Source organism: Dama dama, chromosome 22 (assembly GCF_033118175.1).
Source record: "Dama dama isolate Ldn47 chromosome 22, ASM3311817v1, whole genome shotgun sequence".
In the NCBI taxonomy this organism is placed as follows: domain Eukaryota; kingdom Metazoa; phylum Chordata; class Mammalia; order Artiodactyla; family Cervidae; genus Dama; species Dama dama.
The window spans coordinates 16,770,603-17,320,587 of record NC_083702.1 but is presented as its reverse complement, the minus strand read 5'-3'; the positions used below and the strand labels follow the sequence as shown (position 1 = coordinate 17,320,587).

At 42.6% G+C, this 549,985-nt stretch overlaps 4 protein-coding genes, 1 long non-coding RNA gene and 2 pseudogenes across 9 annotated transcripts; 1 reads left to right on the top strand and 6 right to left on the bottom strand.

Moving 5' to 3' along the window:
* Nucleotides 1–6,790: 6,790 nt before the first annotated feature.
* LOC133043049 (uncharacterized) lies at nt 6,791–133,054 on the bottom strand. The gene is given in 44 exon segments (XM_061123939.1): nt 6,791–7,021; nt 7,647–7,790; nt 8,304–8,351; nt 8,619–8,711; nt 9,101–9,238; nt 9,801–9,833; nt 10,081–10,395; nt 10,482–10,523; nt 16,788–17,102; nt 18,191–18,505; nt 18,581–18,673; nt 27,550–27,858; nt 27,952–28,260; nt 34,910–35,267; nt 44,537–44,871; nt 46,093–46,407; nt 46,484–46,576; nt 49,754–50,071; nt 50,152–50,460; nt 57,862–58,182; nt 63,701–63,774; nt 65,518–65,649; nt 76,741–76,879; nt 77,505–77,648; nt 78,162–78,209; nt 78,477–78,569; nt 78,959–79,096; nt 79,659–79,691; nt 79,939–80,253; nt 80,340–80,381; nt 86,645–86,959; nt 88,048–88,362; nt 88,438–88,530; nt 97,423–97,731; nt 97,825–98,133; nt 104,783–105,097; nt 105,175–105,196; nt 114,298–114,632; nt 115,854–116,168; nt 116,245–116,337; nt 119,660–119,977; nt 120,058–120,366; nt 127,558–127,878; nt 132,982–133,054. Coding segments are annotated over 44 exon segments (8,949 nt in total). The 3' UTR covers nt 6,791–6,875.
* A 13,989-nt stretch (nt 133,055–147,043) lies between these two features.
* On the bottom strand, nt 147,044–275,317 carry LOC133043048 (uncharacterized). The gene is given in 46 exon segments (XM_061123937.1): nt 147,044–147,267; nt 147,893–148,036; nt 148,526–148,597; nt 148,865–148,957; nt 149,347–149,484; nt 150,047–150,079; nt 150,327–150,641; nt 150,728–150,769; nt 156,970–157,284; nt 158,377–158,691; nt 158,767–158,859; nt 167,209–167,517; nt 167,611–167,919; nt 171,860–172,217; nt 181,427–181,761; nt 182,983–183,297; nt 183,374–183,466; nt 186,941–187,258; nt 187,339–187,647; nt 199,294–199,614; nt 208,665–208,751; nt 212,728–212,868; nt 218,813–218,844; nt 220,424–220,562; nt 222,688–222,828; nt 223,344–223,391; nt 223,655–223,710; nt 223,712–223,739; nt 225,084–225,221; nt 225,784–225,816; nt 226,068–226,382; nt 226,469–226,510; nt 226,860–227,174; nt 228,381–228,695; nt 228,768–228,860; nt 235,566–235,883; nt 235,977–236,285; nt 240,132–240,446; nt 248,370–248,684; nt 251,064–251,381; nt 251,457–251,549; nt 255,969–256,286; nt 256,375–256,689; nt 270,361–270,632; nt 270,634–270,679; nt 275,245–275,317. Coding segments are annotated over 46 exon segments (8,988 nt in total). The 3' UTR covers nt 147,044–147,121.
* A 12,983-nt stretch (nt 275,318–288,300) lies between these two features.
* On the bottom strand, nt 288,301–409,486 carry LOC133043047 (uncharacterized). The gene is given in 44 exon segments (XM_061123936.1): nt 288,301–288,505; nt 289,926–290,069; nt 290,548–290,595; nt 290,866–290,958; nt 291,403–291,540; nt 292,103–292,135; nt 292,390–292,704; nt 292,791–292,832; nt 293,179–293,493; nt 294,701–295,015; nt 295,089–295,181; nt 298,446–298,763; nt 298,853–299,161; nt 303,381–303,695; nt 310,043–310,357; nt 312,730–313,044; nt 313,117–313,209; nt 317,013–317,321; nt 317,420–317,728; nt 330,295–330,615; nt 340,708–340,794; nt 340,909–341,039; nt 353,189–353,344; nt 354,594–354,732; nt 355,357–355,497; nt 356,011–356,058; nt 356,311–356,403; nt 356,794–356,931; nt 357,481–357,513; nt 357,769–358,083; nt 358,170–358,211; nt 366,481–366,795; nt 367,890–368,204; nt 368,281–368,373; nt 377,413–377,721; nt 377,815–378,123; nt 382,063–382,380; nt 389,342–389,656; nt 390,883–391,197; nt 391,274–391,366; nt 394,653–394,970; nt 395,051–395,359; nt 403,880–404,200; nt 409,414–409,486. Coding segments are annotated over 44 exon segments (9,012 nt in total). The 3' UTR covers nt 288,301–288,359.
* Nucleotides 409,487–414,803: 5,317 nt separating this feature from the next.
* Nucleotides 414,804–418,243, top strand: LOC133043712 (uncharacterized). Its single transcript, XR_009689754.1, has 3 exons — nt 414,804–414,865; nt 414,978–415,057; nt 417,934–418,243. It is a non-coding gene; the product is annotated as an uncharacterized LOC133043712 (long non-coding RNA).
* A 12,320-nt stretch (nt 418,244–430,563) lies between these two features.
* LOC133043710 (antigen WC1.1-like) lies at nt 430,564–484,474 on the bottom strand (annotated as a pseudogene).
* A 15,866-nt stretch (nt 484,475–500,340) lies between these two features.
* On the bottom strand, nt 500,341–511,589 carry LOC133043046 (transmembrane emp24 domain-containing protein 7-like; annotated as a pseudogene).
* A 2,149-nt stretch (nt 511,590–513,738) lies between these two features.
* Nucleotides 513,739–530,048, bottom strand: PEX5 (peroxisomal biogenesis factor 5). 5 transcript variants are annotated; one of them, XM_061124853.1, is made up of 16 exons: nt 529,910–530,048; nt 529,126–529,288; nt 528,773–528,808; nt 528,305–528,437; nt 527,739–527,870; nt 521,939–522,044; nt 521,300–521,390; nt 520,800–520,910; nt 520,472–520,564; nt 519,847–519,966; nt 517,165–517,308; nt 516,895–516,965; nt 516,310–516,522; nt 515,906–516,071; nt 515,421–515,578; nt 513,739–515,123 (listed from the first exon to the last, which is right to left on the bottom strand). In XM_061124853.1, exons 2-16 carry the CDS (start codon nt 529,270–529,272, stop codon nt 514,922–514,924), a joined length of 1,923 nt encoding a protein of 640 aa, XP_060980836.1. In that variant the 5' UTR covers nt 529,273–529,288; nt 529,910–530,048; the 3' UTR covers nt 513,739–514,921. The 5 variants fall into 5 exon arrangements, with proteins under 5 accessions (XP_060980836.1, XP_060980838.1, XP_060980837.1 ...); XM_061124855.1 differs by having other exon boundaries at nt 519,847–519,942; XM_061124854.1 differs by lacking the exon at nt 529,910–530,048 and adding an exon at nt 529,486–529,692.
* Between the last annotated feature and the right edge of the window lie 19,937 nt (nt 530,049–549,985).

Sequence of the window (549,985 nt, the reverse complement as noted above, 5' to 3'; positions counted from 1 at the left end):
TTATTCATCCCAAGCTGCTCCCTCGGGTCTCACCTTGTTTCCTCTGTTGGATTTGGGTGTTTCTCAGTCACCATTTCTGACTGACCAACAACTAGATCTAAATCCCGTTTAACAACACCCGCCCTGGTGCATCTCCTGTTCCCTTTACATCACTCTGTGCTGACAGTCAGGCTCAGTTTCCCGAATTTGTCTCTTAGCATCTTGGCCTTCATCCTTAAACAGCTCTTCTTTTCTCTGAGTTAGCCAGTCCATCATCTCTGATCCTATTTTACCTTTCACCAATCCTGTACTAATGAAAAGGCAGCAAGTATTTTCTAAGCCCCCTCAGTTTTCTCTTGATTTCCTGAACAAATCTGATTCCTGGATTTAGTGTTCCATGGTCAAGAAATAAATTGGTTAAGAAATGATTTTGCTGAATATTTTTTTCCTCATCTCAAGAAAATGGCTGTTTCAAAACCTATATCCTTGTGAGCACAGCCCTGGGGCTCTCCTCACAGGACTTGGAAGGGCTGGTGTAAGGAGAGGATGTGAGGTTGAAGCTTCATTAGCTTCATGAGTAATCCACCTCTGTTCAGAGTTGATGTAATGACCAACTCCAGAACTACTGAGTTCTTGTAGGTGGTCATTCTTAAACCTCTTAAACCCAAGATTAATGTCACTGGGATGGCCCTCGTAGTTCAAAGACTGAGTGGTTGCTCAGACTTGAACTCTATGAACTGATGCTTTATTGCACATGGAGCTTTGGTGCAGCTGAGTCCAGCCTACAGACCAGCCTAAGAACTCTGGAAACAAGGGGAAATGCGTTCCTGTTTAACATCTAAAATTCTGTGAACAGATTCTCTTTTCGTTATCATCAAATCTTTCCACATCTGGGTATGCTACCCAAGGCTCTTGCAGGCTGCAAGTATCTGCTAAGGCCCTTCCAGGGCCCAGGATTGGAGGGAGACTAAACCTGTGTGTGTATTTCCACTCTCCATAATTTAATAGATGTTCAGCTAATATTCACTGAATGACTGAATGGTACTATGCTAGACATTTAAGAGAAATTATCTTAAATATAAAGAACTATTGTTGAGGACATCATTTAGCTAATTGATATTTTTGGTTTAAAGGCAAATGTTTTCAGCAATTTACAGGGCAGAATTTGATTTTCAAAAAGAAGGCGCACATCACCACCAGATATATCACAACAAACTCTGCAAATCTCTATCTCTAAGGCTACACAAGACAAACCACAACACATTCACATGTGGCTTCTTATTAAGTTTTAATCAGACCCAACAGAAGATACAGGGTATTGGGATGATTAATCATTTGGCAATTTTTCCATTAAAACCACATAGGAATATCACCAGAAGAAAATTTGCAATTAAAAAAGTACAGCTGCACCATCTGTATGATATAAGGAAGGAGATGAGGTACAGAAAGTGTTCTTTGGCTTGTCATAACAAACAGACTAATTAGTCTTTTATTTTGTGAAAGGAGAGTCCTCTGGGGCTGATCTTGAAGGATGCTGTAGAGACCAGGACAATTCGACTGTTGTGTCCAACAGTTAGAACTGTGAACTGATGATTTTGGATAATGATGTGCTTTGATTTTTTTCTCTTTACTCTTTGTGAATCTACTGTAGTTTTTCACATTTTTGTTACCACAATGGCTCACATAAAACATCTTACAGACACAAGAGTCTATATTACACTGATAACAAATTAATTACAATCACACACAAAAGCTCTACCTTTTGATCTCCTTGTACTTTCTGTTTCTGATGTCAGAATTTGCCTCGCTTTATACTGTATATCACTAACAAAATATTTTTCTCTATAGTTATTTTAATACTTCCCCTAGACTAGAGCTAACTGGTTGTTAGCACACTACCATATTCAGTATTAGAGAATTCTGTATTAGATTACATACTTACATTTATAAGTCTGTTGTCTGTTTTCACTTCTTTCATATAATAATTACCATCCTTCACTTAGCTTGAAGAACTCCCCTCAGCAATCTTGTAAGGCAAACCTGTGTTGGTGACCTCCCTCAACTGTTGTTTGTTTGGGAAAGTCTTTATCTCATCTTCATTTCTGAAAGACAACCTTCCTGAGAAAAGTATTCTTGGCTGGCAGGTTTACTTTCATCAGTTTGAATATATCATCCCTTTCTCTCCTGGCTTGCCAGTTTTTTTTTGAGAAGTCCACCGATATTCTTAAGGGAATTCCTTTTTTGTGAGCATTTGCTTTTCTCTTGATGCTTCTAAAATTCTCTCTTTGTCTTGATTATAAACAATGTGTCTTGGAGACGATCATTTTGAATGAACTCTGAGGGGCGACAAATCAGCAGTGTTAGGTAGTTAGAATAGGAAAAAGCAGTCCAGAATGGCGGTGGCTAAAAGACAAGGAAGGGAAAAGCCCACAAAAATAGAACAAAGGAAGATCCGAGGACCAAAGTGAGCACCTCAGGTAGAACAAACAGCCCAGGGGAGGGAAAAAAAAACATATAAAAAGAGGAGCCAAGGGGCCGGGGGTTTTTCTCTCACTCTCTCTCTTGCTGTCTCTTCTCGCTTGCTGCCCACCCCCCCGCCACTCTTTCTCCTCTTCATGTCTTTTGGGTCGTCATGCCCTCACGTCTTGAGGATGTATTTTCCTTTATTTTTTTTAAAATTTTTTTTCCTTTATTTTTATTAGTTGGAGGCTAATTACTCCACAACATTGCAGTGGGTTTTGTCATACATTGATATGAATCAGCCATGGAGTTACATGTATTCCCCATCCCGATCCCCCCTCCCACCTCCCTCTCCACCCGATTCCTCTGGGTCTTCCCAGTGCACCAGGCCCGAGCACTTGTCTCATGCATCCCACCTGGGCTGGTAATCTGTTTCACTATAGATAATATACATGCTGTTCTTTCGAAACATCCCACCCTCGCCTTCTCCCACAGAGTCCAAAAGTCTGTTCTGTACTTCTGTGTCTCTTTTTCTGTTTTGCATATAGGGTTATCATTACCATCTTTCTAAATTCCATATATATGTGTTAGTATGCTGTAATGTTCTTTATCTTTCTGGCTTACTTCACTCTGTATAATGGGCTCCAGTTTCATCCATCTCATTAGAACTGATTCAAATGAATTCTTTTTAACGGCTGAGTAATAGTCCATGGTGTATATGTACCACAGCTTCCTTATCCATTCGTCTGCTGATGGGCATCTAGGTTGCTTCCATGTCCTGGCTATTATGAACAGTGCTGTGATGAACATTGGGGTGCACGTGTCTCTTTCAGATCTGGTTTCCTCAGTGTGTATGCCCAGAAGTGGTATTGCTGGATCATATGGCAGTTCTATTTCCAGTTTTTTGTATTTTTCTTTATTTTATAAATAAAACTGAGCTGCAACACAGAGCTGTGACACGGTCTGTCTGAGAGCTGTGACACCGATCTGTCTGAGAGCTGTGACACTGATCAATCTGAGAGTTGTGACACTGATCTGTCTGAGAGCTGTGACACGGATCTGTCTGAGAGCTGTGACACTGATCAGTCTGAGAGTTGTGACACTGATCTGTCTGAGAGCTGTGACACGTATCTGTCTGAGAGCTGTGACACTGATCAGTCTGAGAGTTGTGACACTGATCTGTCTGAGAGCTGCGACACGGTCTGTCTGAGAGCTGTGACATGGTCTGTCTGAGAGCTGTGACACCGATCTGTCTGAGAGCTGTGACATGGATCTGTCTGACAGCTGTGACACCGATCTGTCTGAGAACTGTGACACTGACGTGTCTGAGAGCTGTGACACCGATCTGTCTGAGAGCTGTGACACAGTCTGAGAGCTGTGACACCGATCTGTCTGAGAGTTGTGACACGGTCTGTCTGAGAGTTGTGACACTGATCTGTCTGAGAGCTGTGACACAGTCTGTCTGAGAGCTGTGACACTGTCTGTCTGAGAGCTGTTACACCGATCTGTCTGAGAGCTGTGACACCAATCTGTCTGAGAGCTGTGACACGGTCTGTCCAAGGGCTTTAACACTGGCCCGCCACTTCAAATTTTTGTTGTGACAAAACAGAACCGAGGAAATTACACACTCCCCTGACAGCTACATGAATTTGGATGTCTAAATGTCATCAGATTTGAAACTTTTCTGGTATTATTTCTTTAAGTACAATCTCTGTCCTCCCTCTCTTTTCCTTTGGGACTTCAGTAATGTGCAGGTTGTTTCTGTGAATGTTATCCCATATTTCACACAGGTTCTTTCACACCTTTTCATTCTTTTTTTCTCTTCTTTGTCCCCTGGCTAGGTAATTTCAATTGTCTTGTCTTCTGCCTCAAAGATTCTTCTGCTGTTGCTGATGCTGTCTGTAGCATTTTTTATTTTGTTGAATTTCATTCACTGTAATCTTAAGCAACAGAATTTCTGTTTGGTTCCTACTCTTTTTCTGCCTATTGAACAGCTTGAGGGATCTCAGTTCCCTGATCAGAATAGAATTCATGCACAGCAGTGAAAGCATCGAATCCTAATCACTAAACCATCAGTAAATTCCCTGTTTGCTTCCTTTTTTATGATTTTGGTCTCTGTACAAAAAAACAAAACAAAACAAAAAAAAACTGAATTTATTCTGCAGAGCAATGCAAGAGTCTGTGCCCAACAATTACTGAGTCCATGCTCTAGGTCCCACAAACTGTAAACAGGAGCAGGTACGCTGCAACTACTGAAGTCTCTGTGCTTAGAGCCTGTGCTCTGCAACAAGAGAAGCCCCTGCATAGAGAAGCCTGCTGTCCACAAAGAGAAGGAGTGCCTGCTTGCCACAACTAAAGAAAGCCCACATGCATCAACAAAAAAACAGTGAAACCAAAAATTAAAAACATAATGATAATGATAATAACTTTTTAATATTATTTTGTTCACATATTCTTTTCCTAAATTCCATTATCTGCATTTTTTTTTTTTTTTTTGAGTTCCCTGAGCTTCTTGGTGGGTATTCTTTATTTCTTTCATCATGTGCCATTTATTTCATCACTCCCAATGGTGAATAGCCATGTAAGCTGCCCTGGGAGAAGTCCTGGGCATCTTCCCATCCCCAAGCACAGCCTAGAACTATGAAGACTGCAAGCGTGACTGTAGGTCAGAGCCCTGGACACCATGCGGAGCCATCAGCCAGGAACTGGGTGGGTTCAACTCACAACCAGGCCATCACTCTAAGGTCTTATATTAGTTCAGCAACCTCTCCACAAGTCCACAATGAAATTGGGGGCGGGGGGGGGGGTTGGTGTTGTGAAATGTAATCTTTACTTGGCCGCTCCTACATGACAGCTCTCTCTACCCTGAAGAATCACAGAAGGATCACGTTTACATTTTCAGTAGTAACCAGATTAAAGCAATCTTGAAACAGTACATCTTCAGAGGAGCCCATTGGTCTGAAATTCTTCCTTTAAGAATTCAATCATATCAGACCCCTCCATCCACATCTTTGAAACGTAAATAGACAAACATACCTGATTTTCCCATCTATCCCTTCTGAATCCCCTCTGCCTAGGTCTCCACTTTCTTGCCCTTTTGTCCCACGTGGATGCAGGGTGTGGGTGAGCACCAATTTGCCATCCATCAACTCAGAGACAGATATGAGCTGATATAATTTTCTCAGAAGGCTAGATAATTGAACAGACAAGAAATGGCAACGTTCTGAAGAAATAGTAGGCAGGGATGGAAAGAATGGATTCATAAGGATTTGATAACAACTAGATATGGGAAAAGAGCAAGGAGGAATCTATATCTGCCTGAGGAATAAACAGATAAAGTAACCTAGGGAATGAGAGATGAAAAGGCAGAGGTAGTTACCTAGAGTTAGAGTTTTAATTGACCCACGACCTCTTAAGCAGGATAAGGAAAACTGTATCCATTCTCTCCCACCAGCAAACTCCTACTTTGAAACTCTCATCCAAGTCTGGTGCCCAAGAATAGGTTAAAAACAGGGGATGTGACATCTCAGGGAAGAACATACAGGAATGTTCAGGATTGGGTTTTTACCATGAGTTTGTGAAATGAAAATATCTCCTGCCATATCAATAAACAAGAAATGTAACAACCATCAGCGATTTCGGGCCTCCAAATATGAATGAGGGATCCCAAGACTATAATCCAGGGGATGCTCCCATTCCCCAAGGTGATTGCTGAGGAGCTGGGGAAATGCAAGAAGCAGCCATCTGCCACTCCTTAAGGTGAACAAGGAAACAGGATTGGCCCCTGATAGCTAAGCTGCATATGAAAGGAATGAATTCAGTGAGACCAGAGGCTTGCATCTTCCCATACACAGCATGCTAAATTCCTTAACTTGATACCTGATCTTTGATGTTCAGACTTCCTGCTCCCTTTGTTGCAAACTTGTATACAGCCTGACTTCCCTTCCTGCCTCCTTGGAGCAGTTTTCTCAGAGCTCCTGAGATGCTGTCTCCAGGGCTTAGAGTCCTAAGCATTCCCACCAAATAAAACAACTCTACCAGGTTCTGACTATATTTTCTGGTTGACAATTTATCTTGCTAGGAAGGAGAGTGTGAATGTGGACCAAGTTTAGGTGCTTTTTATTAGTAAGAGTGACCTGGAGCATCTGTGTTCCTGGGCAAAGTCATGCCCTCATTAGCCTTTGAAGGAGGTGAGAAAACAGGGCAGTGCACTCATCTTGTATTTCCTTTGAGGAAAATGGTGTTTGAGAGCCAATCCTCTAAAAACATTTGACATGGAACTTCGTAATAATTAATAAAGCAAAAAAAATTTTTTACTTTATTCAGAATATTTCATTTTGAGCAATTTCCATATAACACAATCACAGATCAGCACTATTCTATTGAGATACAGGCAATTCGAATATCTGTTGCATAATCTTATATTTAATACAACATCATGGAAAAGTCACTGTGGATTTTCCCAGGGCACTTAGTTCAGCATCATCGTACCCGGGGTCCCCAGACTCCCCCTGGAGCAGCCAGGGGCTCTCTTCTCCTTCCCCAGGATCAGCTTCTCCTCTAGAGGCATTTAGAGAAGAGCCTGAAAGAGGAAAGAGAGGTATGATTTAGAACAGAGACAAGGGGGCCAGACAGTGAGGAGGAAGCAAGTTAAGCAAGTGGTGATGACAAAGCATCCCTGGGACCCAGGGGTGGGCAGGGAGGCTCAGACTATTTCATATCAGTTACAGTGAGGATGGATCCCAGCTGTCCTCTCAGATCCAGTCCATGTGGTCTCTGGGGCCTCAGCTCATGTGGAAACCCTGCATCACAGGAGACCTGTACTCATACAGGGGCTCTGAGAAGACCTGCCTCCAGGCAGTGAAGGGCTAGTTATTCAGCTGTGTCTGACTCTTAGCAACCCTATGAACTGTAGCCCACCAGGCTCCTCTATCCATGGGATTCTCCAAGCAAGAATACTGGAGAGGGTAGCCATTCCCTTCTCCAGGGGATCTTCCTAATCCAGGGATCAAATCCAGGTCTCCTGCATTGCAGGCAGATTCTTTACCATCGGAACCACCAGGGAAAGCCCATCAAATGCATGAGATTACCCATGCATGAGATTCTCAAATGCATGAGAAACTGTACAGAGGCTGGACATTGAGTTCAAATTCACCCTTTCCAGGACAGAGACCAAAGATTACAGGGGATCAGCTAACTCCACTCACCTGTCTGAGACGTCATCCCATCTTCCTTCTTTGGGAGCACTTCCTCCTCACTCCCCTGAGAGGCAGGAGGAGCCCCAGGTACCGGTACCTCTTCAGCATCATCATAATCCTCACCAAGGGCATAGGTCTTCTGATCTGGGGCTCCTGAGAGCAGAGCAGGGGTCAGATGAAACCACACTAAGTGGGTTGGTCTGGGAAATACCTAAGATCCCTTCTGACCCAGCATTTCTCAGCTGCTAAATAGAGGCACCTGTCACTCCTTGTTTTAAAAGATTTTTTTCTCTAAGACCATGTTTCATTTTGATGTGTCCATAAACCAAAACATGACCTTACATATCTTAATATTTCCTGATTGAAAACATATATCTCCAAGCAACTCTCCCACCATTGAGCATTACTAAAGTATTTTGACAAACTGTGCTTTACAGATGTTATTTTTAAAGCCAGTGTGTGTCTCTTGTGATTCTGAACACAGAGAGTCCAGCCCCAAATGTGAGACATCACAGAACAGCCAGAGAAAGAGAAGGACAGACCCTATCTAGACACAAGGGATCCCTCTGGTCCATCAGAGGAAGACTGTTCCCCTTACATCTCCTCTCTATAAGGAGGGAAACTCTCCTCCGCAACACTCAGCTGAAGCAGGTGCACCTCTATTACCTGGATTGGATCTGGAGTCATGGCTGTCCTCACCATCTGACAGGAAGCCTAAAGTGGAGAAAAACATCACACAACAGATAGAATGACCCTCCCACACCCATAGGACCAGTGTTAAAGCTGAGAAGGGATGGGTCTGGCTCTTGCAGTGTAGACAGAGGCTGGGGGCTCACGGGGCTGTGAGAGGCCATCCTGCCACTTTGGAGAGCCGCCTCTGTGAACCTGGGGAATGTGTCAGGTCTGCAGATGCTGAGAAAATGTGCACACCCAGTGGGTGTGACAACCAGAGGTCCCAGGAGGGCAGACAGAGACACCCACCTGGGCTGCCCAGAAGACCCTCCTTCTGAGTCACAAGGTAATCGAGCTCCTCATACACAGCTTCAGCAAGAGCATCTTCATAGCTGGATAAGGCTGAGAGATCCCCCAGCAGGTCAGAGGTGCCACCCCAGACACCACAGTCCAACTGGTCCACTTTCATCTCCCCGATGCTCACACGGAGGCTGCCTGGACCTCGGCATCATCTCCCACCCCGTGCACCGTGTCAGCACCTTCTCCCCTCATCTGACCTGAATTCACAGGTCAGCCCCGACTCTGTCTGGTCTCATAGGAGAGGCTATGACTTATTAGAGTTCACGCCCCAGTCCTAAGAACCTCTGTCTACTCAGGCCTTAGAGCTCAGCACAGAGCACATGGAGTCTGAAACTCAGAACAGAGACCTGGCCCAGGCTCCCCTCCTCACACTTGCCCCGTCTCCTGCCTGCACACACACTCCCTGGTTCCCAGTTCCCCCTGCAGCCCACCTCTGCGCGCTGCTCTCCATCTGAGCACCTGAATCACCAGGATGATGAGGACCAGGAAGAGAAGGGCCCCCAGGATGAGGCAGAGGACCCCAGCCAGGGAGAAGAAGCCAGGGAGAGGACTTGAAACTGGTCTGGACCCTAAAGAGAACAAGGCAACAGGGTGTGGAGAAGGTCCTGGGCACAGAGAAACCCCCGGGCCAGCATTCCCAGGGGCTCCAGACGATGGCATCCCAGCCTCAGACACAAGTGCACTGACAGTGACCTGGCTCCCCCAGGTCTCATCTTGAGATGAGTCAACTCCACTCGGCCAGTGTGGCCCCGAGTCAGAGCCGGGGATTGTCAGGGAGCTGCCCTGCCGAGACAGCCTCTGAGGACCCGGCTCATCTCTTCTCCTTGGGCTTCAGGAGACAGAGCGTCAAACAGTCCTGGGACCCTCACCTCACTGATGAGGAGCAACACTCAGGGGCAGGTGGGAGAACCTTAGATTCTGCAACACAGGAACCCATCTCCCTAGTATCCCAGTTATGAGAAAAATGTGGCCCCAGGAACCAAGGCCGTGGAGTTCCCCAACATATCGCCCTGGGCTCCTCCCCACCAGCCAGGGCTCCTCAGGCTCTTTCCTCTCCTGAGCTGTCAGAGGGCCCACAGAACAGGCCCCCAGACCTGAGGATTCTCTCCTGCCCATGGGTGTTCACAGTACCTGCTGCAGTCGGGGGCACTGTTTTCCTTACACCTAAAGAGAAAAACAGCAGTGTGAGGAAAGGGAATTGGCCAGAAAGCAGGGCAAATCCATTTTTCTCTCCTGAGCCTGAAATCACCCCCCAGTCTCCACAACACCAGTGTCCAGTCCTCCCAGCTCCCCTGTCCTAGATCAGAGCCCCAGCACCATGATGGGATGCGAACTCCCGACCACACCCAGCTCACCCTGCTACCCCAGTGCTGCCCCAGCTCACCCAGGACGGACCGAGCCCCTCACTCACCAGAGCACCTCACACCAGCATCCTCCTCGTGCTTGCAGTCGCTCTGCCCCCAGGGCTCCGCAGCACAGTCCCACAGGGAGGACTCCCGGCCCCCGCACCGCACCTCGTCCAGCCAGATGCTCCCGCTTCCAGGGCCAAACGCCGCGGCCCGCACGGCTTCCAGGGCCGGGCCACAGCCCAGCTGCTGACACACCACCTCGGCCTCTGCCAGGCTCCAGGAGTCATCGCACACGGTGCCCCAGGAGCCGCTGTGCCAGACCTCCACCCGCCCTGAGCACTCGCGGTCTCCTCCCCTGAGCCGGAGCTTCTCTCTGTCTGAAAAGGCAGCAGCCCCTCCTGTGACTCCCCTGGTGGGAGGAAGGAGCCCCTGGGGCCCTGGGGAGGGGGCGGGGCTGACGTACCTGTGCAGGGGGCAGCAGCTGGACAGCTCTTGGGTCTTCTTCCTGCAAACAACAGGGAAACAGTGGATCAGGGACAGCTGGGCGTGGTCTTGCCCCCAAAACGATTATCTAAGGTCTGACTCAATGCAAAGGACACATGAAAACACAGGCTTATTATCTCCTGGGCTGAAACTCACTGCATCTGATCACCAGCTGAAATTACCTTAAATATTTACTTGTTTCTCAGTCTTCACATTCCCACAGCAAATATAAACACAGACATCTTCAAATGTACACCCACACCCCTCTGAATGGAAGTTCCATTAGAAGAAGGACCTTGTGTATCTTATATATGCCATGTTTCTGCTGTCAGGACAGTGCCTGCACATTGTAGGCACTCATTCAACAAATATCTATGGAAAACCTTTGCTAAATACCTAGATAGGGGCTTGATAAATATTTATTGAATGAATGAATACATGAATAAAATTCAGTAAAATAAAACTTTAAATTCACACTAATCAGTGAAATAGTAAACCAAATATAAATGAATGGAAATAGTCTATGATAATAGCTCATATTAAAATAATCAGCCCAGAAGAACAGTTAATTTATATTCAAAATCTCACATACATAATTTTAATGGAAAGTTATTAGATAGATTATAAGCTACTCTTACCTACACAGTGTAACAAGTGGGCAAGTGAAGACTACTGTTGTAAAAGGAAACTCTTTTTTTAAATTTATTTTTAATTGGAAGATAATTGATCTACAATGCAGTGTTGGTTGTGTGTGTGTGTGTTAGTTGCTCAGCCATGTCTGACTGTTTGTTAATTATGGAATGCAGCCCACCAGGCTACACTGTCCATAGGATTTTCCAGGCAAGAATACTGGGAGTAGATTGCTATTCCTTTCTCTGATGGATCTTCCCTACCCAGGAATCGAACCCAGGTCTCCTGCACTGCAGGCAGTCTCTTTGCTGTCTGAGCCACCAGAAAAGCCCATAGTGTTGGTTAGGAATCTCTTAAAAAGGAAAGATACAGGAAAGAATTAGTAGAATTCTAAGAAGATATATGTACACACATATGTACACAGAGTAAGGCAAAAATTTTTGCAATAGAGTAAAAAAAAAAACCTACTGAGAAAAATTTGTATTGATAAGATGCAGAAATAATAAACAAAAGACTGAAAAGTATATATAAAAGAATTGAAGCTGAGAGAAATAAATACAAATTCAAAGCAACACAAAAAACCAGAAGGGTAAATAGTACCTGTCATAAAGTATCAAAATTTGTATCTTCTTTCCAGATCATCCTATCAAACCTCCTACCCACTCTATGCAGATAACCTCTGAGAAAATGATGGTGGGACCTTTGTGAGGTCAAAGGTCATTTTCATGGTCAAAGACTTTACCACCTCTCAATTCTCAGTGTTTAATTGTAGGAAAAATATCATCAATAAAAGGTCTAATAGTTTAATGCCTCTTTGGCTTTCAAATGGAAAAGACAAAGAGATGAAAAAAGAGAGGCAAGGAAGGGAGTGAGCCTCTGCTTTTGAAGTATCTGTCCCCACATTCTCTTAGCTATAGGTTTCAGGCAACATCCAGCATACCTTTCAAGGTGTACCTGAGTAGGGTGTGTGTGTTTGTGTATATGGAGGGGGAGGGAAGGAGAGAGAGAAACAGAAATGTTGAAGGAAGTAAGGTTCTATGGTTTGACTGTTGCCCTCCTCAACACTTATTTATTTCATTCAACATTTATTTTCAAAATCCCAGTTCCCAATGTAACAGTATTTAGTGGTGGAGCCTTCTCAAACCCTTCCAAAAACAGAAGAAAGAAACACTTCCAAATTCATTTTATGAGGCCAACATTATTCTGATACCAAAACCAGATAAGGACACCACAAGAAAAGAAAATTATGGGCTAATACTCTGATAAATATAGGTGCAAGAATCCTCAACAAAACATTAGAAAACTGAATTTGACAATACACTAAAAGAATCATACACCATAATCAAGTGATGTTTGTTCCAAGGATACAAGGATAGTTCAACATTCACAACCTAATCAATGTGATACACCAAATAAGCAAAATGAAGGTAAAAATCATATCTCAAATGATGCAGAAAAAAGGTTTGACAAATTCAAAATCCATTTATGATAAAAACTCTTTTACAAAGTAGTTATAGAAGGATTGTATCTCAATATAATTAAGGCCATATGAGAAGTTCACAACTAACATCATATTTGACTGTACAAAACCAAAAGCTTTTCCTCTGAAATCAAACACATGACAAAATTATCTACTCTCACCACTTTCATTCAGCTTAGTTTTGGTAGTCCCATCCAGATCCATCAGGCAATAAAAGAAAATCAGACATCCAAATCTGAAAGGAAGAGGCAAAACTGACACTATTTGCACACTGAAAAGTGAAAGTGTTAGTCGCTCAGTCGTGTCTGACTCTTTGCTACCCCGAGGACTGCAGCCTGCCAGGCTTCTCTGCCCATTAGTATTCTCCAGGCAGCAATACTGGAGTGGGTTGCCATTCCCTCTTCCAGGGGATCTTCCCAACCCAGGGATCAAACCCGGGTCTCTTGCATTGCAGATGGATTCTTTACCATCAGACTCATGAGGAAGGAGACTCCCTTACATGATAGTATATATAGAAAACCCTAAAGACTTCACCAAAAATATGAGAACTAATACACTCAGTAAAGTTGTAGAATGAAAAATCTATATACAAAAATCAGTTGCCTTTCTATGCACTAACAACAAACTGCCATAAGGAGAAACTGAGAAAACAATTCTATTTGCATTTGCATGAAAATGAATAAAATATTGAGGAATAAATTTAACCAAGGAAGCAAAAGACCTGTACACTGAACACTATAAGACATTGATGAAAGATACTGAAGAAGACTCAAATAAATGGAAAGATATTCTGTGCTCATAGATTGGAAGATCTAATATTATTAACATGCCCATACTACCCAAAGCAATCGACATAGTCACTGCAATCCTTACCAAAATTTCAATGGATATTTTCACAGATACAGACAAACAATCCTAAAATTTTCATGGAACCACAAACGACACTGAATACCAAAGCAATCTTGAGAAAGAGTAACAAAGCTGGAAGTGTCATGCTTCCTGTTTTCAAACTATATTACAAAGCTATATTAATCAAAACAGTATGTTGTTGGCATAAAAATGAACACAAAGATCAATGGAACAGAATAGAGAGCCCAGAAATAAACCCACATTTGTACAACCAATTAATTTTTGACAAAGAAGTCAAGAATATACAATGAGGAAGGGACAGTTTTTTCACTAAATGGCATTGGGAAAACTGGACAGCCACATGCAAAAGAATGAAACGGAAAGGACAGTTTTTACAGTAAATGGCATTGGGAAAACTGGACAGCCACATGCAAAAGAATGAAACGGAACCACTATCTTACATCACTCACAAAAATTAACTCAAAATAGATTAAAGACTTGATCACAAGTTCTGAAGCCATAAAATTTCTACAGGCAAAAAGAGAAAATAAAATCGTTGACATCAGTCTTTGTGAGGATTTTTTTGGATTTGACACCAAAATCAAAGAGAACAAGAGTGAAAAGAAGCAGTTGGGACCACATAAGGCTACAAAGCTTCTGCCCAATTAAGGAAACCATCAACAAAATGAAAACGCAACCTATGGAATTAGAGAAGATATTTACATATTATATTTCTGATAAAAATTATTATCCAAAATATACAAGGAACTCACACAACTCAGTAGCAAAAATCAAACAATATGACTTTCAAAAAATGGGCAGACAACCTGATAAATATTTTTTTTTAAAGAATACATACAACTTGCCGATAGGTACATGAAAACATGCTCAACACTAATAATCATCAGAAAATACAGATCAAAGCCACAATGAGATATGACCTCATATCCTCTAGAAAGGTTTTTATCAAAAAGAAGAAATAACAGGAGTTGACGAGAATGTGAAGAGACAGAAAAGCTTTTGCCCAGTTAGAGGGAATGTAAGTTGATGCAACCCCTATGGAAACACTATTGAGGTGCATCAAAAATTAAAAATAGAATTGCCATACGATTCGGCAATTTCACTTTGGGGTATTCATCTGACAGAAACGTTAACTTGAAAAACCAATGTTCACTGCAGCAATATTTGTTCAGTTGCTAGGATGTGTCTGACTCTTTGCAACCCCATGGACTGCAGCACGCCAGGTTCCTCTGTCCTTCACTATCTCCCAAAATTTGCTCAAATTCATCTCGACTGAATTGGTGATGCTATCCAACTATCTCATCCTCTGTGCCCCCCTTCTCCTTTTGCCTTCAGTCTTTCTCAGCATCAGGGTATTTTCCAACAAGTCAGCTCTTCTCATCAGGTAGCCAAAGTATTGGAGCTTCAGCTTCAGCATCAGTCCTTCCAATGAATATTCAGAGTTGACTTCCTTTAGGATAGACTGGTTGGATCTCCATGCTGCTCAAAAAACTCTCAATTCAATTGTGGCATCCAAGCACCACAATTCAAAAGCATTAACTCTTGGGCACTCAGCTTCTTTATAATCCAACTCTCACATCCATGACTAGTGAAATAAACATCACTTTGACTATACGGGCCTTTGTCTGCAAAGTGATGTCTCTGCTTCTGAATACTCTGTCTAGGTGTGTCATAGCTGTCCTTCCAAGGAGCAAGCCTCTTTTAATCTCATGGCTGCAGTCACCATCGGCAGTGACTTTGGAGCCCAAGAAAAGAAAATCTGTTTCCACTTTCTCCCTTTTTATTTGCCATGAAGTGATGGGGCCAGATGCCATGATCTTAATTTTTAGAATGTTGAATGTTGAGCTTTAAGCCAGCTTTTTCACTCTCCTCTTTCACCCTCAACAAGAAGCTCTTTAGTTCCTCTTCTCTTTCTGCCAATAGAGTGGTATCATCTGCGTATCTGAGGTTGTTGAAATCTCCCACAGCAATCTTGATTTCAGCTTGTGATTCATTCAGCCTGGCAGTTCCCATTGATGTACTCTACATATAAGTTAAATAAACAGGGTGACAATATACAGCCTTGACGAATTCCTTTCCCAATTTTGAACCAGTCGGTTGTTTATGTCCAGTTCCAACTGTTGCTTCTTGACCTGTATTCAGGTTTCTCAGGAGGCAGGTAAGGTGCTCTGGTATTCTCCTCTCTTTAAGAAATTTCAACAGTTCGTTGTGATCCACATAGTCCAAGGTTTTAGTCTAGTCAATGAAGCAGACGTTTTCCTGGAATTCTCTGGCTTACTCTATGATTCAACAAATGTTGGCAATTTGATCTCTGGTTCCTCTGCCTTTTCTAAACCCAGCTTGTATATCTTGGAATTTCTCGATTCACTTATGCCTAGCTGAAGCCTAGCTTGAAAGACTTTGAGCATAACCTTGCTAGCATGTGAAATGAGCACAACTGTGCAGTAGTTTGAACATTCTTTGGCATTGCCCTTCTTCTGGATTGGAATGAAAATTGACCTTCTCCAGTCGTGTGGCCACTGAAGAATTTTCCAAATTTGCTGATATATTGACTGCAGCACTTGAACAGCATTACTTTTTAGTATTTGATAGCAATGTATACAAGAGCCAAACAAGGTAAGTCTTCACTGATGGATGAATGGATACAGAAAATGCAATATAGGCATATATCCACCCATAAAAAAGAAGAAAATTTTGCCAGTTTCAACAAGGATGGACCTTGAGGGCATTATGCTAAGTGAAACAAATCAGACAGAGAAAGAAAAATACCATAAAATCTCATTGATATGTGTAATCTTAAAGCAAAAAGCAAGCTCAGAGATACTGAGTAGTTGGTGGCTGCCAGAGATGGGGATTTGGTGTGGGCAAATGTAGTCAAAAGGTATAAACTTGAGTTATAAAATTAATAGGCGAAGATATATAACATACAGCATGGTGACTATAGTGAATACGATACTGTCTATTTGAAAGATGATGAGAAAATACACCTTAAACATCCTCATCATATAAGAAAAATATTTAACTGTATATATGGTTATGGATATAACTAGACTTACTGTAGTGATCATTTATCAATATACACAAATATATAAGCATTATGTTGTACACAGCAAGCAATATAATGTTATGTCAATTAGATCAATAAAAATTTTTAATAAAGCAAGTTTGGAACATGTGGATTAAATTAGCTCCATCCAAACTTCATTTTATAAACTCAACTTACATGCATCACTTAGATTTTAAAAGACCAAATCTCACTAAACACCCTACAGGGTTGGGACAGACACAGAAACAGACATGAGTCACCTGCACATGAGATGTAGGCTTCCTCCTTTGGAGAGCATGAACTGTATTTCCAAGGATCAGAAGGACACTGCCAGAGAGAGGTGTCAGTTTTCCGACACTGGATTCCATCTACCCAGCGGGGTCTAGAACCTTCCCTGAGACCAACAGAAGTGTTGAGACTTCCACTGTCCCCACAGCCAAGCTGACTGCAGATGATGGAAACGGTGACATCATCCATGGGGCTGCGGCAGACACTGCCCCAGGTCCCGTTGTAGAAAACTTCCAGCCACCCAGCACACTGCTGGTCCTCGCTCACCATCCTGAGGGCCAGGAACTCTAAGATGGAAATGGAAAAGACAGGACACAGTGAGCCCTGCACTCAGTGCTCCAGGTTTTCCTCTCTCCCCAAAATTGTGAACATTCATCTGTGACCCAGCTGAGGAAGCAAATCCATTAGATAACCGGAGTGAAACCTGTCTCCTTTTTATCTGACTCTGTCCATCTGTGTCTGTCTTTCTAAATATTTCTACCACCATGATGTAGTGTACATGAACTGGGAGGAAGACCAGCGTGGACACCTGCAGGGACAGGGAGCTGACTCCTGCTTCCTGACAAAACATCTAAAAGAGTGTATGAAAGGGATGTGATGTGGACAATGTGGAGGCAGATAGAAAATGGACCTGTGTCTGTTTCCTTATCTGGCAAAGGGGACTTTACAGATGTGATTAAGGTAAGGACATTGAGATTAACCTGAAATATGGTGGATTAACCAGATGAGCACAGTCTAACCACATTCTTAGACTCACTATCCTTTACAGTGGAATACTTTTCCTCGTTTTGCTAGAGGGAGATGTGAATATGTATAACGGTTAGAGAGGTGGAGCACTGCTGGTCTGATGATGAACAGAAGGGGGTTATGAACAAAGGCAGGCAGGCAGTTTTTAGAAGCTTGAAAAGACAAGAAACAGATTCTTTCCCAGAGGCTCAGAATTGATGTGACCCTACTGAAACCTTGAACCCATCCAGTGAGATTCCTGCTGGACATCCAAGCTACAGAAGTGTAAGGAAAGAAATGTGTTGTTTTAAACCATTAACTATGTGGTCATTTGTTACAAAACAAAACAAAAAAAACTAGCACCTTGGCTTTAAGACTTCTCTACCATATGTACCAGAAGAGTGAGCCCTGATTTCAAGGAAAACTGAGAAAACCTTCTGCCAGGAAACACTACTGAGAAGAAAGGACCAGAATCTCAGCTGCTGCAGGAGGAAGTGAAAGCACCTCGTCTTCACGTCTGCTGGAAACACAGGCTCCGTGGGGGGAAGCCTCCTTCCCAGGTCCCTTCAGCATCTCTCCCCCAGGGTTCAGACGCCCGTCCTCCAGGCCCCACCCCTCCCCCAGCCTGTGGACAGTGCGCAGCGCAGACCTGAGCAGATGACCCCCGCGTCCTCCTTGTGTCTGCAGGCGTGCCGCCCCCAGCCTCGGGAAGGGCACCTCCACACGTGGGACTCCTTTCCTGTGCAGTTCAGGTCGTCCAGCCAGATGGGCCCTGATCCTGCCCCGAAGTGAGCAGACCCCGTGGCATTGAGGGCTTCTCCACAGCCCAGCTGCCTGCACACCACGCGGGCATCGTCCAGGTCCCAGCCGTCATCACAGATGGTGCCCCAGGAGCCCTGGTCAAGGATCTCCACTCTCCCGGCGCAGGGACCGCCCCCGTCCACCAGGCGGAGCTGTCTGCTGTCTGAGGAGAGAGAAATGGGACAGTGGGGCGGTGACGGGGGAATGAGAAGGGTCTTCTGTCCTGTGGGACCCTCACCTGAGCAGTAGGGGGCGCTCTCCTCTGAGGCTGCCGACCCTGCTGGTTCAGACACGGAGTCATTGCACTGGGGCAGCACCTGGGTGTGGTTTCCTGAAGAAAGAGCGATGATTAGAGGATTGAGAGGGTTGAAGGTCAAAAAACTCAGTTGAGCTAAATAATTTTTAGGAGAGGAGTGGAGTTTAGGGGGAAATGGATACATGGATATATATGGCTGAGTCCCTGGCTATTCACCTGAAACTATAACAACATTTTTAGTCGGCTAAACCCAATACAAAGTAAAAAGTTCAAAATAAAAAAAAAATAATAATAATGACCTAGTGATGGAGTTGAGATGAAAGCTGTAACATACCAGTAAAGTTACCATAATCTTAGTGTTCCCTTTCTCTATGAACAGTCCTGGTCCTGACAATACCATGATTCCTGTTTTAAGCCAAGCTTTGCCCTAAGAATGAGTTAAATAAGTTGCTCTATCATTAATCTACCCCTAAATAGAAGAAGCAAAGCAAAATCCTTTCTGAAGGATTTGTACAATTTTTTATCTACAATGTTTGTGATTTTAAAAACACTTATATAAAAGAGATCTCATGGAAAACAAGAGGGAAAAGAAATATTAAAAAAATTTCCCAGGGTATTTGGCTCTTAGAGTTACCTGACAGAGAATTTATTTTATTTATTTTTATTTATTTTTATTTGAGCATAATTGCTTTACAATCTTGTGGTAGCTTCTACTGTACAGCAAATTTAAGAAGTTATATATACATGTATGGGTTTCCTAGGTGACTCAGTGGTAAAAAATCTGCCTGCCAAATAGGAGACTGGGGTTCCATGCCTGGTTGGGAAGACCCTCTGGGGAAAGAAATGGCAACCCACTCCAGTATTCTCACCTGGGAAATCCTATGGACAAAGGAGTGTGGCAGGCTACAGTCTATGGGGTCACAAAAGAGTGAGAAGCAACTCAGCGACCAAACAACAACAACAACAACACACACACACACACACACACACACATATATATATATATATATCCCCTCTTTCTTGGATTTACTTCCTATTTAGGTCACCACAGAGCACTGAGTAGAGTTCCCTGTGCTATACAATAGGTTATTATTTATCTATTTTATGTGTTCAGTTCAGTCGCTCAGTCCTGTCCAACTCTTTGCGACCACATGAACTGCAGCAGGCCAGGCCTCCCTGTCCATCACCAACTCCTGGAGTCCACCCAAACCCATGCCCATCGAGTAGATGATGCCATCCAACCATCTCATCCTCTGTCATCCCCTTCTCCTCCTGCCTTCAATCTTTCCCAGCATCAGGGTCTTTTCCAATGAGTCACCTCTTCACATCAGGTGGCCAAAGTATTGGAGCTTCAGCTTCAACATCAATCTTTCCAATGAACACCCAGGACTGATCTCCTTTAGGATGGGCTGTTTGGATCTCATTGCAGTCCAAGGGACTCTCAAGAGTCTTCTCCAACCCCCACAGTTCAAAAGCATCAATTCTCCTGTGCTCAGCTTTCCTTATAGTCCAACTCTCACATCCATACATGACCACTGGAAAAACCATAGCCTTGACTAGAAGGACATTTGTTGGCAAAGTTTATGTGTGCATGTATGCTAAGTCACTTCAGTCGTGTCTGACTCTGTGACACTATGGATTGTAGCCCATCAGGCTCCATGTCTACGGGATTCTCCAGGCAATATCTATTTTATACTTAGTATCAATACTGTAGGGCTTCTGAGTCTGGTGGCTCAGGCAGTAATGAATCCGCCTGCAATGCAAGAGACCTGGATTTGATCCTTGGGTTGGGAAGATCCCCTGGAGGAGGGTATGGCAACCCACTCCACAATTCTTTCCTGGAGAATCCCCATGGACAGAGGAGCCTGGCAGGCTACAGCCCATGGGGTTGCAGAGTCAGATATGATTCAGTGACTAAGTGCACAGCACAGCACATCAGTAGTGTATATATGTCAATCTCATGTCCCAGTTCATCCCATTCTTCATTTCCCCTCTTAGTATCCATATGATGTTCTCTATATTGGTGTCTCTATTTCTGCTTTGCAGTAAGTTCATCTCTACCATTTTTCTAGATTCCACCTGTAAGTGATGTTATACAGTATTTGTTTTTCTCTTTCTGATTTACTTCATTCTACATAACAATCTTATTTCAAATCCTAAAAGATGAGGCTGTGAAAGTGCTGCACTAAATATGCCAGCAAATTTGGAAAACTCAGCAGTGGCCACAGGACTGGAAAAGGTCAGTTTTCATTCCAATCCCAAAGAAAGACAATGCCAAAGAATGTTCAAACTACCACACAACTTCACTCATCTCACACACTAGCAAAGTAATGCTCAAAATTCTCCAAGCCAGGCTTCAACAACACATGAACCGTGAATTTCCAGATGTTCAAGCTGGTTTTAGAAAAGGCAGAGGAACCAGAGATCAAATTGCCAACATCCACTGGATCATCAAAAAAGCAAGAGAGTTCCAGAAAAAAAATCTATTTCTGCTTTACTGGCTGTGCCAAAGCCTTTGACTGTGTGCATTACAATAAACTGTGTGAAATTCTTCAAGAGATGAGAATACCAGACCACCTGACCTGTCTCTTGAGAAATCTGTATGCAGGCCAGGAAGCAACAGTTAGAACAGGACATGGAACAACAGACTGGTTCCAAACAGGAAAAGGAGTATGTCAAGGCTGTATATTGTCACCCTGCTTATTTAACTTATATGCATGAGAAACGCTGGGCTAGATGAAGCACAAGCTGGAATCAAGATTGCCGGGAGAAATATCAATAACCTCAGATATGCAGATGACACCACCCTTATGGCAGAAAGTGAAGAAGAACTAAAGAGCCTCTTGATGAGAGTGAAAGAAGAGAGTGAAAAAGTTGGCTTAAAGCTCAACATTCAGAAAACTAAGATCATGACACCCGGTCCCATCACTTCATGGCAAATGATGGGGAAACAGTGGAAACACTGGCTGACTTAATTTTTGGGGCTCCAAAATCACTGCAGATGGTGACTGCAGCCATGAAATTAAAAGATGCTTGCTCCTTGGAAGGAAAGTTATGACCGACCTAGACAGCATATTAAAAAGCAGAGACATTACTTTGCCAACAAAGGTCTATCTAGTCAAGGCTATGGTTTTTCCAGTGGCCATGTATGGATATGAAGTTTGACTATAAAGAAAGCTGAGCACCAAAGAATTGATGCTTTTGAACTATGTTGTTGGAGAAGACTCTTGAGAGTCCCTTGGACTGCAAGGAGATCCAACCAGTCCATCCTAAAGGAGATCAGTCCTGAGTGTTCATTGGAAGGACTGATGTTGAAGCTGAAACTCCAATATTTTGGCCACCTGATATGAAAACTGACTCATTTGAAAAGACCCTGATGCTGGGAAAGATTGAGGGCAGGAGGAGAAGGGGACAACAAAGGATGAGATGGTTGGATGGCATCACCAACTCAGTGGACATGAGTTTGAGTAATCTCCGGGAGTTGGTGATGGACAGGGAGGCCTCTCGTGCTGCAGTCAATGAGGTTGCAGAGAGTCGGACATGACTGAGTGACTGAACTGAACTGAACCGAGCATAACAATCTCTAGTTCTATCCATGTCTCTGCAAATCACACAACTTTATTCTTTTATGGCTGAGTAATATTCCATTTTACATATGTACAACACTTTCACTATCCATTCCTCCTGCGAGGGACATTTAGGTTGCTTCCGTGTCCTGACTGATGTAAATAGTGCTGCAGTGAACATCAGGATGAATGTATCTTTTTGAATGATGATTTTCTCCAGGTACCTGCCCAGGAGTGGGATTGTTGAGTCATACGATAGCTCTATTTTTAGTATTTTGAGGAACCTCCATACTGTTCTCCATAGTAGTTGTGCCAGTTTACATACCCATATGTAGGAGGAGTCCCTTTCCTGCACATTCTCTCCAGCATTTATTGTTTGTAGATTTTTTAATGATAGACATTCTGAATGGTGTGAAATAATACCTGACTGCAGTTTTGCATCTCTCTAATAATTAGTGATGTTGAACATCTTTTCATGTATTTGTTAGCCATCTGTATGTCTGGAGAAATGTCTATTTAGGTCTTTTTCCCATTTTTTAATTGGGTTGTTGGTTTGTTGATACTGAGTTGTTTGTGCATTTTCAAGATTAGTCACTTGTTAGTTGCTTCATTTTAGTTGCAAATATTTTCTCCCATTCTGACAGTTGTCTTTTTGTTCTGTTTATGGTTTCCTTTGCTATGCCAAAGCTCTTAAGTTTAACTGGGTCCTATTTGTTTATTTTTGTTTTTATTTTCTTTACTCTAGAAAGGTGGTCAAAAAAGATCTTGTTGCAACTTATGTCAAAGAATCTTCTGATATGTTTTCCTCTAAGAGCTTTATAGTCTGACAGAGAATTTAAATAGCCATGATTAAAGTGCTCCGAGAATTAATTAACAAGATGTGTGTCTTGGCAGAGAAATGATAACAAAAGCAAATGAAAATTCTACAGCTGAAAAAGTCAACAGCTGTAATTAAGAACTAGGGAATGAATCTATCAGCACATTAGATCAATATAAAGTAGAAATAGTAAAATGGAAGATGAGAGGATAAGTGTTCCTCTATATAGAAAAGCTGATCACATGGTAAGTGCCTGGTTAACAATACTGTATAAAAATGTTTCCCCCCAAACTTAGCAGTTAAAGGATATTTTTTTTTTTTTTCATTTTGATCATGATTTTCTGGTCAGTAATTTGGGAAAGACTCAACTTGGAAGTTCTATCTTTGGGGTTTCTCATGTGGTTGCACTTAGATGTTATCTGGGGCTGATATCTCTAAAGGTTTGATTGAACTGTGATTATGTAAGGAAATTCCCTGAAGTATTTTTTTTGTTGGGGAGGGAGAGGGATAAAGGAGCATCCTGTCTGCAACTTAATCCAGAAAGATTTTACATACTCAGGGGGGAAATAGGCAGGAGAGAAACAAAGGAGGAGAGAGAGGGAAAGCTAGAGCAAGACAGAGAAAGAGAGAGAAAACTAGAGTGAGAGAGAGAGAGGGAGAGAAAAGAAAGAAAGAAAGAAGGATTAAAGCAAAATACTAACCTAACATTTGGGGAATCCAGATAAAGTTCAGAGAGAATTCATTCCTAGAAAACCTTCACTAAAGGAAATAATAGTAACATCAAACCCCTAAAATGCCTAGGAGAAAACCTAGGTAAAGATGTGCAAAACATCTGAGAGAAATTCAAGACCTAACTGAATGAAAGGATATATTTCGCCAGTGAATTGGGAAACTCAATGTTGTCAAAATAAATCATTCTCAAATTTATATACAGATTAAAGCTAACCTCAATAAAATTCCCTGATGCTTTTGTGTGTGTGAAACATGACAAGATGATTCAAAATTTATGTTGTTCTTCAGTCACTCAGTCATGTCTGACTCTTTGCAACCCCACGGACTGCAGCAAGCCAGGCTTCCCTGTCCATCACCAACTCCCAGAGGTTACCCAACCTTGTGTCCATTGAGTCAGTGATGCCATCCAACATCTCATCTTCTGTTGTCCCCTTCTCCTCCTGCCTTCAGTCTTTCCCAGCATCAGGGTCTTTTCTAATGAGTCAGCTCTTCACATCAGGTGGCAAAGTATTGGAGCTTCAGCTCAAAAATGTATACAAAATACAAAAACCAAGAATGACCAAGGCAGTTAGCAAGAACGACAACAACATAACTTCTTTAAATTAAAGTTACCCAGACTTACTATGTGTGTTTAGTCACTCAGTCATTTCTGATTCTTTGTGACCCAAGACTATAGCCCGCCAGGCTCCTCTCTCCATAGGGACTCTCCAGGCAAGAATACTGGAGTGGGTTGCCATGCCCTTCTCCAGGGGATCTTCCCAACCCAGGGATCAAACCCAGGTCTCCCGCCTTGCAGACAGATTCTTTACCATCTGAGCCACCAGGGAAGGTTCAAGATTTACTATAAAGTTACAATAATTAAGAAAACGTGGGGCAGGTGCTGGACAGGGAGGCCTGGCGTGCTGCGATTCATGGGGTCGCAGAGAGTCGGACACGACTGAACGACTGAACTGACTGACTGACTGGGACAGGTGCAAGGATAGACAAATGACACAGTGGAACAGAATAGAGAGTCTAAAAGTAGTACGCAGACATATATGCCCTTTCGTTCATCACAAAGGTGACACTGCAGTAGGGAATAGTCTTTCCAGAAAAAGATTTTGAGTCAATTGGATGCCCATATGAAAGCATGACACTTGACCCTTATCCTACACAGTTATCAATCCTAGAAGCAGTGTATAATTATATGCAAAAGAAAAGTAATTACACTTCTGTGAGATACTCTCAGTGAACATTTTTGTGATTTTGGAGTAGACAAAGTTCTTTCTAGAAGGATATAAGGAGCTCTGTGGACTGGAACAATGGACTGGCTCAAAACTGAGACAGAAGTATGTTAAGGCTGTATATTGTCACTCTGCTTATTTAACTTCTATGCAGAGTACGTCATGTGAAATGCCGGGATGGATGCAACACAAGCTGCTGTAAAGATTGCTGGGAGAGATATCAATAACCTCAGATATGCAGATGACACCACCCTTATGGCAGAAAGAAAAGAGGAATTAAGGAGCCTCTTGATGAAAGTGAAAGAGGTGAGTGAAAATGTTGGCTTAAAACTCAACATTCAGAAAATGAAGATCATGGCATCTGGTCCCATCACTTCATGGCAAATACATGGGGAAACAATGAAAACAGTGACAGACTTTTTTTCTTGCACTCCAAAATACTGCAAATGGTGACTGCAGCCATGAAATTAAAACATACTTGCTCCTTGGAAGAACACCTATGACAAACCTAGATAGCGTATTAAAAAGCAGATATGTTATTTTGCCAACAAAGGTCCGACAAAGCTATAGTTTTTCCAGTGGTTATGTATGGATGTGAGAGTTGGACCATAAAGAAAGCTGAGCGCTGAAGAATTGATGCTTGTGAACTGTGGTGTTGGAGAAGACTCTTCAGAGTCTCTTGGACTTCAAGGATATTAAACCAGTCAATCCTAAAGGAAATCAGTCCTGAATATTTACTGGAAGGACTGATGCTGAAATTGAAGCTCTAATACATTGGCCACATGATGGGAAGAACTGACTCATTGGAAAAGACACTGATGCTGAAAAATATTGAAGGCAGGAGGAGAAGGAGATGACAGAAGATGAGATGATTCGGTGGTATCCCCAACTCAATGGATATGAGCTTGGGCAAGCTGCAGGAGATGATGAAGGACAGGGAAGCTTGGCATGCTGCAGTCCATGGGGTCACAAAGAGTCAGACATGACTCAGCAACTGAACTGAACTGACTGACTGAAGGAGCACTACATGTACACAGAAAAATTCGATAAGTCAAACCTAAGATACATAACTTGGCTCATTGAAGTACAGCATACCATTAAGAAAATAAAAATATAAGACAGAATTAAACACACAAAAAACATAATAAATATTTGTTCCAAAAGTCATCATCATGGTAATTTGCACTATTGTATTAGTAATAGTCAAAACCTGGTGACAAATTCAAATCTCTGCCATTAGTTGAATGGATCAATGCATGGTCATGCGATCATTCAAAGGAATACACTATCATAATAAAAATGAATACAATGTTGCCATAAACAACATCATGAGTGAATTTCAAACACAGTTTGAAATCAAAGAAATTAGACACGAAAGAAAACATTCTGTATGGTTATACATAAAGTTCAAAAACTGACAAATTATTCTATGGCAGTATAAGTTTTAGGTAGGCAGTCTTCCCTGGAGAGGAGGAGGAGAAAGTTTTTGGGAGGCAATAGTGATTCTGTGAGGCTGTGAATGTTCTCTTTGTAGATCTGGGTTGGGGAACATGACCTAGGCATACACTTACTGTTTGTACTTTGTTCTCTATTATTATCCTTAAATAATAATGTTTCATAAAAATATTATTCATCTGAGTATTTCTTTCCCTGACATAGCACTTCTTAGCATTTCTTAGCACTTCTTTCCCTTGAAAAAATGAGTGAACAATGAGAAGGTTATGGAGCAGGACCTTAACGGAACCTTCTCAGGACAGACCACCCTCATGTCCTCCACTTGCTTCTGTCTGTAGAAAATCCTTAGCCAAAGAATCAATGAAAAAATATCGGAAACAAAGGAAAACCGTTAAATAGGATAAAAGAATAATAGTTTAACCCTAAACAAAGTCAAGGATATTTAGTTCCTCCTCATGGGCTATAGCTATCATTCTGAGCCATACCCTTTGAGCTGTTGTGCAGATACTGAAATCCCAACCAGGTGGTAGAAGTAAATTACATGATGACCAGATTAGTGGGGTGCCATTTCCTTCTCCAGGGGATCTTCCCAACCCAGGGATCAAACCTGAGTCTCTTGCATTGCAAGCAGATTCTTTACCATCTGAGTCAACAGGGAAGCCCATAATCTTCTTCATCTTGCACAATTCCAAGAATCGGCCTCAAGGAAATGGGAACAGACCGACACTAGAACTGATTATTGACTGTATTCCAAACAATAAAGGTGACACTGATCAGACCTATTTCAAGATGACTGCCGGAGCTAGCTGTGCTTTTCTGCAGGTAACCTGTCCCCTGCCTCCACCTGTGCACTCCTGAAATTCCCATTTAAAAACTCTCGCCTCTGATCAGCAAGGGGGAGCTGGTTCTTTATCACATTAGTCCCCTGTCTCTCAGAACTGCTGGTTTCCTCAACAAAGCTGTCTTTAATTTTACCCCATGTTTCTCTCTCAGTGTTAGATTCTTGAGTAATGAGCAGCTGAGACCTGAGTTCAGTAACAAGATTAAACATTTCACTACAGAATATCTTTCTTTTTAAGCCTGTTTTCCTTTACTCTCTGCTCTGGGGAGATTTCACTCCAGGAGCATCCTAAGTACAGTAGCCCTTCCCTGTCTTACCTGAGCAGATCACAGAGGCCGTGTTGCCATGGGAACAGCCAGGAACACCCAGGGCAGTCACAGGGCATTGCCACAGGAAGGACTCAGCCCCTGAGCAGTGAAATCGGGCTTTCCAGAGTTGGTCACTTCCTTCTGCTCCGTTTGGGGTGGAGATGGCAACGCCACAGCCGAGCTGATGACAGACAACATTGGCATTGGCCAGACTCCAGTGGGAGGCACAGAGAGCTCTCCATTGTCCAGAAATATTCATCTCCACCCGCCCCTCACACTGAGAGGTGCCATGTTTCATAAGCCGGACATCTGTGTACACTGATAGAAAAAGACAGGATTTCAGCAAAATCTGATTTCTTTTTTAGCTTGAACTGAGTGTACATAGAGGCTAAGTCCTGACATGCATCTCACCTGAACAGACAACCTGAGCAACTCCACTGTGCTGACACCTGCCCCCTGGACAGGGCGCTCTGGGGCAGACCCGGAGCTCAGGCTCCTCCCCTTCACATCTGAACTCTTCAGCCTGGACCCAGTCATCGGACTCTCCGAAGAGCTCATGTCCCAGGACAGATACAGCCTTGCCACACCCCAGCTCTGCACAGATGACCTGGGCAGTGGGGAGTGTGAAGTTCTCATCAGACACTGGGGTCCAGGCTTCTCCAGAATACACTTCTACATGCCCTGAGCAGGGTCCATCCCCTCCAGCCAGACGCACAAATCCTAAGAGAAACAGAGAACAACAAACCCAGTGAGTGTTCATGAACCTGGCTTGACAGTTCGAAACAACATCTCACAGGCAATGGTGTGAAAGCTTTTTTTCCAACTGTGGAATAAGAGGGGATAAGAAGAGAGAATTTGCCTGTCATTGTCAAACTGCATTTTCATGAGCAAGTTTCTGAAGAGATATCCAGAAGGACTGCAGGGTCAGTTAGGAATGGCTGAATCCCAAGAATATATATTTTGGTTAGGAATGTTAATTCCTGTCTGGGAGCCTGGAAACTACAGTGCCCAAAGAAACTGCACAGTGGTAGATATTCAAACTTGGGTACAGAGCTGAACTGAGAGTTAAAAAGGTCCATGGGAATCAAGAGGCCTAAGAGCCAGCGAGGTTTAGAAGTTTAGAGGACCATCCTGAGATTTCTGAGGCTAAAATTCTAGCCAGTTTTCTCTCAGAGCCAATATTCAAGCCACTGAGGACAGGGAAAATCACACGGGCTGGATCTGAGTGCAGGTATTATAATCTAATTGTGAAAGAAGTTGTCCACAGGTAAGTTTAGAAATGACAAATGCTCAGAGTCATAGGAAAGGGAGGGAATGGTCAAAGCCATCTTTCTTAAAAACCTAGGATTTATCAAGACACCTGGGAGAAAGTGAGGTCTCAGTGGGATTATGCAAGACAATTGAGTTAGTTGATTACTTCATACTAGACATGAGATTCTCAGCAAATATGAAAGAGTAATAATAATTTAATGTATTCTAAACTTATCTATATGCTAACTGCATATGCTTTTCCTATTTGGATTTCTGAGATAAGAAGCCAGCAAGCTATAAATAAGGGGAGGGAGAGGAAGAGAGCAGACAGAAAACAAGCCATATATACTTTAGAGATTTCTAAATTGCAAAAGCCTCAATAGGAATGAAACAGAGAAAGATTTGGGGGAAAAAAGACTTGTTCAACAAGATTTTAACACTTATTATCCCCTGTGCTCCTCCCATTTGCCACATAACCCTGCTACCCTTTCCCATTTCTCCCAATGCAGAAAAGAAAAACCAAGCTTAAGAGCTACAAATAGATGGAAAGGAAACTCCAAAAGGAAAGAACTTCTGTAGGGAGTGAGGTGGAGTGAGTGGTAGGTTAAACACGGAGTGGATGGAGTATGAGAGAGAGACCAAAGAAAAGACTGATGAAAATGTTTCATCCTTCAGAGACCATATTTTGGATGGAGAAAAGGTAATCCAATAGGAAAACATCTGCACATCATAAAGAACAACTTTTAAAATAATTTTCCTGGTTTCTGAGTGTGCTCATGATTATTCATGTACATGGTGGAATTTGTTCTGGTGAAGGACTCTGATTGCATAAGCTTGTGAACTTTGAAGTCTCAAAAAGAATGATGTAACAGAATAAAAATCTACTATAGAAAGCAGGCGGAGAAGGCAATAGCAACCCACTCCAGTGTTCTTGCCTGGAAAATCCCAGGGACAGGGGAGCCTGGTGGGCTTCCGTCTAAGGGGTCGCACAGAGTCGGACACGATGGAAGTGACTCAGCAGCAGCAGCATAGAAAGCAGGAGAGAACAGAAAAGGCACTGCAGAAATTAAAGAATTGAAGGATTAGCTTGACCACTCATACAAGAATGAATGATGAGAGAGAGGATGATCTGCTTGCCTTTTATCATTTATCCATTTCCATCTCCCCAGAGAGGCTCAGGTTAGGACCCCTAATCTATTCTGGCTGAGAGTTTGGTCACAGGTGCTACACATCCTAGATAATGAGTTTTTATTTAACTGGTTCTTGTTATGGCAGAAAGTGAAGTCATGTCCGACTCTTTGCTACCCCAAGGATTGCAGAACGACAGGCTTCCCTGTCCTTCACTATCTCTCTAAGTTTGCTCAAACTCATGTCCATCAAGTCGGTGATGCCAACTAACCATCCCATCTTCTGTCGCCCCCTTCTCCACCAGCCTCCTATCTTTCCCAGCATCAGGGTCTTTTCCAATGAATCAGTTCTTCATATCAGGTGGCCAAAGTATTGGAGCTTCAGCTTCAGCATCAGTACTTTCAGTGAATATTCAGGGTTGATTTCCTTTAGGATTGACTGGTTTGATCTCCTTGCCGACCAGGGGGCTCTCAAGAGTCTTCTCCAACACCACAGTTCAAAAGCATCAGTTTTTCCGTGTTCAGCCTTCTTTATGGTCTAACTCTCACGTCCATACATGACTATTGAAATAACCATAGCTTTGACTAGATGGACTTTTGTCTCAAAGTAATGTCTCGTTTTTTAATATACTGTCTAGGTTTGTCATAGCTTTTCTTCCAAGGAACAAGCATCTTTTAATTTCATGACTGCAGTCACTGTCCAGAGTAATTTTGGAGCCCAAGAAAATAAAGTCTGTCACAGTTTTCATTTTTTCCCCATCTTTTTGCCATGAAGTGATGGGACAGGATGCCATGATCTTCGTTTTTTGAATGTTGAGTTTCAAGTCAGCTTTTTCACTCTCCTCTTTCACTTTCATCAAGAAGCTATTTAGTTCCTCTTCACTTTCTGCCATTTAGGGTGATGTCATCTGCATATCCGAGGTTGTTGATATTGTTATATTAATTCCACCAGATTAAAAATTTAGAAAGACAAAGAGAGAAGTGTTTCTTGTATTCTGTTTTATATACCCTGATAAAAGTTAAATATTCAGACATGTGCTGGATAATCAATAAAGTCTTAGGATATATTAGGATAGAGACTTCTGAGACACATTATTTCTTTTTTACTTTCCACTTGATTTTAAAATTTACATGGAAGAATAAGTGTGTGAAAATTCCAAGAAAATTATTAAATAGAAGGCTGATGTGATGAGTAAAGATATTAAATATAATAAAGATATATCTTTGTCTGGTCTCTTGCTGTGTAGACGTCTTGTGTCCTTAGGCACACACAGCATCTTCCACACCACATCTGGACCCTCAGTGCTGCTCAGAGAACCTCACAGTTGCCTTTGTCAGCTCCCATTGCCATTCCCCTTCCTCCCAGCTACTGTAAAACCTGCTCCACCTTCTTCAAAAACTGCGCTTGTCCTCTTGCTCCAAATAAGCCCCCAAACACAAGTCTCTTATATCTTTGAAATCATCAAATATAAACTACATAATCTCTTATCATAAAACACAGAAATTCATGTTTTATTCCCTCCACCTTTGACTTGCCAGTGCATGGCTAAGTGGTCCTCTAAAGTTTGCATTTATACAGATATCTTAAAGGAAAAATTGGGGAGAGAGAGACTTTTCTAGTAACAGTGAAAGAATATATGACTCAGAGCATTTCATTCACAGCTCTCTATTTCTACCATCAAAGAACTATGAACATTTATATCTAAATATGCAAAGGAAGCATCTTTTAATTTCATGGCTGCAGTCACCATCTGCAGTGATATTGGAGCCCCCAAAAATAAAGTCTGACACTGTTTTCACTGTCTTCCCATCTATTTCCCATGAGGTGATGGGACCAGATGCCATGATCTTAGTTTTCTGAATGTTGAGCTTTAAGTCAACTTTTTCACTCTCCTCTTTCACTTTCATCAAGAGGCTTTTTAGTTCCTCTTCACTTTCTGCCATAAGGGTGGTGTCATCTGCATATCTGAGGTTATTGATATTTCTCTCGGCAATCTTGATTCCAGTTTGTGCTTCTTCCAGCCCAGCGTTTCTCATGAGGTACTCTGCATATAAGTTAGGTAAGCAGGGTGACAATATACAGCCTTGACGTATTCCTTTTCCTATTTGGAACCAGTCTGTTGTTCCATGTCCAGTTCTAACTGTTGCTTCCTGACAGGTTTCTCAAGAGGCAGGTCAGGTGGTCTGGTATGCCCATCTCTTTCAGAATTCTCCACAGTTTATTGTGATCCACACAGTCGAAGGCTTTGGCGTCGTCAATGAAGCAGAAATAGATGTTTTTCTGGAACTCCCTTGCTCTTTCGATGAGCCAGTGGATGTTGGCAATTTGATATCTGGTTCCTCTGCCTTTTCTAAAACCAGCTTGAACATCTGGATGTTCTCGGTTCACATGTTGTTGAAGCCTGGCTTGGAGAATTTTGAGCATTATTTTACTAGCATGTGAGATGAGTGCAATTGTGTGGTAGTTTGAGCATTCTTTGGCATTGCCTTTCTTAGGGATTGGAATGAAAACTGACCTTTTCCAGTCCTGTGGCCACTGCTGAGTTTTCCCAATTTGCTGGCATATTGAGTGCAGCATTTTCACAGCATCATCTTTCAGGATTTGAAATAGCTCAACTGGAATTCCATCACCTCCACTAGCTTTGTTTGTAGTGATGCTTTGTAAGGCCCACTTGACTTCACATTCCAGGATGTCTGGCTCTAGGTGAGTGATCACACCATTGTGATTATCTGGGTCGTGAAGATCTTTTTTGTATAGTTCTTCTGTGTATTCTTGCCACCTCTTCTTAACATCTTCTGCTTCTGTTAGGTCCATACCTTTTCTGTCCTGTATTGAGCCCATCTTTTTGTAAAATGTTCCTTTGGTATCTCTGATTTTCTTGAAGAGATCTCTAGTCTTCCCCTTCTGTTGTTTTCCTCTATTTCTTTGCACTGATTGCTGAGGAAGGTTTTCTTATCTCTCCCTGCTATTCTTTGTAACTCTGAATTCAAATGGGAATATCTTTCCTTTTCCCCTTTGCTTTTTGCTTCTCTTTGTTTCACAGATATTTGTAATGTCTCTTCAGACAGCCATTTTGCTTTTTTGCATTTCTTTTCCATGGGGATGGTCTTGATCCCTGTCTCCTGTACAATGTCATGAACCTCCGTCCATAGTTCATCAGGCCCTCTGTCTATCAGATCTAGTCCCTTAAATCTATTTCTCACTTCCACTGTATAGTCATAAGGGATTTGATTTAGGTCATAGCTGAATGGTCTAGTGGTTATCCCAACTCTCTTCAGTTTAAGTCTGAATTTGGCAATAAGGAGTTCATGATCTGAGCCACAGTCAGCTCCTGGTCTTGTTTTTGCTGACTGTATAGAGCTTCTCCATCTTTGGCTGCAAAGAATATAATCAATCTGATTTCAGTGTTGGCCATCTGGTGATGTCCATGTGTAGAGTCTTCACTTGTGTTGTTGGAAGAGGGTGTTTGCTATGACCGGTGCGTTCTCTTGGCAAAACTCTATTACCCTGTGCCCTGCTTCATTCCATACTCCAAGGCCAAATTTGCCTGTTACTCCAGGTGTTTCTTGACTTTCTACTTTTGTGTTCCAGTCCCCTATAATGAAAAGGACATCTTTTTTGGGTGTTAGTTCTAAAAGGTCTTGTAGGTCTTCATAGAACCGTTCAACTTCAGCTTCTTAAGCATTACTGGTTGGGGCATAGGCTTGTCCCGTGGTCATGTATGGATGTGAGAGTTGGACTGTGAAGAAAGCTGAGTGCCGAAAAATTGATGCTTTTGAACTGTGGTGTTGGAGAAGACTCTTGAGAGTCCCTTGGACTGCAAGGAGATCCAACCAGTCCATCCTGAAGGAGATGAGTTCTGGGTGTTCATTGGAAGGACTGATGCTGAAGCTGAAACTCCAATACTTTGGCCACCTCATGCAAAGAGTTGACTCATTGGAAAAGACCCTGATGCTGGGAGGGATTGGGGGCAGGAGGAGAAGGGGACGACAGAGGATAAGACGGCTGGATGGCATCACCAACTCAATGGGCATGAGTTTGAGTAAACTCCGGGAGTTGGTGATGGACAGGGAGGCCTAGCATGCTGCAATTCATGGGGTCGCAAAGAGTCGGACACGACTGAGCGACTCTACTGAACTGAACTGATGCAAAGGAAACTTGAAATCTGGCACAAATCCATAAGAATCTTGATTTGTTAAATGATATCCCTTTAGGGATCACCTCTATATATGTAAATGATATCCTCCTATAGTAAGAGTAGACTCCACTCCTACTGCTGCTGCTGCTGTGAAGTCTTTTCAGTTGTGTCTGACTCTGTGTGACCCCATAGGTGGCAACCCATCAGGCTCCCCCATCCCTGGGATTCTCCAGGCAAGAACAGTGGAGTGGGTTGCCATTTCCTTCTCCAATGCATGAAAGTGAAAAGTGAAAGTGAAGTCGTTCACTGTGTCCAACTCTTAGCGACCCCATGGAGGACAGCCTACCAGGCTACTCCGTCCATGGGATTTTCCAGGCAAGAGCACTGGAGTGGGATGCCATTGCCTTCTCCCCACTCCTGCTAGCCTAGTGCAAAATAATGTCTCACATTGTTTGTACAGAAACAACTCCACCCAGGAAAGTACATCCTCATTTTTGTCCCTCCTTCTCATAGCCTCCCTGTGCAAAGAGAATGTGTATGTGGCAGTTAGCATATGTTTCACTCTTAGAAAAAGTGAATTATGAAAAAAAATTATGAGGATTTATTTTAATTGGGAGAATAAATAAAGCTATTTTAGCATCAGGTAAGTCCACTGGAGAAGAAAAGAATAGCAGAGATTTATAAGAGGAAAGTAAATGAAGCTCATCACTCACAGCCACAGTGCACTCAGGGAGGATGGGGAGGTGCCTCAGTCCCACCTAGCCCACCTATCTCCTACTGCCCTGCTGACTAGACACCAGCTCTCTTGGAACTTTCCATTTTCTCAGCCGGTGGACAAAGAACTGGCCATACCTGAGCAGATGACTCCTGCATCTTCTTGATGATTGCAGTTGTGTTGCTGCCATCCCCAGGAAGGGCACCTCCACACTTGGGACTCCTCTCCTCTGCAGTTCACTTCATCCAGCCAGATGGGCCCTGATCCCGTCCCGAAGTAAGAAGAGATAGGGGCATCCAGGGCTTCTCCACAGCTCAGCTGCCTGCACACCACGCGGGCGTCGTCCAGGTCCCAGTAGTCATCACAGATGGTGCCCCAGGAGCCCTGGTCAAGGATCTCCACTCTCCCGGCGCAGGGACCGCCTCCGTCCACCAGGCGGAGCTGTCTGCTGTCTGAGCAGAGAGAAATGGAACGATGGGGTGATGACACCAGGGGCTGAGAAGGGTCTTCTGTCCTGTAGGACCCCCACCTGAGCAGTAGGGGGCGCTCTCCTCTGAGGCTGCCGACCCTGCTGCTTCAGACACGGAGTCGTTGCACTGGGGCAGCAGCTGGGTCTGGTTTTTTATACCAGTGGCAAGAGAATAATAAGGTTGAAAAATAGGAAGAAAATAAAACAGGAAATATTAAGTTGAAAACACTCTAGTGAGTAGTCTGAGACAGAAGGTGGTACAAGGTCCTATCAGAGTTAACATTCTGATCTGTAGTTCTGCACAGCATCAGAGAAAGATTTACAGAAAATGTTAGTGTCTCTATCGGGAGCAGTTAAATGAGTTCAGAGTCACTGGAATGAGCTGGAAGCTGGATGGATTCCTTTCAAAGCACACACATTTTCATGCCGTTGACCTAAGAGTTAAAAGGGTTGATTAAAGGGAGCAGAGTCAGGAACTGGCCTCAGATGCCTCGGATAGCAATCATGAATCCTCTACCATTAGAATCCTTCTCCCTGGTACAGTCATTCAGAACTGAAAAACAAATGGATTCTGTGATATCTTGGTTTACCCCCAGAATATTTCATTTGCAGTTCTAAGCTTCAGACTTCAGATCTGGATACTTACTTTCAAACAATGTGATCTCTTTGAGTAGACTGAACAACTTTGCATGAGAGATGATTTCAGGTAACATTGACACTGGCCAGATTCCACTGGGAATCATAGAATGCTGCTTCTTCTCCCCCCCCAAAATATAATCCCTCCTTGGACTTTGTGTCAAGAATCTCTGTTATTCAAATTTGGGAGTTATGTGATCTTTAGGGGGAAATAGTGTATATGTTTGCGTAGTCACTTCAGTCATGTATGACTCTTTAAGACCCTATGAACTGTATCCCACCAGGCTCCTCTGCCCATGGGATTCTCCAGGCAAGAATACTGAAGTGGGTTCCCATGCCCTCCTCCAGGGGATCTTCCTGGCCAAGCGATCTAACCAGTGTCTCCTGCTTTGCAGGTGGATTCTTTACAGCTGAGCCACCAGCGAAGTCCTTCTAGTTCTATCACCGAGCAGAAATAGCTTACATTCCTGCAAGCCCTTGAACAAATAACATTAACAAGCTCACTGTATTCTCCTCTCCTTTCATACATAAAAATGATGTAAAGAAACGTTAAAGAAAGTCTATCAGTGTTGCACTTTAAGTAAATGATGAAATAGAGAATTAAACCTAAAATTTTCCACTTCCACGGAGAATGGAGGAGTTCACAGCAGGCCAATGAGTTTTGCTGGGTCTTGCTGGATACAACTTTAAAAGCTGGAAAATGTTTTTTAAGAGACAGTAAATGCATTCAACATTTGTTGACACAACATGGACTAAATATGCTAAAATTCTAAAGAGTGGAGACTATTTCAATGTTAGCCAAGGATCTATAGCTTCTTTTTCTCTGAGAATTTGCTGATTCATTGCATAATTTAATGATTCAGAATCTGGGCTTGGGCAAGCAGAGGACTATTGTTGTGACAGGAAGCCAGCATAATTTGGGAGTTACCTGGTGCTCAAGTGACAAAATTAGAGTCTTGAGAGCCTCTCTCACATAGCAGGTTTTCTCCTCAAAGATCTGCCCAGTAGATAAGCTGTGAAGGACAGGACGCTAAAGAACTATATAAAAAGACTTGGAAAGTAGAGTCTTTCTCATTCTCTTGGGTACTGAGCTACCAGAGAATCCAGGCTCTGAATTGAAATCTCTGAAAGCCCCTGTCATAGGGACAGAGAAATCAGAGGTGGACTGAGTGTTACCAGAACTGCAACCCACACTTGTTACAGCTCAGTTTTAGGTTATATTCAGATGTTTGAGTGATACACACCCCTTCCCCCATCTGCCTAGCAAAACAAAGGGTAAATCCTTTTAGGTGTTAGAAAAATGTATCAGAAGTATCTTACTTTTTCACATATAATTTATAGTATTCAATTAAAAAATGACATGACATTTGACAAGTTAGGATAACATGACAAATGACCAAAGTGAAAAAAAGAGATAAGAGAATGCAGAGACACACATGATAGAAATGCATAAGGATTTTAACTATGATCAATGTATTTAGGGGGAAAGAGAGAAGGAGAGAATATACAGGTAAAAAGATGAAAAAATAATAAATAATCATAAAAAAATAAAAATAGCAATGGAACCATTGCCAACCTAAAATAAAATATCTAGGATTAAAAAGTGAATGAATTAAGTTCAACAATTTTAGATAGAACTTAGAATATAGTGATTTAGAGGAGTCCTAAAGATGAGAGATGAGAAGGAAAAGAAAGAGTAGGAGAGAGAGAAGAGATACAGAGACAGAGAGACAGAACTACAGAAGTCATATTTGAAGATATAATGATAGAGAATTTTTTTAAAACTATAAATGGAAGAGTATGAAAACCCCCACTCCTAGTAAAGCTGCTGAAAATCAAAAGGAAAAAGGGAAGTCTGGAATAATAACACATTTATTAATACTAAAGGAAGAAAAAAAGGGGGGGAGGAAAAGGAACATAAAGCATGTGGATCAATTAAAAGCAAATGGCAGATACCAACACATCAATATTAGTAATTGCATTTACAGTAAATGGATTAAGATAAAACAAAACTGACACAAATGTTACTTGCAAAATGATCACTTTATGTTATGAAAACAAAGAAAGTTTGAAAGTAAAATGATGGGAAAATCTACTAGCTGTAATAAAACTGGAGTAGCTTTATCAGTGTCCCAGAAAGCAGACTGTAGAAAAGATACAAGACTTGAGAATAGTGCTGAGCGAGGGCGTCGGGGCAGATGGACCGAAACCACAACCACAGACAACCAGCCGATCTGATCACAGGTCCGCATCCTGTCTAATGCAGTGAAACTAGGCCATGCCGTGTGGGGCCACCCAAGACGGATGGGCCATGGTGGAGAGGCTGGACAGAATGTGGTCCACGGGAGAAGGGAATGGCGAACCACTGCAGTACTCTTGCCTTGAGAACACCATGAGCAGAATGAAAAGGCAAAATGATAGAACACTGAACGATGAACTCCCCAGGTCAGTAGGTGCCCAATGTGCTACTGGAGATCAGTGGAGAAATAACTCCAGAAAGAATGAAGGTATAAAACCAAGGCAAAAACAACACCCACTTCTGGATGTGACTGGTGATAGAAGCAAGGTCCAATGGTGTAAAGAGCAATATTGCATAGGAACCTGGAACGTTAGGTCCATGAATGAAGGGAAATTGGAAGTGGTCAAACAGGAGATGGCAAGAGTGAACATCACCATTCTAGGAATCGGTGAACTAAAAAATCGGTGAACTGGAATGGGTGAATTTAACTCAGATGGCCATTATATCTACTACTATGGGCAAGAAATCCTTAGAAGAAATGGAGTAGCCCTCATAGTCAACAAAAGAGTCCAAAATGCAGTACTTGGATGCAATCTCAAAAACAACAGATGATCTCTGTTCATTTCCAAGGCAAACCATTTAATATCACAGTAACCCAAGTCTATGCCCCAACCAATAATGCTGAAGAAGCTGAAGTTGAATGGTTCTATGAAGACCTACATGACCTTTTAGAACTAACACCCAAAAGAGATGTCCTTTTCATTATAGGGGACTGGAATGCAAAAGTACAAAGTCAAGAAACACCTGGAGTAACAGGCAAATTTGACCTTGGAGTACAGAATGAAGTGGGGCAAATGCTAATAGAGTTTTTCCAAGAGAAAAACACTGATCATAGCAAACACCCTCTTCCAACAGCACAAGAGAAGTCTCTACACATGGACATCACCAGATGGCCAACACCGATATCAGATAGATTATATTCTTTGCAGCCAAAGATGGAGAGCTCTATACAGTCAGCAAAAACAAGACTGGAAGCTGACTGTGGCTCAGATCATGAACTCCTTATCACCAAATTCAGACCTAAATTGAAGAAAGTCAGGGAAACCACTAGACCATTCAGGTATGACCTAAATCAAATCCCTTATAACTATACAGTGGAAGTGAGAAATAGATTTAAGGGACTAGATCTGATAGAGTACCTGATGCACTATGGACGGAGGTTTGTGACATTATACAGGAGACAGGAATCAAGACCATCCCCATGGAAAAGAAATGCAAAAAAGCAAAATGGCTGTCTGAAGAGACATTACAAATATCTGTGAAACAAAGAGAAGCAAAAAAGCAAAGGAGAAAAGGAAAGATATTCCCATTTGAATTCAGAGTTACAAAGAATAGCAGGGAGAGATAAGAAAACCTTCCTCAGCAATCAGTGCAAAGAAATAGAGGAAAACAACAGAAGGGGAAGACTAGAGATCTCTTCAAGAAAATCAGAGATACCAAAGGAACATTTTACAAAAAGATGGGCTCAATACAGGACAGAAAAGGTATGGACCTAACAGAAGCAGAAGATGTTAAGAAGAGGTGGCAAGAATACACAGAAGAACTATACAAAAAAGATCTTCACGACCCAGATAATCACAATGGTGTGATCACTCACCTAGAGCCAGACATCCTGGAATGTGAAGTCAAGTGGGCCTTACAAAGCATCACTACAAACAAAGCTAGTGGAGGTGATGGAATTCCAGTTGAGCTATTTCAAATCCTGAAAGATGATGCTGTGAAAATGCTGCACTCAATATGCCAGCAAATTGGGAAAACTCAGCAGTGGCCACAGGACTGGAAAAGGTCAGTTTTCATTCCAATCCCTAAGAAAGGCAATGCCAAAGAATGCTCAAACTACCACACAATTGCACTCATCTCACATGCTAGTAAAATAATGCTCAAAATTCTCCAAGCCAGGCTTCAACAACATGTGAACCGAGAACATCCAGATGTTCAAGCTGGTTTTAGAAAAGGCAGAGGAACCAGATATCAAATTGCCAACATCCACTGGCTCATCGAAAGAGCAAGGGAGTTCCAGAAAAACATCTATTTCTGCTTCATTGACGACGCCAAAGCCTTCGACTGTGTGGATCACAATAAACTGTGGAGAATTCTGAAAGAGATGGGCATACCAGACCACCTGACCTGCCTCTTGAGAAACCTGTATGCAGGTCAGGAAGCAACAGTTAGAACTGGACATGGAACAACAGACTGGTTCCAAATAAGAAAAGGAGTTCCAAATAAGAAAAGGTTCCAAATAAGAAAAGTATATTGTCACCCTGCTTACCTAACTTATATGCAGAGTACCTCATGAGCAACGCTGGGCTTTATGAAGCACAAACTGGAATCAAGATTGCCGGGAGAAATATCAATAACCTCAGATATGCAGATGACACCACCCTTATGGCAGAAAGTGAAAAAGAACTAAAGAGACTCTTGATGAAAGTGAAAGAGGAGAGTGAAAAAGTTGACTTAAAGCTCAACATTCAGAAAATGAAGATCATGGCATCCAGTCCCATCACTTCATGGCAAATGATGGGGAAACAGTGGAAACATTGGCTGACTTTATTTTGGGGGGCTCCAAAATCACTGCAGATGGTGACTGCAGCCATGAAATTAAAAGATGCTTGCTCCTTGGAAGGAAAGTTATGACCGACCTAGACAGCATATTAAAAAGCAGAGACATTACTTTGCCAACAAAGGTCCATCTAGTCAAGGCTATGGTTTTTCCAGTAGTCATGTATGGATGTGAGAGTTTGACTGTAAAGAAAGCTGAGCACTGAAGAATTGATGCTTTTGAACTGTGGTGTTGGAGAAAACTCTTGGGAGTCCCTTGGACTGCAAGGAGATCCAACCAGTCCATCCTAAAGGAGATCAGTCCTGCGTGTTCACTGGAAGGACTGATGTTAAAGCTGAAACTCCAATACTTTGGCCACCTGATTTGAAGAGCTGACTCATTTGAAAAGACCCCGATGCTGGGAAAGATTGGTGGCAGGAGGAGAAGGGGCCGACAGAGGATGAGATTGCTGGATGACATCACCAACTCAATGGACATGAATTTGGGTAAACTCTGGGAGTTGGTGATGGACAGGGTGGCCTGGGATGCTGCAGTCCATATCATCGCAAAGAGTCGGACACGACTGAGCAACTGAACTGACTGAACACTAATTGAATTAAAGAGGGAATTTTCATGATTATAATGAGATGCACCCTTAATAAAGATATAGACATCAAAATTCAAGAAAGGTTAACAGAACATAGCTTTGAAATATGCTTGACAGAATGAAAAGAAGAAATAGGCAAAATTACAATAAAAATGGGGATTATTACTGTATCTTTTTCAATAGCATGCAGACCAAACATACAAAAAACAAAGAATACAGTAGATGTACAACAACATGATCAGCACATTTAACTAAGTAACACATAGAGCAATGCACCCAACAATGCAAGAGTTCACATTACTGTAAATGCACTAGGAACATTTATCAAAAATGACCACATAATAGGACAAAATATTTCACTCTTTGAATTCATACAGAGTATTTACTCTGACCACAGTGGAATAAAATTAAGAATTAATAAGAAAAATTGTTAGCCATCCCTATTTTGGGAAATTCAGCAACACCCTTTCAAAAAACACCTGAGTCTGGGAATAAATTTAAAATTTACAAAATATCATGAAATAATTATAATAAAGATAGGATAATAATGATAATAAACACAAAATAATGATATGATCATAAATTCTTATGATGAAACTCAAGTAGTGCCTAAGGGAAATTTATACCCTAGATTTAGAGAAGAGGAAAGACTGAAAGTGAAAAAAGTAAGCTTCCAATTAAGAAACTAGATGAGAAAGTCTAAAGGATGTAGAATGTTGGGGTTAATTTTAAAAGGAACAAAATTGAATGGAAAAGAAGGTAAGCATAAGATAGAAAACCCTTTAAGCGTGGCTCCTTGAAAACTGATGAACACTGATCAATACTAATGAAGAGCAGAGAGTAAATGAAGTTAACAATACCAAGAATGAAAAGGGACATCACTGTAAATCATACAGATTTTTTGGTCATCGTTTTTGTGTTGTTGTTTGTTTGTTTTTTGGCTGTGCTGTGGCTCGTGGGATCTTAGTTCCCAGGTCAGGGATTGAACTTGGACCCATGACAGTGAAAGTCCAGAGATTTAACCCCTGGATTGCATAGCTTTATTAATATAATTTATACATTTAATGTGGATAAATACACAGAAAGTGTCAATTTCTCCACAGCCTTGCCAACACTTACATGTCTTTAAAAAAAAAAAAAAGTCATTCTGACATGAGTGAGATGATATCTCTTTGTGGTTTCGATTTACATTTCCTGATGATTGACAATGTCAAGCATTTTTCATATACCCATTGGCCATTTTATGTCTTCTTTATAGACATCAAATGTCTTCTTGAATAGACATTTCTATTCAAGCCCTTGGCCAATTTTTCAAATGAGTTATTAGGTTTTGGATTTTTTTTCTTGAGTAGCAGGAGTTCCTTGTTTGTTTGGAAAATAATACCTTACATAATTAGTGCTAGCTTGTTTTTTCACTCAGTTGATGTTTCCTTTGGCTTGAAGAAGCTTTTTAAGTTTGATATATTCCCACTTGTCTATTTTTGCTTTGTTACCTGTACTTTTGACATCATACCCAGGAAATCATGAAGCAATGTGTTTTTATTTTGTGATGAAGCTATCACATATCTAAAATATAATTGTTATCTGCTGATGATGTTACACAATTACACATAGTAAAATAAATTCAGATAAATAAATGAATTCAAAATTAGGTTTAAAAAATTAGGTTTTGAATATTATTTAGTGGAACTGTAAAATTATTTGCAGAAAATAAAACTTGATTCAATGTTATTTTGGGATTAAGAATGGCATATGAAACATTTCATTAAAGGCAGAAGTCAAAAAAGTAAACCATTATAGATTTGATAACATAACCCCCCATTCACATATATAACCTTTAAAATACATGCAAAAAACGGGGGAAATATTTACAAAAATATTTAAGAAAGAATAAGTGATGTTTCTTTATAAGACTATAAAGAAAGCTGAGTGCCAAAGAACTGATGCTTTTGAACTGTGGTGTTGGAGAAGACTCTTGAGAGTCCCTTGGACTGCAGGGAGATCCAACCAGTCCATTTTAAAGGAGATCAGTCCTGGGTGTTCATTGGAAGGACTGATGTTGAAGCTGACACAACTGAGCGACTGAACTGAAGTGATGTTTGTTTATAGAGTTCCTACAAATAAATAAAAAATGTTAAAGCATTCTAGAGAAAAAAATATTGTCATGAAATATCATAAAACTGTAATATAGAAAAGAAGATAATATTTTTGTATATAGTGTTTGTGAAAGTCGCTCTGCTGCTGCTAAGTCACTTCAGTCGTGTCCGACTCTGTGCGACCCCATAGATGGCAACCCACCAGGCTCCCCCATCCCTGGGATTCTCCAGGCAAGAACACTGGAGTGGGTAGCCTTTCCCTTCTCCAGGGGTCTTCCCAAGCCAGGGATTGCACCTAGGTCTCCCACATTGCAGGCAGATTCTTTACAGGCTGAGTCATCAGGGAAGCCCAAGAATATTGGGGTGAGTAGCCTATCCCTTCTCCAGTGGATCTTCCCAATCCAGGAATCAAACCAGGGTCTCCTGCACTGTAGGCGGATTCTTTACCAGCTTAGCTACCAGGGAAGCCCTAATGTGAATTTAAAAAAAAAAAAACAAAAAACCATGATGCATGTTCTTATGTCAAGACTATGAAGAGAATAATACTCTCTTTTCAAATTAATTATTTATTTGGTTGTGCTGGGTCTTAGTTGCAGCATGCAAATTCTTACTTGTGGGATCATAAGAAAAAAAATGTAACTACATGTGGTGATGGATATTACTGTATATGTGGTGATGATTTACCAATATGTACAAAAACATAAACACTGTGTTTTACACTTAGAACTAACATAATGTTACAAGAATTACATCTCAATTAAAAATTTTAACAAACAGGATTGGAATATGTGGATAAAATCAGTTCCATCCTTACCTCATTTAGGCTTCTCTGGTGGCTCAGACAGTAAAGAATCTGACTGCAGTGCGGGAGACTCAATTGCAATACCTAGGTTGGGATGATCCCCTGGAGAAGGGAATGGAAACCCATTCCAGTATTCTTGCCTGGAGAATCCCGTGGACAGAGGAGCCTGGCAGGCTATAGTCCATGCAGGCACAAGAGTCGGACATGATTGAGCAACTAACAATTTCACTTAATGTCATTTTGTGGACCCAAATTAAACTCACCACTTAGATTTTAAAATATCAAATCTCACTGCATCCTACAGGTTAGGACAGACACACAGAAACAGTAAGTCACCTGCACACGAGATGTAGGCTTCCTCCTCTGGAGAACATGAAGTGTAATTCCAAGGGTCAGAAGGACACTGCCAGAGAGAGGTGTCAGTTTTCTGACACCGGATTCCATCCACCCACCGGGGTCTAGAACCTTCTCTAAGAGCAAGAGAAGAGTTGAGGGTTCCACTGTCCCCACAGCCAAGCTGTCTGCAGATGATGGACACGGTGACATCATCCATGGGGTTGCGGCAGACACTGCCCCAGGTCCCGTTGTAGAAAACTTCCAGCCACCCAGCACACTGCTGGTCCTCACTCACCATCCTGAGGGCCAGGAACTCTAAGATTGAAAGGGGAGGAGACAGGACACAATGAAAACTTTGCTGGATGTTTTAGGTTTTCCTTTCTTCTAGAAATGGTGAACATTCATCTCTGACCTTGTTTAAGAGGTACCCACTAGATGGCAAGACTGACATTGCCTCCCTTTTAACTGACTTTGTCCATTTGTGTCTGTCCTTCTATTTCTACCACAATGGTGTAGTGGATATGAACTGAGAGGAAGACCAATCTGTGTGGGCGCTAGTCAGGGAGGGGCAGCTGAATTCAGCTTCCTGACCAAATCTTTGAAGAGTGTGTCAAGGGATGTGATGTGGATATTAGGGAGATAGGCAGAATAATTAACCCCAAAATGTCCACATCCCAATCTCTGCAACCTGTGAATATGTTACCATAGCTGACAAAAGGGATTTACAGATGTGATTAAGAAGAGGACCTTGGGACGGTGAGATTAAGCTAGAATATTAATTATATTAACAATGTGAGCCCAGTCTAAGCACATCCTTAGACCCACTATCCTTATATGGAATACATTTCTTAACTCTGCCTAGAGAGAGAGATGTGACTCTCGATAATATTTGGAGGCCTGCAGCATTGCTGGTCTGATAATGGATGAAGGGAGCTGTGAACCAAGGGATGTAGGCGGTTTCTAACAGCTGAGAATTCCATGGACAGAGGGGCAGGGCAGGATACAGTCCATGGGATCACAGAGTCAGACACGACTGTGTGAATAACTTTCCTTTTTTTTATCTAGAAGATTGAAAAGACAAGAAATAGATGCTCCCCCAGAGCCACAGAAGTGATGCAGCCCTGCTGAAGCCTTGATCCCAGCCCAGTGAGATCCTTGCTGGACATCTAAGCTACAGAATAGTAAGGAAATAAATATATGCTGTTTTAAATCACTAATTGGTAAATTGTTAGGGAAGCAAACGGAAACTAGTACCGTGGGTTTAAAATTTTTGTATGTAACTGGAGAGAGAGCCTTGCTTTCAAGAAAAACTGTAAAAAACGGCTCTGCCAGGAAACACTGGGGAGAAGAAAGGACCAGATCCTCAGCTGCTGCAGGGGGTAGTGAAAGCACCTCGTCTTCACGTCTGCTGGAAACACAGGCTCCGTGGGGGGAAGCCTCCTTCTCTGGTCCTTTCAGCATCTCTCCCTCAGAGCTCAGACCCCGTCCTCCAGGGCCCACCCCTCCCCCAGCCTGTGGACAGTGCGCAGCGCTGACCTGAGCAGATGACCCCCGCGTCCTGCTTGTGTCTGCAGTCGTGACTCCCCCAGCCCTGGGAAGGGCACTTCCACACGTGGGACTCCTTTCCAGTGCAGTTCAGGTCGTCCAGCCAGATGGGCCCTGATCCCACCCCGTAGTGGGCAGACCCCGTGGCATTGAGAGCTTCTCCACAGCCCAGCTGCCTGCACACCACCTGGGCATCGTCCAGGTCCCAGCCGTCATCACAGATGGTGCCCTAGGAGCCTTGGTCAAAGATCTCCACTCTCCCGGCGCAGGGACCGCCCCCGTCCACCAGGCGGAGCTGTCTGCTGTCTGAGGAGAGAGAAAAGGGACAATGGGGCATTGACCTGGGGAATGAGAAGGGTCTTCTGTCCTGTGGGACCCTCACCTGAGCAGTAGGGGGCGCTCTCCTCTGAGGCCGCAGACCCTGCTGGTTCAGATAGGGTGTTGTTGCACTGGGGCAGCACCTGGGTCTGGTTTCCTGAAGAAACAACAATGATCAGAAGTCTGGAAGGGCTGAAGAACAGGAAACTGAATTAAGGGAAATAATGACCTAGTGATAGAGCCTAAGATGAAAGCTCTGTTCAGTTACTTCAGTTCAGTCGCTCAAAAGTGTCCTACTGTTTGCGAACCCATGAACCGCAGCACGCAAAGTCTCCCTGTCCATCACCAACTCCCGGAGTCCACCCAAACCCATGCCCATCGAGTCAGTGATACCATCCAACCATCTCATCCTCTATCGGCCCCTTCTCCTCCTGCCCCCAATCTTTCCCAGCATCAGGGTCTTTTCAAATGAGTCAGCGCTTCACATCAGGTGGCCAAAGGATTGGAGTTTCAGCTTCATCAGTCCCTCCAATGAACACCCAAGACTGATCTCCTTTAGGGTGGACTGGTTGGCTCTCCTTGCAGTCCAAAGGACTCTCAAGAGTCTTCTCCAACACCACAGTTCAAAATCATCAATTCTTCGGTGCTCAGCTTTCTTTGCAGTCCAACTCACATCCATACATGACTACTGGAAAAACCATAGCCTTCACTAGACAGACCTTTGTTGGCAAAGTAATGTCTCTGCTTTTTAATATGCTGTCTAGGTTGGGTCATAACTTTCCTTCCAAGGAGTAAGTGTCTTTTAATTTCTTGGTCTGCAGTCACCATCTGCAGTGATTTTGGAGCCCAAAAAAAATGAAGTCAGCCACTGTTTCCACTGTTACCCCATCTATTTGCCATGAAGTGATGGGACTGGATGCCTTGATCTTAGTTTTTTGATTGTTGAGTTTTAAGCCAGCTTTTTCACTCTCCTCTTTCACTTTCATCAAGAGGCTCTTCAGCTCCTCTTTGCTTTCTGCCATAAAGGTGGTGTCATCAGCATATCTGAGTTTCTTGATATTTCTGCATACAGGAGGCAGGTAAGCTGGTCTGGTATTCCCATCTCTTTAAGAATTTTCCACAGTTTGTTATGATCCACACACTCAAAGTTTTGGCATAGTCAATAAAGCAGAAGATGTTTTTCCAGAACTCTCTTGCTTTTTATGTGATTCAACGATGTTAGCCATTTGATCAATATGAAAAGGCAAAACTTTTAGCTGAAGAAAAAGAATATATACTTCATTTTGCTTATGATTTTGAGTCATTGATCAGGAAAAAAAAACTCAGTTTGGCAGTCTTTCAGTGGGGTCTTTCAGTGCTACAATTAGATGTCACCTGGAGCTGAAGTCATTTAAAGACTTGACTGAACTCTGGTTCTGTAAAAAAAAAAAACTCCTAGAAGTGTTCTAAGGGTAAAGGAACATCATTTCTTCAACTTAATTCAGAAAGATTTTACATATTCAGGAAGAAATGGGGCAGAAGGGGATTCGAGAAGGAAAGGCACTCACACACAGAGAAAGATTAAAGCAAAATATTGATACTAACATTTAGAAACCCAGGTAAAGGTCATAAGGGAATTTTTATATTACTTTCCCAACATTTTAATGTCTCAAATGACATCAAAATTTAAAAAATTAAAAGATGAAAACAACTCAAAGAGAATTCTTTGCCAGGACACTTTCACAAAAATACTCATAACATCAAAAATAAAATACCTAGGAGAAATCCTAGTAGAAGATGGGCAAAATCTCGGAGAGAAATTCAAGATCTAACTGAATAGAGGGATGTATTATGTCAATGATTTGGAAAACTCAACACTGTCACTGTCAATCATCCTCAAATTTCTTTGTCTACTCTCAAATTTTTAAATCTATTCTCAATGAAAATAGCCTTCAGCTTTTCTTTTGGTGAAATGACAAGCTGATTTCTAAATTCATACAAAATACAAACAACCAAGAATGACCATCACAGTTGGTAAGAAAAGCAACAAAGTTAGAGGAGTTAATATAAAGTAACTCTTGTAAATTAAAATTATTAAGACTTACTACAAAGTTTGAAACTCTGGGAGATAGTGAAGGACATGCAAGCCTGGTGAGCTGTAGTTCATGGGGTCACAAAGAGTCAGACATGACTTAGTGATTGAACAACAACGACGACAAAGTTATGATAATTAAGAAAATGCAGTATTGGTGTGAGGATAGACAAATGATAACATGGAACAGAACAGAGAGTCTTAAAAAGGACAGACATACTTGCCTTTCTGCTTATGACGGAGGCATCTCTGAAGTGGGGAAAAGAGTCTTTTCAGAAAAAGATTGAGTCAATTGGATGTCCATATGAAACCTGACCCTTATCTTACACAGATATCAATCCCAGAAGGAATGCACAATTATATGCAAGAGAAAAATTATAAAATTTCGATAACAAACTCTTGGAGAGTGTTTTTATGAACTTGGAGTAGGCAAAAATTCTTTTTAAAGGGTATAAGAAACATTAAATGTACAGGAAAAAGTTGGCAAGTTATGTTTCCATAAGATTAAGAAATGAGTTCATCAAAGGACACCATTTAATCAAACGAAATAAATCAACTAAATCAAAAGAAAAGAAAAGAAAAGACCAAAGGTTAAACATGGAAAGTAACACATATTTGCATCCAAAGACATTGTCATGGTAAGTTGTAGTATCATATTTCTCATAGTCAAGAACTGGAAACAACTCAGATTTATACCGTCAGTAGAATTGATCAGTACATGACCATGTGATCATTCAAAGTCATACACTACAGTAATAAAAAAAAAAAATAAAGTGCTACAATATACAACATCATGAGTGAATTCCAAACATAATTTTGAGTCTAAAAAATTAGATACAAAAGATGCAACATACTGCATCATTTTATATAAAGTTCAAAAATTGATAAAACACTATGTTGGTAGAAGTTAGGTAAGCGGTTTTCCCTGTAAAGGAGGGAGGACACAGTTACTGGCGGCAACAGTGACTGTGGTGCTGGGGACATTCTCTTTGTTGCTCTGGATTGGGGTTCATACTGAGATCTATACTTACTGCTTCTACACTGTCTTCTATGATTATATGTAAACAACAGTGTTGCTTAAAAATATATTATTCCCCTTCATAATCCTTGCCCTGGCCTGAAAAATGAAGGAACAATGAGAAGATCCATATTTCACCACGAAATATCTGACTTTGAAGTCCATTTTCCCTCACTCTCTGTTCTTGGGGACATTTCACTCCAGGAGCATCCTGAGTACCAGTAGCCCTTGTCCCTCTCTCTTACCTGAGCAGATCACAGAGGCCGTGTTGCCATGGGAACAGTCAGGCCCACCCAGGACAGTCACAGGACAACTCCACAGGAAGAACTCAGCCCCAGAGCAGTGAAATCGGACTGTTGAGATCTGATCACCTTCTTCCACCAAGTGTGGTCCTCTGGGAGTGGAGATGGCAACTCCACAGCCAAGCTGACGACAGACAACATTGGCATTGGCCAGACTCCAGTGGGAGGCACAGAGCGCTCTCCATCGTCCAGAAAATTTCATCTCCACCTGCCCCTCACACTGAGAGGAGCCGTTTGTCATGAGCCGGACTTCTGAGTATGCTGGTAGAAGAAGACAGAGTTTCAGCAAAATCACATGAACAGGGTGTTCACAGAGATGAAAGGCCTGACCTGCATCTCACCTGAACAGACAACCTGAGCAGCTCCACTGTGGTGACACCTGCCCCCTGGACAGGGCACTCTGGGGCAGACCCGGAGCTCAGGCTCCTGCCCCTCGCACCTGAACTCTTCAGCCCACACCCGGCCATCGGACTCTCTGAAGGGCACGTGTCCCAGGACAGACACAGCCTTGCCGCACCCCAGCTCTGCACAGATGACCTGGGCAGTGGGGAGTGTGAACTTCCCATCAGACACTGGGGTCCAGGCTTCTCCAGAATGCACTTCTACTTGCCCTGAGCAGGGTCCATCCCCTCCAGCCAGACGCACAAATCCTAAGAGGAAACAACAACAAAACCAGTGAGTGTTCGTGGTACTGACTTGAAACTGCTCATTACAGGCCACGGTGTGAAAGTTTTTCTTTTTAGAAGTGGAGCATGTAGAGAGTCTTTGACAGTTAGCGTCATAATTGAATTTTCTTGAGCAGGTTTCTAAAGAGCAATCCATGAGGATTACAAGGTCAGTTTGGAATGGCTGAATCCCAAGAACATATACTTTGAGACTGGTTAGAAATCTGAATTCCTTGGTCTCGGAGCCAAGAAACTACAGAGCTCAGTTCAGATCATTGGAATGGCTGAATACTGGAAACACATCTTTTAGCATTGGTTGAAGAAGTGAATTTCTCATTTAGCAGCCTAGGACCTACAGATCCAAGGATAACGTATAATATGCAGGCACTTGAAAGTAGAGATATGCAGAACAGAACCCACCCAGAGGGACGTGGGCTGTGAGATTAGAGACCTAGCATCCAGACAAGCTTAGAAAGCTTTCGTGGGACTTGTGGGGCTAATATTCTGATCAATTTTCTCTCCCAGGAGCTAGTCCTCAAGTGACTTGGATGAGGGAAAGTCTTGAGGCTGGATCCATGAGGGGATGACAACCTGTAGACGGGTGACAGCTCCAGAGAAGAAATATAGATGCTATCACTAATTCATGTTTATGTCATCACATCTTGTCTTCTCAATAGCAAAAATTCCATTGATTTCTTCAGTGACCTCAGTGGGAAAGAAGAGGAATTAAGAAAACAGAGTCATAGAGACAGAGTCCCAGCCATCTCTCTTGAAATCCTAGGATTTGTCAAAGAACCTGGTAGAGTGTGTGTTCTCAGGGGGAGCTTACCAGACAGCTGAGGTTCCAGATCATCTCCTATTAAAGGTTTTTCTTCTGAAACAGGACTCATAGAAAATGCTAATTGATTTTAATACTATCATTGTACTAATTCTAACCACAGAAAAATATGCATTCTTCTCAAGTACAAATGGAATATTCTCCAGGCTAGGTTACAAATAACTCTTAACAAATTCAAAAATATTAAAATAATTCCAAGTATCTCTCATGACCATAATGGAATGGAACTAAAACTCAATAGTGATAAGGAAACAGGAAATTCATGAATATACAAAAATTAAACCACACACTGCTATTTTAAGATTGTTTTCTCTATTTCTATTAAGAATGTCATTGGGATTTAGATAGGAATTGCATTAAATCTGTAGATCACTTTGACTAGTACAGGCATTTTAACAATGTTAATTCTTCCAGGCCAGAAGCACAGAATGACTTTCCATTGATCATATTGTCTTTAATTTCTTTCATAGGTGTTTTACAATTCCGAAAGAAGATGGCATGTTGAAAGTTTGCAATTCTAAAAGGAGGAGGAAGATGGAGAAGGAGGAGGAAGTGAGCAAACAAGGCATAATTTGCAGAGTTCCAAGTTGAAAAAGCCTCAATATGAACAAAATATGTAAGTATTTGTGGGAAACACTTGCTGAATAGGTTGTTAGCATATTACATCACCCTCTGCTCCTCCCATCTGCCACTTAAGCTGCTATCCTTTTTCATGTCTCCTACTTCAGACAAGCAAACACCATTTTAAAAGATACAGATGAATGGTAAAGAAAATCAGAAAGGATAGCTACTGCTGAGGAAGTAGGGTGTAGGTGGGGCATATGGCAGGCAAGGTGCGATCAGGGAAGTTTTAAAACTAAAGGAGACAAGCCAAAATAAAAGTTCATCATTTGGTCATCAAAGGAACACATTTTGAACAGAATGAAGATAACCCAATGAAAAAACTTTATTTGATTCATCAAGTACAATTCCCTGATTTTTAGATGTGTTCTGATTATTTATTTCTAAAGTTCTTACTGGTAAAGGACTGCTTAGTGATGCCCAACATCCAACCAAAAAAATTACTAGAATTTCCAAAGGGGAAAAATGTAACCCATAACACATTTTAAAAAAATAATTATTTAAATCAGCTTCAAAAATTATAGAAATGATTGAATTGGCCAAAGAGATCTTTAAACCACTAATATCAATATGTATAATGAAGAATAAAAATAAGCAGGGAGGAAAACTAGGAAAAATAAACAAATGAGACTTCTAAAACTGAAAAAATATAGTGTTGGAATGGACAATTATTTGGATTAATTACACAAGAGACTAGACATTGCAGAATGAAAGAATTGGGAAGTAAAACACTGCAATAGAGACTATCTAAACTGAACCAAAGTGAGCAAAAAGGCAGAAAAATATGAATGAAAACACAGTGGCATGTAGTGGATAACATAAAAATATATAAAATATGTGTATTTGGAGATTCAAAATAAGGGCTGTGTGGAAAAATACTAAGAAAAGATAAATGAAGTTTTTCCAAATTTTTTGAAAACTGTAAATCCAATGATTCGAAAAGCTAAACAAACCCCAAACAAGGTAATGAAATCATTCTCAGAAAACATGACAATGTAAATGCTGAAATTCAGTAGTAATCAAAGAAACAAAAATATCTTAAGAGCAGCCAGGGAAATTTGACACATAATGTACAGGGAACAAAAAGATAAGTATCATTTACTGACATTTTGTTGGAGGCAATGAAAGTCACATAACAATGTAAAAGCATATTTAAAATATTGGGGTTGGGCATTTGTTACCTTAGAATTGAATCAGCTATGAAAATACTTTTCAAAACTGAATGAAAATTAAAATGATTTCAGGTCAATGAAGGATGATAGAATTGGAGGCCACCAGACACATACTACACAAAACTGCCTCAGAAAGTTCTTCAAGCTAAAGGGAGATGACAGCAGATGAAAACAGGGATCCTCTCAAAGCTGTAGAGACTGTGCTAAATGCTGATTCTCTTTGAGAAGATTTAAGGCAAAATATTAGCAACAAACTATAAGATCCATAATAAATCTTTAAGTAGAATGTATGACAATGATAGCACCAAAGACAAGAACAGGGAAGTGGTAGAAAACTATAGTGACTGACATTGCTTGTTGTGACATAATATCATTTCAAGGTAGAATGTAATTAAACATTAATAATTCAACATGGGCTTCCCCAATGGTTCAGTGGTGAGCAATCCATCTGCCAATGCAGGAGACGCAGTTTCAATCCCAGGTCTAGGAAAATCCCACATACCACGGAGCAACTAAGCTGATGCACCACAACTAGTGAGCCTGTGCTCTAGAGCCCAGGGGCCACGACTACTGAAGCTTGTGCACCCTAGAGCCTGTGCTCCAAAACAGGAGAGGCCACCACAGTGAGAACCTCGTGCACTGCAACTAGACAGTAGCCTCTGTTCTCCGCAGCTAGAGAAAAACCCATGCATCAGGGAAGACCCAGCACAGGCAAAAATAAATTAAAATTATTTTAAAATTAAAAAAAATAATTCAACATTATTATCACCTAAAAATCTGATATGATTAATAAGCCAATAGAGTTTTAAGATAAAATAATAAAATATACTCAAAGATTAAAATAGGAACAAAGATATAACAAATAACAGGCAAGTACACTTAAACTCAATTATATCAATAATTACATTAAATGTAAATAATTTAAGTACTCCAAATAAACAACAAGATGATCAGACCAGAAAAAATAAGACAAAACAATATACTGTCTATAAACATATGTGTGTTTAAATATAAACACAGAAACATATTAAAAATGTAAAAAATTGTATACTATGCAAACACAAATCAAAGAAAGCTGTATACAGCATCTATATTAATATCATACAAAGTCAGACTATAAGACAAAGAATACATTCAGAGAAAAAGAAATATTTTATGGTAATAAAATACAAAAGAAATTATATACTATCAAAACTGGTGGCTTAAAAATAAAGTGATGCTTAGAAGAAAATTTAGAACCTTGATGCTTCCTAGATGCCTACATTAGAATAAAAATAGAAACAGAAGAAAATGATCCAAGACCCAAGAATCTGCAAAAGCAACAACAGTCATAACTGAAAAGTGAAAGTCACTCAGTCGTGTCTGACTCTTTGTGACCCCATGGTCTATACAGTCCATGGAATTCTCCAGGCCAGAATACTGGAGTGGGTAGCCTTCCCTTCTCCAGGGGATCTTCCCAACCCAAAGATCAAACCCAGGAGCCCCGCATTGCAGGCAGATTCTTTACCAGCTGAGCCACAAGGGAAGCCCAGGAATACTGGAATGGGTAGCCTATCCCTTCTCCAGGGGATCTTCCCAATCCAGGAATCAAACAGGGGTCTCCTGCACTGCAGGCAGACTCTTTACCAACTGAGCTATCAGGGAAGATCATAACTGAAAAAGAGGAGTGAGAACTGAGTACAGAAATCAAATAAGTAGAAAGCAAATACAAATCAAAAAAATCAATAGGGTCCATTAGCGATTCTCTTAAAAACATTAACACCGATCATCTTCTAGCAAAACCAATTAAGAAAAAAGAGGGAACACAAATTAACAACACCAGTAACAAAAGGAGGAATATCATTATAGATCTTCCCAACATCTAAAGATAAGAGATATGAACTAGCGTTATTCTAATTTGAAATTTTTTTGTAAAGTGGGCCTAGTCCTTGAAAACACATTACTTGTGAAACACAACTCACTGAAATCAGATACAAAAAAAGAGAGAAAAATATGAATAAACTTATATTTGTTAAATGAACAGAATCTCTATTATAAAAACTTTCCTCTAAGAAAACTGCAACCTCCTAGCACTTCCACAGACCTCAGAAATGACTCCCACAACAGGATAAAGGAAGAGAGGGAGGGAAGGGATGAGGGCAGGAAGGAAGTGTAACACAGAGGCTGTGGTGAATGTAGGAGTTGACCTGCATCTTTCCAACCCTCCCCTCCTGCAATCAATCCTTGCATCTTCATCCCCTCACCAGTTTGCACTTCAGTACTGTAGTTCCTGGTGGCTCAGAAGATAATCAAGACTCTGCCTGCAATGCAGGAGACCCAGGTTTGATCCCTGGGTGAAGAAGATCCCCTGGAGAAGGAAATGGCAACCCACTCCAGTATTCTTGCCTGGAGAATCCCACGGACAGAGGAGCTTGGTGGGCTACGGTCCATGGTGTCACAAAGAGTAGGACAGGACTGAAGCAACTTAGCACACTTGCACCACAGTCCTGCTCAATTTGTTTAGCCCCTCATTGAAGTCTCCTCGTTATTTCAAACAAGCTTCTCTACCTTCTTCTCTGGTCATTGTTTCCACTCTAGATTTCTCCTAAACACAGTACTCCACTTTCAACAATCCACTACTGAGGCTGAAATTTCTCTTCCATACCTGACTCCTAAGATTAACCAGAAGAAACTCCAAGAGTTCAATTTCGATTAAGAAAATGAAAAAGATAAGCTATTCTAAACTTACATCACCACCACTTTAACTTATCTTTGCATCATTAAAACATGTCTGAAAATACAGAAAAGACAGACCAGGGGAGGAAACTAATGACAAAAAGAGAAATAGAAGGAACCTGGAACCATTCATAAAAATGTGAGAGCCTAAGTTAGAGCAATGGTAGTCAGGGAGTACAAACCACAATCAGGGTTTAAATATCAGAACACTCTCCAATTCTTTACTTTTAAGTGTAACATAACTGGAATTAATATCAAGACATCAATCTTCTTAGGATGATGACATTGGGAGTTCTAATTTCACAGAAAATTCAAACATCACACACTCCATTTTCATTCAGATGCTGACTTATCAAAATATGGTAGAGACACCTGTAGTGTTTCCACAAATTTATCTGCAGTTAGAACCATGATTAGGACATTGTGACAATGAGGAAGGTTACTTGAGATGCCAGAAAACAGGTTTGCTTAAAACAAAAGTTTCTAAATAAAATTTAAAAGCTCCTTGAAAATAATTATTTTTAATAAGAATAATAAAGAGAATGGAAGAAAACTTTTTGAAGAGATGGATAGATTTATGACATAAGTGCTGTAATGGTTTCACAAATGCATACTTATCAAGCAGTTTTGTATGTCAGTCATACCTCAATAAAGTACCTTTTGAAAAGGGAAAGAATTGTTTTTCTTAAGGGCTTCAACTGGGATCATCAAAGATCTGCTGAAGTTGAGATTAGAAAAGATCACTTTTCCAATGATCTTCCTCAACATAAACACCCAAGAGCTGACTGGCTGTGGCTGCTAAGGACCTACTGCAGGTGTCCTCAGGGCTCCCCTGTCCCATGATCACTTCAGGTGGGGTGATTCTTTCCTAAGACCAGCTCCCTATGTGAGCTAATTCACTGTGATAACTGACAATATCTTCCTCCAGTCCAGCTTCTCTGATGGGATTAATATCCTGGACATCCCCACGTTGGATGCATAAGACAAGTGCTTGGGGCTGGTGCACTGGGATGACCCAGAGGGATGGGGTGGGAAGGGAGGTGGGAGGGCGGTTCAGGATGGGGAATACATGTAAATCCATGGCTGACTCATGTCAATGTATGGCAAAAACCACTACAATATTGTAAAGTACTTAGCCTCCAACTAATAAAAATAATTGGGAAAAAAATATCCTGGACATCCAATCCATAATAATGATAACAACTAGAAGCATCTCTGTCAAATACTGTGATCACCCACTCACACCCTAGGTTCACTGTTGTATTTACTGCATCCACCTTGGCACAGGTCAAACACATAGACAGCACTGAGCACTTCATAGGAGTCACTTCAGGTCCTCTTAGCTTCACTGCCTCTTACACGCGATGCATTTCAGCTACTGTGTTGTAAACTTCAAGACTTCATTTTCCTGGTCCCTCAACATCCCTGCAAATGTCATGTGAGCTCCCCACTCAGTTGATCAGGTGCACCAGTGTGATGAGACTGTTTTCTGCCACAAGTTCCACTTCTGGCTTCCTCTGACTGTGACCTAGGGACATTTAAATGCACCAGTGAAATCCCCTCACACCTTTTCCTTGTGTAACTGCACCCTGACCCCCTGTAAGGGCACATGCCCATAGGTCTTAACATGCCCTTTTGGGTCACCATTGCTTGGTTGAGCCTATTCTATTGGCACATCCCCCACATACTGACCTGATGGAGTGTGGTGACTCTGAGTTTTAAGACCTATGAGTATGATACACCTTGTTGCCTACAACTCTCCTGTGACCACCACCCTGCACCATGTAGCCACACCCTACTGACCATTATGTCAAAGAATACAGAACAATTACCATGATAAGACTATGTCACAGAGGTCAAACACAGCAGCTATATCTGTATGAAACTTTTGACCTGCCTTCTCTACCTTCTGTGACACATCACACAGACCCTTCACCCAAGCATATTCTAAAGGCTATAATCCATAATCTCAAGTCATTCTGGTGATAAGACAGATGCTTTTCCTGCTAGAGATTCCTTGCCAGATCAGACAGGACTTACCTGAGCAGACTACTCCAGCATCCTGATCATGGGAATAGCTATTATTACGATAGTCTTTAATATCAGAATGCCTACAGTCACTGACAGTTGACTCTGTCCCTTCACATGAAGTATGCACAAGCCAAATGGGGCCAAGTCCTGGCCCAAAATAAGCCCTTCCAGGAAAACCAATGGTAGCTCCACACACCAGCTGTCTGCACACTACAGATGCATCTTTCATGCTCCAGTATCTATCATCTACTGTGCCCCATTCTCCGTGGTGCTTCACTTCCACTCTCCCCTCACAGCGGTGGGCTCCATCCTTCAGCCTCAGCTCCAGATCTGCAAGAAAGACACAGGACACAGGAGAGATTTTAGGAGACTTGCAGTCTCTGAAGTATTTAAAACATTAGCTCTCTGAAGAGCAAAAAAGTGCATGGGATATAGTATTTCTTGACCTCTGTGGTATAAACATTCCCACTGTGGCCAACTCGAAGCTCTCTGAAGTATTTAAAACATTAGCTCTCTGAAGAGCAAAACAGTGCATGGGATATAGTATTTCTTGACCTCTGTGGTATAAACATTCCCACTGTGGCCAACTCGAAGCTCCCAAAGTGCCATCACTGAACCTGGAGCAGGAAGGGACACACCAGGTATTTCTCACAAGCCTGTAGAACCAGCTCCAGGGACACCACCGAGGATAGGCCTTCACAGACTCTGGATGCTGCCCTCCCTGTAGATGTACCCAAGGCTACTAGGGCCCAGCTTCCCCGTCTCAGTAACTGCTCCCGGCCCGGTATCCAGGAAGGTATCCTCCCTCTACTTCTCTGTCCATAAGGAGCATCTCATCCAGCTTAGGAACAGAGGGCTGGGGTAACAGGCTCTAGAGTGTCCTGGTTATTCCTGTCGCCTGGTGTTCATGTCCTTCTGTAATCCACACTCCAATGTACCTAGTAACATGCATCTAACAAATGGAATTTGACAAAAGTGATCAGGTGTCACTTTAGCGATTAAGTTTTAAGACAACTGTGGTTTCTGCATTAAAAAGGAGTTCATTACAGGAACATGATAGATGGAGACATCACTAGTGTTCAGCAACATTTAAAATTCTCTATTTATGAGCATGTGGAAATAGTAATATTTCCTTGCCTATTTGAAGTTAAGCATAACCATGTGATCTGGCTCATTCAACAAACTGGCAGAACAAATGATGTCACTTCCACATAGAGACACTTAAGAGCCAATATATTTTTCTACCACAGCAAATCCTGCAGCCTTGTATTGCAGTGGGAGCATAATATAATGGTGGAGAATTCAACATCCTGAGTGCTAGAAGAATTATGATAGCAAAAGTCCTGCCAAAGTGAACAGAACATGTTATATAAGGATACATTTTATTTTTTTACTACACCATACCTAGCTTACTTTTACTAAAATGGGAAATAACAGCAGAAAATTGACAGAAAAATACTAAGATAAAGACTAGGTGTATAAAATTGAGAAACATCTATACGAACATCTAAAACCCCAAGAACAAAAAGAGATGTCAGGGTAGAGTACACTGAAGCCTTAGATTTAGTGAAAGAAAAAAAAAATGCCAATCTAAACTTTTACACCCAAAACCATTCTCTCAAAGAATAAAGACCTCAAATGTGTCATTACCAAAATGCTGATTTAGGAGACAGTAGCCTCCATCCTCTTAAAAAAGACCAAACTTAGACAGCAATCAGTAACAAAAACAGCTCCAGAAAGATCTGGAGTACCCTAAGAACTTTGACCACGCCAAGATACTGTCATTTTGGAGGCATCATTACATCCTCCAAACCAGAATCACTCAGTGTCAAGGGTGCCAGGAGAGTTCCTCTCACCAGGAGAGTAAGAGCAGGCTGAGTAACCAGTGTCCCTAGCCTTTGGGGGCACCATATGAAAGTCCTGCTTCAGGTTCACTTCCCGCAGACCTGCAAAGCTGAGCCAGTCTTATACAGACGGCTAGGCATAAGAAAGAAGAGCAAAGGACCAATAGCAACCACATGGCAGGAGCAGTCACAGTTCACAGTGACCTGCTCTGCAGACAGATGCAGCAGATTTTACACCTAAAAGAATTAATCACAAGCACAGATGATGGTTTTCTGGTAGTCATGTCTGGATGTGAGAGTTGGACCATAAAGAAGGCTGAGCCCTGAAGAATTGATGCTTTGGAACTGTGGTGCTTGAGAAGACTCTTGACAGTTCTTTGGACAGCAAGGAGATCAAACCAGTCAATCCTAAAGGAAATCAACCCTGAATATTTATTGAAAGGACTGATGCTGGAGCTGAAGCTCCAGTACTTTGGCCACCTGATGCAAAGAGCTGACTCGTTGAGAAAGACCCTGAGGCTGGGAAACAATGAAGGAAAAGGAGAAGGGCAGCACAGGATGAGATGGTTAGATAGCATCATCAGCTCAATGGACATGAGTTTGAGCAATGAGCCATTGTTGGTCTTGGCCTTTGCTGCCTTCCTAGGCTTTCCCACATCATGAGCATCTGCAACCATCATCTCCCCCACAGAGGCACCTGCAACAGGCCCCCAAAGCCAAGTGTGTGCACACCATTGGCTCTGGCCACCACCACTGCTGGTCATGATCCCTAGGCTTTGGAACCAGAGGCACTGCTGAGGACACCAACTACCACTCCAGTGACAGCAGACCCCCTGCAACACTTGTCAAACACCACACAATGTCAATGCTGTGGACGTCAGCAGCCTGAGCCAAACAGCCTCATGTTCTCCCAGACCCAGTGCCACCTTATGCCTCTGCACTTGGCACCCTGCAGTATTCCAGTGTGCCCCTACCCAGAGGTGAAAGGCTTTCTCCACTGAAATCAGGACTTAGTGTCTGGCAGAGGTGACAGCTTTTCTGAATGTGCAGACATCTACAAGAGAATAAGACACCAACGAGAATCAGGGAAACAAAATCCCACCAAAGGAATACAGTAAACCTCCTGTAACCAGTTCAAATTAATGGAGATCCAAGAATTGCCTGACAAATAATTCAAAATAATACTTCAAAAGATGCTCAGAGAGTTACAAGAGAATTCAAATATTTACTGACACTAGGAAAATAATACAAATAAAATAAGAGCAATAAAGACATACAAAATTAAAAAAAAAAAAAAAAAAACTAACCAGATATTTTGAAGCTGAATAATAAATGAAGGGGCTTCCCGGGTGGTGCTAGTGGTAAAGAACCCATCTGCCAGTGCAGGAGATCTAAGAGACTCGGGTTCGATCCCTGGGTCTGGAAGATCCCCTGGAGGAGCACATAGCAATCCACTCCAGTATTCTTGCCTGGTGAATCCCATGGACAGAGGACCCTGGTGGGATACAGTCCATGGGGTCACAAAGATTCACACATGATGGAGGCAATTTAGCATGAACACAATACAATGAATAAACTGAAGAATTCAGTACAGAGATTCAACAACAAACTTGACCAAGGAAAAGAAAAAAAAAAAAAAGAATAAGTTAGAAGAAAGATCAGTTGAAAGTATCCAATTAGAGGAACAAAAAGAGAATGAAAGGAATGTAGAAAGCAGTGGGAACTGTGTACACCATAAAGAGAAACAATGTATTGAATGGAGTCACAGGAGAAGTGAAGGAGAAAAGAAATAATGGCTGAGGACTTCCCTGGTGGTGAAGTGGATAAGAATACGCCTGCCAATGCAGGGGACATGAGTTCAATCCCTGGTCCAGGAAGATTCCACATGCCTCAGAGCAACTAAGCCGGTGTCTCACAACTACTGAAACCTGTGTACCTGGAGCCTGTGCTCTGCACCAAGAGAAGCCACCACAGTGAGAAGTCTGTGCACCTCAGCGAGGAGTAGCCCCTGCTTACTGCAACTAGAGAAAACCCGCATGCAGCAAGGGGACCTAGCAAAGAAAGAAAGACAGGCTGAGAATTTCCCAAACCTGGGGGGAATTCTGGACATCTAAGTTCTAAGCTAATAAGTAACCCCAAAATTTCAATCCAAAACAACCTGCTCCAAGACGCACAGAGTAAACTGTCCAAATGCAGAGACAAAGAGAGAATTCTAAAAGTCTAAGGAGAAGAAAAAAATTCTGTCACCCAAGAAGACTCCCCTAAGCAGATCAGTGGATTTGGCCAAAGAAACCTTGCAGACCACGACAGAAGGATTGATGACATACTCCTCTCTCACTCAGGGGGAAGCAGCTCCCAGGGAGGGGCAGGAGAGGGCACGAGAGAAAGATCTCCCTACGGAGTCGCAGCAGCTCCTGGAGGGGAAAGGACCGTCCCGGGCCCCCAGCACGACAGGAAACACGTCACAGGGACCAGGGCAGGGACTTAGGAACTTATACACCTGAGGCTATGCATCAACTGATCTCTACAGACAAGAGGTCCTCTCTCCTGGATGCGGACTTCTCTGCTCCATAATGGACACCTGGTGGGAACAGGCGAGGGCAGCAGGCGGAGCCTCTCACAGAGCCCAGTGCTGGGCAGACATGGCAACAAGCAGAGGGGAGCCGGGGCGATGGGCGAGAGGAGCCAGAGAGAGGCAGGCAGGTGCACGATTGTCTCTGATCCAGTTACAAGGAGCGGCCATGACACCCAGTGCTGTGAGACCCTGTGTGCTTCACAGACCAATGGACTCAGTCCCTGCTCAGCGGCCCCGTTCATCTCACAGAGACAGGATCCATCCCCCTTACACACACATACACACACACACACAGAGCCTCACACACTCCCACACACACACATACATATTCTCACACAAATACACACACCCTCACACGCTACTCAAACACTCCTCACACACCCTCACTCACCCTCACATACTCCTCACACACCCTCATACACCACTCAGGCACTCCTCACATACTACACACACACACACACATATTCTCACACAAATACACACACCCTCACACGCTACTCAAACACTCCTCACACACCCTCACTCACCCTCACATACTCCTCACACACCCTCATACACCACTCAGGCACTCCTCACATACTACACACACACACACACATATTCTCACACAAATACACACACCCTCACACGCCACTCAAACACTCCTCACACACCCTCACTCACCCTCACATACTCCTCACACACCCTCTTACACCACTCAGGCACTCCTCACATACTACACACACACACACACACACATATTCTCACACAAATACACACACCATCACACGCCACTCAAACACTCCTCACACACCCTCACTCACCCTCACATACTCCTCACACACCCTCTTACACCACTCAGGCACTCCTCACATACTACACACACACACACACTCTTCACATGCTCACACACACAAATACATAAACTCCTCACACACACATACACCCTCACACACTCCTCACACACATACACTCCTCATACCCTCACACACATACACCCTCACACACTCCTCACCTGCACACATACACACACACACACAAGCACAGAGCCTACAGGAGCACAGACACAGGAAACACGGGGATCTAAAGGCAGTGCTCACACACCAGGCATGTGGAGCGTGTGGGAACAGCCCAGAGTCCAAGCTGAGGTCAGTCACTGGAATTTGCACACACAGGGTGTCACCGGGACCCCTAGAAGCTCCCTGAGAACAAGGGAGACAGGGAGGGGAGTCAGGTTGACCCCGCTCGGTACAGATCAAACCTCACTGCTCTGTAAAATCTGCCTCTATGACCAATGGACTCCCCACAGGAGAGGAACCAGTATTCACAATCGGAGTGCTTTGTTTTTGGACAAAAACACTAAGACTGCGGCTCCACAGCTCCATACCCTTTCCCTTTATCAAGGTGTCCACAACCTGGTGTGGACCCAGGACAGAGGGGCAGCTCTTACCTTGACCACCCACCGCCATGCCGAGGAGGAGGACACAGAATCCCTGGAGGGAGAGGTGTTGGCTCAGAGCCATCCTGAATTCACGTCCTCAAGGTCACAGTCCCAGCTGCAGGATCAGCCTGTGAGGAGGTGTCAGGGTGCCAACCGGGGTCTATATAGGCCGTCCCCTACATCCTCCCTCCTGAGAGCCAATAGCGACACCTTTCACCATTTCAGGCACTATCGGAGGCTGCATCTGCCACTTTCTGAAGCTCAAACACCAATGAGCTTCTGGATCTTCAACATCTCCTTATATGAGCAACACAGTCCTTTGACCTCCTGCTCCCGTGGTCCTGAACGCCAGGCCCCATGACCGGGGCTGGTGTAGAAAACTATGAGTACCTTTTTTTCCTCTGATTACCCTGGCTGATCCCCAAGAACTGTGAGATCTCGCAGGGTCAAGTTGTGGAATCGATTGGCCTGTGGAGAATAACTTTAGTGGAATCAAATATTGATCTCCCCAGTACTGACCTCAGGCCGGAAGCAGAGTACTACAAGAAGCCTTGAAATACAAGAATATTTATTGGGCCAGCAGAAAATGAGGACAAGGGTTGCAGGAATTCACACTAGGACCAGGGTTGCAGGAATTCACAGGTGACCACAGAGAGGGTGAGGTGGAAACCATTAAGTTGAGGGGGTGAGACTGCAGGTCTTTCTTCTCTTCTCAGAATGATCTGGACACTGGGTCCTGGAGAAGGTGTATTTATGCTCAGTTATGTCCTAGTCTTTGTGACCCCTGAGCTGTAACCCGCCAGGCTTCTCTGTCCATCAGCTTTCCCAAGCAAGAATACTAAGGTGAGTTGCCATTTCCTTCTAAGGGGTTCTTCTCGACCCAGGGATCAAACCCACATCTTCTGGGTCTCCTGCATTGACCGGCAGGTTCTTTATTGCTGAACCACCTGGGAAGCCCTATAAGGGATTTTCAGGCATGCTAAATCCCTTTCCGTTTATTGCATTTCATTTTCTGTGAAATGCCCCTTTCAGCTAGTCAACAAATGATGCTTCAGGAGAGAAAGAGATTGCTGTTACAGGAAACAAAGAGAAAATAGTAGTCATTATTCAACCCTAGCCCTCCAAAATAGGAGTGGGGATCTCTAGAAGACAATATGTAGCTTAGAAAGACTGACATTTTCTAAACTTCACATTTTCCCCCTTTGCATATAGAAAGTTTTGTTTGATACGATTCAGAACCCACCTGCTTTATAAGCCATAACTAAAGATGCAAAATATTATTTAAGGGAACTGCCCCCAGACAGAAGGACAAATAGAAAGTATTCCACTGTGCAATGGCTGCAGGCAAGGGGCAAAAAAGAGGCAAATGAAGCAGAAAAGAGGGTTCATTCATTCTAAGTTTAAGAGGAAAGTTAGTGGCAAGAATGGAAGCCAGGTAGATTGAGGGCACAGAGCCGAGCAGAAGGGTGATGTCCAGTGTGGCCATTGCTGCCTTGCTGTGTTCCACTGATCAGAGAAGCTCCCAGATGCTCTCCAGAAAGTAGACGAGGGATGAGTATAGAGACTGAGAAGGGCAATAATGGTGCAAGACAGAGCTCCCCCATCGAAATTCAATGTCACTAACATACTGCCCTCATTCCTCATACTCCCTCAGACTAAAGATTCCCATGATGCACCTTTCTGGTCCACAAAAACCCACCCTGAAGCCCACTCACCCTGACTCTCATCTTTTCATCACAAACGGGGGAAGGATCCATCTGTGACACACACGCCTCAGAGTCCCCACCAGAGCTCAGAGATGGCTTCACACCCTCCCCCACCCACACCTGAAGGTCTCGGTGAAGCCAACACGGAGGGCAGCTGTGGACCAGTCTACAGCCCTGTCACATTCCCCACTGGAAGGACGCCTCATCCCAGTCAGCAGACACAGCTTCTCTGTCCTGCCATGCCCGTCCTTCCTACTTGAGACTCAGGCAAATGAAAAGGGAGAAAAGTCAATTGAACACATGCTTTTCTTCCTCTAAACATGTTAATATTAACCTGTTATTTCATAACACTTACTTGTCCTGTGTCCCTCTGACTTCCAAGCCCCCATCTGTACATGAACCCCCATCTCCTTCTGGATGCTTAACACGATAGTGATAATAACTGATTATAAATGTCAGAATCAGAATATAAACACAGGCACTGGAGTAGGAACAGGATCTGCTCAGTCACTAGAGTCAATACTCTACTCCCTCTGGGTGGAGAGTCACCATTCTTTTCCCATTTATGGACTCCACTCCACAACATCACCAGAATCCACCAGACAAACACCTAGAATACAGGATGTGCTTCCTGGAGTCCAGTCATTCCTCCTACAGGATGACACAGGGATGCATTTAGTGAACCAGGTACACATGGTCTCACCTCAGGATTGAGATCCTGCAGGTAACACACTGTTAGGGACTCCATACCCTGCTATAAGGATGGAGTGGGCAGGAAGGAGGGGCTAACCCAGAGCTGGCAGGCTGTGCCCAGGCAGCATCCTCTACCCCAGAGCTGGGGATGCATGGTCAGCATGGACCAACGCACCCTCTAATGAAGGTTCGTCTTCTCTGACACATAAGGAAATCTCAGTGTCCAATCTCATCCAATTTGAAGGAGGAAAGCTTTAGGGAGGACACTAACCCAGCTATGTCAACAATGAACTTCAGGGATCAGGAGGACAGGCTCAGGAGCCAGTCTGCCCTGGCCTGACTGAGAGCTCAGCCACATACCATGTGTGTGCCCTTGAATAGGATCCTTATGCTCTCTGTGCAGTGGCTTTGTCTGTAAACAAAGGGTTATATTTGTGTATAAATGACAGAGTTTTGGTTAGAATTAAAGGAGTTGATCTTAGTAAGAGAAATAACCACTAGTTAATAGTAGTACATCATAGTGGCAGAGAAGCAATATTAGGGCCCCTCTCTCCAACCCATCCAAGGAAGCCCAGGACTCTAGAACGGGAATTCAATTCTGTTACCTGGAGCCTTGACTGGAAATGTCAAAACTCTCCCAGAACCACATGCTGTGATGGGGACTGGGGTCAGACTTGTGTCTTCCACACATCACCCCTTCTCTCTGTGCCCCAGAGGGAGGTTCTCCTGCTCATGAACCTTGACCTTACCAACTGTGAACCTCATGAATTAAGTTGTTTACTTGCTAATTTTCTTTATAAATGGACTTGGTAAAGGTTCTGTGTCTAATTCACCCCCTTATCCCCAGTGCCTGCTAATTAAAAATCCTAAATGATGTCTATTGTATACCTGAATGAATGAATGTCAGCCAGGTATTTTACACAAATCATTTCAATCAAAAGAAATCTTTTGAGATATAATTTAACTTGATGTGAGGACTTAACAGCACAATGCAAGTTGTGTCACTTCTTGTAATGATATTTCAATATGATTAAATGGTATAAGCTATGTATGGTTCATTTCTACACTTCTCTGCAATGAATGCAATCAATTGAAACAAGTCTAGCCCCATTCCAAGAGCAGTGCTGAGAGAGCCAGATCTAAACATGTATAAATGCTGCATCTTTGTATATCCAAAGATAAAGAAGACAGAGCTCAGCACACTGACAGGTGAACACCATGAAGCCTCCTCTTCTGGTCCTCATCAGATATGGCCAAGTGGTCCGGATGTTTATATACTTATCATTTGGCATATTTTCAACTCAAACCACAAACTGTAAGAGGAAGAAATTTTGTTATAAAAAAATTTAGTTTAACAGCTTCTGTATTGAATCAGAAATACAGAAGTAAAGACCAGGAAGAATCCTTTCCTTTAATTTAGACTGTTTATTTCATCTTATGGATTGTAAAGCAACACAATATGTAGCATTATTATTCCCAAATCACCATGAAAATATGGAGGTTTCAGAGGTTAAGTAATCTCTTTGCTAGAAAAGTAAATATTTAATTATTTACTTTTCTTGGTAGACAGACATATTCAGGACCAATCAGAGTGACTAATATACAAAATCGGTTCAGTTCAATCACTCAGTCATGTCCAACTCTTTGCGACCCCATGAACCATGCAGCACACCAGGCCTCCCTGTCCATCACCAACTCCCGGAGTCCACCCAAACCCATGTCCATTGAGTCAATGATACCATCCAACCATCTCATCTTCTGTCGTCCTCTTCTCCTCCTGCCCCCAATCTTTCCCAGCATCAGGGTCTTTTCCAATGAGTCAGCTCTTCGTATCAGATGGCCAAAGTATTGGAGTTTCAGCCTCACCATTAGTCCTTCCAATGAACACCCAGGACTGATCTCCTTTAGGATGGACTGGTTGGATTTCCTTGCAGTCCAAGGGACTCTCAAGAGTCTTCTCCAACACCACAGTTCAAAAGCATCAATTATTAGGTGCTCAGCTTTCTTTATAGTCCAACTCTCACATGAATACATGACCACTAGATATATGTGTATATACAAAAAATATACAAAATATTTTTGAATTAAAAAATAAGTATACAACTTTAAAAGGAAACAAGTGACTTGTTATACCAGAGTGTTAGAGACCCACCTCACCATCTGTGTTCCTTGTATGGATGAGACCACGTTGGTAAAGGCTTCTTTACCAAAGACCACTTCATCACAAGGACATGTGATGAGCTTGGTCATGAGCTGGTCATGAGCTGCCTGAGGTCCAGCCCATCATCTCTCTTCAGCCCTTTACAGTCTAAAACCAGCAACATCTAACAGAGAGTGTGGCACTGAATTGGCCCCATTCATTCCTCCATAGTTCAGCATCAGATACCCAGAGACCAGAGAAATCAAAGCTACTAAATCAAAGATAAGCAGATTCTAAGTGGAGAGCATGCAGACCAAGGACCCTTTCCCACTGCTCTTGGAAAGTAAGAAACCTTCTCACCCCAGACACCATCTGTAGGAGGAGAGACAAGAAGATACCTCCTTGAATAGATGAAAACCAGCCTCAGCAGGGAGCTTCAACTAGACAAGATAATTATTACCATAAACCCAAGCTAACATGGGGGACAAATTTTAAATGGGAGACTCTGTGATTTTGAATTGGAGACTTTGTGTTAACTTTGTGGAACTTTCCATCCATGCAAACTCCCCTTGCTACTGCACAAGATGAAATCAGTTATAAAAATAGCAAATATTACATTTATGCATATTTGGATTCTAGAGGACACATTTTTAAGCCCACTACAGAAAGAAAATATCTATATCTTTCTTTGTATTTAAAAGCACAGAGTTGTCATCTCTGTGAACTCTTTCTAATTCCTCCAGCTCAAAACTACTGCTGTGTGCCTTCAATCTGTAAAAATGAAAACTTTCTTATTGTCTCTAAAGAAGGGGCTTCTTGAGAGCAAGTATTGTGTCTTATTCTTCAATGCTTCTATAAGCTCAAGTAAAGACACATAGAGAGAGCTTAACAAACATTGGATAAGAAATGAACACATGAACAAATGCTGAAAAATCACCCTGCAGTTAGTGATACTGAGTGGGGAAGGGAGGTGGAGGCAGGGGAGACACATACCTGACTAATCCCTCTTGGCACAGACTGAGGTGGAGTAAGGAGTCAGAGACACACCAGCCAAAGGAGCCAAATACAACATGCCTTCAAATGCCCCTCTGGGAGGGTCAGATCACGTTCAATCTCTGCACAGAGCTGTACCTCAGAAGCTTCTCCAAGGTGAGAAAAAACTGACAGCACTGCTCTCAAGAGTTCTACTGAAGGACGTGAATAGACAGTAATACTCGTCAAATAGCTGTATTTCCAGTCCTCAGGGACTCATTCTGGGCAATGAAATGTGGCTGGTGTCATCTATATCACTTCTGAGTGGAGGCAGGAAAAGCCCCAGTGTGACTCTGTAGTCTCTCTCTTTTTCCTGTCACAGAAGCTGCATGTTCCAGAAGCACGTGCAAGAGCCTCACTGACCACAGACATCTGTAGGTGTGATGAGTGTGTGTGTGTCTGTATATGGATGTATGTGTATGTATGCATTTCTGTGTGTGTGTTTGTGTGTGTGACTGAGATTTGCGGGTCACTTTTTCCAGCAGCAGAACAGTCTCTTCTGATGGATACAAAGGAGAAAGAAGACTTGAAAAGAAGACAGAATCTATCACATGAAGCAGAAACTTTCCTGGATCTCCCCATCCTTCTGTTTCTCATCCCAAGCTGCTCCCTCGGGTCTCACCTTGTTTCCTCTGTTGGATTTGGGTGTTTCTCAGTCACCATTTCTGACTGACCAACAACTAGATCTAAATCCCGTTTAACAACACCCGCCCTGGTGCATCTCCTGTTCCCTTTACATCACTCTGTGCTGACAGTCAGGCTCAGTTTCCCGAATTTGTCTCTCAGCATCTTGACCTTCATCCTTAAACAGCTCTTCTTTCCTCTGAGTTAGCCAGTCCATCATCTTTGATCCTATTTTACCTTTCACCAATCCTGTACTAATGAAAAGGCAGCATGTATTTTCTAAGCCCCCTCAGTTTTCTCTTGATTTCCTGAACAAATCTGATTCCTGGATTTAGTGTTCCATGGTCAAGAAATAAATTGGTTAAGAAATGATTTTGCTGAATATTTTTTTCCTCATCTCAAGAAAATGGCTTTTTCAAAACCTATATCCTTGTGAGCACAGCCCTGGGGCTCTCCTCACAGGACTTGGAAGGGCTGGTGTAAGGAGAGGATGTGAGGTTGAAGCTTCATTAGCTTCATGATTAATCCACCTCTGTTCAGAGTTGATGTAATGACCAACTCCAGAACTATTGAGTTCTTGTAGGTGGTCATTCTTAAACCTCTTAAACCCAAGATTAATGTCACTGGGATGGCCCTCGTAGTTCAAAGACTGAGTGGTTGCTCAGACTTGAACTCTATGAACTGATGCTTTATTGTACATGGAGCTTTGGTGCAGCTGAGTCCAGCCTGCAGACCAGCCTAAGAACTCTGGAAACAAGGGGAAATGTGTTCCTCTTTAACATCTAAATTCTGTGAACAGTTTCTCTTTTCATTATCATCAAATCTTTCCACATCTGGGTATGCTACCCAAGGCTCTTGCAGGCTGCAAGTATCTGCTAAGGCCCTTCCAGGGCCCAGGGTTGGAGTGAGACTAAACCTGTGTGTAAGTTCTGTATTTCCACTCTCCATAATTTAATAGATGTTCAGCTAATGTTCACTGAATGACTGAATGGTACTATGCTAGACATTTAAGAGAAATTATCTTAAATATAAAGAACTATTGTTGAGGACATCATTTAGCTAATTGATATTTTTGGTTTAAAGGCAAATGTTTTCAGCAATTTACAGGGCAGAATTTGATTTTCAAAAAGAAGGCGCACATCACCACCAGATATATCACAACGAACTCTGCAAATCTCTATCTCTAAGGCTACACAAGACAAACCACAACACATTCACATGTGGCTTCTTATTAAGTTTTAATCAGACCCAACAGAAGATACAGGGTATTGGGATGATTTATCATTTGGCAATTTTTCAATTAAAGCCACATAGGAATATCACCAGAAGAAAATTTGCAATTAAAAAAGTACAGCTGCACCATCTGTATGACATAAGGAAGGAGATGAGGTGCAGAAAGTGTTCCTTGGCTTGTCATAACAAACAGACTAATTAGTCTTTTATTTTGTGAAAGGAGAGTCCTCTGGGGCTGATCTTGAAGGATGCTGTAGAGACCAGGACAATTCGACTGTTGTGTCCAACAGTTAGAACTGTGAACTGATGATTTTGGATAATGATGTGCTTTGATTTTTTTCTCTTTACTCTTTGTGAATCTACTGTAGTTTTTCACATTTTTGTTACCACAATGGCTCACATAAAACATCTTACAGACACAAGAGTCTATATTACACTGATAACATATTAATTACAATCACATACAAAAGCTCTACCTTTTGATCTCCTCCTGTAATTTCTGTTTCTGATGTCAGAATTTGCCTCTCTTTATACTGTATATCACTAACAAAATATTTTTCTCTATAGTTATTTTAATACTTCCCGTAGACTAGAGCTAACTTGTTGTTAGCACACTACCATATTCAGTATTAGAGAATTCTGTATTAGATTACATACTTACATTTACAAGTCTGTTGTCTGTTTTCACTTCTTTCATATAATAATTACCATCCTTCACTTAGCTTGAAGAACTCCCCTCAGCAATCTTGTAAGACAAACCTGTGTTGGTGAACTCCCTCAACTGTTGTTTGTTTGGGAAAGTCTTTATCTCATCTTCATTTCTGAAAGACAACCTTCCTGAGAAAAGTATTCTTGGCTGGCAGGTTTACTTTCATCAGTTTGAATATATCATCCCTTTCTCTCCTGGCTTGCCAGTTTATTTTGAGAAGTCCACCGATATTCTTAAGGGAATTCCTTTTTTGTGAGCATTTGCTTTTCTCTTGATGCTTCTAAAATTCTCTCTTTGTCTTGATTATAAACAATGTGTCTTGGAGACGATCATTTTGAATGAACTCTGAAGGGCGACAAATCAGCAGTGTTAGGTAGTTAGAATAGGAAAAAGCAGTCCAGAATGGCGGTGGCTAAAAGACAAGGAAGGGAAAAGCCCACAAAAATAGAACAAAGGAAGATCCGAGGACCAAAGTGAGCACCTCAGGTAGAACAAACAGCCCAGGGGAGGGAAAAAAAAACATATAAAAAGAGGAGCCAAGGGGCCGGGGGTCTTTCTCTCACTCTCTCTCTTTCTCTCTCTTCTCGCTTGCTGCCCGCCCCCCGACTCTCTCTCCTCTTCATGTCTTTTGGGTCGTCATGCCCTCACGTCTTGAGGATGTATTTTCCTTTATTTTTTTTTAATTTTTTTCCCTTTATTTTTATTAGTTGGAGGCTAATTACTTCACAACATTGCAGTGGGTTTTGTCATACATTGACATGAATCAGCCATGGAGTTACATGTATTCCCCATCCCGATCCCCCCTCCCACCTCCCTCTCCACCCGATTCCTCTGGGTCTCACCAGTGCACCAGGCCCGAGCACTTGTCTCATGCATCCCACCTGGGCTGGTAATCTGTTTCACTATAGATAATATACATGCTGTTCTTTCGAAACATCCCACCCTCGCCTTCTCCCACAGAGTCCAAAAGTCTGTTCTGTACTTCTGTGTCTCTTTTTCTGTTTTGCATATAGGGTTATCATTACCATCTTTCTAAATTCCATATATATGTGTTAGTATGCTGTAATGTTCTTTATCTTTCTGGCTTACTTCACTCTGTATAATGGGCTCCAGTTTCATCCATCTCATTAGAACTGATTCAAATGAATTCTTTTTAACGGCTGAGTAATAGTCCATGGTGTATATGTACCACAGCTTCCTTATCCATTCGTCTGCTGATGGGCATCTAGGTTGCTTCCATGTCCTGGCTATTATAAACAGTGCTGTGATGAACATTGGGGTGCACGTGTCTCTTTCAGATCTGGTTTCCTCAGTGTGTATGCCCAGAAGTGGTATTGCTGGATCATATGGCAGTTCTATTTCCAGTTTTTTGTATTTTTCTTTATTTTATAAATAAAACTGAGCTGCAACACAGAGCTGTGACACGGTCTGTCTGAGAGCTGTGACACCGATCTGTCTGAGAGCTGTGACACTGATCAATCTGAGAGTTGTGACACTGATCTGTCTGAGAGCTGTGACACGGATCTGTCTGAGAGCTGTGACACTGATCAGTCTGAGAGTTGTGACACTGATCTGTCTGAGAGCTGTGACACGGATCTGTCTGAGAGCTGTGACACTGATCAGTCTGAGAGTTGTGACACTGATCTGTCTGAGAGCTGCGACACGGTCTGTCTGAGAGCTGTGACATGGTCTGTCTGAGAGCTGTGACACCGATCTGTCTGAGAGCTGTGACATGGATCTGTCTGACAGCTGTGACACCGATCTGTCTGAGAACTGTGACACTGACGTGTCTGAGAGCTGTGACACCGATCTGTCTGAGAGCTGTGACACAGTCTGAGAGCTGTGACACCGATCTGTCTGAGAGTTGTGACACGGTCTGTCTGAGAGTTGTGACACTGATCTGTCTGAGAGCTGTGACACAGTCTGTCTGAGAGCTGTGACACTGTCTGTCTGAGAGCTGTTACACCGATCTGTCTGAGAGCTGTGACACCAATCTGTCTGAGAGCTGTGACACGGTCTGTCCAAGGGCTTTAACACTGGCCCGCCACTTCAAATTTTTGTTGTGACAAAACAGAACCGAGGAAATTACACACTCCCCTGACAGCTACATGAATTTGGATGTCTAAATGTCATCAGATTTGAAACTTTTCTGGTATTATTTCTTTAAGTACAATCTCTGTCCTCCCTCTCTTTTCCTTTGGGACTTCAGTAATGTGCAGGTTGTTTCTGTGAATGTTATCCCATATTTCACACAGGTTCTTTCACACCTTTTCATTCTTTTTTTCTCTTCTTTGTCCCCTGGCTAGGTAATTTCAATTGTCTTGTCTTCTGCCTCAAAGATTCTTCTGCTGTTGCTGATGCTGTCTGTAGCATTTTTTATTTTGTTGAATTTCATTCACTGTAATCTTAAGCAACAGAATTTCTGTTTGGTTCCTACTCTTTTTCTGCCTATTGAACAGCTTGAGGGATCTCAGTTCCCTGATCAGAATAGAATTCATGCACAGCAGTGAAAGCATCGAATCCTAATCACTAAACCATCAGTAAATTCCCTGTTTGCTTCCTTTTTTATGATTTTGGTCTCTGTACAAAAAAACAAAACAAAACAAAAAAAAACTGAATTTATTCTGCAGAGCAATGCAAGAGTCTGTGCCCAACAATTACTGAGTCCATGCTCTAGGTCCCACAAACTGTAAACAGGAGCAGGTACGCTGCAACTACTGAAGTCTCTGTGCTTAGAGCCTGTGCTCTGCAACAAGAGAAGCCCCTGCATAGAGAAGCCTGCTGTCCACAAAGAGAAGGAGTGCCTGCTTGCCACAACTAAAGAAAGCCCACATGCATCAACAAAAAAACAGTGAAACCAAAAATTAAAAACATAATGATAATGATAATAACTTTTTAATATTATTTTGTTCACATATTCTTTTCCTAAATTCCATTATCTGCATTTTTTTTTTTTTTTTTTTGAGTTCCCTGAGCTTCTTGGTGGGTATTCTTTATTTCTTTCATCATGTGCCATTTATTTCATCACTCCCAATGGTGAATAGCCATGTAAGCTGCCCTGGGAGAAGTCCTGGGCATCTTCCCATCCCCAAGCACAGCCTAGAACTATGAAGACTGCAAGCGTGACTGTAGGTCAGAGCCCTGGACACCATGCGGAGCCATCAGCCAGGAACTGGGTGGGTTCAACTCACAACCAGGCCATCACTCTAAGGTCTTATATTAGTTCAGCAACCTCTCCACAAGTCCACAATGAAATTGGGGGCGGGGGGGGGGGGGTTGGTGTTGTGAAATGTAATCTTTACTTGGCCGCTCCTACATGACAGCTCTCTCTACCCTGAAGAATCACAGAAGGATCACGTTTACATTTTCAGTAGTAACCAGATTAAAGCAATCTTGAAACAGTACATCTTCAGAGGAGCCCATTGGTCTGAAATTCTTCCTTTAAGAATTCAATCATATCAGACCCCTCCATCCACATCTTTGAAACGTAAATAGACAAACATACCTGATTTTCCCATCTATCCCTTCTGAATCCCCTCTGCCTAGGTCTCCACTTTCTTGCCCTTTTGTCCCACGTGGATGCAGGGTGTGGGTGAGCACCAATTTGCCATCCATCAACTCAGAGACAGATATGAGCTGATATAATTTTCTCAGAAGGCTAGATAATTGAACAGACAAGAAATGGCAACGTTCTGAAGAAATAGTAGGCAGGGATGGAAAGAATGGATTCATAAGGATTTGATAACAACTAGATATGGGAAAAGAGCAAGGAGGAATCTATATCTGCCTGAGGAATAAACAGATAAAGTAACCTAGGGAATGAGAGATGAAAAGGCAGAGGTAGTTACCTAGAGTTAGAGTTTTAATTGACCCACGACCTCTTAAGCAGGATAAGGAAAACTGTATCCATTCTCTCCCACCAGCAAACTCCTACTTTGAAACTCTCATCCAAGTCTGGTGCCCAAGAATAGGTTAAAAACAGGGGATGTGACATCTCAGGGAAGAGCATACAGGAATGTTCAGGATTGGGTTTTTACCATGAGTTTGTGAAATGAAAATATCTCCTGCCATATCAATAAACAAGAAATGTAACAACCATCAGCGATTTCGGGCCTCCAAATATGAATGAGGGATCCCAAGACTATAATCCAGGGGATGCTCCCATTCCCCAAGGTGATTGCTGAGGAGCTGGGGAAATGCAAGAAGCAGCCATCTGCCACTCCTTAAGGTGAACAAGGAAACAGGATTGGCCCCTGATAGCTAAGCTGCATATGAAAGGAATGAATTCAGTGAGACCAGAGGCTTGCATCTTCCCATACACAGCATGCTAAATTCCTTAACTTGATACCTGATCTTTGATGTTCAGACTTCCTGCTCCCTTTGTTGCAAACTTGTATACAGCCTGACTTCCCTTCCTGCCTCCTTGGAGCAGTTTTCTCAGAGCTCCTGAGATGCTGTCTCCAGGGCTTAGAGTCCTAAGCATTCCCACCAAATAAAACAACTCTACCAGGTTCTGACTATATTTTCTGGTTGACAATTTATCTTGCTAGGAAGGAGAGTGTGAATGTGGACCAAGTTTAGGTGCTTTTTATTAGTAAGAGTGACCTGGAGCATCTGTGTTCCTGGGCAAAGTCATGCCCTCATTAGCCTTTGAAGGAGGTGAGAAAACAGGGCAGTGCACTCATCTTGTATTTCCTTTGAGGAAAATGGTGTTTGAGAGCCAATCCTCTAAAAACATTTGACATGGAACTTCGTAATAATTAATAAAGCAAAAAAAATTTTTTACTTTATTCAGAATATTTCATTTTGAGCAATTTCCATATAACACAATCACAGATCAGCACTATTCTATTGAGATACAGGCAATTCGAATATCTGTTGCATAATCTTATATTTAATACAACATCATGGAAAAGTCACTGTGGATTTTCCCAGGGCACTTAGTTCAGCATCATCGTACCCGGGGTCCCCAGACTCCCCCTGGAGCAGCCAGGGGCTCTCTTCTCCTTCCCCAGGATCAGCTTCTCCTCTAGAGGCATTTAGAGAAGAGCCTGAAAGAGGAAAGAGAGGTATGATTTAGAACAGAGACAAGGGGGCCAGACAGTGAGGAGGAAGCAAGTTAAGCAAGTGGTGATGACAAAGCATCCCTGGGACCCAGGGGTGGGCAGGGAGGCTCAGACTATTTCATATCAGTTACAGTGAGGATGGATCCCAGCTGTCCTCTCAGATCCAGTCCATGTGGTCTCTGGGGCCTCAGCTCATGTGGAAACCCTGCATCACAGGAGACCTGTACTCATACAGGGGCTCTGAGAAGACCTGCCTCCAGGCAGTGAAGGGCTAGTTATTCAGCTGTGTCTGACTCTTAGCAACCCTATGAACTGTAGCCCACCAGGCTCCTCTATCCATGGGATTCTCCAAGCAAGAATACTGGAGAGGGTAGCCATTCCCTTCTCCAGGGGATCTTCCTAATCCAGGGATCAAATCCAGGTCTCCTGCATTGCAGGCAGATTCTTTACCATCGGAACCACCAGGGAAAGCCCATCAAATGCATGAGATTACCCATGCATGAGATTCTCAAATGCATGAGAAACTGTACAGAGGCTGGACATTGAGTTCAAATTCACCCTTTCCAGGACAGAGACCAAAGATTACAGGGGATCAGCTAACTCCACTCACCTGTCTGAGACGTCATCCCATCTTCCTTCTTTGGGAGCACTTCCTCCTCACTCCCCTGAGAGGCAGGAGGAGCCCCAGGTACCGGTACCTCTTCAGCATCATCATAATCCTCACCAAGGGCATAGGTCTTCTGATCTGGGGCTCCTGAGAGCAGAGCAGGGGTCAGATGAAACCACACTAAGTGGGTTGGTCTGGGAAATACCTAAGATCCCTTCTGACCCAGCATTTCTCAGCTGCTAAATAGAGGCACCTGTCACTCCTTGTTTTAAAAGATTTTTTTCTCTAAGACCATGTTTCATTTTGATGTGTCCATAAACCAAAACATGACCTTACATATCTTAATATTTCCTGATTGAAAACATATATCTCCAAGCAACTCTCCCACCATTGAGCATTACTAAAGTATTTTGACAAACTGTGCTTTACAGATGTTATTTTTAAAGCCAGTGTGTGTCTCTTGTGATTCTGAACACAGAGAGTCCAGCCCCAAATGTGAGACATCACAGAACAGCCAGAGAAAGAGAAGGACAGACCCTATCTAGACACAAGGGATCCCTCTGGTCCATCAGAGGAAGACTGTTCCCCTTACATCTCCTCTCTATAAGGAGGGAAACTCTCCTCCGCAACACTCAGCTGAAGCAGGTGCACCTCTATTACCTGGATTGGATCTGGAGTCATGGCTGTCCTCACCATCTGACAGGAAGCCTAAAGTGGAGAAAAACATCACACAACAGATAGAATGACCCTCCCACACCCATAGGACCAGTGTTAAAGCTGAGAAGGGATGGGTCTGGCTCTTGCAGTGTAGACAGAGGCTGGGGGCTCACGGGGCTGTGAGAGGCCATCCTGCCACTTTGGAGAGCCGCCTCTGTGAACCTGGGGAATGTGTCAGGTCTGCAGATGCTGAGAAAATGTGCACACCCAGTGGGTGTGACAACCAGAGGTCCCAGGAGGGCAGACAGAGACACCCACCTGGGCTGCCCAGAAGACCCTCCTTCTGAGTCACAAGGTAATCGAGCTCCTCATACACAGCTTCAGCAAGAGCATCTTCATAGCTGGATAAGGCTGAGAGATCCCCCAGCAGGTCAGAGGTGCCACCCCAGACACCACAGTCCAACTGGTCCACTTTCATCTCCCCGATGCTCACACGGAGGCTGCCTGGACCTCGGCATCATCTCCCACCCCGTGCACCGTGTCAGCACCTTCTCCCCTCATCTGACCTGAATTCACAGGTCAGCCCCGACTCTGTCTGGTCTCATAGGAGAGGCTATGACTTATTAGAGTTCACGCCCCAGTCCTAAGAACCTCTGTCTACTCAGGCCTTAGAGCTCAGCACAGAGCACATGGAGTCTGAAACTCAGAACAGAGACCTGGCCCAGGCTCCCCTCCTCACACTTGCCCCGTCTCCTGCCTGCACACACACTCCCTGGTTCCCAGTTCCCCCTGCAGCCCACCTCTGCGCGCTGCTCTCCATCTGAGCACCTGAATCACCAGGATGATGAGGACCAGGAAGAGAAGGGCCCCCAGGATGAGGCAGAGGACCCCAGCCAGGGAGAAGAAGCCAGGGAGAGGACTTGAAACTGGTCTGGACCCTAAAGAGAACAAGGCAACAGGGTGTGGAGAAGGTCCTGGGCACAGAGAAACCCCCGGGCCAGCATTCCCAGGGGCTCCAGACGATGGCATCCCAGCCTCAGACACAAGTGCACTGACAGTGACCTGGCTCCCCCAGGTCTCATCTTGAGATGAGTCAACTCCACTCGGCCAGTGTGGCCCCGAGTCAGAGCCGGGGATTGTCAGGGAGCTGCCCTGCCGAGACAGCCTCTGAGGACCCGGCTCATCTCTTCTCCTTGGGCTTCAGGAGACAGAGCGTCAAACAGTCCTGGGACCCTCACCTCACTGATGAGGAGCAACACTCAGGGGCAGGTGGGAGAACCTTAGATTCTGCAACACAGGAACCCATCTCCCTAGTATCCCAGTTATGAGAAAAATGTGGCCCCAGGAACCAAGGCCGTGGAGTTCCCCAACATATCGCCCTGGGCTCCTCCCCACCAGCCAGGGCTCCTCAGGCTCTTTCCTCTCCTGAGCTGTCAGAGGGCCCACAGAACAGGCCCCCAGACCTGAGGATTCTCTCCTGCCCATGGGTGTTCACAGTACCTGCTGCAGTCGGGGGCACTGTTTTCCTTACACCTAAAGAGAAAAACAGCAGTGTGAGGAAAGGGAATTGGCCAGAAAGCAGGGCAAATCCATTTTTCTCTCCTGAGCCTGAAATCACCCCCCAGTCTCCACAACACCAGTGTCCAGTCCTCCCAGCTCCCCTGTCCTAGATCAGAGCCCCAGCACCAGGATGGGATGCGAACTCCCGACCACACCCAGCTCACCCTGCTACCCCAGTGCTGCCCCAGCTCACCCAGGACGGACCGAGCCCCTCACTCACCAGAGCACCTCACACCAGCATCCTCCTCGTGCTTGCAGTCGCTCTGCCCCCAGGGCTCCGCAGCACAGTCCCACAGGGAGGACTCCCGGCCCCCGCACCGCACCTCGTCCAGCCAGATGCTCCCGCTTCCAGGGCCAAACGCCGCGGCCCGCACGGCTTCCAGGGCCGGGCCACAGCCCAGCTGCTGACACACCACCTCGGCCTCTGCCAGGCTCCAGGAGTCATCGCACACGGTGCCCCAGGAGCCGCTGTGCCAGACCTCCACCCGCCCTGAGCACTCGCGGTCTCCTCCCCTGAGCCGGAGCTTCTCTCTGTCTGAAAAGGCAGCAGCCCCTCCTGTGACTCCCCTGGTGGGAGGAAGGAGCCCCTGGGGCCCTGGGGAGGGGGCGGGGCTGACGTACCTGTGCAGGGGGCAGCAGCTGGACAGCTCTTGGGTCTTCTTCCTGCAAACAACAGGGAAACAGTGGATCAGGGACAGCTGGGCGTGGTCTTGCCCCCAAAACGATTATCTAAGGTCTGACTCAATGCAAAGGACACATGAAAACACAGGCTTATTATCTCCTGGGCTGAAACTCACTGCATCTGATCACCAGCTGAAATTACCTTAAATATTTACTTGTTTCTCAGTCTTCACATTCCCACAGCAAATATAAACACAGACATCTTCAAATGTACACCCACACCCCTCTGAATGGAAGTTCCATTAGAAGAAGGACCTTGTGTATCTTATATATGCCATGTTTCTGCTGTCAGGACAGTGCCTGCACATTGTAGGCACTCATTCAACAAATATCTATGGAAAACCTTTGCTAAATACCTAGATAGGGGCTTGATAAATATTTATTGAATGAATGAATACATGAATAAAATTCAGTAAAATAAAACTTTAAATTCACACTAATCAGTGAAATAGTAAACCAAATATAAATGAATGGAAATAGTCTATGATAATAGCTCATATTAAAATAATCAGCCCAGAAGAACAGTTAATTTATATTCAAAATCTCACATACATAATTTTAATGGAAAGTTATTAGATAGATTATAAGCTACTCTTACCTACACAGTGTAACAAGTGGGCAAGTGAAGACTACTGTTGTAAAAGGAAACTCTTTTTTTAAATTTATTTTTAATTGGAAGATAATTGATCTACAATGCAGTGTTGGTTGTGTGTGTGTGTGTTAGTTGCTCAGCCATGTCTGACTGTTTGTTAATTATGGAATGCAGCCCACCAGGCTACACTGTCCATAGGATTTTCCAGGCAAGAATACTGGGAGTAGATTGCTATTCCTTTCTCTGATGGATCTTCCCTACCCAGGAATCGAACCCAGGTCTCCTGCACTGCAGGCAGTCTCTTTGCTGTCTGAGCCACCAGAAAAGCCCATAGTGTTGGTTAGGAATCTCTTAAAAAGGAAAGATACAGGAAAGAATTAGTAGAATTCTAAGAAGATATATGTACACACATATGTACACAGAGTAAGGCAAAAATTTTTGCAATAGAGTAAAAAAAAAACCTACTGAGAAAAATTTGTATTGATAAGATGCAGAAATAATAAACAAAAGACTGAAAAGTATATATAAAAGAATTGAAGCTGAGAGAAATAAATACAAATTCAAAGCAACACAAAAAACCAGAAGGGTAAATAGTACCTGTCATAAAGTATCAAAATTTGTATCTTCTTTCCAGATCATCCTATCAAACCTCCTACCCACTCTATGCAGATAACCTCTGAGAAAATGATGGTGGGACCTTTGTGAGGTCAAAGGTCATTTTCATGGTCAAAGACTTTACCACCTCTCAATTCTCAGTGTTTAATTGTAGGAAAAATATCATCAATAAAAGGTCTAATAGTTTAATGCCTCTTTGGCTTTCAAATGGAAAAGACAAAGAGATGAAAAAAGAGAGGCAAGGAAGGGAGTGAGCCTCTGCTTTTGAAGTATCTGTCCCCACATTCTCTTAGCTATAGGTTTCAGGCAACATCCAGCATACCTTTCAAGGTGTACCTGAGTAGGGTGTGTGTGTTTGTGTATATGGAGGGGGAGGGAAGGAGAGAGAGAAACAGAAATGTTGAAGGAAGTAAGGTTCTATGGTTTGACTGTTGCCCTCCTCAACACTTATTTATTTCATTCAACATTTATTTTCAAAATCCCAGTTCCCAATGTAACAGTATTTAGTGGTGGAGCCTTCTCAAACCCTTCCAAAAACAGAAGAAAGAAACACTTCCAAATTCATTTTATGAGGCCAACATTATTCTGATACCAAAACCAGATAAGGACACCACAAGAAAAGAAAATTATGGGCTAATACTCTGATAAATATAGGTGCAAGAATCCTCAACAAAACATTAGAAAACTGAATTTGACAATACACTAAAAGAATCATACACCATAATCAAGTGATGTTTGTTCCAAGGATACAAGGATAGTTCAACATTCACAACCTAATCAATGTGATACACCAAATAAGCAAAATGAAGGTAAAAATCATATCTCAAATGATGCAGAAAAAATGTTTGACAAATTCAAAATCCATTTATGATAAAAACTCTTTTACAAAGTAGTTATAGAAGGATTGTATCTCAATATAATTAAGGCCATATGAGAAGTTCACAGCTAACATCATATTTGACTGTACAAAACCAAAAGCTTTTCCTCTGAAATCAAACACATGACAAAATTATCTACTCTCACCACTTTCATTCAGCTTAGTTTTGGTAGTCCCATCCAGATCCATCAGGCAATAAAAGAAAATCAGACATCCAAATCTGAAAGGAAGAGGCAAAACTGACACTATTTGCACACTGAAAAGTGAAAGTGTTAGTCGCTCAGTCGTGTCTGACTCTTTGCTACCCCGAGGACTGCAGCCTGCCAGGCTTCTCTGCCCATTAGTATTCTCCAGGCAGCAATACTGGAGTGGGTTGCCATTCCCTCTTCCAGGGGATCTTCCCAACCCAGGGATCAAACCCGGGTCTCTTGCATTGCAGATGGATTCTTTACCATCAGACTCATGAGGAAGGAGACTCCCTTACATGATAGTATATATAGAAAACCCTAAAGACTTCACCAAAAATATGAGAACTAATACACTCAGTAAAGTTGTAGAATGAAAAATCTATATACAAAAATCAGTTGCCTTTCTATGCACTAACAACAAACTGCCATAAGGAGAAACTGAGAAAACAATTCTATTTGCATTTGCATGAAAATGAATAAAATATTGAGGAATAAATTTAACCAAGGAAGCAAAAGACCTGTACACTGAACACTATAAGACATTGATGAAAGATACTGAAGAAGACTCAAATAAATGGAAAGATATTCTGTGCTCATAGATTGGAAGATCTAATATTATTAACATGCCCATACTACCCAAAGCAATCGACATAGTCACTGCAATCCTTACCAAAATTTCAATGGATATTTTCACAGATACAGACAAACAATCCTAAAATTTTCATGGAACCACAAACGACACTGAATACCAAAGCAATCTTGAGAAAGAGTAACAAAGCTGGAAGTGTCATGCTTCCTGTTTTCAAACTATATTACAAAGCTATATTAATCAAAACAGTATGTTGTTGGCATAAAAATGAACACAAAGATCAATGGAACAGAATAGAGAGCCCAGAAATAAACCCACATTTGTACAACCAATTAATTTTTGACAAAGAAGTCAAGAATATACAATGAGGAAGGGACAGTTTTTTCACTAAATGGCATTGGGAAAACTGGACAGCCACATGCAAAAGAATGAAACGGAAAGGACAGTTTTTACAGTAAATGGCATTGGGAAAACTGGACAGCCACATGCAAAAGAATGAAACGGAACCACTATCTTACATCACTCACAAAAATTAACTCAAAATAGATTAAAGACTTGATCACAAGTTCTGAAGCCATAAAATTTCTACAGGCAAAAAGAGAAAATAAAATCGTTGACATCAGTCTTTGTGAGGATTTTTTTGGATTTGACACCAAAATCAAAGAGAACAAGAGTGAAAAGAAGCAGTTGGGACCACATAAGGCTACAAAGCTTCTGCCCAATTAAGGAAACCATCAACAAAATGAAAACGCAACCTATGGAATTAGAGAAGATATTTACATATTATATTTCTGATAAAAATTATTATCCAAAATATACAAGGAACTCACACAACTCAGTAGCAAAAATCAAACAATATGACTTTCAAAAAATGGGCAGACAACCTGATAAATATTTTTTTTTAAAGAATACATACAACTTGCCGATAGGTACATGAAAACATGCTCAACACTAATAATCATCAGAAAATACAGATCAAAGCCACAATGAGATATGACCTCATATCCTCTAGAAAGGTTTTTATCAAAAAGAAGAAATAACAGGAGTTGAGGAGAATGTGAAGAGACAGAAAAGCTTTTGCCCAGTTAGAGGGAATGTAAGTTGATGCAACCCCTATGGAAACACTATTGAGGTGCATCAAAAATTAAAAATAGAATTGCCATACGATTCGGCAATTTCACTTTGGGGTATTCATCTGACAGAAACGTTAACTTGAAAAACCAATGTTCACTGCAGCAATATTTGTTCAGTTGCTAGGATGTGTCTGACTCTTTGCAACCCCATGGACTGCAGCACGCCAGGTTCCTCTGTCCTTCACTATCTCCCAAAATTTGCTCAAATTCATCTCGACTGAATTGGTGATGCTATCCAACTATCTCATCCTCTGTGCCCCCCTTCTCCTTTTGCCTTCAGTCTTTCTCAGCATCAGGGTATTTTCCAACAAGTCAGCTCTTCTCATCAGGTAGCCAAAGTATTGGAGCTTCAGCTTCAGCATCAGTCCTTACAATGAATATTCAGAGTTGACTTCCTTTAGGATAGACTGGTTGGATCTCCATGCTGCTCAAGAAACTCTCAATTCAATTGTGGCATCCAAGCACCACAATTCAAAAGCATTAACTCTTGGGCACTCAGCTTCTTTATAATCCAACTCTCACATCCATGACTAGTGAAATAAACATCACTTTGACTATACGGGCCTTTGTCTGCAAAGTGATGTCTCTGCTTCTGAATACTCTGTCTAGGTGTGTCATAGCTGTCCTTCCAAGGAGCAAGCCTCTTTTAATCTCATGGCTGCAGTCACCATCGGCAGTGACTTTGGAGCCCAAGAAAAGAAAATCTGTTTCCACTTTCTCCCTTTTTATTTGCCATGAAGTGATGGGGCCAGATGCCATGATCTTAATTTTTAGAATGTTGAATGTTGAGCTTTAAGCCAGCTTTTTCACTCTCCTCTTTCACCCTCAACAAGAAGCTCTTTAGTTCCTCTTCTCTTTCTGCCAATAGAGTGGTATCATCTGCGTATCTGAGGTTGTTGAAATCTCCCACAGCAATCTTGATTTCAGCTTGTGATTCATTCAGCCTGGCAGTTCCCATTGATGTACTCTACATATAAGTTAAATAAACAGGGTGACAATATACAGCCTTGACGAATTCCTTTCCCAATTTTGAACCAGTCGGTTGTTTATGTCCAGTTCCAACTGTTGCTTCTTGACCTGTATTCAGGTTTCTCAGGAGGCAGGTAAGGTGCTCTGGTATTCTCCTCTCTTTAAGAAATTTCAACAGTTCGTTGTGATCCACATAGTCCAAGGTTTTAGTCTAGTCAATGAAGCAGACGTTTTCCTGGAATTCTCTGGCTTACTCTATGATTCAACAAATGTTGGCAATTTGATCTCTGGTTCCTCTGCCTTTTCTAAACCCAGCTTGTATATCTTGGAATTTCTCGATTCACTTATGCCTAGCTGAAGCCTAGCTTGAAAGACTTTGAGCATAACCTTGCTAGCATGTGAAATGAGCACAACTGTGCAGTAGTTTGAACATTCTTTGGCATTGCCCTTCTTCTGGATTGGAATGAAAATTGACCTTCTCCAGTCGTGTGGCCACTGAAGAATTTTCCAAATTTGCTGATATATTGACTGCAGCACTTGAACAGCATTACTTTTTAGTATTTGATAGCAATGTATACAAGAGCCAAACAAGGTAAGTCTTCACTGATGGATGAATGGATACAGAAAATGCAATATAGGCATATATCCACCCATAAAAAAGAAGAAAATTTTGCCAGTTTCAACAAGGATGGACCTTGAGGGCATTATGCTAAGTGAAATAAATCAGACAGAGAAAGAAAAATACCATAAAATCTCATTGATATGTGTAATCTTAAAGCAAAAAGCAAGTTCAGAGATACTGAGTAGTTGGTGGCTGCCAGAGATGGGGATTTGGTGTGGGCAAATGTAGTCAAAAGGTATAAACTTGAGTTATAAAATTAATAGGCGAAGATATATAACATACAGCATGGTGACTATAGTGAATACGATACTGTCTATTTGAAAGATGATGAGAAAATACACCTTAAACATCCTCATCATATAAGAAAAATATTTAACTGTATATATGGTTATGGATATAACTAGACTTACTGTAGTGATCATTTATCAATATACACAAATATATAAGCATTATGTTGTACACAGCAAGCAATATAATGTTATGTCAATTAGATCAATAAAAATTTTTAATAAAGCAAGTTTGGAACATGTGGATTAAATTAGCTCCATCCAAACTTCATTTTATAAACTCAACTTACATGCATCACTTAGATTTTAAAAGACCAAATCTCACTAAACACCCTACAGGGTTGGGACAGACACAGAAACAGACATGAGTCACCTGCACATGAGATGTAGGCTTCCTCCTTTGGAGAGCATGAACTGTATTTCCAAGGATCAGAAGGACACTGCCAGAGAGAGGTGTCAGTTTTCCGACACTGGATTCCATCTACCCAGCGGGGTCTAGAACCTTCCCTGAGACCAACAGAAGTGTTGAGACTTCCACTGTCCCCACAGCCAAGCTGACTGCAGATGATGGAAACGGTGACATCATCCATGGGGCTGCGGCAGACACTGCCCCAGGTCCCGTTGTAGAAAACTTCCAGCCACCCAGCACACTGCTGGTCCTCGCTCACCATCCTGAGGGCCAGGAACTCTAAGATGGAAATGGAAAAGACAGGACACAGTGAGCCCTGCACTCAGTGCTCCAGGTTTTCCTCTCTCCCCAAAATTGTGAACATTCATCTGTGACCCAGCTGAGGAAGCAAATCCATTAGATAACCGGAGTGAAACCTGTCTCCTTTTTATCTGACTCTGTCCATCTGTGTCTGTCTTTCTAAATATTTCTACCACCATGATGTAGTGTACATGAACTGGGAGGAAGACCAGCGTGGACACCTGCAGGGACAGGGAGCTGACTCCTGCTTCCTGACAAAACATCTAAAAGAGTGTATGAAAGGGATGTGATGTGGACAATGTGGAGGCAGATAGAAAATGGACCTGTGTCTGTTTCCTTATCTGGCAAAGGGGACTTTACAGATGTGATTAAGGTAAGGACATTGAGATTAACCTGAAATATGGTGGATTAACCAGATGAGCACAGTCTAACCACATTCTTAGACTCACTATCCTTTACAGTGGAATACTTTTCCTCGTTTTGCTAGAGGGAGATGTGAATATGTATAACGGTTAGAGAGGTGGAGCACTGCTGGTCTGATGATGAACAGAAGGGGGTTATGAACAAAGGCAGGCAGGCAGTTTTTAGAAGCTTGAAAAGACAAGAAACAGATTCTTTCCCAGAGGCTCAGAATTGATGTGACCCTACTGAAACCTTGAACCCATCCAGTGAGATTCCTGCTGGACATCCAAGCTACAGAAGTGTAAGGAAAGAAATGTGTTGTTTTAAACCATTAACTATGTGGTCATTTGTTACAAAACAAAACAAAAAAAACTAGCACCTTGGCTTTAAGACTTCTCTACCATATGTACCAGAAGAGTGAGCCCTGATTTCAAGGAAAACTGAGAAAACCTTCTGCCAGGAAACACTACTGAGAAGAAAGGACCAGGATTTCAGCTGCTGCAGGAGGAAGTGAAAGCACCTCGTCTTCACGTCTGCTGGAAACACAGGCTCCGTGGGGGGAAGCCTCCTTCTCTGGTCCCTTCAGCATCTCTCCCCCAGGGTTCAGACGCCCGTCCTCCAGGCCCCACCCCTCCCCCAGCCTGTGGACAGTGTGCAGCGCAGACCTGAGCAGACGACCCCCGCGTCCTCCTTGTGTCTGCAGGCGTGCCGCCCCCAGCCTCGGGAAGGGCACCTCCACACGTGGGACTCCTTTCCTGTGCAGTTCAGGTCGTCCAGCCAGATGGGCCCTGATCCTGCCCCGAAGTGAGCAGACCCCGTGGCATTGAGGGCTTCTCCACAGCCCAGCTGCCTGCACACCACGCGGGCCTCGTCCAGGTCCCAGCCGTCATCACAGATGGTGCCCCAGGAGCCCTGGTCAAGGATCTCCACTCTCCCGGCGCAGGGACCGCCCCCGTCCACCAGGCGGAGCTGTCTGCTGTCTGAGGAGAGAGAAATGGGACAGTGGGGCGGTGACGGGGGAATGAGAAGGGTCTTCTGTCCTGTGGGACCCTCACCTGAGCAGTAGGGGGCGCTCTCCTCTGAGGCTGCCGACTCTGCTGGTTCAGACAGGGAGTCATTGCACTGGGGCAGCACCTGGGTGTGGTTTCCTGAAGAAAGAGCGATGATTAGAGGATTGAGAGGGTTGAAGGTCAAAAAACTCAGTTGAGCTAAATAATTTTTAGGAGAGGAGTGGAGTTTAGGGGGAAATGGATACATGGATATATATGGCTGAGTCCCTGGCTATTCACCTGAAACTATAACAACATTTTTAGTCGGCTAAACCCAATACAAAGTAAAAAGTTCAAAATAAAAAAAAAATAATAATAATGACCTAGTGATGGAGTTGAGATGAAAGCTGTAACATACCAGTAAAGTTACCATAATCTTAGTGTTCCCTTTCTCTATGAACAGTCCTGGTCCTGACAATACCATGATTCCTGTTTTAAGCCAAGCTTTGCCCTAAGAATGAGTTAAATAAGTTGCTCTATCATTAATCTACCCCTAAATAGAAGAAGCAAAGCAAAATCCTTTCTGAAGGATTTGTACAATTTTTTATCTACAATGTTTGTGATTTTAAAAACACTTATATAAAAGAGATCTCATGGAAAACAAGAGGGAAAAGAAATATTAAAAAAATTTCCCAGGGTATTTGGCTCTTAGAGTTACCTGACAGAGAATTTATTTTATTTATTTTTATTTATTTTTATTTGAGCATAATTGCTTTACAATCTTGTGGTAGCTTCTACTGTACAGCAAATTTAAGAAGTTATATATACATGTATGGGTTTCCTAGGTGACTCAGTGGTAAAAAATCTGCCTGCCAAATAGGACACTGGGCTTCCATGCCTGGTTGGGAAGACCCTCTGGGGAAAGAAATGGCAACCCACTCCAGTATTCTCACCTGGGAAATCCTATGGACAAAGGAGTGTGGCAGGCTACAGTCTATGGGGTCACAAAAGAGTGAGAAGCAACTCAGCGACCAAACAACAACAACAACACACACACACACACACACACACATATATATATATATATATATATATATCCCCTCTTTCTTGGATTTACTTCCTATTTAGGTCACCACAGAGCACTGAGTAGAGTTCCCTGTGCTATACAATAGGTTATTATTTATCTATTTTATGTGTTCAGTTCAGTCGCTCAGTCCTGTCCAACTCTTTGCGACCACATGAACTGCAGCAGGCCAGGCCTCCCTGTCCATCACCAACTCCTGGAGTCCACCCAAACCCATGCCCATCGAGTAGATGATGCCATCCAACCATCTCATCCTCTGTCATCCCCTTCTCCTCCTGCCTTCAATCTTTCCCAGCATCAGGGTCTTTTCCAATGAGTCACCTCTTCACATCAGGTGGCCAAAGTATTGGAGCTTCAGCTTCAACATCAATCTTTCCAATGAACACCCAGGACTGATCTCCTTTAGGATGGGCTGTTTGGATCTCATTGCAGTCCAAGGGACTCTCAAGAGTCTTCTCCAACCCCCACAGTTCAAAAGCATCAATTCTCCTGTGCTCAGCTTTCCTTATAGTCCAACTCTCACATCCATACATGACCACTGGAAAAACCATAGCCTTGACTAGAAGGACATTTGTTGGCAAAGTTTATGTGTGCATGTATGCTAAGTCACTTCAGTCGTGTCTGACTCTGTGACACTATGGATTGTAGCCCATCAGGCTCCATGTCTACGGGATTCTCCAGGCAATATCTATTTTATACTTAGTATCAATACTGTAGGGCTTCTGAGTCTGGTGGCTCAGGCAGTAATGAATCCGCCTGCAATGCAAGAGACCTGGATTTGATCCTTGGGTTGGGAAGATCCCCTGGAGGAGGGTATGGCAACCCACTCCACAATTCTTTCCTGGAGAATCCCCATGGACAGAGGAGCCTGGCAGGCTACAGCCCATGGGGTTGCAGAGTCAGATATGATTCAGTGACTAAGTGCACAGCACAGCACATCAGTAGTGTATATATGTCAATCTCATGTCCCAGTTCATCCCATTCTTCATTTCCCCTCTTAGTATCCATATGATGTTCTCTATATTGGTGTCTCTATTTCTGCTTTGCAGTAAGTTCATCTCTACCATTTTTCTAGATTCCACCTGTAAGTGATGTTATACAGTATTTGTTTTTCTCTTTCTGATTTACTTCATTCTACATAACAATCTTATTTCAAATCCTAAAAGATGAGGCTGTGAAAGTGCTGCACTAAATATGCCAGCAAATTTGGAAAACTCAGCAGTGGCCACAGGACTGGAAAAGGTCAGTTTTCATTCCAATCCCAAAGAAAGACAATGCCAAAGAATGTTCAAACTACCACACAACTTCACTCATCTCACACACTAGCAAAGTAATGCTCAAAATTCTCCAAGCCAGGCTTCAACAACACATGAACCGTGAATTTCCAGATGTTCAAGCTGGTTTTAGAAAAGGCAGAGGAACCAGAGATCAAATTGCCAACATCCACTGGATCATCAAAAAAGCAAGAGAGTTCCAGAAAAAAAATCTATTTCTGCTTTACTGGCTGTGCCAAAGCCTTTGACTGTGTGCATTACAATAAACTGTGTGAAATTCTTCAAGAGATGAGAATACCAGACCACCTGACCTGTCTCTTGAGAAATCTGTATGCAGGCCAGGAAGCAACAGTTAGAACAGGACATGGAACAACAGACTGGTTCCAAACAGGAAAAGGAGTATGTCAAGGCTGTATATTGTCACCCTGCTTATTTAACTTATATGCATGAGAAACGCTGGGCTAGATGAAGCACAAGCTGGAATCAAGATTGCCGGGAGAAATATCAATAACCTCAGATATGCAGATGACACCACCCTTATGGCAGAAAGTGAAGAAGAACTAAAGAGCCTCTTGATGAGAGTGAAAGAAGAGAGTGAAAAAGTTGGCTTAAAGCTCAACATTCAGAAAACTAAGGTCATGACACCCGGTCCCATCACTTCATGGCAAATGATGGGGAAACAGTGGAAACACTGGCTGACTTAATTTTTGGGGCTCCAAAATCACTGCAGATGGTGACTGCAGCCATGAAATTAAAAGATGCTTGCTCCTTGGAAGGAAAGTTATGACCGACCTAGATAGCATATTAAAAAGCAGAGACATTACTTTGCCAACAAAGGTCTATCTAGTCAAGGCTATGGTTTTTCCAGTGGCCATGTATGGATATGAAGTTTGACTATAAAGAAAGCTGAGCACCAAAGAATTGATGCTTTTGAACTATGTTGTTGGAGAAGACTCTTGAGAGTCCCTTGGACTGCAAGGAGATCCAACCAGTCCATCCTAAAGGAGATCAGTCCTGAGTGTTCATTGGAAGGACTGATGTTGAAGCTGAAACTCCAATATTTTGGCCACCTGATATGAAAACTGACTCATTTGAAAAGACCCTGATGCTGGGAAAGATTGAGGGCAGGAGGAGAAGGGGACAACAAAGGATGAGATGGTTGGATGGCATCACCAACTCAGTGGACATGAGTTTGAGTAATCTCCGGGAGTTGGTGATGGACAGGGAGGCCTCTCGTGCTGCAGTCAATGAGGTTGCAGAGAGTCGGACATGACTGAGTGACTGAACTGAACTGAACCGAGCATAACAATCTCTAGTTCTATCCATGTCTCTGCAAATCACACAACTTTATTCTTTTATGGCTGAGTAATATTCCATTTTACATATGTACAACACTTTCACTATCCATTCCTCCTGCGAGGGACATTTAGGTTGCTTCCGTGTCCTGACTGATGTAAATAGTGCTGCAGTGAACATCAGGATGAATGTATCTTTTTGAATGATGATTTTCTCCAGGTACCTGCCCAGGAGTGGGATTGTTGAGTCATACGATAGCTCTATTTTTAGTATTTTGAGGAACCTCCATACTGTTCTCCATAGTAGTTGTGCCAGTTTACATACCCATATGTAGGAGGAGTCCCTTTCCTGCACATTCTCTCCAGCATTTATTGTTTGTAGATTTTTTAATGATAGACATTCTGAATGGTGTGAAATAATACCTGACTGCAGTTTTGCATCTCTCTAATAATTAGTGATGTTGAACATCTTTTCATGTATTTGTTAGCCATCTGTATGTCTGGAGAAATGTCTATTTAGGTCTTTTTCCCATTTTTTAATTGGGTTGTTGGTTTGTTGATACTGAGTTGTTTGTGCATTTTCAAGATTAGTCACTTGTTAGTTGCTTCATTTTAGTTGCAAATATTTTCTCCCATTCTGACAGTTGTCTTTTTGTTCTGTTTATGGTTTCCTTTGCTATGCCAAAGCTCTTAAGTTTAACTGGGTCCTATTTGTTTATTTTTGTTTTTATTTTCTTTACTCTAGAAAGGTGGTCAAAAAAGATCTTGTTGCAACTTATGTCAAAGAATCTTCTGATATGTTTTCCTCTAAGAGCTTTATAGTCTGACAGAGAATTTAAATAGCCATGATTAAAGTGCTCCGAGAATTAATTAACAAGATGTGTGTCTTGGCAGAGAAATGATAACAAAAGCAAATGAAAATTCTACAGCTGAAAAAGTCAACAGCTGTAATTAAGAACTAGGGAATGAATCTATCAGCACATTAGATCAATATAAAGTAGAAATAGTAAAATGGAAGATGAGAGGATAAGTGTTCCTCTATATAGAAAAGCTGATCACATGGTAAGTGCCTGGTTAACAATACTGTATAAAAATGTTTCCCCCCAAACTTAGCAGTTAAAGGATATTTTTTTTTTTTTCATTTTGATCATGATTTTCTGGTCAGTAATTTGGGAAAGACTCAACTTGGAAGTTCTATCTTTGGGGTTTCTCATGTGGTTGCACTTAGATGTTATCTGGGGCTGATATCTCTAAAGGTTTGATTGAACTGTGATTATGTAAGGAAATTCCCTGAAGTATTTTTTTTGTTGGGGAGGGAGAGGGATAAAGGAGCATCCTGTCTGCAACTTAATCCAGAAAGATTTTACATACTCAGGGGGGAAATAGGCAGGAGAGAAACAAAGGAGGAGAGAGAGGGAAAGCTAGAGCAAGACAGAGAAAGAGAGAGAAAACTAGAGTGAGAGAGAGAGAGGGAGAGAAAAGAAAGAAAGAAAGAAGGATTAAAGCAAAATACTAACCTAACATTTGGGGAATCCAGATAAAGTTCAGAGAGAATTCATTCCTAGAAAACCTTCACTAAAGGAAATAATAGTAACATCAAACCCCTAAAATGCCTAGGAGAAAACCTAGGTAAAGATGTGCAAAACATCTGAGAGAAATTCAAGACCTAACTGAATGAAAGGATATATTTCGCCAGTGAATTGGGAAACTCAATGTTGTCAAAATAAATCATTCTCAAATTTATATACAGATTAAAGCTAACCTCAATAAAATTCCCTGATGCTTTTGTGTGTGTGAAACAGGACAAGATGATTCAAAATTTATGTTGTTCTTCAGTCACTCAGTCATGTCTGACTCTTTGCAACCCCACGGACTGCAGCAAGCCAGGCTTCCCTGTCCATCACCAATTCCCAGAGGTTACCCAAACTTGTGTCCATTGAGTCAGTGATGCCATCCAACATCTCATCTTCTGTTGTCCCCTTCTCCTCCTGCCTTCAGTCTTTCCCAGCATCAGGGTCTTTTCTAATGAGTCAGCTCTTCACATCAGGTGGCAAAGTATTGGAGCTTCAGCTCAAAAATGTATACAAAATACAAAAACCAAGAATGACCAAGGCAGTTAGCAAGAACGACAACAACATAACTTCTTTAAATTAAAGTTACCCAGACTTACTATGTGTGTTTAGTCACTCAGTCATTTCTGATTCTTTGTGACCCAAGACTATAGCCCGCCAGGCTCCTCTGTGCATAGGGACTCTCCAGGCAAGAATACTGGAGTGGGTTGCCATGCCCTTCTCCAGGGGATCTTCCCAACCCAGGGATCAAACCCAGGTCTCCCGCCTTGCAGACAGATTCTTTACCATCTGAGCCACCAGGGAAGGTTCAAGATTTACTATAAAGTTACAATAATTAAGAAAACGTGGGGCAGGTGCTGGACAGGGAGGCCTGGCGTGCTGCGATTCATGGGGTCGCAGAGAGTCGGACACGACTGAACGACTGAACTGACTGACTGACTGGGACAGGTGCAAGGATAGACAAATGACACAGTGGAACAGAATAGAGAGTCTAAAAGTAGTACGCAGACATATATGCCCTTTCGTTCATCACAAAGGTGACACTGCAGTAGGGAATAGTCTTTCCAGAAAAAGATTTTGAGTCAATTGGATGCCCATATGAAAGCATGACACTTGACCCTTATCCTACACAGTTATCAATCCTAGAAGCAGTGTATAATTATATGCAAAAGAAAAGTAATTACACTTCTGTGAGATACTCTCAGTGAACATTTTTGTGATTTTGGAGTAGACAAAGTTCCTTCTAGAAGGATATAAGGAGCTCTGTGGACTGGAACAATGGACTGGCTCAAAACTGAGACAGAAGTATGTTAAGGCTGTATATTGTCACTCTGCTTATTTAACTTCTATGCAGAGTACGTCATGTGAAATGCCGGGATGGATGCAACACAAGCTGCTGTAAAGATTGCTGGGAGAGATATCAATAACCTCAGATATGCAGATGACACCACCCTTATGGCAGAAAGAAAAGAGGAATTAAGGAGCCTCTTGATGAAAGTGAAAGAGGTGAGTGAAAATGTTGGCTTAAAACTCAACATTCAGAAAATGAAGATCATGGCATCTGGTCCCATCACTTCATGGCAAATACATGGGGAAACAATGAAAACAGTGACAGACTTTTTTTCTTGCACTCCAAAATACTGCAAATGGTGACTGCAGCCATGAAATTAAAACATACTTGCTCCTTGGAAGAACACCTATGACAAACCTAGATAGCGTATTAAAAAGCAGATATGTTATTTTGCCAACAAAGGTCCGACAAAGCTATAGTTTTTCCAGTGGTTATGTATGGATGTGAGAGTTGGACCATAAAGAAAGCTGAGCGCTGAAGAATTGATGCTTGTGAACTGTGGTGTTGGAGAAGACTCTTCAGAGTCTCTTGGACTTCAAGGATATTAAACCAGTCAATCCTAAAGGAAATCAGTCCTGAATATTCACTGGAAGGACTGATGCTGAAATTGAAGCTCTAATACATTGGCCACATGATGGGAAGAACTGACTCATTGGAAAAGACACTGATGCTGAAAAATATTGAAGGCAGGAGGAGAAGGAGATGACAGAAGATGAGATGATTCGGTGGTATCCCCAACTCAATGGATATGAGCTTGGGCAAGCTGCAGGAGATGATGAAGGACAGGGAAGCTTGGCATGCTGCAGTCCATGGGGTCACAAAGAGTCAGACATGACTCAGCAACTGAACTGAACTGACTGACTGAAGGAGCACTACATGTACACAGAAAAATTCGATAAGTCAAACCTAAGATACATAACTTGGCTCATTGAAGTACAGCATACCATTAAGAAAATAAAAATATAAGACAGAATTAAACACACAAAAAACATAATAAATATTTGTTCCAAAAGTCATCATCATGGTAATTTGCACTATTGTATTAGTAATAGTCAAAACCTGGTGACAAATTCAAATCTCTGCCATTAGTTGAATGGATCAATGCATGGTCATGCGATCATTCAAAGGAATACACTATCATAATAAAAATGAATACAATGTTGCCATAAACAACATCATGAGTGAATTTCAAACACAGTTTGAAATCAAAGAAATTAGACACGAAAGAAAACATTCTGTATGGTTATACATAAAGTTCAAAAACTGACAAATTATTCTATGGCAGTATAAGTTTTAGGTAGGCAGTCTTCCCTGGAGAGGAGGAGGAGAAAGTTTTTGGGAGGCAATAGTGATTCTGTGAGGCTGTGAATGTTCTCTTTGTAGATCTGGGTTGGGGAACATGACCTAGGCATACACTTACTGTTTGTACTTTGTTCTCTATTATTATCCTTAAATAATAATGTTTCATAAAAATATTATTCATCTGAGTATTTCTTTCCCTGACATAGCACTTCTTAGCATTTCTTAGCACTTCTTTCCCTTGAAAAAATGAGTGAACAATGAGAAGGTTATGGAGCAGGACCTTAACGGAACCTTCTCAGGACAGACCACCCTCATGTCCTCCACTTGCTTCTGTCTGTAGAAAATCCTTAGCCAAAGAATCAATGTAATCACAGAAATGAAAAAATATCGGAAACAAAGGAAAACCGTCAAATAGGATAAAAGAATAATAGTTTAACCCTAAACAAAGTCAAGGATATTTAGTTCCTCCTCATGGGCTATAGCTATCATTCTGAGCCATACCCTTTGAGCTGTTGTGCAGATACTGAAATCCCAACCAGGTGGTAGAAGTAAATTACATGATGACCAGATTAGTGGGGTGCCATTTCCTTCTCCAGAGGATCTTCCCAACCCAGGGATCAAACCTGAGTCTCTTGCATTGCAAGCAGATTCTTTACCATCTGAGTCAACAGGGAAGCCCATAATCTTCTTCATCTTGCACAATTCCAAGAATCGGCCTCAAGGAAATGGGAACAGACCGACACTAGAACTGATTATTGACTGTATTCCAAACAATAAAGGTGACACTGATCAGACCTATTTCAAGATGACTGCCGGAGCTAGCTGTGCTTTTCTGCAGGTAACCTGTCCCCTGCCTCCACCTGTGCACTCCTGAAATTCCCATTTAAAAACTCTCGCCTCTGATCAGCAAGGGGGAGCTGGTTCTTTATCACATTAGTCCCCTGTCTCTCAGAACTGCTGGTTTCCTCAACAAAGCTGTCTTTAATTTTACCCCATGTTTCTCTCTCAGTGTTAGATTCTTGAGTAATGAGCAGCTGAGACCTGAGTTCAGTAACAAGATTAAACATTTCACTACAGAATATCTTTCTTTTTAAGCCTGTTTTCCTTTACTCTCTGCTCTGGGGAGATTTCACTCCAGGAGCATCCTAAGTACAGTAGCCCTTCCCTGTCTTACCTGAGCAGATCACAGAGGCCGTGTTGCCATGGGAACAGCCAGGAACACCCAGGGCAGTCACAGGGCATTGCCACAGGAAGGACTCAGCCCCTGAGCAGTGAAATCGGGCTTTCCAGAGTTGGTCACTTCCTTCTGCTCCGTTTGGGGTGGAGATGGCAACGCCACAGCCGAGCTGATGACAGACAACATTGGCATTGGCCAGACTCCAGTGGGAGGCACAGAGAGCTCTCCATTGTCCAGAAATATTCATCTCCACCCGCCCCTCACACTGAGAGGTGCCATGTTTCATAAGCCGGACATCTGTGTACACTGATAGAAAAAGACAGGATTTCAGCAAAATCTGATTTCTTTTTTAGCTTGAACTGAGTGTACATAGAGGCTAAGTCCTGACATGCATCTCACCTGAACAGACAACCTGAGCAACTCCACTGTGCTGACACCTGCCCCCTGGACAGGGCGCTCTGGGGCAGACCCGGAGCTCAGGCTCCTCCCCTTCACATCTGAACTCTTCAGCCTGGACCCAGTCATCGGACTCTCCGAAGAGCTCATGTCCCAGGACAGATACAGCCTTGCCACACCCCAGCTCTGCACAGATGACCTGGGCAGTGGGGAGTGTGAAGTTCTCATCAGACACTGGGGTCCAGGCTTCTCCAGAATACACTTCTACATGCCCTGAGCAGGGTCCATCCCCTCCAGCCAGACGCACAAATCCTAAGAGAAACAGAGAACAACAAACCCAGTGAGTGTTCATGAACCTGGCTTGACAGTTCGAAACAACATCTCACAGGCAATGGTGTGAAAGCTTTTTTTCCAACTGTGGAATAAGAGGGGATAAGAAGAGAGAATTTGCCTGTCATTGTCAAACTGCATTTTCATGAGCAAGTTTCTGAAGAGATATCCAGAAGGACTGCAGGGTCAGTTAGGAATGGCTGAATCCCAAGAATATATATTTTGGTTAGGAATGTTAATTCCTGTCTGGGAGCCTGGAAACTACAGTGCCCAAAGAAACTGCACAGTGGTAGATATTCAAACTTGGGTACAGAGCTGAACTGAGAGTTAAAAAGGTCCATGGGAATCAAGAGGCCTAAGAGCCAGCGAGGTTTAGAAGTTTAGAGGACCATCCTGAGATTTCTGAGGCTAAAATTCTAGCCAGTTTTCTCTCAGAGCCAATATTCAAGCCACTGAGGACAGGGAAAATCACACGGGCTGGATCTGAGTGCAGGTATTATAATCTAATTGTGAAAGAAGTTGTCCACAGGTAAGTTTAGAAATGACAAATGCTCAGAGTCATAGGAAAGGGAGGGAATGGTCAAAGCCATCTTTCTTAAAAACCTAGGATTTATCAAGACACCTGGGAGAAAGTGAGGTCTCAGTGGGATTATGCAAGACAATTGAGTTAGTTGATTACTTCATACTAGACATGAGATTCTCAGCAAATATGAAAGAGTAATAATAATTTAATGTATTCTAAACTTATCTATATGCTAACTGCATATGCTTTTCCTATTTGGATTTCTGAGATAAGAAGCCAGCAAGCTATAAATAAGGGGAGGGAGAGGAAGAGAGCAGACAGAAAACAAGCCATATATACTTTAGAGATTTCTAAATTGCAAAAGCCTCAATAGGAATGAAACAGAGAAAGATTTGGGGGAAAAAAGACTTGTTCAACAAGATTTTAACACTTATTATCCCCTGTGCTCCTCCCATTTGCCACATAACCCTGCTACCCTTTCCCATTTCTCCCAATGCAGAAAAGAAAAACCAAGCTTAAGAGCTACAAATAGATGGAAAGGAAACTCCAAAAGGAAAGAACTTCTGTAGGGAGTGAGGTGGAGTGAGTGGTAGGTTAAACACGGAGTGGATGGAGTATGAGAGAGAGACCAAAGAAAAGACTGATGAAAATGTTTCATCCTTCAGAGACCATATTTTGGATGGAGAAAAGGTAATCCAATAGGAAAACATCTGCACATCATAAAGAACAACTTTTAAAATAATTTTCCTGGTTTCTGAGTGTGCTCATGATTATTCATGTACATGGTGGAATTTGTTCTGGTGAAGGACTCTGATTGCATAAGCTTGTGAACTTTGAAGTCTCAAAAAGAATGATGTAACAGAATAAAAATCTACTATAGAAAGCAGGCGGAGAAGGCAATAGCAACCCACTCCAGTGTTCTTGCCTGGAAAATCCCAGGGACAGGGGAGCCTGGTGGGCTTCCGTCTAAGGGGTCGCACAGAGTCGGACACGATGGAAGTGACTCAGCAGCAGCAGCATAGAAAGCAGGAGAGAACAGAAAAGGCACTGCAGAAATTAAAGAATTGAAGGATTAGCTTGACCACTCATACAAGAATGAATGATGAGAGAGAGGATGATCTGCTTGCCTTTTATCATTTATCCATTTCCATCTCCCCAGAGAGGCTCAGGTTAGGACCCCTAATCTATTCTGGCTGAGAGTTTGGTCACAGGTGCTACACATCCTAGATAATGAGTTTTTATTTAACTGGTTCTTGTTATGGCAGAAAGTGAAGTCATGTCCGACTCTTTGCTACCCCAAGGATTGCAGAACGACAGGCTTCCCTGTCCTTCACTATCTCTCTAAGTTTGCTCAAACTCATGTCCATCAAGTCGGTGATGCCAACTAACCATCCCATCTTCTGTCGCCCCCTTCTCCACCAGCCTCCTATCTTTCCCAGCATCAGGGTCTTTTCCAATGAATCAGTTCTTCATATCAGGTGGCCAAAGTATTGGAGCTTCAGCTTCAGCATCAGTACTTTCAGTGAATATTCAGGGTTGATTTCCTTTAGGATTGACTGGTTTGATCTCCTTGCCGACCAGGGGGCTCTCAAGAGTCTTCTCCAACACCACAGTTCAAAAGCATCAGTTTTTCCGTGTTCAGCCTTCTTTATGGTCTAACTCTCACGTCCATACATGACTATTGAAATAACCATAGCTTTGACTAGATGGACTTTTGTCTCAAAGTAATGTCTCGTTTTTTAATATACTGTCTAGGTTTGTCATAGCTTTTCTTCCAAGGAACAAGCATCTTTTAATTTCATGACTGCAGTCACTGTCCAGAGTAATTTTGGAGCCCAAGAAAATAAAGTCTGTCACAGTTTTCATTTTTTCCCCATCTTTTTGCCATGAAGTGATGGGACAGGATGCCATGATCTTCGTTTTTTGAATGTTGAGTTTCAAGTCAGCTTTTTCACTCTCCTCTTTCACTTTCATCAAGAAGCTATTTAGTTCCTCTTCACTTTCTGCCATTTAGGGTGATGTCATCTGCATATCCGAGGTTGTTGATATTGTTATATTAATTCCACCAGATTAAAAATTTAGAAAGACAAAGAGAGAAGTGTTTCTTGTATTCTGTTTTATATACCCTGATAAAAGTTAAATATTCAGACATGTGCTGGATAATCAATAAAGTCTTAGGATATATTAGGATAGAGACTTCTGAGACACATTATTTCTTTTTTACTTTCCACTTGATTTTAAAATTTACATGGAAGAATAAGTGTGTGAAAATTCCAAGAAAATTATTAAATAGAAGGCTGATGTGATGAGTAAAGATATTAAATATAATAAAGATATATCTTTGTCTGGTCTCTTGCTGTGTAGACGTCTTGTGTCCTTAGGCACACACAGCATCTTCCACACCACATCTGGACCCTCAGTGCTGCTCAGAGAACCTCACAGTTGCCTTTGTCAGCTCCCATTGCCATTCCCCTTCCTCCCAGCTACTGTAAAACCTGCTCCACCTTCTTCAAAAACTGCGCTTGTCCTCTTGCTCCAAATAAGCCCCCAAACACAAGTCTCTTATATCTTTGAAATCATCAAATATAAACTACATAATCTCTTATCATAAAACACAGAAATTCATGTTTTATTCCCTCCACCTTTGACTTGCCAGTGCATGGCTAAGTGGTCCTCTAAAGTTTGCATTTATACAGATATCTTAAAGGAAAAATTGGGGAGAGAGAGACTTTTCTAGTAACAGTGAAAGAATATATGACTCAGAGCATTTCATTCACAGCTCTCTATTTCTACCATCAAAGAACTATGAACATTTATATCTAAATATGCAAAGGAAGCATCTTTTAATTTCATGGCTGCAGTCACCATCTGCAGTGATATTGGAGCCCCCAAAAATAAAGTCTGACACTGTTTTCACTGTCTTCCCATCTATTTCCCATGAGGTGATGGGACCAGATGCCATGATCTTAGTTTTCTGAATGTTGAGCTTTAAGTCAACTTTTTCACTCTCCTCTTTCACTTTCATCAAGAGGCTTTTTAGTTCCTCTTCACTTTCTGCCATAAGGGTGGTGTCATCTGCATATCTGAGGTTATTGATATTTCTCTCGGCAGTCTTAATTCCAGCTTGTGCTTCTTCCAGCCCAGCGTTTCTCATGAGGTACTCTGCATATAAGTTAGGTAAGCAGGGTGACAATATACAGCCTTGACGTATTCCTTTTCCTATTTGGAACCAGTCTGTTGTTCCATGTCCAGTTCTAACTGTTGCTTCCTGACAGGTTTCTCAAGAGGCAGGTCAGGTGGTCTGGTATGCCCATCTCTTTCAGAATTCTCCACAGTTTATTGTGATCCACACAGTCGAAGGCTTTGGCGTCGTCAATGAAGCAGAAATAGATGTTTTTCTGGAACTCCCTTGCTCTTTCGATGAGCCAGTGGATGTTGGCAATTTGATATCTGGTTCCTCTGCCTTTTCTAAAACCAGCTTGAACATCTGGATGTTCTCGGTTCACATGTTGTTGAAGCCTGGCTTGGAGAATTTTGAGCATTATTTTACTAGCATGTGAGATGAGTGCAATTGTGCGGTAGTTTGAGCATTCTTTGGGATTGCCTTTCTTAGGGATTGGAATGAAAACTGACCTTTTCCAGTCCTGTGGCCACTGCTGAGTTTTCCCAATTTGCTGGCATATTGAGTGCAGCATTTTCACAGCATCATCTTTCAGGATTTGAAATAGCTCAACTGGAATTCCATCACCTCCACTAGCTTTGTTTGTAGTGATGCTTTGTAAGGCCCACTTGACTTCACATTCCAGGATGTCTGGCTCTAGGTGAGTGATCACACCATTGTGATTATCTGGGTCGTGAAGATCTTTTTTGTATAGTTCTTCTGTGTATTCTTGCCACCTCTTCTTAACATCTTCTGCTTCTGTTAGGTCCATACCTTTTCTGTCCTGTATTGAGCCCATCTTTTTGTAAAATGTTCCTTTGGTATCTCTGATTTTCTTGAAGAGATCTCTAGTCTTCCCCTTCTGTTGTTTTCCTCTATTTCTTTGCACTGATTGCTGAGGAAGGTTTTCTTATCTCTCCCTGCTATTCTTTGTAACTCTGAATTCAAATGGGAATATCTTTCCTTTTCTCCTTTGCTTTTTGCTTCTCTTTGTTTCACAGATATTTGTAATGTCTCTTCAGACAGCCATTTTGCTTTTTTGCATTTCTTTTCCATGGGGATGGTCTTGATCCCTGTCTCCTGTACAATGTCATGAACCTCCGTCCATAGTTCATCAGGCCCTCTGTCTATCAGATCTAGTCCCTTAAATCTATTTCTCACTTCCACTGTATAGTCATAAGGGATTTGATTTAGGTCATAGCTGAATGGTCTAGTGGTTATCCCAACTCTCTTCAGTTTAAGTCTGAATTTGGCAATAAGGAGTTCATGATCTGAGCCACAGTCAGCTCCTGGTCTTGTTTTTGCTGACTGTATAGAGCTTCTCCATCTTTGGCTGCAAAGAATATAATCAATCTGATTTCAGTGTTGGCCATCTGGTGATGTCCATGTGTAGAGTCTTCACTTGTGTTGTTGGAAGAGGGTGTTTGCTATGACCGGTGCGTTCTCTTGGCAAAACTCTATTACCCTGTGCCCTGCTTCATTCCATACTCCAAGGCCAAATTTGCCTGTTACTCCAGGTGTTTCTTGACTTTCTACTTTTGTGTTCCAGTCCCCTATAATGAAAAGGACATCTTTTTTGGGTGTTAGTTCTAAAAGGTCTTGTAGGTCTTCATAGAACCGTTCAACTTTGGCTTCTTAAGCATTACTGGTTGGGGCATAGGCTTGTCCCGTGGTCAGGTATGGATGTGAGAGTTGGACTGTGAAGAAAGCTGAGTGCCGAAAAATTGATGCTTTTGAACTGTGGTGTTGGAGAAGACTCTTGAGAGTCCCTTGGACTGCAAGGAGATCCAACCAGTCCATCCTGAAGGAGATGAGTTCTGGGTGTTCATTGGAAGGACTGATGCTGAAGCTGAAACTCCAATACTTTGGCCACCTCATGCAAAGAGTTGACTCATTGGAAAAGACCCTGATGCTGGGAGGGATTGGGGGCAGGAGGAGAAGGGGACGACAGAGGATAAGACGGCTGGATGGCATCACCGACTCAAGGGGCATGAGTTTGAGTAAACTCCGGGAGTTGGTGATGGACAGGGAGGCCTAGCATGCTGCAATTCATGGGGTCGCAAAGAGTCGGACACGACTGAGCGACTCTACTGAACTGAACTGATGCAAAGGAAACTTGAAATCTGGCACAAATCCATAAGAATCTTGATTTGTTAAATGATATCCCTTTAGGGATCACCTCTATATATGTAAATGATATCCTCCTATAGTAAGAGTAGACTCCACTCCTACTGCTGCTGCTGCTGTGAAGTCTTTTCAGTTGTGTCTGACTCTGTGTGACCCCATAGGTGGCAACCCATCAGGCTCCCCCATCCCTGGGATTCTCCAGGCAAGAACAGTGGAGTGGGTTGCCATTTCCTTCTCCAATGCATGAAAGTGAAAAGTGAAAGTGAAGTCGTTCACTGTGTCCAACTCTTAGCGACCCCATGGAGGACAGCCTACCAGGCTACTCCGTCCATGGGATTTTCCAGGCAAGAGCACTGGAGTGGGATGCCATTGCCTTCTCCCCACTCCTGCTAGCCTAGTGCAAAATAATGTCTCACATTGTTTGTACAGAAACAACTCCACCCAGGAAAGTACATCCTCATTTTTGTCCCTCCTTCTCATAGCCTCCCTGTGCAAAGAGAATGTGTATGTGGCAGTTAGCATATGTTTCACTCTTAGAAAAAGTGAATTATGAAAAAAAATTATGAGGATTTATTTTAATTGGGAGAATAAATAAAGCTATTTTAGCATCAGGTAAGTCCACTGGAGAAGAAAAGAATAGCAGAGATTTATAAGAGGAAAGTAAATGAAGCTCATCACTCACAGCCACAGTGCACTCAGGGAGGATGGGGAGGTGCCTCAGTCCCACCTAGCCCACCTATCTCCTACTGCCCTGCTGATCAGACACCAGCTCTCTTGGAACTTTCCATTTTCTCAGCCGGTGGACAAAGAACTGGCCATACCTGAGCAGATGACTCCTGCATCTTCTTGATGATTGCAGTTGTGTTGCTGCCATCCCCAGGAAGGGCACCTCCACACTTGGGACTCCTCTCCTCTGCAGCTCACTTCATCCAGCCAGATGGGCCCTGATCCCGTCCCGAAGTAAGAAGAGATAGGGGCATCCAGGGCTTCTCCACAGCTCAGCTGCCTGCACACCACGCGGGCGTCGTCCAGGTCCCAGTTGTCATCACAGATGGTGCCCCAGGAGCCCTGGTCAAGGATCTCCACTCTCCCGGCGCAGGGACCGCCTCCGTCCACCAGGCGGAGCTGTCTGCTGTCTGAGGAGAGAGAAATGGAACGATGGGGTGATGACACCAGGGGTTGAGAAGGGTCTTCTGTCCTGTGGGACCCCCACCTGAGCAGTAGGGGGCGCTCTCCTCTGAGGCTGCCGACCCTGCTGCTTCAGACACGGAGTCGTTGCACTGGGGCAGCAGCTGGGTCTGGTTTTTTATACCAGTGGCAAGAGAATAATAAGGTTGAAAAATAGGAAGAAAATAAAACACTCTAGTGAGCAGTCTGAGACAGAAGGTGGTACAAGGTCCTATCAGAGTTAACATTCTGATCTGTAGTTCTGCACAGCATCAGAGAAAGATTTACAGGAAATGTTAGTGTCTCTACCCAGAGCAGTTAAATGAGTTCAGAGTCACAGGAATGAGCTGACAGCTGGATGGATTCCTTTCAAAGTACATACATTTTGACGCCGTTGACCTAAGTGTTAAAGGGGTTGATTAAAGGGAGTGGAGTCAGGAACTGGCCTCAGATGCCTCGGATAGCAATCATGAATCCTCTACCATTAGAATCCTTCTCCCTGGTACAGTCATTCAGAACTGAAAAACAAATGGATTCTGTGATATCTTGGTTTACCTCCAGAATATTTCATTTGCAGTTCTAAGCTTCAGACTTCAGATCTGGATACTTACTTTCAAACAATGTGATCTCTTTGAGTAGACTGAACAACTTTGCATGAGAGATGATGTCAGGTAACATTGACACTGGCCAGATTCCACTGGGAATCATAGAATGTTGCTTCTTCTCCCAAAAAAAAATATAATCCCTCCTTGGACTTTGTATCAAGAATCTCTGTTATTCAAACTTTGGAGTTATGTGATCTTTAGGGGGAAATAGTGTGTATGTTAGCTTAGTTACTTCAGTCATGTCCAACTCTTTAAGACCCTATGAACTGTAGCCCACCAGGCTCCTCTGCCCATGGGATTCTCCAGGCAAGAATACTGAAGTGGGTTCCCATGCCCTCCTCCACGGAATCTTCCTGGCCCAGCGATCTAACCAGTGTCTCCTGCATTGCAGGTGGATTCTTCACAGCTGAGCCACCGGCGAAGCCCTTCTAGTTCTATCACTGAGCAGAAATAGGTTATATTCCTGCAAGCCCTTGAACAAATAACATTAACAGGCTCACTGTATTCTCCTCTCCTTTTATACATAAAAATGATGTAAAGAAAGGTTAAAGAAAGTCCATCAGTGTTGCACTTTAAGTAAATGATGAAATAGAGAATTAAACCTAAAATTTTCCACTTCTACGGAGAATGGAGGAGTTCACAGCAGGCCAATGTGTTTTGCTGGGTCTTGCTGGATACAACTTTAAAAGCTGGAACATGTTTTTTAAGAAACAGTAAATGCATTCAACATTTGTTGACACAACATGGACTAAATATGCTAAAATTCTAAAGAGTGGAGACTATTTCAATGTTAGCCAAGGATCTATAGCTTCTTTTTCTCTGGGAATTTGCCAATTCATTGCATAATTTAATGATTCAGAATCTGGGCTTGGGCAAGCAGAGGACTATTGTTGTGACAGGAAGCCAGCATAATTTGGGAGTTACCTGGTGCTGAAGTGACAAAATTAGAGTCTTGAGAGCCTCTCTCACACAGCATGTTTTCTCCTCAAATATCTGCCCAGTAGATAAGCTGTGAAGGATAGGAGGCTAAAGAACTATATAAAAACACTTCGAAAGTAGACTCTTTCTAATTCTCTTGGGTACTGAGCTATCAAAGAATCCAGCCTCTGAACTGAAATCTCTGAAAGTCCATGTCATAAGGACAGAGAAATCAGAGGTGAACTGAGTGCTACCAAAACTGCAACCCACACTTGTTACAGCTCAGTTTTAGGTTATATTTAGATGTCTGAGTGATACACACCCCTTCCCCCTATCTGCCCTGCAAAACAAACAGTAAATCCTTTTAGGTATTAGAAAATGTATCAGAAGTATCTTACTTTTTCATGTATAATTTATAGCATTCAATAGAAAAATGACATGACATTTGACAAGTTAGGATAACATGACAAATGACCAAAGTGAAAAAAAGAGATAAGAGAATGCAGAGACACACATGAGAGAAATGCATAAGGATTTTAACTACGATCAATGTATTTAGGGGAAAAGAGAGAAGGAGAGAATATACAGGTAAAAAGATGAAAAAATTAACAAATAATCATAAACAAATAAAAATAGCAATGGTACCATTGCCAACCTAAAATAAAATATCTCGGATTAAAAAGTGAATGAATAAGTCAAACGAATTTTAGATAAAACTTAGAATATAGTGATTTAGAGGAGTCCTAAAGATGAGAGATGAGAAGGAAAAGAAAGAGTAGGAGAGAGAGAAGAGATACAGAGACAGAGAGACAGAACTACAGAAGTCATATTTGAAGATATAATGATAGAGAATATTTTAAAAATATAAATGGAAGAGTATGAAAACACCCACTCCTAGTAAAGCTGCTAAAAATCAAAAGGAAAAAGGGAAATCTGGAATAATAACACATTTATTGATACTAAAGGAAGAAAAAAAAGGTGGGGAGAAAAAGGAACATACAGCATGTGGATCAATTAAAAGCAAATGGCAGATACCAACACATCAATATTAGTAATTGCATTTACAATAAATGGATTAAGATAAAACAAAACTGACATGAATATTATTGGCAAAATGATCACTTTATGTTATGAAAACATAGAAAGGTTGAAAGTAAAATGATGGGAAAATGTACTACCTGTAAGCAAACTGGAGTAGCTTTATCAGTGTCCCAGGAAGCAGACTCTAGAAAAGATACACGACTTGAAAGTAGTGCTGAGGGAGGGCGTCGGGGCAGACGGACCGAAACCACAGCCACAGACAACCAGCCGATCTGATCACAGGACTTCAGCCTGTCTAACGCAGTGAAACTAGGCCATGCCGTGTGGGGCCACCCAAGACAGATGGGCCATGGTGGAGAGGTTGGACAGAATGTGGTCCACGGGAGAAGGGAATGGCAGAATGGTGAACCACTGCAGTATTCTTGCCTTGAGAACCCCATGAGCAGAATGAAAAGGCAAAATGATAGGACACTGAACGATTAACTCCCCGGGTCAGTAGGTGCCCAATATGCTACTGGAGATCAGTGGAGAAATAACTCCAGAGAGAATGAAGGTACAAAGCCAAGGCAAAAACTATACCCACTTCTGGATGTGACTGGTGATAGAAGCAAGGTCCAATGGTGTAAAGAGCAATATTGCATTGAACGTGGAATGTTAGGTCCATGGATGAAGGGAAATTGGAAGTGGTCAAACAGGATATGGCAAGGGTGAACGTCAACATTCTAGGAATTGGTGAACTAAAATGGACTGGAATGGGTGAATTTAACTCAGATGGCCATTATATCTACTACTGTGGGCAAGAATCCCTTAGAAGAAATGAAGTAGCCCTCATAGTCAACAAAAGAGTCCAAAATGCAGTACTTGGATGCAATCTCAAACACAACAGAATGATCTGTGTTCATTTTCAAGGCAAACCATTCAATATCACGGTAACCCAAGTCTATGCCCCAACCAGTAACGCTGAAGAAGCTGAAGTTGAACAGGTCTATGAAGACCTACATGACCTTTTAGAACTAACACCCAAAAAAGATGTCCTTTTAATTATAGGGGACTGCAATGCAAAAGTACAAAGTCAAGAAACACCTGGAGTAACAGGCAAATTTGACCTTGGAGTACAGAATGAAGTAGGGCAAAGGCTAATAGAGTTTTGCCAAGAGACCACACTGATCATAGCAAACACCCTCTTCCAACAACACAAGAGAAGACTCTACACATGGACATCACCAGATGGCCGACACCGAAATCAGATAGATTATATTCTTTGCAGCCAAAGATGGAGAAGCTCTATACACTCAGCAAAAACAAGACCAGGAGCTGACTGTGGCTCAGATCATGAACTCCTTGTTGCCAAATTCAGACTTAAATTGAAGAAAGTGGGGGAAACTACTAGACCATTCAGGTAAGAACTAAATCAAATCCCTTATGACTATACAGTGGAAGTGAGAAACAGATTTAAGGGACTAGATCTGATAGAGTACCTGATGAACTATGGACAGAGGTTCATGACATTGTATAGGAGACAGGAATCAAGACCATCCAAGAAAAAGAAATGCAAAAAAGCAAAATGGCTGTGAGAAGAGGCCTTACAAATAGCTGTGAAAGGAAGAGAAGCAAAAAGCAAAGGAGTAAAGGAAAGATATACCTATTTGAATTCAGAGTTCCAAAGATAGCAAGGAGAGATAAGAAAACCTTCCTCAGCAATCAGTGCAAAGAAATAGAGGAAAACAATAGAATGAGAATGACTAGAGATCTCTTCAAGAAAATTAGAGATACCAAGGGAACATTTCATGCAAAGATGGGCTCAATAAAGGACAGAAAAGGTATGGACCTAACAGAAGCAGAAGATATTAGAAGAGGTGGCAAGAATACACAGAAGAACTGTACAACAAAGATCTTCATGACCCAGACAATCACAATGGTGTGATCACTCACCTAGAGCCAGACATCCTGGAATGTGAAGTCAAGTGGGCCTTAGGAAGCATCACTATAAAGAAAGCTAGTAGACATGATCGAATTGCAGTTGAGCTCTTTCAAATCCTAAAAGGTGATGCTGAGAAAGTGCTGCATGCAATGTGTCAGCAAATTTGGGAAATCTCAGCAGTGGCCACAGGACTGGAAAAGGTCAGTTTTCATTCCAATCCCAAAGAAAGGCAATGCCAAAGAACGCTCAAACTACCACACAATTGCACTCATCTCACACGCTAGTAAAGTAATGCTCAAAATTCTCCAAGGCAGGCTTCAGCAATGTGTGAACCATGAACTTCAAGCTGGTTTTAGAAAAGGCAGAGGAACCAGAGATCAAATTGCCAGCATCCACTGGATCATCGAAAAAGCAAGAGAGTTCCAGAAAAACATCTACTTCTGCTTTATTGACTATGCCAAAGCCTTTGACTGTGTGGATCACAATAAACTGTGGAAAATTCTGAAAGAGATGGGCATACCAGACCACCTGACCTGCCTCTTGAGAAACCTGTATGCAGTTCAGGAAGCAACAGTTAGAACTGGACATGGAACAATGGACTGGTTCCAAATAAGAAAAGGAGTACATCAAGGCTGTATATTGTCATCCTGCTTATTTAACTTATGTAAAGAGTACCTCGTGAGAAATGCTGGGCTGGATGAAGCACAAACTGGAGTCAAATTTGCCGGGAGAAATATCAATAGCCTCAGATATGCAGATGACACCACCCTTATGGCAGAACGTGAAAAAGAACTAAAAAGCCTCTTGATGAAAGTGAAAGAGGAGAGTGAAAAAGTTGACTTAAAGCTCAACATTCAGAAAACTAAGATCATGGCATCCAGTCCCATCACTTCATGGCAAATGATGGGGAAACAGTGGAAACAGTGGCTGACTTTATTTTTGGGGGCTCCAAAAGCACTGCAGATGGTGCCTGCAGCCATAAAATTAAAAGATGCTTGCTCCTCGGAAGGAAAGATATGACCAACCTAGACAGCATGTTAAAAAGCAGAGACATTACTTTGCCAACAAAGGTCTGTCTAGTGAAAGCTATGGTTTTTCCAGTAGTCATGTATGGATGTGAGAGTTTGACTGTTAAGAAAGCTGAGCACTGAAGAATTGATGCTTTTGAACTGTGGTGTTGGAGAAGACTCTTGAGAGTCCCTTGGACTGGAAGGAGATCCAACCAATCCATCCTAAAGGAGATCAGTCCTGAGTGTTCACTGGAAGGACTGATGTTGAAGCTGAAACTCCAATATTTTGGCCACCTGATGTGAAGAGCTGATTCATTTGAAAAGACCCCAATGCTGGGAAAGATTGAGGGCAGGAGGACAAGGGGCCGACAGAGGATGAGATTGCTGGATGTCATCACCGACTCAGTGGACATGAGTTTGGGTAAACTCTGGGAGTTGGTGATGGACAGGGTGGCCTGGGGTACTGCAGTCCATAGCATCGCAAAGAGTCACACACGACTGAGCAACTGAACTGAACTGAACTGAACACTAATTGAATTAAAGAGGGACTTTTCATGATTACAATGAGATGCACCCTTAATAAAGATATAGACATCAAAATTCAAGAAAGGTTAACAGAGCATAGCTTTGAAATATACTTGACAGAATGAAAAGAAGAAATAGGCAAAATCACAATCAAAATGGAGGATTATTACTGTATCTTTTTCAATATTATACAGACCAAACATACAAAAAACCAAGAATACAGTAGATGTACAACAACATGATCAGCACATTTAACTAAGTAACACAAAGAGCAATGCACCCAACAGTGCAAGAGTTCACATTACTGTAAATGCACTAGGAGCATTTATCAAAAGTGACCACATAATGGGACAAAATCTTTCACTCTCTGAATTCATACAGAGTATTTACTCTGACCACAGTGGAATAAAATTAAGAATTAATAAGAAAAATTGTTAGTCATCCCTATTTTGGGAAATTCAGCAACACCCTTCCAAAAAACACCTGACTCTGGGAATAAATTTAAAATTTACTAAATATTGTGAAATAATGATAATGAAGATACAATGATAATGATAATAAACACAAAATAATGATATGATCATAAATTCTTCTAATGAAACTCAAGTAGTGCCTAAGGGAAATTTGTACTCTAGATTTAGAGAAGAGGAAAGACTGAAAGTGAAAAAAGTAAGCTTCCAATTAAGAAACTAGATGAGAAAGTCTAAAGGATGTAGAATGTTGGGGTTAATTTAAAAGGAACAAAATTGAATGGAAAAGAAGGTAAGCATAAGATAGAAAACCCTTTAAGCGTGGCTCATTGAAAATTGATGAACACTGATCAATACTAATGAAGAGCAGAGAGTAAAGGAAGTTAACAATACCAAGAATGAAAAGGGACATCACTGTAAATCATACAGATTTTTTGGTCATAGTTTTTGTGTTGTTGTTTGTTTTTTGGCTGTGTTGAGGCTCGTGGGATCTTAATTCCCAGGTCAGGGATTGAACTTAGATCCATGACAGTGAAAGTCCAGAGATTTAACCCCTGGATTGCATAGCTTTATTAATACAATTTATACATTTAATGTGGGTATTACACAGAAAGTGTCAGTTTCTCCACAGCCTTGCCAAGACTTAAGTGTCTTTAAAAAAAAAAAGTCATTCTGACATGTGTGAGATGATATCTCTTTGTGGTTTGTTTTACATTTCCCTGATGATTGACAATGTCAAGCATTTTTCATATACCCATTGGCCATTTGTATGTCTTCTTTAGAGAAATGTCTATTGAAGTGGTTGGCCAATTTTTTAATTGAATTATTAGGTTTTAGATTTTTTTTCTTGAGTTGCAGGAGTTCCTTATTTGTTTGGAAAATAATACCTTATATAATTAGTGCTAGCTTGCTTTTTCACTCTCTTGATGTTTCCTTTGGCTTGAAGAAGCTTTTTAAGTTTGATATATTCCCACTTGTCTACTTTTGCTTTGTTACCTGTACTTTTGACATCATATCCGTGAAATCATGAAGTAATGTGTTTTTATTTTGTGATGAAGCTATCACATATCTAAAATAAAATTGTTATCTGGTGATGATGTTACACAATCACACATAGTAAAATAAATTCAGATAAATAAAGAATTCAAAATTAGGTTTAAAAAAATTAGGTTTTGAATATTATTTAGTGGAACTGTAAAATTATTTGCAGAAAATAAAACTTGATTCAATGTTATTTTGGGATTAAGAATGGCATATGAAACATCTCATTAAAGGCAGAAGTCAAAAGAGTAAACCATTATAGATTTGATAACATAACCCCCCATTCTCATATATAACCTTTAAAATATATGCAAAAAATGGGAAAATATTTACAAAAATATTTAACAAAGAATAAGTGATGTTTCTTTATAAGACTATAAAGAAAGCTGAGTGCCGAAGAATTGATGCTTTTGAACTGTGGTGTTGGAGAAGACTCTTGAGAGTCCCTTGGACTGCAGGGAGATCCAACCAGTCCATTTTAAAGGAGATCAGTCCTGAGTGTTCATTGAAAGGACTGATGTTGAAGCTGACACAACTCAGCAACTGAACTGATGTGATGTTTGTTTATAGAGAGTTCCTACAAATAAATAAAAAATTTTAAAGCATTCTAGAGAAAAAAATATTGTCATGAAAGATATCTTAAAACTGTAATATAGGAAAGAAGATAATATTTTTGTATATAGTGTTTGTGAAAGTCGCTCTGCTGCTGCTAAATCACTTCAGTTGTGTCCGACTCTGTGCGACCCCAGAGACGGCAGCCCTCCAGGCTCCCCCATCCCTGGGATTCTGCAGGCAAGAAGACTGGAGTGAGTAGCCTTTCCCTTCTCCAGGGGTCTTCCCAAGCCAGGGATCGCACCTAGGTCTCCCACAATGCAGGCAAATTCTTTACCTGCTGAGTCATCAGGGAAACCCAAGAATATTGGGGTGAGTAGCCTATCCCTTCTCCAGTGGATCTTCCCGACCCAGGAATCAAACTGGGTTCTCTTGCATTGTAGGCGGATTCTTTACCAGCTTAGCTACCAGGTAAGCCCTAATGTGGATTAAAAAACAAAATGATGCATGTTCTTATGTCAAGACTATGAAGAGAATAATACTCTTTTAAAATTAATTATTTATTTGGTTGTGCTGGGTCTTAGTTGCAGCATGCAAATTCTTACTCATGGGATCATAAGAAAAAAAATTGTAACTACATGTGGTGATTTACCAATATGTACAAAAATATAAACACTATGTTTTACACTTAGAACTAATATAATGTTACAAGAATTACAACTCAATTGAAAATTTTAACAAACAGGATTGGAATATGTGGATAAAATCAGTTCCATCCTTACCTCATTTAGGCTTCTCTGGTGGCTCAGACAGTAAAGAATCTGACTGCAGTGCGGGAGACTCAGTTGCAATACCTAGGTTGGGATGATCCCCTGGAGAAGGGAATAGAAACCCATTCCAGTATTCTTGCCTGGAGAATCCCGTGGACAGAGGAGCCTGGCAGGCTATAGTCCATGCAGGCACAAGAGTCGGACATGATTGAGCAACTAACAATTTCACTTAATGTCATTTTGTGGACCCAAATTAAACTCACCACTTAGATTTTAAAATATCAAATCTCACTGCATCCTACAGGTTAGGACAGACACACAGAAACAGTAAGTCACCTGCACACGAGATATAGGCTTCATCCTCTGGAGAACATGAAGTGTAATTCCAAGGGTCAGAAGGACACTGCCAGAAAGAGGTGTCAGTTTTCCGACAACGGATTCCATCCACCCACCGGGGTCTAGAACCTTCTCTAAGAGCAAGAGAAGAGTTGAGGGTTCCACTGTCCCCACAGCCAAGCTGTCTGCAGATGATGGACACGGTGACATCATCCATGGGGTTGCGGCAGACACTGCCCCAGGTCCCGTTGTAGAAAACTTCCAGCCACCCAGCACACTGCTGGTCCTCACTCACCATCCTGAGGGCCAGGAACTCTAAGATTGAAAGGGGAGGAGACAGGACACAATGAAAACTTTGCTGGATGTTTTAGGTTTTCCTTTCTTCTAGAAATGGTGAACATTCATCTCTGACCTTGTTTAAGAGGTACCCACTAGATGGCAAGACTGACATTGCCTCCCTTTTAACTGACTTTGTCCATTTGTGTCTGTCCTTCTATTTCTACCACAATGGTGTAGTGGATATGAACTGAGAGGAAGACCAATCTGTGTGGGCGCTAGTCAGGGAGGGGCAGCTGAATTCAGCTTCCTGACCAAATCTTTGAAGAGTGTGTTAAGGGATGTGATGTGGATATTAGGGAGATAGGCAGAATAATTAACCCCAAAATGTCCACATCCCAATCTCTGCAACCTGTGAATATGTTACCATACCTGACAAAAGGGATTTACAGATGTGATTAAGAAGAGGACCTTGGGACAGTGAGATTAAGCTAGAATATTAATTATATTAACAATGTGAGCCCAGTCTAAGCACATCCTTAGACCCACTATCCTTATATGGAATACATTTCTTAACTCTGCCTAGAGAGAGAGATGTGACTCTCGATAATATTTGGAGGCCTGCAGCATTGCTGGTCTGATAATGGATGAAGGGAGCTGTGAACCAAGGGATGTAGGCGGTTTCTAGAAGCTTGAGAATTCCATGGACAGAGGGGCAGGGCAGGATACAGTCCATGGGATCACAGAGTCAGACACGACTGTGTGAATAACTTTCCTTTTTTTTATCTAGAAGATTGAAAAGACAAGAAATAGATTCTCCCCCAGAGCCACAGAAGTGATGCAGCCCTGCTGAAGCCTTGATCCCAGCCCAGTGAGATCCTTGCTGGACATCTAAGCTACAGAAGAGTAAGGAAATAAATATATGCTGTTTTAAATCACTAATTGGTAAATTGTTAGGGAAGCAAACGGAAACTAGTACCGTGGGTTTAAAATTTTTGTATGTAACTGTAGAGAGAGCCTTGCTTTCAAGAAAAACTGTAAAAAATGGTTCTGCCAGGAAACACTGGGGAGAAGAAAGGACCAGACCCTCAGCTGCTGCAGGGGGTAGTGAAAGCACCTCGTCTTCACGTCTGCTGGAAACACAGGCTCCTGGGAGGAAGCCTCCTCCTCTGGTCCTTTCGGCATCTCTCCCTCAGAGCTCAGACCCCGTCCTCCAGGCCCCACCCCTTCCCCAGCCTGTGGACAGTGTGCAGCGCTGACCTGAGCAGATGATCCCCGCATCCTGCTTGTGTCTGCAGGCGTGCCGCCCCCAGCCCCGGGAAGGGCACCTCCACACGTGGGACTCATTTCCTGTGCAGTTCAGGTCGTCCAGCCAGATGGGCCCTGATCCCGCCCCGAAGTGAGCAGACCCCGTGGCATTGAGGGCTTCTCCACAGCCCAGCTGCCTGCACACCACGCGGGCATCGTCCAGGTCCCAGCCGTCATCACAGATGGTGCCCCAGGAGCCCTGGTCAAGGATCTCCACTCTCCCGGCGCAGGGACCGCCTCCGTCCACCAGGCGGAGCTGTCTGCTGTCTGAGGAGAGAGAAATCGGACAATGGGGCATTGACCTGGGGAATGAGAAGGGTCTTCTGTCCTGTGGGACCCTCACCTGAGCAGTAGGGGGCGCTCTCCTCTGAGGCCGCAGAGCCTGCTGGTTCAGACAGGATATTGTTGCACTGGGGCAGCACCTGGGTCTGTTTTCCTGAAGAAACAACAATGATCAGAAGTCTGGAAGGGCTGAAGAACAGGAAACTGAATTAAGGGAAATAATGACCTAGTGATAGAGCCTAAGACGAAAGCTCTGTTCAGTTCACTTCAGTTTAGTCGCTCAATAGTGTCCTACTCTTTGCGACCCCATGAACCGCAGCACGCGAAGTCTCCCGGTCCATCACTAACTCCTGGAGTCCACCCAAACCCATGCCCATCGAGTCAGTGATACCATCCAACCATTTCATCCTCTGTCGGCCCCTTCTCCTCCTGCCCCCAATCTTTCCCAGCATTAGGGTCTTTTCAAATGAGTCAGCTCTTCACATCAGGTGGCCAAAGGATTGGAGTTTCAGCTTCATCAGTCCTTCCAATGAACACCCAGGACTGATCTCCTTTAGGGTGGACTGGTTGGCTCTCCTTGCAGTCCAAAGGACTCTCAAGAGTCTTCTCCAACACCACAGTTCCAAAGCATCAATTCTTCAGTGCTCAGCTTTCTTTACACTCCAACTCTCACATCCATACATGACTACTGGAAAAACCATAGCCTTCACTAGACAGACCTTTGTTGGCAAAGTAATGTCTCTGCTTTTTAATATGCTGTCTAGGGTGGGTCATAACTTTCCTTCCAGGGAGTAAGTGTCTTTTATTTTCTTCGCTGCAGTCACCATGTGCAGTGATTTTGGAGCCCAAAAAAATGAAGTCAGCCACTGTTTCCACTGTTTCCCCATCTATTTGCCATGAAGTGATGGGACTGGATGCCTTGATCTTAATTTTTTGAATGTTGAGTTTTAAGCCAGCTTTTTCACTCTCCTCTTTCACTTTCATCAAGAGGCTCTTCAGCTCCTCTTTGCTTTCTGCCATAAAGGTGGTGTCATCAGCATATCTGAGGTTATTGATATTTCTCCCGGCAATCTTGATTCCAGCTCGTGCTTCATCCAGCCTAGCATTTCACACGATGTACTCTGCATATAAGTTAAATAAGCAGGATGACAACATACAGCCTTGACATATTCCTTTCCCAGTTTGGAACCAGTCTGTTTTTCCATGTCAAGTTCTAACTATTGCTTCTTGATCTGCATGCAGGAGGCAGGTAAGGTGGTCTGGTATTCCCATCTCTTTAAGAATTTTCCACAGTTTGTTATGATCCACACAGTCAAAGGTTTGGCATAGTCAGTAAAGCAGAAGATGTTTTTCTGGAACTCTCTTGCTTTTTCTGTGATTCAACAGATGTTGGCAATTTGATCAATATGAAAAGGCAAAACTTTTAGCTAAAGAAAAAGAATATATAATTCATTTTGCTTATGATTTTGAGTCATTGATCAGGAAAAAAACTCAGTTTCGCAGTCTTTCAGTGGGGTCTTTCAGTCCTGAAATTAGATGTCACCTGGAGCTGAAGTCATTTAAAGATTTGACTGAACTCTGGTTCTGTAAAGAAACTCCTAGAAGTGTTCTAAGGGTAAAGGAACATCATTTCTTCAACGTAATTCAGAAAGATTTTACATATTCAGGAAGAGACAGGGCAGAAGGGGAATCAAGAAGGAAAGACACTCACACACACACAGAGATTAAAGCAAAACATTGATACTAACTTTTAGAAACCCAGGTAAAGGTCATAAGGGAATTTTTATATTACTTTCCCAACATTTTAATGTCTCAAATGACATCAAAATTTAAAAAATTAAAAGATGAAAAAAACTCAAAGAGAATTCTTTGCCAGGACACTTTCACAAAAATACTCATAACATCAAAAATAAAATACCTAGGAGAAATCCTAGTAGAAGATGGGCAAAATCTCTGAGAGAAATTCAAGATCTAACTGAATAGAGGGATGTATTATGTCAATGATTTGGAAAACTCAACATTGTCAAAGTCAATCATCTTCAAATTTCCTTGTCTCCTCTCAAATTTTTAAATCTAATCTCAGTGAAAATACCCTTCAGCTTTTCTTTTGGTGAAAATGACAAGCTGATTTCTAAATTCATACAAAATACAAGCAACCAAGAATGACCATCACAGTTGGTAAGAAAAGTAACAAAGTTAGAGGAGTTAATATAAAGTAACTCTTGTAAATTAAAATTATTAAGACTTACTACAAAGTTTGAAACTCTGGGAGATAGTGAAGGACATGGAAGCCTGATGAACTGTAGTTCATGAGGTCACAAAGAGTCAGACATGACTTAGTGATTGAACAACAACAATGACAAAGTTATGATAATTAAGAAAATACAGTATTGGTGCGAGTATAGACAAATGATAACATGGGACAGAATAGAGAGTCTTAAAAAGGACAGACATACTTGCCCTTCTGCTTATGACGAAAGCGTCTCTGAAGTGGGGAAAAGCATCTTTTCAGAAAAAGATTGAGTCCATTGGATGTCCATATGAAACCTGACCCTTACCTTACACCGATATCAATCCCAGAAGGAATGCACAATTATATGTGAGATAAAAATAATAAAATTTCCATAAGATACTCTTGGAGAATGTTTTTATGATCTTGGAGTAGGCAAAACTTTTGTTTGAAAGGGTATAAGAAGCATTAAATGTACAGGAAAAAGTTGGCAAGTTATGTTTCCATAAGATTAAGAAATGAGTTCATCAAAGGACACCATTTGATTTAAATAAAGAAAGGAAAAGACCAAGGGTTAAACATGGAAAGTAAGTAACACATATTTGCATCCGAAGACATTGTCATGGTAAGTTGTAGTATCATATTTCTAATAGTCAAAAACTGGAAACAACTCAGATTTATACTGTCAGTAGAATTGATCAGTACATGACCATGTGATCATTCAAAGTCATACTCTACGGTAATAAAAAAAAAATAAAGTGCTACAATATACAACATCATGAGTGAATCCCAAACATAATTTTGAGTCTAAGAAATTAGATACAAAAGATGCAACATACTGCATCATTTTATATAAAGTTCAAAAATTGATAAAACACTATGTTAGAAGAAGTTAGGTAAGCGGTTTTCCCTGTCGAGGAAGGAGGACACAGTTACTGGGGAAAATAGTGACTGGTGCTGGGGACATTCTCTTTGTTGCTCTGGATTGGGGTTCATACTGAGGTCTACACTTACTGCTTCTACACTGTCTTCTATGATTGTATGTAAGCAACAGTGTTGCTTAAAAATATATTATTCCCCTTCACACTTCTTGCCCTGGCCTGAAAAATGAGGGAACAATGAGAAGATCCATATTTCACCACGAAATATCTGACTTTGAAGTCCATTTTTCCTCACTCTCTGCTCTTGGGGACATTTCACTCCAGGAGCATCCTGAGTACCAGTAGCCCTTGTCCCTCTCTCTTACCTGAGCAGATCACAGAGGCCGTGTTGCCATGGGAACAGTCAGGCCCACCCAGGACAGTCACAGGACAACTCCACAGGAAGGACTCCTCCCCCGAGCAGTGAAATCGGACTGTTGAGATCTGATCACCTTCTTCCACCAAGTGTGGTCCTCTGGGAGTGGAGATGGCAACTCCACAGCCAAGCTGATGACAGACAACATTGGCATTGGCCAGACTCCAGAGGGAGGCACAGAGCGCTCTCCATCGTCCAGAAATGTTCATCTCCACCTGCCCCTCACACTGAGAGGAGCCGTTTGTCATGAGCTGGACTTCTGAGTACGCTGGTAGAAGAAGACAGAGTTTCAGCAAAATCACATGAACAGGGTGCCCATAGAGATGAAAGGCCTGACCTGCATCTCACCTGAACAGACAACCTGAGCAGCTCCACTGTGGTGACACCTGCCCCCTGGACAGGGCACTCTGGGGCAGACCCGGAGCTCAGGCTCCTGCCCCTCGCACCTGAACTCTTCAGCCCACACCCGGCCATCGGACTCTCTGAAGGGCATGTGTCCCAGGACAGACACAGCCTTGCCACATCCCAGCTCTGCACAGATGACCTGGGCAGTGGGGAGTGTGAAGTTCCCATCAGACACTGGGATCCAGGCTTCTCCAGAATGCACTTCTACTTGCCCTGAGCAGGGTCCATCCCCTCCAGCCAGACGTGCAAATCCTAAGAGGAAACAACAACAAAACCAATGAGTGTTCGTGGTACTGACTTGAAACTGCTCATTACAGGCCGCGGTGTGAAAGTTTTTCTTTTTAGAAGTGGAGCATGTAGAGAGTCTTTGACAGTTAGTGTCATAATTGAATTTTCTTGAGCAGGTTTCTAAAGAGAAATCCAGGAGGATTGCAAGGTCAGTTTGGAATGGCTGAATCCCAAGAACATATACTTTGAGACTGGTTAGAAATCTGAATTCCTTGGTCTAGGAGCCTAGAAACTACAAGAGCCCAGTTCAGATCTTTGGAATGGCTGAATACTGGAAACACATCTTTTAGCATTGGTTGAAGAAGTGAATTTCTCATTTAGCAACCTAGGACCTACAGATCCAAGGATAACGTATAATATGCAGGCACTTGAAAGTAGAGATATGCAGAACAGAACCCACCCAGAAGGACATGGGCTATGAGATTAGAGACCTAGCATCCAGACAAGCTTAGAAAGCTTTCGTGGGACTTGTGGGGCTAATATTCTGATCAATTTTCTCTCCCAGGAGCTAGTCTTCAAGTGACCTGGATGAGGGAAAGTCTTGAGGCTGGATCCATGAGGGGATGCCAACCTGTAGACGGGTGACAGCTCCAGAGAAGAAATATAGATGCTATCACTAATTCATGTTTATGTCATCACATCTTGTCTTTTCAATAGCAAAAATTCCATGAATTTCTTCAGTGACCTCAGTGGGAAAGAAGATGAATTAAGAAAACTCAGAGAGTCATAGAGAAAGAGTCCCAGCCATCTCTCTTGAAATCCTAGGATTAGACAAAGAACCTGATAGATGTGTTTTCTCAGTGGGAGCTTACCAGACAGCTGAGTTTCCAGATCATCTCCTGTTAAAGGATTTTCTTCTGAAACAGGACTCATAGAAAATGCTAATTGATTTTAATACTATCATTGTACTAATTCTAACCACAGAAAAATATGCATTCTTCTCAAGTACAAATGGAATATTCTCCAGGCTAGGTTACAAATAACTCTTAACAAATTCAAAAATATTAAAATAATTCCAAGTATCTCTCATGACCATAATGGAATGGAACTAAAACTCAATAGTGATAAGAAAACAGGAAATTCATGAATATACAAAAATTAAACCACACACTGCTATTTTAAGATTGTTTTCTCTATTTCTATTAAGAATGTTATTGGGATTTAGATAGGAATTGCATTAAATCTGTAGATCACTTTGACAAGTACAGGCATTTTAACAATGTTAATTCTTCCAGGCCAGAAGCACAGAATGACTTTCCATTGATCATATTGTCTTTAATTACTTTCATAGATGTTTTACAATTCTAAAAGTAGATGGCATGTTGAATGTTTGACAATTCTAAAAGGAGGAAGAAGAAGGAGAAGGAGGAGGAAGTGAGCAAACAAGGCATAATTTGCAGAGTTCCAAGTTGAAAAAGCCTCAATATGAACAAAATATGTAAGTATTTGTGGGAAACGCTTGTTGAATAGGTTGTTAGCATATTACATCATCCTCTGTTCCTCCCATCTACCACTTAAGCTGCTATCCTTTTTCTTGTCTCCCACTTCAGACAAGCAAACACCATTTTAAAAGATACAGATGAATGGTAAAGAAAATCAGAAAGGATAGCTACTGCTGTAGCAGTAGGGTGTAGGTGGGGCATATGGCAGGCAAGGTGCGATCAGGGAAGTTTTAAAACTAAAGGAGACAAGCCAAAATAAAAGTTCATCATTTGGTCATCAAAGGAACACATTTTGAACAGAATGAAGATAACCCAATGAAAAAACTTTATTTGATTCATCAAGTACAATTCCCTGATTTTTAGATGTGTTCTGATTATTTATTTCTAAAGTTCTTACTGGTAAAGGACTGCTTAGTGATGCCCAACATCCAACCAAAAAAATTACTAGAATTTCCAAAGGGGAAAAATGTAACCCATAACACATTTTTAAAAAATAATTATTTAAATCAGCTTCAGAAATTATAGAAATGATTGAACTGGCTGAAGAGATCTTTAAACCACTAATATCAATATGTATAATGAAGAATAAAAATAAGCAGGGAGGAAAACTAGGAAAAATAAACAAATGAGACTTCTAAAACTGAAAAAATATAGTATTGGAATGGACAATTATTTGGATCAATTATACAAGAGACTAGACATTGCAGAATGAAAGAATTGGGAAGTAAAACTCTGCAATAGAGACTATCTAAACTGAACCAAAGAGAGCAAAAAGGCAGAAAAATATGAATGAAAACACAGTGGCATGTAGTGGATAACATAAAAATATATAAAATATGTGTATTTGGAGATTCAAAATAAGGGCTGTGTGGAAAAATACTAAGAAAAGATGAAGTTTTTCCAAATTTTTTGAAAACTGTAAATCCACTTAATCGAAAGGCTAAACAAACCCAAAACAAGGTAATGAAATCATTCTCAGAAAACATGACAAAGTAAATACTGAAATTCAGTGGTAAACAAAGAAACAAAAATATCTTAAGAGCAGCCAGGGAAATTTGACACATAATATACAGGGAACAAAAAGATAAGTATCATTTACTGACTTTTTGTTGGAGGCAATGAAAGTCAGATGACAATATAAAAACATACTTAAAGTATTGGGGTTGGGCATTTGTTACCCTAGAACTGAATCAGCTATGAAAATACTTTTCAAAACTGAATGAAAATTAAAATGATTTCAGGTCAATGAAGGATGATAGAATTGGAGGCCACCAGGCACACACTACACAAAACTGCCTCAGAAAGTTCTTCAAGCTCAAGGGAGATGACAGCAGATGAAAACAGCGATCCTCTCAAAGCTGCAGAGACTGTGCTAAATGCTGATTCTCTTTGAGAAGATTTAAGGCAAAATATTAGCAACAAACTATAAGATCCATAATAAATTTATAAGTAGAATGTATGACAATGATAGCACCAAAGACAAGAACAGGGAAGTGGTAGAAAACTATAGTGACTGACATTGCATGTTGTGACATAATATCATTTCAAGGTAGAATGTAATTAAAGATTAATAATTCAACATGGGCTTCCCCAGTGGTTCAGTGGTGAACAATCCATCTGCCAACGCAGGAGATGAGGTTTCGATCCCAGGTCTAGGAGAATCCCACATACCACGGAGCAACTAAGCCCATGCACCACAACTAGTGAGCCTGTGCTCTAGAGCCCAGGGCCCACGACTACTGAAGCTTGTGCACCCTAGAGCCTGTGCTCCAAAACAAGAGAGGCCACCGCAATGGGAACCTCGTGCACTGCAACTAGACAGTAGCCTCTGATCTCCGCAGCTAGAGAAAAACCCATGCATCAGGGAAGACCCAGCACAGGCAAAAATAAATTAAAATTATTTTAAAATTTAAAAAGATAATTCAACATTATTATCACCTAAAAATCTGATATGATTAATAAGCCAATAGAGTTTTAAGATAAAATAATAAAATATACTCAAAGATTAAAATAGGAACAAAGATATAACAGATAGCAGGCAAGTACACTTAAACTCAATTATATCAATAATTACATTAAATGTAAATAATTTAAGTACTCCAAATAAACAAGATGATCAGACCAGATAAAATAAGACAAAACAATATACTATCTATAAATATATGTGTGTTTAAATATAAACACAGAAACATATTAAAAAGGTAAAAAATTGTATACCATGCAAACACAAATCAGAGAAAGCTGTGTACAGCATCTGTATTAATATCACACAAAGTCAGACTATAAGACAAAGAATACATTCAGAGAAAAAGAAATATTTTATGGTAATAAAATACAAAAGAAATTATATACTATCAAAACTGGTGGCTTAAAAATAAAGTGATGCTTAGAAGAAAATTTAGAACCTTGATGCTTCGTTGATGCCTATATTAGAATAAAAATAGAAACAGAGGAAAATGATCCAAGATCCAAGAATCTACAAAAGCAACAACAATCATAACTGAAAAGCGAAAGTCATTCAGTCGTGTCTGACTCTTTGTGACCCCATGGTCTATACAATCCATGGAATTCTCCAGGCCAGAATACTGGAGTGGGTAGCCTTCCCTTCTCCAGGGGATCTTCCCAACCCAAAGATCGAACCCAGGTGCCCCACATTGCAGGTAGATTCTTTACCAGCTGAGCCACAAGGGAAGCCCAGGAATACTGGAATGGGTAGCCTATCCCTTCTCCAGGGGAATCTTCCCAATCCAGGAACCAAACAGGGATTGCCTGCACTGCAGGCAGACTCTAGCAACTGAGCTATCAGGGAAGATCATAACTGAAAAAGAGGAGTGAGAACTGAGTACAGAAATCAATTAAGTAGAAAGCAAATACAAATCAAAAAAATCAACAGGGTCCATTAGTGATTCTCTTAAAAAGAATATTAACACTGATAATCTTCTAGCAAACCAATTAGGAAAAAAGAAGGGACACAAATTAACAACACCAGTAACAAAAGGAGGAATATCATTATAGATCTTCCCGACATCTAAAGATAAGAGATATGAACCAGCGTTATTCTAATCTGAAAATTTTTTTGTAAAGTGGGCCTATCCTTGAAAGCACATTACTTGTGAAACACAACGCACTGAAATCTGATACAAAAAAAAGAGAGAAAAAGATGAGTAAACTTATATTTGTTAAATAAACAGAATCTCTATTATAAAAACTTTCCTCTAAGAAAACTGCAACCTCCTAGCACTTCCATGGAGCTCAGAAATGACTCCCACAACAGAATAAAGGAAGAGGGAGGGAAGGGATGAGGGCAGGAAGGAAGTGTAACACAGAGGCTGTGGTGAATGTAGGAGTTGACCTGCGTCTTTCCAACCCTCCCCTCCTGCAATCCTTGCATCTTCATCCCCTCACCAGTTTGCACTTCAGTACTATAGTTCCTGGTGGCTCAGAAGATAATCAAGACTCTGCCTGCAATGCAAGAGACCCAGGTTTGATCCCTGAGTGAGAGAGATCCCCTGGAGAAGGAAATGGCAACCCACTCCAGTATTCTTGCCTGGAGAATCCCACGGACAGAGGAGCTTGGTGGGCTACGGTCCATGGTGTCACAAAGAGTAGGACAGGACTGAAGCAACTTAGCACACTTGCACCACAGTCCTGCTCAATTTGTTTAAGCCCTCACTGAAGTCTCCTCGTTATTTCAAACAAGCTTCTCTACATTCTTCTCTGGTCATTATTTCCACTCTAGATTTCTCCTAAACACAGTACTCCACTTCCAGCAATCCACTACTGAGGCTGAAATTTCTCTCCCATGCCTGATTCCTAAGATTAACCAGAAGAAACTCCAAGAGTTCAATTTCGATTAAGAAAATGAAAAAACAAGCTATTCTAGTCTTATCTCTACTACATCACCACCACTTTAACTTATCTTTGCATCATTAAAACTTGTCTGAAAATACAGAAAAGACAGACCAAGGGGAGGAAACTAATGACAAAAAGAGAAATAGAAGGAACCTAGAACCATTCATAAAAATGTGAGAGCCTAAGTTAGAGCAATGGTAGTCAGGGAGTACAAACCACAATCAGGGTTTAAATATCAGAACACTCTCCAATTCTTTACTTTTAAGTGTATCTTAACTGGAATTAATATCAAGACATCAGTCTTCACCATATAGGATGATAATATTGGGAGTTCTAATTTCACAGAAAGTTCAAACCTCACACACTCCATTTTCATTCAGATAGTGATTTATCAAAATATGGTAGAGACACCTGTAGTGTTTTCACAAATTTATCCGCAGTTAGAACCATGATTAGGACATTGTGACAATGAGGAAGTTTACTTGAGATGCCAGAAAACAGGTTTGCTTAAAACAAAAATTTCTAACTAAAATTTAAAAGATCCTTGAAAATAATTATTTTTAATAAGAATAATAAAGAGAATGGAAGGAAATGTTTTGAAGAGATGAATAGATTTATGACATAAGTGCTGTAATGGTTTCACAAATGCATACTTATCAAGCAGTTTTATATGTCAGTCATACCTCAATAAAGTACCTTTTGAAAAGGGAAAGAATTGTTTTCTTAAGGGCTTCAACTAGAATCATCAAAGATCTGCTGAAGGTGAGATTAGAAAAGATCACTTTTCCAATGATCTTCCTCAACATAAACCCCCAAGAGCTGACTGGCTGTGGCTGCTAAGGTCCTACTGCAGGTGTCCTCAGGGCTCCCCTGTCCCATGATCACATCAGGTGGGGTGATTCTTACCTAAGACCAGCTCCCTATTTGAGGGAATTTACTGTGATAACTGACAATATCTTCCTCCAGTCCAGCTTCTCTGATGGGATTAATATCCTGGACATCCGATCCATAATTATGATAACAACTAGAAGCATCTCTGTCAAATACTGTGACCACCCACTCACACCCTAGTTTCACTGCTGTCTTTACTGCATCCACCTTAGCCCAGGTCAAACACATAGACAGCACTGAGCACTTCATAGGAGTCACTTCAGGTCCTCTTAGCTTCACTGCCTCTTATACGTGATGCACTTCAGCTACTGTGTTGTAAACTTCAAGACTTCATTTTCCTGGTCCCTCAACATCCCTGCAAATGTCATGTGAGCTCCCCACTCAGTTGATCAGGTGCACCAGTGTGATGAGACTGTTTTCTGCCACAAGTTCCACTTCTGGCTTCCTCTGACTGTGACCTAGGGACATTTAAATGCACCAGTGAAATCCCCTCACACCTTTTCCTTGTGTAACTGCACCCTGACCCCCTGTATGGTCACTTGTCCATGTGTCTTATCATGCCCTTTAGGGGTCACCATTGCTTGGTTGAGCCTATTCTATTGGCACATCCCCCACATACTGACCTGATGGAGTGTGGTTACTCTGAGTTTTAGGACCTATGAGTATGATAAACCGTGTTGCCTACAACTCTTCTGTGACTACACCCACCACCATGTAGCCACACCCTACTGACCATTATATCAAAGAATACAGAACAATTACCATGATAAGACTATATCACAGAGGTCAAACACAGCAGCTGTATCTGTATGAAAGTTTTGACCTGCCTTCTCTACCTTCTGTGACACATCACACAGACCCTTCACCCAAGCATGTTCTAAAGGCTATAATCCATAATCTCGAGTCATTCTGGTGATAAAACAGATGCTTTTCCTGCTAGAGATCCCCACACAGACCAGACAGGACTTACCTGAGCAGACTACTCCAGCATCCCGGTCATGGGAATAGCTATTATTACGATAGTCTTTAATATCAGAATGCCTACAGTCACTGACAGTTGACTCTGTTCCTTCACATAAAGTATATAAAAGCCAAATGGGGCCAAGTCCTGGCCCAAAATAAGCCCTTCCGGGAAAACCAATGGCAGCTCCACACTCCAGCTGTCTGCACACTACAGATGCATCCTTCACCCCCCAGTTCTGATCACGCACTGTGCCCCATTCTCCGTGGTGCTTCACTTCCACTCTCCCCTCACAGCGGTGGGCTCCATCCTTCAACCTCAGCTCCAGATCTGTAAGAGAGAACAGATGCAGGACACAGGAGAGACATTAGGAGACTTGCAGTGATATAATATTTAAAATATAAGCTCTCTGAGGAATAAAAGAGTGCATAGGATATAGTATTTGTTGAACTCTGTGGTATAAACATTCCCACAAGGCCAACTTGAAGCCCCCAATGTGCCATCACAGAACCTGGAGCAGGAAGGGAGGCACCAGATGTTTCTCACAAGCCTGTAGAGCCAGCTCCAGGGACACCACCGAGGACAGGCCTTCAGAGACTCTGGATGCTGCCCTCCCTGTAGATGTGCCCAAGGTTACTAGGGCCCCGCTTCCCCATCTCAGTTACAGCTCGTGGCCCGGGATCCAGGAAGGAATCCTCCCTCTCCTTCCCTGTCCACAGGGAGCGTCTCATCCAACTGAGGAACAGAGGGCTGGGGTAACAGGCTCTACAGTGTCCTGGTTATTCCTGCCACCTGTGTTCATGTCCTTGTGTAATCCACACTCGAATGTGCCTAGTAACATGCATCTAACAAATGGAATTTGACAAAAGTGATCAGGTGTCACTTTAGTAATGAAGTTTTAAGATGACTCTGGTTTCTGCATTAAAAAGGAGTTCATTTGCAGGAGTTCATTATAGATGGAGACATCACTAGTGTTCAGCAACATTTAAAATTCTCTTTTCATGAGCTTGTGGAAATAGTAATACTTCCTTGCCTATTTGAAGTTAAGCATAACCATGTGATCTGGCTCATTCAATAAAGTGGCAGAACAAATGATGTCACTTCCACATAGAAACACTTAAGAGCCAATATGTTTTTCTACCACAGCAAATCCTGCAGCCTTGTATTGCAGTGGGAGCATAATACATGGTGGAGAATTCAACAACCTGAGTGCTAGAAGAATTATGATAGCAGAAGTCCTGCCAAAGTGAACAGAACATGTTATATAAGGATACATTTTGCTTGTTTACTATACCATACCTAGCTTACTTTTACTAAAATGGGAAATAACAGCACAAAACTGACAGAAAGAAAAATACTAAGATAAAGACTAGGTGTATAAAATTGAGAAACATCTATACTAACATCTAAAATCACAAGAACAAAAAGAGATGTCAGGGTAGAGTAGACTTAAGCCTTAGATTTACTGAAAGAAAAAAAAAAAAATGCCAATCTAAAACTCTACACTCAAAACCATTCTCTCAAAGAATAAAGACCTCAAATGTGTCATTACCAAAATGCTGATTTAGGAGACAGCAGCCTCCATCTTCTTAAAAAAGACCAAACTTAGACAGCGATCAGTAACAAAAACAGCTCCAGAAAGATCTGCAGTACCCTAAGAAGTTTGACCACGCCAAGATACTGTCATTTTGGAGGCATCATTACATCCTCCAAACCAGAATCACTCATTGTCAAGGGTGCCAGGAGAGTTCCTCTCACCAGGAGGGTAAGAGCAGGCTGAGTAACCAGTGTCCCTAGACTTTGGGGGCACCATATGAAAGTCCTGCTTCAGGTTCACTTCCCGCAGACCTGCAAAGCTGAGCCAGTCTTATAGAGATGGCTAGGCAAAACAAAGAAGAGCAAAGGAGCAATAGCAACCACAAGGCAGGAGCAATCACAGTTCACAGTGACCCGCTCTACAGAAAGATGCAGCAGATTTTACCCCTGAGAGAATTAATCACAAGCACAGATGATGGTTTTCCAGTAGTCATGAATGGATGTGAGAGTTGGACCATAAAGAAGGCTGAGCCCTGAAGAGTTGATGCTTTCGATCTTTGGTGATTGAGAAACCTCTTGAGAGTTCCTTGGACAGCAGGGAGATAAAACCTGTCAATCTTAAAGGAAATTAACCCTGAATATTTATTGAAAGGACTGATGCTGGAGCTGAAGCTCCAATACTTTGGCCACCTGATGCAAAGAGCTGACTCATTGGAAAAGACCCTCATGCTGGGAAAGACTGAAGGAAAAGGAGAAGGACAGTACAGGATGAGATGGTTAGATAGCATCACCAGCTCAATGGACATGAGTTTGAGCAATGAGCCATTGTTGGTCTTGGCCTTTGCTGCCTTCCTAGGCCTTCCCACATCATGAGCATCTGCAACTATCATCTCCCCCACAGAGGCACCTGCAACAGGCCCCCAAAGCCAAGTGTGTGCACACCATTGGCTCTGGCCACCACCACTGCTGGTCATGATCCCTAGGCTTTGGAACCAGAGGCACTGCTGAGGACACCAACTACCATTCCAGTGACAGCAGACCCCCTGCAACACTTGCCAAACACCACACAATGTCAGTGCTGTGGACGTCAGCAGCCTGAGCCAAACAGCCTCATGTTCTCCCAGATCCAGTGCCACCTTATGCCTCTGCACTTGGCACCCTGCAGTACATTCCAGTGTGCCCCTACCCAGAGGTGAAAGGCTTTCTCTACTGAAATCAGGACTTAGTGTCTGGCAGAGGTGACAGCTTTTTCAAATGTGCAGACATCTACAAGAGAATAAGACATCAAGAAGAATCGGGGAAACAAAATCCCACCAAAGGAATACAGTAAACCTCCTGTAACCAGTTCAAATTAATGGAGATCCAAGAATTGCCTGACAAAGAATTCAAAATAATACTTCAAAAGATGCTCAGAGAGTTACAAGAGAATTCAAATATTTTTTGACACCAGGAAAATAATACAAATAAAATAAGAGCAATAAAGACATATAAAATTAAAAAAAGAAACTAACCAGGTATTTTGAAGCTGAATAATAAATTAATGGGCCTCCCAGGTGGTGCTAGTGGTAAAGAACCCATCTGCCAGTGCAGGAGATGTAAGAGACTCAGGTTCGATCCCTGGGTCTGGAAGATCCCCTGGAGGAGCACATAGCAATCCACTCCAGTATTATTGCCTGGTGAATCCCATGGACAGAGGACCCTGGTGGGATACAGTCCATGGGGTCACAAAGATTCACACGTGATGGAGGCAATTTAGCATGAACATAAGACAATGAGTAAACTGAAGAATTCAGTATAGAGATTCAACAACAAACTTGACCAAGGAAAAGAAAAAAAAAAAAAGAATAAGTTAGAAGAAAGGTCAGTTGAAAGTATCCAATTAGAGGAACAAAAAGAGAATGAAAGGAATATAGAAAGCAGTGGGAACTGTGTATACCATAAAGAGAAACAACGTATTGAATGGAGTCACAGGAGAAGTGAAGGAGAAAAGAAATAATAGCTGAGGACTTCTCTGGTGGTGAAGTGGATAAGAATATGCCTGCCAATGCAGGGGACATGAGTTCAATCCCCGGTCCAGGAAGATTCCACATGCTGCAGAGCAACTAAGCCAGTGTGCCACAACTACTGAAACCTGTGCACCTAGAGCCTGTGCTCTGCACCAAGAGAAGCCAGAGAAAAGAGAGAAGCAAGAGAAGCTAGAGAAAACCCGCATGCAGCAAGGGGACCTAGCAAAGAAAGAAAGACAGGCTGAGAATTTCCAAAACCTGGGGGAAAATCTGGACATCTAAGTTCAAGAAGCTAATAAGTAACCCCAAAATTTCAATCCAAAACAACCTGCTCCAAGAGGCACAGAGTAAACTGTCTGAATGCAAAGACAAAGAGAGAATTCAAAAAAGTCTAAGGAGAAGAAAAAAATTCTGTCACCCAAGAAGACTCCCCTAAGCAGATCAGTGGATTTGGCCAAAGAAACCTTGCAGACCACGACAGAAGGATTGATGACACACTCCACTCTCACTCAGGGGAAGCAGCTCCCAGGGAGGGGCAGGAAAGGGCACGAGAGAGAGAGCTCCCTACAGAGTCACAGCAGCTCCTGGGAGGGGAAAGGACCGTCCCAGGCCCCCAGCACGACAGGAAACACGTCACAGGGACCAGGGCAGGGACTTAGGAACTTATACACCTGAGGCTATGCATCAACTGATCTCTACAGACAAGAGGTCCTCTCTCCTGGATGCGGACTTCTCTACTCCATAATGGACACCTGGTGGGAACAGGCGAGGCCAGCAGGCGGAGCCTCTCACAGAGCCCAGTGCTGGGCAGACATGGCAACAAGCAGAGAGGAGCCGGGGCAATGGGCGAGAGGAGCCAGAGAGAGGCAGGCAGGTGCACGATTGTCTCTGATCCAGTTACAAGGAGCGACCATGACACCCAGCGCTGTGAGACCCTGTGTGCTTCACAGACCAACGGACTCAGTCCCTGCTCAGCGGCCCCGTTCATCTCACAGAGACAGGATCCATCCCCCTTACACACACATACACACACACACACACAGAGCCTCACACACTCCCACACACACACATACATATTCTCACACAAATACACACGCTACTCAAACACTCCTCACACACCCTCACTCACCCTCACATACTCCTCACACACCCTCTTACACCACTCAGGCACTCCTCACATACTACACACACACACACACATATTCTCACACAAATACACACACCCTCACACGCTACTCAAACACTCCTCACACACCCTCACTCACCCTCACATACGCCTCACACACCCTCATACACCACTCAGACACTTCTCACATACTCCCCCCACACACACACTCTTCATACCCTCACACACACAAATACATAAACTCCTCACACACACATACACCCTCACACACTCCTCACACACATACACTCCTCATACCCTCACACACATACACCCTCACACACTCCTCACCTGCACACATACACACACACACACAAGCACAGAGCCTACAGGAGCACAGACACAGGAAACACGGGGATCTAAAGGCAGTGCTCACACACCAGGCATGTGGAGCGTGTGGGAACAGCCCAGAGTCCAAGCTGAGATCAGTCACTGGAATGTGCACACACTCGGAGTCACCGGGACCCCTAGATGCTCCCTGAGAACAAGGGAGACAGCAAGGAGAGTCAGGTTGAACCCCCTCGGTACAGATCAAACCTCACTGCTCTGTAAAATCTGCCTCTATGACCAATGGACTCCCCACAGGAGAGGGACCAGTATTCACAGTCGGAGTGCTTTGTTTTTAGCCAAAAACACTAAGACTGCGGCTCCACAACTCCATACCCTTTCCCTTTATCAAGGTGTCCACAACCTGGTGTGGACCCAGGACAGGGGGGCAGCTCTTACCTTGACCACCCACCACGGTGCCGAGGAGGAGGACACAGAGTCCCTGGAGGGAGAGGTGTTGGCTCAGAGCCATCCTGACTTCACGTCCTCAAGGTCACAGCCCCAACTGCAGGATCAGCCTGTGAGGAGGTGTCAGGGTGCCAACCGGGGTCTATATAGGCCGTCCCCTACATCCTCCCTCCTGAGAGCCAATAGCGACACCTTTCACCATTTCAGGCACTATCGGAGGCTGCATCTGCCACTTTCTGAAGCTCAAACACCAATGAGCTTCTGGATCTTCAACATCTCCTTATATGAGCAACACAGTCCTTTGACCTCCTGCTCCCGTGGTCCTGAACGCCAGGCCCCATAACCGGGGCTGGTGTAGAAAACTATGAGTACCTTTTTTTCCTCTGATTACCCTGGCTGATCCCCAAGAACTGTGAGATCTCGCAGGGTCAAGTTGTGGAATCGATTGGCCTGTGGAGAATAACTTTAGTGGAATCAAATATTGATCTCCCCAGTACTGACCTCAGGCCGGAAGCAGAGTACTACAAGAAGCCTTGAAATACAAGAATATTTATTGGGCCAGCAGAAAATGAGGACAAGAGTTGCAGGAATTCACAGGTGACCACAGAGAGGGTGAGGTGGAAACCATTAAGTTGAGGGGTTGAGACTGCCGGTCTTTCTTCTCTTCTCAGAATGATCTGGACACTGGGTCCTGGAGAAGGTGTATTTATGTTCAGTTATGTCCTAGTCTTTGTGACCCCTGGGCTGTAACCCTCCAGGCTCCTCTGTCCATAGCCTTTCCCAAGCAAGAATACTAAGGTGGGTTGCCATTTCCTTCTCGAGGGATTCTTCTTGACCCAGGAATCAAACCCACGTCTTCTGGGTCTCCTGCATTGACCGGCAGGTTCTTTATTGCTGAACCACCTGGGAAGCCCTATAAGGGATTTTCAGACATGCTAAATCCCTTTCCGTTTATTGCATTTCATTTTATGTGAAATACCCCTTTCAACTAGTCAACAAATGATGCTTCAGGAGAGAAAGAGACTGCTGTTACAGGAAACAAAGAGAAAATAGTAGTCATTATTCAACCCTAGCCCTCCAAAATAGGAGTGGGGATCTCTAGAAGAAAATATGTAGCTTAGAAAGATTGACATTTTCTAAACTTCACATTTTCCCCCTTTGCATATAGAAAGTTTTGTTTGATACGATTCAGAACCCACCTGCTTTATAAGCCATAACTAAAGATGCAAAATATTATTTAAGGGAACTGCCCTCAGACAGAAGGACAAATAGAAAGTATTCCACTGCACAATGGCTGCAGGCAAGGGGCAAAGAAGAGGCAAATGAAGCAGAAAAGAGGGTTCATTCATTCTAAGTTTAAGAGGAAAGTTAGTGGCAAGAATGGAAGCCAGGTGGATTGAGGGCACAGAGCCAAGCAGAAGGGTGATGTCCAGTGTGGCCATTGCTGCCTTGTTGTGTTCCACTGATCAGAGAAGCTCCCAGATGCTCTCCAGAAAGTAGACGAGGGATGAGTATAGAGACTGAGAAGGGCAATAATGGTGCAAGACAGAGCTCCCCCATCGAAATTCAAGGTCACTAACATACTGCCCTCATTCCTCATACTCCCTCGGGCTAAAGATTCCCATGATGCACCTTTGTGGTCCACAAAAACCCACCCTGAAGCCCACTCACCCTGACTCTCATCATTTCATCACAAACGGGGGAAGGATCCATCTGTGACACACATGCCTCAGAGTCCCCACCAGAGCTCAGAGATGGCTTCACACCCTCCCCCACCCACACCTGAAGGTCTCAGTGAAGCCAACACGGAGGGCAGCTGTGGACCAGTCTACAGCCCTGTCGCATCCACACTGGAAGGACGCCTCATCCCGGTCAGCAGACACAGCTTCTCTGTCCTGCCATGCCCGTCCTTCCTACTTGATACTCAGGCAAATGAAAAGGGAGAAAAGTCAATTGAACACATGCTTTTCTCCCTCTAAATATGTTAATATTAACCTGTTATTGTATAACACTTACTTGTCCTGGGTTCCTCTGACTTCCAAGCCCCCATCTGTACATGAACCCCCATCTCCTTCTGGATGCTTACCACAGTAGTGATAATAACTGATTATAAATGTCAGAATCAGAATATAAACACAGGCACTGGAGTAGGAATAGGATCTGCTCAGTCACTAGAGTCAATACTCTACTCCCTGTGGGCGGAGAGTCACCATTCTTTACCCAGTTATGGACTCCACTCCACACCATCACCAGAAACCACCAGACAAACACCTAGAATACAGGATGTGCTTCCTGGAGTCCAGTCATTCCTCCTACAGGATGACACAGGGATGCATTTAGTGAACCAGGTACACATGGTCTCACCTCAGGATTGAGATCTCGCAGGTAACATACTGTTAGGGACTCCATACCCTGCTATAAGGATGGAGTGGGCAGGAAGGAGGGGCTAACCCAGGGCTGGCAGGCTGTGCCCAGGCAGCATCCTCTACCCCAGAGCTGGGGATGCATGGTCAGCATGGACCAACTCATCCTCTAATGAAGGTTCGTCTTCTCTGACACATAAGGAAATCTCAGTGTCCAATCTCATCCAAGATTTGAAGAAGGAAAGCTTTAGGGAGGACACTAACCCAGCTATGTCAACAATGAACTTCAGGGATCAGGAGGACAGGCTCAGGAGCCAGTCTGCCCTGGCCTGACTGAGAGCTCAGCCACATACCATGTGTGTGCCCTTGAATAGGATCCTTATGCTCTCTGTGCAGTGGCTTTGTCTGTAAACAAAGGGTTATATTTGTGTATAGATGACAGACTAAGATCTAAAGGAGTTGATCTTAGTAAGAGATATAACCACTAGTTAATAGTAGTACATCATAGTGGCAGAGAAGCAATATTAGGGCCCCTCTCTCCAACCCATCCCGGGAATCCCAGGACTCTAGAACGGGAATTCAATTCTGTTACCTGGAGCCTTGACTGGAACTGTCAAAACTCTCCCAGAACCACATGCTGTGATGGGGACTGGGGTCAGACTTACGTCTTCCACACATCACCCCTTGTCTCTGTGCCCCAGAGGGAGGTTCTCCTGCTCATGAATCTTGACCTTACCAACTGTGAACCTCATGAATTAAGTTGTTTACTTGCTAATCTTACTTTATAAATGGACTTGGTAAAGGTTCTGTGTCTAATTCACCCCCTTATCCAGAGTGCCTGCTAATTAAAAATCCTAAATGATGTCTATTGTATACCTGAATGAATGAATGTCAGCCAGGTATTTTACACAAATCATTTCAACCCAAAGAAATCTTTCGAGATATAATTTAACTTGATGTGAGAACTTAACAGCACAATGCAAATTGTGCCACTTCTTGTAATGATATTCCAATATGATTAAATGGTATAAGCTACGTATGGTTCACTTCTACACTTCTCTGCAATGAATGCAATCAATTGAAACAAGTCTAGCCCCATTCCAAGAGCAGTGCTGAGAGAACCAGCTCTAAACATGTATAAATGCTGCATCTTTGTATATCCAAAGATAAAGAAGACAGACCTCAGCACACTGACAGGTGAACACCATGAAGCCTCCTCTTCAGGTCCTAATCAGATATGGCCAAGTGGTCCGGATGTTTATATACTTATCATTTGGCATATTTTCAACTCAAACCACAAACTGTAAGAGGAAGAAATTTTGTTATAAAAAAATTTAGTTTAACAGCTTCTGTATTGAATCAGAAATACAGAAGTAAAGACCAGGAAGAATCCTTTCCTTTAATTTAGACTGTTTATTTCATCTTATGGATTGTAAAGCAACACAATATGTAGCATTATTATTCCCAAATCACCATGAAAATATGGAGGTTTCAGAGGTTAAGTAATCTCTTTGCTAGAAAAGTAAATAATTAAATATCCTTGGTAGACAGACATATTCAGGACCAATCAGAGTGACTAATATACAAAATCGGTTCAGTTCAATCACTCAGTCATGTTCAACTCTTTGCAACCCCATGAGCCATGCAGCACACCAGGCCTCCCTGTCCATTACCAACTCCCGGAGTCCACCCAAGCCCATGTCCATTGAGTCGATGATACCATCCAACCATCTCATCCTCTGTCGTCCTCTTCTCCTCCTGCCCCCAATCTTTCCCAGCATCAGGGTCTTTTCCAATGAGTCAGCTCTTCATATCAGATGGCCAAAGTATTGGAGTTTCAGCCTCACCATCAGTCCTTCCAACGAACACCCAGGACTGATCTCCTTTAGGATGGACTGGTTGGATTTCCTTGCAGTCCAAGGGACTCTCAAGAGTCTTCTCCAACACCACAGTTCAAAAGCATCAATTCTTAGGCTCTCAGATTTCTTTATAGTCCAACTCTCACACGCATACATGACCACTGGATATGTGTATATACAAAAAATATACAAAATATTTTTGAATTAAAAAATAAGTATACAACTTTAAAAGGAAACAAGTGACTTGTTATACCAGAGTGTTGGAGACCCACCTCACCATCCAGGTTCCCTGTATGGATGAGACCAAGTTGGCAAGGGCTTCTTTACCAAAGACCACTTCATCACAAGGACATGTGATGAGCTTGGTCATGAGCTGGTCATGAGCTGCCTGAGGTCCAGCCCATCATCTCTCTTCAGCCCTTTACAGTCTAAAACCAGCAACATCTAACAGAGAGTGTGGCACTGAATTGGCCCCATTCATTCCTCCATAGTGCAGCATCAGATACCCAGAGACCAGAGCAATCAAAGCTACTAAATCAAAGATAAGCAGATTCTAAGTGGAGAGCATGCAGACCAAGGACTCTTTCCCACTGCTCTTGGAAAGTAAGAAACCCTCTCACCCCAGACACCATCTGTAGGAAGAGAGACAAGAAGATACCTCTTTGAATAGATGAAAACCAGTCTCATCAGGGAGCTTCAACTAGACAAGATAATTATTACCATAAACCCCAGCTAACTTGGGGGACAAATTTTAAATGGGAGAGTCTGTGATTTTGAATTGGAGACTTTGTGTTAACTTTGTGGAACTTTCAATCCATGCAAACACCCCTTGCTACTGCACAAGATGAAATCAGTTATAAAAATAGCAAACATTACATTTATGCATATTTGGATTCTAGAGGACACATTTTTAAGCCCACTACAGAAAGAAAATATCTATATCTTTCTTTGTATTTAAAAGCACAGAGTTGTCATCTCTGTGAACTCTTTCTAATTCCTCCAGCTCAAAACTACTGCTGTGTCTATTTAATCTGTAAAAATGAAAACTTTCTTATTGTCTCTAAAGAGGGGGCTGCTTGAGAGCAAGTATTGTGTTTTATTCTTCAATGTCTCTATAAGCTCAAGTAAAGACACATAGAGCTTAAAAAACATTGGATAAGAAATGAACGCATGAACAAATGCTGAAAAATCACCCTGCAGTTAGTGATACTGAGTGGGGAAGGGAGGTGGAGGCAGGGGAGACACATACCTGACTAATCCCCCTCAGCACAGACTGAGGTGGAGTAAGGAGTCAGAGACACATCAGCCAAAGGAGCCAAATACAACATGCCTTCAAATGCCCCTCTGGGAGGGTCAGATCACGTTCAATCTCTGCACAGAGCTGTACCTCAGAAGCTTCTCCAAGGTGAGAAAAAACTGACAGCACTGCTCTCAAGAGTTCTACTGAAGGACGTGAATAGACAGTAATACTCGTCAAATAGCTGTATTTCCAGTCCTCAGTGACTCATTCTGGACAATGAAACACGGGTGGTGTCACCTGTGTCACTTCTGAGTGGAGGCAGGAAAAGCCCGAGTGACTCTGTAGTCTCTCTCTTTTTCCTGTCACAGAAGCTGCGTGTTCCAGAAGCACGTGCAAGAGCCTCACTGACCACAGACATCTGTAGGTGTGATGAGTGTGTGTGTGTCTGTATATGGATGTATGTGTATGTATGCATTTCTGTGTGTGTGTTTGTGTGTGTGACTGAGATTCGTGGGTCACTTTTTCCAGCGGCAGAACAGAGTCTCTTCTGATGGATACAAAGGAGAAAGAAGACTTGAAAAGAAGACAGAATCTATCACATGAAGCAGAAACTTTCCTGGATCTCCCCATCCTTCTGTTTCTTCATCCCAAGCTGCTCCCTCGGGTCTCACCTTGTTTCCTCTGTTGGATTTGGGTGTTTCTCAGTCACCATTTCTGACTGACCAACAACTAGATCTAAATCCCGTTTAACAACACCCGCCCTGGTGCATCTCCTGTTCCCTTTACTTCACTCTGTGCTGACAGTCAGGCTCAGTTTCCCGAATTTGTCTCTCAGCATCTTGACCTTCATCCTTAAACAGCTCTTCTTTTCTCTGAGTTAGCCAGTCCATCATCTCTGATCCTATTTTACCTTTCACCAATCCTGTACTAATGAAAAGACAGCGTGTATTTTCTAAACCCCCTCAGTTTTCTCTTGAGTTCCTGAACAAATCTGATTCCTGGATTTAGTGTTCCATGGTCAAGAAATAAATTGGTTAAGAAATGATTTTGCTGAATATTTTTTTCCTCATCTCAAGAAAATGGCTGTTTCAAAACTTATATCCTTGTGAGCACAGCCCTGGGGCTCTCCTCACAGGACTTGGAAGGGGCTGGTGTAAGGAGAAGATGTGAGGTTGAAGCTTCATTAGCTTCATGAGTAATCCACCTCTGTTCAGAGTTGATGTAATGACCAACTCCAGAACTACTGAGTTCTTGTAGGTGGTCATTCTTAAACCTCTTAAATCCAAGATTAATGTCACTGGGATGGCCCTCGTAGTTCAAAGACTGAGTGGTTGCTCAGATTAGAACTCTATGAACTGATGCTTTATTGCACATGGAGTTTTGGTGCAGCTGAGTCCAGCCTGCAGACCAGCCTAAGAACTCTGGAAACAAGGGGAAATGTGTTCCTCTTTAACATCTAAAAGTCTGTGAACAGATTCTCTTTTCCTTATCATCAAATCTTTCCACATCTGGGTATGCTACCCAAGGCTCTTGCAGGCTGCAAGTATCTGCTAAGGCCCTTCCAGGGCCCAGGGTTGGAGTGAGACTAAACCTGTGTGTGTATTTCCACTCTCCATAATTTAATAGATGTTCAGCTAATGTTTATTGAATGACTGAATGGTACTATGCTAGACATTTAAGAGAAATTATCTTAAATATAAAGAACTATTTTTGAGGGCATCATTTAGCTAATTGATATTTTTGGTTTAAAGGCAAATGTTTTTAGCAATTTACAGGGCAGAATTTGATTTTCAAAAAGAAGGCGCACATCACCACCAGATACATCACAACGAGCTCTGCAAATCTCTATCTCTAAGGCTACACAAGACAAACCACAACACACTCACATGTGTGAGTGTGTGATTAAGTCTTAACCAGACCCAACAGAGGATACAGGGTATTGCGATGATTTCTCATTTGGCAATTTTTCCATTAAAACCACACAGGAATATCACTAGAAGAAAATTTGCAGTTAAAAAAGTACAGCTGCACCATCTGTATGATATAAGGAAGGAGATGAGGTGCAGAAAGTGTTCTTTGGCTTGTCATAACAAACAGACTAATTAGTCTTTTATTTTGTGAAAGGAGAGTCCTCTGGGGCTGATCCTTAAGGATGCTGTTAGAGACCAGGACAATTCGACTGTTGTGTCCAACAGTTAGAGCTGTGAACTGATGATTTTGGATAATGATGTGCTTTGATTTTTTTCTCTTTACTCTTTGTGAATCTACTGTAAGTTTTCACATTTTTGTTGCCACAATGGCTCACATAAAACATCTTACAGACACAAGAGTCTATATTACACTGATAACAAATTAATTACAATCACATACAAAAGCTCTACCTTTTGATCTCCTCCTGTAATTTCTGTTTCTGATGTCAGAATTTGCCTCTCTTTATACTGTATACCACTTACAAAATATTTTTCTCTATAGTTATTTTAATACTTCCCTTAGACTAGAGCTAACTGGTTGTTAGCACACTACCATATTCAGTATTAGAGAATTCTGTATTAGATTAGATATTTACATTTACAAGTCTGTTGTCTGTTTTCACTTCTTTCATATAATAATTACCATCCTTCATTTAGCTTGAAGAACTCCCTCCGGCAATCTTGTAAGACAAACCTGTGTTGGTGAACTCCCTCAACTGTTGTTTGTTTGGGAAAGTCTTTATCTCATCTTCATTTCTGAAAGACAACCTTCCTGAGAAAAGTATTCTTGGCTGGCAGGTTTACTTTCATCAGTTTGAATATATCATCCCTTTCTCAACTGGCTTGCCAGTTTTCTTTTGAGAAGTCTACCGATATTCTTAAGGGAATTCCTTTTTTGTGAGCATTTGCTTTTCTCTTGATGCTTCTAAAATTCTCTCTTTGTCTTGATTATAAACAATGTGTCTTGGAGACGATCATTTTGAATGAACGCTGAGGGGCAACTTATCAGCAGTGTTAGGTAGTTAGAATAGGAAAAAGCAGTCCAGAATGGCGGTGGCTAAAAGACAAGGAAGGGAAAAGCCCACAAAAATAGAACAAAGGAAGATCCGAGGACCAAAGTGAGCACCTCAGGTAGAACAAATAGCCCAGGGGGAGGAAAAAAAAAAAAAAAACATATAAAAAGTGGAGCCAAGGGGCAGGGTCTTTCTCTCACTCTCTCTCTTGCTCTCTCTTCTCTTCATGTCTTTTGGGTTGTCATGCCCTCACACATCGAGGATGTATTTTCCTTTATTTTCTAAATAAAACTGAGCTGCAACACAGAGCTGTGACACTGATCTGTCTGAGAGCTGTGACACGGTCTGTCTGAGAGCTGTGACACGGTCTGTCTGAGAGCTGTGACACTGATCTGTCTGAGAGCTGTGACACTGATCTGTCTGAGAGCTGTGACACTGATCTGTCGGAGAGCTGTGACACAGTCTGTCTGAGAGCTGTGACACGGTCCATCTGAGAGCTGTGACACGGTCTGTCTGAGAGCTGTGACACTGATCTGTCTGAGAGCTGTGACATGGTCTGTCCAAGGGCTTTAACACTGGCCCGCCACTTCAAATTTTTGTTGTGACAAAACAGAACCGAGGAAATTACACACTCCCCTGACAGCTACATGAATTTGGATGTCTAAATGTCATCAGATTTGAAACTTTTCTGGTATTATTTCTTTAAGTACAATCTCTGTCCCTTTCTCCTTCTCTTTTCCTTTTGGGTCTTCAGTAATGTTCAGGTTGTTTCTGTGAGTGTTATCCCATATTTCACACAGGTTCTTTCACACCTTTTCAGTCTTTTTTTTCTTCTTTGTCCCCTGGCTAGGTAATTTCAATTGTCTTGTCTTCTGCCTCAAAGATTCTTCTGCTGTTGCTGATGCTGTCTGTAGCATTTTTTATTTTGTTGCATCTCATTCACTGTAATCCTAAGCAACAGAATTTCTGTTTGGTTCCTACTCTTTTTCTGCCTATTGCACAGCTTGAGGAATCTCAGTTCCCTGATCAGAATAGAATTCATGTGCGGCAGTGAAACCATCGAATCCTAATCACTAAACCATCATCAAATTCCCTGTTTGCTTCTTTTGTTATGATTTTGGTCTCTGTACAAAAAAAAAAAAAAAAAAAAAAAAACTGTATTCATTCTGCAGAGCAATGTAAGAGTCTGTGCCCAACAACTGCTGAGTCCATGCTCTAGGTACCACAAACTGTAAACAGGAGCAGGCACGCTGCAACTCCTGAAGTCTCTGTGCTTAGAGCTTGTGCACTGCAACTAGAGAAGCCCCTGCATAGAGAAGCCTGCTGTCCACAAAGAGAAGGAGTGCCTGCTTGCCACAACTAAAGAAAGCCCACATGCATCAACAAAAAGCAGTGAAACCAAAACTTAAAAACAATAATAATAATGATAATAAATAACTTTTTAATCTTATTTTGTTCACATATTCTTTTCCTGATTTTCATTATCTGCATTTTTTTGAGTTCCCTGAGCTTCTTGGTGGGTATTCTTTATTTCTTTCATCATGTGTCATTTATTTCATCACTTCCCAATGGTGAATAGCCATGTAAGCTGCCCTGGGAGAAGTCCTGGGCATCTTCCCATCCTCAAGCACAGCCTAGAACTATGAAGACTGCAAGCGTGACTGTAGGTCAGAGCCCTGGACACCATGCGGAGCCATCAGCCAGGAACTGGGTGGGTTCAACTCACAACCAGGCCATCACTCTAAGGTCTTATATTATTAGTTCAGCAACCTCTCCACATGTCCACAATGAACTTGCGGGGGAGGGGTGGTGTTGTGAAATGTAATCTTTACTTGGCCACTCCTACATGACAGCTCTCTCGACCCTGAAGAATAACAGCAGGATCACGTTTACATTTTCAGTAGTAACCAGATTAAAGCAATCTTGAAACAGTACATCTTCAGAGGAGCCCATTGGTCTGAAATTCTTTAAGAATTCAATCATATCAGACCCCTCCATCCACATCTTTGAAATGTAAATAGACAAACATACCTGATTTTCCCATCTATCCCTTCTTCTGGATCCCCTCTGCTTAAGTCTCCATTTTCTTGCCCTCTTGTCCCACGTGGATGCAGGGTGTGGGTGAGCACCAATTTGCCATCCATCAACTCAGAGAGAGATATGAGCTGATAATTTGCTCAGAAGGCTAGATAATTGAACAGACAAGAAATGGCAATGTTCTGAAGAAATGGTAGGCAGGGATGGAGAGAATGGATTCATAAGGATTTGATAACAACTAGACATGGGAAAAGAGCAAGGAGGAATCTATATCTGCCTGAGGAATAAACAGATAAAGTAACCTAGGGAATGAGAGATGAAAAGGCAGAGGTAGTTACCTAGAGTTAGAGTTTTAATTGACCCATGACCTCTTAAGCAGGATAAGGAAAACTGTATCCATTCTCTCCCACCAGCAAACTCCTACTTTGAAACTCTCATCCAAGTCTCCTGCCCAAGAATAGGTTAAAAACAGGTGATGTGACATCTCAGGGAAGAACATACAGGAATGTTCAGGATTGGGTTTTTACCATGAGTTTGTGAAATGAAAATATCTCCTGCCATATCAATAAACAAGAAATGTAACAACCATCAGAGATTTCGGGCCTCCAAACATGAATGAGGGATCCCAAGACTATGATCCAGGGGATACTCCCATTCCCCTCGGTGATTGCTGAGGAGCTGGGGAAATGCAAGAAGCAGCCATCTGCCACTCCTTAAGGTGAACAAGGAAACAGGATTGGCCCCTGATAGCTAAGCTGCATATGAAAGGAATGAATTCAGTGAGACCAGAGGCTTGCATCTTCCCATACACAGCATGCTAAATTCCTTAACTTGATACCTGATCTTTGATGTTCAGACTTCCTGCTCCCTTTGTTGCAAACTTGTATACAGCCTGACTTCCCTTCCTGCCTCCTTGGAGCAGTTTTCTCAGAGCTCCTGAGATGCTGTCTCCAGGGCTTAGAGTCCCAAGCATTTCCACCAAATAAAACAACTCTACCAGGTTCTGACTATATTTTCTGGTCGACAGTTTATCTTGCTAGGAGGGAGAGTGTGAATGTGGCCCAAGTTTAGGTGCTTTTTATTAGTAAGAATAACCTGAAGCATCACCCTCAATGGTGAAAAATTGAAGGCATTTCCCCTGAAATCAGGAACAAGACAAGGGTGCCCACTCTCACCACTACTATTCAAGATAGTGTTGGAAGTTCTGGCCACAGCAATCAGAGCAGAAAAAGAAGTAAAAGGAATCCAGATAGGAAAAGAAGAAGTAAAACTCTCACTGTTTGCAGATGACATGATCCTCTACATAGAAAACCCTAAAGACTCTACCAGAAAATTACTAGAGCTAATCAATGAATATAGTAAAGTTGCAGGATATAAAATTAACACACAGAAATCCCTTGCATTCCTATATACTAACAATGAAAAAACAGACAGAGAAATTAAGGAAACAATACCATTCACCATTGCAACAAAAAGAATAAAATACTTAGGAGTATATCTACCTAAAGAAACAAAGGACCTATACATAGAAAACTATAAAACACTGATGAAAGAAATCAAAGAGGACACAAACAGATGGAGAAACATACCGTGTTCATGGATTGGAAGAATTAATATTTTCAAAATGGCTATTCTACCCAAAGCAGTCTATAGATTCAATGCAATCCCTATCAAGCTACCAACGGTATTTTTCACAGAACTAGACCAAAGAATTTCACAATTTGTATGGAAATACAAAAAACCTCGAATAGCCAAAGTAATCTTGAGAAAGAAGAATGGAGCTGGAGGAATCAACCTGCCTGACTTCAGACTCTACTACAAAGCCACAGTCATCAAGACAGTATGGTACTGGCACAAAGACAGAAATATAGATCAATGGAACAGAATAGAAAGCCCAGAGATAAATCCACGAACCTATGGACACCTTATCTTTGACAAAGGAGGCAAGGATATACAATGGAAAAAAGACAACCTCTTTAACAAGTGGTGCTGGGAAAACTGGTCAACCACTTGTAAAAGAATGAAACTAGAACACTTTCTAACACCATACACAAAAATAAACTCAAAACGGATTAAAGATCTAAATGTAAGACCAGAAACTATAAAACTCCTAGAGGAGAACATAGGCAAAACACTCTCCGACATAAATCAAAGCAAGATCCTCTATGACCCACCTCCCAGAATATTGGAAATAAAAGCAAAACTAAACAAATGGGACCTAATGAAACTTAAAAGCTTTTGCACTACAAAGGAAACTATAAGTAAGGTGAAAAGACAGCCCTCAGATTGGGAGAAAATAATAGCAAATGAAGAAACAGACAAAGGATTAATCTCAAAAATATACAAGCAACTCCTGCAGCTCAATTCCAGAAAAATAAATGACCCAATCAAAAAATGGGCCAAAGAACTAAACAGACATTTCTCCAAAGAAGACATACAGATGGCTAACAAACACATGAAAAGATGCTCAACATCACTCATTATTAGAGAAATGCAAATCAAAACCACAGTGAGGTACCATTACACACCAGTCAGGATGGCTGCTATCCAAAAGTCTACAAGCAATAAATGCTAGAGAGGGTGTGGAGAAAAGGGAACCCTCTTACACTGTTGGTGGGAATGCAAACTAGTACAGCCGCTATGGAAAACAGTGTGGAGATTTCTTAAAAAACTGGAAATAGAACTGCCATATGACCCAGCAATCCCACTTCTGGGCATACACACTGAGGAAACCAGATCTGAAAGAGACACGTGCACCCCAATGTTCATCGCAGCACTGTTTATAATAGCCAGGACATGGAAGCAACCTAGATGCCCATCAGCAGATGAATGGATAAGGAAGCTGTGGTACATATACACCATGGAATATTACTCAGCCATTAAAAAGAATTCATTTGAACCAGTCCTAATGAGATGGATGAAGCTGGAGCCCCTTATACAGAGTGAAGTAAGCCAGAAAGATAAAGAACATTACAGCATACTGACACATGTATATGGAATTTAGAAAGGTGATAACGATAACCCTATATGCAGAACAGAAAAAGAGACACAGAAATACAGAACAGACTTTTGAACTTTGTGGGAAAATGTGAGGGTGGGATATTTCAAAAGAACAGCATGTATACTATCTATGGTGAAACAGATCACCAGCCCAGGTGGGATGCACGAGACAAGTGCTCCGGCCTGGTGCACTGGGAAGACCCAGAGTAATCGGGTGGAGAGGGAGGTGGGAGGGGGGATCGGGATTGGGAATACATGTAAATCCATGGCTGATTCATATCAATGTATGACAAAACCCACTGGAAAAAAAAAATAAAATAAAATAAAATAAAATAAAATAAAAAGAATAACCTGGAGCATCTGTGTTCCTGGGCTAAGTCATGTCCTCATTAGCATTTGAAGGAGGTGAGAAAACAGAGCAGTGCACTCATCCTGTATTTCCTTTGAGGAAAATGGTGTTTGAGAGCCAATCTGCTAAAAACATTTGACATGGAACTTGGTAATAATCAACAAAGAAAAAAAAATTTTACTTTATTCAGAATATTTCATTTTGAGCAATTTCCATATAACACAATCACAGATCAGCACTATTCTATTGAGATACAGGCAATTAGAATATCTGTGGCACAATCTTATATTTAATACAACATCATGGCAAAGTCACTGTGGATGTTCCCAGGGCACTTAGTTCAGCATCATCGTACCCGGGGTCCCCAGTCTCCCCCTGGAGCAGCCAGGGGCTCTCTTCTCCTTCCCCAGGATCAGCTTCTCCTCTAGAGACATTTAGAGAAGAGCCTGAAAGAGGAAAGAGAGGTATGATTTAGAACAGAGACAAGGGGGCCAGACAGTGAGGAGGAAGCAAGTTAAGCAAGTGGTGACGACAAAGCATCCCTGGGACCCAGGGGTGGGCAGGGAGGCTCAGACTATCTCATATCAGTTACAGTGAGGATGGATCCCAGCTGTCCTCTCAGATCCAGTCCATGTGGTCTCTGGGGCCTCAGCTCATGTGGAAACCCTGCATCACAGGAGACCTGTTCTCACACAGGAGCTCTGAGAAGGCCTGCCTCCAGGCAGTGAAGGGCTAGTTATTCAGTTGTGTCTGACTCTTAGCAACCCTACGAACTGTAGCCTGCCAGGCTCCTCTATCCATGGGATTCTCCAAGCAAGAATACTGGAGAGGGTAGCCATTCCCTTCTCCAGGGGATCTTCCTGATCCAGGGATCAAACCCAGGTCTCCTGCATTGCAGGCAGATTCTTTACCATCTGAACCACCAGGGAAAGCCCATCAAATGCATGAGATTACCCATGCGTGAGATTGTCAAATGCATGAGAAACTGTACAGAGGCTGGACATTGAGTTCAAATTCACCCTTTCTGGGACAGAGAACAAAGATTACAGGGGATCAGCTAACTCCACTCACCTGTCTGAGATGTCATCCCATCTTCCTTCTTTGGGAGCACTTCCTCCTCACTCCCCTGAGAGGCAGGAGGAGCCCCAGGTACCGGTACCTCTTCAGCATCATCATAATCCTCACCAAGGGCATAGGTCTTCTGATCTGGGGTTTCTGAGCGCAGAGCAGGGGTCAGATGAAACCACACTAAGTGGGTTGGTCTGGGAAATACCTAAGATTCCTTCTGATGCAGCATTTCTGAGCTGCTAAATACAGGCATCTGTCACTCCTTGTTTTAAAAGATTTTTTTCTCTAAGACCATGTTTCATTTTGATGTGTCCATAAACCAAAACATGACCTTACATATCTTAATATTTCCTGATTGAAAATATATATCTCAAAGCAACTCTCCCACCATTGAGCATTACTAAAGTATTTTAACAAACTGTGCTTTACAGATGTTATTTTTAAAGCCAATGTGTGTCTCTTGTGATTCTGAACACAGAGAGCCCAGCCCCAAATGTGAGACATCACAGAACAGCCAGAGAAGGAGAAGGACAGACCCTATCTAGACAAAAGGGATCCCTCTGGTCCATCAGAGGAAGACTGTTCCCCTTATATCTCCTCTCTATGAGGAGGGAAACTCTCCTCCACCACACTCACCTGAAGCATGTCCATCTCTATTACCTGGAGCGAATCTGGAGTCATTGTTGTCCTCACCATCCGACAGGAAGCCTAAAGTGGAGAAACATATCACACAACACACAGAATGACCCTCCCACACCCACAGGACCAATGTTAAAGCTGAGAAGGGATGGGACTGGCTCTTGCAGTGTAGACAGAGGCTGGGGGCTCACAGGGCTGTGAGAGGCCAGCCTGCCACTTTGGAGAGCCACCTCTGTGAACCTGGGGAACGTGCTGGGTCTACAGAAGCTGAGAAAATGTGCACACCCAGTGGGTGTGACAACCAGAGGTCCCAGGAGGGCAGATAGAGACACCCACCTGGGCTGCCCAGAAGACCCTCCTTCTGAGTCACAAGGTAATCGAGCTCCTCATACACAGCTTCAGCAAAAGCATCTTCATAGCTGGATAAGGCTGAGAGATCCCCCAGCAGGTCAGAGGTGCCACCCCAGACACACCAGTCCAACCGGCCCACTTTCATCTCCCTGATGCTCACACGGAGGCTGCCTGGACCTCGGCATCATCTCCCACCACATGCGCCATGTCAGCACCTTCTCCCCTCGGCTGACCTGAATTCACAGGTCAGCCACAACTCTGTCTGGCCTCATAGGAGAGGCTATGACTTATTAGAGTTCACGCCCCAGTCCTAAGAACCTCTGTCTACTCAGCCCTTAGAGCTCAGCACGGAGCACATGGAGTCTGAAACTCAGAATAGAGACTTGGCCCAGGCTCCCCTCCTCACACCTGCCCCATCTCCTGCCTGCACACACGCTCCCTGGTTCCCAGTTCCCCCTGCAGCCCACCTCTGCGCTCTGCTCTCCATCTGAGCACCTGAATCACCAGGATGATGAGGACCAGGAAGAGAAGGGCCCCCAGGATGAGGCAGAGGACCCCAGCCAGGGAGAAGAAGCCAGGGAGAGGACTTGAAGCTGGTCTGGACCCTAAAGAGAACAAGGCAACAGGGTGTGGAGAAGGTCCTGGGCACAGAGAAACCCCCAGGCCAGCATTCCCAGGGGCTCCAGACGATGGCATCCCAGCCTCAGACACAAGTGCACTGACAGTGACCTGGCTCCCCCAGGTCTCATCCTGAGATGAGTCAACTCCACTCGGCCAGTGTGGCCCCGAGTCAGAGCCGGGGATTGTCAGGGAGCTGCCCTGCCGAGACAGCCTCTGAGGACCCGGCTCATCTCTTCTCCTTGGGCTTCAGGAGACAGAGCGTCAAACAGTCCTGGGACCCTCACCTCACTGATGAGGAGCAACACTCAGGGGCAGGTGGGAGAACCTTAGATTCTGCAACACAGGAACCCATCTCCCTAGTATCCCAGTTATGAGAAAAATGTGGCCCCAGGAACCAAGGCAGAGGAGTTCTCCAACATATCGCCCTGGGCTCCTCCCCACCAGCCAGGGCTCCTCAGGCTCTTTCCTCTCCTGAGCTGTCAGAGGGCCCACAGAACAGGCCCCCAGACCTGAGGATTCTCTCCTGCCCATGGGTGTTCACAGTACCTGCTGCAGTCGGGAACACTGTTTTCCTTACACCTAAAGAGAAAAACAGCAGTGTGAGGAAAGGGAATTGGCCAGAAAGCAGGGCAAATCCATTTTTCTCTCCTGAGCCTGAAATCACCCCCCAGTCTCCACAACACCAGTGTCCAGTCCTCCCAGCTCCCCTGTCCTAGATCAGAGCCCCAGCACCAGGATGGGATGCGAACTCCCGACCACACCCAGCTCAGCCTGCTACCCCAGTGCTGCCCCAGCTCACCCAGGACGGACCGAGCCCCTCACTCACCAGAGCACCTCACACCAGCATCCTCCTCGTGCTTGCAGTTGCTCTGCCCCCAGGGATCCGCAGCACAGTCCCACAGGGAGGACTCCCGGCCCCCGCACCGCACCTCGTCCAGCCAGATGCTCCCGTTTCCAGGGCCAAACGCCGCGGCCCGCACGGCTTCCAGGGCCGGGCCACAGCCCAGCTGCTGACACACCACCTCGGCCTCTGCCAGGCTCCAGGAGTCATCGCACACGGTGCCCCAGGAGCCGCTGTGCCAGACCTCCACCCGCCCTGAGCACTCGCTGTCTCCTCCCCTGAGCCGGAGCTTCTCTCTGTCTGAAAAGGCAGCAGCCCCTCCTGTGACTCCCCTGGTGGGAAGAAGGAGCCCCTGGGAGCCCTGGGGAGGGTCGGGGCTGACGTACCTGTGCAGGGGGCAGCAGCTGGACAGCTCTTGGGTCTTCTTCCTGCAAACAACAGGGAAACAGTGGATCAGGGACAGCTGGGCGTGGTCTTGCCCCCAAATAAGATTATCTAAGGTCTGACTCAGTGCAAAGGACACATGAAAACACAGGCTTATTATCTCCTGGGCTGAAACTCACTGCATCTGATCACCAGCTGAAATTACCTTAAATATTTACTTGTTTCTCAGTCTTGACATTCCCACAGCAAATATAAACACAGACATCTTCAAATGTACACACACACCCCTCTGAATGGAAGTTCCATTAGAAGAAGGACCTTGTGTATCTTATATATGCCATGTTTCTGCTGTCAGGACAGTGCCTGCACATTGTAGGCACTCATTCAACAAATATCTATGGAAAACCTTTGCTAAATACCTAGATAGGGGCTTGATAAATATTTATTGAATGAATGAATACATGAATAAAATTCAGTAAAATAAAACTTTAAATTCACACTAATCAGTGAAATAGTAAACCAAATATACATGAATGGAAATACTCTATGATAATAGCTCATATTAAATTAATCAGCCCAGAAGAACAGTGTTAATTTATATTCAAAATCTCACATACGTAATTTTAGTGGAAGATTATTAGATAGATTATAAGCTACTCTTACCTACTATTCAGTGTAACAAGTGGGCAAGTGAAGACTACTGTTGTAAAAAGAAACTCTTTTTCAAATTTATTTTTAATTGGAAGATAACTGATCTACAATACAGTGTCGGTTATATGTGTCTGTGTTACTCGTTCAGCCGTGTCTGACTGTTCGTAACCTATGAAATGCAGCCCACCAGGCTACACTGTCCATAGGATTTTCCAGGCAAGAATACTGGAGTAGATTGCTATTCCTTTCTCTGATGGATGTTCCCTACCCAGGAATCAAACCCAGGTCTCCTGCACTGCAGGCAGTCTCTTTGCTGTCTGAGCCACCAGAAAAGCCCATAGTGTTGGTTAGGAATCTCTTAAAAAGGAAAGATACAGGAAAGACTTAGTAGAATTCTAAGAAGATATATGTACACATATATGTACACAGAGTAAGGCAAAAATTTTTGCAATAGAGTAAAAAAAAAAACCTACTGAGAAAAATTTGTATTGAGAAGATGCAGAAATAACAAACAAAAGACTGAAAAGTATATATAAAAGAATTGAAGCTGAGAGAAATCAATACAAATTCAAAGCAACACAAAAAACCAGAAGGGTAAATAGTACCTGTCATAAAGTATCAAAATTTGTATCTTCTTTCCAGATCTTCCTATCAAACCTCCTACCCACTTTACTCAGAGAACCTCTGAGAAAATGATGGTGGGACCTTTGTGAGGTCAAAGGTCATTTTCATGGTCAAAGACTTTACCACCTCTCAATTCTCAGTGTTTAATTGTAGGAAAAATATCATCAATAAAAGGTCTAATAGTTTAATGCCTCTTTGGCTTTCAAATGGAAAAGACAAAGAGATGAAAAAAGAGAGGCAAGGAAGGGAGTGAGCCTCTGCTTTTGAAGTATCTGTCCCCACATTCTCTTAGCTATGGGTTTCAGGCAACATCCAGCATACCATTCAAGGTGTACCTGAATAGGGTGTGTGTGTTTGTGTATGTGGAGGGGGAGGGAAGGAGAGAGAGAAACAGAGAGAAATGTTGAAGGAAGTAAGGTTCTATGGTTTGACTATTTGTTGCCCTCCCCAACATTTCTTTATTTCATTCAACATTTATTTTCAAAATCCCAGTTCCCAATGTAACAGTATTTAGTGGTGGAGCCTTCTCAAACTCTTCCAAAAACAGAAGAAAGAAACACTTCCAAATTCATTTTATGAGGCCAACATTATTCTGATACCAAAACCAGATAAGGACACCACAAGAAAAGAAAATTATGGGCTAATACTCTGATAAATATAGGTGCAAGAATCCTCAACAAAACATTAGAAAACTGAATTTGACAATACACTAAAAGAATCATACACCATAATCAAGTGATGTTTGTTCCAAGGATACAAGGATAGTTCAACATTCACAACCTAATCAATGTGATACACCAAATAAGCAAAACGAAGGTAAAAATCATATCTCAAAGGATGCAGAAAAAATGTTTGACAAATTCAAAATCCATTTATGATAAAAACTCTTTTACAAAGTAGTTATAGAAGGATTGCATCTCAATATAATTAAGGCCATATGAGAAGTTCACAGCTAACATCATATTTGACTGTACAAAACCAAAAGCTTTTCCTCTGAAATCAAACACAAGACAAAATTATCTACTCTCACCACTTTCATTCAGCTTAGTTTTGGTAGTCCCATCCAGATCCATCAGGCAATAAAAGAAAATCAGACATCCAAATCTGAAAGGAAGAGGCAAAACTGACACTGTTTGCACACTGAAAAGTGAAAGTGTTAGTCGCTCAGTCGTGTCTGACTCTTTGCTACCCCAAGGACTGCAGCCTGCCAGGCTTCTCTGCCCATTGGGATTCTCCAGGCAGGAATACTGGAGTGGGTTGCCATTCCCTCCTCCAGGGGATCTTCCCAACCCAGGGATCAAACCCGGGTCTCTTGCATTGCAGATGGATTCTTTACCATCAGACTCATGAGGAAGGAGACTCCCTTACATGATAGTATATATAGAAAACCCTAAACACTTCACCTAAGATATGAGAACTAATACACTCAGTAAAGTTGTAGAATGAAAAATCTATATACAAAAATCAGTTGCCTTTCTATGCACTAACAACAAACTGCCATAAGGAGAAACTGAGAAAACAATTCTATTTGCATTTGCATGAAAATGAATAAAATATTGAGGAATAAGTTTAACCAAGGAAGCGAAAGACCTGTACACTGAACACTATAAGACATTGATGAAAGATACTGAAGAAGACTCAAATAAATGGAAAGATATTCTGTGCTCATAGATTGGAAGATCTAATATTATTAACATGCCCATACTACCCAAAGCAATCGACAGATTCACTGAAATCCTTACCAAAATTTCAATGGAAAATTTCACAGATACAGACAAACACTCCTAAAATTTTCATGGAACCACAAAAGACAATGAATACCAAAGCAATCTTGAGAAAGAGTAACAAAGCTGGAAGTGTCATGCTTCCTGTTTTCAAACTATATTACAAAGCTATATTTGTCAAAAGAGTATGTTGTTGGCCTAAAAATGGACACAGAGATCAAAGGAACAGAATAGAAAGCCCAGAAATAAACCCACATTTGTACAATCAATTAATTTTTTACAAAGAAGCCAAGAATATACAATGAGGAAAGGACAGTTTTTTCAGTAAATGGCATTGGGAAAACTGGACAGCCACATGCAAAAGAATGAAACAGAACCATTAACTTACACCACTCACAAAAATTAACTCAAAATAGATTAAAGACTTGATCACAAGTTCTGAAGCCATAAAATTTCTATAGGCAAATACAGAAAATAAAATTGTTGACATCAGTCTTCATGAGGGATTATTGGATTTGACACAAAAATCAAAGAGAACAAGAGTAAAAACAAGCAGTTGGGACCACATAAGGCTACAAAGCTTCTGCCCAATTAAGGAAACCATCAACAAAATGAAAAAGCAACCTATGGAATTAGAGAAAATATTTACATATTATATTTCTGATAAAAATTATTATCCAAAATATACAAGGAACTCACACAACTCAGTAGCAAAAATCAAACAATATGACTTTCAAAAAATGGGCAGACAACCTGATAAATATTTTTTTAAAGAATGCACAGAACTTGCCAATAGGTACATGAAAACGTGCTCAATACTACTAATCATCAGAAAATACAGATCAAAGCCACAATGAGATATGACCTCATATCCTCTAGAAAGGTTTTTATCAAAAAGAAGAAACAACAGGAGTTGAGAATGTGAAGAGACAGGAAAGCTTTTGCCCAGTTAGAGGGAATGTAAGTTGATGCAACCCCAATGGAAACAGTATTGAGGTGCATCAAAAATTAAAAATAGAATTGTCATACGATTTGGCAGTTTTACTTTGGGGTATTCATCTGACAGAAACATTAACTTGAAAAACCAATGTTCACTGCAGCAATATTTGTTCAGTTGCTAGGTTGTGTCTGACTCTTTGCAACCCCATGGACTGCAGCACGCCAGGTTCCTCTGTCCTTCACTATCTCCCAAAGTTTGCTCAAATTCATCTCCACTGAATTGGTGATGCTATCCAACTATCTCATACTCTGTGGCCCCCTTCTCCTTTTGCCTTCAGTCTTTCTCAGCATCAGGGTATTTTCCAACAAGTCAGCTCTTCTCATCAGGCAGCCAAAGTATTGGAGCTTCAGCTTCAGCATCAGTCCTTCCAATGAATATTCAGAGTTGACTTCCTTTAGGATAGACTGGTGGGATCTCCATGCTGCTCAAGACACTCTCAATTCAATTGTGGCATCCAAGCACCACAATTCAAAAGCATCAACTCTTGGGCACTCAGCTTCTTTATAATCCAACTCTCACATCCATACATGACTAGTGAAATAAACATCACTTTGACTATATGGGCCTTTGTCTGCAAAGTGATGTCTCTGCTTTTGAATACTCTGTCTAGGTGTGTCATAGCTGTCCTTCCAAGGAGCAAGCCTCTTTTAATCTCATGGCTGCAGTCACCATTGGCAGTGACTTTGGAGCCCAAGAAAAGAAAATCTGTTTCCACTTTCTCCCTTTTTATTTGCCATGAAGTGATGGGGCCAGATGCCATGATCTTAATTTTTAGAATGTTGAATGTTGAGCTTTAAGCCAGCTTTTTCACTCTCCTCTTTCACCCTCAACAAGAAGCTCTTCAGTTCCTCTTCTCTTTCTGCCAATAGAGTGGTATCATCTGCGTATCTGAGGTTGTTGATATCTCTCACAGCAATCTTGATTTCAGCTTGTGATTCATTCAGCCTGGCAGTTCCCATGATGTATTCTACATATAAGTTAAATAAACAGGGTGACAATATACAGCCTTGACGAATTCCTTTCCCAATTTTGAACCAGTCAGTTGTTTATGTCCAGTTCCAACTGTTGCTTCTTGACCTGCATACAGGTTTCTCAGGAGGCAGGTAAGGTGCTCTGGTATTCTCCTCTCTTTAAGAATTTTCCACAGTTCGTTGTGATCCACACAGTCAAAGGTTTTAGTCTAGTCAATGAAGCAGACGTTTTCCTGGAATTCTCTGGCTTACTCTACGATTCTACAAATGTTGGCAATTTGATCTCTGGTTCCTCTGCCTTTTCTAAACCCAGCTTGTATATCTTGGACGTTCTCAATTCACTTATTGCTGAAGCCTAGCTTGAAAGACTTTGAGCATAACCTTGCTAGCATGTGAAATGAGCACAATTGTGCAGTAGTTTAAACATTCTTTGGCATTGCCCTTCTTCAGGATTGGAATGAAAATTGACCTTCTCCAGTCCTGTGGCCACTGAAGAATTTTCCAAATTTGCTGATATATTGACTGCAGCACTTGAACAGCATTACTTTTTAGTATTTGATAGCAATGTATACAAGAGCCAAACAAGGTAAGTCTTCACTGATGGATGAATGGATACAGAAAATGCAATATAGACATATATCCACCCATAAAAAAGAAGAAAATTTTGCCAATTTCAACAAGGATGGACCTTGAGGGCATTATGCTAAGTGAAATAAATCAGACAGAGAAAGAAAAATACCATAAAATCTCATTTATATGTGTAATCTTAAAGCAAAAAGCAAGTTCAGAGATACTGAGTAGCTGGTGGCTGCCAGAGATGGGGATTTGGTGTGGGCAAATGTAGTCAAAAGATATAAACTTGAGTTATAATATTAATAGGTGAAGAGATATAACATACAGCATGGTGACTATAGTGAACACGATACTGTCTATTTGAAAGATGATGAGAAAATACATCTTAAACATCCTTATCATATAAGAAAAATATTTAACTATATATATGGTTATGGATATAACTAGACTTACTGTAGTGATCATTTATCAATATACACAAATATATAAGCATTATGTTGTACACAACAAGCAATATAATGTTATGTCGATTATATCAATTAAAAACTTTTAATAAAGCAAGTTTGGAACATCTGGATTAAATTAGCTCCATCCAAACTTCATTTTATAAACTCAAACACATCACTTAGATTTTAAAAGATCAGATCTCACTAATAACACCCTACAGGGTTGGGACAGACACAGAAACAGACATGAGTCACCTGCACATGAGATGTAGGCTTCCTCCCTTGGAGAGCATGAACTGTATTTCCAAGGATCAGAAGGACACTGCCAGAGAGAGGTGTCAGTTTTCCGACACTGGATTCCATCTACCCACCGGGGTCTAGAACCTTCCCTGAGACCAACAGAAGTGTAGAGACTTCCACTGTCCCCACAGCCAAGCTGACTGCAGATGATGGACACGGTGACATCATCCATGGGGCTGCGGCAGACACTGCCCCAGGTCCCGTTGTAGAAAACTTCCAGCCACCCAGCACACTCCTGCTCCTCGCTCACCATCCTGAGGGCCAGGAACTCTAAGATGGAAATGGAAAAGACAGGACACAGTGAGCCCTGCACTCAGTGCTCCAGGTTTTCCTGTCTCCCCAAAATTGTGAACACTCATCTGTGACCCAGCTGAGGAAGCAAATCCATTAGATAACCAGAGTGAAACCTGTCTCCTTTTTATCTGACTTTGTCCATCTGTGTCTGTCTTTCTAAATATTTCTACCACCATGATGTAGTGTACATGAACTGGGAGGAAGACCAGCATGGACACCTGCAGGGAGAGGGAGCTGACTCCTGCTTCCTGACAAAACATCTAAAAGAGTGTATGAAAGGGATGTGATGTGGACAGTGTGGAGGCAGATAGAAAATGGACCTGTGTCTGTTTCCTTATCTGGCAAAGGGGACTTTACAGATGTGATTAAGGTAATGACCTTGAGATTAACCTGAAATATGGTGGATTAACCAGATGAGCACAGTCTAATCACATTCTTAGACTCACTATCCTTTACAATGGAATACTTTTCCTCGTTTTGCTAGAGGGAGATGTGAATATGTATAACGGTTAGAGAGGTGGAGCACTGCTGGTCTGATGATGAACAGAAGGGGGTTATGAACAAAGGCAGGCAGGCAGTTTTTAGAAGCTTGAAAAGACAAGAAACAGATTCTTTCCCAGAGGCTCAGAAGTGATGTGACCCTACTGAAACCTTGAACCCATCCAGTGAGATTCCTGCTGGACATCCAAGCTACAGAAGTGTAAGGAAAGAAATATGTTGTTTGTTGTTTTAAACCATTAACTATGTGGTCATTTGTTACAGAACAAAAAAAAACTAGCACCTTGGCTTTAAGACTTCTCTACCATATGTACCAGACGAGTGAGCCCTGATTTCAAGGAAAACTGAGAAAACCTTCTGCCAGGAAACACTACTGAGAAGAAAGGACCAGATCGTCAGCTGCTGCAGGAGGAAGTGAAAGCACCTCGTCTTCACGTCTGCTGGAAACACAGGCTCCGTGGGGGGAAGCCTCCTTCCCAGGTCCTTTCAGCATCTCTCCCCCAGGGTTCAGACTCCCGTCCTCCTGGGCCCCACCCCTCCCCCAGCCTGTGGACAGTGTGCAGCGCAGACCTGAGCAGATGACCCCCGCGTCCTCCTTGTGTCTGCAGTGGTGCCGCCCCCAGCCTCGGGAAGGGCACCTCCACACGTGGGACTCCTTTCCTGTGCAGTTCAGGTCGTCCAGCCAGATGGGCCCTGCCCCTGCCCCGAAGTGAGCAGACCCCGTGGCATTGAGGGCTTCTCCACAGCCCAGCTGCCTGCACACCACGCGGGCATCGTCCAGGTCCCAGCCGTCATCACAGATGGTGCCCCAGGAGCCCTGGTCAAGGATCTCCACTCTCCCGGCGCAGGGACCGCCCCCGTCCACCAGGCGGAGCTGTCTGCTGTCTGAGGAGAGAGAAATGGGACAATGGGGCGGTGACGGGGGAATGAGAAGGGTCTTCTGTCCTGTGGAACCCTCACCTGAGCAGTAGGGGGCGCTCTCCTCTGAGGCTGCAGACCCTGCTTGTTCAGACAGGGAGTCATTGCACTGGGGCAGCACCTGGGTGTGGTTTCCTGAAGAAACAGCATTGATTAGAGGGTTGAGAGGGTTGAAGATCAAGATACTCAGTTGAGCTAAATAATTTTTAGGAGAGGAGGGGAGTTTGGGGCAAATGGATACATGTATATGTATGGCTGAGTCCCTGGCTATTCACCTGAAACTATAACAACATTGTTAATCAGCTAAACCCAATACAAAGTAAAAAGTTCAAAAAAAAAAAAAAAAAAAAAAAACAATAATAATAATAACCTAGTGATGGAGCTGAGATGAAAGCTGTAACATACCAGTAAAGTTACCATAATCTTAGTGTTCCCTTTCTCTATGAACAGTCCTGGTCCTGACAATACCATGATTCCTGTTTTAAGCCAAGCTTTGCCCTAAGAATGAGTTAAATAAGTTGCTCTATCCTTAATCTACACCTAAATAGAAGAAGCAAAACAAAATCCTTTCTGAAGGATTTGTACAAAATTTTTTATCTACAATGTTTGTGATTTTAAAAACACTTACATAAAAGAGATCTCATGGAAACCAAGAGGGAAAAGAAACATTAAAAAAATTTCCCAGGGTATTTGGCTCTTAGAGTTACCTGACAGAGAATTTATTTTATTTATTTTTATTAATTTTTATTTGAGCATAATTGATTTACAATGTTGTGGTAGATTCTACTGTATAAGAAATTTAATAAGTTATATATACATATATGGGTTTCCTAGGTGACTCAGTGGTAAAAATTCTGCCTGCCAAATAGGAGACTGGGGTTCCATGCCTGGTTGGGAAGACCCTCTGGGGAAAGAAATGGCAACCCACTCCAGTATTCTCACCTGGGAAATCCTATGGACAAAGGAGTGTGGCAGGCTACAGTCCATGGGGTCACAAAAGAGACAGAAGCAACTCAGCGACCAAGCAACTACACATATATATATCTCCCCTCTTTCTTGGATTTACTTCCTATTTAGGTCACCACAGAGTACTGAGTAGAGTTCCCTGTGCTATACAATAGGTTATTATTTATCTATTTTATGTGCTCAGTTCAGTCGCTCAGTGCTGTCCAACTCTTTGCGACCCCATGAACCACAGCAGGCCAGGCCTCGCTGTCCATCACCAACTCCTGGAGTCCACCCAAATCCATGCCCATAGAGTCGATGATGTCATCCAACTGTCTCATCCTCTGTCGTCCCCTTCTCCTCCTGCCTTCAATCTTTCCCAGCATCAGGGTCTTTTCCAATGAGTCACCTCTTCGCATCAGGTGGCCAAAGTATTGAAGCTTCAGCTTCAACATCAATCTTTCCAATGAACACCCAGGACTGATCGCCTTTAGGATGGGCTGGTTGGATCTCCTTGCAGTCCAAGGGACTCTCAAGAGTCTTCTCCAACCCCCACAGTTCAAAAGCATCAATTCTCCTGTGCTCAGCTTTCCTTATAGTCCAACTCTCACATCCATACATGACCACTGGAAAAACCATAGCCTTGACTAGACGGACATTTGTTGGCAAAGTTTATGTGTGCATGTATGCTAAGTCACTTCAGTCGTGTCTGACTCTGTGACACTATGGATTGTAGACCATCAGGCTCCATGTCTACGGGATTCTCCAGGCAATATCAATTTTATACTTAGTATCAATAGTGTAGGGCTTCTGAGTCTGATGGCTCAGGCAGTAAAGAATCCGCCGGCAATGCAAGAGACCTGGGTTTGATCCTTGGGTTGGGAAGATCCCCTGGAGGAGGGTATGGCAACCCACTCCACAATTCTATCCTGGAGAATCCCCATGGACAGAGGAGCCTGGCAGGCTATAGCCCATGGGGTTGCAGAGTCAGATATGATTCAGTGACTAAGTGCACAGCACAGCACATCAGTAGTGTATATATGTCAATCTCAATGTCCCAGTTCATCCCACTCTTCATTTCCCCTCTTAGTATCCATACGATGTTCTCTATATTGGTGTCTCTATTTCTGCTTTGCAGTAAGTTCATCTCTACCATTTTTCTAGATTCCTCATATAAGTAATGTTATACAGTATTTGCGTTTCTTTTTCTGATTTACTTCATTCTACAAAACAATCCTATTTCAAATCCTAAAAGATGATGCTGTGAAAGTGCTGAACGCAACATGCCAGTAAATTTGGAATACTCAGCAGTGGCCACAGGACTGGAAAAGGTCAGTTTTCATTCCAATCCCAAAGAAAGACAATGCCAAAGAATGCTTAAATTACCACACAACTGCACTCATCTCACACACTAGCAAACTAATGCTCAAAATTCTCCAAGCCAGGCTTCAACAACATGTGAACCGAGAACATTCAGATGTTCAAGCTGGTTTTAGAAAAGGCAGAGGAACAAGAAATCAAATTGCCAACATCCGCTGGATCATCTAAAAAGCAAAAGAGTTCCAGAAAAAAAACATCTATTTCTGCTTTATTGGCTATGCCAAAGCCTTTGACTGTGTGCATTACAATAAACTGTGGAAAATTCTAAAAGAGATGGGACCACCTGACCTGCCTCTTGAGAAATCTGTATGCAGGTCAGGAAGCAACAGTTAGAACTGGACATGGAACAACAGACTGGTTCCAAACAGGAAAAAGAGTACGTCAAGGCTGTATATTGTCACCCTGCTTATTTAACTTATATGCAGAGTACATCATGAGAAATGCTGGGCTGGATGAAGCACAAGCTGGAATGAAGACTGCTGGGAGAAATATCAATAACCTCAGACATGCAGATGACACCACCCTTATGGCAGAAAGTGAAGAAGAACTAAAGAGCCTCTTGATGAAAGTGAAAGAGGAGGGTGAAAAAGTTGGCTTAAAGCTCAACACTCAGAAAACAAAGATCATGGCATCCGGCCCTATCACTTCATGGCAAAGAGATGGGGAAACAGTGGAAACAGTGGCTGACTTTATTTTGGGGGGCTCCAAAATCACTGTAGATGTTGACTGCCACCATGAAATTAAAAGACGCTTACTCCTTGGAAGAAAAGTTATGACCAACCTGGACAGCATATTAAAAAGCAGAGACATTACTTTGCCAACAAAGGTCTATCTAGTCAAGGTTGTAGTTTTTCCAGTGGTCATGTATGGATGTGAGAATTGGACTATAAAGAAAACTGAGCACCAAAGAATTGATGCTTTTGAACTGTGGTGTTGGAGAAGACTCTTGAAAGTCCCTAGGACTGCAAGGAGATCCAACCAGTCCACCCTAAAGGAGATCAGTCCTGAATGTTCACTGGAAGGACTGACGCTAAAGCTGAAGCTCTGGTACTTTGGCCAGCTGATGTGAAGAACTGACTCATTTGAAAAGACCCTGATGCTGGGAAAGATTGAGGGCAGGAGGAGAAGGGGACAACAGAGGATGAGGTTGCTGGATGGCATCACCAACTCAGTGGACATGAGTTTGAGTAATCTCCGGGAATTGGTGATGGACAGGGAGGCCTCTCGTGCTTCAGTCAATGGGGTCGCAAAGAGTCAGACACGACTGAGCGACTGAACTGAACTGAACTGAATAATTAGTGATGTTGAACATCTTTTCATGTTGTTGTTAGCCATCTGCATGTCTGGAGAAATGTCTGTTTAGGTCTTTTTCCCATTTTTTAATTGAATTGTTTGGTTTGTTGATATTGAGTTGTTTGTGCATTTTCAAGATTAGTCGCTTGTTAGTTGCTTCATTTTAGTGGCAAATATTTTCTCCCATTCTAACAGTTGTCTTTTTGTTCTGTTTATGGTTTCCTTTGCTACACAAAAGCTTTTAAGTTTAACTGGGTCCTCTTTGTTTATTTTTGTTTTTACTTTCTTTACTCCAGAAAGTTGGTCAAAAAAGATCTTGTTGTAATTTATGTCAAAGAATCTTCTGCCTATGTTTTCCTCTAAAAGTTTTATAGTCTGACAGAGAATTTAAATAGCCATGATTAAACTGCTCCAAGAATTAATTAACAAGATGTGTTTCTTGGCAGAGAAATGATAACAAAATCAAATGAAAATTCTACAGCTGAAATTAAGAACTAGACAATGAGTTTATTAGCACATTAGATCAATATGAAGTAGAAATAGTAAAATGGAAGATGAGAGGACAAGTGTTCCTCTATATAGAAAAGCTGATCACATGGTAAGTGCCTGGTTAACAATACTGTATAATGAAGTTTCCCCCCCACACTTAGCAGTTGAAGGATTTTTTTTTTTTTTTTTAATTTTCATCATGATTTTCTGGTCAGTAATTTGGGAAAGACTCAACTTGGCAGTTCTATCTTTGGGGTTTCTCATGTAGTTGCACTTAGATATTATCTGGGGCTGATATCTCTAAAGGTTTGATTGAACTGTGATTATGTAAGGAAATTCCCTGAAGTATTTTTTGTTGTTGTTGGGGAAGGGGAGGGATAAAGGAGCATCCTGTCTGCAACTTAATCCAGAAAGATTTTACATACTCAGGGGGAAAATGGGGCAGGAGAGAAACAAAGGAGGAGAGAGAGGGAAAGCTAGAGCAAGACAGAGAAAGAGAGAGAAAACTAGAGTGAGAGAGAGAGAGGGAGAGAAAAGAAAGAAAGAAAGAAGGATTAAAGCAAAATACTAACCTAACATTTGGGGAATCCAGATAAAGTCCAGAGAGAATTCATTCCTAGAAAACCTTCACTAAAGGAAATAATAGTAACATCAAACCCCTAAAATGCCTAGGAGAAAACCTAGGTAAAGATGTGCAAAACATCTGAGAGAAATTCAAGACCTAACTGAATGAAAGGATATATTTTGCCAATGAATTGGGAAACTCAATGTTGTCAAAATAAATCATTCTCAAATTTATATACAGATTAAAGCTAACCTCAATAAAATTCCCTGATGCTTTTGTGTGTGTGAAACATGACAAGATGATTCAAAATTTATGTTGTTCTTCAGTCACTCAGTCATGTCTGACTCTTTGCAACCCCACGGACTGCAGCAAGCCAGGCTTCCCTGTCCATCACCAACTCCCAGAGGTTACCCAACCTTGTGTCCATTGAGTCAGTGATGCCATCCAACCATCTCATCTTCTGTTGTCCCCTTCTCCTCCTGCCTTCAGTCTTTCCCAGCATCAGGGTCTTTTCTAGTGAGTGAGCTCTTCACATCAGGTGGCAAAGTATTGGAGCTTCAGCTCAAAAATGTATACAAAATACAAAAACCAAGAAAGACCAAGGCAGTTAGCAAGAACAACAACATAACTTCTTTAAATTAAAGTTACCCGGGTTTACTATGTGTGCTTAGTCACTCAGTCATTTCTGATTCTTTGTGACACAGGGGACTATAGCCCACCAAGCTCCTCTCTCCATGGGGACTCTCCAGGCAAGGATATGGAGTCGGTTGCCATGCCCTTCTCCAGGGGATCTTCCCAACCCAGGGATCAAACCCAGGTCTCCCGCCTTGCAGACAGATTCTTTACCATCTGAGCCACCAGGGAAGGTTCAAGATTTACTATAAAGTTACAATAATTAAGAAAACATGGGGAAAAAAAAGAAAATGTGGGACAGGTGCAAGGATAGACAAATGACACAGTGGAACAGAATAGAGAGTCTAAAAGAAGTACTCAGACATATGTGCCCTTTCGTCCATCATGAAGGTGGCACTGCAGTAGGGAATAGTCTTTTCATAAAAAGACTTTGAGTCAATTGGATGCCCATATGAAAGCATGACACTTGACCCTTATCCTACACAGTTATCAATCCTAGAAGCAGTGTATAATTATATGCAAAAGAAAAATAATTACACTTCTGTGAGATACTCTCAGAGAATATTTTTGTGATTTTGGAGTAGCAAAGTTCTTTCTAGAAGGATATAAGGAGCTCTGTGGACTGCAACAATGGACTGGTTCAAAACTGAGACAGAAGTACGTCAAGGTCGTATACTGTCACTCTGTTTATTTAACTTGTATGCAGAGTAAGTCATGCGAAATGCCGGGATGGATGCAGCAGAAGCTGGAGTCAAGACTGCTGGGAGAAATATCAATAACCTCAGATATGCAGATGACACCACCCTTATGGCAGAAAGCAAAGAGGAATTAAAGAGCCTCTTGATGAAAGTGAAAGAGGTGAGTGAAAATGTTGGCTTGAAACTCAACATTCAGAAAACGAAGATCATGGCATCTGGTCCCATCACTTCATGGCAAATAGATGGGGAAACAATGAAAACAGTGACAGACTTTATTTTCTTGGACTCCAAAATCACTGCAAATGGTGACTGCAGCCATGAAATTAAAAGATGCTTGCTTCTTGGAAGAAAAGCTATGACAAACCTAGATAGCATATTAAAAAGCAGAGATGTTACTTTGCCAACAAAGGTCCAACAAAGCTAGAGTTTTTCCAGTAGTTATGTATGGATGTGAGAGTTGGACCATAAAGAAAGCTGAGTGCTGAAGAATTGATGCTCGTGAACTGTGGTTTTGGAGAAGACTCTTGAGAGTCCCTTGAACTTCAAGGATATTAAGCCAGTCAGTCCTAAAGGAAATCAGTCCTGAATATTCATTGGAAGGACTGATGCTGAAATTGAAGCTCTAATACTTTGGCCAGATGATGGGAAGAACTGACTCATTGGAAAAGACCCTGATGCTGAGAAATATTGAAGGCAGGAGGAGAAGGAGATGACAGAAGATGAGATGAGTGGGTGGTATCCCCAACTCAATGGATATGAGCTTGAACAAGATGCGGGAGATAATGAAGGACAGGGAAGCTTGATGTGCTGCAGTCCATGGGGTCGCAAAGAGTCAGACATGACTGAGCAACTGAACTGTACTGACTGACTGAAGGAGCACTACATGTACAGTAAAAAAGGTGACAAGTCAAGCTTAAGATTAGTAACTTGGCTCACTGAAGTACAGCATACCTTTAAGAAAATAAAAATATAAGACAGAATTAAACACACAAAAAACATAATAAATATTTGTTCCAAAAGTCATCATCAAGGTAGTTTGCACCACTGTATTTGTAATAGTCAAAACCTGGCAACAAACTCAAATCTCTGCCATTAGTTGAATGGATCAACACATGGTCATGTGATCATTCAAAGGATTACACTATCATAATAAAACTGAATACCGTGTTGCCATAAACAACATCATGAGTGAATTTCAAACACAGTTTGAAATCAAAGAAATTAGACACGAAAGAAAACATTCTGTATGGTTATACATAAAGTTCAAAAACTGACAAATTATTCTATGGCAGTACAAGTCTTAGGTAAGCAGTCTTCCCTGGAGAGGAGGAGGACACAGCTTTTGGGAGGCAATAGTGCATCTGTGGTGCTGTGAATGTTCTCTTGGTAGATCTGGGTTGGGGAACATGACCTAGGTGTACACTTACTATTTGTACTTTGTTCTCTATTATTACCATAAATAATAATATTTCATAAAAATATTATTCATCTAAGTATTTCTTTCCCTGACATAGCACTTCTTAGCATTTCTTAGCACTTCTTTCCCTTGAAAAAATGAGTGAACAATGAGAAGGTTATGGAACAGGACCTTAACGGAGCCTTCTCAGGACAGACCACCCTCATGTCCTCCACTTGCTTCTGTCTGTAGAAAATCCTTAGCCAAAGAATCAATTTGATCACAGAAATGAGAAAATTTCGGAAACAAAGGAAAACCGTCAAATAGGATAAAAGAATAATAGTTTAACCCTAAATAAAGTCAAGGATTTTTAGTTCCTCCTCATGGGCTATAGCTAACATTCTGAGCCACATCCTTTGAGCTTTTGTGCAGATACTGAAATCCCAACCAGGTGGTAGAAGTAAATTACATGATGACCAGACTAGTGGGGTGCCATTTCCTTCTCCAGGGGATCTTCCCAACCCAGGGATCAAACCTGAGTCTCTTGCATTGCAAGCAGATTCTTTACCATCTGAGTCAACAGGGAAGCCCATAATCTTCTTCATCTGGCACAATTCCAAGAATTGGCCTCAAGGAAATGGGAACAGACAGACATAGAACTGATGATTAACTGTATTCCAAACAATAAAGGTGACACTGATCAGACCTATTTCAAGATGACTGCCGGAGCTAGCTGTGCTATTCTGCAGGTAACCTGTCCCCTGCCTCCACCTGTGCACTCCTGAAATTCCCATTTAAAAACTCTTGCCTCTGATCAGTAAGGGGGAGCTGGTTCTTTGTTACATTAGTCCTCTGTCTCCCAGAACTGCTGGGTTCCTCAATAAAGCTGTCTTTAATTTTACCCCACATTCGACTCTCACTTTTGGATTCTTGAGTAATGAGCAGCTGAAACCTGAGTTCAGTAACAAGAATAAACATTTCACTATAGAATATCTTCCTTTTCAAGCCTGTTTTCTCTTACTCTCTGCTTTGGGGACATTTCACCCCAGGAGCATCCTAAGTACAGTAGCCCGTCCCTGTCTTACCTGAGCAGATCACAGAGGCTGTGTTGCCATGGGAACAGTCAGGAACACCCAGGGCAGTCACAGGGCAACTCCACAGGAAGGACTCAGCCCCTGAGCAGTGAAATCGGGCTTTCCAGAGTTGATCACTTCCTTCTGCTCCATTTGGGGTGGAGATGGCAACGCCACAGCCGAGCTGATGACAGACAACATTGGCATTGGCCAGACTCCAGTGGGAGGCACAGAGAGCTCTCCATTGTCCAGAAATATTCATCTCCACCTGTCCCTCACACCTAGAGGTGCCGTTTTTCATAAGCCGGACTTCTGTGTACACTGATAGAAAAAGACAGGATTTCAGCAAAATCTGATTTCTTTTTTAGCTTGAACTGAGTGTACATAGAGGATAAGTCCTGACGTGCATCTCACCTGAACAGACAACCTGAGCAGCTCCACTGTGGTGGCACGTGCCATCTGGACAGGGCACTCTGGGGCAGAACCAGAGCTTAGGCTCCTCCCCCTCACACCTGAACTCTTCAGCCCAGACCCGGCCTTCTGACTCTCTGAAGGGCACATGTCCCAGGACAGACACAGCCTTGCCACACCCCAGCTCTGCACAGATGACCTGGGCAGTGGGGAGTGTGAAGTTCCCATCAGACACTGGGGTCCAGGCTTCTCCAGAACGCACTTCTACTTGCCCTGAGCAGGGTCCATCCCCTCCAGCCAGACGCACAAATCCTAAGAGAAACAGAGAACAACAAACCCAGTGAGTGTTCATCAACCTGGCTTGACAATTCGAAACAACATCTCACAGGCAATGGTGTGAAAGCTTTTTTTCCAACTGTGGAATAAGAGGGGATAAGAAGAGAGAATTTGCCTGTCATTGTCAAACTGCATTTTCATGAGCAAGTTTCTGAAGAGATATCCAGAAGGATTGAAGGATCCATTCAGAATGGCTGAATCCTAAGAATATATATTTTGGTTAGGAATGTTAATTCCTCTCTGGGGGCCTGGAAACTACAGTGCCCAAAGAAACTGCACAGTGGTAGATATTCAAACTTGGGTACAGAGCTGAACTGAGAGTTAAAAAGGTCCATGGGATTCAAGAGGTTAGAGGCCTAAGAGCCAGAGAAGTTTAGAAGTTTAGAGGACCATCCTGAGAATTCTGAGGCTAAGAGTCTAGCCAGTTTTCTCTCAGAGCCAATATTCAAGTCACTGAGGACAGGGAAAATCACGCGGGCTGGATCTGAGTGCAGGTATTATAACCTAATTGTGAAAGAAGTTGTCCACAGGTAAGTTTAGAAGTGACAAAAGCTCAGAGAGTCATAGGAAAGGGATGGAATGGTCCGAGCCATCTTTCTTAAAAACCTAGGATTTATCAAGACACCTGGGAGAAAGTGAGGTCTCAGTGGGATTATGCAAGACAATGTAGCTAGTTGATTACTTCATACTAGACATGAGATTCTCAGCAAATGTGAAAGAGTAATGCTAATTTAATGTATTCCAACCTTACCTATATGCTAACTGCATATGCTTTTCCTATTTGGATTTCTGAGATAAGAAGCCAGCAAGCTATAAAAAAGGAGAGTGAGAGGAAGAGAGCAGACAGAAAACAAGCCATATATACTTTAGAGATTTCTAAATTACAAAAGCCTCAATAGGAATGAAACAGAGAAAGATTTGGGGGAAAAAAGACTTGTTCAACAAGATTTTAACACTTTTTATCCCCTGTGCTCCTCCCATTTGCCACATAACCCTGCTACCCTTTCCCATTTCTCCCAATGCAGAAAAGAAAAAAACAAGCTTAAGAGCTACAAATAGATGGGAAGGAGACTTCAAAAGGAAAGAACTTCTGTAGGGAGTGAGGTGGAGTGAGTGGTAGGTTAAACGCAGAGTGGATGGAGTATGAGAGAGAGACCAAAGAAAAGACTGATGAAAATGTTTCATCCTTCAGAGACTGTATTTTGGATGGAGAAAAGGTAGTCCAATAGGAAAACACCTGCACATCATAAAGAACAACTTTTAAAATAATTTTCCTGGTTTCTGAGTATGCTCATGATTATTCATGTACATGGTGCAATTTGTTCTGGTGAAGGACTCTGATTGCATAAGTTTGTGAACTTTGAAGTCTCAAAAAGAATGATGTAACAGAATAAAAATCTACTATAGAGAGCAGGCAGAGAAGGCAATGGCAACCCACTCCAGTGTTCTTGCCTGGAGAATTCCAGGGACAGGGGAGCCTGGTGGGCTTCCGTCTAAGGGGTCGCACAGAGTTGGACACGATGGAAGTGACTCAGCAGCAGCAGCATAGAAAGCAGGAGAGAACAGAAAAGGCACTGCAGAAATTAAAGAATTGAAGGATTAGCTTGACCACTTATACAAGAATGAATGATGAGAGAGAGGAAGATCTGCTTGCCTTTTATTATTTATCCATTTCCATCTCCCCAGAGAGGCCCAGGTTAGGACCCCAAATCTATTCTGGCTGGGAGTTTGGTCATGGGCTACACATCCTAGATAAAGCGTTTTTATTTAACTGGTTCTTGTTGTTGTTGTTGCTCAGTCACTCAGTCATGTCTGACTCTTTGCTACCTCTAGGACTGCGGAATGACAGGCTTCCCTGTCCTTCACTATCTCCATGAGTTTGCTCAAACTCATGTCCATCGAGTCGGTGATGCCATCTAACCATCTCATCTTCTGTCGCCCCCTTCCCCACCAGCCTCCAATCTTTCCCACCATCAGGGTCTTTTCCAATGAATCAGTTCTTCATATCAGGTGGCCAAAGTATTGGAGCTTCAGCTTCAGCATCAGTCCTTTCAGTGAATATTCAGGGTTGATTTCCTTTAGGATTGACTGGTTTGATCTCCTTGCAGTCCAAGGGACTCTCAAGAGTCTTCTCCAACACCACAGTTCAAAAGCATCAGTTTTTCCGTGTTCAGCCTTCTTTATGGTCTAACTCTCACATCCATACATGACTATTGAAATAACCATAGCTTGGACAAGATGGACCTTTGTCTCAAAGTAATGTCTCTGTTTTTTAATATACTGTCTAGGTTTGCCATAGCTTTTCTTCCAAGGAACAAGCATCTTTTAATTTCATGACTGCAGTCACTGTCCAGAGTGATTTTGGAGCCCAAGAAAATAAAGTCTGTCACAGTTTTCATTTTTTCCCCATCGTTTTGCCATGGAGTGATGGGACAGGATCCATAATCTTAGTTTTTTTCAATGCTGAGTTTCAAGTCAGCTTTTTCACTCTCCTCTTTCACTTTCATCAAGAGGCTCTTTAGATCCTCCTCACTTTCTGCCATTTAGGGTGATGTCATCTGCATATCCAAGGTTATTGATATTGTTATATTAATTCCATCAGATTAAAAATTTAGAAAGACAGAGAGAAGTGTTTCTTGTATTCTGTTTTATATACCCTGATAAAAGTTAAATATTCAGACATGTGCTGGATAATCAATAAAGTCTTAGGATATATTAGGATAGAGACTTCTGAGACATATTATTTCTTTTTCATTTTCTACTTGATTTTAAAATTTACATGGAAGAATAAGTGTGTGAAAATTCCAAGAAAATTATTAAATAGAAGGCTGATGTGATGAGTAAAGATATTAAATATAATAAAGATATATCTTTGTCTGGTCTCTTGCTGTGTAGACGTCTTGTGTCCTTAGACACACACAGCATCTTCCACACCACACCTGGACCCTCAGTGCTGCTCAGAGAACCTCACAGTTGCCTTCATCAGCTCACATTGCCATTACCCTTCCTCCCAGCTACTGTAAAACCTGCTCCACCTTCTTCAAAAATTACATTTGTCCTCTTGCTCCAAATAAGCCCCCAAACACAAGTCTCTTATATCTTTGAAATCATCAAATATAAACTACATAATCTCTTATCATAAAACACAGAAATTCATGTTTTATTACCTCCACCTTTGACTTGCCAGTGCATGGCTAAGTGTTCCTCCAAAGTTTGCATTTATACAGATATCTCAAAGGAAAAATTGGGGAGAGAGACTTTTCTAGTAACAATGAAAGAATATATGACTCAGAGCATTTCATTCACAGCTCTCTAGTTCTACCATCAAAGAACTATGAACAGTTACATCTAAATATGCAAAGGAAACTTGAAATCTGGCACAAATCCATAAGAATCTTTGATTTGTTAAATGATATTCCTTTAGGGATCACCTCTATATATGTAAATGATATCCTCCTATAGTAAGAGTAGCTTCCACTCCTACTAGCCTAGTGCAAAATAATGTCTCACATTGTTTGTACAGAAACAACTCCACCCAGGGAAGTACATCCTCATTTTTGTCACTCCTTCTCATAGCCTCCCTGTGCAAAGAGAATGTGTAAGTGGCAGTTAGCAAATGTTTCACTCTTACAAAAAGTGAATTATGAAAAAAAAATTATGAGGATTTATTTTAATTGGGAGAATAAATAAAGCCACTTCAGCGTCAGGTAAGTCCACTGGAGAAGAAAAGAATAGCAGAGATTTATAAGAGGAAAGTAAATGAAGCTCATCACTCACAGCCACAGTGCACTCAGGGAGGATGGGGAGGTGCCTCAGTCCTCTCTAGCCCACCTATCTCCTATTGCCCTGCTGACCAGACACCAGCTCTCTTGGAACTTTCCATTTTCTCAGCCGGTGGACAAAGAACTGACCATACCTGAGCAGATGACTCCTGCATCTTCCTGATGATTGCAGTTGTGTTGCCGCCATCCCCAGGAAGGGCACCTCCACACTTGGGACTCCTCTCCTCTGCAGTTCACTTCATCCAGCCAGATGGGCCCTGATCCCGCCCCGAAGTAAGAAAAGGCAGTGGCATCCAGGGCTTCTCCACAGCCTAGCTGCCTGCACACCACGCGGGCGTCGTCCAGGTCCCAGCGGTCATCACAGATGGTGCCCCAAGAGCCCTGGTCAAGGATCTCCACTCTCCCGGCGCAGGGACCGCCTCCGTCCACCAGGCGGAGCTGTCTGCTGTCTGAGCAGAGAGAAATGGAACGATGGGGTGATGACACCAGGGGCTGAGAAGGGTCTTCTGTCCTGTAGGACCCACACCCGATCAGTAGGGGGCGCTCTCCTCTGAGGCTGCCGACCCTGCTGCTTCAGACACGGAGTCGTTGCACTGGGGCAGCAGCTGGGTCTGGTTTTTTATACCAATGGCAAGAGAATAATAAGGTTGAAAAATAGGAAGAAAATAAAACAGGAAATATTGAGTTGAAAACACTCTAGTGAGCAGTCTGAGACAGAAGGTGGTATGAGGTCCTATCAGAGTTAACATTCTGATCTGTAGTTCTGCACAGCATCAGAGAAAGATTTACAGGAAATGTTAGTGTCTCTACCCAGAGCAGTTAAATGAGTTCAGAGTCACAGGAATGAGCTGACAGCTGGATGGATTCCTTTCAAAGCACACACATTTTGATGCCATTGACCTAAGAGTTAAAGGGGTTGATTAAAGGGAGTGGAATCAGGAACTGGCCTTATCAGATGCCTCAGATAGCAATCATGAATCCTCTACCATTAGAATCCTTCTCCCTGGTACAGTCATTCAGAACTGAAAAACAAAGGGATTCTGTAATATCTTGGTTTACCCCAGAATATTTCATTTGCAGTTCTAAGCTTCAGACTTCAGATCTGGATACTTACTTTCAAACAATGTGATCTCTTTGAGTAGACTGAACAACTTTGCATGAGAGATGATATCATTGACACTGGCCAGATTCCACTGGGAATCATAGAATGTTGCTTCTTCTCCCAAAAAATATAATCCCTCTTTGGACTTTGTATCAAGAATCTCTATTATTCAAATTTTGGAGTTATGTGATCTTTAGGGGGAAATTGTATGTTTGCTTAGTCACTTCAGTCGTGTTCAACTCTGTAAGACCCTATGAACTGTAGCCTACCAGGCTCCTCTGCCCATGGGATTCTCCAGGCAAGAATACTGAAGTGGGTTGCCATGCCCTCCTCCAGGGGATCTTCCTGGCCCAGCAATCTAACCAGTGTCTCCTGCATTGCAGGTGGATTCTTCACAGCTGAGCCACCGGCGAAGCCCTTCTAGTTCTATCACCGAGCAGAAATAGGTTACATTCCTGCAAGCCCTTGAACAAATAACATTAACAGGTTCACTGTATTCTCCTCTCCTTTTACACATAAAAGTGATGTAAAGAAAGGTTAAAGAAAGTCTATCAGTGTTGCACTTTAAGTAAATGATGAAGGAGAGAATTAAACCTAAATTTTCCACTTCCATGGAGAATGGAGGAGTTCACAGCAGGCCAATGAGTTTTGCTGGGTCTTGCTGAATACAACTTTAAAAGCTGGAAAATGTTTTTTAAGAAACAGTAAATGCATTCAACATTTGTTGACACAACATGGACTAAATATGCTAAAATTCTAAAGAGTGGAAACTATTTCAATGTTAGCCAAGGATCTATAGCTTCTTTTTCTCTGGGAATTTGCCAATTCATTGCATAATTTAATGATTCAGAATCTGGGCTTGGGCAAGCAGAGGACTATTGTTGTGACAGGAAGCCAGCATAATTTGGGAGTTACCTGGTGCTGAAGTGACAAAATTAGAGTCTTGAGAGCTTCTCTCACACAGCATGTTTTCTCCTCAAATATCTGCCCGTATACAAGCTGTGAAGGACAGGAGGCTAAAGAACTATATAAAAAGACTTGGAAAGCAGAGTCTTTCTCATTCTCTTGGGTACTGAGCTACCAAACAATCCAGGCTCTGAACTGAAATCTCTGAAAGTCCATGTCACAGGGACAGAGAAATCAGACGTGGACTGAGTGCTACCAAAACTGCAACCTACACTTGTTACAGCTCAGTTTTAGGTTATATTTAGATGTCTGAGTGATACACACCCCTCCCCTCTACCTGTCTAGCAAGACAAAGGGTAAATCCTTTCAGCTGTTAGAAAATGTATCAGGAGTATCTTACTTTTTCACATATAATTTATAGCATTCAATAAAAAATGACATGATATTTGACATGTTAGGATAACATGACAAATGACCAAAGTGAAAAAAAGAGATAAGAGAATGCAGAGACACACATGAGAGAAATGCATAAGGATTTTAAGTATAATAAGTGTATTTAGGGGAAAAAAGAGAAGGAGAGAATATACAGGTAAAAAGATGAAAAAAATTAACAAATAGTCATAAACAAATAAAAATAGCAATGGAACCATTGCCAACCTAAAATAAAATATCTAGGATTAAAAAGTGAATGAATAAGTCAAACGAATTTTAGATAGAACTTAGAATATAGTGATTTAGAGGAGTCCTAAAGATGAGAGATGAGAAGAAAAAGAAAGAGTAGGAGAGAGAGAGAAGAGATATAGAGAGACAGAACTACAGAAGTCATATTTGAAGATATAATGATAGAGAATATTTTAAAAATATAAATGGAAGAGTATGAAAACACCCACTCCTAGTAAAGCTGCTGAAAATCAAGAGGAAAAAGGGAATTCTGGAATAATAACACATTTATTGATACTAAAGGAAGAAAAAAAAGTGGGGAGAAAAAGGAACATAAAGCCTGTGGATCAATTAAAAGCAAATTGCGGATACCAACACATCAATATCAGTAATTGCATTTACAGTAAATGGATTAAGATAAAACAAAACTGACACGAATGTTATTGGCAAAATGATCACTTTATGTTATGAAAACATAGAAAGGTTGAAAGTAAAATGATGGGAAAATGTACTAGCTGCAAGAAAACTGGAGTAGCTTCATCAGTGTCCCAGGAAGCAGACTCTAGAAAAGATACATGACTTGAGAGTAGTGCTGAGGGAGGGCGTCGGGGCAGACAGACCGAAACCACAACCACAGACAACCAGCCGATCTGATCACAGGTCCGCATCCTGTCTAACGCAATGAAACTAGGCCAAGACGTGTGGGGCCACCCAAGACAGATGGGCCATGGTGGAGAGGTCGGACAGAATGTGGTCCATGGGAGAAGGGAATGGTGAACCACTGCAGTATTCTTGCCTTGAGAACCCCATGAGCAGAATGAAAAGGCAAAATGATAGGACACTGAACGATTAACTCCCCGGGTCAGTAGGTGCCCAATATGCCACTGGAGATCAGTGGAGAAATAACTACAGAGAGAATGAAGGTACAAAGCCAAGGCAAAAACAATACCCATTTCTGGATGTGACTGGTGATAGAAGCAAGGTCCAATGGTATAACGAGCAATATTGCATAGGAACCTGGAATGTTAGGTCCATGAATGAAGGGAAATTGGAAGTGGTCAAACAGGAGATGGCAAGAGTGAACATCACCATTCTAGGAATCGGTGAACTAAAAAGGACTGGAATGGGTGAATTTAACTCAGATGGCCATTGTATCTACTGCTGTGGACAAGAATCCCTTAGAAGAAATGGAGTAGCCCTCATAGTCAACAAGAGAGTCCAAAATGCAGTACTTGGATGCAATCTCAAACACAACAGAATGATCTGTGTTCATTTCCAAGGCAAACCATTTAATATCATGGTAACCCAAGTCTATGCCCCAACCAGTAACGCTGAAGAAGCTGAAGTTGAATGGTTCTATGAAGATCTACATGACCTTTTAGAACTAACACCCAAAAAAGATGTCCTTTTAATTATAGGGGACTGCAATGCAAAAGTACAAAGTCAAGAAACACCTGGAGTAACAGGCAAATTTGACCTTGGAGTACAGAATGAAGTAGGGCAAAGGCTAATAGAGTTTTGCCAAGAGACCACACTGATCATAGCAAACACCCTCTTCCAACAACACAAGAGAAGACTCTACACATGGACATCACCAGATGGCCGACACCGAAATCAGATAGATTATATTCTTTGCAGCTAAAGATGGAGAAGCTCTATACAGTCAGCAAAAACAAGACAAGGAGCTGACTGTGGCTCAGATCATGAACTCCTTATCACCAAATTCAGACTTAAATTGAAGAAAGTCGGGGAAACCACTGGACCATTCAGGTATGACCTAAATCAAATCCCTTATGACTACACAGTGGAAGTGAGACATAGAGGTAAGGGACTAGATCTGATAGAGTATCTGATGAATTATGGATGGAGGTTTGTGACATTGTACAGGAGACAGAAATGAAGACCATCCAAGAAAAAGAAATGCAAAAAAGCAAAATGGCTGTGAGAAGAGGCCTTACAAATAGCTGTGAAAGGAAGAGAAGCAAAAAGCAAAGGAGAAAAGGAAAGGTATACCTATTTGAATTCAGAGTTCCAAAGATAGCAGGGAGAGATAAGAAAACCTTCCTCAGTGATCAGTGCAAAGAAATAGAGGAAAACAATAGAATGGGAATGACTAGAGATCTCTTCAAGAAAATTAGAGATACCAAGGGAACATTTCATGCAAAGATGGGCTCAATAAAGGACAGAAATGGTAGGGACATAACAGAAGCAGAAGATATTAGAAGAGGTGGCAAGAATACACAGAAGAACTGTACAAAAAAGATCTTCACGACCCAGACAATCACAATGGTGTGATCACTCACCTAGAGCCAGACATCCTGGAATGTGAAGTCAAGTGGGCCTTAGGAAGCATCACTATAAAGAAAGCTAGTAGACTTGATCAAATTGCAGTTGAGCTCTTTCAAATACTAAAAGATGATGCTGTGAAAGTGCTGCACACAATGTGTCAGCAAATTTGGGAAATCTCAGCAGTGGCCACAGGACTGGAAAAGGTCAGTTTTCATTCCAATCCCAAAGAAAGGCAATGCCAAAGAACGCTCAAACTACCACACAATTGCACTCATCTCACACGCTAGTAAAGTAACGCTCAAAATTCTCCAAGGCAGGCTTCAGCAATGTGTGAACCATGAACTTCAAGCTGGTTTTAGAAAAGGCAGAGAAACCAGAGATCAAATTGCCAACATCAACTGGATCATCGGAAAAGCAAGAGAGTTCCAGAAAAACATCCACTTCTGCTTTATTGACTATGCCAAAGCCTTTGACTGTGTGGATCACAATAAACTGTGGAAAATTCTGAAAGAGATGGGCATACCAGACCACCTGACCTGCCTCTTGAGAAACCTGTATGCAGTTCAGGAAGCAACAGTTAGAACTGGACATGGAACAACAGACTGGTTCCAAATAAGAAAAGGAGTACATCAAGGCTGTATATTGTCACCCTGCTTATTTAACTTATGTAAAGAATACCTCGTGAGAAATGCTGGGCTGGATGAAGCACAAACTGGAGTCAAATTTGCCGGGAGAAATATCAATAGCCTCAGATATGCAGATGACACCACCCTTATGGCAGAAAGTGAAAAAGAACTAAAAAGCCTCTTGATGAAACTGAAAGAGGAGAGTGAAAAAGTTGACTTAAAGCTCAACATTCAGAAAACAAAGATCATGGCATCCAGTCCCATCACTTCATGGCAAAGAGATGGGGAAACAGTGGAAACAGTGGCTGACTTTATTTTGGGGGGCTCCAAAATCACTGCAGATGGTGCCTGCAGCCATGAAATTAAAAGATGCTTGCTCCTCCTTGGAAGGAAAGTTATGACCAACCTAGACAGCATATTAAAAAGCAGAGACATTACTTTGCCAACAAAGGTCCATCTAGTCAAGGCTATGGTTTTTCCAGTAGTCATGTATGGATGTGAGAGTTTGACTGTTAAGAAAGCTGAGCACCGAAGAATTGATGCTTTTGAACTGTGGTGTTGGAGAAGACCCTTGAGAGTCCCTTGGACTGGAAGGAGATCCAACCAATCCATCCTAAAGGAGATCAGTCCTGAGTGTTCACTGGAAGGACTGATGTTGAAGCTGAAACTCCAATATTTTGGCCACCTGATATGGAGAGCTGATTCATTTGAAAAGACCCCGATGCTGGAAAAGATTGGGGGCAGGAGGAGAAGGGGCCAACAGAGGATGAGATTGCTGGATGTCATCACCAACTCAATGGACATGAGTTTGGGTAAACTCTGGGAGTTGGTGATGGACAGGGTGGCCTGGGATGCTGCAGTCCATAGCATATCAAAGAGTCGGACACGACTGAGCAACTGAACTGAACTGAACTGAACACTAACTGAATTAAAGAGGGAATTTTCATGATTATAATAAGATGCACCCTTAATAAAGATATAGACATCAAAATTCAAGAAAGGTTAACAGAACATAGCTTTGAAATATACTTGACAGAATGAAAAGAAGAAATAGGCAAAATCACAATCAAAATGGAGGATTATTACTGTATCTTTTTCAATATTATACAGACCAAACATACAAAAAACCAAGAATACAGTAGATGTACAACAACATGATCAGCACATTTAACTAAGTAACACAAAGAGCAATGCACCCAACAGTGCAAGAGTTCACATTACTGTAAATGCACTAGGAGCATTTATCAAAACTGACCACATAATAGGACAAAATCTTTCACTCTCTGAATTCATACAGAGTATTTACTCTGACCACAATGGAATAAAATTAAGAATTTATAAGAAAAATTGTTAGCCATCCCTATTTGGGGAAATTCAGCAACACCCTTCCTTCCAAAACACACCTAAGTCTGGAAATAAATTTTAAATTTACTAAATATTGTGAAATAATGATAATGAAGATATGATAATAATGATAATAAACACAAAATAATGATATGATCATAAATTCTTCTAATGAAACTCAAGTAGTGCCTGAGGGAAATTTATACTCTAGATTTAAAGAAGAGGAAAGACTGAAAGTGAAAAAAGTAAGCTTCCAGTTAAGAAACTAGATGAGAAAGTCTAAAGGATTTAGAATGTTGAGGTTAATTTAAAAAGGAACAAAAATAAATGGAAAAGAAGGTAAGCATAAGATAGAAAACCCTTTAAGCGTGGCTCATTGAAAATTGATGAACATTGATCAATACTAATGAAGAGCAGAGAGTAAAGGAAGTTAACAATACCAAGAATGAAAAGGGACATCACTGTAAATCATACAGATTTTTTGGTCATAGTTTTTGTGTTGCTGTTTGTTTGTTTTTTGGCTGTGTTGTGGCTCATGAGATCTTAGTTCCCATGTCAGGGATTGAACTTGGACCCATGACAGTGAAAGTCCAGAGATTTAACCCCTGGATTGCATAGCTTTATTAATACAATTTATACATTTAACGTGGATATTACACAGAAAGTGTCAATTTCTCCACAGCCTTGCCAAGACTTAAGTGTCTTTAAAAAAAAACAAACGTCATTCTGACATGTGTGAGATGATGTCTCTTTGTGGTTTTGATTTACATTTCCCTGATGATTCACAATGTCAAGCATTTTTCATATACCCATTGGCCATTTGTATCTCTTCTTTAGAGAAATGTCTATTCAAGCCCTTGGCCAATTTTTCAATTGAGTTATTAGGTTTTGGATTTTTTTTTCTTGAGTTGCAGGAGTTCCTTATTTGTTTGGAAAATAATACCTTATATAATTAGTGCTAGCTTGCTTTTTCACTCTCTTGATGTTTCCTTTGGCTTGAAGAAGCTTTTTAAGTTTGATATATTCCCACTTGTCTACTTTTGCTTTGTTACCTGTACTTTTGACATCATATCCATGAAATCATGAAGCAATGTGTTTTTATTTTGTGATGAAGCGATCACATATCTAAAATATAATTGTTATCTCTGGTGATGATGTTACACAATCACACATAGTAAAATAAATTCAGATTAAATAAATGAATTCAAAATTAGGTTTAAAAAATTAGGTTTTGAATATTATTTAGTGGAACTGTAAAATTATTTGCAGAAAATAAAACTTGATTCAATGTTATTTTGGGATTAAGAATGGCATATGAAACATTTCATTAAAGGCAGAAGTCAAAAAAGTAAACCATTATAGATTTGATAACATAACCCCCCATTCACATATATAACCTTTAAAATATATGCAAAAAAAGGGGGAAATATTTACAAAAATATTTAAGGAAGAATAAGGGATGTTTCTTTATAAGACTATAAAGAAAGCTGAGTGCTGAAGAACTGATGCTTTTGAACTGCGGTGTTGGAGAAGACGCTTGAGAGTCCCTTGGACTGCAGGGAGATCCAACCAGTCCATTTTAAAGGAGATCAGTCCTGGGTGTTCATTGGAAGGACTGATGTTGAAGCTGACACAACTGAGCGACTGAACTGAAGTGATGTTTGTTTATAGAGAGTTCCTACAAATAAATAAAAAATTTTAAAGCATTCTAGAGAAAAAAATATTGTCATGAAAGATATCTTAAAACTGTAATATAGGAAAGAAGATAATATTTTTGTATATAGTGTTTGTGAAAGTCGCTCTGCTGCTGCTAAGTCACTTCAGTCGTGTCCGACTCTGTGCGACCCCATAGATGGCAGCCCACCAGGCTCCCCCATCCCTGGGATTCTCCAGGCAAGAACACTGGAGTGAGTAGCCTTTCCCTTCTCCAGGGGTCTTCCCAAGCCAGGGATCGCACCTAGGTCTCCCACATTGCAGGCAGATTCTTTACTGGCTGAGTCATCAGGGAAGCCCAAGAATATTGGGGTGAGTAGCCTATCCCTTCTCCAGTGGATCTTCCCAACCCAGGAATCAAACTGGGGTCTCCTGCATTGTAGGTGGATTCTTTACCAGCTTAGCTACCAGGGAAGCCCTAATGTGAATTTAAAAAAAAAAAAATGTGATGCATGTTCTTATGTCAAGACTATGAAGAGAATAATACTCTTTTAAAATTAATTATTTATTTGGTTACGCTGGGTCTTAGTTGCAGCATGCAAATTCTTACTTGTGGGATCATAAGAAAAAAAATTGTAACTACATGTGGTGATGGATATTACTGTATATGTAACATATGATTTACCAATATGTACAAAAACATAAACACTATGTTTTACACTTAGAACTAATATAATGTTACAAGAATTACATTTCAATTAAAAATTTTAACAAACAGGATTGGAATATGTGGATAAAATCAGTTCCATCCTTACCTCATTTAGGCTTCTCTGGTGGCTTAGACAGTAAAGAATCTGACTGCAATGCGGGAGACTCAATTGCGTTACCTAGGATGGGATGATCCCCTGGAGAAGGGAATGGAAAACCATTCCAGTATTCTTGCCTGGAGAAATCCGTGGACAGAGGAGCCTAGCAGGCTATAGTCCATGCACACACAAAGAGTTGGACATGATTGAGCAACTAACAATTTCACTTAATGTCATTCTGTGGACCCAAATTAAACTCACCACTTAGATTTTAAAATATCAAATCTCACTGCATCCTACAGGGTTAGGACAGACACACAGAAACAGTAAGTCACCTTCACACGAGATGTAGGCTTCCTCCTCTGGAGAACATGAAGTGTAATTCCAAGGGTCAGAAGGACACTGCCAGAGAGAGGTGTCAGTTTTCTGACACCGGATTCCATCCACCCACTGGGGTCTAGAACCTTCTCTAAGAGCAAGAGAAGAGTTGAGGGTTCCACTGTCCCCACAGCCAAGCTGTCTGCAGATCATGGACACAGTGATGTCCTCCATGGGATTGCGGCAGACACTGCCCCAGGTCCCGTTGTAGAAAACTTCCAGCCACCCAGCACACTGCTGGTCCTCACTCACCAACCTGAGGGCCAGGAACTCTAAGATTGAAAGGGGAGGAGACAGGACACAGTGAAAACTTTGCTGGATGTTTTAGGTTTTCCTTTCTTCTAGAAATGGTGAACATTCATCTCTGACCTTGTTTAAGAGGTACCCACTAGATAACAAGACTGAGATTGTCTCCCTTTTAACTGACTTTGTCCATTTGTGTCTGTCCTTCTATTTCTACCACAATGGTATAGTGGATATGAACTGAGAGGAAGACCAAACTGTGTGGGCGCTAATCAGGGAGGGGCAGCTGAATCCAGCTTCCTGACCAAATCTTTGAAGAGTATGTCAAGGGATGTTATGTGGATATTAGGGAGATAGGCAGAATAATTAACCCCAAAATGTCCACATCCCAATCTCTGCAACCTGTGAATATGTTACCATACCTGACAAAAGGGATTTACAGATGTGATTAAGAAAAGGACCTTGGGACGGTGAGATTAAGCTAAAATATTATATTAACAACGTGAGCCCAGTCTAAGCACATCCTTAGACCCACTATCCTTATATGGAATACATTTCTTAGCTCTGCCTAGAGAGAGAGATGTGACTCTCGATAATATTTGGAGGCCTGCAGCATTGCTGGTCTGATAATGGATGAAGGGAGCTGTGAACCAAGGGATGTAGGCGGTTTCTAGAAGCTTGAGAATTCCATGGACAGAGGGGCAGGGCAGGATACAGTCCATGGGATCGCAAAGAGTCAGACACGACTGTGTGAATAACTTTCCTTTTTTTATCTAGAAGATTGAAAAGACAAGAAATAGATTCTCCCCCAGAGCCACAGAAGTGATGCAGCCCTGCTGAAGCCTTGATCCCAGCCCAGTGAGATCCTTGCTGAACATCTAAGCTACAGAAGAGTAAGGAAATAAATATATGCTGTTTTAAATCACTGATTGGTAAATTGTTAGGGAAGCAAACGGAAACTAGTACCGTGGGTTTAAAATTTTTGTATGTAACTGGAGAGAGAGCCTTGCTTTCAAGAAAAACTGTAAAAAACGGTTCTGCCAGGAAACACTGGGGAGAAGAAAGGACCAGACCCTCAGCTGCTGCAGGGGGTAGTGAAAGCACCTCGTCTTCACGTCTGCTGGAAACACAGGCTCCGTGGGGGGAAGCCTCCTCCTCTGGTCCTTTCAGCATCTCTCCCTCAGAGCTCAGACCCCGTCCTCCAGGGCCCCACCCCCTCCCCCAGCCTGTGGACAGTGCGCAGCGCAGACCTGAGCAGATGACCCCCGCGTCCTGCTTGTGTCTGCAGTCATGCTGCCCCCAGCCCCGGGAAGGGCACCTCCACACGTGGGACTCCTTTCCTGTGCAGTTCAGGTCGTCCAGCCAGATGGGCCCTGACCCTGCCCCGAAGTGGGCAGACCCCGTGGCATTGAGGGCGTCTCCACAGCCCAGCTGCCTGCACACCACGTGGGCATCGTCCAGGTCCCAGCCATCATCACAGATGGTGCCCCAGGAGCCCTGCTCAAGGATCTCCACTCTCCCGGCGCAGGGACCGCCCCCGTCCACCAGGCGGAGCTGTCTGCTGTCTGAGGAGAGAGAAAAGGGACAATGGGGCGTTGACTTGGAGAATGAATAGGGTCTTCTGTCCTGTGGGACCCTCACCTGAGCAGTAGGGGGCGCTCTCCTCTGAGGCCGCAGCGTCTGCTGGTTCAGACAGGATGTTGTTGCACTGGGGAAGCACCTGGGTCTGGTTTCCTGAGGAAACAACAATGATCAGAAGTCTGGAAGGTCTGAAGAACAGGAAACTGAATTAAGGGAAATAATGACCTAGTGATAGAGCCTAAGACGAAAGCTCTGTTCAGTTCACTTCAGTTTAGTCGCTCAATAGTGTCCTACTCTTTGTGAACCCATGAACCACAACACGCAAACTCTCCCGGTCCATCACTAACTCCTGGAGTCCACCCAAACCCATGCCCATTGAGTTGGTTATACCATCCAACCATCTCGTCCTCTGTCGGCCCCTTCTCCTCCTGCCCCCAATCTTTCCCAGCATCAGGGTCTTTTCAAATGAGTCAACTCTTCACATCAGGTGGCCAAAGGATTGGAGTTTCAGCTTCATCAGTCCTTCCAATGAACACCCAGGACTGATCTCTTTTAGGGTGGACTGGTTGGCTCTCCTTGCAGTCCAAGGGACTCTCAAGAGTCCTCTCAAACACCACAGTTCCAAAGCATCAATTCTTCAGTGCTCAGCTTTCTTTACACTCCAACTCTCACATCCATACATGACTACTGGAAAAACCATAGCCTTCACTAGACAGACCTTTGTTGGCAAAGTAATGTCTCTGCTTTTTAATATGCTGTCTAGGTTGGGTCATAACTTCCCTTCCAAGGAGTTAGTGTCTTTTAATTTCTTGGTTGTCGTCACCATCTGCAGTGATTTTGGAGCCAAAAAAATGAAGTCAGCCACTGTTTCCACTGTTTCCCCATCTATTTGCCATGAAGTGATGGGACTGGATGCCTTGATCTTAATTTTTTGAAAGTTGAGTTTTAAGCCAGCTTTTTCACTCTCCTCTTTCACTTTCATCAAGAGGCTCTTCAGCTTCTCTTTGCTTTCTGCCATAAAGGTGGTGTCATCAGCATATCTGAGGTTATTGATATTTCTCCCGGCAATCTTTTTTTTTTCTTCATATATGTTTATTAGTTGGAGGCTAATTACTTTAGAATATTGTAGTGGTTTTTGTCATACATTGACATGAATTAGCCATGGATTTACATTCCCCATCCCGTTCCCCCCTCCCAAGAACAGACTTTTGGACTCTCCCGGCAAGCTTGATTCCAGCTCATTCTTCATCCAGCCCAGCATTTCACATGATGTACTCTGCATATAAGTTAAATAAGCAGGATGACAACATACAGCCTTGACATACTCCTTTCCAATTTGGAACCAGTCTGTTTTTCCATGTCCAGTTCTAACTATTGCTTATTGATCTGCATACAGGAGGCAGGTAAGGTGGACTGGTATTCCCATCTCTTTAAGAATTTTCCAGTTTGTTATGATCCACACAGTCAAAGGTTTGGCATAGTCAATAAAGCAGAAGATGTTTTTCTGGAACTCTCTTGCTTTTTCTGTGATTCAACGGATGTTAGCAATTTGATCAATATGAAAAGGCAAAACTTTTAGCTAAAGAAAAAGAATATATACTTCATTTTGCTTATGATTTTGAGTCATTGATCAGGAAAAAAACTCAGTTTGGCAATCTTTCAGTGGGGTCTTTCAGTGCTGCAATTAGATGTCACCTGGAGCTGAAGTCATTTAAAGATTTGACTGAACTCTGGTTCTGTAAAGAAACTCCTAGAAGTGTTCTAAGGGTAAAGGAACATCATTTCTTCAACGTAATTCAGAAAGATTTTACATATTCAGGAAGAAATGGGGCAGAAGGGTAATCCAGAAGGAAAGGCACTCACACACACAGAGAGACTAAAGCAAAATATTGATGCTAATATTTAGAAACCCAGGTAAAGGTCATAAGGGAATTTTTATATTACTTTCCCAACATTTTAATGTCTTAAATGACATCACAATTTAAAAAATTAAAAGATGAAAACAACTCAAAGAGAATTCTTTGCCAGGACACTTTCACAAAAATACTCATAACATCAAAAATAAAATACCTAGGAGAAATCCTAGTAGAAGATGGGCAAAATCTCTGAGAGAAATTCAAGATCTAACTGAATAGAGGGATGTATTATGTCAATGATTTGGAAAACTCAACATTGTCAATGTCAATCATCTTCAAATTTCTTTGTCTCCTCTCAAATTTTTAAATCTAATCTCAATGAAAATGCCCTTAAGGTTTTCTTTTGGTGAAAATGACAAGCTGATTTCTAAATTCATACAAAATACAAGCAACCAAGAATGGCCATCACAGTTGGTAAGAAAAGCAACAAAGTTAGAGGAGTTAATATAAAGTAACTCTTGTAAACTAAAATTATTAAGACTTACTACAAAGTTTGAAACTCTGGGAGATAGTGAAGGACATGGAAGCCTGATGAACTGTAGTTCATGAGGTCACAAAAAGTCAGACATGACTTAGTGATTGAACAACAACAATGACAAAGTTATGATAATTAAGAAAATGTAGTATTGGTGTGAGGATAGACAAATGATAACATGGAACAGAATAGAGTCTTAAAAAGGACAGACATACTTGCCCTTCTGATTATGAGAAAGGCGTCTCTGAAGTGGGGAAAAAAATATTTTCAGAATAAGATTGAGTCCATTGGATGTCCATATGAAACCTGACCCTTATCTTACACCGATATCAATCCCAGAAGGAATGCACAATTATATGCAAGAGAAAAATAATAAAATTTCCATAAGGTACTCTTGGAGAATGTTTTTATGATCTTGGAGTAGGCAAAAATTCTGTATTAAAGGGTATAAGAAGCATTAAATGTACAGGAAAATGTTGGCAAATTATGTTTCCATAAGATTAAGAAATGAGTTCATCAAAGGACACCATTTGATTTAAATAAAGAAAGGAAAAGACCAAGGGTTAAACATGGAAAGTAAGTAACACATATTTGCATCCAAAGACATTGTCATGGTAAGTTGTAGTATCATATTTCTAATAGTCAAGAACTGGAAACAACTCAGATTTATACTGTCAGTAGAATTGATCAGTACATGACCATGTGATCATTCAAAGTTATACTCTACTGTAATAAAAAAAAATAAAGTGCTACAATATACAACATCATGATTGAATCCCAAACATAATTTTGAGTCTAAGAAATTAGATACAAAAGATGCAACATACTGCATCATTTTATATAAAGTTCAAAAATTGATAAAACACTATGTTAGAAGAAGTTAGGTAAGCGGTTTTCCCTGTCGAGGAGGGAGGACACAGTTACTGGAGGCAACAGTGACTGTGGTGCTGGGGACATTCTCTTTGTTGCTCTGGATTGGGGTTCATACTGAGGTCTATGCTTACTGCTTCTACATTGTCTTCTATGGTTCTGTGTAAGCAACAATGTTGCTTAAAAATATATTATTCCCCTTCACACTTCTTGCCCTGGCCTAAAAAATGAAGGAACAATGAAAAGATCCATATTTCACCACAAAATATCTGACTTTGAAGTCCATTTTCCCTCACTCTCTGCTCTTGGGGACATTTCACTCCAGGAGCATCCTGAGTACCAGTAGCCCTTGTCCCTCTCTCTTACCTGAGCAGATCACAGAAGCTGTGTTGCCATGGGAACAGTCAGGCCCACCCAGGACAGTCACAGGACAACTCCACAGGAAGGACTCCTCCCCCGAGCAGTGAAATCGGACTGTGGATATATGATCCCCTTCTTCCACAAAGTGTGGTCCTCTGGGGGTGGAGACAGCAACTCCACAGTCGAGCTGACGACAGACAACATCGGCATTGGCCAGATTCCAGTGGGAGGCACAGAGCGCTCTCCATCGTCCAGAAATGTTCATCTCCACCTGCCCCTCACACTGAGAGGAGCCGTTTGTCCTGAGCCCGACTTCTGAGTACGCTGGTAGAAGAAGACAGAGTTACAGCAAAATCACATGAACAGGGTGTTAACAGAGATGAAAGGCCTGACCTGCATCTCACCTGAACAGACAACCTGAGCAGCTCCACTGTGGTGACACGTGCCCCCTGGACAGGGCACTCTGGGGCAGACCCGGAGCTCAGGCTCCTCCCCCTCACACCTGAACTCTTCAGCCCACACCCGGCCATCGGACTCTCTGAGGGGCACGTGTCCCGGGACAGACACAGCTTTGCCACACCCCAGCTCTGCACAGATGACCTGGGCAGTGGGGAGTGTGAAGTTCCCATCAGACACTGGGATCCAGGCTTCTCCAGAATGCACTTCTACTTGTCCTGAGCAGGGTCCATCCCCTCCAGCCAGACGTGCAAATCCTAAGAGGAAACAACAACAAAACCAGTGAATGTTCGTGGTACTGACTTGAAACTGCACATTACAGGCTCTGGTGTGAAAGTTTTTCTTTTTAGAAGTGGAGCATGTAGAGAGTCTTTGACAGTTAGTGTCATAATTGAATTTTCTTGAGCAGGTTTCTAAAGAGAAATCCAGGAGGATTGCAAGGTCAGTTTGGAATGGCTGAATCCCAAGAACATACACTTTGAGACTGGTTAGAAATCTGAATTCCTTGGTCTAGAAGCCAAGAAACTACAGAGCCCAGTTCAGATCATTGGAATGGCTGAATACTGGAAACACATCTTTTAGCATTGGTTGAAGAAGTGAATTTCTCATTTAGCAGCCTAGGACCTACAGATCCAAGGATAACGTATAATATGCAGGCACTTGAAAGTAGAGATATGCAGAACAGAACCCACCCAGAAGGACGTGGGCTATGAGATTAGAGACCTAGCATCCAGACAAGCTTAGAAAGCTTTCGTGGGACTTGTGGGGCTAATATTCTGATCAATTTTCTCTCCCAGGAGCTAGTCTTCAAGTGACCTGGATGAGGGAAAGTCTTGAGGCTGGATCCATGAGGGGATGCCAACCTGTAGACGGGTGACAGCTCCAGAGAAGAAATATAGACGCTATCACTAATTCATGTTTATGTCATCACATCTTGTCTTCTCAATAGCAAAAATTCCATTGATTTCTTCAGTGACCTCAGTGGGAAAGAAAAGGAATTAAGGAAAATCAGAGAGTCATAGAGAGAGAGTCCCAGCCATCTCTCTTGAAATCCTAGGATTTGTCAAAGAACCTGGTAGAGTGTGTGTTCTCAGGGGGAGCTTACCAGGCAGCTGTGTTTCCAGATCATCTCCTATTAAAGGTTTTTTTTCTGAAACAGGACTCATAGAAAATGCTAATTGATTTTAATACTATCATTGTACTAATTCTAACCACAGAAAAATATGCATTCTTCTCAAGTACAAATGGAATATTCTCCAGGCTAGGTTACAAATAACTCTTAACAAATTCAAAAGTATTAAAATAATTCCAAGTATCTTTCATTACCACAGTGGAATGGAACTAAAACTCAATAGTGATAAGGAAATAGGAAATTCATGAATATACAAAAATTAAACCACATACTCCTATTTCTCTATTTCTATTAAGAATGTCATTGGGATTTATATAGAAATTGCATTAAATCTGTAGATCACTTTGACAAGTACAGGCATTTTAACAATGTTAATTCTTCCAGGCCAGAAGCACAGAATGACTTTCCATTGATCATATTATCTTTAATTTCTTTCATAGATGTTTTACAATTCCAAAAGAAGATGGCATGTTGAATGTTTGACATTCTTCCTCTAAAAGGAGGAAGAAGAAGGAGAAGGAGGAGGAAGAGAGCAAACAAGCCATAATTTGGAGAGTTCCAAGTTGAAAAAGCCTTAACATGAACAAAATATGTATTTGTGGGAAACACTTGTTGAATAGGTTGTTAGCATATTACATCACCCTCTGCTCCTCCCATCTACCACTTATGCTGCTCTCCTTTTTCATGTCTCCCACTTCATACAAGCAAACACCATTTTAAAAGATACAGATGAATGGAATAGAAAATCAGAAAGGATAGCTACTGCTGAGGAAGTAGGGTGTAGGTGGGGAATATGGCAGGCAAGGTGCGATCAGGGAAGTTTTAAAACTAAAGGAGACAAGCCAAAATAAAAGTTTATCATTTGGTCATCAAAGGAACACATTTTGAACAGAATGAAGATAACCCAATGAAAAAACTTTATTTGATTCACAAGTACAATTCCCTGATTTTCAGATGTATTCTGATTATTTATTTCTAAAGTTCTTACTGGTAAAGGACTGCTTAGTGATGCCCAACATCCAACCAAAAAAATTATTAGAATTTCCAAAGGGGAAAAATGTAACCCATAACACATTTTTAAAAATAATCATTTAAATCAGCTTCAGAAATTATAGAAATGATTGAACTGGCTGAAGAGATCTTTAAATCACTAATATCAATATGCGTAATGAGGAATAAAAATAAACAGGGAGGAAAACTAGGAAAAATAAACAAATGAGACTTCTAAAACTGAAAAAATATGGTGTTGGAATGGAAAATTATTTGGATTAATTACACAAGAGACTAGACATTGCAGAATGAAAGAATTGGGAAGTAAAACTCTGCAATAGAGACTATCTAAACTGAACCAAAGAGAGCAAAAAGGCAGAAAAATATGAATGAAAACACAGTGGCATGTAGTGGATAACATAAAAATATATAAAATATGTGTATTTGGAGATTCAAAATAAGGGCTGTGTGGAAAAATACTAAGAAAAGATAAATGAAGTTTTTCCAAATTTTTTGAAAACTGTAAATCCACTTATTCGAAAGGCTAAACAAACCCCAAACAAGGTAATGAAATCATTCTCAGAAAACATGACAATATAAATACTGAAATTCAGTGGTAAACAAACAAACAAAAATATCTTAAGAGCAGCCAGGGAAATTTGACACATAATATACACGGAACAAAAGGTTAAGTATTATTTACTGACTTTTTGTTGGAGGCAATGAAAGTCAGATGACAATATAAAAACATACTTAAAGTATTGGGGTTGGGCATTTGTTACCCTAGAACTGAATCAGCTATGAAAATACTTTTCAAAACTGAATGAAAATTAAAATGATTTCAGGTCAATGAAAGATGATAGACTTGGAGGCCACCAGGCACCACACTACACAAAACTGCCTCAGAAAGTTCTTCAAGCTCAAGGGAGATGACAGCAGATGAAAACAGCGATCCTCTCAAAGCTGCAGAGACTGTGCTAAATGCTGATTCTCTATGAGAAGATTTAAGGCAAAATATTAGCAACATTTCCCAGGTCTAGGAAAATCCCACATACCACGGAGCAATTAAGCTGATGCATTACAACTAGTGAGCCTGTGCTCTAGAGCCCAGGGGCCACGACTACTGAAGCTTGCGCACCCTAGAGCCTGTGCTCCAAAACAAGCGAGGCCCCCGCAATGGGAACCTTGTGCACTGCAACTAGAGAGTAGCCTCTGATCTCCGCAGCTAGAGAAAAACCCATGCAGCAATGAAGGCTCAGCACAGCCAAAACTAAATAAAAATTATTTTAAATTTTAAAAAAAAATTCAACATTATTATCACCTAAAAATCTGATATGATTAATAAGCCAATAGAGTTTTAAGATAAAATAATAAAATATACTCAAAGATTAAAATAGGAACAAAGATATAACAAATAGCAGGCAAGTACACTTAAACCTAATTATATCAATAGTTACATTAAATGTAAATAATTTAAGTACTCCAAATAAAAAACAAGATGATCAGACCAGATAAAATCAGACAAAACAATATACTATCTATAAATATATGTGTGTTTAAATATAAACACAGAAACATATTTAAAAGGTAAAAAGTTATATACTATGCAAACACAAGTCAGAGAAAGCTGTATATAGCATCTATATTAATATCATACAAAGTCAGACTATAAGACAAAGAATACATTCAGAGAAAAAGAAACATTTTATGGTAATAAAATACAAAAGAAATTATATACTATCAAAACAGGTGGCTTAAAAATAAAGTGATGCTTAGAAGAAAATTTAGAACCTTGATGCTTCCTTGATGCCTACATTAGAATAAAAATAGAAACAGAAGAAAATGATCCAAGACCCAAGAATCTACAAAAGCAACAACAATCATAACTGAAAAGCGAAAGCCGTTCAGTCGCGTCTGACTCTTTGCGCACAAAGAACAAATATTAAAAGCAGCAAGGGAGAAACAACAAATAACACACAAAGGGATTCCCATAAGGATAACAGCTGATCTATCAATAGAAACCCTCCAGGCCAGAAGGGAATGGCAGGACATACTTCAAGTAATGAAAGAGAATAACCTACAACCTAGATTACTGTACCCAGCAAGGATCTCATTGAGATATGAAGGAGAATTCAAAAGCTTTACAGACAAGCAAAAGCTGAGAGAATTCAGCACCACCAAACCAGCTCTTCAACAAATGCTAAAGGATCTTCTCTAGACAGGAAACACAGAAAGGCTGTATAAACGTGAACCCAAAACAACAAAGTAAATGTCAACGGGACCATACCTATCAATAATTACCTTAAATGTAAATGGGTTGAATGCCCCAACCAAAAGACAAAGACTCGCTGAATGGGTACAAAAACAAGACCCCTATATATGCTGTCTACAAGAGACCCACCTCAAAACAAGGGACACATACAGACTAAAAGTGAAGGGCTGGAAAAAAATATTCCACGCAAACGGAGACCAAAAGAAAGCAGGAGTTGCAATACTCATATCAGATAAAATAGACTTTCAAATAAAGGTTGTGAAAAGACACAAAGAAGGACTCTACATAATGATCAAAGGATCAATCCAAGAAGAAGATATAACAATTAAAAATATATATGCACCCAACATAGGAGCACCGCAATATGTAAGGCAAACGCTAATGAGTATGAAAGAGGAAATTAATAGTAACACAATAATAGTGGGAGACTTTAATACCCCACTTACAACTATGGATAGATCAACTAAACAGAAAATTAACAAGGAAACACAAACTTTAAATGACACAATGGACCAGCTAGACCTAATTGATATCTATAGGACATTTCACCCCAAAACAATCAACTTCACCTTTTTCTCAAGTGCACAAGGAACGTTCTCCAGAATAGATCACATCCTGGGCCATAAATTTAGTCTTGGTAAATTCAAAAAAATTGAAATCATTCCAGTCATCTTTTCTGACCACAGTGCAGTAAGATTAGATCTCAACTACAGGAAAAAAAATTATTAAAAATTCAAACATAAGGAGGCTAAATAACACGCTTCTGAATAACCAACAAATCATAGAAGAAATCAAAAAAGAAATCAAAATATGCATAGAAATGAATGAAAATGAAAACACAACAACCCAAAACCTATGGGACACTGTAAAAGCAGTGCTAAGGGGAAGGTTCATAGCATTACAGGCTTACCTCAAGAAACAAGAAAAAAGCCAAATAAATAACCTAACTCTACACCTAAAGCAACTAGAGAAGGAAGAAATGAAGAACCCCAGGGTTAGTAGAAGGAAAGAAATCTTAAAAATTAGGGCAGAAATAAATGTAAAAGACACTAAAGAGACCATAGCGAAAATCAACAAAGCTAAAAGCTGGTTTTTTGAAAAAATAAACAAAATTGACAAACCATTAGCAAGACTCATTAAGAAACAAAGAGAGAAGAACTAAATTAACAAAATTAGAAATGAAAATGGAGAGATCACAACAGACAACACTGAAATACAAAGGATCATAAGAGACTACTGTGAGCAGCTCTATGGCAATAAAATGGACAACTTGGAAGAAATGGACAAATTCTTAGAAAAGTATAACTTTCCAAAACTGAACCAGAAAGAAAAAGAAGATCTTAACAGACCCATCACAGGCAAGGAAATCGAAACTGTAATCAGAAATCTTCCAGCAAACAAAAGCCCAGGACCAGATGGCTTCACAGCTGAATTCTACCAAAAATTTAGAGAAGAGCTAACACCTATCTTACTCAAACTCTTCCAGAAAATTGCAGAAGAAGGTAAACTTCCAAACTCATTCTATGAGGCCACCATCACCCTAATTCAAAAACCAGACAAAGATGTCACAAAAAAAGAAAACTACAGGCCAATATCACTGATGAACATAGATGTAAAAATCCTTAACAAAATTCTAGCAAACAGAATCTAACAACATATTAAAAAAATCATACACCATGACCAAGTGGGCTTTATCCCAGGAATGCAAGGATTCTTCAATATCCACAAATCAATCAATGTAATACACCACATTAACAAATTGAAAGATAAAAACCATATGATTATCTCAATAGATGCAGAGAAAGCCTTTGACAAAATTCAACACCCATTTATGATTAAAGCTCTCCAGAAAGCAGGAATAGAAGGAACATACCTCAACATAATAAAAGCTATATATGACAAACCCACAGCAAGCATCACCCTCAATGGTGAAAAATTGAAAGCATTTCCCCTAAAATCAGGAACAAGACAAGGGTGCCCACTCTCACTTCTGCTATTCAACATAGTGTTGGAAGTTTTGGCCACAGCAATCAGAGCAGAAAAAGAAGTAAAAGGAATCCAGATAGGAAAAGAAGAAGTGAAACTCTCACTGTTTGCAGATGACATGATCCTCTACATAGAAAACCCTAAAGTCTCTACTAGAAAATTACTAGAGCTAATCAACGAATATAGTAAAGTTGCAGGATATAAAATTAACACACAGAAACCCCTTGCATTCCTATACACTAACAATGAGAAAACAGAAAGAGACATTAAGGAAACAATATCATTCACCATTGCAACAAAAAGAATAAAATACTTAGGAATATATCTACCTAAAGAAACAAAAGACTTATACATAGAAAACTATAAAACACTGATGAAAGAAATCAAAGAGGACACAAACAGATGGAGAAATATACTGTGTTCATGGATTGGAAGAATCAATATTGTGAAAATGAGTATACGAGCCAAAGCAACCTATAGATTCAATGCAATCCCTATCAAGCTACCAACGGTATTTTTCACAGAACTAGAACAAATAATTTCACAATTTGTATGGAAATACAAAAAACCTCTAATAGCCAAAGTAATCTTGAGAAAGAAGAATGGAACTGGAGGAATCCACCTGCCTGTCCTCAGATGACAAAGCCACAGTCATCAAGACAGTATGGTACTGGCACAAAGACAGAAATATAGATCAATGGAACAGAATAGAAAGCCCAGAGATAAATCCACGAACCTATGGACACCTTATCTTTGACAAAGGAGGCAAGGATACACAATGGAAAAAAGACAACCTCTTTAACAAGTGGTGCTGGGAAAACTGGTCAACCACTTGTAAAAGAATGAAACTAGAACACTTTCTAACACCATACACAAAAATAAACTCAAAATGGATTAAAGATCTAAATGTAAGACCAGAAACTATAAAACTCCTAGAGGAGAACATAGGCAAAACACTCTCTGACATAAATAACAGCATGATCCTCTATGACCCACCTCCCAGAATATTGGAAATAAAAGCAAAAATAAACAAATGGGACCTAATGAAACTTAAAAGCTTTTGCACTACAAAGGAACCTATAAGCAAGGCAAAAAGACAGCTCTCAGATTGGGAGAAAATAATAGCAAATGAAGCAACAGACTAAGGATTAATCACAAAAATATACAAGCAACACCTGCAGCTCAATTCCAGAAAAATAAATGACCCAATCAAAAAACGGGCCAAAGAACTAAACAGACATTTCTCCAAAGAAGACATACAGATGGCTAACAAACACATGAAAAGATGCTCAACATCACTCATTATTAGAGAAATGCAAATCAAAACCACAATGAGGTACCATTACACGCCAGTCAGGATGGCTGCTATCCAAAAGTCTACAAGCAACAAATGCTGGAGGGGGTGTGGAGAAATGGGAACCCTCTTACACTGTTGGTGGGAATGCAAACTAGTATAGCCGTTATGGAGAACAGTGTGGAGATTTCTTAAAAAACTGGAAATAGAACTGCCATATGACCCAGCAATCCCACTCCTAGGCATACACACTGAGGAAACCAGATCTGAAAGAGACACATGCACCCCAATGTTCATTGCAGCACTGTTTATAATAGCCAGGACATCAAATCAACCTAGATGGCCATCAACAGATGAATGGATAAGGAAGCTGTGGTACATATACACCATGGAATATTACTCAGCCATTAAAAAGAATTCATTTGAATCTGTTCTAATGAGATAGATGAAACTGGAGCCCATTATACAGAGTGAAGTAAGCCAGAAAGATAAAGAACATTACAGCATACTAATACATATATATGGAATTTAGAAAGATGGTAATGATAACCCTATATGCAAAACAGAAAAAGAGACACAGATGTACAGAACAGACTTTTGGACTCTGTTGGAGAAGGCAAGGGTGGGATGTTTCGAGAGAACAGCATCGAAACATGTATATTATCTATGGTGAAACAGATCACAAGCCCAGTTGGAGGCATGAGACAAGTTCTCAGGCCTGGTGCACTGGGAAGACGCAGCGAGGGTAGGTAGGTAGAGAGCGAGGTGGGAGGGGGGATCGGGATGGGGAATACATGTAAATCCATGGCTAATTCATGTCAATGTATGACAGAACGCACTACGATATTGTAAAGTAATTAGCCTCCAACTAATAAAAATAAATGGAAAAAAATAAAGAAAAAAAAATAAAGTGATGCTTAGAAGAAAATTTAGAACCTTGATGCTTCGTTGATGCCCACATTAGAATAAAAATAGAAACAGAAGAAAATGATCCAAGACTCAAGAATCTACAAAAGCACCAACAGCCATAACTGAAAAGTGAAAGTCACTCAGTCGTGTCTGACTCTTTGTGACCCCATGGTCTATACAATCCATGGAATTCTCCAGGCCAGAATACTGGAGTGGGTAGCCTTCCCTTCTCCAGGGGATCTTCCCAACCCAAGGATTGATCCCAGATAGCCCACATTGCAGGCAGGTTCTTTACCAGCTGAGCCACAAGGGAAGCCCAGGAATACTGGAATGGGTAGCCTATCCCTTCTCCAGGGGATCTTCCCAATCCAGGAATCAAACAGGCGTCTCCTGCACTGCAGGCAGACTCTTTACCAACTGAGCTATCAGGGAAGATCATAACTGAAAAAGAGGAGTGAGAACTGAGTACAGAAATCAATTAAGTAGAAAGCAAATACAAATCAAAAAAATCAACAGGGTCCATTAGTGATTCTCTTAAAAAGATATTAACACTGATAATCTTCTAGCAAAACCAATTAAGAAAAAAGAGCGAACACAAATTAACAACACCAGTAACAAAAGGAATTATCATTATAGATCTTCCCAACACCTAAAGATAAGAGATGTGAACCAGCGTTATTCTAATTTGAAAATTTTTTGTACAGTGGGCCTAGTCCTTGGAAACACATTACTTGTGAAACACAACTCACCGAAATCTGATACAAAAAAAGAGAGAAAAAGGTGAGTAAACTTATATTTGTTAAATAAACAGAATCTCTATTATAAAAACTTTCCTCTAAAAAACTGCAACCTCCTAGCACTTCCACAGAGCTCAGAAATGACTCCCACAACAGGTTAAAGGAAGAGAGGGAGGGAAGGAATAAGGGCAGGAAGGAAGTGTAACACAGAGGCTGTGGTGAATGTAGGAGTTGACCTGCATCTTTCCAACCCTCCCCTCCTGCAATCCTTGCATCTTCATCCCCTCACCAGTTTGCACTTCAGTACTGTAGTTCCTGGTGGCTCAGAAGATAGTCAAGACTCTGCCTGCAATGCAAGAGACCCAAGTTTGATCCCTGAGTGAGAGAGATCCCCTGGAGAAGGAAATGGCAACCCACTCCAGTATTCTTGCCTGGAGAATCCCATGGACAGAGGAGCTTAGTGGGCTACGGTCCATGGTGTCACAAAGAGTAGGACAGGACTGAAGCAACTTAGCACACTTGCACCGCAGTCCTGCTCAATTTGTGTAGACCTTCATTGAATTCTCCTCCTTATTTCAAATGAGCTTCTCTACATTCTTCTCTGGTCATTATTTCCACTCTAGATTTCTCCTAAACACAGTACTCCACTTCCAAAAATCCACTACTGAGGCTGAAATTTCTCTTCCATACCTGACTCCTAAGATTAACCAGAAGAAATTTCAAGAGTTCAATTTCGATTAAGAAAATGAAAAAACAAGCTATTCTAGTCTTATCTCTACTACATCACCACCACTTTAACTTACCTTTGCATCATTAAAACTTGTCTGAAAATACAGAAAAGACAGACCAAGGGGAGGAAACTAATGACAAAAGGAGAAATAGAAAGAACCTGGAACCATTCATAAAAATATGGCAGCTTAAGTTAGAGCAATAGTAGTCAGGGAGTACAAACCACAATCAGGGTTTAAATATCAGAACACTCTCCAATTCTTTACTTTTAAATGTAACTTAACTGGAATTAATATCAAGACATCAATCTTCTTAGGATGATAACATTGGGAGTTCTAATTTCACAGAAAGTTCAAACATCACACACTCCATTTTCATTCAGATGCTGACTTATCAAAATATGGTAGAGACACCTGTAGTGTTTCCACAAATTTATCTGCAGTTGGAACAATGATTAGGACATTGTGACAATGAGGAAGGTTACTTGAGATGCCAGAAAGCAGGTTTGCTTAAAACAAAAGTTTCTAACTAAAATTTAAAAGCTCCTTGAAAATAATTACTTTTAATAGAAATAATAAAGAGAATGGAAGGAAATGTTTTGAAGAGATGGATAGATTTATGACATAAGTGCTGTAATGGTTTCACAAATGCATACTTATCAAGCAGTTTTGTATGTCAGTCATACCTCAATAAAGTACCTTTTGAAAAGGGAAAGAATTGTTTTCTTAAGGGCTTCAACTAGAATCATCAAAGATCTGCTGAAGGTGAGATTAGAAAAGATCACTTTCCCAATGACCTTCCTCAACATAAACACCCAAGAGCTGACTGGCTGTGGCTGCTAAGGTCCTACTGCAGGTGTCCTCAGGGCTCCCTTGTCCCACCATCACATCAGGTGGGGTGATTCTTGCCTAAGACCAGCTCCCTATGTGAGGGAATTCACTGTGATAACTGGACAGTATCTTCCTTCAGTGCAGCTGCTCTATTGGGATTAATATCCAGGATATCCAATCCACAATTATGATAACAACTACCAGCATCTCTGTCAAATACTGTGACCACCCACTCACACCCTAGTTTCACTGCTGTCTTTACTGCATCCACCTTAGCCCAGGTCAAACACATAGACAGCACTGAGCACTTCATAGAAGTCACTTCAGGTCCTCTTAGCTTCACTGCCTCTTATATGTGATGCACTTCAGCTACTCTGTTGTAAACTTCAAGACTTCATTTTCCTGGTCCCTCAACAACCCTGCAAATGTGATATTGATCAGTTGATCAGGTGCGCCAGTGAGATGAGACTGTTTTCTGCCACAAGTTCCACTTCTGGCTTCCTCTGACTGTGACCTAGGGACATTTAAATGCACCAGTGAAATCCCCTCACACCTTTTCCTTGTGTAACTGCACCCTGACCCCCTGTATGGTCACTTGTCCATGTGTCTTAACATGCCCTATTGGGTCACCATTGCTTGGTTGAGCCTATTCTATTGGCACATCCCCCACATACTGACCTGAATGAGTGTGGTGACTCTGAGTTTTAGGACCTATGAGTATGATAAACCTTGTTGCCCACAACTCTTCTGTGACTCCCACCACCACCATGTAGCCACACCCTACTGACCATTATATCAAAGAATACAGAACAATTACCATGATAAGAGTATGTCACAGAGGTCAAAGACAACAGCTGTACCTGTATGAAAGTTTTGACCTGACTTCTCTACCTTCTGTAACACATCACACAGACCCTTCACCAAGCATGTTCTAAAGGCTATAATCCATAATCTCGAATCATTCTGGTGATAAGACAGATGCTTTTCCTGCTAGAGATCCCCACACAGACCAGACAGGACTTACCTGAGCAGACTACTCCAGCATCCCGGTCATGGGAATAGCTATTATTACGATAGTCTTTAATATCAGAATGCCTACAGTCACTGACAGTTGACTCTGTCCCTTCACATGAAGTATACAAAAGCCAAATGGGGCCAAGTCCTGGCCCAAAATAAGCCCTTCCAGGAAAACCAATGGCAGCTCCACACCCCAGCTGTCTGCACACTACAGATGCATCCTTCACCCTCCAGTTGTCATCATCCACTGTGCCCCATTCTCCATGGTGCTTCACTTCCACTCTCCCCTCACAGCGGTGAGCTCCATCCTTCAGCCTCAGCTCCAGATCTGCAAGAGAGAACAGACACAGGACACAGGAGAGACATTAGGAGACTTGCAGTGATATAATATTTAAAATATAAGCTCTCTGAGGAGTGAAAAAGCACATAGGATATAGTATTTGTTGACCTCTATGGTATAAACATTCCCACAAGGCCAACTTGAAGCCCCCAATGTGCCATCACTGAACCTGGAGCAGGAAGGGAGGCACCAGATGTTTCTCACAAGCCTGTAGAGCCAGCTCCAGGGACACCACCGAGGACAGGCCTTCAGAGACTCTGGATGCTGCCCTCCCTGTAGATGTGCCCAAAGCTACTAGGGCCCAGCTTCCCCATCTCAGTTACAGCTCCTGGTCCGAGATCCAGGAAGGAATCCTCCCTCTCTTTCCCTGTCCACAGGGAGCGTCTCATCCAGCTCAGGAACAGAGGGCTGGGGTAACAGGCTCTACAGTGTCCTGGTTATTCCTGCCACCTATGTTCATGTCCTTGTGTAATCCACACTCGAATGTGCCTAGTAACATGCATCTAACAAATGGAATTTGACAAAAGTGATCAGGTGTCACTTTAGTAATGAAGTTTTAAGACGACTCTGGTTTCTGCATTAAAAAGGAGTTCATTTGCAGGAACATTATAGATGGTGACATTACTAGTGTTCAGCAACATTTAAAATTCTCCTTTTATGAGCTTGTGGAAATAGTAATACTTCCTTGCCTATTTGAAGTTAAGGATAACTATGTGATCTGGCTCATTCAATAAAGTGGCAGAACAAATGATGTCACTTCCACATAGAAACACTTAAGAGCCAATATGTTTTTCTACCACAGCAAATCCTGCAGCCTTGTATTGCAGTGAGAGCATAATACATGGTGGAGAATTCAACAACCTTAGTGCTTGAAGAATTATGATAGCAGAAGTCCTGCCAAAGGACTGCCAAAGTCCTGTTCTTATATAACAGAACATGTTATATAAGGATACATATTGCGTTCTTTTACTACACCATACCTAGCTTACTTTTACTAAAATGGGAAATAACAGCACAAAACTGACAGAAAGAAAAATACTAAGATAAAGACTAGGTGTATAAAATTCAGAAACATCTATACTAACATCTAAAATCACAAGAACAAAAAGAGATGTCAGGGTAGAGTAGACTTAAGCCTTAGATTTACTGAAAGAAAAAAAAAAATGCCAATCTAAAACTCTACACTCAAAACCATTCTCTCAAAGAATAAAGACCTCAAATGTGTCATTACCAAAATGCTGATTTAGGAGACAGCAGCCTCCATCTTCTTAAAAAAGACCAAACTTAGACAGCGATCAGTAACAAAAACAGCTCCAGAAAGATCTGCAGTACCCTAAGAAGTTTGACCACGCCAAGATACTGTCATTTTGGAGGCATCATTACATCCTCCAAACCAGAATCACTCAGTGTCAAGGGTGCCAGGAGAGTTCCTCTCGCCAGGAGGGTAAGAGCAGGCTGAGTAATCAGTGTCCCTAGCCTTTGGGGGAACCATATGAAAGTCCTGCTTCAGGTTCACTTCCCGCAGACCTGCAAACCTGAGCCAGTCTTATAGAAATGGCTAAGCAAAAGAAAGAAGAGCAAAGGACCAATAGCAACCACATGGCAGGAGCAATCACAGTTCACAGTGACCCGCTCTGCAGAAAGATGCAGCAGATTTTACCCCTGAGAGAATTAATCACAAGCACAGATGATGGTTTTCCAGTAGTCATGTATGGATGTGAGAGTTGGACCATAAAGAAGGCTGAGCCCTGAAGAGTTGATGCTTTCGATCTTTGGTGATTGAGAAACCTCTTGAGAGTTCCTTGGACAGCAGGGAGATAAAACCTGTCAATCTTAAAGGAAATTAACCCTGAATATTTATTGAAAGGACTGATGCTGGAGCTGAAGCTCCAATACTTTGGCCACCTGATGCAAAGAGCTGACTCATTGGAAAAGACCCTCATGCTGGGAAAGACTGAAGGAAAAGGAGAAGGACAGTATAGGATGAGATGGTTAGATAGCATCACCAGCTCAGTGGAAATGAGTTTGAGCAATGAGCCATTGTTGGTCTTGGCCTTTGCTGCCTTCCTAGGCCTTCCTACAACATGAGCATCTGCAACCATCATCTCCCCCACAGAGGCACCTGCAACAGGCCCCCAAAGCCAAGTGTGTGCACACCATTGGCTCTGGCCACCACCACTGCTGGTCATGATCCCTAGGCTTTGGAACCAGAGGCACTGCTGAGGACACCAACTACCATTCCAGTGACAGCAGACCCCCTGCAACACTTGCCAAACAAAACACAATGTCAATGCTGTGGACGTCAGCAGCCTGAGCCAAACAGCCTCATGTTCTCCCAGATCCAGTGCCACCTTATGCTTCTGCACTTGGCACCCTGCAGTACATTCCAGTGTGCCCCTACCCAGAGGTGAAAGGCTTTCTCCACTGAAATCAGGACTTAGGGTCTGGCAGAGGTGACAGCTTTTTTAAATGTGCAGACATCTACAAGAGAATAAGACATCAAGAAGAATCGGGGAAACAAAATCCCACCAAAGGAATACAGTAAACCTCCTGTAACCAGTTCAAATTAATGGAGATACAAGAATTGCCTGACAAAGAATTCAAAATAATACTTCAAAAGATGCTCAGAGAGTTACAAGAGAATTCAAATATTTTTTGACACCAGGAAAATAATACAAATAAAATAAGAGCAATAAAGACATATAAAATTAAAAAAAGAAACTAACCAGGTATTTTGAAGCTGAATAATAAATGAAGGGGCTTCCCAGGTGGTGCTAGTGGGAAAGAACCCATCTGCCAGTGCAGGAGATGTAAGAGACTCAGGTTCGATCCCTGGGTCTGGAAGATCCCCTGGAGGAGCACATAGCAACCCACTCCAGTATTATTGCCTGGTGAATCCCATGGACAGAGGACCCTGGTGGGATACAGTCCATGGGGTCACAAAGATTCACACGTGATGGAGGCAATTTAGCATGAACATAAGACAAAGAGTAAACTGAAGAATTCAGTATAGAGATTCAACAACAAACTTGACCAAGGAAAAGAAAAAAAAAAAAAAAAGAATAAGTTAGAAGAAAGGCCAGTTGAAAGTATCCAATTAGAGGAACAAAAAGAGAATGAAAGGAATATAGAAAGCAGTGGGAACTGTGTATACCATAAATAGAAACAACGTATTGAATGGAGTCACAGGAGAAGTGCAGGAGAAAAGAAACAATAGCTGAGGACTTCTCTGGTGGTGAAGTGGATAAGAATATGCCTGCCAATGCAGGGGACATGAGTTCAATCCCTGGTCCAGGAAGATTCCACATGCTGCAGAGCAACTAAGCCAGTGTGCCTCAACTACTGAAACCTGTGCACCTAGAGCCTGTGCTCTGCACCAAGAGAAGCCAGAGAAAAGAGAGAAGCAAGAGAAGCTAGAGAAAACCCGCATGCAGCAAGGGGATCTAGCAAAGAAAGAAAGACAGGCTGAGAATTTCCTAAACCTGGGGGAAAATCTGGACATCTAAGTTCAAGAAGCTAATAAGTAACCCCAAAATTTCAATCCAAAACAACCTGCTCCAAGAGGCACAGAGTAAACTGTCTGAATGCAAAGACAAAGAGAGAATTCAAAAAAGTCTAAGAAGAAGAAAAAAATTCTGTCAACCAAGACTCCCATAAGCAGATCAGTGGATTTGTCCAAAGAAACCTTGCAGACCACGACAGAAGGATTGATGACATACTCCACTCTCACTCAGGGGGAAGCAGCTCCCAGGGAGGGGCAGGAAAGGGCACGAGAGAGAGAGCTCCCTACAGAGTCACAGCAGCTCCTGGGAGGGGAAAGGACCGTCCCAGGCCCCCAGCACGACAGGAAATGAGTCACAGGGACCAGGGCAGGGACTTAGGAACTTATACACCTGAGGCTATGCATCAACTGATCTCTACAGACAAGAGGTCCTCTCTCCTGGATGCGGACTTCTCTACTCCATAATGGACACCTGGTGGGAACAGGCGAGGCCAGCAGGCAGAGCCTCTCACAGAGCCCAGTGCTGGGCAGACATGGCAACAAGCAGAGGGGAGCTGGGGCGATGGGCGAGAGGAGCCAGAGAGAGGAAGGCAGGTGCACGATTGTCTCTGATCCAGTTACAAGGAGTGACCATGACACCCAGTGCTGTGAGACCCTGTGTGCTTCACAGACCAACGGACTCAGTCCCTGCTCAGCGGCCCCGTTCATCTCACAGAGACAGGATCCATCCCCCTTACACACACATACACACACACACACACAGAGCCTCACACACTCCCACACACACACATACATATTCTCACACAAATACACACTCCCTCACACACTACTCAAACACTCCTCACACACCCTCACTCACCCTCACATACTCCTCACACACCCTCATACACCACTCAGGCACTCCTCACATACTCCACACACACACACACATATTCTCACACAAATACACACACCCTCACACGCTACTCAAACACTCCTCACACACCCTCACTCACCCTCACATACTCCTCACACACCCTCATACACCACTCAGGCACTCCTCACATACTCCACACACACACACACATATTCTCACACAAATACACACACCCTCACACGCTACTCAAACACTCCTCACACACCCTCACTCACCCTCACATACTCCTCACACACCCTCATACACCACTCAGACACTCCTCACATACTCCCCCCACACACACACTCTTCATACCCTCACACACACAATTACATAAACTCCTCACACACACATACACCCTCACACACTCCTCACACACACACACTCCTCATACCCTCACACACATACACCCTCACACACTCCTCACCTGCACACATACACACACACACACAAGCACAGAGCCTACAGGAGCACAGACACAGGAAACACGGGGATCTAAAGGCAGTGCTCACACACCAGGCATGTGGAGCGTGTGGGAACAGCCCAGAGTCCAAGCTGAGATCAGTCACTGGACTGTGCACACACTCGGAGTCACCGGGACCCCTAGACGCTCCCTGAGAACAAGGGAAACAGCAAGGAGAGTCAGGTTGACCGCCCTCGGTACAGATCAAACCTCATTGCTCTGTAAAATCTGCCTCTATGACCAATGGACTCCCCACAGGAGAGGGACCAGTATTCACAGTCGGAGTGCTTTGTTTTTAGCCAATCTAAAACTCTACACTCAAAACCATTCTCTCAAGGAATAAAGACCTCAAATGTGCCATTACCAAAATGCTTATGTAGGAGACAGCAGCCTCCATCCTCTTATAAAAGACCAAATTTAGACAGCGATCAGTAACAAAAACAGCTCCAGAAAGATCTTGAGTACCCTAAGAAATTTGACCATGCCAAGATACTGTCATTTTGGAGGCATCATTACATCCTCCAAACCAGCATCACTCACTGTCAAGGGTGCCAGGAGAGTTCCTCTCACCAGGAGGGTAAGAGCAGGCTGAGTAACCAGTGTCCCTAGCCTTTGGGGGCACCATATGAAAATCCTGCTTCAGGTTCACTTCCTGCAGACCTGCAAATCTGAGCCAGTTTTATAGAGATGGCTAGGCATAAGAAAGAAGAGCAAAAGACTAATAGCAACCACATGGCTGGAGCAATCACAGTTCACGGTGAGCTGCTCTGCAGACAGATGCAGCAGATTTTACACCTGAAAGGATTAATAACAAGCACAGATGATAGTTTTCCAGTAGTCATGTATGGATGTTAGAGTTGGACCATAAAGAAGGCTGAGCCCTGAAGAATTGATGCTTTCAATCTGTGGTGCTTGAGAAGACTCTTGAGAGTTCTTTGGACAGCAAGGAGATAAAACCAGTCAACCCTAAAGGAAATCAACCCTGAATATTTATTGAAAGGACTGATGCTGGAGCTGAAGCTCCACTACTTTGGCCACCTGATGCAAAGAGCTGATTCATTGGGGAAGACCTTGCTGCTGGGAAAGACTGAAGGAAAAGGAGAAGGGCAGCACAGGATGAGATGTTTAGATAGCATCACCAGCTCAATGGACATGAGTTTGAGCAATGAGCCATTGTTGGTCTTGGCCTTTGCTGCCTTCCTAGGCCTTCCTACAACATGAGCATCTGCAACCATCATCTCCCCCACAGAGGCACCTGCAACAGGCCCCCAAAGCCAAGTGTGTGCACACCATTGGCTCTGGCCACCACCACTGCTGGCCATGATCCCTAGGCTTTGGAACCGGAGGCACTGCTGAGGACACCAACTACCATTCCAGTGACAGCAGACCCCCTGCAACACTTGCCAAACAAAACACAATGTCAATGCTGTGGACGTCAGCAGCCTGAGCCAAACAGCCTCACGTTCTCCCAGACCCAGTGCCACCTTATGCCTCTGCACTTGGCACCCTGCAGTACATTCCAGTGTGCCCCTACCCAGAGGTAAAAGGCTTTCTCTACTGAAATCAGGACATAGTGTCTGGCATAGGTGACAGCTTTTTCAAATGTGCAGACATCTACAAGTGGATAAGGCATCAAGAAGAATCAGGGAAACAAAATCTCATCAAAGGAATACAGTAAACTTCCTATAACCAGTTCAAATTAATGGATATCCAAGAATTGCCTGACAAAGAATTCAAAATAATACTTCAAAAGATGCTCAGAGAGTTACAAGAGAATTCAAATATTTTTTGACACCAGGAAAATAATACAAATAAAATAAGAGCAATAAAGACATATAAAATTAAAAAAAAAAAAAAGAACTAACCAGATATTTTGAAGCTGAATAATAAATGAATGGGCTTCCCAGGTGGTGCTAGTGGTAATGAACCCAACTGCCAGTGCAGGAGATGTAAGAGAATCAGGTTTGATCCCTGGGTTTGGAAGATCCCCTGGAGGAGCACATAGCAACCCACTACAGTATTATTGCCTGGTGAATCCCATGGACAGAGAACCCTGGTGGGTTACAGTCCATGGGGTCACAAAGAGTCACACGTGATGGAGGCAATTTAGCATGAACATAAGACAATGAGTAAACTGAAGAATTCAGTATAGAGATTCAACAACAAACTTGACCAAGGAAAGAAAAAAAAAAGAATAAGTTAGAAGAAAGGCCAGTTGAAAGTATCCAATTAGAGGAACAAAAAGAGAATGAAAGGAATATAGAAAGCAGTGGGAACTGTGTACACCATAAAGAGAAACAATGTATTGAATGGAGTCACAGGAGAAGTGAAGGAGAAAAGAAATAATGGCTGAGGACTTCCCTGGTGGTGAAGTGGGTAAGAATATGCCTGCCAATGCAGGGGACATGAGTTCAATCCCCGGTCCAGGAAGATTCCACATGCTGCAGAGCAACTAAGCCAGTGTGCCACAACTACTGAAACCTGTGCACCTAGAGCCTGTGCTCTGCACCAAGAGAAGCCACCACAGTGAGAAGTCTGTGCACCTCAGCAAGGAGTAGCCCTTGCTTACCACAACTAGAGAAAGCCCATATGCAACAAGGAGACCTAGCAAAGAAACAAAGACAGGCTGAGAATTTCCCAAACCTGGGGGAATACTGGACATCTAAGTTCTAAGCTAATGAGTAACCCCAAAATTTCAATCCAAAACAACCTGCTCCAAGACGCACAGAGTAAACTGTCTGAATGCAAAGACAAAGAGAGAATTCTAAAAGTCTAAGGAGAAGAAAAAAATTCTGTCACCCAAGAAGACTCGCCTAAGCAGATCAGCGGATTTGTCCAAAGAAACCTTGCCGACCACGACAGAAGGATTGATGACATACTCCTCTCTCACTCAGGGGGAAGCAGCTCCCAGGGAGGGACAGGAGAGGTCACGAGAGAAAGAGTTCCCTATGAGTCACAGCAGCTCCTGGGAGGGGAAAGGACCGTCCCAGGCCCCCAGCACGACAGGAAATGAGTCACAGGGACCAGGGCAGGGACTTAGGAACTTATACACCTGAGGCTATGCATCAACTGATCTCTACAGACAAGAGGTCCTCTCTCCCGGATGCGGGCTTCTCTGCTCCATAATGGACACCTGGTGGGAACAGGCGAGGCCAGCAGGCAGAGCCTCTCACAGAGCCCAGTGCTGGCCAGACACGTCAACAAGCAGAGGGGAGCCCGGGGGATGGGGGAGAGGAGCCAGAGAGAGGAAGGCAGGTGCACGATTGCCTCTGGTTCAGTTACAAGGAGCGGCCATGACACCCAGTGCTGTGAGACCCTGTGTGCTTCACAGACCACAGACTCAATTCCTGCTCAGCGGTCCCGTTCCTCTCACAGAGACAGGATCCATCCCCCTTACACACACATACACACACACAGCCTCACACACTCCCACACACACACATACATATTCTCACACAAATACCCACACCCTCACACGCTACTCAAACACTCCTCACACACCCTCACTCACCCTCACATACTCCTCACACACCCTCATACACCACTCAGACACTCCTCACATAGTCCACACACACACACACACACACACACACACACACACACACTCTTCACACCCTCACACAAACAAATACATAAACTCCTCACACACACATACACCCTCACACACTCCTCACACACACACACTCCCCAAGCCTTCACACACACACACCCTCACACACTCCTCACCTGCACACATACACAAACACACACACACACACACACACACAAGCACAGAGCCTACAGGAGCACAGACACAGGAAATATGGGTATCTAAAGGCAGTGCTCACACACCAGGCATGTGGAGCGTGTGGGAACAGCCCAGAGTCCAAGTTGAGGTCAGTCACTGGAATCTGCACACACTGGGAGTCACTGGGACCCCTAGAAGCTCCCTGAGAACAAAGGAGACAGAGAGGGGAGTCAGGTTGACCCACCTCGGTACAGATCAAACCTCACTGCTCTGTAAAATCTGCCTCTATGACCAATGGACTCCCCACAGGAGAGGGACCAGTATTCACAGTCGGAGTGCTTCATTTTTGGCCAAAAACACTAAGAATGTGGCTCCACAACTCCATACCCCTTTCCCTTTATCAAGGTGTCCACTACCTGCTGTGGACCCAGGACAGAGGGGCAGCTCTTACCTTGACCACCCACCACGGTGCCGAGGAGGAGGACACAGAGTCTCTGGAGGGAGAGGTGTCGGCTCAGAGCCATCCTGACTTCACGTCCTCAAGGTCACAGCCCCAACTGCAGGATCAGCCTGTGAGGAGGCATCAGGGTGCCAACCGGGGTCTATATAAGCCGTCCCCTACATCCTCCCTCCTGAGAGCCAATAGCGACACCTTTCACCATTTCAGGCACTATCGGAGGCTGCATCTGCCACTTTCTGAAGCTCAAACACCAATGAGCTTCTGGATCTTCAACATCTCCTTATATGAGCATCACGGTCCTTTGACCTCCTGCTCCCGGGGTGCTGAATGCCAGGCCCTATGACCGGGGCTGGTGTAGAAAACTATGAGTACCTTTTTTTCCTCTGATCACCCTGGCCGATCCCCAAGAACTATGAGGTCACACAGGGTCAAGTTGTGGAATCAATTGGCCTGTGGTGAATAACTTTAGTGGAATCAAATATTGATCTCCCCAGTACTGACCTCAGGCCGGAAGCAGAGTACTACAAGAAGGCTTGAAATACAAGAATACTTATTGGGCCAGCAGAAAATGAGGACAAGGGTTTCAGGAATTCACAGGTGACCATGGAGAGGGTGAGGTGGAAACCATTAAGTTGAGGGGTGGAGACTGCAGGTCTTTCTTCTCTTCTCAGAATGATCTGGACACTGGGTCCTGGAGAAGGTGTATTTATGCTCAGTTGTGTCCTAGTCTTTGTGACCCCGGGGCTGTAACCCGCCAGGCTCCTCTGTCCATCGGCTTTACCAAGCAAGAGTACTAAGGTGGGTTGCCATTTCCGTCTCAAGGGGTTCTTCTCGACCCAGGGATCAAACCCACGTCTCCTGTGTCTCCTGCATTGACAGGCGGGTTCTTTATTGCTGAACCACCTGGGAAGCCCTATAAGGGATTTTCAGACATGCTAAATCCCTTTCCGTTTATTGCATTTCATTTTATGTGAAATACCACTTTCAGCTAGTCAACAAATGATGCTTCATGAAAAAAAGATATTGCTGTTTAGGAAACAAAGAGGAAGTAGTAGTCATCATTCAACCCCTCCAAAATAGGAGTGGGGATCTCTAGAAGAAAATATGTAGCTTAGAAAGACTGACATTTTCTAAACTTCACATTTTCCCCTTTTGCATATAGAAAGTTTTGTTTGATAGGATTCAGAACGCACTTGTATTATAAGCCATAACTAAAGGAGATGCAAGATATTATTTAAGGGAACTGCCCCCAGACAGAGGGATAAATAGAAAGTATTCCGCTGCACAGTGGCTGCAGGCAAGGGGCAAAGATTAGGCAAATGAAGCAGAAAAGAGAAGAGGGTTCATTCATTCTAAGTTTAAGAGGAAAGTTAGTGGCAAGAATGGAAGCCAGGTGGATTGAGGGCACAGAGCCAAGCAGAAGGGACCGATGTCCAGTGTGGCCATTGCTGCCTTGTTGTGTTCCACTGATCAGAGAAGCTCCCAGATGCTCTCCAGAAAGTAGACGAGGGATGAGTATAGAGACTGAGAAGGGCAATAATGGTGCAAGACAGAGCTCTCCCATCGAAATTCAACGTCACTAACATACTGCCCTCATTCATCATACTCCCTTGGGCTAAAGATTCCCGTGATGCACCATTGTGGTCCACAAAAACCCACCCTGAAGCCCACTCACCCTGACTCTCATTTCAGCACAAACGGGGGAAGGACCCATCTGTGACACACATGCCTCAGAGTCCCCACCAGAGCTCAGAGATGGCTTCACACCCTCCCCCATCCACACCTGAAGGTCTCGGTGAAGCCAACACGGAGGGCAGCTGTGGACCAGGCTACAGCCCTGTCACATCCCCCACTGGAAGGACGCCTCATCCCAGTCAGCAGACACAGCTTCTCTGTCCTACCATGCCCGTCCTTCCTACTTGATACTCAGGCAAATGAAAAGGGAGAAAAGTCAATTGAACACATGCTTTTCTCCCTCTAAATATGTTAATATTAACCTGTTATTTTATAACACTTACTTGTCCTGGGTTCCTCTGACTTCCAAGCCCCCATCTGTACATGAACCCCATTTCCTTCTGCATGCTTAACACAGTAGTGATAATAACTGTTTATAAATGTCAGAACCAGAGTATAAACTCAGGCACTGGAGTAGGAACAGGATCTGCTCAGTCACTAGAGTCAATACTCTACTCCTTCTGGGCCCAGAGTCACCATTCTTTACCCAGTTATGGACTCCACTCCACACCATCACCAGAATCCACCAGACAAACACCTAGAATACAGGATGTGCTTCCTGGAGTCCAGTCATTCCTCCTACAGGATGACACAGGGATGCATTTAGTGAACCAGGTACACATGGTCTCACCTCAGGATTGAGATCTCGCAGGTAACATACTGTTAGGGACTCCATACCCTGTTATAAGGATGGAGTGGGCAGGAAGGAGGGGCTAACCCAGGGCTGGCAGGCTGTGCCCAGGCAGCATCCTCTACCCCAGAGCTGGGGATGCAAGGTCAGCATGGACCAACTCACCCTCTGATGAAGGGTCATCTTTTCTGACACATAAGGAAATCTCAGTGTCCAATCTCATCCAAGATTTGAAGGAGGAAAGCTTTAGGGAGGACACTAATGCAGCTATGTCAACAATGAACTTCAGGGATCAGGAGGACAGGCTCAGGAGCCAGTCTGCCCTGGCCTGACTGAGAGCTCAGCCACATACCATGTGTGTGCCCTTGAACAGGGTCCTTACACTCTGTATAGTGGCTTTGTCTATAAACGAAGGGTTATGTTTGTGTATAGATGACAGTTTTGGTTAGAATTAAATGAGTTGGCCTTAGTAAGAGAAATAACCACTAGTTAATTGTAGTACATCATAGTGGCGGAGAAGCAATATTAGGGCCCCTCTCTCCATCCCATCCCAGGAATCCCAGGACTCTAGAACAGGAACTCAATTCTGTTACCTGGAGCCTTGACTGGAACTGCCAAAACTCTCCCAGAACCACATGCTGTGATGGTGATTGGGGTCAGAGTTGTGTCTTCCACACATCACCCCTTCTCTCTGTGCCCCAGAGAGAGGTTCTACTGCTCAAGAACCTTGACCTTACCAACTGTGAACCTCATGAATTAAGTTGTTTACTTGCTAATTTTACTTTATAAATGGACTTGATAAAGGTTCTATGTCTAATTCACCTCCTTATCCCCAGTGCCTGCTAATTAAATATCCTAAATGATGTCTATTGTATACCTGAATGAATGAATGTCAGCCAGGTATTTTGCACAAATCATTTCAATCCAAAGAAATCTTTTGAGATATAATTTAACTTCATGTGAGAACTTAACAGCACAATGTAAGTTGTGTCACTTGTTGTAATGATATTTCAATATGATTAAATGGTAAAAGCTATGTATGGCTCACTTCTACACTTCTCTGCAATGAATGCAGTCAATTGCAATACCAGAAACAAGGCTAGCCCCATTCCAAGAGCAGTGCTGAGACAGCCAGTTCTAAACATGTATAAATGCTGCGTCTTTGTATATCCAAAGATAAAGAAGACAGACCTCAGCACACTGACAGGTGAACACCGTGAAGCCTCCTGTTCTGGTCTTAATCAGATATGGCCGTGTGGTTTGGATGTTTATATACTTATCATTTGGCATATTTTCAATTCAAACCACACATAACTGTAACAGGAAGAAATTCTGTTATAAAAAAAATTAGTTTTACAGCTTCCATATTGAATTAGAAGTGCAGAAGTAAAGAGCAGGAAGAATCCTGTTCTTTAACTTAGACTGTTTATTTCATCTTATGGATTGTAAAGCAATACAATATGTAGCATTATTATGCCCAAATCACCATGAAAATATGGAGGTTTCAGAGGGTAAGTAATCTCTTTGCTGGGAAAATTAATAATTAAATATCCTTGGTAGAGGGACATTTTCAGGACCAATCAGAGTGACTAATATACAAAATATTTTAGGATTAAAAAATAACTATACAACTTTAAAAGGAAACAATTAAATGATTTGTTACACCAAAGTGTTGGAGACCCACCTCACCATCTGTGTTCCTTGTACGGATCGGACCAAGGTTGGTAAAGGCTTCTTTACCAAAAACCACTTCTTCACAAGGGCATGTGATGAGCTTGGTCATGAGCTGGCTGAGGTCCAGACCGTCATCTCTCTTCAGCCCTTTACAATCTATAACCAGCAACATCTAACAGAGAATGTGGCACTGAATTGGCCTCATTCATTCCTCCATAGTGTAGCTTCAGATACCCAGAGACCAGAGCAATCAAAGCTACTAAATCAAAGATAAGCAGATTCTAAGTGGAGAGCATGCAGACCAAGGACCCTTCCCCACTGCTGTTGGGAAGTAAGGAGACCCTCCCACCCCAGACACCATCTGTAGGAGGAGAGACAAGATGTCTCCTTAAATATAGGAAAACCAGTCTCAGCAGGGAGCTTCAACTAGAGTCGACAAGATAATTATTACCTTAAACCAGAGCTAACTTGGGGGACAAATTTTAAATGGGAGAGTCTGCAAGTTTAAATGGGAGAGTCTGTGTTAACTTTGTGGAACTTTCAATCCATGCAAACACCACTTGCTACTGCATAAGATGAAATCAGTTATAAAAATAGCGAATATTACATTTATGCATATTTGAATTCTAGAGGACATATTTTCAAGCCCACTACAGAAAGAAAATATGTATATCTTTCCCTGCTTTTAAATGCACAGAGTTGTCACCTCTGTGAACTCTTTCTAATTCCTCCAGCTCAAAATTACTGCTGTGTCTCTTCAATCTGTAAAAATTTTCTTATTGTCTCTAAAGTGGGGGCTTCTTGAGAGCAAGCATTGTGAGTTGTTCTTCAATGTCTCTATAGGGTCAAGTAAAGGCACATAGAAGGAGTTTAACAAATATTGGATGAGAAATGAACACATGAACAAATGCTGAAAATCACTACGCAGTTAGTGATACTGAGTGGGGAAGGGTGGTGGAGGCAGGGAAGACACAAATCTGACTAATCCCACTCAGCACAGGCTTCGGTGGAGTAACGAGTCAGAGACACACCAGCCAAAGGAGCCAAATATAAAATGCCTTCAAGCCCACTCCGGAGGGTCAGATCACTTTCAATCTCTGCACAGAGCTGTACCTCAGAAGCTTCTCCAAGGTGAGAAAAAACTGACAGCACTGCTCTCAAGAGGTCTACTGAAGGATGTGGATAGGCAGTAATACTTGTCAAATAGCTGTATTTCTACTCCCCAGTGACTCATTCTGGCCAATGAAACATGAGTGTTTTTACCTGTGTCACTTCCGAGTGGAGGCATGAAAAGCCCAAATGTGACTCTGTAGTCTCTCTCTTTTTCCTTTCACAGAAGCTGCGTGTTCCAGATGGTGCATGTGCAAGAGCCTCACTGATCACAAACATCTGTAGGTTGTGATGAGTGTTTGTGTGTCTCTATATGAGTGTGTCTGTATGTGTGCATTTGTGTCTGTGTGTGTATATATGTGTGTGTATGTGACAGAGATTTGGGGGTCCTTCTTTCCAGCAGCAGAACAGAGTCTCCTCTGATGGATACAAAGAAGAAAGAAGACTTGAAAAGAAGACAGAATGTGTCACATGAAGCAGGTACTTTCCTGGATCTCCTCTTCCTTCTGTGTCTTCATCCCAAGCTGCTCCCTCAGGTCTCACCTTGTTTCCTCTCTTGGATTTGGGTGTTTCTCAGTCACCATTTCTGACTGACCAACAACTAGATGTAAGTTCTGTCTAAGTGCACCCGCCCGGGTGCATCTCCTGTTCCCTTTACATCACTCTGTGCTGACAGTCAGGCTCAGTTTCCCGAATTTGTCTCTTAGCATCTTGACCTTCTTCCTTAAACAGCTCTTCTTTCCTCTGAGTTAGTCAGTTCATCATCTTTGATCCTGTTTTTACCTTCCACCAATAATGTGCTAATGAGAAGGCAGCATGTACTTTCTAAGCCCCCTAAGTTTTTTCTTGATTTCCTGAACAAATTTGATTCCTGGATTTAGTGCTCCATGCACTTAATTAACTACTTCACATTTGGTTAAGAAATGATTTTGCTGAATATTTTTTTCCTCATCTCAAGAAAATGGCTGTTTCAAAACCTATATCCTTGTGAGCACAGCCCTAGGGCTTCCCTCATGGGACTTGGAAGGGGCTGGTGTAAGAACAAGCTGTGAATATGAATCTTCATTAGCTTCATGATTAATCCACTTCTGCTCAGAGTTGATGTAATGACCAACTCGAGAGCTATTGAGCTCCTGTGGGTAGTCATTCTTAAGCCTGTTAAACCCAAGATGAGTGGCACTGGAGTGGCCCTCATAGTTCAAAGGCTGAGTGGTTGCTCAGACTTGAACTCTGTGAACTGATGCTCTATTGCACATGGAACTTTGGTGCAGCTGAGTGCAGCCTGCAGACCAGCCTAAGATCTCTGGAAACACAGCAACATGTATTCCTCCTTTAACATCTAAAAGTCTGTGAACAGATTCTCTTTTCCTTATCATCGAATCCTTCCACATCTGGGCATGCTATCCAAGGCTCCTACAGGCTGCAGGCATCTGCTGAGGCCCTGCCAGGGCCCAGGATTGGAGTGAGGCCTGTCCCTGTGTATAAGCTCTGTATCTCCACTCTCTATAAGTTAATAGATGCTCAGCTAATGTTTATTGAATGACTGAATGGCACTATGCTAGACTTTTAAAAGAAAGTATCTTAAATATAAAGAACTAGTTTTGAGGACATCATTTAGCTAATTGATATCTTTGCTTTAAAGGCAAATGCTTTCAGCAATTAACAAGGCAAAATTTGACTTTCAAAAAGAAGGGACACATCACCATCAGATACATCACAACGAACTCTGCAAATCTCTATCTCTAAGGTTAAACAAGACAAAGCACAACACACTCGCATGTGGCTTCTTATTAAGGGTATCAGAACCAACAGAAGAGACAGGGTATTGGGATGATTTATCATTTGGCAGTTTTTCAATTAAAACCACACAGGAATATCACAGGATGAAAATTTTCAATTAAAAAAGTACAGCTGCACCATCTGTATGATGTAAGGAAGGAGATGAGGTGCAGAAAGAGTTCTTTGGCTTGTCATAACAAACAGACTAATTAGTCTTTTATTTTGTGAAAGGAGAGTCCTCTGGAGCTGATCATGAAGGATGCTGTAGAGACCAAGACAATTCGACTGTTCTGTCCAACAGTTAGTACAGTGAACTGATGATTTTGGATAATGATGTGCTTTGATTTTTTTTCTCCTTACTTTTTGTGAATATACTGTAGGTTTTTACATTTTTGTTGCCTCATGGCTCACATAAAACATCTTATAGACATAGTAGTCTCTATTACACTATAACAAATTAATTTCAATCACATACAAAAGCTCTACCTTTTGATCCCCTCCCTACACTTTCTGTTTTTGATGTCAGAATTTGCCTCTCTTTATATTGCATATCACTAACAAAATATTTTTCTCTATAGTTATTTTAATACTTCCCTTAGACTAGAGCTAACTGGTTAACACACTACCATATTCAGTGTTAGAGTATTCTGTATTGGGTTACACATTTACATTTACAAGTCTGTTGTATAATTTCACTTCTTTCATATAATAATTAACATTCTTCATTTAGCTTGAAGAACTCCCTCCGGCAATCTTGTAAGATAAACCTGTGTTGGTGAACTCCCTCAACTGTTGTTTATTTGGGAAAGTCTTTATCTCATCTTCATTTCTGAAAGACAACCTTCCTGAGAAAAGTATTCTTGGCTGGCAGGTTTACTTTCATCAGTTTGAATATATCATCCCTTTCTCTCCTGGTTTAATAGCTTTCTTCTGAGAAATCCACTGATATTCATAAGGGAATTTCTTTTTTGTGAGCATTTGCTTTTCTCTTGATGCTTCTAAAATTGTCTCTTTGTCTTGATTATAAACAGTATGTCTTGGAGACGATCATTTTGAGTGAACTCTGAGGGGTGACCTATTAGCTACATGAACTTGGATGCCTAAGTCTCATCAGATGTGTAACTTACCTGGTATTATTCTTTAAGTACAATCTCTGTCCCTTCCTCCCTCTCTTCTCCTTCTGGGACCCCAATGAAGTGCAGGTTGTTACTGTGTCATCCCAAAGTTCGAACAGGTTCTTTCACACTTTTTCATTCTTTTTTCTTCTTTGTCCTCTGGCTGGCTAATTTCAATTTTCTCATCTTGTGCCTCAAAGATTCTTCTGCTGTTGCTGATGCTCTCTGTAGCGCTTTTTATTTTGTTGCATTTCATTCATTGTAACATTAAGCAACAGAATTTCTGTTTGGTTCCTTCTCTTTTTTTTTTTGCCTCATTGCACAGCTTGAGGAATCTCTTTTTTTGCCTCATTGCACAGTTGTCTGAGCAGGATAGAATACAAGCACAGCAGTGAAAGCATTGAATCCTAATGACTAAATCATCAGCAAACTCCCTTTTTGCTTCCATTTTTATGATTTCAGTCTCCATACAGAAAAAAAAAAAAAAAACTGAATTTATTCTGCAGAGCAACTCAGAACCTGTGCACAACTACTCTGTGCTCTAGGACCCGCAAACTGCTGATAGGAGCCGGCATGCTACAACTACTGAGGCCTGTGCACCTAGAGCCTATGCTCCACAACAAGAGCAGCCCCCACAGAGTGAGGCCTGCCGTCCACAAAGAAGAGTAGTGCCTGCTTGCTGCAACTAGAGAAAGCCCATGTGTGTCAACAAAGACCCAGTGAAACCAAAAATTGAAAACAATAATAATAATAAATAATAATTTTTAAATCTTATTTTGTTCACATATTCTTTCCCTGAATTTGATTGTTTATCTGCATTTTTTGGAGTTCCCTGAACTTCTTGGTGGGTCTACTTTATTTCCTTCATCATATGTCATTTACTTCATCACTTCCCAATGGTGAATAGCCATGTAAGCTGCCCTGGGAGAAGTCTTGGGCATCTTCCCATCCCCAAGCACAGTCTAGAATTATGAAGACTGCAAGCGTGACTGTAGGTCAGAGCCCTGGACACCATGCAGAGCCATCAGCCAGGAACTGGGAAGGTTCAACTCACAACCAGGCCATCAGGCTAACAAACACATGAAAAGATGCTCAACATCACTCATTATCAGAGAAATGCAAATCAAAACCACAATGAGGTACCATTACACACCAGTCAGAATGGCTGCTATCCAAAAGTCTACAAGCAACAAATGCTGGAGAGGGTGTGGAGAAAAGGGAACCCTCTTACACTGTTGGTGGGAATGCAAACTAGTACAGCCACTATCGAGAACAGTGTGGAGATTCTTTAAAAAACTGGAAATAGAACTGCCATACGACCCAGCAATCCCACTCCTAGGCATACACAACAAGGAAACCAGATCTGAAAGAGACACGTGCACCCCAATGTTCATCGCAGCACTGTTTATAATAGCCAGGACATGGAAGCAACCTAAATGCCCATCAGCAGACGAATGGATAAGGAAGCTGTGGTACATATACACAATGGAATATTACTCAGCCATTAAAATGAATACATTTGAATCAGTTCTAACGAGATGGATAAAACTGGAGCCCATTATACAGAGTGAAGTAAGCCCGAAAGATAAATACCAATACAGTATACTAACACATATATATGGAATTTACAAAGATGGTAATGATAACCCTATATGCAAGACAGGAAAAGAGACACAGATGTATAGAACAGACTTTCGGACTCTATGGGAGAAGGCAAAGGTGAGATGACCTGAGAGAACAACATCGAAACATGTATATTATCAAGTGTGAAACAGATCACCAGTCCAGGTTGGATGCATGAGACAAGTGTTCGGGGCTGGTGCACTGGGATGACCCAGAGGGATGGGATGGGGAGGGAGGTGGGAGGGGATTCAGGATGGGGAACACTTGTAAATCCATGGCTGATTCATGTCAATGTATGGCAAAACCACTACAATATTGTAAAGTAATTACCCTCCAACTAATAAAAATAAATGAAAAAAAAAAAAAAAACAGGCCATCACTCTCAGGTCTTATATTAGTTCAACAGCCTCTCCACATGTCCACAGTGGAATTGGGGGGTGGGGTGCGGTGGTGTTGTGAAATGTAATCTTTACTTGGCCACTCCCACTTGACAGCTCTCTCTACCCTGAAGAATCACAGCAGGATCATGTTTACATTTTCAGTAGTAACCAGATTAAAGCAATCTTGAAACAGTATGTTTTCAGAGGAGCACATTAGTCTAAAATCCTTCCTTTAAGAATTCAATCATATCAGACCCCTCCATCCACATCTTTGAAACATAAATAGGCAAACGCACCTGATTTTCCCATCTATCCCTTCTTCTGTATCCCCTCTGCCTAAGTCTCCACTTTCTTGCCCTCTTGTCCCATGTGGATGCAGGGTGTAGGTGAGCACCAATTTGCCATCCATCAACTCAGAGAGAGATATGAGCTGATATAATTTGCTCAGAAGGCTAGATAATTGGACAGACAAGAAATGGCAACGTTCTGAAGAAATAGTAGGCAGGGATAGAAAGAATGGATTCCGAAGGATTTGATAACCAACTAGACATGGGAGGAGAGCAAGGAGGAATCTATATCTGCCTGAGGAATAAACAGATAAAGTAACCTAGGGAATGAGAGATGGAAAGGCAGAGGTAGTTACCTAGAGTTAGAGTTTAAACTGGCCCATGAAAATTTAGGCAGGATAAGGAAAGCTGTATTCAATCTCTCCCACCAGCAAACTCCCACTTTGAAACCCACACCCAAGTCTGGTGCCCAGGAACAGGTTAAAAACAGGTGATGTGACATCTCAGGGAAGAACATACAGGAATGTTCAGGATTGGGTTTTTTCCATGAGTTTGTGAAATGAGAATATCTCCTGCTGTATCAACAAACAAGAAATGTCCCAGCCATCAATGATTTCTGGTCTCCAATTGTGAATGAGGGCTCCCAAAACTGATCCAGAGGATGCTCCCACTCCCCATGGTGATTGCAGAGGAGCTGGGGGAATGCAAGAAGCAGCCATCTGCCACTCCTAAAGGTGAATAAGGAAACAGGATTGGCCCCAGATAGCTGGTATGCATATGAAAGAATTGAATTCAGTGAGTCCAGAGGTTTGCATCTTCGCATACATACAATGCGAAATTCCTTAACTTGATACCTGATCTTTGATGTTCAGACTGCCTGCTCCCTTTGTTGCAAACTTGTATATAGCCTACTTCCCCTGTGCCTCTTTGGAGCACCTTTTTCAGAGTTACTGAGATGCTGTATCTCTAGGGCTTGAAGTCTTAAGCATTCCCACCAAATAAAATAACTCTACCAGGTTCTGACTATACTTTTTGGTCAAGAATATTTTTAAAAGTCATCTTGCTAGGAAGGAGGGTGTGAATGTGGACCAATTTTAGATGCTTTTTCTAAGAGTGACCTGGAGCATCTGTGATCCCAGGCAAATTCATGCCCTCATTAGCCTTTGAAGAAGGTGAGAAAACAGGGCAGTGTACTCATCTTGTATTTCCTTTGAGGAAAATGGTGTTTGAGGACCAATCCTCTAAAAGCATTTGACATGGAACTTGGTGACTATTAACAAAGCAAAAAAAGCTACTTTATTCAGAATATTTCATTTTGAGCAATTTCCATATAACACAATCACAAGTCAGCACTACTTTATTGAAATACAGACAATTAGAGTATCTGAGGAATCATCTTGTATATAATACAAGTCACAGGAAAGTCACTCTGGAAGTTCCAGGGGCACTGAGTTTAAAATCATATCCAGGGTCCCTTTTCTCCCCCTGGAGCAGCCAGGTGCTCTCTTCTCCTTCCCCAGGATCAGCTTCCTCTCTAAAGACATTCAGAGAAGAGCCTGAAATAGTAAAGAAAAATATGATTAGAACTGAGACAAGAGGACCAAACAGTGCGGAGGAAGTGAGTTAAGCAAGTTGTGATAACAGACCATCCCTGGGACCGAGGTGTGGGCAGGGATGCTCAGACTATTTCACGTCAGTTACAGTGAGGATGGATCCCAGCTGTCCTCTCAGATCTGGTCCATGTGGTCTCTGGGGCCTTAGCTCACATGGAAACCCTGCATCACAGGAGACCTGTGCTCACACTGGACCTCTATGAAGACCTGCCTCCAGGCTACACAATCAGCAACGAAATGCCCAGGAATGGTAAGAGCCTAACAATGAATTTAAATGTTCTCCTTTCACAAATGACAGACGTGAACTCACAATCAGAGGGGGAGTGGAGACAGGAAAATTCTGAGTTCCTCACTCACAAACCAACTCTGCTCTTAGTAGCCTTGATGCATGCTCCTAAATGTCTACAAATAGTATCACGGGTGCATCCACAGATGGCCCCTCCCCAGGGGCGCCACAGGCCCTCAGATGGAGAAATACTCCTTTCCAGAGAAAGAATGTTTTCTCTTGACCACTAAAATATCTGGAGGAAATTAGACCTTAGCTGATCACAAACTCTGAATCAATTTTTAGGTAGTTAGAATGGGAAAAAGCAGTCCAGAATGGTGGTGGCTAAAAGACAAAGAAGGGAAATATCCAAGAAAATAGAACAAAAAAAGGTCCAAGGACAGGAGTGAGAACCTCAGGTGAAACAAACAGCCCCCCTGGCTAGCCCAGTTTACCTAGGGCAGGCTCAGGAGAGGAGATAAAACACATAAAAAGAGGAACCAAAACTGAGCTTCTCTCATCGCCTCTCTTTGCTTCTTTTGGGTCGACCTGCCCTCACACCTCAAGGATGTATTTTCCTTTGCTTGCCAAATAAAACTGAGCTGTAACTGAGCTGTAACTCTGGTCCATCTGTCACTTCAAATTTTTGCTGCAGCAAGACAGCACCAAGGAAATCACACACTCCCCCAACACAATGATCTACCAACATGGTTTAATGTTAAGGCAACCATATACCATAGACTTTGTACATGTCTTTGCAACCTTACAAACAGAGCTCATTTTAAATTATCAGAATGCCTCACAAAGTTCAATACTGCAATACATTTTTTAAATCTCTATCTTTCATATACAAGGCAGCACAGAGATGTTATCAAAACACTTGTCTATCTTTGGATTTGGTAAATATACTCAGTTAATCTATAAGCTATCTATTTCTTTTGACCACTACACAATGCTTGTGGGATCTTAATTCCTTGACCAGGGATTGAACCCAGGCCCTAGCAGTGAATGTACAGAGTCCTAACCACTGGATTACCAGAAAAGTCCCTAATCTATAAATTTTAATGCAAGCATATCACATATAAAGTGAAAATTTATGTTGCATTATGGAGCTGCGGCTCCTGCTAAGTTGCGTCAGTAGTGTCCAACTCTGTGCGACCCCATAGATGGCAGCCTACCAGGTTCCTCTGTCCCTGGGATTCTCCAGCCAAGAATACTGGAGTGGGTTGCCATTTCCTTCTCCAATGCAGGAAAATGAAAATTAAAGTGAAGTTGCTCAGTCGGGTCTGACTCTTCACGACCCCATGGTCGTACACTACCTGTACACTACCAGGCTCCTCCGTCCATGGGATTTTCCAGGCAAGAGTACTGGAGTGGGTTGCCATTCCCTTCTCCATGCATTATGAAGACAAAAATGCTGAAGGTACAGTGATTCCTCATCCCCAAGGAGTCTGACAGCATTAAAGATAGCATATGGTTGTGAAGTGAAGTGCTAGTTATTCAGCTGAGTCTGACTCTTTGCAACCCTATGAACTGTAGCCTGCCAGGCTCCTCTATCCATGGGATTCTCCAGGCAAGAATACTAGACAGGGCAGCCGTTCCCTTCTCCAGGGGATCTTCCTGATCCAGGGATCAAACCCCGGTCTCCTGCACTACAGATTCTTTACCATCTGAGCCACCAGGGAAGCCCATTAAATGCATAAGATTACCCATGTTTTGAAACTGTAGAGATGCTTGGCATTGAGGAGCTCAAATTCACCCTTTTCTGGACAGAGACCAAAGATTACAGCTAACCCCACTCACCTGTCTGAGGCCTTATCCCATCTTCTTTCTATGGGAGCACTTCCTCCTTGCTCCCCTGAGAGGCAGGAGGAGCCCCAGGCACTGGTACCTCTTCAGCATCATCATAATCCTCACCAGGGGCATCAGTCCTCTGATCTGGGGCTTCTGAGGGAAGAGCAGGGGTCAGATGAAACCACAGTATAAGTGGGTTGATCTGGGAAATACTAAGATCCCTTCTGACCCAGAGTTTCTGAGCTGCTAAATAGAGGCACCAGTCACTCCTTGTCTCAAAAGATTTTTTTTTGAGACCATGTTTCATTTTGATGTGTCCATAATCTAAAACATGCTTTTACATATCTTAATATTTCCTGATTGAAAGTATATATCTCAAAGCAACTCTCCCACCACTGAGCATTACTAAAGTATTTTGACAAACTGTGCTTTACAGATGTTATTTTTAAAACCAGTGTGTGTCTCTTGTGATTCTGGACACAGAGGGCCCAGCCCCAAATGTGAGACATCATAGAACAGCCAGAGAAGGAAAAGGACAGACCCTATCTGGACACACGGGATGCCTCTGGTCCATCAAAGGAAAACTGTTCCCCTTACATCTCCTCTCTATGAAGAGGAAAACTCTCCTCCACAACACTCAGCTGAAGCAGGTTCACCTCTATTACCTGGAGCAGATCTGGAGTCATGGCTGTCCTCACCATCTGACAGGAAGCCTAAAGTGGAGAAAACAAACACACAGAATGACCCTCCCCACACCCATGGGACCTGTGTTAAGGCTGAGAAGGGACAGGCCTGGCTCCTGCAGTGTAGACAGAGGCTGGGGGCTCACGGGGCTGTGAGAGGCCATCCTGCCACTTTGAAGGAGCCACCTCTGTGAGCCTGGGGCACGAGTGGAGTCTGCTGACGCTGAGAAGACGTGCACAGCCAGTGGGTGGTGACAACCAGGGTTCCCAGGAGGGCAGGCAGAGACACCCACCTGGGCCTCCCAGAAGACCCTCCTTCTGAGTCACAAGGTAATCGAGCTCCTTATACAGCAAGAGCATCTTCATAGCTAGATAAGGCTGAGAGATGCCCCAGCAGGTCAGAGATGTTGTCCCAGACACCCCGATCCAGCAGACCCACCCTTCATCTCCCCTGTGCTCACACGGGGGCTGCCTGAACCTTGGCATTGTCTCCCACTCCGTGTACCATTTCGGCACCTTCTCCCCTGTCTGACCTGAATCCACAGTTCAGCCCCAACTCTTTTTGGTCTCATAAGACAGGCCATGACTTTTTTTTTTCTTTTTTTTAATTTTTTTTATTTATTTATTTTTCATTTATTTTTATTAGTTGGAGGCTAATTAGTTTACAATATTGTAGTGGTTTTTGTCATATATTGACGTGAATCAGCCATGGATTTACATGTATTCCCCATCCCGATCCCCCCTCCCACTTTCTGATCCTTCCTGATCCTTCTGGGTTTTCCCAGTGCACCAGGCCCGAGCACTTGTCTCATGCATCCAACCTGGGCTGGTGATCTGTTTCACCCTAGATTATATACATGTTTCAATGCTGATCTCTCGAAAGATCCCACCCTTGCCTTCTCCCACAGAGTCCAAACGTCTGTTCTGTACATCTGTGTCTCTTTTTCTGTTTTGCATATAGGGTTATCATTACCATCTTTCTAAGTTCCATATATATGTGTTAGTATACTGTAATGGTCTTTATCTTTCTGGCTTACTTCTCTCTGTATAATGGACTCCAGTTTTATCCATCTCATTAGAACTGATTCAAATGAATTCTTTTTAATGGCTGAGTAATATTCCATAGTGTATATGTACCACAGCTTCCTTATCCATTCGTCTGCTGATGGGCATCTAGGTTGCTTCCATGTCCTGGCTATTATAAACAGTGCTGCGATGAACATTGGGGTACATGTGTCTCTTTAAGTTCTGGTTTCCTTGGTGTGTATCCCTAGGAGTGGGATTGCTGGGTCATATGGCAGTTCTATTTCTAGTTTTTTAAGAAATCTCCACACTGTTCTCGATAGTGGCTGTACTAGTTTGCATTCCCACCAACAGTGTAAGAGGGTTCCCTTTTCTCCACACCCTCTCCAGCATTTATTGCTTGTAGACTTTTGGATAGCAGCCATTCTGACTGGTGTGTAATGGTACCTCATTGTGGTTTTGATTTGCATTTCTCTGCTAATGAGTGATGTTGAGCATGTTTTCATGTGTTTGTTAGAGGCCATGACTTATGAGAGTTCACACCCCAGTCCTCTGTCTATTCAATCCTTAGAGCTCAGCACAGAGCACATGGAGCCTACAACTCAGAGCAGAGACCTGGCCCAGGCTCCTTTCCTCACCCCTGCCCCATCTCCTGCCTGCACATACGCTCCCTGGTCCCCAGTTCCCCCTGCAGCCCACCTCTGCGCTCTGCTCTCCATCTGAGCACCTGAGTCACCAGGATGACGAGGACCAGGAAGAAAAGGGCCCCCAGGATGAGGCAGAAGGCCCCAGGCAGGGAGAAGATGCCTGGGGGAGGATTCGAGGCTGGTCTGGTCCCTAAGGAGAACAGGAAAGAGGGTTGGAGAAGGTCCTGGGCAAAGAAACCCTCTGTGCCAGAATTTCCAGGAGCTCTGGACAATGGCGTCCCCGCCTCAGATACAAGTGCACTGCCAGTGACTGAGCTCCTCCGGGACTCGTCCTGAGACAAGCCAACCTCACTCCTGCCAGTGCGGCCCCAAGGCAGAGCCAGGGATTGTCAGGGAGCTGCCCTGCCTAAACTGCCTCTGAGGACCCGCCTCATCCCCTCTCCCTGGGCTTCAAAAGACAGAGCATCAAACAGTCCTGGGACCTGCGCCTCACTGATGAGGAGCAACACACAGGGGCAGGTGGGAGAGCCTTAGATTCTGCAACATGGGAACCAGAGCCACTTGGACCCCAGGCATGAGAACCTTCTGACTCCTGGAACCAGGGTAGGGGAGTTCCCCAACATAACACTCTGGCTTCTCCCCAGAAGCCAGGGGCTCCTCAGACTCTTTCCTCTCCTTAGCTGTCAGAGAGCCCACAGAACAGGTCCCCAGAATCTGAGTACTCTCCCCTGCGCACAGATGGATTACAGTACCTGCTGTATTCAGGGGTAATGATGTCCTTGCACCTAAAGAGAAAAAGAGGAGTTTGGGTAAAGGGAATTGGCCAGATCAGAGAGCAGCCCTTTTTCCTTCTTGAGCCTGAAATCACCCCTCAGTCTCCACAACACCAGGGTCCAGTCCTCCCAGCTTCCCCATCCTAGATCAGAGCCCCAGCACTGGGACACTGTCTGAATACAAACTCCCCACCACACCCGGCCCAGCCCACTGCCCCTGTGCTGCCCCAGCTCACCCAGGACGGACCGAGCCCCTCACTCACCAGAGCACCTCACACCAGCATCCTCCTCGTGCTTGCAGTCGCTCTGCCCCCAGGGATCCGCAGCACAGTCCCACAGGGAGGACTCCCGGCCCCCGCACCGCACCTCGTCCAGCCAGATGCTCCCGCTTCCAGGGCCAAACACCGCGGCCCGCACGGCTTCCAGGGCCGGGCCACAACCCAGCTGCTGACACACCACCTCGGCCTCTGCCAGGCTCCAGGAGTCATCGCACACGGTGCCCCAAGAGCCGCTGTGCCAGACCTCCACCTGCCCTGAGCACTCGCTGTCTCCTCCCCTGAGGCGGAGCTTCTCTCTGTCTGAAAAGGCAGCAGCCCCTCCTGTGACTCCCCTGGTGGGAGGAAGGAGCCCCTGGGGGCCTGGGGAGGGGGCGGGGCTGACGTACCTGTGCAGGGGGCAGCAGCTGGACAGCTCTTGGGTGTTTTTTCTGCAGAAGCAACAATGGGAACCTCTGGTTCAGGGACAGCTGGAGGTGGTCTTGTCCCCAAACATGAATATCTAAGGTTTTTTGTCACAGTCAAATGACAAGAGACCACAGAAGCTACATCAGCTACTTGGCTGAGAGGTTCACTGCATCTTATCAGCAGCTGGAATTACTTTATCTAATTAGTTGCTTGTCATAACAAAAGCAAACAAACAGACACAGAGACAAACACAAATATACACCTACATTTTGTGGACTCAACCAAAACCCATCAATTAGATCTGAAAATATGAAATCATACTAACAGCATCCTACACGGTTGGGAGTGACACAGAAACAGACAGTAAGTCACCTGCACAAGAGACATAGGCTTCCTCCTTGGGAGAGCAGGAGTTGTAATTCCACAAGTCAGAAGGACACTGCCAGAGAGAGGTATCAGCTCTCCAGCACTTGATTCCATCTACCCAGCGGGGTCTAGAACCTTCCCTAAGAGCAACAGAAGAGTTGAGACTTCCGCTGTCCCCACAGCCAAGCTGTCTGCAGATCATGGACACGGTGATGTCTTCCATGTGGCTGAGGCAGACACTGCCCCAGGTCCCGCTGTAGAAAACTTCCAGCCACCCAGCACACTGCTCGTCCTTGCTCACCATCCTGAGGGCCAGGAACTCTAAGATTGAAACAGAGGAGATGGGACACAGTGAGCACTGCACTCAGTGCTCTGGGTTTTCCTCTCCACCAGAGATAGTGACCACACACCCCTGACCCAGCAGAGGAGATGCCCACTGGGTGACAAGACTGACTTTTGCCTCCCTTTCACCTGACTTTGTCCATTAACATCTGTACACCTATTTTTACCACAACAATGTAGATATGAACACACAGCAAGGCCAACTTGGGCACCTGCAGTGATAGGAGCTGATCCCTGCTTCCTGACAAAATTTCTAAAAGAACAGAATGTGATGTGGACACTGAGGTGGTTGACAGACTAATGGACCCCCAGAGGTGTCCACAGCCTAATCCCAGAACCTGTGACATGATACATCAGATTTCAAAAGGGACTTTACAGATGTGATTAATAAGGACCTTGGGATGGAGAGATAAAGCTCAAATATTGAGGAGTAACTATGTGAGCCCCGTCTAACACATCCTTAAACCCACTACACTGAGAAATGCATCATCTTTTCCAGCTCCAGTCAGAGGGAAATGTGAGTGAGGGACAATGGTTGGAAGAGGCACTGTTGTTGAAGAAGAGGGCTCTGAGCCAAGAAATGAGCCCACACAGAAACCACAAAAGGCTGGGAAAGGAGTTCTCCCAGAGACTCCAGGAAGAACAAGCCCTGTGGACCCTGGGATGTTGGCCCATGGAGACTCTCTTCAGACTCCTAGCAAACAGAACTGTAAAGGAAAAATCTGAGTTTTCACTATGTCAGGCTCCGGTGTCCATGGGATTCTCAGGCAAGAATATTGGAATGGGTTGTCATGCCCTCCTCCAGGGGATCTTCCTAACCCAGGGACTGAACTCGCATCTTTTATATGTCCTGCATTGGCAGGCAGGTTATTTACCACTAGCGCAACTGGGGGAGCCAAGGATTTCAAGATATTACTACCACAGGTAACTGCAGAAAGAGTTGTGCTTTCAAGTGTTAACTGTCAGAAACGGCTCTGCCAGGAAACACTGGGGAAAAGAAACGACCAGAATCTCAGCTGATGCAGGAGGAAGTGAAAGCACCTCGTCTTCAGGTCTACTGGAAACACAGGCTCCGTGGGAGGAAGCCTCCTCCTCTGGTCCTTTCAGCATCTCTCCCTCAGAGCTCAGACCCCGTCCTCCAGGCCCCACCCCTCCCCCAGCCTGTGGACAGTGCGCAGCGCAGACCTGAGCAGATGACCCCCGCGTCCTCCTTATGTCTGCAGTCGTGACTCCCCCAGCCTCGGGAAGGGCACCTCCACACGTGAGACTCATTTCCTGTGCAGTTCAGGTCGTCCAGCCAGATGGGCCCTGATCCCGCCCCGAAGTCAGCAAACCCCGTGGCATTGAGCGCGTCTCCACAGCCCAGCTGCCTGCACACCACGCGGGCATCGTCCAGGTCCCAGCCGTCATCACAGATGGTGCCCCAGGAGCCCTCGTCAAGGATCTCCACTCTCCCGGCGCAGGGACCGCCCCCGTCCACCAGGCGGAGCTGTCTGCTGTCTGAGGAGAGAGAAATGGGACAATGGGGTGGTGACCGGGTGTAAAGGGTCTTCTGTTCTGTGGGACCCTCACCTGAGCAGTAGAGGGCGCTCTCCTCTGAGGCTGCAGAGTCTGCTGGTTCAGACACCGAGTCGTTGCACTTCGGCAGCACCTGGGTCTGGTTTCCTGCAGAAACAACAATGATCAGGGTGTTGGTGATTGAAAAACAGGAAACTGAATTAAACTAAATAACAACAAGCAGTGGGGTCTGAGAAGAAAAATGTAACACAGCAGTTTTTGCAGTTGTTTAGTTGCTCAGTTGGAGAAGGAAATGGCAACCCACTGCAGTGTTCTTGCCTGGAGAATCCCAGGAACAGGGGAGCCTGGTGGGCTGCCGTCTATGGGGTCGCACAGAGTCAGACACGACTGAAGCGACTTAGCAGCAGCAGCAGTTGCTCAGTAGTTTCCAACTCTTTTTGACCCTATGGACTGTAGTACACGAGCCCCCTTGTCCATGGAATTTTCGAGGCAAGAATACTGGAATGGATTGACATTTCCTCCTCCAGGGGATCTTCCCCAACCAGGAATCGAAATGTCATCTCCTGTATTTCCTGCATTGGCCAGCGGATTATTTACCACTGAGACTTTAGGGAAGACCAGGTTAACATAGTCATAAAATGTTCCTAACTGTAGTGTTCGCCTTCGCTATGGAGAGTTCTGCTTCTGACAGTGCCACAATTTTTGTCTCAAGCTCTAAGAATGAGTTAAATAAGTTCTGTCCCTAAATCTATCCCTAAATAGAAGAAGCAAAATAAAACACTTTCTAAAATATTTCTACAATTTGTCATCTACAATGTCTGTACTTTATTTTTTTTTTATTAGTTGGAGGCTAATTACTTCACAACATTTCAGTGGGTTTTGTCATACATTGATATGAATCAGCCATGGATTTACACGTCTTCCCCATCCCAATCCCCGCTCCCACCTCCCTCTCCACCCGATTCCTCTCGAAACATCCCACCCTCGCCTTCTCCCACAGAGTTCAAAAGTCTGTTCTGTATTTCTGTGTCTCTTTTTCTGTTTTGCATATAGGGTTATCGTTACCATCTTTCTAAATTCCATATATATGTGTTAGTATGCTGTAATGTTCTTTGTCTTTCTGGCTTACTTCACTCTGTATAAGGGGCTCCAGCTTCATCCATCTCATTAGGACTGGTTCAAATGAATTCTTTTTAATGGATGAGTAATATTCCATGGTGTATATGTACCACAGCTTCCTTATCCATTCATCTGCTGATGGGCATCTAGGTTGCTTCCATGTCCTGGCTATTATAAACAGTGCTGCGATGAACATTGGGGTGCACGTGTCTCTTTCAGATCTGGTTTCCTCAGTGTGTATGCCCAGAAGTGGGATTGCTGGGTCATATGGCAGTTCTATTTCTAGTTTTTTAAGAAATCTCCACACTGTTCTCCATAACGGCTATACTAGTTTGCATTCCCACCAACAGTGTAAGAGGGTTCCCTTTTCTCCACACCCTCTCCAGCATTTATTGCTTGTAGACTTTTGGATAGCAGCCATCCTGACTGGCGTGTAATGGTACCTCATTGTGGTTTTGATTTGCATTTCTCTAATAATGAGTGATGTTGAGCATCTTTTCATGTGTTTGTTAGCCATCTGTATGTCTTCTTTGGAGAAATGTCTGTTTAGTTCTTTGGCCCATTTTTTGATTGGGTCATTTATTTTTCTGGAATTGAGCTACAGGAGTTGCTTGTATATTTTTGAGATTAATCCTTTGTCTGTTTCTTCATTTGCTATTATTTTCTCCCAATCTGAGGGCTGTCTTTTCACCTTACTTATAGTTTCCTTTGTAGTGCAAAAGCTTTTAAGTTTCATTAGGTCCCATTTGTTTAGTTTTGCTTTTACTTCCAATATTCTGGGAGGTGGGTCATAGAGGATCTTGCTGTGATTTATGTCGGAGAGTGTTTTGCCTATGTTCTTCTCTAGGAGTTTTATAGTTTCTGGTCTTACATTTAGATCTTTAATCCATTTTGAGTTTATTTTTGTGTATGGTGTTAGAAAGTGTTCTAGTTTCATTCTTTTACAAGTGGTTGACCAGTTTTCCCAGCACCACTTGTTAAAGAGGTTGTCTTTTTTCCATTGTATATCCTTGCCTCCTTTGTCGAAGATAAGGTATCCATAGGTTCGTGGATTTATCTCTGGGCTTTCTATTCTGTTCCATTGATCTATATTTCTGTCTTTGTGCCAGTACCATACTGTCTTGATGACTGTGGCTTTGTAGTAGAGTCTGAAGTCAGGCAGGTTGATTCCTCCAGCTCCATTCTTCTTTCTCAAGATTACTTTGGCTATTCGAGGTTTTTTGTATTTCCATACAAATTGTGAAATTATTTGTTCTAGTTCTGTGAAAAATACCATTGGTAGCTTGATAGGGATTGCATTGAATCTATAGACTGCTTTGGGTAGAATAGCCATTTTGACAATATTGATTCTTCCAATCCATGAACACTGTATGTTTCTCCATCTGTTTGTGTCCTCTTTGATTTCTTTCATCAGTGTTTTATAGTTTTCTATGTATAGGTCTTTTGTTTCTTTAGGTAGATATACTCCTAAGTATTTTATTCTTTTTGTTGCAATGGTGAATGGTATTGTTTCTTTAATTTCTCTTTCTGTTTTTTCATTGCTAGTATATAGGAATGCAAGGGATTTCTGTGTGTTAATTTTATATCCTGCAACTTTACTATATTCATTGATTAGCTCTAGTAATTTTCTGGTAGAGTCTTTAGAGTTTTCTACGTAGAGGATCATGTCATCTGCAAACAGTGAGAGTTTCACTTCTTCTTTTCCTATCTGGATTCCTTTTACTTCTTTTTCTGCTCTGATTGCTGTGGCCAAAACTTCCAACACTATGTTGAATAGTAGTGGTGAGAGTGGGCACCCTTGTCTTGTTCCTGATTTTAGGGGAAATGCTTTCAATTTTTCACCATTGAGGGTGATGCTTGCTGTGGGTTTGTCATATATAGCTTTTATTATGTTGAGGTATGTTCCTTCTATTCCTGCTTTTTGGAGAGTTTTAATCATAAATGAGTGTTGAATTTTGTCAAAGGCTTTCTCTGCATCTATTGAGATAATCATATGGTTTTTATCTTTCAATTTGTTAATGTGGTGTATTACATTGATTGATTTGCGGATATTGAAGAATCCTTGCATTCCTGGGATAAAGCCCACTTGGTCGTGGTGTATGATTTTTTTAATATGTTGTTGGATTCTGTTTGCTAGAATTTTGTTAAGGATTTTTACATCTATGTTCATCAGTGATATTGGCCTGTGGTTTTCTTTTTTTGTGGCATCTTTGTCTGGTTTTGGAATTAGGGTGATGGTGGCCTCATAGAATGAGTTTGGAAGTTTACCTTCTTCTGCAATTTTCTGGAAGAGTTTGAGTAAGATAGGTGTTAGCTCTTCTCTAAATTTTTGGTAGAATTCAGCTGTGAAGCCATCTGGTCCTGGGCTTTTGTTTGCTGGAAGATTTTTGATTACAGTTTCGATTTCCTTGCCTGTGATGGGTCTGTTAAGATCTTCTATTTCTTCCTGGTTCAGTTTTGGAAAGTTATACTTTTCTAAGAATTTGTCCATTTCATCCAAGTTGTCCATTTTATTGGCATAGAGCTGCTGGTAGTAGTCTCTTATGATCCTTTGTATTTCAGTGTTGTCTGTTGTGATCTCTCCATTTTCATTTCTAATTTTGCTAATTTGGTTCTTCTCTCTTTGTTTCTTAATGAGTCTTGCTAATGGTTTGTCAATTTTGTTTATTTTTTCAAAAAACCAGCTTTTAGCTTTGTTGATTTTTGCTATGGTCTCTTTAGTTTCTATTGCATTTATTTCTGCCTTAATTTTTAAGATTTCTTTCCTTCTGCTAACCCTGGGGTTCTTCATTTCTTACTTCTCTAATTGCTTTAGGTGTAGAGTTAGGTTATTTATTTGGCTTTTTTCTTGTTTCTTGATGTAAGCCTGTAATGCTATGAACCTTCCCCTTAGCACTGCTTTTACAGTGTCCCATAGGTTTTGGGTTGTTGTGTTTTCATTTTCATTCGTTTCTATACATATTTTGATTTCTTTTTTGATTTCTTCTATGATTTGTTGGTTATTCAGAAGCGTGTTATTTAGCCTCCATGTGTTTGAATTTTTAACAATTTTTTTCCTGTAAATGAGATCTAATCTTACTGCACTGTGGTCAGAAAAGATGACTGGAATGATTTCAATTTTTTTGAATTTTCCAACGTCTGTACTTTAAAAGATATTTATTGAAAATAGACCTCATGAGAAACCAAGAGGAAATGTAGACATTAGAAACAATTCCCCAGGATACTCAGCTACTAGAGTTACTTGACAGAGAATTTAAAGAGCCTTGATTAAGGTGCCCATGGAATTAACTGACAAAATGTGCACCCTGATGGAAAAAAAACAAATAACGATAACAACAACAACAACAAATAAAAATTCTAGAGCTGAAAAACTTACTAGTTGAAATTAAGAACTAAAGAATGAGCATATCAGCACATTAGCTCAGCATAAGGGAGAATCAATAAAGTGGAAGGTCATAGGACAAATGCGCCTCTATTTAGAAGTGCAGGCCACATAGTAACTGTCCCGATTACACTGCTGTATCACAAATTATAAAAACAGTCTCTGAAGCTATATATATATATATACATATCTCCACAGTCTTCATTTTCTTAAGTCTTCCTGGATCAGTAATTTGAGAAAGATTCAACTTGGCAGTTGTGTCTTGGGATCTTTAATGTAGTTGCACTTAGATGTCATCTGGGGTTGAAGTCAGCTGAGAACTTGACAGAACTTTGGTTAATAAGGAAATATCTTGAATTATTTTAGAGATAAAAGGACATGATGATTGCAACCCAATTCAGAAAGACTTTACATGTTTATGGAGAAATCGGGCAGGAGGGGGACAGAGAGAGAGAGGAAGATTAAAGCAAAATACTAATATTGGGAGATCCAGGTAAAAGTCATTTGGGAATTTTTATATTATTTTTGCAACTTTCAGGTCTTAAATTAGGTCAAAATAAAAAAAATATTAAAGGGTGAAAATAAGTCAGAAAGAATTAATTCCTAGGATACTTTCACTAAAAGAAATACAAATAATTTCAAAAAAGTGAAACACCTAGGAGAAAACCTAGTAAAAGATGGGCAAAACCTCTGATAGACCTAACTGAATGGAGGGATATGTCATGTCAATGAATTGGGAGACTCAAAACTGTCAAAGTCAATCATCCTCAAATTTCTGGTAGGTTAAATATAATCTCAATCAAAATACATTTATGAAGTTTCTTTTGGTGAAAAATAACAAACTAATTCCAAAATATTTTTTAAACGCAAAAGGCCAAGGATGACCAACACAGTTGGCAAGAAAGGCAACATAGGTAGTTAGTATAAAGTAACTCTTGCAAATTAAAATTACCCAAGCTTACTATAAAATTACAATAATTAAGAAAATACAGTATTGGTGCAAGGATAGACAAATGATACAATGGAATAGAACAGAGAGTCTAAAAAAGGCTTAGACACATATGCCCTTCTCCTTACGGCAAAGGTGGCACACAGTGGAGACAAAAATCTTTTCAGAAAAAGATTCTGAGTCAATTAGATGTCAATATGAAACTTGACCCTTATCTTATATAGATATCAGTCTCAGAAGGAATATGCAATTATATGCAAGAGAAAAATAAACTTCCATAAGATACTATTGAAGAATGTTTTTATGGTCTTGGAGTAAGCAAAGTTCTTTTCAAAAGGATATAAGAAATACTAAATATACAGGGAAAAACTAGTAAGTTATATTTCCTTAAGATTAAGAACTTTGCTCATCTAAGGACATGGTACCATTAAGAAAATGAAAATAAAAGACCAAGGATTAAATAAATAGCATAGATTTTCACCCAAAGTCATTGTCATGGTAAGTTGTAGCATCATATTTGTAATAGTCAAGGACAGAAAACAATTCAAATCTCTACCATCAGTCAAATGGTATATTTGACTGTATATTGTCACTCAAAGAACTACTCTACAGTAATAAAAATGAGTAGTCAGCTGCTACAAGCAACATCATGAGTGAATCCCAAACATAATGTTGAGTCAAAGAAGTCAGACACACAAGAAACATACTGCATGATTTTATATAAAGTTCAAAAATCAATAAAATATCCTATGGTTTTTGTTATTGTTGTTGTTCAATTGCCCAGTCATGTGCAACCTTTGTGACCCCATGGACTGCAGCATGCCAGGCCTCCCTGTCCCTCACCATCTCCCGGAGTTTGCCCCAGTTCATGTTCATTGCATCAGTAATGCCATCCAACCATCTCATCCTCTGACAGCCTCTTCTCCTTCTGCCCCCAATCTTTCCCAGGATCAGAGACTTTCCCAACGAGTCATCTGTTCACATCAGATGACCAAAATACTGCAACTTCAGCTTCAGCATCAGTCCTTCCAGTGAATATTCGATGGTACTAGAAGTTAAACTGTTCCTACTGGAGAGGACACAGGACATAGTTACGAGGAGGCAACAGTGACTCTGTAGTGCTGGGAATATTCTCTTGGCTTATCTGGGTTGGGGAACATGACTGAGGTCTACACTTACTGCCGGTATTTTGTTTTCCATGACTATTTGTAAATAATAATGCTGCTTAAAAATATATTATTCCCCTTCACACTTCTTGCCCTGACCTGAAAAACGAATGAACAATGAGAGGAAGCAGATTTCACCATGAAATATCCGATTTTTGAAGCCAGGTTTCCCTCTCTCTCTGCTCTTGGGGACATTTCACTCCACGAGTACCAGTAGCCCTTCCCCCCTCTCTTACCTGAGCAGATCACATAGGCTGTGTTGCCATGGGAACAGTCAAGACCACCCAGGGCAGTCACAGGGCACGTCCCTAAGAAGGACTCAGCCCCTGAGCAGTGAAATCGGACTGTTGAGATTTGATCACATCCTTCTCCAAAGTGTGGTGCTCTAGGGCTGGAGATGGCAACTCCAGAGCCAAGCTGATGACAGACAACATTGGCGTTGGCCAGACTCCAGTGAGAGGCACAGAGTGCTCTCCATTGTCCAGAAATATTCATCTCCACCTGCCCCTCACACTGAGAGGAGCTGTTTGTCATGAGCCGGACTTCTGCATACACTGGTAGAAGACCACAGGATGTCAGCAAAATCACATGACTTTCTCACCTGAACCGGGTGTTCACAGAGATGAAAGGCCTGACCTGCATCTCACCTGAACAGACAACCTGAGCAGCTCCACTGTGGTGACACCTGCCCCCTGGACAGGGCACTCTGGGGCAGACCTGGAGCTCAGGCTCCTCCCCCTCACACCTGAACTCTTCAGCCCAGACCCGGCCATCAGACTCTCTGAAGAGCTCATGTCGCAGGACAGACACAGCCTTGCCACACCCCAGCTCTGCACAGATGACCTGGGCAGTGGGGAGTGTGAACTTCCCATCAGACACTGGGGTCCAGTCTTCTCCAGAATGCACTTCTACTCGCCCTGAGCAGGGTCCTTCTCCTCCAGCCAGACGCACAAATCCTAAGGGAAACAATCAACAGCAGCAACAAACCCTGTGAGTGTTCATAGTCCTCGCTTGGCATTGGAAACAGCACATCATAGGCAAGGATGTGAAAGCGTTTCATTTCTAGGAGTGGGGCATGGAGAGAAAAGCTGAGAGTTAGTGTCAGAATTGTATTAATATTTTCATGACCAAGTTTATGAAAAGAAACCCAGAAAAATTTGCAGTCAGTAAGAATGTATATTTTGAGGTTGATTAGGATGAGAATTCCTCATCTAGGGGCCTGGAAACGACAAGGCCCAAGGAAACCGCACTGCAGTGAGTATCAGACTTGAGCACAGAGCTGAACTAACCCAGAGTGAAGTAGGTTTATGGGATTCAATGGTTTAGACGACTAAGAGCCAGACAAGATTAGAAGGCCATCTGAGATTTCTGGAGCTAGAATTCTGGCCAGTTTTCCTTCAGGAGCCAATAATCAAGTCACTGAAGACAGGGAACCTCATAGCGGGAGATCTATTAATTCAGGCTAGACTGTAGACAGACTTATGGCTCACAGGAGGAAAGCTAGACATCATACCAAGTCTACTAGCCTATTATGATTTCACATATATTGTTACTGGAAACAGCACAATTATTTCTCATAATTCTTGATGGTGAAAAATTCCCAGAATTTCTTAAGTGACTTGATTGTGAAAAGAAGTTGTCCATAGATGAGTTTGAATATTAAGAAAGTTCAGAGAGTCACTGGAGAGGGAGGGGCTTGTCCTAGCCATCTTTCTTGAAAGCCTAGGATTTATCAAGGGAGAAAATGAGTTTTCAGAGGGAGTATGAAAATCAGCTGAGTTTGATTACTTTCTACTAGACATGGGAATCTTAGCAAATACTAAGAAATGATGATAATTTAATGTATTTTAATCCTATGTATATGCTAACTGTGTATTCCTTTCCTATTTGGATTCTTGAGAAATAACAGTAAAAAAAGGAGAGGGAGAGAAAGAGAGCAGAGAGCAAACAAGCCACTTATAATTTAGAGATTTCCAAATGCAAAAACCTCAATATGGATGAAAGATAGACAGACTTAGAGGAAAATATTTGTCCACGTTTTTGACACATTTTATCCACTGTGCTCCTCCCATCTGGCCACCTAACCCTGCTACCCTTTCACATTTTATCCACTGCAGACAAGGGAACAATCTTAAAAGCTACAAATGGATGGAAAGGAGACTCTGAAAGGGAAGAATATCTGTAGGAGTGGAGTGCAGGTGGGATGTGTGGTAGATTAAACCGGGAATGGATGGAGTATAAAACTGAAAGAGATCGAACTGGTCTGGTGGGGAGTTCGGTTACAGGGTACACTTTCTAATTAAATAATTTTTACTCAACACCTTGTTAGTTTCTGTATTAATCCCACCAGATTATGAATTTAGAAAGAATATCACTTACATGTTATTTTAGATAGCCTAACACATGTTAGACACTCAAATATATTCAGAACAAAGTCTTATACACATAGGATAGTCTCCCGAGACAAATTATTATTTATTTTTTACTTTATATTTGCTTTTAAATTTTACATGGAAAAATAAATGTGTGAACATTACAAGAAAATTTATGAACTAGAAGGCTGATGTGAGGGGTAAGTTATTAAAAACAATAAAATCAACTATGTTCTTGTACAACAACAGAGAGAATGGGGCAGAATATAAATATCTAACAGACACAAAGACATACACACACAGAAATTTAGTATTTGAAGAAGGTAATGCTTTATACCATTAGAGAAGACAATCTGTTCAATAAATAGTGCTGAAACTCTTTCTTATCTCCGTTTTCCAAGTTTAGTCCATTTGCAAGAGAAACATCAACCTGAAACATAGGAGGGACCTCAGGGCCCAGGTTGTCAGGGAAGGATTCTCTCTGCACCTGTGCCTGAGCCTGGGAGAGCCCCGATTTTCTGCGTCTCAGCTTCTGCTGAGGGCCCTTTGTCCCAGAGGCAGTCTCACTGTTATAGCTTTGGGGCTGGGTTTTATCCAGGGAACCACGAGAGCATGAGGGACTGGGTGGGTTTTCATCATTGTTCATGTACATCCATCCTTATTTCTCTCCCTCTGATCAAGCTTCTCCCTGTAGCTGGGATGCATCTGCCTCCAGACCAACTCTCAGCCCTCTGACTTTCGTCCTTACCTGACCCTGGACCCTCTGGCTCTTCACCCATCACTCTGGACTCCTACTGGTTTGACTGGAACAGAGCACTGTGTGGCCTGAGGTGTAGGAAGTATCTCTGTTGGATGAGGTATGTGGCCTTTCAGAGAGCCACAAAGATCAAGTATCTTCCTAGAAGACAAGACCTGCCCTCAACCTTTGGGCTGCCCATTCCCCTCTGAAAGTCAGAGGGGATCAATGTGAACTTTACATCAAGGTGCAGCAAAGGCCAAGGAGAGCGGGTCCCTAGAGGCCCAGAAAACTCCCCAACCTCTGATTGGGAAATTAAATGGAGAGAGAGGAGAGGCTACAAAGGAGTCATATCTGAATCCTCTGCAGAGGTCTGATATTTAAGTAGGAGGATGTTATTTTGAAGGCAATATTGAGAATCTATTTTCATGTGGTTTATTACAAATACAAGCATCTTTTTAGAGTCTGTTATATTCAGAAATTTTGGCCGATGTTGGGAATGTAAATCACAATAAAACAATGCTCTTATCTTTTTAGAAGTGCAGGAGAAAAACAAGTGGACAGTTTTAAGTCCTCCAAAATGTTTATGAGAGACTTGGATAATCAAAGAAAGGGAAACTGCCATTTCAAAGGGCCATTTATTTATATGAATCAACTGCAACAAAGGCAAAATCAAACTGTGGTCAGATATATCCTTGTCTGGCCCCTTGCTGTACTGATATCCTGTGTCCTTAGGCACACAAAGCATCCTCCACACCACACCTGGACCCTCAGGGCTGTTCAGAGAACCCCACAGGTGGCTTTTTCAGCTCCCATTGCCCTGCCATCCCTCTAGCTATGATAACTCTCTTTCAGCTTCTTCAAAAATTATATTTGCCTCCTTACTTTTATTCCTATCAAATAAACCCCCAAGTGTAATTCTCTTATATCACTGAAATCATCAAGTGTAAACTGTATAATCTCTTACTATAAAACACAGAATCAATATTTCTTTGCCTCCACCATTGCTGTGTCAGTGCACAACACATAGCTAAGTGTTCTTTCAAAGTTTTGGCTTATGCAGATGTTTTAAAAGAAAACATAGACAAAGAATCTTTTCTAATAACAACAGAAGGAGAAGCTATGACTCAGAGCATTTCATCCACAGTTCTCTGGTTCTACTAGCCAAATGGCTATGAATATTTACATTTAAATTTGCAAATGAGACTTGAAATTTGGCATAAATCCATAAATTTCTTTATGATTTGTTTAATGGTATCTCCTGTGCCTCCATTCCTACTGACCTAGTGCAAAATAGCATGTCATAGGGTAACTACGGAAACAACGACACTGAGAGAGGTGCACCCTCATTCTTGTCGCTCCCTCCTGTGGGTTCACTGGGCAAAGGGGTGTGTGGGTGGTGATTTGCGAGTATTTCACTCTTCCAAAAATTATATTAAAAATCATGAAAATTAATTTTAATTGGGAATAATAAATTGAACTCTGTCAGGTAAGATCACTGGAGAAGAAATATCAGAGATTGACAAGAGGATAGTAGTTGAAGCCCATCACTCAGAGATAACTGTGCCCTCAGGGAGGATGGGTAGATGTCTTAGACCTCTCTAACTCAGTCATCTTCTATTGCCAGGTGATCAGACACCAACTTCCTTGGAACTTACTACTTTCTCAGCCCATGGACAATGCACTGACCGTACCTGAGCAGAGGACCCCAGCATCCTCTGCATGCTCACAGTCGTGCCGCCCCCAGCCCCGGGAAGGGCACCTCCACACGTGGGACTCCTTTCTTCAGCAGTTCAGTTCATCCAGCCAGATGGGCCCTGATCCTTGACCTAATTGAGCAAATTGCAAGGCATCGAGGGCTCCTCCACAGCCCAGCTGCCTGCACACCACGCGGGCATCGTCCAGGTCCCAGCCGTCATCACAGATGGTGCCCCAGAAGCCCTGGTTAAGGATCTCCACTCTCCCCGCGCAGGGACCGCCCCCGTCCACCAGGCGGAGCTGTTTGCTGCCTGAGGAGAGAGAAATGTGACAATGAGGTGTTGATGCAGGCGTGGGGGGTGGGATGGGATGGTGGGGATGAGAAGAGTCTTCCGGTCCTGAGTCGCCTCTGAGGCTGCAGAGCCTGCTGGTTGAGACATGGAGTTTTTGCATTTGGGCAAGCTCCTGGGTCTGGTTTCTGATAGCAGCAATGAGAATAATAAGGTTGAAAATGGGCCAAAATAGGAAATATCACTCTACTGAGTAGTGTGAGACAGATGTTGTTACCCAAGTCTATAGGTATTAATCTTCTGATTTGTAGAGTTCTGCATTGTTGTTGTTGAGTTACCAAGTCATGTCTGATTCTCCGACCACATGGAGAGTAGTTTGCCAGGCTTCTCTGTCCGTGGAATTTCCCAGGCAAGAATACAGGAGTAGGTTGCCATTTCCTTCTCCAGGGGATCTTCCCAACCCATTGATGAACTGGGTATCTCCTGCACTGGCAGGTACGTTCTTTAACACTGAGCCAACAGGGAAGCCAGACAAAGGTCTGTCTAGTCAAAGCTATGGTTTTTCCAGTAGTCATGTATGGATGTGAGAGTTGGACTATAAAGAAAGCTGAGCACCGAAGAACTGATGCTTTTGAACTGTGGTGTTGGAGAAGACTCTTGAGAGTCCCTTGGATTGCAAGGAGATCCAACCAGTCAATCCTAAAGGAAATCAGTCTTGAATATTCATTGGAAGGACTGATGCTGAAGCTGAAACTCCAACACTTTGACCATGTGATGGGAAGAACTGACTCACTGGAAAAGACCCTGATGCTGGGAAAGACTGAAGGCAGGAGAAGGGGATGACAGGATTAGATGGTTGGATGGTATCACTGACTCAATGGACATAAGTTTGAGCAAGTTCTGGGAGTTGGTGATGGACAGGGAAACCTGGCATTCTGCAGTCCATGGGGTCACAAAGAGTCAGACACAACTGAGTGACTGAACTGACTGATAAATAAGAAAATTTTAAACATTCTAGAGAAAAATAAAAATTGTAATGAAAGCTATCATAGAATCTTCTAAAATAACTTTAAATATTTACTTGTTTATAACTACCTGCATCTAATAACAAATATAGAAACAGATATACAGACATCTCCAAATATGTACACACACACACCCACACACACACACACCCCTACCTGAATTAAAGTTTCACTGGAGGAAGGACTTTGCATATTTTATTTGCCCTGTATTTCTGCTATTAGGACAGTACCTACATATTGTATGCACTCATTCCACAAGGGAGAAGGCACTGGCAACCCATTCCAGTACTCTTGCCTGGAAAATCCCATGGACAGAGGCACCTGGTGGGCTGCAGTCCATGGGGTCTCTAGGAGTCAGAGATGACTGAGCGACTTCACTTTCACTTTTCACTTTCATGCACTGGAGAAGGAAATGGCAACCCACTCCAGTGTTCTTGCCTGGAGAATCCCAGGGACAGGGGAGCCTGGTGGGCTGCCATCTATGGGGTCACACAGAGTCAGACAATGACTGAAGTGACCTGCAGCAGCAGCATTCAACAAGATTCAACAAGTATGTATATGGAGAACCTTTTCTAAATACCTTGATAGTTACTTAATAAATATTTATTGAATCAGTGTGTAGATGAATAAAATTCAGTGAAACAGAAGTCCTTTAGCTTCATGTTAATCAGTGAAATATTAATAGTAAAGCAAATATAAATTAAAGGTAATGGTTTATGATAATAAATAGTGCATATTAAAAATAAGTTTAATTTACCACACAGCATTGCTATTAGGTAGGCATTGTTGGGTTTCCCCAGTGGCTCAGTGGTAAGGAATTTGCTAGAAATGCAGGAGATGCAGTTTTGATCCCTGGGTCAGGAAGATCCCCTGGAGAAGGAAATGGCAACCCACTCCAGTATTCTTGCCTGGGAAATCCCATGGATAGAAGAGCCTGGCAGGCTACAGTCCATGGGGTGGAAAAGAGTTGAACACAACTTAATGACTAAACAAAAACAACAAAATTAATTTGTCCATAAGCACAGAATTAATTTATATTCAAAATTTCACCTACATAATGTTAAAGGAAAATTATTAAATAGATTCTAAAGCTACTCTTATCTATTATTCACTATGACACATAGGCAATTGTACAAGACCAATAAAATACTTAGGGATAAATTTAACAAAGGAGGTGAAAATCTTGAACAGTGAAAGCTATAGGACACTGATGAAAGATATTAAAGAAGACACAAATAAATCAAGAGATAATCTGTGGTCATGGGTTGGAAGACCTTATATTGTTAAAATGCTCATGCTACACAAAGAAATTGACAGAGTCACTGTAATCCTTAACAAAATTCAGGTAGAAATTTTCACACATATGGAATAAACAATCCTAAAGTTTCTATGGAACCACAAAAGACCCTGAATATCAAAATCAATCTTGAGAAAGAAGAACAATGCTGGAGGTGTCATGCATCCTGATTTCAAACTAAATTACAAAGTTATAGTAATCAAAACAGTATGGTATTGGTATAAAAAGGGACACAGACATCAACAGAACAGAACAGACAGCCCAGAAATAAACCCAAATATATACAGTCAATTAGCTTTTGACAAAGGATCCAAGAATATACAATGGGGAAATGGCAGTCTTTCCAATAAATGGTGTTAGGAAAGTTGGACAGCCACATTGAAAAGACACAAAGTCACCACTATCATACACCACTCACAAAAGTCAACTCAAAATGGATTAAAGACTTAATCATAAGTCCTGAAGCCATAAAAATCCTAGAAGAAAAAGTAAGGGAAAAAATGTCCTTGACTTCAGTCTTTGTGATGATGTTTTGGATTTGATGCCGAAAACAAAGGCAACAAGAGCAAATATAACCAAGTGAAACTACATAAAACTTAAAATCTTCTGCACAACAAGGGAAATGATACACAGAATGAAAAGACAATCTGTGGAATTAGAGAAAATATTAACAAATTATATGTACTTGATAAGAGTTAATATCCAAACTGTTAATATTTAAAGAACTCATACAACTCAATAACAGAGAAAAAAAGTCTGATTTCAAAATGGGCAGAGGACTTGAATAGACATTTTTTTTTCCATAGTAAACATACATCTGGTCAACAGGTACATGAAAAGGTGCACAATATGACTAGTCACCAGGTCAATGCAAATCAAAACCTCAATAAGATATCACCTCAAAAGAATTGCTTTTATCAAAAAAAAAAAAAAAACAAGAAAGAACAAGAGCTGTAATAATGTGGAGAGAAGAAAAAGTTTATACACAGTTGCAGGGAGTGTAAATTGATGTATCCCCATGGAAAAAAGTTTTGAGGTTCCTGAAAAATTAAAAACAGAACTGCTGTATGATTTAGCAATTTTCCTTTTGGGTATTTATCTGAAGAAAATGAAAACACTAACTTGAAAATATATGTGCAACCCAATGTTCACTGCAGAATTATTTACAATAGCCAGACATTGTAAGCCTTCAGTGATGGGTAAATGGATAAAGAATATATATATATATATATATATATATAACATTTTCTTTATACACACACACAGAGCCACCAAAAAAAGAAGAAATTCTCATCATTTGCAACAACATGAATGTACTTTGAAGGCATTCTGCTAAGTGAGCTAAACCAGACAGATAAAGAAAAATATCATATAGCCTCATTTATATGTGGAATCTTAAAATAGCTTTTTTTTAAAAGGGTTCAGAGATGCAGAGAACAGTTTGGTGGTTGTCAAAGGTGGGTCAGTGTGGGCAAAATGGATGAAGGTAGTCAAAAGGCACAAACTTCCAGCACTAAAATGAATGTCATGAGGATGTAATGTACAGTATAGGGAGTACAGTTAATGTGGGCGTGTGTGTGTGCTCAGTCTTGCCCATCTGTGACCCTATGGACTGTAGCCTGAGAAGCTTCTCTATCCATGGGATTTCCCAGGCAAGAATACTGGAGTGAGTTGCCATTTCCTTCTCCAGGAGATCTTCACAACTCAGGGAGGGAACCCACATCTCTTATGTCTCCTGCATTGGCAAGGGGATTCTTTACCAGTAGTGTCACCTGGGTTAATGCTGTATCTTATATGAGAAAGTTGGTAACAAAGAACCTTACAAGTTCTCATCACAAGAAAAAAGTAAGGGCTTCCCTAGTGCTCCAGTGGTTAAGAATCCACCTTGCAATGCAGAGGACACTGGTTCTATCTCTGGCCCAGGAAGATCCCACATGCCGCAGGGCAAGTAAGACTGTGGACCACAGTTACTAAGCCTGTGCTCTGGAGCCCTCAGCCCAGAACTACTGAGCCTGTGTGCAGCCACTCCTGAAGCCCTCGCGCCCTGGAGCCAGTGCTCCACCACAAGAGAAGCCTGCAGAGCACAACGAGGGACCAGACCCTGCTCAACGCAACTAGAGAAAGACTGTGCAGAGCATGGAAGATGCAGCACAGCCAAAAATAAACATAGGATAGTCATCATTTTCCAGTATGTACAAATACATAAGCATTATGTTGCACAACTGAAACTAATACTAATACTGTTACGTGATTATATGTCAACTACAAATTTTAAAAAATAGTGTTAGAACATGTGGGTTAAATCAACTCCATGTTAACTTCTGAGTTAAATTCATCCATTCCAGTCCATTTTAGTTCACTGATTCCTAAAATGTCAGTGTTCACTCTTGCCATCTCCTGTTTGACCACTTCCAATTTGCCTTGATTTATGGACCTAATATTCCAGGTTTTTATGCAATATTGCTCTTTACAGCATCAGACTTTACTTCCATCACCCATCACATACACAACTGGGTGTTGTTTTTGCTTTGGCTCTGTCTGTTCATTCTTTTTGGAGTTAGTTCTCCACTCTTCTCCAGTAGCATATTGGGCACCTACCAACCTGGGGAGTTCATCTTTTAGTATCATACTTTTTTGCCTTTTCATACTGTTCATGGGGTTCTCAAGGCAAGAATACTGAAGTGGTTTGCCGTTCCCTTCTCCAGTGGACCACGTTTTGTCAGAACTCTCCACCATGACCCGTCTGGCTTGGGTGGCCCTACATGGCATGGCTCATAGTTTCATTGAGCTAGACAAGGCTGTGGTCCATGTGATCAGTTTGGTTAGTTTTCTGTGGTTGTGTTTTTTGTTCTGTCTGCCCTCTGATGGATAAGGATAAGAAGCTTATGGAAGCTTCCTGATGGGAGAGATTGACTGAGGGGAACTGGGTCTTATTCTGATGGGTGGGGCCATGTTCAGTAAATCTTTAATCCAATTTGCTGTTGATGGGTGAGGCTGCATTCCCTCCCTGTTGCTTGGCCTGAGGCCAAACTATGGTGGAGGTGATGAAGATAGTGGTGACCTCCTTCAGAAGGTCCATGCACCCACTGCCGCACTCAGTGCCTCCGACCCAAACCAGGCCACCGCTTGCCCATGCCTCCACCAGAGACCCCTGGACACTTATGGGCATGTCTGGGTCAGTTTCTTGTAGGGTCACTGCTCCTTTCTCCTGGGTCCTGGTGCACACAAGGTTTTGTTTGTGCCCTCCAAGAGTCTGTTTCCCCACTCCTGTGCAATTTCTGGTGGTTCTATGGTGGGGTTAATGGCAACCTCCTCCAAGAGGGCTTATGCCATACCCAGGTCAGCTGCACCCAGAGGCCCTGCAGCAGGCCACTGGTGACCCGCACCTACACAGGAGACACTCTGACAGAGTTCTGGCTCAGTCTCTGTAGGGAAAACCACTAGACAATTCAGGTATGACCTAAATCAAATCCCTTATGATTATACAATGGAAGTGACAAATAGATTCAAAGGATTACATCTGATAGACAGAGTGCTTGAAGAACTATGGATGGAGGTTTGTTATACTGTACAGGAGGCAGTGATCAAGACCATCCCCAAGAAAAAGAAATGGAAAAAGGCAAAATGGTTGTCTGAGGAGGTCTTATAAATAGCTGAGAAAAGAAGAAAAGTTAAAGTCAAAGGGAAAAGGAAAGATATACCCATTTGAATGCAGAGTTCCAAAGAATAGCAAGGAGAGATAAGAAAGCCTTCCTCAGTGATCCCTGCAAAGAAATAGAGGAAAACAACAGAATGGGAATGACTAGAGATCTCATCAAGAAAATTAGAGACACTAAAGAAACATTTCATGAAAGGATGAGCATAATCAAGGACAGAAGTGGTATGGAACTAACTGAAGCAGAAGATATTAAGAAGAGGTGGGAAGAATACACAGAAGAAATATACAACAGAGATCTTCATGAGCCAGATAGTCACAGTGGTGTGATCACCAACCTAGAGCCAGACATCCTGGAATGCGAAGTCAAGTGGGCCTTAGGAAGCATCACTACAAGCAAAGCTAGTGGAGGTGATGGAATTTCAGTTGAGCTATTGCAAATCCTGAAAGATGATGCTGCACTCAATATGTCAGCAAATATGGAAAACTCAGCAGTGGTCACAGGACTGGAAAAGGTCAGTTTTCATTCCAATCCCAAAGAAAGGCAATGCCAAAGAATGCTCAAACTACCACACAATTACACTCATCTCACAAGCTAGCAAACTAATGCTCAAAATTCTTCAAGCCAGGTGTCAACAGTACGTGAACTCTGAACTTTCAAAAGTTCAAGCTGGATTGAGAAAAGGCAGAGGAACCAGAGGTAAAATTGCCAACATCTGCTGGACAATCAAAAAAGCAAGAGAGTTCCAGAAAAACATCTACTTCTGCTTTATTGACTCCACCAAAGCCTTTGACTGTGTGTATGACACCAAACTGAGGAAAATTCTTAAAGAGATGGGAATACCAGAACACCTGACCTGCCTCTTGAGAAATCTGTATGCAGGTCAGGAAGCAACAGTTAGAACTGGATATAGATCAACAGACTGGTTCCAAAGAGGGAAAGGAGTACATCAAGGCTGTATATTGTCACCCTGCCTATTTAACTTATATGCAGATTTCATCATGAGAAATGCTGGGCTGGATGAAGCACAAGCTGGAATCAAGATCTCCAGGAGAAATATCAATACCAGCAGATATGCAGATGACACCAACCTTATGGCAGAAAGTGAAGAACTGAAGAGCCTCTTGATGAAAGTGAAAGAGGAAAGAGAAAATTTGGCTTAAAGCTTGACATTCAGGAAACTAAGCTTATGGCATGCGGTCCCATCACTTCATGACAAATAGATGGGGAAACGATGGAAACAGTGACAGACTTTATTTTTCAGGGCTCCAAAATCACTGCAGATGGTGACCTCAGCCATGAAATTAAAGATGCTTGCTCCTTGGAAGCAAAGCTATGACCAATATAGACAGCATATTAAAAAGCAGAGACATTACTTTGCCAACAAAGGTCCATCTACTCAAGGCTATGGTTTTTCCAGTAGTCATGTATAGGTGTGAGAGTTGGACTGTAAAGAAAGCTGAGCACTGAAGAATTGATGCTTTTGAACTGTGGTGTTGGAGAAGACTCTTGAAGAGTCCCTTGGACTGCAAGCAGATCCAACTAGTCCATCCTAAAGGAAATGAGTCCTGAATATTCATTGGAAGATTTGATGCTGAAGCTGAAACTCCAATACTTTGGCCAGCTGATGCGAAGAGCTGACTCATTGGAAAAGACCCTGATGCTGGGAAAGATTGAAGGCGGGAGGAGAAGGGGACAACAGAGGATGAGATGGTTGGATGGCATCACCGATGTTTTGGACATGAGTTTGAGTAGGCCCCGGGAGTTGGTGATGGACAGGGAGGCCTAGTGTGCTGCAGTCCATGGGGTCACAAAGAGTCGGACACAACTGAACAACTGAACTGAACTGGTCTTAACTTCATTTTGTGGACCTATGTTAAATTCATGACTTAAATATGAAAATATAAAATCTCACTATTAACATTCTATGGGTTTAAGACAGACACAGAAACAGACAGTAATTCACCTGCACATGAGATGTAGGCTTCCTCCTTTGGAGAGCATGAACTGTAAATCCAAGGGTCAGAAGGACACTGCCAGAGAGAGGTATCCATGTTCCGACACCGGATTCCATCTACCCACCTGGATCTAGAACCTTCTCTAAAAGAAACAGAAGAGTTGAAATTTCCACTGTCCCCACAGCCAAGCTGTCTGCAGATCATGGACACAGTGACATTGTCCATGTGGCTTCGGCAGACACTGCCCCAGGTTCCATTGTAGAAAACTTCCAGCCACCCAGCACACTGGTGGTCCTCAGTCACCATTCTGAGGGCCAGAAACTCTAAGATCAAAAGGGAGGAATCAAGACTGGTGAGAACTTCACTCAGTACCCTGGGTTTTCCTCTCTCCCAGAAATAGTGGCCATTCATCCCTGAACCAGCTGAGGAGATACCCATTAGGTGATAATACTGAAAGCTGTCTCCCTTTTACCTGAATTTCCATTTGTGCCTGTCTTCTTAAACTTTTCTACCACCATGATGTAGTGAATGTGAACAGAGAGGAAGAGCAACCTGGGCACCTGTGCAGGGTAGTGGGAGGCACTGAATTCTGCTTCCTGATCAAACCTTTAAGAGTGTGAAAGGGATATGATATGCTATTGGGGAGGTGGCAGAATAATAAACCTGCAGACATCTCATGCAAATCCCTGAAACCACGAATATGTTCCCTTACCTGGCAGAAGGAATTTCACAGATGTGATTAAGGTAAGAATCATGAGATGGTGATATTAAGATGGACTATTGTGGATTAACTAGGTGAACCCAGTTTAATCACATTCTTATTGGGTTGGCCAGAAAGTTCTTTTGGTTTTTAAGTCAAAATAAAAGATATTTTTCATGTTCACGAAGAACTTGATTGAACAGCATATTCATCATTTTGTTACACTACCTTCTGCCATTTTCAGCCAACTTCATATTTCCCTCTTCCCAAAACTTTTATCTTTTTAAGCAAAGAACTATTCCAAGTGTGTTTTATAGTCTTCCAGGAAATTTAAACTTTTTTCCACTAAGAGAATTTTGTGAAGCTCTAAATAAATGGAAAGCTGAAACTTCAATGTCTGGTAAATACAGCTGATGAATCAGAACTAGCCAAACTGTGGCAGTTTTTGCCTGACCTACAAAGACGTATGTGGTTTTGCATTATCCTGATGGAAGATTATGCATTTTCTCTGGATCAATTCTGAATGGTTTTCATTAAGTGCTGCTTTCATTTGGTCTAATGGGGAACAGTACTTGTTGGAATTATCATTCGGTTTTCTGGAAGGTACTCTCTTAATAGAGGACTCCTTTCCAATACCACCACATACACAACATCACCTTCTTTGGAGGAAGACTGCCTTTGATGTGGTTGGGGGTAGTTCATTTCACTTGCCCCACAATCTCTTCCATTCCACATTATTGTGCAGTATCCACTTTTCATCACCCATCACAATCTGTTTTAAAAGCAAAATGTTTTCATTATGTTTAAGTAGAAAATCCCTTGTAGAAATACTATCATGATGGTTTTTTCACTTATGTGAAATTCAAACATCAAAGAAAATAATATAACCAAGCTGGTACAAATGACTATCGATGCTTGATTTGGATATTTTGAATATGTTGGCTATCTCCTGCATTGTTTAACATTGATTGTCTTCAAGTAATATTTCAATTTGATTGCTATCAACTTCAACTGGTCTACCCTACTGTGCAGTACCGTCCAGTGAGAAATCTCCAACACAAAACTTCATAAACCACTTTTGATGAGTTTGATCAGTCACCACACTTCCATACACTCCACAAACTTTTTTTGCATTTCAGTTGCATTTCTATCCTTTCTTGAAATGATAGAGCATGATATGCCAAAAATGTTGCTTTTTTCTTCCATTTTCAATATTAAAATGGCAACACAAAAATTCACTAATTTTGATTTTTTTTAAAGAAAAGATGCATGCTGCTATGATAGCTGCCACAAAATAGTCTAAAAAAATTGTTTCAAATGAAGTGAAAGACAACTAACTGTTACTAGGCCATCTTACAGGAAACAAAGAAGGAACCTTTTGGCCAAACCTATAGAAGCACTCTTTCTTGGCTCTGGCTCCAGGGAGGTGTGACTCTGGATAATGGTTAGAGACGTGCAGCATTGCTGGTCTGATGATGGATGAAGGGGGTCTGTGAGCCAAGGAATGCAGATGGTTTGAAAAGAAACCTGATATAAAAAATGGGATTCTTCGCCAGAGCCTCAGATGTGATGTGGCCCTGCTGAAACATTGATTCAAGCTCAGGGAGATCCTGTTGAACCTTGAACCTACAGAACTTTAAGGCAGTAAATATATGTTGTTTTAAGCCACTATGTGGTAATTTGTCACAGAAGCAAACAGAAACTAGTACCATTGACTTAAGATTTTTGTCACATATGTAAGGGAAGGTGAATCCGACTTTTAACTGGAAATTTTAAGAAACGGCTCTGCCAGGAAACTGCTGAGAAGAAAGGACTAGCACGTCACCTGCTGCAGGAGGAAGTAAAAAAGCCTATTCTTCACGTCTGCTGGAAAGACAGGCTCCATGTGAGGAAGCCTCTTTCTCTGGTCCTTTCAGTGTATATCCCTCAGGACTCAGACTCCCGTTCTCCACGGCTCCAGGTTCTCCCCTCCCCCAGCCTGTGGACAGTGTGCAGCACGGACCTGAGCTGATGACCCCCGCGTCCTCCTTGTGTCTGCAGGCGTGCCGCCCCCAGCCCCGGGAAGGGCACCTCCACACGTGGGACTCATTTCCTGTGCAGTTCAGGTCGTCCAGCCAGATGGGCCCTGATCCCGCCCCGAAGTGAGCAGACCCCGTGGCATTGAGGGCTCCTCCACAGCCCAGCTGCCTGCACACCACGCGGGCATCGTCCAGGTCCCAGCCGTCGTCATCACAGATGGTGCCCCAGGAGCCCTGGTCAAGGATCTCCACTCTCCCGGCGCAGGGACCGCCCCCGTCCACCAGGCGGAGCTGTCTGCTGTCTGAGGAGAGAGAAATGGGACAATGGGGCATTGACAAGGGGGATGAGAAAGGACTTCTGTCCTGTGGGACCTCACCTGAGCAGTAGGGGGCGCTCTCCTCTGAGGACGTAGGGCCTGCTGGTTCAGACACGGAGTCATTGCACTGGAGCAGCACCTGGGTCTGGTTTCCTGTAGAAACAGCAACTATTAGAGGGTTGGTGGGTTGAAGAATGGGAAATTGAATTAAGCTAAATAATGACCTAGTGATGAAGTCTGAGATAAACAATGTTAATGTAACGGTTCAGTTCAGTTCAGCTCAGTCATGTCCGACTCTTTGTGACCCCATGGATTGAATGCAAGCCAGGCCTCCCTGTCCATCACCACCTCCCAGAGTTTATTCAGACTCATGTCCATCGAGTCAGTGATGCCGTCCAACCATCTCATCCTCTGTCGTCCCCTTTTTCTCCTGTCTTCAGTTTTTCCCAGCATCAGGGTCTTTTCCAATGAGTCAGCTCTTCGCATCAGCTGGCCAAAGTATTGGAGTTTCAGCTTCAGCATCAAATCTTCCAATGAATATTCAGGACTAATTTCCTTTAGGATGGACTGGTTGGATCTCCTTACAATCCAAGAGACTCTCAAGAGTCTTCTCCAACACCGCATTTCAAAAGCATGAATTCTTCAGTGCCAAGCTTTCTTTACAGTCCAAATCTCACACCTATACATGACTACTGGAAAAACCATAGCCTTGAGTAGATGGACCTCTGTTGGCAAAGTAATGTCTCTGTTTTTCAATATGCTGTCTGGATTGGTCAAAGTTTTTCTTCCAAGGAGCAAGCATCTTTTAATTTCATGGCTGAGGTCACCATCTGCAGTGATTTTGGAACACCCCACTCCCAAAAACAAAATTAAGTCTGTCACTGTTTCCACTGTTTTCACATCTATATGCCATGAAGTTATGGGACCAGATGCCATGATCTTAGTTTTCTGAATGTTGAGTTTTAAGCCAACTTTTTCACTCCCTTCTTTCACTTTCATCAAAAGGCTCTTTAATTCTTCTTCGCTTTCTGCCATAAGGGTACTGTCATCTGCATATATGAGGTTATTGATATTTCTTCTGGCAATCTTGATTTCAGTTTGTGCTTCATCCAGCCTGGCATTTCACATGATGTACTCTGCATAAAAGTTAAATAAGCAGAGTGACAGTGTACAGCCTTGACGTACTCCTTTCCCTATTTGGAACCAGTCTGTTGTTCCATGTCCAGTTCTAACTGTTACTTCCTGACCTGCATACAGATTTCTCAAGAGGCAGGTCAGGTGTTCTGGTATTCCCATCTCTTTAAGAATTTTCCACAGCTTGTTGTGATTCACACAGTCAAAGGCTTTGGTGGAGTCAATAAAGCAGAAGTAGATGTTTTTCTGGAAGCTCTTTTGCTTTTTTGATTGCCCAGCAGATGTTGGCAATTTGATCTCTGGTTCCTCTGCCCTTTCTAAAACCAGATTGAACATCTGGAAGCTCACAGTTCATGTAGTGTTGAAATGTAACATAAGGTTATCAATTTAGGGTTCACCTTTTCTAGAGAGAGCTCTGCCTCTGATAGTGCCCCAATTTTTTTCAGCCAACCATTGCACTAAGAATGAATTAAATAAGCTGTTTTGTCTCTAAATCTGTCCATAAACAGGAAAAGCAAAATAAAATCTTTTCCATAGTAATTCTACCACTTTTTCATCTACAATGTTTATTATTAAAAGCAATACATATATAAAAGAAATCTCATAGAAAACCAGGAGGAAAAAGACATTAGAAAGATTTTCCCAAGTTATTCAGTTACTAGAGCTATCTGATGGAGAATTTAAATAGTCATGACTGAAGGCCTCATGGGATTAAATGACAACAGAAATTGACAAAATAAAGACAGATAAAAATCCTAGCGCTGAAAAACTTAACAGCCGATGTTAAGATATAAAGGATGACCGTTTCAGCACATTAGCTTGGCATAAAGCAGAAACAGTAAACAGAAGATCAGAGAACAAATAGTCTTCTATTTAGAGATGCAGGTCTTATAATAAGTGTCCTGGTTGCTGTTGTTGTTGTTGTTCATTCACTCAATCTTGTCTGATACTTTTCGGGATCACATGCATTATAGCCCACCAGGCTCCTCTGTCCATGGGATTTCTCAGGCAAGAATATTGGAGTGGGTTTCCATTTCTTTCTCCAGGGAATCTTCAAAACCCAGGGGCAGAACTCATGTCTCCTGACTTGGCAGGAGGGTTCTTTACCACTGAGCCACCAGGGAGTCGTGTCCTGGTTATAGTGCTGTATAATAAATTCTCCCATAAAACTTAGCCACTTAAGCAAAAATATATACTTCATTTTGCTTAAGACTTGCTGGGTAAGGAATTTCGGAAGGATCCCACTTGGCAGTTCTGTCTTAGAGTCTTTCATGTGGTTGCACTTAGATGTCATCTGGGGCTGAAGAGGTCTGATGACTTGACTGAAGTGTGGTTACATAAGGAAATCCCTCAGAGCATTTTAGAGGTAAAGAGACATCATGTCTGCAACCTAATTCAGAAATATTTTACATATTCATGTAGAAATGTGATGGGAGGGGGACAGAGCGAAAGACAGAAGCAGAGATAGAGATGTCAACTGGGGGCGGGGTGAGGGAGAAATTAAAGCAGAATACTAACATTGGGAAATCCAGCTAAAGGTCTTCTGGATTCTGATATTATTCTTACAGCTTTTCTGTAAGTCTCAAATTACATCAAAATTTAAAAAGGGAAAGGTAAAAACAAGTCAGAGATAAATCATTCCTAGGACACTTCCACTAAAAGAAATGCTTATAACACCAAAAACATAAATGCCTAGGAGGAAAACCTAGCAGAAGATGGGCAAAACCACTGAGAGAAATTGAAAACCTAACTGAATGGAGGGATATATATATATATATACACACAAATATATATGTACATATATACATATGTGTGTATACATATATGTATGTATGTATATAGTGTCAATGAATTGGAAGACTCAACATTATCAATCACCTCAAATTTCTGTGTAGATTAACTCTAATCTCAAAAAAAAAAAAAACCAACACTTTTTTTTTTTGGTGAAAAATGACAAGCTGAGGGATGTCTCTCCTGATCCAGTGATTGAGAATCAGTCATGCAATGCAGAGAACTCAGATTCAATCCTTGGTGTGATCACTAAGATCCCACATGCCACAGAGCATCTCAGCTGGAGCCTCACAACTAGGCAGTCCATGTGTCATAACAGAAGATCCCTCAAGACTTAATGAAGATCGATATGCTGCAACTAATGCCCAACACCATCAAACAAATACACATTAAAAAAAATGAAAAGCTGATTCCAAAATTGAAATAATATACAAAAGAACAAGAATGACCAACACAGTTGACCAAAAAAGAAACAAAGGTAGAAGAGTTAATAATATAAAGTAACTCTTTGCATTAGAATTATCTAGACTTTATAACTATAAAGTTACAATAGTTAATAAATGCAGTATTCGTGCAAAGATAGACAAATGATACAATGGAATAGAATAGAGAGTCTTAAAAAAGACTCAAACATATGTTCTTCTTCTTATGACAAAGGAAGGTGGCACTGCAGTGGGGAAAAGAGTCTTTCCAGAAAAAAATTTTGAGTCAATTTGATGTCATATGAAACTTGATCTTATCTTACACAGACATCAATTGCAGAAGGGTTGCACAATTCTACGCAAGAGAAAAATAATTAAACTTATAAGAGATACTCTTGGAGAATGTATTTATGGTCTTGGAGTAGACAAAGTTTTTTTGAAAGGATATAAGAAGCATTAAAAGTAAAGGAAGAAGTTGGTAAATTGCAATTTCTTAAGATTAAGAGCTTGGCTCATCAAAGAACATCATATCATTAAAAAAATGAAAATGAAAGACCAAAGGTTAAACACTCAAGACAAATAACACGTTTGCACCCAAAGTCATTGTCATGGTAAGTTGTAGCATCATATTTGTAGTAGTCAAGAACAGGAAACAACACAAATCTCTACTATCAATTGTGGAATGGACCAATTCATGGTTGTGTGATCTTAAAGACATACTTTACAGTAATAAAAATGAATAAAATGCTTCTATAAGCAACATCATGAGTGAATCTCAAATATAATGGTGATGCAAAGTTATACACAAAAGATAACACACTGCATAATTTTATATACAGTTCAAACAATGACAAAACACTCTATGGTAGTAGAAGTTAGGTAAGCAGTCTTAACTGGAGAAGAGGAAGACACAGTTATGGGGAGGCCACAGCGACTGTGGTGCTGGGAATGTTCTCTTTGCTGATCTGGGTACATGACTGAAGCCTACACTTACTGCTTATACATTGTTTTCTATGATTATATTTAAATAATAGTTTTGCTTAAAATTACATTATTTCCCCTTACCACTTCTCGCCCTGACTTGGAAAATGAATGAACAATGAGAAGACCCACATTTCACCATGAAATATCTGACATTTGATACCAGTTTCCTGTCACTCTCTCTCTTGGGGACATTTCATTCCAGGAGCATCCTGAGTACCAGTAGCCCTTCACCCTCTCTTACCTGAGCAGATCACAGAGGCCATGTTGCCATGGGAACAGTCAGGACCACCCAGGGCAGTCACAGGACAACTCCATAGGAAGGACTCAGCCCCCAAGCAGTGAAATCAGACTGTTGAGATCTGATCACCTCCTTCCATATAGTGTGGTTCTCTGGGGGTGGAGATGGCAATTCCACAGCCGAGCTGACGACAGACAACATTGGCATTGGCCAGACTCCAGTGGGAGGCACAGAGTGCTCTCCATCGTCCAGAAATTTTCATCTGTACCTGCCCTTCACACTGAGAGGAGCTGTTTGTCATGAGTCGGACTTCTGTGTACACTGGTAGAAAAAGACAGGGTTTCAACAAAGTCTGATTTCTCACCTGAACAAGGTAAGCAGAGAGGTTATAAGCCTTCCTACATCTCACCTGAACAGACAACCTGAGCAGCTCCACTGTGTTGACAAGTGCCCCCTGGACAGGGCACTCTGGGGCAGAACCAGAGCTCAGGCTCCTCCCCTTTACACCTGAACTCTTCAGCCCAGACCCGGCCATCTGACTCTCTGAAGGGCACGTGTCCCAGGACAGACACAACCTTGCCACATCCCAGCTCTGCACAGATGACCTGGGCAGTGGGGAGTGTGACGTTTCCGTCAGACACTGGGGTCCAGTCTTCTCCAGAGTGATCTGGATCTTCTACTCGCCCTGAGCAGGGTCCATCTCCATCAGTCAGACGCATAAATCCTAAGAGAAACAAACAAGCAAAGCCAATGAGTGTTCTTGATCTTGACTTGAGAAATGAAAACAGAACATCACAGGCAATGATGTGAATGCTTTTCTTTTCCAGGAGTGGGGCATGGAGAGAGAATTTGACAGTTGGTTTCAGAATTGCCTTTTCATGAACAAGATTCTGAAGAGAAATTCAGAAGGATTTGCAGGGTCAGTTTGGGATGACTGTATCCCAACAATGGATACTCTGAGAATGGTTAGAAATATGAATTCCTTATCTACAGATCTAGAAACTACAGAGGCCAAGACCTATCATCAAAAATGGCTGAATACCAGGAACATGTAATTTATCATTGATTGGAGAAGTGATTTTCACATTTAGGAGCCCAGGACTACAGAGCCCAAGGAACTTGCATAATGTGTTTGCACTCAAACATGAATGCAGACATATGAAGAACAGAATGACCCCAGAGAGACATGGCCTATGACAGAGTAGAGATCTGTCCTCCAGACAAAGTTAGAAAACTTTCCTGAGACTTGTGAGGCTATTATTTTGAAGTTTTCTCTCCCAGGAGCTAGTCCTCAAGTGACTTAGTTAAGGAAAATCATGAAGCAGGATCTAAGAGTGCATGCCAACCTGTAGGGAGGTTGACTGAGAGGAGAAATATAAGCATTATAAATAATCAACATTTGTGGTTTTTATATTTTTATGATAATTTTTAATGGCAGAAATTCCAAGAATTTCTTAGGTGACTTCAGTGGGAAAGAACATGAGTAAAGAAAGCTCAAAGTTCATGTCAATGTATGGCAAAAACCACTACAATATTGTAAAGTAATTAGCCTCCAACTAATAAAAATAAATGGAAAAAAATTTAAAAAATAAAAGAAAGCTCAAAGAGTCATAGAAGAGGAGATGTGGTCCTAACCATCTCTCTTGAAACCCTAAGATTTGTCAATCAGCTTGGGAGAGAGGGAGTTCTGATTGGAAGTTTATGGGACTGTGAGTTTGCCAAACAGTTTGCCAAACAGGTTTTTCTTCTGAGACAGGAATCACAGAAAATCTAAGGGGTGATATTTAACTGATTTTAATTCTGTTATTGCACTTTTTCTGTATTCATATTTGACACCAAGATGACAGAAAAGGAGATTCCCCTGCTCTCATTCTCCCACAGAAACAGGGTGTCCCCAGCAACATGGCTGTCAACTTCAGACAGAACCGTGGACCCAGCAGCTTCATAATGGTGCTCCAACCCTGCACCACCATGGTCCTGGGCAGTCCTGTCTGCCCAGACATCCAGAAGGAGGCACAACCTGTTGGCAACTCTGGTAATAGGATGGCCAGTTGCAGACTTGAGTATGAATTATGAAGCAGCCCTTTGACTTAAGTCCAGATCCATTCTCACACAGTACAGAGGCAATCCTGACCATGCAGGAACCCAGAGGAAACCACACCCATCCATGCCTTTGCTACATACCCACTGACCATAGACCCCAAAGCAGCACCAGGAGCAACCACATAACCTGACTCCAGCTTTGCTAGTCCATGATTCCAGAAGCAGTCCGATCAGTTCAAGGACAAGGTAGTAAATCTTTACTTGTGGAAACCAGTCTATAAAGTCTGGAAGAAGTGTCTGCTCCTTCAAATGCACAGTCACCAGTGCAAGCCTACCCAGATCATGAAGAATCTAGCAAACATGACACCATCAAAGGGAACTAATAAACTCCAAAACTGATCATAAAGAAATAGAGACCTATGAACTGCTTGATACAAAAGTCAAATTCATTGTTTTGAAGCTCAGTGACCTATAAGAGAATACAGAGAGACAAGTAAACACAATCAGGAAAACTATACATGAACAAAATGAGAAGCTTCAGAAAGAACTGGAAAACATAAATAAAAGAACCAAACAGAAATTCTGGAGCTCAAGGATTCAATAATTGAATTACAAATCCAAAGGAAAGCATTAAGCACATTCTATCATGGAAATCAAAGAATCAGTAAGCTTGAAGACATGCCATTTGAAATTATCAAGTTAGAAAAACAAAAAGAAAAAACAGTGAACAGAATACATAGCACATATGGGATACCACAAGCAATATATATATATATATATATATATATATATTTGAGAATCCCAATAGGAAAAAAGAAAGAAAGGAGCAGAAAGCTTATTCAAAGAAATAATAACTGAGAAATTCCCAAATCTAGGGAGGGAAATGAACATCTTGATTCATGAAACCCATGAGTTTTCAAATAGGTGGAACTCAAAGAGGTCCACACCAAGATATGTTATAATTAAATTACCAAGATTTAAAGACAAAGAGAAATTTTTGAAAACAGAAAAGAAGTGACTTGTCACCAAGAAAAACCCTTTAAAACTAGAAACCTTGAAGGCCAAGAGAGCAGGATGATACATTAAAAGTACCACAGGAAAAAAAAAACCTTGTCAACCCAATCATCAAAACTTTATATGGCTAAACTGTCCTTTAAAAATGGAGGTATTAGATATATGTGTGTGTGTGTGTGTGTGTACATATGTGTGTATATACACACAAAAGGCCTTCCCAGGTTGCTCAGAGGTAAAGAATCAGCCTGCCAATGCAGGAGATGCAGGTTTAATCCCAACCACCACCACCAAAATAACAATAATATATGTATACCATATAGGTTATATAATACATGTGTGTATATGCTATATAATGTATACATGCTATACATACATTTATGTTTGTGTTAGTTGTTCAGTCATGTCCATCTCTTTGTGACCCCATGAACTATATATAGCCTACCAGATTCTTCTGTCCATGGAATTCTCTAAGCAAGAATACTAGAGTGAGTAGACAATCCCTTCTCCAGGGGATCTTCCTAACCCAGGGACCAAACCTGGGTATCCTTCACTGTAAGAAGATTTTTTGACCATTTGAGCCACCAGGGAAGCATATATATATGTGTGTGTGTGTGTGTGTGTGTGTATTATATATATAAATGACAAGCAAAATCTGAGGGATTTCAGCATCACTACATTTCCAAAGTGCTAAAAGGAGTTCTTCAAATTTAAATTAATAAATAAAATAATGATACAAAAGTATCTTCATATATGAAAGTGTAAATTTTATTGTTAAATCTAAAGAGAAATACAGAATACTGTAATACTGTAATAGTGGTACATAGCTTAGCTTGCTTTTAACATTAGTATGTAAATATAAATCAAGAGATTACTTTTATGATTATAAAAGTAACTATAATTACAGAAAACTGCTGTTGGAAATACAATATAGAAAGAAGTAAAATCTGACATTAATCACTTAAAATGTAGGGGAGGAGTAAAATTCAGTTTCTGTGTGCTATTGAAATTAAGTTGCTTTCATAACAGTACTTAACTTCTGCTATATACTGTTATAGTTATAAAATATTTTATACAAATTCCATGGTAACTACAATAAAAAGTATACTTCAGTTCAGTTCAGTCGCTCAGTTGTGTCCGACTCCTTTGTGACCCCATGAATCACAGCACACCAGGCCTCCCTGTCCATCACCAACTCCCAGAGTCCACCCAAACCCTTATCCATCGAGTCAATGGTGTCATCCAACCATCTCATCCTCTTTCATCCCCTTCTCCTCCTGCCTTCAATCTTTCCCAGCATCAGGGTCTTTTCAAATGTCAGCTCTTTGCATCAGGTGGCCAAAGTATTGGAGTTTCAGCTTCAACATCAGTCCTTACAATGAATACCCAAGACTGATCTTCTTTAGGATGGACTGATTGGATCTCCTTGCAGTCCAAGGGACTCTCAAGAGTCTTCTCCAACACCACAGTTCAAAAGCATCAATTCTTCGGTGCTCAGCTTTCTTTATAGTCCAACTCTCACATCTATACATGACCACTGGAAAAACCATAGCCTTGACTAGACGCATCTTTGTTGGCAAAGTAATGTCTCTGCTTTATAATATGCTGTCTAGATTGGTCATAACTTTCTTTCTAAAAAGTATAGTACATACACACAAAAAAAGAGAAATTAATCAAAGTATACCACTATAAGAAATCATCAAGCCACAAATGCAACACAGAAGAAAGCAGGAGCAAGAAATTATAAAACAGAAAGAAAACAATTAATAAATGGCAATGTAAGTCCTTATCCTTCAATATAATTATAAATGTGAATGGACTACATTTTCAAATCAAGAGATGGATTATCTGAATGGATTAAAAACAAGATCCAACTACATTCTGTGTAAGAGACTTGCTTTAGATTTCATGACTCACGTAGGCTGAAAGTGAACAGGTAGAAAAAGAGATGCCATGCAAATAATAACTAAAAGAGATCAAAGTCAGGCTAAAGAGACTTTAAGTCAAAAACTGTCACAAGAGACAGTACAACTGGAAGATATAACAACTACACTTATATATGCACCCAACATTATAGCATTTCAATATACAAGACAGCAAGGACAGCTCTTAAGGGAGAAGTAGAAGCAATACGTTAACAGTAGAAAACTTTAATATCCCACTCTCTATAATTAACAGATCATTCAAACAGAAAATCAATATGCATTTTTCACAAGTGAACGTGGAATATTTTCCAGGATAAATGACATGTTAGGTTACAAACAAGTGCTAACAAATTCAAGAAAATTTGAATCATTCCAAGTATCTTTTCTGACCACAGTGGAATGAAACTAAAAGTCAATAATGGTAAGAAAACAAAAAAAAAAAATCATGAATAGATTTAAAGTAAAAAGTATACATATTTTAGATTGTGTTTTAGAACCGTACTTTCTATATCTATAATGAATACCATTGGACTTTTGAGGGGGATTGCATAAAGCCTGTAGATCACTTTGAGTAGTGTAGATATTTTAATAATATTGATTCTTCCAGTCCATGAACACAGAATACTTTTTCATTTATCCATGTCTTCAATTTCTTTCATAAATGCTTTATAATTTTGAAAGAAGATGGCATGCTGCCAAAAGACATGGAGAAGGGAGTAAGAAGTAAGCAGAAATCAAGTAAGGCTTAATTTGCAGAGTTCTGAGTTTCAAAAGCCTCAACCTGTGTAAAATACACAAGTATTTGGGGAAAATCATTGTTAAATTAGTAATTAGCATATTTCATTGCACTCTGCCCCTCCTATATGCCACCTAACTGTTCCATCCTTTCCCATGTCTCCCACTTCAGACAAGCAAACACAATTTTAAAACATATGGATGGATGACAAAGAAAATGGAAAAAGGAAAGCAACTGCTGTAGAAGTGGAGTGTAATTTGGGTATGTGACAAGCAAATGTGGGATAACAAGAAGTTTTGAAGTTAAAGTAGAGAAACAAAAATAAAAATTTTGACATTTAAAAAATGTCACCCAAGGAACATATTTTGAAGAGAATGCAATGTAATTCAATGGAAAACATTGTTTGATTCATCAAGTACAATTCCCTGTTATCTGACTGTATTCTGATTATTTATTGCTAGAATTCTTTCTGTTAAAGGACTTCCAAGCAATGCCCAACATCCAATCAAAAAATTACAAGGCTTTCTAAAAAAGAAAAATGTAACTCATAGCAAAATTTTAAAAGAGCAGTCACCAAAAACAGATTCCAAAATTACAGAAATTATTTAACTGACTGCTAATATTTTAAGACACTAATATAAATATGTTTTATGTAGCAAAAAATAAATAAATGAAGCAGAGAGAAAAAAAACTAGAAAAAATAGACAAATGGAACTTCTAAAACTGAAAAATCAATGTATGTAATGAAAAATTGTCTGGATTAACATGAAAAGAGATTAGATATGGCAGGACAAAAAAAGGGGGTGGGGAAATTAAACACATATCAATAGAGACTATCCAAACTAAGCAGAGAAAAAAAAAAAAGGCAAGAAACAAACCATGAATGGAAACTCTGTGGCACTTGGAACAAGAGTAAACCATGTAAAAATATGTGTATTTGGAGCCTCAGAATAAGGGATAAGTAGAAAAGTAGTAGTAAATAATGGATGGAATTTTTTCCAAATTTAATGAAGGCTATAAACCAAGCCAAAAAGCTAAACAAACTCTAAAAGATAAAAAATAAGGAAAACTACCTCAGACACTTGATAACATAATTGTGGAAAACCAGTGATAAACAAAAAGAAATACCTAGAAGCGCAATGAAATATTGACATGTTATGTAAAAGGGGACAAAAAGAAGTATTACTGGCTGTTTATTAGAGGCAATGCTAGCTATAGGCCAATGTAAAAATATCTTTAAGGTAGTGTGGTAAAATTTTCTAAACTAGAACTCAGTCACGAGTGAAAATATTTTTTAAAATTATTAAAAGTTAAAATGTTTTCATATAAAAAAAGATAATAGAATTTGAGACCACCAGACTATAACTACACAAAATATGTTACAGTAAGTTATTCAAGCTAAAGGAAAGTGATAACATGTGAAAACATAGGTCTACCCAAAGCAATAAAGACTGCTCTAAATGATAATTCTGTGGGTCAATACAAAAATTATTGTACATTTTTGAGATAATAGAATTTTTTTCAGTTTTATTTATTTCTTTATTTTCCTTACAATATTGTATTGGTTTTGCCATACATCGACATGAATCTGCCATGGGTGTACATGTGTTCCCCATCCTGAACCACCCACCCCACCTCCCTCCCCATTCCATCCCTCTGGGTCATCCCAGTGCACCAGCCCCGAGCACCCTGTGTCATGCATAAAACCTGGACTGGCAATTCATTTCACATATGATAATTTATATGTTTCAATGCCATTCTCCCACATCATCCCACCCTCGCCCTCTTCCACAGAGTTCAAAAGTCTGTTCTGTATTTCTGTGTCTCTTTTGTTTTCTCGCCTACAGGGTTATTGTTACCATCTTTCTAAATTCCATATATATGCGTTAGTATATTGCATTGATGTTTTTCTTTCTGTCTTACTTCAGTCTGTATAATAGGCTCCAGTTTCTCCACCTCATTAGAACTGATTCAAATGTATTCTTTTTAATGGCTGAGTAATATTCCATTGTGTATATGTACCACAGTTTTCTTATCCATTCATCTGCTGATGGACATCTAGGTTGCTTCCATGTCTTGGCTATTATAAACAGTGCTGTGATGAACTTGGGGTACATGTGTTTCTTTCAGATCTGGTATCCTCGGAGTGGGATATATGCCCAGGAGTGGGATTGCTGGGTCATATGGCAGTTCTACTTCCAGTTTTTTAAGGAATCTCCACACTGTTCTCCATAGTGACTGTACCAGTTTGCATGCCCACAAACAGTGTAAGAAGGTTCCCTTTTCTCCACACCCTCTCCGGCATTTATTGCTTGTAGACTTTTGGTTAGCAGCCATTCTGACTGGCGTGTAATGGTACCTTATTGAGGTTTTGATTTGCATTTCTCTGATAATGAGTGATGTTGAGCATCTTTTCATGTGTTTGTTAGCCATCTGTATGTCTTCTTTAGAGAAATGTCTGTTTAGATCTTTGGCCCAGTTTTTGACTGGGTCATTTATTTTTCTGGAATTGAGCTGCAGGAGTTGCTTGTATATTTTTGAGATTAATCCTTTGTCTGTTTCTTCATTTGCTATTATTTTCTCCTATTCAGAAGGCTGTCTTTTCACCTTACTTATAGTTTCCTTTGTTGTGCAGAAGCTTTAAATTTTAATTAGGTCCCATTTACTTATTTTTGCTTTTATTTCTAATATTCTGGAAGGTGGGTCATAGAGGGTCCTGCTGTGGTTTATGTCGGAGAGTGTTTTCCCTATGTTTTCCTCTAGGAGTTTAATAGTTTCTGGTCTTACGTTTAGATCTTTAATCCATTTTGAGTTTATTTTTGTTTATGATGTTAGAAAGCGTTCTAGTTTCATTCTTTTACAAGTGGTTGACCAGTTTTCCCAGCACCACTTGTTAAAGAGATTGTCTTTTCTCTATTGTATATCCTTGCCTCCTTTGTCAAAGATAAGGTGTCATAGTTGTGTGGATTTATCTCTGGGCTTTCTATTTTGTTACACTGATTTACTTTTCTGTCTTTGCGCCAGTACCATACTATCTTGATGACTGTGGCTTTGTAGTAGAGACTGAAGTCAGGCAGGTTGATTCCTCCAGTTCCATTCTTCTTTCTCAAGATTGCTTTGGCTATTTGAGGTTTTTTGTATTTCCATACAAATTGTGGAATTATTTGTTCTAGTTCTCTGAAGAATTTCGTTGGTAGCTTGATAAGGATTGCATTGAATCTATAGATTGCTTTGGGTAGTATACTCATTTTCACTATACTGATTCTTCCAATCCATGAACACAGTATATTTCTCCATCTATTTGTGTCCTCTTTGATTTCTTTCACCAGTGTTCTATAGTTTTCTATATATAGGTCTTTTGTTTTTTTAGGTAGATAAATTCTTAGGTACTTTATTCTTTTCATTGCAATGGTGAGTGGAATTGTCACTTTAATTTCTATTTGTGTTTTCTCATTGCTAGTTTACAGCAATGCAAGGGATTTCTGTGTGTTGGTTTTATATCCTGCAAATTTACTATATTCATTGATTAGCTCTAGTAATTTTCTGGTGGAGTCTTTAGGGTTTTCTATGTAGAGGATCATGTTATCTGCAAACAGTGAGAGTTTTGATAATAGAATATTTAAGACAAAAATGGCAGCAACATTTTATAAGATTTATTAAGTTGTTTTATTATTTGTTAGAGAGCTTTTTGATGCAAGTGAAAGAGGAGGGTGAAAAAGTTGGCTTAAAGCTCAACACTCAGAAAACTAAGACCAGGGCATGCAGTCCCATCACTTCATGGCAAATATATGGGGAAACAGTGGAAACAGTAGCTGATTTTATTTTTTAGGGCTCCAAAATCACTGCAGATGGTGACTGCAGCCATAAAATTAATAGATGCTTACTCCTTGGAAGAAAAGTTATGAACAACCTAGACAACATATTGAAAAGCAGAGATATTGCTTTGCCAACAAAGATCCATCTAGTCGAGGCTATGGTTTTTCCAGTAGTCATGTATGGATGTGAGAGTTGGACTATAAAGAAAGCTGAGTGCTGAAGAATTGATGCTTTTGAACTGTGGTGTTGGAGAAGACTCTTGAGAGTCCCTTGGACTGCAAGGAGATCCAACCAGTCCATCCTAAAGGAAATCAGTCCTGAATATTCATTGTAAGGACTAATGTTGAAGCTGAAACTCAATACTTTAGCCAACTGATGCAAAGAATTCACTCGAAAAGACCTGATACTGGGAAAGATTGAAGGTGGGAGGAGAAGGGGATGACAGAGAATGAAATGGCTGGATGGCATCACCGACTCAATGGACATGAGTTTGAGTAAACTCCGGGAGTTTGTGATGGACAGGGAAGCCTGGTGTGCAGCAGTCCATGGGGTCACAAAGAGTCAGACACGACTGAGCGACTGAACTGAAATGAACTGAACTGAACTGACAAACTACATTTTAAGGGTTTCCCTGAAAGCTCAGTTGGTAAAGAATCCACCTGCAATGCAGAAGACTCCAGTTCAATTCCTGGGTCAGGAAGATCCACTGGAGAAATGAGAGGCTACCCACTCCAGTATTCTTGGGCTTCCCTTGTGGCTCAACTGGTAAAGAATTCACCTGCAATGCAGGAGACCTGGGTTCTATCCCTGGGTTGGGAAGATCTCCTGGGGAAGGGAAAGGCTACCCACTTCAGCATTCCAGCCTGGAGAATTCCATGAACTGTATAGTCATCCATGGGGTTGCAAAGAGTCAGACATGACCGACTTTCACTTTCAGTTTTCACTTATCATTTTAAGGTAAAATGTGCAAGATGGAAAAGTATGAGGACTTAAGCTCATCTCCTCTCACAAAAGCACCAAAATTACAACTAACTGCTGAACAACCACCAACAAAAAAAAAAGAGTGTAACCTATCAAAAAAGATATTCTACATCCAAATAGGAAGAAGAAGCCACAATCAGATGGTAGGAGGGGTGCATTTACAACATAATCAAATCTCATAGCCACCAGGTGAGTGAGCCACAAACTGGAAAATAATTATATGACAGATTCTCCACCGAATGCTTCTGAAACTCAGGTCAAGCTCTGCACCTTGGGGGTCTGGCATCAGGAAGAGGAGCCCCCAGAGCACTTGGTTTTGAAGGGCAGGGGGCTTGATCATAGGAACTCCACAGGAACAAGGGAAGGGAAGTGAAGTGAAAGTCGCTCAGTCATGTCCAACTCTTTGCGACCTCATGAACTGTAGCCTGCCAGTCTCCCTTGTCCATGGAACTCTCCAAGCCAGAATACTGGAGTGGGTAGCCTTTCCCTCCTCCAGTGGATCTTCTTAACCCAGGGATTGAGCCCAGGTCTCCCACATTACAGGCAAGTTCTTTATTGTCTGAGCCACCAGGAAAGCCCAAGAACACTAGAGTGGGTAGGCTATTCCTTCTCCAGTGGGTCTTCCCAATCCAGGAATTGAACTGGTATCTCCTGCACTGTAGGCAGATTCTTTACCAGCTGAGCTCCCAGGGAAGTCTACTGGGGCCCAGGGAAAAAGCCATGACTTCACAGAAGCCAAAGCCAGGCCTACCTGCTTGTCTTATAGAGTCTCCTGGGGAGGCGGGGCAGCTGTGGCTCACTTCAGGGGAAAAGACATTGGCATCAGAAGTACCAGGGAGTACTCACTGGCGTGAGCTCTCCTAGAAGCTGCCATGTTGACACCAAGATCTGACCCCACCCAACAACCTGCAGGCTCCAGAGATGGGATGCCTCAAGTCAAACAACCCACAGGGCAGGAACACAGCCCTGCCCATTAGCAGATAGGCAGTCTAAAGTATTTCTGAGCCCACAACTGCCTCTATATACATTTTTTGGCATGGTCCTCCACACCAGAAGATCAAGAACTAGCTCCACCCACTAGTCAACAGGCACCAATCCCTCCCACCAGGAAGCCTGCACAAGCCTCTAGCTGAGTCTCACCCACCAGGGGGCAGACATCAAAAGGAAGAAGAAGGACAATCCCCCAGCCTGTGGAAGAGTGACCATAAATGCAGAAAGTTAGACAAAATGAGATAGCAGAGGAATATAGTCCAGGCAAAGGAACAAGATAAAATCCCAGAAGAACAACTAAGTGAAGTGGCCATAGGCAATCTGCCTGAAAAAAAGATGCACAGTAATGATAGTAAAGATGATCCAAGATTTTGGGAAAAGAATGGAGGCATGAAATGAGATGATGCAATAAATGTTTAACAGAGAGCTAGAAGATATACAGAACAGAGTTGAAGAATAATACAGTAAAAGAAATGAAAAGTATGCTAGAAGGAATCAACAGCAGAATAAACGAGGCAGAAAAGTAGATAAGTGAGCTAGAAGACAGAATGGTGATAAGTCACTGTTACGGGACAGATAAAAGAATGAAAAGATGTGAGAACAGCTTAAGAAACCTCTGGGACAACAATAAATGCACAAACATTCACATTGTAGGGGTCCCAGAAGGAGAGGGCTGAGAAAATATTTGAAAAGATAATAGCTGAAAACTTCCCTAACATAGGAAGGGAAATAGTTACTGAAGTCCAGAAAGCACAGAGTCCTAAACGGGATAAACCCAAGAAGGAACATGTCAAGACACACATTAATCAAATAGACAAAAGCTAAAGACAAAGAGAAACTATTAAAAGCAACAAGGGAAGAACAACAGATAACTTACAAGGAACCCTCATCAGTTGATCAGCTGATTTTTCAGCAGAAACTTTGCAGGCTAGAAGGGAGTGGCATAATATATTTAAACTGATAAAAGGGGAAACCTAGTACCAAAAATGCTCTACCCAGCAAGGCTTTTGTTCAGATTCTATGGAGAAATCAAAGGTTTTACAGACAAGTAAAAGCTAAAAGAATTCAGCACCACTCTCAGTCAGTCAGTCAGTTCAGTTGCTCAGCCGAGGCTGACTCTGCGACCCCATGGACAGCAGCACACCAGGCCTCCCTGTCCATCACCAATGCCTGGAGTTTACTCAGACTCCTGTCCCTTGAGTCAGTGATGCCATCCAATCATCTCATCCTATGTGGTCCCCTTCTCCTCCTGCCTTCAATCTTACCCAGCATCAGGGCCTTTTCAAATGAGTTAGTTCTTTGCATCAGGTGGCCAAAGTATTGGAGTTTCAGCTTCAACATCATTCCTTCCAATGAACACTCAGGACTGATCTCCTTTAGAGTGGACTGGTTGAATCTCTTTGCAATCCAGGGGACTCTCAAGAGTCTTCTCCAACACCACAGTTCAAAAGCATCAATTCTTCAGCTTTCTTTATCGTCCAACTCTCACATCCATGCATGACCACTGGAAAAACCATAGCCTTGACTAGAGGGACCTTTGTTGGCAAAGTAATGCCTCTGCTTTTTAATATGCTATCTAGGTTGCTCATAACTTATCTTCCAATGAGTAAGCATCATTTAATTTTATGGCTGCAACCACAATATGCAGCGATTTTGGAACCCCAAAAATAAAGTCTGCCACAGTTTCCACTGTTTCTCTATCTATTTGCCATGAAGTGATGGGACTGGATGCCATGATCTTTGTTTTCTGAATGTTGAGCTGAATGTTTTCCGAATGTTGAGTGAAAAAGTTGGCTTAAAACTCAACATTCAGCACCACTATACCAACTTCCAAGTGCTAAAGGAACTTCTCTAGGCAGAAAATTAAAAGGCCAGAGAAGAAAAAAGAAAGTATGAATGAGAAAGCTTACCAGTAAAAGCAAACATACAGTAAAGTTAGGAAAGCTTTCACACAAAAGTATGATAGCAAAACTAGCAATCATGAGGAGAGTAAAAATGCAAGATATTGGAAACGCACTGGAAATTATGAGACCAACAACTTACAATAGACTGCATATCAAAACCTCATGGTATCCACTAACCATAAATCTACAGCATATATTCACACAATAAAGAAAAAGGAATTCAAACTCAACATTAAAGATAGCCATCAAATAATGAGAAGAGAACCAAAGAGGAAGGGAAGAAGAAAAGATCTACCAAAAAAATACAAAGCAATTAACAGAATGTCAGTAAGAACATACATTTCCATAATTCCCTTAAATGTACACTAATTCAATGCTCTAACCAAAAGATATAGATTGCCTGGGTGAAAACAAAAACAAGACCCATATATATTATTGTCACTTGTCCATGGGTCCTCACACTCCATTTTGGAGGCACCACTGCTTGGATCAGGGTATTCCATTGGCATCTCCCCCAAGTACCCACCTACTGATACTCTGTCTCTATAAGACCTGTGAGTGTAATAAACTCACATCTCTCCTTACCTGAACCTCTCATATATCCCCTCTTAGAGCTTCACTCGTCCAACCATCCCATGGAAAAAATACAAAAAACTACCATGGTACTACTACTACATTAACCTAATTAATGTAGGTTCAACCAGGCAGTTGTACATGTATGATATATTTGATCTCATCTCACTGCCTCCTGTGACATATCACACAAACCTGAAGGGTACAGTGACCAATGGATCTGGAGCCTTTACTGTTCAGGGCCAAGCAAGCTCTTCTGCTCCCTTGAAAACCTAATGCTCTAGGAATAACTGTGTGACTGGAATCTTCACCCATGTATGTACTAAAGGCTGTGATCCATATTCTTATAGTTAGGCTGGGAATGAGACTGAGGCTTTTCCTGCTGGAAATCCCCTCCCAGGCCAGACAGGACTTACCTGAGCAGACTGTTCCAGCATCCTGATCATGGGAAAAGCCCTCAGGATGATAGTCTTTAACAGTAGGATAAGCACACTCCATGATAGCTGACTGTGTCCCACTGCAGTGAATATATTCAAGCCAAATGGGGCCAACTGCTGGTCCAAAGTAAGCTCCTTGGGGAGCATCAACAGCAGCTCCACACCCCAGCTGTCTGCACAGCACAGCTGCCTCTTCTAAGCTCCACTTGAAATCACACACTGTGCCCCATTCTCCTTGGTGTTTCACTTCCTCTCCCCTCACAGCGGTGACCTCCATCCTTCAGCCTCAGCTCCAGATCTGCAAGAGAGACACAGACAGAGATGCAGGACAGGTCTTAGGGCACCATGCGGTAGTGTACTGCCAAGGAACAAAAAATGAACACTCTAATCTCTGAAAAAAATTCCCTGTGTACAGCATTTGTTGACTTCTGTGGTATATATAGTCCCACTATGGCCAACTCTAAGCTCCCAAAGTGCCATCACTGAACATGGAGCAGGAAGAGAGGCACCAGGTGTTTCTCATAATCCTGTACAACCAGCTCCAGGGACACCACTGAGGACAGGACTTCAGAGACTCTGGATGCTGCCCTCCCTGTGGATGTGCCCAAGGCTACTAGGTCCCAGCTTCCCCGTCTCAGTTACAGCTCATGGCCTGGGATCCAGGGAGGAATTCTCCCTCTCCTTCCCTGTCCATAGGGAGCATCTCATCCAGCTTAGGAATAGAGGGCTGGGGTAACAGGCTCTAAAGTGTTCTGATTATTTCTACTGCTTGGTGTTCACATCCTTGTGTAATCCCCACACTCAAATATACCTAGTAAAATGCATCTAACAAGTGGAATTTGGCAAAAGTGATAAGATGTCACTTATGAGATTAGATTTCAGTTCAACAATCTACCAAAGTCTGAATGCTACTAACAACCAGGTAAGTACATGGGGATATCCTTTCTTGGTTGAACCTTCAGATGACTGCATCCTTGTGGGACATCATGACTCTGAGGACTCAGGTAAGCCATGTCAATTCTTGACCCACAGAAAGTATGAGATACTAGGTGTTTGCTGACTTAAGCTGCAGAATTCATCAGTAATTGGTTGCACAACAACACATAACTGATGCAGGGCTTCCCTCCAGAGTCAGAAGACAGAAGGTGAACAAGCTGGAGGTTTATACATGAGCCTTCACTGCTTGATCCAGGTGAGACTTCTTCCTGTGTGACCTGGTCTGCTGCCTGGTCCCACCTGGAACTGAAACCCAAACCACCTCTCTATCACATCAGGTCTCACCCAGTGTCCCAGGCTCCTGCCTGCCTGTCAGGAACTGAGAAGTGAGTTCTCTGAGACCTTGATCAGCTCCATTAGGTTTAAATTCAGGTCAGAAAATGAGAATCTTTCTTACAGTCTAACAAGACGTCATCCCTGGGGCACCCTTAAAATGGCTCAGATCTCTGACCCGCCCCATGTGCTCTCACTCTGGAAACCAAAGTGGTGCCATCACAGAGGGAACGTCTGGGGAAATGCAGAACCAGAGAAGATCCTGGTGTATAGTCAGATCATTTTAAAAATGCAGACTTGACCAAGAAGAAGACTCAATGAAATAAAACAAAGATCAGTTGAAATTATCCAATCAGAGGAGCAAAAAGAATGCAAAGGAATAAAGAAAACCTACAGGAATTATGGATGCCATTAGGAGAAACAAGGTATCCAAGAGGCCTGCTCAGTCGTGTCTGACTCTTTGCAACCCCCTGGACTGTAGCCGGCCAGGCGCCTCTGTCCATGGGATTCTCCAGGCAAGAATACAGGAGTGGGTTGCCATGCCCTTCTCCATGTGATCTTTCTGACCCAGGGATCGACCCATGTCTCTTAAATCTCCTGCATTGGCAGGTGGCTTCTTCACCACTACCACCACCTGGAAAGGCCAATGCTCAGGTTCTAATTTTACTTGTGCTACTTACTCAAATCTTGTCTGTCTTATTTAGGCAAGTGATTTAACTTTGCTTTGCCTCAGTTTCTTGATCTGTTTTTTGAGATAAATGTATCCTGCCTTGTAGGACTATTGTGCACTCAAATTCATATAGCTAACAACTACTGGAGGTGATGGAATTCCAGCTGAGCTATTTCAAATCCTAAAAGATGATGCTGTGAAAGTGCTGCATGCAATATGCCAGCAAATTTGGAAAACCCAGCAGTGGACACAGGACTGGGGAAGGTCAGTTTTCATTTCAATCCCAAAGAAAGGCAATGTCAAAGAGTATTCAAACTACCACACAGTTGCACTCATCTCACACACTAGCAAAGTAATACTCAAAATTCTCCAAGTCAGGCTTCAATAGTACATGAACCGTGAACTTCCAGAACTTCAAGCTGGATTTAGAAAAGGCAGAGAAACCAGAGACCAAATTGCCAAAATTCATTGGGTCTTTGAAAACGCAAGAGAGTTCCAGAAAAACATCTACTTTTGCTTTATTGACTACACCAAAGCTTTTGACTGTGTGGATCACAACAAACTGTGGGAAATTCTTAAGAGATGGGAACACCAGACCACCTTATCTGCCTCCTGAGAAATCTATATGCAGGTCAGGAAGCAACAGTTAGAACTGGACATGGAACAACAGACTGGTTCCAAATTGGGAAAGAAGTAAGTCAAGGCTGTTTACTGTCATCCTGCTTATTTAACCTATGTGCAGAGTACATCATGCAAAATGCCAGGCTGAATGGAGCACAAGCTGAAAACAAGGTTGCCTGGAGAAGTATCAATAACCTCAGATATACAGATGACACCACCCTTATGGCAGAAAGTGAAGAGGAACTGAAGAGCCTCTTGATGAAAGTGAAAGAGGAGAGTGAAAATGTTGGTTTAAAGCTCAACATTCAAAAAACTAAAACATGGCATCTGGGCCCATCACTTCATGGCAAATAGATGGGAAAACAATGAGAACAGTGGCTGATTTTATTTTGGGGGATTTGAAAATCACTGCAGAAGGTGGGTGCAGCCATGAAATTAAAAGTCACTTGCTCTTTGGAAGAAAAGCTATGACCAACCTAGACAGCATATTAAAAAGCAGAGACATTACTTTGCTGACAAAAGTCCATCTAGCCAAAGCTATGGTTTTCCCAGTAGTCATGTATGGATGTGAGAATTGGACCATAAAGAAAGCTGAGCACTGAAGAATTGATGCATTTGGACTGTGGTATTGGAGAAGACTCTTGAGAGTCCTTTGGACTGCAAGGAGATCAAAGCAGTCAATCCTAAATGAAAAAAAGTCCTGAATATTCATTGGAAGGACTGATACTGAAGCTCCAATACTTTGGCCACCTAATGGGAAGAACTGACTCATTTGAAAAGACCCTGATACTGGGACAGATTGAATGCAGGAGAAGAAGGGAAAGGGAGGATGAGATGGTTGGATGGCATCACCGACTCGATGGACATGAGTTTGAGCAAGTTCCAGGAGTTGATGATGGATAGGGAAGCCTGGCGTGCTGCAGTCCATGGGGTCACAAATAGGCAGACAAAACTGAGCGACTGAACTGATCTGGCGCAGTAGTCACAGTCCTAGTATACTGCTGCTGCTGCTAGTCGCTTCAGTCATGTCCGACTCTGCGACACCATAGACGGCAGCCCACAAGGCTCCTCTTTCCATGGGGATTTCCAGGCAAGAGTACTGGATTGGGTTCCATTGCCTTCTCCGACAGTCATAGTATAGAGAGCTCCAATATAAATATGCCAAAATGACAAACATCACAATTTAAAAAGCACAAATGTCATGAGCAAGCAGTGACGGAGGAAATGAAGCATTAAATTAGTGAATATATGCTAGTTTTTTACTATGAAACTGGATAAGATTTTAAAGCTTGGTGAAAAGCAAATATGGTGAGAGTAAGTGGAAACTAATATTCTCACACAATTCTATTGGAAATAAAACTCAGTGCAAATGTTACAAAAAGCACTTACTTTCTTTGTACCAAAAGCCTTAAGGATATTCACAGCCCGTGAAACAACAGTTCCACCCAGAGAACATCATTAAAGAAATAATCATGAATGGTCCTTACATTTAAATACAGAAAAGCTCAGAGCACCTTTTTTCATAATAGCAGAAGTGCTGAAAATTATTAAATGCCTGATGAAATAAAATTTACATTTTAGGGCAGGACAAGAAATATGGGAGGCTGGAAGATGGAAGCGAGGACCCAGGGAAAGGCAGGCAGATGCACAATAATCTCTGATCTGGTGACCTGCAGCGGCCGTGACCCCCAGCCCTGTGGGACCCTGTGTGCTTCACAGACCATCACACTCAGTCCCTGCTCAGGAGCCCCATTCCTCTCACACAGACAGGCTCCACACCCTCATACAGCCTCATGCCACAGACACCCTCACGTGCACCCTCACACACTACACACACACACACACACAGGGAGAGAGACACATACAGAGAGAGAGAGAGAGAGAGAGGGAGAGAGAGAAGCACGGAGCCTACAGGAGCATAGACAGGAAACACAGGGACCCAGGGGCAGTGCTCACACACCAGGCACGTGGAGCATGTGGGAACAGCCCAGAGTCCCACCTGAGCTCAGTCGCTGGACCTTCCACACACTGGGAGCCACTGGCACTCCTAGAAGCTCCCTGAGAAAAGGGAAACAATGGAAAGACTCAGGCTGACCCAGCTCGGTCCAGACCAAACCTCATTGCTCTGTAAAATCTGCCGCTATGACCAGTGGACCCCCCACAGGAGAGAGACCAGTATTCAGTCACTGTGGCTTCTTTTTGGTCAAAAACACTGAGGCTCGGCTCCAGAACTCCAGACACCTTTCCCTTCACCAAGGCATCAACTCCCTGCTGTGGACCCAGGACAGAGGGGCAGCTCTTACCTTGACCACCCACCACGGTGCCGAGGAGGAGGACACAGAGTCTCCGGAGTGAGAGGTGTTGGCTCAGAGCCATCCTGACCCCATGTCCTCAAGGTCACAGTCCCAGCTGCAGGATCAGCCTGTGAGGAGGCGTCAGGGTGCCGACCGGGGTCTATATAGACCATCCCCTACATTCTCCCTCCTGAGAGCCAATAGCAGAAACTTTCACCATTTCAGGCACTATCGGAGGCTGCATCTGCCACTTTCTGAAGCTCAGATACCAATGAGCTTCTGTATCTTCAACATCTCCTTATATGAGCAACACGGTCCTTTGACCTCCTGCTTCCGTGGTCCTTGAGAGCCGGGCTCCATGACAGAGGCTGGTGTAGAAAAGTTGCCTCAAAAAAGTATGAGTAATATTTTCTCCTCTGATCACCATGACCAATACCATAGACTGTTAGAACTGACAGGGTCAGAGGAGGGAATCTGTTGGCCCATGGAGAATATCTCTGGTGGAATCAAGCATTGATCTTCCTTGGGACTGAGCTCAGGGATGAAGAAGAGAACTACAAGAAGGCTAGAAATGCAAGAATATTTATCAGGCCAGCAGAAAGTGAGGACCAGGAGCACAGGAATTCATAGGTGAGCATGGAGGCAGTGAGGTGGGACCCATCAAGTGGAGGGATGAGTTTGCTGGTCCCTTCCCCCCTTCCCAGAAGGATCTGGAGCCTGGGTGCTGGAACACATGCATACATTCTCAGTTGTGTCGGACTCTTTGCAACCCCATAGACTGTAGCCTACCAGGCTCCTCTACCCACAGGATTTCCCAGGCAAGAATACTGGAGTGGCTTGCCATTTCCTTCTCTGGGGGATCTTTCTGACTCAGGGATTAAACCCGCGTCTCCTGTGTCTTCTGCATTGGCAGGTAGGTTCTTTACTGCTGAGCCACCTGGGAAGCCCTATAAGTGATTTTCCAGCCACACTAAATCCCTTCCCCTATATTGCATTTCAGTTTATGTGAAATATCCCTTTCAGCTAGTCACCATATAATGCTTCAAGAGAGAAAGGGATTGCTGTTATAGGAAACAAAGAGAAAGTAGGAGTCATCTTTCAACTCCAGCCTGCCAAAATAGGATTTGGGGATCTCTAGAATAAAACATGTAGTTTAGAAAGACAGTTTTCCTAAACTTCACAGTTTCCCCCTTTGCATATTGACAATTTGGTTTGATAAGATTCGTTATATTATAAGCCATTACTAAAGAAGATGCAAAATATAATTCAAGGGAACTGCCCCAGACAGAAGGATAAACAGAAAGTATTCTGCTACATGGTAGCTGCAGGCAAGGGGTCAAAGAAGAGGCCTGTGAAGCAGAAAAGAGAAGGGGTTCGTGCTGCCTGAAACTATCAGTGACCCCACCTCCTTCATTCTACATTTAAGAGGAAAAGTGGTGACAAGAATGGAAGCCCGGGTGGATGAGGGGACAGATCAAAGCAGAAGGGGCTAAGGTTCAGTGTGGCCATTGCTGCCTTGTTCTGTTTCCACTGATCAGAAGAAGCTCCCAGATGGTAACCAGAAAGTAGTCCTGGGGTGAAAAGAGACTGAGAAGGACAGTAAGGGGATATAAGATAGTGATAAACTCAAGGTCACTAACATGCTACCCCAAGTGCCTCATGCCCCCTCAGGCTAAAGATTCCCATGATGCACCCCTGTGGTCCACACAAGCCCACACTGAGGCCCCCTCACCCTGAGTCTCATCATTTCAGCAGAGATGGGAGAAGGACACATCTGTGACACACACACTTCAGAGTCCCCACCAGAGCTCAGAGATGGATGGCTCCATGCACCCCCACCACACACACCTGAAGGTCTCAGTGAAGCCAACACTGAGGGCAGCTGTGGGCCAATCCCCAGCACTGTCACATTTTCCACCAGATGGGCCCCTCATCCTGGTCAGCAGACATAGCTTCTCTGTCCTGTCATGCCCGCCCTTCCTATTTGAGACTCAGGTAAATGAAAAGGGAGAAAAGTCAATTGAACACATTTTTTTCTCTCTCTCTCTATTAAATGTGCTGATATTTTATTTTACAACAGTCACTTTCTTGTTCTGTGTTCCTCTCACTTTCAAGCCCCCATCTGTACATGAACTCCATCTCCTTCTGGATGCTTGACACAGTAGTGATAATAACTGATTAGAAATGTCAGAACCAGAATATAAACTCAGGGCCTGGAGTAGGACCAGGATCTGCTCTGTCACTTAGAGTCGATGCTCTACTCCCCCTGGGGCCCAGAGTCATCATTCCTTACCCAGTTATGGACTCCACAGCATCACCAGAATCCATGAGATAGACACCTAGAAATACAGGACATGCTTCCTGGGGTCCACTCATCCCTCCCACGGGATGACCCAGCGATACGTTTAGTGAACCAGGTACATACAGTCTTACCTCAGGATTGAGATCTCACAGATAACACACTGTTAGGTGCTCCAGACTCTGTCATAGGGAGGGGTAGGCTGGAAATGAGGTGCTAACACAGGGCTATTATAGGGTCCCCAGCACCCGCTACCCCAGAGCTGGGAGGGCAGCATCAACATGGACCCACTCACCCTCTGATGAAAGTATATCTTCTCTGACACATAAGAAAATCTCAGTGTCCAATCTCATTCAAGATTTGAAGAAGGAAAGCTTTAGGGAGGACACCAACCAACTTTGTCCACAATGAACTTGAGAGAGTGCAGTGCAGGGGTCAGGAGAACAGACTTGGGAGCCAGTTTGCCCTGTCGTGACTCAGAGTTCAGCCACATGCCATGTGTGTGACCTTGTACTGGGTCCTTACACTCTCTGTGTAGGGGCTTAGTCTGTAAAAGCAGTTATCTTTGTGCCTAGATGACAGAGTTTTGGTTAGAATTAAATGAGTTGGATTAGTAAGAGAAATAACCACTAGTTAATAGTAGTACATAGTAGTGATAGAGAAGCAATATTAGGGCCCCTCTCTCCATCCCATCCCAGGAATCACAGAACCCTAGAATAGGAATTAAATTCTGTTACCTGGAGCCTTGACTGGAGCTATCAAAACTCTCCCAGAGTTTTGACATGCTGTGATGGTGATTGGTGCCAGAGTTGTGAGTCTTCCACACATCACTCCTTCTCTCTGTCCCCCATTCTACTGCTCATGAACTTTGACCCTACCAACTGTGAACCTCAAGAATTAAGTTGTTTACTTGCTAATATTACTTTATAAATGGACTTGGTAAAAGTTCTGTGTCTAATTCACCCCCTTATTCCCAAAGCCTGCTAATAAAAAATCCTAAATGATGTCTCTTGTATACCTGAATGAGTGAATGTCAGTCAGGTATTTTATACAAAACACTTCAATCAAAATAAATCTTTTGAGAAATAATTTAACTTGTCGTGAGGACTTAAGAGCACAATGCAGGTTGTGTCAATTGTTGTAATGATATTCCAATATGATTAAATGATATAAGCTATGTATGGTTCACTGCAACACTTTGCTGCAAGGAATGCAGTAAATTACAATACCAGAAACAAGGCTAGCCCCATTCCAAGAGCAGTGCTGAGAGAGCCACTTCTAAACATGTATAAAAATGCTGCAAGTGTCTTTATATATCTGAAGATAAAGACAATAAACCACAGCTCCCTGACAGGTGAAGGCCATGAAGCCTCCTGTTCTTGTCTTAATCAGATATGGCCAAGTGGTCAGGATGTTTATGTATTTATCATTTGGCACATTTTCGATTCAAACCACACATAACTGTAACAGGAAGAAATTTTGTTATAAAAATTTTATTTTAACAGCTTCCATATTGAATTAGAAGTGCAGAAGCAAAGAGCAGGAAGAATCCTGTTCTTTAACTTAGACTGACTGTTTCCTTGGTCTTATGGTAAAGCAATACAATTTGTAGCATTATTATTCCCAAATCACCATGAGAAAATAGAGGTTTCAGAGGTTTAATAACCTCTTTGCCAGGAAAGTTAGTAATTAAACCTGCTTGCCTGAGGAACATTTCCTCAGGACTAATTGGACAGAGTGACTAAAATACAAAATATTTTTAAATTAAAAGAGCAGTACACAATTTTAAAGGAAATAATTAATTGAGTTGTTACACCAAAGCATTGGAGACCCACCTCACCATCTGTGTTCCTTGCATGGATGGATGGAACCAGGGTTCGTAAAGTCTCCTTTACCAAAGACCACCTCATCACAAGGGCATGGAGGAAAGAGCAAGGTCATGAGCTGGCTGAGGTCCAGCCCATCATCTCTGTTCAGCCCTTTACAGTCTATAAGCAGCAATATTGAACAAGAGTATGGCTCTGAATTGGCCTCATTCATTCCTCCATAGTGCAGCATCAGATACCCAGAGACCAGAGATGATCAAAGCTACTAAATCAAAGACAAGCAGATTCTAAGTGGAGAGCAAGCAGACCAAGGACCCTTCCCCACTGCTGTTGGAAAGGAAGAAGCCCTCCCACCCCAGACACCGTCTGTGGGAGGAGAGACAAGAAGATGCCTCCTTAAATACAGGAAAACCAGTCTCAGCAGGGAGCTTGAACTAGAAATGACAAGAGAGTTATTACAATGAACCCGAGCTAAGTTGAGGGACAAATTTTAAATGGGAGAGTCTGTGTTAATGTTATGGAACTTTCAGTCCACACAAACACCGCTTGCCAGTGCACAAGATGAAATCAGTTATAATAACAGAGAATATTACATTTATGTATATTTGAATTCTAGAGGACACATTTTTAAGCCTATTACAAAAAGAAAATTCATAAATCTTCTCTTGTTTTTAAATGCATAAAGTCGTCACCTCTGTAAATTCTTTCTAATTCCTCCAGCTAAATCTTACTGCTTTATCTATTTAATCTATAAAAACTTTCTTACATATACTATATTGCCTTGAAGTGTGGGCTTCTGGAGAGCAAGTATTATGTCTTATTCTTCAATGTCTCCTTAAGGTCAAGTAAAGACACATAGAAAGAGCTTAACAAACGTTGGATAACTAAAGAAATGAATGCATGGACAAATGCTGAAAATCACCCTGCAGTTAGTGATACTGAGTGGAGAAGGGAGGTGGGTTACAGGCGAGACACAAATCTGACTAATCCCACTCGGCACAGACTGAGGTGGAGTCAGGAGTCAGAGACACACCAGCCAAAGGATCCAAATACAAAATGCCTTCAAATCCCACTTGGAGAGGGTAGGATCACGTTCAATTTCTTCACAAAGCTGTACCTTAGAAGCTTCTCCAAGATGAGAAAAAACTGACAGCACTGTCTCAAGAGTTCTACTGAAGGATGTGATAGACAGTAATGATAGTCAAATAAATAGCTGTATTTCCAGTCCTCAGTGACTCATTCTGGGCAATGAAACGTGGGTGGTGTCACCTGTGTCACTTCTGAGTGGAGGCAGGAAAAGCCCAAGTATAATTCTCTAGACTCTCTTCTCTGACCCAGAATTGTATGTTCCAGATGGTGCACATGTAAGAGTCTCACGGACCACAAATAACTAGGTTGTGATGAGTGTGTGTGTGTGTGTGTGTGTGTGTGCATGTGTATGTATGTGTGTATGTGTGTGTTTCTATATGTGTGCATGTGTATGGCTATATGTGTGCATATGTATGTGTGTATATATGGGTGTGTATGTGTCTATATGTGTGTGTGTGTGAGAGACACTGAGATTTGGGGGTCACTTTTTCCAGCAGCAGAACAGAGTCTCTTCTGATGGATACCAAGGAGAAAGAAGACTTGAAAAGAAGACAGAATCTGTCACATGAAGCAGGTACGTTCTTGGATCTCCTCTTCCTTCTGTGTCTTCATCCCAAGCTGCTCCCTCTGAGCTTACCTTGCTTCCTCTGTTGGGCTTGGTTGTTTCTCAGTCACCATTTCTGATTTACAAACAACCAGATCTAAGTCCTGTCTAAGAGCACCCGCCCCGGTGCATCTCCTGTTCCCTCTACATCACTCTGTGCTGACAGTCAGGCTCAGTTTCCCGAATTTGTCTCTTAGCGTTTTGACCTTCATCCTTAAACAGCTCTCCTTTCCTCTGAGTTAGTCAGTCCATCATCTCTGATCTTATTTTTGCCTTCCACCAGTCCTGTACTAATAAAAAGGTAGCAGGTGCTTTCTAAGCCCCCTCAGTTTCTTCTTGATTTCCTGAACAAATCTGATTCCTGCATTTACTGCTCCATGCACGTAATTAACTTCTTCACCTTTCAGTTCAGTTTAGTGGATCAGTAGTGTCCAACTTTTTGTGACCCCATGGACTGTAGCACACCAGGCTTCCCTGTATCACCAACTCCTGGAGCTTGCTCAACTCATGGCCATTGAGTTGGTGATGCAATCCAAGCAGCTCATCCTCTGTCGTCCTCTTCTCCTTTGGTCTTCAATCTTTCCCAGCATCAGGGTCTTTTCCAGTCAGTCAGCTATTTACATCAGGTGGCCAAAATATTGGAGTTTCAGCTTCAGCATCAGTCCTTCCAATGAATATTCAGGACTGGTTTCCTTCAGGGTTGACTTGGATCTCCTTGCAGTCCAAGGGACTCTCAAGAGTCTTCTCCAACACCACAGTTCAAAAGCATCAATTTTCCGGTGCTAAACTTTCTTTATGGTCCTGCTCTCACATCTATACATGACAACTGGAAAAAACATAGCTTTGACTAGATGGACCTTTGTTGGCAAAGTAATGTCTCTGCCTTTTAATATGCTGTCTAGATTGGTCATGACTATTCTTCAAGAAGCAAGCGTCTTTTAATTTCATGGCTGCAGTCACCATCTGCAGTGATTTTGGAGCCCAAAAAGTAAAGTCTCTCACTGTTTCCATTGTTTCTCCATCTATTTGCCATGGAGTGATGGGACCAGATGCAGTGATCTTTGTTTTTTGAGTGCTGAGTTTTAAGCCCACTTTTTCACTCTCTTTCATTTTCATCAGGAGGCTCTTTAGTTCCTCTTCACTTTCTGCCACAAGGGTGTTATCTGCATATCTAAGGTTATTGATATTTCTCCCAGCAATCTTGATTCTAGCTTGTGCTTCATCCAACCCAGCATTTCGCATGATGTACACTGCATATAAATTAAATAAGCAGGATGACAATATACAGCCTTGATGTACTCCTTTCCCAGTTTGGAACCAGTTCTTTGTTCCATGTCTGGTTCTAACTGTTGCTTCTTGACCTGCATACAGATTTCTCAGGAGGCAGGTAACATTGTCTGGTATTCCGATCTTTGAAGAATTTTCCACAGAAAGAAATCTTCACCTTTGGGTAAGAAATAATTTTGCTAATTTTTTTTCCCTCAACTTGAGATAGTCATTTCCTAGGCCAGTTGATAAGAAGTCTAGGGGTTTCCAAGGAGAGAGGAGTCTGGAATTCTCAAGGAGGAAGAAAGGACAAACTTTTTTTCTTCTCTTTCCCTCTATATTCCTTAGGATTATATAACAATAATGTATCCTGCTTGAGGACAGTCTCTGGAAAAAACCTTCTGGCTAATCCTGTTATCTTAAAATGTAAATTATGGGAGTAGGTCTAGTGAGGTCTTTACAACCTCCAGACATTCTTTTGATTTACTGTAATATCTAATTGGAGAATATATAACTCCATTGCTAACGCTAGCAAGGGGGTACTCTTTCTGCCCCCTTCTGATGCCTATGTCAGAAGCTTTCTCTGTCTCCTTTATACTTTAATAAAACTTTATTACACAAAAGCTCTGAGCAATCAAGCCTCGTCTCTGGCCTCGGGTTGAATTCTTCTCCTCTGGAGGCCAAGAATCCTGGAGTCTTTTCGTGGTTCAGCAACAAGTTTTCAAACTCAAGAAAACGGCACATTCAAAGCCTATATCCTTGTGAGCACAGCCCTAGGGCCTGCCTCAGAACATGGGAGGAGTTGGTGCAAGGAGAGTCTGTGCAGGTGAGGCTTCATTACCTTCCTGATTAATCCACCTCTGTTCAGAATTGATGTATTACCTACTCCAGAGCTATTGAGTTCCTGCAGGTGGTCATTCGTAAACCACTTAAACTCAAGTTTACTGCCACTGGGATGGCACTCAGAGTTCAAAGGCTGAGTGATTGCTCAGACTTGAACTCTATGACCTGGTGCTCTATTGCACATGGAGCTTTGATGCAGCTGAGTCCAGCCTGCAGATCAGCCTAAGAACACTGGAAATACAGCAAAATGTGTTCCTCCTTTAACATCTAAAAGTCTGTAAACAGATTCTCTTTTCCTTATCGTTGACTCCTTCCCCATCTGGGCATGTTACCCAAGGCTACTGCAGGCTGCAAGTATCTGCTAAAGCCCTTCCAGGGCCCAGGATTGGAGATAGGCCTGTACCTGAGTATAAGTTCTGTATTTCCACTATCTATAACTTAATAGATGCTCAGATAATGTTTATTGAATGACTGAATTAGACCCTGCTGGACATTCGAGAGAAATTATCTTAAATATAGAGAACTATTTTTGAGGACACCACTTAGCCAACTGACATTTTTGGTTTAAAGGCAAATGTTTTCAGCAACTAACAGGGCAAGTTTTGATTTTCAAACAGAGGGAGCTTATCACCAACAGACATGTCACAACGAACGCTGCAAATCTCTGTCTCTAAGGATACACAAGACAAACCACAGCATACTAACATGTGGCCTCTTATTAAGTCTTAATCAGACCAAATGGAGGAGACAGGGTATTCATATGATTTATCATTTGGCAGTTTTTCAATTAAAACCTCACAGCGACATCACAGGAAGAAAGTTTGCAATTAAAAAGTACAGCTGTGCTGTCGGTATGACATAAGGAAGGAAATGAGCTGCAGAAAGAGTTCTTTTGCTTAAAAAAAAAACAAGCAGACTAATTCATCCTTCACTTTGTGAAAGGAGAGTCCTCTGGGGCTGATCCTGAAGGATGCTGTAGAGACCAGGACACCTCAACTGTTCTGCACAACAGTTAGAACTGTGAGCTAATAACTTTGGATAAAGGTGTGCTCTGACTCCTTTCTCTTTACTTTTTGTGACTCTACTATAGGTTTTTACATTTTTGTTGCCATGAGACTCATGTATAACATCTTACAGACACAACAGTATATATTACACTGATAAATTAATTTCAATCATATACAAAAGCTATACCTTTTATCCCCTTACACTTTCTTTCTTTTTTTGATGTCAGAATTTTCCTCTCTTTGTATTATATATCCACTAACAAAAAACTTTTCTTTATAGTTATTTTAACACTTCCTTTAGACTACAGTTAACTGGTTAGCACACTACCATCTTCAGTATTAGAATATTCTGAGTTGTATTACACATTTACATTTACAAGTCCATTGTATATTTTGTGGGCTTCCCTGATAGCTCAGTTGGTAGAGAATCCACCTGCAATGCAGGAGACCCCGGTTCACTTCCTGGGTCGGGAAGATCCCCTGAAGAAGGGATAGGCTGCCCACTCCAGTATTCTTGGGCTTCCCTTGTGGCTCAGCCAATAAAGAATCTGGACAGACCTGGGTGGGAGACCTGGGTTTGATCCCTGGGTTGGGAAGATCCCCTGGAGAAGGGAAAGTCTATCCACTCCAGTATTCTGGCATGGAGAATTCCATAGACAGTCCAAGGGGGTCACAAAGAGTTGGACACGACTAAGCAACTTTCGCTGTATATTTTATATATTAGAGTTTTCTGAATTGGATTACATATTTACATTTACAAATCTGTTGTATCTTCTTTCATATGATTATTAGTATCCTTCATTTAGCTTGAAGCGGAGAAGGCAATGGCACCCTACTTCAGTACTCTTGCCTGGAAAATCCCATGGAGCCTGGTAGGCTGCAGTCCATGGGGTCACTAAAAGTCGGACACGACTGAGCAACTTCACTTTCACTTTCCACTTTCCTGCATTGGAGAAGGCAATGGCAACCCACTCAAGTGTTCTTGCCTGGAGAATCCCAGGCACAGGAGAGCCTGGTGGGCTGCCATCTATGGGGTCTCACAGAGTTGGACACGACTGAAGCGACTTAGCAGCAATAGTAGCAGCATTTAGCTTGAACTCCCTTCGGCAATCTTGTAAGACAAACCTGTGTTGGTGAACTTCCTCAACTGTTGTTTGTTTGGGAAAGTCTTTCTGTCATCTTCATTTCTGAAAGACAACCTTCCTGAGAAAAGTATTCTTGGTTGGCAGGTTTTTACTTTCATCAGCTTGAATATATCATCCTAGTTTCTCCTGCCCTGCCAGGTTTATTCTCAGAAACCCAATGATATTCTTAAGGGGATGTCTTTTTTGTCAGCATTTACTTTTCTCTTGATGCTTCTAAAATTCTCTCTTTGTCTTGATTGTAGGAAATGTGTCTTGGAGAGGATAGTTTTGAATGAACTCTGAGGGGTGACCTATTAGCTACATGAACTTGGATGTCTAAATCTGATCCAATTTGGGACTTACCTGGTATTATTTCTTTAAGCACAGTCTCTGTCTCTTCCTCCCTCTCTGGGACTCCAGTAATGTGCAGGTTGTTTCTGTGAATGTTATCCCGTAGTTCACACAGGTTCTTTCACATTTTTTTTCATTCTTTTTTTCTTCTCTTCTTCTGGCTAGGTAATTTCAATTGTCGTCTACATTACAGATTCTTCTGCTGTTGCTGATGCTCTCTGTAGCATTTTTCATTTTGTTGCGTTTCATTCATTGTAATCTTAAGCAAAAGAATTTCTGTTTGGTTCCTTCTCCTTTTTTTGGCCTCACTGCAGAGATTGAGGGATCTCAGTTCCCAGACCAGGATAGAATCCAGGCACAGCAGTGAAAGCATCGAATCCTAACCACTAAACCATCAGCAAACTCTGTGTTGCTTCCTTTTTTATGATTTCTGTCTCTGTAAAACAATCAATTTCCTCTGCGGAGCCACTCAGCCTGTGCACAACTACTGAGCCCATGCTCTAGGACCTGCAAACCACAAATAGGAGCCTGCATGCTGCAACTACTGAAGCCTGAGTGCCTAGAGCCTGTGCTCCGCAACAAGGGAAGCCCCCACGTACAGAAGCCTGCTCTCCACAAAGAAGAGTAGTGCCTGCTTGCAGCAATTAGAGAAAGCCCATGTGCAGCAACGAAGACCCAGTGCAACCAAACATTAAAAACAATAATAATAATGATAAGAAATATTTTTAATCTCATTTTGTTCACATATTCTTTTCCTGAATGTATTGTTTATCTGTGTTTTTTGGAGTTCACTGAGCTTCTTGGTGGGTATACTTTATTTCTTTCATTATACGTCATTTATTTCATTACTTCCAAATGGTGAATAGCCATGTGAGCTGCCCTGGGAGAAGTCCTGGGCATCTTCCCATTCCCAAGCACAGCATAGAACTACAAAGACTGCAAGTGTGAGCGTAGGTTGGAGCCCTGGACACCATGCAGGCCATCAAGCAGTAACCGGGTGGACTCAGCTCACAACCAGGCCAGCACTCTCAGTTCTTACATTAGTTCAGCAGCTTCTCCACATGTCCACGATGGAATGGGGGTGGGGGGCTACGTATTGTGTAAAGGTAATACTTACTTGGCCACTCCTATATGACAGCTGTCTCTACCCTGAAGAATCACAGCAGGATCACGTTTACATTTTCAATAGTAACCAGATTAACACAATTTTGAAACAATATGTTTTCAGAGAAGTTCACTCCTCTCAAATTCTTCCTTTAAGTTTTCAATCATATCAGACACCTCCATCCACATATTTGAAATATAAAGACCCAAATGTTCCTGATCTTCCCATCTACATCCCTTCTTCTGCATCCCCTCTGCCTAGGTCTCCACTTTCCTGCCCTCTTGTCCCACCTGGATGCAGGGTGTGGTGAGCACCAATTTACCCTCCATCAACTTAGAAAGAGATATGAGCTGATATAATTCACTCAGAAGGATAGATTACTGGAGAGACAAGAAATAGCAACATCCTGAAGAAATAGCACAAAGGGATGGAAAGAATGGATTCATAAGGATTTGATAACCAACTAGACATGGGAGAAGAGCAAAAAGGAATCTATATCTGCTTGAGGAATAAACAGATAAAGTAACCTATGGAATGAGTAACGAAAAAGGGAGATGCAGTTACCTAGAGTTAGATTTTTAACTGGTCCATGAAAATTTAGGCAGGATAAGGAAAGCTGTATCCATTCTCTCTTACCAGCCAATGTCCCACATTGAAACTCACATCCAAGTCTGGTGCCCAAGAATAGGTTAAAAACAGGTGATGTGACATCTCAGAGAAGAACCTACAGGATTGGGTTTTTTCCATGAGTTTGTGAAATGAAAATATCTCCTGCCATATCAATAAACAAGAAATGTCACAGCCATCAGCGATTTCTGGCCTTCAAATGTGAATGAAGGCCTCCAAAACTGTGATCCAGGGGATGCTGCCACCCCCTGCATGGTGATTGCTGAGGAGCTGGGACAATGCAAGAAGCAGCCATCTGCCATATTTTAAGGTGAACAAGGAAACAGGATTGGCCCCAGATAGCTGAGGTGCGTATGAAAGGAATGAATTCAGTGAGTCCAGAGGCTTGCATCTTCCCACAAACAGAATGCTAACTTCCTTAACTTGATACCTGATCTTTGATGTTCAGACTGCCTGCTCCCTTTGTTGCAAACTTGTATACAGCCTGACTTCCCCTCCTGCCTCCTTGGAGCAGTTTTCTCAGAGCTACTGAGATGCAGTCTCCAGGGCCTGGAGTCCTAAACATTCCCACCAAATAAACTAACTCTATTAGGTTCTGAATATATTTTTTGGTCGACAAGTTCATCTTGCTAGGAATGAGGGTGTGAATATGGACCAAGTGTAGATGATTTTTCTAAGCAAGAGTGACCTGGAGCATTTGTGATCCCAGACAAAGTCATGGCCTTATTAGCCTTTGAAGGAGGTGAGAAAACAGGGCAGTATATCTTGTTTTCCTTTGAGGAAAACGGTGTTTGAGAACCAGACCAATCCTTTCAAAGCATTTGACGTGGAACTTGCTAAATTAGCAACACAGCAAAAAGTTACTTTATTCAGAATACTTCATTTTGAACAATTTCCATATAACACAATTACAGGTCAGCCTTACTCTATTGAAATACAGGCAATTAGAATATCTGAGGCTTCATCGCATATTTAATACAACATCATGGGAAAGTCACTGTGGATGTTGCTGGGGCACTGAGTTCAACGTCATCATACACAGGGTCCCCTTTGTTCCCCTGGAGCAGCCACGGGCTCTCTTCTCCTTCCCCAGGATCAGCTTCCTCTCCAAAGATGAACAGAGAAGAGCCTGAAATAGTAAAGAAAAGCATGATTAGAACTGAGACAAAGGGGACCAGACCGTGTTGTGGAAGTGAGTCAATTAAGTCGTGATAACAAAGCACCCCTGGGACCCAGGTGTGGGCAGGAGGTTCAGGCTATTTCCCATCAGTTACAGTGAGGATGGACCACCCGGGCTGTCCTCTCAGATCCAATCCGTGTGAACTCTGGGGCCTCAGCTCATGTGGAAACCCTGCATCACAGGAGACCTGTGCTCACATAGGAGCTCTGGGAAGACCTGCATCCAGGCCACACAATCAGCAAGGAGATGCCCAGGAACAGTAAGAACATAACAACGAATTTAATGTTCTCCTCTCACAACTGACAGACATGAAATCACCATGAGAGGGAGAGTGGAGACAGGAAAATCTGCATTCCTCACTCACAAACCAGCTCTGCTCTTAGTTAACTCCTGTTCCCAAATGCCCACAAATAGTATCAAGGTGCAGCCACAGGAGGCCCCTTCCCAGGGACCACACAGGCCCTCAGATGGAGAAATTGTCTTTTCTAGAGAATGAGTGTCTTCTCTCGGCTGCTGAAAAGTCTGGAGCAAATTAGACTGTAGCTGACCACAAACTCTGGTCTATGAACTACCAACATGGCTTATTGTTAAGGCCACTGCACATCATAGATTTTGTACTTTAGTGCTGACATATAAACAGAGCTCATCTTAAATTATCAGAATACCTCACAAATTCAATACTGCACTACATTTTAAAAAATCGTTGACTACCTTTCATGTATAAGACAGCACAGAGGAGTTATCAAAACACTTGTTCTACTTGTGGATTTCATAAATATGCTCAAATACTCAAGTTTTCTTTTCCTTTTGGCCACTGAACAATGCTTGTGGGATCTTAGTTGCTTGACCAGGGATTGAACTCAGGTCCTAGCAGTGAAAGTGCAGAGTCCTAACCACTGGATTGTCAGGAAATGCCCTAATCTGTACATTTTAAAGCAAGCACATCACATATAAAGTGAAAATTTATGTTGCAGCATGGAGACTTAAATGCCAAAAGGAGAATGATTTCTCACTGCCAAGGAGTGTGATAGCATTAAAGACAGTATACAGTTGAGACTGTCACATCCAACTCTTTGTGACACTATGGACTACAGCCTGCCAGACTCCTCTTTCCATGGGATTCTCCAGGCAAGCATACTGGAGTGGGTTGCCATTCCCTTCTCCAAGAGATCTTCCCAACCAGGGATCAAACCCGGGTCTCCTGCATTGCAGGCAGATTCTTTACCATCTGAGACACCAGGGAAGCCCATCAAATGCATGAGATTACTGATGTTTTGAAATTCTAGAGAGGCTGGGCGTTGAGAAGTTCAAATTCACCATTTCGAGGACAGAGACTGAAGATTGCAGGAGATGAGCTAACCCCACTCACCTGTCCGAGACCTCATCCCATGTTCCTTAACTGGGAGCACTTCCTCTTCGCTCACCTGAGAGGCAGGAGGAGCCCCAGGCACTGGTACCTCTTCAGCATCATCATAACCCTCACCAGGGGCATCAGTCCTCTGATCTGGGGCTTCTGAGGGCAGAGCAGGGGTCAGATGAAACCACGGTAAGTGGGTTCATCTGGGAAATACCAACGATCCCTTCTGACTCAGAGTTTCTGAGCCGCTATAGAGAGGCACATTGTTTCAAAAGATTTTTTTTCTTGTAAGACCATGTTTCAGTTTGAAGTGTCCATAAGCCAAAACATGATTTTACACATCTTTCTCAAAGGAACTCTTATACCATTAAGCTGGACTAAAGCTTTTTGACAAATTGTGCTTTCCAGATGTTATTTTTAGAAACATTGTGTTTCTGTTGTGATTCTGGACACAGAGAGCCCAGCTCCAAATGTGAGACATCACAGAACAGCCAGAGAAGGGGAAGGATGGACTCCATCTCGATACAAGGGATGCTACTGCTCCATCAAAGGAAGACTGTTTCCCTTGCCTCTCATCTCTATGATGGAAACTCTCCTCCCCAACACCCAGCTGAGGCGGGTCCATCTCTATTACCTGGAGCAGATCTGGAATCATCGTGGTCCTCACCATCTGACAGGAAGCCTAATGTGGAGACAAACATCACACAACACACAGAATGACCCTCCCCACACCCAAGGGACCAGTGTTAAGGTTGAGAAGGAACAGGCCTGGCTCATGGAGTGTAGACAGAGGCTGGGGCCTCACAGGGCTCTGATAGGCCATCCTACCACTTTGGAGGAGCTGCCTCTGTGAGTCTGCGGCACGCGTGGGGGCTGTGGATGCTGAGAAGATGCACACAGCCAATGGGAGGTGACAACCAGAGGCCCCAGGAGGGCAGGCAGAGACACCCACCTGGGCTGTCCAAAAGACCCTCCTTCCATGACACAAGGTAATCGAGCTCCTCATACACTGCTTCAGCAAGAGCATCTTCATAACTGGAAAAGGCTGAGAGATCCCCCAGCAGGTCAGAGATGCTACCCCAGACACCTCGGTCCAGCAGGTTGAGAGATCCCCCAGCAGGTCAGAGATGCCATCCCAGACACCCCAAATCAGCAGACACACCCTTTATCTCCCCAGTGCTCACACATGGCTTGTCAGGACTTCAGGATAGCTTCCCATCCAGTGCACCTGTTGGCACCTTCTCCCCTCATCTGGCCCTGAATACAGCTCAGCTCCAACTCTGTCTCATCTCACAGGCAAGGCTATGACTTATGAGAGCTCATATACCAGTCCTAAAAGCCTCTGTCTACTCAGCACTTAGAGCTCAGCATGGAGCACATGGAGTGTGAAACTCAGAGCAGAGACCTGGCCCAGGCTCCCCTCCTCACCCCTGCCCCATCTCCTGCCTGCACACACGCTCCCTGGTCCTCAGTTCCCCCTGCAGCCCACCTCTGCGCTCTGCTCTCCATCTGAGCACCTGAGTCACCAGGACGACGAGGACCAGGAAGAGAAGGGCTCCCAGGATGAGGCAGAGGACCCAAGGCAGGGAGTAGATGCCTGGGGGAGGATTTGAGGCTGGTCTGGTCCCTAAGGAGAACAGGAAAGAGGGTTGGAGAAGGTCCTGGGCAGAGAAACCCTCTGTGCTGGAATTTCCAGGAGATCTGAACAATGGCATCCCCGCCTCAGATACAAGTGCACTGACAGTGACTGAGCTCCTCCGGGTCTCGTCCTGAGACAAGCCAACCTCACTCCTGCCAGTGTGGCCCCGAGGCAGAGCCAGGGATTGTCAGGGAGCTGCCCTGCCTAAACTGCCTCTGAGGACTTGGCCCCTCCCCTCTCCCTGGGCTTCAAGAGACAGAGCATCAAACAGTCCTGGGACCTGCGCCTCACTGATGAGGAGCAACACACAGGGGCAGGTGGGAGAGCCTTAGAATCTGCAACATGGGAACCAGAGCCACTTGGACCTCAAGCATGAGAACCTTCTTACTCCTGGAACCAGGGTAAGGGAGTTCCCCAAAATAACGCCCTGGTTCATCCCCAAAAGCCAGGGGCTCCTCAGACTCTTTCCTCTCCTTAGCTGTCAGAGAACCCACAGAACAGGTCCCCAGAATCTGAGTACTCTCCCCTGCCCATAGATGGATCACAATACCTGCTGTATTTGGGGGCAATGATGTGCTTGCACCTAAAGAGAAAAAGAGGAGTTTGGGTAAAGGGAATTGGCCAGAATGCAGGGCAGCCCTATCTTCCTTCTTGAGCCTGAAGTCACCCCTCAGCCTCCAAAACACCAGGGTCCAGTCCTCCCAGCTCCCCCATCCTAGATCAGAGCCCCAGCACTGGGACACAGTGTGAATACAAAATCCCCACTATGCCCTGCCCAGCCCACTGCCACCACGCTGCCCCAGCTCACCCAGGGCGGACCCCGAGCCCCTCACTCACCAGAGCACCTCACACCAGCATCCTCCTCGTGCTTGCAGTCGCTCTGCCCCCAGGGATCCGCAGCACAGTCCCACAGGGAGGACTCCCGGCCCCCGCACCGCACCTCGTCCAGCCAGATGCTCCCGTTTCCAGGGCCAAACGCCGCGGCCCGCACGGCTTCCAGGGCCGGGCCACAGCCCAGCTGCTGACACACCACCTCGGCCTCTGCCAGGCTCCAGGAGTCATCGCACACGGTGCCCCAGGAGCCGCTGTGCCAGACCTCCACCCGCCCTGAGCACTCGCGGTCTCCTCCCCTGAGCCGGAGCTTCTCTCTGTCTGAAAAGGCAGCAGCCCCTCCTGTGACTCCCCTGGTGGGAGGAAGGAGCCCCTGGGGCCCTGGGGAGGGGGCGGGGCTGACGTACCTGTGCAGGGGGCAGCAGCTGGACAGCTCTTGGCTCTTCTTCCTGCAGAAGCAACAATGGGAACCTCTGGTTCAGGGACAGCTGGGGGTGGTCTTGTCCCCAAACATGAGTATCTAAGGTTTTTTTGTCACAGTCAAATGACAAGAGACCACAGAAGCTACATCAGCTACTTGGCTGAGAGGTTCACTGCATCTTATCAGCAGCTGGAATTACTTTAATTAGTTGCTTGCCATAACAAAAGCAAACAAACAGACACAGAGACAAATACAAATATACACCTACATTTTGTAGACTCAACCAAAACCCATCAATTAGATCTGAAAATATGAAATCATACTAACGGCACCCTACATGGTTGGGAGTGACACAGAAACAGACAGTAAGTCACCTGCACAAGAGACATAGGCTTCCTCCTTGGGAGAGCAGGAGTTGTAATTCCAAGGGTCAGAAGGACACTGCCAGAGAGAGGTGTCAGTTTTCCGACACTTGATTCCATCTACCCAGCGGGGTCTAGAGCCTTCCCTAAGAGCAACAGAAGAGTTGAGACTTCCACTGTCCCCACAGCCAAGCTGTCTGCAGATCATGGACACGGTGATGTCTTCCATGGGGCTGTGGCAGACACTGCCCCAGGTCCCGTTGTAGAAAACTTCCAGCCACCCAGCACACTGCTGGTCCTCGCTCACCATCCTGAGGGCCAGGAACTCTAAGATTGAAACGGAGGGGATGGAATATAGTGAGTACTGCACTCAGTGCTCTGGGTTTTCCTCTCCCCCAGAGATAGTGACCACACATCCCTGACCCAGCAGAGGAGATGCCCACTGGGTGACAAGACTGACTTTTGCCTCCCTTTCACCTGACTTTGTCCATTAACGTCTGTACACCTATTTTTACCACAACAATTTAGATATGAACAGAGAACAAGTTCAACTTGGGCACCTGCAGTGATAGGAGCTGATTCCTGCTTCCTGACAAAATTTCTAAAAGAACAGAATGTGATGTGGACACTGAGGTGGTCGACAGAATAATCGGCCCCCAGAGGTGTCCACAGCCTAATCCTGGAACCTGTAACATGTTACCTTACCTTTGAAAAGAGACTTTACAGATGTGATTAATGAGGACCTTGGGATGGAGAGATAAAGCTCAAATATTGAGGAGTAACTATGTGAGCCCTGTCTAACACAACTTTAAACCCACTACACTGAGAAATACATCATCTTTTCCAGCTCCAGTCAGAGGGAAATGTGAGTGAGGGAGAATGGTTGGAAGAGGCACTGTTGTTGAAGAAGAGGGCTCTGAGCCAAGAAATGAGCCCACACAGAAACCACAAAAGGCTGGGAAAGGAGTTCTCCCAGAGACTCCAGGCAGAATGCAGCCCTGTGGACACTGGGATGTTGGCCCATGGAGACTCTCTTCAGACTCCTAGCAAACAGAACTGTAAAGGAAAAATCTGAGTTTTCTCTATGTCAGGCTCCTCTATCCATTTGATTCTCAGGCAAGAATATTGGAATGGGTTGTCATGCCCTCCTCCAGGGGATCTCCTAACCCAGGGACTGAACCTGCATTTTTTACATGTCCTGCATTGGCAGGTAGGTTATTTACCACTAGCGCAACTGGGGGAGCCCAGGATTTCAAGATGTTACTACCACAGGTAACTGCAGAAAGAGTCGTACTTTCAAGTGTTAACTACCAGAAACAGCTCTGCCAGGAAACACTGGGGAGAAGAAAGGACCAGAATCTCAGCTGCTGCAGGAGGAAGTGAAAGCACCTCGTCTTCAGGTCTACTGGAAACACAGGCTCCGTGGGAGGAAGCCTCCTACTCTGGTCCTTTCAGCATCTCTCCATCAGGGCTCAGACCCCGTCCTCCAGGGCCCCACCCCTCCCCCAGCCTGTGGACAGTGTGGAGTGCTGACCTGAGCAGATGACCCCCGCGTCCTCCTTGTGTCTGCAGTCATGACTCCCCCAGCCTCGGGAAGGGCACCTCCACACGTGGGACTCCTTTCCTGTGCAGTTCAGGTCGTCCAGCCAGATGGGCCCTGATCCCGCCCCGAAGTGAGCAAACCCCGTGGCATTGAGCGCGTCTCCACAGCCCAGCTGCCTGCACACCACGCGGGCATCGTCCAGGTCCCAGCCGTCATCACAGATGGTGCCCCAGGAGCCCTGGTCAAGGATCTCCACTCTCCCCGCGCAGGGACCGCCCCCGTCCACCAGGCGGAGCTGTCTGCTGTCTGAGGAGAGAGAAATGGGACAATGGGGTGGTGACCGGGTTGTAAAGGGTCTTCTGTCCTGTGGGACCCTCACCTGAGCAGTAGAGGGCGCTCTCCTCTGAGGCTGCAGAGTCTGCTGGTTCAGACACCGAGTCGTTGCACTTCGGCAGCACCTGGGTCTGGTTTCCTGCAGAAACAACAATGATCAGGGTGTTGGTGATTGAAAAACTGGACACTGAATTAAACTAAATAACTGCAAGCAGTGGGGTCTGAGAAGAAAAATGTAACACAGCAGTTTTTGCAGTTGTTTAGTTGCTCAGTTGGAGAAGGAAATGGCAACCCACTGCAGTGTTCTTGCCTGGAGAATCCCAGGAACAGGGGAGCCTGGTGGGCTGCCGTCTATGGGGTCGCACAGAGTCAGACACGACTGACGCGACTTAGCAGCAGCAGCAGCAGTTGCTCAGTAGTTTCCAACTCTTTTTGACCCTATGGACTGTAGTACACGAGCCCCCTTGTCCATGGAATTTTCGAGGCAAGAATACTGGAATGGATTGACATTTCCTCCTCCAGGGGATCTTCCCCAACCAGGAATCAAAATGTCTGTCTCCTGTATTTCCTGCATTGGCCAGCGGATTCTTTACCACTGAGCCTTTAGGGAAGACCAGGTTAACATAGTCATAAAATTTTCATAACTGTAGTGTTCTCCTTCGCTATGGAGAGTTCTGCTTCTGACAGTGCCACAATTTTTGTCTCAAGCACTAAGAATGAACTAAATAAGTTCTGTCCCTAAATCTATCCCTAAATAGAAGAAGCAAAATAAAACTCTTTCTAAAATATTTCTACAATTTGTCATCTACAATGTCTGTATTTTTAAAAATATTTATTGAAAATACATCTCATGAGAAACCAAGAGGAAATGTAGACATTAGAAACAATTCCCCAGGATACTCAGCTACTAGAGTTACTTGACAGAGAATTTAAAGAGCCTTGATTAAGGTGCCCATGGAATTAACTGACAAAATGTGCACCCTGATGGAAAAAAAAATAATGATAACAACAACAAATAAAAATTCTAGAGCTGAAAAACTTACTAGTTGAAATTAAGAACTAAAGAATGAGCATATCAGCACATTAGCTCAGCATAAGGGAGAATCAATAAAGTGGAAGGTCATAGGACAAATACGCCTCTATTTAGAAGTGCAGGCCACATAGTAAGTGTTCCGATTACACTGCTGTATAACAAATTATAAAAACAGCCTCTGAAGCTATATATATATATACACACTCTTCACTTTCTTAAGTCTTCCTGGCTCAGTAATTTGAGAAAGATTCAACTTGGCAGTTGTGTCTTGGGATCTTTCATGTAGTTGCAATTAGATGTCATCTGGGGTTGAAGTCAGCTGAGGACTTGACTGAACTTTGGTTAACAAGGAAATTTCTTGAATTATTTTAGGGATAAAAGGACATGATGACTGCAACCTAATTCAGAGAGACTCTACATGTTTATGGAGAAATGAGGCAGGAGGGGGACAGAAAGAGAGAGAAAGAGAGGAAGATTAAAGCAAAACTCTAATATTGGGAGATTCAGGTAAAAGTCATATGGGGATTTTTACATTATTTTTGCAACTTTCAGGTCTCAAATTAGGTCAAAATTAAAAAAAAAATAAAAGGTGAAAATAAGTCAGAAAGAATTAACCTAGGACACTTTCACTAAAAGAAATACAAATAATTTCAAAAAAGTGAAACACCTAGGAGAAAACCTAGTAAAAGATGGGCAAAACCTCTGATAGACCTAACTGAATGGAAGGATATGTCATGTCAATGAATTGGGAGACTCAAAACTGTCAAAGTCAATCATCCTCAAATTTCTGGTAGATTAAATATAATCTCAACCAAAATACATTTATGAAGTTTCTTTTGGTGAAAAATAAACTAATTCCAAAAATTTTTTTAAATGTAAAAGGCCAAGGATGACCAACACAGTTGGCAAGAAAGGCAACATAGGTAGTTAATATAAAGTAACTCTTGCAAATTAAAATTACCCAAGCTTACTATAAAATTACAATAATTAATAAAATACAGTATTGGTGGAAGGATAGACAAATGATACAATGGAATAGAACAGAGAGTCTAAAAAAGGCTTAGACACATATGCCCTTCTCCTTACGGCAAAGGTGGCACACAGTGGAGACAAAAATCTTTTCAGAAAAAGATTCTGAGTCAATTAGATGTCAATATGAAACTTGACCCTTATCTTATATAGATATCAGTCTCAGAAGGAATATGCAATTATATGCAAGAGAAAAATAAACTTCTATAAGATACTGTTGAAGAATGTTTTTATGGTCTTGGAGTAAGCAAAGTTCTTTTCAAAAGGATATGAGAAATACTAAATATACAAGGAAAAACTAGTAAGTTATATTTCCTTAAGATTAAGATCTTTGCTCATCTAAGGACATGGTACCATTAAGAAAATGAAAATAAAAGACCAAGGATTAAATAAATAGCATAGATTTTCACCCAAAGTCATTGTCATGGTAAGTTGTAGCATCACATTTGTAATAGTCAAGGACAGAAAATAATTCAAAGCTCTACCATCAGTCAAATGGCTCAGTATATTTTCATGTGGATCATTCAAAGAACTACTCTACAGTAATAAAAATGAATAGTCAGCTGCTACAATCAACACCATGAGTGAATCCCAAACATAATGTTGAGTCAAAGAAGTCAGACACACAAGAAACATACTGCATGATTTTATATAAAGTTCAAAAATCAATAAAATATCCTATGGTTTTTGTTATTGTTGTTGTTCAATTGCCCAGTCATGTGCAACCTTTGTGACCCCATGGACTGCAGCATGCCAGGCCTCCCTGTCCCTCACCATCTCCCGGAGTTTGCCCAAGTTCATGTTCATTGCATCAGTAATGCCATGCAGCCATCTCATCCTCTGACACCCTCTTCTCCTTCTGCCCTCAATCTTTCCCATCATCAGAGACTTTCCCAAAGAGTCATCTGTTCACAACAAATGACCAAAATACTGGAACTTCAGCTTCAGCATCAGTCCTTCCAGTGAATATTCGATGGTAATAGAAGTTAAACTGGTTTCACTGGAGAGGACACAGGACATAGTTACTAGGAGGCAACAGTGACTCTGTAGTGCTGGGAAAGTCTCTGGGCTTATCTGGCTTGGGGAACATGACTGAGGTCTACACTTACTGCCGGTACTTTGTTTTCCATGACTATTTGTAAATAATAATACTGCTTAAAAATATATTATTCCCCTTCACACTTCTTGCCCTGACGAGAAAAATGAATGAACAATGAGAGGAAGCAGATTTCGCCATGAAATATCTGATTTTTGAAGCCATGTTTCCCTCTCTCTCTGCTCTTGGGGACATTTCACTCCAGGAGCATCCTGAGTACCAGTAGCCCTTCCCCCCTCTCTTACCTGAGCAGATCACATAGGCTGTGTTGCCATGGGAACAGTCAAGACCACCCAGGGCAGCCACAGGACAACTCCACAGGAAGGACTCTACCCCTGAGCAGTGAAATCGGACTGTTGAGATCTGATCACCTCCTTCTACAAAATGTGGTCCTCTAGGGGTGGAGATGGCGACTCCACAGCCGAGCTGACGACAGACAACATTGGCGTTGGCCAGACTCCAGTGGGAGGCACAGAGCACTCTCCATCGTCCAGAAATGTTCATCTCCACCTGCCCCTCACACCGAGAGGAGCCATTTGTCATGAGCCGGACTTCTGCATACACTGGTAGAGAACACTGGATTTCAGCAAAATCTCATTTTTAAAAAACCCAAACAGAGTGTGCGGGAGGTTAGTCCTGCGCTACATCTCACCTGAACAGACAACCTGAGCAGCTCCACTGTGGTGACACGTGCCCCCTGGACAGGGCACTCTGGGGCAGACCCGGAGCTCAGGCTCCTCCCCCTCACACCTGAACTCTTCAGCCCAGACCCGGCCCTCTGACTCTCTGAAGGGCACGTGTCCCAGCACAGACACAGCCTTCCCGCACCCCAGCTCTGCACAGATGACCTGGGCAGTGGGGAGTGTGAAGTTCCCATCAGACACTGGGGTCCAGTCTTCTCCAGAATGCACTTCTACTCGCCCTGAGCAGGGTCCTTCTCCTCCAGCCAGACGCACAAATCCTAAGGGAAACAATCAACAGCAGCAACAAACCCTGTGAGTGTTCATAGTCCTTGCTTGGCATTGGAAACAGCACATCATAGGCAAGGATGTGAAAGCGTTTCATTTCTAGGAGTGGGGCATGGAGAGAGAAGCTGACAGTTAGTGTCAGAATTGTATCAATAATTTCATGACCAGGTTTATGAAAAGAAACCCAGAAAAATTTGCAGTCAGTAAGAATGTATATTTTGAGGTTGATTAGGATGAGAGTCCCTTGGACTGCAAGGAGATCCAACCAGTCCATCCTAAAGGAGATCAGTCCTGGGTGTTCATTGCAAGGACTGATGCTGAAGCTGAAACTCCAATACTTTGGCCACCTCATGTGAAGAGTTGACTCATTGGAAAAGACCTTGATGCTGGGAGGGACTGGGGGCAGGAGGAGAAGGGGACGACAGAGGATGAGATGGCAGGATGTTATCACCTACTCAATGGACATGAGTTTGAGTAAACTCCGGGAGCTGGTGATGGACAGTGAGGCATGGTGTGCTGTGATTTATGGGGTCGCAAAGAGTTGGACACAACTGAGCGACTGAACTGAACTGAAGGATGAGGATTCCTCATCTAGGGGCCTGAAAACGACAAGGCCCAAGGAAACTGCACCACAGTGGGCATAAGACTTGAGCACAGAGCTGAACTAACCTGGAGTGAAGAAAGTTTATGGGATTCAATAGTTTAGAGGACTAAGAGCCAGACAAGATTAGAAGGCCATCTGAGATTTCTGGAGCTAGAATTCTGGCCAGTTTTCCCTCAGGAGCCAATAATCAAGTCACTGAGGACAGGGAACCTCATAGCAGGAGATCTATTAATTCAGGCTAGACTGTAGACAGACTTACAGCTCACAGGAGGAAAGCTAGACATCATACCAAGTCTACAAGCCTATTATGATTTGATGTATATTGTAACAAGCCTATTATAATTTCACACATATTGGCATTGGAAACAGCACAATTATTTCTCATAATTCTTGATGGTGAAAAATTCCCAGAATTTCTTAGGTGACTTGATTGTGAAAAGAAGTTGTCCATAGATGAGTTTGAATATTAAGTTCAGAGAGTCATAGGAGAGGGAGGGGCTGGTCCTAGCCATCTTTCTTGAAAGCCTAGGATTTATCAAGGGAGAGAATGAGTTTTCAGTGGGACTATGCAAATCAGCTGAGTTTGATTACTTTCTACTAGACATGGGAATCTAAGACATGGCAATCTTAGCAAATACTAAGAAATGATGATAATTTAATGTATTTTAATCCTATGTATATGCTAACTGCATATTCCTTTCCTATTTGGATTCTTGAGAAATAGCTAGCATGCAGTAAAAAAAGGAGAAGGAGAGAAAGAGAGCAGAGAGCAAACAAGCCACTTATAATTTAGAGATTTCCAAACGCAAAACCTCAATACAGATGAAAGATAGACTTGAGGAAAACATTTGTCCAAGTTTTTGACACATTTTATCCACTGTGCTCCTCCCATCTGGCCACCTAACCCTGCTACCCTTTCCCATTTTACCCAATGCAGACAAGAGAACAATCTTAAAGGCTACAAATGAATGGAAAGGAGACTCTGAAAGGGAAGAACATCTGTAGGAGTGGAGTGTGGGTGGGATGTGTGGTAGATTAAACCGGGAATGGATGGAGTATAAAACTGAAAGACATCCAACTGGTCTGGTAGGAGTTAGGTTAAGGCTACTCTTTCTAATTAAATAAATTTTACTCAACACCTTGTTAGTTTCTGTATTAATCCCACCAGACTATGAATTTAGAAAGAAGAAATATTGCTTACATGTGATTGTAGATAGCCTGACATGTGTTAGACACTCAGATATATTCAGAACATAGTCTTATGCACATCAGGATAGTCTCCCAAGACAAATTATTATTATTTGTTTTTTATTTTATATTTGTTTTCAAATGGAAATATAAGTGTGTGAACATTGCAAGAAAATTTATGAACTAGAAGGCTGATTTGAGGGGATAAGTTATTAAAAATAATAAAACCAACTACTTTCTTGTATAACAATAGAAAGAGTGGGGCAGAATATAAATATCTAACAGACACAAAGACATACACACACAGAAATTTAGTATTTGAAGAAGGTAATATTTTATATCACTAGAGAAGAAAAACTGTTCAATAAATAGTGGTGAAACACTTTTTGGCCTCCATTTTCCAAGTTCAGTCCATTTGCAAAAAAGACATCAACCTGAGCCATAGGAGGGACCTCAGGGGCCAGACTGTCAGGAAAGGATTCTCTCTGCACCTGTGCCTGAGCCTGGGAGAGCCCCGATTTTCTGCATCTCAGCTTCTGCTGAGGGCCCTTTGTCCCAGAGGCAGTCTCACTGTTATAGGTGTGGGGCTGGATTTTATCCAGGGAACCACGAGAGCATGAGGGTTTTCATCATTGTTCATGTAGATCACATTCTTATTTCTCGCCCTCTGATCAAGGTGGCCCCCTCTCTTCTCCCTGTAGCTGTGATGCATCTGCCTCCAGACCAACTCTCAGCCCTCTGACTTTCGTCCTTACCTGACCCTGGACCCTCTGGCTCTTCACCCATCACTCTGGACTCCTACTGGTTTGACTGGAACAGAGCACTGTGTGGCCTGAGGTGTAGGAAATATCTCTGTAGGATGAGGTATGTGGCCTCTCAGAGATTCACAAAGATCAAGTATCTTCCTGGAAGACCAGACCTGCCCTTGACCCTTGGGCTGCCCATTCCCCTCTGAAAGCCAGAGAGGATTGGTGTGACATTTCCATCAAGGTGCAGCAAAGACCAAGGAGAGTGGGTCCCTAGAGGCCCAGAAATAGAACCTCTGATTGGGAAATGAAATGGAGAGAGTGGAGAGGCTACAAAGGAGTCGTATCTGAATCCTCTGCAGAGGTCTGATATTTAAGTAGGAGGATGTTATTTTGAAGGCAATATTGAGAATCTATTTTCATGTGGTTTATTACAAATACAAGCACCTTTTTAGAGTCTGTTATATTCAGGAATTTTGGCCTATGTTGGGAATGTAAATCACGATAAAACAATGCCCTTATCTTTTTAGAAGTTCAGGAGAAAAATAAGTAGACAGTTTAAAGCCCTCCAAAATGTTTATGAGAGACTTGGATAATCAAAGAAAGGGAAACTACCCTTTCAGAGGGCCATTTATTTATATGAATCAACTGCAACAAAGGCAAAATCAAACTGTGGTCAGATTTATCCTTGTCTGGTCTCTTGGTATACAGACATCCTGTGTCCTTAGGCACATGTAGCATCCTCCACACCACACCTGGACCCTCAGGGCTGCTCAGAGAACCCCACAGTTGCCTTTGTCAGCTCCCATTGCCCTTCCATCCCTCCTAGCTATGATAACTCTCTCCCAGCTTCTTCAAAAATTATATTTGTCCCCTTACTTCTTTTCCTAGCAAATAAACCCCCAAGTGCAATTCTCTTATATCACTGAAATCATCAGGTGTAAATATATAATCTCTTACTATAAAACACAGAATCAATATTTCATTGCCTCCACCTTTGATGTGTCAGTGCATGGCTAAGCGTTCTTTCAAAGTTTTGGTTTAAGCAGATGTTTTAAAGAAAACATGGACAAAGAATATTTTCTCATAACAATGGAAGGAGAAGCTATGACTCAGAGCATTTCATCCAAGGTCCTCTGGTCCTACCAGCCAAATGGCTATGAATATTTACATTTAAATTTGTAAAGGAGACTTGGAATTTGGCATAAATCCATAAATTACTTTCTGATTTGTTTAATGGTATCCCTTGTGCCTCCACTCCTACTGACCTAGTGCAAAATAGTGTGTCATAGGGTAACTACCGAAACAACTCCATCCAGAGAGGTGCACCCTCACTCTTGTCACTCCCTTCTATGGGTTCACTGTGCAAAGGGGGGGGGGGTGATTTGTGAGTATTTCACTCTTCCAAAAATTATATAAAAATTATGAAGATCAATTATAATTGGAAAAAATAGATTAAACTCTGTCAGCTAAGACCACTGGAGAAGAAATATCAGAGACTGACAAGAGGAAAGTAGTTGAAGCCCATCACTCAGAGATAAATGTGCCCTCAGAGAGGATGGGTAGATGTCTTAGACCTCTCTAACTCAGTCATCTTCTATTGCCAGGTGATCAGACACCAACTTCCTTGGAATTTACTACTTTCTCAGCCCATGGACAATGCACTGACCGTACCTGAGCAGACGACCCCAGCATCCTCTGCATGCACACAGTCATGCCGCCCCCAGCCCCGGGAAGGGCACCTCCACACGTGGGACTCCTTTCCTCCGCAGTTCAGTTCATCCAGCCAGATGCGCCCTGATCCCTGACCTAATTGAGCAGATTGCAAGGCATCGAGGGCTCCTCCACAGCCCAGTTGCCTGCACACCACGCGGGCATCGTCCAGGTCCCAGCCGTCATCACAGATGGTGCCCCAGGAGCCCTGGTCAAGGATCTCCACTCTCCCGGCGCAGGGACCGCCCCCATCCACCAGGCGGAGCTGTCTGCTGCCTGAGGAGAGAGAAATGAGACAATAAGCGGGGCGGGGGGGGTGCGGGGGGGGGGGGTGGTTGACGGGGGCGTGGGGGCCTGGGATGGGGTGGTGGGGATGAGAAGAGTCTTCTGGTCCTGAGTCTCCTCTGAGGCTGCAGAGCCTGCTGGTTGAAACACGGAGTTTTGCACTCCGGCAAGCACCTGGGTCGGGTTTCTTATAGCAGCAGTGAGAATAATAAGGTTGAAAATGGGAAAATATAGAAAATATTACTCTACTGAGTAGTGTGAGACAGATGATATTACCCAAGCCCTATCGGTATTAACCTTCTGATTTGTAGAGTTCTGCATTGTTGTTTTTGAGTCACCAAGTCGTGTCCAACTCTCTTGCAACTGTATGGACAGTAGTCTGCCAGGCTTCTCTGTCCATGGGATTTCCCAGGCAAGAATACTGGAGTAAGTTGCCATTTCCTTCTCCAGGGGATCTTTCCAACCCATCAATCAACCAGGAATCTCCTGCACGGGCAGGTAGATTCTTTAACACTGAGCCACCAGGGAAGTCAGAGAAAGGTCTGTCTAGTCCAAGTTATGGTTTTTCCAGTAGTCATGGATGGTTGTGAGAGTTGGACTATAAAGAAAGCTGAGCACCAAAGAATTGATGCTTTTGAACTATGGTGTTGGAGAAGACTCTTAACAGTCCCTTGGACTACAAGGAGATCCAGTCAATCCTAAAGGAAATCAGTCCTGAATATTCATTGGAAAGACTGATGCTGAAGCTGAAACTCCAATACTTTGACCACCTGATGGGAAGAACTGATTCATTGGAAAAGACCTGGATGCTGGGAAAGATTGAAAGCAGGAGGAGAAGGAGACGACAGAGGATGAGATGGTTGAATGGTATCACCGACTTAATGGATGTGAGTTTGAGTAAGCTCTAGGAGTTGGTGATGGACAGGGAAGCCTGGCATGCTGCAGTCCATGGGGTCGCAAAGAGTCAGACATGACTGAGTGAATGAACTGATAAATAAATAAGAAAATTTTAAACATTCTAGGGAAAAATAAAAATGGTAATGAAAGCTATCATGAAGTCTTCTAAAATAACTTTAAATATTTACTTGTTTATCACTCCCTGCATCTAATAACAAATTTAAAAACAGACATACAGACATCTACAAATGTGAACACACACATGCACACACCCCTACCTGAATTAAAGTTTCACTAGAGGAAGGACTTTGCATATCTTATTTACACTGTGTTTCTGCTATTAGGACAGTGCCTACATATTGTATGCACTCATTCAACAAGATTCAACGAGTGCTGCAGTGAACATTGGGGTACGCATGTCTCTTTCAGATCTGGTTTCCTTGGTGTGTATGCCCAGGAGTGGGATTGCTGGGTCATATGGCAGTTCTATTTCCAGTTTTTTAAGAAATCTCCACACTGTTCTCCATAGCGGCTGTACTAGTTTGCATTCCCACCAACAGTGTAAAAGGGTTCCCTTTTCTCCCCACCCTCTCCAGCATTTATTGCTGGTAGACTTTTGGATAGCAGCCATTCTGACTGGCATGTAATGGTACCTCATTGTGGTTTTGATTTGCATTTCTCTGATAATGAGTGATGTGGAAGCAACCTAGATGCCCATCAGCAGATGAATGGATAAGAAAGCTATGGTACATATACAAAATGGAATATTACTCAGCCATTAAAAAGAATACATTTGAATCAGTTCTAATGAGATGGATGAAACTGGAGCCCATTATACAGAATGAAGTAAGCCAGAAAGATAAACACCAATACAGTATACTAACGCATACATATGGAATTTAGAGAGATGGTAATGATAACCTTATATGCAAGACAGAAAAAGAGACACAGATGTATAGAACAGACTTTTGGACTCTATGGGATAAAGCGAGGGTGGGATGATCTGAGAGAATAGCATCAAAACATGTATATTATCAAGTGTGAAACAGATCACCAGTCCAGGTTGGATGCATGAGACAAGTGCTCGGGGTTGGTGCACTGGGAAGACCCAGAGGGATGGGATGGGGAGGGAGGTGGGAGGGGGGTTCAGGATGGGGAACACATGTAAATCCATGGGTGATTCATGTCAATGTATGGCAAAAACCACTACAATATTGTAAAGTAATTAGCCTCCAACTAATAAAAGTAAATAAAAAAAAAAAGATTCAACAAGTATGTATATGGAGAACCTTTTCTAAATACCTTGATAGTTGCTTAATAAATATTTATTGAATGAATGTGTAGATGAATAAAATTCAGTGAAACAGAAGTCCTTTAGCTTCATGTTAATCAGTGAAATATTAATAGTAAAGCAAATATAAATTAAAAAGTAATGGTTTGTGAAAATAAATAGTGCATATTAAAATTAAGTTTAATTTACCACACAGCATTGCTATTAGGTAAGCATTGTTGGGTTTCCCCAGTGGCTCAGTAGTAAGGAATCTGCTAGAAATGCAGGAGATACAGGTTTGATGCTTGGGTCAGGAAGATCCCCTGGAGAAGGAAATGGCAACCCACTCCAGTATTCTTGCCTGGGAAAATCCCATGGATAGAAGAGCCTGGCAGGCTACTCCATGGGGTGGAAAAGAGGTGAACACAACTTAGTGACTAAACAACAACAGCAAAATTAGTTTGTCTCTAAGTACAGTACTAATTTATATTCAAAATTTCACTTACCGAATGTTATAGGAAAATTATTAAATAGATTCTAAGCTTACTGTTATCTATTATTCAGTATCACATGTAGGCAATTGTACAAAACCAATAAAATACTTAGGGATAAACTTAACAAAGGAGGTAAAAATCTTGAATGGTGAAAGCTATAGGACACTGATTAAAGATATTGAAGAAGACAGAAATAAATGGAAAGATAATCTGTGGTCATGGATTGGAAGACCTTATATTGTTAAAATGTTCATGCTACAGAAAGAAATCTACAGACTCACTGTAATCCTTAACAAAATCCAAGTGGAAATTTTCACACATATGGAATAAACAATCCTAAAGTTTCTATGGAACCACAAAAGACCCTGAATATCAAAATCAATCTTGAGAAAGAAGAACAATGCTGGAGGTGTCATGCATCCTGATTTCAAACTAAATTACAAAGTTATAGTAATCAAAACAGTATGGTATTGGTATAAAAAGGGACACAGACATCAACAGAACAGAACAGACAGCCCAGAAATAAACCCAAATATATACAGTCAATTAGCTTTTGACAAAGGAGCCAAGAATCTACAATGGGGAAATGACAGTCTCTTCAATGAATGGTGTTATGAAAATTGGACTGCTACATGCAAAAGATGCAATGGCACCAGTGTCCAAACACCACCCACAAAACTCAACTCAAAATGGATTAAAGACTTAATCATAAGTCCTGAAGTCATAAAAATCCTAGAAGAAAAAGTAAGGGGAAAATGTCCTTGACCTCAGTCTTTGTGATGATATTTTGGATTTGATGCCAAAAACAAAGGCAAGAAGAGCAAAATAACCAAGTGAAACTACATAAAACTTAAAAACTTCTGCACAACAAAGGAAATGATATGCAGAATGAAGAGACTATCCATAGAATTAGAGAAGATATTAGCAAATTAAATGTACTTGATAAGAGTTAATATCCAAACTATTAATATTTAAAGGACTCATACAACTCAGTAGCAGAAAAATACAAACAGTCTGATTTCAAAATGGGCAGAGGACCTGAACAGACATTTTTTTCGCAGAAAACATCCATTTGGCCAACAGGTACATGAAAAGGTGCACAATATTACTAGTCACCAATAATTTACTAGTCACCAAATTATTATTTGCACCAGTCAATGCAAATCAAAACCACAATAAGATATTACCTCACAGAATTGCTTTTATCAAAAAGACAAGAAATAACAAGAGTTGGTGATAATGTGAAGAGAATAAAAAGTTTATACACAGTTGCAGGGAATGTAAGTTGAGCATCCCCTATGGAAAAGTTTTGAGGTTCCTGAAAAATTAAAAACAGAACTGCTGTATGATTTAGCAATTTTCCTTTTGAGTATTTATCTGAAGGAAATGAAAACACTAACTTGAAAATATATGTGCAACCCAATGTTCACTACAGAATTATTTACAATAACCAGATAATGTAAGCCTTCATTGATGGATAAATGGATAAAGAAAATGTTTATATATATATATATAATGTTTATATATATATATGTGTGTAAATATATATTGTATTATATATAAGATATAAGATATATAGAGAAATATAAATAATATATAAAATTATATATATAATGTTTATATTTATAATGTTTATATATATATAGTCACCAAAAAAAAAAGAAATTCTCATCATTTGCAACAACATGAATGTACTTTGAAGGCATCATGCTAAGTGAGCTAAACCAGATGGTAAAGAAAAATATCATATGATCTCATTTATATGTGGAATCCTAAAATACATTTTTTTAAAAAGCTTTCAGAGATGCAAAGAGCAATTTGGTGGTTGCCAGAGGTGGGTTGGTGTGGGCAAAATGGATGAAGGTAGTCAAAAGGCACAAACTTCCAGCACTAAAATGAACGTCATGAGGAGGTAATGTACAGTATAGGGGGTACAGTTAATGTGGGCGTGTGTGCTCAGTCTTGCCCATCTGTCTGTGACCCTATGGCTGTAGCCTGAGAAGCTTCTCTATCCATGGGCTTTCCCAGGCAAGAATACTGGAGTGAGTTGCCATTTCCTTCTCCAGGAGATTTTCACAACCCAGGGAGGGAACACACATCTCTTATGTCTCCAGCATTGGCAATGGGGATTCTTTTCCACTAATGTCACCTGGGTTAATACTGTATCATATATTAGAAAGTTGTAACAAAGTACACCTTACAAGTTCTCATCAAAAGAAAAAAGTAAGGGCTTCCCTAGTGGTCCAGTGGTTAAGAATCCACCTTGAATGTAGGGGACACTGGTTCTATCTCTGGCCCAGGAAGATTCCACATGCCACAGGGCAACTAAGACTGTGGGCCACAATTACTAAGCCTGTGCTCTGTAGCCCTTGGACCAGAACTACTGAGCCTGTGTGCAGCCACTCCTGAAGTCCTCATGCCCTGGAGCCAGTGCTCCACCACAAGAGAAGCCTGCAGAGCACAACTAGGGAGTAGACCCTGCTCAAAGCAACTAGAGAAAGACTGTGCACAGCATGGAAGATACAGCACAGTGAAAAATAAACATTGAAAACCTGGTAGCTATACTATCCTTAGGATAGTCATCGTTTTCCAATACATACCTGTATGCAAGTCAGGAAGCAACAGTTAGAACTGGATATGGAACAACACACTGGTTCCAAATAGGAAAAGGAGTACATCAAGGCTGTATATTGTCACCCTGCTTATTTAACTTATATGCAGAGTACATCATGAGAAACGCTGGGCTGGAAGAAGCACAAGCTGGAATCAAGATTGCCAGGAAAAATATCAGTAACCTCAGATACGCAGATGACACCACCCTTATTGCAGAAAACGAAGAACTAAAGAGCCTTTTGATGAAAGTGAAGGAAGAGAATGAAAAAGTTGGCTTAAAACTCAACATTCAGAAAACTAAGATCATGGCATCCAGTCCCATCACTTCATGGCAAATAGATGATAGCCTTTATTTTGGGGGACTCTAAAATCACTGCAGATAGTGACTGCAGTCATGAAATTGAAAGACACTTGCTCCTTGGAAGAAAATCTTGACCAACCTAGACAGCATATTAAAAAGAAGAGACATTACTTTACCAAAAAAGGTCCATCTAGACAAAGCTATGATTTTCCCAGTAGCCCCAGTATGAATGTGAGAGATGGACTATAAAGAAAGCTGAGCACCAAAGAATTGATGCTTTTGAACTGCTGCATTGGAGAAGACTCTTGAGAGTCCCTTGGACTGCAAGGAGATAAAACCAGTCAATCCTAAAGGAAATCAGTCCTGAATAGTCACTGGAAGGACTGATGCTGAAGTTGAAACTTCAATACTTTGGCCACCTGATGGGAAGAACTGACTCATTGGAGAAGATCCTGATGCTGGGAAAGATTGAAGGCAGGAGGAGAAGAGGACAGCAGAGGATGAGATGGTTGGATGGCATCACCAACGTGATGGACATGAGTTTAAGTAGGCTCCAGGAGTTGGTGTTGGACAGGGAAGCCTGGCATGCTACAGTCCATCGGGTTGCAAGGAGGTGGTCACAGCTGAGCGACTGAACTGAACTGGTCTTAACTTCATTTTGTGGATCCATGTTAAATTCATGAGTTAAATATGAAAATATAAAATCTCATTATTAACATTTTCTATGGGTTTAAGACAGACACAGAAACAGACAGCAATTCACCTGCACATGAGATGTATGCTTCCTCCTTTGGAGAGCATGAACTGTAATTCCAAGGGTCAGAAGGACACTGCCAGAGAGAGGTATCAGTGTTCCGACACCGGATTCCAGCTACCCACTGGGGTCTAGAACCTTCTCTAAGAGCAACAGAAGAGTTGAGACTTCCACTGTCCCCACAGCCAAGCTGACTGCAGATGACGGACACAGTGATGTCTTCCATGGAGCTTCGGCAGACACTGCCCCAGGTCCCGTTGTAGAAGACTTCCAGCCACCCAGCACATTGCTGGTCCTCACTGACCATCCTGAGGGCCAGGAACTCTAAGATCAAAAGGGAGGAATCAGGACTGGTGAGAACTTCACTCAGTGCTCTGGGTTTTCCTCTCTCCCAGAAATAGTGGCCATTCATCCCTGAACCAGTTGAAGAGCTATCCATTAGGTAATAAGAGTGAAATTTGTCTCCCTTTTACCTGACTTTGTCCATTTGTGTCTATCTTTTTAAACATTTCTACCACCATGGTGTAGTGAATATGAGCAGAGAGGAAGAGCAACCTGGGCACCTTCAGGGAGGAGAGCTGAATCCTGCTTCCTGACCAAACCTCTACGAGAATGTGAAAGGGATGTGATATGGATATTGGGGAGGTGGCAGGATAATGAACACACAGAAGTCTCATCCAGATCCCTGGAACCATGAATGTGTTGCCTTACCTGGCAAAAGGGATTTCACAGATGTGATTAAGGTAAGAATCGTGGGATGGTGAGATTAAGTTGGACTATTGTGGATTAACTATGTGAACCCAGTCTAATCACATTCTTATTGGGTTGACCAGAAAGTTCCTTTGGTTTTTAAGTCAAAATAAAAGACATTTTTCATGTTCACCAAGAACTTTATTGAACAGCGTATTCAACATTTTGTTCCACTACCTTCTGCCATTTTCAGGCAACTTCATAATTCCCTCTTCCAAAAACTTTTATCTTTCTAAGCAAAGAACTAATCCAAGTGCATTTTATAGTCTTCCAGTGAATTTAAATTTTTTCCATTAAGAGAATTCTGTAAAAATCTAAATAAATGGAAATCCAAAACTGCAATGTCTGGTAAACACAGCTGATGAATCAGAACTAGCCAAACTGTGGCAGTTTTTGCCTGGCCTACAAAGAAATATGTGGCCTTTCATTATCCTGATGGAAGATTATGTATTTTCTTTGGATTAATTCTGAATGCTTTTCATTAAGTGCTGCTTTCACTTGGTCTAATGGGGAACAGTACTTGTTGGAATTATCATTCAGCTTTCTGGAAGGTACTCCCTTAAGAGAGGACTCCCTTCCAATACCACCACATATACAACATCACCTTCTTTGGAAGAAGACTGGCCTTTGGTGTGGTTGCTGGTGGTTCATTTCACTTGCCCCACAATCTCTTCCATTCCACATTATTGTGAAGTATCCACTTTTCATCATCCATCACAATTTGTTTCAAAAGCAAAACATTTTCTTTATGTTTAAGTAGAGAATCTCATGTAGAAATACTGCCATGAAGGTTTTTTTCACTTATGTGAAACCCAAACATCAAAGCAATTAATATAACCAAGCTGGTACAAATGACTATCGATGCTTGATTTGGATATTTTGAGTATGTTGGCCATCTCCTGCGTCGTTTAACACTGATTGTCTTCAAATAATATCTCAGTTTGATTATGATCAACTTCATCTGGTCTACCCTACTCTGCAGTACTGTCCAGTGAGAAATCTCCAACACAAAACTTCATAAACCACTTTTGATGAGTTTGTTCAGTCACTGTACTTCCATACACTCCACAAATTTGTTTTGCATTTCAGTTGTGTTTCTAACTTTTCTTGAAATAATAAAGCATGATATGAAGAAAATGTTGCTTTTTTCTTCCATTTTCAATGTTAAAATGGCTACACAAAAATTCACTAATTTTGATGGTTTAAAAAAAAAAATGTGTGCTGACATGATAGCTGCCAAAAAGCAATCTAACAAAATTGTTTCAAATGAAGTGAAAGACAACTAAGTATTACTAGACCATTTTACGGAAAAAAACAAAGGAACCTTTTGGCCAAACCAATAGAAGCACTCTTTCTTGGCTCTGGCTAGAGAGAGGTGTGACTTGATAATAGTTAAAGATGTGCAGCATTGCTGGTCTGATGATTGATGAAGTGGGTCTATGAGCCAAGGAATTCAGGTGGTTTGAAAAGAAATTTGACGGAAGAAATGGGATTCTTCACCAAAGCCTTAGAAGTGATGTGGCCCTGCTGAAACCTTGATTCCAGCCCAGGGAGATGCTGCTGAACATCGAAACTACAGAACTTTAAGGAAATAAATATATGTTGTTTTAAACCACTATGTGGCAATTTGTTACAGAAGCAGACAGAAACTAGTATCATGGACTTAAGATTTTCGTCCCATATGTAAGGAAAGGTGAGCCCAACTTTCAACTGGACTTGTAAGAATTGGCTCTGCCAGGAAACACTGCTGAGAAGAAAGGGCTAGAACGTCAGCTGCTGCAGGAGGAAGTGAAAACACCTCGTCTTCACGTCTGCTGGAAACACAGGCTCCATGGGAGGAAGCTTCCTCCTCTAGTCTTTTCAGCACCTTTTCCTCAGGGTTCAGACCACCCCTTCTCCAATGCTATCATCCCTCCCCTAGACTGTGGACAGCGTGCAACCCAGACCTGAGCAGATGACCCCCGCGTCCTGCTTGTGTCTGCAGTCGTGACTCCCCCAGCCTCAGGAAGGGCACCTCCACACGTGAGACTCATTTCCTGTGCAGTTCAGGTCGTCCAGCCAGATGGGTCCTGATCCCGCCCCGAAGTGAGCTGACCCCGTGGCATTGAGGGCTTCTCCACAGCCCAGCTGCCTGCACACCACGCGGGCATCGTCCAGGTCCCAGCCGTCATCACAGATGGTGCCCCAGGAGCCCTGGTCAAGGATCTCCACTCTCCCGGCGCAGGGACCGCCCCCGTCCACCAGGCGGAGCTGTCTGCTGTCTGAGGAGAGAGAAATCGGACAATGGGGTGGTGACCGGGTGTAAAGGGTCTTCTGTTCTGTGGGACCCTCACCTGAGCAGTAGAGGGCGCTCTCCTCTGAGGCCGCAGAGCCTGCTGATTCCGAGCGGGAGTCGTTGCACTGGGGCAGCACCTGGGTCTGGTTTCCTGCAGAAACAGCAATGATCAGAGGGTTGGTGGGTTGGAGAACAGGAAATTGAATTAAGCTAAATAATGACCTAGTGATGAAGTCTGAGATAAGCAATGTTAACATAACAGTAAGGGTATCATAATCTTAGGATTCACCTTCTCTAGGGAGAGTTCTGTGGAGAAGGCAATGGCAACCCACTCCAGTACTCTTGCCTGGAGAACCCCAGGGATGGGGGAGCCGCGTGGGCTGCCATCCACGGGGTCGCACAGAGTCGGACACGACTGAAGCGACTTAGCAGCAGCAGCAGCAGGGAGAGTTCTGCTTCTGACAGTGCCACAATTGTTTTCAGCCAACCATTGCACTAAGAGTGAGTTAAGGAAGCTGTTTTGTCCCTAAATCTATGCGTAAACAGGAAAAGCAGAATAAAATCTATTCCAAAGGGATTCTGCCACTTTTTCATCTGCAATGTCTGTTATTAAAAACAATACATATATAAAAGAGATCTCATGGAAAGCCAGAAGGAAAAAGACATTAGAAAGAATTTCCCAAGTTATTCAGTTACTAGAGTTATCTGATGGAGAATTTAACTCGGCATTATTGAAGGCCTCATGGAATTAACTGACAAAAGAAATTGACAAAATAGCAACAGATAAAAATTATAGAGCTGAAAAATTTAACAGCCGATATTAAGTAAAGGACTAGCGTTTCAGCACATTAGCTCAGCATAAGGTAGAAATAGTAAACAGAAGATCAGAGGACAAATAGTCTTTTATTTAGAGATGCAGGTCACGTAGTAAGTGTCCTGGTTGCTATAGTGGTTGTTTAGTCACTCAATCATGTCTGATTTTTTTGGCGATCATATGGACTGTAGCCCACCAGGCTCCTCTGTCCATGGGATTTCTCAGGCAATAATAATGAAGTGGGTTTCAATTTTTTTCTTCAGGGGATCGTCAAGTCCCAGGGGTGGAACTCATGTTTCCTGACTTGGCAGACGGGTTCTTTACCACTGAACCACCAGGGAGTTGTGTCCTGGTTATATTGCTGTATAATAAATTCTCCTGTAAAACTTAGCCACTTAAGCAAAAAAATATACCTCATTTTGCTTAAGATTTCCTGGGTATATAGTTTGGGAAAGATCCCACTTGGCAGTTCTGTCTTAGAGTCTTTCATGTGGTTGCACTTAGATGTCATCTGGGGCTGAAGTGGTCTGATGACTTGACTGAAGTGTGGTTACATAAGGAAATCCCTTGACGCATTTTAGGGGTAAAGAGACATCATGTCTGCAACCTAATTCAGAAGGATTTTACATATTCATGGAGAAATGTGGTGGGAGGGGGACAGAGAAGGAATGACAGAAACAGAGATAGAGAGAGATGTCAACTGGGGGGAGAGATTAAAGCAGAATACTAACATTGGGAAATCCAGCTAAAGTTCTTCTGGATTTTTATATTATTCTTACAGCTTTTTTGTAAGTCTCAAATTACATCAAAATTTAAAAAGGGAAAGGTAAAAACAAGTCAGACATAAATCATTCCTAGGACACTTCCACTAAAAGAAATGCTTATAACATCAAAAACATACATGCCTAGGAGAAAAACCTAGCAGAAGATGGGCAAAACCTCTGAGAGAAATTGGAGACCTAACTGAATGGAGGGATAAACATATATAAACTCAACATTGTCAGTCAATCACCTCCAATTTCTGTGTAGATTAACTCTTCTCAAACAAAATATGCTTATTCTTTTTTTTTTTTTTTGATGAAAAATGACAAGCTGAGGGATTTCTCTCCTGGTCCAATGGCTGAGAATCAGCCATGCAATGCAGAGGACTCAGGTTCGATCCCTGATGCGAGATCCCACATGCCAGAGCATCTGAGCTGGAATCTCACAACTAGGCACTCCGTGTGTCATAACAGAAGATCCAGCAAGACGTAATGAAGATCCATATGCTGCAACTAACGCCCAACACTGTAAATATATAATTTTATTAAGAAAATGAAATGCTGATTCCAAAATTGAAATAAAATGCAAAAGAACGAGAATAACCAACACAGTTGACCAAAAAAGCAACAAAGGTAGAAGAGTTAATAATATAAAGTAACTCTTTACATTAAAGTTACCCAGACTTACTATAAAGTTATAATAAAGAAAATGTAGTATTGGTGCAAGGATAGACAATGATACTACAGAATAGAATAGAGAGTCTTAAAAAAGACTCAGACATATGCTTTTTTTCTTATGGCAAAGGTGGTACTGCAGTGGGGAGAAGAGTCTTTTCAGAAAAAGATTCTGAGTCAATTGATGTCATATGAAACTTGATCTTATCTTACACAGATAGCAATTGCAGAAGGGATGCACAGTTCTATGCAAGAGAAAAATAAACTTCTATGAGATACTCTTGGAGAATGTTTTTATGGTCTTGGAGTAGACAAAGTTCTTTTTAAAGAATATAAGAAGTGTTAAAAGTAAAGGAAGAAGTTGGTAAGTTATAATTTCTTAAGATTAATAGCTTGGCTCATCAAAAGACACCATACCATTAAGAAAATGCAAATGAAAGACCAAAGGTTAATCACACAAGATAAATAACATGTTTGTACCTAAAGTCATTGTCATGGTAAGTTGTAGCTTCATATTTGTATTAGTCAAGAATAGGAAACAACTCAAATCTCTACTATCTGTTGTGGAATGGATCAATTCATGGTCATGTGATCATTCAAAGATCTACTCTACAGAAATAAAAATGAATAAAATGCTTCTTTAAGCAACATCATGAGTGAGTCTCAAATATAATGGTGACTCGAAGTTATACACAGAAGAAAATATACTGCATAATTTTATATACAGTTCAAATGATAAAACACTCTATGATAGTGACAGAGTCATTTCCTAGGCAGGTTGATAAGAAGTCTAGGGGTCCCCAAGGAGAGAGAGGTCTGGGATAGTCAAGGAGGAAGAAAGGACAAACTTTCTTACTTTTTTTCCTCTACATTCCTTAGGATTATATAACAATAATGTATCCTGCCTGAGGACAGTCTTTGGATCAAACCCTCTGGCTAATTCTGTTATCTTAAAACATAAATTATGGTAGTAGGTCTGGTCTTTACAAGGATGTATCCTGCCTGAGGACAATCTTTGGATTAAACCTTCTGGCCAACTCTGTTATCTTAAAATGTAAATTATGGGAGTGGGTCTGGTGAGGTCTTTGCAGCCTCCAGACATTCTTTGGATTCATTGGAGAGTATATAACTCCGTTGCTAATACTAGCAAAGGGGGTACTCTTTTGCCCCCTTCTGATGCCTATGTCAGAAGCTTTCTCTATCTCCTTTATACTTTAATAAAACTGTATTACACAAAAGCTCTGAGCGATCCAGCCTCGTCTCTGGCCCCAGATTGAATTCATCTCCTCCGGAGGCCAAGAATCCCGCGTCTCATCGTTCAGCAACAACCTTTCAATAGTAGAAGTTAGGTAAGCAATCTTAACTGGAGAGGAGGGAGACATGTTTATGGGAAGACAACAGGGACTGTGGTGCTGGGAATGTTCTCTTTGCTGATCTGGATACATGACTGAAGCCTACACTTACTGCTTATACATTGTTTTCTATGATTATATTTAAATAATATAAATAATATTATTGCTTAAAAATACATTATTTCCCCTTACCACTTCCTGCCTGACTTGGAAAATGAATGAACAATGAGAAGAACCACATTTCACCATGAAATATCTGACTTTTGATGCCAGTTTCCTGTCACTCTCTGCTCTTGGGGACATTTCACTTCAGGAGCATCCTGAGTACCAGTAGCCCTTCACCCTCTCTTACCTGAGCAGATCACAGAGGCCGTGTTGCCATGGGAACAGTTAAGACCACCCAAGGCAGTCACAGGGCAACTCCACAGGAAGGACTCCACCCCAGAGCAGTGAAATCGGGCTGTTGAGATCTGATCACCTCCTTCCACAAAGTGTGGTCCTCTGGGGGTGGAGATGGCGATTCCACAGCCGAGCTGACGACAGACGACATTGGCATTGGCCAGACTCCAGTGGGAGGCACAGAGCGCCCTCCATCGTCCAGAAATGTTCATCTCCACTTGCCCCTCACACTGAGAGGAGCTGTTTGTCATGAGTCGGACTTCTGTGTACATTGGTAGAAGAAGACAGGGTTTCAACAAAGTCTGATTTTCTCACCTGAACAAGGTAAGCAGAGAGGTTATAAACTTTCCTACATCTCACCTGAACAGACAACCTGAACAGCTCCACTGTGGTGACAAGTGCCCCCCGGACAGGGCACTCTGGGGCAGAACCAGAGCTCAGGCTCCTGCCCCTCACACCTGAACTCTTCAGCCCAGACCCGGCCATCTGACTCTCTGAAGGGCACATGTCCCAGGACAGACACAACCTTGCCGCATCCCAGCTCTGCACAGATGACCTGGGCAGTGGGGAGTGTGAAGTTCCCATCAGACACTGGGGTCCAGGCTTCTCCAGAATGCACTTCTACTCGCCCTGAGCAGGGTCCTTCTCCGTCAGTCAGACGCATAAATCCTAAGAGAAACAAAGAAGCAAACCCAATGAGTGTTCTTGATCCTGACTTAAGAAATGAAAACAGCACATCACAGGCAATGATGTGAATGCTTTTCTTTTCCAGGAGTGGACATGGAGAGAGAATCTGATAGTTGGTATCAGAATTGCCTTTTCATGAACAAGAATCTGAAGAGAAATTCAGAAGAATTTGCACGGTCAGTTTGGGATGACTGTATCCCAACAATGGATACTCTGAGATTGTTTAGAAATATGAATTCCCTATCTACAGGCCTGAAAACTACAGAGCCCAAGACATATCATCAGAAATGGCTAAATACCAGGAACATGTGATTTATCATTGATTGGAGAAGTGAATTTCACATTTAGGAGCCCAGGACTACAGAGCCCAAGGAAACTGCATAATGTGTTGGCACTCAAACATGAATGCAGAGATATGAAGAACAGAACCACCTCAGAGAGACATGGACTATATCAGTAGAGATATGTCATCCAGACACAGTTAAAAAACTTTCCTGAGACTTGTGAGGCTACTATTTTGAATAGTTTTCTCTCCCAGGAGCTAGTCTTCAAGTGACTTAGGTAAGGCAAGTCATGAAGCAGGATCCATGAGTGCATGCCACCCTGTAGAGAGGTTGTCTGAGAGAAGAAATATAGACATTGTAAATAATCCACTTTTTTGTTTTTGTATTATATTTTTCTGATAATTTTTAATGGCAAAAATTTCAGGAATTTCTCAGGTGACTTCAGTGGGAAAGAACATGAGTTGAGAAAGCTCAGAGAGTCATAGAAGAGGTGGTGTGGTCCTAACCATCTCTCTTGAAACCCCAGGATTTTTCAATGAACTTGGGAGAGAGTGAGTTCTGATTGGAAGTTTCAGGACTATGAGTTTGACAAACAGTTCCTGTTACAGATTTTTCTTCTGAGACAGGAATCATGGAAAATGCTAAGGGGTGATATTTAACTGATTTTAATTCTGTTATTGTGCTTATTCTGTATTCATATTTGACACCAAGATGACAGAAAAGGAGACTCCCCTGCTCTCATTCTCTCACAGAAACAAGGTACCCCCAGCAACAAAACTGATCCTAAGAAAACAGAGATCTATGAACTGCTTGATACAAAATTCAAATTCATTGTTTTGAAGCTCAATGACCTACAAGAGAATGCAGAGAGACAAATAAACACAAGTATACATGAACAATTATAGACAAAACTATAAAAATGAGAAAATGAGGAGCTTCATAAAGAACTAGAAAACATAAAAAAAAGAAAAAGAACTAACAGAAATTCTGGAGCTCAAGGATTCAATAATTGAATTAAAAATCCAAAGGAAAGCATCAAGTAAACTCTATCATGGAAATCAAAGAACCAGTAAGCTTGAAGACATTCCATTTGATATTATCAAGTTAGAAAAACAAAAAGATTAGAAAGATGGTAACGATAACCCTATGTGCAAGACAGAAAAAGAGACACAGATGCATAGAAAAGACTTTTGGACTCTATGGGAGAGGTGAGGGTGGGATGAGCTGAGAGAACAGCATCAAAACGTATATATTATCAAGTGTGAAACAGATCACCAGTCCAGGTTGGATGCATGAGACAAGTACTCGGGGCTGGTGCACTGGGATGACCCAGAGGGATGGGATGGGGAGGGAGGTGGGAGGGGTGTTCAGGATGGAGAACACATGTAAATCCATGGCTGATTCATGTCAATGTATGGCAAAACCACTACAATATTGTAAAGTAATTAGCCTCCAACTAATAAAAATAATTGGGAAAAAAATAAGAAAAAAAAATAAAGCAAAAAACAAAAAGAAAGTACAGTGAACTGAATACATAGCACATATGGGATATCACTATATATATATATATGTATGTATTTGAGGATCCCAGTAGGAAAAAAGAAAGGAGCAGAAAGTTTATTCAAAGGAATAATAACTGAGAAATTCCCAAATCTAGGGAGAGAAATGGACATCTTGACTCATGAGGCCCATGCGTTCCCAAATAGGTGGAACCCAAAGAGATCCACACCAAGACACATTATGATTAAATTACCAAAATTTAAAGACAAAGAAAAATTTTTGAAAACAGAAAAAAAACAGTGACTTGTCACTTTCTTTTTTCCTACTGGGATCCTCAAATATATATATATATATATATAATATATATATTGTGGTATCCCATCTGTGCTATGTATTCTGTTCACTGTACTTAAAGAAAAAAAACCTTTAAAACTAGAAACTTTGAAGGCCAAGAGAGCAGGATGATACATCAAAACTACCACAAGAAAAAAAAACCCTGCCAACCCAAACATCAAAACTTTACCTGGCTAAACCGTCCTTCAAAAATGGAGGTTATATATATATACACACACAAAAGGGTTTCCTATGTAGTGGTAAAGAATCAGCCTGCCAATGCAGGAGATACAGGTTCAATCCCAACCACCACCACCACAAAACAACAAATGCATATTATTATATGTTATGTAATACATGTGTGTGTGTATATGCTATATACTGTATACATACTACATATACATTTGTGTGTGTGTGTGTGTGTGTGTGTGTGTGTTAGTTGTTCAGTCATGTCCAACTCTTTGTGAGCCCATGGACTGTAGCCCACCAGGCTCCTCTGTCCACGGAATTCTGTAGGCAAGAATACTAGAGTGGGTAGACAATCCCTTTTCCAGGGGGTCCTCCCAACCCAGGGATCAAACCTGGGTCTCCTGCACTGAAGGCAGATTTTTTACCATTTGAGCCACCAGGGAAGCATATATATATATGTATATGTATATATATATATATATATATATATATGTATGTATATGTATATATATACACATACATCATTTCAGTTCAGTCGCTCAGTCATGTCCGACTCTTTGCGACACCGTGAATCACAGCACACCAGGCCTCCCTGTCGATCACCAGCTCCTGGAATTCACCCAAACTCATGTGCATCGAGTCAGTGATGCCATCCAACTATCTCATCCTCTGTTGTCCCCTTCTCCTCCTGCCCTCAATCCCTCCCAGCATCATGGTCTTTTCTAATGAGTCAGCTCTTCACATGAGGTGGCCAAAGTATTGGAGTTTCAGCCTCAGCATCAGTCCTTCTGATGAACACCCAGGACTGATCTCCTTCAGGATGGACTGGTTGGATCTCCTTGCAGTCCAAGGGACTCTCAAGAATCTTCTCCAACACCACAGTTCAAAAGCATTAATTCTTCAGCACTCAGCTTTCTTCACAGTGCAGCTCTCACATCCATACATGACCACTGGAAAAACCATAGCCTTGACTAGACGGACCTTTGTTGGCAAATATCTCTGCTTTTTAATATGCTATCTAGGTTGGTCATAACTTTTCCCCCAGGGACTACGTGTCTTTTAATTTCATGGCTGCAATCACCATCTGCAGTGATTTTGGAGCCCAAAAAAGTAAAGTCTGACACTGTTTCCACTGTTTCCCCATCATTTGCCATGAAGTGATGGGACCAGATGCCATGATCTTAGTTTTCTGAATGTTGAGCTTTAAGCCAACTTTTTCACTCTCCTCTTTCACTTTCATCAAAAGGCCTTTTATTTCCTCTTCACTTTCTGCCATAAAGGTGGTGTCATCTGTATATCTGAGGTTATTGATATTTCTCCCAGCAATCTTGATTCCAGCTTGTGCTTCTTCCAGCCCAGCATTTCTCATGAGGTAATCTGCATATAAGTTAAATAGGCAGGGTGACAATATACAGCCTTGACATACTCCTTTTCCTATTTGGAATCAGTCTGTTGTTCCACGTCCAGTTCTAACTGTTGCTTCCTGACCTTCATACAGGTTTCTCAAGAGGCAGGTCAGGTGGTCTGGTATTCCCATCTCTTGAATTTTCCACAGTTTGTTGTGATCCACACAGTCAAAGTTTTTGGCATAGTCAATAAAGCAAAAATAGATGTTTTTCTGGAACTCTCTTGCTTTTTCGATGATCCATTGAATGTTGGCAATTTGATCTCTGGTTCCTCTGCCTTTTCTAAAACAAGCTTGAACATCTGAAAGTTCATGGTTCATGCATTGCTGAAGCCTGGCTTGGAGAATTTTGAGCATTACTTTGCTAGTGTGTGAGATGAGTGCAATTGTGTGGTAGTTTGAGCATTCTTTGGCATTGTCTTTCTTTGGGATTGGAATGAAAACTGACCTTTTCCAGCCATGTGGCCACTGCTGAGTTTTCCAAATTTGCTGGCATATTGAGTACAGCACTTTCACAGCATCATCTTTCAGGATTTGAAATAGCTCAACTGGAATTCCATAACCTCCACTAGCTTTGTTCATAGTGATGCTTTAAGCATATATATATGTATATATATACACACACACACACACACACACATATATGTGTGTGTGTGTGTGTATATATATATATATATATATATATATATATATATGACAAGCATAATCTGAGGGATTTCATCATCACTACATTACCAAAGTGCTAAAAGTAGTTCTTCAAGTTTAAATGAATAAACAAAACAATGATACAAAAGTATCTTCACATAAGAAAGTGTAAACCTTACTGGTAAATCTAGAGAGAAAAACAGAATATTGTAATACCGTAATAGTGGTACATAACTTGCTTTTAACATTATATATAAATATAAATCAAAAGACCGTCATAAGACTAACTATAATTACAGAAAGCTGCTGTTGGAAACACATTATAGAAACAAGCAAAATCTGACATCAATCACTTCAAGTGTAGGGGAGGAGTGAAATGCAGTTTCTGCATGCTATTGAAATTAAGTTGTTTTCATAACAGTACTTAACTTCTGCTGTAAACTGTTATAGTTATAAAATGTTTGATACAAGTTCCATGGTAACTACAATAAAAAGTATAGTACATACACACAGAAAAAGAGAAATTAATCAGAGCATACCACTATAAGAAATCATCAAGCCACAAATACAACACAGAAGAAAGCAGGAGCAAGAAACTATACAACAATGAATAAACTGGTAATGTAAGTCCTTGCCTTTCAATATGATTATAAATGTAAATATATCACACTTTCCAATCAAATATATAGATAATCTAAATAGATTAAAAGTAAGATCTAACTACATACTGCATATAAGAGACTCACTTTAGATTTCATGACTCAGGAAGCCTGAAAGTGAACAGGTGGAGAAAGAGATGCCATGCAAATAATAGCCAAAAGAGATCAAAGTCAGGTAAAAGAGACTTTAAGTCAAAAACTGTCACAAGAGACAGTTCAACTGAAAGATATAGCAACTACATATATGCACGGAACATTATAGCATTTCAGTATACAAGACAGCATGGACAGCTTTTAAGGGAGAAGTAGAAGCGATATATTAACAGTAGAAAACTTCAATATCCTACTCTCTATAATTAATTGATCATTCAAACAGAAAATCAATATGCATTCTTCTCAAACACACATGGAATATTTTATATTCCATGGATATATACATGTCTTTATATATGTATAAATATAAAGGATAAATACAAGTCTTTGGTGGTATCATGGGTGTAGTAGTAGTAAAAATATAGAAGATAGCAGTAGTAATATCTAAGGTACAAGAAAACAGAATATATCTGTGCAAACAGTACAGTTTACCCACATAAAGGGAAATGCATGGAAAGAGATGGAAAGCAAATGTAAAAATAACAACCATGGTTATCTGTGAATAGAGGTATCATGGGTGATTTTTTTCTTCTTTACACTTTTGTGTAGATTACACATTTTCTACAATGAGTGTGTTATTGTGATTAAAAAAAAAAAAACTTGTATTTAGGCTGCAGACAAGTCTTAACAAATTCAAGAAAATTTGAATCATTCCAAGTATCTTTTCTGAACACAATGGAATGAAACTAAAAGTCAATAGTGATAAGAAAACAAAAAAATCATGAATAGATTGAAAGTAAACAATATACATATTTTAGATTGTATTTTAGGATTGTACTTTCTATATCTATAATGAATGCCATTAGGTTTTTGAGAGGGATTGCATAAAACCTGTAAATCACTTTGAGTGGTATAGACATTTTAACAATATTGATTCTTCCAATCCATGAACACAAGATACTTTTTCACTTATCTATATCTTCATTAATTTCTTTCCTATATGTTTTATAATTTGAAAAAAGGTGGCATGCTGCCAAAAAAGAGGGAGAAGGGAGTAAGAAGAAGGAAGCAAAAATCAAGTAAGGCCTAAATTGTAGAGTTCTGAGTTTCAAAAACCTCAATCTGTATAAAAATGCACAAGCATTTGGGGAAAATAATTGTCAAATTAGTAATTAGCATATTTTGTTGCACTCTGCTTCTCTTATATGCCACCTAACTGTTCCATCCTTTCTCATTTCTCCCACTTCAGAGAAGCAAACACAATTTTAAAAAATATGGATGGATGGCAAACAAAATGGAAAAAGGAAAGCAACTCCTGTAGAAGTGGAGTGTAATTTGAGTATGTGGCAATTAAAAGTGGGATAACAAGAGGTTTTGAAGCTAAAGAAGTGAAACTAAAATAAAAATTTATCACTTTGCCACCCAAGGAACATATTTTGAAAAGAATTCAATGTAGTGCAATGGAAAACATTGTATGATTCATCAAGTGCAATTCCCTGCTATCAGACTCTTTTCTGATTATTTATTGCTAGAATTCTTTCTGTTAAATGACTGCCTAGCAATGCCCAACTTCCAATCCAAAAGCTACAAGACTTTCTGAAAAAGAAAAATATAACTCATAGCAAAATTTTAAAAGAGCAGTCACTGTAAATAGATTCAAGAATTACAGAAATTATTTAACTGACTGCTAATATTTTAAGACATTAACATAAAAATGCTTTTTATGTAGCAAAAAAAATAATAAAGCAGAGGCAAAAAAGAACCAAATGGAGTTTCTAAAACTGAAAAATCAATATATGTAATGAAAAATTATCTGGATTAACATAAAAAGAAATTAGATACGGCAGAACAAAAAAAGGGGGTGGGGAAATTAAGCACATATCAATAGAGACTATTCAAACTGAAGCAGAGAGGAAAAAAGGCAGAAAACAAAGCATGAATGGAAACTCTGGCACTTGGTACAAGAATAAATCATGCAAAAATATGTGTATTTGGAGACTCAGAATAAGGGATGAGTAGAAAACTAGTTGTAAATAATGGATGAAATTTTTCCAAATTTAATGAAAGCTATAAACCAAACCAAAAAGCTAAACAAACTTTAAAAGATAAAAATAAGGAAAACTACCTCAGACATTTGAAAATATAATTGTGGAAAACCAGTGATAACCCCCCCCAAAAAAAATCCTAGAAGCACCCATGAAATATTGACATGTTATGTAAAGAGGTACAAAAATAAGTATTACTGGCTATTTATTAGAGGCAATGCTAGCCATAAAGGGAAAGGAAAGTTGCTCAGTTGTGCCCGACTCTTTGTGACCCCATGGACAGTAGCCTGCACCAATTTCTTCCATCCATGGGATTTTCTAGGCAAGAATACTGGAGTGGGTTGCCGTTTCCTTCTCCAGGGAATCTTGCCAACCCAGGGACCGAACCCAGGTCTCCCACATTGTAGACAGACACTTTACCGTCTGAGCCACCAGGGAAGTCCTAGCCATAGACCAATGTGAAAGCATCTTTAAGGTAGTGTGGCGAAATTTTCTAAACTAGAATTCAGTCACCAGTGAAAATATTTTTTAAAATTATTAACAGTTAAAATGTTTTCATATTAAAAAGATGATAGAATTTGAGGCCACCAGACCATCAATACACAAAAAATGTTACAGTAAGGTATTCAAGCTAAAGGAAAATGCCCAAAGCAATGAAGACTGCTCTAAACAATAATTCTGTAGGTAAATACAAAAACTATTGCACATTTTTGAAATAATAGAATATTTAAGGCAAAAATAGCCACAACGTTTTATAAGATTTATTAATTTGTTTCAGTATTTGTTAAGTGACAAGCTATTATTTTAAGGGCTCCCCTGATAGTTCAGTTGGTAAAGAATACACCTGCAATGCAGAAGACCCTGATTCAATTCCTGAGTTGGGAAGATGTGCTGGAAAAAGGATAGGCTACCCACTACAGTATTCTTAGGCTTCCCTTGTTAGAATTGTAAAGAATCCACCTGCTATGTGGGAGACCTGGGTTTGTTCACTGGGTTGGGAAATCCCCTGGAGAACGGAAAGGCTAACCCACTCTAGTATTCTGGCCTGGAGAATTCCATGGACTGTATAGTCCATGGGGTCACAAAGAGTTGGACATGACTGAGTGATTTTCAGTTTTCACTTATCATTTAAGGTAAAATGTGCAAGATGGAAGAGTACAAGGACTTCAGCTCACCTCCTCTCACAAAAGCACCAAAATCACAACTAAGTGCTGAACAGCAGTTAAAAAAGCATGAACACTATCAAAAAAGATACTCTACATCCAAAGACAATGAAGAAGCCACAGTAAGATGGTAGGAGGGGTGAATTTACAATATAATCAAATCTCATACCCACCAGGTAAGTGATCCACAACCTGGAAAATAATTATGTGACAGACCCCCCCACACAGAATGTTTCTGAAACTGAGGTCAAGCTCCCCCACCCTGGGGGTCTGGCATAAGGAAGAGCAGCCCTGAGAGCACTTGATTTTGAAGGCCAAGGGGCTTGATCATAGGAACTCCACAGGAACAAGGGAAGTGAAGTGAAGTGAAAGTTGCTCAGTCATGTCCAACCCTTTGTGACCCCATGAACTATAGCCTGTCAGGCTCCTCTGTCCATGGAACTCTCCAGGCCAGAATACTGCAGTGGATAACCTTTCCCTCCTCCAGGGGATCTTTTCAACCCGGGGACTGAACCCAGGTCTCCCACACTGCAGGCAGGTTCTTTGCTGTCTGAGCCACCAGGAAAGCCCAAGAATACTGCAATGGGTAACCTATACCTTCTCCAGAAGATCTTCCCAACCCAGGAATTGAACCAGGATCTCCTGCATTGTAGGCAGATTCTTTACCAGCTGAGCTACCAGGGAAGCCCACTGGGGCCCAGAGAAAAAGTCATGACTTCACAGAAGTGAAGACCAGACCTACCTTCTTGTCTTATAAGGTCTTCTGGGGAGGTGGGGGCAGCTGTGGCTCACTGCAGGGACAAGGACATTGGTGGCAGAGGTATCAGGGAGTACTCAATGGTGTGAGCTCCCCTGAATGCTGCCATTTTGAAACCAAGACCTGGCCCCACCCAACAGCCTGCAGATTCCAGTGCTGGGATGCCTAAGGTCAAACAACCCACAAGGCAGGAACACAGCCCTGCCCATTAGCGGATAGGCAGTCTAAACTCTTCCTGAGGTTATTGATATTTCTCCCAGCAATCTTGATTCCAGCTTGTGCTGGAATCAGCAACCTCAGATATGCACATGACACCACCCTTATGGCAGAAAGCGAAGAAGAACTAAAGAACCTCTTGATAAAAGTGAAAGAGGAAAGTGAAAAAGTTGGTTTAAAACTCAACATTCAGAAAACTAAGATCATGGCATCCGTGTCCCATTACTTCATGGCAAATAGATGGGGAAACAGTGGAAACAGTGACAGACTTTATTTTGGGGGGGCTCCAAAATCACTGCAGATGGTAACTGCAGCCATGAAATTAAAAAACGCTTATTCCTTGGAAGAAAAATTATGACCAACCTAGACGGCATACTAAAAAGCAGAGACATTACTTTGCCAACAAAGATCTATCTGGTCAAGGCTATGGTTTTTCCAGTAGTCATGTATGGATGTGAGCGTTGGACTGTAAAGAATGCTGAGCACGAAAGGATTGATGCTTTTGAGCTGTGGTGTTAGAGAAGACTCTTGAGAGTCCCTTGGACTGCAAGGAGATAAAATCAGTCCATCCTAAAGGAAATCAGTCCTGAATATTCATTGGAAAGACTGATGTCTCTTATGATCCTTTGTATTTCAGTGTTGTCTGTTGTGATCTCTCCATTTTCATTTCTAATTTTGTTGAGTTGGTTCTTCTCCCTTTGTTTCTTGATGAATCTGGCTAATGGTTTGTCAATTTTATTTACCTTTTCAAAAAACCAGCTTTTAGCTTTGTTGATTTTTGCTATGGTCTCTTTTGTTTCTTTTGCATTTATTTCTGCCCTAATTTTTAAGATTCCTTTCCTTCTACTAACCCTGGGGTTCTTCATTTCTTCCTTCTCTAGTTGCTTTAGGTGTAGAGTTGAAGCTAAAACTTCAACTTTGGCCACATGATGCAAAGAGCTGACTCATTTGAAAAGACCCTGATGATGGGAAAGATTGAAGGCAGGAGGAGAAGGGGATGACAGAGGATGAGATGGTTGGATGGCATCATTGACTCAATAGATATGAGTTTGAGTAAACTCCAGGAGTTGGTGATGGACAGGGAGGCCTGTCATGCTGCAGTCCATGAGGTCACAAAGATTCTGACATGACTGAGTGACTGAACTGAACTGAAACTCTTCCTGAGCTCACAGCTGCCTCTATAGACATCTTTTGACACGGCCCCACACACAGAAGATCAAGAACTAGCTCCATCCACTAGTCATCAGACACCAGTCACTCCCACCAGGAAGCCTGCACAAGCCTCTAGATGAGTCTCACCCACCAGGGGGCAGACACCAAAAGGAAGAAGAAGGACAATCCTCCAGCCTGTGGAAGAATGACCATAAACACAGAAAGTTAGATAAAATGAGATAGCAGAAGAATATATTCCAGAAAAAGAAAAACAAGATAAAATCCCAGAAGAAGAACTAAGTGAAGTTGAAATAGGCAATCTGCCTGAGAAAGAATGCAGAATAATGATAGTAAAGGTGATCCAAGATTTCAGAAAAACAATGGAGGCATGGAATGAGATTATACAAGAAATGTTTAACAGAGAGCTAGAAGATATACAGAACTGAGTTGAAGAATACAGTAAAAGAAATGAAAAATATACTAGAAGGAACCAATAGCAGAATAAATGAGGCAGAAAAACAGATAAGTGAGCTAGAAGAAAGAATGGTGAATATCACTGTTGTAGGACAGAAAAAAGAATGTTAAAATGTGAGGACAATCTTTGGGACAACATTAAGAAACCTCTGGGACAACATTAAATGCACAAACATGCACATTTTAGGGGCCCCTGAAGGAGAAGAGGTCTGAGAAAATATTTGAAGAGATAATAGCTGAAAATTTCCCTAATATGGGAAGGGAAATAGCCACTGAAGTCCAGTATAAACCCAAGAAGGCACATATCAAGACACACATTAATCAAACTGACAAAAGTTAAAGACAAAGAGAAACTATTAAAAGCAACAAATAACTTACAAGGAATCCTCATATGTTTATCAGCTGATTTTTCAGCAGATACTTTGCAGGTCAAAAGAGAGTGGCATGATATATTTAAACTGATAAAAGGGGGAAACCTACCATCAGAAATCCTCTACCCAGCAAGGCTCTTGTTCAGTTTCTATGGAGAAATCAAAAGTTTTACAGACAAGAAAAAGCTAAAAGAATTCAACACCACTAAACCAGCTTACAACAAATGCTAAAGGAACTTCTCTAGGAAGAAAATAAGGCCGTAGAAGAAAAAAGAAAATTATGAATGAGAAAGCATGCCAGTAAAGGCAAACATACAGTAAAGGTAGGAAAACATTCACACACAAATATGATACCAAAACTAGCAATCAGGAGGAGAGTTAAAATGCAGACTATTGGAAATGCATTGGAAACTAAGAGACCAGCAACCTACAATAGACTGCATATCAAAACCTCATGGAAACAACAAACCAAAACTCTATACATTCACACAAAAAGAAAAGAAATCCAAACACAGTATTAAAGATAGCCATCAAATTATAAGAGAAGAGAATCAAAGAGGAAGGGAAGAAAAAAAGACCTACCAACAAAATACAAAGCAATTAACAGAATGTCAGTAAGAACACACGTATCTATAATTACCTTAAATGTAAACTGACTCAGTACTCCAACCAAAAGACATAGACTGGCTGGATGAAAACAAAAACAAGACCCATTTATATGTATTGTCACTTGTCCATGGGTCCTCACACTCCATTTTGGGGGCACCACTGCTTGGATCAGCGGGTTCTATTGGCACCTCCCCCAGACACCCACCTGCTGACACTCTGTCTCTATAAGACCTGTGAGTGTAATAAACTCACATCTCTCCTTACCTGAACCTCTCATATATCCCCTCTTAGAGCTGCACTCATCTGACCATCCCATGAAAGAATACAACAAGCTACCATGATGAACCTATTTAATGTAGGTTCAACCAGGCAGTTGTACCTGTATGAAATATTTGGCCTCACCTCCCTGCCTCCTATGACATATCACACATACCTGAAGGGCCCAGTTACTGATGGATCTGGAGCCTTTACTTCCAGGTCCAAGCAAGCCCTTCTGTTCCCTTCAACACCTGATGCTCTAGGAATAACTGTGTGACTGGAATCTTCACCCAAGAATGTACTAAAGGCTGTGATCTGTATTCTCATAGTTACTTTGGGAATGAGACTGAGGCTTTGCTTGCTGGTTATTCCATCCTATATCAGACAGGACTTACCTGAGCAGACTGCTCCAGCATCATGGTCATGGGAATAACCCTGAGGACGATAGTCTTTCACTTTAAGATACCTACACTGCCTCAGAGCTGACTCTGTCCCTTTGCAGGAAATATAAGCAAACCAAATGGGGCCAGCTGCTGGTCCAAAATAAGATCCTTGGGGAGCATCAATAGCAGCTCCACACCCCAGCTGTCTGCACACGACAGCTGCCTCTTCTAAGCTCCACTTGTAATCATTCACCGTGCCCCATTTTCCTTGTTGTTTCACTTCCACTCTCCCCTCACAGTGGTGACCTCCATTCATCAGCCTCAGATTCACAGCTGTAAGAGACACAGACACAGGACACAAGAGAGATTTTAGGATACCATGCAGTAGTATACTGGCAAGTGATTAAAAAAAAAAAAAAAATGAATACTCTGACCTCTGAAAAAGAAAATCCTTGTGAATAGCATTTCTTGACTTCTGTGGTATAAATATTCCTACAATGGCCAACTCAAAGCTCCCAATGTGCCATCACTGAACCTAGAGCAGGAAAGGAGGCACCAGGTATTTCCCATGAGCCTGCAGAACCAGCTCCAGGGACACCACCGAGGACAGGCCTTCAGAGACTCTGGATGCTGCCCTCCCTGTAGATGTGCCCAAGGCTACTAGGGCCCAGCTTCCCCATCTCAGTTACAGTTCATGGCCCAGGATCTGGGGAGGAATCCTCCCTCTCCTTCCCTGTCCATAAGGAGCATCTCATGCAGCCTAGGAACAGAGGGCTGGGTAACAGGCTCTAAAGTGTCCCAGTTATTCCTTTTGCCTGGTATTCACATCTTTGTGTAATCCCCACACTGGAATGTACATAGTAACATGCACATAACAAATAGAATATGGCAAAAATGATGAGATGTCACTGAAGAGATTATGCTTCAAGATGACTCTGGTTTTTCCTTTGGTGACCTATCTTGCTCTCTCTCTTGCTCTGAATATGCCAACTGCCACATGTGAACTACTTATTGAGAGACCCTTGTGACAAGGAAAGGAGGCAGGCCCCAAGCCAACAGCCAGCAAGGGACTGAGTCTCTTAGTTCAACAGTCCACCAAGGTCTGGATGCTGCCAACATCCAAGTGAGTACATTTGAGTGATAACAAGCCCTAGTTGAATTTTCAGATGATTGCATCCTTGCAAGATATCATGAGTCAGAGAACCCAGATAGGACATGTCAATTTCTGGCCCACGAAAGTGTGAGATACTAGGTATTTGCTCACTTAAGCTGGCAAGTTCAGAACTAATTTGTTGCTCAACGACATATAACTAATGCATGGCTTCCCTCCAGAGTCAGCAGACAGGGATCAATAAGCTGGGGGGTTATACACGAGCCCTCACTGCTTCACCCAGATGAGACTTCTTTCTGTGTGAACAGGTCTGCTGCCTGGTCCCACCTGGAATTGGGACCCAAACCATTTCTCTCTGTCACATCAGGTCTCACCCCATGTCCCAGGCTCTTGCCTTCCTGTTGGGAACTGAGCAGTGAGTTTCCATGAATCAGCTCCATTAGCTTTTAACTCGGGTCAGAAAATGAGAATCTTTCTTATAGTCTAAGGAGAAGTGGTCCCTGGCATACAATTCACACTGCTCAGGTCTATGACCCACCCCACGTGCTCTCACTCTGGAAACAGAAGTGGTGCATCACAGAGGGAACATCTGGGGAAATGCTGAACTGGAGAAGATCATGGTGTGTAGTTGGCTCAGGCAGGTGGCCACAACAAGATATCATATGCTGACTGGTTAAACAACAAAAATGTATTTATCTTATCACAGTTCTGGAGGCTGGTAAGTCAAGATCAAGCTGCTGGCAAGGCTGTGTTCATTACGAGACTTCTGCTCTTGGCTTGCAGGCCATGGCTCCCTCACTGTGTGCTCACCTGGTCTTTCCTCAGGACAGGTACACAGGGAGAAAGGGAGAGAGATCTGCAAAAGAGGGAGGGAGATCTACCTCTTCTTCTTCTTCTTATAATGTCACCTATTAGATTAGGGCCACATCCTTATATCTTATTTAACATTGGTGGTGGTTTAGTCACTAAGTCATGTCCAACTCTTGCAACCTCATGGACTATAGCCTGCCAGGCTCCTCTGACCATGGAATTTCCCAGGCAAGAATACTGGAGTGGATAGCCATTTCCTTCTCCAGGGCATCTTCCCAACCCAAGGATCAAACTCACCTCTCCTGCATTGGCAAGAGGATTCTTTATCACTGAGCCACCAGGGAAGCCTATTTAACCTCAGTTACTTCCTAAAGACCCCATTTCCAGTGGAGTCTAACTAGGGCCTAGGATTCAACATATTAATTATGGAACGATACAGTTCAGTCATAGACCTGGAGAGGTCCAGGTCTTTTTAAGTACTGTAAACACAGAATATAATAAGACAATGTCCTTGCCTGCATGTAGTTTTTATCTAGTTCATGACACAAACAAGGAGATGATTTCATTACTGTGAAAAGCTCTAGATTTTCTCAGTAATGATGGGGTTGCTTATTGAGGCTATTTCCTCTGTTGAAAAAGTATAATTAATTTACTAAAATTATCTTAAAAGCATTAAAGACCTGATAAAGTAGGAAGGGAAAATTGGGCCAACTCTGAAGGGAATATGTAAATTCACTGAGACTCAAAGAAATAGAAAACATAAAAAAGAAAAGAAAGAAAGAAAAACTAACCAGAAATTCTGGAGCTGAATAATATAATTAGTGAACTGAAGAATTCTATACAGAGCATCAAAAACAGTCTTGACCATCAGAGAAGTAGAAATATCATATGACATCCCTTATATATGAATCTGAAAAGAAACGAAAAAGTGGACTTATTTACAAAACAGAAACAGACTCACAGATCTAGAAAACTGAACTCGTGTTTGTTAAGGGGAAGTAATAGGGTGAAGGGAGAGTTAGGGAGTTTGGGATCAATTCCTACACACTGCTATATTTAAAGTGGATAATCAACAAGGACCTACTATACAGCACAGGGAACTCTACTGAGTTCTACTGCCATCTACTGTGGCAGCCTGGATGGGAGGGTAGTTTAGGAGAGAATGGATACACGGATCTGTGTGGCTGTTTCCTTGCTGTTCACCTGAAACTATCATAACATTGTTAATTGGCTATGTTCATTGTTCAGTGTAGTGGGAATTCCTAATAATGTACTTTCACAGCCTTGAGAAATTTCACAGAAATTGCACCTGGAAAAACAGCAGATATTAAGAAACTGTGTTTTTCTTAAGAATAATCTCCTTGTTACAAACCCCAAGGCCAGACCCAGAAGTGAGTATGACTGGGATCAAGAAAGCATGGACCTTGGAACAGCAGGTCAGCATCAGGCATGAATGCTGCCTACACACTTGCTGATTGTTCCTGAGACTAGCCCAAAAGGGAACAGTCTGGAGTAAAAACAAGGAGATCCAGACTATGTCAGTGTAGAGTCTTGGAAAAAATAAGATCAAAAAAGGCAAAGATGGGCACAATAAAGGACAGAAATAGTATGGACCTAACAGAAGCAGAAGATATTAAGAAGAGGTGGGAAGAATACACAGAAGAAATATACAACAAAGATCTTCATGAGCCAGACAGTCACAGTGGTGTAATCACCAACCTAGAGCCAGACATCCTGGAATGTGAAGTCAAGTGGGCCTTAGGAAGCATCACTACAAACAAAGCTAGTGGAGGTGATGGAATTTCAGCTGAGCTATTTCAAATCCTAAAAGATGATGCTGTGAAAGTGCTGTACTCAATATGCCAGCAAATTTGGAAAACTCAGCAGTGGTCACAGGACTGGAAAGGGTCAGTTTTCATTGCAATCCCAAAGAAAGTCAGTGCCAAAGAATACTCAAACTACTGCACAATTCCACTCATCTTACATGCCTCCCTGATGGCTCAGATGGTAAAACGTCTGCCTGCAATGCAGGAGACCTGGGTTCGATCCCTGGGTTGGGAAGATCCCCTGGAGAGGGAAATGGCAACCCACTCCAGTACTCTTGCCTAAAAAATTCCATAGACAGAGAAGCCTTGTAGGCTACAGTCCATGGTGTCACAAAGAGTCGGACACGACTGAGCGACTTCACTCACTCACTCATGTGCTAGTAAAGTAATGCTCAAATTCTCCGAGCCAGGCTTCAACAGTAAGTGAACCGTGAACTTCCAGATGTTCAAGCTGGATTTAGAAAAGGCAGAGGAACCAGAGATCAAATTGTCAGCATCCGTTGGACGATCGAAAAAGTTAGCTCCAGAAAAACATCTGCTTTATTGACTATGCCAAAGGCTCTGACTGTGTGGACCACAACAAACTGTGGAAAATTCTGAAAGAAATGGGAATACCAGACCACCTGACCTGCCTCTTGAGAAATCTACATGCAGGTCAGGAAGCAACAGTTAGAACTGGACATGGAACAACAGACTGGTTCCAAATAAGGAAAGGAGTATGTCAAGGCTGTATATTATCACCCTGCTTATTTAACTTATATGCAGAATACATCATGAGAAATGCTGGACTGGACAAAGCACAAGCCAAAATCAAGATTCTGGGAGAAATATCAATAACCTCAGATACACAGATGACACCACCCTTAAGGCAGAAAGCAAAGAAGAACTAAAGAGCCTCTTGATGAAAATGAAAGAGAGTGAAAAAGTTGGCTTAAAACTCAGCATTCAGAAAACTAAGATCATGGCATCTGGTCCCATCACTTCGTGGCAAATAGATGGGGAAACAGTGACAGACTTTATTTTGGGGGGCTCCAAAATCACTGCAGATGGTGACTCCAGCCATGAAATTAAAGCTTGCTCCTTGGAAGAAAAGTTATGACCAACCTAGACAGCATATTAAAAGCAGAAACATTACTTTACCAACAAAGGTCCGTCTAGTCAAAGCTATGGTTTTTCCAGTAGTCATGTATGGATGTGAGAGTTGGACTATAAAGAAAACTGAGCACTGAAGATGTCAGGGAGTGTTTAACAGGAGGATTCCTACGTGCTGTCTCTCATGAGCCCTTTGATCCTTTTCAAGCAGAGCAGCACACTTCTCCCAGGAACTGAGGTCATTATGTGAGACAAGCTTGGATCTCCTTTAGTAAACATTCTCTTTACGACAAAACTGCTTAGTCTCGCTCCCCTTTCTTGAGATATGGATTGTCTCCTAACCTTGTGACCATTAATATCCCTTGTTCCCTTGGTAACAGTTGCTGTACATTTTGTTTTCTGATCTTTGTCATTGTTGAAAAAAATTTCTTGTACCACAGCCTATATATACTCACAGAAAAATTATTAAAGCACCTTTGCTCCATCAGAGCTTGGGTCCCTGTGTCTTTTTTGTCTCTCTGTTTCTCTGTCTCTCTCTGTCTCTCTGTCTGTCTGTCTGTCTGTCTGTCTGTCTCTCTCTCTCTCTCTCTCTCTCTCTCGGGCTTCTAAGACCCTCTCAAGAAGGCGCTCTGTGCCTTCACCCCCTCAAGAGGGCACCTGGTGCCTTCATGAGCGATGCAAGCCCTGTGTCAAGGGCTTTATTGGTTTTCTGCGTAAACCAGGGAATATCAGCTTCTTTCTCTCTTTTACTTTCTTATCATCGACTCTGGACTACCAGGTTCCGGTCCATTAAAGGACCCCAGCATGAAGAATTGATGATTTTGAGCTGTGATGTTGGAGAAGACTCTTGAGAGTCCCTTGGACTGCAAGGAGATAAAATCAGTCCATCCTAAAGCAAACCAGTCCTGAATATTCATTGGAAGCTGCAACTCCAATACTTTGGCCACTTGATGCAAAAAACTGACTCATTTGAAAAGACCTTGATGCTGGGAAAGATTGAAGGTGGGAGGAGAAGGGGATGACAGAAGATGAGGTGGTTAGATGGCATCACCGACTTAATGGACATGAGTTTGAGTAAACTCCAGGAGTTGGTGACGGACAGGGAGGTCTGTCGTGCTGCAGTCCATGGGGTCACAAAGAGTCAGACATGACTGAGCGACTGAACTGAACTGAACTGAGTCTGCAATTAGGAATAAAAGCTGAATTCAGAGTGGACACTGTGCCTTAGTCCAACAGAGGCTGCAGGCCCCCTGACCCATTGCACCAGATTTCATGTCCTGTCTTCATTTTCATCACTCACTCCAGGACCATTAGGGCAACAGTTCAGTCACCCAGTCATGTCCAATTCTTTGCGACCCCATGGACTACAGCACCCTGTCCCTCATGGTCTCCCAGAGTTTGACCTAGTTCGTGTTCATTGCATTAGTGATTCAGTCCAGTCATCTCATCCTCTGATGCCCTCTTCTCCTTCTGCCCTCAATCTTTCCCAGCATCAGGGACCTTTCCAATGAGTTGTTTGTTCACATCAGATGACCAAAATCCTGGAGCTTCAGCTTTAGCATCAGTCCTTCCAGTGAATATTCAGGGTCGATCTCCCTTAAGGTTGACTGGTTTGATCTCCTTGCTGTCCAAAGGACTTTCAAGAGTCTTCTTCAGAACCACAGTTTGAAAGCATCAATTCCTTGGCATTTTGGCTTCTTTATGGTCCAGCTCTCGCAACCATTCGTGACACTGGGAAGACCATAACCTTGACTATATGGATCTTTGTCAGTAGAGTAGTGTCTCTGCTTTTCAACACAGTCTAGGTTTGTCATCGCTTTCCTGCCAAGAATCAGTTGTCTTCTGATTTCAGGGCTGCAGCCACCATCCTCGGTGATTTTGGAGCCCAAGAAGAGGAAATCTGTCACTACTTCCACCTTTTCCCTCTCTATTTGCCAAGCAATAATGGGGCCAGATGCCTATACTACAATATAAAATAAAAGGTTTTTTTTAAAAAAACAGACTTGACCAAGCAGAAGAATCAATGGGTTAAAAGAAAGATCAGTTGAAATTATGCAATCAGAGGAGCAAAAAGAATGAAAAGGAGTGGAAAAAAAAAAAAAACAAACAAAAAAAAAACCTACAGGAATTAAGGATGTCATTAAGAGAAACAAGGTATCCAAGATGCCTACTCAGTCATGTCTGACTCTTTGTGACCCCATGGACTGCAGCCCTCCAGAATCCTCTGTACACAGGATTCACCAGGCAAGAATACTGGAGTGGGTTGTCATTTCCTTCTCCAGGGGATCTTCCTGGCCCAGGGATCGAAACTGTGTCCCTTACGTCTCCCATATTGGCAGGTGGCTTCATTACCACTAGTGCCACCTGGAAGCTTGGGTTCTAATCTTACCTGTACTACTTACTCACATCTTACCTGTATTATTTAGACAAGTGATTTAACTTTTCCTTGCCTCAGTTTCCTGAAATATTTTTTGAGATAAATATATCCTGCCTAGTAGGACTGTTGTGCACTCAAGTTCATATAGGTACCTGGTAGCGTAGTAGTCACAGTCATAGTGTAAAGAGCTCCCATATAAATCATGACAAAATGACAAACATCACAACCTAAAAATCACAAATGTTGTGAGCAAACAATGAAGGAGTACATGAAACATTAAATTAGTGAATACACACTAGTTTTTGCCTATGAAACTGGGTAAGATTTTAAAACTTGGTAAAAAGCAAATGTTAGTGAGGATAAGTGGAATCTAATAGTCTCACACAGTACTAGTGGAAATAAAATTCAGTGCAAACATTTCAAAAGGCACTTAATCTCTATGTACCAAAAGCCTTAAAGATATTCATAGCCTATAAAACAGCAATTCCAGCCAGAAAATATTGTTAAGAGAAATAATCATGAATGGTTCTTACATTTAAATACAGAAAAGTTAAGAGCAACTTTTTTCATGATAGCAGAAATGTCGGAAACTACTAAATGCCTGACAAAATAAAATTTAACTTTTAAGGCAGGACAAAAAACATTAAATAAAATTTTCTCTGTATGTTTGTTTGGTCCTCCTCCTAATATGCAGTGTGCATCTGTATTGCAGAGTAACCAGGACTTCTCAAGTATGGGAGTGCCTGCTTGGCCTTGAAGATGAATTATTTTTTTCTTCTGATAGTAGCATTGTAACTTGTTAAAAGAACAGCATTCTTTCCCAGCTCTACTGGGGGTCATGGTGACTTGATGCTTAACTGACATATATATCCTTGGTGAACTTCATGTAAAATATCAGTATATCATTCTGATATATGATCCTTTGTCTCAAAACTGTATATGACTATGCCTTCATCTTCTAACATGAAAATTACCCAGAGTTTTTCCAAATATCTGCTTCCAAGGTTATTAGCCTCAGTGTGGGTGGAATAAAATTCCCCTTTTTCCTCCTTAACTTGATTAATTGAATTTGTTTTGATCTGTGTAACACAAGTGGTTAAGTGAGTATATTGCATTTCAATTATGTAGCAAAATAATTGGAAGAAATTTAAAATTTCCATATTTTCTCTGGAATAGCCTATATTTTTGTGATACTATGATTAAATATTTTTATTGAGTGAAAGAATACTTAATGATATAAAAGTGTTAGTCATTCAGTCATGTCCAACTGTTTGCCACCCCATGAACTGTGTAGCCTGACAGACTCCTCTGTCCATGGGATTCTCCAGGCAAGCACACTGGAGTGGGTAGTCATTCCCGTCTCCAGGGAATCTTCCTGACCCAGGGATTGAAGCCTGGTCTCTGGCTGCAGGCAGATTCTTTACCATCTGAGCCACCAGGGAAGCCCATAATGATATAGAAATACGTGAAAAATATATCGTTAACTTTTAAAAACAGGTTACAAAATAATATATACTGAATTACCTAATCTTGAGGGTCTATGTTATTGTGTATAAGGACATCAGTTATGCTTGAAGGGACCATTTTTCACCAATGCCCATCATGGATTTCATGGTGGAGACTCCTATAATGTGTGCCGAGCCCAGAAATCATCAAAATGCTCACAGAAGCCAGGAATATTGTTATACAAGGGGACCACTGTTATACAAGACCAATGTCATATGAAGTAGAATAAGAACAAATTTTTGGTAGGATAATACTGAACAGTGTTGTTTCACTGAAACAACAAAATGAAAACACTTCCTTTGGCAAAATGGTCTTGCTTCATAAGTAACTTCTAAAGAAATTTCCTAGTTTACTAGTAAGGGTGGATGCCTTGCAAAGAACACAAATTGTCTCCCCCTTCGGGGGTACAAAATCCACCTCTGTCCTCCAGAGGCCAGAAGAGACGCTTCACCAGCATCTGCCCAGCAACCAGCACTCAAGGAGCGGAGATGAGGAGGGAGGGGGATTCCCAAGGACAGCTGCAGACTGGAGGCTGAGATCTAGGGGACAAGAGTGAGCTCTGAGATGAGACAGAGCTGCACTGAGTCTCAGCGGACCAGCACCCACATCTGACAGAGCCACCTCCTCCAGTCTGGAGACCAGATTCTCCGCAGCCCCATCCTTGACACCAGCCATCCTCTCACTCAGGGGAAACCAGCTCCACGGAGGGACCAGAGAGGGCACGAGAGAGAAAGTGCTACCTACAGACTCACAGCAGATCCTGGGAGGGGAAAGGACTGTCCCAGGCCCCCAGCACATCAGGAAACAAGTCACAGGAACTGGGGCAGAGACTCAGGAACTTACACACTTGGGGTTGCATGTCAACTGATCTCTACAGACAAGAGGTCTCCTCTCCTGACTGCTGACTCCTCTGCTCCACAATGGACACCTGGTAGGAACAGGTGAGGCCAGCAGGCAGAGCCTCTCACAGAGCCCAGTGCTGGGCAGACATGGCAACAAGCAGAGGGGAGCCCGGGGGATGGGCGAGAGGAGCCAGAGAGAGGCAGGCAGGCGCACGATTGTCTCTGATCTGGTTACATGCAGCGACCCAGCCCTGTGGGACCCAGTGTGCCTCACAGACCAACAGACTCAGTCTCTGCTCAGCAGCCCCATTCCTCTCACACAGACAGGCTTCACACACCCTCTCTCACACACACACACACACACTCTCACACACACCCCACACACACTGGCACCCACCCTCACACAAACACCCTTACACACTCCTCACTCACCCTCACATACACTCATACAAGCAAAAAGCACGCAGGAGCATAGACAGGAAACACAGGGACCCAGGGGCAATGCTCACACACCAGGCACGTGGAGTGTGTGGGAACAGCCCAGAGTCCCAGCTGAGCTCAGTCGCTGGAGCTTCCACACACCGGGAGCCACTGGGACTCCTAGAAGCTCCCTGAGAACAAGGGAAACAGTGGAGGGGACTCAGGCTGACCCAGCTCCGTCCAGACCAAACCTCATTGCTCTGTAAAAATCTGCCGCTATGACCAATGGACTCCCCACAGGAGAGGGACCAGTATTCACAGTCAGTGTGGCTCCTTTTTAGTCAAAAACACTAAGGCTTGGCTCCAGAACTCCAGACACCTTTCCCTTCACCACGGCGTCCACTGCCTGGTGTGCATCCAGGACAGAGGGGCAGCTCTTACCTTGACCACCCACCACAGTGCTGAGGAGGAGGACACAGAGTCCCTGGAGGGAGAGGTGTCGGCTCAGAGCCATCCTGACCCCACGTCCTCAAGGTCACAGTCCCAGCTGCAGGATCAGCCTGTGAGGAGGCGTCAGGGTGCCGACTGGGGTCTATATAGACCATGCCCTACATCCTCCCTCCTGAGAACCAATAGCGACACCTTTTACCATTTCAGGCACTATCGGAGGCTGCATCTGCCACTTTCTGAAGCTCAGACACCAATGAGCTTCTGCATCTTCTACATCTCCTTTTATGAGCAACGCGGTCCTTTGACCTCCTGCTTCCGTGGTCCTGAGAACCGGGCCCCGTAATCGGGGCTGGCGTAGAAAACTGAGTACCTTTCTTTCCTCTGATCACCCTGGCGGATCCCCAAGAGCTGTGAGATCTCACAGGGTCAGGTTGTTGAATCTATTGGCCCGTGGGGAATAACTCTAGTGGAATCAAGCACTGATCTTCCCAGTACAGAGCTCAGGGTAGTAGCCGAGCACTAGAAGACAGCTTGAAATACAAGAATATTTGTCAGGCCAGCAGAAAATGAGGACAAGGATTGCAGGAAATCACAGACCATGTAGAGGGTGATATGGAAACCATTAAGCTGAAGGGATGGGGTTGTAGGTCTTCTCTTCTCGGAATGATCTGGAGACTGGGTCCTAGAGAAGGTGCATGTGTGCTTAATTGTGCCCTACTCTTTGTGACCCCTGAAATGTAACCCACCAGGCTCTTCTGTCCATAGGCTTTCACAGGCAAGCATACTGGAGTGTGTTGCCATTTCCTTCTCAAGGGTATCTTCCTAACCCAGGGACCGAACCCATGCCTTTTGTGTCTCTTGCATTGGCAGGCAGGTTCTTTATTGCAGAACCATCTGGGAAGCCCTATAAGGGATTTTCAGACATGCTAAATCCCTTCCCATTTATTGCATTTCATTTTATGTAAATACCCCTTTCAGCTAGCCAACAAATGATGCTTCAGGAGAGAAAGAGATTGCTGTTATAGGAAACAAAGAGAAAGTAGTAGTCATTATTCAACTCTAGCCCTCCAAAATAGGAGTGGGAATCTCTAGAAGAAAACATATAGCTTAGAAAGATTAACGCTTTCTAAACTTCACATTTTCCCCCTTTGGATATTGAGAGTTTGATTTGATAGGATTCAGAACCCACTTGTATTATAAGCCACAACTAAAGAAGGTGCAAAATATTGTTTAAGGGAACTGCCCCCAGACAGAAGGATAAATAGAAAGTATTCCGCTGCACAGTGGCTGCAGGCAAGGGGCAAAGAAGAGGCAAATGAAGCAGAAAAGAGAAGAGGGTTCATTCATTCTGAGTTGAAGAGGAAAGTTGGCGGCAAGAATGGAAGCCAAGGTGGACTGAGGGCACAGAGCCAAGCAGAAGGGACTGATGTCCAGTGTGGCCATTGCTGCCTGTTTTGTCCCACTGATCAGAGAAGCTCCCATATGCTCCCCAGAAAGCAAGTAGCTCAGGGATGAGTATAGAGACTGAGAAGGGCCCTAATGGTGCAAGACAGAGCTCCCCCATCAAAATTCAACATCACTAACATACTGCCTCATTCCTCATACTCCCTCAGGCTAAAGATTCCCATGATGCACCTTTGTGGTCCACAGAAATCCACCCTGAGGCCCCCTCATCCTGACTCTCATCATTTCAGCACAAATGGGGGAAGATACCATCTGTGATACACACCACATATGCCTCAGAGTCCCCACCAGAGCTCAGAGACAGCTTCACACCCTCCCTCATCCACACCTGAAGGACTTGGTGAAGCCAACACGGAGGGCAGCTGTGGACCAGTCTACAGCTCTGTCACATCCCCCACTGGAAGGACCTCTCATCCCGGTCAGCAGACACAGCTTCACTGTCCTGCATGCCCGTCTTTCCTACTTGAGACTCAGGTGAATGAAAAGGGAGAAAAGTCAATTGAACACATGTTTTTCTCCCTCTAAATATGCTAATATTAACCCATTGTTTTTTAACACTTACTTGTCCTGTGTTCCTCTGACTTCCAAACCCCATCTGTACATGAACCCCTTCTCCTTCTGGATGCTTAATGCAGTAGTGATAATAGCCAATTATAAATGTCAGAACCAGAATATAAACTCAGGCACTGGGGTAGGAACAGGATCTGCTCAGTCACTAGAGTCGATGCTCTACTCCCCCTGGGACCCAGAGTCATCATTCCTTACCCAGTTATGGACTCCACTCCACACCATCACCAGAAACCACCAGACAAACACCTAGAATACAGGATGTGCTTCCTGGAGTCCAGTCATTCCTCCTACAGGATGACACAGGGATGCGTTTAGTGAACCAGGTACACATGGTCTCACCTCAGGATTGAGATCACGCAGGTAACATACTATTAGGGACTCCATATTTTGTTATAAGGATGGAGTGGGCAGGAAGGAGGGGCTAACCCAGGGCTGGCAGGCTGTGCCCAGGAAGCATCCTCTACCCCAGAGCTGGGGATGCAGGGTCAGCATGGACCAACTCATCCTCTAATGAAGGTTCATCTTTTCTGACACATAAGGAAATCTCAGTGTCCAATCTCACCGAAGATTTGAAGGAGGAACGCGTTAGGGAGGACACTAACCCAGCTGTGTCCATGTGAACTTCAGGAGTCAGGAGAACAGGCTCAAGAACCAGTCTGCCCTGGCCTGACTCAAAGCTCAGCCACATACCATGTGTGTGACCTTGAACAGGGTCCTTACACTCTGTATAGTGGCTTTGTCTGTAAAAGAAGAGTTATATTTGTGTATAGATGACAGAGTTTTGGTTAGAATTAAATGAGTTGGCCTTAGTAAGAGAAATAACCACTAGTTAATAGTAGTACATCATAGTGGCGGAGAAGCAATATTAGGGCCCCTCACTCCATCCCATCCCAGGAATCCCAGGACTCTAGAACAGGAATTCAATTCGGTTAGCTGGAGCCTTGACTGGAACTGTCAAAACTCTCCCAGGAACCACATGCTGTGATGGTGATTGGGGTCATAGTTGTGAGTCTTCCACACATCATCCCTTCTCTCTGTGCCCCAGAGAGAGATTCTACTGCTCATGAACCTTGACCTTACCAGCCGTGAACCTCATGAATTAAGTTGTTTACTTGCTAATTTTACTTTATAAATGAACTTGGTAAAGGTTCTGTGTCTAATTCACCTCCTTATCCCCAATGCCTGCTAATTAAAAATCCTAAATGTTGTCTATTGTATACCTGAATGAATGAATGTCAGCCAGGTATTTTACACAAATCATTTCAATCAAAAGAAATCTTTTGAAATATAATTTAACTTGATGTGCGGACTTAGCAACACAATGCAAGTTGTGTCACTTCTTGTAATGATATTTCAATATGATTAAATGGTATAAGCTATGTATGGTTCACTTCTACACTTCTCTGCAATGAATGCAATCATTTGAAACAAGGCTAGCCCCATTCCAAGAGCAGTGCTGAGACAACCAGTTCTAAACATGTATAAATGCTGCATCTTTGTATATCCGAAGATAAAGAAGACAGAGCTCAGCACACTGACAGGTAAACACCATGAAGCCTCCTCTTCTGGTCCTAATCAGATATGGCCAAGTGGTCCGGATGTTTATATACTTATCATTTGGCATATTTTCAACTCAAACCACAAACTGTAACAGGAAGAAATTCTGTTATAAAAAAATTTAGTTTAACAGCTTCTATATTGAATCAGAAATGCAGAAGTAAAAACCAGGAAGAATCCTTTTTTTAAATTTTGACTGTTTATTTCATCTTATGGATTGTAAAGCATTACAATATGTAGCATTATTATTCCCAAATCACCATGAAAATATGCAGGTTTCAGAGGTTAAGTAATCTCTTTGCTAGAAAAGTAAATAATTAAATATCCTTGGTAGACAGACATTTTCAGGACCAATCAGAGTGACTAATATACAAAATCAGTTCAGTTCAGTTCAGTCACTCAGTCATGTCCAACTCTTTGCGACCACATGAACCACAGCACACCAGGCCTCCCTGTCCATCACCAACTCCCGGAGTCCACCCAAACCCATGTCCATTGAGTCGATGATACCATCCAACCATCTCATCCTCTGTCTCCTCTTCTCCTCTTGCCTTCAATCTTTCCCAGCATCAGGGTCTTTTCCAATGAGTCAGCTCTTCGCATCAGATGGCCAAAGCATTGGAGTTTCAGCCTCACCATCAGTCCTTCCAAGGAACACCCAGGACTAATCTCCTTTAGGATGGACTGGTTGGATTTCCTTGCAATCCAAGGGACTCTCAAGAGTCTTCTCCAATACCACAGTTCAAAAGCATCAATTATTAGGTGCTCAGCTTTCTTTATAGTCCAACTCTCACACGCATACATGACCACTGGATATATGTGTATATACAAAAAAATATACAAAATATTTTTGAATTAAAAAATAAATATACAACTTTAAAAGGAAACAAGTGACTTGTTATACCAGAGTGTTGGAGACCCACCTCACCATCTGTGTTCCTTGTATGGATGAGACCAAGGTTGGTAAAGGCTTCTTTACCAAAGACCACTTCATCACAAAGACATGTGATGAGCTTGGTCATGAGCTGGTCATGAGCTGCCTGAGGTCCAGCCCATCATCTCTCTTCAGCCCTTTACAGTCTAAAACCAGCAACATCTAACAGAGAGTGTGGCACTGAATTGGCCTCATTCATTCCTCCATAGTGCGGCATCAGATACCCAGAGACCAGAGCAATCAAAGCTACTAAATAAAAGATAAGCAGATTCTAAGTGGAGAGCATGCAGACCAAGGACACTTTCCCACTGCTCTTGGAAAGTAAGAAACCCTCTCACCCCAGACACCATCCGTAGGAGGAGAGATAAGAAGATACCTCCTTGAATAGATGAAAACCACTCTCAGCAGGGAGCTTCAACTAGACAAGATAACTATTACCATAAACCCAAGCTAACTTGGGGGACAAATTTTAAATGGGAGAGTCTGTCATTTTAAATTGGAGAGTTTGTATAAAACACTGATGAAAGAAATCAAAGATGACACAAACAGATGGAGAAACATACCATGTTCATGGATTGGAAGAATCAATATTGTCAAAAAGGCTATTCTACCCAAAGCAATCTATAGATTCAATGCAATCCCTCTCAAGCTACCAACGGTATTTTTCACAGAACTAGAACGAATAATTTCACAATTTGTATGGAAATACAAAAAACTTTGAATAGCCAAAGTAACCTTGAGAAAGAAGATTGGAACTGGAGGAATCAACCTGCCTGACTTCAGACTCTACTACAAAGCCACAGTCATCAAGACAGTATGGTACTGGCACAAAGACAGAAATATAGATCAATGGAACAGAATAGAAAGCCCAGAGATAAATCCACGAACCTATGGACACCTTATCTTTGACAAAGGAGGCAAGGATATACAATGGAAAAAAGACAACCTCTTTAACAAGTGGTGCTGGGAAAACTGGTCAACCACTTGTAAAAGAATGAAACTAGAACACTTTCTAACACCATACACAAAAATAAACTCAAAATGGATTAAAGATCTAAATGTAAGACCAGAAACTATAAAACTCCTAGAGGAGAACATAGGCAAAACACTCTCCGACATAAATCACAGCAGGATCCTCTATGACCCACCTCCCAGAATATTGGAAATAAAAGCAAAACTAAACAAATGGGACCTAATGAAACTTGAAAGCTTTTGCACTACAAAGGAAACTATAAGCAAGGTGAAAAGACAGCCCTTAGATTGGGAGAAAATAATAGCAAATGAAGAAACAGACAAAGGATTAATCTCAAAAATATACAAGCAACTCCTGAAGCTCAATTCCAGAAAAATAAATGCCCCAATCAAAAAATGAGCCAAAGAACTAAACAGACATTTCTCCAAAGAAGACATACAGATGGCTAACAAACACATGAAAAGATGCTCAACATCACTCATTATCAGAGAAATGCAAATCAAAACCACAATGAGGTACCATTACACGCCAGTCAGGATGGCTGCTATCCAAAAGTCTACAAGCAATAAATGCTGGAGAGGGTGTGGAGAAAAGGGAACCCTCTTACACTGTTGGTGGGAATGCAAACTAGTACAGCTGCTATGGAAAACAGTGTGGAGATTTCTTAAAAAACTGGAAATAGAACTGCCATATGACCCAGCAATCCCACTTCTGGGCATACTAACTGAGGAAACCAGATCTGAAAGAGACACGTGCACCCCAATGTTCATCGCAGCACTGTTTATAATAGCCAGGACATGGAAGCAACCTAGATGCCCATTAGCAGATGAATGGAAAAGGAAGCTGTGGTACATATACACCATGGAATATTACTCAGCCATTAAAAAGAATTCATTTGAATCAGTCCTAATGAGATGGATGAAATTGGAGCCCATTATACAGAGTGAAGTAAGCCAGAAAGATAAAGAACATTACAGCATACTAACACATATATATGGAATTTAGAAAGATGGTAATGATCACCCTATATGCAAAACAGAAAAAGAGACACAGAAATACAGAACAGACTTTTGAACTCTGTGGGAGAAGGTGAGGGTGGGATGTTTCGAAAGAACAGCATGTATATTATCTAGGGTGAAACAGATCACCAGCCCAGGTGGGATGCATGAGACAAGTGCTCGGGCCTGGTGCACTGGGAAGACCCAGAGGAATCGGGTGGAGAGGGAGGAGGGAAGGGGGATCGGGATGGGGAATACGTGTAAATCTATGGCTGATTCATATCAATGTATGACAAAACCCACTGAAATGCTGTGAAGTAATTAGCCTCCAACTAATAAAAAAATAAATAAATAGAAAAAAATTTTTTTAAATAAATAAATTGGAGAGTTTGTGTTAACTTTGTGGAACTTTCAATCCATGCAAACATCCCTTGCTACTGCACAAGATGAAATCAGTTATAAAAATAGCAAATATTACATTTATGCATATTTGAATTCTAGAGGACACATTTTTAAGCCCACTGCAGAAAGAAAATATGTATATCTTTGGTTTTAAAAGCACCGAGTTGTCATCTCTGTGAACTCTTTCTAATTCCTCCAGCTCAAAACTACTGCTGTGTCTCTTCAATCTGTAAAAGTGGAAACTTTCTTATTGTCTCTAAAGAGGAGGCTGCTTGAGAGCAAGTAGTGTGTTTTATTCTTCAATGTCTCTATAAGCTCAAGTAAAGACATATAGAGAGAGCTTAACAAACATTGGATAAGAAATGAACGCATGAACAAATGCTGAAAAATCACCCTGCAGTTAGTGATACTGAGTTGGGAAAGGAGGTGGAGGCAGGGGAGACACATACCTGACTAATCCCCCTCGGCACAGACTGAGGTGGAGTAAGGAGTCAGAGACACACCAGCCAAAGGAGCCAAATACAACACGCCTTCAAATCCCACTCTGGGAGGGTCAGATCACTTTCAATCTCTGCACAGAGCTGTACCTCAGAAGCTTCTCCAAGGTGAGAAAAAACTGACAGCACTGCTCTCAAGAGTTCTACTGAAGGACGTGAATAGACAGTAATACTCGTCAAATAGCTGTATTTCCAATCCTCAGTGACTCATTCTGGACAATGAAACGTGGGTGGTGTCACCTGTGTCACTTCTGAGTGGAGGAATGAAAAGCCCAAGTGTGACTCTGTAGTCTCTCTCTTTTTCCTGTCACAGAAGCTGCGTGTTCCAGATGGTGCACATGCAAGAGCCTCACTGACCACAAACATCGGTAGGTTGTGATGAATGTGTGTGTCTGTATATGGATCTATGTGTCTATATGCATTTCTCTGTGTGTGTGTGTGTGTGTGTGTGAATGGCTGAGATTTGCGGGTCACTTTTTCCAGCGGCAGAACAGAGTCTCTTCTGATGGATACAAAGGAAAAAGAAGACTTGAAAAGAAGACAGCATGTGTCACATGAAGCAGGTACTTTCCTGGATCTCCTTTTCCTTCTGTGTCTTCATCCCAAGCTGCTCCCTCAGGTCTCACCTTATTTCCTCTGTTGGACTTGGTTGTTTGTCAGTCACCATTTCTGACTGACCAACAACTAGATCTAAATCCCGTTTAACAACACTCACCCTGGTGCATCTCCTGTTCCCTTTACATCACTCTGTGCTGACAGTCAGGCTCAGTTTCCCGAATTTGTCTCTCAGCATCTTGACCTTCATCCTTAAACAGCTCTTCTTTCCTCTGAGTTAGCCAGTCCATCATCTTTGATCCTATTTTACCTTTCACCAATCCTGTACTAATGAAAAGGCAGCATGTATTTTCTAAGCCCCCTCAGTTTTCTCTTGATTTCCTGAACAAATCTGATTCCTGGATTTAGTGTTCCATGGTCAAGAAATAAATTGGTTAAGAAATGATTTTGCTGAATATTTTTTTCCTCATCTCAAGAAAATGGCTGTTTCAAAACCTATATATATATCCTTGTGAGCACAGCCCTGGGGCTCTCCTCACAGGACTTGGAAGGGGCTGGTGTAAGGAGCGGATGTGAGGTTGAAGCTTCATTAGCTTCATGATTAATCCACCTCTGTTCAGAGTTGGTGTAATGACCAACTCCAGAACTATTGAGTTCTTGTAGGTGGTCATTCTTAAACCTCTTAAACCCAAGATTAATGTCACTGGGATGGCCCTCGTAGTTCAAAGACTGAGTGGTTGCTCAGACTTGAACTCTATGAACTGATGCTTTATTGCACATGGAGATTTGGTGCAGCTGAGTCCAGCCTGCACACCAGCCTAAGATCTCTGGAAACAAGGGGAAATGTGTTCCTCTTTAACATCTAAAAGTCTGTGAACAGATTCTCTTTTCATTATCATCAAATCTTTCCACATCTGGGTATGCTACCCAAGGCTCTTGCAGGCTGCAAGTATCTGCTAAGGCCCTTCCAGGGCCCAGGATTGGAGGGAGACTAAATCTGTGTGTAACTTCTGTATTTCCACTCTCCATAATTTAATAGATGTTCAGCTAATGTTTATTGAATGACTGAATGGTACTATGCTAGACATTTAAGAGGAATTATCTTAAATATAAAGAACTATTGTTGAGGACATCATTTAGCTAATTAATATTTTTGTTTTAAAGGCAAATGTTTTCAGCAATTAACAGGACAAAATTTGATTTTCAAAAAGAAGGCACACATCACCATCAGATACATCACAACGAACTCTGCAAATCTCTATCTCTAAGGCTACACAAGACAAACCACAACACACTCACATGTGGCTTCTTATTAAGTTTTAATCAGACCCAACAGAGGATACAGGGTATTGGGATGATTTATCATTTGGCAGTTTTTCCATTAAAACCACATAGGAATATCACCAGAAGAAAATTTGCAATTAAAAAGTACAGCTGCACCATCTATATGATATAAGGAAGGAGATGAGGTGCAGAAAGAGTTCTTTGGCTTGTCATGACAAACAGACTAATTAGTCTTTCATTTTGTGAAAGGAGAGTCTTCTGGGGCTGATCTTGAAGGATGCTGTAGAGACCAGGACAATTCGACTGTTGTGTCCAACAGTTAGAACTGTGAACTGATGACTTTGGATAATGATGTGCTTTGATTTTTTTCTCTTTACTTTTTGTGAATCTACTGTAGGTTTTCACATTTTTGTTGCCACAATGGCTCACATAAAACATCTTATAGACACAAGAGTCTATGTTACACTGATAACAAATTAATTACAATCACATACAAAAGCTCTACCTTTTGATCTCCTCCTGTACTTTCTGTTTCTGATGTCAGAATTTGCCTCTCTTTATATTGTATATCACTAACAAAATATTTTTCTCTATAGTTATTTTAACACTTCCCTTAGACTAGAGCTAACTGGTTGTTAGCACACTACCATATTCAGTATTAGAGAATTCTGTATTAGATTACATATTTACATTTACAAGTCTGTTGTCTGTTTTCACTTCTTTCATATAATAATTACCATCCTTCATTTAGCTTGAAGAACTCCCTCCAGCAATCTTGTAAGACAGACCTGTGTTGATGAACTCCCTCAACTGTTGTTTGTTTGGGAAAGTCTTTATCTCATCTTCATTTCTGAAAGACAACCTTCCTGAGAAAAGTATTCTTGGCTGGCAGGTTTACTTTCATCAGTTTGAATATATCATCCCTTTCTCTCCTGGATTGCCAGTTTTCTTCTGAGAAGTCCACCGATATTCTTAAGGGAATTCCTTTGCTGTGAGCATTTGCTTTTCTCTTGATGCTTCTAAAATTCTCTCTTTGTCTTGATTATAAACAATGTGTCTTGGAGACAATTATTTTGAATGAACTCTGAGGGGCGACTTATCAGCAATGTTAGGTAGTTAGAACAGGAAAAAGCAGTCCAGAATGGCGGTGGCTAAAAGACAAGGAAGGGAAAAGCCCATGAAAATAGAACAAAGGAAGATCCGAGGACCAAAGTGAGCACCTCAGGTAGAACAAACAGCCCAGGGGGAGGAAAAAAAAACATATAAAAAGAGGAGCCAAGGGGCCGAGGGTCTTTCTATCACTCTCTCTCTCGCTCTCTCTCTTGCTCTCTCTTCTTGCTTGCTCCCCCCACCTCTCTCTCATTCTCTCTCTTCTCTTCATGTCTTTTGGGTCGTCATGCCCTCACACATCGAGGATGTATTTTCCTTTATTTTCTAAATAAAACTGAGCTGCAACACAGAGCTGTGACACGGTCTGTCTGAGAGCTGTGACATGGTCTGTCTGAGAGCTGTGACACGGCCTGTCTGAGAGCTGTGACACAGATCTGCCTGAGAGCTGTGACACGGTCTGTCTGAGAGCTGTGACACCGATCTGTCTGAGAGCTGTGACACAGTCTGTCTGAGAACTGTGACACGGAACTGAGAGCTGTGACACGGTCTGTCTGAGAACTGTGTCACCGATCTGTCTGAGAGCTATGACATGGATCTGTCTGAGAGCTGTGACATTGATCTGTCTGAGAGCTGTAACATGGTCTGTCCAAGGGCTTTAACACTGGCCCGCCACTTCAAATTTTTGTTGTGACGAAACAGAACTGAGGAAATTACACACTCCCCTGACAGCTACATGAATTTGGATGTCTAAATGTCATCAGATTGGAAACTTTTCTGGTATTATTTCTTTAAGTACAATCTCTGTCCCTTTCTCCCTCTCTTTTCCTTTTGGGTCTTCAGTAATGTGCAGGTTGTTTCTGTGAATGTTATCCCATATTTCACACAGGTTCTTTCACACCTTTTCATTCTTTTTTTTCTCTTCTTTGTCCCCTGGCTAGGTAATTTCAATTGTCTTGTCTTCTGCCTCAAAGATTCTTCTGCTGTTGCTGATGCTCTCTGTAGCATTTTTTATTTTGTTGCATTTCATTCACTGTAATCCTAAGCAACAGAATTTCTGTTTGCTTCCTTCTCTTTTTCTGCCTATTGCACAGCTTGAGGGATCTCAGTTCCCTGATCAGAATAGAATTCATGCACAGCAGTGAAAGCATCGAATCCTAATCACTAAACCATCAGCAAATTCCCTGTTTGCTTCCTTTTTTATGATTTTGGTCTCTGTACAAAAAAAAAAAAAACAAACTGTATTCATTCTGTGGAGCAATGCAAGAGTCTGTGCCCAACAACTACTGAGGTCCCACAAACTGTAAATGCTCTAGGTCCCACAAACTGTAAATAGGAGCAGGCATGCTGCACCTACGGAAGCCTCTGTGCCTAGAGCCTGTGCTCTGCAACAAGAGAAGCCCCTGCATAGAGAAGCCTGCTGTCCACAAAGAGAAGTAATGCCTGCTTGCCACAACTAAAGAAAGCCCACATGCATCAACAAAAAAACAGTGAAACCAAAAATTAAAAACAATGATAATGATAATAAATAACTTTTTAATCTTATTTTGTTCACATATTCTTTTCCTGAATTCCATTATCTGCATTTTTTTGAGTTCCCTGAGCTTCTTGGCAGGTATTCTTTATTTCTTTCATCAAGTGCCATTTATTTCATCACTTCCCAATGGTGAATAGCCATGTAAGCTGCCCTGGGAGAAGTCCTGGGCATCTTCCCATCCCCAAGCACAGCCTAGAACTATGAAGACTGCAAGCGTGACTGTAGGTCAGAGCCCTAGACACCATGCGGAGCCATCAGCCAGGAACTGGGTGGGTTCAACTCACAACCAGGCCATCACTCTAAGGTCTTATATTATTAGTTCAGCAACCTCTCCACATGTCCACAATGAAATTGGGGGGGGAGGGGTGGTGTTGTGAAATGTAATCTTTACTTGGCCACTCCTACATGACAGCTCTCTCTACCCTGAAGAATAACAGCAGGATCACGTTTACATTTTCAGTAGTAACCAGATTAAAGCAATCTTGAAACAGTACATCTTCAGAGGAGCCCATTGGTCTGAAATTCTTCCTTTAAGAATTCAATCATATCAGACCCCTCCATCCACATCTTTGAAATGTAAATAGACAAACATACCTGATTTTCCCATCTATCCCTTCTTCTGGATCCCCTCTGGCTAAGTCGCCACTTTCCTGCCCTCTTGTCCCACATGGATGCAGGGTGTGGGTGAGCACCAATTTGCCATCCATCAACTCAGAGAGAGATATGAGCTGATATAATTTGCTCAGAAGGCTAGATAATTGAACAGATAAGAAATGGCAACATTCTGAAGAAATAGTAGGCAGGGATGGAGAGAATGGATTCATAAGGATTTGATAACAACTAGATATGGGAAAAGAGCAAGGAGGAATCTACAGATTCCTGAGGAATAAACAGATAAAGTAACCTAGGGAATGAGAGATGAAAAGGCAGAGGTAGTTACCTAGAGTTAGAGTTTTAACTGACCCATGAACTCTTAAGCAGGATAAGGAAAACTGTATCCATTCTCTCCCACCAGCAAACTCCTACTTTGAAACTCACACCCAAGTCTCCTGCCCAAGAATAGGTTAAAAACAGGTGATGTGACATCTCAGGGAAGAACATACAGGAATGTTCAGGATTGGGTTTTTACCATGAGTTTGTGAAATGAAAATATCTCCTGCCATATCAATAAACAAGAAAGGTAACAACCATCAGCGATTTCTGGCCTCCAAACATGAATGAGGGATCCCAAGACTATGATCCAGGGGATGCTCCCACTCCCCATGGAGATTGCTGAGGAGATGGGGAAATGCACGAAGCAGCCATCTGCCACTCCTTAAGGTGAACAAGGAAACAGGGTTGGCCCCAGATAGCTAAGCTGCATGTGAAAGGAATGAATTCAGTGAGACCAGAGGCTTGCATCTTCCCATACATAGCATGCTAAATTCCTTAACTTGATACCTGATCTTTGACGTTCAGACTTCCTGCTCCCTTTGTTGCAAACTTGTATACAGCCTGACTTCCCTTCCTGCCTCTTTGGAGCAATTTTCTCGGAGCTAATGAGATGCTGTCTCCAGGGCTTAGAGTCCTAAGCATTCCCACCAAATAAAATAACTCTACCAGGTTCTGATTATTTTCTGGTCGACAATTTATCTTGCTAGGAAAGAGAGTGTGAATGTGGACCAAGTTCAGGTGCTTTTTATTAGTAAGAATGACCTGGAGCATCTGTCTTCCTGGGCTAAGTCATGCTCTCATTAGCCTTTGAAGGAGGTGCGAAACCAGGGCAGTGCACTCATCTTGTATTTCCTTTGAGGAAAATGGTGTTTGAGAGCCAATCCCCTAAAAACATTTGACATGGAACTTGGTAATAATTAATAAAGCAAAAAAAATTTATTTTATTCAGAATATTTCATTTTGAGCAATTTCCATATAACACAATCACAGATCAGCACTATTCTATTGAGATACAGGCAATTAGAATATCTGTGGCATAATCTTATATTTAATACAACATCATTGCAAAGTCACTGTGGATGTTCCCAGGTCACTTAGTTCAGCATCATCGTACCCAGGGTCCCCAGTCTCCCCCTGGAGCAGCCAGGGGCTCTCTTCTCCTTCCCCAGGATCAGCTTCCTCTCTAGAGACATTTAGAGAAGAGCCTGAAAGAGGAATGAGAGGTATGATTTAGAACAGAGACAAGGGGGCCAGACAGGGAGGAGGAAGCAAGTTAAGCAAGAGGTGATGACAAAGCATCCCTGGGACCCAGGGGTGGGCAGGGAGGCTCAGACTATTTCATATCAGTTACAGTGAGGATGGATCCCAGCTGTCCTCTAGATCCAGTCCATGTGGTCTCTGGGGTCTCACCTCATGTGGAAACCCTGCATCACAGGAGATCTGTGCTCACACAGGAGCTCTGAGAAGACCTGCCTCCAGGCAGTGAAGGGCTAGTTATTCAGCTGTGTCTGACTCTTAGCAACACTATGAACTGTAGCCCACCAGGCTCCTCTATCCATGGGATTCTCCAGGCAAGAATACTGGAGAGGGTAGCCATTCCCTTCTCCAGGGGATCTTCCTGATCCAGGGATCAAACCCAGGTCTCCTGCATTGCAGGCAGATTCTTTACCATCTGAGCCACCAGGGAAAGCCCATCAAATGCATGAGATTACCCATGCATGAGATTCTCAAATGCATGAGAAACTGTACAGAGGCTGGACATTGAGTTCAAATTCACCCTTTCCAGGACAGAGACCAAAGATTACAGGGGATCAGCTAACTCCACTCACCTGTCTGAGACGTCATCCCATCTTCCTTCTTTGGGAGCACTTCCTCCTCACTCCCCTGAGAGGCAGGAGGAGCCCCAGGTACCAGTACCTCTTCAGCATCATCATAATCCTCACCAAGGGCATAGGTCTTCTGATCTGGGGCTCCTGAGCGCAGAGCAAGGGTAGATGAAACCACACTAAGTGGGTTGGTCTGGGAAATACCTAAGATCCCTTCTGACCCAGCATTTCTGAGCTGATAAATAGAGGCACCTGTCACTCCTTGTTTTAAAAGATTTTTTTCTCTAAGACCATGTTTCAATTTGATGTGTCCATAAACCAAAACATGACCTTACATATCTTAATATTTCCTGATTGAAAACATATCTTAAAGCAACTCTCCCACCATTGAGCATTACTAAAGTATTTTGACAAACTGTGCTTTACAGATGTTATTTTTAAAGCCAGTGTGTATCTCTTGTGATTCTAAACACAGAGAGCCCAGCCCCAAATGTGAGGCATCACAGAACAGCCAGAGAAGGAGAAGGAAAGACCCTATCTAGACACAAGGGATCCCTCTGGTCCATCAGAGGAAGACTGTACCCCTTATATCTCCTCTCTATGAGGAGGGAAACTCTCTTCCGCAACACTCAGCTGAAGCAGGTCCACCTCTATTACCTGGAGCGGATCTGGAGTCATTGTTGTCCTCACCATCTGACAGGAAGCCTAAAGTGGAGAAAAACATCACACAACACACAGAATGACCCTCCCACACCCACGGGACCAATGTTAAAGCTGAGAAGGGATGGGTCTGGCTCTTGCAGTGTAGACAGAGGCTGTGAGAGGCCAGCCTGCCACTTTGGAGAGCCACCTCTGTGAACCTGGGGAACATGTCGGGTCTGCGAGAGGCTGAGAAAATGTGCACACCCAGTGGGTGTGATAACCAGAGGTCCCAGGAGGGCAGACAGAGACACCCACCTGGGCTGCCCAGAAGACCCTCCTTCTGAGTCACAAGGTGATCGAGCTCCTCATACACGGCTTCAGCAAGAGCATCTTCATAGCTGGATAAGGCTGAGAGATCCCCCAGCAGGTCAGAGGTTCCACCCCAGACACTCCGGTCCAGGAGGCCCACCTTCATCTCCCTGATGCTCACACAGAGGCTGCCTGGACCTTGGCATCATCGCCCATCCCGTGCACCATGTCAGCACCTTCTCCCGTCATCTGACCTGAATTCACAGCTCAGCCCCGACTCTGTCTGGTCTCATAGGAGAGGCTATGACATATGAGAGTTCACGCCGCAGTCCTAAGAACCTCTGTCTACTCAGCCCTTAGAGCTCAGCACGGAGCACATGAGTTCCGCAGACTCACAACAGAGACCTGGCCCAGGCTCCCCTCCTCACACCTGCCCCATCTCCTGCCTGCACACATGCTCCCTGGTCCCCAGTTCCCCCTGCAGCCCACCTCTGCGCTCTGCTCTCCATCTGAGCACCTGAGTCACCAGGATGATGAGGACCAGGAAGAGAAGGGCCCCCAGGATGAGGCAGAGGACCCCAGCCAGGGAGAAGAAGCCAGGGAGAGGACTTGAAGCTGGTCTGGACCCTAAAGAGAACAAGGCAACAGGGTGTGGAGAAGGTCCTGGGCACAGAGAAACCCCCTGTGCCAGCATTCCCAGGGGATCCAGACGATGGCATCCCAGCCTCAGACACAAGTGCACTGACAGTGACCTGGCTCCCCCAGGTCTCATCTTGAGATGAGTCAACTCCACTCGGCCAGTGTGGCCCCGAGGCAGAGCCGGGGATTGTCAGGGAGCTGCCCTGCCAAGACAGCCTCTGAGGACCCGGCTCATCTCTTCTCCTTGGGCTTCAGGAGACAGAGCGTCAAACAGTCCTGGGACCCTCACCTCACTGATGAGGAGCAACACTCAGGGGCAGGTGGGAGAACCTTAGATTCTGCACCACCTAGTATCCCAGTCATGAGAAAAATGTGGCCCCAGGAACCAAGGCCGAGGAGTTCACAAACATATTGCCCTGGGCTCCTCCCCACCAGCCAGGGCTCTTCAGGCTCTTTCCTCTCCTGAACTGTCAGAGGGCTCACAGAACAGGCCGCCAGACCTGAGTATTCTCTCCTGGCCATGGGTGTTCACAGTACCTGCTGCAGTCGGGGGCACTGTTTTCCTTACACCTAAAGAGAAGAACAGCAGTGTGAGGAAAGGGAATTGGCCAGAAAGCAGGGCAAACCCATTTTTCTCTCCTGAGCCTGAAATCACCCCTCAGTCTCCACAACATCAGTATCCAGTCCTCCCAGCTCCCCCATCCTAGATCAGAGCCCCAGCACTGGGACGCTGTCTGAACATAATCTCCCCAACACCCCCGGCCCAGCCCACTGCCCCTGTGCTGCCCCAGCTCACCCAGGACGGACCCCGAGCCCCTCACTCACCAGAGCACCTCACACCAGCATCCTCCTCGTGCTTGCAGTCGCTCTGCCCCCAGGGATCCGCAGCACAGTCCCACAGGGAGGACTCCCGGCCCCCGCACCGCACCTCGTCCAGCCAGATGCTCCCGTTTCCAGGGCCAAACGCCGCGGCCCGCACGGCTTCCAGGGCCGGGCCACAGCCCAGCTGCTGACACACCACCTCGGCCTCTGCCAGGCTCCAGGAGTCATCGCACACGGTGCCCCAGGAGCCGCTGTGCCAGACCTCCACCCGCCCTGAGCACTCGCTGTCTCCTCCCCTGAGCCGGAGCTTCTCTCTGTCTGAAAAGGCAGCAGCCCCTCCTGTGACTCCCCTGGTGGGAGGAAGGAGCCCCTGGGGCCCTGGGGAGGGGGCGGGGCTGACGTACCTGTGCAGGGGGCAGCAGCTGGACAGCTCTTGGCTCTTCTTTCTGCAAACAACAGGGAAACAGTGGATCAGGGACAGCTGGGCGTGGTCTTGTCCCCAAATAAGATTATCTAAGGTCTGACTCAGTGCAAAGGACACATGAAAACACAGGCTTATTATTATCTCCTGGGGTGAAACTCACTGCATCTGATCACCAGCTGAAATTACTTTAATATTTACTTGTTTATCAGTCTTCACATTCCCACAGCAAACATAAACACAGACATCTACAAATGTACCCACACACTCCTCTGAATGAAAGTTCCATTAGAAGAAGGACCTTGTATATCTTATATATGCCATGTTTCTGCTGTTAGGACAGTGCCTGCACATTGTGTGCACTCATTCAACAAATATCTATGGAAAACCTTTGCTAAATACCTAGATAGGGGCTTGATAAATATTTATTGAATGAATGAATAGATGAATAAAATTCAGTAAAATAAAACTTTAAATTCACATTAATCAGTGAAATAGTAAACCAAATATAAATGAATGGAAATAGTCTATGATAATAGCTCATATTAAATTAATCAGCCCAGAAGAACAGAGTTAATTTATATTCAAAATCTCACATATGTAATTTTAATGGAAAATTATTAGAGAGATTATAAGCTACTCTTACCTACTATTCAGTGTAACAAGTGGGCAAGTGAAGACTACTGTTGTAAAAGGAAACTCTTTTTTAAATTTATTTTTAATTGGAAGATAATTGATCTACAATACAGTGTTGGTTATATGTGTGTGTGTTAGTCACTCAGTTGTGTCTGACTGTTTGTGACCTATGAAATGCAGCCCACCAGGCTACACTGTCCATAGGATTTTCCAGGCAAGAATACTGGAGTAGATTGCTATTCCTTTCTCTGATGGATGTTCCCTACCCAGGAATCAAACCCAGGTCTCCTGCACTGCAGGCAGTTTCTTTGCTGTCTGAGCCACCAGAAAAGCCCATAGTGTTGGTTAGGAATCTCTTAAAAAGGAAATATACAGGAAAGACTTAGTAGAATTCTAAGAAGATATATGTACACACATATGTACACAGAGTAAGGCAAAAATTTTTGCAATAGAGTAAAAAAAAACCTACTGAGAAAAATTTGTATTGAGAAGATGCAGAAATAATAAACAAAAGACTGAAAAGTATATATAAAAGAATTGAAGCTGAGAGAAATCAATACAAATTCAAAGCAACACAAAGAAACAGAAGGGTAAATAGTACCTGTCATAAAGTATCAAAATTTGTATATTCTTTCCAGATCATCCTACCAAACCTCCTACCCACTCTACACAGAGAACCTCTGAGAAAATGATGGCGGGACCTTTGTGAGGGTGTTGCTCATTTTCATGGTCAAAGACTTTACCACCTCTCAATTCTGTATTTAACTGTAGGAAAAATATCATCAATAAAAGGTCTAATAGTTTAATGCCTCTTTGGCTTTCAAATGGAAAAGACAGATGAAAAAAGAGAGGCAAGGAAGGGAGTGAGCCTCTGCTTTTGAAGTATCTGTCCCCACATTCTCGTAGCTATGGGTTTCAGGCAACACCCAGGATACCACTCAAGGTGTACCTGAACGGGGTGTGTGAGTTTGTGTATGTGGAGGGGGAGGGAAGGAGAGAGAGAAACAGAGAGAAATGTTGAAGGAAGTAAGGTGCTATGGTTTGACTATTTGTTGCCCTCCCCAACATTTCTTTATTTCATTCAACATTTATTTTCAAAATCCCAGTTCCCAATGTAACAGTATTTAGTGGTGGAGCCTTCTCAAACTCTTCCAAAAACAGAAGAAAGAAACACTTCCAAACTCATTTTATGAGGGCAACATTATTCTGATACCAAAACCAGATAAGGACACCACAAGAAAAGAAAATTATGGGCTAATACTCTGATAAATATAGGTGCAAGAATCCTCAACAAAATATTAGAAAACTGAATTTGACAATACACTAAAAGAATCATACACCATAATCAAGTGATGTTTGTTCCAAGGATACAAGGATAGTTCAACATTCACAAACTAATCAATGTGATACACCAAATAAGCAAACTGAAGGTAAAAATCATATCTCAAAGGATGCAGAAAAAATGTTTGACAAATTCAAAATCCATGTATCATAAAAACTCTTTTACAAAGTAGTTATAGAAGGATTGCATCTCAATATAATTAAGGCCATATGAGAAGTTCACAGCTAACATCATATTTGACTGTACAAAACCAAAAGCTTTTCCTCTGAAATCAAACACAAGACAAAATTATCTACTCTCACCACTTTTATTCAGCTTAGTTTTGGTAGTCCCATCCAGATCCATCAGGCAATAAAAAGAAAATCAGACATCCAAATCTGAAAGGAAGAGGCAAAACTGACACTATTTGCACATTGCAAAGTGAAAGTGTTAGTCGCTCAGTCGTGTCTGACTCTTTGCTACCCCAAGGACTGCAGCCTGCCAGGCTTCTCTGCCCATTAGGATTCTCCAGGCAGGAATACTGGAGTGGGTTGCCATTCCCTCCTCCAGGGGATCTTCCCAACCCAGGGATCAAACCCGGGTCTCTTGCATTGCAGATGGATTCTTTACCATCAGACTCATGAGGAAGGAGACTCCCTTACATGATAGTATATATAGAAAACCCTAAAGACTTCACCAAAAATATGAGAACTAATACACTCAGTAAAGTTGTAGAATGAAAAATCTATATACAAAAATCAGTTGCCTTTCTATGCACTAACAACAAACTGCCATAAGGAGAAACTGAGAAAACAATTCTATTTGCATTGGCATGAAAATAAATAAAATATTGAGGAATAAATTTAACCAAGGAAGTGAAAGACATGTACACTGAAAACTATAAGACATTGATGAAAGATACTGAAGAAGACTCAAATAAATGGAAAGATATTCTGTGCTCATAGATTGGAAGATCTAATATTATTAACATGCCCATACTACCCAAAGCAATCGACATAGTCACTGCAATCCTTACCAAAATTTCAATGGATATTTTCACAGATACAGACAAACAATCCTAACATTTTCATGGAACCACAAAAGACACTGAATACCAAAGCAATCTTGAGAAAGAGTAACAAAGCTGGAAGTGTCATGCTTCCTGTTTTCAAACTATATTACAAAGCTATATTAATCAAAACAGTATGTTGTTGGCATAAAAATGGACACAGAGATCAATGGAACAGAATAGAGAGCCCAGAAATAAACCCATGTTTGTACAATCAATTGATTTTTGACAAAGAAGCCAAGTATATACAATGAGGAAAGGACAGTTTTTTCAGTAAATGGCATTGGGAAAACCGGACAGCCACATGCAAAAGAATGAAACGGAACCACTATCTTACACCACTCACAAAAATTAACTCAAAATAGATTAAGGACTTGATCACAAGTCCTGAAGCCATAAAACTTCTACAGGCAAATACAGAAAATAAAATCGTTGACATCAGTCTTCATGAGGATTTTTCGGATTTGACACCAAAATCAAAGAGAACAAGAGTAAAAAGAAGCAGTTGGGACCACATGAGGCTACAAAGCTTCTGCCCAATTAAGGAAACCATCAACAAAATGAAAAAGCAACCTATGGAACTAGAGAAAATATTTACATATTATATTTCTGATAAAAATTATTATCCAAAATACACAAGGAACTCACACAACTCAGTAGAAAAAATCAAACAATATGACTTTCAAAACATGGGCAGAGAACCCGATAAATATTTTTTTTTTAAAGAATACATACAACTTGCCAATAGGTACATGAAAACATGCTCAACATTATTAATCATCAGAAAATACAGATCAAAGCCACAATGAGATATGACCTCACATCTTCTAGAAAGGCTTTTATCAAAAAGAAGAAATAACAGGAGTTGACGAGAATGTGAAGAGACAGGAAAGCTTTTGCACAGTTAGAGGGAATGTAAGTTGATGCAACCCCTATGGAAACAGTATTGAGGTGCATCAAAAATTAAAAATAGAATTGCCATGTGATTCAGCAATTTCACTTTGGGGTATTCATCTGACAGAAACATTAACTTGAAAAACCAATGTTCACTGCAGCAATATTTGTTCAGTTGCTAGCTTGTGTCTGACTCTGCAACCCTATGGACTGCAGCACACCAGGTTCCTCTGTCCTTTACTATCTCCCAAAGTTTGCTCAAATTCATGTCCACTGAATTGGTGATGCTCTCACTACCTCATCCTGTGTGGCCCCTTCTCCTTTTGCCTTCAGTCTTTCTCAGCATCAGGGTATTTTCAAACAAGTCAGCTCTTCTCATCAGGTGGCCAAAGTATTGGAGCTTCAGCTTCAGCATCAGTCCTTCCAATGAATATTCAGAGTTGATTTCCTTTAGGATAGACTGGTTGGATCTCCTTGCTGCCCAAGAGACTCTCAATTCAATTCTGGCATCCAAGCACCACAATTCAAAAGCATTGACTCTTGGGTGCTCAGCTTCTTTATAATCCAACTCTCACATCCATATAGGACTAGTGAAATAAACATAACTTTGACTATATGGGCCTTTGTCTGCAAAGTGATGTCTCTGCTTTTTAATACTCTGTCTACATGTGTCATAGCTGTCCTTCCAAGGAGCAAGCCTCTTTTATTTATTTTTTTTTTCATTTATTTTTATCAGTTGGAGGCTAAATACTTTACAATACTGTAGTGGGTTTTGTCATACATTGACATGAATCAGCCATGGATTTACATGTATTCCCCATCCCGATCCCCCCTTCCACCTCCCTCTCTACCTGATCCCTCTGGATCTTCCCAGTGCACCAGGCCCGAGCACTTGTCTCATGCATCCAACCTGGGCTTGTGATCTGTTTCACTATAGATAATATACATGTTTCGATGCTGTTCTCTCAAAACATCCTACCCTCACCTTCTCCCACAGAGTCCAAAAGTCTGTTCTGTACATCTGTGTCTCCTTTTCTGTTTTGCACATAGGGTGATCATTACCATCTTTCTAAATTCCATATATATGTTTTAGTATGCTGTAATGTTCTTTATCTTTCTGGCTTACTTCACTCTGTATAATGGGCTCCAGTTTCATCCATCTCATTAGGACTGATTCAAATGAATTCTTTTTAATGGATGAGTAATATTCCATGGTATATATGTACCACAGCTTCCTTATCCATTCATCTGCTGATGGGCATCTAGTTTGCTTCCATGTCCTGGCTATTATAAACAGTGCTGTGATGAACATTGGGGTGCACGTGTCTCTTTCAGATCTGGCTTTCTCAGTGTGTAGGCCCAGAAGTGGGATTGCTGGGTCATATGGCAGTTCTACTTCCAGTTTTTTAAGAAATCTCCACACTGTTTTCCATAGCAGCTGTACTAGTTTGCATTCCCACCAACAGTGTAAGAGGGTTCCCTTTTCTCCACACCCTCTCCAGCATTTATTGCTTGTTGACTTTTGGATAGCAGCCATCCTGACTGGCGTGTAATGGTACCTCATTGTGGTTTTGATTTGCATTTCTCTGATAATGAGTGATGTTGAGCATCTTTTCATGTGTTTGTTAGCCATCTGTATGTCTTCTTTGGAGAAATGTCTGTTTAGTTCTTTGGCTCATTTTTTGATTGGGGCATTTATTTTTCTGGAATTGAGCTTCAGGAGTTGCTTGTATATTTTTGAGATTAATCCTTTGTCTGTTTCTTCATTTGCTATTATTTTCTCCCAATCTAAGGGCTGTCTTTTCACCTTGCTTATAGTTTCTTTTGTTGTGCAAAAGCTTTTAAGTTTCATTAGGTCCCATTTGTCTATTTTTGCTTTTATTTCCAATATTCTGGGAGGTGGGTCATAGAGGATCCTGCTGTGATTTATGTCGGAGAGTGTTTTGCCTATGTTCTCCTCTAGGAGTTTTATAGTTTCTGGTCTTACATTTAGATCTTTAATCCATTTTGAGTTTATTTTTGTGTATGGTGTTAGAAAGTGTTCTAGTTTCATTCTTTTACAAGTGGTTGACCAGTTTTCCCAGCACCACTTGTTAAAGAGGTTATCTTTTTTCCATTGTATATCCTTGCCTCCTTTGTCAAAGATAAGGTGTCCGTAGGTTCGTGGATTTATCTCTGGGCTTTCTATTCTGTTCCATTGATCTATATTTCTGTCTTTGTGCCAGTACCATACTGTCTTGATGACTGTGGCTTTGTAGTAGAGTCTGAAGTCAGGCAGGTTGATTCCTCCAGTTCCATTCTTCTTTCTCAAGATTACTTTGGCTATTCGAGGTTTTTTGTATTTCCATACAAATTGTGAAATTATTTGTTCTAGTTCTGTGAAAAATACAATTGGTAGCTTAATAGGGATTGCATTGAATCTATAGATTGCTTTAGGTAGAATAGCCATTTTGACAATATTGATTCTTCCAATCCATGAACATGGTATGTTTCTCCATCTGTTTGTGTCCTCTTTGATTTCTTTCATCAGTGTTTTATAGTTTTCTATGTATAGGTCTTTTGTTTCTTTAGGTAGACATACTCCTAAGTATTTTATTCTTTTTGTTGCAATGGTGAATGGTATTGTTTCCTTAATTTCTCTTTCTGTTTGCTCATTGTTAGTGTATAGGAATGCAAGGGATTTCTGTGTGTTAATTTTATATCCTGCAACTTTACTATATTCATTGATTAGCTCTAGTAATTTTCTGGTAGAGTCGAGCAAGCCTCTTTTAATCTCATGGCTGCAGTCACCATCGGCAGTGACTTTGGAGCCCAAGAAAAGAAAATCTGTTTCTACTTTCTCCCTTTTTATTTTCCATGAAGTGATGGGGCCAGATGCCATGATCTTAATTTTTAGAATGTTGAATGTTGAGCTTTAAGCCAGCTTTTTCACTCGCCTCTTTCACCCTCAACAAGAAGCTCTTTAGTTCCTCTTCTCTTTCTGCCAATAGAGTGGTATCATCTGCATATCTGAGGTTGTTGATATCTCTCATAGCAATCTTGATTTCAGCTTGTGATTCATTCAGCCTGGCAGTTCCCATGATGCACTCTACATATAAGTTAAACAAACAGGGTGACAATATACAGCCTTGATGAATTCCTTTCCCAATTTTGAACCAGTCGGTTGTTTATGTCCAGTTCCAACTGTTACTTCTTGACCTGCATACATGTTTCTCAGGAAGCACATAAGGTGCTCTGGTATTCTCCTCTCTTTAAGAATTTTCCACAGTTCATTGTGATCCACATAGTCAAAGGTTTTAGTCTAGTCAATGAAGCAGACGTTTTCCTGGAATTCTCTGGCTTACTCTATGATTCAACAAATGTTGGCAATTTGATCTCTGGTTCCTCTGCCTTTTCTAAACCCAGCTTGTACATCTTGGAAGTTCTCAATTCACTTATGCCTAGCTGAAGCCTAGCTTGAAAGACTTTGAGCATAACCTTGCTAGCATGTGAAATGAGCACAATTGTGCAGTAGTTTGAACATTTTTGGCATTGCCCTTCTTCAGGATTGGAATGAAAATTGACCTTCTCCAGTCGTGTGGCCACTGAAGAATTTTCCAAATTTGCTGATATAATGACTGCAGCACTTGAACAGCATTACTTTTTAGTATTTGATAGCAATGTATACAAGAGCCAAACAAGGTAAGTCTTCACTGATGGATGAATGGATAAAGAAAATGCAATATAGACATATATCCACCCATAAAAAAGAAGAAAATTTTGCCAGTTTCAACAAGGATGGACCTTGAGGGTATTAAGCTAAGTGAAACAAATCAGACAGAGAAAGAAAAATACCATAAAATCTCATTTATATGTGTAATCTTAAAGCAAAAAGCAAGTTCAGAGATACTGAGTAGTTGGTGGCTGCCAGAGATGGGGGATTTGGTGTGGGCAAATGTAGTCAAAGGGTATAAACTTGAGTTATAAAATTAATAGGTGAAGAGATATAACATACAGCATGGTGACTATAGTGAATACCGTACTCTCTATTTGAAAGATGATGAGAAAATACATCTTAAACACCCTCATCATATAAGAAAAATATTTAACTATATATATGGTTATGGATATAACTAGACTTACTGTAATGATCATTTATCAATATACACAAATATATAAGCATTATGTATACACAGCAAGCAATATAATGTTATGTCAATTATATCAATTAAAAACTTTCAATAAAGCAAGTTTGGAACATGTGGATTAAATTAGCTCCATCCAAACTTCATTTTATAAACTCAACTTAAACGCATCACTTAGATTTTAAAATATCAAATCTCACTAATAACACCCTACAGGTTTGGGACAGACACAGAAACAGACATGAGTCACCTGCACATGAGATGTAGGCTTCCTCCTTTGGAGAGCATGAACTGTATTTCCATGGATCAGAAGGACACTGCCAGAGAGAGGTGTCAGTTTTCCGACATTGGATTAAATCTACCCACTGGGGTCTAGAAACTTCCCTGAGACCAACAAAAGTGTTGAGACTTCCACTGTCCCCACAGCCAAGCTGTCTGCAGATGATGGACATGGTGACCTCATCCATGGGGCTGCGGCAGACACTGCCCCAGGTCCCGTTGTAGAAAACTTCCAGCCACCCAGCACACTCCTGGTCCTCGCTCACCATCCTGAGGGCCAGGAACTCTAAGATGGAAATGGAAAAGACAGGACACAGTGAGCACTGCACTCAGTGCTCCGGGTTTTCCTCTCTCCCCAAAATTGTGAACACTCATCTGTGACCCAGCTGAGGAAGCAAATCCATTAGATAACCAGAGTGAAACCTGTCTCCTTTTTATCTGACTTTGTCCATCTGTGTCTGTCTTTCTAAATATTTCTACCACCATGATGTAGTGTACATGAACTGGGAGGAAGACCAGCGTGGACACCTGCAGGGAGAGGGAGCTGACTCCTGCTTCCTGACAAAACATCTAAAAGAGTGTATGAAAGGGATGTGATGTGGACAGTGTGGAGGCAGATAGAAAATGGACCTGTGTCTGTTTCCTTATCTGGCAAAGGGGACTTTACAGATGTGATTAACGTAAGGACCTTGAGATTAACCTGAAATATGGTGGATTAACCAGATGAGCACAGTCTAATCACATTCTTAGACTCACTATCCTTTACAATGGAATACTTTTCCTCATTCTGGCTAGAGGGAGATGTGAATATGTATAACGGTTAGAGAGGTGGAGCACTGCTGGTCTGATGATGAACAGAAGTGGGTTATGAACAAAGGCAGGCAGGCAGTTTTTAGAAGCTTGAAAACACAAGAAACAGATTCTTTCCCAGAGACTCAGAAGTGATGTGACCCTACTGTAACCTTGATCTGTCCAGTTTGATTCCTGCTGGACATCCAAGCTACAGAAGTGTAAGGCAAGAAATGTGTTGTTTTAAACCATTAACTATGTGGTAATTTGTCACAAAACAACAACAACAAAAAAAAACCCTAGCATTTGGCTTTAAGAATTCTCTACCATATGTACCAGAAGAGTGAGCCCTGATTTTAAGGAAAACTGAGAAAACCTTCTGCCAGGAAACACTACTAGAAGAAAGGACCAGAATTTCAGCTGCTGCAGGAGGAAGAGAAAGCACCTCGTCTTCACGTCTGCTGGAAACACAGGCTCCGTGGGGGGAAGCCTCCTTCTCTGGTCCTTTCAGCATCTCTCCCCCAGGGTTCAGACTCCCGTCCTCCTGGGCCCCACCCATCCCCCAGCCTGTGGACAGTGTGGAGCGCTGACCTGAGCAGACGACCCCCGCGTCCTCCTTGTGTCTGCAGTCATGCCGCCCCCAGCTCCGGGAAGGGCACCTCCACACGTGGGACTCCTTTCCTGTGCAGTTCAGGTCGTCCAGCCAGATGGGCCCTGACCCTGCCCCGAAGTGAGCAGACCCCGTGGCATTGAGGGCTTCTCCACAGCCCAGCTGCCTGCACACCACGCGGGCATCATCCAGGTCCCAGCCGTCATCACAGATGGTGCCCCAGGAGCCCTGGTCAAGGATCTCCACTCTCCCGGCACAGGGACCGCCCCCGTCCACCAGGCGGAGCTGTCTGCTGTCTGAGGAGAGAGAAGTGGGACAATGGGGCGGTGACCTGGGGAATGGGAAGGGTCTTCTGTCCTGTGGGACCCTCACCTGAGCAGTAGGGGGCGCTCTCCTCTGAAGCTGCAGATCCTGCTGGTTCAGACAGGGAGTCATTGCACTGGGGCAGCACCTGGGTGTGGTTTCCTGAAGAAACAGCATTGATTAGAGGGTTGAGAGGGTTGAAGATCAAGAAACTCAGTTAAGCAAAATAATTTTTAGGAGAGGAGGGGAGTTTGGGGGGAAATGGATACATGTATATGTATGGCTGAGTCCCTGGCTATTCACCTGAAACTATAACAACATTGTCAATCGGCTAAACCCAATACAGAGTAAAAAGTTCAAAAAAAAAAAAAAAAAACAAACAATAATAATAATGACCTAGTGATGGAGCTGAGATGAAAGCTGTAACACACCAATAAAGTTACCATAATCTTAGTGCTCCCTTTCTCTATGAACAGTCCTGGTCCTGACAATACCATGATTCCTGTTTTAAGCCAAGTTTTGCCCTAAGAATGAGTTAAATAAGTTGCTCTATCCTTAATCTACCCCTAAATAGAAGAAGCAAAACAAAATCCTTTCTGAAGGATTTGTACAATTTTTTATCTACAATGTTTGTGATTTTAAAAACACTAATATAAAAGAGATCTCATGGAAAACAAGAGGAAAAAGAAACATTAAAAAAATTTCCCAGGGTATTTGGCTCTTAGAGTTACCTGACAGAGAATTTATTTTATTTATTTTTATTAATTTTTATTTGAGCATAATTGCTTTACAATGTTGTGGTAGCTTCTGCTGTCAGCAAATTTAACAAGTTATATATACAGGTACAGGTTTCCTAGGTGACTCAGTGGTAAAAAATCTGCCTGCCAAATAGGAGACTGGGCTTCCATCCCTGGTTGGGAAGACCCTCTGGGGAAAGAAATGGCAACCCACTCCAGTATTCTCACCTGGGAAATCCTATGGACAAAGGAGTGTGGCAAGCTACAGTCCATGGGGTCACAAAAGAGTCAGAAGCAATTCAGGGACCAAACAACAACAACAACACATATATATCTCCCCTCTTTCTTGGATTTACTTCCTATTTAGGTCACCACAGAGCGCTGAGTAGAGTTCCCTGTGCTATACAATAGGTTATTATTTATCTATTTTATGTGCTCAGTTCAGTCGCTCAGTCCTCTCCAACTCTTTGCGACCCCATGAACCACAGCAGGCCAGGCCTCCCTGTCCATCACCAACTCCCAGAGTCCACCCAAACCCATGTCCATTGAGTCGATGATGCCATCCAACCATCTCATCCTCTGTCGTCCCCTTCTCTTCCTGCCCTCAATCTTTCCCAGATCAGGGTCTTTTCCAATGAATGAGCTCTTCACATCAAGGGCCAAAGTATTGGAACCTCAGCTTCAACATCAGTCCTTCCAATGAACACCCAGGACTGATCTCCTTTAGATGGACTGGTTAGATCTTCTTGCAGTCCAAGGGACTCTCAAGAGTCTTCTCCAACACCACAGTTCAAAAGCATCAATTCTCCTGTGCTCAGCTTTCTTTATAGTCCAACTCTCACATCCATATGTGACCACTGGAAAAACCATAGCCTTGACTAGACAGACATTTGTTGGCAAAGTTTACGTGTGAGTGTATGCTAAGTCACTTCAGTCATGTCTGACTCTGTGACACTATGGATTGTAGCCCATCAGGCTCCATGTCTATGGGATTCTCCAGGCAATATCTATTTTATACTTAGTATCAATACTGTAGGGCTTCTGAGTCTGATGGCTCAAGCAGTAACGAATCCACCTGCAATGTGAGAGACCTGGGTTTGATCCTTGTGTTGGGAAGCTCCCCTGGAGGAGGGTATGGCAACCCACTCCACAATTCTATCCTGGAGAATCCCCATGGACAGAGGAGCCTGGCAGGCTACAGTCCATGGGGTTGCAAAGAGTCAGATATGACTCAGCGACTAAGTGCCCAGCACAGCACATCAGTAGTGTATATATGTCAACCTCAATGTCCCAGGTCATCCCACTCTTCATTTCCCCTCTTAGTATCCATATGATGTTCTCTATATTGGTGTCTCTATTTCTGCTTTGCAGTAAGTTCATCTCTACCATTTTTTTAGATTCCACATATAAGTATTGTTATACAATATTTGCTTTTCTTTTTCTGATTTACTTCATTCTACATAACAATCCTATTTCAAATCCTAAAAGATGATGCTGTGAAAGTGCTGAATGCAATACGCCAGCAAATTTGGAAAACTCAGCAGTGGCCACAGGACTGGAAAAGGTCAGTTTTCATTCCAATCCCAAAGAAGGACAATGCCAAAGAATGCTTAAACTACCACACAACTGGACTCATCTCACAAACTAGCAAAGTAATGCTCAAAATTCTCCAAGCCAGGCTTCAACAACATGTGAACCATAAATTCCCAGATGTTCAAGCTGGTTTTAGAAAAGGCAGAGGAACAAGAGATCAAATTGCCAACATCCACTGGATCATCGAAAAAGCAAGAGAGTTTGAGAAAAAAAACATCTATTTCTGCTTTATTGGCTATGCCAAAGCCTTTGACTGTGTGCATTACAATAAACTGTGGAAAATTTCAAAAGAGATGGGAATACCAGACCACCTGACCTGCCTCTTGAGAAATCTGTATGCAGGTCAGGAAGCAACAGTTAGAACTGGACATGGAGCAGACTGGTTCCAAACAGGAAAAGGAGTACATCAAGGCTGTATATTGTCACCCTGCTTATGTAACTTATATGCAGAGTACATCATGAGAAATGCTGGGCTGGATGAAGCACAAGCTGGAACCAAGATTGCCAGGAGAAATATCAATAACCTCAGATATGCAGATGACACCACCCTTATGGCAGAAACTGAAGAAGAACTAAAGAGCCTCTTGATGAAAGTGAAAGAGGAGAGTGAAAAAGTTGGCTTAATGCTCAATAGTCAGAAAACAAAGATCATGGCATCCGGTCCCATCACTTCATGGCAAAGAGATGGGGAAACAGTGGAAACAGTGGCTAACTTTATTTTTTTGAGCCCCAAAATCACTGTAGATGTTGACTGTAGCCATGAAATTAAAAGACACTTACTCCTTGGAAGAAAAGTTATGAACAACCTAGATAGCATATTAAAAAGCAGAGACATTACTTTGCCAACAAAGGTCTATCTAGTCAAGGCTGTGGTTTTTCCAGTGGTCATGTATGTATATGAGAGTTGGACTATAAAGAAAACTGAGCATCAAAGAATTGATGCTTTTGAACTGTGGTGTTGGAGAAGACTCTTGAGAGTCCCTTGGACTGCAAGGAGACCTAATCAGTCCATCCTAAAGGAGATCAGTCCTGAATGTTCACTGAAAGGACTGATGCTACAGCTGAAGCTCTAGTACTTTGGCCACCTGATGTGAAGAACTGACTCATTGGAGAAGACAGACCCTGATGCTGGGAAAGATTGAGGGCAGGAGGAGAAGGGGACAACAAAGGATGAGGTTGCTGGACGGCATCACCAACTCAGTGGACATGAGTTTGAATAATCTCCGGGAGTTGGTGGTGGACAGGGAGGCCTCTCGTGCTGCAGTCAATGGGGTCGCAAAGAGTCGGACATGACTGAGTGACTGAACTTAACTGAACCGAGCATAACAATCTCTAGTTCTATCCATGATTCTGCAAATGACACAGCTTTATTCTTTTATGACTGAGTAATATTCCATTTTATATATGTACAACATCTTCTCTATCCATTCCTCCTGTGAGGGACATTTAGGTTGCTTCCGTGTCCTGGCTGTTGTAAATAGTGCTGCAGTGAACATCAGGACGAATGTGTCTTTTTGAATGATGATTTTCTCCAGGTACCTGCCCAGGAGTGGGATTGCTGAGTCTTACGATAGCTCTACCTTTAGTTTTTTTGAGGAACCTCCATACTGTTCTCCATAGTAGTTGTGCCAGTTTACATACCCATATGTAGGAGGAGTCCCTTTTCTGCACATTCTCTCCAGCATTTATTGTTTATAGATTTTTTAATGATAGACATTCTGAATGGTGTGAAATAATACCTGACTGCAGTTTTGCATCTCTCTGAAACTCCAGTACTTTGGTCACCACATGCGAAGAGTTGACTCATTGGAAGAGACCCTGATGCTGGGAGGGATTGGGGGCAGGAGGAGAAGGGGACAACAGAGGATGAGATGGCTGGATGGCATCACCAACTCGATGGGCATGAGTTTGAGTAAACTCCAGGAGTTGGTGATGGACATGGGGGTCTGGTGTGCTGCGGTTCATGGGGTCGCAAAGAGTCAGACATGACTGAGCAACTGAACTGAATATTTAGTGATGTTGAACATCTTTCCATGTATTTGTTAGCTATCTGTATGTCTGGAGAAATGTCTATTTAGGTCTTTTTCCCATTTTTTAATTGAGTTGTTTGGTTTGTTGATATTGAGTTGTTTGTGCATTTTCAAGATTAGTCGCTTGTTAGTTGCTTCATTTTAGTTGCAAATATTTTCTCCCATTCTGACAATTGTCTTTTTGTTCTGTTTATGGTTTCCTTTGCTATGCAAAAGCTTTTAAGTTTAACTGGGTCCTATTTGTTTATTTTTGTTTTTATTTTCTTTAGAAAGTTGGTCAAAAAAGATCTTGTTGAAATTTATGTCAAAGAATCTTCTGCCTATGTTTTCCTCTAAGAGTTTTATAGTCTGACAGAGTATTTAAATAGCCATGATTAAAGTGCTCCAAGAATTAATTAACAAGATGTGTGTCTTGGCAGAGAAATGATAACAAAAGCAAATGAAAATTCTACAGCTGAAAAAGTTAACAGCTGAAATTAAGAACTAGAGAATGAGTCTATCAGCACATTAGATCAATATAAAGTAGAAATAGTAAAATGGAAGATGAGAGGACAAGTGTTCCTCTATATAGAAAAGCTGATCACATGGTAAGTGCCTGGTTAACAATACTGTATAACAAAGTTTCCCCCCACACTTAGCAGTTGAAGGATTTTTTTTTTAATTTTAATCACGATTTTCTGGTCAGTGATTTGGGAAAGACTCAACTTGGCAGTTCTATCTTTGGAGTTTCTCATGTGGTTGCACTTAGATGTTATCTGGGGCTGATACCTCTAAAGGTTTGATTGAACTGTGATTATGTAAGGAAATTCCCTGAAGTATTTTTTTTGTTGTTGGGGAAGGGGACGGATAAAGGAGCATCCTGTCTGCAACTTAATCCAGAAAGATTTTACATGCTCAGGGGGAAAATGGGGCAGGAGAGAAACAAAGAAGGAGAGAGAGGGAAAGCTAGAGCAAGACAGAGAAAAAGAGAGAAAAGAGTGAGAGAGAGAGGGAGAGGAAAGAAACAAAGAAGGATTAAAGCAAAATATTAACCTAACATTTGGGGAATCCAGATAAAGTTCAGAGAGAATTCATTCCTAGAAAACCTTCACTAAAGGAAATACTAGTAACATCAAACCCATAAAATGCCTAGGAGAAAACCTAGGTAAAGATGTGCAAAATCTGAGAGAAATTCAAGACCTAACTGAATGAAAGGATATATGTTGCCAATGAATTGGGAAACTCAATGTTATCAAAATAAATTATTCTCAAATTTATATACAGATTAAAGCTAACCTCAATAAAATTCCCTGATGCTTTTGTGTGTGAAACATGACAATATAATTCAAAATTTATGTTGTTGTTCAGTCACTCAGTCATGTCTGACTCTTTGCAACCCCACGGACTGCAGCAAGCCAGGCTTCCCTGTCCATCACCAACTCCCAGAGTTTACCCAAACTCGTGTCCATTGAGTCAGTGATGTCATCCAACCATCTCATCTTCTGTTGTCCCCTTCTCCTCCTGCCTTCAATCTTTCCCAGCATCAGGGTCTTTTCTAGTGAGTCAACTCTTCACATCAGGTGGCAAAGTATTGGAGCTTCAGCTCAAAAATGTATACAAAATACAAAAACCAAGAATGGCCAAGGCAGTTAGCAAGAACAACAACAACATAACTTCTTTAAATTAAAGTTACCCAGATTTACTATGTGTGCTCAGTCACTCAGTCATTTCCAATTCTTTGTGACCCAGTAGACCATAGCCCGCCAAGCTCCTCTCTCCGTGGGGACTCTCCAGGCAAGGATACTGGAGTCGGTTGCCATGCCCTTCTCCAGGGGATCTTCCCAACCCAGGGATCAAACCCAGGTCTCCCGCCTTGCAGACAGATTCTTTACCATCTGAGCCACCAGGGAAGTTTCAAGATTTACTATAAAGTTACAATAATTAAGAAAACGTGGGGAAAAAAAAGAAAACGTGTGACAGGTGCAAGGATAGACAAATGACACAGTGGAACAGAATAGAGAGTCTAAAAGAAGTACTCAGACATATGTGCCCTTTCGTTCTTCACGAAGGTGGCACTGCAGTAGGGAATAGTCTTTCCAGAAAAAGACTTTGAGTCAACTGGATGCCCATATGAAAGCATGACCCTTGACCTTTATCCTACACAGTTATCAATCCTAGAAGCAGTGTATAATTATATGCAAAAGAAAAGTAATTACACTTCTGTGAGATACTCTCAGAGAACATTTTTGTGATTTTGGAGTAGACAAAGTTCTTTCTAGAAGGATATAAGGAGCTCTGTGGACTGCAACAATGGACTGGTTGAAAACTGAGACAGAAGTACGTCAAGGTTGTATATTGTCACTCTGCTTATTTAACTTCTATGCAGAGTACATCATGTGAAATGCTGGGATGGATGCAGCATAAGCTGGAGTCAAGATTGCTGGGAGAAATACCAATAACCTCAGATATGCAGATGACACCACCCTTATGGTAGAAAGTGAAGAGGAATTAAAGAGCCTCTTGATGAAAGTGAAAGAGGTGAGTGAAAATGTTGGCTTAAAACTCAACATTCAGAAAACGAAGATCATGGCATCTGGTCCCATCACTTCTTGGCAAATAGATGGGGAAACAATGAAAACAGTGACAGACTTTATTTTCTTGGACTCCAAAATCACTGCAAATGGTGACTGCACCCATGAAATTAAAAGATGCTTGCTTCTTGGAAGAAAAGCTATGACAAACCTAGACAGCATATTAAAAAGCAGAGAAGTTACTTTGCCAACAAAGGTCCAACAAAGCTATAGCTTTTCCAGTAGTTATGTATGGATGTGAGAGTTGGACCATGAAGAAAGCTGAGCGCTGAAGAATTGATGCTTGTGAACTGTGGTGTTGGAGAAGACTCTTCAGAGTCCCTTGAACATCAAGGATATTAAACCAGTCAATCCTAAAGGAAAGCAGTCCTGAATATTCATTGGAAGGTCTGATGCTGAAATTGAAGCTCTAATACTTTGGCCACATGATGGGAAGAACTGACTCATTGGAAAAGACCCTGATGCTGAAAAATATTGAAGGCAGGAGGAGAAGGAGATGACAGAAGATGAGATGATTGGGTGGTATCCCCAACTCAATGGATATGAGCTTTGAGCAAGCTGCAGGAGATAATGAAGGACAGGGAAGCTTGATGTGCTGCAGTCCATGGGGTCACAAAGAGTCAGACATGACTGAGCAACTGAACTGAACTGACTGACTGAAGGAGCACTACATGTACAGTAAAAAAGGTGACAAGTCAAGCTTAAGATTAGTAACTTGGCTCACTGAAGTACAGCATACCTTTAAGAAAATAAAAATATAAGACAGAATTAAACACACAAAAAACATAATAAATATTTGTTCCAAAAGTCATCATCATGGTAGTTTGCACCATTGTATTTGTAATAGTCAAAACCTGGCAACAAACTTAAATCTCTGCCATTAGTTGAATGGATCAACGCATGGTCATGTGATAATTCAAAGGAATACTCTAACATAATAAAAATGAATACAGTGTTGCCATAAACAACATCATGAGTGAATTTCAAACACAGCTTGAAATCAAAGAAATTAGACACGAAAGAAAACATTCTGTATGGTTATACATAAAGTTCAAAAACTGACAAATTATTCTATGGCAGTACAAGTCTTAGGTAAGCAGTCTTCCCTGGAGAGGAGGAGGACACATTTGTTGGGAGGCAATAGTGATTCTGTGATGCTGTGAATGTTCTCTTTGTAGATCTGGGTTGGGGAACATGACCTAGGTATACACTTACTGTTTGTACTTTGTTCTCTATTATTATCCTTAAATAATAATGTTTCATAAAAATATTATTCATCTGAGTATTTCTTTCCCTGACATAGCACTTCTTAGCATTTCTTAGCACTTCTTTCCCTTGAAAAAATGAGTGAACAATGAGAAGGTTATGGAGCAGGACCTTAACGGAGCCTTCTCAGGACAGCCCACCCTCATGTCCTCCACTTGCTTCTGTCTGTAGAAAATCCTTAGCCAAAGAATAAATTTAATCACAGAAATGAAAACATTTCAGAAACAAAGGAAAACCGTCAAATAGGATAAAATAATAATAGTTTAACCCTAAACAAAGTCAAGGATTTTTAGTTCCTCCTCATAGGCTATAGCTAACATTCTGAGCCATATCCTTTGAGCTGTTGTGCAGATACTGAAATCCCAACCAGGTGGTAGAAGTAAATTACATGATGACCAGATTAGTGGGGTGCCATTTCCTTCTCCAGAGGATCTTCCCAACCCAGGGATCAAACCTGAGTCTCTTGCATTGCAAGCAGATTCTTTACGATCTGAGTCAACAGGGAAGCCCATAATCTTCTTCATCTTACACAATTCCAAGAATCGGCCTCAAGGAAATGGGAACAGACCGACACTAGAACTGATTATTGACTGTATTCCAAACAATAAAGGTGACACTGATCAGACCTATTTCAAGATGACTGCCGGAGCTAGCTGTGCTTTTCTGCAGATAACCTGTCCCCTGCCTCCACCTGTGCACTCCTGAAATTCCCATTTAAAAACTCTCGCCCCTGATCAGCAATGGGGAGCTGGTTCTTTGTTACATTAGTCCTCTGTCTCTCAGAACTGCTGGTTTCTTCAATAAAGCTGTCTTTAGTTTTACCCCACGTTTGTCTCTCAGTGTTAGATTCTTGAGTAATGAGCAGCTGAAACCTGAGTTCAGTAACAAGAGTAAACATTTCACTACAGAATATCTTTCTTTTTAAGCCTGTTTTCCCTTACTCACTGCTCTGGGGAAATTTCACCCCAGGAGCATCCTAAGTACAGTAGCCCTTCCCTGTCTTACCTGAGCAGATCACAGAGGCCGTGTTGCCATGGGAACAGTCAGGAACACCCAGGGCAGTCACAGGGCAACTCCACAGGAAGGACTCAGCCCCTGAGCAGTGAAATCGGGCTTTCCAGAGTGGATCACTTCCTTCTGCTCCGTTTGGGGTGGAGATGGCAACGCCACAGCCGAGCTGACGACAGACAACATTGGCATTGGCCAGACTCCAGTGGGAGGCACAGAGAGCTCTCCATTGTCCAGAAATATTCATCTCCACCCGCCCCTCACACTGAGAGGTGCCATTTTTCATAAGCCGGACATCTGTGTACACTGATATAAAAAGACAGGATTTCAGCAAAATCTGATTTCTTTTTTAGCTTGAACTGAGTGTACATAGAGGCTAAGTCCTGACATGCATCTCACCTGAACAGACAACCTGAGCAACTCCACTGTGGTGACACCTGCCCCCTGGACAGGGCGCTCTGGGGCAGACCCGGAGCTCAGGCTCCTCCCCTTCACATCTGAACTCTTCAGCCTGGACCCAGTCATTGGACTCTCCGAAGAGCTCATGTCCCAGGACAGACACAGCCTTGCCACATCCCAGCTCTGCACAGATGACCTGGGCAGTGGGGAGTGTGAAGTTCCCATCAGACACTGGGGTCCAGGCTTCTCCAGAATGCACTTCTACTCGCCCTGAGCAGGGTCCATCCCCTCCAGCCAGACGCACAAATCCTAAGAGAAACAGAGAACAACAAACCCAGTGAGTGTTCATCAACCTGGCTTGACAGTTCGAAACAACATCTCACAGGCAATGGTGGGAAAGCTTTTTTTCCAACTGTGGAATAAGAAGGGATAAGAAGAGAGAATTTGCCTGTCATTGTCAAACTGCATTTTCATGAGCAAGTTTCTGAAGAGATATCCAGAAGGACTGAAGGATCAGTTAGGAATGGCTGAATCCCAAGAATATATATTTTGGTTAGGAATGTTAATTCCTCTCTGGGGACCTGGAAACTACAGTGCCCAAAGAAACTGCACAGTGGTAGACATTCAAACTTGGGTACAGAGCTGAACTGAGAGTTAAAAAGGTCCATGGGATTCAAGAGGTTAGAGGTCTAAGAGACAGAGAGGTTTAGAAGTTTAGAGGACCATCCTGAGATTTCTGAGGCTAAAATTCTAGCCAGTTTTCTCTCAGAGTCAATATTCAAGTCACTGAGGACGGGAAAATCACACAGGCTGGATCTGAGTGCAGGTATTATAATCTAATTGTGAAAGAAGTTGTCCACTGGTAAGTTTAGAAGTGACAAAAGCTCAGAGAGTCATAGGAAAGGGAGGGAATGGTCCAAGCCATCTTTCTTAAAAACCTAGGATTTATCAAGACACCTGGGAGAAAGTGAGGTCTCAGTGGAATTATGCAAGACAATTGAGTTAGTTGATTACTTCATACTAGACATGAGATTCTCAGCAAAAGTGAAAGAGTAATAATAATTTAATATATTCTAACCTTATCTATATGCTAACTGCATATGCTTTTCCTACTTGGATTTCTGAGATAAGAAGCCAGCAAGCTATAAAAAAGGAGAATGAGAGGAAGACAGCAGACAGCAAACAAGCCATATATACTTTTGAGATTTCTAAATTGCAAAAGCCTCAATAGAAATGAAACAGAGAAAGATTTGGGGAAAAAAGACTTGTTCAACAAGATTTTAACACTTTTTATCCCCTGTGCTCCTCCCATTTGCCACATAACCCTGCTACCCTTTCCCATTTCTCCCAATGCAGAAAAGAAAAAACAAGCTTAAGAGCTACAAATAGATGTAAAGGAGACTCCAAAAGGAAAGAACTTCTGTAGGGAGTCAGGTGGAGTGAGTGGTAGGTTAAACGGAGAGTGGATGGAGTACGAGAGAGAGACCAAAGAAAAGACTGATGAAAATGTTTCATCCTTCAGAGACCATATTTTGGATGGGGAAAAGGTAATCCAATAGGAAAAAACCTGCACATCATAAAGAACAACTTTTAAAGTAATTTTCCTGGTTTCTGAGTGTGCTCATGATTATTCATGTACATGGTGGAATTTGTTCTGGTGAAGGACTCTGATTGCATAAGTGTGTGAACTTTGAAGTCTCAAAAAGAATGATGTAACAGAATAAAAATCTACTATAGAGAGCAGGCGGAGAAGGCAATACCAACCCATTCCAGTGTTCCTGCCTGGAGAATCCTAGGGACGGGGGAGCCTGGTGGGCTTCCATCTATGGGCTCGCACAGAGTCGGACACCATGGAAGTAACTCAGCAGCAGCAGTAGCAGCATAGAAAGCAGGAGAGAACAGAAAAGGCACTGCAGAAATTAAAGAATTGAAGGATTAGCTTGACCACTCATACAAGAATGAATAATGAGAGAGAGGAAGATCTGCTTGCCTTTTATCATTTATCCATTTCCATCTCCCCAGAGAGGCCCAGGTTAGGACCCCTAATTTATTCTGGCTGGGAGTTTGGTCACAGGCTACACATCCTACATAAAGTGTTTTTATTTAACTGGTTCTTGTTGTTGTTGTTGCCCAGTCACTCAGTCATGTCCGACTCTTTGCTACCTCAAGGACTGCGGAATGACAGGCTTCCCTGTCCTTCACTATCTCCATGAGTTTACTCAAACTCATGTCCATCGAGTTGGTGATGTCATCTAACCATCTCATCTTCTGTCGCCCCCTTCTCCACCAGCCTCCAATCTTTCCCACCATCAGGGTCTTTTCCAATGAATCAGTTCTTCATATCAGGTGGCCAAAGTATTGGAGCTTCAGCTTTGGCATCAGTCCTCTCAGTGAATATTCAGGGTTGTTTTCCTTTAGGATTGAGTGGTTTGATCTCCTTGCAGTCCAAGGGACTCTCAAGAGTCTTCTCCAACACCACAGTTCAAAAGCATCAGTTTTGCAGTGTTCAGCCTTCTTTATGGTCTAACTCTCACATCCATACATGACTATTGAAAAAAACCATAGCTTTGACTAGATGGACCTTTGTCTCAAAGTAATGTCTCTGTTTTTTAATATACTGTCTAGGTTTGCCATAGCTTTTCTTCCAAGGAACAAGCATCTTTTAATTTCATGACTGCAGTCACTGTCCAGAGTGATTTTGGAGCCCAAGACAATAAACTCTGTCACAGTTTTCATTTTTTCCCCATCTTTTTATCATGAAGTGATGGGACAGGATCCATAATCTTAGTTTTTTTCAATGCTGAATTTCAAGTCAGCTTTTTCACTCTCCTCTTTCACTTTCATCAAGAAGCTATTTAGATCCTCTTCACTTTCTGCCATTTAGGGTGATGTCATCTGCATATCCGAGGTTGTTGATATTGTTATATTAATTGCATGAGATTAAAAATTTAGAAAGACAAAGAGAGAAGTGTTTCTTGTATTCTGTTTTATATACCCTGATAAAAGTTAAATATTCAGACATGTGCTGGATAATCAATAAAGTCTTAGGATATATTAGGATAGAGACTTCTGAGACATATTATTTCTTTTTCACTTTCTACTTGATTTTAAAATTTACATGGAAGAATAAGTGTGTGAAAATTCCAAGAAAATTATTAAATAGAAGGCTGATGTGATGAGTAAAGATATTAAATATAATAAAGATATATCTTTGTCTGGTCTCTTGCTGTGTAGACGTCTTGTGTCCTTAGGCACACACAGCATCTTCCACACCACACCTGGACCCTCAGTGCTGCTCAGAGACCTCACAGTTGCCTTCATCAGCTCCCATTGCCATTCCCCTTCGTCCCAGCTACTGTAAAACCTGCTCCACCTTCTTCAAAAACTATGTTTGTCCTCTTGCTCCAAATAAGCCCCCAAACACAAGTCTCTTATATCTTTGAAACCATCAAATATAAACTACATAATCTCTTATCATAAAACACAGAAATTCATGTTTTATTACCTCCACCTTTGACTTGCCAGTGCATGGCTAAGTGTTCCTCCAAAGTTTGCATTTATACAGATATCTTAAAAGAAAAATCGGGAAGAGAGACTTTTCTAGTAACAACGAAAGAATATATGACCCAGAGCATTTCATTCACAGCTCTCTAGTTCTACCATCAAAGAACTATGAACCGTTACATCTAAATTTGCAAAGGAAACTTGAAATCTGGCACAAATCCATAAGAATCTTTGATTTGTTAAACGATATCCCTTTAGGGATCACCTCTATATATGTAAATGATATCCTCCTATAGTAAGAGTAGCCTCCACTCCTACTAGCCTAGTGCAAAATAATGTCTCACATTGTTTGTACAGAAACAACTCCACCCAGGAAAGTACATCCTCATTTTTGTCCCTCCTTCTCATAGCCTCCCTGTGCAAAGAGAATGTGTATGTGGCACTTAGCAAATGTTTCACTGTTACAAAAAGTGAATTAAAAAAAAATGAGGATTTATTTTAATTGGGAGAATAAATAAAGCTACTTCAGTGTCAGGTAAGTCCACTGGAGAAGAAAAGAATAGCAGAGATTTGTAAGAGGAAAGTAAATGAAGCTCATCACTCACAGCCACAGTGCACTCAGGGAGGATGGGGAGGTGCCTCAGTCCTCTCTAGCCCACCTATCTCCTATTGCCCTGCTGATCAGACACCAGCTCTCTTGGAACTTTCCATTTTCTCAGCCGGTGGACAAAGAACTGACCATACCTGAGCAGATGACTCCTGCATCTTCTTGATGATTGCAGTTGTGTTGCCGCCATCCCCAGGAAGGGCACCTCCACACTTGGGACTCCTCTCCTCTGCAGTTCACTTCATCCAGCCAGATGGGCCCTGATCCCGCCCCGAAGTAAGAAGAGATAGGGGCATCCAGGGCTTCTCCACAGCTCAGCTTCCTGCACACCACGCGGGCATCGTCCAGGTCCCAGCCGTCGTCATCACAGATGGTGCCCCAGGAGCCCTGGTCAAGGATCTCCACTCTCCCGGCGCAGGGACCGCCCCCGTCCACCAGGCGGAGATGTCTGCTGTCTGAGCAGAGAGAAACAGGACGATGGGGTGATGACACCAGGGGTTGAGAAGGGTCTTCTGTCCTGTAGGACCCCCACCTGAGCAATAGGGGGCGCTCTCCTCTGAGGCTGCCGACCCTGCTGCTTCAGACACAGAGTCGTTGCACTGGGGCAGCAGCTGGGTCTGGTTTTTTATACCAGTGGCAAGAGAATAATAAGGTTGAAAAATAGGAAGAAAATAAAACAGGAAATATTAAGTTGAAAACACTCTAGTGAGCAGTCTGAGACAGAAGGTGGTATGAAGTCCTATCAGAGTTAACATTCTGATCTGTAGTTCTGCACAGCATCAGAGAAAGATGTACAGAAAATGTTAGTGTCTCTATCGGGAGTAGTTAAATGAGTTGAGAGTCACTGGAATGAGCTGGCAGCTGGAAGGATTCCTTTCAAAGCACACACATTTTGACCCCGTGGACCTAAGAGTTAAAGGGGTTGAGTAAAGGGAGTGGCATCAGGAACTGGCCTTATCAGATGCCTCAGATAGCAATCATGAATCCTCTACCATTAGAATCCTTCTCCCTGGTATAGTCATTCAGAACTGAAAAACAAATGGATTCTGTGATATCTTGGTTTACCTCCAGAATATTTCATTTGCAGTTCTAAGCTTCAGACTTCAGATCTGAATACTTACTTTCAAACAATGTGATCTCTTTGAGTAGACTGAACAACTTTGAATGGAGATGATATCATTGACACTGGCCAGATTCCACTGGGAATCATAGAATGTTGCTTCTTCTCCCCCAAAATAATATAATCCCTCCTTGGACTTTGTATCAAGAATCTCTGTTATTCAAATTTTGGAGTTATGTGATATTTAGGGGCAAACAGTGTGTGTGTTTGCTTAGTCACTTCAGTCATGTCCAACTCTTTAAGACCCTATGAACTGTAGCCCACCAGGTTCCTCTGCCCATCGGATTCTCCAGGCAAGAATATTGGAGTGGGTTGCCATGCCCTCCTCCATGGGATCTTCCTGGCCCAGCGATCTAACCAGTGTCTCCTGCATTGCAGGTGGATTCTTTACAGCTGAGCCACCAGCGAAGTCCTTCTAGTTCTATCACTGAGCCGAAATAGGTTACATTCCTGCAAGCCCTTGAACAAATAACATTAACAGGCTCACTGTATTCTCCTCTCCTTTTATACATAAAAGTGATGTAAAGAAAGGTTAAAGAAAGTCCATCAGTGTTGCACTTTAAGTAAATGATGAAATAGAGAATTAAACCTAAAATTTTCCACTTCTACGGAGAATGGAGGAGTTCACAGCAGGCCAATGTGTTTTGCTGGGTCTTGCTGGCTACAACTTTAAAAGCTGGAAAATGTTTTTTAAGAAACAGTAAATGCATTCAACATTTGTTGACACAACATGGACTAAATATGCTAAAATTCGAAAGAGTGGATACTATTTCAATGTTAGCCAAGGATCTATAGCTTCTTTTTCTCTGGAAATTTGCCGATTCATTGCATAATTTAATGATTCAGAATCTGGGCTTGGGCAAGCAGAGGACTATTGTTGTGACAGGAAGCCAGCATAATTTGGGAGTTACCTGGTGCTGAAGTGACAAAATTAGAGTCTTGAGAGCTTCTCTCACACAGCACGTTTTCTCCTTAGATCTGCCCAGTATATCATCTGCGAAGGACAGGAGTCTAAAGAACTATATAAAACACTTGAAAAGTAGAGTCTTTCTCATTCTCTTGGTTACTGAGCTAGCAAAGAATCCAGGCTCTGAACTGAAATCTCTGAAAGTCCATGTCATAAGGACAGAGAAATCAGAGGTGAACTGAGTGCTACCAAAACTGCGACCCACACTTGTTACAGCTCAGTTTTAGGTTATATTTAGATGTCTGAGTGATACACACCCCTTTCCCCTATCTGCCTAGCAAAACAAAGGGTAAATCCTTTCAGGTGTTAGAAAATGTATCAGAAGTATCTTACTTTTTCACATATAATTTATAGCATTCAATAAAAAATGACATGACATTTGACAAGTTAGGATAACATGACAAATGACCAAAGTGAAAAAAAGAGATAAGAGAATGCAGAGACACACATCATAGAAATGTATAAAGATTTTTACTACCATCAATGTATTTAGGGGGAAAGAGAGAAGGAGAGAATATACAATTAAAAAGATGAAAAAAATTAACAAATAATCATAAACAAATAAAAATAGCAATGGAACCATTGCCAACCTAAAATAAAATATCTAGGATTAAAAAGTGAATGAATAAGACAAACGAATTTTAGATAGAACTTAGAATATAGTGATTTAGAGGAGTCCTAAAGATGAGAGATGAGAAGGAAAAGAAAGAGTAGGAGACAGAGAAGAGATACAGAGACAGACAGACAGAACTACAGAAGTCATATTTGAAGATATAATGATAGAGAATTTTTTAAAAATATAAATGGAAGAGTATGAAAACCCCCACTCCTAGTAAAGCTGCTGAAAATCAAAAGGAAAAAGGGAAATCTGGAATAATAACACATTTATTAATACTAAAGGAAGAAAAAAAAGGGGGGGAGAAAAAGGAACATAAAGCATGTGGATCAATCAAAAGCAAATGGCAGATACCAACACATCAACATTAGTAATTGCATTTACAGTAAATGGATTAAGATAAAACAAAACTGACATGAATGTTATTTGCAAAATGATCACCTTATGTTATGAAAACAAAGAGAGGTTGAAAGTAAAATGATGGGGAAATGTACTAGCTGTAAGAAAACTGGAGTAGCTTTATCAGTGTCCCAGGAAGCAGACTCTAGAAAAGATACACGACTTGAGAGTAGTGCTGAGGGAAGGCGTCGGGGCAGACGGACCGAAACCACAACCACAGACAACCAGCCGATCTGATCACAGGACCACAGCCTGTCTAACGCAATGAAACTAGGCCATGCCATGTGGGGCCACCCAAGACGAATGGGCCATGGTGGAGAGCTCGGACAGAATGTCGTCCATGGGGGAAGGGAATAGCGGAATGGTGAAACACTGCAGTATTCTTGCCTTGAGAACACCATGAGCAGAATGAAAAGGCAAAATGATAGGACACTGAACGATGAACTCGCCGGGTCAGTAGGTGCCCAATATGCTACTGGAGATCAGTGGAGAAATAACTCCAGAAAGAATGAAGGTACAAAGCCAAGGCAAAAACAATACCCACTTCTGGATGTGACTGGTGATAGAAGCAAGGTCCAATGGTGTAAAGAGCAATATTGCATTGAACGTGGAATGTTAGGTCCATGAATGAAGGGAAATTGGAAGTGGTCAAAGAGGATATGGCAAGAGTGAACGTCAACATTCTAGGAATCGGTGAACTAAAAAGGACTGGAATGGGTGAATTTAACTCAGATGGCCATTATATCTACTACTGTGGGCAAGAATCCCTTAGAAGAAATGGAGTAGCCCTCATAGTCAACAAAAGAGTCCAAAATGCAGTACTTAGGTGCAATCTCAAAAACAACAGAATGATCTCTGTTCATTTCCAAGGCAAACCATTCAATATCACGGTAACCCAAGTCTATGCCCCAACCAGTAATGCTGAAGAAGCTGAAGTTGAACGGTTCTATGAAGACCTAGCTGACCTTTTAGAACTAACACCCAAAAAAGATGTCCTTTTAATTATAGGGGACTGGATTGCAAAAGTACAAAGTCAAGAAACACCTGGAGTAACAGGCAAATTTGACCTTGGAGTACAGAATGAAGCAGGGCAAAGGCTAATAGAGTTTTGCAAAGAGACCACACTGATCATAGCAAACACCCTCTTCCAACAACACAAGAGAAGACTCTACACATGGACATCACCAGATGGCCGACACCGAAATCAGATAGATTATATTCTTTGCAGCCAAAAATGGAGAAGCTCTAGACAGTCAGCAAAAACAAGACCAGGAGCTGACTGTGGCTCAGATCATGAACTCCTTATTGCCAAATTCAGACTTAAATTGAAGAAAGTGTGGGAAACCACTAGACCATTCAGGTATGACCTAAATCAAATCCCTTATGACTATACAGTGGAAGTGAGAAATAGATTTAAGGGACTAGATCTGATAGAGTACCTGATGAACTATGGACGGAGGTTCATGACATTGTACAGGAGACAGGAATCAAGACCATCCAAGATAAAGAAATGCAAAAAAGCAAAATGGCTGTGAGAAGAGGCCTTACAAATATCTGTGAAAGGAAGAGAAGCAAAAAGCAAAGGACAAAAGGAAAGATATACCTATTTGAATTCAGAGTTCCAAAGATAGCAGGGAGAGATAAGAAAGCCTTCCTCAGCGATCAGTGCAAAGAAATAGAGGAAAACAATAGAATGGGAATGACTAGAGATCTCTTCAAGAAAATTAGAGATACAAAGGGAACATTTCATGCAAAGATGGGCTCAATAAAGGACAGAAATGGTAGGGACCTAACAGAAGCAGAAGATATTAGAAGAGGTGGCAAGAATACACAGAACTGTACAAAAAAGATCTTCACGACCGAGACAATCACAATGGTGTGATCACTCACCTAGAGCCAGACATCCTGGAAAGTGAAGTCAAGTGGGCCTTAGAAAGCATCACTATAAACAAAGCTAGTAGGCATGATCAAATTGCAGTTGAGCTATTTCAAATCCTAAAAGGTGATGCTGAGAAAGTGCTGCACGCAATATGTCAGCAAATTTGGGAAATCTCAGCAGTGGAAAAGGTCAGTTTTCATTCCAATCCCAAAGAAAGGCAATGCCAAAGAATGCTCAAACTACCAAACAATTGCACTCATCTCACACACTAGTAAAGTAATGCTCAAAATTCTCCAAGGCAGGTTTCAGCAATATGTGAACCGTGAACTTCAAGCTGGTTTTAGAAAAGGCAGAGGAACCAGAGATCAAATTGCCAACATCCACTGGATCATCGAAAAAGCAAGAGAGTTCCAGAAAAACATCTACTTCTGCTTTATTGACTATGCCAAAGCCTTTGACTGTGTGGTTCACAATAAACTGTGGAAAATTCTGAAAGAGGTGGGCATACCAGACCACCTGACCTGCCTCTTGAGAAACCTATATGCAGGTCAGGAAGCAACAGTTAGAACTGGACATGGACCAACAGACTGGTTCCAAATAAGAAAAGGAGTACATCAAGGCTTTATATTGTCATCCTGCTTATTTAACTTATATAAAGAGTACTCATGAGAAACGCTGGGCTGGATGAAGTACAAACTGGAATCAAGATTGCCAGGAGAAATTTCAATAACCTCAGATATGCAGATGACACCACCCTTATGGCAGAAAGTGAAAAAGAACTGAAAAGCCTCTTGATGAAAGTGAAAGAGGAGAGTGAAAAAGTTGACTTAAAGCTCAACATTCAGAAAATTAAGATCATGGCATCCAGTCCCATCACTTCAGGGCAAATGATGGGGAAACAGTGGAAACATTGGCTGACTTTATTTTGGGGGGCTCTAAAATCACTGCAGATGGTGACTGCAGCCATGAAATTAAAACATGCTTGCTCCTTGGAAGGAAACTTATGACCAACCTAGACAGCATATTAAAAAGCCGAAACATTACTTTGCCAACAAAGGTTCATCTAGGCAAGGCTATGGTTTTTCCAGTAGTCATGTATAAACATGAGAGTTGAACTGTAAAGAAAGCTGAGCACTGAAGAATTGATGCTTTTGAACTGTGGTGTTGGAGAAGACTCTTGAGAGTCCCTTGGACTGCAGGGAGATCCAACCAGGCCATTTGAAAGAAGATCAGTCCTGGGTATTCATTGGAAGGACTGATATTGAAGCTGACACAACTGAGCGACTGAACTGAAGTGATGTTTGTTTATAGAGAGCTCCTACAAATAAATAAAAATTTTTAAAGCATTCTAGAGAAAAAAATATTGTCATGAAAGATATCTTAAAACTGTAATATAAGAAAGAAGATAATATTTTTGTATATAGTGTTTGTGAAAGTCGCTCTGCTACTGCTAAGTCACTTCAGTCGTGTCTGACTCTGTGCAACCCCATAGATGGCAGCACACCAGGCTCCCCCATCTCTGAGATTCTCCAGGCAAGAACACTGGAGTGGGTAGCCTTTCCCTTCTCCAGGGGTCTCCCCAAGTCAGGGATCGCACCTAGGTCTCCCACATTGCAGGCAGATTCTTTACCTGCTGAGTCATCAGGGAAGCCCAAGAATATTGGGGTGAGTAGCCTATCCCTTCTCCAGTGGATCTTCCCAACCCAGGAATCAAACCAGGGCCTCTTGCATTGTAGGCAGATTCTTTAGCAGCTTAGCTACCAGAGAAGCCCTAATGTGGATTAAAAAATATATATATATATGATGCATGTTCTTATGTCAAGACTATGAAGAGAATAATACTCTTTTAAAATCAATTATTTATTTGGTTGTGCTGGGTCTTAGTTGCAGCATGCAAATTCTTATTTGTGGGATCATAAGAAAAAAAATTGTAACTCCATGTGGTGATGGATGTTACTGTACATGTGGCGATGATTTACCAATATGTACAAAAACATAAACACTGTGTTTTACACTTAGAACTAATATAATGTTACAAGAATAACATCTCAATTAAAAATTTTAACAAAGAAGATTGGAATATGTGGATAAAATCAGTTCCATCCTTACCTCATTTAGGCTTCTCTGGTGGCTCAGACAGTAAAGAATCTGACTGCAGTGCGGGAGACTCAATTGCGATACCTAGGTTGGGAGGATCCACATGAGAAGGGAATGGAAACCCATTCCAGTATTCTTGCCTGGAGAATTCCGTGGACAGAGGATCCTGGCAGGCTATAGTCCATGCAGACACAAAGAGTCGGACATGATTGAGCAACTAACATTTTCACTTAATGTCATTTTGTGGACACAAATTAAACTCACCACTTAGATTTTAAAATATCAAATCTCACTGCATCCTACAGGGTTAGGACAGACACACAGAAACAGTAAGTCACCTGCACACGAGATGTAGGCTTCCTCCTCTGGAGAACATGAAGTGTAATTCCAAGGGTCAGAAGGACACTGCCAGAGAGAGGTGTCAGTTTTCTGACACCGGATTCCATCCACCCACTGGGGTCTAGAACCTTCTCTAAGAGCAAGAGAAGAGTTGAGGGTTCCACTGTCCCCAGAGCCAAGCTGTCTGCAGATCACGGACACAGTGATGTCGTCCATGGGGCTGCGGCAGACACTGCCCCAGGTCCCATTGTAGAAAACTTCCAGCCACCCAGCACACTGCTGGTCCTCACTCACCATCCTGAGGGCCAGGAACTCTAAGATTGAAAGGGGAGGAGACAGGACACAATGAAAACTTTGCTGGATGTTTTAGGTTTTCCTTTCTTCTAGAAATGGTGAACATTCATCTCTGACCTTGTTTAAGAGGTACCCACTAGATGGAAAGACTGACATTGCCTCACTTTTAACTGACTTTGTCCATTTGTGTCTGTCCTTCTATTTCTACCACAATGCTGTAGTGGATATGAACTGAGAGGAAGACCAAACTGTGTGGGCGCTAGTCAGGGAGGGGCAGCTGAATCCAGCTTCCTGACCAAATCTTTGAAGAGTATGTCAAGGGATGTTATGTGGATATTAGGGAGATAGGCAGAATAATTAACCCCAAAATGTCCACATCCCAGTCTCTGCAACCTGTGAATATGTTACCATACCTGACAAAAGGGATTTACAGATGTGATTAAGAAAAGGACCTTGGGACAGTGAGATTAAGCTAGAATATTATATTAACAATGTCAGCCCAGTCTAAGCACATTCTTAGACCCACTGTCCTTAAACATGGAATACATTTCTTAGCTCTGCCTAGAGAGAGAGATGTGACTCTCGATAATATTTGGAGGCCTGCAGCATTGCTGGTCTGATAATGGATGAAGGGAGCTGTGAACCAAGGGATGTAGGCGGTTTCTAGAAGCTTGAGAATTCCATGGACAGAGGGGCAGGGCAGGATACAGTCCATGGGATCGCAAAGAGTCAGACACGACTGTCTGAAGAACTTTCTTTTTTTTTTAATCTAGAAGATTGAAAAGACAAGAAATAGATTCTCCCCCAGAGCCACAGAAGTGATGCAGCCCTGCTGAAGCCTTGATCCCAGCCCAGTGAGATCCTTGCTGGACATCTAAGCTACAGAAGAGTAAGGAAATAAATATATGCTGTTTTATACCACTAATTGGTAAATTGTTAGGGAAGCAAATGGAAACTAGTACCATGGGTTTAAAATTTTTGTATGTAACTGGAGAGAGAGCCTTGCTTTCAACAAAAACTGTAAAAAACGGCTCTGCCAGGAAACACTGGGGAGAAGAAAGGACCAGATCCTCAGCTGCTGCAGGGGGAAGTGAAAGCACCTCGTCTTCACGTCTGCTGGAAACACAGGCTCCATGGGAGGAAGCCTCCTCCTCTGGTCCTTTCAGCATCTCTCCCTCAGAGCTCAGACCCCCGCCCTCCAGGGCCCCATCCCTCCCCCAGCCTGTGGACAGTGTGGAGTGCGGACCTGAGCAGACGACCCCCGCGTCCTCCTTGTGTCTGCAGTCATGCCGCCCCCAGCTCCGGGAAGGGCACCTCCACACGTGGGACTCCTTTCCTGTGCAGTTCAGGTCGTCCAGCCAGATGGGCCCTGATCCCGCCCCAAAGTGAGCAAACCCCGTGGCATTGAGGGCTTCTCCACAGCCCAGCTGCCTGCACACCACGCGGGCATCGTCCAGGTCCCAGCCGTCATCACAGATGGTGCCCCAGGAGCCCTGGTCAAGGATCTCCACTCTCCCGGCGCAGGGACCGCCCCCGTCCACCAGGCGGAGCTGTCTGCTGTCTGAGGAGAGAGAAATGGGACAATGGGGCGGTGACCTGGGGAATGGGAAGGGTCTTCTGTCCTGTGGGACCCTCACCTGAGCAGTAGGGGGCGCTCTCCTCTGAGGCCGCAGACCCTGCTGGTTCAGACAGGATATTGTTGCACTGGGGCAGCACCTGGGTCTGGTTTCCTGAAGAAACAACAATGATCAGAAGTCTGGAAGGGCTGAAGAACAGGAAACTGAATTAAGGGAAATAATGACCTAGTGATAGAGCCTAAGATGAAAGCTCTGTTCAGTTACTTCAGTTCAGTCGCTCAATAGTGTCCTACTCTTTGCGACCCCATGAACCACAGCACGCAAAGTCTCCCGGTCCATCACCAACTCCCGGAGTCCACCCAAACCCATGCCCATCGAATCGGCGATACCATCCAACCATCTCATCCTTTGTCTTCCCCTTCTCCTCCTGCCCTCAATCTTTCCCAGCATCAGGGTCTTTCCAAATGGTCAGCTCTTCACATCAGATGGCCAAAGTATTGGAGTTTCAGCTTCATCAGTCCCTCCAATGAACACCCAGGACTGATCTCCTTTAGGGTGGACTGGTTGGCTCTCCTTGCAGTCCAAGGGACTCTCAAGAGTCCTCTCAAACACCACAGTTCAAAAGCATCAATTCTTCAGTGCTCAGCTTTCTTTACATTCCAACTCTCACATCCATACATGACTACTGGAAAAACCACAGCCTTCACTAGACAGACCTTTGTTATCAAAGTAATGTCTCTGCTTTTTAATATGCTGTCTAGGTTGGTCATAACTTTCCTTCCAAGGAGTAAGCGTCTTTTAATTTCTTGGCTGCCATCACCATCTGCAGTGATTTTGGAGCCCAAAAAAATGAAGTCAGCCACTGTTTCCACTGTTTCCCCATCTATTTGCCATGAAGTGATGGGACTGGATGCCTTGATCTTAGTTTTTTGAATGTTGAGTTTTAAGCCAGCTTTTTTATTCTACTCTTTCACTTTCATCAAGAGGCTCTTCAGCTCCTCTTTGCTTTCTGCCATAAAGGTGGTGTCATCAGCATATCTGAGGTTATTGATATTTCTCCCAGCAATCTTGATTCCAGCTCGTGCTTCATCCAGCCCAGCATTTCACACCATGTACTCTACATATAAGTTAAATAAGCAGGATGACAACATACAGCCTTGACATACTCCTTTCCCAGTTTAGAACCAGTCTGTTTTCCCATGTCCAGTTCTAGCTATTGCTTCTTGATCTGCATGCAGGAGGCAGGTAAGGTGGTCTGGTATTCCCATCTCTTTAAGGATTTTCCACAGTTTGTTGTGATCCACACAGTCAAAGGTTTGGCATAGTCAATAAAGCAGAAGATGTTTTTCTGGAACGCTCTTGCTTTTTCTGTGATTCAATGGATGTTAGCAATTTGATCAATATGAAAAGGCAAAACTTTTAGCTAAAGAAAAAGAATATAAAATTCATTTTGATTATGATTTTGAGTCATTGATCAGGAAAAAAACTCAGTTTGGCAGTCTTTCAGTGGGGTCTTTCAGTGCTGCAATTAGATGTCACCTGGAGCTGAAGTCATTTAAAGATTTGACTGAACTCTGGTTCTGTAAAGAAACTCCTAGAAGTGTTCTAAGAGTAAAGGAACATCATTTCTTCAACTTAATTCAGAAAGATTTTACATATTCAGGAAGAAACGGGGCAGAAGGGGAATCAAGAAGGAAAGACACTCACACACACAGAGAGATTAAAGCAAAATATTGATACTAACATTTAGAAACCCAGGTAAAGGTCATAAGGGAATTTTTATATTACTTTCCCAACATTTTAATGTCTCAAATGACATCAAAACTAAAAAAATTAAAAGATGAAAACAACTCAAGGAGAATTCTTTGCCAGGACACTTTCACAAAAATACTCATAACATCAAAAATAAAATACCTAGGAAAAATCCTAGTAGAAGATGGGCAAATCTCTGAGAGAAATTCAAGATCTAACTGAACGGAGGGATGTATTATGTCAATGATTTGGAAAACTCAACATTGTCAATGTCAATCATCCTCAAATTTCTTTGTCTCCTCTCAAATTTTTAAATCTAATCTAATGAAAATACCCTTCAGCTTTTCTTTTGGTGAAAATGACAAGCTGATTTCTAAATTCATACAAAATACAAGCAACCAAGAATGACAATCACAGTTGGTAAGAAAAGCAACAAAGTTAGAAGAGTTAATATAAAGTAACTCTTGTAAATTAAAATTATTAAGACTTACTACAAAGTTTAAAACTCTGGGAGATAGTGAAGGACATGGAAGAGTCAGACATGACTTAGTGATTGAACAACAACGACGACAAAGTTATGATAATTAAGAAAATATGGTATTGGTGCAAGGATAGACATATGATAACATGGAACAGAATAGAGAGTCTTAAAAAGGACAGACATACTTGCTCTTCTGCTTATGACGAAGGCGTCTCTGAAGTGGGGAAAAGAATCTTTTCAGAAAAAGATTGAGTTAATTGGATGTCCATATGGAACCTGACCCTTATCTTACACTGATATCAATCCCAGAAGGAATGCACAATTATATGCAAGAGAAAAATAATAAAATTTCCATAAGATACTCTTGGAGAATGTTTTTATGATCTTGGAGTAGGCAAAAATTATGTTTGAAATGGTGTAAGAAGCATTAAATGTACAGGAAAAAGTTGGCAAGTTATGTTCCCATAAGATTAAGAAATGAGTTTATCAAAGGACACCATTTGATTTAAATAAAGAAAAAACAAGACCAAGGGTTAAACATGGAAAGTAAGTAACACATATTTGCATCCAAAGACATTGTCATGGTAAGTTGTAGTATCATATTTGTAATAGTCAAGAACTGGAAACAACTCAGATTTATGCTGTCAGTAGAATTGATCAGTACATGACCATGTGATCATTCAAAGTCATACTATACGGTAATAAAAAAAAAATTAAAGTGCTACAATATACAACATCATGAGTGAATCCCAAACATAATTTTGAGTCTAAGAAATTAGATACAAAAGATGCAACATACTGCATCATTTTATATAAAGTTCAAAAATTGATAAAACACCATGTTGGTAGAAGTTAGGTAAGCGGTTTTCCCTGCCTAGGAGGCAAGACACAGTTACTGGAGGCAACAGTGACTGTGGTGCTGGGGACATTCTCTTTGTTGCTCTGGATTGGGGTTCATACTGAGGTCTATACTTACTGCTTCTACATTGTCTTCTATGATTGTATGTAACCAACAATGTTGCTTAAAAATATATTATTCCCGTTCACACTTCTTGCCCTGGCCTGAAAAATGAGGGAACAATGAGAAGATCCATATTTCACCACGAAATATCTGACTTTGAAGTCCATTTTCCCTCACTCTCTGCTCTTGGGGACATTTCATTCCAGGAGCATCCTGAATACCACTAGCCCTTCACTCTCTCTTACCTGAGCAGATCACAGAGGCTGTGTTGCCATGGGAACAGTCAGGCCCACCCAGGACAGTCACAGGACAACTCCACAGGAAGGACTCCGCCCCCGAGCAGTGAAATCGGACTGTTGAGATCTGATCCCCTTCTTCCACCAACTGTGGTCCTCTGGGAGTGGAGACGGCAACTCCACAGCCAAGCTGACGACAGACAACATTGGCATTGGCCAGACTCCAGAGGGAGGCACAGAGCGCTCTCCATCGTCCAGAAATTTTCATCTCCACCTGCCCCTCACACTGACAGGAGCTGTTTGTCATGAGCCGGACTTCTGGGTATGCTGGTAGAAGAAGACAGAGTTTCAACAAAATCACATGAAGAGGGTGTTAACAGAGATGAAAGGCCTGACATGCATCTCACCTGAACAGACAACCTGAGCAGCTCCACTGTGGTTACACGTGCCCCCTGGACAGCGCACTCTGGGGCAGACCCGGAGCTCAGGCTCCTGCCCCTCACACCTGAACTCTTCAGCCCAGACCCGGCCATCGGACTCTCTGAAGGGCACGTGTCCCAGGACAGACTCAGCCTTGCCACACCCCAGCTCTGCACAGATGACCTGGGCAGTGGGGAGTGTGAAGTTCCCATCAGACACTGGGATCCAGGCTTCTCCAGAATACACTTCTACTCGCCCTGAGCAGGGTCCATCCCCTCCAGCCAGACGTGCAAATCCTAAGAGGAAACAACAACAAAACCAGTGAGTGTTCGTGGTACTGACTTGAAACTGCTCATTACAGGCCGCGGTGTGAAAGTTTTTCTTTTTAGAAGTGGAGCATGTAGAGAGTGTTTGACAGTTAGTGTCATAATTTAATTTTCTTGAGCAGGTTTCTAAAGAGAAATCCAGGAGGATTGCAAGGTCAGTTTGGAATGGCTGAATCCCAAGAACATATACTTTGAGACTGGTTAGAAATCTGAATTCCTTGGTCTAGGAGCCAAGAAACTACAGAGCCCAGTTCAGATCATTGGAATGGCTGAATACTGGAAACACATCTTTTAGCATTGGTTGAAGAAGTGAATTTCTCATTTAGCAACCTAGGGCCTACAGATCCAAGGATAATGTATAATATGCAGGCACTTGAAAGTAGAGATATGCAGAACAGAACCCATCCAGAAGGACGTGGGCTATGAGATTAGAGACCTAGCATCCAGACAAGCTTAGAAAGCTTTCCTGGGACTTGTGGGGCTAATATTCTGATCAGTTTTCTCTCCCAGGAGCTAGTCCTCAAGTGACCTGGATGAGGGAAAGGCTTGAGGCTGGATCCATGAGGGGATGCCAACCTGTAGACGGGTGACAGCTCCAGAGAAGAAATATAGACGCTATCACTAATTCATGTTTATGTCATCACATCTTGTCTTCTCAATAGCAAAAATTCCATGAATTTCTTCGGTGACCTCAGTGGGAAAGAAGAGGAATTAAGAAAACGTAGAGAGTCATAGAGAGAGAGTCCCAGCCATCTCTCTTGAAATCCTAGGATTTGTCAAAGAACCTGGTAGAGTGTGTGTTCTCAGTGGGAGCTTACCAGACAGCTGAGTTTCCAGATCATCTCCTATTAGAGGTTTTTCTTCTGAAACAGGACTCATAGAAAATGCTAATTGATTTTAATACTATCATTGTACTAATTCTAACCACAGAAAAATATGCATTCTTCTCAAGTACAAATGGAATATTCTCCAGGCTAGGTTACAAATAACTCTTAACAAATTCAAAAATATTAAAATAATTCCAAGTATCTTTCATGACCATAATGGAATGGAACTAAAACTCAATAGTGATAAGGAAACAGGAAATTCATGAATATACAAAAACTAAACCACACACTCCTATTTTAAGATTATTTTCTCTATTAAGAATGTCATTGGGATTTAGATAGGAATTGCATTAAATCTGTAGATCACTTTGACAAGTACAGGCATTTTAACAATGTTAATTCTTCCAGGCCAGAAGCACAGAATGACTTTCCATTGATCATATTGTCTTTAATTTCTTTCATAGATGTTTTACAATTCCAAAAGAAGATGGCATGTTGAAAGTGAAATTATAGAAATGATTGAACTGGCTGAAGAGATCTTTAAATCACTAATATCAATATGCGTAATGAAGAATAAAAATAAACAGGGAGGCAAACTAGGAAAAATAAAGAAATGAGACTTCTAAAACTGAAAAAATATAGTATTGGAATGGACAATTATTTGGATTAATTATACAAGAGACTAGACATTGCAGAATGAAAGAATTGGGAAGTAAAACACTGCAATAGAGACTATCTAAACTGAACCAAAGAGAGCAAAGAGGCAGAAAAATATGAATGAAAACACAGTGGCATGTAGTGGATAACATAAAAATATATAAAATATGTGTATTTGGAGATTCAAAATAAGGGCTGTGTGGAAAAATACTAAGAAAAGATAAATGAAGTTTTTCTAAATTTTTTGAAAACTGTAAATCCACTGATTCTAAAAGCTAAACAAACCCCAAACAAGGTAATGAAATCATTCTCAGAAAACATGACAATGTAAATACTGAAATTCAGTGGTAAACAAATAAACAAAAATATCTTAAGAGCAGGCAGGGAAATTTGACACAGAATATACAGGGAACAAAAGGATAAGTGTTATTTACTGACTTTTTGTTGGAGGCAATGAAAGTCAGATGACAATATAAAAACATATTTAAAGTATTGGGGTTGGGCATTTGTTACCCTAGAACTGAATCAGCTATGAAAATTCTTTTCAAAACTGAATGAAAATTAAAATGATTTCAGGTCAATGAAAGATGATAGAATTGGAGGTCACCAAACACACACTACACTACTGCCTCAGAAAGTTCTTCAAGCTCAAGGGAGATGACAGCAGATGAAAAGAGGGATCCTCTCAAAGCTGCAGAGATTGAGCTAAATGCTGATTCTCTATTAGAAGATTTAAGGGAAAATATTAGCAACAAACTATAAGAGTCATAATAAATTTATAAGTAGAATGTATGACAATGATAGCACCAAAGACAAGAACAGGGAAGTGGAAGAAAACTATAGTGACTGACATTGCATGTTGTGACATAATATCATTTCAAGGTAGAATGTAATTAAAGATTAATAATTCAACATGGGCTTCCCCAATGGTTCAGTGGTGAACAATCCATCTGCCAATGCAGGAGATGCGGTTTTGATCCCAGGTCTAGGAAAATCCCACGTACCGCGGAGCAACTAAGCCGATGCACCACAACTAGTGAGCCTGTGCTCTAGAGCCCAGGGGCCACGACTACTGAAGCTTGTGCACCCTAGAGCCTGTGCTCCAAAACAAGAGAGGCCACCGCAATGGGAACCTCGTGCACTGCAGCTAGACAGTAGCCTCTGATCTCCGCAGCTAGAGAAAAACCCATGCATCAGTGAAGACCCAGCACAGCCAAAAATAAATAAAAATTATTTTAAAATTTAAAAAAATAATTCAACATTATTATCACCTAAAAATCTGATATGATTAATAAGCCAATAGAGTTTTAAGATAAAATAATAAAATATACTCAAAGATTAAAATAGGAACAAAGATATAACAAATAGCAGGCAAGTACACTTAAACCCACTTATATCAATAGTTACATTAAATGTAAATAATTTAAGTACTCCAAATAAAAAACAAGATGATAAGACCAGATAAAACAAGACAAAACAATATACTATGTTTAAATATAAATACAGAAACATATTAAAAAGGTAAAAAATTATATACTATGCAAACACAAATCAGAGAAAGCTGTATATAGCATCTATATTAATATCATACAAAGTCAGACTATAAGACAAAGAATACATTCAGAGAAAAAGAAATATTTTATGGTAATAAAATACAAAAGAAATTATATACTATCAAAACTGGTGGCTTAAAAATAAAGTGATGCTTAGAAGAAAATTTAGAACCTTGATGCTTCACTGATGCCCACATTAGAATAAAAATAGAAATAGAAGAAAATGATCCAAGACCCAAGAATCTACAAAAGCAACAACAATCATAACTGAAAAGCGAAAGTCGCTCAGTCGTGTCTGACTCTTTGTGACCCCATGGTCTATACAATCCATGGAATTCTCCAGGCCAGAATACTGGAGTGGGTAGCCTTCCCTTCTCCAGGGGATCTTCCCAACCCAAAGATCGAACCCAGGTGCCCCACATTGCAGGCAGATTCTTTACCAGCTGAGCCACAAGGGAAGCCCAGGAATACTGGAGTGGGTAGCCTATCCCTTCTCCAGGGGATGTTCCCAATCCAGGAATCAAACAGGGGTCTCCTGCATTGCAGGCAGACTCTTTACCAACTGAGCTATCAGGGAAGATCATAACTGAAAAAGAGGAGTGAGAACTGAGTACAGAAATCAATTAAGTAGAAAAATCAATACGGTCCATTAGTGATTCTCTTAAAAAGAACATTAACACTGATAATCTTCTAGCAAAACCAATTAAGAAAAAAGAGGGAACACAAATTTACAACACCAGTAGCAAAAGGAGGAATATCATTATAGATCTTCCAGACATCTAAAGATAAGAGATATGAACCAGCCTTATTCTAATTTGAAAATTTTTTGTAAAGTGGGCCTAGTCCTTGAAAACACATTACTTGTGAAACACAACTCACCGAAATCTGATACAAAAAAAGAGAGAAAAATATGAGTAAACTTATATTTGCTAAATAAACAGAATCTGTATTATAAAAACTTTCCTCTAAGAAAACTGCAACCTCCTAGCACTTCCACAAAGCCCAGAAATGACTCCCACAACAGAATAAAGGAAGAGGGAGGGAAGGGATGAGGGCAGGAAGGAAGTGTAACACAGAGGCTGTGGTGAATGTAGGAGTTGACCTGCATCTTTCCAACCCTCCCCTCCTGCAATCCTTGCATCTTCATCCCCTCACCAGTTTGCACTTCAGTACTGTAGTCCCTGGTGGCTCAGAAGATAATCAAGACTCTGCCTGCAATGCAAGAGACCCAGGTTTGATCCCTGGGTGAAGAAGATCCCCTGGAGAAGAAAATGGCAACCCACTCCAGTATTCTTGCCTGGAGAATCCCATGGACAGAGGAGCTTGGTGGGCTACGGTCCATGGTGTCACAAAGAGTAGGACAGGACTGAAGCAACTTAGCACACTTGCACCACAGTCCTGCTCCATTTGTTTAGCCCCTCATTGAAGTCCCCTCGTTATTTCAAACAAGCTTCTCTACATTCTTCTCTGGTCATTATTTCCACTCTAGATTTCTCCTAAACACAGTACTCCACTTCCAGCAATCCACTACTGAGGCTGAAATTTCTCTCCCATACCTGACCCCTAAGATTAACCAGAAGAAACTCCAAGAGTTCAATTTCGATTAAGAAAATGAACAAACAAGCTATTCTAGTCTTATCTCTACTACATCACCATCACTTTAACTTATCTTTGCATCATTAAAACATGTCTGAAAATAGAGAAAAGACAGACCAAGGGGAGGAAACTAACGACAAAAAGAGAAATAGAAGGAACCTGGAACCATTCATAAAAATGTGAGAGCCTAAGTTAGAGCAATGGTAGGGAGTACAAACCACAATCAGGGTTTAAATATCAGAACACTCTCCAATTCTTTACTTTTAAGTGTATCTTAACTGGAATTAATATCAAGACATCAATCTTCTTAGGGTGATGACATTGGGAGTTCCAATTTCGCAGAAAGTTCAAACATCACACACTCCATTTTCATTCAGATACTGATTTATCAAAATATGGTAGAGACACCTGTAGTGTTTCCACAAATTTATCTGCAGTTAGAACCATGATTAGGACATTGTGACAATGAGGAAGTTTACTTGAGATGCCAGAAAACAGGTTTGCTTAAAACAAAAGTTTCTAAATAAAATTTAAAAGCTCCTTGAAAATAATTACTTTTAATAAGAATAATAAAGAGAATGGAAGGAAACATTTTGAAGAGATGAATAGATTTATGACATAAGTGCTGTAATGGTTTCACAAACACATACTTATCTAGCAGTTTTGTATGTCAGTCATACCTCAATAAAGTATCTTTTAAAAAGGAAAAGTGCTGGGAGCCAACACACGAGACCCTAACCCTAACAAGGCCGTAAGGGAGAAAACCTGACGGGAAAGGCGGATCAGGTTTTCAGGGGTTTCGAAAAGGCCAGCTCACGAGATCCCACCCATGACAAGGTCACGAGGAGAAAGCCTGACCAGCAAGGCAGATCAGGTTTTCAGGGATTTCGAAAAGCTGCCCCTGGCGCTCACCTTAAAGATGATATCTGTCTTTCTGATGCCTGCCTCAGTGGACTACTCCTTAATTTCTGTGACACAGGCAGGAAGGCCTTCCCCCATCTCTTCCCAAATAAGAATCAATTTAGAACTTTAATCAATAAGTTTCCCAGGTGGTGGTATTTTATGAGATTATCCAGGGTGAAAGGAGTGTTTTAATTTAAACTCCTTTGCTGGTAGTTTGTTAGCCAAATGCATTTATGCCCTTGGTACTAATATGCATGATTGCCTCTAATATCCTAATCATAAAAATAGCATAAAGAACCTGATTATATAAAAGCCCTAATAGACATAGAGCCTTTTTAAGGGGTAAAGGAGTCCTATTAGAAAACATAAGAAAAATTATTCTATAGGTGGTTATTGGGTTGAGATTTGCTTGCTGTGTTTTGCTTGCTGTGTTTTTGCTTTTAATGTGCTAAGGTTGTGTTATAGAAACCATTGTTAATATAGTTAAAGATCTAAAGAAATAAGGACTTAGCCCTAGTGTGGTAACAATGTTGTTAGTTGTCAGTCAGGAGTGCTAGGCAGAAGCTGCCTTACCAAAGTCGCAGAGTCAGTATGGGGTAAACTTCTTAGATAAATGCAACTGACAACTTTTGCAGAAAGATTAATTTTTCTATTAACAAGAATATAATTCTACTCTGTACTATTTCCCTATGACGCTGTTACCTTTCAGTTAAGGTCACCATAAAAACGGAAAGTAGGTTTACAATCACCTGACCTGCATAAAATGTTAATAGCCCCAAGGCCAGAAGATCATGTGCTAAGAATTACTATAGAATTAGAAAGCAAAAACTTCCTGCTTTTCCTAAAAAACAAAATGATGTAATACTAATCCTGTGTAATCATGAGTAAGTACCTTGAAAACGTTCTATGAAAGGGTATAAAATGGGTTGTCAAAAAGTAAAACACAGACTTGGCCCTATCAAGGCTGGTCTCACATGTCTTCTCTCTCTCTCTCTCCCTCTCCCTCTCTCTCTCTCTCCCTCTCTCCCCCTCTCTCTCCCTCTCCCTCTCTCTCCCTCTCCCTCTCTCTCTCTCTCTCTCTCTCTCTCTCCCTCCCTCTCTCTCTCTCTCCCTCTCTCTCTCCCTCTCCCTCTCCCTCTCTCTCTCTCCCTCTCTCTCTCTCTCTCTCTCTCTCTCTCTCTCCCTCTCTCTCTCCCTCTCCCTCTCTCTCTCTCTCCCTCTCTGTCTCTCCCTCTCTCTCTCTCTCTCTCCCTCTCTCTCTCTCTCTCTCTCTCTCTCTCTCTCCCTCTCTCTCTCCCTCTCCCTCTCTCTCTCTCTCCCTCTCTGTCTCTCCCTCTCTCTCTCTCTCTCTCCCTCTCTCTCTCTCTCCCTCTCCCTCTCTCTCTCTCTCTCTCTCTCTCTCTCTCCCTCTCCCTCTCCCTCTCTCTCTCTCTCCCTCTCTCTCTCTCCCTCTCTCTCTCTCCCTCTCCCTCTCCCTCTCTCTCCCTCTCCCTCTCTCTCTCTCTCTCTCTCTCTCCCTCTCTCTCTCTCTCTCTCTCTCTCTCTCTCTCCCTCTCCCTCTCCCTCTCTCTCTCTCTCTCTCTCTCCCTCTCTCTCTCTCTCTCTCTCTCTCCCTCTCCCTCTCCCTCTCCCTCTCTCTCTCTCTCTCTCTCCCTCTCCCTCTCTCTCTCTCCCTCTCTCTCTCTCTCTCTCTCTCCCTCTCCCTCTCCCTCTCTCTCTCTCTCTCTCTCCCTCTCCCTCTCTCTCTCTCTCTCTCTCTCTCTCTCTCTCTCTCTCTCCCCTACACCGTTCATCCTGAAGGTATCCCTTGGATCCTGCCGAGGCTGGACCCCAGAAGAAAAGAATTGTTTTCTTAAGGGCTTCAACTAGAATCATCAAAGATCTGCTGAAGGTGAGATTAGAAAAAATCACTTTTCCAATGATCTTCCTCAACATAAACACCCAAGAGCTGACTGGCTGTGGCTGCTAAGGACCTACTGCAGGTGTCCTCAGGGCTCCCTTGTCCCACGATCACATCAGATGGGGTGATTCTTGCCTAAGACCAGCTCCTTATTTGAGGAAATTCACTGTGATAACTGACAATATCTTCCTCCAGTCCAGCTTCTCTGATGGGATTAATATCCTGGACATCCGATCCACAATTATGATTACAACTAGAAGCATCTCTGTCAAATACTGTGACCACCCACTCACACCCTAGGTTCACTGTTGTATTTACTGCATCCACCTTGGCACAGGTCAAACACATAGACAGCACTGAGCACTTCATAGGAGTCACTTCAGGTCCTCTTAACTTCACTGCCTCTTATATGTGACGCACTTCAGCTACTGTGTTGTAAACTTCAAGACTTCATTTTCCTGGTCCCTCAACATCCCTGCAAATGTGATGTGAGCTCCCTGTTTTCTGCCACAAGTTCCACTTCTGGCTTCCTTTGACTGTGACCTAGGGACATTTAAATGCACCAGTGAAATCCCCTCACACCTTTTCCTTGTGTAACTGCACCCTGACCCCCTGTATAGTCACTTGTCCATGTGTCTTAACATGCCCTTTTGGGTCACCATTGCTTGGTTGAGCCTATTCTATTGGCACATCCCCCACATACCAACCTGATGGAGTGTGGTGACTCTGAGTTTTAGGACCCATGAGTACGATAAACCTTGTTGCCTACAACTCTTCTGTGACCACCCCCACCACCATGTAGCCACTCCCTACTGACCATTATGTCAAAGAATACAGAACAATTACCATGATAAGACTATGTCACAGAGGTCAAACACAACAGCTGTATCCGTACGAAACTTTTGACCTGACTTCTCTACCTTCTGTGACACATCACACAGAGCCTTCACCCAAGCATGTTCTAAAGGCTATAATCCATAATCTCGAGTCATTCTGGTGATAAAACAGATGCTTTTCCTGCTAGAGATCCCCACACAGACCAGACAGGACTTACCTGAGCAGACTACTCCAGCATCCTGGTCATGGGAATAGCTATTATTACGATAGTCTTCAATATTAGAATGCCTACAGTCACTGACAGTTGACTCTGTGCCTTGACAAGAGGTATACAAAAGCCAAATGGGGCCAAGTCCTGGCCCAAAATAAGCCCTTCCAGGAAAACCAATCGCAGTTCCACACTCCAGCTGTCTGCACACTACAGATGCATCCTTCACCCCCCAGTTCTGATCACGCACTGTGCCCCATTCTCCGTGGTGCTTCACTTCCACTCTCCCCTCACAGCGGTGGGCTCCATCCTTCAACCTCAGCTCCAGATCTGCAAGAGAGAACAGATGCAGGACACAGGAGAGACATTAGGAGACTTGCAGTGATATAATATTTAAAATACAAACTCTCTGAGGAGTAAAAGAGCGCATAGGATATAGTATTTGTTGAACTCTGTGGTATAAACATTCCCACAAGGCCAACTTGAAGCCCCCAATGTGCCATCACTGAACCTGGAGCAGGAAGGGAGGCACCAGATGTTTCTCACAAGCCTGTAGAGCCAGCTCCAGGGACACCACAGAGGACAGGCCTTCAGAGACTCTGGATGCTGACCTCCCTGTAGATGTGCCCAAGGCTACTAGGGCCCAGCTTCCCCATCTCAGTTACAGCTTGTGGCCCGGGATCCCTCTCCTTCCCTGTCCACAGGGAGCATCTATCCAGCTTAGGAACAGAGGGCTGGGGTAACAGGCTCTACAGTGTCCTGGTTATTCCTGCCACCTGTGTTTATGTCCTTGTGTAATCCACACTCAAATGTGCCTAGTAACATCCATCTAACAAATGGAATTTGACAAAAGTGATCAGGTGTCACTTTAGCGATTAAGTTTTAAGACAACTCTGGTTTCTGCATTAAAAAGGAGTTCATTTGCAGGAACATTATAGATGGAGACATTACTAGTGTTCAGCAACATTTAAAATTCTCCTTTTATGAGCTTGTGGAAATAGTAATACTTCCTTGCCTATTTGAAGTTAAGGATAACTATGTGATCTGGCTCATTCAACAAAGTGGCAGAACAAATGATGTCACTTCCACATAGAAACACTTAAGAGCCAATATGTTTTTCTACCACAGCAAATCCTGCAGCCTTGTATTGCAGTGAGAGCATAATACATGGTGGAGAATTCAACAACCTTAGTGCTTGAAGAATTATGATAGCAGAAGTCCTGCCAAAGTGAACAGAACATGTTATATAAGGATACATTTTGCTTTTTTACTACACCATACCTAGCTTACTTTTACTAAAATGGGAAATAACAGCAGAAAATTGACAGAAAAATGCTAAGATAAAGACAAGGTGTATAAAATTGAGAAACATCTAAACTAACATCTAAAACCCCAAGAACAAAAAGAGATGTCAGGGTAGAGTAGACTTAAGCCTTAGATTTACTGAAAGAAAAAAAAAAAATGCCAATCTAAAACTCTACACTCAAAACCATTCTCTCAAAGAATAAAGACCTCAAATGTGTCATTACCAAAATGCTGATGTAGGAGACAGCAGCCTCCATCCTCTTAAAAAAGACCAAACTTAGACAGCGATCAGTAACAAAAACAGCTCCAGAAAGATCTGCAGTACCCTAAGAAGTTTGACCACGCCAAGATACTGTCATTTCGGAGGCATCATTACATCCTCCAAACCAGAATCACTCAGTGTCAAGGGTGCCAGGAGAGTTCCTCTCGCCAGGAGGGTAAGAGCAGGCTGAGTAATCAGTGTCCCTAGCCTTTGGGGGCACTATATGAAAATCCTGCTTGAGGTTCACTTCACGCAGACGTGCAAATCTGAGCCAGTCTTATAGAAATGGCTAAGCAAAAGAAAGAAGAGCAAAGGACCAATAGCAACCACATGGCAGGAGCAGTCACAGTTCACAGTGACCTGCTCTGCAGACAGATGCAGCAGATTCTTCACCTGAAAGAATTAATAACAAGCACAGATGACGGCTTTCCAGTAGTCATGTATGGATGTGAGAGTTGGACCATAAAGAAGGCTGAGCCCTGAAGAATTGATGCTTTCGATCTGTGGTGCTTGAGAAGACTCTTGACAGTTCTTTGGACAGCAAGGAGATAAAACCAGTCAATCCTAAAGGAAATCAACCCTGAATATTTATTGAAAGGACTGATGCTGGAGCTGAAGCTCCAATACATGGGCCACCTGATGCAAAGAGCTGACTCATTGGGAAAGACCCTCATGCTGGGAAAGACTGAAGGAAAAGGAGAAGGGCAGCACAGGATGAGATGGTTAGATAGCATCACCAGCTCAATGGACATGAGTTTGAGCAATGAGCCATTGTTGGTCTTGGCCTTTGCTGCCTTCCTAGGCCTTCCCACAACATGAGCATCTGCAACCATCATCTCCCCCACAGAGGCACCTGCAACAGGCACCCAAAGCCAAGTGTGTGCACACCATTGGCTCTGGCCACCACCACTGCTGGTCATGATCCCTAGACTTTGGAACTGGAGGCACTGCTGAGGACACCAACTACCATTCCAGTGACAGCAGACCCCCTGCAACACTTGCCAAACACCACACAATGTCAATGCTGTGGACGTCAGCAGCCTGAGCCAAACAGCCTCATGTTCTCCCAGATCCAGTGCCACCTTATGCCTCTGCACTTGGCACCCTGCAGTACATTCCAGTGTGCCCCTACCCAGAGGTGAAAGGCTTTCTCCACTGAAATCAGGACTTAGTGTCTGGCAGAGGTCACAGCTTTTTTAAATGTGCAGACATCTACAAGAGAATAAAACATCAAGAACAATCCGGGAAACAAAATCCCACGAAAGGAATACAGCAAACCTCCTGTAACCAGTTCAAATTAATGGAGATCCAAGAATTGCCTGACAAAGAATTCAAAATAATACTTCAAAAGATGCTCAGAGAGTTACAAGAGAATTCAAATATTTACTGATACCAGGAAAATAATACAAATAAAATAAGAGCAATAAAGACATATAAAATTTTAAAAAAAAGAACTAACCAGATATTTTGAAGCTGAATGATAAATAAATGGGCTTCCCAGGTGGTGCTAGTGGTAAAGAACCCGTCTGCCAGTGCAGGAGATGTAAGAGACTCAGGTTCGATCCCTGGGTCTGGAAGATCCCCTGGAGGCGTACATAGCAACCTACTCCAGTATTCTTGCCTGGTGAATCCCATGGACAGAGGACCCTGGTAGGATACAGTCGATGGGGTCACAAAGAGTCACACATGACAGAGGCAATTTAGCATGAACACAAAACAATGAGTAACCTGAAGAATTCAGTATAGAGATTCAACAACAAACTTGACCAAGGAAAAGAAAAAAATAAAAGAATGTTAGAAGCAAGGTCAGTTGAAAGTATCTGATTAGAGGAACAAAAAGAGAATGAAAGGAACATAGAAAGCAGTGGGAACTGTGTACACCATAAAGAGAAACAATGTATTGAATGGAGTCACAGGAGAAGTGAAGGAGAAAAGAAATAATGGCTGAGGACTTCCCTGGTGGTGAAGTGGATAAGAATATGCCTGCCAATGCAGGGGACATGAGTTCAATCCCTGGTCCAGGAAGATTCCACATGCCACAGAGCAACTAAGCCAGTGTGCCACAGCTACTAAAACCTGTGCACCTAGAGCCTGTGCTCTGCACCAAGAGAAGCCACCACAGTGAGAAGTCTGTGCACCTCAGCGAGGAGTAGCCCCTGCTTAACGCAACTAGAGAAAACCCGCATGCAGCAAGGGGACCTAGCAAAGAAAGAAAGACAGGCTGAGAATTTCCCAAACCTGGGGGGAAATCTGGACATCTAAGTTCAAGAAGCTAATAAGTAACCCGAAAATTTCAATCCAAAACAACCTTCTCCAAGACTTACAGAGTAAACTGTCCAAATACAAAGACAGAGAATTCTAAAAGTCTAAGGAGAAGAAAAAAATTCTGTCACCCAAGAAGACTCCCCTAAGCAGAGCAGCGGATTTCTCCAAAGAAATCTTGCAGACCACGACAGAAGGATTGATAACATACTCCACTCTCACTCAGGGGGAAGCAGCTCCCAGGGAGGGGCAGGAGAGGGCATGAGAGAAAGAGCTCCCCACAGAGTCACAGCAGCTCCTGGGAGGGGAAAGGACCGTCCCAGGCCCCCAGCATGACAGGAAATGAGTCACAGGGACCAGGGCAGGGACTTAGGAACTTATACACCTGAGGCTATGCATCAACTGATCTCTACAGACAAGAGGTCCTCTCTCCTGGATGCGGGCTTCTCTGCTCCATAATGGACACCTGGTGGGAACAGGCGAGGCCAGCAGGTGGAGCCTCTCACAGAGCCCAGTGCTGGGCAGACATGGCAACAAGCAGAGGGGAGCCGGGGCGATGGGCGAGAGGAGCCAGAGAGAGGCATGCAGGTGCACGATTGTCTCTGATCCAGTTACAAGGAGCGGCCATGACACCCAGCGCTGTGAGACCCTGTGTGCTTCACAGACCAACGGACTCAGTCCCTGCTCAGCGGCCCCGTTCATCTCACAGAGACAGGATCCATCCCCCTTACACACACATACACACACACACACACAGAGCCTCACACACTCCCACACACACACATACATATTCTCACACAAATACACACACCCTCACACGCTACTCAAACACTCCTCACACACCCTCACTCACCCTCACATACTCCTCACACACCCTCATACACCACTCAGGCACTCCTCACATACTCCACACACACACACACATATTCTCACACAAATACACACACCCTCACACGCTACTCAAACACTCCTCACACACCCTCACTCACCCTCACATACTCCTCACACACCCTCATACACCACTCAGGCACTCCTCACATACTACACACACACACACACATATTCTCACACAAATACACACACCCTCACACGCTACTCAAACACTCCTCACACACCCTCACTCACCCTCACATACTCCTCACACACCCTCATACACCACTCAGTCATCACATACTCCACACACACACACACACTCTTCACACCCTCACACACACAAATACATAAACTCCTCACACACACATACACCCTCACACACTCCTCACACACACACCCTCACACACTCCGCACCTGCACACACACACACACACACACACAAGCACAGAGCCTACAGGAGCACAGACACAGGAAACACGGGGATCTAAAGGCGGTGCTCACACACCAGGCATATGGAGCGTGTGGGAACAGCCCAGAGTCCAAGCTGAGGTCAGTCACTGGAATTTGCACACACTGGGAGTCACGGGACTCCTAGAAGCTCCCTGAGAACAAGGGAGACAGCGAGGGGAGTCAGGTTGACCCACCTCAGTCCAGATCAAACCCCACTGCTCTGTAAAATCTGCCACTATGACCAATGACTCCCCACAGGAAAGGGACCAGTATTCACAGTCGGAGTGCTTCATTTTTGGACAAAAACACTAAAACAAAACTCCATACCCCTTTCCCTTTATCAAGATGTCCACTACCTGGTGTAGACCCAGGACAGAGGGGCAGCTCTTACCTTGACCACCCACCACGGTGCCGAGGAGGAGGACACAGAGTCCCTGGAGGGAGAGGTGTTGGCTCCGAGCCATCCTGACTTCACGTCCTCAAGGTCACAGTGCCAGCTGCAGGATCAGCATGTGAGGAGGCGTCAGGGTGCCAACCGGGGTCTATGTAGGCCATCCCCTACATCCTCCCTTCTGAGAGCCAATAGCGACACCTTTCACCATTTCAGGCACTATCGGAGGCTGCATCTGCCACTTTCTGAAGCTCAAACACCAATGAGCTTCTGCATCTTCAACATCTCCTTATATGAGCATCACGGTCCTTTGACCTCCTGCTCCCGTGGTCCTGAAAGCCAGGCCGCATGACCAGGGCTGGTGTAGAAAACTATGAGTACCTTTTTTTCCTCTGATCACCCTGGCCAATCCCCAAGAGCTGTGAGATCTCGCAGGGTCAAGTTGTGGAATCAATTGGCCTGTGGAGAATAACTTTAGTGGAATCAAATATTGATCTCCCCAGTACTGACCTCAGGCCGGAAGCAGAGTCCTACAAGAAGGCTTGAAATACAAGAATACTTATTGGGCCAGCAGAAAATGAGGACAAGAGTTTCAGGAATTCACAGGTGACCATGGAGAGGGTGAGGTGGAAACCATTAAGTTGAGGGGTTGAGACTGCAGGTCTTTCTTCTCTTCTCAGAATGATCTGGACACTGGGTCCTGGAGAAGGTGTATTTATGCTCAGTTGTGTCCTAATCTTTGTGACCCCTGGGCTGTAACCCGCCAGGCTCCTCTGTCCATCAGCTTTACCAAGCAAGAATACTAAGATGAGTTGCCATTTCCTTCTCGAGGGGTTCCTCTCGACCCAGGGATCAAACCCACGTCTCCTGTATCTCCTGCATTGACAGGCGGGTTCTTTATTGCTAAACCACCTGAGAAGCCCTATAAGGGATTTTCAGACATGCTAAATTCCTTTCCATTTATTGCATTTAATTTTTTTGTGAAATACCCCTTTCAGCTAGTCAACAAATGATGCTTCAGGAGAGAAAGAGCCTGCTGTTATAGGAAACAAAGAGAAAATAGTAGTCATTATTCAACCCTAGCCCTCCAAAATAGGAGTGGGAAACTCTAGAAGAAAATATGTAGCTTAGAAAGATTGACATTTTCTAAACTTCACATTTTCCCCCTTTGCATATAGAAAGTTTTATTTGATAGGATTCAGAACCCACTTGTATTATAAGCCATAACTAAAGAAGATGCAAGATAATATTTAAGGGAACTGCCCCCAGACAGAGGGATAAATAGAAAGTATTCCACTGCACAATGGCTGCAGGCAAGGGGCAAAGAAGAGGCAAATGAAGCAGAAATGAGAAGAGGGTTCATTCATTCTAAGTTTAAGAGGAAAGTTAGTGGCAAGAATGGAAGCCAGGTGGATTGACGGCACAGGGCCAAGCAGAAGCAACTGATGTCCACTGTGGCCATTGCTGCCTTGTTGTGTTCCACTGATCAGAGAAGCTCCCAGATGCTCTCCAGAAAGTAGACGAGGGATGAGTATAGAGACTGAGAAGGGCCCTAATGGTGCAAGACAGAGCTCCCCCATCAAAATTCAACGTCACTAACATACTGCCCTCATTCCTCATCCTCCCGCGGGCTAAAGATTCCCATGATGCACCGTTGTGGTCCACAAAAACCCACCCTGAAGCCCACTCACCCTGACTCTCATCATTTCATCACAAATGGGGTAAGGATCCATCTGCTGACACACAGGCCTCAGAGTCCCCACCAGAGCTCAGAGATGGCTTCACACCCTCCCCCACCCACACCTGAAGGTCTCGGTGAAGCCAACACAGAGGGCAGCTGTGGACCAGGCTACAGCCCTGTCGCATCCCTCACTGGAAGGACGCCTCATCCCAGTCAGCAGACACAGCTTCTCTGTCCTGCCATGCCCGTCCTTCCTACTTGATACTCAGGCAAATGAAAAGGGAGAAAAGTCAATTGAACACATGCTTTTCTCCCTCTAAATATGTTAATATTAACCTGTTATTTTATAACACTTACTTGTCCTGTGTTCCTCTGACTTCCAAGCCCCCATCTGTACATGAACCCCATCTCCTTCTGGATGCTTAACACAGTAGTGATAATAACTGATTATAAATGTCAGAACCAGAGTATAAACTCAGGCACTGGAGTAGGAACAGGATCTGCTCAGTCACTAGAGTCAATACTCTACTCCCTCTTGGGCGGAGAGTCACCATTCTTTACCCAGTTATGGACTCCACTCCACACCATCACCAGAAACCACCAGACAAACACCTAGAATACAGGACATGCTTCCTGGAGTCCAGTCATTCCTCCTACAGGATGACACAGGGATGCATTTAGTGAACCAGGTACACATGGTCTCACCTCAGGATTGAGATCCTGTGGGTAACATACTGTTAGGGACTCCATACCCTGTTATAAGGATGGAGTGGGCTGGAAGGAGGGGCTAACCCAGGGCTGGCAGGCTGTGCCCAGGCAGCATCCTCTACCCCAGAGCTGGGGATGCAGGGTCAGCATGGACCAACTCATCCTCTAATGAAGGTTCGTCTTCTCTGACACATAAGGAAATCTCAGTGTCCAATCTCATCCAAGATTTGAAGGATGAAAGCTTTAGGGAGGACACTAATGCAGCTATGTCAACAATGAACTTCAGGGATCAGGAGGACAGGCTCAGGAGCCAGTCTGTCCTGGCCTGACTGAGAGCTCAGCCACATACCATGTGTGTGCCCTTGAACAGGGTCCTTACACTCTCTGTATAGTGGCTTTGTCTATAAACGAAGGGTTATGTTTGTGTATAGATGACAGTTTTGGTTAGAATTAAATGAGTTGGCCTTAGTAAGAGAAATAACCACTAGTTAATTGTAGTACATCATAGTGGCGGAGAAGCAATATTAGGACTCCTCTCTCCATCCCATCCCAGGAATCCCAGGACTCTAGAACGGGAACTCAATTCTGTTACCTGGAGCCTTGACTGGAACTGCCAAAACTCTCCCAGAACCACATGCTGTGATGGTGATTGGGGTCAGAGTTGTGTCTTCCACACATCACCCCTTCTCTCTGTGCCCCAGAGAGAGGTTCTACTGCTCAAGAACCTTGACCTTACCAGCTGTGAACCTCATGAATTAAGTTGTTTACTTGCTAATTTTACTTTATAAATGAACTTGATAAAGGTTCTATGTCTAATTCACCTCCTTATCCCCAGTGCCTGCTAATTAAATATCCTAAATGATGTCTATTGTATACCTGAATGAATGAATGTCAGCCAGGTATTTTGCACAAATCATTTCAATCCAAAGAAATCTTTTGAAATATAATTTAACTTGATGTGAGGACTTAACAGCACAATGTAAGTTGTGTCACTTGTTGTAATGATATTTCAATATGATTAAATGGTAAAAGCTATGTATGGTTCATTTCTACACTTCTCTGCAATGAATGCAGTCAATTGCAATACCAGAAACAAGGCTAGCCCCATTCCAAGAGCAGTGCTGAGACAGCCAGTTCTAAACATGTATAAATGCTGCATCTTTGTATATCCAAAGATAAAGAAGACAGACCTCAGCACACTGACAGGTGAACACCGTGAAGCCTCCTGTTCTGGTCTTAATCAGATATGGCCGTGTGGTTTGGATGTTTATATACTTATCATTTGGCATATTTTCAATTCAAACCACACATAACTGTAACAGGAAGAAATTCTGTTATAAAAAAATTTAGTTTTACAGCTTCCATATTGAATTAGAAGCGCAGAAGTAAAGAGCAGGAAGAATCCTGTTCTTTAACTTAGACTGTTCATTTCATCTTATGGATTGTAAAGCAATACAATATGTAGCATTATTATGCCCAAATCACCATGAAAATATGGAGGTTTCAGAGGGTAAGTAATCTCTTTGCTGGGAAAATTAATAATTAAATATCCTTGGTAGAGGGACATTTTCAGGACCAATCAGAGTGACTAATATACAAAATATTTTAGGATTAAAAAATAACTATACAACTTTAAAAGGAAACAATTAAATGATTTGTTACACCAAAGTGTTGGAGACCCACCTCACCATCTGTGTTCCTTGTATGGATGGGACCAAGTTTGGTAAAGGCTTCTTTACCAAAACCACTTCTTCACAAGGGCATGTGATGAGCTTGGTCATGAGCTGGCTGAGGTCCAGACTGTCATCTCTCTTCAGCCCTTTACAATCTATAACCAGCAACATCTAACAGGGAACATGGCACTGAATTGGCCTCATTCATTCCTCCATAGTGCAGCTTCAGATACCCAGAGACCAGAGCAATCAAAGCTACTAAATCAAAGACAAGCAGATTCTAAGTGGAGAGCATGCAGATCAAGGACCCTTCCCCACTGCTGTTGGGAAGTAAGGAGACCCTCCCACCCCAGACACCATCTGTAGCAGGAGAGACAAGATGTCTCCTTAAATACAGGAAAACCAGTCTCAGCAGGGAGCTTCAACTAGAGTCGACAACATAATTATTACCATAAACCTGAGCTAACTTGGGGGACAAATTTTAAATGGGAGAGTCTGCGATTTTAAATGGGAGAGTCTGTGTTAACTTTGCAGAACTTTCAATCCGTTCAAACACCACTTGCTACTGCACAAGATGAAATCAGTTATAAAAATAGAGAATATTACATTAATGCATATTTGAATTCTAGAGGACATATTTTCAAGCCCACTACAGAAAGAAAATATGTATATGTTTCCCTGTTTTTAAATGCACAGAGTTGTCACCTCTGTGAACTCTTTCTAATTCCTCCAGCTCAAAATTACTGCTGTGTCTCTTCAATCTGTAAAACTTTTCTTATTGTCTCTCAAGTAGGGGCTTCTTGAGAGCAAGCATTGTGTGTTGTTCTTCAATGTTTCTATAGGGTCAAGTGAAGGCACATAGAAGGAGTTTAACAAATACTGGATGAGAAATGAACGCATGAACAAATGCTGAAAATCACTACACAGTTAGTGATACTGAGTGGGGAAGGGTGGTGGGGGCAGGGAAGACACAAATCTGACTAATCCCACTCAGCACAGGCTTTGGTGGAGTAAGGAGTCAGAGACACACCAGCCAAAGGAGCCAAATATAAAATGCCTTCAAGCCCACTCCGGAGGGTCAGATCACATTCAATCTCTGCACAGAGCTGTACCTCAGAAGCTTCTCCAAGGTGAGAAAAAACTGAAAGCACTACTCTCAAGAATTCTACTGAAGGATGTGGATAGACAGTAATACTCGTCAAATAGCTGTATTTCTACTCCCCAGCGACTCATTCTGGCCAATGAAACATGAGTGTTTTCACCTGTGTCACTTCCGAGTGGAGGCATGAAAAGCCCAAGTGTGACTCTGTAGTCTCTCTCTTTTTCCTGTCACAGAAGCTGCGTGTTCCAGATGGTGCATGTGCAAGAGCCTCACTGATCACAAACATCTGTAGGTTGTGATGAGTGTGCTCTATATGAGTGTGTGTGTGTGTGTGCATTTGTGTCTGTGTGTGTATATATGTGTGTGTATGTGACTGGGATTTGGGGGTCATTTTTTTCAGCAGCAGAACAGAGTCTCCTCTGATGGATACAATGGAGAAAGAAGACTTGAAAAGAAGACAGCATGTGTCACATGAAGCAGGTACTTTCCTGGATCTCCTCTTCCTTCTGTGTCTTCATCCCAAGCTGCTCCCTCAGGTCTCACCTTGTTTCCTCTCTTGGATTTGGGTGTTTCTCAGTCACCATTTCTGACTGACCAACAACTAGATGTAAGTTCTGTCTAAGTGCACCCGCCCGGGTGCATCTCCTGTTCCCTTTACATCACTCTGTGCTGACAGTCAGGCTCAGTTTCCCGAATTTGTCTCTTAGCATCTTGACCTTCATCCTTAAACAGCTCTTCTTTCCTCTGAGTTAGTCAGTTCATCATCTTTGATCCTGTTTTTACCTTCCACCAATAATGTACTAATGAGAAGGCAGCATGTACTTTCTAAGCCCCCTAAGTTTTTTCTTGATTTCCTGAACAAATTTGATTCCTGGATTTAGTGCTCCATGCACTTAATTAACTACTTCACATTTGGTTAAGAAATGATTTTGCTGAATATTTTTTTCCTCATCTCAAGAAAATGGCTGTTTCAAAACCTATATCCTTCTGAGCACAGCCCTAGGGCTTCCCTCATGGGGCTTGGAAGGGGCTGGTGTAAGGACAGGCTGTGAAAGTGAATCTTCATTAGCTTCATGGTTAATCCACTTCTGCTCAGAGTTGATGTAATGACCAACTCGAGAGCTATTGAGCTCCTGTGGGTGGTCATTCTTAAGCCTCTTAAACACAAGATTAGTGCCACTGGGATGGCCCTTATAGTTCAAAGGCTGAGTGGTTGCTCAGACTTAAACTCTATGAACTGATGCTCTATTGCACATGGAACTTTGGTGCAGCTGAGTTCAGCCTGCAGACCAGCTTAAGAACACTGGAAATACAGCAACATGTATTCCTCCTTTAACATCTAAAAGTCTGTGAACAGATTCTCTTTTCCTTATCATCGAATCCTTCCGCATCTGGGCATGATATCCAAGGCTCCTACAGGCTGCAGGCATCTGCTGAGGCCCTGCCAGGGCCCAGGATTGGAGTGAGGCCTGTTCCTGTGTATAAGCTCTGTATTTCCACTCTCTATAGGTTAATAGATGCTCAGCTAATGTTTATTAAATGACTGAATGGCCCTATGCTAGACTTTTAAAAGAAAGTATCTTAAATATAAAGAACTAGTTTTGAGGACATCATTTAGCTAATTGATATCTTTGTTTTAAAGGCAAATGCTTTCAGCAATTAACAAGGCAAAATTTGATTTTCAAAAAGAAGGCACACATCACCATCAGATACATCACAACGAACTCTGCAAATCTCTATCTCTAAGGATACACAAGACAAACCACAATGCACTCACATGTGGCTTCTTATTAAGTCTTAGTCAGACCCAACAGAGGAGACAGGGTATTGGGATGATTTATCATTTGGCAGTTTTTCAATTAAAACCACACAGGAATATCACAGGATGAAAATTTGCAGTTAAAAAAGTACAGCTGCACCATCTATATGATATAAGGAAGGAGATGAGGTGCAGAAAGAGTTCTTTGGCTTGTCATAACAAACAGACTAATTAGTCTTTTATTTTGTGAAAGGAGAGTCCTCTGGGGCTGATCTTGAAGGATGCTGTAGAGACCAGGACAACTCGACTGTTCTGTCCAACAGTTAGAACTGTGAACGGATGATTTTGGATAATGATGTGCTTTGATTTTTTTTCTCTTTACTTTTTGTGAAGCTACTGTAGGTTTTTGCATTTTTGTTGCCTCATGGCTCACATATAACATCTTATAGACATAGTAGTCTCTATTACACTGATAACACATTAATTTCAATCACATACAAAAGCTCTACCTTTTGATCCCCTCCCTATACTTTCTGTTTCTGATGTCAGAATTTGCCTCTCTTTATATTGTATATCACTAACAAAATATTTTTCTCTATAGTTATTTTAATACTTCCCCTAGACTAGAGCTAACTGGTTAACACACTACCATATTCAGTGTTAGAGTATTCTGTATTGGGTTACACATTTACATTTACAAGTCTGTTGTATAATTTCACTTCTTTCATATAATAATTAACATCCTTCATTTAGCTTGAAGAACTCCCTCCGGCAATCTTATAAGACAAACCTGTGTTGGTGAACTCCCTCAACTGTTGTTTATTTGGGAAAGTCTTTATCTCATCTTCATTTCTGAAAGACAACCTTCCTGAGAAAAGTATTCTTGGCTGGCAGGTTTACTTTCATCAGTTTGAATATATCATCCCTTTCTCTCCTGGTTTAATAGCTTTCTTCTGAGAAATCCACTGATATTCATAAGGGAATTTCTTTTTTGTGAGCATTTGCTTTTCTCTTGATGCTTCTAAAATTCTCTCTTTGTCTTGACTATAAACAGTGTGTCTTGGAGACGATCATTTTGAGTGAACTCTGAGGGGTGACCTATTAGCTACATGAACTTGGATGCTTAAGTCTCATCAGATGTGTAACTTACCTGGTATTATTTCTTTAAGTACAATCTCTGTCCCTTGCTCCCTCTGTTCTCCTTCTGGGACCCCAATAAAGGGCAGGTTGTTACTGTGAATGTCATCCAAAAGTTTGCACAGGTTCTTTCACACTTTTTCATTCTTTTTTCTTCTTTGTCCTCTGGCTGGCTAATTTCAATTTTCTCATCTTGTGCCTCAAAGATTCTTCTGCTGTTGCTGATGCTCTCTGTAGCGCTTTTTATTTTGTTGCATTCATTGTAACTTTAAGCAACAGAATTTCTGTTTGGTTCCTTCTCTCTTTTTTTGCCTCATTGCACAGCTTGAGGAATCTCTTTTTTTGCCTCATTGCACAGTTGTCTGACCAGGATAGAATACAGGCACAGCAGTGAAAGCATTGAATCCTAACCACAAACCATCAGCAAACTCCCTTTTTGCTTCCATTTTTATGATTTCAGTCTCCGTACAGAAAAAAAAAAAAAAACTGAATTTATTCTGCGGAGCAACTCAGAACCCGTGCACAACTACTCTGTGCTCTAGGACCCGCAAACTGCTGATAGGAGCCGGCATGCTACAACTACTGAGGCCTGTGCACCTAGAGCCTATGCTCCACAACAAGAGCAGCCCCCACAGAGTGAGGCCTGCCATCCACAAAGAAGAGTAGTGCCTGCTTGCTCCAACTAGAGAAAGCCCATGTGTGTCAACAAAGACCCAGTGAAACCAAAAATTGAAAACAATAATAAAATAAATAACAATTTTTAAATCTTATTTTGTTCACATATTCTTTCCCTGAATTTGATCATTTATCTGCATTTCTTGGAGTTCCCTGAACTTCTTGGTGGGTCTACTTTATTTCTTTCATCATATGTCATTTCCTTCATCACTTCCCACTGGTGAATAGCCATGTAAGCTGCCCTGGGAGAAGTCCTGGGCATCTTCCCATCTCCAAGCACAGTCTAGAATTATGAAGACTGCAGGCGTGACTGTAGGTCAGAGCCCTGGACACCATGCAGAGTCATCAGCCAGGAACTGGGAGGGTTCAACTCACAACCAGGCCATCAGGCTAACAAACACATGAAAAGATGCTCAACATCACTCATTATCAGAGAAATGCAAATCAAAACCACAGTGAGGTACCATTACATGCCAGTCAGAATGGCTGCTATCCAAAAGCCTACAAGCAACAAATGCTGGAGAGGGTGTGGAGAAAAGGGAACCCTCTTACACTGTTGGTGGAAATGCAAACTAGTACAGCCACTATGGAGAACAGTGTGGAGATTCTTTAAAAAACTGGAAATAGAACTGCCATACGACCCAGCAATCCCACTCCTAGGCATACATACCAAGGAAACCACAACTTAAAGAGACACATGTGTAAGAATCGCGACAAGACAAAGGGGAGCCAGAGTATCAAAAGGCTTTTATTGGGCAATCGCTCCCGGGCAGAGCTCCCACGCGCGAGCAAGTAAAAAACGGGAGTATGCAATCTGAGGGGAGGCGGGGCAACACCTGTATACCCCGGCGGATACGGAAGTGGCGGGACCAAGGTGCTGATTGGACCTCTAGGTCCCGCGTCAGTATTTTGATTGGCCCGAGTCTTGGCGCCTTCACGTCCATCAGTCCGCCCGGCAACGGCTGTTGATTGGTGGATGTCTGTCCCTGTCAGTCGGCCTGGCAGCGGGCTTATCTGAAACCTTTCGGCCGAGGGGGGTGGTGCGGGGGGGGGGGGGGGGGGGGGGGGGGGGGGGGGCAGTTTTCTGTCAGCATTTTCTGGCTGGAGCCTTCCTGCCTGCGGTCAGCGTAACCTTTCAACATGTACCCCAATGTTCATCGCAGCACTGTTTATAATAGCCAGGACATGGAAGCAACCTAGATGCCCATCAGCAGACGAATGGATAAGGAAGCTGTGGTACATATACACCATGGAATATTACTCAGCCATTAAAAAGAATACATTTGAATCAGTTCTAATGAGATGGATAAAACTGGAGCCCATTATACAGAGTGAAGTAAGCCAGAAAGATAAACACCAATACAGTATACTAACACATATATATGGAATTTAAAGATGGTAACGATAACCCTATATGCAAGACAGAAAAAGAGACACAGATGTATAGAACAGACTTTCGGACTCTATGGGAGAAGGCAAAGGTGGGATGACCTGAGAGAACAGCATCGAAACATGTATATTATCAAGTGTGAAACAGATCACCAGTCCAGGTTGGATGCATGAGACAAGTGCTCGGGGCTGGTGCACTTGGATGACCCAGAGGGATGGGATGGGGAGGGAGGTGGGAGGGGATTCAGGATGGGGAACACTTGTAAATCCATGGCTGATTCATGTCAATGTATGGCAAAACCACTACAATATTGTAAAGTAATTACCCTCCAACTAATAAAAATAAATGGAAAAAAAAAAAAAAAAAAACAGGCCATCACTCTCAGGTCTTATATTAGTTCAACAGCCTCCCCACATGTCCACAATGGAATTGGGGGGTGGGGGGCGGTGGTGTTGTGAAATGTAATCTTTACTTGGCCACTCCTACATGACAGCTCTCTCTACCCTGAAGAATCACAGCAGGATCATGTTTACACTTTCAGTAGTAACCAGATTAAAGCAATCTTGAAACAGTATGTTTTCAGAGGAGCACATTAGTCTAAAATTCTTCCTTTAAGAATTCAATCATATCAGACCCCTCCATCCACATCTTTGAAACATAAATAGGCAAACGCACCTGATTTTCCCATCTATCCCTTCTTCTGGATCCCCTCTGCCTAAGTCTCCACTTTCTTGCCCTCTTGTCCCATGTGGATGCAGGGTGTGGGTGAGCACCAATTTGCCATCCACCAACTTAGAGAGAGATATGAGCTGATATAATTTGCTCAGAAGGATAGATAATTGGACAGACAAGAAATGGCAAGGTCCTGAAGAAACAGTAGGAAGGGATGGAAAGAATGGATTCCGAAGGATTTGATAACCAACTAGACATGGGAGGAGAGCAAGGAGGAATCTATATCTGCTTGAGGAATAAACAGATAAAGTAACCTAGGGAATGAGAGATGAAAAGGCAGAGGTAGTTACCTAGAGTTAGAGTTTAAACTGGCCCATGAAAATTTAGGCAGGATAAGGAAAGCTGTATTCAATCTCTCCCACCAGCAAACTCCCACTTTGAAACCCACACCCAAGTCTGGTGCCTAGGAACAGGTTAAAAACAGGGGATGTGACATCTCAGGGAAGAACATACAGGAATGTTCAGGACTGGGTTTTTTCCATGAGTTTGTGAAATGAGAATATCTCCTGCCGTATCAACAAACAAGAAATGTCCCAGCCATCAATGATTTCTGGTCTCCAATTGTGAATGAGGGCTCCCAAAACTGATCCAGGGGATGCTCCCACTCCCCATGGTGATTGCGGAGGAGCTGGGGGAATGCAAGAAGCAGCCATCTGCCACTCCTAAAGGTGAACAAGGAAACAGGATTGGCCCCAGATAGCTGGTATGCATATGAAAGAATTGAATTCAGTGAGTCCAGAGGCTTGCATCTTCGCATACATACAATGCGAAATTCCTTAACTTGATACCTGATCTTTGATGTTCAGACTTCCTGCTCCCTTTGTTGCAAACCTGTATATAGCCTACTTCCCCTGTGCCTCTTTGGTGCAATTTTTTTCAGAGTTACTGAGATGCTGTATCTCTAGGGCTTGAAGTCTTAAGCATTCCCACCAAATAAAATAACTCTACCAGGTTCTGACTATACTTTTTGGTCAAGAATATTTTTAAAAGTCATCTTGCTAGGAAGGAGGGTGTGAATGTGGACCAATTTTAGATGCTTTTTCTAAGAGTGACCTGGAGCATCTGTGATCCCAGGCAAATTCATGCCCTCATTAGCCTTTGAAGAAGGTGAGAAAACAGGGCAGTGCACTCATCTTGTATTTCCTTTGAGGAAAATGGTGTTCGAGGACCAATCCTCTAAAAGCATTTGACGTGGAACTTGGTGAGTATTAACAAAGCAAAAAAAGCTACTTTATTCAGAATATTTCTGTGAGGCTGCCAGGGTTAATACCATGACGGGCGGCCTGGACCTAAGTTTTAGCTTCCCCCGAAATGGTAAGATTCCCTACCCCCATCAGGTAACCTGGAGCCAGCCAATCAATATGCGCCCAGTAAGAACAAAGGGAGAGCTGAAAAGCCCGCGAACGCCCAGGTTTGAAAAAAGCCCGCGAAAGTCTGTACCAATAGAATTGCTTTGCAAACATGTAACCAATCCGCTTAAGCCAGCTACTAACCGCTTTTGCATATCTTATAAATTTGTGTAACAAGCTTGAGCTCGGCGCTTTCTGACCCTGCACCACTGTGATGTTTGTGGCAGAAAGCCCTGGCTCGAGACAGTAATAAACTTCCCTTTTTTGCGAGTTGCATTGTCTTGGAAGCCTTCTCTCTCTTCCCGCTCGGGGATTCGGACATCGGGCATAACATTTGGGGGCTCGTCCGGGATCCCTTGACCTGGAGAAGGGAATGCTTACAGGACAAATGGGAAGGATAAATAATAGCACTGGTGCTCAGGAAAGTCCAGAGTAAATCCAAGGCTCTGCTGGGAAGCAGGAAGGTGTCTGGCGCAGAAGGAAGCCTTTCTATAAAGGGGGGGCCAGCCGGCGTAAGGCCGAGGCCAGCGGACGCACTGGGAGGCAGCCGACTCCGCGGGAAGGAAAGTTCCTCTCCCGACCCCGAGTCTGGTGAACAGCGAACGCCATTCGGTAAGGTGAATCTGCTACCGGGAGGCAAGAAAATTCAGGGGGCCCGAAAACCCAGCGCTGTGTCGTCGGCCGACGTTGGTTTGTCCATGTGTTTGTCTTTGGCTCTCCGCGTTTTTGTGTGTGCTGGCATTGTCTCTAGTCTCGTTCTCTTCTGGTTCATCGTTCTTTCTCACTTCTGACTTATTCTCCTTCTCTTCTCTGATCTGCCCTCAACTCCTTTTCTTTTAGGGAGTTTCAGTGAACAGGCGAATGGCTGTGGGGGCAATTGATGAGTCCTGGCCAGGGCTACACTCTGGCGGACTCTGAAGGCCCTACAATAAGTGAGCCTCAGTAACTAGAGCCCGAACGGGTGAAACTCTCCTTTAACATCCCTAACTGAGGACGTGGCCTAAAATTCTTCTTGTGGGCACGGGTCAGGCACTTAAAGGCCATTAGGGCGCCTGCCACTTGAAGACTCCCATGAGAGGATAAGGGGGTCACGGAACGGGCTAGAAACCCCTAGGGTGCCCGCCCCCAGCAAGAAAACTTCCGTGCAACGACGCAGGCACATAAACAGTTCCAAAAGCATACCATAAGCCCAACCTCTTGGCCGCCACCACTCCCGGTAGGATTTTTGGTGGTCGTTCTCAGTGACTTCCTCTCTCTCTTCCTTACCGTTTATTCTTTGACCATGGGGCAGGGAGAATCTACCCCACTTTCTCTCATGACTGACCATTTTTCGGATGTCAGGGCCAGGGCCCATAACTTGTCTTTGCTAGTCAAGAAAAGTAAATTAATAACTTTTTGTTCTGCAGAGTGGCCCGCCTTTCAGGTTGGATGGCCTCCGGAAGGCACCTTTCAACCGTCCATCATACAGGCTGTGAAGAAGAAGATTATGGCTCCTGATCCCTGGGGCCATCCGAGTCAGGTCCCCTATGTCATGGTCTGGCAGGATCTAGTGGAAAATTCCCCTAAATGGTTAAAACCTTTTGTTCACAAACTTCCTAGTTCCTCCAAATCACAGGTCCTGGTGATGGAGACCCCCCCGGAGGAAACCAAAAAGAAAGAGGACCCAAAACCAGTCCTTCAGGAATCATCTTATCCAAACCTGATAGATCTAGAAACGGAGATAAGGCCTCCACCATATGTGCCCTCCTTGCAATCCCCTCCGAGGAGAGAAGCTCCCACAGGTGAACCGAGAGGATTAAGAGGGCCAACGGGAACCGACTGTGAGGGGGGACCGGCATTGGGGACCCGGGGGAAAACTAAGGGAGATAGGGGTAAGCAAGACCCTGGGGACCCAGAGTTACCTTCATCCACTGTTCAGGCGCTCCCCGTCCGAGTGGGACCAACTAACCCGGACGGAGAGTGAACCTATCAGTACTGGCCCTTTTCCACGAGTGACCTGTACAATTGGAAGACCCAAAACCCTCCTTTCTCAGAGAAACCCCAAGGCCTCATTGACCTCTTAGATTCCATTTTGTTCACTCATAATCCCACCTGGGATGATTGTCAGCAGCTGTTGCAGGTGCTCTTCACCACGGAAGAACGGGAGCGAATTCTGGCAGAGGCTCGGAAACGGGTCCCAGGGGTCGACGGGAGGCCAACCGCCCAGCCTCATCTTGTGGACGAGGGGTTTCCTCTGTTGCGGCCTAACTGGGATTTTGAGCGGGTGGAAGGTAGGGAGCGTCTCCGAGTGTACCGCCAGACTCTAATGGCTGGCCTGCGGGCTGCAGCAAGAAAGCCGACAAATCTGGCAAAGGTAAATTTAGTAAGGCAAGAGCCCACTGAAAGCCCGGCAGCCTTCCTAGAGAGGCTGATGGAAGCTTTCAGGCAATATACACCTATGGACCCCCAGGCTGAGGAGTCACACGCTGCAGTTCTGTTAGCGTTTGTAAATCAGGCAGCCCCAGATATTAGGAAGAAATTACAAAAGGTAGAGGGATTGGGAGAACAGACAATACAGGATTTACTGAAAGTAGCTGAAAAGGTATTTAAGAATAGGGAGACCCCAGAAGAAAGGGAAGAGCGAATTCGGCGGGAGGAAAGGGAATTAGCTGAGAAGATCAGGAAAGAAGATAGGGAACATAGGGCGAGGGAAAACCGGAAGAACCAGAAGGAGCTAGCCCAGATTCTTTTTGCGGGGATAAAGGCCGGAACAGAATTGAGGGAACCTCGAGACCCCCGGACGGGAGAAAAAGAAAAACCAAAAAGGCAGGCCCTAAAGAAGGATCAGTGCGCCTACTGCAAAGAACAGGGGCACTGGAAAAACGAGTGCCCTAAGAGGGACTCAAGGAGAGGAATGACCCAGAGAGAGAAAATCCCCCCTGGAACTCGAGTTCTATATGCGGGGGAAGACAGTGACTAGGGGAGTCAAGACTCGGCACCCCTCCCCGAGTCCTGGGTAACCATACATGTGGAGGGGAAACCCGTTGGCTTCATGGTAGATACTGGTGCCCAACACTCTGTTTTAAATAAAAAACTGGGACCAATGTCTAAGAAAACCAGCTTAGTGCAAGGAGCCACGGGGACAAAAAGATATTGTTGGACCACAGAACGGAAAGTAAATTTGGGGACCCACCAGGTGTCCCATTCGTTTTTGGTGATACCAGAATGCCCAGCCCCTCTACTTGGAAGAGACTTGTTGACTAAAGTTAGTGCTCAGATCCATTTTGACCCCGGGGGAATGTCAGTCACGGAGGGACTTGGACCACCGATACATGTCTTGTCCCTAGCCTTAAGAGATGAATACAGACTTTTTGCCCCTAAGCCCTCAGAGACCATAGCACTAGATGTACAGCCGTGGGTCCATAAATATCCATTGGCCTGGGCAGAAACAGCAGGAATGGGACTAGCCAAACAGAGACATCCGGTCGTCATCGAGCTAAAGGCCGAGGCAGTTCCTGTGAGGGTGAGACAGTACCCTATGAGCCAAGAAGCTCGGCAGGGGATCACTCCCCACATTCGATGGCTCATGGAGGCCGGAATTCTCAGGCGATGCCAATCCCCTGGAACACCCCCTTACTGCCGGTGAAGAAGCCAGAGGGGACAGATTACAGACCTGTCCAAGGCCTGCGAGAAGTCAACAAACGGGTGAGTGACATACACCCAACTGTCCCTAACCCGTATACCCTCCTGGGCAGTTTACTGCCTGAGTACACTTGGTATACTGTGCTGGACTTGAAGGATGCCTTTTTCAGCCTACCTCTGGCAGTCCAGAGCCAGGAGATATTTGCCTTTGAGTGGACTGAGGGGGAGGGCCAACCGGTAGTACAACTAACTTGGACCCGCCTCCCACAGGGGTTCAAGAACTCCCCTACCTTGTTTAATGAGGCTCTGAGTGAGGACCTCTACGAATATCGGGCTTGCCACCCAGAGGTCATCCTGCTGCAATATGTGGATGACCTTATGTTGGCTGGAACCACAGAGAAAGCTTGCAGCCGTGCCACCGGGAACCTATTACAGACCCTAGGCATCTTGGGGTATCGCGCTAGTGCAAAGAAGGCACAAATAGCCCGGCAAGAGGTCACCTATTTGGGGTATAAGATCAGGCAGGGGCAAAGGTGGCTAACCCAGGCCATGAAAGAAACAATATTGCAGATACCAGAGCCCAAAAACCCCCGCCAGGTGAGAGAGTTTCTGGGGACTGTTGGATATTGCAGACTGTGGATTATGGGGTTTGCTGAGAAGGCCCGGCCCTTATATGAGGGAAGTAAAGAGACCCCAAACTGGACTTGGACTGAGCCAATGAAACAGGCTTTCCAGACACTCAGACGGGCCCTACTAGAAGCCCCAGCCCTTGCCCTGCCTAACCCAAATAAGCCATTCCAGCTGTTTGTAGATGAAAAGCAAGGAATAGGAAAGGGGGTCTTGACTCAACAATGGGGACCATGGAAGCGGCCGGTAGCATACCTTTCGAAGCGATTAGACCCGGTGGCCGCTGGGTGGCCCCCTTGCCTTCGCATCATTGCAGCTACAGCCCTCCTCGTCCGCGATGCTGACAAGTTGACGTATGGACAGCAACTCTCGGTTTACACCCCCCACGCCGTAGAAGGGGTTTTAAAGCAGCCGCCGGGTAAGTGGATCTCCAGTGCCTGCTTGACACACTACCAGGCCTTGCTGCTCGATGCCCCACGGGTGCGTTTTCAGACCCCTTGCTTCCTAAATCCGGCCACGCTCCTACCCAACCCAGAGAAGGACAGCCCTCTCCATGATTGCAGTGAGATACTGGCTGAGGCCCTGGCAGCACGAAAAGACTTAACTGATGTACCCCTAAGCAACAGTGAGCTAGTATGGTTCACCGATGGGAGCAGCTATGTAAAAGATGGGCAAAGGAAGGCGGGAGCCGCCATAGTTGATGATTCAGGGCAGACGATATGGGCTGAGACACTACCCCCAAACACTTCTGCACAAAAAGCAGAATTGATTGCCCTAATACGGGCTCTGGAGCAAGCCAAAGGGAAGAGAGTCACCATTTTTACTGACAGCCGATATGCTTTCAGCACTGCCCATATTCAAGGTCCCATATACCAAGAAAGGGGATTTCGGACAGCTGAGGGAAAAGAGGTCAAAAATCTGCCTGAGATTCGCAGGCTCCTGGAAGCTGTCCAACTACCCCGGGCGGTAGCTATAGTACATGTCCCCGGTCACCAGAAGGGAGAAGACCGTAAGGGGCGGGGCAATCGTGCTGCTGATGCGGCCGCTCGAGAAGCAGCTAGCCGGGACTATGCTGCCCCCATATTAGCCGTGGGACTTCCACCTCCTGGTATGGGGACCTTGCCACCAGTTCCCGAATATTCCCTCCCTGATCTCGCCTGGATCAACAAGGATACCACCCTCCAGAAAGATGACCAAGATGGATGGTACCGAGACCAAAACAACAACCTGATATTGCCTGCCACCCTGGGTCGTCACCTGTGTGAACACCTGCACACAACTACACACCAGGGAGAAAAAAAGACCCTAACACTTCTCCAGACGGCCTGCCTGAGGTTCCCTCGACAAAATGCAACTGTACGAGAGATAATTCAAGCCTGCAAAGCGTGCCAGCTGATGAGGGCAGAGAAGAAGCAGCACTCGGGAACGAGGTACCGAGGGGAAAAGCCAGGGCAGCATTGGGAGATAGATTTCACTGAGGTAAGGCCAGGCAAGCACGGGTACCGCTATCTGTTGGTTCTGGTAGATACCTTCTTGGGGTGGGTGGAAGCTTTCCCCACTAAGGGAGAGACAGCAATAGTGGTTGCTAAAAAGATCTTAGAGGAGATAGTGCCTAGGTATGGGCTGCCAGTGACTATGGGCTCTGATAACGGACCTGCCTTTGTGAGCCAGATTGTACAAGGGCTGGCCCAAGCTCTGGGGATGAAATGGAAGTTACATTGCGAATATAATCCCCAGAGCTCAGGACAGGTTGAGAGAATGAATCGGACCCTAAAAGAAACTTTGACAAAGTTGGCAATAGAGACTGGCAGGGACTGGGTGACCCTCCTCCCCTTTGCACTCTTTCGGGCACGTAACACCCCTTATAAGCTGAATCTTACTCCTTGAGATTCTGTATGGAAGACCCCCTCCTGTGTATCCTATTTTCGAAGGAAAATGTCTGCCACCCCCTACTTTGGGACAATTCCAGCAAACTCTGATGGCATTAAGTAAGGTGCATAACCATGTTTGGAAATTGATTCGAGAGATACACGAGGGCCAAAACAAGAGGGCCCTCCCCTCACATAATATTGGCCCAGGTGATTGGGTTTGGGTAAAATGACACCAATCTAAAGTATTAGAACCTAGATGGAAAGGCCCTTATGTTGTTCTTCTTACCACTCCTACCGCTGTCAAGGTTGACGGGATTGGACCCTGGGTTCACTGCAATCACGTGCGGCAAGCCACATCGGAAGAACAGGAAAAAGGGCGAGCAGAATGGAAGGCGAGTCCTCACCCGTCAAATCCTTTGAAACTGAAACTCGTCCGCCGGGAGGCCTCCTAATTCTCCTGCTGATGGCAGCTCTCATCGACCCAGGAGCGACCAGTCATAACCCCCATCAACCTGCTAAGATCACATGGAAACTCAACGACGGGCAAACTCATGAGCTGCTCAATGAGACCTCAGGAATCCACCCTCCAAACATCTGGTGGCTGGACCTGAACTTCGACCTCTCAAGCCTCTTCGCAAAGCAGGACGGTCTCTATGATAAGTACTATAGGGATGGGATAAAAAACCATAGGTTGGGGTTTTGGGCTTGCCCAGGCTATGTAAGAAATAACTGGAAAACCTGTGGTGGCATAGAAAGCTATTATTGCAGGAGCTGGAGTTATGTGACCTTTTGTGATGGACCCCAGAGGTGGGATGTCGGAAACAGAGATATAGTTAGCTTCACCTTCAAGGACCGTAGACACCAGGGGCCTCAGGTACGAGTACAATTTAACCAGGAACGGGCGAAAAAAGAAAACCGCTGGACCTCAGGACTGACTTGGGGTTTTCAGCTTCACGTAAATTGGCCCAGCCCCTAGCCAGGCGAGCTTTTAATCATTAAACAGGTTATTGAGCCGGTGCAGGTACATAGTTTAGGTCCCAATCTGGTCAAAGCATTACAGGGGCATAAGGCGACCCCCAAGCCAACCACCTTCAGACCAAGCTTGCCGGGAACATTTAACATCTCCTCTACCCCGAGCCTCAGAGGCAAACTGACGGAAACCCCTGGCCCTCTGGCTGTTACCATTAGCTCAGCAATTCAGGACCCCCTATGGGCCTTAGTGAATGCAGCCTTTACGGTCTTAAACCATACCAACCCTAATGTGACCCAGTCCTGTTGGCTTTGTTATAATCTTCACCCACCCTTCTATGAGGCCATAGGCCTCAATGTCTCTTACCACTTATCTTCAGGCCAGAACCCACCCCCATGCCAATGGGAAGAACGCAAGGTTGGCCTCACAATGCATGAAGTTTGGGGACAGGGACTCTGTTTGGGCACAGTGCCACGTGACAAAACTTCCCTCTGTGCCCAGACTATTAGTAACCTACGCTTACACAGCAAAAATTGGATTGTGCCAGAAGTTGGGGGTTGGTGGATTTGTTCACATACTGGGCTAACCCCATGTTTAAATGTGAAGCTTTTTAACCAGAGTCAAGAATTCTGTGTCCTGGTTGCTGAATGCCAAAAATCTTATACCACTCTGAAGAGGTTATGTACTCACATTGGGACCGGGAATTGCTAAGACAAAAGAGAGAGCCAATCAGTGCGATCACCATGGCAGCCTTGTTCAGTCTTGGGCTGGCAGGAGCAGGGACAGGAATAGCTTCACTATCTCTGCAAGGCCAAGGGTTTTCCTCCCTACGAGCCACCATAGATGAAGATATAACTCGCATAGAAGAATCAATCAGCCACTTAGAGAAGTCTCTGATTTCCTTGTCTGAGGTGGTCTTGCAGAACAGGAGAGGATTAGACTTGATTTTTCTCCAACAGGGTGGGGTCTGCGCGGCTCTGGGAGGAGAATGTTGTTTCTATGCAGACCATACAGGAGTGGTAAGAGAATCTATGGCAAAAGTGAGAGAAGGGCTGGCGCAACGAAAGAGGGAATGGGAGGCCCAACAGGGATGGTTTGAGTCTTGGTTTCAACGCTCCCCCTGGCTGACCACCTTAGTTTCCACCCTCCTGGGCCCGCTTATAGTGCTATTATTAACACTTACATTTGGCCCTTGTATTTTAAACTGGCTAATGTCATTTATTAAAGAATGTCTAAATACCATTCAGATTATGGTATTGAGGCAGCAATATCAGATGGTAGCCCAGGATGAAGAGAAAGATTCCTCTACAGGAACAACAAGACAGGGGGGAATGTGAGGCTGCCAGGGTTAATACCATGACGGGCGGCCTGGACCTAAGTTTTAGCTTCCCCCGAAATGGTAAGATTCCCTACCCCCATCAGGTAACCTGGAGCCAGCCAATCAATATGCGCCCAGTAAGAACAAAGGGAGAGCTGAAAAGCCCGCGAACGCCCAGGTTTGAAAAAAGCCCGCGAAAGTCTGTACCAATAGAATTGCTTTGCAAACATGTAACCAATCCGCTTAAGCCAGCTACTAACCGCTTTTGCATATCTTATAAATTTGTGTAACAAGCTTGAGCTCGGCGCTTTCTGACCCTGCGCCACTGTGATGTTTGTGGCAGAAAGCCCTGGCTCGAGACAGTAATAAACTTCCCTTTTTTGCGAGTTGCATTGTCTTGGAAACCTTCTCTCTCTCCCCGCTCGGGGATTCGGACATCGGGCATAACAATTTCATTTTGAGCAATTTCCATATAACACAATCACAAGTCAGCACTACTCTATTGAAATACAGACAATTAGAATATCTGAGGCATCATCTTGTATTTAATACAAGTCACAGGAAAGTCACTCTGGAGGTTCCAGGGGCACTGAGTTTAAAATCATTGTATCCAGGGTCCGTTTCTCCCCCTGGAGCAGGTGCTCTCTTCTCCTTCCCCAGGATCAGCTTCCTGTCTAAAGACATTCAGAGAACAGCCTGAAATAGAAAACTATGATTAGAACTGAGACAGGGGGACCAAATAGTGCGGAGGAAGTGAGTTAAGCAAGTTGTGATAACAAACCATCCCTGGGACCCAGGTGTGGGCAGGGATGCTCAGACTACATCATGTCAATCACAGTGAGGATGGACCCGGGCTGACCTCTCAGATCTGGTCCATGTGGTCTCTGGGGCCTTAGCTCACGTGGAAACCCTGCATCACAGGAGACCTGTGCTCACACTGGACCTCTGTGAAGACCTGCCTCCAGGCCACACAATCAGCAACGAAATGCCCAGGAATGGTAAGAGCCTAACAATGAATTTAAATATTCTCCTTTCACAACTGACAGACATGAAATCACAATTAGAGGGGGAGTGGAGACAGGAAAATTCTGAGTTCCTCACTCACAAACCAACTCTGCTCTTAGTAGCCTTGATGCATGCTCCTAAATGTCTACAAATAGTATCATGGGTGCATCCACAGATGGCCCTTCCCCAGGGGCGCCACAGGCCCTCAGATGGAGAAATACTCCTTTCCAGAGAAAGAATGTTTTCTCTTGACGGCTAAAATATCTGGAGGAAATTAGACCTTAGCTGATCACAAACTCTGAATCAACTGTTAGGTAGTTAGAATGGGAAAAAGGAGTCCAGAATGGCAGGGGCTAAAAGACAAAGAATGGAAATATCCATGAAAATAGAACAAAAAAAAGGTCCAAGGACTGGAGTGAGAACCTCAGGTGAAACAAACAGCCCCCCTGGCTAGCCCAGTTTACCTAGGGCAGGCTCAGGAGAGGAGATAAAACACATAAAAAGAGGAACCAAAATTAAGCTTCTCTCGTCGCCTCTCTTTGCTTCTTTTGGGTCGACCTGCCCTCATACCTCAAGGATGTACTTTCCTTTGCTTGCCAAATAAAACTGAGCTGTAACTGAGCTGTAACTCTGGTCCATCTGTCACTTCAAATTTTTGCTGCAGCAAGACAGCACCAAGGAAATCACACACTCCCCCAACACAATGATCTACCAACATGGTTTAATGTTAAGGCAACCATATACCATAGACTTTGTACATGTCTTTGCAACCTTACAAACAGAGCTCATTTTAAATTATCAGAATGCCTCAAAATTTCAATACTGCAATACATTTTTTAAATCTCTATCTTTCATATACAAGGCAGCACAGAGATGTTATCAAAACACTTGTCTATCTTTGGATTTGGTAAATATACTCAGTTAATCTATAAGCTATCTATTTCTTTTGACCACTACACAATGCTTGTGGGATCTTAATTCCTTGACCAGGGATTGAACCCAGGCCCTAGCAGCGAATGTACAGAGTCCTAACCACTGGATTACCAGAAAAGTCCCTAATCTATAAATTTTAATGCAAGCATATCACATATAAAGTGAAAATTTATGTTGCATTATGGAGCTGCGGCTCCTGCTAAGTTGCGTCAGTAGTGTCCAACTCTGTGCGACCCCATAGATGGCAGCCTACCAGGTTCCTCTGTCCCTGGGATTCTCCAGCCAAGAATACTAGAGTGGGTTGCCATTTCCTTCTCCAATGCAGGAAAATGAAACGTGAAAGTGAAGTTGCTCAGTCAGGTCCAACTCTTCACGACCCCATGGACTGTAGACTACCAGGCTCCTCCGTCCATGGGATTTTCCAGGCAAGAGTACTGGAGTGGGTTGCCATTCCCTTCTCCATGCATTATGAAGACATAAATGCTGAAAGTACAGTGATTCCTCATCCCCAAGGAGTCTGACAGCATTAAAGATAGCATATGGTTGTGAAGTGAAGTGCTAGTTATTCAGCTCTGTCTGACTCTTTGCAACCCTATGAACTGTAGCCTGCCAGGCTCCTCTATCCATGGGATTCTCCAGGCAAGAATACTGGAAAGGATAGCCATTCCCTTCTCAGGGGGATCTTCCTGATCCAGGGATCAAACCCCAGTCTCCTGCACTGCAGATTCTTTACCATCTGAGCCACCAGGGAAGCCCATTAAATGCATGAGATTACCCATGTTTTGAAACTGTAGAGAAGCTTGGCATTGAGGAGCTCAAATTCACCCTTTTCTGGACAGAGACCAAAGATTACAAGGGATCAGCTAACCCCACTCACCTGTCTGAGGCCTCATCCCATCTTCTCTCTTTGGGAGCACTTCCTCCTTGCTCCCCTGAGAGGCAGGAGGAGCCCCAGGCACTGGTACCTCTTCAGCATCATCATAATCCTCACCAGAGGCATCAGTCCTCTGATCTGGGACTTCTGAGGGAAGAACAGGGGTCAGATGAAACCACATTATAAGTGGGTTGATCTGGGAAATACTAAGATCCCTTCTGACCCAGAGTTTCTGAGCTGCTAAATAGAGGCACCAGTCACTCCTTGTTTCAAAAGATTTTTTTTTTTGAGACCATGTTTCATTTTGATATGTCCATAAACTAAAACATGCTTTTACATATCTTAATATTTCCTGGTTGAAAGTATATATCTCAAAGCAACTCTCCCACCATTGAGCATTACTAAAGTATTTTGACAAACTGTGCTTTACAGATGTTATTTTTAAAACCAGTGTGTGTCTCTTGTGATTCTGGACACAGAAAGCCCAGCCCCAAATGTGAGACATCATAGAACAGCCAGAGAAGGAAAAGGACAGACCCTGTCTGGACACAAGGGATGCCTCTGGTCCATCAAAGGAAAACTGTCCCCCTTACATCTCCTCTCTATGAGGAGGAAAACTCTCCTCCACAACACTCAGCTGAAGCAGGTTCACCTCTATTACCTGGAGCAGATCTGGAGTCATGGCTGTCCTCACCATCTGACAGGAAGCCTAAAGTGGAGAAAACCAACACACAGAATGACCCTCCCCACACCCATGGGACCTGTGTTAAGGCTGAGAAGGGACAGGCCTGGCTCCTGCAGTGTAGACAGAGGCTGGGGGCTACGGGGCTGTGAGAGGCCATCCTGCCACTTTGAAGGAGCCACCTCTGTGAGCCTGGGGCACGAGTGGAGTCTGCTGATGCTGAGAAGATGTGCACAGCCAGTGGGTGGTGACAACCAGGGTGCCCAGGAGGGCAGGCAGAGACACCCACCTGGGCTGTCCAGAAGACCCTCCTTCAGTGTCACAAGGTAATCGAGCTCCTCATACACTGCTTCAGAAAGAGCATCTTCATAGCTGGATAAGGCTAAGAGATGCCCCAGCAGGTCAGAGATGTTGTCCCAGACACCCCGATCCAGCAGACCCACCTTTCATCTCCCCTGTGCTCACCCAGGGGCTGCCTGAACCTTGGCATTGTCTCCCACTCCGTGTATCATTTCGGCACCTTCTCCCCTGTCTGACCTGAATCCACAGTTCAGCCCCAACTCTTTTTGGTCTCATAAGACAGGCCATGACTTATGAGAGTTCACACCCTAGTCCTCTGTCTATTCAACCCTTAAAGCTTAGCACGGAGCACATGGAGTTCTGCAGACTCAGAACAGAGACCTGGCCCAGGCTCCCATCCTCACCCCTGCCCCATCTCCTGCCTGCACACACGCTCCCTGGTCCCCAGTTCCCCCTGCAGCCCACCTCTGCGCTCTGCTCTCCATCTGAGCACCTGAGTCACCAGGACGATGAGGACCAGGAAGAGAAGGGCCCCCAGGATGAGGAAGAAGACCCAAGGCAGGGAGAAGATGCCAGGGAGAGGATTCGAGGCTGGTCTGGTCCCTAAGGAGAACAGGCAAGAGGGCTGGAGAAGGTCCTAGGTACAGAGAAACCCCCTGTGCCAGCATTTCAAGGGAGCTCCAGACAATGGCATCCCAGCCTCAGACCCAAGTGCACTGACAGTGACTGGGGTTCTCCGAGTCTTGTCCTGAGACAAGTCAACTCCACTCCAGGGGAGACAGCCGGGGATTGTCAGGGAGCTGCCCTGCAGAGACAGCCTCTAAGGACCCGGCTCATCTCTTCTCCTTGGGCTTCAGGAGACAGAGCGTCAAACAGTCCTGGGACCCACACCTCACTGATGAGGAGCAACACTCAGGGGCAGGTGGGAGAACCTTAGAATCTGCACCACCGGAACCAGACTCACCTGGACTCTGGGTATGAGAACCTTCTGGCCCTGGGAACCAAGGCAGGGGAGTTCCCCAAAGTAATGCCCCGGCTCCTCCCCACCAGCCGGGGCTCCTCAGGCTCTTTATTCTCCTGAGCTGTCAGAGAGCCCACAGAACAGGTCCCTGGTATCTGAGTATTCTCCCCTGCCCGTGGATGGATCACGGTACCTGCTGTAGTCAGGGGCAATGTTGTCCTTGCACCTAAAGAGAAAAACAGGAGTTTGGAGCAGGGTGATTGGCCAAAACAGAGGGCAGCCCATTTTCCCCTCCTGAGCCTGAAATCACCCCTCAGTCTGCACAACATCAGTATCCAGTCCTCCCAGCTCCCCTGTCCTAGATCAGAGCCCCAGCACCAGGATGGGATACAAACTCCCGACCACACCCAGCTCAGCCTGCTACCCCCATGCTGCCCCAGCTCACCCAGGATGGACCCCGAGCCTCTCACTCACCAGAGCACCTCACACCAGCATCCTCCTCATGCTTGCAGTCGCTCTGCCCCCAGGGCTCCGCAGCACAGTCCCACAGGGAGGACTCCCGGCCCCCGCACCGCACCTCGTCCAGCCAGATGCTTCCATTTCCAGGGCCAAACACCGCGGCCCGCACGGCTTCCAGGGCCGGGCCACAGCCCAGCTGCTGACACACCACCTCGGCCTCTGCCAGGCTCCAGGAGTCATCGCACACGGTGCCCCAGGAGCCGCTGTGCCAGACCTCCACCCGCCCTGAGCACTCGCTGTCTCCTCCCCTGAGCCGGAGCTTCTCTCTGTCTGAAAAGGCAGCAGCCCCTCCTGTGACTCCCCTGGTGGGAGGAAGGAGCCCCTGGAGCCCTGGGGAGGGGGCGGGGCTGACGTACCTGTGCAGGGGGCAGCAGCTGGACAGCTCTTGGGTCTTCTTCCTACAAACAACAGGGAAACACTGGATCAGGAACAGCTGGGGGTGGTCCTGTCCCCAAATAACATTATCTAAATGTCCTTGGCTCAGTCCAAACAACAGGTGTAAACAGAGGCTCATTATCTACTGGGCTGAGACATTCACTGCATCTTAGCACCAGTTGAAAGAACTTTATTTACTTGTTTATCAGTCTCCACATCCCACAACAAAAGCAAACAAACAGACACAGAGACACACAAACACACACACGCACATTTTGTAGACTCAATTTCAACTCATCCCTTAGATTGGAAAATATAAAATCACTCTAACAACACCCTACAGGGTTGGGACAGACACAGAAACAAACATAAGTCACCTGCACACGTGATGTAGGCTTCCTCCTTTGGAAAGCAAGAGTTGTAATTCCAAGGGTCAGAAGAACAGTGCCAGAAAGAGGTGTCAGTTTTCCGACACCGGATTCCATCTACCCACCGGGGTCTAGAACCTTCCCTAAGAGCAACAGAAGAGCTGAGGGTTCCACTGTCCCCACAGCCAAGCTGTCTGCAGATCATGGACACAGTGATGTCATCCATGGGGCTGTGGCAGACACTGCCCCAGGTCCCGTTGTAGAAAACTTCCAGCCACCCAGCACACTGCTGGTCTCGCTCACCATCCTGAGGGCCAGAAACTCTGGTTGAAATAGGAGGAGACAGGACACAGTGAGCACTCCACTCAGTGCTCTGGGTTTTCCTCTCCTCAAGAAACTGTGGCCATAAATTCCTGATCCTGCTGAGGAAGTCACTAGGTGGCAAGACTGAAGACAAGATTTGTCTCTAGTTCAACTGACTTTGTCCTTTAATATCTGTCTTTCTACTTCTACTACAATGATGTAGTGGATACAAACAGAGAGGAAGACCAACCTGGACTTCTATAGGGAGGGCAGCTGAATCATGATTCCTGACAAAATCTCTAAAAGAGTATGTGAAAGGGAAGTGATGTGGATATTGGAGAGATGGGCAGAATAATGAACCACAATTGTCTAAGTCCTAATCCCTGGAAGCTGTGAATGTTACCTTTCATTTAAAAAGAGACTTGGCAGATATTTTTAAGACTAGAAACTTAGGACCTTGGGATGGTGATATTGGCCTGCAACATTATGCGTTAACCAAGTAAACCCAATGTAATCATATTTTTGGGCTTCCCTGGTGGCTCAGATGGTAAAGAATCTGTGACAATGCAGGAGCCCCAGGTTCAGTCCCTGGGTTAGTAAGATCCCCTGCAGAAGGGAATGGCAACCTACCCCAGTACTCTTGCCTGGAGAATTCCATGGACAAGAGAACCTGGCGGGCTACAGTCCATGAGGTCACAAAGGGTCAGACATGACTGAGAAACTCAACATTCATACCCACAATCACATCCTTAGACCTACCATCTGCAAAACTGGTATTCTCTTTTTGACTGTGTTTAGAGAGAGATGAGACATGGAAGAAAGGTCAGAGGAGAGAATGTTGTCTGAAGAAGAAAGAGGGCTCTGAGACAAGGAATGAGGCCACACTGAAGCCAAGAAAGGCTGGGAAAGGAGTCCTCCCCAGACACTCCAGGAGGAACTCAGCCCTGTGGACACTGGGATGTTGGTCCACAGAGACCCTCGTCAGACTCCTAGCATACGAAACTGAACAGAGTAAATCTGTGCTTTCATTACATCATCACCAGGATCTCCAGACTGTACTGCCACAGGGAACAGAGGAAAGAGCCCTGCTTTCACGTGGAAACTGTGAGAAACGGCTCTGCCAGGAAACACTGCTGGGAAGAAAGGACCAGAATCTCAGCTGCTGCAGGAGGAAGTGAAAGCACCCCCTCTTCACGTCTGCTGCAAAGACAGGCTCCATGGGAGGAAGCCTCCTTCTCTGGTCCTTTCAGCATCTCTCCCCCAGGGTTCAGACCCCCGTACTCCAGGGCCCCACCCCTCCCCCAGCCTGTGGACAGTGCGCAGCGCTGACCTGAGCAGATGACCCCCGCGTCCTCCTTGTGTCTGCAGTCATGCCGCCCCCAGCCCCGGGAAGGGCACTTCCACACGTGAGACTCATTTCCTGTGCAGTTCAGGTCGTCCAGCCAGATGGGCCCTGATCCCGCTCTGAAGTGAGCAGACCCCGTGGCATTGAGGGCTTCTCCACAGCCCCGCTGCCTGCACACCACGCGGGCATCGTCCAGGTCCCAGCCGTCATCACAGATGGTGCCCCAGGAGCCCTGCTCAAGGATCCCCACTCTCCCGGCGCAGGGACCGCCCCCGTCCACCAGGCGGAGCTGTCTGCTGTCTGAGGAGAGAGAAATGGGACAGTGGGCGTTGACCTGGGGAATGAAAAGATCTTCTGTCCTGTGGGACCCTCACCTGAGCAGTAGGGGGCGCTCTCCTCTGAGGCCGCAAAGCCTGCTACTTCAGACAGGGAGTCACTGCACTGGGGCAGCACCTGGGTCTGGTTTCCTGCAGAAACAACAATGATCAGAGGGCTGGGAAGGCTGGAAGTTTTTTAATATATCCACAAAATTTTTACTGTCATATCCACTGAGAATTCAGATATATGTCTCCTTCTCTTGAAGCTCTGCTGGCCTTCGTGAATTCCTAGTAAGCAATAGAAGGGAGTGAAAGTAACATTGCTTGACTCTCAGCAGCAGGTCTGAAAACTCAGGCAGCTTCCTGTGTAATCACTTAGGACTTTGCTTTAAGGCAAGTCTGCCCTGTTAAGGCTCTGTCCTGCAGAGACTGCCTCGTGCAGGTCTCTGGTCACTCAGTTCAACCCAGCTGCCAGGCTTGTTCATGAACCATCCTGGATTCCCAGCCCAGTTGTTTCCTCAGATGATGTCAGCCCCAGCTGATACTGGGTTGCAACCTGATAAGACTCCAAGACAAATACAAATCTGAGCACATCTCTAATTTTTTATGCAGGAAATTGTGAGAAAAGATTAAAAGGAGTTTTAAGCTGGTAAATTTTGAGGGAAATTCTGTTATGCAACAATAGTAACTAAACACTTAAACTTACTATATCACTAAGAATTTATGTAGACAAATGAAGTGTTTGTATTGTTTTCAAGAGGACTTGTATATGCATATGCATAGCATCTTTATCCATAATGACTCAAATTTGGGGTGCCACCTAAAACTGGTGACATTGCTTTTGGAACAAAGTAACAAGCAGAAGCTAGATGGGGTGGAGGAGATTATTAGCAGAAACCTGATGGGCTTGGGCAATGCTGTCGATTAGAACTGAAAGGAAGTGAGGAAACACCACTAGGGCTGAAGGAAAAATGCATGGTGATCTGTGTTATGCAGAATAAAATGGTCGCTTTAAGTGACTAGATTTTAAAGTAATTTTGTTTCATGGTAACAGTAACTAGAAAACACTCTCAGCCTCAGTAACTCAGTAATGAAGCAGCAAAACCAATCACTAAATATTTAGAAGATGTGAATGGTGTGATTACAAAATAGAGTATGTCCTGCCACGTCAGTAAACAAGAATGTCACAGCCATCAGCAATTTGGGGCCTCCAAATGTGAATCTCTGTGCCTGGAGGGCACCACGAAGGAAGCCCCAAAAGAAGAACAATGCCTGTGATCCAGCAGCTGTCAGCTGCCTCGACTGCCTACAGTGAGCAGTGATCAGAGAACTAAGGATGTAATAAAATCAAGAAGCTGGATCCTGGCCCCAGATAGCTGAGATGCACATAAAAAGAATGAATTCAGTGAGCCTGGCTGCTTGCATCTTCCCATGTATAGAAGAGTGCTAAGTTATCTGATTTTCCTTAATTAACAATAATCTTTGATGTTCATACTACCCGCCTCCTTTGTTGCAACTTCGATATAACCTGACTCCTTCCCCACTTCCTTGGAGCAGTTTCTCAAGGCTGCTTGACATGCTGTCTCCCAGGCTCAAAGTCTTGAGAATTCCCACCAAATAGAACATAACTCTTAACTTCTAGGTTGTGACTATTTTTTAAGTTAACACATTTAACAAACATACATCTCAAAATTACAGAATACACCTTATTCCAAGCACTTACAGACCATTTACTAGGGCTTATCATATACAAAAAGTCAGATCCAAAAAAATTTTTAAGGGCTAAAATAATTTTTTTAAAAATATATTTTTTACTAAAGTAGAATTAAGCTAAAAACAAAAGACAGATAGTAAAACCTTCTTTCCTGAAGTAAATATTCACACAATAAAATATATTGAGCATGTTTTCATAAGTTTTGACAATCACATGTGCCAGTGTAACCACTACCACAATTAAAATTCAGAATATATAGGATTACCCCCAAAAGTTCCTACATGCTTTTTGCAACCAATAAAAGCCCAACAAACACAGACCCAGGCAAATACCGATCCATCTTCTATCACAGTGTTACCAAATCCAAGCTCACTCTGCTCACCACACAACAAAACAATGAATCCAAGAGATGGGCGGTTGAGGCAAGGAAGAGACTTTAATGGAGAAGACAGTTGAGGGATGGATATAAGGCTTGCACCTCAAAATAACCATCTTGTCAGGGCCTGGTTGTCAGGTTCTTTTATGGATCAGAGATGAGGGAGAGATGAGGAAACAAAGTAAAAAGACTATATTCAACCCTTGCAAATGTCCCCTAGAATGGCTGTCCTCAGGCAGGGGAATGTATTAGTTTCATTTCCTTGCAGTCCTTCAGTTCAGTTCGGTTTAGTTGATCAGTCATGTCCGACCCTTTGCGACCCCATGGACTGCATCTCTCTGGGCCTCCCTGTTCATCACCAGCTCCTGGAGTTCACCCAAATTCCTGTCCGTTGAATCGGTGATGACATCCAACCATCTCATCTTCTGTCGCCCCCTTCTCCTCACACCCTCCATCTTTCTCAACATCAGGGTCTTTTCCAATGAGTCAGTTCTTCACGTCAGGTAGTCAAAGTATTGGAGTTTTAGCTTTAGCATCAGTCCTTCCAATGAATGCTCAGGACTGATTTCCTTTAGGATAAACTTGGATCTTCTTGCAGTCCAAGGGACTCTCAAGAGTCTTCTCCAACACTACAGTTCAAAAGCATCAATTCTTCAGCACTCAGCTTTCTTTATAGTCCAACTCTCACATCCATACATGACTACTGGAAAAACTATAGCTTTGACTAGATGGACCTTTGTTGCCAAAGTAACTTCTCTGTTTTTTTATATGCTGTCTAGGTTGGTCATAACCTTTCTTCCAAGGAGCAAGCAGCTTCTAATTTCATGGCTGCAGTCACCATCTGCAGTGATTTTGGAGCCCCCCAAAATAAAGTCTGTCACTGTTTCTGTTGTTTCCCCATCTATTTGCCATGAAGTGATGGGACCAGATGCCATGATCTTAGTTTTCTGAATGCTGAGTTTTAAGCCAACTTTTTCGCTCTCCTCTTTCACTTTCATCAAAAGGCTCTTTAGTTCTTCTTCACTTTCTGCCGTAAGGGTGGTGTTATCTGCATATCTGAGGTTATTGATATTTCTCCCGGCAATCTTGATTCCAGCTTGTGCTTCATCCAGCCCACAGGTGAGCAATTGAGGTTATCTCCCTGAGGCAGGCCATCATGTAGGTTTACAATAACAAAAAAGAGTTAAAGTCACAGAAGAGTCAGTGCAAACTTAAAACTAGCCCTTCCAGGTTACAACAATAGATTAGTTGTGTTTTCTAGGATTTAACAAAATCATACAATAGGTAATCCCTTTCACATGGCTTCTTTCAGTTAGCATGCACTGAGATTTTCTGTGTAGTTGGGTTTATGAGTAGTTTATTCTTTGTATTGTTTAAACCCTTACATTGTTGAATATGCCATAATTTGTTTTCCATTCTTTCTCTAAAGAAAATTAGAGTGGTATATTTTTTTAAAATAAAAATATTCTGACTTTTCTAGCTTAAATTTTTTATGGACATATCTTTTCATTCCTCTTGGGTAATAGAAATTTTGAGTAACATAAAGTTGTCTAAGAGCCGTTTTCTTATACATTATTATCATCAGTATATGAAGGTTCTAGTGAATCAATATCCTTCTCCAAACTTGGAATTGTCAGTCTTCTTAACTCTAGCCATTCTAGTTTGTGAATTTATATCTCATGTTTTAATTTGAATTTCCTTAATAACTAGGGATATTGAGTATCTTTTCATTTATTTATTGGCCATTTATATATCATCTTTGGGGAATTGTCTTTCTTAATCTTTTGCCCACATTTAAACTGGGTATGTCGTATTTTTTTGTTATAAATTTTTCACTTACTCAGGATACAAGTCCTCTGTTAGATATATTTATTGCAATTAATTTCTTCCTATCAGTTGAATGTCTTTTCATTTTCTTAATGTTTTCTTTCAAAAAGAAAAATATTTTAATTTTGATGAAAATCACTTCTCGTTTTTTTAACAAAAAATTATGTGCCTTAGGAAATGTTCGCCTTCTCCAGGATCATGGTAATTTTTCTTATATTTTCTCCTACACGTTTTATAATTGAATTTGATATGGGAATAGCCATTTATTGGAGCTACTTTGATGGATTGGGGGTTTTCTGCAGAGTGAAGATGGGGAGAATGGGACTTAACAATGTGAAATAAGGATAGCAGTTCATTTTCTCCCATGCAGACATTCAGTTAGCAGATTATTTTTTGAAGATATTATATTTTTCCTTTTGAAATATCTCTGTGTCTTTGTAGAATTTCAACTTAATATGAATTTGGATTTCTATTGCTGAAATTTTATGTTCTGTTGATCTATTTAGCTATCCTTATTCAATGACCACATTGCTCTGGATACATTGCAGGAAACTTGAAGTTAGTTTGCTTCTATTTTTGCCCTTCTTTTTCAAAATTGTTTTGTCCATTCTAGGTCCTTCACATTTAAATATATAATTTAGAATTGAGTTATAAAGTTCTACAAAAATATTGCTTGGATTTTGATTAGGATTAGATTGATCGTATAGATCAGCTGAAGAGAACTGACAACCGTCTTATGTTTTCAAATCCATGAACCAGGTATACATCTTTATTTTTTTAGATGCTCTGTGACTTTCAATGTAGAGTCCTTTAGATATTTTGTTAAGTTTCTTCCTATATATTTAACAGTCTTCATACTATGATAAAGGGAGTCGGATGACTGAGACGGTAAAGAGTCTGCCTGCAATGCGGGAGACATGGTTCAATCCCTGGGTTAGGAAGACACCCTGGAGAAGGAAATGGCAACCCACTCCAGTACTCTTGCCTGGAAAATCCCATGGACAGAGGATCCTGGTAGGTTACAGTCCATGGGGTCACAGAGAGTCAGACATGACTGAGTGACTTCACTTTTTTATACTATGTTAAGTGGAATTTTTCCAAATTTTCCCTATATTCTGCTACTGTAAAAAAATACCACTTATTTTTGCTTTATGCTTCATTGATCATTCGTGAAGACAGTCTGTGTACATGGATAAACTGTATATGAGTCATCAATCTGCGGCCCTAAGAAATGTGAACAAGCTATCCTGCATGTGACCAGTAGAGTTTCAAATTTTAAACAGCACGTTATATTCATTTAGTTATTCCACTTTATTCAATAATTTTTCTGCTACTTCTATGATTCTTCATCTTTGATTTTTTTACAGTTTAATTATAGTGTTTCTGAGAGAAGGTCTTTTGCATTCGGATTATAGGGTGACATATTAGCTTTATCAACCTGAATTTTCAAGCCTCTCCCCAAGTTAGAAAAGTTCACAGCCATTATTCATTTAAATACACTTTCTCCCACCCTCTCTCTCTCTTCTCCTAGACCCCCAGTTATTTTAATAATATTTGTATGTCAGATGGAGACCTATGAATCACATAGGATATCTTTGTTCTTTTTTACTCATTCCATTGGTTCTCCACTGACTGATTATTTCAAAGGTTATATCCTGTAGCCAATGATTCTATCTTGAATTTCATCTACTCTGTTGTAGATGCTCTCTATTGCATTTTTCCATTTAATTTATTAAATTCTTCAGCACCAGAATTTCTATTTCATTCTTCTTATAACTTCTCTTTATTAAATTTCTCATTTTATTCATCTATTATTTCCCTGGTTAATTGAATTGTCTTTCTGTCTTTTCTTGTAGTTCATTCAGTTTCCTCAAAACAGCTGTGTTGGATTCTTCAGGAGCTAGATCACAAAGTTTTATGTCATTGACATGTGTATCTTTGTCAGTTTTGCAAATTGATGACATCTTTCCTTGATTCTTCAAGTTCCTTGCAATTTTGCCCTGCTGCTTTTGCTTTAGATGTAGAAGACACCACATCAAATCTTTACTAATTACCTTAAGGGAGTGTGTACTCTTCTCTGACCTTATATAGACTCACTTGCTCTACATTTCTTGTTCCTTCTTGTAACAGAAACAAGCTTTTATGCCTTCTCTGGTGCTTATAACTCACCAGGCAGTTGGAAACCTCTCTTCTGTTTTGCAGAATGTTGTGCTACATCTCAAGTCTGTGGTTATCTCTTTGTCCACAGACCCTAGTCTATTTTTTTGAGATCACTCCGTTTACTGGAGTTTGCTCTCATTTCTACACTTGGGAACATACAAAAGCAGCTGTCAGAATGGTGACAGTAAGTATGAGTTTAGTACTCAGGGAATTGTAGTATCCACAGGCCTAGGGAGGGAGACTTTTGTTGACATTCTCCTAGAGGCTTATGGATGGGCTTCCTGCTTAAGCCCTGAGCATAGTCAGTACGAGTTGCATCCCTTTTACTCCGTTGGACATTTCTAATGACCTTTCATGTTTCCTCTCTCCCCACAGTCAAGGAGGTTCAACCCCAGAACTCTGGGTTTTGCTGGAGAGAAATTGGTTTCCCCGGCAGTGTTGAGTGGGCACTAGCTCACTGCTCTCCTTTTCCCCCATTGGAGAGGCCCCACTGGATAGTTCAAATTTATGCTGTGTCACCTTGGAGTGAGGGGCAGCACTGGCAAAATTCTTTAATCCTCTCCAATCATTCAAACTTTTATTTTGGCTTCAACAGAGTACTGAAATCTCCCCTCAGGAATCCTGGACCTCTAACAATTTTCCTAGGTGTCTAACCAAGTCAGCACTCACCAGGTTTTTCCAGATTTTGCATGACCATAGCCCAGGGGGTTGGGACAGGTTCACTAGCTTCTGCTGAGTCCAGTCTGTACCAACGTCTGTCTGCCTATTACTGGATGCCCAGGTGGGTGATCATCTTCATATTGGATCCCACAACTTTCACAGAAGCTCTTTTAACCATGGATGTATGGTTAATTACTTGTTATAAAGAGAAGCAAATAGGAGGGATATCTTATGCCACCGTGATGCTGACATCATTTCCTCTTTACCAAGACTTAAACATTTAGCTAAAGTGAAAATTCTTTGAATAGTACCAGTTTAAATGACACAAGAACCAACAGAAAATCTGAATAATTCTGATTTATTAAAAAATACAGAATTTGTATTTAAACTTTCCTACTATGAAACCAAAAGAAAACAACTTCAGGTTCAGATGTATTTCAGAAAAAAAACAGTTAATAATAACTTGTGAAATCAGAATTTCCTGAATTTGAATAATGTCTTTGTACTTAAGAAATACATGCTGAGTGAAAAGACAGCCCTCAGATTGGGAGAAAATAATAGCAAATGAAGAAACAGACAAAGGATTAATCTCAAAAATATACAAGCAACTCCTGCAGCTCAATTCCAGAAAAATAAATGACCCAATCAAAAAATGGGCCAAAGAACTAAACAGACATTTCTCCAAAGAAGACATACAGATGGCTAACAAACACATGAAAAGATGCTCAACATCACTCATTATTAGAGAAATGCAAATCAAAACCACAATGAGGTACCATTACACGCCAGTCAGGATGGCTACTATCCAAAAGTCTACAAGCAATAAATGCTGGAGAGGGTGTGGAGAAAAGGGAACCCTCTTACACTGTTGGTGGGAATGCAAACTAGTACAGCCACTATGGAAAACAGTGTGGAGATTTCTTAAAAAACTGGAAATAGAACTGCCATATGACCCAGCAATCCCACTCTGGGCATACACACTGAGGAAACCAGATCCGAAAGAGACACGTGCACCCCAATGTTCATCGCAGCACTGTTTATAATAGCCAGGACATGGAAACAACCCAGATGCCCATCAGCAGATGAATGGATAAGGAAGCTGTGGTACATATACACCATGGAATATTACTCAGCCTTTAAAAAGAATTCATTTGAACCAGTCCTAATGAGATGGATGAAGCTGGAGCCCATTATACAGAGTGAAGTAAGCCAGAAAGATAAAGAACATTACAGCATACTAACACATATATATGGAATTTAGAAAGACGGTAACGATAACCCTATATGCAAAACAGAAAAAGAGACACAGAAATACAGAACAGACTTTTGAACTCTGTGGGAGAATGTGAGGGTGGGATGTTTCAAAAGAACAGCATGTATACTATCTATGGTGAAACAGATCACCAGCCCAGGTGGGATGCATGAGACAAGTGCTCGGGCCTGGTGCACTGGGAAGACCCAGAGGAATCGGGTGGAGAGGGAGGTGGGAGGGGGGATCGGGATGGGGAATATGTGTAAATCTATGGCTGATTCATATCAATGTATGACAAAACCCACTGAAATGTTGTGAAGTAATTAGCCTCCAACTAATAAAAAAATTTTAAAAAAAACAAAAAAAAAAGAAATACATGCTGAGATATCTGGTAAAGGAATCTAATGGGTATGGTAATTCTCATATGGTTCAGCAGGGGAAAAAAACCCTGACTGAGGTATATATTTATTTCTTATACATCACTCTCCATGATTATACTTAAATAGCCATGTTTACTTAACAAATGTATTTCCCTTAATGTTTCTTGCCCCTGATCTGAAAAATGAATGAATAACAATGGAACCTGTATTTCATTGTGAAACTTCTAATATCTGAAGCCAGTTTTCCCCCACTCTCTGCTCTTGAGAACATTTCACTCCATGAGCATCCTAGGTACCAGTAGCCCTTCTCTCTCTTATCTGAGTAGATCACAGAGGCCATGTTTCCATGGAAACAGTCAGGACCACCCCGGGCAGTCACAGGGCATTTCCACAGGAAGGACTCTGCTGGAGTCCAGCCCCAGCAGGGCCAGGAGTACCCAAGGGATGAGTGGCGTCAGCAAGGAAGAGGACAGACACACACAGAAGGTTGCGTGGAAGAAAAAGCTTTTTTATTTTTAGGACAGCTCAGGTTTTATAGAATGAACGTTACCTCCCCCTTAAGTCACCACATATTACATCAGATATTGGTTTCCTGCTTCTGTCAATATTTTTCTTTCCCATGTTTTTCCCCTATGCATTCATCTGGAACATTTCCGATTACAGGGGTTTTTCTTAAATGTCCCGCACATTAGTGTTCTTGCCTCAATGGCCTAACATTTTCACTCTAACAAAAACAATGTTCCACAAATTTCAGGTATAGTATGAATTCTTTAGACAATAAAATACATGGGAAGGGTTACACAAACATGTTTGACATTTCTGAGAATGGTACCATGTGAAAACTCTGATATTTTTCTTTACCTAAAATTACAAAGTCTACAGTGATTAACTATGAAGCAGCAAAACACCTCTATTGACAGTGAGGTAATGGCAGTGAAGCTGGTTGATATAAATCTTCTATTGAAACCCTGTGTACCCCATTTCCTAACTCTACAAAAATACCCATAATCTTCCATGTTGTTTAAAAAAGGGGAAACAATGGATAAATAGCAGCAAGGAAATAGCAATAATGAAAACCCTCTCAACCAAGGAGCAAGTAAACTGAAGCAGTATATCTACTTCTAAATCTAAATGCCTCTACTCTTTTCTATTCTAGAACATTATAATCTTTTAAGCAAGCAGCCAAAATATGCCTGTGGCCTCTTCCTTTTTGACTTGATGTTTATGGTCGTGTCCTGAGCCAGAGCAATCATAAGCATTTCTAAATAGGCTTGGACTTTTCCAGGGAGGCCTTATTACTATATATTACATTTCCAAAAATTAATAGAAAGCCCAACAACAGTAAGACAGAAAGAGGAAAGAGACATACCGGGCCCCCGGGACAACCCCGAGGGGACGAGCTGCCTTGCAGGTTCCTCTCTCATCCCGTGACCTTATCACAGTCTGGGTACATCCCAGTGATTCCCGAGGGGACATATCGGGCCCCTGGGGCAGCCCGTGTGAGGAAGAGCTGCCTTGCATGTTCCTCTCTCGTCCTGTGACCTTGTCATGGACTGGGTGCATCCCAGCGGCTCCCAACATCTCCCCCTTTTTTATTTTTTAGAAGAGCAGAATGGAGTTCCAGAGAGACCTCTTTGACGCTCTTGGTCAGGATCCTAACAATGCAAGGAAGTAAAAGAAATAAAATTACAACTATAAAAATAGATGCCACAATTTCTAAGACAGATGACAATAGATTGTTGTGAGAGAGGAAATCTGAAAGGCTAGTAAAAAAGTCATTGGCAGTTTGAGTGGCGGAAAAGTCAAGGTGAGATTGGCCTATGTCTTTGATTTTTTGATGGAGTTTGGTTAAATTTATACTAGTATCAGTATCAGAACTGTTCTAAATCTCAACAATGTGATTGCGAACTTGGTCCCAAGAATTTGAAGAATCATTAAGTTTTAAAGGAGTAACACAAATCTATCTATATTTAAGAGACAAATGGACACGTAAAGCCTGAAGCTCAGTTTTTATATGTAATACAGCTTTTTTTAAAGCATCTACTTTAGCTTTTAATTTTTTATCAATAGTTTTTTGAGTAGCAAGAGTAAGTGAAACGTTTATAGACAGATCATTAACATGCTGAGCGGTATGCACTTGCTGCGAAAGTGAAACTGTGGCAACAGTAACTGAAGCTATAGAGGCTATCAAACCAGAGATCCCTAAAATCAACAGTCTTATCAACCTATGAGGTTTAAGCAATTTTTTTACTTGCTGTAGAACTAGCAATCTATAATTATCATACCAAATACCCGTAATATTGACTGGTATCATAAGATAAGGAGGTCTTTTAAGAATAACAAAGGCTTGAATATTAAAAGAAGTTATACAGGTAGACAGTATGCATTGATCACAAGTAACTATTGTAGGTCTTCTAGTGTAATTAGGATATATTTGCAGTTTGTTGGAGTCATTAATATACATGAAAGCATAAGGCGATGGTAAACAAGCCTGAATATAGTATAATATAGTTTTATTGAGCCGAGTTGAAAGTATAGAGCTGACTGTTGCCACAGCTCTCTATAAGTCAGGCTGCCAATGCACGTGTCCGTCCATCTGTTATGTTAACATAGGAGGGAATAAGGCATTGTGGTGCCATCTAGAGGCAGTCACTGGCCAGGGCACCATTGAATTTTTTCAGTTTATAAATCTGTTGGTGTAATTTTTAATAGTTTTAGGATCAAATTTAGGATTTGGATTATTCTAATCATTTGTTGCAACATTTTTACCTCCAGCAATTTTATAATCAATGTGAGAATCATAAGTACACAATTTTCATGGTGGGTACCCTATATCATAATTAATTGTATTCCACACTTTATCAGATTTATTAAATGATTTAGATGGAGGTCCTAAACACTTAGAATAAGGTGGTGGACTGCCCAGGTTGGATGCATGAGACAAGTGCTCGGGCCTGGTGCACTGGGAAGACCCAGAGGGATCGGGTAGAGAGGGAGGTGGGAGGAGGGATCGGGATAGGGAATACATGTAAATCCATGGCTGATTCATGTCAATGTATGACAAAAACCACTACAATATTGTAAAGTAATTAGCCTCCAACTAATAAAAATAAATGAAAAAAAAAAAAAGAATAAGGTGGTGGAGCCTTGTCTTTAGTTTGAATATGAGGATCTAAGATTTTCGGCAATTTCAAGAACATCGACCAAACATATCTGGTCTTTTAGCCATTTGTTGGTGAGTCAGTTACAATTGCCTTTTTAGAGGCTCTCATACAGCCAACCTTGAACTGTGTAATCATCATTTTTTTAGTCTCATTGTGTGGAAAATTTAAGCAAATTGGTGGGTTGCTAGTTAGCCCATAAAATGTAAAATTAAAATTAATTGGATATTTTCTTGTACGATAAGGAGAATAGGATCTTCCAAGCACTTTAGGTTTATTCAGAAGTTACCCTTATTGGCATTTTATCCCAGGTAACAACCTGTAAAACTGGTGGATCTGGAAAATAAGCCTAATAAGCATCATGAGAAGAGACCAATATTACCTGACATGAATGTAGAGCCAAGATGGCAAGGAAGTGGTTTTCAGCAGTAACAGGAATCTTTCGAGATTTTATCATGTTTGTGGCAAGATGACAGAGACGCTTAACTTGACCCCACGTTGGTCTATCGACGCGTTGTGTGGCTTGAGAAGGTCGTCGATGCAGCCGTGGTCTTTTATGATGATGCTGAGATGACATTTCCGTGAGTGATAGACAGGCCAACTGATCAATGGGAGGATCTTTAGGAGGTGGTGTAGATGCTGAGCTGGATGCAGGGGACGTCTCTTCAAGGGGATTCTTTGGCGGCGGTTGAGGGCACGGCGGTGGTGGCAATTTCTTTTTGGTCATCCGAGGCATCGGGGGCTGTTTATTTTTTAATGGGTTGTTGGACATGTCGAATTAATCTATCTGGAATCCACAAGGGAGAATCTGCATTCTGTTAAAAAAAAAACACAAGCATAGCCTCGACTGCTGGTTAATAATACCTTAGGTCCCCTCCATGTTGGGAAAGAAAGTCCTTTCAGCGCACCAGGGGTTTTGGGTTATTGTGTTATGGATTCCAATGACACAACATGGCCTTATTACCCTGTAAATCAGTGTTGAGATTATTGAGCACGAACAGAGCGTGCTGCAAAACATGAGGGGAGCTGTACTTAAATTCTCCTTCTTGTAATTTAGTAATTTGAATTTTTAAGGTTTGGTGAGCTCTTTTTACTATAGCTTGTCTTTGAGGGTTATAGGGAATTCCTGTAGAGTGGGCAGTGTTAAATCTAGCACAGAAATCTTTAAATGGTTTGGAAGTATAAACAGGAGCATTATCAGTTTTTAAAGCTTTAGGAATCCCTAAGTAAGAGAAGCAGGTAAACAAATGCTGTACCACATCTTTGAAGGCCTCCCCCGTTTGGGCAGTAGCCACTGTGGCATGAGAGCATGAGTCTACAGTGACATGTACAAAGGACAATTTACCAAAGACTGAATGTGAGTAACATCCATCTGCCACAATACATTAGGGAGTAGGCCTCTCGGGTTGACTCCAAAGGTCAGAGGAGGCAATGTTGTAGGGCAATGGGCGCAGGCCTGCACAATTTCTCATGCAGCCTCTCCAGGGATTTGGAATTGGCATCTTAACGCTGAGGCATTTTGATGATGCAATGCATGAGAATCTTTAGCTTTTTCTAAAGCTGTAGCAATGTAAGGTTTGGTAAGAGCATCAGCAAGTTCATTATATGCATGTAAGGGACCAGGTAATTTAGAGTGCGCTCGAATGTGCCCTACAAAAAATGACTTACTTTGGCTCCAAATCTGCTGCTGCAGTTCAGAGAGCAGCTGAAAAATAGTGGTTTTGTTTTCCGGCAGTACTGCAGTCTCGATATGGGGAAATAGTCTTACCACATATTGTGACTCAGAAAAGAGGTTAAACTCATGATCTGCAGACATTGCAAAGGCAGCAATAACGGCCCTTAACTCTGCCTTTTGAGCAGAAGTTTTTCTTGTTAATATAACCTTATTAATATTTTTTGTAAGAATAGCTGCTTTTCCATTAGATGACCCATCTGTGAATGTATTACAAGTTGTTTGTAAAGGTTTATTTTTACAAAGCACTGGAAAGATAACTGGGTGCTTGGACATGAATTGTAATATGGGACTGGAAGGCATATGGTGCAATACCTGACCTGAATAGCTGCCTAAAGCTATCTGCCAATCTGTATTGAGGCCTATCAAAGAATCCAATTGCTCTTTTGAGTATGGTACAGTAATCTCTTGTGGCTCCTGACCAAATAGTTCTGTGCTTTGTTTGCATCCCTTAACAATCAAACCAGCCACAAGCCCAGGATACGGGCTTTTTAGCAGTTCCAAGCAAATGAATCCACTCTAGGGGTCCATTTTGCCAAAGCACTCCTGTTGGAGCCACTGCTGTGGGAAGCAATATCAACCGCCAACCTTTAGCATAATTTAATCTGGGAATCTGAGACTGTTGCAAAGCCTGTCTGACCCGGGCCAAGGCCTCTTTTGCCTCAGGAGTTAGAGTTCTAGGTGAAGAAGGATCAGCATTTCCTTGTAATATATTGAACAGAGGCTTTAATTCTGTAGCAGTTAATCTTAAAAAAGGCCTGATCCAATTAATATCTCTCAATAATTTTTGGAAATCATTTAAAGTATTCAAGTGGTCAGTCCTCAGCTGTAAAGGCTGATGAGTGACTGTTTCTGAGTTTAAGAGTCTGCCTAAATAGGTTATTGGAGGATTAACTTGAATCTTTTCTGTAGAAATTTTAAGTCCCTCACTCGGTACAGTTTCCTCTAGTTTTTGTAGAGCTTCTTGTAAAATGACTCTATCTGCATATGCCAAAAGTGTATCATCCATATAATGTATCAAATAAACTTCAGGATATTGGCTTCTAACACTTTGAATTGCTTTATCCACAAACTTTTGACAAAGTGTAGGACTATTTTTCACTTCCTAAGGAAGTACTTTCCATTGATATCTCTGATAGGGCTGTTTAAAATTAGTTGAAGGTAGGCTAAATGCAAACCTCTTCCTATCCTGTACAGTCAAAGGGATGGTGAAAAAACAATCCTGCAAATCTAGAACTTATCACATTGTACCTTTTTGGGACAGCAACTGGGGAAGGCAGTCCCAGTTGCAGAGCCCCGTATCTTTCATGGTAGCATTTATTGCTCTAAGGTCCTGCAACAATCTCCATTTCCCAGATTTTTTTTTTTTAATAACAAATATAGGGGTATTCCAAGGGCTATTCTATATGTCCTGCCTCAAGTTGTTCTTGAACTAAGGCTGTGGCTGCTGACAGTTTTTCTGATGTTAACAGCCACTGTTCAACCCATACTGGGGTTCCTGGTTTCCAGGTAATGGGGTCAGCAGTATGAACAATGGCCTCCATTATAAATTTGGATATCTTAAGCCCAATCATTGATTATTAACTTGTGGTTTTACAGGGTATAACCTGCCCTGCTGGGTTTTTTTTTAACCCATTTTGAGGATCATATTTCATTTGCAGCATTTGAGCTGATATTTTTTCATCTGGGCTATACAACAAAATTCCCATTTGGGCTAAAATGTCTCATCCCCATAATGTGAAGGGGAGAGAAGATAATACATAAGGCTGGAAGATACCCTGCTGACCTTCTTTTTCTTGTCAAGATATTTGTGAGCTTTTTACCACTGAGGGTGCTTTTCCTAGACCCACAAGTTCATTAGCCATGGTTTTTGTGGACCAAGAATTAGGCCAGTCTCTGCCAGCTGTGCAGGAAATAAATGTCTGCTCCAGTGTCTAGCAATCTTACCACGTTTTTACCATTAACCTTTAATGTTTCCATAGGTCTTTTCTGGGTAATTTCTTGTACCCAGAATACAAGGTCACTAGAGACAAATCCTTTGTTTCCCCTATCTGCCTGTATGGCTGTGGACCCCATAGAACTGTCAGGTGAGTGTATGCTCCTCGGTTCTTTGTCTCATCACAACAAAAATTTGGAGTGACGGACATTAAAGCCCCTTGACGGGTCACAGCTCTCGGAGGACCGACCATGTTATAGCTCTTAAATAAATCAGTGTTACAGCTCAGTGTTACAGCTCTATTTATTTAAATAGCAGGAAAATCCATCTTCGAGGGTGAGGGCACGTCGACCCAAAGACGCAAAGAGAAGAGCGCCCCATCACGTGGGAGAGAGAGAGAGAGAAGAGGGCTTTGGCTCCTCTTTTTATATGTTTCTCTGTCCCTGGGCCTGTCTTATGTAAATTGGGCCAGCCAGGAGTGTTGTTTGTTTTACCTGAGGTTCTCACTCAGGTCCTCGGACCTTCCTTTGTTCTATTTTCATGGGCTTTTCCCTTCCAGATCTTTTAGCCACCGCCATTCTGGACTCCTTTTCCCTATTCTAACTACCTAACATTCCCCCCTCAAGAGATGAGAGGCCCAATTCTTTGGGAATGGGGGCGTCGAGGTCTCTCTGGCTACTTCCTGCTGAACTGGGACGGCGAGGGGCATTGGGCCTCTCCCTCTTGCTAGTCTCAAGCCTCAGAGTCCTCGCGGTGTCCACCTAAGGGGGAGTGATATTTTCCATGGTAGGCTGTAGTTTTGTATCTTTGTTGAACTGGCGCTGCATGTTGCAGCTTGACCTGGGCAGAGACAAGACAGTTTAGACAATTGACAGTACATGGAACAGTCATTAGCAGCATCCGTATGGCATAACGAGGACTAGTAGGGGCATTAGCCAATTTTAAATTTACATCGCCAGGATGGCTCAAGTCTCTCCTTGTTCAGAGATCAGAAGATCTATCTCCTATCTGTTTTGGAGTATTATTTCTGTCAAGCTGTGTTGGCTCTTTAGAGCTGTCTTGAGAAATCTTATCCCCAGAGACCAGATTTTGGAGTTGTTTATTAGAATGGCACTCGTTTGTAGTTCTGAATAGGTATCTGAGATCTCCCAGGGGCTCACAGGTGTATTGAGTGTCTTCTTCTGTTTTCTTCCACAGCTTGATTCGTGAGTAGTGAATCCAGGAGTCATGTCCTGGTACCTTGACTGCTGTGGGAGCAGAAAGTATTACAGGGTAGGGGCCCTTCCATGTGGGCTGGAGTTGAGCCTTTGGGGACCCATCTGTCCAGACTTTAATTAGGACTTCAGTCCCTGGAGCATATAGTGGTGACTCCTTGGAGTCTTTTGGGTCCTGGTTCATACCCCACAAGCGTATATCCTGTTGGAATTGCCCAATGGCCATGGTATAAGACTGGAGGGTCTGAGCCTCTGGATCTAGGAAGAGGTCACTGACATAAACAAAAGATCTCCCATATAGCATCTCATAAGGACTAAAACCAACCTGTTCCTTAGGGGCAATACGGGTATGGAGGAGAGCTATTGGTAAAGCTTCCTTCCATCCCAGGGAGGTCTCTTGGGTTATCTTTTTTATTGGTGATTTTAAGAATTGGTTGGCTCTTTCTACTTTTCCTGAAGACTGAGGCCTCCAGACACAATGGAGATAATAAGTAATGCCCAATGCTTTAGAGATTCCTTGGGTGATCTTAGAAGTAAATGACGTCCCATTGTCACTTTGTAATGACCTGGGCAGACCAAATCTTGGAATGATTTCATGGAGTAGTTTTTTTTACTACCTCCTCAGCCTTCTCAGTTCAGGTGGGAAAGCCTTCAATCCATCCTGTGAATGTATCTATCATGACTAATAGGTATTTATACCCTTGAGAAACTGGCATCTGGGTGAAGTCCATCTGCCAGTCCTCTCCTGGATAGGCCCCACGTCGTTGGACGGGCTGGGTCAGCTGGGGTCTTTGAGCTCCTTGGGGGTTGTTTAATTGGCAAGTGGGACAAGAGGAGACCACTTGTCTTATAGTTGTTTGGAAGCTTGTTCCTCTGAAAGACCTTTCTAGTAATCTTTGGAAGGCCTTTTCTCCTAAATGAGTGGTGGCGTGTAAGGAGTTAACCAACTTTCATTGGAGGTTCCCAGGCAGAAAAAGGAGCCCCTCCTTTTGGAACCACCCCATATGATCTTCTTGAAAGCCCTAACTCTTAGCTTTAAGAGTCTCACCTTCAGTATATGAAGGAGTTTTTGGCAAATTAGTCTGTGGAACTAAGGTGGCAACCCCTATTAGGTCATTGGTCTGTAACGCTGCTCTCTTAGCTGCCTGGTCAGCTGCTTGGTTCCCTCGTGCCACTTCTGTGCTCCCTTTTTGTGTCCTTTATAGTGGGAGACTGAAACCTCAGTGGGCAGATGGACTGCCTCTAGGAGTCTAAGGATTTGATCACCATATTTGATCGGGGACACTCGGGTAGTCAAGTGGCCCCTTTCTTTCCAAATAGCTGCATGTGCATGTAGCACCAGAAAGGCATACTTGGGGTCAGTGTAAATGGCTATTCTTTTTCCTTTTCCCAGCTCTAAAGCTCGAGTCAGGGCTATGAGCTCAGCTAATTGGGCTGAAGTACCTGGTGGCAGAGGCTTAGCCACTATGGTCTCAAAATTGGAGACTACTGCATATCCGGCTCTTCTTTTTCCATCCAAGACAAAGTTGCTTCCATCAGTGTACCAGATTTCCTCAGGATTGGTCAGAGGCTCTTCTGACAATCCCTCTTGGGGTTTTGTCCAGTGGTCCAAGGTTTCTAGACAGGAGTGAAAGGGGAGAGAGCCCTCAGGGGTAGAGAGGAGGGTGGCTGGGTTAAGAACCTCACAAGGGGATATAGCAAGGCCTGGATTTTCCATCAGTACTAGTTGATATCTGAGGATTCTTTGATCAGACATCCATAAATGGCCTCTCCCATTTAGGAGTTGTTTTACTTGGTGGCTGGTAAAAATAGTTAGTTTAAAAAAAAAAAAATAGTTAGTTTGCCCCCAAAGGAGAGTTTTAAAGCATCTTCTATCATGATTGCAATAGCTGCAAGATTTCAAAGGCAGGGGGGCCTGCCTTGGGCGGTTGGATCAAGTCTCTTGGATAAGTAAGCTACAGGCTGGGGCTCAGATCCCAACCTTTGGGTTAACACTCCCTAGGCTATTCCCTCTCTTTCATGGACATAAAGTTGGAATGCTTTTTTTTGGATCTGGCAACCTCAAGTCAGGTGCCTGAATTAAGGCCTGTTTTAGTGTAGCCTCTGCCTCCTTTTGAGGAGTTCCCCACATCAGTGGGATTGAATCCTCTTGTCCCTTTAAGCTTTTATATAAGGGCTGGACAATTAGACCATGGTTGGGTATCCAGATTCTACAGTACCCAGTTAGCCCCAGGAAAGCTCACAATTGTTTTCAAGTCATGGGGGAGGGCAACTGGAGGATTCCTTGTACCCAATCAGAGGACAGCCTCCTGGACCCATGTGTAATCTGAACTCCCAGGTAAGTGACCCTTGTCTCGACCATCTGTGCCTTAGCACGGGAGACTTTATATCTCCTTTCTGCCAAAAAGTTTAGAACCTGAATTGCATGTTGTTGGGCACTTTTCTCATCTGGGGAGCAGATTAATAGGTCATCTACATATTGTAATATTTTCTCATTAGGTCCCAGGTCCAGATCTAGGAGATCCCGACTAAGGGCCTGTCCAAACAAGTGGGGGCTATCTCTGAACCCCTGAGGTCTTGGTGGGCTCGTCCAGGAATCCCCTGGTCCCACACCTGGGGGTTAATTTTGTCCTCCCATAGTTTTTGGTCCCTCTCTATTGGAGAAGGACTTTAGTAGTTCTTTAGTAGTAACCAGAAGCTGTAGGGCCCTAGGGGCTGAAAAGCTTCCCATCACAAGGGTGGTCCCCAGTTTAGTGAGTATGTCTCTTCCCATTAAGGGAGTAGGACACTCAGGGACCACGAGAAACTGGTGGGAAAATATCTGTCCATCTCACCAACAAAGAAGTGCTTGGGTGAATCTTTTCGTAGTTGCTTTTACTGTAGCACCCAAAATGGTAGAGGTTTGGGAGAAGAAGGAGTAGGAGATCAAGACAGAGTAGGTAGCCCCTGTGTCAACCAAGAAATTCTCGGACCTACCTGCCACATCCAGTTGCACCCTTGGCTCCAGCCCCGTGATGGTTATCTGTGACAGGCGGGCTGGCTGGAGTGGGCCGCTTCAGTCCTCTTGAACCATCGTGAGGGAAGGCTTGGCGCTTGACCTTGAGGCTCTTGGGTCCCAAGGGCAGAGTGCCGCCCAGTGTTCCAGTTGATGGCATTTGTGGCAAGCCATTCTAGGAGACTTGTCATGGTTAGGACACTCTTTGGCCCAGTGCCCCGCCTGTCTACAGATTAGGCATTTGCCTTGTGCCTTGTCATTCAAGGGCTCGGGGTGTGCCATAGGGCTTCCCTGGAGGGCGGCCAGCATCTGGGCATGCCTTGTCTCTTTCTTTCTCTCCCTCTCCTGGGCCTTGACCTCCTTCTCCTGTTCTGTTATAAAAGGTATTGGTGGCTGTCTGGATCTTCTCATCTAGAGAGGCAGCAGAGTCCTGCTGCTATAGCTGTTGTAACTTAATTCTGTTATATGATGCACATAGGGACAGGAATTTGTCTTTTAAAATCACCTGTCCCTCGTAAGAGTCTAGGTCCAAATTGGTAAACTTTTGGAGGGCCTCTTTTAGCCTTTCTAGAAAGGCAATGGGGTTCTCATTTGGCTCCTGAATTATTGCTGAGCCCCGGGCATAGCTAATTACTTTTTGCTGAGCTGCTTTCAGTCCTGCCTTTACACAGATTAGAAAATGATCCTTTTCCCAGATGTGCTCAGGGTTATTATAATTCCAGTTAGGATCGGAGGAGGGGACTGCAGTTTCCCCTACTGGGTATCTATCACTTGACATGTGAAGTCCTGTTGCATACCTCCAGGCTTCCTTTAAGACCCTAGTATGTTCAGGGTCAGATAAAGTTTGACTAAATATGACCTTGATGTCCTTCCACTTCAAGTCAAAGGCCAAGGTAATATGCTGGGACGTATCTATATATTTGCCAGGGTCATCTGTATAGCTTCCCAGGTCTTGTTTGATCTGTCTTAGTTCTAAGAGGGAGAAGGGTTTATGGACTTGGGTTGGTCCGAATTCTCCTCCAGTTTCAACTAAGGGACATACTCGAGCTGGCTTTTGTGGAGGGGGTGCTCCCGGATATGGGGGCACACTTGGATACAAGGAAGAAGTACCAGGCAACTCGGGAGCTGTGGGAGGTGAGCCTTCATGGGGGGGTTCCCTCTCTTGGTTGCCTGTGCCTAACACCATTTGCCTAGTGGGCTCACTTTTAGGGCATACAACAATCCCATACTTAAGATAGAGTTCCTTCATATCTCTCAGTCTGAAGAAAATTTGGACATAGGGAATCTCTGACCACTTCCCTTGTTTTTTGCAGAATAATTCTAATTGCAGGATGGTATTGTAATTTAAAGTCCCATCCTCGGGCCAGTGTTCCTCGTCCCCCAGTGGATACCGTGGCCAAGCAGTGGCACAAAAGAATTTTAAATGACCCCTCCTCAGAGTTAGAGGATCGAACAGCTTCCAGTTATCAAGGATGCATCTCAAGGGCGTCTCCCGGGAAGTGGATTGGTTATTTCCCATCTGAAAGACAGTCATGACAGGGAGGAAACGGAAAAGGAAAAAGACTAATAGGCTTTTCGAAGCTTATCCTACCTAGTACTGTCGCAACCTGAGAGCCAGGCGTCCCCGGGTCAGGATGCAGATCTCCAGGCAGGCTGAGGTGTCACAGCCTCCTAGAGATCAAATCCCCGGGCAGGTTGAGGCGTGATGGCCTCCTGGGACCCTTGGGACTAGCGGATCCCCGAGCAGGTTGAGGTGTGACAACCTTTCAAGGACCAGATCCCTAGGCAGGTCAAGGCGTGATGAGGTCTTGGGACCCCCGGGCTGGAGTTTGGGCGTCCCCAAGGTCTCCAGTGTGACCAGTGCTAGGTAGGACTAAGGGGTTGGATATTATACAGTTCTTCTCTCCCAAGGCCAGCTATTTTTTTGTTATCCCTCTAGAAGATTGTAGAGGCAACATTGTGGGCCCGGATGGTGCTGAGGGAAGGAGCATGAAACAGGAGGGAAAGGGGGGCAGAGAACAACCTTTGAAAGAATGACATAGCACAAGGGCATAACATAAACGGATTAAAATCAATCGGGTCCAAGATGACAAGTCAAATTTGAGTAAACCTTAATCCCCAATCTCTAAACCAAAAGACGCACCCAGAGGTGGCAGAACAGCTCCAAGGCACTGTCAAAACACAGAGGAGTGGGTGGTTCCCCAATGGCTGGTATGATCCTCCCGCTCATTATAAACTTCCATGCATATAAACTTCCATGCCTAAACTTAGTCAGGCCACATTCCATGGCCGTACCCTGTAGAATGGGCGCTTCTCTCTGAATCCTAGCAAATCCACCTCCCACTTATCCCTTTGTCTCTTACTGAATTTTTGCAATAAGACCTCAGAGCCTGAGCCGGGCATCCTGGGTTTTTGTCAGGCTCGATTCCCGGGAGAAAGAGCTGAAGGAAAAGAGGAAAAAGCAGTGGGAAAAACGTGCCAAGGAATCCCCTTCATAGCCTACTGGAAAATTTGCTAGATATCTGACCAGTGCTCACAGTTTCCATTGGCCTGATTCTTAGCACAGAGAAGAGTAGGGACAGAAGAACCCCCACCGGCTTGGGTAACCGCTACTGGGGCCCAGCAGATAGTGCCTTTGGGACATACCAAAGGGTAGCCTCTCCAGAGTCCCTCAGTTGCACCCACGGCCGCGCACCTGTTCGCAGGGGGTCCAAGGAAATGAGAAATGAGAGATTGTAAAGGAATTAAGATTTTGTTAGGCATGTCCCTCCAGCCATAGGAGCGAGGATCTCCTACCTTAACCGGAGGTCTTCTGGAATCTGAGACTGAGCCGCGTGGGCTTTCTGCTGAGTTCGTTTTTCACTGCCCTGGCTTCCAGCTCGACGGGCCTTCCCCTGCGCTGGGTTTTCCTCGCATTCCGCTACCGCCCGGAGGTTGTTTCAGCCAGGTTAAACCCGAGTCAGGGCACCATAGACATCAGGCGAGTGTATGCTCCTCAGTTCTTTGTCTCGTCACAACAAAAATTTGGAGTGACGGCGGACATTAAAGCCCCTTGGCGGGTCACAGCTCTCGGAGGACAGACCGTGTTATAGCTCTTAAATAAATCAGTGTTACAGCTCAGTGTTACAGCTCTATTTATTTAAATAGCAGGAAAATCCATCTTCGAGGGTGAGGGCACATCGACCCAAAGACGCAAAGAGAAGAGCGCCCCATCGCGTGGGGGAGAGAGAGAGAGAGAGAAGAGGGCTTTGGCTCCTCTTTTTATATGTTTCTCTGCCCCTGGGCCTGTCCTATGTAAATTGGGCCAGCCAGGAGTGTTGTTTGTTTTACCTGAGGTTCTCACTCAGGTCCTCGGACCTTCCTTTGTTCTATTTTCACGGGCTTTTCCCTTCCAGGTCTTTTAGCCACCGCCATTCTGGACTCCTTTTCCCTATTCTAACTACCTAACAGAACAATAAGGCAAAAGTAATAATTGGGCAATTCTTTGATCTTTAAGAATTTGTTGTGTCTTAGTGGGGGGAGAAATCATTACCTGTATTTCTCCAGTATAATCTGAATCTATGACCCCGGGAATAACAGTAAGACCTTGAAGAGAGAGCGAACTCCATCCCAAAACAATTCCCATGACTCCTTCTGGAAGGGGTCCCTTAACCCCCGTTGGTATTCTAACCACGGGTGAATCAGGAGTTAATATTGTTGCGGCGGTGGAACAGAGGTCCAATCCTGCGCTCCCTGGGGTTGCTCGGCAGAGCTCTGAGATGGAACAAAGGGGATGAACGGGTTGAGAGAAGTTGCCCCTATCATTGTCGGGGCCTGGGGCTTGCCCCGCAAGACGTTTCCCTGGTTCTGAACGGGATTTCCTCGTGAGGGTGCCAAACGGGTTCCATCCTTGTGGAACTTTGATTTACAAGCTTTTGCCCAGTGAAGGCCCTTTTGACAGCGAGGACAAAGAGTCTTTGGGAGGACAGTTTCAGGAGGAGCACTATTGGGTGGTGTCATGCCTTCTCCCGCAGATTTTTGAGGACAGTTTCTGCTGAAATGCCCACCTTTTCCACAGGAAAAGCACACCCCTCCTGGGGACCTTGTGCCTCTGTTATGAGGTTTCACCACGTTCTGAACAACCTGAAGGAATGCGTGTCCCTGCAGGGCTGCTGCAATAGCTATCCCCTGCATCATAGCAGGGCTAACATCAGCACAAGCCCTAATGTAATCGGTGAGAGTTCCAGACTTTCTTATTGGTCTCAATATTGCCTGACATGTAGAATTTGCATTTTCAAAAGCCAGCTGACGAATAAGTATGTCTGCAGCTTCTTGATTAGTAATAACACGCCTAACTGAAAGCAAAAGTCGAGAGACAAAATCTTCATAAAGCTCTTCTGACCTTTGCTTAATGCCTGCCAAGAGAGAGGTGTGATCTGAGCTCCGTGGCAGGCCTTTCCAGGCATTAAGAGCACACCCTGTTGCTTGTTCCAAGGCTTGTTTGTCTAATCTCATTTGATCCCTGGCACTATCATATTTTCCACTGCCAGTTAGCATGTCATATGTTATTATTTTAATACCATGCCGTTTGTTAGCTGCACTTTGCTCTTTTGCCAAGTCCTCATACTCTGTTCTCCAAAGTAAGTACTGACCTCTTGTAAGACAAGCCTTAGCAACCCCCGCCCAATCATAAGGTATCATCCATCTGGCAGCGAGAGCATCTAACAGAGTTTGTGTATATGGAGCCTGGGGCCCATACATAGAGCAAGCCTCTTTCAATTCTTTTAATAACTTCGTAGGCAAGGGCTCCCAGACCGGTTCATCCTCAAATTCATCAAACACTATTGGAGAGCATGCTGAAATAGTCGGATCCTCATCAGCATCCTTCAGCCTCCTATGAGGGTATGGTGCTCCATTACCAGCATATGGGGGAGCAGGAGGAGGTCTAAGTGGTCTAGGAGGTCTTGGACCAGATTTAGAAACCTCTGGCTTTAAAGAATTTTTAAGAGTGCATGGCTTAGGTTGAGGCTTTGCCACAGAAAAAGTCCAATCTCCCTCTTTATCATGATATCTAGCTGCAGCTTCCTCCAAATCTTCCTCCTCTTGAGGGCTCAATTGATCATCATCATTCAGGCATGCCGCAGCCATAATCTCCCTAAGTTCTTTGTAAACTTCTTGTTTGGAATCCAAATTATCTTTTTTAGATGGAACGCATTCAACCTCTGGGGTAGGGTCAAGTGCATCCCTAATTAAATTCCAGAGAGAAAAAGTTTCAGCTGGAATACCCTCAGGGTCATGATATGAATAATACTGTTTAAGTGTTTCTCCCACCTTATGCCAGGTGTCCATACTTACAGAGCCCTCTTCAGGAAACCAGGGGCATTGCTCTTGTACAAAAGAAAAGAATGATGACAGAGTAGACTTTGCAACCTTATTTCCTCTCTTCATTAATAAATGCTGAATTATATCAATAAATAACTGTCTTTCCTTAGATTCTCCATTACCCATGTTCTGAAATCTCTAATAAATATCTCACTGTTCACCCGTCTCACCCTACCTATCTTATGCACGGGGGTCTGCAGCAGCGTAGGTGAAGTCCTAGCCACCCCGAGAATGCAATATTAAGCGACTTACCCTTTGGGTCCCTGTTCAGGCACCACCTGCTGGAGTCCAGCCCCAGTGGATCCAGAAGTACCCAAGGGATGAGTGGCGTCAACGAGGAAGAGGACAGATAGACACAGAAGGTTGCATGGAAGAAAAAGCTTTTTTATTTTTAGGACAGCTCAGGTTTTATAGAATGAACGTTACCTCCCCCTTAAGTCACCACATATTACATCAGATATTGGTTTCCTGCTTCTGTCAATATTTTTCTTTCCCATGTTTTTCCCCTATGTATTCATCTGGAACATTTCTGATTACAGGGGTTTTTCTTAAATGTCCCGCACATTAGTGTTCTTGCCTCAATGGCCTAACATTTTCACTCTAACAAAAACAATGTTCCACAAATTTCAGGTATAGTATGAATTCTTTAGACAATAAAACAATACATGGGAAGGGCTACGCAAACATGTTTGATATTTCTGAGAATGGTACCATGTGAAAACTCTGATATTTTTCTTTACCTAAAATTACAAAGTCTACAGTGATTAACTATGAAGCAGCAAAACACTTCTATTGACAATGAGGTAATGGCAGTGAAGCTGGTTGATATAAATCTTCTATTGAAACCCTGTGTACCCCATTTCCTACCTCTACAAAAATACCCATAATCTTCCATGTTGTTTTAAAAAGGGGAAAAAATGGACAAATAGCAGCAAGGAAATAGCAATAATGAAAACCCTCTCAACCAAGGAGCAAATAAACTGAAGCAGTATATCTACTTCTAAATCTAAATGCCTCTACTCTTTTCTATTCTAGAACATTATAATCTTTTAAGCAAGCAGCCAAACTATGCCTATGGCCTTTTCCTTTTTGACTTGATGTTTATGGTCATGTCCTTAGCCAGAGCAATCAGGAGCATTTCTAAATAGGCTTGGACTTTTCCAGGGAGGCCTTATTACTATATATTACATTTCCAAAAATTAATAAAAAGCCCAACAACAGTAAGACAGAAAGAGGAAAGAGACATACTGGGCCCCTGGGACAACCCCGAGGGAAGGAGCTGCCTTGCAGGTTCCTCTCTCATCCCGTGACCTTATCACAGTCTGGGTACATCCCAGTGATTCCCGAGGGGACATATAGGGCCCCCGGGGCAGCCCGTGTGAGGAAGAGCTGCCTTGCAGGTTCCTCTCTCGTCCCATGACCTTGTCACTGACTGGGTGCATGCCAGCAGCTCCCGACAAGACTCATTCCCCAAGCAGTAAAATTGGGCTTTCTAGAGCTGATCATTTCCTTCTGCTCCTTTTGGGGTGGAGATGGCTACTCCACAGCTGAGCTGACAGCAAACAACATTGGCATTGTCCCGACTCCAGTGGGAGGCACAGAGCACTCTCCATCATCCAGAAATGTTCATCTCCGCTTGGCCCTCACACTGAGAGGTACCTTTTTCATGAGCCAAGCTTCTGTGTACGCTGGTGGGAAAAGACAAAATTTCAACTAAATCTCATGTTTTCTCACCTTAACAGAGTGTGCAGGGAAGTTAAAGTCCTGATCTGCATCTCATCTGAACAGACAACCTGAACAGCTGCACTGTGGTGACAGGTGACCCCTGGACGGGGCACTCTGGGGCAGGACCAGGGCTCAGGCTCCTCCCCTTTACAGCTGAACTCTTCAGCCCAGACCCGGCCATCGGACTCTCTGAAGGGCACGTGTACTAGGACAGACACAGCTTTGCCACATGCCAGCTCTGCACAGATGACCTGGGCAGTGGGGAGTGTGAAGTTCCCATCAGACACTGGGATCCAGTCTTCTCCAGAACATACTTCTACTCGCCCTGAGCAGGGTCCATCCCCTCCAGCCAGATGCACAAATCCTAAGAGAAAAACAATAACAAACCCAGTAAGTGTTCATGATCCTGACTTGACAATTGGAAACAATATGTCACAGGCAATGATGTGAAAGCTTTTCTTTTCTAGGAGTGGAGCACAAAGAGAGAATTTAAAAGTCACTATCAGAGTTGCATTTTCATGAGCAAGTTTCTGAAAAGAAACCCAGAAGCAGGGTCAGCGTAGAATGACTGAATCCCAGCGTAGAATATGTATCATTTGACATTGATTAGAAATATGAATTCCTTATCTAGAGGCCAGGAAACTACAGGGCCCAAGACAGATCATCTGTAATGGCGGAACACCAGGAATGTATATTTTAGCATTGGTTGGAGAAGTAAATTTCTCATTTAGGAGCCTAGGACCTATAGAGCCCAAGGATATAGTGCATAATGTGTGGGCACTCAAACTTGAGTACAGAGACATGAAGAACAGAACTAACCCAGAGCAAAATGGCTATAAGACAGTAGAGACCTGCCATCTAGACAAAGTTAGAAAGCTTTCCTAAGACTTGTGGGGCTAATAGTCTGATTAGCTTTCTCCCCCATGAGCCACTCCTCAAGTGGCTTGGGGTAGAGAAAAGCATAAAGACTGGATCCATGTGTGCATGCCAACCTGTAGACAGATGATGGCCCAAGAGAAGAAATACTAACATAATAACTAATCCATTTTTATGGTACTGAATTTTATTTTTCTGATAATTTTAGATGGCAAAATATTCCAAGAATTTCTTAGATTATCTAAATGGGGGAAAAGTTGAATCTGTTATGTTAAGTAAGCTCAGAGAGTCACAGGAGAGACAAGGGATGGTCTTAGATATTTCTCTTGGAAACCTGGGATTTGTCAATGAACCTGGGAGAGTGAATTCTGAGTTGAAGTTTACATGAGTTTACAAGAGTATAAGTTTACACTGAGTTTGCCAGAAAGCGCCTTACACAGGTTTTTCTTCTGAGACAGGCATTATAGAAAATGCTAAGGAGTGATATTAGTTGATTTTAATTCTATCATTATACTAATTGTATTTATATCTGACATCAGTGAAATGACAAAAAGGAGGTTCCCCAACCCTCGTTCTCCCACAGAAACAGTGTGCCCCCAGCAACATGCCTGCCAACTTCAGACAGTACTGACTCAGAAACTGCTCCCTGATGTGGCGCCAACCCTGCACCACATGGTCCTGGGCAGTCCTGTCTGCCCAGACATCCAGAAGGAGTCACACCACTTGGCATCCCTGACAACAGGATTGTCAACTGTGGACGTGAGTGTGAGTGCAGATTCTAGTGCACCCTGAGACCTAGGCTCTGCCTCACTTTACCACACTAGGGAGGCAATCCTGCTCACCTCAGCACCCTGAGGAAGCCACACCCATCCACGCACCTGCCCACAGGGCCGCTGACCAGAGACACAGCAGCAGCCCCAGCAGCAGCCACATAACCTGACTCCAGCTTCGCTGGACCACAAGACCAGGGGCAGTCCTATCTGTTCAAGGACAAGGCAGTAGATCTTGATTTGTTGAAATCAGTCTGCAAATTCTAGAAGTGTCTGCTCCTTCAAATGCACACTCACTAATGCAAGCCTACAGATCATGAAGAACCTGGAAGATATGATACCACTTAAGCAAACCAGTAAATCTCCAGCAACCTACCCTGAAAAAATGAAAATTTATGAACTGCTTGACAAAAAAATTTAAAATAATTGTATTAAACTCAGTGACTATAAGTGAACACAGACAATCAAGTATCATCAGAAAAAGAGTACATGAACAAATGGCCAAGTTTAATAAAAAAATAGAAACGCAGTGCTTACTTTGGCAACACATATACTGAAAAACAGAAAACACAAAAGGAAACCAGACAATTTCTGGAAGTCAGGGATACAAAAACTGAACTGAAAAATCCAACAGAGTGCCTCAAGCAAACTGTATCGTGCAAAACAAAGGGTCAGCAAACTTAAGGACAGGTTATTTCAAATTGTCTTGTTAGAGGAACAAATCAAGTACTGATGTGAGCCTGGGACCATAAAGAAGGCCGAACACCAAAAAGAACTGATGCTTTTGAGTTGTGGCTCTAGAGAAGATTCTTGAGAGTCCCTTGGACTACAAAGAGATCAAATCAGTCAATCCTAAAGGAAATTATCCCTGAATATTCATTGGAAGGACTGATGCTGAAGATGAAGCTTCAGTACTTTGGCCACCTGATGCTAAAAGCCAACTAACTATAAAAGACCCTGATGCTGGGACAGATTGAAGGCAAAAGGAGACGGGATTGGCAGAGGATGAGATGGTTAGAGAGCATCACCAACTCAATGGACATGAATCCAAGCAAGCTCTGAAATATAGAGGACAGGGGGGCCTGGCATACTGCAATCTTTGGGGCCACAAAGAGTTAGACATGGCTCAGCAACTGAACAACAGTTCTTTCTGGTATAATGCGGGGAGCCGGTCTGCTCAAGGCCCAAAAAGGCCCTGGGAAAGCCTTGAAAGAGGCCATTCCCTGTCCCGCCACCCCATGATAAAGTAGTAAAACATTTGCCGGGTCTCCTCTGTTCTTCCTTGAGAAAAACATAGTAGTGACCTTCACTTAGTAGTTTATCTTGGAATGTTAAAAAAAGAATGTAAGCTTCTGCAATCACTTAAGACAAAGAATTGTATTGATGTGACAAAAACCAGATGGCATTTTTATGAACTATGTTTTCTGCTTGTACTAGTATAAAGGTAGCTGTTTTACTCAATAAAATCACTGACTTGCCTCAAGAGCATTCAGTCCTCTCGACCCCATCCTTTACTTTCGGTTCTTTTTCTCAGGCTTCTGTGCTGTTGCAATCGGGACTTGTTCTCTTTGCTGGCTGGTCCCGTCAGTATAAGACTGCCTAGCAATGTCTGGCATCCAGTCAAAAAACTACTAAAAAGACTTCTAAAAAGAAAAATATAACCTGTAAAATGGTAAATCATTAAAAGCAAATTCAGAAATTACAGAAGTGATTGAATTGGCTGACAAGGTCTTTAAACCTCTAATATAAATATACCTTGGGCTTTTCTGGTGGCTCAGAAGGTAGAGAAGTGAAGTGAAAGTCGCTCAGTCGTGTCCAACTCTTTGCAATCCCATGGACTATATGGTCCATGGAATTCTCCGGACCAGAATACTGGAGAGGGTAGCCCTTCCCTTCTTCAGGGGATCTTCCCAACCCAGGGATCGAACCCAGGTCTCCCATACTGGAGGGAGATTCTTTACCAGCTGAGCCACAAGGGACGCCCAGAATACTGGAATGGGTAGTCTATCCCTTCTCTAGATCTGCCCGACCCAGGTATCAAACCAGGGTCTCCTGCATTGCAGGCAGATTCTTTACCAACTGAGCTATCAGGGAAGCCCTCAGAAAGTAAAGAATCTGCCTGCAATGCAGGAGACCTAGATTCTATCCCTGGGTTGGGAAGATCTCCTGGAGAAGGGCATAGCTACCCAATCCACTATTCCGGCCTGGCAAATCCCATGGACAGGGGAGCCTAGAGGGCTACAATCCATGGGGTTGCACAGAGTCAGACAAAAGGTCAGTTTTCATTCCAATCCCAAAGAAAGGCAATGCCAAAGAATGCTCAAATTGCCACACAAATGCACTCATCTCACAAGCTAGCAAGATAATGCACATAATTCTCCAAGCCAGGCTTCAACAGTTCGTTAATTGTGAAATTCCGGATGTTCAAGCTGGATTTAGAAAAGGCAGAAGAACCAGAGATCCAATTGCCAAAATCCATTGGATCATTGAAAAAGCAAGAGAGTTCCAGAAAAACATCTACTTCTGCTTTATTGACTATGCCAAAGCCTTTGACTGTGTGGATCACAACAAACTGTGGAAAATTCTTCAAGAGATGGGAATACCAGACCACCTGACCTGCCTTTTGAGAAATCTGTGTGCAGGTCAGGAAGCAACAGCTAGAACTGGACGTGGAACAACAGGCTGGTTCCAAATTGGGAAAGGAGTATGTCAAGGCTATATATTGTCACCCTGCTTATTTAACTTATATGCAGAGTACATCACGAGAAATGCTGGACTGGATGAAGCACAAACTGGAAACAAGATTGCCAGGAGAAATATCAATAACCTCACATATGCAGATGATACCACCCTTATGGCAGAAAGTGAAGAAGAACTAAAGAGCCTCTAGATGAAGGTGAAAGAGGAGAGTGAAAAAGTTGGCTTAAAGCTCAACATTCAGAAAACTAAGATCATGGCATCTGGTCCCATCACTTCATAGCAAATAGATGTGGAAACAGTGACAGACTTTATTTTGGGGGGCTAAAAAATCACTGCAGATGGTGACTGCAGCCATGAAATTAAAAGATGCTTGCTCCTTAGAAGAAAAGTTATGACCAACCTAGACAGCATATTGGGAGAAGGAAATGGCAACCCACTCCAGTATTCTTGCCTAAAGAATCCCTTGGACAGAGGAGCCTGGTGGTCTGCTGTCCATAGGGTCACACAGAGTCAGACACGACTGAAGCGACTTAGCAGCAGCAGCAGCAGCAGACAGCATATTAAAAAACAGAGACATTACTTTGCCAACTAAGGTCCGTCTAGTCAAAACTATGGTTTTTCCAGTAGTCATGTATGGATGTGAGAGTTGAAAGCTGAGCACTGAGCGCTGAAGAATTGATACTTTTGAACTGTGGTGTTGGAGAAGACACTTGAGAGTCCCTTGGACTGCAAGGAGATCCAACCAGTCCATTCTAAAGGAAATCAGTCCTGAGCATTCATTGGAAGGACTGATGCTGAAGCTGAAACTCCAATACTTTGACCACCTGATGCAAAGAACTGACTCATTGGAAGAGACCCTGATGCTGAGAAAGATTGAAGGCGGGAAGGGAAGGGGACGACAGAGGATGAGATGATTGGATGGTATCACTGACTCAGTGGATACAAGCTTGAGCAAGCTGCAGGAGATGATGAAGGACAGGGAGGCCTGGCGTGCTTCAGTTCATGGGGTTGCAGAGTCGGACACAACTAATCAACTGAACTGAACTGAACTGAAAGAGTCAGACACAACTGAGCAATTAGCACACACAGTGAGGTATAAAAACAAAGTAGAGAAGAAAACTAGAAAAAAAAAATAAGCAAATGGAGCTTCCAAAATGGAAAATACAATATCTGGAATGAAAAATTGTCTGGATTAACTTAACGAGAAGCTAGACATTGCAGAATAAAAGAACTGGAAATTTGGTACATAGCAATTGACTATGCAAATTGAAATAGACAGAGAAAAAAGGCAGAAAAATATGAGTGGAAAATCAGTGGCATGTGGGATAATATCAGACCATGTAACATGTTATTTGGAGATTTAGTATAAGGTATGAGTAGAAAAAAAAATTTTACTATGATAGATGGAATTTTTCCAAATTTAATGAACCCACTTATAAACCCCTGATCCTAGAGGTTAAACAAACCTCAAGCAAGATGAACATAAACAAAACCACCTAGGGCACTTGATAATATACTGCTGAGACCCACTCATAAACAAAAACAAATCTTAAAAGTAGTCAGGAAAAATTGACATACTATGTACAGGGGGAACATTTTAAGTATTACTGACTTCTTGTTTGAAGTAATACAAGCCAAACAATAATGCAAAAACATCTTTAAAGTACAGGGAAGGGGACGTGGGCAGGGAATATTAACTTAGAACTCAGACACTTTTGAAAATTACTTTCAAAACTGAAAGAAAAAGTATTTTCAGATGAATAAAAGATGATAGAATTTGAGGCCACCAGACTTATATTACACAAAAATGTTATCTAACAGTCTAAAAGTTAAAGGAAATTAAAAATAAAAGAAAACTTGAATCTCCCCAAAGCTACAAGAATGGTTCTAAATGATAATTCTGCAAGTAAATATTTTAAAATCTTTTTCTCATTTTTAAAAGACTAGAATATTTGAGACAAAAACAATTGCATTATATTACAAAATTAATAATATATTTACAAGTAGAATGTGTGACAAAGTAGGACAAATAATAAGAATAGGGAAATAGACGTATGCTATAGCAAGGTCTTACATTACATAATAAGAGACATGATATAAGTTAAAGAAAAATGTGATTAAAGAGTAATAATTTCAACATTATGGTAAACTCTGCAAAAAGAAGCATAGCTAATACACCAATAAAGTACATAAAATAAAATATTAAAAACATCCAATTAAAGATTAAAATAGGAACAAAGAAAACACAACACAAACAGCAAGTTAGTAAATGTAAACCCAACTATATAAATGATTATATTAAATTTAAATAATTTAAACATTCCAAATAAAAGCAAGATAATCACACTAGGCAAAAGTAAGACAAAATCATACATTGTATACAAAAACAAACATAATATAAACACTAAAACATATTATAGAGGTCAAAAAAGATAAACCATGAAAACACTGATCAGAGAAAGCTATACTATCTATGTTAATATTGTACAAAGTAAGACTGTGGAACAAAGAATATATTCAGAGAGAAAAAAGGAACATTTCACAATGATAAAATACAAAAGAAATTATGTAGCTTCAAAATCAGTGTGATGCAACTGATACGGTGTTTAAAAGAAAACTTACAGCTTTGATGCTTCCTTGATACCTACACTATAATAGAAAATAAAACTGAGAGCAAATGATCTAAGATTCCATCTCAAGAATCTACAGGAAATCAAAACAAAAGAGAAGAATAAAAACTAACAAAAATCAATGAAATAGGAAACATACACAAAAAATAAAATCGATAAAATCAATTGATAATTTTTTGAAAGGATAATAAAACTGATAATCCTCTAGCAAAAAAAAAAAATCAATCAAGAAAAAAAAGAGAGAATACACAAATTTAATACCACCATAAATGAAAGAGGGGTTAACATTATAAACCTTGGAATTTGAAGTGTTAGTCACTGAGTCATGTCCGACTCTTTGTGACCCCATGGACTGTAGCCCGCCAGACTCTTCTGTCCATAAGATTCCCCAGGCAAGAATACTGGAGTGGATTGCCATTCCCTTCTCCAGGGGATCTCCCAAACCAGGGATCGAAGCCAGGTCTCCGGCACTACAGGCAGATTCTTTACTGGCTGAGCCACCAGGGAAACCCTTATAGATCTTACCAATATTTAAATGATATGAGATATAAACAAAATTTTATCCTAATTTGAAAACTTGTCTGAGTCCTTAAAAACTACTTGAAAATACAACTACCAAAATTTGATAGCACAAAAATTGGAAAATCTGAGCAGTCCTGTATTTGTTAAAGAAATAGAATCCTTACTACAAAAACTTCCCACAACGAAAATTGCAGCCTTGAAATGCCAGCTCTTCCTTGGAGCTCAGAAACGACTCCCACATCAAAATAAAGGCAGAGAGGGCAGGAAGGAATGAGAGCAGGAGGGAAGTGAAAGGCAGAGGTTGTGGTGGATGTGGGAGTTGACCTGGATGTTGATCCCCAGCCTCCCTTCCTGCAATCCTTGCATCTTCATCTCCTCACCATTTTGTACTTCAGCACCACAGTCCTCAGTTTGTGAAAGTGAAAGTGTGAAGCCCCTCCCAAATCCTTCTCCTGAACCTCTTGAAGTCCTCTCTGTATTTCATGCAAGCTCCTCTACATTCTTCTCAGTGTCATTGTTTCTACTCTGGATTTCTCCTAAACATAGTACTTCACTTCCAACAATCCAGTAAAGGGGATGAAGCTCTCTTTCACTTCCACTTTCTTAAAATTGAGAAGAAGAAACTCCAAGACTTCAATTTCAGTTAGATAATTGAACAGGCATGCTATTCTCTTCTTACTGCTTCTGCATCACCACTTTGGCCTACCTTCACTCAAACATCACAAAAACATATTCCTGAAAATATAGAAGGGATAGACCAGAGAGATAAAACTGACGAAGAGATTAGCAGAAAAAAAAAACAGAACCGTTCATAAATATGTGAAAGCCTGAAGTAAAGCAGTGTTAGGGAGTAAAAACTGTTATCAAGGTTTAAATGCCAGAGCACCCTTTTAATTTTCAAGTGTATCTTAACCAGAAATTAATATCTAGACATTACATGCCTGCATGCTAAATCGCTTCAGTCATGTCCAACTCTTTGAGACCCCACGGACTGTAGCCCACAAGGCTCCTCTGTCCATGGGCTTCTCCATTTAAGAATACTGGAGTGGGTTGCCATTTCCTGCTCCAGGGGATCTTCCTGACCCAGGGATCGAACCCATATCTCTTATGTCTCCTGCATTGGCAGGCAGATCCTTTACCACTAGCGCCACCTGGCAAGCCCAACAAGACAGCATTTTTCTTTAAAAAATAATATTAGAGGCTTCAATATCTCACAAAGTTCAAACATTGCACACTCCATTTTCATTTACAAACTGATTACAGAGACTGCTATAGTGTTTCCACCAGTTTACCTGCAGTTGGAATCATGATTAGGGCATTATGACAATACAGAATGTTACTTGAAATGCCAGAAAACAGGTTTTCTTAAAAGAAGAATTTCTTTCTGAAATTCAAATGCCCCTTGAAAATAATTATTTTTAATAATAATAACAGAAGAAAATATTTGCAGTGATGAATAGCACGCATCATACATCACAGATGTATACTTACCTCCCTAAGTTTCAAGTTGGATACATTAAATATGTACAGCTTTTTGTATGTCATCCATACTTCAAAGTAACTTAAAAATGAAAGTAATTCTTTTCTTAAGGGGTCTCAACAAGTATCACCAAAGATCTGCTGAGGGTGAGACTGGAAAAATCACTTTTTCAGAGATCATCCCTGAAAGAACTGATTGACTATGAGCTGCTAGAAACCTACTGCAGATGTTCTCAGGGCTCCCCCTGTCCCACCCACCAGATGGTTGAACATTTTCAAAGACTCAACCAACTACATTAGGAATTCACTGTGATACCTGATTTTCCTCTAGTCCACCTGGTTAAATGGGAATAATGTCTACGGTGTCTCTTCCACCATTGTGGTAACAACTGGAAACATCTCTGGAAGATACTGTGCTGACTCCTCAAATCCTAGTTTCACTGCTGTCTTTACTGCCTCCACCCTGACACAGGTCAAACACACTTGGTACTGAACACATCTCATGAGTCATTCAGGTCCTCTTAGCCTCACTACCCTTAGTACCTGTTTTGCTAATCATGTTTCCCTGTTGTGTCAACACCCCCATTAATGGGATGTGAGTTCCCCACCCAGGTGACCAGGTGCACCTGTAAGATGACTCTAGCTGCTGCCACAAATCCTCCTTCTTGCCCTGAATGTGTCTAGTGACGTTCAAATGAACCAGTGAAATACCCTTGGGCCTTTTCCTTGTGTAACTGCACCCTGAGCCCAGTGTTGTCACTTGTCACTTGTCTGTGTGACTCTTTCTTTTGGCTCCTCATGCTTTCTTGAGCCAGCTCTCTTGCAGCCTCCCTGACATGGTCCCCTCATGCCTTTGGTGACTCTGTTTCTCTAAGATCAGAGAGCATAATAAACTATGTGTGCCTGCCCCTCTCTTATGTCCTCTCTTGTGGCCAAACCTGACTGGCCATATGTACTTGTTTGTAACATTTGACCTCACCTCCCTGCCTCTTACGACACATCATAGAGATATGAAGAGTCCAACTGTCCACAGGTCTGAAGTCTTATACTGTCCAGGGCCAAACAAGCCCTTACACTCTCTTGAAGACCTAATGATCCAGGAACCACTGATCCACTGTGGTTCCAACCACTGTGACCAGAGTCTTCCCCCAAAGACACTCTAAAGTCTGTGATCTCTGTTTATAATAGCCAGGACATGGAAGCAACCTAGACGCCCATCAGCGGACGAATAGATAAGAAAGCTATGGTACATATACACAATGGAGTATTACTCAGCCATTAAAAAGAATACATTTGAATCAGTTCTAATTAGATGGATGAAACTGGAGCCCATTATACAGAGTGAAGTGAGCCAGAAAGATAAACACCAATACAGTATACTAATGCATATATATGGAATTTAGAAAGATGGTAACGATAACCCTATATGCAAGACAGAAAAAGAGACACAGATGTATAGAACAGACTTTGGGATTCTATGGCAGAAGGCGAGGGTGGGATGATCTGAGAGAACAGCATTGAAACATGTATATTATCAAGTGTGAAACAGATCACCAGTCCAGGTTGGGTGCATGAGACAAGCACTCGGGGCTGGTGCACTGGGATGACCCAGAGGGATGGGATGGGGAGGGAGGTGGGAGGGGGGTTCAGGATGGGGAACACATGTAAATCCATGGCTGATTCATGTCAGTGTATGGCAAAAACAACTACAATATTGTAAAGTAATTAGCCTCCAACTAATAAAAATAAATTTAAAAAAATAAAGTCTATGATCTGATTTTCCCATGATCATTCTGGGAATGAGACTGAGGTCTTTCCTGCTGGATATCCCCTCCCAAACCAGACAGGACTTACCTGAGCAGACTACTCCAATATCCAAGACAAGATATGAGTATAGTTTCTAAAATCAGGTTGAACACAGTTATTGACACTCAAAGTTGATTCAGGCTCTGTCCTGTTGCAGGAAAGATAGAAATACCAAATAGTGCCAAGTCTTGGTCCAAAATAAGACCCTCTGGGAGCATCAATGGCAACTCCACATTCCAGGTGTCTGCACAACGTATTTGCATCCTCCAGAAAGCAGTACTGAACATACACAGTGCCCCATGTTCCTTGGTGCTTCACTTACACTCTCCCCTCACACCTGTGGGCTCCATCCTTCAGCCTCAGCTCCAGAGCTGCAAGACAGACACAGACACAGGACACAGGAGAGATTTTAGGAGACCATGCAGTGGTGTGCTGAAAAGTATTTAAAAATGAGTTGTCCAAGATGAAAAAAATCCCTGTGAATAGCATTTCTTGACTTCTGTGGTATAAATATTCCTACAACGGCCAACTCAAAGCTCCCAATGTGCCATCACTGAACCTGAAGCAGGAAAGGAGTCACCAGGTATTTCTCATGAGCCTGTAGAACCAGCTCCAGGGACACCACCGAGGACAGGCCTCCAGAGACTCTGGATGCTGCCCTCCCTGTAGATGTGCCCAAGGCTACCAGGGCCCAGCTTCTCTGTCTCAGTTACAGCTCCTGGCCCGGGATCCAGGGAGGAATCCTCCCTCTCCTTCCCTGTCCATAGGGAGCATCTCATCCAGCTTAGGAACAGAGGACTGGGGTAACGGGCTGTAAAGTGTCCCAGTTATTCCTGTCACCTGTGTTCACATCTTTGGGTAATCCCCACACTCCAATATACCTAGTAACATACATCTAACAAATGAAATTTGACAAAAGCTATGTTACTTAAGGGGCTTGCCTGGTGGCTCAATGTCTAAAAAAAAAATCTGTGTACCAATCAATGTAGGAGATGAGGTTTCGATCCCTGATCTGGGACAAACCCCTGGAGAAGGAATTGGCAACTCACTCCAGTATTCTTGCCTGGAGAACTCCATGGACAGAGGAGCCTGATGGGTTGCACTCCATGGGGTCCCAAAGAGTTGGACATGACTTAGTGACTGAACAACAAAATCACTGTCACTTGAGAGATTAGGATTCAAGATGACTCTGGTTTCCCCCTTGCTACCTATCTTGCTCTCTCTCTTGCTCTGTTGAAGCCAGTTGCCATGGTATGACCTAATTATGGAGAGACCTGCATGACAAGGACCTGAGGCAGTCCTCTAACCAACAGCCAGCAAGGGAGTGAGGCTCTCAGTTAAATAGCCCAGCAAGGTCTGAATGTTGCTGACATCCAGGTAAGTTGGTTTGAGTGGTTGAAACTTCAGATGATCATATCTTGTGAGACATCATGTGTCAGAGACCCAGGTAAATGATGTCAATTCCTGCCCACAGAAATTATGTGATGCTAGATGTTTTCTTCTTTCAGCTGCCAAGTTTTGCAGTAATCTGAAGCACAGCAACATATAACTAATGTAGGAGGGCAGGATGCTAAATGAAGTAAGTAAAACAAAGGAAAAAATTCTTTGATCTCATTTATATGTGGAATCTAAAAAAAACTAAGTTCATAGAAACAGAGAGTAAATTGGTAGTTAGCTAGGCAGGAATGGGGGTGGGAGGAATGAGTGATGGTCATCAAGTGGTACAAACTTGTACTTATATCATGAATAAGCTTTGGGGACGGAATGTATGTGTGACTAGTTGATAATATTCGATTGTATTCTTGATCACTACTAATAAAGTCAACCTTAAAAGTACTCATAACACACACACAGAAAAAATAATTATATGATGTGATAGATGCGTTAGTAAACTTAATTGTGGTAATTATTCCATAATATATATATTCTTTTTTAATATTTTAATTTTACTAGAGTATAGTTGATTTATAATGCTGTGTAGTTTCAGGTATACAGCAAAGCGATTTGTTTAATATATATATATACTCATGCTTTTTTAGATTCTTTTCTTGTATAGATTATCACAGAATACTGATTAGAGTTTCCTGTGCTATACAGTAGGTTTATGCTGGAAAGCTATATAACATATAGTAAGGTGTGTGTGTGTTAACCCCAGACTCCTGATTCATGTCTCTCCCCCACTCCCAGTGTTTCCCCTTTGGTAACCGTAAGCTTGTTTTTGATATCTGTAAGTCTCTTTCTATTTTGTAAATAAGTTCATTTGTATGTTTTTAAAATTAATTTTAATCGGAGCGTAGTTGCTTTACAATGTTGTGTTCCTACTGGTACAGTAAAGGGAATCAGCCTTATGTATACATGTATCCCTTCTCTTTTGGATTTCCTTCCTATTTAGATCACCACAGAGGACTGAGTAGAGTTCCCTGAGTAGGTTCTCATTAGTTATCGATTTTATACAGAGTATCAATATGTATATATGTCAATCCCAATCTCCCAATTCATCCCAGCCCCTTCTCCCCCCACCCCAGTGTCCACGCTGTCTGTGTCTCTGTTTCTGTTTTGCAAATAAGACCATCTATTCCATTTTTCTGGATTCCATGTATATGCTTTAATACATGATATTCATTTTTCTTTTTGACTTACTTTGTACGAGAGTCTCTGGATCCATCTGCTGCTGCTGCTGCTGCTAAGTAGCTTCAGTCGTGTCCGACTCTGTGCGACCCCAGAGATGGCAGCCCACCAGGCTCCCCTGTCCCTAGGTTCTCAAGACAAGAACACTGGAGTGGGTTGCCATTTCCTTCTCCCTGGATCCACCTACATCTCTACAAATGACCCAATTTCATTCCTATTTGTGGCTGAGTAATGTACCACTGTACACAGGTGATATTCGTCTTTCTCTGTCTGATTTACTTCACTTAATAAGATAATCTCCTACATCCATGTTGCAGCAAATGGCATTATTTCATTCTTTTTTACAGTTAGTAATATCCCATTGTATAACATCACATCTTCTTTATCCATTTCTCTGTTGATTGACATTTAACTTGTTTCCATGATTTGCCTTTGTAAATAGTGCTGCAATAAACACCAAGGTGCATGTACACTTTCAGATTATGGTTTTCTCTGGATACATGACCAGGAGTGGGACTGCCAGACCAGTTGGTAGCCCTGTTCTTAGTTTTTAAAAGCATCTCCAAACTGTTCTTCATAGTGGTTGCACCGATTTACATTGCCACCAACAGTGTAAGAGAGCTCCTTTTTCTCCACACTCTTTCCAGCATTTATTGTTTGTAGATTTTTGATGATGGTGGTTCCGACCAGTGTGAGGTGATACCTCATTGTAGTTTTGATTTGCATTTCTCCTATAATCAGTGATGTTGAGCATAATTTCATCTGTTTTTGGCCACCTGTATATCTTCCTTGAAGAATGTATATATGTATTTCAAACCATACACTGTACACCTTACACTTATACCTTATTATATGGTGATTATATCCCAATAAAGCTGGGATATAGACTAAAACTTTTGTGAATGTAAGGGAAAATTGACAGAGGAATAATGGTAATGGGAGTTTGGAATATATTTCTCAGCCTTTAATACTTGAAATAAGCAATTTAGATAAATTATATTATATACAATTGACATATACTAAACATGCATGCATATGAGTTTACATATAAGGCTTTACTGTCATTACTATAAATCCTAAATGAATAACTTCATTTCTAGAATGCATAGTCTAAGTTTAAATTTTGCCTTTTTAGGGATACCTTCTCTGCTTCTCCCAGCTAGATTAAGTAACCCTGATGATGTCTCAACTGATGGCAGTTATCTAAGTTTATTATAAATTCTTGTTTTGGTGGCCAGCTGCACTAGACTATAAGTTTTATGAGCAAGGGAACTTCATTCATCACCACGGGGGCCTCAGCATCTGGGAAACTGCAAAGGGCATGGATTTCATAGCACACAAGTGAATCCTCTTACCAATGCAGGAGATGTAAGAGATGCAGTTTCCATCCCTGGGCCAGAAAGATACCCTGAAGTAGGAAATGGCACCCTACTCCAGTATTCTTACCTGGGAAATCCCCCGAACAGAGCAGCCAGACAGGCTGTAGTCCATGGGGTCACAGAGTCAGACACAACTGAGCATCTGAGCACACAAGCCCATTTTTAAACCAATAAACATTTGTGGATGAAAGTCTAAATAAATTCCAAAAAGAACACGTAGAAATGATGTAATTTAGTGCATTTCTCTGTGGCATTAAAATCAGTGAGAAAAGGATAAAAAACAATTCAGGTGTAATATTGAAAAAATAAAATTAGAACTTGACATCATATATAAAATAACTTACACAGTTATTTAGTATTCACATATATTTAAATATATTCACAAAATTATAAGAGTAAGGATAAAATAATTTTCTTAAACTTGAAGTGGAAGAGAACACTCATAACAAGGCTCTGAAAGTAGAAACAAATACAGGAAATTTTTGTTGTTATTCAGTTGCTCAGTCATGTCTGACTCTTGCGACCCCATGGACTGCAGCACACCAGGCTTCCCTGTCCTTCATCATCTCCTGGAGCTTGCTCAAACTCATGTCTATTGAGTCAGCAATGCCAACCAACAGGAAATTTTAATAGGCAATTAATATTATTAGAAACTTCCATGAGGGATTTACCTGGTATCCAGTGCTTAGGACTCTGCACTTCCAACGCAGGGGGTGCACGTTTAATCCCTGGTTCAGGAACTAAGATTCCACATGCCACATAGTACAAGCCAAAAGGAAAAGAAAAAGAAAATCCCATGAAACTGAAAACAAGGGAAAGATAAAATGAAACAATAGACTGAAAGAAACATCTTCAACCTATAAATCGAATAATTCAATAAGGACAAGGACATGCACCCAAACTATTTGGGTTCAAGTCTTGCCTCTACTTCTTGTAACTGACTCAGCTTGGGCAAGTGACTTTGCTTTGCCTCAGTGATCTATTTCGGGGGATAAAAAGCATATTCTGCCTTGTAGGATTGTGTGCACTCCAATAAATTCATATAAGTGAATGCAGTATAGGTGGTAGTGTAGTTGTAGTAGATCATAGTAGTAGTATAAAGAGCCTCCATATAAGTCATGAAAATATGATAAACATCGCAAGTTAAAAAGAACAAGTGTCATGAGAAAATAATTCACACATAAAGGACTAAGTTAGTTAGTACACACAAGTTTTTGCTATAAAAACAGGCTAAGATTTCAAAACTTCATAAGAAGACAAAGTTGGTGAGGTTATGTGGAAACTAACATTTTCATGGATATGAGAGTTGGACTATAAAGAGAGCTGAGCACTGAAGAATTGATGCTTTTGAACTGTGGTGTTGGAGAAGACACTTGAGAGTCCCTTGAACTTCAAGGAGATCCAACCACTCCATCCTAAAGGAAATCAGTCCTGAGCATTCATTGGAAGGACTGATGCTGAAGCTGAAACTCCAATACTTTGACCACCTGATGTGAAGAAGCAACTCACTGGAAAAGACCTTGATGTTGGAAAAGATTGAAGGCAGGAAGAAAGAGAAGGGGATGACAGAGGACGCATCACCAACTCAGTGGACATGAGTTTGAGCAAGCTCTGGGAGTTAGTGAAGGACAGGGAAGCCTGGCATGCTGCAGTCCATGCGACTGCAAAGACTCAGACAGGACTGAGCAACTGAACAATCACAATATTGAAATGGCTTCTGCCATACATCAACATGAATCAGCCATAAGTACACATGTATCCCTTCCCTCTTAAACCTTCCTCCCACCTCCCTCCCCACCCCACCCCTCTAGGCTGTCACAGTGCACCGGCTTTGGGTTCCCTGTGTCATACAGAAAATTCCCATTGGCTACCTACTTTACATATGGTAAGGTATATATTTCAATGTTATTCTCTCAAATCATCCCACCTTCTCTCTCCACCACTGTGACCATAAATCTGTTCTCTATGTCTGCATCTCCACTGCTGCCCTGTAGATAAGTTCATCAATACCATATTTCTAGATTCCATATATATATGCATTAATATATAATATTTGTCTTTTTCTTTCTGACTTACCTCACTTCGTATAGAAAGCTCTATGTTCTTCTACCTCATTAGAACTGACTTAAGTACATACTTTTTATAGCTGTGGAATATTCCATTGTGTATACGTATCACAACTTCTTTACCCATTTATCTGTTAATGGATATCTAGGTTGCTTCCATGTCCTAGCTATTGTAAATAGGGTTGCAATGAACACTGGGGTACATGTGTTTTTTTCAATTATGGTTTTCTCAGAGTACTTTCCCAGTAGTGGGATTGCTGGATCAGATGGTAGTTTTATTCCTAGTATCTTATGGCATCTCCACACCGTTCTCCACAGTGGCTGTATCCATTTGCATTCCCACCAATAGTCCAAGAGGGCTCCCTTTTCTCCACACCCTCTCCAGCATTTATTATTTGTGGACTTTTTGATGACTGCCATTCTGACCAATGTGAGATGATACCTCATTGTAGACCAATGGAACAAGATAGAAAGCCTGGAGATAAATCCACGCATCTATGGGTACCATATCTTTGAGAAAGGAGGCAAAAATATACAATGGAGAAAGACAGTCCCTTCAATAAGCGCTGCTGGGAAATCTGAAATTAGAATACTTCTTAACACCATACACAAAATAAACACAAAATGGATTAAAGACCTAAATGCAAGGCCAGAAACTATAAAACTCTTAGAGGAAAACATAGGCAGAGCACCCTTTGACATAAACCACAGAAAGATCCTCTATGACACACCTCCTAGAGTAATGGAAATAAAAATAAGCAAATGGGGCATAATTAAACTTAAAAGCTTTTGCACAATGAAGGAAACTATTAATATAAGCAAGGTGAAAAGACAACCTTCAAAATGGGAGAAAATAATAGCAAATGAAACAACTGACAAAGCACTAATCCCCAAAATATACAAGCAGTTCATGAAGTACAATACCAGAAAAAGAACAGAATCAAAAAGTGGGCAGAAGACTTAAAGAGACATTTCTCCAAAGAAGACATATAGATGGCTAATAAACATGTGAAAAGATGCTCAACATCGCTCATTACTAGAGAAATGTAAATCAAAACTCCACTTTTAGTATATGATTAAGAGAAACAATTATGGGTGGTCCTTACTTAAATGTAAAGAAGTACAGAGCAACTTTTTTCATAATGGCAAAAACACTGAAAACAACTAAATTTCCAATAGAGATGGTTAGGTGAGTATACTGCATTTCAGTCATATAATGAATTAACTGGAGGCAATTAAAAATTTCAATAGTATTTCTATGATATCCTGTATTTTTTAATTCTACAATAAAAATTTTAGTGTGTAAAAGAATAGATAATGATATAGAAAAATGTCCAAAATATATTACTGATTGTAGAAACAGGTTACAAAATAAAATATATTAATACTAAATTATTTACTACTGAGGGTCTAAACTTTTGTGTCTAATGGCATAAATTGCATCTGCAGGATAATTTTATGCCTACATCCAACATGAATTTCAAGGCTGAAGACTCCTATAATGTGTGCCCAGCTCAGAAATCATCAGCTGCTCAGAAAAGCCAAGACTATCATATTAAAGGGAGCAAGTCCAATGTTGTATGAAGTAGAAGACTAAAATTTTAGTAGGATAACTCTAAATGGTGCTGTTTCGAAGAAAATGAAAAGAGTGCTTGCTTTGGTGAAACACTGTTGCTTCTTAAAAAGCTACTGAGGAAATCGTCTACAGTTTGCCTAGTAAGGGCAGGGAGCTTGTATCAGAACATCCATTATCTTCCTCCTCATGGAACTAAAACCCACCTCTGCCCACCAGAGGCCCACAGAAGGAGACTGTTGAGCATCTGCTCAGCACTCAAGGAGCAGATACAAGAAGAGAGGGGGCTTCCTGAAGAGAGCTGTGGACTGGAGGCTGAGGTCTGGGGGACAACAGTGAGCTCTAAGATGAGACAGGGCTGCACTGAGTCTCAGCGGACCAGCACCCACATCTGAGAGAGCCACCTCCTCCAGGCTGGAGACCAGATTCTCCACAGCCCCCATCCCTGACCCCCACCATCCTCTCACTCAGGGGAAACCAGCTCCAGGGAGGAATAGGAGAAGGCACCAGACAGAAAGAGCTCCCTACAGAGTCACGGCAGATTCTCGGAGGGGGAAAGGACCAGCCCAGGCCCCCAGCACATCAGGAAATGTCACAGGGACCAGGGCAGGGACTCGGGAACTTATACACCTGGGGCTGCACATTCTGATCTCTACAGACAAGAGGTCCCCTCTCCTGGCTGCAGGCTCCTCTGCTCCACAATGGACACCTGATGGGAACAGGTGAGGCCAGCAGGCAGAGCCTCTCACAGAGCCCAGTGCTGGGCAGACATGGCAACAAGCAGAGGGGAGCTGGGGGATGGGGGAGAGGAGCCAGAGAGAGGCAGGCAGGTGGGCGATTGTCTCTGATCTGGTTACATGCAGCGGCCATGACACCCAGCCCTGTGGGACCCTGTGTGCTTCACAGGCCAATGGACTCAGTCCCTGCTCAGCAGCCCAGTTCCTCTCACACAGACAGGCTCCACCCCCCTTAAACGCGCGCACACACACACACACACACACACACACACACTCCTTACTCACCCTCCCACACATACTCTCTCTCTCTCACACACACACACAAGCACAGAGCCTACAGGAGCATAGACACTGGAAACACGGGGACCCAAGGGCAGTGCTCACACACCAGGCACATGGAGCGTGTGGGAACAGCCCAGAGTCCCAGCTGAGCTCAATCACTGGAACTTCCACACACTGGGAGCCACTGGGACTCCTAGAAGCTCCCTGAGAACAAGGGAGACAGTGGAGGGACTCAGGCTGACCCAGCTCGGTCCAGACCAAACCTCACTGCTCTGTATAATCTGCTGCTATGACCAGTGGACCCCCCACAGGAGAGGGACCAGTATTCACAGTCAGCGTGGCTCCTTTTTGGTCAAAAACACTGAGGCTCGGCTCCAGATCTCCAGACACCTTTCCATTCACCAAGGCATCCACTCCCTGCTGTGGACCCAGGGCAGAGGGGCAGCCCTTACCTTGACCACCCACCACGGTGCCGAGGAGGAGGACACAGAGTCCCTGGAGGGAGAGGTGTTGGCTCCGAGCCATCTTGACCCCACGTCCTCAAGGTCACAGTCCCAGCTGCAGGATCAGTCTGTGAGGAGGCATCAGGGTGCCGACCGGGGTCTATATAGACCGTCCCCTACATCCTCCCTCCTGAGAGCCAGTAGCAACACCTTTCACCATTTCAGGCACTATTGGAGGCTGCATCTGCCACTTTCTGAAGCTCAGACACCAATGAGTTTCTGAATCTTCAACATCTCCTTATATGAGCAACACGGTCTTTGACCTCTTGCTTCCGTGGTCCCTGAGAGCCAGGTGCCATGATCGGGGTGGAGTAGAAAAGTAGCATCGAAAAGCATGAGTGATTCTCTCTCCCCTGATCATCCTGGCCGATCCCCACTAACTATGAGATCTGGTAGGGTCAAGATGTGGGATTGGTTGGCCTGTGTAGTCTATCTCTGGTGAAATCAAGCACTGATATTCCCTGGGACTGAGCTCTGGGTGGAAGCAGAAAACTCCAAGAAGGCTTGAAACTCAAGAATAATTATCAGGCCAGCAGGAAAAAAAAAAGCATGGGAATTCACAGGTGAGTGTGGAGAGGGTGACATGGGAATCATCAAGGTGGGGGCATGAAATTGTTGGTCTTTCCCTCCTTCTCAAAATGACCTGGAGACTGGGTCCTGGATCATGTACATGTATGCTCAGTCATGTCCAACTCCGTGGACTTTAGCCCTCCAGGCTCCTTGGTCCATGGGATTCTCCAGGCAAGAATACTGGAGTGGGTCCCATTTCCCCCTTCAGGGGATCTTCCTGACCCAAGGATGGTAACTTCTTCTCCTAGATTGTCAGGCAGACTCTTTACAGTTAACCACCAGGGAAGCCTGTGCTCTACAGAGGTACAATAAAGGACACAAAGCCCAACCACTTGGAGAGGATGCACGCGCCTGACAATGGACAGCAGACAGGTGAACTGCCTCACGTGTTTGGACATGGGAACGCATGCCCACGTCTTTGAAAGCTCACAATTTGAAGGCTCACATGTAAGGGATTTACTGTATTAATAGTTAGCTTCATTAATGGTAATAATTTATCAATCATTATCAGAGAGGAAAGGGAAGAAATGAATAAGCATATGAAGGAAGATGGAAAGGAAAATTCCATATCTTCATTTTTATGTAATTAGTCTAATGGTAAAGAACTCACCAACCAATGCAGGAGGCCCAAGAGACATGGGTTCAATCCCTGGGTCAGGAAGATTCCCTGGCGGAAGGCATGGATTTCCACTCCAGTATTCTTGCCTAGAGAATCCCATGGACAGAAGCCTGGTGGGCTATGGTTCATAGAATCAGACACAAATGAAGTGACTTAGCTGCACGCCCTGTTACCATAAAAATCATTTAACATAACTTTTGTCCACATTTCAGACTATTTACTTGTAACTGATACTCAGAACAGGAATTACTATATTTGCAGAATAGGAATTCATTATTTTTCAGAAATATTACATTTTTTACCATATTGCCGTATAGCACCTGGAAGTCTATCTGTTCTCTTATGAATCACTCAACCTTCTTGAAAAAGGAAAAAGAAAAAATAAACCTCTCTCTTTCAGTCCACTCCAGGTCCGGGTTACTGTCTCTCCCAGGAGTGGCAGGGTTGGAGTTTTCCAGGCAGAGGAGATATCTGTGCCGATGGCTCCTTTCAGTCTCTACCCCTGGCATTTTCCAGGGCTCACTGTTGGCCCTCCACTCAAGTAGACATTCTGTATAGTCTCTACATAGTTCTGTATGTAGTCCTTGGTGGGCTCTAGCCTTCTGAGTTCCGAATACTTAAAAATTAACTTTTACAACAGAAGTCCAAGGTCAAATCATAGTCCACTCACTAAATCAGTGCACCTGTCCAACACATGAAGGTTTCAGCTTCTTACATGGATATTGATCAGTAGCTAAGTCATGTCCGACTCTTTGCAACCCCATGAACTACAGCACACAGGTTTCCCTGTCCTTCACTATCTCCCAGAGTTTGCTCAAATTCACGCCCATTGAATCAAGGATGCTATCCAACCATCTCATCCTCTACCACCCTCTTCTCCTCCTGCCCTCAGTCCTTCCCAGCATCAGGATCTTCCTCAGTGTGTCTGCTCTTCACATCAGGTGCCAAAGTATTGGAGCTTCAGCTTCAGCATCAGTCCTTTCAATGAATATTCAGGGTTGATTTCCTTTTGGATTGACTAGCTTGATTACCTTGCTGTCCAAGGGACTCTTAAGAGTCTTCTCCAGCACAATTCAAAAGCATTGATTCTTCAAAGCTCAGCCTTCTTTACAGTCCAACTCTCACATCTGTACATGACTATTGGAGAAACTATAGCTTTGACTATACAGACCTTTGTCAGCAAAATGATATCTCTGCTTTTTAATACACTGTCTAGGTTTGTCATAGCTTTTCTTCAAAGAAGCAAGCATCTTTTAAAATTTTATGGCTGCAGTCACCATCCACAGTGATTTTGGAGCCCAAAAAAATAAAATCTGTCACTGTTTCCACTTTTTTGCCATATATTTTCCATTAAGTGATGAGACCAGATGCCATGATCTTAGCTTTTTGAATGCTGAGTTTTAAGCCAGCTTTTTCACTCTCCTCCTTCACTTTCATCAAGGAGCTCTTTAGTTCCTTTTCACTTTCTACCTTTAGAATGGTATCTTCTGCATATCTGAGGTTGTTGGTATTTCTCCCAGCAGTCTTGATTCCAGCTTGTGATTCATCCAGCCTGGCATATCTCATGATGTAATTTGTATATACATTAAATAAGCAGGGTAACAATATATAACCTTAATGTACTCCTTTCCCAATTTGGAACCAGTCCATTGTTCCATGTCTGATTCTACCTGTTGCTTCTTGTCCTACATACAAGTTTCTCAGGAGACAAGTAAGGTGGTCTGGTATTCTCATCTCTCTTTAAAAATTTTCCACAGTTTGTTATGATTCACACAAAGGTTTTAGCATTGTCAATGGAGCAGAAGTAGACTTTTTAAAATTCCCTTGCTTTTTCTATGATCCATTGGGTGTTGGCAATTTGATCTCTGGTTCCTCTGCCTTTTCTAAATCCAGCTTGTACATTTGGAAGGTCTCAGTTCATGTATTGTTGAAGCCTAGCTTGAAGGATTGTGAGCATTACCTTGCTCAGGTAATATCAATCGCTATCAGGTTCCACTTTGTAAGCATGCAGTTTACAGGATTACCACAAGGCGGCAGAGCTGGGAATGACAAATTCCTGGAAGGTAGGGTCAAGTAAAACTTAAGGGCTTGGTATTTTTTAAATGATCGCAATATTATTTTCATATTTAAATATCTTAGAATGGTCTGTTGATGAAGACATCAGAATTTCATTGTTTGAACTATAAATAAATAAGTTACAATAGAAATATAGATAGATACTAAAGAAATAGATTGGGTAGATTTAAGGATGTATTGATTGTGATAGATGAATATATTGATACGTAGATACAGAGACACAATATGTATATATAAGGGGCTTTTAAAATGTGCTAAATCCCTTTCCTTTTATTACATTTCAGCTAGTCACCAAATGATGTTTCAGGGAGAGAAAGAGATTGTTGTTACAGGAAATAAAGAGAAAGTAGGAGTCATCATTCAACTCAAGCCCTCCAAAATATGATTTTGGAGACCCAAGAAGAAAATACATAATTTAGAAAGACGAAGCATTTCTAAACTTCACATTTTTCCCCTTTGTATATTGAGGGTTTGATTTGGTAGGATTCTGAGCACAACTGTTTTATAAACCATATCTAAAGAAGATACAAAATATAATTTAAAGGAACTGCCCCAGACAGAAAAGTGAAAGTGAAAGCACTAGTCACTCAGTCACTTTGCAACCCCATGGACTGCAGCCCACCAGACTCCTCTGTCCATGGGATTCTCCAGGCAAGAATACTGGAGTGGGTGGCCATTTCCTCCTCCAGGGGATCTTCCAGATCCAGGGATCGAACCCACGTTTCCCAGTATCACAGGTGGATTCTTTACCACTGAGCCACCCCGGAAGCCCATGCCACCAATTTTACTGCTCATGAAACTATCTTGCCATCTGTGCACTGTCATGAATTAAGTTGTGTACTTGCTCATTTTGCTTTATAATCTGGAATATACTTGGTAAAAGTTCTGTGTCTAATTCAACCCCATATCCCCAATGTCCAGATAATTTAAAATGCCAAATGATGTCTGCTAAATAAATGAATGAATGGTACTGAGAGGTGTTTACACAAATCCTCCCTATCAAAAAGAATTGTTTTGAAAACATAATTCAACTTGCTGTAAGCGCTTAACAGCACAATGCAATTTGCATCATTTGTTGTAATGACATTTCAATACTATTAAATGGTATGAGCTATGGTATGAGTTCACTACAACTTTGACCTTTCTGCAATGAATGCAGTAAAGTCCAATAACCAGAAACAAAGGCAGCTCCATTTTCAGAGCAGTGCTGAGACAGCCAGTTCTAAAACTGCAGAAATGCAGCAAGTATCTGTGTATCCAAAGATACAGTTGACAAACCAGAGCTCACTGACAGTGAAGACCATGAAGTCTCATGTTCTTGTCTTAATCAGATATGGCCAAGAGGGCAGGATGTTGAAATATTTACCATTTGTCACATTTTCAATCCAAACCACACATGACTGTAACAGGAAGAAAATTTTGTTATAAAAAACATTTCGTTCAATAGTTTCTATATTGAGAAGTGCAGAAGTAAAGAGCAGAGAGAATTCTGTTCTTTGACTTAGGGCAACTTTAACTGGCCTAGTGGATTGTAAGGCAGTACAGGATATTACAACAACATTGTAATGTAGCAATATTATTCCCAGTTTGCACATTAGAAAATGGAAGTTTAAGATGCTAAGTTGATCTCTGGTGGGAATGCAAACTAGTACAGCCACTATGGAGAACAGTGTGGAGATTCCTTAAAAAACTGGAAATAGAACTGCCATATGACCCAGCAATCCCACACCTGGGCATACACACCGAGGAAACTAGATCTGAAAGAGACACGTGCACCCCAATGTTCATCACAGCACTGTTTATAATTGCCAGGACATGGAAGCAACCTAGATGCCCATCAGCAGACAAATGGATAAGAACGCTATGGTACATATACACGATGGAATATTACTCAGCCATTAAAAAGAATACATTTGAATCAGTTCTAATGAGATGGATGAAACTGGAGCCCATTATACAGGGTGAAGTAAGTCAGAAAGATAAACATCAATACAGTATACTAACACATATATATGGAATTTACAAAAATGGTAATGATAACCCTATATGCAAAACAGAAAAAGAGACACAGATGTACAGAACAGACTTTTGGACTCTGTGGGAGAAGGTGAGGGTGGGATGTTCTGAGAGAATAGCACTGAAACAAGTATATTATCAAGGGTGAAACAGATCACCAGCCCAGGTTGGATGCATGAGACAAGTGCTCAGGGCTGCTGCACTGGGAAGACCCAGAGGGATGAGGTGGAGAGGGAGGCGGGATGGGGGATCGGGATGGGGAACACATGTAAATCCATGGCTGATTCATATCAGTGTATGGCAAAAACCACTACAATATTTTAAAGTAATTAGCCTTCAACTAATAAAAATAAATGAAAAACTTAAAAAAAAAGGATACTGGAGTGGGTTGCCATGCCCTCCTCCAGGAGATCTTCCTGACACAGGGACTGTACCTGTGTCTCTTATGTCTCCTGCATTGGTAGGCAGGAAGCCCAATAGTATTCTAGGACCTTTCAATAAACTGCTTTTTCTATTTAAAAAAAAAAAAAAAAGATGCTAAGTTGATCTCTTTCCTGGGGAAGTTATTAAGCATCCTTGCATGAACAACATTCCCTCAAGACCAATCAGTGACTAAATTACAAAATAGTTTTGACTTAAAAATGATTTATATAACTTTAAAAGGAAATAATTAATTGAGATATTATACCAAACTATTGGAGACCCACCTCACCATCTATGTTCCTTGCATGGATGGTACCAGGATTAGTAAAGGCTCCTTCACCAAAGACCACTTCATCACAAGGGCATGAAGGAAAGAGGAAGGTCATGAGCTGGCTGAGGTCCAGCCCATTATCCTTGTTCAGCCCTTTGCAGCCTATGATCAGCAACATCTAACAAAGAGCTTGGCCCTGAATTGGCCTCATTCATTTCTCCACAGGTCCAGCATCAGATGCCCAGAGACAGACCAGACCAAAGCTACTAAATCAAAGACAAGCAGATTCTAAGTGGAGAGCACGCAGACCAAGGACCCTTCCCCACTGCCACTGGAGAGTAAGAAAACCCCTTTGTCCCAGACACCATCTTGGAAGGATAAACAGTGAAGATGTCTGCTGAAAAATCAATTTCAGCAGGGAGTGTGAACCTAGAATGAGAGAGATAATTATTACTGAAGGAGTCAGAGACACTCCAGCCAAAAGAATCACATAGAAAATGCCTTCAAATCCTACTCAGGGAGGGTCAAATCACGTTCAAGCTTCTCCAAGGCGAGAAAACACTGGCAGCACTGCTATCAAGAGTTGTACTGAAGGATGCGGCATAGATAGTAATACTCATCAAATAGTTATTTTTCTAGTCCTCGATGATTCATTCTGGCCAATGAATCATGGGTGGTGTCAACTGTGTCACTTGTAAGTGGAGGCATGAGAAGTCTGAGTATGACTCTCTAGTGTCTCTCTTTCCTGCCCCAAAAATTTTTAGCTCATTTTGTTATGTGCCATTTAATCTCCCAAACCAGATTTCAAAGAGACCGGCTCTTCTATAATTTAATAGATGCTCAACTAATGTCAGGGGGGCTTCCCTCACAGCTCAGTTAGTAAATCATCTGCCTGCAATGCAGGAGACCCAGGTTCAATTCCTGGATTGGGAAGATCCCCTGGAGAAGGAAATGGCAACCCACTCCAATATTCTTGCCTGTAGAATCCCATGGACAGAGGAGCCTGACAGGCTACAGTCTACGGGATCACAAGAGTTGGACACAACTTAGTGACTAAACCACCACCACCACAACTAATGTCTATTGAATGACTGAATGGCACTGTGCTAGACATTGAAAAGAAATTACCTTAAATAAGAAGGAATATTTTTAGGACATTACTTAGGTTATTGCTATTTTCACTTTAAACATATAAGATTTCAGGGGCTTCTCTGGTGGCTCAGTGGTAAAGAATCCACCCTCCAATGCAGGAGACACAGGCTCTATCCCTGATCGAAAGATCCCACATGCCTTGGAGCAACTAAGCCTGTGCTCTAGAGCCTGTGAGCAGTATCTGCTGAGCCCACGAGCTGCAACTACTGAAGCCCACAAGTGCTACAGCCCGAGCTCTGCAACAAGAGAAGCCGCTGCAATAAGAAGCCCGTGAGAGTAGCCCTGCTCGCTGCAACTAGAGAAAAGCCTGTGCAACAATAAAGACCCAGCACAGTCCAAAATAAAAATAAGTAAATAATTATTTTTTTTAAAAAACGTAGGATTTCAGCAATTAATAAGGCAAATTTAATTTTCAAAAACAAGCAGCTTGTTGCTAACATAACAACCAATTCTGCAAATCGCAGGCTCGAAAGATATACAAGACAAACCACAACATACCAGAAGGTGGCGGCCATGTGGCTTCTTATTAAGTCTTATCAGATCTGATAGAGGAGACAGGATATTTATATGTGATTTATCATTTGGCTGCTTTTCAAGTAAAAACCACACAGGAACATCACAGGAAGAAAACCTGCAATTAAAAAAGTACTGCGGCCTCGTCTATATGACATCAGGAAGAAGATGAGCAGGAAGAGTTCTTTTGCTTAAAAATGAAAACAGCTTCATTAGTCTTTCACTTTACGAGAGGAGAGCCCTCTGGATCTGATCTCGAAGGATGCCGTAGAACCCAGACAGCTCAACTGCTCTGCACAACCGGTCAGAGGAGGAGCAGGAGGGTCAGGCTACAGAGACAGGATTAGTCCTAACAGATTGCTAGGATTGTCCCAGGAGACTCAGTGGCCCAAGAAGTCTGGACCTCCCTGATCTGTAACTTATTGCTGCTTTCCCAAAGCAGAAGGTAATTAATCATTAAGGATGAAGTTAAATGCACATACACACACGTCACTACATTAACTCAGGTCATGTAGCAGGATGTAGCTTTAACTGTGAGAACAGACGAAAAGAAAGTATGAGAGAGGGCCAGGAAACAGGGGCTTTGAGGCATCCATCCAAGTAAGACTGCAGAGACAGGCAAACTTATAGAGAAGTTAATAATTAATTAGTTAATTGATTGATTGATTGGCTCTATCCTCTGGATTTCACAGATGTTCATAATCAAATACAGGAAGTTTGGGTTCTTTCTTTTTAAAATGATACTTGTTTTGAAGTCTCATGCCCCCTTTTTCATAATTTATTTATTTTGGGTTGTGCTGGGTCTTTGTTGCTACGTGATTACTTTCTGTAGTTGCAGTGAGCTCTTCATTCTGGTACACAGGCTTCTCATTACAGTGGCTTCTCTTTGCAGAGCAGAGGCCCTAGGTCACCCAGGCTTCAGTAGTTGTGGCATTCAGGCTCAGTTATCCACGGCATGTGGAATCTCCCCAGACCAGGGATCAAACCTGTGTCACCTGCATTGGCAGGCAAATTCTAATCCTCTGTACCACCAGGAAAGTCCAGTTTGAGTTCTTTTTGGCTATGGATTTGTATGACTTTCCAAATTTTAGAAAACAGAGTGGCTGGTAAGGCTTTTCTATATGGACTTTTCCAAAATTTGGTAAACTGTAATATTTATATATAGTAACAAGAAACCAACTTAGCTTACCAAAGCATTCAGTAAAAATACCAAGAATATGCCACCATGCCATCCATACTCTTAGCAGAAAGGTATTTGTGGGGTTTGGGGGAGACAGTCAGGGAGATTTAGCACAAAGAATTATGGGTGCTAAATATCACTTTGCAGAGACAAAGAGCTACAAGGACAAAGAAAGAATCAAGATATTGAAACCCAGAAGAGAGTGGATTATAGAATCCAACTAGAAATGCAGAATCATCTTTTATACTAATTTACCAGAATAATTCCTATAGGAATCTTTTAATGAATTTTTATATGAATTTAGCAGAGTGATTCCTATAGGAATTTTTATATGAATTTACCAGAGTGATTCCTGTAGGAATTTTTCCCATAAGAGAGAGTGGAAGAGAAAGCCCATGGAAATCCTCGCATCACACAAAATACATGTTTTAAAGAAAGTGGTATTGCTCAAGTAGAAGGAAGGCAGATGCATGAATGGTATGGTTAATATGGACAGACTGCAGCTAAAACTGAATCTGCCTCCTCCCACCATAGGACGATGGGCTGCAGCCTGGGTAAACAACACAACCAATGAAGCACCTGTACAAAACCTCATCAATACCAAAAGCTCAAAATTATTTAGAGGATGGTAGGAAAAGTGTCAAGTGAGAAGTAAGAAGAATATAAACTGTGTGTTACAGAAATGGAGAGCTTTCATCCCTGGAACACAGATTAATTGTGAAGAACTTCGCTCTGTCCTAAGAGTGCTTCACTGGAAGAAAGTGAGGAGTTTTGGAGGAGGCTAGGGTGAGGAATCCAACCTGTAGCTTTCTGGAACCTGCATGGCTTAGGACCAAATCCATTTCCTGATGCTCAGGTCTCCCTCATTGCAGGCAGATTCTTTTTTTTTTTTTTTGCAGACAGATTCTTTTCCAGCTCAGCCACAAGGGAAGCCCAAGAATACTGGAGTGGGTGGCTTATCCCTTCTCCAGCACATCTTCCTGACCCAGGAATCAAACCGGGATCTCCTGCAGTGCAGGTGGATTCTTTACCAACTGACCTATCAGGGAAGCCCTTAAGTAACATAAGGGTTACTTAAACACAAGCACAGAGATGTCCAGACAGTCAGTTTGGTAACTGAGGATGGTTGTTAAGCAATGAATGGTGAGTAGCACCTACAACTGCATACACTGAACAAAGGGTTGATTCATACACCAGGTTGGAGGAAGGAAGAAGGTGCAAGATCTCATCACCCTACTCAGGACAGTGAATAGTTTGCAACTTATTAATTTATTTATTTATGGGATTTTCCATTTGCTATTTTCTGGTGATAACTGAACCACATAACTGAACCACCAGAAAGGGAAACTGCAGGTAAGAGGGGATTACTGAATGCATATGTTACAAAATATTTAGCACCAGTGTGGTTAACATCCATCACACTATAGTTGCAGTTTTATTCTTGTGATGAGAATTTCTGAGATCTACTCTCTTAGCAACTTCCAATATACAACACAATATCATTAACTATATGTTAATAGTCACCATCCGAATCCATGGGGTCCTCAACCCTCTTAAGCAGCGTGACTAGCCCAGTAAAACCTCCATACCCAGGCTCTCAATACCCAGAAGCTTCTGCTCCTTGCAATATAACATTTCCCCATCCTAAAACAAAATAGGAACTCTTTTTTTCCAGTTCTTTAGACATATAATTGACATATTTGTAAGTTTAAGATGTACAGCATGATAATTTGATACATGTAAATATTGCAAAATGCCCCTGGTGGCTCAGACAGTAAAGAATCTGCCTGCAATGTGGGAGCCCAGGTTCGATGCCTGGATCAGGAAGATCTCCTGGAGGAGGAAATGGCAACCAACTCCACTATTCTTGCCTAGAGAATCCCATGGACAGAGGATCCTGGCGGGCTACAGTCCACGGGGTCACAGAGAGTTGGACACGACCAAGTGATTTTCACATACATATAGTACAATAATTACCTTTTTTTTTTTATTTTATAATAACTTTTAAGATCTACTCTCTCAGCAGCTTTCAAGTATATAATACCATATTGTTACCTATAGTCACCATGCTGTCCATTAGATTCCCAGAACTTATTCATCTTATAACTGGAAGTTGGTACCTATTTGTCAACATCTCCACGTTTCCCCCAATCCCAGCTCCTGTCAGCTAATATCCTATTCTCTGTTTCTATGAGTCTGGCTTTTTTAGATCCCACATATAAGTGAGAGAAATTAAATAGATAGTCTTGTTTAGGCTTCAGAGGCAAAGCAGAGCAGGCCTCAGACCTTGCTTCTAACCTGCCTGACCCTGCCCTGACTACTGCTGTGTCAGCCATGCCTGTTGTGAGTGCTGGCTGAGAGGCACCATAGATAGACAGAGGATGGATCTTGAAGTTTGCTGAGCCCCTGGAGAGGATCTAGCCAGCTGGGGACTTAACTACATTCCAAGATTTGCAGACCAAAGCAAACAGCATTGTAATTAAAAAAAAAAAAATTAACATAATAGCAGAGTTGCAGTTTTGCTCACAAGCTGATGATATCATTTGCAGCCTGGAGATTGTAATCGGGAGCCCACAGATAGCAGTCCGAAGCCTCACCCATGGAGTGGACACATGGGCTGCCTAGGACCTTTTCCCAGCGGGGATTCCAGATGTGCTATGTCACAGGACTTCCCAGCGCTGTTTAAGCCTGGATGTTGGTCAAAACCGTATCCTCTTCTATTTCTCTTTTCTTTTAATGTTAGTATATTGAAAGTAAGCTAGATAATTCTCTAAGAAATATTATTTATTTGTATAGACCAAGTGGCTTATTTTGCTAAGAAAACCCTTTGAACCTGAGACAAAAGTGAAAACTTTCTGCAAAACAATTGTACTGTATTTTTATTTCTTTATATATATATATATATATATATATATATACATATATATATATATATAAATTTGTTTAATTTTTTAAAACAATAGTCATAGGGTCTGCTTTGTCCTATTTAACAAAAAAAGTTACACATTTACAAACTGAAGCAAAAATGGATAGTACAGAGATTTAAAGGAAACCTTTAAAAGAATAAAATTGCTTTTCAGTCCACTGTGTTTTCAAAGTTGATTATCATCAAACCAGGAAGAAAGCTGTGAACCCCAGGCCATCTGCTTCTTTAATAAAAAGAATGTTCAGATTATCAGCAAAGTAATATCTTTGAATGTATCTTCACACAGTTGGAATTTTCGTATAAACTTGCATATCAAGTCCCTTCCCATTATTTATTCTACTTTAAAAATATATACAGCTAATGATGTTTAAATAAGTATTCTGAGCCATGTATCCAAATTAAACATTTGAGAAATTCAAACTGTTGCAACAAGTTATGAAAGGATTAAAGAAAAAAAGATGAGCTACAAATTATATAGGAGAAGGGAAAGTTCTACGTAATAATCATATCCAGGTAGATATGTACTTTCTAATTTTTATATACATACCTATTAAGTTTAGACGAGCCATCAAACTTTAACAAGTTACAGACTAGATTAAGTCAGTATTATTTTCTACAAGTAACAGTGGTGATTTAAAACTTTTTAATATACCTCAGTTTCATCACAAGTTATTTGTGATAATAGTCTTTAAATATCATGAAGTTTTGATAGGCACAGATTAAATAAATGCATTATCTATGCCAAACTCAGCCCTTTGATGATACCCAACTCTGCTTAATTATGGTGTAACTGAACAAAACAGAGTAGGCAGGCAACCAGAAAAAGACATTTAACATACTCTCAGGTTTATCACTTTAACATTACTGTTTAAAATTTGCAGATCTAAATATAGAGGGACACTTAAAAAGCTGTAGGACAACTCCAATATAAGAACCCCAACAGAGAAATCTGCAAAATCTTAAACTTCAGTTCTTAATCCTTTGATAAATATTGTTGAAGGAATAGCTATTTGGTCTTCAAACATTTTAGAATTAAAGGGTTGAAAATATGTTCATCCTTTGCTACACTGTAGCATTTTAAATTCGGAGAAGGCAATGGCACCCCACTCCAGTACTCTTGCCTGGAAAATCCCATGGATAGAGGAGCCTGGTAGGCTGCAGTCCATAGGATCACTAAGAGTCGGACACGACTGGGTGACTTCACTTTCACTTTTCATTTTCATGCACTGGAAAAGGAAATGGCAACCCACTCCAGTGTTCTTGCCTGGAGAATCCCAGGGATGGGGGAGCCTGGTGGGCTGCCGTCTTTGGGGTCACACAGAGTCAGACACGACTGAAGCGACTTAGCAGCAGCAGCAGCAGCAGCATTTTAAATTAGCACGCAGGACAACCTGAATTCATCTTGCTCTTACATGCAGAAGTGTATGTGCATTTTAAGACAACTAAGAATTAAGAGCTAACTTCTAGTCCATGGTGGTAAGTGACTAAAATTGCTGTCCAATCAGTGTTCTGTGGTACCACACACCAAAGGCCTAACAATATGCCAGTCATATTGCCAGCACTCATCACTTTTAGGTGGGGAAGAGAAACATTGAAAAAGCAGTCATAATTTTTTTTTAACAGCATAAGAGCTTTAAACACAATTTTGCATCATCTTGTATTCCATCCTACAATACTTGAAGCAAAATCTTATTTCAGTCAGCTCAATCTATACAAGTTATAAAATACAAACACCAGATTAAACCCTATAGTATATAGAAAATGGGCCATTTAATACTCATTAAATGTGTACAACCCAATGAACCCAATGAAGATTATCAAATAAGACAAACACATACAACATTCTAAATTTTTAAATCATCTTCAGTTCAGTTCAGTTGCTCAGTCATGTCCGACTCTTTGTGACCCCATGAACCACAGCACACCAGACCTCCATGTCCATCACCAACTCCTGGAGTCCACCCAAACCCATGTTTATTGTGTCGGTGATGCCATCCAACCATCTCATCCTCTGTTGTCCCCTTCTCCTCCTGCCCTCAATCTTTCCCAGCATCAGGGTCTTTTCAAATGAGTCAGCTCTTTCCATCAAGTGGCCAAAGTATTGGAGTTTCAGCTTCAACATCAGTCCTTCCAATGAACACCCAGGACTGATCTCCTTTAGGATGGACTGGTTGGATCTCCTTGCAGTCCAAGGGACTCTCAAGAGTCTTCTCCAACACCACAGTTCAAAAGCATCAATTCTTTGCCACTCAGCTTTCTTTATGGTCCAACTCTCACATCCATACATGACTACTAAAAGAACCATAGCCTTGACTAGACGGACCTTTGTTAGCAAAGTAATGTCTCTGCTTTTTAATATGTCGTCTAGGTTGGTCATAGCTTTTCTTCCAAGGAGTAAGTGTCTTTTAATTTCATGACTGCAATCACCATCTGCAGTGATTTTGGAGCCCATAAAAATAAAGTCTGCCACTGTTTCCACTGTTTCCCCATCTATTTGCCATGAAGTGATGGGACCGGATGACATGATCTTAGTTTTCTAATGTTGAGCTTTAAGCCAACTTTTTCACTCTCCTCTTTCACTTTCATCAAGAGGCTCTTTAGTTCTTCTTCACTTTCTGCCATAGGGCTGCTAAATCAGAGATCATACAAATTACATGTGCAAGACAAAAAACAACAACAACAAAAAGAAAAAGAAAGAAAAAGCCACAGAAACTAACTTCTCAGTACATAACACCCACTAGAATAAAGTGTATGGCACTTTTACATTTTTACTTTTATATTAACAACTGTCAATTTAAGCTGGGAATGACTCCAAACATTAAAGCCACATTAGAGCAAGAACTAGTCAATTCAAATGTTTACAATGAAACAGATCACCTTTTTTCTTTGTAAAAGCACTGAAAATGTAACATGTGCTAATAACTCACTAAAAGTGTTCTTGTGTCATTTGCTCCCCATTGTAATGTCTTAAATTATTCTGTAATTATTCTACCTGTTAACAATAGTCTGATTTTTAAGGTTTGTGTAAACTCTATTATGTTACTGAAACATATATTACTGACCTCCTGTGAGGTCAGAATGTCTTTATGAAAAATAAATAAATAAATAAGTAACATAACTGGTTATAGATCATAGAATAAACCCAAAGAACAAAAATGACATTTTCCAAGCTACTGAGAAAAGCTACTGAAACATATGTTACTGACCTCCTGTGAGGTCAGAATGTCTTTATGAAAAATAAAAAATAAGTAACATAACTGGTTATAAATCATAGAATAAACCCAAAGAACAAAAATGACATTTTCCAAGCTACTGAGAAAAAAATTAAACCATGATGTGTCAATTTAAAATTTTATCAATATTACACCAGCCCAGGTTGGATGCATGAGACAAGTGCTCAGGGCTGGTGCACTGGGGTGACCCAGACGGATGGGATGGGGAGGGAGGTGGGAGGGGGGGATCAGGATGGCGAATACATGTAAATCCATGGCTGATTCATGTCAATGTATGACAAAAACCACTACAATATTGTAAAGTAATTAGCCTCCAACTAATAAAAATAAATGAAAAAATAAATAAATAAATAGAAACAAAAAAAAATTCTTATCAATATTAACTAACATTTCTATGGTAGATTTTTTTCCTCATAAAATTAAACAGTGCAGAATAGGGCTTGAGCTACAGTTAATCACATTTGGTTTTCTTAAAAACAAAACTTTATTTACTATAAACAACTAAAAGGTAACTTTCTTCCTCCACAACACATGTTGACATTAAACTAAAGGCTTTTAAAATATCCACAACTTAGAAGAGAAGTACTTTTAAATAGCTAGTAGGTATCAAAATGACTAAAGTTTAGTGTGCAAAGAGTAGATAGAAACAACCCAGAAAAGTGTAGATCATTGTGTTGAATATTTTTGAATAGCCCAAAATAAGCCCCAAAGTTTTTCTACCTTTACAAATAAAAAAGGTGTCCTTTCCACAGCTTGGGGATATGCACTGTACATCCCGCACCGCCCCCCCCAACAAGTGTATGAGTAAGATTCTAAAAATGTTGCCAATATTAAGTTCTTCCATAGCTAAAGTTAATTAGAGGACAGCAATATTACAGTGGCAATGGTGCATCAATTCTCAAAATGTAGTTACAATTCAACACAAGTCGTCCTGGTTCTTTTATCTGAGAAAAAGCTTTTCAAAAAAAAAAATACCTGCCCTATGCTAACCACCAGAAGAATGAGGGCTTCCTTACTAGCCAGTAGGCCACTCTTGTGTTTAGATCCTCAGCGCTGCTTCGGCCTTGAGCTTCTCTCAATAGGAATTGAGTCTGATAGTCAATGACAAATTTCAGAGCTTCATGAATTCAAACACAGACAGACTGCATCTGGGTAAGAGCCCTGACTCGGTTCTCACCAGGAAACAAAGGTGGATCTTCTCCAACTTGAAAATTAAAATATACAGTTATGTGTGAAAGTAGAAAATTCTTTGCTGAAGCAAAATTTGTATGTCCCGTTTTTCGAGGCTGTGAAGGTATAGGTATCATACTGTTTCTTCATCTCCTGGTACAACACGTTACCATCTGGATCTTGCAGTCGACAATCTACATCATAGTGACCACCAGTAATTACCTGGAACTGGAGGGTGCAGTTGGTGCCCTGGTGATGTCCTCGTGGAAACACTGCTTGGCATTGTCAGGCAGCTCGAAGGTGATCTCGGAGGTGCTGCGGGAGCCTGGCACCAGGAACAGTAGCAGCAGGAGCAGCCTACAGTACCAAGGGCCCGCGGCGGCCGCCCAGTGCTGCGCGGGGCCTCCCGAGGCGGTGGCCTCAACCGAGCTGCGGAGACGCGGGGTCAGGTCTGCACTGACTCACTCACTACGCACTGCAGGCCTCGGGGGGTGGCACCACGAAGACGCACCGCCGAGATGCTCCGAGCCTCGGAGAGATTCAAGATGGGGAGCGAGTTCCTGGGTGTGGTGGAAGGTACTGAGCGGCCAGGGCCCAGAGGCCAGAACAACCTGGGGAGCAGAAACATGGCCAGAGAGAACAGGGAGGGGGGAGTTATTTTTATTTCTTGATCTGACGTATTACATTAGCATAATGCCCTCAAGGTCCCACCACATTGTCTCAGATGGCAAGATTTCCTTTTCTATGGCTGCATAATATTCCACTCTGTGTGTATATACACACACATATATATATGTATATGTATATATTGTCCTTAAAATTCTTCCAGTGATGTATGCTCAAGTTGTTTCCATGTCTTTCCTATTATGAACTATGCTGCAATGAACATGGAGTTGCAAATACCTCTACAAAATAATAATTTCATTTCCTTTGAATATATAGCCAGAAGTGAGATTACTGAATCACATGGTAATTCTGCTTTTATTTTTTGAGGAACCTCCGAACCATTTTCCATAATGGCTGCAACAGTTTACTTTTTCACCAAAAGTGCTTAAGGGGTCCCTTGTCTCCAAATTCTCACCAACACTTACCTCCTAGCTTTTTGATGACAGCTATTCTGACTATGTAAGATGATATCTCACTGTGATTTAATGTATATTTCCCTGATGATTAGTGATGTTGAGCATCCTTTTGTGTATCTCTTGGCTCTTTGTATATCTTTTTCTGGGAGAAAAAATGTCTATTCAAATCTTTTAATCAGGCTATTTATTAATTTGCCATGCAATCATACTAGCTCCTTATGTATTTTGGATAATAACCTGTTGTCAGATATACGGTCTGAAAATATATTCCTCCCTTCCGCAGGATGCCTTTTCATTTTCATTTAAAAGCAGAAGCTTTCTAGCTGAAGGTAGTCCCACTTGATTTTTGCTTTTGGTGTCGTTTCCGGAAAATCATTGCCAAAGTCAATGTTACGGAGTTTTCCTCTATGTTTTCTTTTAGGGTTTTATAGATTCAAATCTTACACTTAAGTCTTTAATATTAATACATTTCAAGTTGATGTGCATGTGTTGAGTAAGATAGGGATCCAATTTTATTGTTTTGCATATAGTTATCCAGTTTTCCCAATACCTTCTATTGAAAAGACTATCCTTTCCCCGTTGACTATTCTTGGCCTCCTGACTGTAGTATAATCTATTTCTCCTTTTAGAGATGTTAGTACTTGCTTTTATATTTAGGTGTTCTAATGTTGGTTGTATATATATAATGATTATTGATTATCCTTGATGAGTTGAACTCTTTATTCTAATATAATAGCCATCTTTATCTCTTTTTACAGCTTTTGAATTAAAGTGTATTTTGATTGATATAAGTATAGGACCTCAGCTGTCTTTTGGTTTCTATTTTCGTGGAATATCATTTTCTATCTATTTAATGAGCCTCTATGTCTCCTTAAAAGTGAAGTGACTCTCTTGTAGCAACATATAGCTGGGCTTTGCGTTTTTATTCATTCAGCCACTCTATTTTGATTGGAGAATTGAATCCATTTACATTTAAAATAATTACTGATCGGTAAGAAATTATTAATGCCATCCTATTGGTTTCTTGCCCCCACATTTTTAGTTCCTTGCTTCTTCCTTACTTGTGATCTTCCTTTGTGAACTGATAATTTTGGATGACGGTGTGCTTTGATGTCCTTCTCTCCACCTTTTGTGTGTCTACTGTAGGTTTTTACTTTTTGGTTTCCAAGAAGCTTACAAAAGACACCTTACAGAGAGAACTGACAGTCAATTTTATTCTGATAGCAACTTAATTTCAATCCTCCACAAAATTTACCCTTTGCTCACCCTCCTAAGTATTATGCTTTTGCTCTCACAACAGAACTTCTTTTTATATTGTGTGTCCACTAACAAATAACACTTTGAAAGATTATTGTGTACAAGAAGCCATTGCCTGTGATTATACCTAAGAATTCACATAATCTTCACAACAATCCTGCAAGATAGAGCTTTTATTAACATCCCTATTCTACAAAGAGGAAAACCAAGTTCAAGACTCATCCAAGGTCACCCAGCTAGCAAATGCGATATTGTGAAGCCAGGCAGTCTGACTCCAGAGTCTGTGCTCTGAACCATAACTCCTTCCCTAGAAAACCTTGGTAAATGGTGTGGGAAATAGAAGGTAATCTTGGAGATGGTAGCAAAGCTATTGGCTCCTACTAAAGTCCTTTGGCGCCATCTGCTGTTGTTTCAGGGTTGGCACTAGCAAACAGTCTTGATTCCCTCTAATGTTTTTGTTTGTTTTTTTTGTTTTGTTTTGTTTTGTTTTCCCTCTAATGGTTTTTTCTTCCTCTTACTGGATCATATGCATGTGATGTTTTCTTCTTATGTTTGGATCATTTATTCAAATAAAGAGACTGAGATTAACTGGTTCTCATTTAACCTATGATGCCTTGAACTGGTTGATTAAACTGGGAAGGATTAAAAGGCAGAAGATGATGATTCCAAAATGAGTTTTCCTCTCTGAGTTTTGGAGCTGGTCTGACTTGCGCTTACCTTAACCTGGTCCAAAGAACTTGAAATTACTTTGGCTTTGAGAACCATCAGTATGTAAGAGAACTTCAAATATGTAACAATGGTGGCAGTCATAGTTTTTTCTGCACAGTGGTGGTTCCCAGATGTTGTTAGTGGCATCAGCACATAAAGATTTTGAACCGATGAAGCCTGCGGAGTCAAGTTTAGAGGGAAAGTGATCTAAGCTCTGTCCTCTTGAATTTTTTCAAAATTATTTGAAGATGCTATCAAGTTAGATATACATTTATTCAACTTGAGACAAATAATTTCTTTCTCTGTGACATTTGCAATTAAATTGCCCAGCAGGAATGAGGTGTGAGTGTTCCCAAACTGCTAGGAAACTTTTCAATTCAGTTCAGTTGCTCAGTCGTGTCCAACTCTTTGCGACCCCATGAATCGCAGCATGCCAGGCCTCCCTGTCCATCACCAACTCCCAGAGTTTACTCAAACTCATGCCCATCGAGTCGGTGATGCCATCCAGCCATCTCATCCTCTGTCGTCCCCGTAGGAAACTTTTACTGAAATATTAATAGAATTTGTTGTTGTTCTTTAGTCACTAAGTTGTGTCCGACTCTTTTGCAGCCCGCCAGACTCCTTTGTCCTTGGGGTTCTCTAGGCAAGAATACTGGAGTAGGTCACCATTTCCTCCTCCAGGGGATCTCCCGACCCAGGGATCGAACACGTCTTCTGCACTGGTAGGCGGATTCTTTACCACTGAGCCACCTGGGAAGCCCAGAACAGAACTTAGAGGAGAACAAAAGATGCAACTTTAGGTGACAGTCTTTTCTCAAGACAAGGGTCCCACTGCCTTAAATTGTGGGATAAATGTGTGATTTACTAGAAGTCCTAGGACACTCTGTTTAAGTATTTTTTCCTGAGATTGTGGGCAGGGATTTTCCCCCTGATTGGACTATTTCTTTTCTTTTCTTTGAAACACAAGACTCCCTGTAATGGCCAATGTGACCAAACTTTAATAATTTTCATCTATTGTTTGAACAACTGGGAGTTGGTTTCCCTATATGAGTGCCCGGGAACACTGAAAGACAGTGAGCAGAAAACCGCAATTTCAGGACTGCAAGGGAATTCCAGCCTTTGGACTCAAAAGCAGCATCTGCAGCAGTGATATATTTCTGGAGAAAAGAAATGGGTAAATTGAAAACAGAAACTGAATCACAGATATAGAAAATTAAGATAGGGGTATTGGATTAAGAGATAAAACTACTCTGTATGAAATAGATAAGCAGCAAGGATATTGCACAAAAGTACAACAGAGGGAAATATAGCTACTATTTTCTGATAACTTTTAATAGAGTATAATCTGCAAAAAGATTGAATCACTCTGTTGTACAATATACCTGAAACTAATAAAAGATTATAAATCAACTACCACTTCAATTTAAATTTTTTTCTGGTGGCATCACAAGCTCAATGGACATGAGTTTGAGCAAGTTCCAGGAGATAGTGAAGGACAGGGAGACCTGGCATGCTGCAGTCCATGGAGTCACAAAGAGTTGGACACGACTTAATAACTGAACAGCAACAATTTAAAAAAAGAAGAAACGATAACTTGAATAAAACCCATTTGTATATTCTCCACTAAAGGAAAGTTTGATCGCGATTCGTTTGCCTGTCCCTAGAATATTTTAAAATTTAAAAGCCAGGAAATGCCTCAATTGCTATGGTTGATATAAGAAAGCCCATTAAGCATTCTACATATATCCTGGAAGAAATCTCAAAGGCTACTGTGGTAGATCACTGTAATACAGTCCTCAAAGAAGTCACACTTCCTGAGGATTCACATGTGATAGTAACTGCAATTACTATCTTAAATCTGTATTTATATTTCAGCCTTTGTAAAAAATTTAGAATACAAACTTGAAACTTAATTGTCTTAAATATTATGTTTTCATAGCTAAAATGTGATTCTTCTGATTAGTTTGGATTTTTTTTTTATCTACCAATGGGTGAATAATATAATTTTTTCTGAAGTTTCTTTTCTGGCAATTATAAAAGACATGTTTGATTTATAACAAATGTTAATTTTACTCATATTCTTTCCAAACTGACTATATATTTTGGGACTAAAAAATGTCATGCTTACTCAAGCACTATTTTTTTCTGAATAGCATCTATTAAACTATTGTGGAGTAAATGAAGCAGCTAAGGTATAATGAAAGTTTACTCATGAGTTTGGCTCATAATAAAAAATGAGTTATATTGAAAAACAGAAAAGAACTCACACTTCCTGTGTCTACATCTCTGTAATGTGACACCTCTTCTCATCAAGAGACAAAGTCTATTTCTTCATACCCTTGAATCGACGCTTCACGTATAATTTTGTAAAATAAATGATTTGCCTTGACCAGTAAAAGGTGACAGAAGTCAGACTGTGTGAGCCCCAGAAACTTGGTCACAAAAGGTCTTGTAATTCTTGTTGGTTCCCTTTTAACACCCTGAACAATCATGGGCCCTGCATGAACCATCAGATGACTGTGGGCAGCCCCATGAGGGGACCCAGGTAAGTACAGCCGAGCTACCTGGGCTGCCAACCCCCAGATCATGAGAAATAAGCGCAGAGAACCTGATTTTAGAGGGGTGGGGTGGGGTGGGAGGTGGGAGGGAGGTTCAAGAGGGAGGAGACGTATGTTAAAAAGAAAAAAAGAAGAAGAAATCAAGCATTGTTGCTGTTTTAAGTCACTAAGTTTTAGGGTGGTTTTTTTTGTTTGTTTTTTGTTTTTGCAGCAAGAGAAAATTAATACATCTCCCAACAAAATCTCTCCCAGAATTTGTTGTGATCCACACAGCCAAAGGCTTTGGCATAGTCAATAAAGCAGAAGTAGATATTTTTCTGGAAATCTCTTGCTTTTTCAGTGATCCAACAGATGTTGGCAATTTGATCTCTGGATCCTCTGCCTTTTCTAATTCCAGCTTGAACATCTGGAAGTTCACGATTCATGTACTATTAAAGCCTGGCTTGGAGAATTTTGAGTATTACTTTATTAGTGTGTGAGATGAGTGCAATTGTGCAGTAGTTTGAGCATTCTTTGGCATTGCCTTTCTTTGGGATCGGAGTCCGACACGACTGAACAACTGAACTGAACTGAACTGAACAAAATCCAAATATCCAACCAAACTTTAAGTACACTGGCTTTTTGAGAAGTTTCCTAGTTGAAAGGGCTTCCCTAATAGCTCAGTTGGTAAAGAATCAGCCTGCGATGCAGCAGACCCCGGTTCAATTCCTGGGTCAGGAACATGCCCTGGAGAAGGGATAGGCTACCCACTCCAGTATTCTTGGGCTTCACTTGTGGCTCAGCTGGTTAAGAATCTGCCTGCAATGCTAGAGACCTGGGTTCGCTCCCTGGGTTGGGAAGATCCCTTGGAAAATGGAAAGGCTACCCACTCCAATATTCTGGCCTAGAGAATCACAGTCCGACATGACTGAGCGACTTTCATTTTCACTCACTTTCTAGTTGGAAAATGAAAGTACAGTCTACATTCCTACACTCCAGTTTGCCCAAATATATTAAATATATTGATATCTCCTATGAACTAATAGTTCATAAGACTAACTTTTTTTTTAAATCTTAAGTTCCCCAACCAGGGATAGAACCCAGACCAGACCCTGGTTGTGAAAGCATCAAGTCCTAACCACTGGACTGCCAGGGAATTCCCATAGAACTAAATCTTAAAATGATGAGATTTTCTACTTGGAAAAGAATTTTTCAAACGAAACATATATGCTTTGAATTTTAAATCCTTTAGTTAGAAGTAAATACTACATTGACAAGAAGAAAAAAACTAGATACATATGGACAAGTGTATATAAACTAACAAATTCTTAATAATTCTCTAAGGAAAAAAAACTCCTTTAAAGGGCTTTTGGATGAAAATAAAGAAATGTTACTTTGGCTTTATGAGCTCAGGGTTCCTCACTGTTCCCAGAAAAAGTGCAAAAGAAATACAAATGGACAATAAGCTAGTGGGCAATCAGCCATAAAAGGCTGAAGAGAAGATAAAAATGAATACAGAAGATTTCAGGTCTAAATTCCCTTCAAATGTATTGTTGCAAATTGAAAGATATTTTAAAATCTTCTTGTCCTAAGATCTTAAAGTCAAAAAATAGAAGTTACAATAGCAAAAATAAATGAGACTTAAATTTTAATCCAAGTTCACTCAAATCAAAATAAATTGGACATACAAGATTTCTATATATATTTGTTCTAATTTTTCCCACATTGTAAAATAAAAATGCAAATATGGCATTAACCCTTATGTAAGACTTTGAATTTTTCTTTCTAAAAGCCTAGATTAAATGAAACATCCTAAATTACTTATACTTGCTTTAGAGATTAGGTTATTACCTTTGTCATTATTAAGAGGATATAAAAGTATGTAGGTGGGCACATGGATGTTTAAATAAGTTTATTCTATTAATATTTAAATTTAATAATTCAAATAATATCTTTTAAAATTATTTTCTTAGTCTTTAGTATAAATTCCATAAACTACTAACTTAGCCCATTTGCACAACCTGAGTAAAACTTTAAGATGCCGCGTTTGGGGTCACAAAGAGTTGGACACCATTTAACAACTGAGCAATACCAAGTTAGAGAACAAGTTGGAATCCAGCAACACTAAGTATGGGGGTGATACAGATCAGTGGGAATTCTTACACACTGCCAGTGGTAATGGAAGTTGGCACACTCAATTTTGAAACAATTAAGCATTATCTTATAGATTAATAAACATTCATAATTCTACTCCTTGGGATATACTCAAAAATCTCTTGCCCATGTGCACCAGGAGGCAGCAACAAGAATGTTTTACAGCAATAATTCATTCGTCATAGCCCAAAGTGGAAACAACCAAAATATTAATCAACAGAAGGATGAATAAAGAACTTGAGTAATATTTGTGAACTGCAGCTCTGCACCAAAATAAGAATGGTTGCAAAATACAATGTTAAATGAAGACAAGCTAATCTCAGAAAACTACAACAGAATATCATTTTTAGAAAACTCTAAAATAAACACATTACTGTTTAGAGAAGGATAAATGTGTAATAAAAGTATTTTGTAAGAAGTAGGATAGTGGTTACTTCAGAGGAAAAGGCAGGGAGATAAAACAGAGGGAAGAACAGAGTTTCAATGCCATTGATAACATTCTTAAGAAGTTAAAAGGAATTTCTTGATTGTGTTCATAAATTTTATGTTAAATTGAATGAAGTCTTTGTAGCAAGAGTTATATAACTGATCATTTTAAACAATGAATAAGGAAGGCCCAGTTACAATTTAGTAACTGATGGGATGTGGGAGTGATGTTGGGAAGGAAGGTTTCCAATCTGGGAAACTAGAGAGGAGGATGGTTTTAGTTATTACCTGATTGCATTAGTCAGGAAAAGCTAGATGTTGAAAGAAACACATTAGACCCACTCGGAGGAAGATTTGGGTCCCAGCGCCATTTACTCCCGGCTTCCATTCACTCCTCAGTTTACCAGGCAAGGTCACTGACAGCATTTTAGGTCCCTTGAAAATCTGGGTGTTTTCCTTTGTCTAGTATATAAGTACTCTGATATACAGCCATAGGTCTCTTCAGAGAGGATTTGGAGAATATTTATTGAATGTATTTGTGGTAGCATTGCAGAATTCCTTTCAAAAGAAAGTAGCTTTCCTTTCAATCAATAACCAAGACCTTGAACCTGGTCACAGGATCGTGCTTTTCCATTGCAGCATCTGATGTCAGCCTGTTGCAATACTCTCTTGGACTATCCCCCACTCACTCCATGGAATGCTACGGTCTGTTAGTCATTGTCCTAGTTTCCTGTGGGTCAGGGTTGTCTGATTTCCACTCCAACCTTGCCATCTATTACAGTAATTATGGCTGCCTTGCTCTCATGATTAAGTGTCTCCAAACAGCCTCTGCTATTCGGAATCCTACCATCATCCCAACTGACGCTGGGAAGCACAATTTTCAATTAATCTGATATGGGGCTCAGTATAGCTTTTAAGATTAATTAAGATTAATTAAAAATTGTGCTTCCTAGTGTCAGTTGGGTTAGTAGGAACCTGGAAGAGCTTTTTAATTGAGCCATGAGCCCCAGGATAATTTTCATTTTTAATTTATTTATTCATTTGTTCTTCTTTTGCAATTTCTAAGTTTTACACATTAGATCTCCTAGATCTGTCGTCCCAATCCCTTGTCTTTCCCCTCATTATTATGTCTGCTTTTTTATAACTTTCTACAGTTTTTGCTTGCTTTTCAGACCATCAGTTTGGTTCTCAGTAGTGATCATCCTCCTCTTGTTTCTCTATTGCATTTTCACTTAGAAAATCATGTTATTAATCTTATGGTTCCCAGGGGCAAAGGGGGAGGATAAATGGGGAGATTGGGATGGACATGTACACACTACTATAAACAAAATAGTTAAGTATTAAGCATCTACTGTATTTGGGCTCCCCTGGTGGCTCGGTGGTTAATGATCTGCCTACCAATGTAGGAAACATGAGTGCAATCCCTGGGTCAGGAAGATCCTCTGGAGGAGGAAATGGCAACCCACTCCAGTATTCTTGCCTGGAGAATCCCATGGTCAGAGGAGCCTGGCAGGATACAGTCCATGGGGTTGCAAAAGAGTCAGACGTGACTGAGCAACTAAACAACTGTGTAGCCCAGGGAACTCTACTCGATAATCTGTAATGATCTAAGTGGGGAAGAATCTTTTAAAAAATGGGTATATGTATATGAATAAATGATTCCCTTTGCTGTACCACAGAAACTAAGGCAACAATGTAAATCAACTCTACCCCCAATAAATTTTTTTTAAAAAAATAATGTTTATTAGTCCAAAGAAGTCCTTTTGTGCTTTATTGACATTTTCTTGAGAATCCTGTGTGTGGTTTGAGGAGTTCTCTTCTGACTCTCTTATCAATTGGCCATGGACGAGCTCTGTTCCAATACTCTCCCCCTTCCTCCTAGCCCATGTAAATGAAGGCAGGGCCAACGAGCATGCAACACCCCCAGTCACCAGGGAGCAACTCGTCATCTGTCAGTGTCCTCTGCAACACCTTTGATGGTCAAGGCAAACCCTGCTCCATCAGACTCAGCATGGTTCCTGAAGGAGCTTGGCTTCTTGAGATAGGGGCCAGGCTGGGGGTGGGGAGATTCATGGCTGAGAAAAGATTATTTTGTTTGGCTGATTGATCAGGAGATCGGTTCGATTTTTGTTCCGTTTAGCATGAGAAATAATTGAGCATGCTTATTTAATGAAATGAAAGAGCCAGTTCTTGTTCAGTTGCTCAGTCGTGTCTGATTCTTTTGCAACCCCATGGACTTTAGCCCGCCAGGCTTCTCTGTCTTTGGGATTTTCTAAGCAAGAATACTGGAGTGGGTCGCCACTTCCTTCTCCAGGGGATCTTCCTGGACCAGGGATTGAACCATCTCCTGCATTGGCAGGTGATTCTTTACTATTGAGCCACCAGGAAAGCCTAAAAAAGCCAGTAGGGAGGGAGAAATTAGATGAAGTTTTTAGGCAAACATATCCAGTCTTGGGGCTTTAAACACCATCTATATAAATAAGACTCTCAAATTTATATACTAAGCCCTGACTTCGAGACTTACATATACAATTCATCTATCAATACTTGATATCTATACTTGGAGAGATCTCTGCCTCCCATCTCACGTGTTTCATATAGAACTTGGTATTTTCCTTCCCAAACATGCTCCACATAGTTTCCCCTTTCTCGGTTGAGGGCAACACCATTCCTGCAGTTGTTGAGGCCAAAAGCCAAGGAGTCAGCCTTCACTTCCTGCCCTCACCCTCTACATCCAGTCCAGCAGCAAGTTCTAACAGCTGTACCTACAAAATCCGTCCCATTTCCTGCATCTCTCTTCCACCCATCCCTATCCTTACGCCATCTCCAGCCTAGACCCTGCAACCAGAGCTGTCTTTTTTATTTATTTACTATTTTTGGTTGTCTTGGGTCTTCATGGCTGCACAGGGTTTCTCTAGTTGTGGTGAGCAGGAGCTACTTTCTAACTGTGTTGCTCAGGCTTCTCATTGCAGCGGCTTCTCTTATTGGGGAGCATGGGCTCTAGGGCACACAGCCTTCAGTAGTTGCTGCACGTGGACTCAGTAGTTGCAGCTCCTGGGCTCTACAGATGTGGCGCAGGGACTTAGTTGCTCTGCAGCATGTGACATCCTCTCAGATTAGGGATCAAACCCGTGTCCCCTGCATTGGCAGGCGGATTCTTTACCACTGAGCCACCATGAAAGCTCACAGATTTTAAAACTAAATCATACATGTCACCTTTCTGCTTAAAACTCTCTAGCGTTTTCTTGTGGAATTTAGAATAAAATTGAAATTCTCCACCATAATTAAAAAGAGCCCAGTTATCATGCTCCTGACCACCTCCACCCTGTCTGCTACTCTTCCTCTCCCTACACTCCAGCTCCTTCCCCTTGGACTGCATGGGGCTCTTCTAGCCTCGGATCAGAGCCTTTGTCATTCCCCCTGGGATCTCAACCAGGCTCCCACCAGAACCCCCCATACCACTGGCTCCTCCCGCTCAGACCACCTCACGACGAATGCCTTCCCTGACCACACTATCTAACGTTGCCCCCACAAACCCTCCACTGTACTCTCTAGTGCAACGTGTGACTTTATTTCTTCACAGCACATTGACTGAGGTTTTCATTTGTGCATTGTATTTGGCTGCCCTAGGTCTTAGCTGCAGCATGAGAAATCTTTAGTTGCAGCTTGTGGGATCTAGTTCATTGACCAGGGATCAAACCCAAGACTCCCGCACTGGAAGCATAGAGTCTTAGCCACTGAACCACCAGAGAGGTCCCTGAGGTTTTCTTATTTACTTGTTTATTCTGTCACTCCTTCAACTAGTTCATTAGCCGTGAGAGCGGGGACCTGGTCTGCCTTGTGAATTGCATCCCTGGTACCCAAAAGCATCTGGTTCATGATGGGGGCTCAATAAATACTGGCTGAATTTGATGTGTACTCAAGATGCATCTGTCCCTGATGAAAAAAGCATCCACTTGGACATCTTCATGCTGTCAAACACAAAGCAGAGCAGATCAACCTGGAGATTTTGCTTAAACCAGAAGTTAACTCAACTCCTAGGCTATTTACTCTGCCAGACATTTCTCCTTATCTGCACACCACAAACTTCTTCATCAGCCTGCCCAGGCCACTCCCAGGACTGTGGGCCGTGCCCCACTGCCCTTCAGAGACCCAGGTGCCAGCAACAGATGCTCTCCTCCCCATAATGTTGTCTTTTTTTTTTTTCTATAAAAGTATTACACACACACTAAGGAAATTTGTAAATTACAGAGAAGTATGACAAAGCAGGGCAAAAGTCGCTCACAATCTTGACACATTTAACATATTGGGAATTTCTTCTCTTTTCAATGCATTTTCTTCTTGAGATTAACTTGTAAAAAGTTTGCTAACCTTGCTTTCTCATTATATTGTTAGCTTTGTCATTGGATACTGTTCCCTAAATATAACTAAATAGCTAAATAATATTTCACTGTCTGGATTACTGAACCAGTTCTCTTTTAGACATTTCAAATTCTAACATGGCCACAGACATTTACTTCCAAATATAAAAATGTATATTTTAAAATTTTTCCCTAGGATAGAGACCCATCTTGATATGTCTCTAGTTTCTGATAAAACCCGGTGGAGCCAGCATTGAAATGCTGCCATCTCAATGCCCTAAGCATTGAGAAAGACTACTGACGTCTTCCATGGAATAATTTGTAATAAAAAATACCAAGCAATTATATTGTACCCCATATTTTTCTGTATTGAAGTAACACAAGTAAAAAATGCATGATTGCTAAACACCTGTCTCTCCTGCTAAACCACCAGCACCACGAACACAGGGACCCTGACCATCTCACTCATGTACCTCCCATGTATTAGGTAGATGCTGGATAATCAGTGTTCCAGTGAGAATTTGAAAGATGAAGAGAGAAAAACTGTTGAACACCAACTTCCAAACAGCAACTCCCCTCCCACCACACCAACTGCACACCTAATAGCAGGACTCAAAGCTATGTCAGTTTCATTTATTCTTCATACAAATATTTTACAGCTTTATTTTTTAAATCATTTACACATATTCATACAAAGAAAAATAAATTTCAGGATGGAACCTTGGGACCATGGTACTTTAAAAAAAAAATCTCTCTGGTCATTAGCTACTGAAGACAAGGCAAGCGGCTTCGTGGCCACCTCAGGCATTTCTGGGGTGAGTGTGTCTCCTGGCAGAATTCATGCTCACCTTCCCCCTGGGGAGGTGGTACAGGGGAAGAAGGCAGGCAGAGGTTCAAGGTAAAGCTGAACCCCCTCTTTGTTGGGGATCTGGCAAGGTGGCAATTTCTGAACTGGCTTTCCAGAAGAGCTGGCTCAATTCTGACTCGCAGGTCATTCTAAGTGGAGGGCGATGGCCACAATCAGGACAGTCCTCGTCCCACCTGCTCTGTCCTCCCTCCCCAGGCCCCAGACCAGAGCCCTAGACCTGAACCCATCTGGTCCCTTCGAGGCTCAGTCTACAACAAGCCTTCCTCCCCACTCCCCCTACCCAAACACTCTGCAGCAACTAACCCCTGCAGCCCCTGAAGACCCCTCCCACAATGATGCCCATCACTGTGTGCAGCAGCCACCAGGAAACCCAAGCTGCAGCCAGGGGAGGTCCAAGGACGACAGAACCACAAGCACCCCTAAAAACCCGGCTCCACTGAGCCAGATCAACACTTCAATCTCACATGCCACCCTAGACACGGTCATCACAGAGATGCTCGGTAGGACCTGCCCCACACCACTGCCTGAGGAGGCTGCATGATTATCAATTCCTGGGAAAGGTCGGGGGAGGACAGATGTTACAAATGTGGCAGACCCATCAGAAACGGCAGCTGATGACAACAGTTACCCTCTATCTTTGGGTCCTAACCAAAAAGCAGCACCAAGAAAGGGCATGATGAGCAGAGATAGGGAGCTGGACAGACAGCCCTTGAATTACCAAGGGCTCCAATGACATGGCTCCTTTTCCTACAATTATGCAGGAACTAGAATGCAGACTACCCACCCCTATGCAGAGGCAGCCCCTGAGAGGCGGTACCGCTTGTGGTCATCAGCCCGCCCCCTTGGTAGGCCCATTTGGGGAGAGGGAATCATGTCCAGAGCAGGGACCCCTCCAAGCAGACACTCGCAGGGCAGCCCATCCCACTGTCACTGGGGCAGGCCGAACATCGCCAGGAGGGTGGGCAGGTCCCGGGCATCGGCTGCCCCGTAGGCATCGCTCTGGCCTAACATGGACAAGGCCAAACGCAGGGTGCTCCAGATATTCTCTGACATGGCGCCCCCTTCACCCCGAGGGCCCCGACTCTTCCTCTGCATGTTCAGGGCCTCCAGAAAGTGTTCCACAGCCTCCCTGCAGGGCAGAAGCATGAGAGCTGGTGAGAGGATAACCCAGGGAAGGAGGCAGGTCAGTGGGCAAGGGGAGAAAGCAAGCTGTGCCTGATGGTCAAGTAACAGATCAGAGGAGTAGGAGCCAGGGCCCACAGCAGGGAATTCATTCATTCATTCATTCATTCATTCACTTGTTCACTCATTCGTTCATTTACTCAGTCACTCATTCACTAGTTCACTCATTCATTCATTCACTCATTCATTCATTTGTTCATTCACTCACTCATTCATTCATTCCCTCCTCAGCAGACACTCTTACCGGTGGGCCCCAAGGTTGATACAGCTGATGCCCAGGTTGTAGCGGGACCGGATATAGCCAGGCTGGAGTTCAAGGGCCCGGCGGTATGCAGCTACTGCTTCTTCACTCTGGTTTCCATTGGCCAGGGTGGCCCCTAGCTTATTCCACAGCAAATAGTCCTAAGACAGGGATGGCCAAGGGTTAAAAACACCAACCAGGCTCACATCCAACTCTGCCCCATCTCCCCTGGCTCCCCACTCTATTCTATTTCTCTAGGATGTTATGATCCCATTCCTGTCTCCACAGATCATGACATAACCACTCACTCCTGCAGACTCCCCTAAGCCCAGATGAGCTTGGACTCCCGCCCTTCCCTTCCCAATTCTCCCAAGGAAGCCAGGACGCAGAACTGGAAGGAGACAGCCGTGACACGGAAGGTCCCAACAAATGACTCCTCCCTGGGGCACAGAGTCGGGGCCTCTCTCCCTTCCTCCCCAGATGCTCACGTTGGGGCGGACGCTGAGCGCGGCAGTGAAGCAGTCCACCGCCTTGTCATACTCCCCGCTCAGGTTGAAGAGGACCCCCAGGCCACACTGCACATCAGGGTCGATGGATGTTGGGTCCAGGCGCACAGCCGCCAGGAAGAGCTCTTTCACTTCAAGAAACAGGGAGCTGGGTGAGGAAGACAAAGATGCAGAAACGCAGATGGATGGATACGTCTATATTCCCAGCACTCTCTTCACTAACCCATCACATACCCACGAAGCATCCGTCCACCTGCACCCTTCCTTCCTTCCAACCCTGAGTCTCCCATCCCCCCAGAACTGAGTGGCAATCTACCCCAACTTCCACTGTCCAGGTCCTCCCTCTCCCTGGTCACCACCCGCCACCCCAGGAGCCCCTCACTCACTCAGACAATAGGGACCCCAGGATGCGCCTGCTGGAGCCCACGCCCACCCCACTGGCCCCCTCCTCCCCGGGAGCCACCAGGTGGGCATAGGCCGGCGTGTAGCGTAGCCAGTCTCGCAGGGTCTCACAGGCCTGCCGCTGCAGGGACTCATTGGTAAAGCTCACAGCTAGTGCCATCAGGGCCATCCGGTTGTCTGGCTTTAGCTCCAGGCACCTGTTTGGACCGAGAGGGACAGGGCTGGTCTCAGCAACCCTGCAATCCAAGCCGAGAGTTACCTGCCAACTCCCTCCATTCAGATGCAGAGGAGTCCCCTACTGGTGGGTTATTAATAAAGTCACAGATCTGAGAAAGGGGACATTTGAGCAGCTGAGGAACCAGCCAGGGTCCCCCAAATAAAACCAAAAGCTGGGGAGGGAATAGAGACAGTTAGTCCCAAGTTCACTCCAAACCTTAGAGCTTCATCATGAGAAAACACTCGTTAGTGGCCAGAAAGAAGACCAGGACCTGTCATTCTAAACGCTGTTTGCAGAGCTCCAAGACCACCCCACCCCTCCCCCACCCACGCCCCCCTTTCAGAGTACTCACTTCCGCAGCGCACTGATGGCTAAAAGTTCTTGCTCGTTCTCTGCCTGGGTGGTCCCCAGATACTGCCAAGCCTAGAGAGAAGGTGCCAGATTTCATCACCCGTGTAGTCATCATCCCTTCCTCTGGCTCCCCACAGACTCACCATCTCACTCCCAGGCCCCCATACCAGGCCGTGACCCAGACCCTAACTCTTGTGCACTACCCGCTTCAGGGCCTCCCTCAAGACTGGCGGAGCTCTCTCTAATTAGGTCAGAAGGAGGAGCCGCTCACTTCCATGTGCTTGGGGTCCTGCTGCACAGCCGCCTCGAAGAGCAGCACGGCATTGGGCAGGTCCCCCTCCTGGAGCCGCCGGAGCCCCTCCTCGAAAGGCTGGGGGTGGTCCCGCAGGGGGTTCTCCTCCTCAAAGTGGTATCCCTACAAGGAAGAGGAGCCAGGTGAGACCGGGTCTCAGAAGGAGCAATCTCAGATGGAGCCGCTATGGAGCAGCGGGAATGAGATGACAACCAAGGCAGGCAAAAGACAGAGAGGAAGCGGAGGACCTCCACAAAGGGATCTGGAGAAACGCTGGTAAACCCTCCATGTCACGAAACAGACTATCCGCAACCACAGTGAAGTCATCCCGCGCCGTGCCCACGCTGCTACCCTGCTCCCAGCAGCTGGAAAGCCTGGCAAACTCTGATCCACACTGCAATTAAACTTATTTTTAGGAAGTCTTTATCGGCTGATATTTCCATATCCTTGACTCCTCAGCACTGGACAGAGCATGTTTCTTAACAGGATCTGCTTAGGGTGTGAGATAAGCTCTCTTTAGCTAGTCAAAGGGCATTTCTTGTTATCTTGCAATAGTGAGATAATATATAAAGGAAATGTGATTTGAGGCTCTACTATTCAAATGCAACTCTCACCCAGCTCACAGAGTCCTGTGCGCACTGATAGAATAGTATGTGTTCAAGCACTTTGAAAAACTTAATTTATTCTCCAGTTTCATTCTTAAAAGTTATTAGTATTAATCTGTATCTGATAGTAAATTAAAGTTAAATTCCAATATCCTGAGGACAGTAAAGGCTTCAGAATCACGTCCTGTTCTAGCAGAGGTGTTCTCATTTGAGGGGTTAGGATACTATTGTGCTGAGTCCTGTCCTGGGGCCGTCCACGCAGCAGAGAGGTGTTAGGTAAACTGGATTCCTAGGAAGCATGTGACCGTGACAAGGGAACAAAATGCTCCTTTGAGGAGAGCAGGGGTCACCACCACAAAACAACACACCAGAATGAAAGCAAGATGCAAAACACAGGGCAAGGCCCTTTCTGAATACAGCTAAGGACAAACCAGAATAAAACTATGAAATAAGGACATAGAGGAGGCCCTTCTTCACTATCATTGTGAAAGAGCTCAAGAACCAGAAATGCTTAAATTCTGCCAGCAAAGTTCTAAACCACTGTAAGCCATCACAGATGCAAATTATTTGTGACAGATAAAATTTAAATAATTACAATGGAGATTTAAGAAACACGGCATACAGGAGATGGACTTGGGATGTTGTTGTTGCTCAGTCACTAAGTCGTGTCCAACTCTGTGTGACCCGATGGACTGTAGCCCGCCAGGCTCCTCTGTCCATGGGATTCTCCAGGCAAGAATATTGGAGTGGGCAGCCATTTCCTTCTCCAGGAAGCTTTCCTACTCAGGGATCAAGCCTGGTTCCCCTGCATTGCAGGCAGATTCTTTACCATCTGAGCCACCAGGGAAGCCCATAACAACCTACAAGATGCAGGATAAGCTTGGGGTCACTGTTACAGCCTAAAAAGTCTAATCATTAGGCCTGATCCACTGTCTGGTCTGCTCAAACTTTCATAGGATCATACTGCAAAAACAGGATCGCGACTAAGTAGAGTGTATCCCATCACAGAATTTTCACCTTCATTTTAACAGTCTACAATAGCTGCTCACGGTATGGCTGCAGTCTTGCAAATTTAAGGACCATGAATAAAAAAATTTACATTCAGAGACCCATGAATTTACTTGACAGAGTCAGAGCCACATCTTAAAGAAAGAAAAAAAAAACACTACTACTGACATATAATTCAGTAACAGCAAAAGGCAGATAAAATCTGGATTGTTCATATGTGATAATAAAGTTCAGCATATTTTTGTAGAACATCAATTCAAATGTTTCTAATCCTAATTTTGCAATATCCCACCCAAGGTATCAATGATGTCAAAACAGGGTTCAAGAATCTACAAGTGGGGACTTCCCTGGCAGTCCAGAGGTTGAGAGTCCGCCTTCCAGTGCAACGGACCTAGTCAGGGAACTAAGATCCCACATGCCCTGCAGCGTGACCAAAAGAATAAATTAACTTTTTAAAACAATAAGTAAAGAGATACTAAGTTGGAGGGCAGAGATGGCCTACTACCTAACATTTTCTACCAAAGGAGTTATCAATATTCTTAAAATGCTTTCAACCAACCTCCAAAGCAGAGCTCCTTCTTCTGTGCTCTTAACGCATCATGTGCAAACCTCTATTTCAGGTACTATGTCACTTATGATTGTTATTATTAACTTTTATATCCCAAGAATAAAGAATACTTTCAATGACTGGAGAAGAACACAGAGTGACCCTAATGGTAAAGAACCCACTTGCCAATACAGGAGATTTAAAAGACGCAGGTTTGATCCCTGAGTCGGGAAGATCTACCCGGGAATAGCTACCCACTCCAGTATTCTTCCCTGGAGAATCCCATGGACAGAGGAACCTGGCAGGCTACAGTCCATGGGACGGCAAAGAGTTGGACACCACTGAAGTGACTTAGCATGCTAGGGAGTAATCCAGGCTTCCTCTTCATGGAAGGGGGCTCAAGAAAATGATTACTTAAATGTGGATACCCTTCAAATTCAGGATTAAAGGAGAGACAATAAAAGAAGGAAACCCTGCGACATGAAAACAGCTACTTCTCACCTTGTCATAGGAAGCAGACGTGAGGTCGTCATGGTCAGAGAGCCAGGGGTGGGCCTCAGCATCACGCTTTGCCATCTCCTCCAACTCTGCCTGCAACTTGTCCCAGAAATCGACATCAGACTGTAAGGGAGGGAGGGCAGAAAGGGAAGAAGGTCCATTGTGACCACCCCACCCCGCTCTCAGTGCCGCCAGGAGGGGCTCCCTGTGGCAGGAGCTCTTCCTTTCCCACGTGTCTCAGATCACTGAAAAGCTTTCCTTTGCTGCTCTTCCCAGATGCTGTTCCCAGGTCCTGACTCAGTGGTCTGGGAGGCCCAGGAACTGGTGTTTTTGACAGGCACCCCCACCATCCCATGGCGAAGGAAATGGCAACCCACTCCAGTACTCCTGTCTGGAGAATTCCATGGACAGAGGAGCGTGGCAGGCTATAGTCCATGTAGTCACAAAGAGTCGGACACGACTGAGTGACTATCACTCACACTCACACCCCATCCCAAGTAATTCTGACACGTTATGAAATACAGAACATTATGAAATACAACGTCCATCATCTCTGATGCTGGGACACCCACTCTCTCCACAGGCGCATTTCCTCCTGGCCTGGTCACACTTGGCCAGCTGTTCTCACCTCTATGGCCGACTTGGCTCGTTCAAACTCCATATCGAGGGCAGACGTGTTTACTGGTCTTGTGAATTGGTCAACCCAGGCCTCTGACGTACCCTGTAACAAAGCAGGCTGGTCACAGCCAATTTTCTACCCACTGAACACCCATTATGTAGCACCAACCTGGGCACTTCTGAGAAGAACATTCTCTGAATCTCTTTCCCACCCACTCAGGACCTGGATGCTACCAAACAAGCTGGCAATAGGTTCCCTTCACCCTCTGGGACCCCTGAGCCCACGGCTGGGGGCACCAGCAGCTCTGGGGTGGGGCTGGGAGGTGACAGGAGCCTACCTGCTGCTGAATAAACTCTGCCGCCCACTGCTCTGCCTGAGCTCGGCCTGACCCTGCGCCGGACTCCAGGGACACCTGCCCCTCGCCAATCTGCCGCACGAATTTCAGGAACTGGGGCACAGAGATACACACAGGCCACTTGGGAGAGGCCTTGCCGGTGTGCCCTCTTGACCATGCCCAGAGGAGCCTGCACTGACCCCTCCCCCTGAGGACCACCTCTAGCTGCTGACAAGATACACTAAGGACCCTGGAAAAAGCGGAAAGCAAAGAGAGGGGGATCTCTGGCTCTAAAGATGGGAGAAGGCACAGAAAAGACAGAGGGTTAGCAGGCGAGGAAGTGGGGGCAAGATTGGGGGAAGAGGCAGGGTCCTAAGTCTCTGCTCCCCAGAGAGGAAGGAGTGGACCCCGGGTCCCAGCTCTTTCTCTTTAAACTAAACGGGGGTAAGGGAAGGGTTCCCCTGACTTCTCGGATGAAGCAGCAGTGGTGAGAGGCGGCTCACCTCAGAGTTAGCCAGCTTGGGGTCATCCACCTTGGCCACAAAGTCACTGGCTGTGTGCTGCAGGTCCTCCTCGGGCTGGTATTCATCATACCTGGAACAGGCGAGGATGCGCTAACTGTACACGTGGGTCTGCCACTACCTTGCCCTCGCCATTCCCCACTCCCTGCCCACGGTAGTTAAAGAGTTCTCATCGGGGAACAGAGAGGGTGACCCGCACTCCACTCTCGTGGGTTGAGAACCCACGAATTCTGCTTTACATTAAAGAATGACCTCTGGGCAGCAGGGGCAGAGCACTAGCTACGCGCTTCTACCTCTCTTCCCCAAACCATCTTTGGGACAGAGAGAAGCAACAGACAGTAGCAGGCTCCAAATTAAAGGGAAACAGGTGCATCAGATAAAGCTATGAATTCTTGGTACAATAGTTAGGGTTCTTGATTCAATTATATTTGAGACATAAATGAATTGGGGTAATAGTACAAGTGGAAGCCTTAGAGTAGGTAATGAAGGGCTGCAAGTAGGTTTGAGGATGTGGATGGAAGAGCTTGGGGGGCACAGGAGCAGGCAGGGGGTTGGTTGAGGGAGGGGACTGTCCAACGCCCATTCCACGGGGCCCATCCAAAGAGAAGAGGCTGGACTCACCAGCGATCAGCGGCAGCCGTTCCCTCCGGCTCTCCCAGCCACAGCTTCTCCTCTGACTGCTCCAGGTACTCCTCAGCCCAGCGGGCTGGGGACACAGACAAAGGGTCTGCAAAGAGCAGAGGTGTGGGCAGTCAGCGAGGGAGCAGGGAGGGGAGAATATGAACCAAGTCAAGGCAGAATCTCGCAGACATCCCTGGTCAAAAGAAAACACTACCAAGTTTTCAATATCCAACCCACTCCCCAGGGGCCTGGGGGACAAGTGTACTGAGCTGGGGACAGGAGACCAAATAAGGTGGCTCAGGAGAGGGGTGTGGACCAAACCCTTTTTGTTTGAAATACAAGAGTGCTCACTAAGACAGCAGGCGCCAGGCCTCCGGCTTCCTCAGACGTGACACGGGGACCTCAGGAGACCGGGGGAGACATGGGCGCTCCCACTCCTTAATCAAGCCTCTGTCTGTCCTCTCTCTATACAGTTCATGCCCTCCAGGCCACAAGAAGCTTGTATTTTATCCTAACATAATGTACCACCAAGAGAATCTGAGGAACAGACTGCTGAGCCAGACCTAGACATGTATCAGTCCACTCTGCCCACTGCATCTTTTTTTTTTTGAGATGTAACATACAAACACAAAAGTATGTAGAGTGGGCCCGACTTAGGTGTGCTGCTTCATTAATTTCTACCTATGAACACACTCCAGATCACAGCAGGGACCAGTCTTCAGTTCCCTCGCAGGTTCCCGCAGGCCCCCACCACTACCTACCCCGGGATAAACACTATTCTGACTTCTGTCACTTCTGACTGGTTTTGAGAGCTACATTTTTCAGTCTAATTCCAGAAACTGTCTCAGAAGCTCTCGTGACAAAGGTTGCACCAAGGCAATCTCAGAATAAACATAACAAATGAGGCTGCTGGACTTTTCTCAACTTGTAGGACTTTGCTCTTCACTATTCTGAGGCCAGAAATAAAAAGGGAGAGAGAGACAGATTAAAGGACTTAAAGGGGCCCTAAAGAATTAGTACACGAAGTGAACGATGGGCTTGTGGTCTTCTTTCCTTCTGCTCTGCCCTCTTGCCCTTATACATGTTCATCCTGTCTTCTGAAGCTCTGTCACCAGTTTTAACACCAAGGAGGCAAGCTGTCCTCAGTATTGATTTATAACAGAACTTTCTGTTCCACTGAACTGACACTCTGTCTGAATAATTTCAACAAGCTAATCTCAACTCTGAGAAAACAATGCCAAAATCTGAAAAAGGAAAAAAAAAAAAATCAAGACTCACAGATATCACCTAATCATAAATAATAAGTGACTTATTAGCAATAAAATGAAGGATACAGTTTTGATCATGGACTTGGTCTCTTAATTTCAAGAGCTCCTAACATTTATATCCTGATTTCCATCACTGGCTTTTACAGGCAACATTTCTCTCTCCTTTGCCCCAGCTAGACTGTTGGCTCAAGTCCGGAGACCTAATAAGGAAATGCCTAATACCCCTATCCTGTTCTGTTGAAAAGTAACCAGTCCTTTCTCCTCACCCTCCAGTAACGCCTTCCTCTCAGCTGGAGTGTTTTGCAAAAGCATATTCTGGCCATAAATACCCCTCAAATTACAGAGAACACCAGTTCTGCGCAATCCTCCTTTACAGGACAAGAAGCGACAGAAAAAATACGAAATGACCCAGACTCTACAATGGACAAGAGGAAGTTTAGGAAAAAAAAAAAAAATCCCAGAGATGCATCATCATCAAGGAGCCATAATTTGGTATTTAACCACACTGGCCATGAGATTCAGGATTTTCTGGCATTGGGAATCTACTCCAACAAAGGATGTAAAATAAAACAATCAAAAGAATACTACCTGACCTTCAATGCTTTTTGAGCAAATCTTATAGAAAACCAGATCTATCTGCTTGCCTGTGAGATTGAATGAACTAAGGCCTGCTGAGTGGGAGGGACTATCCAAAGTCAGGAGATCCTAGACTGATACCCAGCAACCTAACCTAGATACCAGACATCTGACTCAGAGCCTTCACCTCACTTCGATTCTCAGTGTGTGTTCATTTCATCTAGAAACATGAACGCCAACTCAACAGTCAAAAACTCAGAATTTCCTACCTCTACCTATGGAAGTTTCCACATCTGCTAAATAACACAGTGGTCCAGAGGCAGGTTCTAGGGCCTTCCCTGGTGGTCCATTAAGAAACAGCTTTCCAACACAGGAGACACAGGTTTGATCCCTGATTCGGGAAATGAAGATTCCCACACACTGTGCAGCAACTAAGCCCACACGCTACAACTACAGACCCCACACTCTGGAGCCCTCTCGATAGGACCAGAGAGAAGCCTGTGTGCCGCAACTAAGACCTGACACAGCCAAATTAATTCATCAAATTTAAAAAATAAAAAAAAAGAAAGAAGGCAGGTTCTAGGGTCAGCCTACCTACACTCGGATCCCAACTCTATCACTGACTCACTGTGCACCTCCTGCCCCATGTCTCCCTCCCCACGAATCAGTCAACCCTCTAAGTTTCTAAGTCCTTATCTGTGAAATAGAGATAATAATAACTACCTCACCAGGATTATTGTGAAGACCAGATGGAATAAGGCCAGTGTAAAGCACAGAGTAACAAGTATTAGCTACTATCATCATTTCTGTCTGCTCAAGGCAAAGCCATACAAAAGTGGAAACATCACAATGAGATTGTTATTCCTTTTATTCCACAGCCTTTCTGCTGCCATCCAGGGGAGATCTATCGCCAATCACCACCTGCTAATTCTGGCCACTGGTCTTCCTATGAAAAGGCAGCTTTATCTCTCCTGACTGTCACGTAAACCCCACACACCATGTTACCTGAGGCGGTCTAAACTCAAAACCCCTTAAAGATGTTTCTCTTCTCTAGAGCTGAGCAATCACACAGTAGATAGTTATTTGGCCGAGAAGACTGTCAAATAAGTGGGGAGGGTTGGAGTTCCATCAGGAAATATGTCAGACTAAAAAATGAGCTTCATGTGGTAATGGAATAATTCTGAATCTTAATTGCACTAATAGTTACACAAATCTTCACGTGATAAAACTATATGAAACTATAAACACACAAATAAAAGTACGTAAAACTTGTGAAATCTAATAAGATACATGGATCATGGCAATTTTCTGATTTTGATATTGTACATAACGAACAAATGCAAAATATGACCAATGGTGAAAACAGAGGGAAAGACACACAGAAACTTTCTGTACATGTTTTTTGCAACTTCCATGGGATCTATATTTCCAAATACAACATTAAAACAAGAAAAAATGGTTTCCTTTTAAACTAGATTCTGAAATCCTTACAATGGGGACTTGAAAATAGTAAAGATTTAAAGAATATAACCTTCTCTCAACTTGAAGTCTACTTATCCACAAAGAAACAGGCTATGTCACTACTCTGAAAATATCAGCCATAAATGCTATGAGGTTAGTGTCCAGGGATTCCACGGCTTCAACCAATTACAGATGGAAAATGTTCAGAGGGGGTGAGGCAGGGGAATTCCAAAAAGTTCCAAAAAGTAAAACGTGAGTTTGTCCCATGCTGGCGACTATTTACAAAGCATTGGCACTGTATTAGATATTATAATTAATCCAGAGATTTAAAGCATATGGGAGGTTACATTCTACGCAAATATGACACAATTTTATATAAAGGACTTGAGCATTCACAGGGGTCCTGAAACCAAACTTCTGCAGATACCACGAAGGACTGTACTAGGAAGTCAGTTCCCTCTAATTCTTTCTGCCAGATCTCAACTCTTCCATTCAATAAACCCTGAAGGACTACTACATACAAAGCAATATATTACTGCAACAGGGCATTTATATGAAGACAGATCCCACACAGCTCAACTTTCCTTTCCAGTTTTCCACATCCTTGCCTCCAGGAAACAAGAGGAGGAAGAAAGAGATCTCCCAAAGAGAATTTAACATGTAAGACAGGTCCAACATGTTTTTCTAAAGTAGCTCTTCATTTACAGGATAAGGAAGATTTCAATGGCTCCAAGCACTTGAGTAATTGTAATAACAGAAATCTCATCAATAATAACAAAAAACTCATCCTGAGTTATCAAAAATAACTGATGCTCATGAGTTATAACAGAAGTATCTCGAACACATGTAAATCCATGGCTGATTCATGTCAATGTACAGCAAAAACCACTACAATATTGTAAAGTAATTAGCCTCCAACTAATAAAAATAAATGAAAAAAAGAAGAAGTATCTCTGTAATAAGAGACAGCACTTAAAGCTAAGGTTTGTACAAAAAGGTGAGTACTAGTTTGGTGGAGGGAACTTTGTGGTTAAAGCTCAGATTTTCCAGTTGGGGCAATTCCAAAGAAGATTCTCAATGATAGTGTAATGGTTCTAAGTACGGAGCCTGGAGTCAGACATAAGTTTGAATATCATCTCTGTTACTGAATGATTTCAGACAAAATACTAACCCTTTCAAAACTCAATTTCCATGTCTATAAAATGCAGGCAGAATATCTACCTTGTATCACTGTGAAGCTCAACTGGCTTTGAGAATACAAAGTGCCCAGAAACCAAGAACAGCCACCGTTCTTCCTTAAACTCCAATTTAAAAGAGGGAAAGGGAGTCATGATAAAAGAGACCAGCAGCTTTATTTTATTTTAGTTGCTAGATTTTGGGGGTTTTCTCCTGTGTGTAGAGGAAGGCCTATCTTGAGGAGAATAAAAATGATTGGGGGTGGGAGGCACCCATTAGGTCATTAATCGTGTCATGAAAATTCAGTAACTATGATGACAGGAGGACCCTGAGAGGCCAGAACCTTTGCGACTTTCTCCCTTAATCTCTCTCGTTATTCTTCATTTCTTAAATGGAAATAGCCTAACAGTGCTCACTTTGAAAGCAATCAGGAAGAGCAAAGCTAAAGAGAAGGACCTTGCTCAGGCCTGTCATCAGACAGGCTGAGGGGAGAAGAAGCAGTCCTACAGGGTGCAGTGACCTCGGACAACTCAAAGATGGAAAATTAGGCTGAGACCCTGATGCAGGCCTGGCAGTACAGCATAATGAGTAAGCCCACCAACTCTGGAATCATTCAAACCCAGAGTCAAATTCCAACTCCACCACTTACAAAGCTGTTATTCCTTAGGCAAATTACTTAATCCCTCAGCCTCAGTTTTCTTATCTATATACTAAGAATAAAAACAGTAACAACCTCAAGGTTTTCAGGGAGATTAAAGGGACAATGCATTTAAAGCACTAAAACAAAGCCTAGCTGATGGCGAAGTAAACATTAGCTAATATTATTAATTTTTATTATCATCACCAAGACCGTACACTTCAGGCCTTTGAACTCCACAATTCCACTTTCCAAGGCTCCAACCCTGCTCAGGATGACTTAATGCCAGAATCCCCAGGGATGCCGTGAACAGCTCTTTCTTCCTAGGCAACACTGCCACTCATCCAACCCGTGGATCCTCTCCACCAAACTACAATAATAAAGTTCCAGGTAACAAAGAAGAAAACCTAACTCCTCGAGTTCTCTCTCTCCTCACAGTCTCTTAACCAATTCAAACCCACTCCTGTGCATAATATGTTTCAATTCCCTATTACCATCTAAGAGAAACCTGGTTCAGTGCCCTATAAAAAAGAGTCAAGAGTTCAGAAAGGTCATAAGCTGCTGAAATCACTCTATATCTTACAATGAATGAGGGATTAAAAAAAAAAAACATGAATGAGGATAACACTGTAGAACACTGCACCGTAGGAACCATTTTAGATCTTCCCATGACAAGCCTCACCTGTAACTTCAGAGATGAACTCTTGGGACCAGTCAGTCTCATTATACTCCTGAGTGACATCCACAGCATCTCCAGCTGCGAGAAACTCCTGGGCCCAGTTCTCGGACAAGGCCAAGTCTGCCACACCAGGGGCTTCAGAGAGAGACAGAGGGAGAACTGAGGAAAATACACATCATTCCATCAGGCCTCAGGAACTCTGTTGTTGCTCTTGTTTAGTCTCCAACTAAGTCGTTTCCAACTCTTTGCAACCCCATGGACTGTAGCCTGCCAGGCTTCTCTGTCCATGGGATTCTCCAGGCAAGAATATTGGAGTGGGTTGCCATTTCCTCCTCCAGGGGATCTTCCAGATGCAGGAACCAAACCCGCGTCTCCTGCATTGGCAGGCACATTCTTTACTGTCTGAGCCACCAGGGAAGCCTTGAGTACACGTGAAAAAACTCTACTCTATTTGTCTCCTTCTGTAACTCAGTTCCCCAATATCAGCGGCTTCCAAATACAAAATCCCCTTGTCCCCATCTGCACAGAAAACGGTGATTCCTCTCCCTAACACCAGACCCTGGACCCACCTCTCTGGGGTGCCTGGCGGAAGTTTGACTGTTCAATCTCCTGCATCTCGGCCAGGAGGTCATCCATCTTGAAGGTCTGAGGGGCACGGGATACGAGAGGTGCATTCTGGTCCTGGAGGAACTCAGCCACCAACTGTCAGAAGAGAGATGGTAAAGCGAACCCAGCAAGAAACAGGGGCCCATTCCATGAGGGACACAAATGTCAAACACAAGGAAAGGGAAACATAGAACCCATAGATATGGAAACGCTCAAAGAATATGTAAAGCGACAAAATTCTGTAAAGCAATTATCCTTCAATTAAAAAAATAAGTTTTTAAAAAAAAAGAATAAACAAAAACCAACAAGAGAGCTGAGGCAACTCTCATTGGATCAGGGAAGTCAGCAGACTGAAACACACCTGAGCCAAGTTTAAAGTAAAAATACAGTAAGCAAACAATAAATGAGACAGGAGAGACTGGTATGTTTACCTCATCTTCAGAGGCTACTCCCAAAGGCTTAGAGACCTAAGACAAAAGAAAGGGAGATGATATGGTACAGTCGTGAAGACCACAGACCCATAACTCAGCCCTGGGTAAAAATTCCAGCTCTTCCATTCACATGACCTTGGGCAAGTGACAAAACTTCTCTAAGCCTCAGTTTCTTCATCTATAAAATGGTTGCCTTCCTCTATACAAAGTCGTTCAATGCCTAATACAGTAAAGCTGACTCTGCAGTAACTGCTATTATTTGCAACACAGTAAAGCAAGCAGTTATCCCAAAGTGTGCATCTGGACCCTCCATCCAAGGTCCCCACTGTGGTTTCCACCTCAAGAGCACTCACCGCCTCCGAGGCTGGGGCTCCTGGAGGCCAGGGGCCGGGCCTCAAGCCCTCCTGTCGAAGGGCCTTGTCCTGGGTGAAGTGCCCGGCCAGCTTCATGAGTGGGTTGGCACCCCCACATTCCGCCTCCACCAGCTCCCTCATTGCCATGGTGACCGCCGGCTCTCTGATGGGCAGAGGTTTGGAACTGAGGTCCAGGAGCCAAACCCTTCCCCAACCCACAACTCTGCCCGGATCTGTGGAAAGCGGGCAGACGTCCGTCCCAGGTGATTGGCCGCGGGCCACTGCGCCTTCTCCGCTTGCCCCCCCCTCTGCCAGGAGTCGGGGGGCCGGTGCCCTTCTGCCGCCCCCCTCAAAGTCTACCGCGCTCCGCCGGGGCCTCTCCAGCGGCCTCCACGACTGCGGTCTCAGGCAGCGGGACGGACGGCGACCGCCCCCCACAGACGGGCCTGGACCCCAAGGAACCAAGGGGGACCATTCCGCAGCTGAGCTGTACGCGGACACTAGCCAGGCAAGGAAGAGGGGGCACGCCGCGCGGCCGTCAGTCCAGGCCCCCACACCCCTGTCGCCCGGCGAGCACCGCGGGGGGGCCATTCCCGCCCCCTAAGTCACCTGGGCCCCTCCCCCTGTTCAGCCGGTCCTGGCCCACCCCTCCCGCGCTCCTAGCACCCCATCTCTCCCGCCCCGGTAGCAGCTCAAGCCCCGCCCCCGCGCCCCGCGAGGACACCGCAAGGGCGGGGGGAAGACCAGGAAGGTGTCCTCGAGCCCCTCGGGGCCCAGAGCTCACCGCCGCGCGCGGAGCCGCACGATCAGGCCCGGCACCTGGTGCTGGCCGAAGGGGACGGGAGTGGAGGGGGCGGGGAGCCAGGGGCGGGGCTCGGGCTTAAAGGGGCAGTGACCGTCTCTCGGCGGCAGCTGCCCTGCGGAAGCTGTTGGAGGGGGGCGGGGCTTTAAGTATACGGCGCAGCGTAATGGGCGGAGTCATGGGTCTTAAAGGGGAAGAGCGCCTTAAAGGGAAAGTCTCGGAGCGTCGACTAGGCGAGCGTTCGAAAAGATCGTGGACGCTAGGACTTATTTGATGGAAATCACAAGAAGAATGGAGCTAGGAGGGCTTCCTGGGCTTTGTGGGGAAGCCGAGCACGCGGATCGTGGGCTCAGATCGTTCTGCCTTTTCCCGGGCAGCGCACTGTGACCCCGGCATATTCCCTCCCTTTCTGGGTCTCGGTTTTAGAGGCCCTAACGCAGAAATAGTGGAGGTCAAATCCGGGGCCTTCCCCAGCCTTCCAGGCCTCCCTGCTTCCAAACTGCCCCTAGCAGGACAGCGTCACAGTTTCCATGGTGACAGAGGCCTGCCCCCGAATCCCTCAGCCACATCTGCGTTTTGGGGAAAATAGCACAAAATGACGACAAATTCCGGTGACTAAAATAGGGTCCAACACATCCTGAGACTTCAAGCTGGTAACCTACAGGGAAGGTGCACAGTGAGTCACTTCCCTCCCCTCCTTCCTCCGTCGCCACCTGTCAAGGTCACCGTGGTGACCCTATTCCCACGGCCCCAGACTGGGAAAGCACAACTATCGATGCAAGAAACGATTTTTAATCACAGAATAAGCCTCAGGTCCCACCATCTGCCACAAAATTGACGCTGTGTGTCAAACCTCAAGGACACTGGAAGATAAACCGTGAAATCTCATCGGCCTCCAAGTCCCAGGGTGTCCTGACGTCATGAAGAAGGGCAGGAGGTGCTCAGGGCTGTGGGCAGTTGAGCAAGGACAAGTTTGTGCCAAAAGGAAAAAAAAAAAAAGAGTACCATCCCAGCCGAGGGTGCAGGAGAGGAAGGTTATCTGCAGGTGGCGCCTTGAGCCAGGCTTGCTTCCTGGCTGTGCAGTAGATTACAAAGGTGGAAGCCCCACGGGACCGTAAGGGCAAGGCTGTGTAAACATGTCCCTGATGGTAGAGAAGCTGCTCTGACACCTCAGGCGAACAGAATGGCAGGGAAAATCTGAGACTGCAAAATTTCTCCTTTTCCTTACGTTTTTACCAGAGATCCCAACCCTTGCCTGTACTCTGTTCTCAGGCTGCCACTGTAAAGCAACTGCTGCTGCTGCTGCTAAGTCACTTCAGTCGTGTCCGACTCTGTGCGACCCCATAGACTGCGGCCCACCAGGCTCCGCCGTCCCTGGGATTCTCCAGGCAAGAACACTGGAGTGGGTTGCCATTTCCTTCCTGTACTTAAATAAACTAAACCATGCCAAGGAAGAAGGGATGCCCGTTTGGAAAGTGCATACTTTAAAAAGAGGATCCCTCAGGAATTAACAGCATTGTAAATCAACTATATTTCAGTGTTGCTGTTGTTGTTAAGTCACTAAGTTGTGTCTTGACTCTTCATGACCCCATGGACTGCAGCCCGCCAGGCTCCTCTGTCCACAGGATTTCCCAGGCAAGAATACTGGAGTGGGTTGCCATTTCTTTCTCCAGGGGATCTTCTTGAACCAGGGATCAAACCCATTTCTCCTGCATTAGCAGGTGGATTCTTTACCACTGAGCCACCAGGGAAGGCCATCATACTTCAATAAAAATAAATAAGAAAAAAGAGAGAGAGAGGATCCCTGGACAGAGCAATGTTTAACTGAAAGCACATTGATACAATAGAGTGTCAGAAAATCAAGGCAACCAGACCCCAGTACCATTCAAAGCATAGCACGCACATAACCTTGAGCTCTGCTAGGCGCTTAGTAACTGATTAGCAATAACTCACTATGTATGCCACTTGCAAGAGAATGTTAACAATGATACTGATGTTTACTGAATGCTTACTAAAACCCAGGCATCCCCCAAAACATTTTATGTGCATTAACACTTCTAATCTGCATAATACCCCTATGAAGTAAGAATTGTGGTCTCACTTCACAAATAAGACTTGGCCAAAAACACGCAGCTAAATTTTCTCCAATTTTTAAACACTTACATTGTATTTACTATGCACCAGGCATTATTCTGAAGCTTTTTTCAAATACTGATTTATTTAATTCGCATGATAATAACTATTATCATCCCCGTTTTACAGATGAGGAAACTGAGGCACAGAGAAGTTAGGTGACGTGCCAAGCTTGTACTAGTAAGTAGCAAAGCTGTGGTTTGAACCTACACCAGGGTCATCAAAGTTTATCTGTAAATGGCCAAGCAGAAAATATGTTTGTCTTGCAGGTATATGTCTCTGTCACAACCATTCAACTCTTCAGTTGTAGCATGAAAGCAGCCGTTGACAGTACATAAAGGAATGGCTATGGATGGTGACAACCATGAAATTAAAAGACTATTGTTTCTTGGCAGGAAAGCTGTGACAAACCCAGACAGTATATTAAAAAGCCAAGACATCACTTTGCTGACAAAGGTCCATATAGTCTTTCCAGTAGTCATGTACAGGTACTGGACCATAACAAAGGCAGAGAACCGAAGAATTGATGCTTTTGAACTGTGGTCTTGGAGAAGGCTCTTGAGAGTCCCTTGGACAGCAAGAAGATCCAAACCAGTCAATCTTAAAGGAAATCAACCCTGAATACTCTTCGGTAGGACTAATGCTGAAGCCAAAGCTACAATACTTTGGCCACCTGACACAAACAGCCAACTCATTGGAAAAGACCCCGATGCTGGGAAAGATTGGGGGCAGAAGGAGAAGAGGGCAACAGAAGATGAGACGGTTGGATGACATCACTGATTCAATGGACATGAACTTGAGCAAACTCTGGGAGATGGTGAGGGACAGGGAGGCCTGGCATGCTGCAGTTCATGGGGTCACAAAGAGTTGGACATGACTTGGCAACTGAACAACAAATGGCTATAACCCCATAAAATTTGTTATGGACACTGAAGTTTGAGTTTTATATTATTTTTTAATGTCACAAGATATTATTAGTCTTCTTTTGATTTTTCTCAACAATTTAAAAATGTCAAAACCGTTCTTAGCTTACAGACTGTACAGAAGCAGACAATAGGACATAGTTTTAATGATCCCTGACCTACAAACCTGCTCCCAGAGCCCCTGCTATTAAGCATTATGCTAACTTACCCTTTGGGAAAAAAAATTCAATTATTTCCTTAAATATTTTAAATTACATGGCATTTAATATACAAATTTTAAAGCACTTTTTAAAAATTTTTATTCAATTTTAGCTGTTCTGGGTCTTTGTTGCTGCTCACAGGCTTTCTCCAATTTCAGCAAGTGGGAGCTACTCTCTAGTTGCATTGTGTGGGCTTCTCACTGCAGTGGCTTCTCTTGTTGTGGAGCACAGGCTCTAGAGTGTGAAAGCTTCAGTAGTTGTGCCACACAAGCCAAGTTGCCCCGAGGCATGAGAAATCTTCCTGGACCAGGTATCAAAACCATGTCCTTTGTATTAGCAGGCAGATTCTTAACCACCAAGCAAGTCCCTTTTAAGCACTTTAAATGCCTGACAGCTCACACAACCCAATAGGCAAAATTTCCAAACTCATAGTCAACCTTGTAAGTCTAATAGATCACACATAAACATTTTTCAGATTATCTTAGTCCTCTTAAAATCTCAAGACTAAAACTTTACTTCACACATTGAAGTTTAATACATCAGACTCTCTTAAACACCAAACACTTAAATTCATAATGTCACATACATACATCTGGAAAGCAAATTTACTGGCTCAGGTAGGTCAAAATTACTGGGTTAAATTTTAACCACTGTACAGGTACTTAAAGGTCAGAGATCTGAGACCAAGACAAAACTTCAGTTCCATTCAGTCAGTTCAGTTCAGTCACTCAGTAGTGTCCGACTCTTCGTGACCCCATGGACTGCAGCACACCAGGCCTCCCTGTCCATCACCAACTCCAGAGTTTACTTAAACTCATGTCCATTGAGTCAGTGATGCCATCCAATGATTTCATCCTCTGCAGTGTAGGGCCACCCAAGATGGACAAATCATGCTGGAGAGGTCTGACAGAATGTGGTCCACTGGAGAAGGGAATCGCAAACCACTTCAGTATTCTTGCCTTGAGAACCTAATGAACAGTGAAAAGGCAAAAAGATAGAACACTGAAAGATGAACTCCCCAGGTCAGTAGGTGCCCAGTATGCTACTGCAGATCAGTGGAGAAACAACTCCAGAAACAATGAAGAGACAGAGCCAAAGGAAAAACAACACCCACTTGTGGATGTGACTGGTGATGGAAGCAAGGTCTGATGCTGTAAAGAGCAATATTGCATAGGAACCTGGAATGTTAGGTCCATGAATCAAGGCAAATATGAATTGGTCAAACAGGAGATAGCAAGAGTGAATGTTGATATTTTAGGAATCAGGAAACTAAAATCGACTGGAATGGGTGAATTTAACTCAGATGGCTTTATATCTACTACTGTGAGCAAGAATCCCTTAGAAGAAATGGAGTAGCCATCATAGTCAACAAAAGAGTCCAAAATGCAGTACTTGGATGCACTCTCAAAAATGACAGAATGATCTCTGTTCATTTCCAAGGCAAACCATTCAATATCATGATAATCCAAGTCTATGCCCCGACCAGTAATGCTGAAGAAGCTGAAGTTGAATGTTTCTATGAAGACTTACAAGACCTTCTAGAACTAAAACCCAAAAAAGATGTCCTTTTCATTATAGGGGACTGGAATGCAAAAGTAGGAAGTCAAGAAACACCTGCAGTAACAGGCAAATTTGGCCTTGGAGTACAGAATGAAGCAGGGAAAAGGCTAATAGAGTTCTGCCAAGAGAACACACTAATCATAGCAAACACCCTCTTCCAACAACACAAGAGAGGACTCTAACATGGACATCACCAGATGGTCAACACCGAAATCAGACTGATTATATTATTTGCAGCCAAAGATGGAGAGGCTCTATACAGTCAGCAAAAACAAGACCAGGAGCTGACTGTGGCTCAGATCATGAACTCCTTATTGACAAATTCAGATTTAAATTGAAGAAAGTAGGGAAAACCTAGATCATTCAAGTATGACCTAAGTCAAATCACTAACAATTATACAGTGGAAATGAAAAATAGATTTAAGGAACTAGAGCTGATAGAGTGCATGATGAACTATGGACACGGGTTCATGATATTCTACAAGAGACAGGGAGCAACACCATCCCCCAAAAAAAGAAATGCAAAAAAGCAAAATGGTTGTCTGAGGAGGCCTTACAAATAGCTGTGAAAAGAAGAGAAGCAAAAAGCAAAGGAGAAAAGGAAAGATATACCCATTGAATGCAGAGTTCCAAAGAATAGCAAGGAAAGATAAGAAAGCCTTCCTCAGTGATCACTGCAAAGAAATAGAGGAAAACGATAGAATGGGAAAGACTAGAGATCTCTTCAAGAAAATCAGAGATACCAAGGGAAAATTTCATGCAAAGATGGGTTCGATAAAGGACAGAAATGGTATGGACCTAACAGAAGCAGAAAATATTAAGAAGAGGTGGCAAGAATACACAGAAGAACTGTACAAAAAAGATCTTCATGACCCAGATAATCACGATGGTGTGATCACTCACGTAGAGCCAGACATCTGGAATGTGAAGTCAAGTGGGCCTTAGGAAGCATCACTATGAACAAAACTAGTGGAGGTGATGGAATTCCAGTTGAGCTCTTTCAAATCCTAAAAGATGATGCTGTGAAAGTGCTGCACTCAATATGTCAGCAAATTTGGGAAAACTCAGCAATGGCCACAGGACTGGAAAAGGTCAGGTTTCATTCCAGTCCCAAAGAAAGGCAATGCCAAAGAATGCTCAAACTACCGCACAATTGCACTCATCTCACATGCTAGTAAAGTAATGCTCAAAATTATCCAAGCCAGGCTTCAACAATACGTGAACCATGAACTTCCAGATGTCAAAGCTGGTTTTAGAAAAGGCAGAGGAACCAGAGATCAAAATGCCAACATCCACTGGATCATCGAAAAAGCAAGAGAGTTCCAGAAAAGCATCTATTTCTGCTTTATTGACTATGCCAAAGCCTTTGACTGTGTGGATCACAATAAACTCTGGAAAATTCTGAAAGAGATGGGAATACCAGACCACTTGACCTGCCTCTTGAGAAACCTGTATGCAAGTCAGCAAGCAACAGTTAGAACTGGACATGGAACAGCAAACTGGTTCCACATAGTAAAAGGAGTACGTCAAGGCTGTATATTGTCACCCTGCTTGTTTAACTTATATGCAGAGTACATCATGAGAAATGCTGGGCTGGTTGAAGCACAAGCTGGAATCAAGATTGCTGGAAGAAATACCAGTAACCTCAGATATGCAGATGACACCACCCTTATGGCAGAAAGTGAAAAAGAACTAAAGGGCCTCTTGATGAAAGTGAAAGAGGAGAGTGAAAAAGTTGGCTTCAAGCTCAACATGCAGAAAACAAAGATCATGGCATCCAGTCCCACACTTCATGGCAAATAGATGGAGAAACAGTGGAAACAGTGGCAGACTTTTTTGGGACGGGGGGGCTCCCAAATCACTGCAGATGGTGACTGCAGCCATGAAATTAAAAGACGTTTACTCCTTGGTAGAAAAGTTATGACCAACCTAGACAGCATATTAAAAAGCAGAAACATTACTTTGCCAACAAAGGTCTGTCTAGTTAAGGCTATGGTTTTTCCAGTAGTCATATATGGATGTGAGGGTTGGACTATAAAGAAAGTTGAGTGCCAAAAAATTGATGCTTTTGAACTGTGGTGTTGGAGAAGACTCTTGAGAGTCCCTTGGACTGCAAGGAGATCAAACCAGTCCATCCTAAAGGAAATCAATCCTGAATATTCATTGCAAGGACTGATGTTGAAGCCGAAACTCCAATACTTTGGCCACCTGATGTGAAGAGCTGACTCATTGGAAAAGACCCTGATGCTGGGAAAGATCGAAGGCAGAAGGAGAAGGGGACAACAGAGGATAAGACAAAACTTAGGACCTGCATACTCCCAAGATGATGCTGTTTCAGTCACAAACAAACACTCTCAACCCATTTTTAAAGATGAAGTCTGTCTCCTGTGTCATGGATTCCCCAAGGCCATTTGCTTCAACTGATAATGTTACAAGTTACAATCTTATCTAGTTTTTATTGTTTCATTCACTGTGCAACTAATTTCTTTGACAACTTCACTTGGGTATATGAATGTCCTTACTTTGTAGGTGTTGAGTTACTTTGTAGCTTTTTGGAGGGGAGAAAAGTTGGAAAAGAGGAATTTCCTTATCTGGTTTGATTCTCTGGTTTTTTGATGACATAGTTCAGTTCAGTTCAGTTGCTCAGTCATGTCCAGCTCTTTGCAACCCCATGAACTGCAGCACACCAGGCCTCCCTGTCCATCACCAACTCCCAGAGTCCACCCAAACCCATGTCCATCAAGTTGGTGATGCCATCCAACCATCTCATCCTCTGTTGTCCCCTTCTCCTCCTGCCCTCAATCTTTCCCAGCATCAGGGTCTTTTCCAATGAGTCAGCTCTTCTCATCAAGTGGCCAAAGTATTGGAGTTTCGGCTTCAACATCAGTCCTTCCGATGAACACCTAGGACTGATCTCCTTTAGGATGGATTGGTTGGATCTCCTTGCAGTCCAAGGGACTCTCAAGAGTCTTTTCCAACACCACAGTTCAAAAGCATCAATTCTTTGGCCCTCAGCTTTCTTTATGGTCCAACCCTCACATCCATACACGACCACTGGAAAAACCATAGCCTTGACTAGACGGACCTTTGTTGGCAAAGTAATGTCTCTGCTTTTTACTATGCTGTCTAGGTTGGTCATAACTTTCCTTCCAAGGAGGAGCAAGCATCTTTTAATTTCATGGCTGCAATCACCATCTGCAATGATTTTGGAGCCCAGAAAAATAAAGCCAGCCACTGTTTCCACTGTTTCTCCATCTATTTGCCATGAAGTGATGGGACCGGATGCCATGATCTTACTTTTTTGAATGTTGAGCTTTAAGCCAACATTTTTACTCTCCTCCTTCACTTTCATCAAGAGGCTTTTTAGTTCTTCTTCACTTTCTGCCATAAGGGTGGTGTCATCTGCATATCTGAGGTTACTGGTATTTCTCCTGGCAATCTTAATTCCAGCTTGTGCTTCCTCCAGCCCAGCGTTTCTCATGATATACTCTGCATATAAGTTAAACAAGCAGGGTGACAATATACAGCCTTGACGTACTCCTTTTACTATGTGGAACCAGTTTGCTGTTCCATGTCCAGTTCTAACTGTTGCTTGCTGACTTGCATACAGGTTTCTCAAGAGGCAGGTCAAGTGGTCTGGTATTCCCATCTCTTTCAGAATTTTCCAGAGTGTATTGTGATCCACACAGTCAAAGGCTTTGGCATAGTCAATAAAACAGAAATAGATGCTTTTCTGGAACTCTCTTGCTTTTTCGATGATCCAGTGGATGTTGGCATTTTGATCTCTGGTTCTTCTGCCTTTTCTAAAATCAGCTTGATGACATAAGATGCAGTATGTCCATGCTCTGGAAGTTGCAAATCAAAGTACAGCCTTCACATATGTACAGTTGGAAGGGCTCTTTGAGTGTGTTTACCCATGATCCTTTCTCCCTCAGTTGACGTCACTGGTGGAGACAACTGGGCAAGGGAAGAAAGCTGTTTGTGTAGATGGAGCCAATCGAAAACCTGGATTCATCTAATCTTTATCTGTAGCCATCTAATATACCTGGACAAAGCTCACTTTGCTTTAAACGTGTTCAGAGTAATGAAATCTAGATATAGCCAGCACTATCAATTTAGGTTTGGATATAAACCCAATGTACATTTGGATACCTGACTCCATCACCTGGACACATAGCAGGGAATTCCTCTCAGATAGCAACAAGGACTGTGCATATTCCCTTTATCCCTCCTTGGAGCAGAATCTTTATGATTTTTAGCAACACAGGGAGGATTCATTCAGTCTGTCACACTTGTGTGTGTGTGTGTGTGTCTGTGTGTGTGAGAGTTGCTCAGTTGTGTCCGACTCTTATGACCTCACGAACTGTAGCCCACCAGGTTTCTTTGTCCATGGAATTTCCCAAGCAAGAATACTGGAGTGGGTTTCCATTCCCTTCTCCAGGGGATCTTCCCAACCCAGAGATTGAACCTGGGTCTCCTGCATTGCAGGCAGATTCTTTACCATCTGAACCACCAGGCAAGAGGTCTGTCACCCTTGCCAAAATCTAATTAGAAAATCTTTGATCCTTTTTCCCCCAAAGAATGGAAGGAAAGAAAAAACAATTCAAGATTTTTTGACTTGGGAGTATTTCCCCAAATTAGTGGTTTTGCTCCCTTTTCAGGATATTTCCTAAACATCTATAGCATACACAGATACACGGTATGTTTGTATGTTGACTTGTTTGTTTGGAGGAAGACTTCTGTTTGGGAGAAGATGGCATAGACATACTTTTCTCTATTTTGCCCATTAAATACAACTGAAAACCCTGGATATTATATGTAGAACAAACATAAGAAGAATTCTGAAAGGTGGAAAAAAGAAAGCAGACTGGCTAGGACCCAACAAACAAGACGGTAGTGAATTGTATGGGTTTTCTTTTTACCTTGTATATCCCAGACTCGATGCTAGGGAGGTCAGCAACCTGGAAGCACCAGCATGCATAGACCAAAAAATAAGCTCTGATAAAGTCTGCCATCTAGTCAAAAAACCAGAAAAGGGGTAGTCTACAAAAAAAAATAGAAAATAAACACTCTGCTCCAGCCAAATGCCCACTCAAAAACTGCGGAGCCACTCACATCCACACCAGCAAAGGCCAAGAGGGAAGCCTAGACTTCCAACCTCAGAGACTGTAACAAGACACCCCACCATGGGGTATGTCAGAGAAGCCAGGTAGGGAGCCCGTTCCCACAGACCAGTCATTAGGCTCTTCCGCATTCCCTGCAGTGTCAGTGGGGACCAGTGGGATGGTCTGCCCAGCAGTAGAAGAAGTCCCAGCCCTTCAGGTGTCAACAAAGGCCAAATGGGGACTCTGGACTTCGATCTCCAAGTAGTAATGATAAGGCAGCGCCCGTCCTCTTCTGCAAAAGTGGTGTAAAAAAAGCCCATTCAAACCCAGTCAAACAGAAGACATAGGGTTTCCCTGGTGGACTAGAGGTTAGGGATTCGCCTGCCAGTGTAGGGGACACAGGTTCAACCCCTGGTCCAGGAAGACCCCACATGCCACAGAGCAACTAAGCCCTTGAACCACAACTACTGAACTGACGTGCCACAACTACTGAAGCCTGCACGCCCAGAGCCTATGCTCTGCAACACAAGAAACCACGGCAGTGAGAAGACAGCACACCGCAAGGAAGCGTAGCACAACTAGAACCAGGGCGCAGCAATGAAGACCCATCGCAGCTAAAAATGAGTAGTTCAGTTCAGTTCAGGCGCTCAGTCGTGTCCGACTCTTTGCGACCCCGTGAATCTCAGCACGCCAGGCCTCCCTGTCCATCAGCAACTCCCAGAGTTTACTCAAACTCATGTCCATCGAGTCGGTGATGCCATCCAGCCATCTCATCCTCTGTCGCCCCCTTCTCCTCCTGCCCCCAATCCTCCCAGCATCAGGGTCTTTTCCAATGAGTCAACTCTTCGCATCAGGTGGCCAAAGTACTGGAGTTTCAGTTTCAACATCAGTCCTTCCAATGAACATCCAGGACTGATCTCCTTTAGGATGGACTGGTTGGATCTCCTTGTAGTCCAAGGGACTCTCAAGAGTCTTCTCCAACACCACAGTTCAAAAGCATCAAAATGAGTAAATCAGTCTTTTAAAAGTGAAGATCTAGAGTCTAAAAGAAAAGGCAAAAACTATCCAGGTTTCAATAAGAAATCACTCATCATATCCAGAACCAGGCAGATCTCAAACTGAATGAAAAATATCAACTGATAGATGCCAACACTGAGATGATAGAGATATTAAGAGTTATTTTCAGGTAGCCATGATAAATATGCTCCAACAAGCAAATACATACAAATTACAAATGAAAACTTTTATAACTTAAAAATACAGTAACCAAATTAAAAGCTGAGCAAATGAGCTCAATGGTAGAATGGATAGGACAGAGTGGGGAAAAATCAGTTAACTGAAAGATAGAACAATAGAAATTACAACAGAAAAAAATTAGACCAAAAAGAAAATAAAAGAAAGAAAAAACAAAAATCCCAGAGCCTCAGGGATCTTTGGGCCTATAACAGAAGATCTAACGTTTGTACGTTTGTACCATCACAGTTCCAGAAGATAAAGAGGGCAGGGCTGACAAAAATAGTCAATGTAATAATGGCTGAAAACTCAAATTTGCCAAGAAATATAATCCTACAGCTTATGAAACTGAGCAAAGCCCTGACAGGATTAACCCACAGGAATATACCAAGATAAATCAAAATTAACCTTCAGAAAACCAAAAACAAAAATTATTCAAAAACTACCAGAGGAAAATGACATCTTGCCTATAGGAGAAATTAATTATCTTACCATCCTAGAGGTGGAAGCCTGAAATGGGTCTCTCCAGGTTCAAATTAAGGTAACCTGAATGTTTGTGCGTGCATGCTCAGTCATGTCTGACTCTTTGAGACTCTATGGGCTGTAGCCTGCCAGGCTCCTCTGTCCATGGAATTTTCCAAACAAGAATTCTGGAGTGGGTTGCCATTTCCTGTTCCAGAGGATCTTCCAGACCCAGGGATGGAACCCGCATCTTCTGTGTATTTCCTGCCTTGAAGGTGTTTTCTTTACCATTAAGCCACAACCAGAAGAGCTCTATTCCTTCTCAGGAAAGCCTGTTTCCTGTCTTTCAAGACACTAGAGGCTACCCATAGAATTTGTTCCATGGCCTCCTCCCTCCATCCTCCATTCAGCTAGCAAGGTCATGCCAAGTTCTTCTCACACTACCACCCCTCTTTCTTTCCTTTCTGCCTCCTTCTTCTAATTATAAAGACCTCTGTGAGTGCACTGAGCTCATTTGGATAACCCAGGATAATCTCCCCATATTAGGATCAACTGACTAGCAACCTTAATGCATCTGCAAACTTAATTCCCCTTTTGCCTAAAATATCCATAGGTTCCAGGGATTATGACACAGACATCTTTCAGGAGACATGGTTCTGCACCACAGTATTGAAAATATCCTTCAGAAATGAAGGGAAAATCAGGACTTCCCTGGCGATCCAGAGGTTAAGAATCCACTTGCAGTGCAGGGAACATGGTTTTGATCCCTTGGTCAGCAAACTAAGATCCCACATGCCTCGGAGCAGCTAAGCCCAACATGCTGCAACTCCTGAGCCAAGGCACCACAGCTAGAGTCCACGCACCACAGTGAAGGGTCCCACATGGCCACAACCGAGACCCAGAGCAGCTAAATAAAGACATACATTCTTTTTTTAAAGAAGGGAAAATCAAGACAATCTCAATAAAGGAGAACTACAGAGAATCTGTCACCACAGACCTGCCTTAAATGAAGAGCAAAAAGGAGTTCTCTAAGAAAAACTCTTGGAACATCATAAAAGAAGAAAGAATACACTAAGCAAAAATACGGTTCAATACAATAGGCTTGGGTTTTCTAAAATGTGCTTGACAGTTGAAACAAAATTATAGCACTGCTGTTTGGAATAAGCACTAACTAAAAGTATGAAACTTGGATTTGAATTACAGTTCTCCTGCTGGTTGGTTATATTCACTGTCTATGAGTTGCAGTAACTTTGGCCTGACCCCTCATTTTCTCGATTACAACCTGGGGGAGATAGAACTCGTTAGATATCTAAAAGGCCTCCATCTAGAAAATCTGTGATGTTAGGCTGTGACTGTCATGCAGTGAATAATGTCAAATGCCCTATATAAAAGCCAGTGTGATGGTCCATTTTAATTCAGTACTTCAGCAAATATGCATTGAACACAAGCCCCTATGTTAATTCCCTCATTCCTTATTATTTACACTGGTAAAAGGCCTTGACCAGATACTTACATCACCTTTAAATCCTGCTCCCAGGGCTTAACCTTACCTATCCCACCACCAGCACCACACACAACACTTCCTGCACTTAGAAGCATCCTAAAAGTGGCTGCTCCCACCCAGCTTCCCAACCTGACTTCCATCGAGGCCCCTACGACGTTCACTGATTCTAAAAAATATCACTTGAAAAAAATGAGAAGACGAGCCACAGACTGGAACAAAAGGTTTGCAAAACACATGTCTGATAAAGGAGTGGCATGCAGTGGTAAAGAACCCTCCTCAATGCAGGAGATTCGAGTTTGATCCCTGGGTCGGGAAGATTCCCTGGAGAAGGAAATAGCAACCCACTTCAGTATTCTTGCCTGGGAAATCCTATGGACAGAGAAGCCTGGTGGGCTACAGTCCATGGGGTCGCAAAGAATCAGACAGGACTAAGCGGCAGAACAGAGGCATCTAAGATATGAGAACAGGGGAGGGAGGTGGGAGCGGGGTTCAGGATGGGGAACACATGTACACCCGTGGCGGATTAAAGTCAATGTATGGCAAAACCAATACAATGTTGTAAAGTAAAATTAATTAATTAACTTTTTAAAAAAAGATGTGATAGGCATATAATTGTATTTTAACTGTTTAGCTAGTTTGTATAATAACATCTACATCTGTATTCTACTCCATTTATCATCTGCTTTTATGTTAGTACAAGTGCTTTAATAATTACAGCTTATGTATTACTATCAAAAAAATAAATAAGATATGAGAACACTCAAAACTCAATAGGAAGATGACAACCCAATTTTAAAATGAGCAAAAGATCTGAAGAGACACCTTACCAAAAACTATATACAGATGGAAGATAAGCATGTGAAAAGATGCTCAACATCAAATGTCATTCAGTTCAGTTCAGTTCAGTTCAGTCTCTCAGTCATGTCCGACTCTTTGCAACCCCATGAATCGCAGCACGCCAGGCCTCCCTGTCCATCAGCAACTCCCAGAGTTTACTCAAACCCATGTCCATCAAGTCGGTGATGCCATCCAGCCTCATCCTCTGTTGCCCTCTTCTCCTCCTGCCCCTAATCCCTCCCAGCATCAGAGTCTTTTCCAGTGAGTCAACTCTTTGCATGAGGTGGCCAAAGTACTGGAGTTTCAGCTTCAACATCAGTCCTTCCAATGAACACCCAGGACTGATCTCCTTTAGGGTGGACTGGTTGGATCTCCTTGCAGTCCAAGGGACTCTCAAGAGTCTTCTCCCAAATGTCATTAGGGAAATGCAAATTGAAACAGTAAGACATGACTACACACTTATTAGAATGACCAATGTCTAAAATTCTGAGAACACCAAATGCTGGTGAGGTAATGGAGCAAAAAGAACTCTCATTCATAGCTGGTGGAAATGCAAAATGGTATAGTCACTTTGGAAGGCAAAATTAAGCATACTCGAATGCTATGAACCAGTAATAAAGATACACACAAGGAAGAACAAGGTGTGAGAATTTGCTTTACCAGATATCAAGAGTTATAAACAATATGGTATTTGATACAAGAACAGATAAATTAATGTACTGACAAATAGATAAATTGATTTACTGAGCAGAAATCAGTTTGTCATGGTACTTCTCTGGTGGTCCAGTTGTTAAAACTCCACACTTCCACTGCAAGGGGCACAGGTTCGATCCCTGATCAGGGAACTAAGATCCTATATAATACATGGTATGGCCAAAAAACAAACAAACAAAAAAGTCAGTTTATCATCACACAGTAAGGCATACGTGACCAAACTTCTATCATGCTTACCTAGGAACACTCTTACACATATATGTCTGGTGGTACACAGGTACAAAACCATACACAACAGCATTGCCTATAATAGTCCCAAGTAGTGCTCAGTCCCTCAGTCGTGTCTGGCTTTTTGTGATCCCATAGACTGTAGCCCGCCAGGCTTCTCTGCCCATGGAATTTTCCAGGCAAGAACACTGGAGTGGGTTGCCATTTCCTCCTCCAAGGGATCTTCCCAACCCAGGGATTATACCTAAGTTTCTTGCATCTCCTCCCTCCCTTGGCAGGTGGATTCTTTACCATTAGCACCACCTGGGAAGGCCGTAATATTCCCAATTGGAAAAAAATAAATAAATTGAACTCCAATGCAGTCATAGCAAAGGTTGTGGGGAGGAGACAGTGTTCAGATAACTTGTATCTTCAGCTCATAAGTCACCAGACAATGAAGAGTCATATGGAGAAGGCTACATATAGACCGTCCAGAAATGCTGGATGGGACTCTGATGTGTCTCTCTGGAAGGAGGGATGTGTGTTCTCCATGTGGGAAGAAGGGTGAAATGGATATTGCACCCAAAACACCAGGAGGATGGACTGCTGCAGAGACTGCCAGCTGATTACTGAAACACTCCTCCTCATCCTGGGCACATAGCTGAACTACATTTCCCAGCCTCCCTAGCTGTGTAGGTGGCCAAGTGACTGGACAGTCACTAATGGAAACTGAGCAGAATGATAATCACCCCTCCCAGGCCTGGTCTGTGAAATGCCTCCACGTGCCATCCTCTGATACTTGCTCTTTCCAGCCTGGTACAGCCAACCGTACACGGTGACCTTGGAAATCCTGTGCTGGAAACGGCTGAGGCACAGATGGATACAGCCTGGGTCTCTAATTCAAAGTGATTGGACCAAGCAAAGCAGTGCTCCCAGAATCTGGAACAATACATAATACAATCCGGATGTGTATATTTGCTCGGGTCCACATTCCTTCATCTTAAAGTCTTGGGACTAGTTATGTTTCAGTAGGGCTTCCTTGGTGGCTCAGATGGTAAAGAATCCGCCTGCAAAGTCGGGAGACCTTGATTCGATTCCTGGGTTGGGAAGATCCCCTGGAGGAGGGAATGGCAACCCACTCCAATGTTCTTGCCTGGAGAATCCCATGGACAGAGGAGTCTGGTGGGCTACAGTCCATGGGGTCGAAAAGAGTCAGCCATGACTGAGTGACTAGGCACAGCACAGCACATGTTTCAGTATCCAGATCTCTGGGGATTTTATTGAGGTAAACATAGGCTGTGTATTATACACCAGTGTATGTGAATTACATACCTTCCCCAGCCAGCTCTGGGGCAGCCCCTCAGAATCAAGCACATTAATATTTCTTCTGGGGACTTCCCTGGTGGTTCAGGGGCTAAGACTTCTCACTCTCAATGCAAGGGGCACAGGTTTGATCCCTTCAGGAAACTAGATCCCACATGCGACAACTAAGAGTTTCCATGCCTCAGCTAAAAAAAAAAAAAACAAACAGATCCCACATGCCAAAACTAAAGATCACATTTGCCACAACTAAGACCTGGCGCAGTCAGATTAATTCAGTTCAGTTCAGCCGCTCAGTTGTGTCCTCTTTGCAACCCCATAGACTGCAGCATGCTAGGCTTCCCTGTCCTTCACCATCTCCCATAGTTTGCTCAAATTCATGTCCATCAAGTCGGTGATGCCATCCAACCATCTCATCCTCTGTCATCCCCTTCTCCTCCTGGCTTCAATCTTTCCCAGCATCAGGGTCTTTTTCCAATGAGTCAGTTCTTTGCAGCAGGTGGACAAAGTTTTGGAGTTTCAGCTTCAGCATCAGTCCTTCCAATGACTATTCAGGACTGATTTCCCTTAGGATTGACTGGTTAATCTCCTTGCAGTCCAAGGGACTCTCAAGAGTCTTCTCTAATACCATAGTTCAAAAGTATCAAATTAACTAATTAATTAAAATACTTCTTCGGAAAAAATATGAATATTTACTTTGACATGAACTCTATAAATAATTTCACCTGCTCAGGGCAGGATGAATTTTGGCATTAGACTACCTAAAAACACTTTTGGTTTTCAAAATTTTGTGGATTTCAGGATTGCAGGTAAGAGACTGTGGCTATGCAGCCAAATCCTGTAGTAAAATAAAGGTTTAGAAGTAACTAGAGAAAATGAATAATGGGGGAAATATTGGTTTCAGGGTCAGGCTGTGCCAGTGACAATGAAATTAAACTTTGTTGAAGGAATTCTCCAATCAGGAGGCTGATGTGATGTCAAGCCCACACTCTATTGGCTCAGCCTTTGGGCCACCTTAGTAGCAGAGGAGGCTGGGAAATATAATATAGCTGAATGCCTACAGTGGGTTGGACTAAGGTTTGGTGAGAAGCTGACGATCTCTACAACAGTCCACCCTTCTGGTTACCATCCTGAGGCTGTACCAGAGATGATGAAATTAAACTCCATTGAAAGGATTTTCCAACCAAGAGGTTGGTAGGGCTGTTTCTATCATCTAGTTTCCAGTTGTTCCCTTGTGAACTCTACTGCAGATCTGAGGGACACTCTCCTAGATGGGGAAGATCCCCTGGAGAAGGGCATGGCAACCCACTCCAGTATTCTTGCCTGGAGAGTGCCATGGACAGAGGAGCCTGGTAGGCTACAGTCCATAAAGTTGCAGAGTCGGACACGACTAAAGCGACTTAGCACAACACAGCACTCGGTTGTGTCCTGGATGTGAGTGCCCTTCTGGCACACCCTGTCTTGTCTGGGCCATGCCTTCTCCATCTCAGATTTCTTTGGATCCATCAGTTTCTGATCCAATCACTGATACCAGCTCCACAAACACCCCATCATTGTGAATATTCGTGACATCTGATGTGTATAGATAAGTCTATTTCCAGTTACCTGGGGTTTAAATTACTGTTTAATTTATTAAAATTGTAAGTATAAAACACAGTTTTGCTCAAACCTTGAAATTCAACTTACAAATCTTGAAATTCTATTTATAAATGTACTAATTTTTCAAAAATTGCTTCCACTTGTTCTTTGATTGATGTTTAAATCAACTTGAACAGATTTACATTTCCTTAGCAATTAGTGTCATCTACAAAGTTAGTAAAATTTCCATAACTGTTTTACACCACATTCATATGCTTGATATATCTGATTTTTTTTCCCCTTGCGCACTTCAATTGCCTGGCAAGGTAGACTTAAAAATACTCACAAAATTGTTCTTATAACATATGCAGCTCTTGTAAATCTAATTACTTAATTCATTGTGTTCTGCTATTTGATTTCTCCTAAATGTTCTAATACTTTATTTATTTGTTTATATTTTTTGTTTGTTTAAATTTTTTATTTATTTGTTTAAAAACTCGAGCAGTGTCTTACACCTTTCAACTAAAAATCATAATTCTGAAATCAACAGATATTTCAAGTTGGAAACACAAAGCTTACCTTAACATCAAAATATTAAAATTACTTCACTGTCTCTATACTAAATTCTACACCTCCTCAGGAGACCAGTTTGACCTTGTTGGAAAGGTTGAGGTTAGTAGGTCAAAAAATTAGTGCCGTAAACAGTTGGCTGTCAGATTGAAGAGCAGAGCGGAAGAGCTCGGGCGCTACAGGCAGTCACAGTAACCCCCTACCGCCAACACCATGAACTTACTGAGACTTTCCCAGGTGGAGTTACCTCCACTGACTGCAGGGTGAGCTTTCAGCTGGACTACCTCACAGTTCACAACAGCAGGGCATCTTTATTCCACCTTGGGTAGATGGACTGCTACCACACTCCCACCTAGAGGTCAGCGAATTTCCTTCACTTATTAAGTCCTCTGTATTTTTCTTTTGGGGGCTTTCCCGGTCACTCAGTGATAAAGAATCTGCCTGCAATGCAGGAGACATGGGTTCAGTCTCTGGGTGGGGAAGATCCCCTGGAGGTAGGCGCAGCAACCCGCTCCAAAATTCTTGCCTGGAAAATTCCATAGACAGAGGAGCCTGAGAGGCTGAGGTCCATGGAGTTGCAAAGTCAGACGCAACTGAGCACCCTTTTTTTTTTTAACCTGATCCTGTCAATGGCCTCCTTTCTCTAAGCCTCTAATTAAGGGTCATCAGACCCACCCGCATAAACCTCCTATTCCTTTTCAAACCTGCCTGACCTCCAAGAACTCGCACTCCTCCCATATGTGTCTAGCTTATCTTTAAAGACTACAGACCTTTCTTCCAAAGAAATTGATGTCTTCCTCCAGCTCAATCAGCCTTGCATTGCATTGGCCAAAGAGTTCATTCAATTTTTTTCTGTAACATCATACAAAAACTCTGAATGAACTTTTTGGCCAACCCAATATCTTTCCTTCAAAAGCTTCACCTTTCTTATTCCAGGAGAAAGGTCAAATCCTATATTGTTATTTTGTTGTTGTTTTTAAGCAGTTCTTTCTTGACTCCTTGAGCAAGCATGCTTCTTAGACTCAGAATATTCCAGACACTGCCCTCTTGAATTGCCTTCACAAGCCCTTGTATATATAAGGGTAATAAGTTCAATTATTTTTCTATCATCACATGAAAATGGCATATCCTCTATTAAATAAGCAATCCTCACTCCTTCTGCTGTCTTCACTGGAAAAAAATATACCACCCTTGGTAGCTAAAACCACAGTCCAAAATTTAAATTCTTGGCCAAGGATTATATACTTGACCAAAGGATGATAAAGGTTACAATTCCAGAGCTACCTAGAGATAGTTGTGGGTATCTCTTGAGAGCTTGTGGATAAGCCTAATGACCTGAGATGTTGAACTCTCCACACTTCATTCCCTTGTCCCTGACTGACACAGTTCACAAGGACAGGTATGGCCTACCTGAGCCTGCACAAGGCTCATGGACACAGTCAGGAGTGAAACATGAAACTCAGTTCCTTTTGAGGTCTGAGGCGCAACCTAAAAATCTGACTGAAACCCACTAAAGAACAGAAAGCTATTCCATCCACCAGAGTCTTACCTGGAAAGCATTTAAAGCTAAGATCCTGCCCATTTTGAGGAAAGACCATCTACAGGTGAACTAACCTCTATTTTTGCCTTATCTATAGTACCAGGTCACCTCTGACCATGAAGTCAGCACCTGAAAGCCAGTGAGCTCTTGCTTATTGAGACCTTAGCCGCTC

What these genes read in the sequence shown, in the direction of transcription:
- PEX5 (XM_061124853.1), bottom strand. Translation starts at nt 529,272, where the DNA reads ATGGCAATGAGGGAGCTGGTGGAGGCGGAATGTGGGGGTGCCAACCCA. An exon ending in GAGCCCCAGCCTCGGAGGCG is followed by an intron (nt 528,809 to 529,125) that starts GTGAGTGCTCTT and finishes CTTTTGTCTTAG; the next exon opens with GTCTCTAAGCCTTTGGGAGT. An exon ending in CGTCTGCTTCCTATGACAAG is followed by an intron (nt 517,309 to 519,846) that starts GTGAGAAGTAGC and finishes TCTTCCTTGTAG; the next exon opens with GGATACCACTTTGAGGAGGA.